Below are 576,716 nucleotides of genomic sequence, written 5' to 3'. Positions count from 1 at the left end.
CACTGATTGATGTAGTGTTTTTGTGTTGAGGTAGAATTTAGAACACAAATCACGGAAAAAATAAATAGGCTTTCTATGGCCCACAATTAGAGAGAGGTGGCACACCCAGGAGTCAAGACTGGCACACAAGCTGAAAGGGCAATATTACTCTCCCACTGTTTTTTTAGGTATTTTTTTTTTTTTCAGGGAGACTTTAGAAACCAAATAATATTAAAAAAAAATAAAAAATAAATAGGCTTTCTATAGCCCACTGAATGAGAGATAGCACACACAGCAGTGGCACACAAGCCCTGACTGAGGCCAATATTTTTCTCCCACTGATTGATGTAGTGTTTTTGTGTTGAGGTAGAATTTAGAACACAAATCACGGAAAAAATAAATAGGCTTTCTATGGCCCACTCAGTGAGAGATGGCACACACAGGGATGGCACTGTAGCAGAAATGCCAATCTTAATCTCCCACAAAAAAAACAAAAAAAAAACAGGGACTGTCCTACAATTACTATCTCCCTGCAGTAATCTAAGCCAGGTATGGCAGGCAGCAATAGGAGTGGACTGATGCACAAATTAAATAAAAAGTGTGGACAAACAAAAAAGATAGCTGTGCAGAAAGGAAGGAACAAGAGGATATGTGCTTTGAAAAAAGCAGTTGGTTTCCACAGTGGCGTACACACAGCAATACAGCTATCACGGAGCCTTCTAGGGCAGCCCAATGAGCTACAGCGCTGAGGGGAAAAAAAAAAAAAATAGCTTCCACAGTCCCTGCACACCGAAGGTGGTGTTGGACAGTGGAAATCGCTACAGCACAAGCGGTTTGGTGGTTAGTGGACCCTGCCTAACGCTCTCCCTGCTTCTGACGAAGCGGCAGCAACCTGTCCCTAAGCTCAGATCAGCAGCAGTAAGATGGCGGTCGGCGGGAACGCCCCTTTATAGCCCCTGTGACGCCGCAGACAGCAAGCCAATCACTGCAATGCCCTTCTCTAAGATGGTGGGGACCAGGATCTATGTCATCACGCTGCCCACACTCTGCGTTCACCTTCATTGGCTGAGAAATGGCGCTTTTCGCGTCATTGAAACGCGACTTTGGCGCGAAAGTCGCGTACCGCATGGCCGACAAGCACAGGGGTCGGATCGGGTTTCATGAGACGCCGACTTAGCCAAAAGTCGGCGACTTTTGAAAATGATCGACCCGTTTCGCTCAACCCTAGCAGACACCATTAGTAGGCCCTAACCACCAATTTTTTAAAAAACAGCACTTAATGAGAGCCAGAAGGTTGAAGCTCAGCTTTATACAGTTGAGGACAAACACCAGGGAGCGGCAGACACCGTTAGTAGGCCCTAACCACCAATTTTTTAAAAAACAGCACTTAATGAGAGCCAGAAGGTTGAAGCTCAGCTTTATACAGTTGAGGACAAACACCAGGGAGCGGCAGACACCGTTAGTAGGCTGTAACCAAAGTTGAAGGCCAAATGCAGTTTAATATCTGATACTATAGGCCGAAAGCCAGAAGGTTGAAGCTCAGCTTTATACAGTTGAGGACAAACACCAGGGAGCGGCAGACAGAGTTATAAGGCCCCAACCACCAATTTTTTTAAAAAAAGCACTTAAGGAGAGCCAGAAAGTTGAAGCTCAGCTTTATACAGTTGAGGACAAACACCAGGGAGCGGCAGACACCGTTAGTAGGCCGCAACCAAAGTTGAAGGCCAAATGCTGTTTAATATCTGATACTATAGGCCGAAAGCCAGAAGGTTGAAGCTCAGCTTTATACAGTTGAGGACAAACAACAGGGAGTGGCAAACAGAGGTATTAGGCCCCAAACACCAATTTAAAAAAAAAAAAAAAAAAAAATGAGAGCCAGAAGGTTGGAGCTCAGATTTATTCAGTTGAGGAGAACACCAGTGAGCGTCAAACAGAGGTATTAGGCCCCAAACCCCAATTTTTTTTAAAAAAAAGCACTTAATGAGAGCCAGAAGGTTAAAGCTCAGATTTATTCAGTTGAGGAGAACACCAGGGAGCGGCAAACAGAGGTATTAGGCCCCAAACACCAATTTTTTTTAAAAAAAACACTTAATGAGAGCCAGAAGGTTGAAGCTCAGCTTTATACAGTTGAGGACAAACACCAGGGAGCGGCAGACACCGTTAGTAGGCCGCAACCAAAGTTGAAGGCCAAATGCTGTTTAATATCTGATACTATAGGCCGAAAGCCAGAAGGTTGAAGCTCAGCTTTATACAGTTGAGGACAAACAACAGGGAGTGGCAAACAGAGGTATTAGGCCCCAAACACCAATTTAAAAAAAAAATAAAAAATGAGAGCCAGAAGGTTGGAGCTCAGATTTATTCAGTTGAGGAGAACACCAGTGAGCGTCAAACAGAGGTATTAGGCCCCAAACCCCAATTTTTTTTTAAAAAAAGCACTTAATGAGAGCCAGAAGGTTAAAGCTCAGATTTATTCAGTTGAGGAGAACACCAGGGAGCGGCAAACAGAGGTATTAGGGCCCCTTCACACTGTGCAATCAAAGTCTGAACGAGCGTTCGATTTGTGACGTTTATCCGTCCTCGTTCCGAGGTTGCAAAGTGTGACATGGCGTTACGATTTGCGACGCAGCCCAGCATCGTACGATGTGAAAGAAAGAGCAGAACTTTCTTTCGTCGTAAATGTCTCGCTGTGGCGGTCGAAATCGTAGTATGTGACGGCGGTCATACGAGCTCGTAATGCGACTACGTGGGTTGGGCTTCCGCATACCTGTCTCCTGATTGGGCGTGACGTTTTAGCACGCCCATGCTGGTAATACGTCACGCTCGGAGTCGTAGGACTATGGCGGTGTGAAGGGTAGCGTACGATTGCGACGCGTGACGTTCACATCGCAACTACGTCAGAAAAAGCGTTAACATCGTAGAGTGTGACCGCTGGCTACGAGCTCGTACTGCGATGTCGAATATGACGCAAATGCGTCGTAATCGTAGCAGAATCGACCAGTGTGAAGGGGCCCTTAGGCCCCAAACACCAATTTTTTTAAAAAAAAACACTTAATGAGAGCCAGAAGGTTGAAGCTCAGCTTTATACAGTTGAGGACAAACACCAGGGAGCGGCAGACACCGTTAGTAGGCCCCAACCACCAATTTAAAAAAAAAAAAAAAATGAGAGCCAGAAGGTTGAAGCTCAGATTTATTCAGTTGAGGAGAACACCAGGGAGCGGCAAACAGAGGTATTAGGCCCCAACCACCAATTTAAAAAAAAAAAAAAAATGAGAGCCAGAAGGTTGAAGCTCAGATTTATTCAGTTGAGGTCAACACCAGGGAGCGGCAGACAGAGTTATTAGGCCCCAACCACCAATTTGTTTTTAAAAAAGCACTTAATGAGAGCCAGAAGGTTAAAGCTCAGATTTATTCAGTTGAGGAGAACACCAGGGAGCGGCAAACAGAGGTATTAGGCCCCAACCACCAATTTAAAAAAAAAAAATGAGAGCCAGAAGGTTGAAGCTCAGATTTATTCAGTTGAGGTCAACACCAGGGAGCAGCAGACAGAGTTATTAGGCCCCAACCACCAATTTTTTTAAAAAAAGCACTTAAGGAGAGCCAGAAGGTTGAAGCTCAGATTTAGACAGTGGAGGACAATTTGAATTAGGGACTGCAGACAGACTTAGTAGGCTGTCCCCTGTGGACCATGCATCCACCACATTAACCCATTGCGCCGTAATGGACACGTAACCTTCCGTGGCCATGCCTACAGGTCCATGCGTCTGTTGTCAGGTTCACCTTTGTACTCACAGATTGCCAGAGTGCATGGACAATGCGGTCTTTTACATGCTGGTGGAGGGTTGGGATGGCTTTTCTCGCAAAAGAAGTGTCGACTGGTAAGCTTGTAGCGTGGTACAGCGTAGTCCATCATGGCTTTATTAATATTAAATAAAATATATAAATAGGCTCTATGAACTTTTAAATAGGTTCCAGGGGTACACGGGCAGCATTGGTGTGGTCAGCGGAGGAGGATTGCAAGGAGGGACCGCAGACAGGCTAACGAAGGCCTAAAATAACAAAAAATAGGCTCATGGCAGTTTTAAATAGGTTACATGGATACACAGGCAGCATTGTGGTCAGTGGAGGAGTATTGCAAGGAGGGACTGCAGACAGGCTAATGAAGGCCCACAGACAGGCTAATGAAGGCCTAAAATAACAAAAAATAGGCTCAAGGCAGTTTTAAATCGGTTACATGGATACACAGGCAGCATTGTGGTCAGTGGAGGAGTATTGCAAGGAGGGACCGCAGACAGGCTAATGAAGGCCTAAAATAACAAAAAATAGGCTCAAGGCAGTTTTAAATCGGTTACATGGATACACAGGCAGCATTGTGGTCAGTGGAGGAGTATTGCAAGGAGGGACCGCAGACAGGCTAATGAAGGCCTAAAATAAATAAAAATAGGCTCAAGGCAGTTTTAAATCGGTTACATGGATACACAGGCAGCATTGTGGTCAGTGGATGAGTATTGCAAGGAGGGACCGCAGACAGGCTAACAAAGGCCTAAAATAACAAAAAATAGGCTCAAGGCAGTTTTAAATCGGTTACATGGATACACAGGCAGCATTGTGGTCAGCGGAGGAGGATTGCAAGGAATGTCTGACACAGTTAGTACTCACAAAAAATAAATAGATGTTAATGTCTCGCAAAACAACAACAAAAAAAAGTGTGGCATACTTAGGTACAGGGGTGGGCTCATCTGCTGAGTTTCTGACAAAGTAATTTGGCAGTAAGTATTTACTGGTGTCAATATAGGACACTGACCCAGACTACTTTAACAAGCATCATAGATGTCAACAAATTGGTATTGTCAGTGCCAGGCATTGAATGATGTCAGCGCATAGACTAAACATTGGTGGAGCTGTGCGAGATAATTTTGCACGTGGTAGAGCACAGTTTGAGCTGGGGGGGGGACCTCTCTTGTGGCCGGTGGTACCGTCCCAGGGCCCCTCATGTTACAACGGTGTGTCTGACGTTGGGTGCGCACCACCACCGCCAGAGACACTTCATTGTACTATGAGGGACCCAGTGGCAGTGCCGTCGACCAAAAGCGGGCACACCCACCTCTTCAGACAAACAGCACTGTAACGGGTGCTTGCGCCAAGTGGCGAGACCACGGCCCCGTGGGGGGAATTTTCCCATTCAGGGAGGTGTAAACATGTCGTATGCTGGACAAACAGCTGCTGCAAATTAAGAGATTGGAACACTCAGTAAGACCAGTCCACAAGCAAGACCTTTTTATAGGAAAGCTAGGTGTCAGCCGGGAAAGGTGGGGTAAAATAATTTGAAATCCAGGAGTGGTTCATTTTAATGAAGGTGAGATCATCCACATTTTGGGTAGCCAGACGAGTCCTTTTTTCAGTTAATATTGAACCAGCAGCACTGAATACTCTTTCTGATAGCACACTAGCTGCTGGGCAAGCAAGCTCCTGCAATGCATATTCAGCCAATTCAGGCCAGGTGTCTAATTTGGATGCCCAGTAATCAAATGGGAATGATGGTTGAGGGAGAACATCGATAAGGGATGAAAAATAGTTAGTAACCATACTGGACAAATGTTGTCTCCTGTCACTTTGAATAGATGCTGCAGTACCTGTCCTGTCTGCGGTCATTGCGAAATCACTCCACAACATGGTCAGAAAACCCCTCTGTCCAACGCCACTTCTGATCTGTGCACCTCTAACTCATCTGCCCTGTAGCCCCCTGCAGCTTGTGTGAGAACCATCACCGGCGCTGTGTGCTGGGAATGCCTGAATCAAACGGTCTACAAGAGTAGCTTGTTTGGTTGCTAATATTTGTTCGAGGTTCTCATGTGGCATAATATTTTGCAATTTGCCTTTATAGTGAGGGTCAAGGATGCAGGCCAACCAGTAATCGTCATCGCTCATCATTTTAATAATGCGTGGGTCCCTTTTGAGGATACGTAAGGCATAATCCGCCATGTGGGCCAAAGTTCCAGTTGTCAAATCTGCGGTTGTGCTGGTTTGAGGGGCAGTTACAGGCAAATCTACGTCACTTGTCTCCCTTAAAAAAACAGAGCCTTGCAATGCCACTGATTTCTGTTGGCCCAGGAGAAGCTTCCTCATTAAAAAAGTACTCATCCCCATCATCCTCCTCGTCCTCCTCCTCCTCTTCGCCCGCTACCGCGTCCTCTACACGGCCCTGACCAGACAATGGCTGACTGTCATCAAGGCTTTCCTCTTCCTCGGCTGCAGACACCTGCTCCTTTATGTGTGTCAAACTTTTCATCAGCAGACGCATTAGGGGGATGCTCATGCTTATTATGGTGTTGTCTGCACTAACCAGCCGTGTGCATTCCTCAAAACACTGAAGGACTTGACACAGGTCTTGTAGCTTCGACCACTGCACACCTGACAACTCCATGTCTGCCATCCAACTGCCTGCCCGTGTATCCTCCCACAAATACATAACAGCACGCCTCTGTTCGCACACTCTCTGAAGCATGTGCAGTGTGGAGTTCCACCTTGTTGCAACGTCGATGATTAGACGATGCTGAGGAAGGTTCAAAGAATGCTGATAGTTCTGCATACGGCTGGAGTGTACGGGCGAATGGCGGATATGCGAGCAAAGTCTGCGCACTTTGAGGAGCAGGTCGGGTAACCCCGGATAACTTTTCAGGAAGCACTGCACCACCAGGTTTAAGGTGTGAGCCAGGCAAGGAATGTGTTTCAGTTGGGAAAGGGCTAAGGCAGCCATGAAATTCCTTCCGTTATCACTCACTAACTTGCCTGCCTCAAGATGTACAGTGCCCAGCCATGACTGAGTTTCTTTCTGCAAGAACTCGGACAGAACTTCCGCGGTGTGTCTGTTGTCGTCCAAACACTTCATTGCCAATACAGCCTGCTGACGCTTGCCACTAGCTGTCCCATAATGGCACACCTGGTGTGCAACAGTGGCAGCTGTGGATGGAGTGGATGTGCGACTGCGGTCTGTGGACGAGCTCTCGCTTCTGCAGGAGGAGGAGGAAGAGGAGGAGGGGGGGCGAATGCCTACAGCCAACTCTTTCCTTGACCGTGGGCTAGGCAGAACTGTCCCAATATTGCTGTCCCCTGTGGACCCTGCATCCACCACATTCACCCAGTGTGCCGTGTTGGACACGTAACGTCCCTGGCCATGCCTACTAGTCCATGCATCTGTTGTCAGGTGCACCTTTGTAGTCACAGACTGCCTGAGTGCATGGACAATGCGGTCTTTAACATGCTGTTGGAGGGCTGGGATGGCTTTTCTAGAAAAGAAGTGCCGACTGGGTAGCTCGTAGCGTGGTACAGCGTAGTCCGTCAGCGCTTTGAAAGCTTCGCTTTCAACTAACCGGTAGGGCATCATCTCTAATGAGATTAGTCTAGCAATTTGGGCGTTCAAACCCTGTGTACGCGGATACGAGGATGAGTACTTCCTTTTCCTAACGAGAGTCTCATGAAGGGTGAGCTGGACTGGAGAGCTGCATACAGTGGAACTAGCGGGGGTGCTGTTGGGCATGGGTGACTGAGAGAGGGTTGGAGATGGTATTCTTGCCGGTGCCCTACATGCAGTGTTTCCTACTACTAACCTGGTGATTCCCTGACTGATTTGGCCTGGCGACGAAACCTGCACAGATACTGCAGGTGGCGTGGGAAATGGTGGGCTTACAGGGAGGGAAGGGATGTAGCGTTGCTGACTAGCTTCATTGGCCGAGGGTGCTGCAACCTTTAGGGACGTTTGGTAGTTAGTCCAGGCTTGCAAATGCATGGTGGATAAATGTCTATGCATGCAACTTGTATTTAGACTTTTAAGATTCTGACCTCTACTTAAGGTAGTTGAACATTTTTGACAGATGACTTTGCGCTGATCATTTGGATGTTGTTTAAAAAAATGCCAGACTGCACTCTTTCTACTATCGGATACCTTTTCAGGCATTGCAGACTGAGCTTCTTTAACCGGATGGCCACGCTGTCCTCCAACTGGTTTTGGTTTTGCCACACGTTTTTGGCCAGATATGGGCCCGGCAGATGGAACCTGTTGTGATGTTGATGCCTGCTGCGGCTCCTCCTCCTCCGCTTCAGAACTACTGCCGCCTGCACCCTGTTCCCCCAATGGCTGCCAATCGGGGTCAACAACTGGATCATCTATGACCTCCTCTTCTATGTCGTGTGCAACTTCGTCTGTGTCACCGTGTAAGCCAGTGGTATTGCGTTCGTGACGGGGCACCATAGTCTCCGCTGGGTTTGATTCTGCCTCAGTACACTGCGAGGGCAATGTTCTGGTCTGAGTCAAAGGAACAGCATAGTAATCTGGCTGTGGCTGTGCATCTGTGCACTCCATGTCCGATTCAACTTCGAATGGGCATGGCCTGTTAACTGTTTCACTGTCTAACCCAGGAACGGTATGTGTAAAGAGCTCCATGGAGTAACCTGTTCTGTCGACTGACGCATCCTTCACTGTTGTTCTGGGTGAAGGACACAAGGAAGCGACTTGTTCCTGACCGGGAGCATCCACTGATGATGCACTGCTCTGACATTTGGCACTTTCCGAGGAGGAGGCAAAAGAGCTAGAGGCAGAGTCAGCAATGAAAGCCAATACTTGTTCCTCCTGCTCCGGCTTCAAAAGTGGTTTTTCTACTCCCAGAAAAGAGAGCGTTCGAGGCCTTGTGTAGCCAGACAACGAACCTGGCTCAACAACTCGAGACTTAGGTGCTGTACTGCTTTTACCACTACAACCTGATGCTCCACCACCACTACCATAATTACCAGCTGACAATGACCGCCCACGGCCACGACCTCTTCCACTAGACTTCCTCATTGTTTGCAAAACGTAACCAAAGTAACGGTATTTGTTACTGTAAAACAACTTATAAGGTGAACTCAAACTTCTGTAGGATTTATATATACCTTTATAGGTGCCTGACACTGAAAGGAAAATCAGGCCCAATGTTACACACTAGGTTTTCTGTGCCCCAATAATTTGAGACAGATGGCACACACAGGACCAGCACTCAAGCAGAAATGCAATCTTAATCTCCCACTATTTTATTTTTTTTTTCTGGAAGAATTAAAAAAAAAAAAAAAAAAAAAACAACAATATTACACACTAGGTTTTCTGTGGCATACAATGAGAGACAGATGCCACACACAGGACTGGCACAGAGGCAGACTTGCCAATCTTTATCTCCCACTAATTTTTTTTTTTTTACAGGGAGAATTTACCCCCAAAAAATAAATGGCCAAGTATTACACAGTGGTTTTCGGTGGTACACAATGAGAGACAGATGCCACACACAGGACTGGCACAGAGGCAGACTTGCCAATCTTTATCTCCCACTAATTATTTTTTTTTTTTAAAAGGGAGAATTTAGAAAAAAAAAAATTGGCCAAGTATTACACAGTGGTTTTCGGTGGCACACAATGAGAGACAGATGCCACACACAGGACTGGCACAGAGGCAGACTTGCCAATCTTTATCTCCCACTAATTTTTTTTTTTTTTAAAAGGGAGAATTTAGAAAAAAAAAAAAGGCCCAGTATTACACAGTGGTTTTCGGTGGCACACAATGAGAAACAGATGCCACACACAGGACTGGCACAGAGGCAGACTTGCCAATCTTTATCTCCCACTAATTATTTTTTTTTTACAGGGAGAATTTACCCCAAAAAAATAAATGGCCAAGTATTACACAGTGGTTTTCGGTGGCACACAATGAGAGACAGATGCCACACACAGGACTGGCACAGAGGCAGACTTGCCAATCTTTATCTCCCACTAATTATTTTTTTTTTACAGGGAGAATTTACCCACAAAAAATAAATGGCCAAGTATTACACAGTGGTTTTTGGTGGCACACAATGAGAGACAGATGCCACACACAGGACTGGCATAGAGGCAGACTTGCCAATCTTTATCTCCCACTATTTTTTTTTTACAGGGAGAATTTACCCCCAAAAAATAAATGGCCAAGTATTACACAGTGGTTTTCGGTGGCACACAATGAGAGACAGATGCCACACACAGGACTGGCACAGAGGCAGACTTGCCAATCTTTATCTCCCACTAATTCTTTTTTTTTACAGGGAGAATTTACCCCCAAAAAATAAATGGCCAAGTATTACACAGTGGTTTTCGGTGGCACACAAAGAGACAGATGCCACACACAGGACTGGCACAGAGGCAGACTTGCCAATCTTTTTCTCCCACTAATTATTTTTTTTTTTAAAGGGAGAATTTAGAAAAAAAAATAAATGGCCAAGTATTACACAGTGGTTTTCGGTGGCACACAATGAGAGACAGATGCCACACACAGGACTGGCACAGAGGCAGACTTGCCAATCTTTATCTCCCACTAATTTTTTTTTTTTTACAAGGAGAATTTACCCCCCCCAAAAAAAATGGCCAAGTATTACACAGTGGTTTTCGGTGGCACACAATGAGAGACAGATGCCACACACAGGACTGGCACAGAGGCAGACTTGCCAATCTTTATCTCCCACTAATTATTTTTTTTTTACAGGGAGAATTTACCCACAAAAAATAAATGGCCAAGTATTACACAGTGGTTTTTGGTGGCACACAATGAGAGACAGATGCCACACACAGGACTGGCACAGAGGCAGACTTGCCAATCTTTATCTCCCACTATTTTTTTTTTTACAGGGAGAATTTACCCCCCCCAAAAAAATGGCCAAGTATTACACAGTGGTTTTCGGTGGCACACAATGAGAGACAGATGCCACACACAGGACTGGCACAGAGGCAGACTTGCCAATCTTTATCTCCCACTAATTATTTTTTTTTTACAGGGAGAATTTACCCCAAAAAAATAAATGGACAAGTATTACACAGTGGTTTTCGGTGGCACACAATGAGAGACAGATGCCACACACAGGACTGGCACAGAGGCAGACTTGCCAATCTTTATCTCCCACTAATTTTTTTTTTTTTTACAAGGAGAATTTTCCCCCCCCCCAAAAAAAATGGCCAAGTATTACACAGTGGTTTTCGGTGGCACACAATGAGAGACAGATGCCACACACAGGACTGGCACAGAGGCAGACTTGCCAATCTTTATCTCCCACTAATTATTTTTTTTTTACAGGGAGAATTTACCCACAAAAAATAAATGGCCAAGTATTACACAGTGGTTTTTGGTGGCACACAATGAGAGACAGATGCCACACACAGGACTGGCACAGAGGCAGACTTGCCAATCTTTATCTCCCACTAATTATTTTTTTTTTTACAGGGAGAATTTACCCCCAAAAAATAAATGGCCAAGTATTACACAGTGGTTTTCGGTGGCACACAATGAGAGACAGATGCCACACACAGGACTGGCACAGAGGCAGACTTGCCAATCTTTATCTCCCACTAATTATTTTTTTTTTACAGGGAGAATTTACCCCAAAAAAATAAATAGACAAGTATTACACAGTGGTTTTCGGTGGCACACAATGAGAGACAGATGCCACACACAGGACTGGCACAGAGGCAGACTTGCCAATCTTTATCTCCCACTAATTATTTTTTTTTACAGGGAGAATTTACCCCCAAAAAATAAATGGCCCAGTATTACACAGTGGTTTTCGGTGGCACACAAAGAGACAGATGCCACACACAGGACTGGCACAGAGGCAGACTTGCCAATCTTTATCTCCCACTAATTTTTTTTTTTTTTACAAGGAGAATTTACCCCCTCCCAAAAATATGGCCAAGTATTACACAGTGGTTTTCGGTGGCACACAATGAGAGACAGATGCCACACACAGGACTGGCACAGAGGCAGACTTGCCAATCTTTATCTCCCACTAATTATTTTTTTTTTACAGGGAGAATTTACCCACAAAAAATAAATGGCCAAGTATTACACAGTGGTTTTCGGTGGCACACAATGAGAGACAGATGCAACACACAGGACTGGCACAGAGGCAGACTTGCCAATCTTTATCTCCCACTATTTTTTTTTTTTACAGGGAGAATTTACCCCCAAAAAATAAATGGCCAAGTATTACACAGTGGTTTTCGGTGGCACACAATGAGAGACAGATGCCACACACAGGACTGGCACAGAGGCAGACTTGCCAATCTTTATCTCCCACTAATTATTTTTTTTTTACAGGGAGAATTTACCCCCAAAAAATAAATGGACAAGTATTACACAGTGGTTTTCGGTGGCACACAATGAGAGACAGATGCCACACACAGGACTGGCACAGAGGCAGACTTGCCAATCTTTATCTCCCACTAATTTTTTTTTTTTTTACAAGGAGAATTTACCCCCCCCCCCAAAAAAAAATGGCCAAGTATTACACAGTGGTTTTCGGTGGCACACAATGAGAGACAGATGCCACACACAGGACTGGCACAGAGGCAGACTTGCCAATCTTTATCTCCCACTAATTATTTTTTTTTTACAGGGAGAATTTACCCACAAAAAATAAATGGCCAAGTATTACACAGTGGTTTTTGGTGGCACACAATGAGAGACAGATGCCACACACAGGACTGGCACAGAGGCAGACTTGCCAATCTTTATCTCCCACTATTTTTTTTTTTACAGGGAGAATTTACCCCCAAAAAATAAATGGCCAAGTATTACACAGTGGTTTTCGGTGGCACACAATGAGAGACAGATGCCACACACAGGACTGGCACAGAGGCAGACTTGCCAATCTTTATCTCCCACTAATTTTTTTTTTTTTACAAGGGAGAATTTAGAAAAAAAAAAAAAAAGGCCCAGTATTACACAGTGGTTTTCGGTGGCACACAATGAGAGACAGATGCCACACACAGGACTGGCATAGAGGCAGACTTGCCAATCTTTATCTCCCACAAATTTTTTTTTTTTTACAGGGAGAATTTACCCCCAAAAAATAAATGGCCAAGTATTACACAGTGGTTTTCGGTGGCACACAATGAGAGACAGATGCCACACACAGGACTGGCACAGAGGCAGACTTGCCAATCTTTATCTCCCACTAATTATTTTTTTTTTACAGGGAGAATTTACCCCCAAAAAATAAATAGACAAGTATTACACAGTGGTTTTCGGTGGCACACAATGAGAGACAGATGCCACACACAGGACTGGCACAGAGGCAGACTTGCCAATCTTTATCTCCCACTAATTATTTTTTTTTTTTAAAGGGAGAATTTAGAAAAAAAAAAAAAAAAGGCCCAGTATTACACAGTGGTTTTCGGTGGCACACAATGAGAGACAGATGCCACACACAGGACTGGCACAGAGGCAGACTTGCCAATCTTTATCTCCCACTAATTATTTTTTTTTTACAGGGAGAATTTACCCCAAAAAAATAAATGGCCAAGTATTACACAGTGGTTTTCGGTGGCACACAATTAAAGACAGATGCCACACACAGGACTGGCACAGAGGCAGACTTGCCAATCTTTATCTCCCACTAATTATTTTTTTTTTACAGGGAGAATTTACCCCCAAAAAATAAATGGCCAAGTATTACACAGTGGTTTTCGGTGGCACACAATGAGAGACAGATGCCACACACAGGACTGGCACAGAGGCAGACTTGCAAATCTTTATCTCCCACTAATTTTTTTTTTTTAAAAGGGAGAATTTAGAAAAAAAAAAAAGGCCCAGTATTACCGGTACACAGTGGTTTTCGGTGGCACACAATGAGAGACAGATGCCACACACAGGACTGGCACAGAGGCAGACTTGCCAATCTTTATGTCCCACTAATTATTTTTTTTTTAAAAGGGAGAATTTAGAAAAAAAAAAAAAAGGCCCAGTATTACACAGTGGTTTTCGGTGGCACACAATGAGAGACAGATGCCACACACAGGACTGGCACAGAGGCAGACTTGCCAATCTTTATCTCTCACTAATTTTTTTTTTTTTTTTAAAGGGAGAATTTAGAAAAAAAAAAAAAGGCCCAGTATTACACAGTGGTTTTCGGTGGCACACAATGAGAGACAGATAATAATAATAAATAATAATAATTTTATTTATATAGCGCCAACATATTCCGCAGTGCTTTACAACTTATAGAGGGGACTTATACAGACAACAGACATTACAGCATAACAGAAATCACAGTTCAAAACAGATACCAGGAGGAATGAGGGCCCTGCTGCTCGCAAGCTTACAATCTATGAGGAAAAGGGGAGACACAAGAGGTGGATGGTAACAATTGCTTTAGTTATTTGGACCAGCCATAGTGTAAGGCTCGGGTGTTCATGTAAAGCTGCATGAACCAGTTAACTGCCTAAGTATGTAACAGTACAGACACAGAGGCTATTAACTGCATAAAGTGTATGAGAACATGATGGAGGAACGTGATTATGTTGTTGTTTTTTATTAATAGGCCACACAGGGATAATTAGGTTAATGCGTTGAGGCGGTAGGCCAATCTGAACAAATGAGTTTTTAGTGCACGCTTAAAACTGTGGGGATTGGGGATTAATTGTATTAACCTAGGTAGTGCATTCCAAAGAATCGGCGCCGCACGTGTAAAGTCTTGGAGACGGGAGTGGGAGGTTCTGATTATTGAGGATGCTAACCTGAGGTCATTAGCAGAGCGGAGGGCACGGGTAGGTTGGTAGACTGAGACCAGAGAGGAGATGTAGGGTGGTGCTGAGCCATGGAGTGCTTTGTGGATGAGGGTAGTAGTTTTGTACTGGATTCTGGATTGGATGGGTAGCCAGTGTAATGACTGGCACAAGGTAGAGGCATCGGTGTAACGGTTGGCGAGGAATATGATCCTGGCAGCAGCATTCAGGACAGATTGGAGCGGGGAGAGTCTGGTAAAAGGTAGGCCAATTAGTAGAGAGTTACAATAGTCCAGACGAGAATGAATAAGTGAGACAGTAAGAGTTTTTGCAGAGTCGAAAGTAAGAAAAGGGCGAATTCTGGAAATGTTTTTGAGATGCAGATAAGAAGAGCGAGCCAGTGATCGGATGTGGGGGGTGAATGAAAGCTCGGAATCAAGGATGACTCCAAGGCAGCGGGCATGTTGCTTTGGAGTAATGGTGGAACCGCACACAGAGATGGCAATGTCGGGCAAAGGTAGGTTTGTAGAGGGAGAGAACACGAGGAGTTCAGTTTTTGACAGGTTCAGTTTCAGATAGAGGGAGGACATGATGTTAGAGACAGCGGTAAGACAATCACTGGTGTTTTCTAAAAAGGTCGGCGTGATAACAGGAGAAGAGGTATATAATTGGGTGTCGTCAGCATAGAGATGGTACTGGAAACCAAATCTACTGATTGTTTGTCCAATAGGGGCAGTATACAAAGAGAAGAGGAGGGGGCCTAGGACTGATCCTTGAGGAACCCCAACAGTAAGGGGAAGGTGAGAGGAGGAGGAACCAGCAAAACAAACAGTGAAGGATCGGCCAGAGAGATAGGAGGAGAACCAAGAGAGAACGGTGTCCTTGAGGCCGATGGAGCGGAGCATAGTGAGGAGGAGCTGATGATCCACAGTGTCGAATGCTGCGGAGAGATCCAAGAGAATTAGCATGGAATAGTGACCATTAGATTTAGCTGTTAGTAGGTCATTAGAGACTTTAGTGAGGGCAGTTTCAGTAGAGTGTAAAGAGCGGAAACCAGATTGAAGAGGGTCGAGAAGAGAATTATCTGAGAGATAGCGGGTAAGACGGGAGTGGACCAGGCGTTCCAGGAGTTTAGAGATGAAGGGAAGATTAGAGACAGGTCTATAATTAGCGGCACAATTTTGATCGAGGGAGGGCTTTTTAAGTAGTGGATGTATGATGGCATGCTTAAATGAGGAGGGAAAAATACCGGAAGTGAGGGAAAGGTTGAATATTTTTGTTAGGTGAGAGGTGACAGCCGGGGAAAGGGACTGGAGGAGATGCGACGGAATGGGGTCGCTGGTGCAAGTGGTCGGGCGAGAAGATGCAAGGAGCCTGCTTACTTCTTCTTCTGTAACTGGTTCAAAGTCAGAGAGTGAACTAGATGCAGTGGGGGAGGGAGGACAGTGCTTGGTATGAAGAGATTGGGAAATGATTTCCTGTCGAATGTGGTCAATTTTTTCTTTGAAGTAATTGGCCAGATCGTCAGCGTGGAGATCTGTGGTTGGGGCCTGCTCTCTTGGGTTGAGTAGGGACCGGAAAGTGTCAAAGAGACGTTTAGGGTTATTGGACAGCGAGGTGATGAGGGTGTTGAAATAGGTTTGTTTGGAGAGGTGAAGGGCAGAGTTGTATGTTTTTAACATGAACTTATAATGGATGAAATCTTCGGGCAGATTAGATTTTCTCCACAGACGTTCGGCGCACCTGGAGCACCGCTGCAGGAAACGTGTTTGCAGCGTGTGCCACGGTTGTCGCCGTCTGTGCCGAGTTGTTCTATGTATAGGAGGTGCAGCTTCTTTCAGGGCACTTTGCAGGGTTTCATTGTAATGCTTCAGAGCAGAATCAGGACAAGAGATGGAGGAGATTGGGGCCAATGAAGACTGCAAGTTCTTCATAAGTTTCTGGGTGTTAATGGCCTGTATGTTTCTATAAGTGTGGAAAGTGGGGATGACCTGAGCGGGATGGCAGTTCTTGATAGAGAATGAAAGAAGGTTGTGGTCAGAGAGCGGGAGAGGGGAGTTTGTGAAATCATCCAGTGAGCAAAGCCGGGAGAAGACCAAATCAAGGGAGTTTCCATCATCATGTGTTGGAGAGTTAGTATGCTGCGAGAGGCCGAAAGAGGAGGTTAGAGATAAAAGGTGAGAAGCAGATGGGGAGAGGGGAGAAGCAATTGGGATATTGAAATCACCCATGATGAGGGTGGGGGTGTCATAAGAGAGAAAGTGTGGAAGCCAGGTGGCAAAATGATCCAGGAACTGGTGAGAGGGGCCGGGAGGACGATACACCACCGCCACTCGCATGGAGAAGGGGACGTAGAATCTGACAGCATGGACCTCAAAGGAAGGGAATACAAGTGAGGGTACTTGGGGGATAACTTGGAAGGTACATTTGGGTGAAAGGAGCAGACCAACGCCTCCACCTGCTCTGTTGTCTGATGCCACACACAGGACTGGCACAGAGGCAGACTTGCCAATCTTTGTCTCCCTGCAGTAATCTCAGGAAAGTATGGCAGGCAGCTATAAAAAGGACTGCTGCACACAAAAGTGGGGACAAACACACAAGATAGCTGTGCAGAAAGGAAGGAACAACAGGATTTGTGCTTTGAAAAAAGCAGTTGGTTTGCACAGCGGCGTACACACACAGCAACGCAGCTATCAGGGAGCCTTCTAGGGCAGCCCAATGAGCTACAGCGCTGAGGAAAAAAAAATGTAGCTTCCACTGTCCCTGCAAACAAAAGGTGGTGTTGGACAGTGGAAATCGCTACAGCGCAAGCGGTTTGTGGCTTTATGTACCCTGCCTATCACTATCCCTGCTTTTGAAGAAGCGGCAGCAACCTCTCCCTACGCTCAGATCAGCAGCGGTAAGATGGCGGTCGGCGGGAACGCCCCTTTATAGCCCCTGTGATGCGGCAGAAAGCAAGCCAATCACTGCAATGCCCTTCTCTAAGATGGTGGGGACTGAGATCTATGTCAACACGCTGCCCACACTCTGCGTCCACCTTCATTGGCTGAGAAATGGCGCTTTTAGCGTCATTGAAACGCGACTTTGGCGCGAAAGTCGCGTACCGCATGGCCGACCCCACACAAGGATCGGGTCGGTTTCATGAGACGCCGACTTTGCCAAAAGTCGGCGACTTATGAAAATGAACGATCCGTTTCGCTCAACCCTATTGGACAGGGCTTCAAACACCTCGGCCAGGTGCTTCAGATGGTCTTCATAGGTCTTGGAGAAGACAATGACATCGTCCAGATATAGCAGCATGGTTTCAAAGTTCTTGTGTCCCAGACAGCACTCTATCATCCTCTGGAACGTTCCTAGGGCGTTGCACAGCCCGAAGGGCATGTAGTTGAACTCGCAGAGACCCATCGGCGTCGTGAAGGCCGTCTTTTCCTTGTCCGCCTCTGCCACGGGAACCTGCCAGTACCCACTGGTGAGATCCAAGGTAGAGAAGTAGTTAGCAGATTTTAAAGCAGCCAAGGACTCCTCTATCCTGGGCAGTGGGTATGCATCCTTATGTGTAATGCGATTTAGCTGCCTATAATCAACACACATCCTCATTGTGCCATCTTTCTTCCTAACGAGGACTAACGGAGCTGCCAGGGGCTACAACTGTCTCTCACTACCCCAGCCTCCTTCATCTCTCGCAACATGTCTTTGGCACACTGATAATGAGCTGGGGGTACAGGACAGTATCTCTCTTTTATGGGTAAATGATCTCCTGTGGTAATATGATGTTGAATCCCTTTTACCTGCCCGAAATCTAGGGGGTGCTTGCTGAATACCCGCACATACTCATGAACCACCCTGTAGGCCCCCTGTTTCTGGTGAGGTGGGGTAGAGTCAGTGCCCACGTGCAATTCCCGACACCAATCTTTCAGTTGCCCTGCAGAACCGTTGTTCTCCACCGGATTGGACGGGACCAAGGGTCCGGGTGCCTGTATCACACTACTATTAACAGTAAACAGTTTGGCAAGTGTGGCATATTTGGTTAGGTGGACTTCTTCCTCCCCACAGTTGAGAACACGTACTGGCACCCTCCCCTTGCGGACGTCAACCACCCCTCTGGCTGTCAGGAGGCTAGGCCTATTATCTGAATATACAGGCTCTACCAGGGCCTGATAGTCTTTACCCCTGAGGCCTATGGCTGCCCGACACCATATTAACATTTCACTCCTGGGGGGTATCGCAATGGGGTTTGAATCACTCACTGTGACACGGCCAATTTCACCACCAGTCAGCTCCACCTGCTGTCTCTGCATCAGAGCTCTAATTTCTTTCTGCAGGGCACGTTGTTCACTGTAACCAGCTGTTTCTGCTACCTGCTGTAACAAAACAATAACCTCTGCAAGACAATTTTCTATGACATTAGTACCAGTGGTCATCATGGGATTACATTCACGTCGGTCAATATGAACAATTACAATCCCTTGGGCCTCCAATTCCACCCACCCCACTTTAATGGTGACCTCTTTATACCCCACTTGTGGCAATGGCTGACCATTACTGGCTATTATGGTGAAATCATCATCGGGGCCACGAGTAATGTCGTGTCCTCCCAATAATGTTTATAAAGGATGTAAGGCATAGTCGTCACCTGAGAACCGGTGTCCAACAAAGCGTTCATGGGGATACTGTCAATCACGATGGGAAGAACTGGTCACCCTCCAATGTATTTGGTTCTCCAATTTTGCGGGACTGATCGTCCTACTCCTGGGGGTTGGCCCTCTGCCCCAGGGGTTGCTTGTTTAAATAACAGTACCTTGGAAGGTGGCCCACCTGATGGCAGCGGCGGCAGATAGGTCTTCCGTCCCAATGGAAGCGATCGTCGTCCCTGCCTCTGGTCGGCGGAATCCTCGTCTGTCGCTGCCAGGGGACATCCTCCGGTCTGGAAGCCAGCTGGATCTTCTCCTTGGGGGCCTCCTGTAGGGACTGTACGGTCCGGACTAGGGCAGCAACGCTCTTGGTCAGCTCTTGCATCTGGAGGCGTAGTCCTGCAGGGGAATCGTCTTCCAGGATCTGGGCATCGGCCTCAGCGGAAACTGGAGCATCTGGCGCCACCTCCTGGTGGTACGTGAGAGCTTGATGCCTGGGGAGTACTGCACGGCTGGGCTGTTGCTCCTGTAGCGCCTGGATGGCTTTATCTTTGAATTGCGCGAAAGTCAGGTCTGAATTCTGCATGGCCAGGAAGTGCAGTTGGGCCCTTTGGTGACTGCACAGGAGCCCCTCGATGAACCGCTCCTTCAGGAGTTTATCCTCATCTTGCATGCTGTTTGGGTCATTCTGCTTGATGGCCCGCAGTGCCTCCTGGAGATTAAGGGCATAGTCCCATAAGCTATCCTGTGGCCTTTGCTTGCACCCATAAAACGTCAATTTAATTTCTGTAGCGGTGCGGGTGTCAAAGGTGGTCTTAAGCTTTGCAAAGACCTGCTGCGCAGTCCTCTTATCTGCAGCGGGCCAGGACTTCACTTCTCTCAGAGCCGCCCCAAAGAGTTGGCTTGTTATCATATGAACTTTCTGAGGCTCTGTCAGGGGATAAAACTCAAGCAGGCTGCAGATCCCCTCTTTACAGTCAGTTAATGTATGTGATTCTCCAGAATATCGCGGGAGCCAGGCTGCTCCAGGTAGGTACAGCATGGAGAAGGGCATTATGGCTGCTGTAGCTGCGGCAGTATCTGGCTGGCTGCTGGGGGCGGCAAGCTCTGCGGAACCCGGCGGTGGTACAAGGCCTGCAGCTGCGCCTACTGTGGGGCTCGGAGGTGCCTCTGAGTCTGCGGCTGCGACCACCGCCTCCGCTCCTCCAGGATCAGACATGGCCACTCCTCCCCTCTGCTAACCTGGTGGAAGTCGGGGTTCCTCTTCCAGAATCGGCACCTCACCACATCTTCTTGCTCTGCGCTCTTTTTGTCCGGCTCCACCCACGATGCTATGGCTCCTCCCCTCGTGCCCCACACGGCGCGGCGATGGCGAATTTTGGCTGCAAACAGCAATACACAGTCTTTGCAATAAATCACGATTCAGCGCAATTCAGTCACAGTTCCAAGGCACACATGACCTGATTTTCAGGCTTAAGTAGATCCTGTTCGTGACGCCAAGTTGGAGCGGCCCCCAAACGCAGGGCAGCGGGGTACTCGGTACCGGGTCTCTCGGTTCTGGGGATGTCACGATGGCCTGACCCGGTCCGTGGCCCTGCTAAGGGGCGCCCAATTAAAGATGTAGGTGACAGTGTAGGTAGCAGTAAATAACGAGGACACAGGGTTGCAGTCTCTTTACCTCTTTACTGAAGGCTTCGGCATCCACAATCCAGAGCACTGTTAACAGGGCTGGCTGAGACCGGCCGGTCCAAAGGCACATCTAGAGTTCCCTTGGCAGGTAGAACTTAGTAGCCTTCCTACCAGCGCCTGTGTGTTGTAGTACCTCCCTGCTGAGCACCACGGGATAGTCCTCACAACTGTCGTGTTTGTTTCTGTTCTTTCTCTCCGTCCTCCAGATGATATGGATAGGATGCACCCGTATGACGGGGTAGGCCTGGAGTTATTTTAATTACTTTACTTATTACTTATTTTATTACTTCCTCGGTGCTCCGGCCACCAGCTACATGCCTCAGAAGGATGTTGCCGATCTTGGGGCACGACTCCTTCTGGTTCTATCGCCTTTGTGCTGTGATCTCGTTTCTCACTTCTCCACAATATACTTCGCTTCATGTCCTTTCTTAGGAGTCTGGTACGGTACAACAGGCACGGCTCCGTAACGATCTGTCTGCGCTAGACCGCTGTCAGGATCCCACCCCTGACAGGTCCTCTCCCAAACTCTCCCGGGCTGCTTTCTCCCTAACTTCCTATCCAACCCCCAGTTTTACCCATGTGTGAGGAGTGGCCTAGTAGATAGGAACTTTGGCTCCCCCTGGTGGCCGGAGTGTGAAGTGTAATGTGTGACTGTGATACCTGGTCAGGTGAACTCTTTTAGTGCCATCAGACGTACCATCACTCCCCTTAGCGGCAGAGCGACGTTACTGCAACGACCAGGACTCTGGGGTGCTGCAAATGATATACAATTGATGAAAGAAATGGAAACAACATTTTCAAAGCATCTCTGTTTATTAGCATCGAACATGAGCACCACACAAAGAAATACATGCACTTACAAGGCTTGGTTGCTATCAATAAGTTTATTAATTGTTGTCTTAGGAATGTTCTGCCTCGCTAGATGCATTTGGGCATGCATGCAAATCATGAAGATCCGCTGCTTGCAGCTCACTTTGCAATTACTGGCCAATACTATCCCATATATGCTAAATGGTAGGCAGGTCTGCAGACACTGCAGGCTGTTCACAGTATATAACAAATTAGACCAGAGCCACATAAAGGTCCTCTCACGGACAGAGAAAAAACTCCCCAGCAATATATCTCATACGAAAAAAGGAGTCAACAAACTGTCAATCAAGTGTAAATAAAGTAACATTTATTAAGTATCATTAAATATTAAAATTTAGAAAGCTCAATGAAACAGAACATCCAGAAAGGGTTTCTACAAACATGAGGAATACGGGTAACAATACCCACACATAAAACCAATAGTAAACGATTTAAGGTCACAGATTCATTAAAGTATGCACGCTGCCAATAGAGTACTACTTGTCCCAATGGGGAACATCCCTGGTATAAGTATGTTAGAAAATCTAAGACTGGACCTTACCCATGTCAATCGTGGTGTATGTGTGGTACGCCAGCCCCTACGCGCGTTTCGCGTAGGCTTCTTCCGGGGGCCGTCAAGGCTGTTCACAGTAGCACAAACAACATGCAGCCTGGCATTGTAGTGTTGAAAAATGGCAATTGGGATACTTTGGAGAAATGGCCGTGCCACTGATTCTACATCCAAATCAATGTAACACCAAGCTGTTAGCGTACCTGACATGAAATAGATTATATCAACCACACTCTAATCCCAGAAGTAGAACCAATGTGAGTTTCCCTCGTGAAGGCCTTTTCATGGCGTTGCTCATGCGGTTATGAAAGTCAAATACCAAGCCTAAGTCATCAAACAATGTCTAAACAAACCATCAGAAGACATTTCTATGACATTGGGCAACGAGTAGTGTTGAGCGATACCGTCCGATACTTGAAAGTATCGGTATCGGAAAGTATCGGCCGATACCGGCAAAGTATCGGATCCAATCCGATACCGATACCCGATACCAATACAAGTCAATGGGACTCATGTATCGGACGGTATTCCTGATGGTTCCCAGGGTCTGAAGGAGAGGAAACTCTCCTTCAGGCCCTGGGAACCATATTAATGTGTAAAAGAAAGAATTAAAATAAAAAATATTGCTATACTCACCTCTCCGACGCAGCCTGCACCTTACCGAGGGAAGCGGCAGCGTTCTTTGTTTAAAATTCGCGCTTTTCTTTCCTTTACTGAAGTCCCGGCTTGTGATTGGTCGCGTGCCGACCATGTGGCCGGGACGCAATCAATCACAGCAAGCCGTGACGTAATTTCAGGTCCTTCAGGATTTTAAAATTACGTTCCGGCGTTGTGATTGGTTGCGTCGCAGTCACATGGGCAACGCAACCAATCACAGCAAGCCGTGACGTAATTTCAGGTCCTTCAGGATTTTAAAATTACGTCCCGGCTTTGTGATTGGTTGCGTCGCAGTCACATGGGAGACGCAACCAATCACAAGCCGTGACGTCACGGGAGGCTGGACACGCGCGCATTTTAAAATGGGCGCGTGTCCAGCCTCCCGGCTTGTGATTGGTTGACCGCGACGCAACCAATCACAAGCCGGGACGTCACGGGAGGCTGGACACGCGCCCATTTTAAAATGCGCGCGTGTCCAGCCTCCCGTGACGTCACGGCTTGTGATTGGTTGCGTCTCCCATGTGACTGCGACGCAACCAATCACAAAGCCGGGACGTAATTTTAAAATCCTTAAGGACCTGAAATTACGTCACGGCTTGCTGTGATTGGTTGCGTTGCCCATGTGACTGCGACGCAACCAATCACAACGCCGGAACGTAATTTTAAAATCCTGAAGGACCTGAAATTACGTCACGGCTTGCTGTGATTGGTTGCGTCCCGGCCACATGGTCGGCACGCGACCAATCACAAGCCGGGACTTCAGTAAAGGAAAGAAAAGCGCGAATTTTAAACAAAGAACGCTGCCGCTTCCCTCGGTAAGGTGCAGGCTGCGTCGGAGAGGTGAGTATAGCAATATTTTTTATTTTAATTCTTTCTTTTACACATTTTTACATTAATGTTGTTTCGATACCGATACCCGATACCACAAAAATATCGGATCTCGGTATCGGAATTCCGATACAGCAAGTATCGGCCGATACCCGATACTTGCAGTATCGGAATGCTCAACACTAGCAACGAGCCAAACATTTAGGTAAGGTAACATCACTCCACTGCTCTCAAAAGCTTTCATGGTGCAGAACAAGATGGTAATGGATACTGGAATGAAGGTCTGTCCTCACCAGTGAATCCTGCATTTTCTTTTGGGACGAAATGATAGCTGGAGATCAGTGTAACCTTGTGGGAAATGCCATAAAGAGGCCTTTATGACGGAATGTAAAAATGTTCCAGCTGCTTTTCAGCAAATCAATGTCATGCTGCATGTTGCTACTGCTACATTCTCATGCCTTGACTTCAATGGAGCACACTGTTTGGCACTTGCAGAGAGAGCTGTCAGCAGCGGATCATGAAGATTTGTGGGTCTAAGTGTGCAGCGCCCCAGAGTCCTGGTCGTTGCAGTACTGATGCTCTGCCGCTAAGGGAGGCTATGGTACGTCTGATGGCACTGAAGGAGTTCACCTGACCAGGTATCACAGACACCAATACACTTCACAGTCTGGCCTCCAGGGGGAGCTAAGGGCGCTATGTATTAGGCCACTCCTCACAATCTGGTAAAACTGGGGGTTAGAGAGGAAGTTAAAGAGAAGCTGACTGGGTTGGAACCAGGCAACATCCTGTGGCAGAGGGTGTTGCAGGGGAAGATTCAGGGGGGTCCCTGTCAGGGGTGGGATCCTGACAGAGACCTAGCGAACAGAGAGAACGTTACGGGACCGCGCCTGCACTTGATCGCGGCGGTACCCTAAGAAAGGACAAGAAGCGAGGGTTATTGTGCTGAGTGAGAAACGAGATCAACGCAACAAGGAGAAACACCAGTAGGAGTCGTGCTGCAAGACGAGGCAACATCCTACTGAGGCGCGCAGACGGTGGCCGGAACACCGAGGAAGTATAGAGCTCCAGGCCTAACTTCAAACCTACGGCAGGACAGTCAGCTATAGGCGGGCTGTCTCACCCAAATCACCTAAGAAGACATAGGGGGCAACAACAGGAGAGGGGCGACTCTAGGGTCCCGGAAGAACTCCGAGCCTACCCGTCATACGGGTGCGTCCTAGCCATATAATCTGGGGGACGAAGAAGAACATCAGAATCGAGTTTTGAGGGAACTTCAGAAACAGAAACAACAGTTGTGGGGACTATCCCGTAAGCACAGCAGGGGAGGACCACAACACACAAGCGCTAGAAGGTAGGCACAGATTTCCACCTGCAAAGGGAACTCTGGAGGTGCCATCAGACCGGCTGGACTTGCGCAGCCCGGTTAACCGTATTCCGGACAGAGGTACCTGAAGCCTTCAGTAAAGAGGTAAAGAGACTGCAACCTGGTGTCCTCGTTATTTACTGCGACCTGCACCGCACCATAACATCATCACCACCCACACCTTTCATTGGGCGCCCCTCAGCAGGGTCACGGACCGGGTCTAGTCACCGTGACAATCCCAGCGCAGAGACTCAGAGGCCCGGTACCGGGTACCCCTCGGCCCTGCAACAGTGGGGGCGCTACAACTTGGCGTCACGAACAGGATCTACTTAAGCCTGAAGATTCAGGTCATGTGTGCCTTGGAACTGTGATTTATTGTGCTTGGACTGTGACTTAGTGCAAAGACTGTGCATTGCCGCTGCCGCCAAAAATTCCCGCCAAAACCGCCGCCATTATAGCACTCCGAGAAGCGCAGAAGAAGGAGAAGGGCGTGGAGTGGGCGTACCTGAGCTGGAGAGTGCGAAAGGCAATGGCCGCCCAGTCTGAATATTTCTGTGTCCTGGGGACGTGCCCGTCAGCATGGGAGATCCGCCTCCTGATCCTCTATGGCGGGCGGAGACCGAAGAAACGAAACTGTGACTCAGGTGAGGTGGGACTAGAGACCAGAGAAGGCCTGCGAAAGAGGATGGCCCCGCATTGATCCCCGTCACCGGAGGATTATTCCGATATGCCCCTGTTGGAGGATTTGGACCCGTGGGAGCTGTCGATGGGGCATCCTTTGCCTGCGCGGTCCCCAACCTGCGTGCCTCCCTCAGGAGAGTGGAGTGGCGCCAGAGGAGTCACCCCAAGTGGGGGTACTGAGTGCCGCGACCCCCAGGGAGGCCGCCTCACCTCTGCACCAGACCCGGCCGCCGCTGCGACCGCTGGTGCCCCAGCGTTCCCGCAGCCTGGCCCCAAAGTACCGGGGGGGCCAGACCTGGGGCCCTTCCCTTGGGGAGAATACAGGAACCACCTGGTTGTGGAGTTCCAGCGGGAAGTGGAGCAGGAGGCGTGTGGTGAGTTGCTGGAGGGCTCCCTGCCGAAATGGGGCGTCGCAATCGTCTACCAGCCCAAGAAAGGGAAGGGCTTCGTGCAGGAGATTGGAACAGCCCTGAGGGTCCGCGTCACCCGGGACGAAGTGGAGCCCTGCCTGTGTGAAGACGGCGCCAAGTCCCTACTGAAGCTGGGGGATGTGGTGACGTACCGCCGGCGTTTAAAGGGAAGCAGCTGGTGGGCCCGGGATATGCAGCGCTGTACGGCCATTCTGGCGGTACCCCAAACCGAGGGGGAGGAGCTTGCTGCTGAAGCCGCTGCTGCAGCCTCTGCCGCCGCCAGCATCATCCATCGACCCACGCAGACACTCATCGCAGCGCACGACCTGGTCGTGCAGGAGACCCGAACCCACGGGGTACACCTGGCATCGGGAGTAGACTTGGAGTCCGGATTGCCTGGGCCGCAGAGGGCCACCTGCCAGGTAAAACCTCGGTGGGGGGCAGCTAGAAGCTGAGTAAGCAAGAATGCTTCATCACATGTAAATAGTTAACTGTTTGTCTTCTTGCTGCTACAACCCGATCAGGGTAACTCTTAAAGGGATCCCTTTGTTTACCCTGGATCCCTTCCTCTGCTTTTGCTTTTGTTTTCTCGTTCATCATTGTTGAAAAGAACTGCTGGATCATCAACACTGCATGATTACAAACTCACTGTAAATAGTTTGCACCTTCTTAAAGGTGCCCTCTACTGGTTTTACAAAAGAAAGGACTCTTTGCGAAGAAACTGTTCCTGGAAACAGCACCGGAGTCCTTACTGCAACTGGACTTGCAGCTTGAGAAGTTGCACTACCTCATAAATACTTGGTCCCCTCTTAAAGGGAACGTTCACCCATAGCACTTAAAGTATAATGATGCCTTAAGAGAAATAGTGATAATGCTTATATGTAAAGTTATATGTAGAAAGCTAGTTAATTGTAAGAAATGCTTAATAATGCGTTAGAGAATGAGGACAGGAAGTGAACCCGTATGGGGTTAGTCGGTGAGTCCTCTTAGGAGCCATACAGAGATGGCTCAGTGATCTTGAACTGAGAGAGGGATGATAGGTTCTATACTGCGTATAGTAGCAGAAAGGCAGTAGGCCCGGGTGGAAAGGGGCGGTCCTGCAACAGAACGAGAGGCAGTAAGCCTGGGGCAGATAGACAGGCGGTCCTGCAGATGTAGGCATGGAAAATGAAGGAAAAGTTGATTAGCCTTATAGTGTTTTATAAGAAGGTCTTTAGTGGATTCAGTGTGTACGTCCTTAAAGGCAACGTTAAATTATTGTTCAAAATTTTGCACTTAGTAGAATACCCGGTTGGGTAAGAAAAGTTATTTATAGTATGTTATTTAAAGTATTTAACCATGTTTGTAACATTCAAATGTCCTCACCTCCCATAAAGGGAAGCTCTGTTCAAATTTACTTATTGTTATTGCATTTCCAAAATTGTATGTCTTTTTGCTGACATGTATTGTTGTTTTCTCCCCAGTCCAGGAGTACTGGATTTAACCGGGGGGAGTGCAGCGCCCCAGAGTCCTGGTCATTGCAGTACTGATGCTCTGCCGCTAAGGGGGGCTATGGTACGTCTGATGGCACTGAAGGAGTTCACCTGACCAGGTATCACAGACACCAATACACTTCACAGTCTGGCCTCCAGGGGGAGCTAAGGGCGCTATGTATTAGGCCACTCCTCACAATCTGGTAAAACTGGGGGTTAGAGAGGAAGTTAGAGAGAAGCTGACTGGGTTGGAACCAGGCAACATCCTGTGGCAGAGGGTGTTGCAGGGGAAGATTCAGGGGGGTCCCTGTCAGGGGTGGGATCCTGACAGAGACCTAGCGAACAGAGAGAACGTTACGGGACCGCGCCTGCACTTGATCGCGGCGGTACCCTAAGAAAGGACAAGAAGCAAGGTTTATTGTGCTGAGTGAGAAACGAGATCAACGCAACAAGAAGAAACACCAGTAGGAGTCGTGCTGCAAGACGAGGCAACATCCTACTGAGGCACGCAGCCGATGGCCGGAACGCCGAGGAAGTATAGAGCTCCAGGCCTAACTTCAAACCTACGGCAGGACAGTCAGCTATAGGAGGGCTGTCTCCCCCAAATCACCTAAGAAGACACAGGGGGCAACAACAGGAGAGGGGCGACTCTAGGGTCCCGGAAGAACTCCGAGCCTACCCGTCATATGGGTGCGTCCTAGCCATATAATCTGGGGGACGAAGAAGAACATCAGAATCGAGTTGTGAGGGAACTTCAGAAACAGACACAACAGTTGTGGGGACTAGCCCGTAAGCACAGCAGGGGAGGACCACAACACACAAGCACTAGAAGGTAGGCACAGATTTCCACCTGCAAAGGGAACTCTGGAGGTGCCATCAGACCGGCTGGACTTACGCAGCCCGGTTAACCGTATTCCGGACAGAGGTACCTGAAGCCTTCAGTAAAGAGGCAAAGAGACTGCAACCTGGTGTCCTCGTTATTTACTGCGACCTGCACCGCACCATAACATCATCACCACCCACACCTTTCATTGGGCGCCCCTCAGCAGGGTCACGGACCGGGTCTAGCCACCGTGACAATCCCAGCGCAGAGACTCAGAGGCCCGGTACCGGGTACCCCTCGGCCCTGCAACAGTGGGGGCGCTACAACTGCATTCAGCATAGGATAACATTCCTCAGATCACTGATAGCAGCCAAGGTGTGTAACTGTGTGTATTTCTGTGTGTGTGTGGCACTCATACTTCATACTGAATAAATCAAGATGTTTTGAAAGGTTTGCTTCTGTTACATTAACATTTCTATAGATTCTAAGATTTTCATAATTGCATCAATTTTCCTTCTTGGCTTTGGATTTTCAATGCTACAGAGTGTGTTTAATGTAATTGTTGTATTAAAAATGTTGTTCATACCTGAATTTCTTTTTCTTCAGTTACAAATATTTTTGAGAGAGCAGTAAAGGGGTGGTACTTTTATGCACCTGTCATTCCCCAATGGCTGGGCTCTGCACTCCTCCCAGATTTCAATAGTTGCTCAGTGAACTTCAGAGACATCATCATCACACATGGCCTTTTCAAGGGAATCTGTCAGGTAATTTCTTCGTAGTATACTAATAGTTTCCTGAAATAGGGCTTGGGCAGTCCTTTCAGGATATGGAATTTTTATTTCTATAAGTGGCCCCTTATGTCTTCATATAAGCCCCGGACAAATTTATTCTCTTGCGCCGAAAATTTAACCATATGTAAATGATAAATAAATGTTCACCTCTTCCCCTTCCCATAATCTCACCCAGTCCTCTGCCGATGTCACTGATTAGCCAAGGGTATATATGCTTAATGAATATTCACTCCTTCTGTCACCCATAATTTCGTCGACCCCTCCCGGCCGGCATCACTGATTCAGTGAGCAATCCTCCGGCTGGTCATCTGCTTTCCAGACATGAGTGTGATGACATGTATTTCTATGCAGCTGTCACTCTCAGGTCAGGAGCGCAAACAGCCAGTCTGAGGATTGTGATGCTATCCTAGGGCATAAGGCAGTCTGACTCAATCTGTGAAGTTGGCACAGAGGGGGGCGTGATTATGGGTGGGAGAAGGAGTGAATATTCATTTATAATTTACATGTGCTAGACTTGCCGGTGTGAGACAATACATTTGTCAGGGGCTTATAGCAAGAAAAGGGGTCACGTAAAGAAATAGAAATCACATATTTTGAAAGTTGTGCCTAAGTAGTCTACTATAAAGAAATTACCTGCCAGATTCTCATTAAGGTTGAAAGGTTGACTAGCACATTCCTGTATATCTGAGTATTAAAGAAGCACTCCCATCCAAATTATTATATTCTTGATACTTGGCAGTTGTCATATTTTATAGCACTGTGTATTTAAAATTGCTCATTTTTCCTTTCTACCCAGTTAATTAGTTTCTTTTCCATTAGGTCTATGAAATCAATTGATTACAAGCAAACTAGTTTCATTCTTCTAAGCTTTGTGTAGAAAAAGGAAGTCTCTTTTCCCTGCATGAATCATAGCTGGCATACTAGCTAAGAGAACACTTATATATAAAACATAACCTATAATGGTATCACTTAATAAAATCTAATATGGACAATACAGTACACAAAGTGTTAAAGTGCGAAATTAGTGCCAATATAACCAGTGCTCGAATAAAAAAATGGCTTGATCTCACCAAATGATGTTGCTCGTGCAGGAGCCTCAGTCTGTTTGACGGGGGAGGGAGAAACAGTACCTGTACTACCCAGTCGTGCCCCTGTATTGCTCCTGCCCTGACAAGGGCAGTTCACAAGTCAGGCTAATATCTTGTACCCACCATAACCGAATGTATTTCCCTAAGGGTACGTTCACACAGGACTTTTTTGCTGCTTTTTTTTGCTGCTTTTTTTATGCTAATTTTCAGCTGCTTTTTACAGTACCATTAAAGCCTATGAGATTTCAGAAATCTCATGCACACACGTTGGTTTTTTGTTTGATCAGTATTTTCTGCTTTGCTGCTTTTTTTGGACATAGGGCATGTCACTTCTTTCAGCGTTTTTGCTGCGTTTTTGCAGCGTTTTTTCACCCATTGACTTAAATGGGTGATGAAAAAACGCTGCAAAAACGCTGAAAAAACGCATGTAGCATTATTTGCTGCGTTTTTTGTGCAGAAAATCATGGCCAGCAGGAAGGGATCTCACAGCCCAGAGCTTAGGGGTGTGGTTAGTGAGGTGTGAAGAGCCATTGTGAGGTGTGAAGAGCCATTGTGAGGTGTCCTGATTGTGATCTATTGTGAGGGAGTTCCTGGTAGTAAGGTGTGAAGAGCCATTGTGAGGTGTGAAGAGCCATTGTGAGGTGTCCTAGCAGCTGAAAATTGGCATAAAAAAAAAACTGCAGCAAAAATCTGCAGGGAAAAACTGCAGCAAAAATCTGCAGCAAAAAAGTCCTGTGTGAACGTACCCAAAAAACGCACCAAATACGCACCAAAAAAACGCACCTAAATTAGCATAAAAAAAAGCAGCAAAAAAAAGCAGCAAAAAAGTCCTGTGTGAACGTACCCTAAAAGTAAGTTTATCATATATGTTATCTTCTGTCCATGCAACCGATTTTATATCGGAAAAACAATAAGACCGTTACTGATCCGGTTTCGAGAACACTATAATTCAATATTTACAGGGAAGGTGCGAGTGCGCCAGGGGCGGACACAGACGATTTGGGGCCCCTGTGCAAGAAATGTGTTTGGGCCCCCCTCCTTTTATGGCTACCAATGTACTGATATACAGTATACATGTATTACATAGTATCCTCTCATGTATATTGCTGCCCCTTATTACACAGTGCCCTCTCTTGTTATATAACGCACAGTCCCTTATTACAGTGCCTTCTCTTGTTATAAAGAGCACCAGTCCCTTATTACACAGTGCCCTCTCTTGTTATGTGTAACACCATCTCTTATTACACAGTGCTTTCTCGTTATATACAGTACTGTTATTTACAGTGCCCTGGTCTTTATTTCATACCGTCCTCTTTTGTTAAGGTACCGTTACACTAAACGATTTACCAACGATCACGAGCAGCGATATGACCTGGCCGTGATCGTTGGTAAGTCGTTGTGTGGTCGCTGGGGAGCTGTCACACAGACCGCTCTCCAGCGACCAACGATCAGGGGAACGACTTCGGCATCGTTGAAACTGTCTTCAACGATGCCGAAGTCCCCGGGTAACCAGGTACTAAGTGCAGGGCCGCGCTTAGTAACCCGATATTTACCCTGGTTACCATTGTAAAAGTTAAAAAAAAAAACACTACATACTCACATTCTGATGTGTCACGTCCCCCACCGTCAGCTTCCCTGCACTGTGTAAGTGTCGGCCGTAAAGCAGAGAACTGCGGCGACGTCACTGCTCTGCTTTACGGCCGGCACTTACACAGTGCAGGGAAGCTGACGGCGGGGGACGTGACACATCAGAATGTGAGTATGTAGTGGTTTTTTTTTTAACTTTTACAATGGTAACCAGGGTAAATATCGGGTTACTAAGCGCGGCCCTGCACTTAGTAACCCGATATTTACCCTGGTTACAAGTGAACACATCGCTGGATCGGTGTCACACACGCCGATCTAGCGATGACAGCGGGTGATCAGCGACCAAAAAACGGTCCTGATCATTCCCCACGACCAACGATCTCCCAGCAGGGGCCTGATCGTTGGTCGCTGTCACAAATAAAGATATCGTTAGCGGGATCGTTGCTACGTCACAAAAAGCGTGACGATGCAACGATATCGTTAACGAAATCGTTATGTGTGAAGGTACAGGGGCGGACATACCGCCGGTTCAGCCTGTGCAGCTGCACAGGGGCCCCGAAGGAGAGGGGGCCCGATCAGCTGCTGAAATGTCTTGTTCTGTCATAGAGGCAGCGGCAGCATCTCCAGTAAGTGGAGAGGAAGGTGGCCGGTACCGGAGTCATTTGCCGTTAGAAAGGGCCCTGCAATCTGCAGCAGACGCCGTAGGGGCCCGCTTCCTCTCCTCTTAATGCTGCTGCTGGCTCTATGATGCAGGTCAGGAGAATCGCAGCATTGCTTTCAGTTCCACTTGCAGGGGCGTGGCTAGGCAGTAAATACATTATTTACTGCCTAGCCACGCCCCTGCAAGGGAGGCTATGGAATCAAACTCTAATTTAGTATAGTTTAGTATAGTTTGATTGCAAACTTCCATAGCGTCCCTTGTGCACAGACGCTGAGCTGGTCCGCGAAGCTCCTCGTCTGGGTCCTCTCGGCTTGTTGTCCCATGCCTGCTGCTCCAGCATCCATCCTGTGCAGAGCGTGTCTCCTGCAGCTGCTACAGACCTCAAGGCCTCTTCTCTTGGAGCACAAGGTGAGGGATGGCCGGGAGTTAAAACTGCTGCTGGTTCGTATCTGCAGAGCTGCAGTGTCAGGAGGCAGTGTGTCCATGACAGCAGTGACTTAGTGACTTCCTGGTCGGTGCTGTGAGTGGCTGAGAAACCTGATCCTGCACCGATCAGATAGCAGGGAGCTGCCTCACAGGCACTAATTCACTGCTTGTAATCACTGACCCCAGATGCCTCCTGCCATTACTGATGCAATATCTCCAGGCTCAGAGTGACCAATGACCCCAGCCTTCCTCCTGTTCTGTATTTTGTATTGCTGCACTTAATATATACAGTATAATTCTGTATAATATGCGCACACAAACAATATAGTACACAGATGTGTATTTTATGAGTATATTCCACTTGTGTATTAAATATAGAGGTATATACTGGCTCATTGATAAAGGCAACCACTGTATGTCCCTTTTGCCTAAAGGTACCTTCACACATAACGATTTCGTTAACGATATCGTTGCATCGTCACGCTTTTTGTGACGTAGCAACGATCCCGCTAACGATATCTTTATTTGTGACAGCGACCAACGATCAGGCCCCTGCTGGGAGATCATTGGTCGTGGGGAATGATCAGGACCGTTTTTTGGTCGCTGATCACCCGCTGTCATCGCTAGATCGGCGTGTGTGACACCGATCCAGCGATGTGTTCACTTGTAACCAGGGTAAATATCGGGTTACTAAGTGCAGGGCCGCGCTTAGTAACCCGATATTTACCCTGGTTACCATTGTAAAAGTTAAAAAAAAAACCACTACATACTCACATTCTGATGTGTCATGTCCCCCGCCGTCAGCTTCCCTGCACTGTGTAAGTGCCGGCCGTAAAGCAGAGCAGTGACGTCACCGCAGTTCTCTGCTTTACGGCCGACACTTACACAGTGCAGGGAAGCTGACGGCGGGGGACGTGACACATCAGAATGTGAGTATGTAGTGTTTTTTTTTTTAACTTTTACAATGGTAACCAGGGTAAATATCGGGTTACTAAGCGCGGCCCTGCACTTAGTACCTGGTTACCCGGGGACTTCGGCATCGTTGAAGACAGTTTCAACGATGCCGAAGTCGTTCCCCTGATCGTTGGTCGCTGGAGAGCGGTCTGTGTGACAGCTCCCCAGCGACCACACAACGACTTACCAACGATCACGGCCAGGTCATATCGCTGCTCGTGATCGTTGGTAAATCGTTTAGTGTAACGGTACCTTAACAAAAGAGGACGGTATGAAATAAAGACCAGGGCACTGTAAATAACAGTACTGTATATAACGAGAAAGCACTGTGTAATAAGAGATGGTGTTACACATAACAAGAGAGGGCACTGTGTAATAAGGGACTGGTGCTCTTTATAACAAGAGAAGGCACTGTAATAAGGGACTGTGCGTTATATAACAAGAGAGGGCACTGTGTAATAAGGGGCAGCAATATACATGAGAGGATACTATGTAATACATGTATACTGTATATCAGTACATTTGTAGCCATAAAAGGAGGGGGGCCCAAACACATTTCTTGCACAGGGGCCCCAAATCGTCTGTGTCCGCCCCTGTGAAGGTACCTTTAGGCAAAAGGGACATACAGTGGTTGCCTTTATCAATGAGCCAGTATATACCTCTATATTTAATACACAAGTGGAATATACTCATAAAATACACATCTGTGTACTATATTGTTTGTGTGCGCATATTATACAGAATTATACTGTATATATTAAGTGCAGCAATACAAAATACAGAACAGGAGGAAGGCTGGGGTCATTGGTCACTCTGAGCCTGGAGATATTGCATCAGTAATGGCAGGAGGCATCTGGGGTCAGTGATTACAAGCAGTGAATTAGTGCCTGTGAGGCAGCTCCCTGCTATCTGATCGGTGCAGGATCAGGTTTCTCAGCCACTCACAGCACCGACCAGGAAGTCACTAAGTCACTGCTGTCATGGACACACTGCCTCCTGACACTGCAGCTCTGCAGATACGAACCAGCAGCAGTTTTAACTCCCGGCCATCCCTCACCTTGTGCTCCAAGAGAAGAGGCCTTGAGGTCTGTAGCAGCTGCAGGAGACACGCTCTGCACAGGATGGATGCTGGAGCAGCAGGCATGGGACAACAAGCCGAGAGGACCCAGACGAGGAGCTTCGCGGACCAGCTCAGCGTCTGTGCACAAGGGACGCTATGGAAGTTTGCAATCAAACTATACTAAACTATACTAAATTAGAGTTTGATTCCATAGCCTCCCTTGCAGGGGCGTGGCTAGGCAGTAAATAATGTATTTACTGCCTAGCCACGCCCCTGCAAGTGGAACTGAAAGCAATGCTGCGATTCTCCTGACCTGCATCATAGAGCCAGCAGCAGCATCAAGAGGAGAGGAAGCGGGCCCCTACGGCGTCTGCTGCAGATTGCAGGGCCCTTTCTAACGGCAAATGACTCCGGTACCGGCCACCTTCCTCTCCACTTACTGGAGATGCTGCCGCTGCCTCTATGACAGAACAAGACATTTCAGCAGCTGATCAGGCCCCCTCTCCTTCGGGGCCCCTGTGCAGCTGCACAGGCTGAACCGGCGGTATGTCCGCCCCTGGAGTGCGCTTCGTGAAGCACATGCAGGAGGCACACTGCGGTAACCCTAATCTCCTGCGGTTTGCTGGACTCGAGATGGCTAATTTCCCTGAACAAGGAGGTAATCATGGAAAGTTATTATTGCAGCGCGAAGCCAAATGGATATTAAAAACCAATGCGCAAGGTTCTCTAGGACTAAACGATAAATTAGATATGGCGATCTTTATCTAAAATGGCGATCTTCGTCCAATTCAGTAGTAGAAAGCAGTCTGTAATTAAGGTTTGTTTTTAACATTACTTAAAAGTTATTTTATTCAGGTGGTGAATCCGCTCCTATAAAAGGAAATGACATCACCTTCGTATTATACATGGACCCGTAGAAGCGCTTGTGCGCGAAATGGCCGTCATCCTCCTTTCTCCCCTGCTCCCTCATGTACTCCTGCCGATGCCGCATCATGTCTGTGAATTTTTAAGCACTGAATAAAGGACAGTTCAACTGAAAATGGAGGGTGAGTGCCGCAATTCATTCTTACATTTGTTCAATTTTAATTGCTGTTTCTGCATGCAGAGCACCACCTGTTTTTTCAATCAAGGCTAATAGCGCCTAGTCCAAGCAAGATCACACGCTAGATTGCTTTCACATACAGCTTTTCAGTGCCGGTTACAAATCTCTTTTGTTGCCAAAAATGGAGATACCCCTGGTCTTTAAGGGGTTAAGTAATCTTTGTGTTCAGTTCCTGTGTGCTTTGTTGTTTACCATCATCCAGTTTTTGTGTGCACAAAAGTGTGGTCTACTATGCTTTTGGGCATGCTTAAAACCATTAAGCACCATCGTGAAAGATGTCAGAAGGAGGCAAATTGACTCAGTCTGCCTCCCTATTGGGAATGGTTCCATAGTAGGCTTCAGTCTGAGTCCTGCTTTTAGAAATCATGACATAAGTGCTTCGAATAGAGTACAGGATAAACGTGAACTGAGTGAGGCTGATTTTATTGTGACACCATATAAAAAATTAAACAGCAGTTATTTGTTATGCATTACTTAAATCGTGCTATCATATTCCTCAGCGCTTTACATACATTATCATCACTGTCCCTAAAGGGACTCACAATCTAAATTTCCTATCAGTATGTCTTTGGAATGTGGGCGCAAACCCACGCAAACATAGGGAGAACATACAGATGTTGCCCTTGGTGGGATTTGAACCCAGGACCCAAGCGTTACAACAATTGTGCTCATTTTGTAATTTTTTTACGCCTTTATGTAGCATAAGCTTTATTATTTGGATCAGTGTGCTTTCAGCAATTCCAGCTTTACATCTTTTTTATGTTTTTACACAATAAAAATGCTTTTTTTTGCTTCTATATGTTTTGAGATCTATGATTTTTGGAGGCATAGGTGGACTTGCTTTTTGCATGATGATTTGGAGATTGAAACGATAGTTTACTAAAAACCATAGTAATTTATTTTACTCACTTATATACCATCACTAATTCCACAGCACTCTACAAACATTATTGACACTCTCCCCATTGGGTCTCACAATCTAAATCCCCTATCACTATGTCTTTGGAGTGTGGGAGGAAACCGGAGTACCCAAATGCAAACACGGGGAGAACATACAAACTCCTGATATATGTTGTCCTTGGTGGGACTGAAACTCAGCACACAGCGCTGCAATGCTAACCACTGAGCCACTGTGCTGCCTGTGTTCTGAGAGGAATAACTTTCTTTCTTTTCCACTCACAGAACAATCTAATGGCTTCATTTTGCAAAATGGGATGATGTTTTCAGTGATATAATTTTTATTTACAAATTACTTTTTTGTATTGCAAAAAAATTAATTTTAACTGATAAATGTTTATTAGTCATTTTTTGTTTTACAATTTTTTAAGCTTTTTTTTTATCTGTTTTACTTTCATGGTCTAATACCCTGTAAAACGTATACATTTCAAGGTATTAGACCTTTAAGTTTGAAACTGACACAAGGCCTCTTAGACCCTGCTTGTGGTGGGGCTTAACAGGACACTGTTACAAGTTGACCAATAGATTACTCTTAGACCATCAGGTCCTCTGACAACCATTGGCTCCCCTCGATTGTGTTCCTGGGCTATTGATAGGTTGAGATAGGAAACCTTTTCCTCCTCACAACCCTCTAGACACCCCGATAGCTATTCATCATGACTTCTAGAGGGTTAAACGGCCAGGGACAGTGATGGCACCAGCCCTGGTTGTTGCTGCAGAAATTTGGCTATCAGTTAAGCTGAGCTCTCAGTGAGGATACTGCATAACCAATGTAAGGCCGGTGTCACACTCGCGAGTGCAATGCGAGAAACTCACGCGAGTCTCTCGCATCAATACCCGGCACTGCCACCGGCACTCGGGTCCGGAGCATTCAGCTACATAGAAATACATGCAGCCGCACACTCCGGTCCCGAGTGCCGTCAGCAGTGCCGGGTATTGATGTGAGAGAATCACTTGAGTTTCTCACACTGCACTCGCAAGTGGGACCCCGGGCTAACGGTATGTCAATTTGAGGGAACACCTTCCCTAATCTCATACATAATTATAGATAGTCAATAAAGAGCTAAGTCAATCCTTTACCATGTGCAATTTAAGGTAGTATGAACACAATAATGCATAGCAAATAGTTTTATATTTTCAATTCTGTGAAATATAGGTACATTACACACATACAACCACTGTGGTAGATGGTGGCAGAAAATTGACTTTTAAATAGTTAGAGCACAGTGAGAAAAATCAATTTTTATCATTTAAATTTTTGTAGTGTAAGTGGACATTAGCTTCCTGAATTTAAAATTTTTTAAATATCATCATTTCTACTTAAAAACCTTAAAAGCAAAATAAGCCTAAAGACACAAGTAGTGAATATGCTGTACCATCAAGCCTCCCACTATGAGTAAACAGTTCATTTCTTAATTCTGGCATTTCTCTATTGCAGTAATTAGGAGAGTTACTTTAATTTTATTGTACATAGCCATTTTGTCCTGCAATACCAGATTTTCTTCATGCATGATATGGAAGGCTTTACCTCCCCATTCTTTGGCCGTAAAAGTACAGTTTTCACATTGTCATTCCCCTCCCGTAATCAGCCAGTATTGTTTCAGAAATTCTCTTTTGTCTCTTCAATGAGTTGGCTGAATGCCTACAGCCATTTTCCTTTGTGTTTCCAGATGGTGAGAAAGATCACACAAATGAATGAAGCAATTTGAAATATGGAGTATGTGATATTCTTCCTTTCCTGACGAACGTTTACTTTTTTCATCTAAAAAATCTAAATGAGCTTAAAAGCTCACATATAATTCAACATTAACAAAGGTAAAATATTATGATACATTTTTAACAATACAGTAAAACAATATGCACAATAAGTAAATGATGCACACTAAATGCAAGATATCTATATGTAGAGGCAGCGAGAGATGATTAAATCAATATAATGCGAATCAAAGTCATCAAATTTTATAAAATTTTCAGGTCTCGGCAAAAATAAACAATTTGAGATTTGTTTAACCTCAAAAATCACAAAAAGAACCAAAAAGATTGCACCAGCCACAGAAGGCTCACATAACTTCAGGCAGAACCACACTGACTTTGGCATCACATGAAATAGAGAAGCCATACAACAGCTCTTATAAAGGTAGAGTAGGGAAAGCAGCAGCCATTTTAGAGTGATTTAGGATAGTGAAAAGATGTCAAAGCTCAACAATAAGGGTAGAAAGAGAAAGCCATAAAAGATTGGACAAATACGGCAGAAAGTTTTATTTGTTAATGACGTCAGTGAAAAAAAATGAGCGTACTAGTCTGGGAATAAGGCCATGTTCATAATTTCAGTGTTTTACCTTGGTATTTGTAAGCCAAAATCAGGAGTGGAACAATCGAGAAAAGTATAACAGAAACACGTCACCACTTTTGCATTTATCACCCTCTCTGTTGTGAATTCTGTTCTTGGGCTCCCTCCGGTGGTTGTTTGTGATAGTGCAGTTGTCTCTGGGTTGTAATCCGGGCAGGTGTTTCTGCTGATTGCAGCTCTATTCGGTATTTAGGTGTGCTGAATTCATTAGTCAGTGCCAGTTGTCCATTGTTCTTGGAGGGTTTACATCCAAGCCAAGATAAGTGTCTTGTTTATTTTCCTGCAGCACACATACAGTGTGCTTTTCAGTTCAGAACAATTTATTGTTTTGTCTTGTCCAGCTTAGACTTGTTTGGATTTTTTCAGTCATGCTGGATTCTCTGGAGATGCAGATATACATTCTATGTCTTTAGTTAGCTGTGGAATTTTTGTATTTTCTGCTGTGGATATTTTCAGAGTTTTAATACTGACCGCTTAGTACTCTGTCCTATCCTTTACTATTTAGCTAGAAGTGCCTCTTTTGCTAAATCCTGTTTTCAGCCTGTGTGTGTCTTTACTCTTATATTCACCATCAATATTTGTGGGGGGCTGCCTATCCTTTGGGGTTTCTGCTCTGAGGCAAGATAGAATTCCCATTTCCATCTATAGGGTTATTTAGTCCTCCGGCTGTGTCGAGGTGTCTAGGATGTGTTAGGTACACCCCACGGCTACTTCTAGTTGCGGTGTCAGTTTAGGGTTGCGGTCTGTACAGGTACCACCTTCTCCAGAGAAGGTCTCATGCGGCTCCAAGGCCATCGGATCATAACAGTACAACTGGCCAACAATGAGTTAAATGCATCTCAGAAGAAGGGAAGAAGGGCGTTGAGCCATTTTTTTTTCTGTAGTCTGCTTTGTCTCTCCTTCCCTCTTTTCCTCTGGGTGGCTGTGGAGTCTTGTGCTAGTATGGATGTTTAGGGATTAGCTTCTCGTGTATACCAGCTTGCTGCTAGAATACAGGGTATTGCAGATTATACTGTTCAGACTCCGGTTTTAGAGCCTGGGATTCCTACTCCTGATTTGTTTTTTGGGGACAGGTCCAAATTTTTGAGTTTTAAAAACAACTGCAAACTGTTTTTTGCTCTGAAATCTCATTCCTCTGGTGATCCCATTCAGCAGGTTAAAATTGTCATCTCCCTTCTGCGTGGCGATCCTCAGGATTGGGCATTTTCCCTGGAATCTGGGAATCCAGCCTTGCTTAATGTAGACGCCTTTTTTCAGGCTCTAGGATTATTATATGATGAACCAAATTCTGTGGATCAAGCGGAGAAGACCTTGTTGGCCCTGTCTCAGGGTCAAGAGGCGGCAGAATTGTATTGTCAGAAATTTAGAAAATGGTCTGTGCTGACTAAATGGAATGATCATGCTTTGGCGGCAATTTTCAGAAAGGGTCTTTCTGAATCTGTTAAAGATGTTATGGTGGGGTTTCCCACGCCTGTCGGTCTAAGTGATTCTATGTCTCTGGCCATTCTGGCATGAGCGCAGAGCTGTGCGCACTGTGGCGTTGTCCTCAGAGCAGATGCCTGAGCCTATGCAGTGTGATAGGATTCTGTCTAGAACAGAAAAACAAGGATTCAGATGTCAGAATAGGTTGTGTTTTTATTGTGGCGATGCTTCTCATGTTATTTCAGTCTGTCCTAAGCGTACAAAGAGAATCGCCAGTTCAGTTACCATCAGTACTGTACAACCTAAATTTCTGTTATCTGTGTCCCTGATCTGCTCATTGTCATAATTTTCTGTCATGGCGTTTGTGGATTCAGGCGCCGCTTTGAACTTAATGGACTTTGAATTTGCCAGGTGTTGTGGTTTCCCCTTGCAGTCTTTGCAGAATCCTATTCCTTTAAGGGGAATTGATGCTACACCTTTGGCAAAAAATAAACCATGACCATGTGTATGGCGCCAGCCCATCAGGAAGATTGTCATTTTCTGGTGTAATGTTGCATAATTTGCATGATGCTATTGTGCTGGGTTTTCCATGGTTGCAGGTACATAATCCTGTGTTGGATTGGAAGTCTATGTCTGTGACTAGTTGGGGTCGTCAGGGGGTTCATAATGACGTTCCTTTGATGTCAATCTCCTCTCCCTCCTCTTCTGAAATTCCTGAGTTTTTGTCTGATTTTCAGGATGTATTCGATGAGCCCAAGTCCAGTTCCCTTCCACCGCATAGGGACTGTGATTGTGCTATTGACTTGATTCCAGGCTGTAAGTTTCCTAAGGGCCGACTTTTCAACCTGTCTGTGCCTGAACATACCACCATGCGGAGTTATGTTAAGGAGTCTTTGGAGAAAGGGCATATTCGGCCATCTTCTTCACCGTTGGGAGCGGGATTCTTTTTTGTTGCTAAGAAGGATGGCTCCTTAAGACCCTGTATTGATTATCGCCTCTTGAATAAGATCACGGTCAAGTTTCAATACCCTTTACCTTTGCTTTCTGATTTGTTTGCTAGGATTAAGGGGGCTAGTTGGTTTACTAAGATTGACCTTCGGGGGGGCATATAATCCTGTTCGTATTAAGCAGGGGGATGAATGGAAAACTGCGTTTAATACGCCCGAAGGCCATTTTGAATACCTTGTGATGCCATTCGGGCTCTCTAATGCTCCATCTGTTTTTCAGTCCTTCATGCACGACATCTTCCGGACTTATCTTGATAAATTCATGATTGTATATTTGGATGACATTTTGATTTTTTCCGATGATTGGGAGTCTCATGTGGAGCAGGTCAGGATGGTATTTCAGATCCTTCGTGATAATGCTTTGTTTGTGAAGGGGTCTAAGTGTCTCTTTGGAGTGCAGAAGGTTTCTTTTTTGGGCTTCATTTTTTCTCCCTCATCTATTGAGATGGATCCGGTTAAGGTTCAGGCCATTCATGATTGGATTCAGCCCACATCCGTGAAGAGCCTTCAGAAATGTTTGGGCTTTGCTAATTTTTATCGCCGTTTCATTGCTAACTTCTACAGTGTGGTTAAACCTTTGACCGATTTGACGAAGAAGGGCGCTGATGTGACGAATTGGTCTTCTGCGGCTGTCTCTGCCTTTCAGGAGCTTAAACGCCGATTTACTTCGGCCCCGGTGTTGCGTCAACCAGACATTTCTCTTCCATTTCAGGTTGAGGTTGACGCTTCTGAGATTGGGGCAGGGGCCGTTTTGTCTCAGAGGAATTCTGATGGTTCCTTGATGAAACCGTGTGCCTTCTTTTCCCATAAGTTTTCGCCTGCTGAACGCAATTATGATGTCGGCAATCGGGAGTTGTTGGCTATGAAGTGGGCGTTTGAGGAGTGGCGACATTGGCTTGTGGTCTTGACCGATCATAAAAATCTGATTTACCTCGAGTCTGCCAAGCGGCTGAATCCTAGACAGGCTCGATAGTCCCTTTTCTTTTCCCGTTTTGATTTCGTGGTCTCGTATCTTCCGGGTTCTAAGAATATTAAGGCTGATGCCCTCTCTAGGAGTTTTTTGCCTAATTCTCCTGAGGTCCTTGAATCGGTCGGCATTCTGAAAGAAGGGGTAGTCCTTTCTGCCATTTCCCCTGATTTACGACGGGTTCTTCAGGAATTCCAGGCTGACAAACCTGACCCCTGTCCAGTGGGGAAACTGTTTGTTCCTGATAGATGGACTAGTAGAGTGATTTCTGAGGTTCATTGTTCTGTGTTGGCTGGCCATCCTGGTATTTTTGGTACCAGAGATTTGGTTGGTAGGTCCTTTTGGTGTCCTTCTTTGTCGGTGGATGTGCGTTCTTTTGTGCAGTCCTGTGGGACTTGTGCGCGGGCTAAGCCTTGTTGTTCCCGTGCTAGTGGGTTGCTTTTGCCTTTGCCGGTCCCTGAGAGGCCCTGGACGCATATTTCTATGGATTTTATTTCAGATCTTCCGGTTTCCCAGAGGATGTCTGTTATCTGGGTGGTTTGTGAACGGTTCTCTAAGATGGTCCATTTGGTGCCTTTGCCTAAATTGCCTTCCTCTACTGATTTGGTTCCGTTGCTTTTTCAGCATGTGGTTCGTTTGCATGGTATTCCGGAGAATATTGTGTCTGACAGAGGCTCACAGTTTGTTTCTAGATTTTGGCGAGCATTTTGTGCTAGGTTGGGCATTGATTTGTCTTTTTCCTCCGCATTTCATCCTCAGACAAATGGCCAGACCGAGCGAACTAATCAGACTTTGGAAACTTATTTGAGATTATTTGTGTCTGCTGATCAGGATGATTGGGTGGCTTTCTTGCCATTGGCCGAGTTTGCCCTTAATAATTGGGCTAGTTCGGCTACCTTGGTTTCGCCCTTCTTTTGTAATTTTGGTTTTCATCCTCGTTTTTCTTCAGGGCAGGTTGAGCCTTCTGACTGTCCTGGTGTGGATTCTGTGGTTGACAGGTTGCAGCAGATTTGGGCTCATGTGGTGGACAATTTGGTGTTGTCTCGGGAGGAGGCTCAGCGTTTTGCTAACCGTCATCGGCGTGTTGGTTCCCGGCTTCAGGTTGGGGATTTGGTCTGGTTGTCTTCCCGTCATGTTCCTATGAAGGTTTCTACCCCTAAGTTTAAGCCTCGGTTTATTGGTCCTTACAGGATTTCTGAGATTATCAATCCGGTCTCTTTTCGTTTGGCCCTTCCGGCCTCTTTTGCCATCCATAATGTTTTCCATAGATCTTTATTGCGGAAATATGTGGTGCCCGTTGTTCCCTCTGTTGATCCTCCTGCCCCTGTGTTGGTTGATGGGAGTTGGAGTATGTGGTTGAGAAGATTTTGGATTCTCGTTTTTTGAGGCGGAAGCTTCAGTATCTTGTCAAATGGAAGGGTTATGGCCAGGAGGATAATTCTTGGGTTTTTGCCTCTGATGTCCATGCTGCTGATTTGGTCCGTGGATTTCATCTGGCTCGTCCTGATCGCCCTGGGGGCTCTGGTGAGGGTTCGGTGACCCCTCTTCAAGGGGGGGGTACTGTTGTGAATTCTGTTCTTGGGCTCCCTCCGGTGGTTGTTTGTGATAGTGCAGTTGTCTCTGGGTTGTAATCCGGGCAGGTGTTTCTGCTGATTGCAGCTCTATTCGGTATTTAGGTGTGCTGGATTCATTAGTCAGTGCCAGTTGTCCATTGTTCTTGGAGGGTTTACATCCCTGTCTGGTTCCTTCTGCTCTGCTGCCAATTCAGCCAAGATAAGTGTCTTGTTTATTTTCCTGCAGCACACATACAGTGTGCTTTTCAGTTCAGAACAATTTATTGTTTTGTCTTGTCCAGCTTAGACTTGTTTGGATTTTTTCAGTCATGCTGGATTCTCCGGAGATGCAGATATACATTCTATGTCTTTAGTTAGATGTGGAATTTTTGTATTTTCTGCTGTGGATATTTTCAGAGTTTTAATACTGACCGCTTAGTACTCTGTCCTATCCTTTACTATTTAGCTAGAAGTGCCTCTTTTGCTAAATCCTGTTTTCAGCCTGTGTGTGTCTTTACTCTTATATTCACCGTCAATATTTGTGGGGGGCTGCCTATCCTTTGGGGTTTCTGCTCTGACGCAAGATAGAATTCCCATTTCCATCTATAGGGTTATTTAGTCCTCCGTCTGTGTCGAGGTGTCTAGGATGTGTTAGGTACACCCCACGGCTACTTCTAGTTGCGGTGTCAGTTTAGGGTTGCAGTCTGTACAGGTACCACCTTCTCCAGAGAAGGTCTCATGCGGCTCCAAGGCCACCGGATCATAACACCTCTCCTGGTTTTAACGTACAAATACTGAGGTATTCCGACCAAATACTGAATGTCTGAACATTGTTTAATTCAGAGATTCAATTAATAGGGGGAGAGAGAGATAGGAGAGATGCCAGCAACAGTATCAGGGAAATAGCCACAGGAAAAAAAAATCTGAAATCAGTGTTAGGGCTCATACCCATTTGCGAGAAACGAGACGGACAAGTGCAATCTGATAAAAAATCGGAATTGCACTCTGACTAATGTCTAGAGATGAGCTAACTTGTTCGGAAAATATTAGCTAATATCAAATTTGTAGCACATTTATATTCGTGTTCGGTTTCCCAAGCATTTTTTATCAAAGTCTGCAAAATTTGGTCAAAGATCAGTAAATGATCGCGTTTCCACTAAGGCTTTTGTTTTGAATGTGTCTAGCATAGTGGTGCTGTATGATGAGCAGGAGGGACGTGTTTTATGAGGGGATGGGTTGTGTATAGGTCAGAGGAGCATTAGAGTGCAATTTTGTTTTTAATAACTTAATTCCAGCAGCCAATCAGGGAGCAGAAATCATTCACAATGTCATGACATAATGGCTTTGTGACTGGCTGCTGAAGTCACATGTCCCTCGCCATATAGAAAGTGGACATCTTGTTTTGCTGGCACCATTTTCTCAGTGTAACATCACAGAGAGGCTGCTTCTGCTGCTTCAAGTCAACTTGTCATAAAACTGTGTTGCAGTTGGGAATCAGGAGTCCCCATTTGCTAATCAAAATAGTTAGGCCTAATATTGGGGTTCGGCCAAGAGGCTCCATTTGCTAATCCAAATAGTTTGGGCTAAAACTGTGTTGCAGTCAGAAGGCCCCATTTGCTAACCCAAATAGTTTGGAATAAAATTGTTTTGCAGTCAGGAGGCCCTATTTGCTTATCAAAATTGTTAGGGCTAAAAGTGTTGTTCAGGCACACTAACTAAGAAAATAAATAGTGGTAATTGTTCATTTAGTGACAGGTGACTGGTCTGGGTCTAAGGTTATGAAACAGCTGGTTAAAAGAGGGCAAGGGTACATACAACATGAGTAGGAAAAAGTGAGGTTGTGAATGAAGGGGGAATAGGCTTGTGTTTGATGTGTATTTGGGTTAGGTGATAATGTTACTGAAAGCTCAACTGAACAAACACTGTCTCGTCCTATCCAAAAACAAAACAACCTACAACATCTGTCACTGGATAGGCTACTCAACTCCATTTCTTTGGCAGCCACACATAGGTAGACTTGTAATTAAGGGTCAAAAAGAGCATGTGCTCCAGTGGATGGCAAGCACTGCATTAAGTGGCCTCTCCTCCTCTTTCGACACCTTAACATCACATACAGCACAATCCTCAGAGATGTCACCCCAATCACCCTTGTTTCACCCCATTTCACAAATTTCCAACTGCCCAAATGACTGTGGGGAACCACAGATCGACCAGTCTTCAGAGCTGTTCACATATGTTATTCCATGCGCATCAGAGGTCTGCTCCAAAGATTCACAGAATCCAGAGGAGGAAAGCATCTGCACTGATGCCCAAAATATGTGCCTGATGGCTCCGAAGCTGAACAAAGTAGAGTTTGAGCAGAATCCAGACCCTGGTCACCAGAAGTTAACCTCCGTGAGTGGAGGTGATACTGATGAGACTCAGATGCCAGAGGTGCACGTGGAATGTACTGTGCTATCAGGGCAGGAAGAGGAGGAGGGTGACTGTCAGAGCGAGAAGTGGGAGAACAGAATGAATGATGATGACGTTATAGATCCCACTTGGTGTGGACCCAGAGGCACGCAGCTAAGTAGGTCGGCGGAGCAGGAGGAAGATGAGGAGGTTACGTTGCAGCTTGCCGCACAGACACAGAGTGGTGCAACCACGACAAGCACTGCATCTTCAGCCACAACTGTAGCTGTGGCCAGCACCGGTCGCAAATCTGCTGTTCGCAGGGGTGGCAAACTTGCTTAGCCTGGGTCTTTTTGAGACCACAAAGGATGACCCAACTCACGTTATCTGCCAAATTTGCAATAAAGAACTCAGTAGAGGCAAAAATTGCAATAATTTGACAACTACAGGCATGAACCAGCACATGTGCGATCAACATGCCTTAGTGTGGGAATAACACTGAACACTGAAATACTAAAATGCAGACTAGCAGGCCTCTGCAACTACCGTCCATCCCATCAAGCACATCTGCTGCTTCTTCCGCCTTCGTCTCCGTGCCAAGTTTTCTCACATAGGTCTCTGTCCTCCGAAAATCTACTTGTTTACCCCCTAAAGTTGGGGTGAGTGAAAGCCCGTCAGTTGTTATGGAAGTGGACATGCCTGCTGTTTTTGTTTCACCGAGGACAACAATCCACCATAACATCTTTGTCTGTGCGGCGCCCCTGAGGGTTCAGTCACCACAGAGGTACTGCACCTCATCCAGAGGTGTGGTATCCCACTATCAGGTAAGGAAGGGGCACTACCCAGGACTCTAACACCAGCATCCAACACCACACCACTCCAGTCAGGGCACCTGGGCATACCCCATGGGAGGAAGGCCTCATCCCAGTCAGGAGATGGTTACTAGGTAGAGGGTGTGGGTGGAGAGCGTAGAGATGTCATGGAAACAAGAGGGAGGAGTCAGGAAAGGTCTAGAAAGTTAGTCAGATTGTGAGAGGAGCTGAATGGAGTAAGACGTGCAGAAAGAGGCTCCCTGTCAGAGGGAGCTAGAGGAAGAAGAGTAGAGAAGTAGTAGAGAAGAGGTATGATTCGTCAAACTCAATTTGACAGGTGGACCCGCCCCTATCAAAGTGTATCAAAGTGTGTAACCCCTCCCCTCCCTGTCAGCCAGCTGTCCCTCCGTCTGGCTGGTTTTCCCTTTTGATACAGTTTGATATTGTTATCACAGTATTTGATACAGTGATTATTATCACAGTATTTGATTGTTTTTATATTAGATTTTCATATTATATGTAGCTTCTGTGAGCTTGCCGCTGTAATCAGGCCAGTGTTTTATTACCAATGAGCACATATAGTGCAAAATTGTGTTTTATAACACACCGTGCCAATTATATAATTTTATATCCTAGGATTCTCATTTTACACGTGGTTTATAACACCAGTCTCATTGTATTTTATTCCCAATGATCACATATAGTGAATAGGGCTTGTGTTTTTGTCTGCAATACTGCAGTCTGTTATGTGAAAAAGTTGTATTTTATTCCCAATGATCACATATAGTGAATAGGGCTTGTGTTTTTGTCTGCAATACTACAGCCTGTTATGTGAAAAAGGTTTCTACTAACCCCCCTGCTCAGCATATGGTCATCTCATTTACTAGTTGTCTATTCCCACCGACGAAGCAAAAACAGAGAAAGATATTCTCATTTTACACAAACAGATAACTGTGACCGAAGCAACAAAAAACAGATGCATTATGTAAACACAGAGCGGCTTAAAATATTTATTGTCACATACCACAAAAACAGCTCCATACAAACAGAAAGGGCAATACACAACTGTGACCGAAGCAACAAAAAACAGATGCATTATGTAAACACAGAGCGGCTTAAAATATTTATTGTCACATACCACAACTACAGGAAAAACACATTATAAGGCAGGTTTAACTAATTGCTAGCAGATGCTAGCTAACAATGGGGGCCATGTCCTGGTCAGACATTTAGATCAACGAAGCTGGCAAAGGCAGGCGCATTTTTTATTAAATTGGTAATTTCTGACAGAACAACGGGTTAAACTTGAAAATTTTGATGACACAAAATCTGATACGATTCTATCATTATTCTGCAAGTCAGAAGTGAAACAGTGTAAAAGCTTCTTGAATGGTAACCCACGCGCTAAATGGTGTAATACATATATGCAATAACGGCCGCATACACTACTATACAAATCCTGGATTTGTGCGTTTTGGTAACAATAAGATTCACAATTCTTGTTCAGGAATGTCACAAATTCGCGTGGAAAGATCATATTGGCCGGGCAAAACCCGTAACTATCAAAAAATATGCCCGTCTTATCATCGCAGAGTAAGATTAATACCCAGTGGCATCCAGCTTGATTCGTCGGGTCTGTATTCACGATATATGCAGCGGGTCTCTGAGTCACTCTTTCTTCCGGAAGCAAATCACACGGAAACACACCGGCGAATATGCGGTCTGTATAATTATCGGCCTTCACTACCGATGGATACACGCCTGCAACACCCATTCTCATGCATTCTTGTTGTGAACTATACTTTTTGGCTCCCTCTTGTGGTCACTAGAGGTTTGGCACTTGATTGTCCTTTCCCAGGTTCATACTCACCTGCTTCGTTAGGTCTGGGGTGTTGCTATTTAAACTTCCTGGATTCTCAGTCCAGTGCCTGGCATCGTTGTAATCAGTTCACTCTGTTTGCTCCTGTCTTCAGGTCCTGGTTCTTTGCAAGATAAGCTAAGTCCTGCTTTCGTACTTTTGATCATTTGCATTGTTCTTATTTTTTGTCCAGCTTGTACAATATGTGATTCCTGATATCGCTGGAAGCTCTAGGGGGCTGATATTCTCCCCCCACGCCGTCAGTCGGTTTGGGGGTTCTTGGATATTTAGCGTGGATATTTTGCAGGGTTTTTTGCTGACCATATAAGCCATCTTACTATATTCTGCTATTAGTCAGTGGGCCTCTCTTTGCTAAAATCTAGTTCATTCCTACGTTTGTCTTTTCTTCTTACCTCACCGTTATTATTTGTTGGGGGCTTGTATTACTTTGGGGTCTTTTCTCTGGAGGCAAGAGAGGTCTTATTTTCCCTGATAGGGTTAGTTAGTTCTCCGGCTGGCGCGAGACGTCTAGGACCAACGTAGGCACGTTCCCCGGCTATTATTAGTGTTTGTGCTAGGATTAGGTATATGGTCAGCCTAGTTACCACTTCCCTATTGAGCTAGTACTTATGTTTGCAGACTTTGCGATTCCCTGCCATTGGAATCATGACAGTATGCCAGGCCTAAAATAGTTAATGCATTGCTGAAGTGGGATTAAAAGAAAAGAAGTTCTGAGTTTTTTGGTTTTTTTTTTTTTCTTCTTCCCCTTAATCTCTGAGTGGCTTGAAGCTTTGCTGCAGACATGAATGTTCAGACCTTGATTACTAGTGTGGATCAGCTTGCTGCACGTGTGCAGGGCATTCAGGATTTTGTTGTTAGCAGTCCTATGTCAGAGCCTAAGATACCCATTCCTGAGCTGTTCTCTGGAGATCGATTTAAATTTAGGAATTTTAGGAATAATTGTAAATTGTTTCTATCTTTGAGACCTCGTTCGTCTGGAGATTCAGCTCAGCAAGTTAAAATTGTTATCTCCTTCTTGCGTGGCGACCCTCAGGATTGGGCTTTCTCGTTAGCGCCAGGAGATCCGGCATTGGCGGATGTTGATGCGTTTTTTCTGGTGCTCGGATTGCTTTATGAGGAGCCTAATCTTGAAATTCAGGCAGAAAAAGCTCTACTGGCCATTTCTCAGGGCCAGGATGAAGCTGAGGTGTACTGCCAAAAATTTCGGAAATGGTCCGTGCTTACTCGATGGAATGAATGAGCTCTGGCCGCAAATTTCAGAAATGGCCTTTCTGAAGCCATTAAGAATGTGATGGTGGGTTTTACAATTCCTACAAGTCTGAATGATTCTATGGCGCTGGCTATTCAGATTGATCGGCGTTTGCGGGAGCGCAAAACCGCTAAACCTCTGGCGGTGTTGTCTAAACAGACACCTCTTTCAATGCAATGTGATAGAATCCTGACTAGAATCGAATGACAAAATCATAGACGTCAGAATGGGCTGTGTTTTTACTGTGGTGATTCTACACATGTTGTATCAGCATGCTCTAAACGCCTAACCAAGGTTGTCAGCCCTGTCACCATTGGTAATTTGCAGCCTAAATTTATTTTGTCTGACTTTAATTTGTTCATTGTCTTCCTACCCTGTTATGGCGTTTGTGGATTCAGGTGCTGCCCTGAGTCTTATGGACTTGTCCTTTGCCAAGCGCTGCGGTTTTGTCCTGGAGCCTTTAAAAATTCCGATTCCTCTTAGAGGAATTGATGCTACACCACTGGCAGAAAATAAACCGCAGTATTGGACACAAGTGACCATGTGCATGACTCCTGAACATCGGGAGGTGATTCGTTTTCTTGTTCTGCATAAAATGAATGATTTGGTCGTTTTAGGTCTGCCATGGTTACAGACCCATAATCCTGTTTTGGATTGGAAAGCTATGTCTGTGTCAAGTTGGGGTTGTCAGGGAATTCATTGCGATTCTCCGCCGGTGTCTATTGCTACTTCTACTCCTTCAGAAGTTCCTGAGTATTTGTGTGACTATCAGGATGTATTCAGTGAGTCCAGGTTCAGTGCTCTTCCTCCTCATAGGGACTGTGACTGCGCTATAGATTTGATTCCTGGCAGTAAATTTCCTAAGGGACGATTATTTAATTTGTCTGTACCCGAGCATGCCGCGATGCATTCTTATATCAAGGAGTCTTTGGAGAAGGGGCATATTCGTCCATCCTCTTCCCCTCTTGGTGCGGGATTCTTTTTTGTGGCCAAGAAAGACGGGTCTTTGAGACCTTGTATAGACTATCGGCTTCTGAATAAAATCACTGTTAAGTTTCAGTATCCTTTGCCACTATTGTCAGACTTGTTTGCTCGGATTAAGGGTGCCAAGTGGTTCACTAAGATAGATCTTCGTGATGCGTACAACCTTGTGCGCATTAGGCAGGGAGATGAATGGAATACTGCATTCAATACGCCCGAAGGTCATTTTGAATACTTGGTGATGCCCTTTGGGCTCTCTAATGCCCCTTCAGTGTTTCAGTCCTTTATGCATGATATCTTCCGAAAGTATCTGGATAAATTTTTGATTGTGTATCTGGATGATATTCTAGTTTTCTCGGATGATTGGGATTCTCATGTAAAGCAGGTCAGGATGGTGTTTCAGGTTTTGCGCGATAATGCTTTGTTTGTGAAGGGCTCAAAGTGTCTCTTTGGAGTGCAGAAGGTTTCCTTTCTGGGGTTTATTTTCTCCCCTTCTGCTGTGGAGATGGACCCAGTTAAGGTCCGAGCTATTCATGATTGGACTCAGCCCACGTCTGTTAAGAGTCTTCAGAAGTTCTTGAGGTTTGCTAATTTCTACCGTCGCTTTATTGCTAATTTTTCTAGCGTTGTTAAACCTTTGACGGATATGACCAAGAAAGGTTCTGATGTGGCTAATTGGGCTCCTGCGGCCGTGGAGGCCTTCCAGGAGCTGAATCGCCGGTTTACTTCGGCGCCTGTTTTGTGCCAACCTGATGTCTCACTTCCCTTTCAGGTTGAAGTGGATGCTTCTGAGATCGGGGCTGGGGCTGTTTTGTCGCAGAGAGGCTCTGGTTGTTCTGTGATGAAACCATGTGCCTTTTTCTCTAGGAAGTTTTCGCCTGCTGAGCGGAACTATGATGTTGGAAATCGGGAGTTGTTGGCCATGAAGTGGGCCTTTGAGGAGTGGCGTCATTGGCTCGAGGGTGCTAAGCATCGTGTGGTGGTCTTGACTGATCACAAAAATCTGATGTATCTCGAGTCTGCTAAGCGCCTGAATCTTAGACAGGCTCGTTGGTCATTGTTTTTCTCTCGTTTTGACTTTGTGGTCTCGTACCTGCCTGGTTCAAAGAATGTTAAGGCTGATGCTCTCTCTAGGAGCTTTGTGCCTGACTCTCCTGGAGTCTCGGAGCCAGCTGGTATTCTTAAAGAGGGAGTAATCGTGTCGGCCATATCTCCTGATTTGCGGCGTGTGTTGCAGAGATTTCAGGCTGGTAGACCTGACTCGTGCCCACCCGACAGACTGTTTGTTCCTGATAAATGGACTAGCAGAGTCATTTCCGAGGTTCATTCCTCAGTGTTGGCAGGACATCCGGGAATTTTTGGTACCCGAGATTTGGTGGCTAGGTCCTTTTGGTGGCCTTCCTTGTCACGGGATGTGCGGTCATTTGTGCAGTCCTGTGGGACTTGTGCTCGGGCTAAGCCTTGTTGTTCTCGTGCTAGCGGGTTGCTTTTGCCCTTGCCCGTCCCGAAGAGGCCTTGGACACACATTTCCATGGATTTCATTTCTGATCTTCCGGTGTCTCAAGGAATGTCTGTCATCTGGGTGGTGTGTGATCGTTTTTCCAAGATGGTCCATTTGGTACCCTTGCCTAAGTTACCTTCCTCTTCTGATCTGGTTCCTTTGTTTTTTCAGAATGTGGTTCGTTTACACGGCATTCCGGAGAATATCGTGTCCGACAGAGGATCCCAGTTTGTGTCCAGATTCTAGCGATCTTTTTGTGCTAAGATGGGCATTGATTTGTCGTTTTCATCTGCCTTCCATCCTCAGACTAATGGTCAAATGGAGCGAACTAATCAGACACTGGAGGCTTATTTGAGATGTTTTGTTTCTGCGGACCAGGATGATTGGGTGACCTTCTTGCCATTGGCTGAGTTTGCCCTTAATAATCGGGCTAGTTCCGCTACCTTGGTTTCGCCATTCTTCTGCAACTCTATTTTTCATCCTCGTTTCTCCTCGGGTCATGTTGAGTCTTCTGACTGTCCTGGGGTGGATTCTGTGGTGGATAGGTTGCAGCGGATTTGGAATCATGTGGTGGACAACCTGAAGTTGTCACAGGAGAAGGCTCAGCATTTTGCCAACCGCCGCCGCGGTGTGGGGCCCCGACTTCGTGTTGGGGAATTGGTTTGGTTGTCTTCTCGGTATGTCCCTCTGAAGGTTTCCTCTCCTAAGTTTAAGCCTCGCTTTATTGGTCCTTATAAAATTTTGGAAATTCTTAACCCGGTTTCTTTTCATTTGGATCTTCCTGTGTCGTTTGCCATTCACAACGTGTTCCATAGGTCTTTGTTGCGGCGGTACGTTGTGCCTGTGGTTCCTGCTGTTGAGCCTCCTGCTCCGGTGTTGGTTGAGGGCGAGTTGGAGTATGTGGTGGAGAAGATCTTGGATTCTCGTCTCTCTAGACGGAGGCTCCAGTATTTGGTCAAATGGAAGGGCTATGGTCAGGAGGATAATTCCTGGGTGGTCGCCTCGGATGTTCATGCGGCCGATTTGGTTCGTGCCTTCCACGCTGCTCATCCTGATCGCCCTGGTGGTCTTGGTGAGGGTTCGGTGACCCCTCCTTAAAGGGGGGGTACTGTTGTGAACTATACTTTTTGGCTCCCTCTTGTGGTCACTAGTGGTTTGGCACTTGATTGTCCTTTCCCAGGTTCATACTCACCTGCTTCGTTAGGTCTGGGGTGTTGCTATTTAAACTTCCTGGATTCTCAGTCCAGTGCCTGGCATCGTTGTAATCAGTTCACTCTGTTTGCTCCTGTCTTCAGGTCCTGGTTCTTTGCAAGATAAGCTAAGTCCTGCTTTCGTACTTTTGATCATTTGCATTGTTCTTATTTTTTGTCCAGCTTGTACAATATGTGATTCCTGATATCGCTGGAAGCTCTAGGGGGCTGATATTCTCCCCCCACGCCGTCAGTCGGTTTGGGGGTTCTTGGATATTTAGCGTGGACATTTTGCAGGGTTTTTTGCTGACCATATAAGCCATCTTACTATATTCTGCTATTAGTCAGTGGGCCTCTCTTTGCTAAAATCTAGTTCATTCCTACGTTTGTCTTTTCTTCTTACCTCACCGTTATTATTTGTTGGGGGCTTGTATTACTTTGGGGTCTTTTCTCTGGAGGCAAGAGAGGTCTTATTTTCCCTGATAGGGTTAGTTAGTTCTCCGGCTGGCGCGAGACGTCTAGGACCAACGTAGGCACGTTCCCTGGCTATTATTAGTGTTTGTGCTAGGATTAGGTATATGGTCAGCCCAGGGGCGGACACAGACAGCTTAGGGCCCCTGTGCAAGAAATGTATCTGGGCCCCCCTCCTTTCATCGCGACCAAGCTACAGATATACATATTTTTTTTACAGTCTCCTCTCATATATATTGCAACCCTTATTACACAGTGCTCTCTCTTTATGTATAACACCGTCCCGTATCATATAGTTCCCTCTTGTTATGTACAGCACCGTCCCTTACATATCAGATTCTCATTATTTTTGTTATTTATACCTCCCTGTTCTTTATAACATATCATCCACTCCTGTTAGATATAAACTGAAATGATGGCTGATGGAGCATGGGAAAGCTTCTTTTGTGATGGATGCGGCTGATTGACTGGTCTGCTGGTCAGGTGCTGCTCCCCTCAGCAGTCATTTTACATTTTACAGGAGAGGACACCATGCAATAAAGAGAAGACGCTGTTAATAACAAAAATAATGAGAATACTCAATGTAAGGGACGGTGCTGTAGATGGCAACAGATGATACTGGGTAATAATGGACGGCGCTCCACATAACAGGACACTGTTAGTGATGAGCGAATCTACTCGTTACTCGAGATTTCTCCAGCATGCTTGGGGGTCCTCCGAGTATTTTTTAGTGCTCGGAGATTTACTTTTTCTTGCCGCAGCTGAATGATTTACATCTGTTAGCCAACATAAGTACATGTGGGGATTCCCTAGCAACCAGGCAACCCCCACATGTACTTAGCCTGGCTAACAGATGTAAATCATTCAGCTGCGGCGAAGAAAACTAAATCTCCGAGCACTAAAAAATACTCGGAGGACCCACGAGCATGCTCGAGAAATCTCGAGTAACGAGTATATTCGCTCATCACTAGACGCTATATAATAAAGGACGGCACCATACATAAATAGGATGTTACGTAATAAGGGACGGGAGGGTACCGATACCGCAGATGCGATTTCAGGATACGGTCACCGCCGAAGCAGTCACAGGAAGCGAGCACTAATAACAGTAAACAGGGTATGGGATATGGGATACTATATCAGACTAGGGATGGGGGACCTGGCAACATACAGTTGCATACACACCAACTACCTAAGATACTGTAACTATAGGGATTGCTCAGGCACCTCCCTACTGAGGAGGGTGCTTTTTATACAAGATGTCCCCACGCTTTTGGCTGGGAGACACGTTGCAAGTGAACACACATTTAACTAAATGCCTCCCAGCTGAGCATTTACCATGTGTACGTGCTGCCCCTTTTAGAACAGGGGAGTGCGCACAGATGCACCCTAGGCACCCCATCGGGACACAGTGCAGCGTGAATAGTGGAGGTAGAAGGCAGGAGCATGCTGGAGACAGTGCCATGGGCCGGTGAGTAAGCTGGTGTCCCTGCATAGAGGGAGGAGGGGACACCATGTCAGGCATAGCGCTACATGCCCCTTTCTGAATTTGTCTTGTTCTTCTGCAACACATGGAAAAAAACTCGATTCTACTCACCTTTCTCCGCTCCCATGCCACACGGCGTCCTCTTCTGCAACCGGCGCAAGAGCCGCCAGCTGACTTGTCGTCACTGCCATATGCCCCCCAGTCATGGACACGCCGAGGTCATATGCTGGATTCAAATTGGTCAGCGGCGTGTACTGCAGTGGAACTGGCGGATCACCGGTGCTGCAATATATTTCAGCTGAATGTGCGTCCAAGGATGCAGATCGAGCTGAAATATTCGCTGGTGTCAGTGGCCACACTCCACTTCTGGGCCCAATGCGGCTGCGACTTGTCTGGCCCCGGGAATGCCCTGCTAAAGGGAACCTGTCACCAGGTTTGGCAGATATAAGATACAGCCACCATCTTTCAGGGCTCATCTACAGCATTCTATAATGCTGTATATAAGCCTCCGATCCGACCTGTAAGAGAAGAAAAATAAGTTTTATTATACTCACCCGGGGCGGTCCGGTCTGATGAGTGTCACAGCTCCGGGTCCGGTGCCTCCCATCTTCTTATGATCGCCGCCGTGCTGCTTGCATCATGGCTCCCCGGCATTGCGCTCCTGCGCAGTCGTACTTATCTGTGCATAGTACTGCAGTGCGCAGATGCCAGGAAAGGTCAGAGAGGCACAGCGCCTGTGCACTGCATGACTTTGCTCTGCCCTCAACAGGACAGATAAGTACGCCTGTGCAGGAGCGCGATTCCGGGGAGCCATGAAGCAACAGGAGGACGGCATCGCAAGAAGATGGGAGGCCCCGGACCCTGAGCTGCGACACCCATCGGAACGGACCGCCCCCCAGGGGAGTATAATAAAACTTATTTTTCTTATCTTTCAGGTTGGATCGGGGGCTTATCTACATAATTACAGAATTCTGTAGATAAGCCCTGAAAGGTGGTGGCCGTATCTTATAGTGGCCAAAACTGCTGACATGTTCCCTTTAAGTGATATTTACCTTTACACTTACTACCTACTGTGTCTCAGATACATATATATATATATATATATATATATATATATATATATATATATATATATATATATATATATATATTGTACATACATGCATAGATAAGCAAAGTACACATCGATACATGAAAACACTTTTGGCCATGACTGTGTGTATGTGTGTGCATTATATGTAGCATATACAGTATACTGTATATATATAATTATAGACACACAGATAACTACTGTACACTCAGGTTCTAATACACACACATACATATATATATATATATAGTGTACTGTGATTATCTTTGTGTCCCACAGATACATATGAACACTGTGCATAGGTACATATACATACACTAGATGATGGCCCGATTCTAACGCATCGGGTATTCTAGAATATGCATGTAGTGCAACGTAGTATATAACACAGGCCACGTAGTATATTGCCCAGCCACGAAGTATATTGCCCAGCGACGTAGTATATTGCCCAGCCACGTAGTATATTGCCCAGTCACGTAGTATATTGCCCAGTCACGTAGTATATTGCCCAGCCACGAAGTATATTGCCCAGCGACGTAGTATATTGCCCAGCCACGTAGTATATTGCCCAGCCATGTAGTATATTGCCCAGTGACGTAGTATATTGCCCAGCCACATAGTATATTGCCCAGCGACGTAGTATATTGCCCAGCCACGTAGTATATTGCCCAGCCACGTAGTATATTGCCCAGTCACGTAGTATATTGCCCAGCGACGTAGTATATTGCCCAGCGACGTAGTATATTGCCCAGCCACGTAGTATATTGCCCAGTCACGTAGCATATTGCCCAGTCACGTAGTATATTGCCCAGTCACGTAGTATATTGCCCAGCCACGTAGTATATTGCCCAGTCACGTAGTATATTGCCCAGCCACGTAGTATATTGCCCAGTCACGTAGTATATTGCCCAGTCACGTAGTATATTGCCCAGCCACGTAGTATATTGCCCAGCCACGTAGTATATTGCCCAGTGACGTAGTATAAAGCACGGAGCCACATAGTATATTGCCCAGCTACATAGTATATTGCCCAGTCACGTATGTCACAGGTTAAAAAATAAAAAATAAACATACTCACCTTTGGATCCGAGGGCCCCTTGTAGTTCTAACATACTCACCATTCTCGTCGCTGCTCCTTAGCGTCCCATCTCTCCGCCTCCTGGTATCCAACGGCGCTGTGCCGATGGGCGCGAAATCTTCCGTTCCTAGCGAGACCGCTAGCCTTCTGGGTAATTTCGCAAAGCATCACTGGGAAAGGAAGATGGCGGCAGGCGCGAGCGGACAACGGAGGGCGAGTATAGCAGGTTTTTTGGGTTTTTTTAACATTACTTTTTTTTACTATTGATGCCGCATAGGCAGCATCAATAGTAAAAGGTTGGGGACACACAGGGTTAATAGCGGCGGTAACGGAGTGCATTACCCGCAGCATAACGCGGTCCGTTACCGCCGGCATTAACCCTGTGTTAGCGGTGACCGGAGGGGAGTATGGAGCGGGCGCCGGGGACAGTAACTGCGGGAAGCATGGAGCGCAGCGCCGGGGACAGTGACTGCGGGGAGCATGGACCGGAGCGCCGGGGACACTGCGGGGAGTATGGACCGGAGCGCCGGGGACACGGCGGGGAATATGGAGTGGAGCGCCGGGGACACTAACTGCGGGGAGCGGAGATAATGGAGCGGATCGCCGGGGACACTGCGGGGAGTAAGGAGCGGCCATTTTCTTCCAGACTGTGCCTGTAGCTGATTGGTCGTGGCAGCCATGACAGGCAGCTGGCGAGACCAATCAGCGAATGAATAAGGACAGACAGACGGAAGTGACCCTTAGACAATTATATATACATATATATAGATATTTATATATAGACTTTTACAAACAGGTGCACAGAAGTATGGTAATACACATAGGTGAGAGTAAGTCTGTACACATTTTGTTACTTACACGTGCCGTCCCTCTGGCAGGTGCATTGTTCCATCTCCAGCAGCTCCATCCTGGAGGTCTTCAGTCCTCCATCAGCACTTACTGGCCAGATCTCCAGCTCTCGCCAGTCCTCCTGCCTCTTCACTACCTCTGATAGCTGCAGAGTGTTCTCCCCGTAGTCAGTGGATCTGAGGCTTCTTCCTCCTGAGAAGTTCTGTCAGGTGTCTGACCCATGTGAACATCGGCCATCACATCACCCTCCCCTCCCCCCGTAGCCACTTACCAGCCCTGTACTGAGGGGTCTTTACTGGGCTGCACTGGCCACTCTTCAGCATTCACACTGCAGCTCCTGAATCTGAATGGGCCAGTGCCGCAGTTTTCCAATAAAGCCCCCTCGGTACAGGAGGTGGAGGTAGCTACAGGGGGGTTGATGTGATCTCTCATGTGAACATTGTGAACATTGATCAAGCAGTTCAGTTGTCAGAACTGCTCAGGAGGCAGCAGAGGTGTCAGATGTACTGACTGCTCAGAGGCTGTTCCCAGCAGCAGTCAGAGGCAGTGAGGAGGAGGCAGGAGACAGGACTGGCTGAGATCAGCCATATGCCCTGCACCAACCAGGAAGAGAAGCTGGGGGCATGTCCAAGGATTCTGGGGGGGCGTGTCCAGTGATCCCGGGCTCCTTCATCATATCAAAGAGCCAGCGGCAGCATCAACTCAGAGGAGAGGAAGAGGCCCCTCTCTGACAGCAAAAGACTCGGGTACGGCCCCTTCCTCTCCTCTCAGTGTAGATGCAGCCGCTGGGTCTATGAGAGAGTAAGATATTTGAGCAGCTGATCGGGCCCCCTGTCCTCCTGGGCCCCTGTGCAGCTGCACAGGCTGAACATGCGGTGTGTCCGCCCATGGGTCAGCCTAGTTACCACTTCCCTATTGAGCTAGTACTTATGTTTGCAGACTTTGCGATTCCCTGCCATTGGAATCATAACACATTCTAGCAGGACCGTCTAATTCTGGAAAGAGCTATTTTGTAAAACAACTGCTATATAATATTGAAACTAATTTTTCTCAGAAACCTGATAATATTGTTTGGTTTTATTCGTGTTGGCAAAAACTATATGATGAAATCTCTCTCTCTTTTCCCCACGCCAGATTTGTGGAGGGTCTGCCGAATACATTTGTAGATGACGAATTATTCCCGCCGGAGAAGGTGAATTTGGCAATTGTTGATGATCTCATGGAGAGTGCTAGTGAAAATTGTGAGATAGAAAAAGCCTTTACCAAGTATGTGCACCACAGAAATCTCACCATTTTCTATCTGGTACAAAACATATTTTGTCAGGGTAAGAAAAGCCACACGATAAATTTAAACACAAAATACATGGTGCTTTTTAATAACCCCCGAGATAAATTACAAATTTTAACTCTAGCTCGCCAGATGTATCCCGGAAAAACACGTTTTTTCCTAGAAGCTTTTGAGGATGCCACGCGGGAGCCTTATGGGTATTTGCTTGTAGATTTGAGAGCTAATACCCCTGAGGATCTTCGCTTAAGGGCCGGATTGTTTCCACCAGCGTTGCCTGCTGTCTATGTTCAAAAGAAAAACACTTCTAAAAAGTGAATTTTACCCGGTATCAGACATTCTACGCTGTGTGCGTTGTGATGTAAAGATGTCTGAGAGACTCCGCCGTAACTGGGCTCTCTTAAAAACTCTGGTGAAAGCAACCCCGCTGTCAGAAAGTCTATTTTGAGCAATGCAAGCAATGATTTAATTACAGCCATAGGCAAGATTGCTTTAAACATCTTAAAAGGCCGGATTCCGCTGAAAGAGCGTCAAAAAGGCATATTAAAGAAGTGGCGTAAAGCTATAAGAACCCTGAGCGACAGATCTCAGCCCATAAAGAAAAAGAAGCGGCTACTAAAGCAGGCCGGCGGGTTTATCGGCCCTCTTTTAGCTTTTGCGATTCCAATAATAACAAGCCTGCTCGCAGGAAAATAATGGAGCATACAGAGAAAATGTATCTAGTGCCCAAACAGGATCTAGACAAACTAAGGCCCTGTACTACAGATAACATACGCGAGAGTGTTATTCGACGGCTTGATGGTGAAATTAGCGCCATTTTACAACGTCGTGACATTCCCGATGATGTGAAAATTAAAATGTATAGCACCGTGCTACAGCGCTACTTGGTACATACGCGACACAGCTCAAAAGAAGTAACGGCTTTAAATCTCGTTAGCACTCCTGATCCTGATCAGCAACAATTGTCAAATACCGACTCTGATAAAAATAAAGAGGTCGCTGAAATTGTCAGCCATATAAACCAAACATATAAAAAGAATGCTGAATTTTTACTAAACAGGTTACTGCAGAATAAAAATGTTACAGCCTGGAATAATAAAGCTGAATTTATTTTCAAAGGATCCGTAATACCCGGTTCTAACTTACTGCATTTGGTACGTAGTACAACGCAGAGTCATGCTTTGACCCGCAGAAATTTACCTCCGGGTTGGGATTCATTTATGCAGGCTATGGCCGAGCTAAATATACCGTCTACAGTTGTGGGTAATCCCACTACTAGGAAGCTTTTAGATGAAGTAAATATTTCCAGCAGTGAGACACACGCTGTATCTACACCACAGAAGCTAGCCCCAACGCCACGTACAATTCAATCTTTACATTCCCCGTCATTAGGTACCACACGCGGAACTCTGCTACCTAAAAAAAGGTCTCTACCGATGCTACAAACCATGTGGCTCATGATGTAAAGAATGTACTGGATAAATGCTGTACTTGGCTTGTAACACTATATTATTTATTTTGTAAGAAGTGTAATGATGTGTGTTCATTGTATTTGTGATACTATTTATTTATTTTGTAAGAAGTGTGTTGATGTATGATCATTGTACTGTTTAATGTTTGCTTTTTTTTTTTTTTCTTTTTTATATTCTGTAAGAATTGTATATGATTGAAATGTCTTTGAGATGTATTTATTTTACAACAATAAAATCTTTTAAACTTTTACAATATCATGATTTTGGTTTTTATAATCGTATAAAACACACCGCTTCATACTTGCGGGTGTTGTAATATGGCCATATACATAATGTGTCCATATAATGACCCTGGTATTATAAACCACGTGTAAAATGAGAATCCTAGGATATAAAATTATATAATTGACACGGTGTGTTATAAAACACAATTTTGCACTATATGTGCTCATTGGTAATAAAACACTGGCCTGATTACAGCGGCAAGCTCACAGCAGCTACATATAATATGAAAATCTAATATAAAAACAATCAAATACTGTGATTATAATTACTGTATCAAATACTGTGATAACAATATCAAACTGTATCAAAAGGGAAAACCAGCCAGACGGAGGGACAGCTGGCTGACAGGGAGGGGAGGGGTTACACACTTTGATACACTTTGATAGGGGCGGGTCCACCTGTCAAATTGAGTTTGACGAATCATACCTCTTCTCTACTACTTAGAGAGAAAGAAGCTTCAGAAGCAAGAAGGGGTCCTAGTGGCACGGGTAGTAAGCAATCCACCCGTGGGGCCCGCATCCATGCTGACCATCTACAGGTGGAGGGACCAAGTCAAAGTGGGGAACCGGACCCCAAGACTAGTGGAGAACTACAAGGCTCAGCTAGCCAGCCAGAGGCTGTGGTATCTGTATGTGCCACAGCCACATCCACACACATTCGCTGAAAAGGCAGCTACATAGTATGGCACGGGTAGTTAGCAATCCACCCGTGGGGCCCGCATCCACGCTGACCATCTACAGGTGGAGGGACCAAGTCAAAGTGGGGAACCGCACCCCAAGACTAGTGGAGAACTACAAGGCTCAGCTAGCCAGCCAGAGGCTGTGGTATCTGTATGTGACACAGCCACATCCACACACATTCGCTGAAAAGGCAGCTACATAGTACCCAAGGGACTAGAGAGACGTCACCCGACAAGATCCGGGGCCGCTGGCTTGGGACACTGTGTGTGAAGGTGTAGGGCAGGAGAGGCGAGAACCAGCACAGTAAGACGGCCAGGAAAGGAACATAAGAGAGGATTCCTGGAAAAGTGTACACCAAATCATCTGGGGGTTGGCTGGACAACACACCTGGAGGACACAGCACAAGGCTGGAGACAGTAATCTGCAGAACTGTGAGTAAAGCGTTGAAAACTGCACTCAGCTGTGTCCTCTGAATTATTCCTGTGTCACTTGCCCTGCACCACTACCACAACCAGCATCATCACAATTAACACCGATATCTGACCTTGGGACTAGCTCTGCCCTAGGAGAGCTGAAACATCTTTGCTGTGTCACCAACTGCCCCAGTGGATCTGAACTGCAGCGTCGGCCATATTGACTGAACACCACAGGTGGCGTCACAAACAATTTCCCTACAAACTTTATTTCCCCTTCATTTCATCATTTTCACTTTTATTGGATCCCCAGGACCACTGACCGGGTCACTGCTGCCTTGACACATCCCTCTGAAGAAATGTGCGACCCGGCCTGAGTAACCCATTGCCCTGGCAGGCGCTTCACCTGCACCTCACTCACAGTCCAGCGGTTTGTCCTGTTTTCCCTACTTCACCCTCTCTCAGCACAGCAGCCAGCCCTCGGTCCCACAGTTGTGGTCATGTAAAAGAATGCTTTATCCTACATATGCCAAAGCTAAGAGCTTGAACTCAACCATCTCAAATCTGTAAGCCATGGAAATGCTGCCTTTCTGTCTTGTGGATACATATTGTTTCTGAGTCCCCCAGTACCAGCTGCCCAGTCTTCATTACTTCTCCAAGAAAGCTGTGCCTGTGCTACACTAGCGTGTCACATACAACATTACTTTTTTCCCTGAAAAAATATGTCTGCCAGAGTGCATTTCACCACTGACACATAGAAGAGCAAACATGAGCTGGTGCATTACGTCTCGCTGACTGGGCACTGGGTGACTCTGGTGGCTGTGGAGGCAGGTGGTCAAGAGGCTGCTCCACAAGTCTTGGAATCCCTAAGGCTTGCGGGACAAACCTATGTATCTAACAGTTTCTCCACTGCAATAGTTGTCTCCACTGAACCTGGAGCCAGGGAAGGCCATGTGCGATAACAGTGCATAACTTGTGGCAGCCCTACTCTGGGGCAACCTCACACACGCGCCTTGCATGGCTCACATCCTCAACCTCATGGTATGGCAATTTCTCCGCCACTATTTCAGCCTGGATGCACTCCTCCAGAAAGCACGGCCACTGTGTGCTCACTTCTGATGATCGCACACTGCAGGTCATCGACCTGCATCGCTACAGAGGTCTTTGGCCTTCCAGTTAACTGGTTGATATGCGATGTGCTCACACGGTGGAACTCCATTTTGCACATGTTGCAGTGATGAGCCCTGGCACAGTATGTCATTTTGTATAGCCTGGGCCAACACTATATGAACATGGTGTAAATCACACTTGCGGAGTGGGCACACATTAGGGACATCTGCACTCTTCTGCACAGTTTCGAAATGTCTACTTAGATGGTTAGCAATGACGATGTCATCATCAGCATCACTATTTTGGTCATCTACTTGCTGGAGCACATTTTGAATAATCTGCGGGAGGAGGTGATGGTCCTAGAGGTAAAGGAGGAAGCAGAGAAGGATGCGGAATGGATAACAATATCTCTAAGTTCCAGACTGTTGACGCACAGGCGGGTGCCATGGGAGGGTGGATTACAGTGATCAAGGGGGCCCATGGTACCAAACAAACTGTTAGTCAAGGTACAAGAGCTGAGGAACAAGTGAAGGAAGACAAGGAGGAAGAGGTGATTTGCGCGCAACAGTCAGGAGATGGATAATGATCCATTCTTTGCTGTCAGTGGTTGGCGGGAGGGGACAGAGGAAGTAAGCTTGAGTGTTACTCCACCACCAACACAGCAAGGACTTGGACCTCATGGAAGTGCCCACCAACACATAAGCACCTTCTTGCTATGCCATCTTCAACATGATGCCTGTATTGTTAGGATTATAAATAGTGCTAACTACTAGGTCGCAATGCTGTTACATGGCACAAGAGTAAATTTTGCCAATTCGTTCCCTCCTGGAAAGGGACGCTTGCATGCTGGAGAATTGAAAAATGCTTGTAGACAATCTTAAGAATGGTTTTCCCCAAGACAGCAGTGAGGCACGCAATGTACATTGCAGTTCTAGACTTCTAACCCCAGGAATGCTCAGTCATCAATGCAAAAACATTAGCAGTAGCAGTGTAAGCGGCAGAAGCAATTTCTGTTAGTTATTTCACACATTTTTTAGACCATCTCATGCTCCAGCAGAACAGAATACAAGTCTGACACAAAGTGAACGACTGGAGAGAATGGTGCAAAAGTATTTCTAGCGGCATGAGCTCGTCAGACACGCTTTGGAGGATTTGTCATGCCCAGCAGCCAGCATTCTCTCAGAACATGTCTTCAGCACTGCTAATGGCATCCTGATGGATAAGCGCATCCTGATGGATAAGCGCATCCGGATGTCCCCTGAAAGTGTAGACCGCCTAACTTTCAAAAAGAATGAACAAATCATGGATCTTCAATGACTTTTGCACCGTAGACTAGGCAATGGTGTAGCTTTCAGTATGCTGCATTGATCTTGCATTATTGCAGTTGCTGCGGTCACGTGGACCAGGGTGCTCGGTATCCAAGCAGGCACTCTATCAGGGATGTCACAGTGGCAATTGCCCAGCACCGTGGCCCTGACCGGGCAAGTGAAAGGGGAGTATTTACAGGGGATAATAATTTATGGTTTTATCGTGATGCCAGCTGAGTTGTCTGGCCAGTGATGGCCAGCACTGCAAGTGGGGTCCCCAAGGGATAGATGGTAATGCAGCAAGATGGATCACTCCCCTAAGCAGGAGCATGCCCCTGGGGCAATGATGGGGGTTGTAGTGAGCAGTGCAGCAGAAAGAAGCAAGGAGGTGATGTACTCCCTGCTTGTCTATTCTGCAGCAGCTCCAGCTAGCATACATTGCAAACTCTTTGCAAGCTGTTCTCTCGGTCCCAGCTCTGAACTCTCTGTAATGTGTTGCTTCTAGTGTTGCAAGGGTCGCCAGAGGACCTGCAGTCCCCCGGTCTCCAGATTATGCTCTCAGGATTTAAAATCCCTGGTAGCCAAGGGCTCTGGTGCCCTATTGTCTTTGTAATCCTAGGGTCAGCTTTCTTTAGCTCCGACCCCTGGAAACTCAATATGCTCCCTTTTCCCTTCCGTTCCTCATACTGCACTGCACTACTCTGCTCTGATGCCTCACCCTAGCCAGGAGAGGCAGTCACCCTACAAATTAGGGGCTTGGCCTCCCCCTTCTGGTCAGGGATTAGGCTTGTGTGTGGATACATGGTTTACTTAGTGTAAGGAGCTCCATTTACTTCCAGACATGATACCACCACCGTTTAGGGAGGCAATACCATTGTGGCAGCCAGACCGCAGGGGCGCCACACAGTCTGTGACACCTTTGTCATGGCTACTTTTGCTACTGCTCCTGATGTTACTAACAAATGCCTTGTTGGTGCAACAATCAGAAGGTGCATCCACTGCTGTTACTTTTACAATTTGTCCTTTTTTTTAAAGCACTAATATTCCTTCTATTCCTCCTCCTTTTGCTTCCTCCTTAGTCACGACAAGCCATATTTTTGGTAAATGGAGACTCTTACTCGGGTCTCCTTGTTGTGCACTGCCTGTAGTGGCAGGGATCTCAGAGCACCATTATACTATTTCTACTCTGGGGAAATTAATGCAACTTTGGTGTTGTATGCCAATATTTTTTTGAAATGTGGAGACTTTAAGCTGGGTCTCCATCTGGTGGGTTACCTGTAGTGGAAGGGGTCTCTGAGCACCAGGCCTACTCCTGTCACTCATCCACCTTTTACTGATCAATTTGTAAGCCAGATGTGGTGGGCCAGGCCCTGTCGCATCCATCAGTACTGCACCATTATAATATTTCTACTGTGGGTCAATTGATGCCACTTTTCCTGGTGACTGCCCCAAATTTTTGGAATTGTTTTGATTCCAAGTTAGGTCTCCTTCATGTGTGTTGCCTTAATTTGGCAATACTCCCAGCACAGTAGGCCTACAGTGGTCCCTCACTCACATCTTAATTTCAAAGCTGTTTATGTTGGCCAAAACCTTGACTCCTGCCATTTTCTGAGACCTGTGGCATCTCCATTTTTCATGATCTGGGGCTAGGTGAGGGACTTATTTTTTGCATGCCATCCTCATGTTTTTATTGATTCCATTTTGGTGTAGATACGATCTTTTGATAACCCATTATTGCATTTTAATTCAATGTTGCAGCAACCAAAAGAACGTAAGTCTGGTGATTTTATTTATTTTCTCTTTACGCCGTTTACCGATCAGATTATTTATTTTTATATATTGATAGCTTGGGTGATTCTGAATGTTGCAATATCCAATATGTGTATTTTTATTTTTTTTTAATTGTTTTATTTTGAATGGGACAAATGGGGGGTGATTTAACTTTTAATTTTTTACTTTTTTAAATATTTTTAAAAAACATTTTTTTACTTTTTTCTTGCTTCAATAATGTCCATGGGAGACTAGACACTGTAATCATCCAATGGCTTGTGCTACATAGAGCAGGGCTTCAGTCCTGCTCTGTGTAGCAGAAATGCTCACTTGCAATGAGTGCCGACCGCTGGGCGGCGCTCATAGCTATCTGGCAATCACTACCACATGTTACACAGGCACCGATGGGTGGGTCTATGACATGCTTCCTGTGCGATCATGTTAAACGCTGCTGTCAGAGAATCGCAATCCAACTGTGGCTGTTAGGTACACATGCCAGCTAATTAAATCAGCTGACATGTGCCGGTAAAGTTGTGGGCTCAGCGCCTGAGCCCACAGCAAACAGGAAGAGGTGACCTTAGACGTACCTAAATGTCTAAGGTCGGAAAGGGGTTAAGGTAGAAATGCTGGTCCAAGATCTGTTTCCAGCTTTGTCCCATGCAACCATGCTGTGTAATTATACTATTTGTACTTTTTGTCAATTGATGCCCCTTTTCCTGGTGTCCTTCCCTAATTTGAGCTGTTTTTGCAGCTTTTGCCCCCCCCCTCCGAAGTGTTGTCAGTGCATTTGTTTTGCCTCTTATTGAATTCAATGGTTTTTGGATAAGTTAGGCAAACCTTAAGGCTCGCTCATCTCTAATTGTGAGCTATAAATATTCTAGCAGTAGAAAATGTATAACTTCGAAGATAGTTTGAACTTTATTGTCCTCGGTCTTTTTTCAACCTATGTAACTATGTAGAAATCCTTGAAATGTAATTCCCTATTATATTATTTTACAAGTAATTTTCCTCTCCATTTTTTTTGTTTGTAAAATGCTAGTTATAAATACAATCTCTGCATCTAAGAATTGCAAAACCCTCCTGAAACACTCACACATTTAATCTGTATTTCTTATGGGGCCTAAGGGAAGCCATAATAATAGGCACCTGCTGGTAACAAGTGCAGTTATTTGCCTCTTTAATGAAAGCGGATTACCAGTGATGAAAGGGTAAATACTTGGGCCCGGTATCAGTAACTGCCCCTGTAGCAACCATGACAACTTTTATGAGGTCATAAAAAGACGTGATAAAGAAGATTCCATAACAGGAGGGCGGGCTTCCACGATCAGCACCATTGCTGATGCACCTGAGGATGTTGAGCTTGACTACCCCATGTAATGTGCTCACCTTGGGGTAATCTGGAGGTTCTAGCAGGGAAAGGGGTTGTCTGCTTTAGAGACTCCCAGGGCATGGGAAGGTAACAAAGGAGGGTCCCCAGCACAGGATTCTCTTCTGTTACCCTCTACAAAGAGCTGGTCTCCTTTTGGAGTTCATGGACGGATCAATGACTTTAATGGGTGATAAACTGGGGTGGGGGAGGGGATATTTATTTTTTTAGGGGTCATCCATAACGAACAATCCTTATAACCAAGTTCAAACTTCTTGAGACTTGGACCTGGATCTGTAAGGGATAAATGATCCTGTACATCCACCTGGGAATCAAATCAACCACATTGGGTCTAGCAGCCAATGTGGTACAAGATATTGCAGCCGGATCTCTCCCACATTGGTTTATCACATTTATAGCCCATATTTGTTGTCATTCTCTATAAATCTGGTAAAATGTATAACTAGTAACATTCTGCAGTTCCATCTGTTATATCAGCACTAACTCTCTGAGCCCGAGGGAAGGGCAATCCTCCAGACATGGTTTTCTAGAGGTTTCCTCCACAGGGGTTTTTCCTCTCCTGAGTGCTAGGGGGAAGGGGGGGGTGACTCTTCAAGATGATGTGCTATTTTTGGTATCATGTGAATTTAAATAAAGTTGAGAATGTTTGACACCTAATTACAATGCTCCGTGTATTTATTATGTGCTTCTGTCTGATTTATGTTTGGGAGTCGGGTCCATCACACATCACTGGGTCATACGTCAGCACCTGTGAATGTGCACTCACCTTGGAATAAGGACTCACAGTATATTACAGGATTACAAGCGGCTTCCTTGTGTCATTCACACAGTGAGTATTTGGGGCAGTAATTTACATCAGTATTTGAAAGGTATAAACCAGAGGGAACAAACAGAGAATTAACTACAGAATCACTGTCACCTCTTCTGTATTTTGGATCCTCTCCTGGCATCTGGTAACAAATACTGGTGTAAAATCTCACCATGTAATGTGCCCTAAATCCTCACTGACTGATCTGACAGTGTGAGCTGCAGCGAAGCAGCCGAGGTTGCAAGCGTTAAAGGAGTTTTCTTGTTTCAGAAACTCTGGTCCTCTGCTGTTTTAAAATGGTGATGCAAAAAGTAGTTTTCACAATAAAAAGCCTCTTTTAGTGTGTGACAGCAGCCAAACATAAAAACCCGATATAAATCTGGTATCGCTGTAATCACACCGGCTCAAAGAATAAAGTCGCCTAATCACTTGTACTGCACGAGGAACGGCGTAAAAATTTAATAAAACCAATTCTTCTTCTGTTTTGATTTGTTCATTCTGCCTCCCAAAGATCGCAGTAAGGCTTTGTGCACATTTATCCTGCAGTCTGAGCTGGGGTTTCCGTGTAAATCTCTGAAATATGTGATTCAGATGGAATCTTTGACAAAAGATTCCCTATAATGAAGCAGATGGAGGCACTGTGGACGCCATAGGACCTGTGATCTGGTGGTGTCCGTCTTTTTTAGAAATTGCATAAAAGTGCCGTCGGCCACAGTTTTGTGCACTTCTGAAAAGGACATCGTTGAACAGAGGCCAGACGGAGTCCAGAGTAACTCTGCTGCCTCATTACAATGAATGGATCCATCGGAGATTTCATCTGTCACATCACTCGGAGATTTAGATTGAAACCTCGATGTAAGTGGTCAGCGTAGAGCTCCGGATAAATGTGATCATAAATGTTATGTAAAATGTTCTCAATAAAGGCTTCAACATAATCCACAAAAAAGCAATCCCTCACTCTGGCCCGTTATCTGTTAATGGAAATATAGGGGACTTCCACGTTATTGGTAGCACAAGTGCTCTGGAAAAGCAAATTCTCCGCTCCCAAACCCAAATGTCCCCCCTCCCTTTGTGAGGCCCAGTGTGCCTAAACCACATTTAGCGCCCACATGTTTGACATTTTGGTGGTGATGAGAGCCTGCCTAATTTACAGGTGTGTCTCCAGAAGTTCTTGTCTAGTGCTTCAGGGGTTAATGCTGGTGGTCTCTCTCTGGCTGTGGGAGGGCTTTAAATAGCCTCTCTTGGGCTCTGTCCGATTATCAGTGATACTCCTGCCCTCGGCTGAGTTGTTTGACCCTTGAGTGCTTGTGCCTTGTGCGCCCGGTCTTTTTCCCCTTTTTACACTTGTCTGCTGATTCTGTACCGTATGTTGTTTGCCTGGTAATGACTTCTGCTCCGTCTTGTGACTGCCCATTTTGCCTGCACCTCTGGTACCTCCGTCACCCTTCCCGGTTTCTGACTCTCGACTTTGACCTGACCTCTCTTTTGTCTCTCGTTCTGGTTCCCCACTTACCTTTTGGTATTGTCCTTGGCTTGCCTGACCTCTTCTCGTCCCTGCCGGTCCATGCCGCTTTCCGCTATCTGCTCTGTGAGTGCGGTGGTTGGCTCCACCCCTGACCCTCTCGCAGCAGTCACATGTCGCAGGTCCTGCACGCCGGCACTCACGCCTGTTCCAGCAAACTTTCCATGCACTAAGAACCAGGTAACCTTGTACCCAGTTTTGGACCCGTGTATTGACCTGAATAGTGCATCATTCACTGTGTTCCTGATAACGTACTGGTCACTACACTGGCGGTTTGCAATTTTCACTCAGCAATATCCACTTCTGCTGGTTTCTGGAACACACACTTGGAGTCAAAATCGTCACTACATCTGTAGATAAATTCCAAAAGAGTTATAATTTATAAAATGGGGTCACTTGAAGGAGAATTCTGCTTTTCTATCGCTTAGGGGCTCTTTATATGGAATTCGCAAACTATTCTAGGAAAATCTGCGCTTCAGGAGGCAAATAGCATTTTGTCCCTTGCGAGTCACGAGTAAGGACCGACAAGAAAGGTAAAATATCACCCATGCTGGTGACCAATATGGAAAGAGGTAAACCCAAAACCCCACGTGTATCGCCACTAGTGTTGAGCATTCCGATACCGCAAGTATCGGGTATCGGCCGATACTTGCGGTATCGGAATTCCGATACCGGGATTCCGATACTTGCCGCGTATCGGATACCGGAATCGGAAGTTCTAAGATTCAAAAAGCAGAAATTCAGCCAATGAGATTGATTCCAAGTGTGGGCACATCCTGTTTAGCATGGAGGGCATGAAACTACTGGCAAGGCTGTGATTGGCTGGTGTAATGATGTCATGATGCAGTTTAAAAGTCGCTGGCGCCATTTTGCGATCACTCTGCTGTGAATTCAGTTAGTGACAGGACGCTGTTTGCTGACTGAGGGACAGTTTAGAGATAGCGATTTGCTTCTTTGTGCTTTCCAAAGGCTAATTTAGCAACCGCTGTGTTCACCTACTATTCACCTTGCTTTTGCCTTGTAGCGCTGTTTTCACAGCGATCTGCGGGGTCTGTGTGTGTGTGTGTGTGAGTGCAGCCCAGTCTCCAGTCTGAGTGCAGCCACATAGGCCATCCATAGTTGGTTGTATTCAGTTCAGGGAGGGTGGTTCATTGCCTCATACTGTTCCTTTTTTTTTTTTTTTCCCAAGTAGTGTAGTCTGCTGCTAATTTATTCAAAAAAATCCTATTAGTGTCTTTCCACCCGTCTCCAGCTAATTTGTGGAAAAACACTACATAGGATAAAGTAGAGGAGGGTTTTTGGGCCTTGCAGCGCCGTTTACGGCCGTCTGCACGGTCTCCGTGTGACTGCAGCTCGCCCTGTAATCTGTGAGCAGCTGTAGCCTGGTTGTCTCCAGCTCAGGGTTTTTCACTGCGTCATACCGCCAAATCAATTTTCTTTTTTTTCAAAGTAGTGTAGTCTGCTGCTAATTAATTTTAAAAAATCCTATTAGTGTCTTTCCACCCGTCTCCAGCTAATTTGTGGAAAAACACTACATAGGATAAAGTAGAGGAGGGTTTTTGGGCCTTGCAGCGCCGTTTACGGCTGTCTGCACGGTCTCCGTGTGACTGCAGCTCGCCCTGTAATCTGTGAGCAGCTGTAGCCTGGTTGTCTCCAGCTCAGGGTTTTTCACTGCGTCATACCGCCAAATCAATTTTCTTTTTTTTCAAAGTAGTGTAGTCTGCTGCTAATTAATTTAAAAAAATCCTATTAGTGTCTTTCCACCCGTCTCCAGCTAATTTGTGGAAAAACACTATATAGGATAAAGTAGAGGAGGGTTTTTGGGCCTTGCAGCGCCGTTTACGGCTGTCTGCACGGTCTCCGTGTGACTGCAGCTCGCCCTGTAATCTGTGAGCAGCTATAGCCTGGTTGTCTCCAGCTCAGGGTTTTTCACTGCGTCATACCGCCAAATCAATTTTCTTTTTTTTCAAAGTAGTGTAGTCTGCTGCTAATTAATTTAAAAAAATCCTATTAGTGTCTTTCCACCCGTCTCCAGCTAATTTGTGGAAAAACACTACATAGGATAAAGTAGAGGAGGGTTTTTGGGCCTTGCAGCGCCGTTTACGGCTGTCTGCACGGTCTCCGTGTGACTGCAGCTCGCCCTGTAATCTGTGAGCAGCTATAGCCTGGTTGTCTCCAGCTCAGGGTTTTTCACTGCGTCATACCGCCAAATCAATTTTCTTTTTTTTCCAAATAGTGTAGTCTGCTGCTAATTTATTCAAAAAAATCCTATTAGTGTCTTTCCACCCGTCTCCAGCTAATTTGTGGAAAAACACTACATAGGATAAAGTAGAGGAGGGTTTTTGGGCCTTGTAGCGCCGTTTACGTCTGTCTGCACGGTCTCCGTGTGACTGCAGCTCTATCTGTTGTCAGTTCAGCCCCCAAAAAATAAATAAATAATAAAGTTCACCAAACACACCAGTTACACCACTTTACATTTCTGTAGGCCACATTAGCTCATATTAAAGTCTAGTCCACACTTTAGATAATTAGTGCTTCTTATACCTGTTAGGAGGAGTTGCTCAGGAATAAGCACACAAATCCGTTAGTACTTTTCTGCTTATCTTTATCAGTCAACCAAGATGAAGAAGGCAGTGAGTAAGGCACGTGGGCGTGGGCGTGGGCGCGGAGCAGGGAGGGGACGTGGGGATTCTGTGCCTGCTGCGGGCACCGGTGACTCATCAGCACCCACTTTCACCAGGCAACAGTCGTTCATGCGAAGCTTTGTGTCCGAGCGCCGTACACCGCTGCTGCGTGAAGAACAAATTGAAGCTGTTGTCGGATGGATGGCAGCTAATGCATCAACTTCCATTAGTGCCACATCCTCTCAGACACAGAGCACTGGAGAGCAGCCATCTGTCTCTTCACCACCTGCCAAATTGCCCAGGCAGACAGAGAGCCCAGGACAGGAGCCGTCTCTACTTCTGTTCTCTGAATCTCTTGGCTTGGAAACAGGGGGCCAGCCAAGCAGCATTGGAGAAATGGAAGAAGAGGCAGGGTGCAGTGATGCCCAACAGCTTTTTCTGTCTTCCTCTGAAGAGGCGGGTGGGCCAGTGGCTCCGGTCACCACATCGCAGGCCGCATCAGCTGATGATGACACTCAGGTGCCACTTACTGGTGCGTGCTCTGCTGCTGAGACTACCCAGGAGGAGCAGTTGGGGGCAGAGGGTAGTGTAGATGATGAGGTCCTCGACCCATCTTGGCGTGAGGGACAGGAAGGTGGTGGGAGCAGCTCTGAGGAAGAGATTCCCCGTACGGCCCAAAGAGGGAGAGGGAGGGGGAAGACTGCGGATCCTGCAGCCTCCGCTTTGGCACCCGTTAGGAGCATGTCTCTTCCAAAAGCCAAAAAGGGCGCTCCCAAGACTTGCAGTGCCTGGTCCTTTTTTGACACAGTTGCAGATGACATTTGCTATGTCAGATGCAACGTGTGTCATCAAAAAGTCAAAAGAGGGAAAAATGTCAGCAACCTCAATACCTCCAACATGTGGAAACATGTGCGCAACAGGCACCCGGCGGAGTTAGAAAAACACACTGAAGAGGTAGGCCAACCAACAGCGGCAGCTACCACCTCTTCAGCTCGTGTTGCCTCTTCCTCTACCTCACACGCAGCTGGTTCGGCGTCCTCCCAGGATCGCCGTGGAAGAACCTCTGCCCCTGTTGTCCAGAGACCCGCTGTAATTCCACCCGCAGCGCCACTTTCCCAGTCATCCACACACTCCCAGCCCAGTCTACAGCCATCGGTAGTACAGGCATGGGAGAAAAGGCGGCCTTTCTCGTCAAACCACCCACGAGCACAGGCTCTGACTGCAGGCATTGCCAAACTTCTGTCACTGGAAATGCTGTCATTCAGGCTGGTGGAGACTGACAGCTTCCGTGACTTGATGTCATTGGCAGTCCCACAGTACAATGTGCCCAGCCGCTTTTACTTCAGCAGGCAAGCCGTCCCTGCCCTGCAGAAGCATGTGGAGGGACACATAAAACACGCGCTACTGAACGCCGTCAGTAGCAAGGTCCACCTCACCACCGATGCGTGGACCAGTCAACATGGACAGGGGCGATACCTTTCCCTCACTGCCCATTGGGTTAATGTCGTTGAGCCGGGTACAGACCGTGCGAGTGGCGCAGGACGTGTCCTGCCCACTCCAAGGATTGCAGGAATCCATTCTGTACGCATTGACTCCTCCTCTTACACCAGTTCCTCAGAATCATCGCTGCAGGAGCCGTCACAGTCCACCTCCACATGGACCCGTGATGAACGTGTACCTGTTACGACCGACATGAGCACAGCCGTGGCCAAACGTCAACAGGCCGTCTTGAAATTAATTTTCTTGGGGAATCGTAGCCACACAGCGCAGGAGCTCTGGAATGCCATCAAGCAGGAGAGCGATGTGTGGTTTGTGCCAGCGAATCTCCAGCCAGGCATGGTAGTGTGTGATAATGGCCGAAATCTGGTGGCAGCTCTGGGCCTCGGCAACCTCACTCACATCCCATGTCTGGCACATGTGCTCAATTTGGTCGTGCAGAGCTTTTTGAGGGACTATCCGGATCTTGATGCACTGCTGCACAAGGTCCGCCTAGAGTGTGCTCACTTGCGGCGTTCCAGCACGGCAAAAGCGCGCATTGCGGCTCTGCAGCGCCGACACCGCCTGCCGGAACATCGCATCATATGTGACCTACCTACCAGGTGGAATTCCACGTTACATATGTTGGAGCGGTTGTGTGAGCAGCAGCAAGCTGTAATGGAGTACCAGCTGCTTCAGGCGCAAAAAAGTCGCAGTCAGCGCCGTACAGACTTCACAACCACAGAGTGGGCCACTATGAATGACGTCTGCCAGGTTTTGCGTCCCTTTGATTATTCCACGCGGATGGCGAGTGCAGATGATGCACTAGTCAGCATGACTGTCCCCCTTATCTGCCTGCTTGAAAAATCACTGCAAGCGCTAAGGGATGATGTTGTGGAAGAGGTGGAGGATGAGGATTCACCATTTCCATCATCTTCTGGACAGTCAGCGCCACGTGGTTCCTCACAAACGCGTAGGCAGGGGACCGTTTGTGAGGAGGATGAGGAGGAGTCAATGGAGGAGGAAGACATCCGTCCAGAGGAGGGAGTTACACAATTGTCCAGTAGTCAGTGTGTACAGCGAGGGTGGGGTGATGACGAGCGGGCAGAGATCACGCCTCCAGCAGGGGACAGCGTTTCTTGGGCAGTTGGCAGTCTGCAGCACATGGTGGATTACATGCTGCAGTGCCTGAGAAACGACCGCCGCATCGCCCACATTCTCAACATGTCTGATTATTGGGTGTTCACCCTCCTCGATCCTCGCTACCGGGACAACGTAGAAAGCCTCATCACACCGTTGAACCGGGAGCGAAAAATGCGGGAGTACCAAGACACACTGGTCAATTCCATCATCTTCTCCATTCCAACTGAGAGAAGTGCTGCTAGTGCATTCCAAAGCAGCTCAGTGCGTCCAGGCCGTGGTGGAGGCTCTGCACAAAGAGGGAGCAGAAGCAGTGCCTCTGCCCAAGGCAAGACCAGTATGGCCGAACTGTGGCACAGTTTTCTGTGCCCGCCACAAAAGTCTACACCATCACAGACGGCTCCAGTCAGCAGGAGGCAACGGTTCCGTCAGATGGTGACAGACTACATGTCTTGCCCTCTTGCTGTACTCCCAGACGGCTCTTCCCCTTTCAAGTTTTGGGTCTCAAAGCTGGATACATGGCCAGAGCTAAGCCAGTATGCATTGGAGGTGCTGTCTTGCCCTGCGGCCAGTGTATTATCGGAACGTGTCTTTAGTGCTGCAGGTGGTGTACTAACTGACCGTCGCATGCGACTATCCTCCGATAACGTTGACCGGCTTACTTTCCTGAAAATGAACAAGGCCTGGATCTCGCCGGAATTTGCCACTCCTCCTCCTGATTGAATAATTAGGTCACTGTATACGTTATCCAGGTCTCCTGTTGTGTTCATCTTTCTACCACCTGAACTTAAATTCCTGGGCTCCAACACCGCCAGTTGAGGCTCAGACGTGCCGTCTGCACAGTCAAAACATACGACCCAGTGTTATTGGGTTTCAGTAACGTCAGCTGATCCCCAGCTGTGTAGCCGGCAATGTGTCATGCGACCGCCACGCTGACACAACAACTGAAATGTAAGGGAATCTGTCCCCCCCCCCCCAAGGCGTTTGTTACTGAAAGAGCCACCTTGTGCAGCAGTAATGCTGCCCAAGGAAAAGGTAGCTATTTTTGTTTAGCTCCTTGCACACGCAGAACTTAACACTTATAAAATGTGTCCACTGATACCGTAAAACCGTCCCGGAGGTGGGACTTTCCTTCGTAATGTGACGCAGCCCTACCCCCCCGGCGCCGCGCACCGGCTCCTCAGCGTTGTTTTATTCCGTCCAGGAGCCTGCGCTGTTATGTTATCCCGTGGCCAGGCACACTTAGCGCTGCCCGTCTTCTGGCATCATTTGGTGTCTGGATGGCTGTGCCTGTGCGGCCGCGCTGGCAGAGAGCCCGCCTCGCAGTGTCTTCTGATTTAATCCCACTGGGGGCCTGGGATCCATGGACATGCGCAGTGCATATCTGAACCTCCACCTCTCACTCATTTCCCTATGCGGCGCCGGGGGGGTAGGAATGACGGCTGGGCTGCGTCACATTACGAAGGAAAGTCCCACCTCCGGGACGGTTTTACGGTTGCAGGGGACACATTTTATAAGTGTTTAGTTCTGTGTTTGCAAGGAGCATGATGAAAAGAGCCACCTTTTCCTTTTGCATCTTTTGTGCTGCACAAGCTGGCTCTTTCAGCTACAAACGCCTTGGGGGGGGGTTAAAGGTTCCCTTTCGACTTTCTCAGGCTTCGGCCTACATTGTGTTCCTCTGCTTTTCCACCTGTCCCTGGGCTCCAACACCGCTAGTTGTTGCCTGGTAGTGCTGTACGCACAGTCCCAACAGTCGCTCCTCTGTTATTGGGGTTCAGTAACGTCAGCTGTTCCCCTGCTGTGTGTGTGGCAATCCCTCCTACCTCCTCCAACCTCCTCCTCCTCCACCTGTCCCTGGGCTCCAACACCGCCAGTTGCCGTCCAGAAGTGCTGTACGCACAGTCAACAGTCCCTCCTCTGTTATTGGGGTTCAGTAACGTCAGCTGTTCCCCTGCTGTGTGTGTGGCAATCCCTCCTACCTCCTCCTACCTCCTCCAACCTCCTCCTCCTCCACCTGTCCCTGGGCTCCAACACCGCCAGTTGCCGTCCAGAAGTGCTGTACGCACAGTCCCAACAGTCGCTCCTCTGTTATTGGGGTTCAGTAACGTCAGCTGTTCCCCTGCTGTGTGTGTGGCAATCCCTCCTACCTCCTCCAACCTCCTCCTCCTCCACCTGTCCCTGGGCTCCAACACCGCCAGTTGCCGTCCAGAAGTGCTGTACGCACAGTCAACAGTCCCTCCTCTGTTATTGGGGTTCAGTAACGTCAGCTGTTCCCCTGCTGTGTGTGTGGCAATCCCTCCTACCTCCTCCTACCTCCTCCAACCTCCTCCTCCTCCACCTGTCCCTGGGCTCCAACACCGCCAGTTGCCGTCCAGAAGTGCTGTACGCACAGTCAACAGTCCCTCCTCTGTTATTGGGGTTCAGTAACGTCAGCTGTTCCCCTGCTGTGTGTGTGGCAATCCCTCCTACCTCCTCCTACCTCCTCCAACCTCCTCCTCCTCCACCTGTCCCTGGGCTCCAACACCGCCAGTTGCCGTCCAGAAGTGCTGTACGCACAGTCAACAGTCCCTCCTCTGTTATTGGGGTTCAGTAACGTCAGCTGTTCCCCTGCTGTGTGTGTGGCAATCCCTCCTACCTCCTCCAACCTCCTCCTCCTCCACCTGTCCCTGGGCTCCAACACCGCCAGTTGCCGTCCAGAAGTGCTGTACGCACAGTCAACAGTCGCTCCTCTGTTATTGGGGTTCAGTAACGTCAGCTGTTCCCCTGCTGTGTGTGTGGCAATCCCTCCTACCTCCTCCAACCTCCTCCTCCTCCACCTGTCCCTGGGCTCCAACACCGCCAGTTGCCGTCCAGAAGTGCTGTACGCACAGTCAACAGTCCCTCCTCTGTTATTGGGGTTCAGTAACGTCAGCTGTTCCCCTGCTGTGTGTGTGGCAATCCCTCCTACCTCCTCCAACCTCCTCCTCCTCCACCTGTCCCTGGGCTCCAACACCGCCAGTTGCCGTCCAGAAGTGCTGTACGCACAGTCAACAGTCGCTCCTCTGTTATTGGGGTTCAGTAACGTCAGCTGTTCCCCTGCTGTGTGTGTGGCAATCCCTCCTACCTCCTCCAACCTCCTCCTCCTCCACCTGTCCCTGGGCTCCAACACCGCCAGTTGCCGTCCAGAAGTGCTGTACGCACAGTCAACAGTCCCTCCTCTGTTATTGGGGTTCAGTAACGTCAGCTGTTCCCCTGCTGTGTGTGTGGCAATCCCTCCTACCTCCTCCAACCTCCTCCTCCTCCACCTGTCCCTGGGCTCCAACACCGCCAGTTGCCGTCCAGAAGTGCTGTACGCACAGTCAACAGTCCCTCCTCTGTTATTGGGGTTCAGTAACGTCAGCTGTTCCCCTGCTGTGTGTGTGGCAATCCCTCCTACCTCCTCCTACCTCCTCCAACCTCCTCCTCCTCCACCTGTCCCTGGGCTCCAACACCGCCAGTTGCCGTCCAGAAGTGCTGTACGCACAGTCCCAACAGTCGCTCCTCTGTTATTGGGGTTCAGTAACGTCAGCTGTTCCCCTGCTGTGTGTGTGGCAATCCCTCCTACCTCCTCCAACCTCCTCCTCCTCCACCTGTCCCTGGGCTCCAACACCGCCAGTTGCCGTCCAGAAGTGCTGTACGCACAGTCAACAGTCCCTCCTCTGTTATTGGGGTTCAGTAACGTCAGCTGTTCCCCTGCTGTGTGTGTGGCAATCCCTCCTACCTCCTCCTACCTCCTCCAACCTCCTCCTCCTCCACCTGTCCCTGGGCTCCAACACCGCCAGTTGCCGTCCAGAAGTGCTGTACGCACAGTCAACAGTCCCTCCTCTGTTATTGGGGTTCAGTAACGTCAGCTGTTCCCCTGCTGTGTGTGTGGCAATCCCTCCTACCTCCTCCTACCTCCTCCAACCTCCTCCTCCTCCACCTGTCCCTGGGCTCCAACACCGCCAGTTGCCGTCCAGAAGTGCTGTACGCACAGTCAACAGTCGCTCCTCTGTTATTGGGGTTCAGTAACGTCAGCTGTTCCCCTGCTGTGTGTGTGGCAATCCCTCCTACCTCCTCCAACCTCCTCCTCCTCCACCTGTCCCTGGGCTCCAACACCGCCAGTTGCCGTCCAGAAGTGCTGTACGCACAGTCAACAGTCCCTCCTCTGTTATTGGGGTTCAGTAACGTCAGCTGTTCCCCTGCTGTGTGTGTGGCAATCCCTCCTACCTCCTCCTACCTCCTCCAACCTCCTCCTCCTCCACGTGTCCCTGGGCTCCAACACCGCTAGTTGCCGTCCAGAAGTGCTGTACGCACAGAGCCAAACACCTCGCCAATGTGTTAGTGGGGTTCAGCACCGCCAGCTGTTCCCCTGCTGTGTATACGGCAACGTGTACTGCGACCGCCACGCAGACACAACAAGTTAAATGTAAGGGAACCTGACCCCAAGGCGTTTGTTACTGAAGGAGCCACCTTGTGCAGCAGTAATGATGATGCAAAGGGAAAAAGTGCCTCTTTTCGTGATGCTCCTTGCACATGCTGAACCAAACACTTATGAAATGTGTCCCCACACAGCGTTACACCGTCCGGTAGGTGGAACTTTCCTTTGTCGTGTGACGCAGCACAGCCATCATTTTTACCCCCTTGGCGCCGTGCGCCCCCTCCTCAGCGTTGTTTGAATCTGTCCCGGAGCCTGCGCTGTTAGGTTAGCCCTTGGCCATGCACACATGTTGCGCTGCCCGTCTTCTGACCTCATTTGGTGTCAGGCTGGCTGCGCCTGTGCGGGTGCGCTGGCCGAGATCCCGCCTCGCAGTGTCGTCTAATGTAATCCCACCGCGGGCCTGTGATCCGTGCCCGTGCGCAGTGCATATCCTCTCCTCTCACTCCCCTCCCTACGGCTTCTTCAGACTGTGCGATGTCAGCTGGTCCCTAATAGCATGCCACGGCCGTGACACCGCACAGTCTGAAAAAGCCGTAGGGAGGGGAGTGAGAGGAGAGGATATGCACTGCGCACGGGCACGGATCACAGGCCCGCGGTGGGATTACATGAGACGACACTGCGAGGCGGGATCTCGGCCAACGCACCCGCACAGGCGCAGCCAGCCTGACACCAAATGAGGTCAGAAGACGGGCAGCGCAACATGTGTGCATAGCCATGGGCTAACCTAACAGCGCAGGCTCCGGGACAGATTCAAACAACGCTGAGGAGGGGGCGAACGGCGACAAGGGGGTAAAAATGATGGCTGTGCTGCGTCACACGACAAAGGAAAGTTCCACCTACCGGACGGTTTAACGCTGTGTGGGGACACATTTCATAAATGTTAGGTTCCACATGTACAAGGACCATAATTAAAAGAGCTAAGTTTACCTTTTCCAGCATTAGTGCTGTACACAATGGCTCTTTCAGCTACAAACGCCTGGGGGGGGGGGGGGTTAAAGGTTTCCTTTCAACTTGCTCGAGTGCAGGCTTCGGCCTACACTCCGCTCCCCCTGCTCCTCCTGCTGACCCTGGGCTCTAACACCGCCAGTTTTTGCCCAGATGTGCTAGCTGCACAGAGAAAAACACCAGCCAATGTGTCAGTGGGGTCCAGCACCGCCAGCTGTTCCCCTGCTGTGTAGCCGGCAACATGTCCTGCGACCGCCACGCAGACACAAGAACTGAAATTGAAGGGAACCTGTCCCCCCTCCCCCAGGTGTTTCTATGTTTTACAGCTACCTTGAACAGCAGTAATGCTGCATGTGTTCAAGGTGGCTCAGAAACTTATTCTCCTTGCCCATGTTGAAGTGAACACGTCTAAAATGTGTCCTCTGTGACCATTAAAACGTCCCTCAGGTGTGATTTGACTTTGTATTGACACACGCAACAAGCTCCTTGGTAACGCTGCCCGTCTTCTGGCATCATTGTTTGGCTGGCTGCGCTTCTGCGGCCGCCCTGACCCACACAACGCCCCTCGGTGTCTTATTTATTGGGACTGCGAGGGTGTGATTGATGGGCAGGATCAGTGCATCAGTTCGCCTGTCCCTCCTCTCCTTCCGCCTTCTTCGGACTGTGCGGCTTCATGGCCGTGGCATGCGATAAGGCATCAGATGACGCCGCACAGTCTGAAGCGGGTGTAAGGACCCGAGTGTGAGAGGCGAACATATGTGCTGCGCCAGGCCCTGAATCCCAGCCCCGCAGTGTTTTAACAATGTTAAGACACTGCGGGGCTGGGATTCATGGTCATCGCGAACCGCACCGGCCGACATTACATGATGCCAGAACATGGGCAGCGCTAACGGCGCTAGGCCAGGGGATAACACGACAGCGCAGACTCCTGTACAGCAAATAACAACGCTCGGGAGGCTGCACCCAGCACCAAGGTGGGATTCTTGACACCTGTGCTGCGTCTCATTACAAAGGGAACTCTCGCCTCCATTACACAGTTTGACTGTATAAAGGGCTAAATGTTATACGTGTTTCATTCAGCGTGTGCAAGGAGCGAAATTAAAAGAGCAACCTTTGACTTGTGCAGCACTACTGCTGCATAAGCTGTGGCTCTTCTACTTTCTAACCCCTGAGGGGGGGTTAAAGGTGACTTTTGAAATCGGTTCAATTAGGCTTCGGCCTACACTCTGCTCCACCTGCAGAGCCCGGGCTCCAACAACGCTAGTTGCTGTCCGGAAGTGCTGGCTGCACAGAGCCAAACACCTCGCCAATGTGTCAGTGGGGTCCAGCACCGCCAGCTGTTCCCCTGCTGTGTAGCCGGCAACGTGTCCTGCAAAAGCCACGCAGACACAACACACCCAAAGCTGCCGCCTGTGCAGGCTTCGGCCTACACTCCCCTCCCCCTGCTCCTCCTCCTCCTGCTCCTCCTCCTGCTGTCCCTGGGCTCTAACACACCGCCAGTTGGGGCCCAGATGTGCTAGCTGCACAGAGAAAAACACCAGCCAATGTGTCAGTGGGGTCCAGCACCGCCAGCTGTTCCCCTGCTGTGCAGCCGGCAACGTGTCCTGCAAAAGCCACGCAGACACAAGAACTGAAATTGAAGGGAACCTGTCCCCCCTCCCCCAGGCGTTTTTACGTTATCCAGCCACCTTGTACAGCGGTAATGCTGCATGTGTGCAAGGTGGCTCAGAAACGTATTCTCCTCGCACATGTGGAACTGAAAACACGTCCGCAATGTGTCCTCTGTGTGACCATTTAACCGTCCCGGTGGTGTGACTTTCCTTTGTAATGACACGCTGCAACCCCCTTGGTAGCGCTGCCCGTCTTCTGGCATCATTGTTTGGCTGGCTGCGCCTCTGCGGCCGCCCTGACCCGCACAACGCCCCTCGGTGTCTTATTTATTGGGACTGCGAGGGTGTGATTGATGGGCAGGATCAGTGCATCAGTTCGCCTGTCCCTCCTCTCCTTCCGCCTTCTTCGGACTGTGCGGCTTCATGGCCGTGGCATGCGATAAGGGATCAGATGACGCCGCACAGTCTGAAGCGGGTGTAAGGACCCGAGTGTGAGAGGCCAACATATGTGCTGCGCCAGGCCCTGAATCCCAGCCCCGCAGTGTTTTAACAATGTTAAGACACTGCGGGGCTGGGATTCATGGTCATCGCGAACCGCACCGGCCGACATTACATGATGCCAGAAGATGGGCAGCGCTAACGGCGCTAGGCCAGGGGATAACACGACAGCGCAGACTCCTGTACAGCAAATAACAACGCTCGGGAGGCTGCACCCAGCACCAAGGTGGGATTCTTGACACCTGTGCTGCGTCTCATTACAAAGGGAACTCGCGCCTCCATTACACAGTTTGACTGTATAAAGGGCTAAATGTTATACGTGTTTCATTCAGCGTGTGCAAGGAGAAAAATTAAAAGAGCAACCTTTGACTTGTGCAGCACTACTGCTGCATAAGCTGTGGCTCTTCTACTTTCTAACCCCTGAGGGGGGGTTAAAGGTGACCTTTGAAATCGGTTCAAGTAGGCTTCGGCCTACACTCTGCTCCACCTGCAGAGCCCGGGCTCCAACAACGCTAGTTGCTGTCCGGAAGTGCTGGCTGCACAGAGCCAAACACCTCGCCAATGTGTCAGTGGGGTCCAGCACCGCCAGCTGTTCCCCTGCTGTGTAGCCGGCAACGTGTCCTGCAAAAGCCACGCAGACACAACACACCCAAAGCTGCCGCCAGTGCAGGCTTCGGCCTACACTCCCCTCCCCCTGCTCCTCCTCCTCCTGCTCCTCCTCCTGCTGTCCCTGGGCTCTAACACACCGCCAGTTGGGGCCCAGATGTGCTAGCTGCACAGAGAAAAACACCAGCCAATGTGTCAGTGGGGTCCAGCACCGCCAGCTGTTCCCCTGCTGTGCAGCCGGCAACGTGTCCTGCAAAAGCCACGCAGACACAAGAACTGAAATTGAAGGGAACCTGTCCCCCCTCCCCCAGGCGTTTTTACGTTATCCAGCCACCTTGTACAGCGGTAATGCTGCATGTGTGCAAGGTGGCTCAGAAACGTATTCTCCTCGCACATGTGGAACTGAAAACACGTCTGCAATGTGTCCTCTGTGTGACCATTTAACCGTCCCGGTGGTGTGACTTTCCTTTGTAATGACACGCTGCAACCCCCTTGGTAGCGCTGCCCGTCTTCTGGCATCATTGTTTGGCTGCCTGCGCCTCTGCGGCCGCCCTGACCCACACAACGCCCCTCGGTGTCTTATTTATTGGGACTGCGAGGGTGTGATTGATGGGCAGGATCAGTGCATCAGTTCGCCTGTCCCTCCTCTCCTTCCGCCTTCTTCGGACTGTGCGGCTTCATGGCCGTGGCATGCGATAAGGGATCAGATGACGCCGCACAGTCTGAAGCGGGTGTAAGGACCCGAGTGTGAGAGGCCAACATATGTGCTGCGCCAGGCCCTGAATCCCAGCCCCGCAGTGTTTTAACAATGTTAAGACACTGCGGGGCTGGGATTCATGGTCATCGCGAACCGCACCGGCCGACATTACATGATGCCAGAAGATGGGCAGCGCTAACGGCGCTAGGCCAGGGGATAACACGACAGCGCAGACTCCTGTACAGCAAATAACAACGCTCGGGAGGCTGCACCCAGCACCAAGGTGGGATTCTTGACACCTGTGCTGCGTCTCATTACAAAGGGAACTCTCGCCTCCATTACACAGTTTGACTGTATAAAGGGCTAAATGTTATACGTGTTTCATTCAGCGTGTGCAAGGAGAAAAATTAAAAGAGCAACCTTTGACTTGTGCAGCACTACTGCTGCATAAGCTGTGGCTCTTCTACTTTCTAACCCCTGAGGGGGGGTTAAAGGTGACCTTTGAAATCGGTTCAAGTAGGCTTCGGCCTACACTCTGCTCCACCTGCAGAGCCCGGGCTCCAACAACGCTAGTTGCTGTCCGGAAGTGCTGGCTGCACAGAGCCAAACACCTCGCCAATGTGTCAGTGGGGTCCAGCACCGCCAGCTGTTCCCCTGCTGTGTAGCCGGCAACGTGTCCTGCAAAAGCCACGCAGACACAACACACCCAAAGCTGCCGCCAGTGCAGGCTTCGGCCTACACTCCCCTCCCCCTGCTCCTCCTCCTCCTGCTCCTCCTCCTGCTGTCCCTGGGCTCTAACACACCGCCAGTTGGGGCCCAGATGTGCTAGCTGCACAGAGAAAAACACCAGCCAATGTGTCAGTGGGGTCCAGCACCGCCAGCTGTTCCCCTGCTGTGCAGCCGGCATCGTGTCCTGCAAAAGCCACGCAGACACTTGCTCTTGTACCTTCTGCTCCCCATCCTGGTTCCAGTACCGTCAGCTGGTTCCGGGCAGAGCCTTTGGCTTAGGTGCCTCCCTCTGGGTATCCGAGTTCCACCAACGTCAGGTGGTCCTTGGTAGTGCTTTCAGGCACGGGTACCTCCTGCTTAGTAACCGGGTTCCAGTAACGTCAGCTGGTCCTCGGTAGTTCCATTGGCTCTTGGACCTTCGGCTACCCATCCGGGTTCCAGCACCGTCAGCTGGTTCTCGGCAGTGTCTTTTGCTCTTGTACCTTCTGCTCCCCATCCTGGTTCCAGTACCGTCAGCTGGTTCCGGGCAGAGCCTTTGGCTTAGGTGCCTCCCTCTGGGTATCCGAGTTCCACCAACGTCAGGTGGTCCTTGGTAGTGCTTTCAGGCACGGGTACCTCCTGCTTAGTAACCGGGTTCCAGTAACGTCAGCTGGTCCTCGGTAGTTCCATTGGCTCTTGGACCTTCGGGTAGCCATCCGAGTTCCAGTTCCATCAGCTGGTTCTCGGCATTTTCTCAGCCTTCTTGTACCTTCTGCTACATTTCCAAGTTCAAGAGACTAAACACGATGACCCGGAAGAACACCCCTAAGATGACGACGACACCAGAGACGACAACCACCGTGATGACGACGACCCTGGAGACGATTACCCTGAAGACCACCCCGATGACGACGACCCCGGAGACCACCCCGATGACGACGACCCCGGAGACGACGACCCTGGAGACGACGACGACCTGGAAGACCGAGAAGCAGAAGAACAAGAGGCTGCAGAACAAAGAGCAGAAGGACATTAAGCATAACACAAAATATCAGAGCAAAAAAATATTATGTAAATTATAAGCAGAAGAAGACTAAGCAGTGTATGGGGGTGAGTCCGTTCCTCCTCGTGGTGCCCCTGGATAAAGCCTGATGCTGCAGGCCAAACTGAACGCGGACAAATGTAACTGGTTTGTGACAGGCAGAACGGAAGGTGTAATCTTCAAACTTTTATAGATAACAACTACGGGAATGCCTGTCACAAATAAGAATATGATGAAGAAGTTGAATATGATGAAGATAATAGTAAAATAAAAAGAATATGAACAATGTAACCCAAAAAATAATAGGTAGAAGATGAAGAAGAAGATGAATAAGGTGAAGAAGTTGATGTCAAAGAAGCTGATGATGAGGATAATTAAGAAGAAAGCGTGGGAGAAGTAAAAAAGAAGGTGAAGGGCGTGGAAGTAGTGAAACATCAATATCTGACATAAAAAAAAAAAAAATAACATAGTCAAATTCTTTCTAACGCCGAACTTCATAAAAAAAAATTAAAAATCCTGCTATTCTATTACATTGGGCTAAACCTCTGTCCCTTTAATATCTCCGCCACGTCCCCCAATACATCCTACATTATTCTTAGTTGTTTTCCTTCATGTAGAATGAACCTACAAGTTTATAAAGGGTTTATTTTAATTCCGATATTTTCGTCCCATTGACTTGCATTGGGATCGGGTATCGGTATCGGATTGGATCCGATATTTTGACGGTATCGGCCGATACTTTCCGATACCGATACTTTCCGATATCGGAAAGTATCGCTCAACACTAATCGCCACTCAAAGGGGTGGCTTCATCAGGGGAAGTAAGGATAGCTGCTCTTTATTGCCTATTTGCTTATATGCACATTATTGCTTATTTGCACATTATTCAAGCAGGCTTTATATCATGCAGCTCCTCTCACCACTTTGGCTCAAATGTTTGTAAGGGTTTCAAGTGAGGTAGTCATTAGCGAGCTGCTGATTCTGTTCTCTCTGGCACCCTACAGTCTCGGTGTGCTGCTGTGTGTGTAAGGTACATCACACTTTTTTATGGTTCATAGTCTTCCACTGGATCCAGGCTTTCATCTTCCAGAACCTTTGCAGAAAATAATCCAGGGGACAGAGAATTTTCTAAAACAGTCAAACTTTTACTTGGCAGGTTTCAGTCATCATAACTATTAGGCATATAGGATAGGGCCCAATTCTCAACATATACACGTGGCCTTACAGTTCTCCTCTGAATTTTCCAATCCTGATTTTGGCTTACAAATAATGATGTAAAATATTCACCAAATACTGATGTTTGAATGTGGCCTACCAAAAACATAATAATTAACTATCGTTCTCTGGTCAATTAATTGACCATGCCTATATGTGAAAATCAATGACTCAAAAATCTTAAAGAATATTGAGTTAGTATTAAAGGGGTTGTGCGCTGTAAATTGATAAATCTGCAGTCACTCTGTGTGACTGGAGACTTTTGAATCCCCCCCAGCGCACACACCGAATTCACCGGTTTCTGAGTCGGGACCAGAGTATATGTATGATTTATACATACTCCCGGGCAGAACCCATCTGGTGGGCACAGCCTCGCTCTATACATTTGTATTAAGAGATGGGTTCTGCCTGTGAGTATGTATATCTCATACATCACCATCCTCGCAGCTGGCAGTGCAGACTTATCAATTTACATTGAACAACCCTTTTAATGGCAACAGTGAAAAGGTTGTTTATTTCGCATTAATAGAGAAATTCAAATGACAGTTTGCAGGACATACAGAACATCACACTACTTCATAATGTACACAATACATTTCTGACATAAGATCTAATAGTGTAACCATTTCTTCTGGTATTTTGAGGCACATTGCAGCTGCAGCGCCCCAGAGTCCTGGTCGTTGCAGTAGCATGGTTCAGCCACTAAGGGGGGCCATGCTGCGTTCGATGGCACTGAAGGAGTTCTCTGAGCAGGTATCACAGTCACCAATACATTTCACAGCTGGGCCTCCGGGGGGAGCTAAGGGTGCTATTCATTAGGCCACTCCCCACCATAGTGGGTAAACTGGGGGTCAGGCAGGAAGTTAGAGAGAACGCTGACGGGGTTGAACGGAGCAACACCCTGTGGCAGGGGGTGTTGTGAAGGGAGAGACTGTAGGGTCTCTGCCAGGGGTGGGATCCTGGCAGAGGCTTGGCATTGAAAGAACGTAACGGGTCCGCGCAGGCTCCTGGAAGCGGCGGGACTCAAGAAAGGACTAGAAGCGAGATAGATTGTGCTGAGTGAGAAACGAAGTCAAGCGAAAGGAGATACCAGTGAGGGTTGTGCTGAAAGAGGCAGCACCTTACTGAGGCGCACTACCGGTGGCCGGAACGCCGAGGAGGTAAAGAGTTTCAAGCCATACCTCAGACCTACGGCAGGGCAGTTAGCTTTAGGCGGACTGTCTCACGCATCACCCAGGAAGGCAAAGGGGGGTACCAACAGGAGAGGGGCGCAGATAGAGTCCCGGAAGATCTCCGAGCCTCCCCGTCATACGGGTGCGTTCCTACCATAGTATCTGGAGGGACGAGGAAGATCATTGCGAATTAAGTTGTTGTGAGGGAACACGAGAAACAGACACAACAGTTGTGGGGTACTTTCCGTAAGCACAGCAGGGAAGGACTGCAACACATAGCGCTAGAAGGAAGGCACCGATTTCCACCTGCAAGGAGAGCTCTGGAAGTGCCATTGGACCGGCCGGACTTGCGCAGCCTGGTGAGCCGTATTCCGGACTGAGGACCCAGAGAGCTTCAGTAAAGAGGTAAAGAGACTGCAACCTGGTGTCCTCGTTATTTACCGCGACCTGCACCCCACAACTGCACCGCTACAACATCACTTATTGCACCGGACGTCCCCCACTGACAGACAGGGCCACGGACCGGGTCTAGCCATCGTGACAACCCCAGGACTGAGACCTAGAGGCCCGGCTCCGGGTACCCCTCGGCCCTGCGGCGGTGTGGGGGCGCTCCAACTTGGCGTCACGAACAGGATCTACTTAAGCCTGAAGAATCAGGTCATGTGTGCCTAGAGACTGTGATTTACTGTGCTTGGACTGTACTTTATTGCAAGACTGTGTGCTGTGCCATTTGCCGCCAAAATCCGCCGCCATTGCAGCGCTGAGGAAAGCGCAGGAAGAGAAGAGGGGCGTGGAGTGGGTGTAGACGAGCTGGAGAGCGCGAACAGTAATGGCCGCCCAGTCTAAGTATTTCTGTGTCCTGAGGACGTGCCCGTCAACAGCTGAGGTACGCCTCCTGATCTTGGTCGGAGGGTGGAGACCATGGGGACGGGGCCGCCCACGAAAGAGACCGCGGGAAGAAAACGCGGAAGAGGAGAAAAAGATGGCGACATCCAGAGTGCCACGCGGAGCTGACCCGGCTCGGCCTGAGGATACGCAGCCTGAGGTAGCCTCAGGGACGCCCACACTGCGGGGTTCGGCCTTGGCAGGGCCACCGATGGGACGACCCCCTCCGCCGATGTCCGCGGAGTGTGCGGCTGCAGCCGAGACCCGACAGCTGGCACGCCGCCTAAAGGTTGACACCCGTGTGCTAGCTCGGATGGGGCAGCCAACAGAAATCCGCCTGTCCCCAGTGTCCCTTGCTCCTTCCCACCTGGCCGCATCCGAAGATACACCACCGACGCCGGACTTGAAAATAATCCCGGATGCGGAACACTACCGGCGTCCGATGGCAGCCTGGCGGAGCCGGCCCCAGCCCGCTGAGCAGATTGACCTGGTAAGCCCCCCAGAGATCCCACCGTCGCACTGGGGTGTAGTGGTGGCCTTCAATCCCCAGTCTGGATGGGGAATAATCCAGGAGATCGGGGAGCCACTACAGGTCCGTGTGGATCGGATAGAGGTGGAACCAAGCAGCGGGAGGTTTGATTGCAACTTAGAGCCAGGTGATGCTGTCACCTACACGCGGTGGAGGAGGGCCGCGGGTGAGACGGGCTGGATAGCCCGAGGCGTGCAGCGATGCGTTGCCCTCCAGGCTGCTGCAGGAGCACCGGAAGACGATACTCCGGCGAGGAAAGCTGCAGAGCCCGGTCCCGCGGAACCATCAGAAGCTCGACCTCACCATGCCCCGGGGGAACGTGTACGGTTACCGACCAAGAGGATCTCCCAGCGGGGGATTCTGGCACTGCTGGGACCGGAACGACGCCCTGGCTCACCAGAACGATCTGTTGGTTTGGTGAGGCCGGAGAGAAGACCCCCCGCCACATCTCAACGGTAAAGTAATACCACTGAAAAATGTAAATAGTTAACTGTTCATTCCTTTAACTGTTCCTGTTTGCTACTAAACCCGTCTAGGGTTAAAGGTGACCCCTTTGTTGACCCGGGGTCACTGTTGTTTCCTGAAGTTTATACAGTTTTAAAAAAAAAAAAAAAAAAGAAAACTGCAGAAATCATGAACTGCGCATGATTCAAACTCTCCCTTGTAAAAAAAGTTGCACCTTCTTAAAGGTGCTCCCTACTGGTTTTAGCCAAAGACACTTTGCGAAGATATTTGCCCTATTTGTTTGAGTTAAAGACACTTTGCGAAGATATTTGCCCTATTTGTTTGAAAGACACTTTGCGAAGATACCTTTCCTACCGGTTCTAGTTAAAGACACTTTGCGAAGATACCATGCCGGAACCTTTGCATGGGCCGGTAGGCTGAGGAGACGAGCTACTTTAGAAAGACTTGGTCTCCTCTTAAAGGGGATGTGAGAAACTGAACTTGAGAGAGATACTGTTGCGGAACAGTAATGCCATAATGATGCCTTGAAAAGAAATGTAACTGTTTTACATGCTAAGTTATATGTGTTGAAGTTGTTGAAATGTGAAATCTGAATAATGTTTTGTAGAAAGGAAAGATGCAGAGAGCCCGTAGGGGTAGAAGTAGAGGTCTGCACAGTTGAAAGTAAGAGAAGTAATAATGAGGGTGAGGATAGAAGGTAAACCCTGCGTCCCCATTGAAAAGTTACTTTATTGCTAAGGACAGAGAGTGAACCCGTAGGGGTTAGAGAGTGAGTCCTTAAAGGGGCCGAGTAGAGCTGGCTCAGAGTTCTTCAACCGAAAGGAATGTTATGTCTATACTGTGTATAGTAGCGAAAGGCAGTAGGCCCTGGCTGAACAGGGCGGTCCTGTAAAAGAAAGGAGAGGCAGTAGGCCTGGTGCCGTAGGGACAGGCGGTCCTGCAGGTTCACAAGAAGGAGAATGTAAAGTTGAAATGCCTTATAATGTGATTATAGGAAGGCCTTTGATAGACTAAGAGTGTGAGTTTCTTAAAGGCAATGTTAAGTTATTGTTCTAAAAATTGCACTAAGTAGAATACCCGGTTGGGTAACAGAAGTTATTTATGCTCTGTAAAATATAAGGTTAATTATGTTTGTAACGTTACAAGTGTCCTCACCTCCCATAAAGGGAAGCCTACTTAAGTATACTTATTGTTATTTGCACTCAACAAAATTGTATGTCTTTTTGCTAACCTGTATTGTTGTTTTTCTTCCCAGTCCCGGAGTACTGTGTTTAACCAGGGGGGAGTGCAGCGCCCCAGAGTCCTGGTCGTTGCAGTAGCATGGTTCAGCCACTAAGGGGGGCCATGCTGCGTTCGATGGCACTGAAGGAGTTCTCTGAGCAGGTATCACAGTCACCAATACATTTCACAGCTGGACCTCCGGGGGGAGCTAAGGGTGCTATTCATTAGGCCACTCCCCACCATAGTGGGTAAACTGGGGGTCAGGCAGGAAGTTAGAGAGAACGCTGACGGGATTGAACGGAGCAACACCCTGTGGCAGGGGGTGTTGTGAAGGGAGAGACTGTAGGGTCTCTGCCAGGGGTGGGATCCTGGCAGAGGCTTGGCATTGAAAGAACGTAACGGGTCCGCGCAGGCTCCTGGAAGCGGCGGGACTCAAGAAAGGACTAGAAGCGAGATAGATTGTGCTGAGTGAGAAACGAAGTCAAGCGAAAGGAGATACCAGTGAGGGTTGTGCTGAAAGAGGCAGCACCTTACTGAGGCGCACTACCGGTGGCCGGAACGCCGAGGAGGTAAAGAGTTTCAAGCCATACCTCAGACCTACGGCAGGGCAGTTAGCTTTAGGCGGACTGTCTCACGCATCACCCAGGAAGGCAAAGGGGGGTACCAACAGGAGAGGGGCGCAGATAGAGTCCCGGAAGATCTCCGAGCCTCCCCGTCATACGGGTGCGTTCCTACCATAGTATCTGGAGGGACGAGGAAGATCATTGCGAATTAAGTTGTTGTGAGGGAACACGAGAAACAGACACAACAGTTGTGGGGTACTTTCCGTAAGCACAGCAGGGAAGGACTGCAACACATAGCGCTAGAAGGAAGGCACCGATTTCCACCTGCAAGGAGAGCTCTGGAAGTGCCATTGGACCGGCCGGACTTGCGCAGCCTGGTGAGCCGTATTCCGGACTGAGGACCCAGAGAGCTTCAGTAAAGAGGTAAAGAGACTGCAACCTGGTGTCCTCGTTATTTACCGCGACCTGCACCCCACAACTGCACCGCTACAACATCACTTATTGCACCGGACGTCCCCCACTGACAGACAGGGCCACGGACCGGGTCTAGCCATCGTGACAACCCCAGGACTGAGACCTAGAGGCCCGGCTCCGGGTACCCCTCGGCCCTGCGGCGGTGTGGGGGCGCTCCACAGCCATCATGCAAAATTTCCGTTCCATGGTCAGAAAGGGTCTGAATCTCTGAGACAAACACTAATACATTTTAAACCAACAGGATTAAAATTATTAGTTTTCATGTATATGTATATATATGTATATATATATATATATATATATATATATATATATATATATATATATTTTTTTTTTTTTAATTAGGAAATAATCCAATATCAAGTAGGTTAGTGGCAAAAGTATATTTACAATAAGTAGGTTATTTGAAGGGGAATTTACTGTCTGATATTTTTAATCAATGGGATAACAATCAGGTGTGAGTGGGCAACCTGTTTTGTTTAAAGTCCAGAGATATATAAAAGTCTAGTCCTCATAACACACGTTTGTGGAAGAGTATCGTGGCATGAATGAAAGACATTTTTGAGGATAACAAAAGACATGTTGATCCTCATCAGGCCGGAAAATGTTCAAGCACCACTAAGCTACTATACGTTCATGGAGGATACCAGTATTTTGTACTTGCGCTACTTCTGCCTTATGTCACTGGGGCCTGTCCACATTTTTCTGTATATTGATACTGTGTCTTACTGTGATGTATTTGGATTTGATGTAATTTTCAGTGAATTGTAGTGATGAGCGAGTATACTCCAGTTTCTCCAAGCATGCTCGAGTGGTCTCAGAGTATTTTGTTGTGCTCTGAGATTCAGTTTATGTTGACGCAGCTGCATGATTTACGGCTGCTAGACAGCTTGAATACTTGTGGGGGTTGCCTGTTTGTTAGGGAATCCCCACATGTATACAATCTGTCTAGCAGCCTTAGGCTACGTTCACACGATCCGGATTTTGATCCGGATCCGTAGCGGATTTTCAGCTGCGGATCCGGATCAGTTTTCCATGTTGGTTACAGTACAATGTAACCCAATGGAAAACCAAAACCGCTGTGCTAACGATCCGTTTTTCCGCTGGAAAATCCGCGCGGATTTTCCAGCGGAAAAAAGAAGTAGCATGTCAATTCTTTCAGCGGATTCCGCACCGGTTTTCCAGCAGCTCCAATAGGAAACTGCTATTGGAAACCCGCAGTGGAAAACGCTGAAGAAAAAGGATCAGAAAACGCAGCTCAAATTCACTGCGGAATTTAGCTGCCGTTTTCCAAAAACGGGCAGGAAAAAAAAAGGATGTAAATCCTGATCGTGTGAACGTAGCCTAAAATCATGCAGCTGCTGTCGATACAAACTAAAGTTCGGAGCACAGCAAAATACTCAGAGATCACCCGAGCATGCTCAGAGAAACTCGAGTAACGAGCATATCACTAGTGAATTGTAATTAATAGGACATGAATGATAGACTGCGAGCATTGTATTGTATTGACCAAGCTTCTCCCGAGATTGGGCAGCAGACAGATGAACTGCTTGGCATTTTATGTCTGCTAGGCTAAAGCTTTTCCATGTTTAAAATCAGATGACCACTATGATTTATGAAATAACATCTATACAGTATATCTCGATAGAACATGTCATATATGTATGATGTATACATCACACGACTGAAGGATGCATAGCAAAGGATAAAGTAGGGCACTGAATCCGCTTTGTGGCTGGTCTGTAAGTAGTAGGAGTAAAACAAAATAGAGTTCAATCATTCTATATAGAAAAAGAGCGTACATTTTTAATTAATTCTCTCCATGGATTTTCCATTTGGATAAGGTCTGTGAACTGCTTCAGGGGACGTTCCTGCTTAAAAAAAAAAAACTTGGTTATGTTTTTAGTTCAATTTCTGCCAGAGGACATCCCCTTAATTAGTTAATTGATTCTAAGCAGAAGATGGAGATCCTCTAATTGCTTTTAAAATGATACACAAAGGACCGAAGGAAAGAGATGATAAGTAGATGAGAGCAAGCAAGATGAAAAGGAAAAAGGATGCACATGCCATCTTAGGAATTAGGATGGAAATGGGACAGTTCAGCTGAAAAAGATGAGAAATAAGTGCAGAGGGAAAAGCAAACGGGTGACACTAGGTATAAAATTCATAATTTGCATAATAGAAAGGTAGAAAAGAGCAGAATGACCTCGCTATACTGTATGTACAGATGGCAGCTTATGCTAAGTCATCATTGGTGTTGTGGTTATGCATACGGATTCATTTTGGCCTTTTTTCTTCAATTTTTGCAAATCCTGTTTAGATACATGGAATGGATTTCTGCTGGTAAGCCTACATTGCTTCTATGACTTTATGGTGCATTATTAGAGTTGCACATTTTCTGCACCTATTAACTAAATTAGGTTAATTAAATTTTTTTCCATCGTGTTTTTGAGTGCATTTTTTACATGTATTTTTTATCATCATTTTGCTGCTGTTTTTTTTTGCTAGAACTGTAAGATGCTGCTTTTTTGATCCAGCAAAAATACGCAGCATAAAAAACGCACCAAAAACTCATTGTGGGAATTCAACCTAAAGTATCTGCAAAGTCAATTTACATTCTTCGGTAGTTACTGTATCTATTAAAAGAATGTTTCTGTAGTAAAGAATACATTGATTGAATAAACTTTCTACTATAAACATGTTTTAATAATTTTAGCTTGTTTTTTTACTATTCTTAAAAAGAAAGAAAAAACAATTGTATTACTTGCTGAAATATAAAATATGTAAGCGTTTTTCTTTTTTTGCTTTTTTGGTGAAAGTCTTTATGCATATAGCATGCATAGCCCCTGTATATAGACCCATAGTCTCTGTGATATTGTATGGTGCAGCAGGTTGGCACTTCATGTGCCAATGTATGGTACCTCCAGTTGGGCTGTTCTACCATAGGAATAATACATGGACCACATGAACGTTCATGAATGTGTAAAATATTCATAATATAGTAACTCTACTTCATTGTATAAATGAAACACACCCCACTTTACTGTCTATACAAACAATGCAGGAAGGAAGTGTATGTATTCAATATAGATGCACTTGGGTAGATATAAAAAATATATAGCTACTACTTTTAAAAAAATAAACATAATTCTACTGTCCATTCTTACCTTTAATTCATAAAATAAAATGCAACCGATGAGCCATTCCAATATTTATACTATAATCAATCGCATGAAATGCCGTTTTATCAGTTAGGTTCGCTTTGCTGTTGTGGTTGAATTTACACATGATTTAACTTTTTTTTTTATTGGATTTATAATTAAAGTGTCTGATCCCCAAGAAACAGTTATCACCCAGAAGAAGATTTGCATAGAATGCATGGACGCTTTTTGGGCAAAATGCTGTGGAAAGCTGGTGGGAATGACTATTAGGGTAGGTTCACACAAGCGTATAAAAAATCATTCAGAGTTTCATCCAGAAAACTCGGACGATATTTTCTCACTTGTGTTCCTTGTGCAGTCCATATAAAATCCTTTTTTGTTTTTACAGCAGCAGCTATTTATCATTTACAAGACCATTTACAGTTTCCCTTTTTACTGTATTTAAATTTTGGGGTGGAAAATAGGAAAAACATTTTTTTTATAAGATTTGGGTCCGTCTTATAGTCCGTATTTAAGGTACCTCGGGGCCAGGGGCTATCAGCTGTACACTATAGCTGACATGCTGCTGCATCACCAACAATCAGTTTTGGAGCCAATTGCGATAGTTTAACCCATTATATGCTGCTGTCAATAGTGACTGCAGCATCTAAATGGTTAACAGTGTATTGTGATTTCTATGGTATCATTGGGGTTGGGAGCCGAGATCTATGATTTCCAGTCGTAGGCAGCAGAAATCATGGTCCCATTTACCAACGCAAGTCTTCCAGGTCCTGAAGTAGCAAAACAGCCCTCGACCATCATATTACCACCACCATATTTTACTGTTGGCATGATGGTCGTTTTCTGAAATGCTGTGTTTCTTCTACGCGAGATTTAATGTGTTAAACACCATCCAAAAATCTCAACTTTTGTTTTGTCAGTCCACATAATATTCTCCCAGAAGTCTTGGGTATAATCACAATGTTTTCTGGAAAAATTGAGATGAGCCTTTATGTTCTTATTGCTCAGCCGTGGTTTTCATCTTGAAACTTTGCTATGCAGGCCATTTTTTCCCAGTCCCCTTCTTATAATGGATGCATGTAGAAAAGCCGCGGAGACACCATCACGTGTTTCTCAACGCAAGCAATGAATAGCCAGGTCTTTCACCGGGAAGGAACAACCACGGGAAGGGCAGCATCCAATAAAGGAAAACACCTATGCCAAAACATGGTATCCATCCACAGACAGCTGTTTCGGGGTATTTGCCCCTCATCAGTGTGGAGTAGGAAACTGGCTATTAGGAGCAGTGCTTGGTGAAAAGACTATAAACATAAGGGTGAATGACCTCGGGGAGATCAAAACATCCAACACCGCGGAGACACCATCACGTGTTTCTCAACGCAGTGATCCAGAACACTGCCCCCAACCCTTATGGGAAATGTGCAAATGCATGTAGAAAAGCCACGGAGACACCATCACATGTTTCTCAACGCAAGCAATGAATAGCCAGGTCTTTCACCGGGAAGGAACAACCTCGGGAAGGGCAGCATCCAATAAAGGAAAACCACATATGCCAAAACATGGTATCCATCCACAGACAGCTGTTTCGGGGTATTTGCCCCTCATCAGTGTGGAGTAGGAAACTGGCTATTAGGAGCAGTGCCTGGTGAAAAGACTATAAACATAAGGGTGAATGACCCTTCCCGTGGTTGTAGGACCTGCGATGATGTCACGATCGCGTGACCGCGACATCATCGCAGGTCCTGCGCTCAATGCATTCTTAGGAACGGAGGCTGCCGCTTGCACCGCTGAGAGCCAGGGGCCGTCGGAGGGTGAGTATATCCATATTTTTTATTTGCATTCTTTTTTTTACATGAATATGGATCCCAGGGCGTGAAGGAGAGTCTCCTCTCCTTCAGACCCTGGGAACCATCCAGGATCGCTCCCTTCACATGCCGTACCGGGCGTATAAGACGACCCCTGACTTTTCAGACGATTTTCAGGGGTTAAAATGTCATCTTATACGCCGGAAAATACGGTAAATGATTTCTTGATTGAAAATAGGTGTAGCAGTAAACATGCCTGGGTGTGGCTAGGAAATATGAACTCAGCTTCCTAAAGACGTGATAAACCTCAGTTAATTTATGAATTAAAGGGTGGGGGGCAATCACTTTTTCTCAAAGGGACCTGTAGGTTTGAATTTCTTTTTCCATTAATAATAAATACCTTTAAGTAAAATTGCATTTTGTGTTTACTTGTGTTATCTTTGTCTAATATTAAAATTTGAAATACAAAAAACACACTGGCGCTGAACAATATACCTGATCCAAAAGCTGCTGGCACCTAGGCAGGTAATGTGTGCAACCCCGCCAACCAAATAATAGTCAGAAATAGTCCCAATCAGGATGCCACGCTAGAACATAGGTTGAAAAGAATGGAGCTGAAAAATGAGTGTTAGATACCTCTAATGTTGTAGCTGTGGTGTCCGAATACATCAGCTACAACATTAGAGGTATCTAACACTCATTTTTCAGCTCCATTCTTTTCAACCTATGATCTAGCGCGGCATCCTAATTGGGACTATTTGTAATATTTAAATTTGTTTTGGTGATCTGAAACATTTACGTATGATAAACATGCAAAAGAATAGGAAATCAGGAAGGGGCAACCACTTTTTCACACAACTGTAAATATTGGTAGTGTGCTCTGCTTACATATCTATCTACTTTGTGAAATTGCATGGAATCCCTTTCAACATTGTATCTAATAGGGGTTGCAATTTGTCTTCAAGTTCTGGAGAGCGTTTTGTAGGAAATTGTGAATTGATTTGTGATTTTCATCTGCTTACCACCCTGAAACCAACGGTCAAAGGACAAATCAGTTGTTGGAACAAATTTTAAGGCATTTTCGATGTGGCTCAGGAGGAATGGTTCCCATTTTTATGTCTTGCTCAGTTTGCCTTTAACAGTCAGATTAACCAGTCTACTGGAACCTCACCTTTCTTTGTAATTATGGTTTTCATCCCCATTTTAGTGAATTCTCTAGGATGAGTTTTGGTTGTCCAGGAGCAGAGGTTGCTCTACAAAAACTTGGGGATGGCTAGAGGGAGGTTCAAAAGAATATTGGAGTTGCTTAGCTTTACCAGAAACGTAAGGCCGATAGAAAACATTTGGCAGGTTCCATATTCTTTCTCATACTCGCCTCCTCCGGTTTCTGTCAATGACAGTTTAGAGTACGGAGTACAAAAGATTGTTAATTCTCGGAAAGTCCATAAATCCCTTCGGTATCTCATTCAGTGGAAGGGATGTGGACCAGAGGTGACAGCAAGACAAAGGTGCCAACTCGAGCCGTAAAAGCCAATCGTCTGGTCACAACCTTACATTATAGGTTTCCTGGGAAGCCTGGGTTCCAGTGGTCCCATTAGAAGAGGGTGTACTGTCATGATTCCACCACTCAGGGTGTCCTAGCTTTGCCACCATATTGGATCGAGAGCTGGCTGAGCTGTCAGGATTGTGAATGACCGCTCTACTCCCAAATCTGAGACAGAGATGTGAATATAGTGAGTATAGCAGTTCAGACGTCCTATCTAGTTGGGTCTGAGATCTCCTCCAAGTGTCATCTATTCTGGGTGATTACAGGGCCATTTAGCACTCTTGACAATTGTCAGACCTTTGCCAACTGTAGATTTGCTCAAGTAATGTATGTATTTGCTCTGTGCTCTGAGTTGTATTTTGATCTCCGTTGATGACCTTGGACTTACCTTTTTTCATCCTCTACCTTCCTAATACACAGACTGTTACCTGACTATGCCGCTTTCTCTATTATGAGCCCTTTTGGTACCTTTTTACGATTATGCCTCACAGTAAGTCTGTGAGTAGTGACTAGCGTTAAATTGAGTAGTGAGTGGTGTCAAAATACAATTGGCCCAAATACCTCTTTTACCTTTTTCCCACCAGTATGGAACCAATTCATACACTTTGCAATCAGGTGATGAATCTGACCCAGATGGTTCAGGATCTGGCCATGGATCACCAGAAAATAGAAGGGTCAGTCTCAGCTGCAGGGTCAATTTTCCAAGTGCGATGAGTGCTACCCAGAACCCTCACATTGAATAGTGACTACCAGCAACACAGAGAGTCTGTGTACAGAGGACAGGCATGATAAACTGCATGATGGGTCTGTGAATGAAGGACACGAGTGATATACTGCAGGAGGCGGTTTTGTATAAAAAACAAGAGTGACGTTCTGCACAAGAGGGTTTTGTATAAAGGATAGGACTGTAGTTCTGCAAGGGGTTCTGGACAGAAGAACATAAGTAATATGCTGCAAGAGGAAACTTGATATAGAGCACAGCAGTGATGTTTTGCAGTTTAGGTTTGGGTATGGATGACAAGAATGACATACTGCAGGGAGGGTTTGTGTATAAAGGACAGGAGTAGTATTCTGCAGGAAGTCCTGTGTATAGAGAACCGGAAATAAGTACTGCAGGAAGGGCTGTGTACAGAGGACCAGAATTCTGTATACGGCACCCCAGGGTCCTGGTCATCACAGTGGCATTGCTTTCCTCTCGGGGAGAGTGATGCTACGTTTGGAGGCAAGAAAGGATAACTGCATCCAGGTATCACAAACATGCAACACATTTCACACTCCAGGCCGCCAGAGGGAGCTCCTGACACTATTTATTAGGTAATTCCCCACATAGGTAAAACTGGTCGCCTGTAGGGAAAGTTAGTGAGTTGCTGGCTGAGCTCAGCTCAGTGAGTTGGTCCCTGACAGGGGTGGGATCATGTCAGTGAATGAAGCAGAAAAGACACAGAGCTGTGCATGCCCTCAGAGCTGCAGCTCCCAGAAAGAGACATTCAGAAGGCAGAACTGTATTGCAGCGAGCGTGAAGGAAGTCGTAGCAAAGGAGAGGATACTAGAAGGGGACCAGCCCTACACAGACTGCCTCCTTCTGAGGCGCTGAAGCCCGGTAGCCGGAACATCGAGGGAGTAAGGACCTTTATGCTTTGCTCCAGAGACCGGCAGGACAGCTAATTGCAAGTTACCTGTCCGCCCTACACCCAGGAGGCACGGTGACACCTACAGAGCCGGGTTATCTAAGAGACCCTATAAACAGGTTCAAGTCACCAGTCATACAGGTATTGTCCTATCCTATATGGGGACAGAGAGAGAGAGAAACACCACATCTGTGAGACCCTTATGTGAAGCCATAGGCAGTAAGGGACTACACCACCGCAGCGCAAGGGAAGGTTACTGATTTCCACCTGGACAAGGGAACTCTGGACTTGCCTCCAAACCGGCCGGACTCTGCCTGCCCTGTGGTCTGGTGTCCTGGACTGTGGATGCTGAAGTCTTCAGTAAAGGTAAAGAGACTGCAACCTTGTGTCCTCGTTCTTCACTGCGCCGTTCACCATACCACCATCTACACACCGTGAAGCCCTGAGGATACACTTCACCTGTGAGAAGGTATACAATCTAACTGCAATAACATCACCCCAGCGGACCCCTTAAAGCAGCATTGGTTACCCTGACCGAATACCAAAGGTGGCATCCACCATCTACACACCGGGAAGCCCTGGGGATACACTTCACCTGTGGGAAGGTATACCATCTAGCTGCCATAAGATCACCCCAGCAGACCCCTTAAAGCAGCGTCGGTCACCCTGACCGAATACCACAGGGGGCATCACGAACATTCCCCTTAAAGACCTTTCCCTTTTACATGGACGTCCCAGAGCCACGGACTGGGTCAGCCACTGTGACATCACCCTGTGAACCGAAGGACCCGGTACCGAGTACCCCACAACCCCATGGGGGCCCTCCATATACTACAGGAGGGGCTGTGTATAGAGGACAGAAGTGATACACTGCAGGAAGTGTGTGTAAAGATGACAAGAGTGATATACTGCAACAGGGGCCTGTGAGCAGAGGATGGGAGTGATATACTGCATAAGGGGGCTATGCATAGATGGCAGGTGTGATGTTTTGCTAGAGAAGACAGAAGTTATGTATGTTCTGCAGTAGGGGTCTGCGTATAGTTAAGAGAGAAGATGTTCTGCAACAGGGAACTATTTATAGGGTTGTGGTACCCTGCAGAAGAAGGTCTGTGTATACATGAGAGGAGTAAGATTCTGCAGGGGGCTGTGTAAAGATGAAAGGAGTGATGTACAGCAGCATGGGTCTGTGTAAACAGGAAAGGAGGAGACACCTTAAAGGGACAGGAGTGAATGCTCTGCAGGAGGGGACTGTGAATTGAAGAGTGGAGGGATGTTCTGCAGAATAGGACTGTGTATAGATTAGAGGAGGTATATACTGCAGAAGGAACCTGTGTATGGATTATAGGAGTAATATTCTGCAGGAGAAAGCTGTGAATAGATGAGAGCAGGGATCGCTGCAGAATGGAACGGTGTACAGGTAAAATGATTGATAATCTGCTGGAGAGGGCTGTGTATTAAAGTTAGTTGTAATATACTGCAGAAGGGGACTGTGTATAGGAGAAAGAGTTGATATTCTGAAGGAGGAGGCTGTCTATAGATGAGAGTGCAGAGACAATGGTAAATGCTACTTATTATAGTAGACGATAGTCCATTTTTATTGCTGTTTAGTTTTCCATGGAGATAGAGGGGTAAATGGGGGTGGGGGGAGCAGAGTGGAGGGTGTGGATGTATGGAGAGGGATCACATGGGAGGACAGACTGGAGTGTGTATAGCGTGGTGGGGCAATGAGGACTATATTTATAAGGGGGGAACAGCATAGATGCCAGTTCATAAGAGAGGACAGTGCAACAGTCATATTTCATAAGGGAGGACATTGTGGAGGGAACATTTTATGGAAGAGGACAGTTTGTATCATAATAGGAACAGTATGGGGCACAATGTGTGTGGATATTTTTATTCAAGAGGCACCATAATGTCTGAATTGTACTTACGATTCCCTGATCCATCAGTGTCTGCATGGAGCCAAGTCAGTGAGGTCATTCAATTTGTTAGCTCAGCGGCTCTGAGCGAGGATTCCGTCTACTTGGACAGAGCTGCTGAGCTCACTGGTTGGCTGCTGTCATTGTTGCAGATAACTCCGGACACTGCGAGCAATGGTAAGACTCACAGGTAGACCGGAGGGTGGTAAGTACAGAGCATTTTGTATATTTATATCAAACTGAACCGAGGACCACAATTTGCTGAAAGGGGACAATTCAATTTAAGGTAAATCTGATAAAAATGTATATGTTGGGGGCTGACCTGACAGCAATTGATTGATGTACTAAGCTTGGTGTTCTGTTCTTACAATTATACTGCTTCTGGTAATGTAGTAATCATCGTTCTGGAAATGTATATATTGTGATAGGGTTGAGCGAAACGGGTCAACCATTTTCAGAAGTCGCCGACTTTTGGCAAAGTCGGGTTTCATGAAACCCGACCCGACCCCTGTGTGGGGTCGGCCATGAGGTCGGCGATCTTCTGAATCTGGTATCGGGATTCCGATACCGAGTTCCGATATGTTTGCGATATCGGAAATCGGTATCAGAATCCACATTTAAGTGTAAAATAAAGAATTAAAATAAAAAATATTGATATGCTCACCTCTCCGACGCAGCCTGGACATCGCCGCTGGTAACCGGCATCTTCCGTTCCTAAAAATGGCGCTTGAAAGACCTTTCGAATGCTTCACGGCTTGTGATTGGTCGCGGCGGCCCACGTGACCGCTGAGCGACCAATCACAAGCCGGTGACGTAATTCTAGGTCCTGTTCTGGTTCTCAGGTACATGAGAATTACGTCACGGCTTATGATTGGTCGCTGAGCGGTCACGTGGGCCGCCGCGACCAATCACAAAGCCGTGACGTCATCGGAAGGTCCTTCACGCGTTCATTCTTAAGAAGGAAGGCTGCCGGAAAGAAGCAGGGCGTGTACGAGGGTGAGTATATACCTAATAGGAATATACTCACCCTCGGCTTCTTTCCGGCAGCCTTCCTTCTTAAGAATGAACGCGTGAAGGACCTTCCGATGACGTCACGGCTTTGTGATTGGTCGCGGCGGCCCACGTGACCGCTCAGCGACCAATCACAAGCCGTGACGTAATTCTCATGTACCTGAGAACCAGAACAGGACCTAGAATTACGTCACCGGCTTGTGATTGGTCGCTCAGCGGTCATGTGGGCCGCCGCGACCAATCACAAGCCGTGAAGCATTCGAAAGGTCTTTCAAGCGCCATTTTTAGGAACGGAAGATGCCGGTTACTACCAGGGTGCGTCAGAGGGTGAGTATATCAATTTTTTTTATTTTAATTCTTTATTTTACATGTAAATATGGATCCCAGGGCCTGAAGGAGAGTTTCCTCTCCTTCAGACCCTGGGAACCATAGTATCCCATTGCACTGCATTGGGTTTCGCGTTTCGTGCCGACCCCGACCCCGACTTTTTTATAGGATCGGCCGATTTCACTCGACCCGACTTTTGAGAAAGTCGGGTTTCGTGAAACCCGACCCGATCCTATAAAAATAAAAGTCGCTCAACCCTATATTGTGATAGTTCAACTCACGTGGCGGTATACAGAGGTAGAAAATAGGAACACTGTCTCTTTAAATCTTGGTTGGTTTACTATAATGCAGCATAAACCAACACGAGGGGAAAAATAAACACAGCCCTTCAGGCTAAAACAGGATAACAACAAAGAAAACAAACCGCTGCAACACAGTACATATATTGCAGGTAGCACCCTGCTCTGGAGCAATACAGGTTCAGTCTTTCCTCCACAAGGCATAAAACCACTGGAGACTCCTCTCTGCAGTCTTGCTGAGCAAAGACTGCCTTTAGAGCTCAGTTATTTAAACCCCAGACCATGTGACTCCATCATGTGACTGAGCACATGATCATGACATCACACAGGTCCTGGCAACTCTACAGGTGAAGATAAAGTGGACACTCTCCCTCCCACTCTTTGAATGTCCACATGAAACCAGCCCATTATGCAACTTTAACTTAACCCTCACAACACGTAGTGTGCTGGAAGAAAATACTCTGGTTTCATATCACTGACGTCATTAAGCGCAGTGACACATATCTCCCCTCTATTACATTACCAGTAAATTTTCCACAGTATTTATCTACTGATGATGGTTTTGGTGATGTGTTCATGTATTACCGGTGGTTCTGGGGATGTATATATGTACTGATGGTGGTTGAAGTGATGCATTTGTGTACCAATGATGGTTTTGGTGTGCTGACAATGATTATGGTGCTGGAATCATGTAGTGACAATGGTGCTGGGGCTATGTTTATACATCAATGGTTCTGATGCTGTATTCATGTACTGATGATGGGTCTGTCTGGTGATGTGTTCATGTATTGATAACAGTTCTGGTAATGTATTAATGTGCTGATGGTGGTTATTGTTCTGTATTGATGTACTATTGGTGGTTTGGATACTGTGTTCATGTATTTACAGCAGTTCTGTTAATGTATTAATGTACTGACGATGGTTGTGGTGGTGCAGTCATGTACTGACAATGGTTCTGGTGTACTGAGAGTGATTATCGTTCTGTAATCATGTACTGACAATGGTTCTGGGCCTGTATTTAGGTACTAATAATAGTTCTTGTGAAGCATTCATGTACTGATGATGGGTCTGTTTGATGTATTAATGCACAGATGATGGTTCTGATGTACTCGTCTATTAATGGTGGTTCTGTTGATGTATTCATTTGTTGATGGTTTCAGGTGCTGTATTCATGTGCTGATGGTGGTTCTGATACGGTATTCACGTACTGATTGTAGTTCTGGTGCTGTATTCATTAATTAACAGTGGTTCTAGTGATGTATTCATCTACTTAGGTTGGTATAGGGATGAATTAATCTACTTATGGTAGTTGTAGTGATTTGTCTACTGATGGTTGTTCTGGTGCTGTATTAATGTACTGATGGTTGTCCTGGTGATACTTTTATGTACTGATGGTGGTTTTGACAATATATTCATCTCATCTACTGGTATTATAGATTAATGTATATGATATGCAACTGTAAATATTACATATCAAATCTATATTCCATGGTTCATAATAGGTAAAGGATATATTGACATGAGTAAAATATGCAGCAGATTTTCTGTTCAGATTTTAGAAATGAAAAATTTGCTGCTCATCAGAGTCAGTTTTCTTGTATCCTTTCTTAAATCTCTGCTATGTAAACATGTTCATATAGTGGAGAGACTGTCTTTCTGTCTCTTTTCACATGCGGGGTACTGTTTGGGTTCATAAGTGGTTAGCACTGTTTCTTTGCAGAGCTGGGCAAGGATAACACCTGCAAAGAGTCTGTATGTTTTCCCTGTGTTTCCTCTGGTGTTCCAGCTTCCTCCCACACTCCAAAAACATACAGAATTAAATTTAGTTTGGGAGCTCCAAAGTAGGCAATGATGATAATGTCTGTAAACTACTATGGAAATTAATTACACAATTTAAGCAATTAAAATACATAAGTAATATACTAAAGTCCCCCATACATATTAAATTACATCCACTTGAACTCATCAGTCTGATGTGTATGGAGGCCTCCTGACTCTTTCCTGACAAATGATGTAGTAAGAAAGAAGGATGTGGCATGTTGAGACTCCTATAGCAGAGGTTTTTTCATAGAGAACAGAGAAAGCATTTGGTAAAGCTGAATGTTCCTGCCTATAGGGATGTCAGGTGAGAATGCTAATAAGAGGAATAGCAGAGACTCGGCTGTTTAGTTTGCTGTTCCGTAAAATGAAGAACCTCTTTAAATCTTCTAGTTCATGAGTACAATGACAGAATTTTAATACACATTGTCATTCAAACTGCAAAGTAAGGCCTCGTTCGAATGTACATTTTTTTGTAAATTAGAAAAAAATGACCATTTTTCACTGGTGTGGCATTTTTCATGAAAAACAAAAATATAATAATTTCTAAGCTTCTCCAACCCATTAGAAAGGAAAAAACGGACTGTTATAGGATGACACAAAAATGTTTTCCAAGTGCCGTCCATTTCTTTTGACTGACCCATTCATTTGCATGTGCAAGTTTGATCCACAAATTGTATGACAAATTGACATGTGTACAGGTCCATCTACTATATAATTGTCTAAGGGTCACTTCCGTCTGTCTGTCCTTCTGTCTGTCTGTCGCGGATATTCATTGGTCGCGACCTCTGTCTGTCATGGAAATCCAAGTCGCTGATTGGTCGTGGCAAAACGCCCACGACCATTGCCACGACCAATGAGCGACGGGCACAGTCCGGCGGCAACATGGCTGTTATGATCTGGTGGCCTAAGAGCAGCATGAGACGTACTCTGGAGAAGGTGGTACCTGTACTGACCGCAGACCCTGAACCTAACACCGCAACTAGAAGTAGCCGTGGAATGTACCTAGCGCTCCCTAGACATCTCGACACAGCCAGAGGACTAATTACCCCTAGAGATAGAAAAGGGAAAAGTATCTTGCCTCAGAGAAAATCCCCAAAGGATAGGCAGCCCCCACAAATATTGACTGTGAGAGGAGAGGGAAAAAACATACACAGACTGAAATGAGAATTTAGCAAAGGAGGCCACTTCTAGCTAAATAGAAAGGATCGGACAGAGTACTATGCGGTCAGTATTAAAACACTAGAAAATATCCACCACAGAAAATACAAAAACTCCACAGCTAACTAAAGATATGGAGGGTATATCTGCATCTCCAGAGATACCAGCTTGGCTAAAAAAATCCTCATACAGACCAAGCTGGACAAGACAAAACATAGAAAAGAACTGAACAATAAGACCACAGCATGTGGACAGCAAAATCAGGGCCAGAACTTATCCTTGTTGAAAAGAACTGCAAAGCAGAAGAGACCAGGCAGGGATGTGAATCCTCCAGGAACAATGGTCAACTGGCACTGACTAAAGGGTGAAGCAAGACTAAATAGCCCAGTCCAAATTGCAAAAAGTGAACACACCTGATAAATGCTATGATTCAGAGACAGCAGCGCTACCACTTACAACCACCGGAGGGAGCCCAAGAGCAGAATTGACAACAATCCCCAGGACCAGGGTATTGGAATTTGACCGTGATCTTATTCAAGAGGCGATAATCAATACAGGGTCTCAAGGAGCCATCTTTTTTGGCAACAAAAAAAACCCCTGCTCCCAATGGTGAAGAAGATGGCCAAATATGCCCCTTCTCCAAGGACTCCTTAACATAGCTCCGCATGGCGGTATGTTCTGGCACAGACAGGTTGAAAAGTCGGCCCTTAGGGAACTTACAGCCTGGAATCAAGTCAATAGCACAATAACAGTCCCTATGCGGTGGAAGGGAACTGGACTTTGGCTCATTGAATACATCCTGGAAATCTGACAAAAACTCAGGAATTTCAGAAGAGGGGGAGGAGGCAATTGACATCACAGGAATGTCACCATGAACCCCCTGACAACCCCAACTAGTCACAGACATAGATTTCCAATCTAATACCGGATTATGCACCTGTAACCATGGGAAACCCAGCACAATAGCATCATGCAAATTATGCAACACCAGAAAACGACAATCTTCCTGATGGGCTAGCGCCATGCACATGGTCAGCTGTGTCCAAAACTGAGGTTTATTTTTAGCCAACGGTGTAGCATCAATGCCCCTCAAAGGAATAGGACTCTGCAAAGGCTGCAAGGGGAAACCACAACGTCTGGCAAATTCTAAGTCCATTAAATTTAGAGCGGCGCCTGAATCCACAAATGCCATGACAGAAAATGACGATAATGAGCAGATCAGGGTCACAGATAACAGAAATTTAGGTGGTACAGTAGTGATGGTAACAGAACTAGCGAATCTCTTGGTACGCTTAGGGCAATCAGAAATAACATGAGCAGAATCGCCGCAGTAAAAACACAACCTATTCTGACGTCTGAATCCTTGTCGTTCAGCTCTAGACACAATCCTATCACACTGCATAGGCTCAGGACTCCGCTCAGAAGACAATGCCATAGTGTGCACAACTCTGCGCTCGCGCAAGCGCCGATCAATCTGAATGGCCAGAGACATAGAATCACTCAGACCAGCAGGCGTGGGGAACCCCACCATAACATCTTTAATGGATTCAGAAAGACCCATTCTGAAGATTGCCACTAAGGCATCCTCATTCCATTTAGTCAGTACAGACCATTTTTAAACTTCTGGCAATATGATTCTGCCGCTTCTTGACCCTGAGACAGGGCCAACAAGGTCTTCTCAGCATGATCCACTGAATTAGGTTCGTCATACAATAACCCAAGCGCCTGAAAAAAGGTGTCTACATTAAGCAATGCCGGATTCCCAGGTTCCAGGGCAAATGCCCAATCCTGGGGGTCACCACGCAGCAGAGATATAATAATTTTAACCTGCTGGATGGGATCACCAGAGGAACGGGGTTTCAGAGCAAAAAACAGTTTACAGTTTTTTTTAAAGCTCAGAAATTTGGACCTATCCCCAAAAAACAAATCAGGAGTTGGAATTCTAGGCTCTAAAACTGGAGTCTGAACAATATAATCGGAAATACCCTGTACTTTAGCAGCAAGTTGATCCACACGAGAAGCCAATCCCTGAACATCCATACCAGCGCCGAACTCCTGAGCCACCCAGAGGCAAAGAGGGAAGAGAAAAAAAAAACACAACAGACTAAAGAAAAAAAAATGGCTCAGCACTTTCCTTCCCTTCTTCTGAGATGCGGTTAACTCATTGTTGGCCAGTTGTACTGTTATGATCTGGTGGCCTAAGAGCAGCATGAGACGTACTCTGGAGAAGGTGGTACCTGTACTGACCGCAGACCCTGAACCTAACACCGCAACTAGAAGTAGCCGTGGAATGTACCTAGCGCTCCCTAGACATCTCGACACAGCCGGAGGACTAATTACCCCTAGAGATAGAAAAGGGAAAACTATCTTGCCTCAGAGAAAATCCCCAAAGGATAGGCAACCCCCACAAATATTGACTGTGAGAGGAGAGGGAAAAAACATACACAGACTGAAATGAGAATTTAGCAAAGGAGGCCACTTCTAGCTAAATAGAAAGGATAGGACAGAGTACTATGCAGTCAGTATTAAAACACTAGAAAATATCCACCACAGAAAATACAAAAACTCCACAGCTAACTAAAGATATGGAGGGTATATCTGCATCTCCAGAGATACCAGCTTGGCTAAAAAAATCCTCATACAGACCAAGCTGGACAAGACAAAACATAGAAAAGAACTGAACAATAAGACCACAGCATGTGGACAGCAAAATCAGGGCCAGAACTTATCCTTGTTGAAAAGAACTGCAAAGCAGAAGAGACCAGGCAGGGATGTGAATCCTCCAGGAACAATGGACAACTGGCACTGACTAAAGGGTGAAGCAAGACTAAATAGTCCAGTCCAAATTGCAAAAAGTGAACACACCTGATAAATGCTGTGATTCAGAGACAGCAGCGCTACCACTTACAACCACCGGAGGGAGCCCAAGAGCAGAATTCACAACACATGGCCACTCCTTCCTCCCCGCAGTCAGTGCCCGCTCCATACTCCCCTCCAGTCAGCGCTCACACAGGGTTAATGCCAGTGTTAATGGACCGCGGTGTAACGCACTCCATTAACGCAGCTATTAACCCTGTGTGACCAACTTTTTTACTATTGATGCTGCCTATGCAGCATCAATAGTAAAAAGATCTGTTACAAATAATAATAATTAAAAAAAAGGTTATTCTCACCCTCCGACGTGGCGCGGTGTCCTCGGCAGTGCAAGCGGCAGGTTCCAGTGCCAAGGATGCTACAGTATGTAAGAAGGACCTGCCATGATGTCACGGTCATGTGACCGCGATGTCATCACAGGTCCTGCACGCCTGCGCGAGAAGGACCTGCCATGACATCACGGTCATGTGACCGCAACGTCATCACAGGTCCTGCGCGCCTGCGCAGAAGGACCTGCCATGACGTCACGGTCATGTGACCACGACATCATCACAGGTCCTGCGCTTATACCAACCCTGGGACTGGAAGCTGCCGCGCGCACCGCACACAGGCGCCAGGACTTCAACGGCACTTTGGAAGGTGAGTATATGTTTATTTTTTATTTTATGTCACTGGGCAATATACTACGTTACTGGGCAATATACTATGTGGCTGGGCAATTTACTAAGTGGCTGACCAATATACTACATACTACGTGGCTGGGCAATATACTACGTGGCTGGGCAATATAGTACGTAGCTGGGCAATATACTACGTGGCTGGGCAATATACTACGTCACTGGGCAATATACTATGTGGCTGGGCAATATACTACGTGACAGGGCAATATATTACGTGACTGGGCAATATACTACGTGACTGGGCAATATGCTATGTGGCTGACCAATATACTACATACTACGTGGCTGGGCAATATACTACGTGGCTGGGCAATATAGTACGTAGCTGGGCAATATACTACGTGGCTGGGCAATATACTACGTCACTGGGCAATATACTATGTGGCTGGGCAATATACTACGTGACAGGGCAATATATTACGTGACTGGGCAATATACTACGTGACTGGGCAATATGCTATGTGGCTGACCAATATACTACATACTACGTGGCTGGGCAATATATTACATGACTGGGCATTATACTACGTGGCTGACCAATACACTACATACTACGTGGTTGGGCAATATACTACGTGGCTGACCAATATACTACATACTACGTGGCTGGGCAATATACTACGTGACTGGGCAATATACTACGTGACTGGGCAATATACTACATGGCTGGGCAATATACTATGTTGCTGGGCAATATACTACGTGACTGGGCAATATACTACGTGACTGGGCAATATACTGTGACTGGGCAATATACTACATGGCTGACCAATATACTACATACAACGTGGCTGGGCAATATACTACGTGGCTGACCAATATACTACATACTACATGTTTGGGCAATATACTACATGGCTGATTAATATACTACATACTGCATGGCTGGGCAATATACTACGTGACTGGGCAATATATTACGTGACTGGGCAATATACTACGTGGCTGGGCAATATACTAAGTCACTGGGCAATATACTACGTGGCTGGGCAATATACTACGTGGCTGGGTAATATACTACGTGGACATGCATATTCTAGAATATCCGATGCATTAGAATCGGGCCACCATCTAGTAGATTATATCTGTCTTAGCCACAAAAAATAAAGATAGTAAATATATAGGAGAAACAGATGTGTGGATTGAGCCTAAGAGAGGGGGTCTAACAATATTTCATATTCAGGGTCCATAGAAAGGTTGGGGATAAATGTTTTGAACATTATAATTATCAACCAGGTCAAGGTCTCAGCGCACACCGTACCATGCATGGTAGGCTTAGCTACAGCAGGCAATATCATGCAGCATAAAAAGCAAACAGTATTGCGCTTGAAATAAGCATTGATACCCAATTGTTATTTATATCGGAAGACCTGTATTTTGCATGTACTCATCAATAATCATATATACTGTATGTAGCTAAGAGCTTAAAGAGGATGTCCAGTACATGAAAGTGTATTCTTATCCTTTGGATAGGTCATGAATAATGACAGATGAAGCTGTGGATGTTCGGGTTCGGCGGGTTCAGTCGAATATCTAAAAAAGTTTGGTCCAAGTATCAGAACCGTACCTGAACCCACACCCCATTCAGATGAATGGGGGGCCTGACCTTCCATTGTTTGCCACTCTCATTTGCATAACAGCATGGCAAACACAGGTTCTGATCGGCAGCAACATACCCGGATTACTAACCCCATAGCTAAATTGTAAAAAAACTGAATAAAATCCTTTAATTGAAAGAAAAACACTGACACCTTTATTTGAAATAAAAATAAAAAAGCACAGTTATACTCACCTTTACATCTAATCCATTGAAGCCCCTGTCACCTGTAAAAAAATATAATAAACAACCATAATACTCACCTTTATGCCTAATCCACCGATGTCCATGTCCCCTGGAAAAGAAGAAAAATAATAAAGAACCACATCCCTCAACTGTCCGATGTGAAGATAATCCATACTGTCCCATGACGATCTGGATGATTTGGATGGCAGACACATCAGTGATGCTGCTGCTACCCATGCCAGCCAGCTCACACTAACAAAGAAGTGTAATTGCTCCTGCTGAGTGTAGCCCTGCAGTGCCATAAGAAAGTTCACGAGAGTTCAAAGTGTGTGAACCCTGATGAACTCACTGCACCACTCGCTACCTGAGGACTTACTCACGCAGTGAGCGGGGCCCTAAGTGAGGTCACCGGGGTTCATCAGCTATGATCTTCGGTGAACTTTCTTATGGCAGCTTAGCACTACACACTGCAGGAACTCAGTGTGAGCCGGCTGGCGGGGAAAGTGGTGACTGATGTGACTGCTCTCCATATCATCTGGATCGTCGTGGTTACTGCTCCTGGCTTATGCTGTCATCTGACACCGTGGGAACCGCAGCTCTCTGATCAGAGCCACCGGTGTTTCTCTGCATGACAGTGCGGGAAACATCCTACGTTCGGGGTGCCGAACCCGAACAATAACACAGACTTCCTGGAGAAGTTTGTGTTCGGGGTCCGTGCATGTATTCGTGTCCGTGTATTCCGGTTGTTTTTGAGTCTGACAAATATCACTCCCTTGTTCGACTGTTGATAAGTTCCATTGCAGCAGGTAGAAAATCAGACCACAGCTCCATAAACTGTGCCAAATTTTGACAGTTTAAAGTGAAACTGTCACCCCCCCAGGCGTTTGAAACTAAAAGAGCCACCTTGTGCAGCAGTAATGCTGCATTCTGACAAGGTGGCTCTTTTAGTTATTGGTGGTGTAACTGCAGAAATAATCCGTTTTGTAATTTGTCCTAAATACCTTTCTTCAGTCCTGGAGGCAGGCCTTCCCCCCTGCCGCAGACGCCACAAAGCCGTCACTCAAGTCTTCTTGGCGCCGGGCGCTGCCTCCTCAGCGCTGCTTTGAAATCAGCCTGTGCGGCCGCCCTGCCTGTGAATCCCAGCCCCGCATTGTCTTCTGATTTATTCTCATTGCGGGGCTGGGATTCACAGGCAGGGCGGCCGCACAGGTGCAGTCAGCTAGACTGCATATGAGGACAGATGGGCAGCACTCACTGCGCCTGCCTGCCCAAGGCATGACAAAAGAGTGCAGGCGCCGGCTGATTTCAAAACAGCGCTGAGGAGGCGGTGCCCGGCACCAAGAAGACTCGAGTGATGGCTGCGTGGCGTCTGCAGCAGGGGGGGAAAGGCCTGCCTCCAGGACTGAAGAAAGTTATTTAGGACAAATTACAAAACGGATTATTTCTGCAGTTACACCACCAATAACTAAAAGAGCCACCTTGTCAGAATGCAGCATTATGCTACGTTCACATTTGCGTTGTGCTCCGCAGCGTCGGCGACGCAACGCACAACACTGGAACAACGCATGCACAACGCATGCCTAACGCTGCGTTTTGTGACGCATGCGTTCTTTTTTTGAATGCTAAAAAAATGCAACATGCTGCGTCCTCTGCGCCCTGACGCTTGCGCCAAAAAGGATGCAGGCATCACAAAACGCAACGCAACACATGTCCATGCGCCCCAACGTTAAATATAGGGGCGCATGACGCATGCATCGCCGCTGCAGCGCCCGACGCTGCACTGCACAACGCAAATGTGAACGTAGCATAACTGCTGCACAAGGTGGCTCTTTTAGTTTCAAACGCCTGGGGGGGTGACAGGTTCCCTTTAAGACTGTCCTGGTGAGTTCCTTTAAAAATTTCATCATCAAGACAACCATTTATAATTTCTTATTGTGTGAGTCGTTGCATCTGGCCTGTCATTAGATAGTCATTACTTGCTATTATTAAAAGTAGTGGAATGTAGAGGAAAAACAAAAAACAAGTGGGTAGTGATCGAATCTTTTGATTCTCGGGTCCAGAGGGATTGGCTGAAAATTTAAAAAAAACTCGAACCCGAACCTAGACCCCATTCAAATGAATGGGGGGCACGAACATCTGGTGTTTCCCACATTTTCATCTGTGTGACAGCGTGAGAAACATCGACTGCTTTAGTTCCCACACTGTCATACAGAGCCAGCAGCTGTCACTGGCAGTAAAAAGGTTGCTGCTTGTCACAGGCGCTGTATGACCGTGTGGGAACTGCAGCATTCTAACCAGCGGTAATGAACTTACTGTTGATTAGAGCTCGTGTTTCTTGTATTGTCAAACAGATGACAGCTGTCACACTGTGATGGTAAGGAAGGGGGGCCTCAAACTGTCCTTGGAACTGGGACCCCAACTATCCTTGTCACGGGGGTGCTCTTGAAGAAAGATTGAGATCAGAGTCTCAGACCTTAAACCCTGATCCGTTACCTCCACCACCCCATGAGGCATGGGACAGCAATGTATGGAAAATAAAACACAGAGACAAAACCAGGATAACAGAAAACCTCTATCATACAAAAGCACTAACCAACAAAAGAGAGTAAGATAGGGACATGGAGGAATAAACTAAATGGGAACAAGGTCCATTCGATAAACAGACACGTACTACAGCAAACTACAGAACACTTCTACAACAACTTTACTCCAACCACTTAGCTTTAACACACAGCACAGGATGACAAATCTTTCATCAGCAGTGACAAGAAGTTTTGACCAGTTTTTATAGGAAGAGCTAATGACCAGATCAGAAGTAGCTGAAATGGAGTTGCATGTTTCTGACCAGCATAGAAAGGATCATTAACCTCTTCAACACCAGAGGAAGCTAAATCCATTTATTATGGGACACAAATCATACCATCTTTAAATAAGACCTGTGATTAGTGTTGAGCATTCCGATACCGCAAGTATCGGGTATCGGCCGATACTTGCGGTATCGGAATTCCGATACCGAGTTCCGAGTTGTGATATCGGAAATCGGAATCGGAAGTTCCCAGTGTATGGTTACCAGGGTCTGGAGGAGAGGAGACTCTCCTTCAGGCCCTGGGATCCATATTCATGTAAAAAATAAAGAATTAAAATATAAAATATGGATATACTCACCCCTCCGGCGGCCCCTGGACCTTACCGATGTAACCGGGAGCCTCCGTTCCTAAGAATGAGGAGTTTAGGACCTGCGATGACGTCGCGGCTTGTGATTGGTCGCGTGAGCGGTCACATGAGCGGTCACGTGACCAATCACAAGCCGCGACGTCATCGCAGGTCTTTCACTCGCTCATTCTTAGGAACGGAGGCTGCCGGTTACAGCGGTTACTACCAGGGCGCATCAGAGGGTGAGTATATCCCTATTTTTTATTTTTATTCTTTATTTTACACATTAATATGGATCCCAGGGCCTGAAGGAGAGTTTCCTCTCCTTCAGACCCTGGGAACCATCCAGGATACCTTCCGATACTTGTGTCCCATTGACTTGTATTGGTATCGGGTATCGGTATCGGCAATATCCGATATTTTTCGGATATCGGCCGATACCATCCGATACCGATACTTTCAAATATCGGAAGGTATCGCTCAACACTACCTGTGATTCATTACCTGATGTGACTGTGTAATGCAAGGTCTTCCAGGGGTACGTGACAGCAGCATGGGAAAAGCCAGATGCCCGGGCTGCCAAATGCAAACAGTAACACAGACTTCAGGGAGAAGTCCATGTTCAAGGTCAGTGTAACATTCGGGTTCACTCATCCCTACAATTGGCGCTCCTTGTAAGAATGACAGTTTACAGCTAAGATATAAGGTTAGTTTGTTGCGTTTTCATACATATCAAGTGCCCTCACCAGGCCAAACTGAACACTGCTTTCCATTATTTCTCTCCAGGTTTCATAACAAAAGCAGTTTTATGTTAGTGCTCATAAAATAGAGCATCTGTCAGGAGCCCATCTCCATGATGTCCATGTGTAATCATAAAAGCATGTGGTGGCGAGCGGTACTTCTGACTTCCGGCCAGTCAGAAGTTCCAATCTCAAGATGGCGCCACGAAAGCGGAGCTGCGCTATAAAAGGTAAAGATGCTGACGAGTAAGTATAAGACTACGGTTTGGTGCCCTTAGATAGAAGCATTACTTCAGGACTGAAAAACAAAATACTGGAGTGGTGCTTTAAGTACCGCTAGTGCATATAAAATAGGTCTAGTCACAGAGGCAATCTATGCTTGATTGACAGGCTACTCTCTGTATATGAATGAGAGACCTTTCAGCCTTGCTGAGCAAGGAAGACAGAATCTTTCAGGTCCGGTCTCTGTGACGAGTCTTCCTAGTCACTTCGTCCCCAGCACTCGCTTCACTGAAATGCCGCAGAGTAAAACAAAGGTTTTTGCAATGAGAGTTGGTATCTGATTCATACTCTGTGTGGTTCATGCAGCATGAATCACTCTACAAATTCTGTTCAATTACATGTTTACATTAGTCGTCTTTTTTTGTGACACATTTCCATTAACTGTTACTACAATTTCAAGTGGTATACATCATTACTGTTTGTCATAAATTAAGACTAATTGAAAGAAAATTAAAAACACATTCTGCTCATAATGATTTTTGCGATTATGTGAATAATGGAGTTTATATTAGCAGAACTGTGATTATGATATACAGTGTGCCGACTTGCTGTACAAATCTTTGTAGAAATTTAATGAAAAATCAAAATTAATTATTCAAGAATGTCAATTTCATCACAACATATTTCTGGCTAAAAATAATGTTATTCCTCACGTACACACTTAGAACAGCTTATTCTGAAAATTTACTAGCAAAGAAGCCATTTTTTTACAATTTCAGGGGAAATATAATGAAAAGAAGCAAGTGCGACTTGTTGGTTCTCAGAACCAATTGTTGAACCAACAGCTTGCTTGTGGAACCAGTATAAGGCTGACTTCATGACTTCATGCTTCATTGTCTATTGTATTCTTGTCTTTCATACATGGATAAAGTTGAAACTCTGGGCACTGATGCAGCCAGCAGGGGCAAAGGAGACATACTGTACAGTGATGTAATGAGGATATCTCCTCACACTGCTGAGGTCACTGCTGCCCAGCAGTGGAATCAAAGCCAGTGGGAAAAGTAAGTGCTTCATGGAAACACGGGTGCTTTATTGGGGAGGTGAAAAGTGTGAGGGGACAGTATGTGGAGCGCCCCCAGATGCAGGGCCGCGGGGTACTCAGTACCGGGCCTCTCAGTCTCGGTCCTGGGGTTGTCACGGTGGCTAGACCCGGTCCGTGACCCTGCTAAGGGGCGTCCAAGGAAAGGTGTGATGAGGGTGCGTGGTGCAGGTCGCGATGAATAACGAGGACACAGGGTTGCAGTCTCTTTACCTCTTTACTGAAGGCTTCAGGATCCTCAATCCAGAGTACTGCTAACAGGGCTGGCTGAGACCGGCCGGTCCGAAGGCACATCCAGAGTTTCCTTTGCAGGTGGAAATCAGTAGCCTTCCTACTAGCGCTTGTGTGTTGTAGTACCTCCCTGCTGAGCACCACGGGATAGTCCTCACAACTGTTGTGTCTGTTTCTGATGTTCTTTCTCACAACTCGTATCTGTTCTGATGTTCTTTCTCCGTCCCCCAGATGATATGGACAGGACACACCCGTATGACGGGTAGGCCTGGAGTTCTTCCGGGACCCTAGTGTCGCCCCTCTCCCACAATTGCCCCCTATGTCTGCTTAGGTGATTTAGGTGAGACAGCCAACCTGTAATCAACTGTCCTGCCGCTGTTTGAAGTAATGCTTGGAGCCCAATACTTCCTCGGCGTTCCGGCCACCGGCTACGCGCCTCAGTAGGATGTTGCCACGATCTTAAGGCACGACTCCTACTGGCTTTATCTCCTTTTTGCTACGATCTCGTTTCTCACTTCTCCACAATAAACCTCGCTTCGTTTCCTTTCTTAGGATGCCACCGCAAAGGGTGCAGGCGTGGCTCCGTAACGTTCTGTTCTTTTCGCTAGGCCACTGTCAGGATCCCACCCCTGACAGAGACCCCCCTGAATCTTCCCCTGCAACACCCTCTGCCACAGGATGTTGCCTGGATCCAACCCAGTCAGCTTCTGACTAACTTCCTATCCAGCCCCAGTTTTACCAGATTGTGAGGAGTGGCCTAATACATAGAACCCTTTGCTCCCCCTGGTGGCCAGAGTGTGAAGTGTAATGTGTGACTGTGATACCTGGTCAGGTGAACTCCTTAAGTGCCATCAGACATACCATTACTCCCCTTAGTGGCGGAGCGTCAGTACTGCAACGACCAGGACTCTGGGGCACTGCATATGCATAGAAGGAAAAGTGTGAGGAAGGGGCACAGTATTGAGACTGGGCAGTGAGAGGAACACTGTGTAAAAGAGACAGTATGGGGGACTGTCAAGAGGGGGCAGCACTAGGGGGACAGTGTGAGAGCACCATATGGGGTTAAGAATGCAAAGGATTTGAGTGTGTGAAGGGGTACAGTATAGAAAAGGGACAGCGTGGAGGGACAGTGTAAGGGCAAAGTACAAATAGGAGACCAATTATGGAACAATGAAGAAAAGAAACTGAAGATAGGGATGGTGTAGAGCAGACAGTGGAGTTTAAAGCTAATAAAGGAGGACAGTGAGGCGGTAATAGCTGATAATGCTAATTAATTTGCCTGAACAGTGCACTGCATTCCTGACTGTGTTAAAAAGGATTGTTCCTTTTCAAAATCAAAATCTGTCTGAAAGCTTAGTTAGATGTTTAAAAAAGTATTTCGGTTTTTCTTTTTTAATAAATTTGCAAAAATTTCTACAATTTCTTTTTTTTACAGTCAAGTTGGGGTGCAGAGTGTACATTAATGTGAAAAAAAATTTACTTTTTTGAATTTACCAAATGGCTCCAATGAAGCAAAGAGTGAAAAATTTAAAAGGGTCTGAATACTTTCCGTACCCACTGTAATTCCATCGTGCATAATAATTTGGAACTCGGTATATTTGGCTTTACTTGTATTATTTTTATTGTGGTATTTTCTGTGTATTTGGTATTGTGGGTACTGTTGGTATAGATGTATTGGTGATATTGTCTACACTGTCAGCATAGTTTCTAATTGTGGTATTGTCAGCACTCTCCATACTGTTGTTATTGGTGATATTGTCAATACTTTCGATATCTATATATATAATCGTCTAAGGGTCACTTCCGTCTGTCACGGAAATTCCGCTTCACTGATTGGTCGCGGTCGGCTGGCCGCGACCAATCAGCGACAGGCACAGTCTGGCCGCAAATTGGCTCCTCCCTACTCTCCTCAAGTCAGTACCCTCTCCCTACTTCCCTACAGTCAGTGCCAGTGTGTCGCCCCCATCCCGGACCAACTTTTTACTTTTGATGCTGCCTATGCAGCATCAATAGTAAAAAGATATCATGTTAAAAATATTAAAAAAATAAAAAATTGTGCTATTCTCACCTTTCGCCGTCCACTGATGCGCGCGATGCTGCCGCCAGCTTCTGTTCCCAGTGATGCATTGCGAAATTACCCAGATGACTTAGCGGTCGCGAGACCGCAATGCATCACTGGGACTGTAAGCTGGCGGCAGCATCGCGCACATCGGGACAGCTTCGGTAGACGCCGGAGGGTGAGTATATAACTATTTTTTATTTTAATTTTTTTTAACAGGGATATGGTGCCCACACTGCTATATACTACGTGGGCTGTGTTATATACTGCGTGAGCTGTGTTATATACTGCGTGGGCTGTGTTAAATACTGCATGGCCTGTGTTATATACTATGTGGCTGTGTTATATACTACGTGGGCTGTGTCATATACTGCGTGGGCTGTGTTATATACTGTGTGGGCTGTGTTATATACTGCGTGGGCTGTGTTATATACTATGTAGCTGTGTTATATACTGCGTGGGCTGTGTTATACACTGCAAGGGCTGTGTTATATACTACGTGGCTGTGTTACATACTATGTGGGCTGTGTTATATACTGCGTAGGCTATGTTATATACTGCATGGGCTATGTTACATGCTGCATGGGCTGTGTTATATACTGCGTGGGCTGTGTTATATAGTACGTGGGCTGTGTTATATACTGCCTGGCTACTATTTACTGCGTGGGCTGTGTTATATACTGTGTGGGCTGTGTTATATACTGCGTGGGCTATGTTATATACTATGTAGCTGTGTTATATACTGCGTGGGCTGTGTTATACACTGCGTGGGCTGTGTTATATACTACGTGGCTATGTTACATACTATGTGGGCTGTGTTATATACTGCGTGGGCTATGTTACATACTGCGTGGGCTGTGTTATATACTGCATGGGCTGTGTTATATTCTGCCTGGCTGCTATTTACTGCATGGGCTGTGTTATATACTATGTGGCCTGTGTTATATACTGCGTGGGCTGTGCTATATATTACATGGGCTGTGTTATATACTATGTGGCTGCTATATACTATGTGGCTGTGTTATATACTACGTGGCTGTCTGTGTTATGTGGGCTGTGCTATATACTATGTGGCTGCTATATACTGTGTGGCTGCTATATACTATGTGGCTGCTATATACTACGTGACTTACATTACATATTCTAGAATACTCGATGTGTTAGAATCGGGCCACCATCTAGTTGTTAGTATAGTTGGAGTTCTGTCCATTACGGTAAAAGACGAGGTTAAAAATACCGTTGTCCCTTTAAAAAGCTGTAATACTCTGATAGTGACGTCTAATTTGGTAATAATACCATCTGGTGACGTTTAATTGTATTACAAGTCATTTTCTGCAAATCTGTCAATTGCATTGTGAAAAAAATAATGCATTTTGGGCAAAAAGGTCCTGGTGAAGCAGTCATTTTGTAAGAAGCAGTCTAGCAGAATAGTTGTGTAAAACTTTCTCCTGCATTATAATACTACAACTCCATTATCCTGGAGAAAGTATATCTGGTAAGAGAACCCTCTCTTTTCTGTGGTATTGTGTATTCAGAACTGTTGTTAAATCAGATGGTGACTGTTACTAAGTCATGTGGTCACTAGAGTTGAGCGACTTTCATTTTTTTAAGATCGAGTCGGGTTTTGTGAAACCCGATTTTGTCCAGAGTCGAGTCGAGTGCAGTCGGCCGATTATCGCTAAAAGTCGGGGATCGACCGAAACACGAAACCCAATGCAAGTCAATGGGGAAGCATAGTCGGCAGTGAGTGGAGGCCAGGAAAACACCTACAGTGCCCATTTTAATGCCAAAAACATCCATTCTTGTTTCTGAAGCTTGTCAATCTTAATTAACTTTATAATAATAGTTGGGCATAGGGAATTGGGGGTCATTTGGCAAAAGTTGTGGGGGGAGTAGGGCCGGCTCAAGTTTTTCGTGGGCCCAGGAAATGCGGACTACGTCACGGCGGTGTTGCAGGGAAAGGTAAGTATTTCAACGTTGCAAGTGCTGTGATCCTGAGCAAGCAGGGGGGGCCCACTCGTTCGCATTGGCACTGGCACAGGGCCCCTCAAAGTACAGCGATGTGTGTTTGCATGGCGGGGGCGCCTCCCACCAGCAGCGACACTTTTGCGTACTCTGAGGGGCCCTGTGCCAGTGACGTCGCCAACGAGTATGCCCCCCCACCTGATGAAGGAACCTGCACTTTCATCTGCACCTTCCTCTCTGTCCCTGTGTAAGGTGGTATAACATGCGGGAAGGGGAACCTTACTTTCAGCAGGGTCAGATTCTGGCTGTGTAGAGTATAAGGGGAATGTAGTGGTCTAGGTCAATGTACCAGCAGACTCATCTAGCAGTGGCTGGGCAATGGGCAGGATGAGGAGGAAACAGATATAGGGCCAAAGAATAAAGTAGGCTAAATGCAGTTCAAAATTGGTAACAGGACTAAACAGGCGGCATTGCTTTGTTCAGTGGAGTAGCAAACCCAAGAGCAGCAGACACTGTTTCAAGGGCATAACCACACTAGTAGGCCAAATGCAGTTTAATATCTGATAGTATAGGGCGAAAGCCAGAATGTGGAAGCTCAGCTTTGTTCAGTTGAGGACAACACCAGGCAGGGGCAGACAGACACCTTTAGTAGGCCGGAACAGCCAATTGCATTTTTAAAAATGGTAATTTGGAACTGAAGGTTGAAGCTCAGCTTTATTCAGTTGAGGACAACACCAGGCAGGGGCAGACATTCACCTTTAGTAGGCCGGAACAGCCAATTGCATTTTTAAAAATGGTAATTTGGAACAGAAGGTTGAAGCTCAGCTTTATTCAGTTGAGGACAACACCAGGCAGGGGCAGACAGACACCTTTAGTAGGCCGGAACAGCCAATTTTTTAAAAAAACAGCAGTTAGTAAGAGGCAGAAGGTAGAAGCTCAGCTTTATTCAGTTGAGGACAACACCAGGCAGGGGCAGACAGACACCTTTAGTAGGCCGGAACAGCCAATTGCATTTTTAAAAATGGTAATTTGGAACAGAAGGTTGAAGCTCAGCTTTATTCAGTTGAGGACAACACCAGGCAGGGGCAGACAGACACCTTTAGTAGGCCGGAACAGCCAATTTTTTAAAAAAACAGCAGTTAGTAAGAGGCAGAAGGTAGAAGCTCAGCTTTATTCAGTTGAGGACAACACCAGGCAGGGGCAGACAGACACCTTTAGTAGGCCGGAACAGCCAATTGCATTTTTAAAAATGGTAATTTGGAACAGAAGGTTGAAGCTCAGCTTTATTCAGTTGAGGACAACACCAGGCAGGGGCAGACAGACACCTTTAGTAGGCCGGAACAGCCAATTGCATTTTTAAAAATGGTAATTTGGAACTGAAGGTTGAAGCTCAGCTTTATTCAGTTGAGGACAACACCAGGCAGGGGCAGACATTCACCTTTAGTAGGCCGGAACAGCCAATTGCATTTTTAAAAATGGTAATTTGGAACAGAAGGTTGAAGCTCAGCTTTATTCAGTTGAGGACAACACCAGGCAGGGGCAAACAGACACCTTTAGTAGGCCGGAACAGCCAATTGCATTTTTAAAAATGGTAATTTGGAACTGAAGGTTGAAGCTCAGCTTTATTCAGTTGAGGACAACACCAGGCAGGGGCAGACATTCACCTTTAGTAGGCCGGAACATCCAATTGCATTTTTAAAAATGGTAATTTGGAACAGAAGGTTGAAGCTCAGCTTTATTCAGTTGAGGACAACACCAGGCAGGGGCAGACAGACACCTTTAGTAGGCCGGAACAGCCAATTTTTTAAAAAAACAGCAGTTAGTAAGAGGCAGAAGGTAGAAGCTCAGCTTTATTCAGTTGAGGACAACACCAGGCAGGGGCAGACAGACACCTTTAGTAGGCCGGAACAGCCAATTGCATTTTTAAAAATGGTAATTTGGAACAGAAGGTTGAAGCTCAGCTTTATTCAGTTGAGGACAACACCAGGCAGGAGCAGACAGACACCTTTAGTAGGCCGGAACAGCCAATGGCATTTTTAAAAATGGTAATTTGGAACAGAAGGTTGAAGCTCAGCTTTATTCAGTTGAGGACAACACCAGGCAGGGGCAGACAGACACCTTTAGTAGGCCGGAACAGCCAATTGCATTTTTAAAAATGGTAATTTGGAACTGAAGGTTGAAGCTCAGCTTTATTCAGTTGAGGACAACACCAGGCAGGGGCAGACATTCACCTTTAGTAGGCCGGAACAGCCAATTGCATTTTTAAAAATGGTAATTTGGAACAGAAGGTTGAAGCTCAGCTTTATTCAGTTGAGGACAACACCAGGCAGGGGCAGACAGACACCTTTAGTAGGCCGGAACAGCCAATTTTTTAAAAAAACAGCAGTTAGTAAGAGGCAGAAGGTAGAAGCTCAGCTTTATTCAGTTGAGGACAACACCAGGCAGGGGCAGACAGACACCTTTAGTAGGCCGGAACAGCCAATTGCATTTTTAAAAATGGTAATTTGGAACAGAAGGTAGAAGCTCAGCTTTATTCAGTTGAGGACAACACCAGGCAGGGGCAGACAGACACCTTTAGTAGGCCGGAACAGCCAATTGCATTTTTAAAAATGGTAATTTGGAACAGAAGGTAGAAGCTCAGCTTTATTCAGTTGAGGACAACACCAGGCAGGGGCAGACAGACACCTTTAGTAGGCCGGAACAGCCAATTGCATTTTTAAAAATGGTAATTTGGAACAGAAGGTAGAAGCTCAGCTTTATTCAGTTGAGGACAACAACAGGCAGGGGCAGACAGACACCTTTAGTAGGCCGGAACAGCCAATTTAAAAAAAAAACAGCAGTTAGTAAGAGGCAGAAGGTAGAAGCTCAGCTTTATTCAGTTGAGGACAACACCAGGCAGGGGCAGACAGACACCTTTAGTAGGCCGGAACAGCCAATGGCATTTTTAAAAATGGTAATTTGGAACTGAAGGTTGAAGCTCAGCTTTATTCAGTTGAGGACAACACCAGGCAGGGGCAGATAGACACCTTTAGTAGGCCGGAACAGCCAATGGCATTTTTAGAAATGGTAATTTGGAACAGAAGGTAGAAGCTCAGCTTTATTCAGTTGAGGACAACACCAGGCAGGGGCAGACATTCACCTTTAGTAGGCCGGAACAGCCAATTGCATTTTTAAAAATGGTAATTTGGAACTGAAGGTTGAAGCTCAGCTTTATTCAGTTGAGGACAACACCAGGCAGGGGCAGACATTCACCTTTAGTAGGCCGGAACAGCCAATTGCATTTTTAAAAATGGTAATTTGGAACAGAAGGTTGAAGCTCAGCTTTATTCAGTTGAGGACAACACCAGGCAGGGGCAGACAGACACCTTTAGTAGGCCGGAACAGCCAATTTTTAAAAAAAACAGCAGTTAGTAAGAGGCAGAAGGTAGAAGCTCAGCTTTATTCAGTTGAGGACAACACCAGGCAGGGGCAGACAGACACCTTTAGTAGGCCGGAACAGCCAATTGCATTTTTAAAAATGGTAATTTGGAACAGAAGGTTGAAGCTCAGCTTTATTCAGTTGAGGACAACACCAGGCAGGGGCAGACAGACACCTTTAGTAGGCCGGAACAGCCAATTTTTAAAAAAAACAGCAGTTAGTAAGAGGCAGAAGGTAGAAGCTCAGCTTTATTCAGTTGAGGACAACACCAGGCAGGGGCAGACAGACACCTTTAGTAGGCCGGAACAGCCAATTGCATTTTTAAAAATGGTAATTTGGAACAGAAGGTTGAAGCTCAGCTTTATTCAGTTGAGGACAACACCAGGCAGGGGCAGACAGACACCTTTAGTAGGCCGGAACAGCCAATTGCATTTTTAAAAATGGTAATTTGGAACTGAAGGTTGAAGCTCAGCTTTATTCAGTTGAGGACAACACCAGGCAGGGGCAGACATTCACCTTTAGTAGGCCGGAACAGCCAATTGCATTTTTAAAAATGGTAATTTGGAACAGAAGGTAGAAGCTCAGCTTTATTCAGTTGAGGACAACACCAGGCAGGGGCAGACAGACACCTTTAGTAGGCCGGAACAGCCAATTGCTTTTTTTTAAAAATGGTAATTTGGAACAGAAGGTTGAAGCTCAGCTTTATTCAGTTGAGGACAACACCAGGCAGGGGCAGACAGACACCTTTAGTAGGCCGGAACAGCCAATTGCTTTTTTAAAAATGGTAATTTGGAACAGAAGGTTGAAGCTCAGCTTTATTCAGTTGAGGACAACACCAGGCAGGGGCAGACAGACACCTTTAGTAGGCCGGAACAGCCAATTGCTTTTTTAAAAATGGTAATTTGGAACAGAAGGTTGAAGCTCAGCTTTATTCAGTTGAGGACAACACCAGGCAGGGGCAGACAGACACCTTTAGTAGGCCGGAACAGCCAATTGCTTTTTTAAAAATGGTAATTTGGAACAGAAGGTTGAAGCTCAGCTTTATTCAGTTGAGGACAACACCAGGCAGGGGCAGACAGACACCTTTAGTAGGCCGGAACAGCCAATTGCTTTTTTAAAAATGGTAATTTGGAACTGAAGGTTGAAGCTCAGCTTTATTCAGTTGCAGCTTCTTGGCAATAATATATAGAAGACGAGACAGGACAACACTCGTTGGATGCCATATCTGTGTTTTCACTGGAAAAAAAACTGTCAGTTAACTACTTGTAGGAGAAAGTTTTTGTAGCTGGAGGCCACTTTTTGTATTGTACCAGTTTTCTGTTGTATGTTTGGAACTGAAGGTTGAAGCTCAGCTTTATTCAGTTGAGGACAACACCAGGCAGGGGCAGACACCTTTAGAAGGACGGAACAGCCAATTTTTTTTAAAAACAGCAGTTAATCAGAGCCAGAAGGTAGAAGCTCAGCTTTATTCAGTTGAGGACAACTTGAATTAGGGACTGCAGACAGACTTTGCAGGCTGTCCCCTGTGTGGACCATGCATCCAATACATTAACCCATTTAGCCACAAAGGACACGTAACCTTCCATGGCCAGGCCTACAGGTCCATGTGTCTGTTGTCAGGTATACCTTTGGACTGACAAATTGACAGAATGCAAGGACAATGCGGTCTTTAACATGCAGGTGGAGGGGTGGGATGGCTTTTCTCGCAAAAGAATTGTCAACTGGGTAGCTCATAGCGTGGTATATCGTAGTTCATCCTGGCTTTATTAATATTAAATTAAATAAAAAAATAGGCTCTAGGCACTTTATTATTGGTTCCAGGGGTACACGGGCAGCAGTGGTCAGGTGAGTGGAGGCCTAGTGGAAGGAGGGACCTTAGACAGGCTTCGAAGGCCTAACATAATAAAATGGGCTGGCGGTAGGCACTTTATTATTGGTTCCAGGGGTACACGGGCAGCAGTGGTCTGGTCAGTGGAGGCCTAGTGGAAGGAGGGACCGCAGACAGGCTTCAAAGGCCTAACATAATAAAATGGGCTGGCTGTAGGCACTTTATTATTGGTTCCAGGGGTACACGGGCAGCAGTGGTCAGGTGAGTGGATGCCTAGTGGAAGGAGGAACCGCAGACAGGCTTCGAAGGCCTAACACAATAAAATGGGCTGGCTGTAGGCACTTTAAAATTGGTTCCAGGGGTACACGGGCAGCAGTGGTCTGGTCAGTGGAGGCCTAGTGGAAGGAGGGACCGCAGACAGGCTTCGAAGGCCTAACACAATAAAATGGGCTGGCTGTAGGCACTTTAAAATTGGTTCCAGGGGTACACGGGCAGCAGTGGTCTGGTCAGTGGAGGCCTAGTGGAAGGAGGGACCGCAGACAGGCTTCGAAGGCCTAAAATAACAAACAATAGGCTCATGGCAGTTTTACAGCGGTTACATGGATACACGGGCAGCTTGGTGGTGAGTGGAGGAGTATTTAAAGTAGGGACCGCAGACAGGCTATCAAAGGCCTAAAATAACAAACAATAGGCTCATGGCAGTTTTACAGCGGTTACATGGATACACGGGCAGGCAGCTTGGTGGTGAGTGGAGGAGTATTTAAAGTAGGGACCGCAGACAGGCTATCAAAGGCCTAAAATAACAAACAATAGGCTCATGGCAGCTTTACAGCGGTTACATGGATACACAGGCAGCTTGGTGGTGAGTGGAGGAGTATTTAAAGTAGGGACCGCAGACAGGCTATCAAAGGCCTAAAGTAACAAACAATAGGCTCATGGCAGTTTTACAGCGGTTACATGGATACACGGGCAGGCAGCTTGGTGGTCAGTGGAGGAGTATTTAAAGTAGGGACCGCAGACAGGCTATCAAAGGCCTAAAATAACAAACAATAGGCTCATGGCAGCTTTACAGCGGTTACATGGATACACGGGCAGGCAGCTTGGTGGTCAGTGGAGGAGTATTTAAAGTAGGGACCGCAGACAGGCTATCAAAGGCCTAAAATAACAAACAATAGGCTTATGGCAGTTTTACAGCGGTTACATGGATACACGGGCAGGCAGCTTGGTGGTCAGTGGAGGAGTATTTAAAGTAGGGACCGCAGACAGGCTATCAAAGGCCTAAAATAACAAACAATAGGCTCATGGCAGCTTTACAGAGGTTACATGGATACACAGGCAGCTTGGTGGTCAGTGGAGGAGTATTTAAAGTAGGGACCGCAGACAGGCTATCAAAGGCCTAAAATAACAAACAATAGGCTCATGGCAGTTTTACAGCGGTTACATGGATACACGGGCAGCTTGGTGGTGAGTGGAGGAGTATTTAAAGTAGGGACCGCAGACAGGCTATCAAAGGCCTAAAATAACAAACAATAGGCTCATGGCAGCTTTACAGCGGTTACATGGATACACAGGCAGCTTGGTGGTGAGTGGAGGAGTATTTAAAGTAGGGACCGCAGACAGGCTATCAAAGGCCTAAAATAACAAACAATAGGCTCATGGCAGTTTTACAGCGGTTACATGGATACACGGGCAGGCAGCTTGGTGGTCAGTGGAGGAGTATTTAAAGTAGGGACCGCAGACAGGCTATCAAAGGCCTAAAATAACAAACAATAGGCTCATGGCAGCTTTACAGCGGTTACATGGATACACGGGCAGGCAGCTTGGTGGTCAGTGGAGGAGTATTTAAAGTAGGGACCGCAGACAGGCTATCAAAGGCCTAAAATAACAAACAATAGGCTTATGGCAGTTTTACAGCGGTTACATGGATACACGGGCAGGCAGCTTGGTGGTCAGTGGAGGAGTATTTAAAGTAGGGACCGCAGACAGGCTATCAAAGGCCTAAAATAACAAACAATAGGCTCATGGCAGCTTTACAGCGGTTACATGGATACACAGGCAGCTTGGTGGTCAGTGGAGGAGTATTTAAAGTAGGGACCGCAGACAGGCTATCAAAGGCCTAAAATAACAAACAATAGGCTCATGGCAGCTTTACAGCGGTTACATGGATACACGGGCAGGCAGCTGGTGATGAGTGGAGGAGTATTTAAAGTAGGGACCGCAGACAGGCTATCAAAGGCCTAAAATAACAAACAATAGGCTCATGGCAGCTTTACAGCGGTTACATGGATACACAGGCAGCTTGGTGGTGAGTGGAGGAGTAGTGCAAGGAGTGTCTGTCCCAGTACTCCCAAAATATAAATAGATGTTAATGTCTCGCAAAACAACCAAAACAAAAAAAAAGGTGGCATACTTAGGTACAGGGGTGGGCTCATCTACTGAGTTTCTGACATAGTAATTTGGCAGTAACTATTTAATGGTGCCAATATAGGACACAGACACAGACTACTTTAAGTTGCATCATAGATGTCTACAAATTTGTATTGTCAGTGCCAGACATTGAATGATGTCAGCGAATAGACTAAAGATTGGTGGAGCTGTGCGACATAATTTTGCACGTGGTAGAGCACATTTTGAGCTGGGGTAGGGGGGAACTCTCTTGAGGCCGGCGGGACCGCCCCAGGGCCCCTCATGTTACAACGGTGTGTCTGACGTTGGGTGCGCACCACCACCGCCAGAGACACTACATTGTACTATGAGGGACCCAGTAGCAATGCCGTCAACCAAAAGCGAGCACACCCACCTCTTCAGACAAACAGCAGTCTCACGGGTGCTTGCGCCAAGTCGCGATACCACGGCCCCGTGTGGGGAGTTTTGCCATTTAGGGAGGTGTAAACATGTCGTATGCTGTACAATCAGCTGCAGCAAATTAGACATTAGAAAAGTAATTCACAGGCAAGAGCTTTTCATAGGAAAGCTAGGTGTCGGCCGGGCAAGGTGGGGCAAAAGATTTCGAAATCCAGTTGTGGTTCATTTTAATGAATGTTAGATCGTCAACATTTTGGGTAGCCAGACGAGTCCTTTTTTCGGTTAATATTGAACCTGCAGCACTGAATACTCTTTCTGATAGGACACTTGCTGCCGGGCAAGCAAGCTCCTGCAATGCATATTCTGCCAATTCTGGCCAGGTGTCTAATTTGGAGGCCCAGTAATCAAATGGGAATGACGGTTGAGGGAGAACATCGATAAGGGATGAAAAATAGTTAGTAACCATACTGGACAAATGTTGTCTCCTGTCACTTTCAATTGATGCAGCAGTACCTGTCCTGTCTGCGGTCATAGCAAAATCACTCCACAACCTGGTCAGAAAACCCCTCTGTCCAACGCCACTTCTGATGTGTGCACCCCTAACACTCCTAGTCTGCTGCCCCCTGGAGCTCGTGTGAGAACGATCACGTGCGCTGTGTGCTGGGAATGCCTGAAGCAAACGGTCAACAAGAGTTGATTGTTTGGTTGCTAATATTAGTTCCAAGTTCTCATGTGGCATAATATTTTGCAATTTGCCTTTATAGCGTGGATCAAGGAGGCAGGCCAACCAGTAATCGTCATCGTTCATCATTTTCGTAATGCGTGTGTCCCTTTTTAGGATACGTAAGGCATAATCCGCCATGTGGGCCAAAGTTCCAGTTGTCAAATCTCCGGTTGTGATTGGTTGAGGGGCAGTTGCAGGCAAATCTACGTCACTTGTGTCCCTCAAAAAACCAGAACCCGGCCGTGACACGCAACCAATTTCCTGTGCCCCCGGGAAAGGTTCGGCATTAAAAATATACTCATCCCCATCATCCTCCTCGTCCTCCACCTCCTCTTCGCCCGCTACCTCGTCCTGTACACTGCCCTGACCAGACAATGGCTGACTGTCATCAAGGCTTTCCTCTTCCTCTGGTGCAGACGCCTGCTCCTTTATGTGCGTCAAACTTTGCATCAGCAGACGCATTAGGGGGATGCTCATGCTTATTACGGCGTTGTCTGCACTAACCAGCCGTGTGCATTCCTCAAAACACTGAAGGACTTGACACATGTCTTGTATCTTAGACCACTGCACACCTGACAACTCCATGTCTGCCATCCTACTGCCTGCCCGTGTATCCTCCCACAAATAAATAACAGCACGCCTCTGTTCGCACAGTCTCTGAAGCATGTGCAGTGTTGAGTTCCACCTTGTTGCAACGTCTATGATTAGGCGATGCTGGGGAAGGTTCAAAGACCGCTGATAGGTCTGCATACGGCTGGCGTGTACAGGCGAACGTCGGATATGTGAGCAAAGTGCACGCACTTTGAGGAGCAGGTCGGAGAACCCAGGATAAGTTTTCAATAAGCACTGCACCACCAGGTTTAAGGTGTGAGCCAGGCAAGGAATGTGTTTCAGTTGGGAAAGGGAGATGGCAGCCATGAAATTCCTTCCGTTATCACTCACTACCTTGCCTGCCTCAAGATCTACTGTGCCCAGCCACGACTGCGTTTCTTGTTGCAAGAACTCGGATAGAACTTCCGCGGTGTGTCTGTTGTCGCCCAAACACTTCATAGCCAATACAGCCTGCTGACGCTTGGCAGTAGCTGGCCCATAATGGGACAACTGGTGTGCAACAGTGTCATCTGCCGATGGAGTGGTTGGCAGACTGCGTTCTGTGGAAGAGCTGTAGCTTCTGCAGGAGGACGAGGAGGAGGAGGAGGAGGGGGTGCGAACGCCTACAGCCAACTGTTTCCTAGACCGTGGGCTAGGCACAACTGTCCCTAAATTGATGTCGCCTGTGGACCCTGCATCCACCACATTCACCCAGTGTGCCGTGATGGACACATAACGTCCCTGGCCATGCCTACTGGTCCATGCATCTGTAGTCAGGTGCACCTTTGTACTCACAGATTGCCTGAGTGCATGGACGATGCGCTGTTTAACATGCTGGTGCAGGGCTGGGATGGCTTTTCTGGAAAAAAAGTGTCGACTGGGTAGCTCGTATCGTGGTTCAGCGTACTCCATCAGGGCTTTGAAAGCTTCGCTTTCAACTAACCGGTAGGGCATCATCTCTAACGAGATTAGTCTAGCTATGTGGGCGTTAAAACCCTGTGTACGCGGATGCGAGGATAAGTACTTCCTTTTTCTAACCAGAGTCTCATGTAGGGTGAGCTGGACTGGAGAGCTGGAGATCGTGGAACTTTCGGGTGTGCCGGTGTACATGGCAGACTGAGAGACGATATTGTTTCCGCCGGTGCCCTAGATGCAATATTTCCTCCTACAAAACTGGTGGTTCCCTGACCCTGACTGCTTTTGGCTGGCAAAGAAACCTGCACAGATACTGCCGGTGGTGCGGAAAATGGTGGCCTTACAGTGACGGAAGGGATGTTGCGTTGCTGACTAGCTTCATTGGCCGAGGGTGCTACAACCTTAAGGGACGTTTGGTAGTTAGTCCAGGCTTGAAAATGCATGGTGGTTAAGTGTCTATGCATGCAACTAGTATTTAGACTTTTCAGATTCTGACCTCTGCTTAAGCTAGTTGAACATTTTTGACAGATGACTTTGCGCTGATCAGTTGGATGTTGTTTAAAAAAATGCCAGACTGCACTCTTCCTAGACTCGGATCCCTTTTCAGGGATTGCAGACTGAGCTTTAACCGGATGGCCACGCTGTCCTCCAACAGGTTTTGGCTTTGACACGCGTTTTGGGCCAGATACGGGCCCGGCAGATGGAACCTGTTGCGATGTTGATGCCTGCTGCGGCCCCTCCTCCACCTCCGCTTCTGAACTACTGCCGCCTGCACCCTGTTCCCCCAATGGCTGCCAATCGGGGTCAATAACTGGGTCATCTATTACCTCCTCTTCGAGCTCGTGTGCAACTTCGTCTGTGTCACTGTGTCGGTCGGTGGTATAGCGTTCGTGGCGGGGCAACATAGTCTCATCAGGGTCTGATTGTGGATCTGTACCCTGAGAGGGCAATGTGGTGGTCTGAGTCAAAGGAGCAGCATAGTACTCTGGCTGTGGCTGTGCATCGGTGCACTCCATGTCAGAATATACTTGTAATGGGCATGGCCTGTTAAATGTTTCACTTTCTAAGCCAGGGACAGTATGTGTAAAGAGCTCCATGGAGTGACCCGTTGTGTCGCCTGCTGCATCCTTCTCTCTTGTTGTAGTTTTTGCTGAGGAGGACAAGGAAGCGACTTGTCCCTGACCGTGAACATCCACAAGCGACGCGCTGCTTTTACATTTACCAGTTTCGGAAGAGGAGGCAAAAGAGCTAGAGGCTGAGTCTGCAATGTAAGCCAAAACTTGCTGTTGCTGCTCCGCCTTTAAAAGCGGTTTTCCTACTCCCAGAAAAGAGAGCGTTCGAGGCCTTGTGTAGCCTGACGACGAAACTGGCTCCACAGCTCCAGACTTAGGTGGAATATTTTTATCCCCACGACCACCTGATGCTCCACTACCACTACCATCATTACCAGCTGACAATGAACGCCCACGACGACCTCTTGCACCAGACTTCCTCATTGTTTTAAAATCTTAACCAAAGTAACTTTATTTGTTGCTGTCAAACAACTTACACGGTGAGCTATAACTTCAGTATGATTTCAATATCCCTTAACAGGTTGGTGAGACCACAAGGAAAATCAGGCACAATGTTACACACTCTGTTTTCTGTGGCACAAAATCACAGAGATGACACACACGCAGGACTGTCACTCAAGCACTAATGTCAATATTAATCTCCCACCTAATTTATTTTTTTTTTTTTTTTCAGGGAGACTTTAGAAACCAAATAATATTAAAAAAACCAAAAAAATAAATAGGCTTTCTATGGCCCACTGAATGAGAGAGAGGTGGCACACCCAGGAGTCAAGACTGGCACACAAGCTGAAAGGGCATTACTCTCCCACTGTTTTTTTTTTTTTTTTTTTTTTCAGGGAGACTTTAGAAACCAAATAATAAGAAAAAAAATAAATAAATAAATAGGCTTTCTATAGCCCACTGAATGAGAGATAGCACACACAGCAGTGGCACACAAGCCCTGACTGAGGCCAATATTTTTCTCCCACTGATTGATGTAGTGTTTTTGTGTTGAGGTAAATTTTAGAACACAAATCAAGGAAAAAAAAAAAAATGCTTTCTATGGCCCACTGAATGAGAGAGGTGGCACACCCAGGAGTCAAGACTGGCACACAAGCTGAAAGGGCAATATTACTTTCCCACTGTTTTTTTATGTATTTTTTGTTTTTTAAGGGAGACTTTAGAATCCCAATAATATTTAAAAAAAAAAATAAATAGACTTTCTATGGCCCACTGAATGAGAGAGGTGGCACACCCAGGAGTCAAGACTGGCACACAAGCTGAAAGGGCAATATTACTCTCCCACTGTTTTTTTATGTATTTTTTGTTTTTTAAGGGAGACTTTAGAAACCCAATAATATTTAAAAAAAAAAATAAATAGACTTTCTATGGCCCACTGAATGAGACAGGTGGCACACCCAGGAGTCAAGACTGGCACACAAGCTGAAAGGGCAATATTACTCTCCCACTGTTTTTTTATGTATTTTTTGTTTTTTAAGGGAGACTTTAGAAACCCAATAATATTTAAAAAAATAAATAAATAGGCTTTCTATGGCCCACTGAATGAGAGAGGTGGCACACCCAGGAGTCAAGACTGGCACACAAGCTGAAAGGGCAATATTACTCTCCCACTGTTTTTTTAAGTTTTTTTTTTTTTATTTTCAGGGAGACTTTAGAAACCAAATAATATTAAAAAAACCAAAAAAATAAATAGGCTTTCTATGGCCCACTGAATGAGAGAGAGGTGGCACACCCAGGAGTCAAGACTGGCACACAAGCTGAAAGGGCAATATTACTCTCCCACTGTTTTTTTTTTTTTTTTTTTTTTTTTTCAGGGAGACTTTAGAAACCAAATAATAAGAAAAAAAATAAATAAATAAATAGGCTTTCTATAGCCCACTGAATGAGAGATAGCACACACAGCAGTGGCACACAAGCCCTGACTGAGGCCAATATTTTTCTCCCACTGATTGATGTAGTGTTTTTGTGTTGAGGTAGATTTTAGAACACAAATCAAGGAAAAAAAAAAAATGCTTTCTATGGCCCACTGAATGAGAGAGGTGGCACACCCAGGAGTCAAGACTGGCACACAAGCTGAAAGGGCAATATTACTCTCCCACTGTTTTTTTATGTATTTTTTGTTTTTTAAGGGAGACTTTAGAATCCCAATAATATTTAAAAAAAAAAATTAATAGACTTTCTATGGCCCACTGAATGAGAGAGGTGGCACACCCAGGAGTCAAGACTGGCACACAAGCTGAAAGGGCAATATTACTCTCCCACTGTTTTTTTAAGTTTTTTTTTATTTATTTTCAGGGAGACTTTAGAAACCAAATAATATTAAAAAAACCAAAAAAATAAATAGGCTTTCTATGGCCCACTGAATGAGAGAGAGGTGGCACACCCAGGAGTCAAGACTGGCACACAAGCTGAAAGGGCAATATTACTCTCCCACTGTTTTTTTTTTTTTTTTTTTTTCAGGGAGACTTTAGAAACCAAATAATAAGAAAAAAAATAAATAAATAAATAGGCTTTCTATAGCCCACTGAATGAGAGATAGCACACACAGCAGTGGCACACAAGCCCTGACTGAGGCCAATATTTTTCTACCACTGATTGATGTAGTGTTTTTGTGTTGAGGTAGAATTTAGAACACAAATCACGGAAAAAATAAATAGGCTTTCTATGGCCCACTCAGTGAGAGATGGCACACACAGGGATGGCACTGTAGCAGAAATGCCAATCTTAATCTCCCACAAAAAAAAAAAAAAAAAAAAAAAAAAAAAAAACAGGGACTGTCCTACAATTACTATCTCCCTGCAGTAATCTAAGCCAGGTATGGCAGGCAGCAATAGGAGTGGACTGATGCACAAATTAAATAAAAAGTGTGGACAAACAAAAAAGATAGCTGTGCAGAAAGGAAGGAACAAGAGGATATGTGCTTTGAAAAAAGCAGTTGGTTTCCACAGTGGCGTACACACAGCAATACAGCTATCACGGAGCCTTCTAGGGCAGCCCAATGAGCTACAGCGCTGAGGGGAAAAAAAATAAAAAATAGCTTCCACAGTCCCTGCACACCGAAGGTGGTGTTGGACAGTGGAAATCGCTGCAGCACAAGCGGTTTGGTGGTTAGTGGACCCTGCCTAACGCTCTCCCTGCTTCTGACGAAGCGGCAGCAACCTGTCCCTAAGCTCAGATCAGCAGCAGTAAGATGGCGGTCGGCGGGAACGCCCCTTTATAGCCCCTGTGACGCCGCAGACAGCAAGCCAATCACTGCAATGCCCTTCTCTAAGATGGTGGGGACCAGGATCTATGTCATCACGCTGCCCACACTCTGCGTTCACCTTCATTGGCTGAGAAATGGCGCTTTTCGCGTCATTGAAACGCGACTTTGGCGCGAAAGTCGCGTACCGCATGGCCGACAAGCACAGGGGTCGGATCGGGTTTCATGAGACGCCGACTTAGCCAAAAGTCGGCGACTTTTGAAAATGATCGACCCGTTTCGCTCAACCCTAGTGGTCACATATGTGCTCCATATTGCTGTGTGCTTTCACTGTAAATTGAAAATGTCATAGTTATGTGATATTCTAAGCGCAATATTTATACCTGCTATTTGTATTCCTGTGCCAGCCCCAGTGAGTCGCCGCGCCACCCCTGTATCTAGCGACCGAGGGCACTCCAGTGGATGTGAGCCAGGAGGGAGTCATCTTTCGCTGGGACGACTCGAGGAGTGGGGTGTGCGGGTCCTACATTGCCGTCCTCACCTGGGAGGAATATAAACAATGCCTGCTGTTTCAATGGAAGGAGAAAAATAGACAGAAAGCCCAGTGTGATGCATCGGCCGCTGAAGCCCGGGCAAGATGACAGACTCCCAGTGAGATATGGGATAGTGGTGACTTTTCATCTCCAAAGAGGGAGAGGGTTCAATCAGGAACCCAGGGTGGTACCGAAGGTTCGGGTCGAAAGAAGTGAAGTGCAGTCCCACCTTGGAAGGGGGCATCCGGGCCGTAGCTTATACCCCGGAGACTCAGTGACTTACATCCGTCATTGGGGAGACAATGGATGGTACGCTCGAAACGTAAAGAGATGCGCACCACTAACAATGCCACCCAGTGCCAGGAAGACGACCCCAGCCACTACCACAGCTGAACCACCGACAGCCCCTCAGACTAACGCCACCAATACTGTGTGCGTGACTACCTCCGTTGGACTCGCTGCGGGGACCAACACTATCGCCAACACTTGCACTCAGGCAACACAAACTTTAATAGCAGCTAATGATTTGACGATACATGAACAACAAACCCATGACGTCTACTTGGGACAGATGAAGATTCGGATACCCACCTTCCCAAGCCAGCAAGTGTGCGATACTGGCTGGTGCCTTGGCAAGTACTACTACCCACAGAACACTAATAACCCTGAAGAAGGAATGTAAATAGTTAATTGTTGTTTGTTTTGCTGCTAAAATCCGTCCTGGATTAACTCTTAAAGGGATCCCTTTGTTTCTAGTTTTGCACCGCTTCATCACGGTTTTGCCAAAGAACATTTGAATCATGAACAGTCGCATGGTTACAAACTGCTTGTACATAGTTTGCACCTTCTTAAAGGTGCTCTCTACTGGTATTACAAAGAAGAGCTTTTTGAAGAGACTGTTCCTGATGACAGCGTGAAAGTTCTTGTTGTTTTACAAGATGATAACTGACTTGCAAATTGATTGTTTGCACTACCTCAGAAATGACTGGGTTTCCTCTTAAGGGGGATGTTAGTTGTTGCACTTCGCTTAAAAGTGATAATGTTGCCTTAAATAGATAGATAGTAATAATGTTTTCCATAGTAATAGTATGTAGTTAGCAAGCTAGTGATAAGAAATGTTGATAATGTTGAAAGTAGAATGTTTACTGATGTACTTTAAATAAAATTGAGGACAAAAGAAGTTGGAAGAAAGATACAGTCCTCTAGAGAGCCATAGATAAATGTTAATAGACTTCGCACTTAGAGAAAGAAAAATGTTAAATTATTGTTATAGCACTTAGTAGGTAGAATACCTGTACGGGTAATTGGTTCCATAGATAGATAATAACTGTTTTCAATTTGCTTTTGCACAATGTAAATATGTAAATATGTTCTTGTTTGTAACGTTCAAGTGTCCTCACCTCCCATAAAGGGAAGCACTGTTAAATTAAATTGTTCAAAGCATTTCCAAAAATGTTGTATGTCTTTTGCTAACATGTATTGTTGTTCTTCTTTTCCCAGTCCCGGAGTACTGGATTTAACGGGGGGGGGGGGGGGGAGTGCAGTGCCCCAGAGTCCTGGTCGTTGCAATAATGTCGCTCTTCCACCAGGGGGAGTGATATTACATCTGATGGTACTAAAGGAGTTCATCTTGCCAGGTATCACAAGCCACACACTACACTTCACACTCCTGTCCACCAAGGGGAGCCTTGCTTCTATCTATTAGGGCACTCCTCACACAAGGGTAAAACTGGTGGGTTGGATAGGAAGTCAGGCAGAAGCTACCTGGGTTTGACCCAGAGAGGACCTGTCAGGCAGACAGGGGGAAAAGGAGGAACATCTGACCTGCAGACAGAGGGTCCCTGTCAGGGGTGGGATCCTGACAGGGACCAAGCACAAGATAGAACGTTACAGAGCTGCGCCTGCACCCATTGCGGCAGCATCCTAAGAAAGGACACGAATAGAAGTGTATTGTGGAGAGTGAGAAACGAAGTCATAGCACAAGGAGATAATACCGGGAGGAGTTCTGCCCCAAGATCGGCAGCCTCCTTCTGAGGCGCGTAGCCGGTGGCCGGAACACCAAGGGAGTAATTGACTCTATGCATTACTTCAGAGACTGGCAGGCCAGTCAATTCCAAGTTGGCTGCCCGACCTTAATACCTAAGAAGACACGGAGGCAAATTGTGGGAGAGGGGTGTCACTAGGGTCCCTATAAATAAGCTCAAGGCCTACCCCATCATACGGGTTGTCCTATCCATACCATCTGGGGACAGAGAGAGAGAAGATCAGAAACATCCACGAAAGTTGTGAGGACTATCCCGTGGTGCTCAGCAGGGAGGTACTACAACACACAGGCACTAGTAGGAAGGCTACTGATTTTCACCTGGTTAAGGGAGATCTGGATGTGCCTTCGGACCAGCCGGACTCTGCCTTCCCTGTGAACGGTACTCTGGACTGTGGATGCTGAAGTCTTCAGTAAAAGGTAAAGAGACTGCAACCTTTGTGTCCTCGTTATTCATTGCGCCTTACATCACGCACCATCACCACCTATATATCTGGGAAGCCCTGGGGACATACTTCACCTGTGGGAAGGTATACCATCTAGCTGCCATTCCATCACCCCAGCAGACCCCTAAGCAGCGTCGGTCACCCTGACCGAATACCACAGGTGGCGTCACGATCACCAGACAAACTTCACCTTTAATTGGGCGCCCCTCAGAAGGGCCATGGACCGGGTCGGGCCACCGTGACATCCCCAGAACCGAGAGAGAGAAACCCGGTGCCGAGTACCCCATTGCCCTTAACATGGGGGTGCTACACTTGCGTTTGTGGGCTAGAAAACTGTAAGTAAAGCATTGGAAACTGCACCTTGCTGTGTCCTTGTATCCTTTCTACAACACCTGCCTAGCCTACTACAACCACCATCATCACATCACCTATTCATTCAGTTGCCCTGGGGGTTAACTCTGCCTGTGGAGAGCTGTATCAACTCTACTGCATCACCATCAGCCCCAGCGGACTCTGAAGCAGCATTGGCTAACACCTTTATTGCCAAGTACCGCAGGTGGCGTCACAAACATTTACAATTTCCCTTTTATTACATTGAATCTTTTATTGGATGCTCCGGGCCACGGACCGGGTCACGGCTGCCATGACACATCCCTTTTAGGAACCATCCTGATACCGAGTATCCCACGGCCCTGGCGGGTGATCCACAAACACCATGCACTATATTGAAAAATGTAACACAAGATCCGCCAGCACATAAAGAAAGACAAACCCAACCCTACGCTTTAAATTTTTCTTCTATCATACAGCCAAAATCTGTGATAGTGTTTCTTGCTGCAAAAGTCACAGAAAAAAACACTGATAAAAAAAAGGCAGCATTTTTGAAGAAAAAAAAGAAGTGGCATAAAATGACCCTTGAGTTGTTGTATGATGTTTAATTTCCAATTTTCATTTCATTTCTTTTCCTGGTCTTGGCAAAGCAGGGAGCTGACAGACTACAGATTATAATTTAAGATAGATTATCTCTAAAAACTAGAGAGCTATTTCAAAATGGATACCATTGCAGCGTTAAACCAAGCGTGAAAAGTATGCATAGTGGGATTTCTGCATTTCGAGGAGTGCTTATTTGCTTGTCACACCAAAAACTGTAGCTTTGTATAACATGAATAGGGTGAGATAATTTTTCTTTACCAGTAAAACAAATGTGAACTTGACATCATTCACACATAATAAAAATTTACCATAGTCTGTGCCTAGTAGCAATAAGCTGTCACTACCGTTAAAAGATGAACATTAGAAATCTTATAGACTTGGGCTGTCAAAAAGATGTAGAGCAATAACTAATTCGTTAAACTACTGTCTCCAAAATAGTACATTTCCAATATAAGATATCATGCCCGGGTGCAGAACTCTGCAAACAGAGCTCTATCCTGTTTCAGCTGACGTTTTAATACACTCCTCAACATTGAAATTGCAACAAAAAAAGATAATTTGTGCAATTATGTAAATCATGGTATGGGTAAACATGTTAATCATATGCAAATTATGAAAAAGTGGAAACAATATTTTCAAAACATTTCAATTTTTTCAGTCTCAAGTATGAGCGTCATGCATAAAGATGCATGTTCTTACACAGTTTGGCATGCTATCAAGGAAGTTATTAATTGTTTGAGGAATGTTCTGCCATCTTGAATGCACTTGGGTTTGCACATCATCAAGATGTCCAGTAGGAATGGTGCTCCTTTCACCATAGATCTCTCTCCAAGTGTAACATTTATGGTTGTGGCCAAAAAGTTCAATTTTGGTCTCATCACTCCACATTACCCTTGTTTTGGGTTGTCATTATGATTTAAAAAGAGAAAACGCAGTAGTTTGACAATAAATGGCTTCACCCAACCACTAACCATGAGTGGAAAAAAAGTTTTGGGCTTATCATTTATATTCTCTGAAGAAAGCAAAAATTCTGCCGGGGCATGTAAACTTTTGAGCACAACTGTATATCCATCATGCGATTCCTTAATTCATTGGCTTTTAACTTCTTGGTTTTACAATTTTAATGTTGAGGAGTATATACAGTAAATAGGCTTTACAAATAGCAACAGAAGGAGGATAATTTCCCAGTTTCTTATGTTTCTATGTTAATCACATGATAAGAAAAGATATACAGTGGCGACCGAGTTTTGCATTTTTTTTTTATTAAAGTGTGATTACTTCTGTCTGGTTGTTGTAACGCCATTTTCTTGGTGATGAATTGAAAGTCCATGAAGTTGTCCTGCAAGACCTTCATTTTAACCTGAATGCTTTAGAAAATAGGTATGGTCATTTAATGAAAAAAAACTGACTGTCAAAAGTTTTTCATATAAAAATAAAACAAAAATTATACTTCCCCTTTAGCATATGTTCACAAGGAGCGCTTTGGCTTTATTTTTTACTTTAACATTTGTGAGGGCTCTCACTCCTACATTTGGGAGGTCCCTCCCTCATGCCAAATAGCAAGATAGTGGAATACATATTCCCCATCCCTTTGCAATGCCATTTCAGACATACCCATTTGACTTTTGGGCATTGCCCACCGTCACCACCATGTCCACCGCCATGTCATTATGCGGCCTTTGATGACAATTAGCAGAGTGCCAGCAGGTGCCGTGAAACCTGAGTTTGGTAAGGGTCCTCAGGTGTCCCTGTATCATGCATTTGGGAGAGCTCTCACTCCTACATTTGGGAGGTCCCTCACTCATGCCAAATAGTTAGCCAGATAGTGGAATACATATTCCCCATCCCTTTGCAATGCCATTTCAAAAATGCTCATTTAAATTTTGGACTTTGCTCACCACCACCACCATGTCCACTGCCATGTCATTATTCGGCCCTCACTGACAATTAGCACAGTGCCAGCAGGTGCCCTGAAACCTGAGTTTGGTAAGGGCCCTGTATCATACATTTGAAAAAGCTCACTCCTACATTCGGGAGGTCCCTCCCTTATGCCAAATAGTTATCCAGATAGTGGAATACATATACCCCATCCTTGTACAATACCATTTCAAACATGCCCATTTGAATTTTGGGCTTTGCCCACCACCACCACCACCACCATGTCCACCGCCATGTCATTATGCAGCCCTCACTTACAATTTGCAGAGGGCCAGTGTAGCGCCCCCACTGCCGCAGGGCCGAGGGGTACTCGGTACCGGGCCTCTGAGTCTCTGCTCTGGGGTTGTCACGGTGGCTAGGCCCCGGTCCGTGACCCTGCCAAGGGGCGCACAGTGAACGATGTGTCGGATGTTGGTAGTGGTGGTGCGGTGCAGTAAATAACGAGGACACCAGGTTGCAGTCTCTTTACCTCTTTACTGAAGGGTTTTGAGACCTCAGTCCAGAGCGCTGTCCACCGGGCTGTCAGAGACCGGCCGGTCCAAAGGCATATCAGGAGTTCTCTTTACAGGTGGGAATCAGTGTCTACCTTCTAGCGCTGGGTGTTGTAGTCCTTCCCTGCTGAGCTCCCGGGACAGTCCTCACAAATCAATCTGTCTCTCTCTCTGATGTTCGTTCTCTCTCCGTCCCCCAGATGATATGGTAGGACGCACCCGTATGACGGGGTAGGCCTGGAGTTCTTCCGGGACCCTAGAGTCGCCCCTCTCCCACAGCTGCCTCCGTTGTCTGCTTAGGTGTTCAGTGAGACAGCCAACCTTTGATTGACTGTCCTGCCGTGGTTTGCAGTAGTACCTAAAGTCTCTTACTTGCTCGGCGTTCCGGCCACCGACTGTTTGCGCCTCAGAAGGATGTTGCCTCGGTCTAACAGCACGACTCCTTCTGGTCCTAATTCCTCTTTTACTGTATTCCCGTTGTGCATTGGTTAGTTCTGCTCTGAGGATTCTGTCAGGATCCCATCCCTGACAGGTCCTCTCACTAGCTCTTCCCAGCTACTTCTCCCCGTCTTCCTGTCCAACCCCCAGTTTTACCAGAGTGTGAGGAGTGGCCTACTAGATAGGACCACCCCCCCTGGTGGCCGGAGTGTGAAGTGTAGTGAGGTGTTACCTGATCAGAGAAACTCCTTTAGTGCAATCAGACGTACCATAGCTCCCCATAGTGGCGGAGCCACAGTACTGCAACGACCAGGACTCTGGGGCGCTGCACTCCCCCCCGGTTAAATCCAGTACTCCGGGACTGGAAAAACAAGAACAATAATACATGTTAACAGAAAACACACAAAATTTTGAAATAGCATAAACAATTAAACATAACAGTGCTTTCCTTTACGGGAGGTGAGGACTCTTGAACGTTGCGAAAGTTAGGTCATGCACAGTTTATGACTCTCAGTTCAGTGGTTGAAACAGCGGGGACCCCGGGTAAACAAAGGGGCCCCCTTGTGAAAGTTTTTGAGCAATTCACTGTCCATTACTCTATTGTCCATTTTAAAACCTGTAACAAAAGATATACACACAAACATTTTCAACTGAATAGCAACCCCCGCTAATACCTCCAAGTCTTGTAGCGGAGAGGAGTTTGATTTTGAGTGCTGCGTGTGGACCGTCGCAGCGCAGGGGTTGCTATTGGCCTAACAGGGCCCGCTATACCGGCTACCGCTGGTGTAGTGTACTGTCTTCTAGCTACACTTCTAGTGAGTCTGGGTAGCACTGGCAGGCTGGAGCTCTCAGGGCTGCTGCTATCAACAGTGGGTACAGCAGATTCACTGACAGCAGAGGGAGGATTTGCCGGTTCAACGGTTGGCATGGCATCTTCAGGTAAAGCTTGTTGAGGTTGCGGGGCCGGATGATCTGGTACCACCATTGTTTCTGGTGGGTCCGGCTGTGGAAACATTAGAACAGGTACCACGATGGCCTGATTTATCTGAGTCCAGGACTGGGGAAAGTAACCAAGGACGGTATGGATCATCTTCTCCTTTTCCACCGGTGGAGAGATTCTTGGGGCCGTGTCCCTCTCTCTCAACTTATCGGGGCAGACCTTGAGGTGATCCCTGGATACCGCTGTCGAGGTCTCCCCTCTGTCCTTGCTGATGAGACAGACCTTCGTGTTGTCGAAGTCGGATGGCAGGATGGTATACGGCTCCGCTTCCCATTGGTCATCGAGCTTGTGTAATCTCCTCTTTCGTTTAAGTACTTGCTCACCAGGTGACAGGGGAATCGCAGGAGCGTGTTGGTTGTAGTCCCTTTCTTGTTTCTGCCTAGCCTGGGCGAGACTTCTTTCTACACTCTCCTGTACTTCGCGGTACCTTCGCTGCCTTTCTGCATCCCAATCTGCATCCGGCGAGGTATCTTCGGGCACTAGGACCCCCACGTCCAGGTCAACGGGTAGCCGACTAGATCTTCCTCGCATCAGGTACGCTGGAGTACAGTTGGTGGAACTTACTGGGATGTGATTGTACATATCCACCAAGTCAGGCAACTTTATCGGCCACAGGTTCCGTTCCTCCACAGGCAAGGTCTTCAATAAATCGATTACCACTTGATTCATCTTCTCGCACATCCCGTTGGTTTGAGGATGGTACGGTGTGGTTCTGATCTTCCTGCACCCGTACAGTTGGCAGAATTCTTGAAACACTTCTGCTTCGAATGCAGGTCCCTGATCAGTTAGTACCTTCTCTGGGTAGCCATGGGGCCTACAAAAGTGCTGCTGGAAGGCCCTGGCGGCAGTCCTGGCCGTTAGATCCTTGACAGGTACAACCACCAAAAACCTGGAGTAGTGGTCCACGATGGTAAGGGCGTAGATATAGCCCGACCGGCTAGGTGTCAGCTTCACATGATCCAGCGCGACCAGTTCGAGCGGCCGTTTGGTGATGATAGGCCGCAGGGGAGCCCGTTGACTGTCACGGTCCTTCCTGCGCAGACTACATGGACCACACTCCCGACACCACTTCTCAATGGTTCTCTTCATGCCAATCCAATAGAACCTCCCTCGGAGTAGCCTCTCTAGCTTCCTGCATCCGAAGTGTCCGGCTCCATCGTGGTAGGCTCCCAGAACCATGGGCGCATCTCGCCTTGGCACCACTATCTGCCACACCAATTCATGAGTACGTGGATCGATGCTCCTCCTGCACAGCTTGCCATCATGGATAAACAGTTTGCTTCTCCCCTTCCACAGCTGTTGGGTTTCCTGTGGATCATCTGGGCCGGGATGCAACCCTGCCTGCGTCAAGAGCTCTTTCACCCGACGGACCGCGGGGTCACCATCCTGGGTTTCTGCCCACCCGTGATGAGGCAGGGGATTCAGCGTGGCATCTGGTTGGTTCTTGTGCCTGTTCTTCACATGATGAGAGTTCTGAGTGGCTTTGGGGCGATGGAATGCAGGCAGCTCCACCTCTTCAAGTGCCTCCGGGTCTTCTCCTGTTTCTGGCAAATTGGGCATTCGGGACAAGGCATCGGCATTGGCATTCTGGTGTCCTGCCCGGTACTTGATGGTGAAATCGTAGTTGGACAGCCGGGCCATCCATCGCTGTTCCAAGGCCCCGAGTTTGGCAGTATCCAGATGCGTTAGGGGATTGTTATCCGTAAAGACGGTGAATTTCGCGGAGGCCAGGTAGTGTTTGAACCTCTCTGTCACTGCCCAGACGAGGGCCAGGAATTCCAGCTTAAAGGAACTGTAGTTGTCAGGGTTCCTTTCTCTGGGACGGAGTTTCCTGCTGGCGTAAGCGATCACCCTTTCTTTGCCGTTCTGAACCTGGGAGAGCACGGCTCCTAATCCCACATTACTGGCATCTGTATACAGCACAAACGGTTGATCGTATTCGGGGTAAGCCAGTACCTCTTCTCCCGTCAGTGCCGACTTCAAACAGGTGAAGGATTCCTCCAGCTCCTTGTTCCAATCAAAGGGGGTTTTCCTCCCCTTGGTCTTCTTTGGTTGGCCCACCAGCAGGTTTTGCAAGGGTGCGGCCTTCTTGGTGACATCGGCGGCAGATGGGTCGTCCGTCCTGATGGAAGCGATCGCTGTCCCGGCCTCTGGTTGGTGGGGTCCTCTTCTTTCGCGTCCAGGTGACATCTTCTGGTCCGGAGGCTAGCTGGATCTTTTCTTTGGGGGCCTCCTGTAGGGCCTGCACCGTCCGGGCTAGGGCAGCAACGCTCTTGGTTAGCTCTTGCATCTGGAGGCGAAGTCCTGCAGGGGAGTCGTCCTCGAAGCTCTGGGCGTCGGCCTCCGCGGCAACTGGGGTATCCGATGCCACCTCCTGGTGGTATGTGAGAGCGGGGCGCCTGGGTGGTATTGCGCGGTTGGGCTGTCGCTCCTGCAATGCCTGGATAGCTTTATCCTTGAATTGCGCAAAAGTCAAGTCTGGATTTTGCATGGCCAGGAAGTGCAATTGGCCCCGCTGGTGACTGCACAGGAGCCCCTCAATGAACCGCTCCTTCAGGAGTTTATCCTCATCCTGCACACTGCCGGGGTCACTCTGCTTAATGGCCCGCATCGCCTCCTGGAGATTAAGGGCATAGTCCCGTAAGCTGTCCTGCGGCCTTTGTTTGCATCCATAGAAAGTCAGTTTAATTTCTGTAGCAGTGCGAGTATTGAAGGTGGCTTTAAGCTTTGCAAAAACCTGCTGTGCAGTTCCTTTATCCTCGGCGGGCCAAGACTTCAATTCTCTCAGAGCCGCCCCAAAGAGTTGGCCGGTTATCATATGAACCTTCTGAGGCTCTGTCAGGGGATAGAACTCAAGCAGGCTGCAGAGCCCTTCTTTAAAGTCAGTGAATGTATGCGACTCCCCAGAGTATCATGGGAGCCAGGCCACTACGGGCAGGTACGGCATGGAGAAGGGCATTATGGCTTTTGTGTTAGCGACAGTGTCCGACTGGCTGAGGGGGACAGCGGGTTTTGCGGCAACCGGTGGTGGTATTAGGGCCGCGGCTTCACTCGCTGCGGGGACCGGAGCTGCCCCTGCGGCCGCGGCTGCGGCCGCCACCTCCTCTCCTCCCAACTCGGACATGGCTGTCCCTTCCTCCCACTAACCTGCTGGAGGTCGGAGTTCCTCTTCCGGGATTGGCGCCTTACTGCGCTTTCCGTTCCGCGATTCTTTTGGCTGGTTCCGCCCACGAAGCTAAGGCTCCTCCCTCCGTGCGCGGCAATGGCGAATTTTGGTGGTAAATAGCAATACACAGTCCAAGCACAATAAATCACAGTTCCAAGACACAAATGACCTGACTCTTCAGGCTTAAGTAGATCCTGTTCGTGACGCCACGATGTAGCGCCCCCACTGCCACAGGGCCGAGGGGTACTCGGTACCGGGCCTCTGAGTCTCTGCTCTGGGGTTGTCACGGTGGCTAGGCCCCGGTCCGTGACCCTGCCGAGGGGCGCACAGTGAACGATGTGTCGGATGTTGGTAGTGGTGGTGCGGTGCAGTAAATAACGAGGACACCAGGTTGCAGTCTCTTTACCTCTTTACTGAAGGGTTTTGAGACCTCAGTCCAGAGCGCTGTCCACCGGGCTGTCAGAGACCGGCCGGTCCAAAGGCATATCAGGAGTTCTCTTTACAGGTGGGAATCAGTGTCTACCTTCTAGCGCTGGGTGTTGTAGTCCTTCCCTGCTGAGCTCCCGGGACAGTCCTCACAACTCAATCTGTCTCTCTCTCTGATGTTCGTTCTCTCTCCGTCCCCCAGATGATATGGTAGGACGCACCCGTATGACGGGGTAGGCCTGGAGTTCTTCCGGGACCCTAGAGTCGCCCCTCTCCCACAGCTGCCTCCGTTGTCTGCTTAGGTGTTCTGTGAGACAGCCAACCTTTGATTGACTGTCCTGCCGTGGTTTGCAGTAGTACCTAAAGTCTCTTACTTGCTCGGCGTTCCGGCCACCGACTGTTTGCGCCTCAGAAGGATGTTGCCTCGGTCTAACAGCACGACTCCTTCTGGTCCTAATTCCTCTTTTACTGTATTCCCGTTGTGCATTGGTTAGTTCTGCTCTGAGGATTCTGTCAGGATCCCATCCCTGACAGGTCCTCTCACTAGCTCTTCCCAGCTACTTCTCCCCGTCTTCCTGTCCAACCCCCAGTTTTACCAGAGTGTGAGGAGTGGCCTACTAGATAGGACCACCCCCCCTGGTGGCCGGAGTGTGAAGTGTAGTGAGGTGTTACCTGATCAGAGAAACTCCTTTAGTGCAATCAGACGTACCATAGCTCCCCATAGTGGCGGAGCCACAGTACTGCAACGACCAGGACTCTGGGGTGCTGCACCAGCAGGTGCTGGGAAACCTGTGTTTTTTAAGCTCCACAGTTCATTTTTGACACCGGATTCCAATAGAACAACTGTCATACTGGTTGAAGCCGCTGTAAAGTTAATATAATACAGGAGTTGGGGGATCTGTTTGATCAATGTCAGAAAATTGGATTCTACCAGTCACAAAAAATTAAATTAGAATGAAATTGAAGAGGAGGAGGAGGAGGCTATACATCGTGAGGAGGAGAGGATGGTTAGTGTTCTTCCCGATGAGGACACTGAACGTTTGACTCTTTGTAGTCTTCCACACATGCAGAGTTCATGTCCAGATGCCTTTCCCAAGAACTTGCCTGAAAGACATTTTGTCCACCATGAAATACTGGCTGTGCACCTTTCTTGACCCATGGTACAAGGAGAAATTTTCTTCTCTCGTGTCAGAGGCAGACGGAACATTTTCAGTGCATGCATGCCAGAGGGCCATTGAGGAAGACTTGCTAAAAAGATTACCCTCAGACAAAGTTGCTGGCAGAAGTACCAGCTTTTTTCACCCACAAGGATTACAGGGGAGCCACGCACACCAGGTGTAACTCGGGGGGAGGGGGAAATGTTTACCATTTGAGCCATTTTCATGAGGCCGTAGAGATCAAAGATCAGCAAGGGCTCTCTGTGGGTGTAACTATGACGAGGAGGGAGAAGTTCCCAAAGAACAAATAGACAGCGCCACAATGGATGGTGAAAAAATAGAAGCTTACATTTATTCTGCCTCCTGTAGCGATGTTTCGGTCAACAGACCTTTATCAAGTGCTTGATAAAGGTCTGTTGACCGAAACGTCACTACAGGAGGCAGAATAAATGTAAGCTCCTATTTTTTCACCATCCATTGTGGCGCTGTCTTTTTGTTCTTTGTGGTCTTGATATTGGCTGGGATGGGCTCCCTGGTTTTGGACGTGCGCCCTTGTGTCCACTGAGACTTTCTTTGTTTTGACTCTGAGGAGGGAGAAGTTGACCAAGATGGTGAAGGACTACTTATTTACCTTACCGGTGTCCTTCCTTATATTTCAGTGGCCTTTAACTATTAGGAAAATAGAAAAAATTGGAGTCCGGCTCAACAGGACTGGATTTTCCTTTAACTATTGGCTGTTCAAGCTCCACCTTTGGTCCGACTTCTCTCTCTACACCTATCCTGTCTCTATAAGTTCCAAATGACGTTTTGGGGTAGCCTGGATGTAGCCGTTAATCCTTTATGAGTCAGCGCATGAGGAGAGCGACGGAAGTCGCTTTAGGAGTCACGCGCTGACTCATACAGGATTCCCGGCTGCATCCAGGCTACCCTAAAATGTCATTTGGAACTGATAGAGACAGGATACATGTTTCTCTCAATACTAGTATATTTGTTCTGATGAAGGTCCGGATGTGGACAGAAAACGTTCAACTTGCCTTTATGGATGCACATCAATAAACATTTTCATTGCACGCCAAAATTTCCATCAGAGTGCCAAGTTTTTTCTGGTTTTGGACTGATCTACAGATGCAGCAACCAGCACTTGGTCACAATGACAGTGATTTCCTATAATGGACATGCTGAACAGAATTCTGATTCCCAACACAGCATCCAGTACTCTACTGCAGCGACGGCAGTTGCCATTTTTCGATGCGCTACATTTAATTTAGCCACATTCAATCTTGCCTCCTTAAATAGCATTCAGGCATTTTCCTCTTATCATCCTTCCAGCTTATTTGAAGCACACTGTCTTATCCTTCTGAACCAGCAAGATAATCTGATGAAGGTCCAATGTGAGACCGAAAACGTTCAGTTATTTCTTCTGTTTTTTGTCAGGATGCAAAATAAATGAAATTTCCTCATCTTTCATCAATTTGAGTGCCAAGTTTATTTTTGCTTAGATTACAGGTTGGATACCCTACTTGAGCACCATCCACAAGTCTTTTTTTTTGAGTGCCTTGTTGTTTTCTACTTTTCTACCTGGAGTGTGCCAGTCGCACAACTGCTAGATAAAGAAACGCAGTTTTATAAAACAATAGAAATTATGATTTTTTTGCAATCGCTTTGCTGACACACTCCAAATGCAGAGTAATGAAGACTATTGCCCCTACTAAATGGTCATGTAAGATTATCTCCACTGGGATTGCGCCAGTCACACAACTGCTAGATACAGAAGCGCTATTTGATAAAATAGTAGAAATTATGAATTTTTTTAATCACCTTACTGACACACGCCAAATGCTACTCTACTACTTGCGCCAGTCACACAACTTCTAGATAAAGAAACACTATTTTTTAAACAAATATTTTTTTGAGGGGGATATTTTTAAATCGCCTTTATGAGCCACGCCAACAACAGACTCAGGGAAATTAACGGGAAATAGTGATGTTTCTGTAGCTCAAGAGGTTTTGCGCCAGTCGCACAACTGCTAGACAAATATTAAGTATTTAAGCATAGACGAAGAATATTATTTAGCAATTAGATTAAAGAATGGATATTACTATTTGCTGGTATTATTTTGCATAAAAAAATAAAAATAGGCTGCTAGACAGGAATATTATGTAGCTCCCCCAAAAATTGTTTTGTATATGCTATTACTACCTAATATTTATTTTGCTCTACAGCTGATTTGTATTCTATGGTAGTGGATGAAACCCTCCCTATTTCACCCTAATCCCAAAGTCTGTTCCTAATAATAACTACTATACAACACAGTGGAAAATAGCAAAGATCTGCAGCATGTACAGTACTTGCAATGATTAGAACACCTATCCAGATGCCTGCCTTTCACCCACCCTCCCTCCTATTAAATCTCTCACTACTACTGAAATTCCCACCCAGCAATTAATCTAATCTCTTCACAATCTTCAGCTCTTAAAAGAGCTTTTTGGAATGAATAGATGGTCAGAATAAGCTCTTATCACTCTCCCTACACTACTATACTTTCACTGTCCCTACACTCAAACTAAACTCTCCCTACACTGTTTCCAGCTGCAATCTGCACAAGATGGCCCCAGCATCCTTTAACCCCTTAAGCCCCGAGGGTGGTTTGCACGTTAATGACCGGGCCAATTTTTACAATTCTGACCACTGTCCCTTTATGAGGTTATAACTCTGGAACGCTTCAACGGATCTTGGCGATTCTGACACTGTTTTCTCGTGACATATTGTACTTCATGTTAGTGGTAAAATTTCTTCGATATAACTTGCGTTTATTTGTGAAAAAAACGAATATTTGGCGAAAATTTTGAAAATTTCGCAATTTTCCAACTTTGAATTTTTATGCCCTTAAATCACAGACATATGTCACACAAAATACTTAATAAATAACATTTCCCACATGTCTACTTTACATCAGCACAATTTTGGAACCAAAATTTTTTTTTGTGACGGAGTTATAAGGGTTAAAAGTTGACCAGCAATTTCTCATTTTTACAACACCATTTTTTTTTAGGGACCACATCTCATTTGAAGTCATTTTGACGGGTCTATATGATAGAAAATACCCAAGTGTGACACCATTCTAAAAACTGCACCCCTCAAGGTACTCAAAACCACTTTCAAGAAGTTTATTAACCCTTCAGGTGTTTCACAGGAATTTTTGGAATGTTTAAATAAAAATGAACATTTAACTTTTTTTCACACAAAATTTATTTCAGCTCCAATTTGTTTTATTTTACCAAGGGTAACAGGAGAAAATAGACCCCAAAAGTTGTTGTACAATTTGTCCTGAGTACGCTGATACCCCATATGTGGGGGTAAACCACAGTTTGGGCGCATGGCAGAGCTTGGAAGCAAAGGAGCGCCATTTGACTTTTCAATGCAAAATTGACTGGAATTGAGATGGGACGCCATGTTGCATTTGGAGAGCCCCTGATGTGCCTAAACATTGAAACCCCCCACAAGTGACACCATTTTGGAAAGTAGACCCCCTAAGGAACTTATCTAGATGTGTGGTGAGCACTTTGACCCAACAAGTGCTTTACAGAAGTTTATAATGCAGAGCCGTAAAAATAAAAAATCATATTTTTTCACAAAAATTATCTTTTCACCCCCAATTTTTTATTTTCCCAAGGGTGAGAGAAGAAATTGGACCCCAAAAATTGTTGTGCAATTTGTCCTGAGTACGCTGATACCCCATATGTGGGTGTAAACCATTGTTTGGGCGCAGGGCAGAGCTCGGAAGGGAAGGAGCGCCATTTGACTTTTCAATGCAAAATTGACTGGAATTGAGATGGGACGCCATGTTGCATTTAGAGAGCCCTTGATGTGCCTAAACATTGAAACCCCTAACAAGTGACACCATTTTGGAAAGTAGACCCCCTAAGGAACTTATCTAGATGTGTTTTGAGAGCTTTGAACCCCCAAGTGTTTCACTACAGTTTATAACGCAGAGCCGTGAAAATAAAAATTATTTTTTTTTTTCACAAAAATGATTTTTTATCCCCCAGTTTTGTATTTTCACAAGGGTATCAGGATAAATTGGACCCCAAAAGTTGTTGTCCAATTTGTCTGGAGTACGCTGATACCCCATTTGTGGGGAGGGACCACTGTTTGGGCGCATGACAGAGCTCGGAAGGGAAGGAGCGCCATTTGGAATGCAGACTTAAATGGATTGGTCTGCAGGCGTCACGTTGCATTTGCAGAGCCCCTGATGTACCCAAACAGTACAAACCCCCCACAAGTGACCCCATATTGGAAACTAGACCCCCCAAGGAACTTATCTAGATGTGTTGTGAGAACTTTGAACCCCCAAGTGTTTCACTACAGTTTATAACGCAGAGCCGTGAAAATAATTTTTTTTTTTTTTTCACAAAAATGAAATTTAGCCCCCAGTTTTGTATTTTCACAAGGGTATCAGAATAAATTGGACCCTAAAAGTTGTTGTCCAATTTGTCCTGAGTACGCTGATACCCCCTATGTGGGGGGGAACCACTGTTTGGGCGCATGACAGAGCTCGGAAGGGAAGGAGCGCCATTTGGAATTCAGACTTAAATGGATTGGTCTGCAGGCATCACGTTGCATTTGCAGAGCCCCTGATGTACCCAAACAGTACAAACCCCCCACAAGTGACCCCATATTGGAAACTAGACCCCCCAAGGAACTTATCTAGATGTGTTGTGAGAACTTTGAACCCCCAAGTGTTTCACTACAGTTTATAACGCAGAGCTGTGAAAATAAAAATTATTTTTCTTTTTCACAAAAATGATTTTTTAGCCCCCAGTTTTGTATTTTCACAAGGGTATCAGGATAAATTGGACCCTAAAAGTTGTTGTCCAATTTGTCCTGAGTACGCTGATACCCCCTATGTGGGGGGAAACCACTGTTTGGGCGCATGACAGAGCTCGGAAGGGAAGGAGCGCCATTTGGAATGCAGACTTAAATGGATTGGTCTGCAGGCGTCACGTTGCATTTGCAGAGCCCCTGATGTACCCAAATAGTACAAACCCCCCACAAGTGACCCCATATTGGAAACTAGACCTCCCAAGGAACTTATCTAGATGTGTTGTGAGAACTTTGAACCCCCAAGTGTTTCACTACAGTTTACAACGCAGAGCCGTGAAAATAAAACATATTTTTTTTCCCACAAAAATGATTTTTAGCCCCCCAAATTTTTATTTTCCCAAGGATAACAAGAGAACTTGGACCCCAGAAGTTGTTCAATTTGTCCCTAGTACGCTGATACCCCATATGTTGGGGTAAACCCCTTTTTGGACGCACGGGAGAGCTCGGAAGGGAAGGAGCACTGTTTTACTTTTTCAACGCAGAATTGGCTGGAATTGAGATTGGACGCCATGTCGCGTTTGGAGAGCCCCTGATGTGCCTGAACAGTGGAAACTCCCCAATTCTACCTGAAACCCTACCCCTAACCGTTTACTGAACATTTTCTGACAGTCATAAGTGCCACGTATATAAGTGCCACGTATATAAGTGCCACGTATATAAGTGCCACGTATATAAGTGCCACGTATTTAAGTGCCACGTATTTAAGTGCCACGTATTTAAGTGCCACGTATTTAAGTGCCACGATATTTCAGTGCCACAATATTTCAGTGCCACGTATTTCAGTGCCACGTATTTCAGTGCCACGTATTTCAGGCACTGAAAAATACGTGGCACGTAAATACTTCAGTGCCACGATATTTCAGTGCCACGATATTTCAGTGCCACGTATTTCAGTGCCACGTATTTCAGGCACTGAAAAATACGTGGCACGTAAATACGTGGCACGTAAATACGTGGCACTTAAATACGTGGCACTTAAATACGTGGCACTTAAATACGTGGTACTTATATACGTGGCCACTGAAATATCGTGGCACTTATATACGTATATACGTATATAAACGTATATTTCAGTGCCACGTATTTCAGTGCCACGTATTTCAGGTTAGGGGTAGGGTTAGGGGTAGGGTTAGGGTTTTTTGTTTTTTTCTTGTTTTCTTGTGTTTTTCTATAAAAACGCATGCGTTTTACCGCGTTTACATGCATTTTTTCACACATGCGGTTTTTTTAAAAAACGCATGCAGATAAAAACGCAAGTGTGAAACCAGACTAAAAGACGCTTTTTATAGCAAAAAAGTTTTTGCGTCTCCACATTTTGAGACCTATAATTTTTCCACATTTTGGTCCACAGAGTCACGTGAGGTCTTGTTTTTTGCGGGACGAGTTGACATTTTTATTGGTAACATTTTCGGACACGTGACCATTTTTTATCACTTTTTATTCCGATTTTTGTGAGGCAGAATAACCAAAAACCAGCTATTCATGAATTTCTTTTGGGAGAGGCGTTTATACCGTTCTGCGCTTGGTAAAATTGATAAAGCAGTTTTATTCGTCGGGTCAGTACGATTACAGCGATACCTCATTTATATCATTTTTTTATGTTTTGACGCTTTTATACGATAAAAACTATTTTATAGAAAAAATAATTATTTTGGCATCACTTTATTCTGAGGACTATAACTTTTTTATTTTTTTGCTGATGATGCTGTATGGCGGCTCGTTTTTTGCGGGACAAGATGACGTTTTCAGCGGTAACATGGTTATTTATATCCGTCTTTTTGATCGCGTGTTATTCCACTTTTTGTTCGGCGGTATGGTAATAAAGCGTTGTTTTTTGCCTCGTTTTTTTTTTTTTTTTCTTACGGTGTTTACTGAAGGGGTTAACTAGTGGGCCAGTTTTATAGGTTGGGTCGTTACGGATGCGGCGATACTAAATATGTGTACTTTTATTGTTTTTGTTTGTTTTTTTTAGATAAAGAAATGTATTTATGGGAATAATATTTTTTTTTTATTATTATTTATTTAGGAATAATTTATTTTTTTTTTTACACATGTGGAAATTTTTTTTTTTACTTTTTTACTTTGTCCCAGGGGGGGACATCACAGATCACAGATCTGATAGTGTGCACAGCACTCTGTCAGATCTGCGATCATACTTTCATCGGAGCAGGCTGCAGCTTTCATCTGCAGCCTGCTCCGACCCGGAAGTGCTCCCTACAGGACCCGGATACAGCCCCTCGGCCATTTTGGATCCGGGGCCTGCAGGGAGAAGACGTTCGGTACGAGGTGAGTACATCACCTTGTACCGATCGTCTCAGGGAAGCCCGCAGGGAGCCCCCTCCCTGCGCGATGCTTCCCTGTACCGCCGGTACACCGCGATCATGTTTGATCGCGGTGTGCCGGGGGTTAATGTGCCGGGGGCGGTCCGTGACCGCTCCTGGCACATAGTGCCGGATGTCAGCTGCGATATGCAGCCAACACCCGGCCGCGATCGGCCGCGCTCCCCCCGTGAGCGCGGCCGATCGCGTATGACGTACTATACCGTCACCGGGAATTAAGGCCCACCCCACCTCGACGGTATAGTACGTCATATGGGATTAAGGGGTTAAATATGATGTTGGAAGGCCAGCTAACCATAGTAATGCCACACCAAAGATGGCACCTGCATTACTGTGATTGGCAAGCCAGCCCAGCATGTTCATTGGCTGATTTAAGGCGTCAAACATGCTGGGCACTCGAATATACCGAGGTGAATAGCTAATTCCTTGCTGAGCAACGAATATCCAGAATACTGTACTATTCGTGTGACTAATGAATAGTGCTGAACTACTGCTTAGGCAACACAGTGTGGCAATACATTATTGAACCACCATGAGACAGTAACATACAGTATATACAGCAAATGACTGACCCTTCGAACTGCTTGCCGGGAACTTCAGGGCTTCCTGGGCCAACTACCCAAACCAGTAGGACTTGGGTTCTCCAAATGTCTCCATGGGTTCACTGGGCAGTGGATCAAATCTGTACTTCTCCTTTTGGAGCCATGGTGCCTTGGCTGCTGTCCTCTAGAGTCTCTCTGTAGAAGGATATAGGTCTCTTTTTATATCAACATCTGCCCTACAGGCGATTATCCACAGGTTTGAATGGTGCTGGGAAGAGGTCATCTTTCATTGTTCTAGTGTTCAATTAACCACATTTTTTGTCCTTCAATGTCTGCAGAACAACAAGCTACATGGACTGATACAATAGGTTGTCAGCAGGTATTCACCAAATTAACAAATATCGATTGTTCAATTGACCTGTGCCTTTGTCTCTCAAAGATAGTAGAACAATAAGCTGCAAGTACTGATACAATGATACAATAGGTAGTCAGCAACAATTCACCAAATCAACAAACATCAATTCCACTTACAGCAAGTGTCAACGATCAGGCTGTGGTGTAGTGACCCCTGTGGCAGCTAGGGGGCGCTCTGTGCGCTCTGTGAGATATGCATGGAGGCGTATCTGTTGTGGTAATAGTGGTGAACCTGTAATCGGCAGTGTTGTGAATGGCCAATATGTGTCGCAGAGGGAGTCTGCGTGGTAAGTCTGATGTATTGTGGTTATGCTGGGACCTGTAGTCCCTCAAGAGTTTGTGTAATCTGTATAGTTAAGTTTGGGTGACTTACTAGGCTAGTCATGAGAGATGGGAGGGTCAGACTAGCCACACATACACTCCCACCCAGGGGAGTGGTTACCAGTATGTAACGTGACCAGGGTGTGGGTCAGTGTTGGATGTGAGCTCCCTGTGTATGGAGCTGAGAGGTGTGTCCGGTAGGTCCTGTGTGGTTCCTGTGTGGAACCTGTGTATGGACCTGACCGTGAAGGTCCCGAATGGTGCTGGACTGTTCTAGGAGTGACTAGGGTCCTGCAAGCACCTGAGTTCGTGGGACTTGGCTTCGGGTGGCCTGGGTATTGGACGTTCCCAGCTGGGGAAGGACGTCCTGAAGAATACCCGGACTAGGCCACCGGCGTGATCCTGGTTACCTGTGGTGACGGGTGGAGGACGGGGTCCAGGACCTATGCTGACGGGTGGAGGACGGGGTCCAGGACCTGCGGTGACAGGTGGAGGACGGGGTCCAGGACCTATGCTGATGGGTGGAGGACGGGGTCCAGGACCTGCGGTGACAAGGTGAGAACCGGGATCTGCGGAGCCAGAGACAGTTACTGTGTGGGGAAGCTGGAGTCCTTCGGTGAGGTCTGGACTGACTACTGTGTGCCGGACAGGCAAGTTGGTGATCCCCGTTAGGCAGCTTACCCGGAAGAGTGTTAACAGAGTGTGGGGAAGCTGGAGTCCTTCGGTGAGGTCTGGACTGACTACTGTGTATTGACCAGGCGAGTTGGTGATCCCCGTTAGGCAGCTTACCCAGAAGACTGTTAAAAAGAGTCGGCAGGTGGAGCAAGGGCTCCCGTCAGGTACCAAAGAGACTGTTGGTGCCTGTTGTGTTCTATGTGATACAAGTAATGAACTGTGCATTACCCGGTTTATGGCACTTTAATAAACCGTATGGACTGTTTTGTTATAAACCCGTGCCGTGTGCTTGAATATTGCGGTCAAGCGAGTGTCCCCCAACACACTCAGTAAGAGAAACCTTACAAGGCTCATATGAACAATAGCTCATGTCCCTTGTCCAACTGAGCAATACATCTTGAATATTTAAAAACTAATATGATGTTGTCACATTTCTCCCCCGTCTTAATTAGCCAGAGGTAATATACTTCCGATCAACCTTCTTCACTTTCTTTCTTCACAATAATGGTATGCCAATCGTGGTAGCGACCACTTAAGTTCTCTATCTGCATATCTGGCTCCAGCAGGAATCACTGGGTTTTCACTGGTCGCTGATTGAGCTTCACATGCGACAACAGGCCCCTCCCAACCTGAGATCGTAATTCCAGCCGACCCCAGTACTGAAGATGATGGCTGGGAGTGACAGCCCTGCTCACACGTGCTGTTCCTCTGCAGTTGCAAGCGGATCTTGCATGCTGCAGTCTCATCATGGATCTTCTTGGCTTGACCTGCAATGGAAGTGTCTTAGGATTGGAGTGAAGCAGACTAGGCCTCAGCTCTTGACAGGCGAAGTCTGGTGTCTTGAATTTTACTGGCGTGGGGTGCAGATCCTGGTCCTGACTAGTGCAGATGAAACTCAGAGTCCTCCTGAACAGGATCCAGACTTTTTCAGGCAAGGAACGACACTTTGATGGTGTTGACGTTCTACTGAGGCTTGTTACGCTGGCCTCAGTGACATTCCTGGAGCACATCTGCTCCTCTTTCTTTTCTGGTGCCAAATCTGTCCCTGGTTTGGCATACAGGGCTCTCATATTAACTAAGTCCTTCCTGTGTTTCACCTGATCATGTTCAGCAGTTTAGTTCCACTAGATTTCATCTGGCCAGCAGATGGCAGTCTCTCCTAAAACGGGATCTTCATTGATATAATGGCTTCAAACTACAGATCTTGGAAGCTGAAGAAGGCAAATTGTGTGGCACCAAATTCCCATCGAATCTTTAGCTCGATCGTACAGATCAGCCCATAACTACTCCAACTCCTTCTCCCGTTTGGGGTTCCATATGCCAATGTGACCAACAACTCCTGGATTCAGGCTGCTTGGGACTGGGCATTCCATTCCAGGCTGCCACTGAATCGTTGATTTGGCAGGCAGTTCAGTTCTTCTTAGTAAAACTCATTGTCCGCCATGATGTTTTGGGCATAACAAAGGACCAGTTTTTGAATGAACTTTGACAGGGTGTCAGTTGCCCTGCATTCAATCCATTGAAGCTGGCACAACTCCTGTAGTTGCTGTTTCCTGTTAAGGCTGTATATCCACTTTGATACACTTCTTATTGCGGAGCTGGTGGGGTTGGACATGGTGGTATCCTAAACCTGCTATATATGCCTCACCTATAGTCTGATGGGGCTATCTGCCTCCCTGGTTGTGGAGCTCTTAGATGGTGTCTACAAACACCAATCTCTTTGAGCTCCCCCTGGATCTGTCGGGCTGAGTATTATTCGATTACTGCCAACAAGGGTGGAGACACAAGGGCCAGTGGGTGCTCTTGCCCACTGGCCTGATTGTCTTTAGAAAGACCACATGGACCAAGCCTCATTCCACTGAATGCTCACACTTCTTTACTGTGGGCAAAATATTACTCAGACAACACAGAGTGAGGGTAACACACAGTGTGGCAATTGCTTTATTGAACCACTTACAGACAATAACATATAGTACAGTCTCAGCAAGATAGCATAAGTTGGTACAAATTATAGAGTCTGACCCTTCTGCTAGCTCACTGGGAATTAGAAAATATGAAACTTTGGGGCTTCCAGGGCCAAATACCCCAACCTGTAGCACCTCACTTTTGGTGCTCACCCAAAGAGAGGAGGTAGCAGCAAGCTTAGGAAGCTGACAGAGTCCATTCAAGTATGTGGCCAGGTGATCTCATTGTCCAAACCTGGATTCTCCAAACGTCTCCATTGTTACAGAGATGGGACCCCTCATTAAACATGTCCCCCCACTCATCATGCAGCACCACTATTCTAGCCAAAGGCCTAAAAAAAGCATTAGTGGAAACTCAATCATTTACCAAACTTTGCAGAATATTGCCGATTTTGAGGAAAATGCTCTGGAATCTGAACACGAAACTGAGTTTGAGATTGGCGAACGTTTTCCGAACAAGTTTGTTAATCTCTATTGAAGATGAAATGATATCTAAAAGGGTTAAAGTTAAACATGACACATTCCCTTTGTATTTTAGGCAAAAAAAAATATGTATATTCATCTTTTACATTTTAAAAATTACAAAAAGGAAAATGGGCTGATGCAAAAGTTTTGGCACCTTACATGATTAGTACCTAACTTTTAAAAGTATTGCAGCTTGTAAATGGTTTTTGTAGTCAGTCAAGAGTCTTCCAGTTCTCATCTGAGGGATTTTCATCCATTCTTCCTTGTAAAACTCTTCCAGTTTTGTGAGATTCCTGGGTCGTCTTGCATGCACTGCTATTTTAAGGCCTAATATAAACTAGCTATGAGGGTCCTATATAAATCACAATAAAATATAACCTTTATTGATTACCATTAAAATTGATTCTGGACCATCCACATAAGTGACACAAATAACCAATACATAAAGTGCGCGTGCTTAATAGTGTTCAATAAAAAATGGTTTGGTCTCATCAAATCTAGTTATCCCATATTGAATCTATCATGAACAGGAGCAAAAATGTGTGCCTATTGTATTTAATGAAAAGGGAGAGAGAATGTCTATTCTTCCCTGTTGTGCCCCTGCATTGCTTCCGTCCTGACAAGGACAGTCTCCAGGTATATGCTACTTTGGGTACCCACCACCACTCAAGAAGAATGTATATATTCCCTTTCCCTTGCGTTTCCTCCCCAATAAAGGGGATTCATCAGGGGAATCTCATGACAAATGTAAAAAGAGTGGAATCTCCACACAAGATCTCACCGCGTGGGGTCAAAATGATCACAAGACCTGTGAGCAAAAATCCCAGAACCACAAGGGCGGACCTAGAGAATGACCTGCATAGAGCTGGAACCACCGTAACAATATTGCACCCCACTTTTCAGTTTTTGAATTTCCACAAAAATGTAAAATAAACAATAAATTTCGTTCAACTTCACAATTGTGTTCCACTTGTTGTTGATTCTTCTCCAAAAATTTACATTTGGTATCTTTATGTTTGAAGCATGATACGGGTGAAAAGGTTGAAAAGTTCCTGGAGTATACTTTCGCAAGGCACTGTATGTACAAAAATCTTTGACACAATAATGAACATACAAAAAGACAGATAGAACCATGTACTATAAAGGACACCAGTCACCCCACAAAATTGGTGGCATTTAGTACAAAGTATAGCTCACATTATAGAGTAACATTACAATGCCCCCTGCTGTAAGCAAGAAGTACTATCAGTCATTATACTATTCCTATGCCTATACTAATGCACAGGGTAGCATGGTTTGTGGTCAAGAGCCCAAGGTCCAAAAACCAAGCTGACAGTAATTTTTGCTTACAGCAGGGGGCATTGTAATGTGACTCACTGAGCTCAACAAGCAAGTCCTCATCTTACAATTACTAAGTTTGTTATTATGAATTGAGCTATACTTTCTACTAAACTCCACCACTTTTTGTAGTGTCCTTTATAGCACATGGTTTTATCTGTCTTTTTGTATGTTCATTATTGTGTCAATAAAGATTTTTGTACATATTTTTAAAAAAGAAAACAAAAAACACTCCATTTGTCCTCCTTTTTGAAATACGATGTTTTTGGAGTAATATGTAATCAATTGCCTCACTTTTGGCGCACTACCTAAATATGAGTCTGGGTTTTGTTGTATTGATCACTTTAGTGGTATGTGACAATTTTTTGAAATGTGGAAACTCCAAGTTAGGTCTCCATCCGGTGGGTTGCCTATAGTGGAATGGGTATCAGAGCCCCATTATACTATTTCTACTCTGGGGAAATTGATGTCACTTTAGCGATGCATGACAATACGTTTTTGAAATGTGGAGACTCCAAGCTTGGACACCATCCAGTGGGCTGCCAATAGTAGAAGGCGTGTCAGAGCCCCATTATACTATTTCTACTCTGGGGAATATGATGTCACTTTAGTGGTGTGTGACATTAATTTTTGAAAATGTTTGGACTCCAAGTTGGGTCTCCTTCATGGGTTTGGGTTTTTTCTGTCTGTTTGCATCATGTGTATACACTCACCGGCCACTTTATTAGGTACACCATGCTAGTAACGGGTTGGACCCCCTTTTGCCTTCAGAACTGCCTCAATTCTTCGTGGCATAGATTCAACAAGGTGCTGGAAGCATTCCTCAGAGATTTTGGTCCATATTGACATGATGGCATCACACAGTTGCCGCAGATTTGTCGGCTGCACATCACAAAGATGCTCCATACAAGGCAGGATGGATCCATGCTTTCATGTTGTTTACGCCAAATTCTGACCCTACCATCCGAATGTTGCAGCAGAAATCGAGACTCATCAGACCAAGCAACGTTTTTCCAATCTTCTACTGTCCAATTTCGATGAGCTTGTACAAATTGTAGCCTCAGTTTCCTGTTCTTAGCTGAAAGGAGTGGTACCCGGTGTGGTCTTCTGCTGCTGTAGCCCATCTGCCTCAAAGTTCGACGCACTGTGCGTTCAGAGATGCTCTTAGGCCTACCTTGGTTGTAACGGGTGGCGATTTGAGTCACTGTTGCCTTTCTATCAGCTCGAACCAGTCTGCCCATTCTCCTCTGACCTCTGGCATCAACAAGGCATTTCCGCCCACAGAACTGCCGCTCACTGGATTTTTTTTCTTTTTCGGACCATTCTCTGTAAACCCTAGAGATGGTTGTGCGTGAAAATCCCAGTAGATCAGCAGTTTCTGAAATACTCAGACCAGCCCTTCTGGCACCAACAACCATGCCACGTTCAAAGGCACTCAAATCACCTTTCTTCCCCATACTGATGCTCGGTTTGAACTGCAGGAGATTGTCTTGACCATGTCTACATGCCTAAATGCACTGAGTTGCCGCCATGTGATTGGCTGATTAGAAATTAAGTGTTAACAAGAAGTTGGACAGGTGTACCTAATAAAGTGGCCGGTGAGTGTATAAAGATGTGGCTTGCTATTCTTTTGAGCTGGGCATTATTGTGTCCTCTAGTTGGGCTCAGTTCATCTCAGTCCTCATCTACATACATGTCACTTGACAAACGGAAAGATTTTCAATATTAGAGTTAGGACTGTCCCAATTACGGATGCCGAGGCAGGATGGCTTTCACATTTTTGTTGATCAATAAACATGTTAACTAAATGCTGTATGGTATGTTCATGCACTATGCTATTTATTTATTTACTGCAGGTATTTAACCCCTTAATGACTGCTAATGTGCCTTTTAACGGCAGCAGTCATGGGTACTTACACTGTGTTCCAAATTATTATGCAAATACTATTTCCTCATATTTTCTCTAAATTACCTATCTGAATTGCAGTCATTGTTATTTTCCAGTCATCTACTATTCTAGTATATTTGCGATGTTTTGGAACAAACTGCCTATGAAAAGCGTATCTTTTTAAAAAAAATAAATACTCAAAATGCATGTTCCAAATTATTATGCACAGCAGAGTTTTCAACCTTTTTTTTTATTTTGAACAAAAAAATGGTCAATTGTGATGTTATAAGCATTATCAGCTTATTACAAAATGAAATCAAACAGTTTTCAAGGGAAAACTTTATTCTAGGTGATGTTACATTTGCACATAGGACCCCTTGTTCGAAAGAAGCTTCTGAACTCTCTCGTCCATTGAATTTGTCAGTTTTTTGGATGGTTTCTGCTTCAATTGTTTTGCATGTGGACAGAATACCCTCCCAGAGCTGTAGCTTAGATGTGAACTGCCTCCCGCCATCATAGACACTCCTTTTGATGATGCTCCAGAGGTTCTCAATGGGGTTGAGGCCAGGGGAAGATGGTGGCCACACCATAAGTTTGTCCTCTTTTATGCCCATAGCAGTCAGAGATGCAGATGTGTTTTTTACAGCATGAGACGGTGCATTATCATGCATGAAAACGATCTTGCTGCGGAAAGCACGGTTCTTCCTCTTGAACCATGGCAGGAAGTGTTGTTTTAGAAACTCCACATAGATTATGGAGTTCATCTTTACCAATTCAGGATCATAAAGGGACCAACAATCTCTCTCCTTATGATTCCAGCCCAAAACATTACTCCACCTCCTCCTTGTTGGCGCCTTAGCCGTGTTTTCATGGGGTGTCCATCAACCAGCCATCCTCCACTCCATCCATCTGGACCATCGAGCGTTGCACGGCACTCATCGGTGAACATAACAGTTTGGAAGTCAGTCTTCATGTATCGTTTGGCCCACTGGAGCCGTTTCTGCTTGTGTGCAGTGGATAGAGGTGGTCGACAGGATGGCTTATGCAGAGCTGCAAACCTCTGAAGGACCCTGCATCTTGTTGTTTTTGGGATGTTGGAGGCACCAGCAGCTTCAAAAACTTGTCTGCTGCTATGACAAGGCATTTTTGCAGCTGTTCTTTTAACCTTACGCAATTGCCTGATGGAAAGAGTCCTCAATTTTTCCTTATCAGCACGCGCACGTGTGTGCTGGGAATCAGCTACATACTTCTTGACTGTGCGATGATCACAATGAAGTGTCTTGGCAATGTTGATTGTAGTCATGCCTTGACCTAAATACTCCACAATTTGTTGCTTCTCAGTAGCCGACACATCCTTTTTCTTTCCCATTTTGGCAAAAAATGTAGGCTGCTTAATAATGTGGAACAGCCTTCTTAAGTAGTCTTGCCTTTATTTGGACACACCTGCCAAACTAATTTGCACAGGTATCTGCAATTGCTTTCAGTGATATAAAGAGCCCTGACACACATCACCATCAATGAGTTTAAATGACAAACAAAAAAATCTAACCTTATTACTCCTAAACTCTTTGTGCACAATAATTTGGAACACAGTGTAAACCACAGGGCCGCTTTTTAACGGTGCTGTGGCATAAGTGTATAGTGTTCCCCCCAGAGTCGGAGACCCCAGAGAGCATGATTCGGGTCTTTTTTTACCAACCCCGCTGTTGCGATCGCCGTTATTAACAGTAAAACGACGACCGCAAAAAAAAGTCAGATTTTCCATTTAATTTCGCCAAGCCTTAGCGCTTACCGAATAAGCTACAGAGGGAACCCAGATACCTGGATTGCTTCTGGTGATTAGCTGTCCGGCGCCACAGCTGCATGTGGTTTTTATATAACTGGGAAATTTGCATCACCTGAACTTTCCTAATGATGATAGTGAACAAGCCATGAGTCTAATACAGTAATTAAAGGGGTTGTCCACTTCTATAACAACACCCTTCTTGGACAAATTTTTGACCCCTATTTAATAATAAAGCTTACACTCACCTCCTGTGTCAGAGCCATTCCCGCTGTATCAGTATTCGGTCACCCAAGGCTCCAGTGCAGTTGTTGTGACATGTGATTCCGGCAGCCATTCAGTGCTGGCGTCACTGTCCCTCCTTCTGACAAATCGAACGTGAAGAGGAAGTCTGGGATGCAGCTGATCTTAGACTTTTTGTTCATTCATAATTCGATAGGAGGCGGTGACAGTGACGCCGGCGCTAATTGGGCATTGGCGTCACGTGTCACAACAAAAATACTTGAGTCCCGGGAGAGTGAGTGCCGACAATACGGGAATGGCACCAGCATGAGAGGTGAATATATGACAATATATGTATTTTTTGCCTAAAATATAAAGGAAATGTGTAATCTTTAACCCCCTTAGTGACGGAGCCAAATTTTTGAAATCTGACCAGTGTCACTTTATGTGGTAGTAATTCTGGAACGCTTCAACAAATCCCAGTGAATTTGATATTGTTTTTTCGTGACACATAATACTTTATGCTAATGATAAATTTAGGTAGATATGTTTTGTGTGTAGTTATAAAAAATATCAGAAATTTGAGAACAATTTAAAAAAATTAGCAATTTTCAAACTTTGAATCATTATCCCTTTAATCCAGATGGTCATACCACAGCAAACCATTAATAAATTACATTTCCCACATGTCAGATTTACATCAGCACCATTTGTAAAATGTTCTTTTATTTTGTTAGCATTTTAGGAGGTTTCAAAATGTAGCAGTAATTTTTCATTTTTTCAAGGAAATTTACAAAATGTATTTTTTTAGGGACTTAGCCATGTTTGAAGTGCCTTTAGGGGTCCCATATATTTGGAAACCCCCAAAAGTGATACCATTTTAAAAACAGCACCCCCTGACATATTGAAAACTGCTGTCAGGTAATTAATTAACCCTTCAGTTGGTTTTCAGGAATTAATGCAAAGTGACATGACAGAAATGACAACGTGTATTGTTACCACCTAAATGTCACTAACTTCTGAACAGGTTACAACAGCCAGCAGACTCTAAGGCCGCTATTTGGTCATGAATTGCCAATCGCAAACATCAGGACCACACAATCATGATCTGAGGGCACCAATTGGGATTAGGAGGAAGCCCCCACACTATTGAAAGCAGCATCTAAGGGGTTAAACAGATTTAGACGGTGCCAACACTGATCGTGGCTGATGCAGCAAGTTGTCAGCTATAGTGGACAGCCGACAGCTGCTGGACTGTCACCTGTATGGGGAGGCTATTCTCTTATATCTCAGGTCAGTTAAAAGATGTATTGGCGGTCATTAAGGGGTTAATTTTAGGCCTTTTAGAGATAATTTAATCTTCAACTTGCTTAACTGTTCACAATAACAGTAATTTTGGAAAGGGGTGCCCAAACTTTGACATGTCACTGTAGTTAAAGAATCTGAGTACCCCATACATTTTTGTTGTCACATTATGTTTGATTATCATCATCTCTAAAGGTAAAACTCACCACTGGCTTGAGTCAGAAAAATTTTGGACCAGTTTGGTTTTGATATTTTGTTCTGTGTTCACCCCAATAGCTCAAGGCATTGATACAGTACCTGTCCCTTGCTACACATCAACATGAAAATTACAGTTTCTTAATGTGGCTGCTACCTGGACTGTAATGAAAATCCAAGTTAAATTGATCCATTATTGTAAAAACTACAGTACCATGCACTATGTCCCATTAATGTATAAACTTCTTATCTGGATAGCAATAATAGATGACACTGAAAGGATAAAGGGAGTCTGTGAGCACAAAGTGATCATTCAAATCATTTACAGGTTCTGGGGCACCCTTGGTGTGGCCAAACATTTAAGTGCACCTTCTGATCTACATGTTTTCCCTCTATCTCCATCCACCCCTCTTTTTCGATTAACAGCTTTAGTTTTATAGAGCCAGCGAAGGGCAGAGACAGATAGAAAACAATCTTATGGGAAGTTTTAGTTAAATATTTGTCCAAGCCAAAGGTCCACTGGGTGCCTGTACTTAGTTTAGAGTCATGTAGTGCTGACAGAGTTCCTTGAAGACCCCTACCAATCACACATTGATTGTTCACTACAAAAATGTCAATTTCTCAGAAAAATCTTTCATTGTTCCACCGCGTTGATGCAACACCCGCTAGGGCCGTGGGGTACTCGGAACCAGGTCGAATGGTTCTTAAAGGGGTGGTCACGGCAGCGGTGACCCTGACCGTTGCCCTGGGCATGCAAGAAGCACCGCAGAAGTTGGCGTGTCAGCTCCTCCATCTCAACGCCAAGGAGCTCCTGATCCACCGCTTGCAGCTGGTCCGTGGCTTCATCTCGCTGGTCCGGGAAATCAACTTCTCCCTCTGTACACTCTCGAGGCTTTCGACCAGCATCTGCCATCGCGTCTATCGTTCTGCAATGCTGGTCCCACGCTTTCTCGTATGCTTCTTCATCGCTCTCTTTCGAGGTCAGTACCTTTTTCCCTTCTCTCCCACGAGCCATATCAGGAGGCGGATCTGTCTCACTGATGGAAAAGTTCTTTCTCCGTGGCAATTTCTACAGTGGGCGGTACTGTTTTCGCACCCTTCCTTGGGCTCTGCCCACGACAACTCATCTCCTCCATTTCCCACATGCCACATGGCACGACAATGGTGGTAGTTGAACAATTCAATAAAGTCCATGGCGCACAGGACCTAGCTTGCTGGGAAGGTCCATCCTGTTTGTGATGCCAAGTTTTTGCAACAGGGGTGTGGGGTACTCGGAACCGGGACGGATGGTTCTTAAAGGGGTGGTCACGGCAGCAGTGACCCGGCCTGTGGCCCTGGGCGTGCAATTAAAGGGGTAAAAAAAGAATAATGGTATTAATGTTTTTATAGAAAGGGGGATTTTTCATGACGCCACCTGTGGTGTTTGGCTATAGATGGTCGACGCTGCTAAAGAGTCCACTGAGGCCGATGATAATGCAGCTGGGATGGTTCTGCTCCCCACGAGTGGAGCGGGGCCCCACGGCAGTTAAAGGTGCATAGTAAAGTTCTGATGGTGGTAGTGGTGCAGGGAAAGTGACGCAGGAAAGAACTGAGAAGACACAGCAGGGTGCAGTCTTCATCTTTTACTCACAGTTCAGATGTTATTCCCCAGCTGAGTTGCTGTGTCCTCCAGTTCAGTGTTCAGTGGTCCAGGAAAGTCTCTAGTAACTTGGGGCACTTGTCCAGAACCCCCTTAGTATGTGCCTTTCCTGGCCGACTCACTGCGTTGGCTCTCACCTCTCCTGCCCTGCGCTTCACACCCAGTGTCCTGAGCCGGTAGTCGTGGGTCCTTTTGGGCAACGTTTTCACTGTCCCCTTTACCTTCTGTGTCTACCTTTTTAGCTAAATAGATATGCATGTGGCTGTCTCACTTGCAAACACAACAGCCACTGGGTTCCTAGCTAGGGCTTGTAGTTCCTCCACTAGATCAAGGGCTGGTTCCCTTACTGTGACCTGGTCCTTCCACCTGATGCTGTTCAGCCTGGATGGGGGCCCCACAGGTGACTTCTGAACTTCCTGTGCCCCTAGAAACTCTTCGTTCCTTCTGGGAGCTTCTCTCCCTTCTTTGTCTTCTATTCTCTCTCTCTTTCTTGTGTTAGGATGAGCTCCTACCAGCTCCAGTCCCCAGCTCCAACTCCTCACATCTGCTCTCCTCTTTTCCTCCCCACAGACTCCTCACTCTCTCCTTTTTCTCCAATTTCTCCACTCACTCCCTCTACCTAATCCCTCTCTGGCCTGGAGAGGTCTAGTGATGGGTGCAAGTGTTAGGGTTCTGTACAGTAGTGTCCCCTCCTTACCAGAGAGTTGGGGCACCACACCTCTGGCTGAGATGCAGTACCTCTGTGACGACTGGACCCTCAGAGGCACCACATTGACATGCACTTTCATATCATTTCAACTTAAAAGTAACCTGTCACCATGAAAATGCAGTCCAATCTGCAGACACCATGTTATAGAGCAGGGGGGCTGAGCAGATTGATATGTAGTTTAGTGAGCAAACACTTGGTATAACATGTGTTTTAGTCATTTAAACCTCTGCTCTTTCTGGTATTTTTGGTCCCATCAGTGACTGAGAGCTTTCTTTGTATCAGTGTGCATGCAGAGACAGCTGTCAATCACTGATAGGACCGCCCAGAAAGAGCAGAGGATTCAATGATGAAATCACAGGTTATACTGAATCTTTCCTAACACAACTATCTATTAGAAAAAAAGAGAGGAAAAAGGATCTACTGGCTGGATATAAATAAAATTAGCTTTTTATTTTATTCCATTAAAAAGGGACTAAGGGCTACTGCCCGAAACGCGTTAGAATGTTGGATTCTTTTTAATCTGTCTGGACAACACATTTTTCCTTTTTAATGGAATAAAGTAAAAATAAAATTTTATTTATATCCAGCCTATGGATCCTTTTTGTCTCTCCTTTATCCTAAATGTATCCGATGGTCAACGGACTTGGATCTTGGCTGCACTATTGAGAAGCAACCAACTATATATCATACGGTGAGGCTTATTTCCTAATTTCTATTTTTTTTCACAACTATCTATTAGTCTAGTCAGCTTCCCTTGCTCTATACCATGTGTCTGCAGATTGAACTGTATATTAATGGTAGCAGGTTCCCTTTACCATATTTCAATATTCAGTATGGTTTCTAATCTAAGCATTCATTTTCCTAGGGTCCTTTAATAACTGCAGCACTAGAGATGCTGGTAGTTCATTGAAATGTAAAATCCTTTTAATCCAGCCTTGCTTATCATAGGCAACACAGGACTTTATAGAATTAGTAACATAATTGTGAATATTGCATCTCATTATTTACTGAGGATCTTTTCCTTTCCTTAAGTATATTTATTAGCATTCAAACAGGTACAACATAATAATGTTGTGGGTGGTATAAAATTAGCTGTAGAGCGTGTGTCTGCTTAAGATAAGCAAATTAGAGTGTGAGCCCCACTGGGGACAGTGACTGATACGAGCACATTTTCTGCACAGCACTGTGGAATATGGCATGTAAGTACTACCTACATAAAGATGACAGCTCGTAATAATTGCAATTTATAACATCCAATATTAAGTCACTAAATAATATTTGAAATTCTTAAATATCAGGACAAGATTGGTTAGGAGAAATAAATGGACTAAAGAAGAAATCATTTGTGTTTTTTTGCTTTTAAAATAACATTTGTTAATAAATTTGCGGAATCAGCCAAGGCAGTGTTAACATTGGAGTCTCAGTTGCAAATTCTTCTAGACTTTAATGTGAAGAATAACACTGCATACAGCGCTATTTTTGCCATCAGATCCATTGAAGCCACAATGGAACTCAAGAGACTTCAGAAGGAGTCTGTTGGGCATCAACAGTTGCCATAGAGCTACAGAGTGGTTATAAATGGAAACCACCATCTACCTGTGTATATACTAAGTGATGTTCCTAAAAAAAAGTCTTATCAGTATTTTACTCTGGGTAGAATTTACTTATGGATATAGTGGACATTTATCAATAGGTATGCCAGCTGGAAGAGAATTAAAATCTGACCGTTATGTTTGTACGTGTAGATACCAGAGGAGGACATAGAGCTGGCACAGCAGGTGCAGCTGCATCAGGGGCCCAGAGGGAGAAGTGGGACCCTTTCAACTAAAAAAGGGCCATAAGCTCTATAATATCCCCTTTACCCCCAAGGGTGGTTTGCACGTTATGGACCGGGCCAATTTTTACAATTCTGACCACTGTCCTTTTATGAGGTTATAACTCTGGAACGCTTCAATGGATCCCAGTGATTCTGACATTGTTTTCTCGTGACATATTGCACTTCATGATAGTGGTAAAATTTCTTTGATATTACCTGTGTTTATTTGTGAAAAAAACGGAAATTTGGCAAAAATTTTGAAAATTTCGCAATTTTCCAACTTTGAATTTTTATGCAATTAAATCACAGAGATATGTCACACAAAATACTTAATAAGTAACATTTCCCACATGTCTACTTTACATCAGCACAATTTTGGAACCAAAATTTTTTTTTGTTAGGGAGTTATAAGGGTTAAAAGTTGACCAGCAATTTCTCATTTTTACAACACCATTTTTTTTTAGGGACCACATCTCATTTGAAGTCATTTTGAAGGGTCTATATGATAGAAAATACCCAAGTATGACACCATTCTAAAAACTGCACCCCTCAAGGTGCTCAAAACCACATTTAAGAAGTTTATTAACCCTTCAGGTGTTTCACAGGAATTTTTGGAATGTTTAAATAAAGATGAACATTTAACTTTTTTTCACAATAAATTTACTTCAGCTCCAATTTGTTTTATTTTACCAAGGGTAACAGGAGAAAATGGACCTCAAGCATTGTTGTACAATTTGTCCTGAGTACGCTGATAACCCATATGTGGGGGTAAACCACTGTTTGGGTGCATGGCAGAGCTCGGAAGGGAAGGAGCGCCGTTTGACTTTTCAATGCAAAATTGACAGGAATTGAGATGGGACGCCATGTCGCGTTTGGAGAGCCACTGTTGTGCCTAAACATTGAAACCCCCCACAAGTGACACCATTTTGCATAGTAGACCCCCTAAGGAACTTATCTAGAGGTGTGGTGAGCACTTTGACCCACCAAGTGCTTCACAGAAGTTTATAATGCAGAACCGTAAAAATAAAAAATCATTTTTTTTCACAAAAATTAACTTTTCGCCCCCAATTTTTTATTTTCCCAAGGGTAAGAGAAGAAATTGGACCCCAAAAGTTGTATAATTTGTCCTGAGTACGCTGATACCCCAAATATGGGGTAAACCACTGTGTGGGCGCATGGGAGAGCTCGGAAGGGAAGGAGCGCCGTTTGACTTTTCAATGCAAAATTGACAGGAATTGAGATGGGATGCCATGTTGCGTTTGGAGAGCCACTGATGTGACTAAACATTGAAACCCCCCACAAGTGACACCATTTTGAAAAGTAGACCCCCTAAGGAACTTATCTAGATGTGTGGTGAGCACTTTGACCCACCAAAGGCTTCACAGAAGTGCCGTAAAAATAAAACAAAAATTTTTTCCCACAAAAATTATTTTTTAGCCCCCAGTTTTGTATTTTCCGAGTGTAACAGGAGAAATTGGACCCCCAAAGTTGTTGTCTAATTTGTCCTGAGGGCGCTGATACCCAATATGTGGGGTGGAACCACCGTTTGGGTGCATGGGAGGGCTGGGAAGGGAAGGAGCGCCATTTGGAATGCAGACTTAGAGGGAATGGTCTGCAGGCGTCACATTGCATTTGCAGAGCCCCTAATGTACCTAAACAGTAGAAACCCCCCACAAGTGACACCATTTTGGAAAGTAGACCCCGTAAGGAACTCATCTAGATGTGTTGTGAGAGCTTTGAACACCCAAGTGTTTCACTACAGTTTATAACGCAGAGCCGTGCAAATAAAAAAAAAAAATTTCCCACAAAAATTATTTTTTAGCCCCCAGTTTTGTATTTTTTCAAGGGTAACAGGAGAAATTGGACCATAAATATTGTTGTCAAATTTGTCCTGAGTACGCTGATACCTAATATGTGGGGGGAACCACCGTTTGAGCGCATGGCAGAGCTCGGAAGGGAAGGAGCATCATTTGGAATGCAGACTTAGACGGATTGGTCTGCAGGCGTCACATTGCGTTTGCAGAGCCCCTAATGTACCTAAACAGTAGAAACCCCCCACAAGTGACCCCATATTGGAAACTAGACCCCCCAAGGAACTGATCTAGTTGTGTTGTGAGAACTTTGAGCCCCCAAGTGTTTCACTACAGTTTATAACGCAGAGGTGTGAAAATAAAAAATCTTATTTTTTCCCACAAAAATTATTTTTAGCCCCCAGTTTTGTATTTTCCCAAGGGTAACAGGAGAACTTGGACCTCAAAAGTTGTTGTCCAATTTGTCCTGAGTACGCTGATACACCATATGTTGGGGTAAACCCCTGTGTGGGCACACGGGAGAGCTCGGAAGGGAAGGAGCACTGTTTTACTTTTTCAACGCAGAATTGGCTGGAATTGAGATCGGACGCCATGTCGCATTTGGAGAGCCCAAGATGTGCCTAAACAGTGGAAACCCCGCAATTATAACTGAAACCCTAATCCAAACACACCCCTAACCCTAATCCCAACGGTAACCCTAACTACACCTCTAACCCAGACACACCCCTAATCCCAACCCTATTCCCAATCGTAAATGTAATCCAAACCCTAACCCTAACTTTAGCCCCAACCCTAACTTTAGCCCCATTTCTAACTGTAGCCTTAACCCTAGCCCTAGCCCTAACCCTAACCCTAGCCCTAGCCCTAACCCTAACCCTAATCCTAACCCTAGCCCTAACCCTAATCCTAACCCTAGCCCCAACCCTAACCCTATCCCTAACCCTAACCCTAACCCTAGCCCTAACCCTAACCCTAGCCTTAACCCTAGCCCTAACCCTAACCCTAACCCTAGCCCTAATGGGAAAATGGAAATAAATACGTTTTTTTAATTTTTTAATTTTTCCCTAACTAAGGGGGTGATGAAGGGGGGTTTGATTTACTTTTATAGCAGGTTTTTTAGTGGATTTTTATGATTGGCAACCGTCACACACTGAAAGACGCTTTTTATTGCAAAAAATATTTTTTGCGTCTCCACATTTTGAGAGCTATAATTTTTCCATATTTGAGACCACAGAGTCATGTGAGGTGTTGTTTTTTGTGGGACGAGTTGACATTTTTATTAGTAACATTTTCGGGCACGTGAAATTTTTTGATCGCTTTTTATTCCGATTTTTGTGAGGCAGAATGACCAAAAAACAGCTATTCATGAATTTCTTTTGGGGGAGGCGTTTATACCATTCCGCGTTTGGTAAAATTGATAAAGCAGTTTTATTCTTCGGGTCAGTACGATTACAGCGAAATCTCATTTATATCATTTTTTTATGTTTTGGCGCTTTTATACGATAAAAACTATTTTATAGAAAAAATAATTATTTTGGCATCGCTTTATTCTGAGGACTATAACTTTTTTATTTTTTTGCTGATTATACTGTATGGTGGATCTTTTTTTGCGGGACAAAATGAAGTTTTCAGCGGTACCATGGTTATTTATATCCGTCTTTTTGATCGCGTTTTATTCCACTTTTTATTCGGCGGTATGATAATAAAGCATTGTTTTTTGCCTCGTTTTTTTTTTTTTTTTTCTTACGGTGTTTACTGAAGGGGTTAACTAGTGGGACAGTTTTACAGGTTGGGTCGTTACGGACGCGGCGATACTAAATATGTGTACTTTTATTGTTTGTTTTTTTATTTAGATAAAGAAATGTATTTATGGGAACAATATATATATATTTTTTTTTTTTTACACATGTGGAATTTTTTTTTTAAACTTTTTTACTTTGTCCCGGGGGGATATCACAGATCGCTGATCTGACAGTTTGCACAGCACTCTGTCAGATCACCGATCTGAGTTCCAGCGCTGCAGGCTTACCAGCGCCTGCTCTGAGCAGGCACTTGGTAAGCCACCTCCCTCCCTGCAGGACCCGGATGCCGCGGCCATCTTGGATCCGGGGCCTGCAGTGAGGAAGGAGGTAGGAGACCCTCAGAGCAACACGATCACATCGCGTTGCTCCGGGGGTCTCAGGGAAGCACGCAGGGAGCCCCCTCCCTGCGTGATGCTTCGCTATACTGCCGGCACACTGCGATCATGTTTGATTGCGGTGTGCCGGGGGTTAATGTGCCGGGGGCGGTCCGTGACCGCTCCTGGCACATAGTGCCGGATGTCAGCTGCGATAGGCAGCTGACACCTGGCCGCGATCGGCCGCGCTCCCCCCGTGAGTGCGGCCGATCGCGCTGGACGTACTATTCCGTCCTTGGGAAGTAGGGCCCACCCCACATGGACGGAATAGTACGTCCAATGACAGAAAGGGGATATAGATTGTATGTGGCTAGGGGTCAAACTAGCTCACTGGAAGCTGCTGCATATCCCGATGGGCCCTGGAACCAGTAAGAGGTCCATCCTGCAGCTCTACATAAAATCCACCCTCCCCCTGAGATCCGGCACTATGTGCCAGGAGCGGTCACGGACCGCTCCTGGCACATCAACCCCCAGAACACTGCGATCAAACATGATCGCAGCGTTCCGGCGGCTCCCTGAGTGCTTCCCTGAGACCCTCGGAGCAACGCGATGTGATCGCATTGCTCCGAGGGTCTCCTACCTCCTCCTCTCTGCAGGCCCCGGATCCAAAGTGGCCGCGGGGGCCTTCCGGGTCCTGCAGGGAGGTGGCTTGCAAGCGCCTGCCCAGAGCAGGCACTTAGCAAACCAAAAAAGACCAAAACCTACCCCTAAAATCATCAATCTTTATTAATAATTACATACAATGCCAAAATATATAAAGTGAGATAAAAATACATCCCTATAGGGACCCCCCCAGAGATAGGGATACAGTTCTTGTCTAAGGTACCCTCTGTGGAAATTTTGTTATGATGCCAGAAAAAAACCAAATAGAAAAAATGAAAAAAAAAAAAATTCAAAAAAATAATAAAAAATTATCAAAAAATGAAATAATCAAAAATTGAAAAAAAGGACAAGAACTTTCTGGAAACAATATACCTCTACTAGCCCTAATAGGCCCTGGAAACTGTTATCCTTCCTAACAGCGGAGGTTGGCACCCTATAATGTGATGTGGCGCCCCCGCTCGACGGCGGCTGTCCCTAATGACCCTGGGTGATCCCTAATAAACTAATAATCACAGACAAAAGACATACATATATGAATCAAATTAGATCCAAAATAATCACAATAGGTACACCTCTATATGTTCCTCACAATCGGCTACCATTGTTCTATCCACCGAAATGTCTATGCAGACTGAAGAGTGTATGGTATACACCGTGGAGTATAGCTTGATGTGACCATGTAATAAGGCGCCAGCCAGCCCTCTCTATTGTTCACTGTGCTGACTATAGGCTGCCAAACTAATAGTACAGGTAGATGTATATATAAGACTGTACTAGTGCTAATTTAGCTAACTGTGTAAAATATCTTCATAAAAATATAACTGCAATAATCCAAATAGCCTTAATAGACCAATCAAATATATAAACACAGCTCCACGTTTAAACAGAAGAACATATCTAAGTAAAGTGCTTCATATGTTAAATAAATGACACATAATTGTTCACATGTCATAAATTCATAGCTCATAACCATCACTTAGCTCATTATTCCTAGGCATTCCCTTCAGACAACCATGCAGATGCATCGGCTCACACACTGTCCCGACGCGTTTATCCCCCGTACTGTCATCCAAGGGGGTTTATCAGGGGACCTTCAGATTATCAGTCCTTAATAGGTCATAGAGCTATAGACAGACATAATAATCCTGTCTGTCAAGAGTCTGACTTGCAAGCCTTCTGCAGTGCCTGTGTGATCTGACACTATAGTGTGATGTCCCACACTGGGACAAAGTAAAAAAGTAAAAAAAAAAATATTTACATGTGTAAAAAAAATAAAAAATTCCTAAATAAAGAAAAAATATATGTTAGGTGTCGAGTTCCCACCTCAGCACAGGGGGAATCTTGAGCCATCTCCACTGCGGTCTCCCATCCTTCTCCAGCCGCAGTGGAGCCTGCTCAGCGGAGACATCAGTCCCAGCATCTGACTCAGGCAGATACTCTGCACCTGGTTACTGCTGTACTTCCAGGTCCCCCTGACGAAGGATTCTATATCCGAAACGCGCGTCGGGGTGCGCATTGCTTGGATTCGGTGTCGCCATCAAGGTACAGGAACTCCTTTATAAATCATTTCTCTATTGCCTTTTGCACATTTTGCAGTTAGTCTACTCTGTCACTTTATTGCACATTGCACTTTTTGCATGGCGTATTGGGCCATATGATTTGGTTACACTATGGGTCATTCAATTTAACCCCTAAATTGGTGTTATTGCACACTTTATGTAATTTTTATCATTTTTTAGCACTTGTGATACACACTACGTTTTTATTATTCCTGATTGATTTGTAAAAGGAGTCCTGCGATTAACCCTTCCTTTTCTGGTGCACCTTATACCTATTCAGGTTGTTATATTTTATTGGTGATTTTTTACCTTTGCTATTATATGTTTTTATTTTTCCAACATGTGCACAAATAAATATGTTATTACCATTACAAATAAAGTATTATTGTGAAAATACGTATACTCTTGCCATTTAAGTTTTTTGGAGTTAGGTCCTCAGTTCTGGTGGTTGGTTTCTACTGTCTATATGAGTGGTCTCCACTCACTCTACTTGTTTTCACTGGGGTCCATCTAATAAAATTCTCAAACACTAATATTTAGATTTGGTATAGGTATTTATTGCCCCTCTTTGTGTTAACATTTTCCACCTCGGTTGTAGTCTACCTGGATGATATTCTCATCTACTTTCCAGATATAGACTCCCACCGGAGAGAAGTGTGCAAAGTCTTTAACCTCCTACGGGAAAATTCCCTCTATGCCAAGTTGGAGAGGTGTGTGTTTGAGCAGAAGTCTTTGCCTTTCCTGGGCTATATCATCTCGGCCCAAGGATTGGCTATGGATCCTGCCAAGCTACAGGCTGTGATGGACTGGCAAGAACCCCATTCTCTCAAAGCTGTGCAGCGCTTTATGGGGTTCATTAATTACTATCGCCAGTTCATTCCCCACTTCTCAACTTTGGTAGCTCCTTTGGTTGCCCTCACCAAAAAGGGAGCAAATCCCAAGTTGTGGTCAGAAGAGGTCTCCAAGGCCTTCCTCTCTATTAAGTCCCACTTTGCTAGTGCTCCCATTCTACATCGCCCCGATGTAGATAAACCTTTCATAATGGAGGTGGATGCCTCATCTGTCGGTGCTGGAGCAGTCCTATTCCAAAAGGATGCTCAACGTCGGATGCATCCCTGCTTCTTTTTCTCTAAGACATTCACACCGGTGGAGAGGAATTATTCCAACCGGGAAAGGGAGTTGCTAGCTATGAAGTTGGCCTTCTCGGAGTGGAGACATCTCTTGGAGGAGGCTCGTTTTCCCTTCCAAGTTTTCACCGACCACAAGAACTTGGTCTATATTCAGACTGCCCAGCGGCTAAATTCTTGCCAGGTCACATATCTGCGACATTTTGTTTCTGCTAGGCAGGATGACTGGGCATCCTTGCTACCGTGGGCGGAGTTTGCGCTTAACAACGCCGTAGCCGACTCCACTGGTCAGACTCCATTCCTCCTTAATTATGGTCAGCATCCGCGGGTTCCTGTGCCTATGCCCGTGTCTTCTGCCGACTCCAGGGTGGCAGACTGGGCTGTGGAGGCATGGGACATTTGGGAGCGCACTCAGGATGCCATCCGGGCTTCCAAGGAGAGAATGAGGTCCTCCGCCGATGCACATCGGCGCCACGCTCCGATCTTTGCTCCTGGCGACTTAGTGTGGCTCTCCGCCCGTAACATCAGGCTGCGAGTTGAGTCCACTAAGTTTGCACCTTGCTACTTGGGTCCCTTCAAGGTCCTCGAACAGGTTAACCCTGTGGTCTACTGTCTGGCCCTTCCTCCACACCTGGGTATCACCGACACCTTTGTGTGTCCCTCTTAAAGCCCGTATACATGTCCCAGTTTTCTGAGTCATCTGCCGGGATATCGGGTTCATCTTCGGATGATTACGAGGTGAACGCTATCTTGGGGTGCAAGGTGGTATGTGGCAAAAAAATTTATTTGGTGGATTAGAGGAGTTATGCCCAGAGGACAGGTCCTGGGAGCCTGCTGAGCATATTTGAGCTCCGCAGCTCATTGCTGCATTCGGACGTAGCGAGGTCCAAGGAGGGGGGTAATGTTAGGTGTCGGGTTCCCGCCTCTGCACAAGGGGAATCTTGAGCCATCTTCACTGCGGTCTCCCATCCTTCTCCAGCCGCAGTGGAGCCTGCTCAGCGGAGACGTCGGTACCAGCGTCTGACTCAGGCAGATACTCTGCGCCTGGTTACTGCTGTTCTTCCAGGTTCTGCCATTAAGACCAGTGCTAGGCAGTGGCGAGCAGACACTTTTGGGACGAAGTCCTGCTTTTCACCTTCTGAGCATGCCCAGGGTGAGATCTCTTATTGGAGGTCGAGGGTCACATGCTTTGATACTGCAGCAAAACCCATTGGTCCTCCAGGAAGGTCCTGAAGGTGCTCAGGCTCTGTGATAGCCTCCCATTGGTCCTTCTTGGAAGGTCATGTACCTGCTGCAGCTATAAAGGGTTCGCATGGCCGCACGGCCATGCGTTAGTATCAAATCTGTTATGTGCATGCACCAGTGTGGTCACATTTATGTGTGTTCAGGGACTCGGCTGAAATGCCGGCACCTCTGGCGAGGAGATTGTGTGCTTGGATTTAGGGCCCCGGCTCCTCCGGTGAGGAGATTGTATGTTTGCATGACCGCAGACTGCCTTCAGCTCGGCAGTTAGCTGTGAACTCTTGTGGGGTTAACAGGGCACAGCGTCTTGTTTCTGTGCGACTCTGTGAAGTAACAGAGTTCGCTTAAACCGCCATATAGTGCCGTCATTTGCTAGCAGCAGGTTCCTCCTGCACGGTGGACCCCGGGGCTGTGAACGCACCAATAATAACATCTATATTTACTCGGTGCGTTCCGCTAGCCCTAACAATATATATTTTGTTCTAATAAATACATTTCTTTATCTAAATAAAAAAATAAAATAAAAGTACACATATTTGTATACTGTACCACTAGTTAACCCCTTCAGTGAACACCATCACAAAAAAAACAAGGCAAAAAACAACGCTTTATTATCATACAGCCGAACAAAAACTGGAATAACACGCGATCAAAAAGACGGATATAAATGTCTATGGTACCGTTGAAAATGTCATCTTATCCCGCAAAAAATGAGCCGCCATACAGCATCATCAGCGAAAAAATAAAAAAGTTATAGTCCTCAGAATAAAGCGATGCAAAAATATTTATTTTTTATATAAAATAGTTTGTATTGTATAAAAGCGCCAAAACTTAAATGAGTTATCGCTGTAATCATACTGACCCGAAGAATAGAACTGCTTTATCAATTTTACCAAAGGCAGAATGGTATAAACGCCCCCCAAAAAGAAATTCATGAATAGCTGTTTTTTGGTCATTCTGCCTCACAAAAATCGGAATAAAAAGCAATCAAAAAATGTCACATGCCCGAAAATGGTTCCAATAAAAACGTCAACTCGTCCCACAAAAAACAAGACCTCACATGACTCTGTGGACCAAAATATGGAAAAATTATAGCTCAAAATGTGGAGACGCAAAAACTATTTTTTGCAGTAAAAAGCGTCTTTTAGTGTGTGACAGCTGCCAATCATAAAAATAAGCTAAAATACCAGCTATAAATAGTAAATCAAACCCCCTTCATCACCCCCTTAGTTAGGGAAAAATAATAAAATTAAAAAAATGAATTTATTTCCATTTTCCGATTATGGTTCGGGTTAGGGTTGGGGCTAAAGTTAGGGTTAGTGTTATGAACTGGTGGTTTAGGAGCAACATGGGACGTGCTCTGGAGGAGGTGGTACCTGTACTGACCGCAGTTCCTGAGCTTAACACAACACTAGAAGTAGCCGTGGGATGTTCCTGTCACTCCCTAGACATCTCGTCACAGCCGGAGGACTAACTGCTCCTAAAGATAGAAACAGGAAAGCTATCTTGCCTCAGAGAAAATCCCCAAAGGATAGGACAGCCCCCCACAAATATTGGCTGTGAGTGGAGAGGGAAATGACATACGCAGAATGAAAACAGGGTGTAGCAAAGGAGGCCAGTCTAGCTAGATAGATAGAACAGGACAGAATACTGTGCGGTCAGTATTAAAAACTAGAAAAATCCACCACAGAGTTTACAAAACTCTCCACACCTGACTAAAGGTGTGGATGGTAAATCTGCTTCCCAGAGCTGCCAGCTTAACTGAATAAATCCATAGAGACAAGCTGGACTAGAAAAAACATAGAAAGTGCAGAAAGATTAAGTCCACAACAAGTGGACTGCAAAAGAACAAAGCAAGGACTTATCTTTGCTGAACTGGTCAGAATATCAGGGAAATCCAAGCAGAGATGTGAATCCAACCAGGAACCATTGACAACTGGCACTGGCTGAAGGATAGAGCCAGGATAAATAGCCGAGCCAGAATAAACGATCAGTGGAAGCAGCTGCTGACTGCTAAATCCAAGGTGCAGCAGTTCCACTTAAATCCACCGGAGGGAGCCCAAGAGCAGAACTCACAAAAGTGCCACTTACAACCACCGGAGGGAGCCCAAGAGCGGAATTCACAACAGGTTAGGGCTACAGTTTGAGTTGGGGTTAGAGTTAGGGTTAGGGTTGGGGCTAAAGTTAGGGTTATGGCTGGGGCTAAAGGTAGGGTTAGGGCTACAGTTAGGGTTGGGGCTACAGTTAGGGTTTGGGCTAAAGTTAGGGTTAGGGTTGGGGCTGGTTTGGGCTAAAGTTCGGGTTAGGGTTGGGGCTAACGTTGGGGTTAGGGTTTGGATTACATTTATGGTTGGGATTATGGTTGGGATTAGGGTTAGGGGTGTGTCAGGGTTAGGGGTGTGGTTAGGGTTATTGTTGAGATTAGGGTTGTGTTGGAGTTAGGGGTGTGATTAGGGTTGGGATTAGGGTTAGGGGTGTGTTGGGTTTAGCGGTGTGTTGGGGTTAGGGGTGTGGTTGGGATTAGGGTTAGGGGCATGTTCGGGTTAGAGGTGTGATTGGGGTTATGATTAGGGTTGGGATTAGGGTTAGGGGTGTGCTTAGGTTTCAGTTAGAATTGGTTCTTTTTCACTGTTTAGACTCATCAGGAGCTCTCTAAACGCGACATGTCCGATCTCAATTCCAGCTAATTCTGCGTTGAAAAAGTAAAACAGTGCTCCCTCCTTTCCGAGCTTTCCCGTGCACCCAATTAGGGGTTTACACCAACATCTGGGATATCAGCATACTCAGGACAAATTGGACAACAACTTTTGGGAAAATAAAAATTTGGGGGCTAAAAATCATTTTTGTGGAATCAAAAAGATTTTTTATTGTCACGGCTCTGCATTATTAACTATAGTGAAACACTTGGGGGTTCAAAGTTCTCACAACACATTTAGATAAGTTCAGTGAGAAGTCTAGTTTCCAATATGGCATCACTTGTTGGGGGTTTTCTACTGTTTAGGTACATCGGGGCTCTGAAAACGCAATGTGACGCCTGCAGAATATTCCATCTAAGTCTGTATTCCAAACGGCACTCCTTCCCTTCCGAGCTCTGCCATGCGCCCAAACGGTGGTTACCCCCACATATGGGGTATCAGCATACTCAGGACAAATTGGACAACAACTTTTGGGGTTCAATTTCTCCTGTTACTTTTGGGAAAATGCAAAACTGGGGGCTAATAATTTTTGAGGAAAAAAAATATTTTTTATTTTCACGACTCTGAGTTATAAACTGTAGTGAAACACTTGGGGGTTCAAAGTTCTCACAACACATCTAGATAAGTTCCTTAGGGGGTCTACTTTACAAAATGGTGTCACTTGTGGGGGGTTTTCAATGTTTAGGCACATCAGGGGCTCTACAAATGCAACGTGGCGTCCCATCTCAGTCAATTTTGCATTGAAAAGTCAAACGGCGCTCCTTCCCTTTCGAGCTCTGCCATGTGCCCAAACAGTGGTTTACCCCCACGTATGGGGTATCAGTGTACTCAGGACAAATTGCAGAACAACGTTTAGGGTCCAATTTCTTCAGTTACCCTTGGGAAAATACAAAATTGGGGGCAAAAAGATCATTTTTGTGAAAAAATATGATTTTTCTTTTTTTTACGGCTCTATACTATAAACTTCTGTGAAGCATTTGGTGGGTCAAAGTGCTCACCACACATCTAGATAAGTTCCTTAGGGTATCTACTTTCCAAAATGGTGTCACTTGTGGGGGGTTTCAATGTATAGGCACATCAGGGGCTGTCCAAATGCAACGTGGCGTCCCATCTTAATTCCAGTCAATTTTGCATTGAAAAGTCAAACGGCGCTCCTTCCCTTCTGAGCTCTGCCATGCGCCCAAACAGTGGTTTACCCCCACATATGGGGTATTATCGTACGCAGGACAAATTTTGACAACAACTTTTGGGGTGTAATGTCTTGTTACCCTTGGGAAAATAAAAAATTGGGGACGAAAAATCATTTTTGTGAAAAAATATGATTTTTTTATTTCTACGTCTCTGCATTATAAACTTCTGTGAAGCACTTGGTGGGTCAAAGTGCTCACCACACATCTAGATAAGTTCCGTATGTTGTCTACTTTCCAAAGTGGTGTCACTTGTGGGGGTTTCAATGCTTAGGCACATCAGGGGCTCTCCAAATGCAATGTGGCATCCCATCTCAATTCCAGTCAATTTTGCATTGAAAAGTCAAACAGCGCTCCTTCCTTTCCCAGCTCTGCCATGCCCCCAAACAGTGGGTTACCCCCACGTATGGGGTATCAGTGTACAGCTGGAAGTACTTAAATAATTCAGCTTGGAAATACCTTTTGTAGCCAGCCAAGAGTCTTTCAATTTCTTGTTAGAGAGCTTTTAATTCATTCTAACTTGGAGAATTCTTCCAGTTCTGTGAGATTCCTAGGTCATCTTCCATTCACTGCTATTTTGAGGTCTAGATTTTCAATGTTGTTCAAATCAGGGGACTGTGGGGCCATTGCAAAAATTTCAGCTTGAGCCTTTTAAGGTAGTTTATTGTGCATTTTGACTTGTGTTTCGGATAACTATCAATTGGTAGAATCCATCCTCTTTTCAACTTCAGCTTTTTTACAGATTATGCTATCTTTGCGTCAAGAATTTGTTGAAATTTCATTGAATCCATTCTTTTCTGTTTCCAAAATGCATCAGGCTTGTTTAGATGTTCTTTTGCATGCTACTGACAATGAATTTTATGATGAGGATGCAAGAGAGGTTTTCTTCTGATAACTCTTACATGAAGGCCATATTTGTGTAGGTATCTCTGAACAGTTGTGCTAGGCAGCTGCTTAGAAGAACACATTGTTAGGAGTCGAGTTTCCTCTGCCGCACAGGGGGAATCTCGGTCCGTCTGTGCTGCGGTCTCCCATTCTCCATCGGCCGCAGTGGAGCCTGCTCAGCGGAGACGTCTTTCCCAGCGTCTCACTGAGTCTGATTCAGTGCAAAGGGTTTTTGCTGCCTCTCCAGGCTCTGCTATTGTACCCTGCACTGATCTACGGCGAACAGGCTTTTCTGGGACGAAGTCCTGCTTTGCACACACTGAGCATGCCCAGGGTAAGATCTCTCAGTGGAGATCAAGGGTCACATGTTCAGGTACTGCAGCCAAATCTATTGGTCTTTCTAGGAAGGTCCTGTAGGTATGCAGGCTCAGTAGCAGTCTCTCATTGGTCCTCTTTTTTAAGGTCTTGTACTTGCTGCAGCTATTTAAGGCTCGCATGGCCGCACGGCCATGCGCTAATATCTTCTAAAGTTACATGCTTTGCGCCACTGTGGTCATATGCATGAATGTGTTCAGGGACCTGGCTGAAATAAGCCCCTAGAATGCTGGCACCTCCAGCGAGGAGATTGTGTATGAGAGTATTCAGGGACCCGGCTGAAATAAGCCCCTAGAATGCTGGCACCTCCAGCGAGGAGTGTTGTGTGCATGCATGACCACTGACTGCTCTCTTCTGGGTAGTTAGCCTGTGTCTCTGTGAGAGTTAACAGGGCACAGAGCTTTGCTTTCTCGGCCGCTCTGTGAAGCTAACAGAGCTGGTTAATACCGCCATATTGTGCCGCCATTTACTTAGCGGCAGGATATTTCCTGCACGGTGGATCCCGGGTTGCGAACGCACCAATCACATCAATAAATATATTCGGTGCGTTCCACAAACCCTAACAGTATACTAGCGCCAGGATCTGGCTAAGTAATGGCGGACAAACAGCGATTGCAGGGGTTCATCCAGCTGCTGGAGGGCCGGTTGGCGTCTCTCGAGCGTGCAACCTCGGCGGTGGATGTTACCGCAATTGCTGTTCAGGCTGCTAGCGTGGCTGCAGCAGCTTTACCCACTGCTACCTCTGTTCCGACCTTATCCCACCTTCCGTTGCCTGAAAAATTCTCTGGGGACAGTAAGTCCTGTAGGGCATTTGTGAGCCAGTGCGGTATACATCTCGAGCTCCTGGCTGCACGTTTTCCCACAGAGCGGGCAAAGGTGGGATTTGTAATTTCTCTCCTGTCTGACAGAGCTTTGGAGTGGGCTACGCCGCTGTGGGAGCGTAACGATCTTGTGGTGCAGAGTGTTCCTCGGTTTCTGGGCACTCTGAAGCAGGTCTTCGTGGGACCTCAAGTCGCCCATGATACGGCGCTCCAACTGCTGGCATTGACTCAGGGTTCGACCATGGTCAGCCAATTTGCCATTCTCTTCCGGACTTTGGCATCTGAGTTGGAGTGGTCAGATAAAACCCTCATCCCAATATTTTGGAGGGGGCTGGCTGACCATGTGAAGGACGTTTTGGCCACTAGGGAGATTCCCGCTACACTGGAGGAGCTCATATCTATATCAACTCGCATAGACCTTCGTTTTCACGAGCGAGGGTTGGAGCGAGCCCAGTGTAAGCAGAGGTTTCGGCTGGCTCCCACCTTCGCCAGACCTTTGGAATCTCCGGTCCAGGCGCCTGAGTCACATGAGGCCATAGAGGGGTCGCGAGCGGGGTCTAAGTCCCAGGCCGCTCGTGCCCTTAAGGTCTGTCATGTTTGCCGGCAGTCCGGACATCTTGCCTCCAAGTGTCCGCAGCGGTCGAGGAAACGTCAGCGTCTAGTGGCAGTTGGAGGAGGTACATTAGACACAGCGACGTTTACCTCAAAATTGTCCTTCAAGGGGACAATTACCATAGGCCCATCCACTCTTATGGTAGAGCTTTGCATGGACTCTGGGGAGGAGGGTAATTTTATGTTATCCGCTTTCGCTCAGCGACACGCAATACCCCTGGTGATGCTCGCCAAGCCAATAACCATTCGAGTGGTAAATGGGTCGACACTACCTTCACAGATTACACACCAAACCATCCCTTTCACTCTTTCTGTATCTCCATCACATCAGGAGATTATTTCTCTTTTGGTCCTTCCTGAGGGAGTTGATGAGGTCCTGTTGGGGATACCCTGGCTTCGTTTTCATTCTCCTCATATAGTGTGGTCCTCAGGGAAAATTTTGGGATGGAGTAAATCCTGTGAGGGTAGATGTCAGAGGGAGTGCGTTCAGGTTGCTACAACTGAGGTACCCGCAGATCTTTCCTCTCTCCCCAAGCACTATTGGCCTTATGCGGACGTGTTCTCCAAAAGGGCTGCGGAGGGCCTTCCGCCTCACCGCCCCTATGACTGTCCTATTGACCTCTTGCCTGGTGCTGAGCCTCCCCGGGGTCGAGTCTATCCATTATCTCTCCCGGAGACGGAGGCAATGTCTCAGTATATCCAAGAGAATCTGGCAAGAGGTTTTATTAGGAAGTCAGTGTCACCTGCAGGGGCTGGGTTCTTCTTCGTGCAGAAGAAGAGTGGAGAATTACGTCCATGCATTGACTATAGGGGTCTTAACGCCATCACCGTTAAAAACAAGTACCCACTACCCCTGATATCTGAGCTCTTTGATAGGCTACGGGGAGCAAGGGTATTTACTAAATTAGATTTGCGGGGTGCATATAACCTGATTCGCATCCGTGAGGAACGAGTGGAAGACGGCTTTTAACACCAGGGATGGGCACTATGAATATCTGGTGATGCCCTTCGGGCTCTGTAATGCCCCAGCCGTTTTCCAAGACTTTGTGAACGACATCTTCCGGGAGATGCTAACCACCTCGGTCATAGTCTATCTGGATGATATTCTCATCTACTCTCCAGATATTGACTCCCACCGGAGAGATGTACGCAAAGTCTTCGACCTCTTACAGGCAAACTCCCTCTATGCCAAGTTGGAATAAAAAGCAATCAAAAAATGTCGCATGCCCGAAAATGGTTCCAATAAAAACGTCAACTCGTCCCACAAAAAAACAAGACCTCACATGACTCTGTTGACCAAAATATGGAAAAATTATAGCTCAAAATGTGGAGACGCAAAAACTATTTTTTGCAGTAAAAAGCGTCTTTTAGTGTGTGACAGCTGCCAATCATAAAAATAAGCTAAAATACCAGCTATAAATAGTAAATCAAACCCCCTTCATCACCCCCTTAGTTAGGGAAAAATAATAAAATTAAAAAAATGAATTTATTTCCATTTTCCGATTATGGTTCGGGTTAGGGTTGGGGCTAAAGTTAGGGTTAGTGTTATGAACTGGTGGTTTAGGAGCAACATGGGACGTGCTCTGGAGGAGGTGGTACCTGTACTGACCGCAGTTCCTGAGCTTAACACAACACTAGAAGTAGCCGTGGGATGTTCCTGTCACTCCCTAGACATCTCGTCACAGCCGGAGGACTAACTGCCCCTAAAGATAGAAACAGGAAAGCTATCTTGCCTCAGAGAAAATCCCCAAAGGATAGGACAGCCCCCCACAAATATTGGCTGTGAGTGGAGAGGGAAATGACATACGCAGAATGAAAACAGGGTGTAGCAAAGGAGGCCAGTCTAGCTAGATAGATAGAACAGGACAGAATACTGTGTGGTCAGTATTAAAAGCTAGAAAAATCCACCATAGAGTTTACAAAACTCTCCACACCTGACTAAAGGTGTGGATGGTAAATCTGCTTCCCAGAGCTGCCAGCTTAACTGAATAAATCCATAGAGACAAGCTGGACTAGAAAAAACATAGAAAGTGCAGAAAGATTAAGTCCACAACAAGTGGACTGCAAAAGAACAAAGCAAGGACTTATCTTTGCTGAACTGGTCAGAATATCAGGGAAATCCAAGCAGAGATGTGAATACAACCAGGAACCATTGACAACTGGCACTGGCTGAAGGATAGAACCAGGATAAATAGCCGAGCCAGAATAAACGATCAGTGGAAGCAGCTGCTGACTGCTAAATCCAAGGTGCAGCAGTTCCACTTAAATCCACCGGAGGGAGCCCAAGAGCAGAACTCACAAAAGTGCCACTTACAACCACCGGAGGGAGCCCAAGAGCGGAATTCACAACAGGTTAGGGCTACAGTTTGAGTTGGGGTTAGAGTTAGGGTTAGGGTTGGGGCTAAAGTTAGGGTTATGGCTGCGGCTAAAAGTAGGGTTAGGGCTACAGTTAGGGTTGGGGCTACAGTTAGGGTTTGGGCTAAAGTTAGGGTTAGGGTTGGGGCTACAGTTAGGGTTTGGGCTAAAGTTCAGGTTAGGGTTGGGGCTAAAGTTAGGGTTAGGGCTAATGTTAGGGTTAGGGTTGGGGCTAACGTTGGGGTTAGGGTTTGGATTACATTTATGGTTGGGATTATGGTTGGGATTAGGGTTAGGGGTGTGTCAGGGTTAGGAGTGTGGTTAGGGTTATTGTTGAGATTAGGGTTGTGTTGGAGTTAGGGGTGTGATTAGGGTTGGGATTAGGGTTAGGGGTGTGTTGGGTTTAGCGGTGTGTTGGGGTTAGGGGTGTGGTTGGGATTAGGGTTAGGGGTATGTTGGGTTTAGCGGTGTGTTGGGGTTAGGGGTGTGGTTGGGATTAGGGTTAGGGGCATGTTCGGGTTAGAGGTGTGATTGGGGTTATGATTAGGGTTGGGATTAGGGTTAGGGGTGTGCTTAGGTTTCAGTTAGAATTGGTTCTTTTTCACTGTTTAGACTCATCAGGAGCTCTCTAAACGCGACATGTCCGATCTCAATTCCAGCTAATTCTGCGTTGAAAAAGTAAAACAGTGCTCCCTCCTTTCCGAGCTTTCCCGTGCACCCAATTAGGGGTTTACACCAACATCTGGGATATCAGCATACTCAGGACAAATTGGACAACAACTTTTGGGAAAATAAAAATTTGGGGGCTAAAAATCATTTTTGTGGAAACAAAAAGATTTTTTATTGTCACGGCTCTGCATTATTAACTATAGTGAAACACTTGGGGGTTCAAAGTTCTCACAACACATTTAGATAAGTTCAGTGAGAAGTCTAGTTTCCAATATGGCGTCACTTGTTGGGGGTTTTCTACTGTTTAGGTACATCGGGGCTCTGAAAACGCAATGTGACGCCTGCAGAATATTCCATCTAAGTCTGCATTCCAAACGGCACTCCTTCCATTCCGAGCTCTGCCATGCGCCCAAACGGTGGTTACCCCCACATATGGGGTATCAGCGTACTCAGGACAAATTGGACAACAACTTTTGGGGTCCAATTTCTCCTGTTACTTTTGGGAAAATGCAAAACTGGGGGCTAATAATTTTTGAGGAAAAAAAATATTTTTTATTTTCACGACTCTGAGTTATAAACTGTAGTGAAACACTTGGGGGTTCAAAGTTCTCACAACACATCTAGATAAGTTCCTTAGGGGGTCTACTTTACAAAATGGTGTCACTTGTGGGGGGTTTTCAATGTTTAGGCACATCAGGGGCTCTACAAATGCAACGTGGCGTCCCATCTCAGTCAATTTTGCATTGAAAAGTCAAACGGCGCTCCTTCCCTTTCGAGCTCTGCCATGTGCCCAAACAGTGGTTTACCCCCACGTATGGGGTATCAGTGTACTCAGGACAAATTGCAGAACAACATTTAGGGTCCAATTTCTTCAGTTACCCTTGGGAAAATACAAAATTGGGGGCAAAAAAATCATTTTTGTGAAAAAATATGATTTTTCTTTTTTTTACGGCTCTATACTATAAACTTCTGTGAAGCATTTGGTGGGTCAAAGTGCTCACCACACATCTAGATAAGTTCCTTAGGGTATCTACTTTCCAAAATGGTGTCACTTGTGGGGGGTTTCAATGTATAGGCACATCAGGGGCTGTCCAAATGCAACGTGGCGTCCCATCTCAATTCCAGTCAATTTTGCATTGAAAAGTCAAACGGCGCTCCTTCCCTTCTGAGCTCTGCCATGCGCCCAAACAGTGGTTTACCCCCACATATGGGGTATTATCGTATGCAGGACAAATTTTGACAACAACTTTTGGGGTGTAATGTCTTGTTACCCTTAGGAAAATAAAAAATTGGGGACGAAAAATCATTTTTGTGAAAAAATATGATTTTTTTATTTCTACGTCTCTGCATTATAAACTTCTGTGAAGCACTTGGTGGGTCAAAGTGCTCACCACACATCTAGATAAGTTCCTTATGTTGTCTACTTTCCAAAGTGGTGTCACTTGTGGGGGTTTCAATGCTTAGGCACATCAGGGGCTCTCCAAATGCAATGTGGCATCCCATCTCAATTCCAGTCAATTTTGCATTGAAAAGTCAAACAGCGCTCCTTCCTTTCCCAGCTCTGCCATGCCCCCAAACAGTGGGTTACCCCCACGTATGGGGTATCAGTGTACAGCTGGAAGTACTTAAATAATTCAGCTTGGAAATACCTTTTGTAGCCAGCCAAGAGTCTTTCAATTTCTTGTTAGAGAGCTTTTAATTCATTCTAACTTGGAGAATTCTTCCAGTTCTGTGAGATTCCTAGGTCATCTTCCATTCACTGCTATTTTGAGGTCTAGATTTTCAATGTTGTTCAAATCAGGGGACTGTGGGGCCATTGCAAAAATTTCAGCTTGAGCCTTTTAAGGTAGTTTATTGTGCATTTTGACTTGTGTTTCGGATAACTATCAATTGGTAGAATCCATGCTCTTTTCAACTTCAGCTTTTTTACAGATTATGCTATCTTTGCGTCAAGAATTTGTTGAAATTTCATTGAATCCATTCTTTTCTGTTTCCAAAATGCATCAGGCTTGTTTAGATGTTCTTTTGCATGCTACTGACAATGAATTTTATGATGAGGATGCAAGAGAGGTTTTCTTCTGATAACTCTTACATGAAGGCCATATTTGTGTAGGTATCTCTTAACAGTTGTGCTAGGCAGCTGCTTAGAAGAACACATTGTTAGGAGTCGAGTTTCCTCTGCCGCACAGGGGGAATCTCGGTCCGTCTGTGCTGCGGACTCCCATTCTCCATCGGCGGAGACGTCTTTCCCAGCGTCTCACTGAGTCTGATTCAGTGCAAAGGGTTTTTGCTGCCTCTCCAGGCTCTGCTATTGTACCCTGCACTGATCTACGGCGAACAGGCTTTTCTGGGACTAAGTCCTGCTTTGCACACACTGAGCATGCCCAGGGTAAGATCTCTCAGTGGAGATCAAGGGTCACATGTTCAGGTACTGCAGCCAAATCTATTGGTCTTTCTAGGAAGGTCCTGTAGGTATGCAGGCTCAGTAGCAGTCTCTCATTGGTCCTCTTTTTTAAGGTCCTGTACTTGCTGCAGCTATTTAAGGCTCGCATGGCCGCACGGCCATGCGCTAATATCTTCTAAAGTTACATGCTTTGCGCCACTGTGGTCATATGCGTGAATGTGTTCAGGGACCTGGCTGAAATAAGCCCCTAGAATGCTGGCACCTCCAGCGAGGAGATTGTGTATGAGAGTATTCAGGGACCCGGCTGAAATAAGCCCCTAGAATGCTGGCACCTCCAGCGAGGAGTGTTGTGTGCATGCATGACCACTGACTGCTCTCTTCTGGGTAGTTAGCCTGTGTCTCTGTGAGAGTTAACAGGGCACAGAGCTTTGCTTTCTCGGCCGCTCTGTGAAGCTAACAGAGCTGGTTAATACCGCCATATTGTGCCGCCATTTACTTAGCGGCAGGATATTTCCTGCACGGTGGATCCCGGGTTGCGAACGCACCAATCACATCAATAAATATATTCGGTGCGTTCCACAAACCCTAACAGTATACTAGCGCCAGGATCTGGCTAAGTAATGGCGGACAAACAGCGATTGCAGGGGTACATCCAGCTGCTGGAGGGCCGGTTGGCGTCTCTCGAGCGTGCAACCTCGGCGGTGGATGTTACCGCAATTGCTGTTCAGGCTGCTAGCGTGGCTGCAGCAGCTTTACCCACTGCCACCTCTGTTCCGACCTTATCCCACCTTCCGTTGCCTGAAAAATTCTCTGGGGACAGTAAGTCCTGTAGGGCATTTGTGAGCCAGTGCGGTATACATCTCGAGCTCCTGGCTGCACGTTTTCCCACAGAGTGGGCAAAGGTGGGATTTGTAATTTCTCTCCTGTCTGACAGAGCTTTGGAGTGGGCTACGCCGCTGTGGGAGCGCAACGATCTTGTGGTGCAGAGTGTTCCTCGGTTTCTGGGCACTCTGAAGCAGGTCTTCGTGGGACCTCAAGTCGCCCATGATACGGCGCTCCAACTGCTGGCATTGACTCAGGGTTCGACCATGGTCAGCCAATTTGCCATTCTCTTCCGGACTTTGGCATCTGAGTTGGAGTGGTCAGATAAAACCCTCATCCCAATATTTTGGAGGGGGCTGGCTGACCATGTGAAGGACGTTTTGGCCACTAGGGAGATTCCCGCTACACTGGAGGAGCTCATATCTATATCAACTCGCATAGACCTTCGTTTTCACGAGCGAGGGTTGGAGCGAGCCCAGTGTAAGCAGAGGTTTCGGCTGGCTCCCACCTTCGCCAGACCTTTGGAATCTCCGGTCCAGGCGCCTGAGTCACATGAGGCCATAGAGGGGTCGCGAGCGGGGTCTAAGTCCCAGGCCGCTCGTGCCCTTAAGGTCTGTCATGTTTGCCGGCAGTCCGGACATCTTGCCTCCAAGTGTCCGCAGCGGTCGAGGAAACGTCAGCGTCTAGTGGCAGTTGGAGGAGGTACATTAGACACAGCGACGTTTACCTCAAAATTGTCCTTCAAGGGGACAATTACCATAGGCCCATCCACTCTTATGGTAGAGCTTTGCGTGGACTCTGGGGCGGAGGGTAATTTTATGTCATCCGCTTTCGCTCAGCGACACGCAATACCCCTGGTGATGCTCGCCAAGCCAATAACCATTCGAGTGGTAAATGGGTCGACACTACCTTCACAGATTACACACCAAACCATCCCTTTCACTCTTTCTGTATCTCCATCACATCAGGAGATTATTTCTCTTTTGGTCCTTCCTCAGGGAGTTGATGAGGTCCTGTTGGGGATACCCTGGCTTCGTTTTCATTCTCCTCATATAGTGTGGTCCTCAGGGAAAATTTTGGGATGGAGTAAATCCTGTGAGGGTAGATGTCAGAGGGAGTGCGTTCAGGTTGCTACAACTGAGGTACCCGCAGATCTTTCCTCTCTCCCCAAGCACTATTGGCCTTATGCGGACGTGTTCTCCAAAAGGGCTGCGGAGGGCCTTCCGCCTCACCGCCCCTATGACTGTCCTATTGACCTCTTGCCTGGTGCTGAGCCTCCCCGGGGTCGAGTCTATCCATTATCTCTCCCGGAGACGGAGGCAATGTCTCAGTATATCCAAGAGAATCTGGCAAGAGGTGTTATTAGGAAGTCAGTGTCACCTGCAGGGGCTGGGTTCTTCTTCGTGCAGAAGAAGAGTGGAGAATTACGTCCATGCATTGACTATAGGGGTCTTAACGCCATCACCGTTAAAAACAAGTACCCACTACCCCTGATATCTGAGCTCTTTGATAGGCTACGGGGAGCAAGGGTATTTACTAAATTAGATTTGCGGGGTGCATATAACCTGATTCGCATCCGTGAGGGACGAGTGGAAGACGGCTTTTAACACCAGGGATGGGCACTATGAATATCTGGTGATGCCCTTCGGGCTCTGTAATGCCCCAGCCATTTTCCAAGACTTTGTGAACGACATCTTCCGGGAGATGCTAACCACCTCGGTCATAGTCTATCTGGATGATATTCTCATCTACTCTCCAGATATTGACTCCCACCGGAGAGATGTACGCAAAGTCTTCGACCTCTTACGGGCAAACTCCCTCTATGCCAAGTTGGAGAAGTGTGTGTTTGAGCAAGAGTCCTTGCCATTTCTTGGTTATATCATCTCTGCCCAGGGTTTGGCTATGGATCCTGCCAAACTACAGGCTGTGATGGACTGGCAGGAACCCCATTCACTTAAAGCGGTGCAGCGCTTTATGGGGTTCATCAATTACTATCACCAGTTCATTCCACACTTTTCAACTTTGGTAGCTCCCTTGGTTGCCCTCACCAAGAAGGGCGCAAATCCCAAGTTGTGGTCAGAGGATGTCTCCAAGGCATCCCTTTCGATTAAGTCACACTTCGCTAGCGCTCCTATTCTACATCGCCCCGATGTAGATAAGCCATTTATAATGGAGGTGGATGCCTCATCCGCTGGTGCTGGAGCAGTCCTTTTCCAAAAGGATGCTCAAGGTCGGAAGCATGCTTGCTTCTTCTTCTCCAAGACCTTCACACCAGCGGAGAGGAATTATTCCATAGGGGACAGGGAGTTGCTAGGAATGAAGTTAGCTTTTTCTGAGTGGAGACACCTCTTGGAGGGAGCTCGCTTTCCCTTCCAAGTATTCACCGACCACAAAAACTTGGTGTACATACAGACGGCCCAGCGGCTGAATTCTCGCCAGGCCAGATGGTCCCTGTTCTTCTCCCGGTTCCATTTTACTCTCCATTTTCTCTCTGGGGAGGAGAACATTTGTGCTGATGCTCTCTCCCGCTCCGTAGTGTCATCTGAGGAGGAGGATGAGGAGCCTCGGCTTATTGTCCCCTCTGAGAGCCTGAGAACTGTGGCTCCGGTTTTGCTAGAGTCCGTGCCCCCGGGCAAGACTATCGTACCAGCGAATTTGCGACCGGAGGTTCTCTCTTGGGCTCACTCGTCCAGAGTGGGTGGACATTTTGGAACCAAGAGGACATCTGAGCTTTTGGCGAGGACATACTGGTGGCCGCATATGGCCCGTGACGTCGGGGACTATATTCGGGCGTGTGTCTCCTGCGCCCAGAGTCGGTCTTCACAGCAATGGCCTGCTGGGTTACTTTACCCCATGCCGGTGGCAGACAGGCCCTGGGAGATGGTCGGGATGGACTTTGTGGTGGGTTTGCCCAGGTCTCGTGGCTGTACCATCATTTGGGTCATCACCGATCATTTCTCGAAAATGGTGCATTTGGTGCCGCTACCACGGTTACCTTCTGCACAGGTCTTGGCGGCGTTGTTCTTTAAACATATTTTCTGCTTACATGGAATGCCCGATAAAGTTGTCAGCGACCGGGGTCCCCAGTCTGCGTCTCGGTTTTGGAGAGAGCTCTGCCGTTTACTCAGCATAGAGCTGAATCTCTCCTCTGCATATCATCCCGAGACGAATGGGTTGGTAGAGAGAACCAATCAGACTCTGGTGACCTACTTGCGACATTTTGTCTCTGCTAGGCAGGATGACTGGGCATCTTTGCTACCTTGGGCGGAATTTGCCTTGAACAATGCCATAGCCGCGTCCACTGGTCAGACTCCTTTTCTCCTTAATTACGGCCAGCATCCGCGTGTCCCTGTGCCCATGCCTGTGTCATCCACCGACTCTAGGGTGGCAGACTGGGCGGTGGAGGCACGTGACATCTGGGACCGCACACAGGATGCCATCCGGGCTTCCAAGGAGAGAATGAGGGTCTCGGCTGATACACACCGGCGCCCCGCTCCGACCTTTGCTCCTGGCAACTTAGTGTGGCTCTCCGCCTGTAACATCAGGCTGCGAGTTGAGTCCACTAAGTTTGCGCCTCGCTACATTGGCCCGTTCAAGGTTCTGGAACTGGTGAACCCTGTGGTCTACCGTTTGGCTATTCCTCCACGCCTTGGTATCACCGATACCTTTCACATTTCCCTCTTAAAGCCCATTCATTTGTCCCGGTTCTCTGAGTCATCTGCCAAGACATCGGGTTCATCCACGGATGAGTTTGAGGTAAATGCAATCGTGGGGTGCAAGGTGGTATGTGGCAAGAAATTTTATCTGGTGGATTGGAAGGGTCACGGTCCAGAGGATAGAACCTGGGAGCCTGTAGAGCACATTCGAGCTCCGCTGCTCATTGCAGCTTTTGAGCATAGTGAGGCTCAAGGAGGGGGGTCCTAGGAGGGGGGTCCTAGGAGGGGGGGTAATGTTAGGAGTCGAGTTTCCTCTGCCGCACAGGGGGAATCTCGATCCATCTCTGCTGCGGTCTCCCATTCTCCATCGCCCGCAGTGGAGCCTGCTCAGCGGAGACGTCAGTGTAAAGGGGTTTTGCTGCCTCTCCAGGCTCTGCTATTGTACCCTGCACTGATCTACGGCGAACACTCTTTTCTGGGACTAAGTCCTGCTTTGCACACACTGAGCATGCCTAGGGTAAGATCTCTCAGTGGGGATCAAGGGTCACATGTTCAGGTACTGCAGCCAAATCTATTGGTCTTTCTAAGAAGGTCCTGTAGGTATGCAGGCTCAGTATCAGTCTGTCATTGGTCCTGTACTTGCTACAGCTATTTAAGGCTCGCATGGCCGCACGGCCATGCGCTAGTATCTTCTAAAGTTACATGCTTTGCGCCACTGTGGTCATATGCGTGAATGTGTTCAGGGACCTGGCTGAAATAAGCCCCTAGAATGCTGGCACCTCCGGCGAGGAGATTGTGTATGAGAGTATTCAGGGACCCGGCTGAAATACGCCCCTAGAATGCTGGCACCTCCGGCGAGGAGTGTTGTGTGCATGCATGACCACTGACTGCTCTCTTCTGGGTAGTTAGCCTGTGTCTCTGTGAGAGTTAACAGGGCACAGAGCTTTGCTTTCTCAGCCGCTCTGTGAAGCTAACAGAGCTGGTTAATACCGCCATATTGTGCCGCCATTTACTTAGCGGCAGGATATTTCCTGCACGGTGGATCCTGGGTTGCGAACGCACCAATCACATCAATAAATATATTCGGTGCTTTCCGCAAACCCTAACACACATGGCTGCAGTTTTTGGCACAAGGTTAGAGGAGGCTGGTTTTCATAAAGTTGGGAAATATGCATCACCTGGCCTTTACTAATGATGATAGTCAACAAGCCATTACCCTAACAGTCTGATTAAGGTCTGAAACCTTGTTCAAACTCATCTGATCACAAAGATTTCCAAGGGTGCCCAAACTTTTGCATAACCCAATTTCCTTTTTATGATTTTTAAAATGTAAAAAATTACAATGTATTATTTTTTTTGTTTAAAATACAAAATAAATGTGTCATCGTTAACATTAGCACTTTTAGAGGCCATATCATCTTCAACTTGCTTAACTGTTCACAATAACAGAAATTTTGACCAGGGGTGCCAAAACTTTTGCATGCCAATGTATATACAGTATATGTGTATGTACCTGCATTTATATAGTACTTATCTATATGTGTCTGTATATATGTGCACAAGTATAAACAGGTGCGTCTCACAAAATTAGAATATCAAAAAAATTTTTTTTATTTCAGTTCATAAATACAAAAATTGAAACTCATATATTAACCCCTTAACCCCCAAGGGTGGTTTGCATGTTAATGACCGGGCCAATTTTTACAATTTTGACCACTGACCCTTTATGAGGTTATAACTCTGGAACACTTGCATGGATCCCGGTGACAATGTTTTCTCGTGACATATTGTACTTCATGTTAGTGGTAACATTTCCTTGACATTACTTGCCTTTATTTGTGAAAAAAATAGAAATTTGGCTAAAATTTTGAATAATTCGCAATTTTCCAACTTTGAATTTTCATGCCCTTAAATCACAGAGATATGTCACACAAAATACTAAATAAGTAACATTTCCCACATGTATACTTTACATCAGCACAATTTTGGAACCAACATTTTTTCGTTAGGGTTATAAGGGTTAAAAGTTGGCCAGCAATTTCTAATTTTTACAACATCATTTTTTTTTTTAGGGACCGCATCACATTTGAAGTCACTTTGAGGGGTCTATATGATAGAAAATACCCAAGTGTGACACCATTCTAAAAACAGCACCCATCAAGTTGCTCAAAACCACATTCAAGAAGTCTATTAACCCTTCAGGTGCTTCACAGGAATTTTTGGAATGTTGAAAAAAAATGAACATTTAACTTTTTTTCACAAAAAATTTACTACAGATCCAATTTGTTTTATTTTACCAAGGATAACAGAAGAAGTTGGACCCCAAAAGTTGTTTTACAATTTGTCCTGAGCATGCTGATACCCCATATGTGGGGGGGAACCACTGTTTGGGCGCATAGCAGAGCTTGGAAGTGAAGGAGTGCCGTTTGACTTTCGAATGCAAAATTGACTGGAATTCAGATGGGACGCCATGTCGCGTTTGGAGAGCCTCTGATGTGCATAAACATTGAAACCCCCCACAAGTGACACCATTTTGGAAAGTAGACCCCCGATGGAACCTATCTAGATGTGTGGTGAGCACTTTGACCCACCAAGTGCTTCACAGAAGTTTTTAATGTAGAGCCGTAAAAATAAAAAATCATATTTTTTCACAAAAATATTTTTCACTCCAATTTTTTATTTTCCCAAGGGTAGCAGAAGAAATTGGACCCCAAAAGTTGTACAACTTGTTCTGAGTATGCTGATACCCCATATGTGGGGGTAAACCACTGTTTAGGCGCACGGCAGAGCTCGGAAGGGAAGGAGCGCCGTTTGACTTTTCAATGCAAATTTGACTGAATTGAGATAGGACGCAATGTTGCGTTTGGAGAGCCCCTGATGTGCCTAAACAGTGGAAACCCCCCACAAGTGACACCATTTTGGAAAGTAGACCCCCTAGGGAACTTTTCTAGATGTGATATGATAACTTTGAACCCCCAAGTGCTTTATTACAGTTTATAATACAGAGCCGGGAAAATAAAAAATCTTTTTTGTTACACAAAAATTATTTTTTAGCCCACAAATTTTTATTTTACCAAGGGTAACAAGAGAAATTGGACCCCAAAAGTTGTTGTTCAATTTGTCCTGAGTACGCTGATACCCCATATATGGGGAAACAATTGTTTGGGTGCAAGGCAGAGGCTCTAAGGGAAGGAGCGCCGTTTTGGAATGCAGACTTAGATGGAATGGTCTGCGTCATGTTATGTTTGCAGAGCCTCTGATGTACCTAAACAGGATAACCCCCCACAAGTGATCCCATATTGTAAACTAGATCCCCCAATGAACTTATCAAGATGTGTTGTGAGAACTTTGAACCCCCAAGTGTTTCACTACAGTTTATAACGCTGAGCCGTGAAAAAAAAACAACTTTTTTTTTCACAAAAATTATATTTTAGCCCCAAGTTTTGAAGTTTTGTATTTTCCCAAGGGCAACAGGAGAAATTGGACCCCAAAAGTTGTTGTCCAATTTGTTCTGAGTATGCTGATACCCCATATGTGGGGGTAAACCACTGTTTGGGCGCACGGCAGAGCTCGGAAGGGAAGGAGCACCATTTTACTTTTTCAACACAGAATTGGATGGAATTGAGATCGGACGTCATGCTGCGTTTTCAGAGCCCCTGATGTGCCTAAACAGTGGAAACGCCTCAATTCAAACTCCAACCTCAACCCTAATCCCAACCCTAACCATAACCCTACCCACACCCCTAACCCGAACACACCCCTAATCCCAACCCCAACACACCCCTAACCCAACAAACCCCTAACCCTAATCCCAACCATAATCATAACCCTAACCACACCCCTAACTGTGACACCATCCTAAACCAACCATAAGCGTTAACCAAACCCTAACCCTAACTCTAGCCCCAGCCCTAACCCTAACTTTAGCCCCAGCCCTAACCCTAACTTTAGCTCCAACCGTAACCCTAACTTTAGCCCCAACCCTAACTTTAGCACCAACCCCCACCCTAACTTTAGCCCCAACCTTAACCCTAACCCTAATGGGAAAATGGAAATCAATACTTTTTTTATTTTAATATTTTTCCCTAACTAAGGTGGTGATAAAGGGGGGTTTGATTTACTATTTATAGTAGGTTTTTAGACCTGGTTTTTATGTTGGTCAGCCGTCACAGTGAAAGACGCTTTTTATTGCAAAAATAGTTTTTGTGTCACCACATTTTGAGAGCTATAATTTTTCTATATTTTGGTCCACAGAGTCATTTGAGGTCTTGTTTTTTGTGGGACAAGTTGACGGTTTTATTGGAACCATTTTCGGGCACATGACATTTTTTGATCGCTTTTTTGTTAGGCAGAATGAACAAAAACCCTCAATTCATGAATTTCTTTTGGGGGGCGTTTATACCATTCCGCGTGTGGTAAAATTAATAAAGCAGTTTTATTCTTTGGGTTAGTACGATTACAGATCTGGAGCAATGGGAAAATGAAATTTGTCAGAGAAAACACAAGAAATATCAGAGAGATGTAAGTGACTATGAAGATAATAAAATCTATAAATGGCAATGGAAAAAGAACAACATTGATTCCAATAGATAGCGTAAATCGTCCTTCAGCTCGATGTCTTCTACATCTGATACCAGTACTTCCAGTACCAATTGAGGGTCTAATCTGACCACTAGACTTGGAGCTAGAAAAAATGAATATAAAAAACAAGCTGATACAACACAGGGTACTTGCCAAAGGACTAACATTCTCTCCTTCCCATTATTTAGATCCATTCATAGCTATCAAGGATCTTCGTCTGTTTTCCAGAAAAATTATTTTACAGAGAATGCATTACAGGTCTGAATTGGATGATCTTTTTCCATCTGCCCATGAAAGGGAAGCATTGGCCAATCTTGAGGCCTTAGAGGAGGAGAACACCACATCGGTAAGCCAAAAATTTCCAGTATCTTTATTGGGTAAATCTAAAAAATTCCCTTCCCTCAGTCTTTGCTCTGCTGTTGATATATTTACTAGATTGGTCACTAACGATATTGAAAGTTTATGCCATAATGGCTATGGTGGTTCTAATTGCAGCAGGAGCGAGAGGGAGGCCATTGACACCTTGGCCAATCTTACCGATGTGGTTTTCAAATCCTCTGATAAGGGTGGTAACATTGTGATTTGGCCTAATACAATGTATGAAAAACAGGCCATGAGATTGCTCAATGACAGAAATTGCTATCGCAAATTGAATAGCAACCCAATGCAGTCTTTTCAAAATGATTTGGTAAAGATCTTAGAGGATGCCTTTACCCAAGGTATCATCCCCCAAAAATTTGTGGATGTTATCAGAGAAATGCACCCCCACCTCCCAACACTATATCTGATCCCAAAGATCCATAAGGATCCTCTGGATCCGCCAGGGAGACCGATTATTTTGGGCAGTGGAGGCTTATGTGAAATTGTCACCAGGATCATTGACCACTATTTAAAGCCTCTGGTATGCATACTACCATCGTATATGCAGCGCCCCCACTGCCGCAGGGCCGAGGGGGTACCCGGTACCGGGCCTCTGAGTCTCTGCTCTGGGGTTGTCACGGTGGCTAGACCCGGTCCGTGACCCTGCTGAGGGGCGCGCAACTAAAGGTGGTAGTATGGTGCTGATGTTCTGGTGCGGTGTAGGAACGGTCGTGGTCAATAACGAGGACACAAGGTTGCAGTCTCTTTACCTCTTTACTGAAGGCTTCTGGGTCCTCAGTCCGGAATACGGTTAACCGGGCTGCGCAAGTCCGGCCGGTCCGATGGCACCTCCAGAGTTCCTGTTGCAGGTGGAAATCTGTGCCTTCCTTCTAGCGCTTGTGTGTTGTGGTCCTCCCCTGCTGTGCTTACGGGATAGTACCCCACAACTGTTGTGTCTGTTCCTCGTGTTCCCTCACAACAACTCGATTCTGATGTTCTTCTTATTCTCGTCCCCCAGATCTTATGGTAGGACGCACCCGTATGACGGGAAGGCTCGGAGCTCTTCCGGGACCCTAGAGTCGCCCCTCTCCAAAGGTTGCCCCCTATGTCTGCGTAGGTGATGTAGGTGAGACAGCCAGCCTATAGCTCTCTGCCCTGCCGTTGGTTTGAAGTAATGCTTAGAGCTCTGTACTTCCTCGGCGTTCCGGCCACCAGTTATTTACGCCTCAGTAGGATGTTGCCTCGGTCTAACAGCACGACTCCTACTGGTATTTCTCCCTGTTGCGTTGATCTCGTTTCTCACTCAGCACAATAAATCTCACTTCTTATCCTTTCTTAGGGCACCACCGCTATGAAGTGCAGGCGCGGTCCCGTAGCTTTCTCTCTGTTTGCCAGGCCTCTGTCAGGATCCCACCCCTGACAGGGACCCTACCGAATCTTCCCCTACAACACCCTCTGCCACAAGGTGTTGCCTGGTTCCAACCCAGTCAGCTTTCTTTCTAACTTCCTGCCTAACCCCCAGTTTTACCAGACTGTGAGGAGTGGCCTAATGAATAGTACCCTTAGCTCCCCCTGGAGGCCAGACTGTGAAATGTATTGGTGTATGTGATACCTGGGCAGATGAACTCCTTCCGTGCCATCAGACGTACCATAGCCCCCCATAGTGACAGAGCTACAGTACTGCAACGACCAGGACTCTGGGGCGCTGCACTCCCCCCCGGTTAAATCCAGTACTCCTGGACTGGGAAGAAAACAACAATACATGTCAGCAAAAAGACATACAATTTTGAAAATGCAAGTACAAATCAACTTTTTAACAGAGCTTCCCTTTATGGGAGGTGATGACACTTGAACGTTACAAACATGGTTAAATACTTTTAAATAACATACTATAAATAACTTTTCTTACCCAACCGGGTATTCTACTGAGTGCAAATTCTGAACAATAGTTTAACATTGCCTTTAAGGACGTACTCGCTAAATCCACTAAAGACCTTCTTATAATCACATTATAAGGCTAATCAACTTTTATGCATTCTCCTACTTTACGTCTGCAGGACCGCCTGTCCTAACTGCTCCAGACCTACTGCCTCTCCTTTTTATACAGGACCGCCCCTTTCCGCCCGAGCCTACTGTCCTTCCACTACTATACACAGTAAAGAACATATCATTCTTCTTTCAGTTCAAGATCACTGAGCCATCTCTGTATGGCTCCTAGGAGGACTCACTAACTAACCCCGTACGGGTTCACTTCCTGTCCTCGTTCTTCTATCAACATCATTAAACATTTCTTACAATCAACTAGTTAGTTACATTTAACTTTCACATATCAGCATTATTACTTTTTCTTTTAGAGCATCATCATTCTCTAAGTACTATCAATGAACATCCCCTTTAAGAGGGGACCAAGTCTCTATGAGGTAGTGCAACTTCTCAAGCTGCAAGTCTGTTCGCAGTAAGGACTCCGGTGCTGGTTCCAAGACCAGTGTCTTCGCAAAGAGTCCTTTCTTTTGTAAAACCAGTACAGAGCACCTTTAAGAAGGTGCAAACTATGTACAAAAAGTTTGTATTCATGCATTGTTCATGATTCAGCAGTTCTTTTCCAAATAGGGGGTGAAAAGGAGCAGAAAGGGAAAACAAAAACAGAAATAAAAAACAATAGGGATCCCGGGTAAACAAAGGGATCCCTTTAAGAATAACCCTAGTCGGGTTTAAAGCAGCAAAAAGCAGGGAAACAAACAGTTAACTATTTACATGTTCAGGTTTCCGAGGTTTAGTTGGACGGCTTCCAGGGCTGCACCTGGCACTTAATCCCTCTTGGCCTGGGAAAAGTGAGGTCCAGGGTTACACCCAGTGCTGGACAAATGCCGTTAATCTGTCTTTCAAGTACGGTGAAATCATGCGCAGCGATGGAGGTCTGCGCAGCTTGAGTATGGGCATTTGCTGCAGCAGAGGTAGCGGCTGCTGCAAGATCAGTCACTGGAATGGAGTCACCAGCTGTGGCACTAGCAGTCACTGGAGTGGTGTCGGTCGTCAGGGCAGGGTCGTCCTTCATACCTGCTTCAGATGCGGTCCCTCCAGGGCCGGTCTGCTCCGTCTCCGCTGGGGTCTGGAACGCTGGTTGCGGGGCCTTGTGCGGCGATGTTGTCATCTCTGCTTGCAGCATCCCGCTTTCCGGCAGGGCCTTGCTTTCCAGCTTCGGAGCGCTGGAACTTCTTCCTTGCTCCGGACCAGACGAGGCTGCCGACAGACGTCTGGCGAGGCTCCCGATGATGGTCTTCTTCCACCCGGCCTCAGTGCTCAGCTGCGTCTGCAGGAGTTGGTGGATCAGCTCGTCCGATCCGGTCTGCAGGAGGTCAGCGTCAACTGTGGAGGTCTGGCTGCGGTGCCTCTCCGGGTAGCTGGGGGAGTCCTCGGCTCTGACCCCATGCTCCGGCTCCGGGCGGCTGGCCATGGCGTCCTCCACGTGGTTCGCTTCTTCTTCCTCGTCCTTTTCCCGCTCTCTCCTTCGTGGGCAGTTTCGCTTTCGTTGTCTCCGCCCCCCATTGAGGATCAGTAGGCGGATCTCGGCTGCTGACGGACACGTCCTCAAGGGGCAGAAATATTTAGATTGGGCGGCCATTGTCTTTCGCGCTCTCCAGCTCGTCTACACCCACTCCACGCCCTTCTTCTTCTCCTGCGCTCTCCTCAGCGCTGTAATGGCGGATTTTGGCGGCAAGTGGCGCGGCAAAGTCTTTGCAATAAGTCACAGTCCAAGTATAATAAATCACAGTTCCAAGGCACACATGACCTGATTCTTCAGGCTTAAGTAGATCCTGTTCGTGATGCCAAGTTTGCAGCGCCCCCACTGCCGCAGGGCCGAGGGGGTACCCGGTACCGGGCCTCTGAGTCTCTGCTCTGGGGTTGTCACGGTGGCTAGACCCGGTCCGTGACCCTGCTGAGGGGCGCGCAACTAAAGGTGGTAGTATGGTGCTGATGTTCTGGTGCGGTGTAGGAACGGTCGCGGTCAATAACGAGGACACAAGGTTGCAGTCTCTTTACCTCTTTACTGAAGGCTTCTGGGTCCTCAGTCCGGAATACGGTTAACCGGGCTGCGCAAGTCCGGCCGGTCCGATGGCACCTCCAGAGTTCCCGTTGCAGGTGGAAATCTGTGCCTTCCTTCTAGCGCTTGTGTGTTGTGGTCCTCCCCTGCTGTGCTTACGGGATAGTACCCCACAACTGTTGTGTCTGTTCCTCGTGTTCCCTCACAACAACTCGATTCTGATGTTCTTCTTATTCTCGTCCCCCAGATCTTATGGTAGGACGCACCCGTATGACGGGAAGGCTCGGAGCTCTTCCGGGACCCTAGAGTCACCCCTCTCCAAAGTTTGCCCCCTATGTCTGCGTAGGTGATGTAGGTGAGACAGCCAGCCTATAGCTCTCTGCCCTGCTGTTGGTTTGCAGTAATGCTTAGAGCTCTGTACTTCCTCGGCGTTCCGGCCACCAGTTATTTACGCCTCAGTAGGATGTTGCCTCGGTCTAACAGCACGACTCCTACTGGTATTTCTCCCTGTTGCGTTGATCTCGTTTCTCACTCAGCACAATAAATCTCGCTTCTTATCCTTTCTTAGGGCACCGCCGCTATTAAGTGCAGGCGCGGTCCCGTAGCTTTCTCTCTGTTTGCCAGGCCTCTGTCAGGATCCCACCCCTGACAGGGACCCTACCGAATCTTCCCCTACAACACCCTCTGCCACAAGGTGTTGCCTGGTTCCAACCCAGTCAGCTTTCTTTCTAACTTCCTGCCTAACCCCCAGTTTTACCAGACTGTGAGGAGTGGCCTAATGAATAGTACCCTTAGCTCCCCCTGGAGGCCAGACTGTGAAATGTATTGGTGTATGTGATACCTGGTCAGATGAACTCCTTCAGTGCCATCAGACGTACCATAGCCCCCATAGTGGCGGAGCTACAGTACTGCAACGACCAGGACACTGGGGCGCTGCACTTATACAGGACACCAATGCTGCTTTATGCAGAATTGAGGATGTCCATCTAAGTGATACAGCATTAATGGTAGTTGCTGATGTCGAAGCACTATATATGTCAATTCGCCATGAAGATGGACTCCAAGCAACCAAATTTTTCTTGGATTCCAGCAATATGGACCATGACATGGTTAATTTAATGATGAAATTATTGGATTACGCCTTAACCCATAACATCTTCATCTTCAAAAATACCATGTACCTACAGCTATGGCGATGGGGGCCAGTTGTGCCCCCTCGTACGCCAATCTATTCCTTGGGGTGTGAGAGCGTGAGATTTTTGTGTGCAACCCGGTACCCCAGTCCAGCCTGGTTTCAGGCTGGATGAGGTTTATCGATGATATTTGGTTCATATGGGATGGTCCAGTCCATGATCTGAGTACTTTTATGGCCCAACTTAATGACAATGACTTGAATATCAGACTTACATTTAAAGCTGGAAGGGATGTCGAATTTTTGGATCTTTCCATCAGTGCAGACAATGGCAGTTGCCTTCAGACTAACTTGTACAGGAAACTCACTGCCACAAACTCCTTCCTACATGCTACTTCATCTCACCCACTCTCTACCATTAGGGGTATCCCTGTCGGCCATTTCCTGTGAGCAAAAAGGATATGTACCAACCCTGAGGATTTTGAAATCCAGGCTAGGGATTTGGCTGAACAATTTCATGACAGGGGTTATAGTAAAAAGAGCATTAAAAGGGGGTATAGAAGAGCAGTAAATAGCTCTAGACAAGAACTTCTATATGGCCAAACTAATAAAACTAAAAATAGTGATTCCGGACAAGTTAGACTGATTACTACATATCACAACAAATGGCGTCAATTTAGGGATATTGTGGATAGACATTGGCAAGTATTGTTTACTGATTAAATATTGAAAAAAAATTTGCCCACCAAACCTTTGATCACGGCTAGAAGATCTAAAAAATTATCTGACACCTTGGTACACAGTTTTTATAATCCCAACAAATCCAACAACAAAAAATTCGAGGCCGGTGTCAATGCCGGCTTTTTTCCATGTGGCCTGTGTAAGGCCTGTGCCAACACCATTATGGCTAAAACCTTTTTTAATTTTGATGGCTCTAAAAAGTTTGATATAAGGAAATATATTAACTGTTCTACCAAAGGTGTCATTTATCATGCCACCTGCCCCTGCGGTATGATTTATATCGGCCTCACCACCCAAGAACTCAAAGTCAGAATTAGAGAACACTCCAGGGACATTGAGAAGGCTAAAACGAGTGAGGATGAAACTAGCCTAAAAACCCTACCCCGCCACTTCAAGAAGTTTCATAATTGTAGTACTGTGGGTTTGGTGGTAAGGGGAATTGATACGGTTTTGATGGGGGTACGAGGTGGCAATTTAAGCAGACTCCTAGCACAGATTGAAAGTCGTTGGATATATAGGTTGGGTACCAAGGCTCCCCAGGGGTTAAATGAAAACAGGTTTTGGCACTTTTTTGTAGATAGTGTGATTTATATATATTTTTCTTGTCTGATACAGTTTTATGGAGTTTGGGTGTTTTTAATATATTTGTTTCTTATTATTTTTTAATATTCTTGTGTCATGTGTTTGGTTTTTGTTGCTAATTATTGTTTAATTTGTTTCATTTCATTCTATTAGTGCATCTCAGCCTCACAGTGCACTTCAGCCTCAACAATTTGCCTACAACTGCTTGCTGCCTGCATAATGAAAAATATATCTATAATATAACGCTGGGAGCGTTACTCTGTCCGAAGCCTTTATAGACTGCGCAAGCGCCGGCGCAGTCTGGACCCCACAGAGTGACGCTCCCAGGAGATCGCGGTATGCGTAAGCACTGAACGCACACCGCGATCTCCAACGGAGAAGCAGGGACCAGCCAGGAGGGTGAGTATATGCTATATTTACCTGTCCCTGTTCCAGTGATGCACGCTGCTCCATCCTCCGCCTGCGACTGTTCAGTCAGAGGGTGGCGCGCATTAACGCGTCATCGCGCCCTCTGAACTGAACGGTTCAGAGGGCGCGATGACGCGCTTACACTGTGTTCCAAATTATTATGCAAATAATATTTCCTCATATTTTCTCTAAATTACCCATCTGAATTGCAGTCATTGTTATTTTCCAGTCATCTACTATTCTCGTATAATTGCAATGTTTTGGAACAAACTGCCTATGAAAACAGTATCTTTTAAAAAAAAATAAACACTCAAAATGCATGTTCCAAATTATTATGCACAGCAGAGTTTTCAACCTTTTTTATTTTATTTTGAACAAAAAAATGGTCAATTGTGAAGTTATAAGCATTATCAGCTTATTACAAAATGAAATCAAACAGTTTTCAAGTGAAAACTTTATTCTAGGTGATGTTACATTTGCACATAGGACCCCTTGTTCGAAAGAAGCTTCTGAACTCTCTCGTCCATTGAATTTGACAGTTTTTGGATGGTTTCTGCTTCAATTGTTTTGCATGTGGACAGAATACCCTCCCAGAGCTGTTGCTTAGATGTGAACTGCCTCCCGCCATCATAGGCACTCCTTTTGATGATGCTCCAGAGGTTCTCAATGGGGTTGAGGTCAGGGGAAGATGGTGGCCACACCATAAGTTTGTCCTCTTTTATGCCCATAGCAGCCAGAGATGCAGATGTGTTTTTTGCAGCATGAGACGGAGCATTATCATGCATGAAAATGATCTTGCTGCGGAAAGCACGGTTCTTCCTCTTGAACCATGGCAGGACGTGTTTTTAGAAACTCCACATAGATTATGGAGTTCATCTTTACCCCTTCAGGGATCATAAAGGGGCCGACAATCTCTCTCCCCATGATTCCAGCCCAAAACATTACTCTACCTCCTCCTTGTTGGTGCCTTAGCCGTGTTTTCATGGGGTGTCCATCAACCAGCCATCCTCCACTCCATCCATCTGGACCATCGAGCGTTGCACGGCCACTCATCGGTGAACAAAACAGTTTGGAAGTCAGTCTTCATGTATCGTTTGGCCCACTGGAGCTGTTTCTGCTTGTGTGCAGTGGATAGAGGTGGTCGACAGGATGGCTTACGCACCTCTGAAGGACCCTGCTTCTTGTTATTCTGGGGACGTTGGAGGCACCAGCAGCTTCAAAAACTTGTCTGCTGCTATGACAAGGCATTTTTTCAGCTGCTCTTTTAACCTTACACAATTGCCTGTTGGAAAGAGTCCTCATTTTTTCCTTATCAGCACGCACACGTGTGTGCTGGGAATCAGCTACATACTTCTTGATTGTGCGATGATCACGATGAAGTGTCTTGGCAATGTTGACTGTAGTCATGCCTTGACCTAAATACTCCACAATTTGTTGCTTCCCAGCAGCCGACACATCTTTTTTCTTTCCCATTTTGGCCAAAAATGTAGGCTGCTTAATAATGTGGAACAGCCTTCTTAAGTAGTCTTGCTTTTATTTGGACACACCTGCCAAACTAATTTGCACAGGTAGCTGCAATTGCTTTCAGTGATATAAAGAGCCCTGACACACATCACCATCAATGAGTTTAAATAAGAAACAAAAAAATTCTAACCTTATCACTCCTAAACTCTTTGTGCATAATAATTTGGAACACAGTGTAATGCGCGCCGCCCTCTGACTGAACAGTCACAGGCAGAGGACCCGGAAGATGGAGCGGAGCGCAGCAGTGGAACGGGGGACAGGTAAATATAGCAAGTGCCGGGGGCCTGAGCTAGCGGCGACTCTGGCTCCTGACCCCCCCCAGCGCGCCGGTGTCCCCACCTGCTCAGGCCCCCAGGACTCCGCGCCCAGCACAGCCGCCCGCACTCACCACCGCCACGCACAGCCACTCACACTCACCGCCGCCACGCACAGCCGCCCGCACTCACCGCCGCCACGCACAGCCGCCCGCACTCACCGCCGCCACGCACAGCCGCCCGCACTCACCACCGCCATGCACAGCCGCCCGCACTCACCACCGCCACGCACAGCCGCTCGCACGCACAGCCGCCCACACTCACCACCGCCACGCACAGCTGCCCGCACTCACCACCGCCACGCTCAGCCGCCCGCACTCACCACAGCCATGCACAGCAGCCCGCACTCAGCACCGCCATGCACAGCCGCCCGCACTCACCACAGCCACGCACAGCCGCCCGCACTCACCACCGCCACGCTCAGCCGCCCGCACTCACCACAGCCACGCACAGCCACCCGCACTCACCACCGCCACGCTCAGCCGCCCGCACTCACCACAGCCATGCACAGCAGCCCGCACTCAGCACCGCCACGCACAGCCGCCCGCACTCACCACCGCCATGCACAGCCGCCCGCACTCACCACCGCCATGCACAGCCGCTCGCACGCACAGCCGCCCACACTTACCACCGCCACGCACAGCTGCCCGCACTCACCACCGCCACGCTCAGCCGCCCGCACTCACCACAGCCATGCACAGCAGCCCGCACTCAGCACCGCCACGCACAGCCGCCCGCACTCACCACAGCCACGCACAGCCGCCCGCACTCACCACCGCCACGCTCAGCCGCCCGCACTCACCACAGCCACGCACAGCCGCCCGCACTCACCACCGCCACGCTCAGCCGCCCGCACTCACCACAGCCATGCACAGCCGCCCGCACTCACCACCGCCAAGCACAGCACCGCCACGCACAGCCGCCCGCACTCAGCACCGCCAAGCATAGCACCGCCACGTACAGCCGTCCGCACTCAGCACCGCTACGCACAGCCGCCCGCACTCAGCACCGCCATGCACAGCCGCCCGCACTCAGCACCGCCACGCACAGCCGCCCGCACTCAGCACCGCCACGCACAGCCGCCCGCACTCAGCGCCGCCACGCTCAGCCGCCCGCACTCAGCACCGCCACGCTCAGCCACCCGCACTCACCACAGCCACGCGTAGCCGCCCGCACTCGGCACCGCCAAGCACAGCACCGCCATGCACAGCCGCCCACACTCAGCACCGCCAAGCACAGCCGCCCACACTCACCACAGCCACGCGTAGCCGCCCGCACTCAGCGCCGCCACGCTCAGCCGCCCGCACTCAGCACCGCCACGCTCAGCCACCCGCACTCACCACAGCCACGTGTAGCCGCCCGCACTCGGCACCGCCAAGCACAGCACCGCCACGCACAGCCGCCCGCACTCAGCACCGCCAAGCACAGCACCACCACGCACAGCCGCCCGCACTCAGCACCGCCACGCACAGCCGCCCGCACTCAGCACCGCCACGCACAGCCGCCCACACGCACAGCCGCCCGCACTCACCACCGCCACGCACAGCCGCCCGCACGCACAGCCGCCCACACTCACCACCGCCACGCACAGCCGCCCGCACTCACCACCGCCACGCTCAGCCACCCGCACTCACCACAGCCACGCACAGCCGCCCGCACTCACCACAGCAATGCACAGCCGCCCACACTCACCACCGCCACGCTCAGCCGCCCGCACTCACCACAGCCACGCACAGCCTCCCGCACTCACAACCGCCACGCTCAGCCGCCTGCACTCACCACAGCCACGCACAGCCGCCCGCACTCACCACCGCCAAGCACAGCACCGCCACGCACAGCTGCCCGCACTCAGCACCGCCACGCACAGCCGCCCGCACTCAGCACTGCCACGCACAGCCGCCCGCACTCAGCACCGCCACGCACAGCCGCCCGCACTCAGCTCCGCCACACACAGCCGCCCGCACTCACTACAGCCACCCGCACTCGGCACCGCCAAGCACAGCACCGCCAAGCACAGCACCGCCATGCACAGCCGCCCGCACTCAGCACCGCCACGCACAGCCGCCCGCACTCAGCACCGCCACGCACAGCCGCCCGCACTCAGCACCGCCACACACAGCCGCCCACACTCAGCACCGCCACGCACAGCCGCCCGCACTCAGCTCCACCACGCACAGCCGCCCGCACTCACCACAGCCACCCGCACTCGGCACCGCCAAGCACAGCACCGCCAAGCACAGCACCGCCACGCGCAGCCGCCCGCACTCACCACCGCCACGCACAGCCGCCCGCACTCAGCACAGCCGCCTGCACTCAGCACAGCCGCCTGCACTCAGCACAGCCGCCCGCACTCACCACCGCCATGCACAGCCGCCCGCACTCAGCACAGCCGCCCGCAATCAGCACGCAGGATGGGAGCACATGACAGGATGGGGACGCAGGATGGAGCAGCATATGATAGGATGGGGGCGCTGGATGGAACAGCACATGACAGGATGGGGATGCAGGATGGAGCAGCACATGACAGGATCGGGATGCAGGATGGGAGCACATGACAGGATGGGGATGCAGGATGGAGCAGCACATGACAGGATGGGGGCGCAGGATGGAACAGCACATGACAGGATGGGGACGCAGGATGGAACAGCACATGACAGGATGGGGATGCAGGATGGAGCAGCACATGACAGGATCGGGGCGCAGGATGGGAGCACATGACAGGATGGGGATGCAGGATGGAGCAGCACATACCAGAATGGACACCACATACCAATATAAATGCTCGCCACCCGGGCGTAGAACGGGTTCAATAGCTAGTGCTTATATAAAGGACCTTGCTCTGGATACTTACCTCTAATATTGAGTGAATTCCACCTTCCGTCTGGAAACATCAACTATTTGGTTATATCTTCTACATGGACTAATTACATATGTCTCTTAGTCTTATTATTACTAAGCACTGGTTAATTTCTAATAAGTCACCATATGTCACTATGATTATGCTTTTGTAATTTAATAGTGTTATACCAGGTTCAACTACGTTAGGTAGAGAACCCGTTTATGTGTCCTTCACTATAGTTATTTACACCAGGTGGTGCGCATGCGCTCGGAAGGGAAGGAGCACCATTTTACTTTTTCAACACAGAATTGGATGGAATTGAGATCGGACGTCATGCTGCGTTTTCAGAGCCCCTGATGTGCCTAAACAGTGGAAACGCCTCAATTCAAACTCCAACCTCAACCCTAATCCCAACCCTAACCATAACCCTACCCACACCCCTAACCCGAACACACCCCTAATCCCAACCCCAACACACCCCTAACCCAACAAACCCCTAACCCTAATCCCAACCATAATCATAACCCTAACCACACCCCTAACTGTGACACCATCCTAAACCAACCATAAGCGTTAACCAAACCCTAACCCTAACTCTAGCCCCAGCCCTAACCCTAACTTTAGCCCCAGCCCTAACCCTAACTTTAGCTCCAACCGTAACCCTAACTTTAGCCCCAACCCTAACTTTAGCACCAACCCCCACCCTAACTTTAGCCCCAACCTTAACCCTAACCCTAATGGGAAAATGGAAATCAATACTTTTTTTATTTTAATATTTTTCCCTAACTAAGGTGGTGATAAAGGGGGGTTTGATTTACTATTTATAGTAGGTTTTTAGACCTGGTTTTTATGTTGGTCAGCCGTCACAGTGAAAGACGCTTTTTATTGCAAAAATAGTTTTTGTGTCACCACATTTTGAGAGCTATAATTTTTCTATATTTTGGTCCACAGAGTCATTTGAGGTCTTGTTTTTTGTGGGACAAGTTGACGGTTTTATTGGAACCATTTTCGGGCACATGACATTTTTTGATCGCTTTTTTGTTAGGCAGAATGAACAAAAACCCTCAATTCATGAATTTCTTTTGGGGGGCGTTTATACCATTCCGCGTGTGGTAAAATTAATAAAGCAGTTTTATTCTTTGGGTTAGTACGATTACAGATCTGGAGCAATGGGAAAATGAAATTTGTCAGAGAAAACACAAGAAATATCAGAGAGATGTAAGTGACTATGAAGATAATAAAATCTATAAATGGCAATGGAAAAAGAACAACATTGATTCCAATAGATAGCGTAAATCGTCCTTCAGCTCGATGTCTTCTACATCTGATACCAGTACTTCCAGTACCAATTGAGGGTCTAATCTGACCACTAGACTTAGAGCTAGAAAAAATGAATATAAAAAACAAGCTGATACAACACAGGGTACTTGCCAAAGGACTAACATTCTCTCCTTCCCATTATTTAGATCCATTCATAGCTATCAAGGATCTTCGTCTGTTTTCCAGAAAAATTATTTTACAGAGAATGCATTACAGGTCTGAATTGGATGATCTTTTTCCATCTGCCCATGAAAGGGAAGCATTGGCCAATCTTGAGGCCTTAGAGGAGGAGAACACCACATCGGTAAGCCAAAAATTTCCAGTATCTTTATTGGGTAAATCTAAAAAATTCCCTTCCCTCAGTCTTTGCTCTGCTGTTGATATATTTACTAGATTGGTCACTAACGATATTGAAAGTTTATGCCATAATGGCTATGGTGGTTCTAATTGCAGCAGGAGCGAGAGGGAGGCCATTGACACCTTGGCCAATCTTACCGATGTGGTTTTCAAATCCTCTGATAAGGGTGGTAACATTGTGATTTGGCCTAATACAATGTATGAAAAACAGGCCATGAGATTGCTCAATGACAGAAATTGCTATCGCAAATTGAATAGCAACCCAATGCAGTCTTTTCAAAATTATTTGGTAAAGATCTTAGAGGATGCCTTTACCCAAGGTATCATCCCCCAAAAATTTGTGGATGTTATCAGAGAAATGCACCCCCACCTCCCAACACTATATCTGATCCCAAAGATCCATAAGGATCCTCTGGATCCGCCAGGGAGACCGATTATTTTGGGCAGTGGAGGCTTATGTGAAATTGTCACCAGGATCATTGACCACTATTTAAAGCCTCTGGTATGCATACTACCATCGTATATGCAGCGCCCCCACTGCCGCAGGGCCGAGGGGGTACCCGGTACCGGGCCTCTGAGTCTCTGCTCTGGGGTTGTCACGGTGGCTAGACCCGGTCCGTGACCCTGCTGAGGGGCGCGCAACTAAAGGTGGTAGTATGGTGCTGATGTTCTGGTGCGGTGTAGGAACGGTCGTGGTCAATAACGAGGACACAAGGTTGCAGTCTCTTTACCTCTTTACTGAAGGCTTCTGGGTCCTCAGTCCGGAATACGGTTAACCGGGCTGCGCAAGTCCGGCCGGTCCGATGGCACCTCCAGAGTTCCTGTTGCAGGTGGAAATCTGTGCCTTCCTTCTAGCGCTTGTGTGTTGTGGTCCTCCCCTGCTGTGCTTACGGGATAGTACCCCACAACTGTTGTGTCTGTTCCTCGTGTTCCCTCACAACAACTCGATTCTGATGTTCTTCTTATTCTCGTCCCCCAGATCTTATGGTAGGACGCACCCGTATGACGGGAAGGCTCGGAGCTCTTCCGGGACCCTAGAGTCGCCCCTCTCCAAAGGTTGCCCCCTATGTCTGCGTAGGTGATGTAGGTGAGACAGCCAGCCTATAGCTCTCTGCCCTGCCGTTGGTTTGAAGTAATGCTTAGAGCTCTGTACTTCCTCGGCGTTCCGGCCACCAGTTATTTACGCCTCAGTAGGATGTTGCCTCGGTCTAACAGCACGACTCCTACTGGTATTTCTCCCTGTTGCGTTGATCTCGTTTCTCACTCAGCACAATAAATCTCACTTCTTATCCTTTCTTAGGGCACCACCGCTATGAAGTGCAGGCGCGGTCCCGTAGCTTTCTCTCTGTTTGCCAGGCCTCTGTCAGGATCCCACCCCTGACAGGGACCCTACCGAATCTTCCCCTACAACACCCTCTGCCACAAGGTGTTGCCTGGTTCCAACCCAGTCAGCTTTCTTTCTAACTTCCTGCCTAACCCCCAGTTTTACCAGACTGTGAGGAGTGGCCTAATGAATAGTACCCTTAGCTCCCCCTGGAGGCCAGACTGTGAAATGTATTGGTGTATGTGATACCTGGGCAGATGAACTCCTTCCGTGCCATCAGACGTACCATAGCCCCCCATAGTGACAGAGCTACAGTACTGCAACGACCAGGACTCTGGGGCGCTGCACTCCCCCCCGGTTAAATCCAGTACTCCTGGACTGGGAAGAAAACAACAATACATGTCAGCAAAAAGACATACAATTTTGAAAATGCAAGTACAAATCAACTTTTTAACAGAGCTTCCCTTTATGGGAGGTGATGACACTTGAACGTTACAAACATGGTTAAATACTTTTAAATAACATACTATAAATAACTTTTCTTACCCAACCGGGTATTCTACTGAGTGCAAATTCTGAACAATAGTTTAACATTGCCTTTAAGGACGTACTCGCTAAATCCACTAAAGACCTTCTTATAATCACATTATAAGGCTAATCAACTTTTATGCATTCTCCTACTTTACGTCTGCAGGACCGCCTGTCCTAACTGCTCCAGACCTACTGCCTCTCCTTTTTATACAGGACCGCCCCTTTCCGCCCGAGCCTACTGTCCTTCCACTACTATACACAGTAAAGAACATATCATTCTTCTTTCAGTTCAAGATCACTGAGCCATCTCTGTATGGCTCCTAGGAGGACTCACTAACTAACCCCGTACGGGTTCACTTCCTGTCCTCGTTCTTCTATCAACATCATTAAACATTTCTTACAATCAACTAGTTAGTTACATTTAACTTTCACATATCAGCATTATTACTTTTTCTTTTAGAGCATCATCATTCTCTAAGTACTATCAATGAACATCCCCTTTAAGAGGGGACCAAGTCTCTATGAGGTAGTGCAACTTCTCAAGCTGCAAGTCTGTTCGCAGTAAGGACTCCGGTGCTGGTTCCAAGACCAGTGTCTTCGCAAAGAGTCCTTTCTTTTGTAAAACCAGTACAGAGCACCTTTAAGAAGGTGCAAACTATGTACAAAAAGTTTGTATTCATGCATTGTTCATGATTCAGCAGTTCTTTTCCAAATAGGGGGTGAAAAGGAGCAGAAAGGGAAAACAAAAACAGAAATAAAAAACAATAGGGATCCCGGGTAAACAAAGGGATCCCTTTAAGAATAACCCTAGTCGGGTTTAAAGCAGCAAAAAGCAGGGAAACAAACAGTTAACTATTTACATGTTCAGGTTTCCGAGGTTTAGTTGGACGGCTTCCAGGGCTGCACCTGGCACTTAATCCCTCTTGGCCTGGGAAAAGTGAGGTCCAGGGTTACACCCAGTGCTGGACAAATGCCGTTAATCTGTCTTTCAAGTACGGTGAAATCATGCGCAGCGATGGAGGTCTGCGCAGCTTGAGTATGGGCATTTGCTGCAGCAGAGGTAGCGGCTGCTGCAAGATCAGTCACTGGAATGGAGTCACCAGCTGTGGCACTAGCAGTCACTGGAGTGGTGTCGGTCGTCAGGGCAGGGTCGTCCTTCATACCTGCTTCAGATGCGGTCCCTCCAGGGCCGGTCTGCTCCGTCTCCGCTGGGGTCTGGAACGCTGGTTGCGGGGCCTTGTGCGGCGATGTTGTCATCTCTGCTTGCAGCATCCCGCTTTCCGGCAGGGCCTTGCTTTCCAGCTTCGGAGCGCTGGAACTTCTTCCTTGCTCCGGACCAGACGAGGCTGCCGACAGACGTCTGGCGAGGCTCCCGATGATGGTCTTCTTCCACCCGGCCTCAGTGCTCAGCTGCGTCTGCAGGATTTGGTGGATCAGCTCGTCCGATCCGGTCTGCAGGAGGTCAGCGTCAACTGTGGAGGTCTGGCTGCGGTGCCTCTCCGGGTAGCTGGGGGAGTCCTCGGCTCTGACCCCATGCTCCGGCTCCGGGCGGCTGGCCATGGCGTCCTCCACGTGGTTCGCTTCTTCTTCCTCGTCCTTTTCCCGCTCTCTCCTTCGTGGGCAGTTTCGCTTTCGTTGTCTCCGCCCCCCATTGAGGATCAGTAGGCGGATCTCGGCTGCTGACGGACACGTCCTCAAGGGGCAGAAATATTTAGATTGGGCGGCCATTGTCTTTCGCGCTCTCCAGCTCGTCTACACCCACTCCACGCCCTTCTTCTTCTCCTGCGCTCTCCTCAGCGCTGTAATGGCGGATTTTGGCGGCAAGTGGCGCGGCAAAGTCTTTGCAATAAGTCACAGTCCAAGTATAATAAATCACAGTTCCAAGGCACACATGACCTGATTCTTCAGGCTTAAGTAGATCCTGTTCGTGATGCCAAGTTTGCAGCGCCCCCACTGCCGCAGGGCCGAGGGGGTACCCGGTACCGGGCCTCTGAGTCTCTGCTCTGGGGTTGTCACGGTGGCTAGACCCGGTCCGTGACCCTGCTGAGGGGCGCGCAACTAAAGGTGGTAGTATGGTGCTGATGTTCTGGTGCGGTGTAGGAACGGTCGCGGTCAATAACGAGGACACAAGGTTGCAGTCTCTTTACCTCTTTACTGAAGGCTTCTGGGTCCTCAGTCCGGAATACGGTTAACCGGGCTGCGCAAGTCCGGCCGGTCCGATGGCACCTCCAGAGTTCCCGTTGCAGGTGGAAATCTGTGCCTTCCTTCTAGCGCTTGTGTGTTGTGGTCCTCCCCTGCTGTGCTTACGGGATAGTACCCCACAACTGTTGTGTCTGTTCCTCGTGTTCCCTCACAACAACTCGATTCTGATGTTCTTCTTATTCTCGTCCCCCAGATCTTATGGTAGGACGCACCCGTATGACGGGAAGGCTCGGAGCTCTTCCGGGACCCTAGAGTCACCCCTCTCCAAAGTTTGCCCCCTATGTCTGCGTAGGTGATGTAGGTGAGACAGCCAGCCTATAGCTCTCTGCCCTGCTGTTGGTTTGCAGTAATGCTTAGAGCTCTGTACTTCCTCGGCGTTCCGGCCACCAGTTATTTACGCCTCAGTAGGATGTTGCCTCGGTCTAACAGCACGACTCCTACTGGTATTTCTCCCTGTTGCGTTGATCTCGTTTCTCACTCAGCACAATAAATCTCGCTTCTTATCCTTTCTTAGGGCACCGCCGCTATTAAGTGCAGGTGCGGTCCCGTAGCTTTTTCTCTGTTTGCCAGGCCTCTGTCAGGATCCCACCCCTGACAGGGACCCTACCGAATCTTCCCCTACAACACCCTCTGCCACAAGGTGTTGCCTGGTTCCAACCCAGTCAGCTTTCTTTCTAACTTCCTGCCTAACCCCCAGTTTTACCAGACTGTGAGGAGTGGCCTAATGAATAGTACCCTTAGCTCCCCCTGGAGGCCAGACTGTGAAATGTATTGGTGTATGTGATACCTGGTCAGATGAACTCCTTCAGTGCCATCAGACGTACCATAGCCCCCATAGTGGCGGAGCTACAGTACTGCAACGACCAGGACACTGGGGCGCTGCACTTATACAGGACACCAATGCTGCTTTATGCAGAATTGAGGATGTCCATCTAAGTGATACAGCATTAATGGTAGTTGCTGATGTCGAAGCACTATATATGTCAATTCGCCATGAAGATGGACTCCAAGCAACCAAATTTTTCTTGGATTCCAGCAATATGGACCATGACATGGTTAATTTAATGATGAAATTATTGGATTACGCCTTAACCCATAACATCTTCATCTTCAAAAATACCATGTACCTACAGCTATGGCGATGGGGGCCAGTTGTGCCCCCTCGTACGCCAATCTATTCCTTGGGGTGTGAGAGCGTGAGATTTTTGTGTGCAACCCGGTACCCCAGTCCAGCCTGGTTTCAGGCTGGATGAGGTTTATCGATGATATTTGGTTCATATGGGATGGTCCAGTCCATGATCTGAGTACTTTTATGGCCCAACTTAATGACAATGACTTGAATATCAGACTTACATTTAAAGCTGGAAGGGATGTCGAATTTTTGGATCTTTCCATCAGTGCAGACAATGGCAGTTGCCTTCAGACTAACTTGTACAGGAAACTCACTGCCACAAACTCCTTCCTACATGCTACTTCATCTCACCCACTCTCTACCATTAGGGGTATCCCTGTCGGCCATTTCCTGTGAGCAAAAAGGATATGTACCAACCCTGAGGATTTTGAAATCCAGGCTAGGGATTTGGCTGAACGATTTCATGACAGGGGTTATAGTAAAAAGAGCATTAAAAGGGGGTATAGAAGAGCAGTAAATAGCTCTAGACAAGAACTTCTATATGGCCAAACTAATAAAACTAAAAATAGTGATTCCGGACAAGTTAGACTGATTACTACATATCACAACAAATGGCGTCAATTTAGGGATATTGTGGATAGACATTGGCAAGTATTGTTTACTGATTAAATATTGAAAAAAAATTTGCCCACCAAACCTTTGATCACGGCTAGAAGATCTAAAAAATTATCTGACACCTTGGTACACAGTTTTTATAATCCCAACAAATCCAACAACAAAAAATTCGAGGCCGGTGTCAATGCCGGCTTTTTTCCATGTGGCCTGTGTAAGGCCTGTGCCAACACCATTATGGCTAAAACCTTTTTTAATTTTGATGGCTCTAAAAAGTTTGATATAAGGAAATATATTAACTGTTCTACCAAAGGTGTCATTTATCATGCCACCTGCCCCTGCGGTATGATTTATATCGGCCTCACCACCCGAGAACTCAAAGTCAGAATTAGAGAACACTCCAGGGACATTGAGAAGGCTAAAACGAGTGAGGATGAAACTAGCCTAAAAACCCTACCCCGCCACTTCAAGAAGTTTCATAATTGTAGTACTGTGGGTTTGGTGGTAAGGGGAATTGATACGGTTTTGATGGGGGTACGAGGTGGCAATTTAAGCAGACTCCTAGCACAGATTGAAAGTCGTTGGATATATAGGTTGGGTACCAAGGCTCCCCAGGGGTTAAATGAAAACAGGTTTTGGCACTTTTTTGTAGATAGTGTGATTTATATATATTTTTCTTGTCTGATACAGTTTTATGGAGTTTGGGTGTTTTTAATATATTTGTTTCTTATTATTTTTTAATATTCTTGTGTCATGTGTTTGGTTTTTGTTGCTAATTATTGTTTAATTTGTTTCATTTCATTCTATTAGTGCATCTCAGCCTCACAGTGCACTTCAGCCTCAACAATTTGCCTACAACTGCTTGCTGCCTGCATAATGAAAAATATATCTATAATATAACGCTGGGAGCGTTACTCTGTCCGAAGCCTTTATAGACTGCGCAAGCGCCGGCGCAGTCTGGACCCCACAGAGTGACGCTCCCAGGAGATCGCGGTATGCGTAAGCACTGAACGCACACCGCGATCTCCAACGGAGAAGCAGGGACCAGCCAGGAGGGTGAGTATATGCTATATTTACCTGTCCCTGTTCCAGTGATGCACGCTGCTCCATCCTCCGCCTGCGACTGTTCAGTCAGAGGGTGGCGCGCATTAACGCGTCATCGCGCCCTCTGAACTGAACGGTTCAGAGGGCGCGATGACGCGCTTACACTGTGTTCCAAATTATTATGCAAATAATATTTCCTCATATTTTCTCTAAATTACCCATCTGAATTGCAGTCATTGTTATTTTCCAGTCATCTACTATTCTCGTATAATTGCAATGTTTTGGAACAAACTGCCTATGAAAACAGTATCTTTTAAAAAAAAATAAACACTCAAAATGCATGTTCCAAATTATTATGCACAGCAGAGTTTTCAACCTTTTTTATTTTATTTTGAACAAAAAAATGGTCAATTGTGAAGTTATAAGCATTATCAGCTTATTACAAAATGAAATCAAACAGTTTTCAAGTGAAAACTTTATTCTAGGTGATGTTACATTTGCACATAGGACCCCTTGTTCGAAAGAAGCTTCTGAACTCTCTCGTCCATTGAATTTGACAGTTTTTGGATGGTTTCTGCTTCAATTGTTTTGCATGTGGACAGAATACCCTCCCAGAGCTGTTGCTTAGATGTGAACTGCCTCCCGCCATCATAGGCACTCCTTTTGATGATGCTCCAGAGGTTCTCAATGGGGTTGAGGTCAGGGGAAGATGGTGGCCACACCATAAGTTTGTCCTCTTTTATGCCCATAGCAGCCAGAGATGCAGATGTGTTTTTTGCAGCATGAGACGGAGCATTATCATGCATGAAAATGATCTTGCTGCGGAAAGCACGGTTCTTCCTCTTGAACCATGGCAGGACGTGTTTTTAGAAACTCCACATAGATTATGGAGTTCATCTTTACCCCTTCAGGGATCATAAAGGGGCCGACAATCTCTCTCCCCATGATTCCAGCCCAAAACATTACTCTACCTCCTCCTTGTTGGTGCCTTAGCCGTGTTTTCATGGGGTGTCCATCAACCAGCCATCCTCCACTCCATCCATCTGGACCATCGAGCGTTGCACGGCCACTCATCGGTGAACAAAACAGTTTGGAAGTCAGTCTTCATGTATCGTTTGGCCCACTGGAGCTGTTTCTGCTTGTGTGCAGTGGATAGAGGTGGTCGACAGGATGGCTTACGCACCTCTGAAGGACCCTGCTTCTTGTTATTCTGGGGACGTTGGAGGCACCAGCAGCTTCAAAAACTTGTCTGCTGCTATGACAAGGCATTTTTTCAGCTGCTCTTTTAACCTTACACAATTGCCTGTTGGAAAGAGTCCTCAATTTTTCCTTATCAGCACGCACACGTGTGTGCTGGGAATCAGCTACATACTTCTTGATTGTGCGATGATCACGATGAAGTGTCTTGGCAATGTTGACTGTAGTCATGCCTTGACCTAAATACTCCACAATTTGTTGCTTCCCAGCAGCCGACACATCTTTTTTCTTTCCCATTTTGGCCAAAAATGTAGGCTGCTTAATAATGTGGAACAGCCTTCTTAAGTAGTCTTGCTTTTATTTGGACACACCTGCCAAACTAATTTGCACAGGTAGCTGCAATTGCTTTCAGTGATATAAAGAGCCCTGACACACATCACCATCAATGAGTTTAAATAAGAAACAAAAAAATTCTAACCTTATCACTCCTAAACTCTTTGTGCATAATAATTTGGAACACAGTGTAATGCGCGCCGCCCTCTGACTGAACAGTCACAGGCAGAGGACCCGGAAGATGGAGCGGAGCGCAGCAGTGGAACGGGGGACAGGTAAATATAGCAAGTGCCGGGGGCCTGAGCTAGCGGCGACTCTGGCTCCTGACCCCCCCCAGCGCGCCGGTGTCCCCACCTGCTCAGGCCCCCAGGACTCCGCGCCCAGCACAGCCGCCCGCACTCACCACCGCCACGCACAGCCACTCACACTCACCGCCGCCACGCACAGCCGCCCGCACTCACCGCCGCCACGCACAGCCGCCCGCACTCACCGCCGCCACGCACAGCCGCCCGCACTCACCACCGCCATGCACAGCCGCCCGCACTCACCACCGCCACGCACAGCCGCTCGCACGCACAGCCGCCCACACTCACCACCGCCACGCACAGCTGCCCGCACTCACCACCGCCACGCTCAGCCGCCCGCACTCACCACAGCCATGCACAGCAGCCCGCACTCAGCACCGCCATGCACAGCCGCCCGCACTCACCACAGCCACGCACAGCCGCCCGCACTCACCACCGCCACGCTCAGCCGCCCGCACTCACCACAGCCACGCACAGCCACCCGCACTCACCACCGCCACGCTCAGCCGCCCGCACTCACCACAGCCATGCACAGCAGCCCGCACTCAGCACCGCCACGCACAGCCGCCCGCACTCACCACCGCCATGCACAGCCGCCCGCACTCACCACCGCCATGCACAGCCGCTCGCACGCACAGCCGCCCACACTTACCACCGCCACGCACAGCTGCCCGCACTCACCACCGCCAAGCTCAGCCGCCCGCACTCACCACAGCCATGCACAGCAGCCCGCACTCAGCACCGCCACGCACAGCCGCCCGCACTCACCACAGCCACGCACAGCCGCCCGCACTCACCACCGCCACGCTCAGCCGCCCGCACTCACCACAGCCACGCACAGCCGCCCGCACTCACCACCGCCACGCTCAGCCGCCCGCACTCACCACAGCCATGCACAGCCGCCCGCACTCACCACCGCCAAGCACAGCACCGCCACGCACAGCCGCCCGCACTCAGCACCGCCAAGCATAGCACCGCCACGTACAGCCGTCCGCACTCAGCACCGCTACGCACAGCCGCCCGCACTCAGCACCGCCACGCACAGCCGCCCGCACTCAGCACCGCCACGCACAGCCGCCCGCACTCAGCACCGCCACGCACAGCCGCCCGCACTCAGCGCCGCCACGCTCAGCCGCCCGCACTCAGCACCGCCACGCTCAGCCACCCGCACTCACCACAGCCACGCGTAGCCGCCCGCACTCGGCACCGCCAAGCACAGCACCGCCACGCACAGCCGCCCACACTCAGCACCGCCAAGCACAGCCGCCCACACTCACCACAGCCACGCGTAGCCGCCCGCACTCAGCGCCGCCACGCTCAGCCGCCCGCACTCAGCACCGCCACGCTCAGCCACCCGCACTCACCACAGCCACGTGTAGCCGCCCGCACTCGGCACCGCCAAGCACAGCACCGCCACGCACAGCCGCCCGCACTCAGCACCGCCAAGCACAGCACCACCACGCACAGCCGCCCGCACTCAGCACCGCCACGCACAGCCGCCCGCACTCAGCACCGCCACGCACAGCCGCCCACACGCACAGCCGCCCGCACTCACCACCGCCACGCACAGCCGCCCGCACGCACAGCCGCCCACACTCACCACCGCCACGCACAGCCGCCCGCACTCACCACCGCCACGCTCAGCCACCCGCACTCACCACAGCCACGCACAGCCGCCTGCACTCACCACAGCAATGCACAGCCGCCCACACTCACCACCGCCACGCTCAGCTGCCCGCACTCACCACAGCCACGCACAGCCTCCCGCACTCACAACCGCCACGCTCAGCCGCCTGCACTCACCACAGCCACGCACAGCCGCCCGCACTCACCACCGCCAAGCACAGCACCGCCACGCACAGCTGCCCGCACTCAGCACCGCCACGCACAGCCGCCCGCACTCAGCACTGCCACGCACAGCCGCCCGCACTCAGCACCGCCACGCACAGCCGCCCGCACTCAGCTCCGCCACACACAGCCGCCCGCACTCACTACAGCCACCCGCACTCGGCACCGCCAAGCACAGCACCGCCAAGCACAGCACCGCCATGCACAGCCGCCCGCACTCAGCACCGCCACGCACAGCCGCCCGCACTCAGCACCGCCACGCACAGCCGCCCGCACTCAGCACCGCCACACACAGCCGCCCACACTCAGCACCGCCACGCACAGCCGCCCGCACTCAGCTCCACCACGCACAGCCGCCCGCACTCACCACAGCCACCCGCACTCGGCACCGCCAAGCACAGCACCGCCAAGCACAGCACCGCCACGCGCAGCCGCCCGCACTCACCACCGCCACGCACAGCCGCCCGCACTCAGCACAGCCGCCTGCACTCAGCACAGCCGCCTGCACTCAGCACAGCCGCCCGCACTCACCACCGCCATGCACAGCCGCCCGCACTCAGCACAGCCGCCCGCAATCAGCACGCAGGATGGGAGCACATGACAGGATGGGGACGCAGGATGGAGCAGCATATGATAGGATGGGGGCGCTGGATGGAACAGCACATGACAGGATGGGGATGCAGGATGGAGCAGCACATGACAGGATCGGGATGCAGGATGGGAGCACATGACAGGATGGGGATGCAGGATGGAGCAGCACATGACAGGATGGGGGCGCAGGATGGAACAGCACATGACAGGATGGGGACGCAGGATGGAACAGCACATGACAGGATGGGGATGCAGGATGGAGCAGCACATGACAGGATCGGGGCGCAGGATGGGAGCACATGACAGGATGGGGATGCAGGATGGAGCAGCACATACCAGAATGGACACCACATACCAATATAAATGCTCGCCACCCGGGCGTAGAACGGGTTCAATAGCTAGTGCTTATATAAAGGACCTTGCTCTGGATACTTACCTCTAATATTGAGTGAATTCCACCTTCCGTCTGGAAACATCAACTATTTGGTTATATCTTCTACATGGACTAATTACATATGTCTCTTAGTCTTATTATTACTAAGCACTGGTTAATTTCTAATAAGTCACCATATGTCACTATGATTATGCTTTTGTAATTTAATAGTGTTATACCAGGTTCAACTACGTTAGGTAGAGAACCCGTTTATGTGTCCTTCACTATAGTTATTTACACCAGGTGGTGCGCATGCGCCTTGGTGTCACGGCCGGACTCTCCATCTATCGGCAAAGATCTGTCTTGTGACCTCACTCGGCTTGGCCGGGTTAGTGCGCGGACTTGGTCGCCACAGCCGGGTGGTGGATCCCCTTGGTTTGTGTCACCGACAACGCATGCGCCGCTTATACCTGTTGCCACGCAACACACACTCGCTCGTAATTTCCGGCAGTGCGACACATTCAAATTCTTGGTATCTCCTATTTTTGCCCATGGGTATTTGGCTTTCTTAGATTTCATCTTGGCACTAATCTTAAATTTGCAATTATATGTTTTTACACGGTTAGCTATTAGAATTTTATGTTTACTGGTGCTTTTACGCTTTCAGCGTTTTGTCACTTCCGTAACTGAGCACTAGGTCACGTACTTACGAGACATTGTTGTTATGTATCTGGGCAATGGCCTCACGTGGGATTAGCATCGCCACATAGGCTTAACTGTTTGTGGTTGTATTCAACCATCTGATTGGCTGGGATTCATTTATATACACTCCCATTTCTCCTCCTGACTACACGCCCCCGGAAGAATTCAATCGAAACGCGCGTAGGGGATTCAGCAGGTCCTGTGCTACTTCATTTGTGGTAATTATGTTTTGAAGTTTCTTCTATAGCTGTACAGCACCCCCTAACTTTGGGTGATGTTTGTGGTATTTGTAGTTGGGCAAATGGTACCAATGTTTAGGAGTTGTTCCTAGGTATCATTATGTTTAGCCCCTTTCAGTCCACGAACCTTAAAGGGAAGGTACCACCGGTTTTCTTGTAGTTTGTTTTTTTGTGAAATTAAGCTTAAAATAGTAAATAAAATGTACTAATGCAATGTTTGCACTGTTTGCAAACATTTCTATATGAAAAATATTATATATTTTCTTACAAATATATATATTGACCACTAGGGGGAGCATTTTCCGTTTTAGACCTCAAGCAGCTATAGTGAGACTTACCAGCTTTACTGTTAGCTGAAAAATCGGGGCAGTAACTGCTGACATCAGCATTTCCCTCCCCTTTTGGGTGGTCTAATATCCCTGGGGCAGAATGAAGAGCAGCATCACAGGGCAGAGCCATTTTGTGTGTGACTGCCCTGTGATCTGCTATCACCAGCAGTTACTGCATCAGAAGCACAGTTAGTTTATGTGGTGTGTATGGAGCAGCATTGTCTGTGCAGAGCTGTCTGTGACTCATCCCTCAGTAAGATAACGAGGAGCTCCAGGTCTGCAGTGAATGGCCAGGCATTGTGGAGGGAGGGGAGAGATACATTGTATGGCTGAGAGAGGTGTCAGGTGTCACCTCTCTCTGCAGGCTGGGAATGCAGCTTAATGGAGTGAATAGAGCTCCTGTGATAGAGTAAGTGGAGCTGGGCAGAGAGCACTGGGCTATAATAAAATGGCTGCTAGTCACACCTACAGCAGTGAGTTGTGCAGCCCACAGAGGCGTGCCCAGCTCACTGCTAACACCTCTCCAATGTTATAGATAGGGTCCTCGCCGGTCTATTATCTCCTATGTCCATGGGGTGCTGTAAAATGACACTGTTAGTGCCCTGCTACTGCTGCAAAACCAAGATGTCAGCCCCCAGTTCCTTCTTTAAACACATATAACACACGAAATCTGTTTCACATGCATTTAAAACTTGGTTATAGCAGCATGTTATGCTACATTACAGTGATTTATTAATGATCTACAAACGCGGTACCTTACCTTTAAAGGCGCGGCTATCTTGTCAGTATGCACTCAGCACTTTGAATAGAGGTTCTTTTTACTTTTGATCCTTTCATACATTTTTACCACTACCATTACATTGTGAGTTAGGGTAAATAACCATTAAGTGGTTTGCCCAGAATATATGTTTTAGGTGATAGGAATATTCACATGTGACCTGTTCTTTTAGATCAGAGGTACTCTCTTACCATAAGATTGGTTTGTGTATAACAGTTTGAGATTTTTTATCTTTTGATACCAATAAAAATTGTTTTGAACTTTACATTCGTGTGGCCTGTCTTATTCTTCCCGTGGGAGGCCCATATGTGTTCATGATATTTTGAATGTGTTCTCTTTATTGATTTATGGACTAATATGTATGTGTATATATATATATATATATATATATATATATATATATATATATATATATAGTATAGTATACATGCATGTGCCTGTGTGCGCAAGTGTACTTATACAGTTGAAACCAGAGGTTTACATACACTATATAAACCATATGAAATGTATGTAAACTTTTGACTTTGCAATAATACAAATGCCTTAAAACATTCTCTCTCGCTCATTATTCTGGCATTTGGCAAATATTAATAATTATGGTAATTCTAATTGACCTAAAACGGGAAAGGTTTATTTTGATTTCATGTCAGATTTTGAGAAAAACATGCATATGTGTCTTTTTATATAGTGTATATAAACTTCTAGTTTCAACTGTATATATACATTTGTATATACAGTACATAGTATATATGTGTATGTGCATGTGTATATATAGTATGTGCCTGTGTATAAATAGTATTTGTGTACGTGCCTGTGTATATATAGAATGTGTGCATGTGCCTGTGTTTATGAGCCAGTGTATATATAGTTTATATGTAATATGTATGTATATACAGTATGGTATGTGTGTATGTGCCTGATTATCTAGTATGTACAGTGGGAGAAATAAGTATTTAATCCCTTGCTGATTTTCTAAGTTTGCCCACTGACAAAGACATGAAGAGTCTATAATTTTAAGGGTAGGTTAATTTTAACATTAAGAGATAGAATATCAAAAATAAAATCCAGAAAATCACATTGTATAAATTCTATGAATTTATTTGCATTTGGCAGTGAGACATAAGTATTTGACCCCTCTGACAGACAAGATTTAATACTTGCTGGCAAAACCCTTGTTGGCAAGCACAGCAGTCAGACTTTTTTTGAAGTTGATGATGAGGTTTGCACACATGTCAGGAGGAATTTTGGTCCACTCCTCTTTGCAGATCATCTCTAAATCATTAGAAAAGCATGTCACTGTGATATATATGAAATATGAATAGCAATACGGCTTTTGAATATTAGGAAAAAAAAATGAGACGCTTAGCATAACCTTTTTTTGTATATTATTTATGGAGGTAGCTCCTCTTGGTATGCACCTATTCACACTAGTCTGGATGTGCCAGTCAGTTTTTTGTCATTTGTACAGTATGTTAGCTTACTGACAGAGCACTCCGCCCTTCAACATGTGATTTTAATTATAGCAGGTTCCTACTTACCCATAAATGCAGGCATTGCTGACAGAGGTTTCCACATTCACCCAGGAATTCAGACATCAGCCTAAGAGAGGTATTTACACATGTAGGGACCCATCAGTCTTTGAGACCACTTTGACGATGGTTGATGGTATAATTTGGTCAAATTCTATGCTAAGCGTCTAATTTTTTTCCTAATATTCAAAAGCCGTATTGCTATTCATATTTCATATATTTCACATTGACATGCTTTAGCACACTAGTCTGGATGTGCCAGTTTTTTGTCATTTGAAATATCACATGGTCATAAGCATTCAGACCCTTTGCTCAGACAATCATATTTAAGTCACATGCTTTCCATATCCTTGTGATCCTCCTTGAGATGGTTTTACTCCCTCACTGGAGTCCAGCTGTGTTTAAATAAACTGATAAAACTTGATTTGGAAAGGCACACACCTGTCTATATAAGACCTCACAGCTCACAGTGCATGTCAGACCAAATGAGAATCATGAGGTCAAAGGAACTTGCCAAGGAGTTCAGAGTCAGAATTGTGGCAAGGCACAGATCCGGTCAAGGTTACAACAGAATTTCTGCAGTACTCAAGCTTCCTAAGAGCACAATGGCCTCCATAATCCTTAAATGGAAGAAGTTTGGGACCACCAGAAGTCTTCCTAGACCTGACCTTCCAGCCAAACTGAGCAATCGTGAGAAAAGAGCCTTGTGAGAGAGGTAAGGAAGAACCCCAAGATCACTGTGATTGAGCTCCAGAGATGCAGTAGGGAGATGGGAGAAAGTTCCACAAAGTCAACTATCACTGCAGCCCTCCACCAGTCAGGCCTTTATGGCGGAGTGGCCCAAAGGAAGCCTCTACTCAGTGCAAGACATGAAATCCCGCATAGAATTTGGTAAAAAATTCATGAAAGACTCCCAGACTATGAGAAATAAGATTCTCTGGTCTGATGAGACGAAGATAGACCTTTTTGGTGATAATTTAAGTGGTATGTGTGGAGAAAACCAGGCACTGCTCATCACCTGCCCAATACAATCCCAACAGTGAAACATGGTGGTGGTAGCGTCATGCTATTGGGGTGTGTTTCAGCTGCAGGGACAGGAACAACTGTTTGTCATTGAAGGAAACATGAATGCGGCCAAGTACAGAGATATCCTGGATGAAAACCTCTTCCAAAGCGCTCTGGACCTCAGACTTGGCCGAAGGTTCACCTTCCAACAAGACAATGACCCTAAGCACACAGCTAAAGTAACAAAGGAGTGGCTTCAGAACAACCCTGTGACCATTCTTGACTGGCCCAGCCAGAGCCCTGACCTAAACCCAATTAACCATCTCTGGAGAGACCTGAAAATGGCTGTCCACCAACATTCACTATCCAACCTGACGGAACTGGAGAGGATCTGCAAGGAAGAATGGCAGAGGATCCCCAAATCCAGGTGAGAAAAACTTGTTGCATCATTCTCAAGAAGACTCATGGCTGTACTAGCTCAAAAGCGTGCTTCTACTCAATACTGAACAAAGGGTCTGAATACTACATTTTTTTTTCAGTCAAGATGGGGTGCAGAGTATACATTAATGAGAAAAAAAATGAACTTTTTTGTATGCACCAAATGGCTACAATGAAACAAAGAGTGAAAAATGTATAGGGGTATGAATACTTTCTGTACCCACTGTATATACACTCACCGGCCACTTTATTAGGTACACCATGCTAGTAACGGGTTGGACCCCCTTTTGCCTTCAGAACTGCCTCAATTCTTCGTGGCATAGATTCAACAAGGTGCTGGAAGCATTCCTCAGAGATTTTGGTCCATATTGACATGATGGCATCACACAGTTGCCGCAGATTTGTCGGCTGCACATCCCAAAGATGCTCCATACAAGGCAGGATGGATCCATGCTTTCATGTTGTTTACGCCAAATTCTGACCCTACCATCCGAATGTCGCAGCAGAAATCGAGACTCATCAGACCAAGCAACGTTTTTCCAATCTTCTACTGTCCAATTTCGATGAGCTTGTACAAATTGTAGCCTCAGTTTCCTGTTCTTAGCTGAAAGGAGTGGTACCCGGTGTGGTCTTCTGCTGCTGTAGCCCATCTGCCTCAAAGTTCGACGCACTGTGCGTTCAGAGATGCTCTTAGGCCTACCTTGGTTGTAACGGGTGGCGATTTGAGTCACTGTTGCCTTTCTATCAGCTCGAACCAGTCTGCCCATTCTCCTCTGACCTCTGGCATCAACAAGGCATTTCCGCCCACAGAACTGCCGCTCACTGGATTTTTTTTCTTTTTCGGACCATTCTCTGTAAACCCTAGAGATGGTTGTGCGTGAAAATCCCAGTAGATCAGCAGTTTCTGAAATACTCAGACCAGCCCTTCTGGCACCAACAAACATGCCACGTTCAAAGGCACTCAAATCACCTTTCTTCCCCATACTGATGCTCGGTTTGAACTGCAGGAGATTGTCTTGACCATGTCTACATGCCTAAATGCACTGAGTTGCCGCCATGTGATTGGCTGATTAGAAATTAAGTGTTAACAAGAAGTTGGACAGGTGTACCTAATAAAGTGGCCGGTGAGTGTATATGATATATGATAAAATTAAAGGCAAGACAAAAAATTATAAGTAAAATAATGTATTAAAATTTAAATATAAATGATAATATAGATAGATATAGGTACATATCCAAATCACATTGTTTTAATAAATATCTGCTTTTATCCACGCCACCTCTGACCTCCTCCTTACTGGCTGTGCTCACCAAAACTGTGAATTTTTTTACATGCAACTGCATCAGGTGATAGGGGAATCCTGAACTTCACCATCTGAGCCTTGCGAAGGCATTTGAAATCATACAAGGGCCCTGTGTTGAGTGTACAAAGTAGCTGCTGGCTGGTGTAGAAGACTGACAGGGAATGTCAGATTGCCAGGCCAGCACCAGGAGATATGAACAAGAGGCAAAAACTTAAGGCAGAAGAATAAGTCAGAGAATGAGCCAAGGTGTGAAATAGAAATCACCACTAAATTCAGGAGTTTATATAGTGAACAGGGTGTGCTCAGGGTTCACAGCAGGGAGATAATACTAAACCAAAGACAGGAAACTCCCTTCCTCTGTAACATCACAAGTCCTACCTAGAGAATTACAGGACTGTCACATTATCACCTAGTGAAACAAGCAGACACAGGGGGCAGGTACCAACATGGATGTTATGTTAGTCTTTAATTCATTTTTGAGTCAACCAGATGCCCAATAGTGATGAGCGAGTGTGCTCGTTACTCGAGATTTCCGAGCATGCTCAGGTGTTCTCCTAGTATCTTGGCCGTGCTCGTAGATTATGTTGTGTCCCCGCAGCTGCATGATTTGCGGCTGCTAGACAGCCTGAATACATGTGAAGATTCCCTAACAAACAGGCAATCTCTGCATGTGTTCAGATTGTCTAACAGCCGCAAATCATGCAGCTGCGGTGACTCAAGCATAATTTCCGAGCACGCCCAAAATACTCGGAGAACACCCGAGCATGCTTGGAAAATCTCGAGTAACGAGCACACTTGCTCATCACTAGTGCCCACTACTAGGGATTCAAATTTTTCTCCGTTGAAATCAATTAGTCTTGTCACAAATTCCTGTACACCCAGGACTTTAGTTTTTGTAGACCATTTCAGCCTTATGTATTATGCATATTACACTTTTTTCAAGTCTTCTGATAAGAAGGTTTCACACTCACCAATATTTCTTGACATGTCAGTAACCAGGCTTTGTGTATCTTTATTTAATAGCCAAAAACCGGTGAAACCCACACTTCAAATCTCATGTCCTCCTTAATCTATTTAGGTATATGTATAAGCAGACTCTTGTTGTATGTGGTAGTTAAATATGGTGCAAGTTCTAGAACCAGGAGGAGAAACCAATAAATAGTACAAATAGGACAGCATACAAGTATTCCAATACAAAGATACAAAAATATGTGCAGATTTGTTAGCGCAATGATGTAGGAAACTGGGACTTAATTCGCTATGTGTTAGCTACATACCAAACACATAAAAACTTAGGTCCCCATTTCCTGCACCGCTGGCTTGATAAAGGGCCACTAAGCACAAAACGTGACTAATTGTAAAACACTGGCCTAATCATAATTCTTCACTTATTTTTGCATTAAAATTCATATTTGCCATTCTGATTCTATTCGTTATTGGCATCTCCACCTTGAGCTAAATAGATCTTATAGAAACCAAAAACATGGAGGTTTTTATCCTTTATCTTCCTGCACTGTGGATGATTTCATGTCGCTCAAAGACACGAAAGACATATTTGTCTAACAAAATCATTTAGATCACAATCAGATCATATTTTCTACTTATCAGTGCAGAAATTTAGATAATTCCAAAGGGTTCACTTACTTTTCTTACAAATGAATATATATATAATAAGGCTTATAGTCCTTTCAGAAAAATTTGTAATTACATCTGAAAACCTTGTGGACCAATAATTAACCCAGCTGCATATCAAATTTTTTTATTTAAAGGGAATCAGTCAACAGGTTTTTGCTATCTTATCTGAGAGCAGCATCATGTAGGTTGAGAGATCCTGACTCCATTAATGAGTCACTTACCGAGCATTTTTCTGTCATTTTGATCAAATTAATGTTTTATCTGCTGCAAATCTACCAGCTCTCTGAGTGCTGAGCTCTGTATAACCCCGCCCACACCACTGATTGGAGCTTTCTGCCCATGTGATGATACTCAGAAAGCTGTCATGAATATGGAGGACTATTTTGCAGCAGATTTATTAGTCCTCTAGTGATAATCTGCTAATATATTAGTGATTTTATCAAAACTACACTGAACAGCCCAGTAAGTGATACATCCCTGGAATCAGGGTCTTTGGCTCTATAATATGCTGCTCTCAGAGTAGGTGGAAAAGACCCAATGTCATATTCCCTTTAAGTAGCTGGTGAACTGAATTTTTCTCAGGACACAAACTGTCATGGTACTAGATGCATCTACCTTACAAAATAATGTATCTCTTAAATATAGTAACTTGTCAATGTTGCATACCATGGTAGCCTTTTATTTTGGTCCTAGTCTAGGACTTCCACTGTGTTTTTACAAGTTTGCCTTTTTGTCTTCCTTGGTGTAATTTTCCATCTTCTTTTGAGATAAGTTTGAAAATGAATGAAAAATACACACAAGATTATGTCAGCATTGGGACCAAGCTGGCAGTTTGTGTCGCCTAACACAACAGATTATACATTTTCAGCACTTCATGTAACTATGGATTCAGAAATGAGGTAAGAAACCAGATGGTGATCGTTATGACTTGCTCTTACTTATTGGAAGTAAGACTACGGTTAGTTTTATCAGTACACTGTTGTGGTGTTCGATAAGTTTTATTAATTAATAGTATGAGGTGACTTTATAGCATAAAAAACCCCAAAAACATCTGCATGTAAGGAACCCATCTTTAGTTCAGGCATTTACAAAATCCAACTCACTTTCACACAATTCATATCATGAAGTAATATTGCAGTTATAGCCGTAGAGGTGAGTAAATCTGTTATTGGCTCAGTTTCCCAAATGTAGTTTTACAATTTTGTTTATTACATTTTTGTCATATAAGGTTCTGTTCACAATTCAGGTGTTTGGCTCAATCACAGGATCTATCACATGACGGGCACCAATAGCAATCGGCAGACCTCTTTAACCATTATGGAGCTATTGGGTGTCTGTCATTGTTTTACCAGACAAACTTAGAATGTTGTGGATTTTCTTATATATATTGTTTATGCATTTTTTCCTGTGATGGAGGCTCCAAAACATATGTGAACATAACTCAACATTCTTTTTTTACATTGTATTTGTTGGGACATTTTAGCTACATGTAGTGTGTTTTTTTCCTTTTATGATGGTAGTATTACCTTACAAGTATATATATATATATATATATATATATATATATATATATATATATATATATATATATATTAAACCAATTTAATTTTACAAATTTAGTATCATAAAAAGATGGAACAGAATACTTGTAAAATCTGAACCGTGCACAAGTGATTTACTCATCCCTACAAAGGAATATGGCTTCAAAGAAAACCAGGTTCTATAATAGGGATCTGCCAAGCTTGCCAGATAGACAAGATTTCATTTGTTTAGAATTATATAGAATAAAAACAAAAGAATGAAACAGAAACATTACATACTACTTGCCCTATAAATAAAACAAAAATCATAATTAAATACAAACATCCATATGTATCTGTTTTCTACATCTGTGAAAAGCTAGGAAATCAAATGCAAATCAGCCTAGCAATGCAGTGATGATGGAGATATTATAAATTGATATAAATCTACTCACAAAACTGGGTGACAACAATAATTACAGAAGCTGTGATGGTGACCATATTGGTTGTCAGGTACCCAGGAACCTTGTGAAAAAAAAAATTGCAGCAAAGTAAGAACTCAATTATAGTAAGACCATTAATAGTTACATTTTCAGATACATATTGCAATCTCCAGAGGTCGTAGGTGGACATTCCATGTCTTTCGGGAGACCTTTTTCCAGTTTGACTTTTAGGTAAAGTGCAAAGTGGCGACTTTTGTAAAAGTAAATATAATTCCGAATATATCATCACTTTGTTCTTGTACCATATTATTTTAATTTCACAGTCTCAACTTCAATATTTTGGCCAGTTTGGTTGCTTTCAGATTTATCCCTAGCAGAACCTCTAGAGCGGAGTTGGTTGGATTCTATATAGACATGTGCATAACAGAATGAATGAACATATACAAAACGGACTTTACGAGACATCAAGTAATGGCTTTATGGCTTTATCTCCTACAGAAGCCTAGGGGCTTCCATGACTGGTCATGGTAGGACCTTCCCAGTCACGTGACATGGGCAGCTTGGTATCACTGTGAAATAAGCATGCATGTATGAAACATTTATCCATTTCTGTAAGTCACATTGGGTGACCGTAAACACACACAGGAAATATAAGTGATAACATCAAACACGTCAATGTACATATATACACACCAGACACACATATACACACATATACTATATGCACATTAATATTAACAAGGACCACTCAAAGCTTTCCAGCTCTTAAATATTAGGAATGTTTTGACTATTTGTGTATATTTATATTATAATTAAAAGTTCTACAGATTTAAAACCCATTTTATATTACTTTGCAGAGTAACACCCTTTATTATTTTTACAGAACTTTTCTTTAGCTATGAATGTAAGTAATTATTAAAATATATACAAACCCCATTTAAGTAAAAACAAAGTCTATAATAATTGATAGAAATGGTTATATCTGATCATCAGGTTGGTTATTCGAAAATGGTAATAAGCAAAATTTGAATGTAGTGGACAGCAAACATCTAGTTAAAGGCATTTATTTGCATTTTGTATATTTGGAATGAATTGTTTATATTGTGTTTCTGCAGAGGTTTTTGTATTCTGGGGTGGAATAACAAACAAGAGGCAGCTTCCCAGATGCAAACTCCACATTTATTTACTTGCAACTGGTTTAGTAAATCTAGAGCATCTGTCAGTGCTAGGACACAGTTGCCTCTCAGTGCCAGGGAGAAGCTCTGTTCTCATGTCTGCTGTACACACAGTGCCATGTAAATCACTCAAACTAAAACCTGATGATTTTGTATGAGATATCCACTACATCATGTGTTTTATTTTTCTTGTTGGGGTATTAATTTAAAGGGTATGACCCTGAAGACAATTCTGACCTCAGCAATGTATGAAGTTTATTGTTTTACAGCTTTACAGTAAACAGGTTTATTATATTTCTAAACATTGTGTACATATACATGTAAAAAGCGTACTCTAATTCGCTAATAAGTCGTATAAACCAACCGCTGTTGGTGAACGGAATGTATCAGACTTCTCTATAAAATCAATGAAATGGAAGCATGTGATGTACTCACAGCTGTGGGTATACAGAGTGGTTCCAACAAGCCAAGGCTTATGGATCCTGTGCTATATCACATATCAAATATTACACAATTCCTTTATAAGATCTGCAATTTGGTCCTTGGCATTTTGCCTTGCCCTATAACGAAAGGGAAGAGCAATTATGCCTTCGTGTTTTTGGAATGTTGGACATAAACACTGACTGACAAAGACGAGTAGAAACATTTAAGAGAGACAAGTAGAAACATTTAAGAGAAAAAAATCACTTTGGTTTGAATACAGAAAATAAGATTTTCCACAGTAAAAAATAAAAAAAAGTGAGCGGCTGCTAAGTGCACACAACGGTATACATGTAAGATCACAGCTCTACTCTGGTCCTCATGGTATTAATGTAAACTAGAAATACAGTGATAGGCACAGGACTAAGACAGACAGTGCTTGCAACTTCAAAAAGGCATCAAACACTTGAATTTTCCTAAGCATGCAGTCAGCATTACAGTCATAGAAATCTAGAAGAGAAGTCTATGGATCCTAGTCAGCGTCCTTACGAGGATCCACCCCAGGATTCAGACCCTTGTTCCCTTTTTTAAAGTTAATTATTGCTAAGAGACCCGCAGAGAAAATGTAACTTCTACACGGCACCATAGATTGTTTCATTTTGTGTAGACCTCTTCACCATTTCTGTGCAAAGGATGTGGGCAGATTAGAAATTCTGAATAAAAGAAGCTAAATGCTGCAGGTCCCATTAGCAAAGTACTGATAAGGGAAGGCGAGAAGATAGAGCGACAAAGAAACGACATACAGTGTACAGAACAGATGGAAACACACTAGGGTTTCTCCACATGCATCTCATGACATATTCCAAGCTCCCAGATGTCACACAGTGTGCAACAAAATTCACAAAATGGACTGTAAATCTGCATATGAATGCTGTCACTTTGCATCTCCTTATGCCCCTGTGGGAGAGGAGCATATTATTTACACACGCGATTAACGCTCGTATTATGAGCAGTCAGCTATTGTTTAGCACTGGAGCCTAGATTTTAGTAAACGTCTATAGAGAAGTAAAATGACCCCATCTACTCATCCAATGATTACAGCTGCTCAACAAAGACAGCGCCGAAACTGACAAGTCTTGAAAATTCTGCCCTTTGCTGAAACCAAGCAGCAGGGACAAGTTTGGTCCATGTAACTTAGTGTGAGGTTTAAAAACCTATGTCCAAAAAAAGGGAAAATAAAAGTTACATTTTGTATCCTTATGTTTTCCTGGAATGTACATATGTGTGCAATTGTGCCTATGTGTCTACCTGTATAGCCATGTCTGTCAGTATAGAAGGTTTTGTGTTATTCTAATGTTTGCTTATCCCTATTTGTGCTATCCAGTTGAGTGCTTTTATGTATCTCTTGTGGTCAAAGATTCCATAGGTGGTCCCATTGTTTGTAGCAGAAAATACATTTGGCTAGAGTAGAAGTCCGCACTGTTGGCCAAAGTTACTTTTTGAACATGTCCTGGAGGGGACCTGGGAGGTACTTGAGTACAGTATCCAAAATGCTTTCTTCTTCCTCTTCATCATCATCACCACAACCTGCTGGAATGGCTTTCTTTGGACGAGTCAAGCTGCCTTCACAAGGTTGTTCCATTGCTGCCTTCTCTTCTGCTTCTTTCTCCTCCTTTTTTTTCAAACCATACTGTAAGCAGAAAGGAAAACTTGTTAAGTAAACCATACACCACTCTTATGCCCATATAATTATGTATAATGTGATTTCTGGGATTCCTTATGAAGACCCAGGAGGTGTATGGAGATTATTTTAAGGGCCGGTTTATCAGTGAACTTTTACTCATTGGTGGTCAACAGGATGCCTGGTTACACAGGCAAACCAAAGCAATGAGCAATCTAAATTAGACTGGACTAGATACTACATAGGACGTTGCAACACAAAGAACAGTGATTTTTTTATGCTGCGTAAAAGATAATTTCCCCCGATGAACGAGCGTTTTGCTTGTTTATCGAGTAATCGTCAGTCTGTACACAGCAGGATAATCGTGAAATGAGCGTTCTTAACAACTCTTTTTCACGGTTATCTGGCAGTGTAAAAGCCTTTTAAGTGTCAAAGGGAAAAACATTTGAAAATTATCTCAAATCTTCCAAACCAGATCATAAAGTAAGAAAAGCAAGTACCAAAGCTTACACAATAAAACAGAAAGGTTTACCAACTTGGTCACTGTATACTTACTGAGAGATGTTCTTTTTTATTATTGTCAGGGGTAGTATTGTTCTATAACCCTTGCGTGGATTCTACTCTATTTCAATCTACATATGTAAACACAGGCAAAGTATCTAACTAGCTTAAAATGCTTTAAATATATGTGTGAACATCGATATATATGGTAATTTCATGCCATCCAAGATATCTGCCAATACTGCATCAGTAAAAAAAATGTTAACAGAATATTTTCACCCTCAGGCGTTGGAGCAGCTAACTACATTCGGTCATATGTAGAAAAAAAAAATGGATTTTGCATGTAGTTTTGTATTTTTCCAGTAGGGCTCCTTTAAATTAGATAGATATTATGATGACTAAGGCGTGCTTGATGTGTGTAGCTATCTGGGTTTATGAGGTATAATGTAAGACAGTTCAGGACTAGTGATCTAATAGCGTTTGATCTTGTAAAAGTCAACTCTGTGCCTTCATTTTATTTGGCTTCATAATGCATCACTGACAATGAAAAAAGACATTCACCAAAAGACAATTTAGACACAAACTCCAAGCAGAGTTAGTAAAAAGATTCTTCACACAATTTTAATACATTATACAGATGTAGCATTTAATCCATTCCTGATATCAACTATATATGTACATGAGTGGAAGTACAGATCAGGCTCAGGAGCTGCTCCTGCATGATAATCGGCAGATGCCTGCTGTGTTACATAAGTGATCGCAGCTGCCACAAGGGTACACAATTTTGGGTATCCATCAGACCCCTATAACGCAATGACAGCTGGAGATCCTGCTAAAGACCCCCATGGCTGACGTGCTGTTGTGTCGACTAGGGTTGAGCGACTTTTACGTTTTTAGGATCGAGTCGGGTTTCGCGAAACCCGACTTTGTCAAAAGTCGGGTCGAGTGAAATCGGCCAATTATCGCAAAAAGTCGAGGATCAACCGAAACACGAAACCCAATGTAAGTCAATGGGGAATCAAAGTCGGCAGTGAGTGGAGGACAGGAAAAGACCAACAGTGCCCATTTTAATGTCAAAAACATCAATTCTTGTCACTTAAGCTTGTGAATCTTAATTTATTTTATAATAATAGATAGGCATTGAAAATTGGGGGTCATTTGGCTAAAGTTGTGGGGGGGGTAGGGCTGGCTCAAGTTTTTTGTGGGCCCAGGAAACGCGGACTACGTCACGGCGGTGGAGCCAGGAGAGGTAAGTATTAAAACTGCAAGTGCTGTGATCCCGAGCAAGCAGGGGGGGCCCACTTGTTCGCATTGGCACTGGCACAGGGCCCCTCAAAGTACGGCGGTGTGTTTGACGGCGGGGGTGCCTCCCACCGGCAGAGACACTTTTGCGTACTATGAGGGGCCCTGTGCCAGTGACGTCGCCAACGAGTATGCTCCCCCACCTGATGAAGGAACCTGCACTTTCATCTGCACCTTCCTCTTTGTCCCCGTGTAAGGTGGTATAGTATGCGGGAAGGGGAACCTGACTTTCAGCAGGGTCAGATTCTGGCATTCTGGCTGTGTAGAGTGCAAGAGGAATGTAGTGGTCTGGGTCAATGTACCAGCGGACTCATCTAGCAGTGGCTGGGCTATGGGCAAGATGAGGAGGAAACACAGATATAGTCCCAAAGAATAAGATAGGCTAAATGCAGTTCAAAATTGGTAACAGGAGTTAATAGGCGGCACTGCTTTGTTCATTGGAGGAGAACACCAAGCAGCGGCAGACTCTGTTAGTAGGCCCAACCAAACAAGTAGGCCAAATGCAGGTTAATATCTGATATAGGCCGAAAGCCTGAAAATTGAAGCTCAGTTATATTCAGTGGAGGAGACAAGCAAAGAGCGGCAGACACTGTTACTAGGGCCCAACCAAACAAGTAGGCCAAATGCAGTTTAAAATTTCCTATAGGCCGAAAGCCTGAAGATTGAAGCTCAGCTTTGTTCAGTGGAGGAGACAAGCAAGGAGCGGCAGACACGGTTACTAGGGCCCAACCAAACAAGTAGACCAAATGCAGTTTAATGTCTGATATAGGCCGAGAGCCTGAAGATTGAAGCTCAGCTTTGTTCAGTGGAGGAGACAAGCAAGGAGCGACAGACACTGTTAGTAGGGCCCAACCAAACAAGTAGGCCAAATGCCGTTTAATATCTGATATAGGCCGAAAGCCTGAAGATTGAAGCTCAGCTTTGTTCAGTGGAGGAGAACACCAAGCAGCGGCAGACACCGTTAGTAGGCCCAACCAAACAAGTAGGCCAAATGCCATTTAAAATTTCCTATAGGCCGAAAGCCTGAAGATTGAAGCTCAGCTTTGTTCAGTGGAGGAGACAAGCAAGGAGCGGCAGACACCGTTACTAGGGCCCAACCAAACAAGTAGGCCAAATGCAGTTTAATATCTGATATAGGCCGAAAGCCTGAAGATTGAAGCTCAGCTCTGTTCAGTGGAGGAGCAAGCAAGGAGCGGCAGACACCGTTAGTAGGGCCCAACCAAATTAGTAGGCCAAATGCCATTTAATATCTGATATAGGCCGAAAGCCTGAAGATTGAAGCTCAGCTTTGCTCAGTGGAGAACACCAAGCAGCGGCAGACACCGTTACTAGGCCCAACCAAACAAGTAGGCCATATGCCGTTTAAAATTTCCTATAGGCCGAAAGCCTGAAGATTGAAGCTCAGCTTTATTCAGTGGAGGAGACAAGCAAGGAGCGGCAGACACCGTTACTAGGGCCCAACCAAACAAGTATGCCAAATGCAGTTTAAAATTTCCTATAGGCCGAAAGCCTGAAGATTGAAGCTCAGCTTTGTTCAGTGGAGGAGACAAGCAAGGAGTGGCAGACACCGTTACTAGGGCCCAACCAAACAAGTAGGCCAAATTCAGTTTAAAATTTCCTATAGGCCGAAAGCCTGAAGATTAAAGCTCAGCTTTGTTCAGTGGAGGAGACAAGCAAGGAACGGCAGACACCGTTAGTAGGCCCAACCAAACAAGTAGGCCAATGCAGTTTAATATCTGACATCGGATGAAAATTGAGGCTCAGCTTTGTTGAGTGGAGGACAACTGTAATGGGAGGCAGACACAGTTAGTAGGCATAAATAAGAAAGTAGGCAAAATGCAGTTCAAAATTGGTTAGTGGAGTATACAGGCGGCATAGCTTTGTTCAGCAGAGGACAACTGTAATAAGTGGCTCAGACAGACAGAATAGGCCTACAATTAAAAAAGGTGGCTAATTGCAGTTCAAAATTTGTAATAGGAGTACACAGTCGGCATAGCGTGGTTCAGCGGAGGAGGACAATTGTAATTAGTGGCTCTGACACACTGAGTAGGCGTAAAATAAAAAAGAACGATATATGCAGTTCACAATTGGTAAGAGGAGTACACAGGCGGCCTTGCTGGGTTCAGCGGTGGAGGACAACTGTTGTGAGAGTCTGACACAGTTACTAGGACAAAATAAATAAGTGAGCTAAATGCTGTTCTACATTGGTAAGAGGAGTACACAGGCGGCCTAGCTTGTTTCGGGGGGGGGGGAAGGTTGTAATGTGTGGCGCTGACAGACAGACAGAGGCCTAAAATAAAAAACGGTGGCTTCATGCAGTTCTAAACTGCTAGCAGGACTAACCATGTGGCCTGTTATGATCCCAGTGGTAGAGGATCTCTGATATTCCGGCAAGATAGCAAAAACATAAATACTGCTCTAGGGAGGTGGAAACTGGGCTAACCGCATACCTGATCCTAACACACACAACTAGAAGCAGCCGGTGAACGTGCCTACGTTGGTTCTAGACGTCTCGAGCCAGCCGGAGAACTGGCTACCCCTAGAGGGAAAATAAGACCTCACTTGCCTCCAGAGAAATTGAACCCCAAAGATATAGAAAGCCCCCAACAAATAATAATGGTGAGGCAAGAGGAAAATACAAACGTAGAGATGAACTAGATTCAGCAAAGTGAGGCCCACTAGTCTAGCTAGACAGAAAATAGACAGTGGACTATGCGGTCAGCAGAAAACCCTACAAAAACATCCACGCTGAACATTCAAGAACCCCCACACCGACTGACGGTGCGGAGGGAGAATATCAGCCCCCTAGAGCTTCCAGCGAGCCAGAAAATCAAATATTAAGCAAGCTGGACAAAGACACTGAAAAATGCAAACGATCCAAATTATACAAAACGGACTTAGCTTTTCTTGCATGAGACAGACTGAAAGGAATCCGGAGGAGACCATATAGGTCTGGATACAACGATGCCAGGCAAGAGACTGAGTCCGGAGGAGACTTAAATAGGGAACACCCGCTGCTTAACGACACAGCTGGAGCTCAGGCCTGCAACAAGACATGCCTAACACAATACCGTTAGTGACCACCAGAGGGAGCCCAGAAACACAGTTCACAACAGTACCCCCCCTTGAGGAGGGGTCACCGAACCCTCACCAAGACCCCCAGGGCGATCAGGATGAGCAGCGTGAAAGGCATGAACCAAATCAGCCGCATGAACATCAGAGGCGACAACCCAGGAATTATCCTCCTGACCATAGCCTTTCCACTTAACTAAATACTGGAGTTTCCGTCTAGAGATACGAGAATCCAGAATCTTCTCCACCACGTACTCCAACTCGCCCTCAACCAAAACCGGGGCAGGAGGCTCAACAGCAGGAACCATAGGCACCACATACCGCCGCAACAAGGACCTATGGAACACATTATGAATAGCAAATGACGCTGGAAGGTCCAAGCGAAAAGACACCGGGTTAAGGATTTCCAAAATCTTATAAGGACCGATAAAGCGAGGCTTGAACTTAGGAGAGGAGACTTTCAAAGGAACATGCCGAGAAGACAACCAAACCAAATCCCCAACACGAAGTCGGGGACCCACACCGCGGCGGCGGTTGGCAAAACGCTGGGCCTTGTCTTGTGACAATTTCAAATTGTCCACCACATGGTTCCAAATCCGCTGCAACCTATCCACCACATAATCAACCCCAGGACAGTCAGAAGGTTCAACCTGGCCCGAGGAGAAACGAGGATGAAAACCAGAGTTGCAGAAAAAGGGTGAAACCAAAGTGGCAGAACTAGCCCGATTATTAAGGGCAAACTCGGCCAGTGGCAAAAAGGTAACCCAGTCGTCCTGATCAGCAGAAACAAAACATCTCAAATAAGTCTCCAACGTCTGATTAGTTCGCTCGGTCTGGCCATTAGTCTGAGGATGAAAAGCCGACGAAAAAGACAAATCAATACCCATCTTAGCACAAAAGGATCGCCAGAATCTGGACACAAACTGGGATCCTCTGTCAGACACAATATTCTCAGGGATGCCGTGCAAACGAACTACATTCTGAAAGAACAAAGGGACCAAATCAGAGGAGGAAGGCAACTTAGGCAAGGGCACCAAATGGACCATTTTAGAAAAACGATCGCACACCACCCAGATGACAGACATCTTCCGAGATACTGGAAGATCCGAAATGAAATCCATGGAAATGTGCGTCCAAGGCCTCTTCGGGATAGGCAAGGGCAAAAGCAACCCGCTGGCACGAGAACAGCAAGGCTTAGCCCGAGCACAAATCCCACAGGACTGCACAAAAGAACGCACATCCCGCGACAAGGAAGGCCACCAAAAGGACCTAGCAACCAAATCTCTGGTACCGAAAATCCCAGGATGTCCCGCCAACACTGAAGAATGAACCTCAGAAATAACTCTGCTGGTCCATCTGTCAGGGACAAACAGTCTCTCTGGTGGGCAACGATCAGGCCTATCAGCCTGAAATTTCTGCAGCACTCATCACAAATCTGGGGAAATGGCAGACAAAATCACTCCCTCTCTGAGAATACCAGCCGGCTCCGAGACTCCCGGAGAGTCAGGCACAAAACTCCTAGAAAGTGCATCAGCCTTCACGTTCTTCGAACCAGGCAGGTACGAGACCACAAAGTCAAAACGGGAGAAAAACAACGACCAACGAGCCTGTCTAGGATTCAGGCGCTTGGCAGACTCGAGGTAAATCAGATTTTTATGATCAGTCAAGACCACCACACGATGCTTAGCTCCCTCGAGCCAATGTCGCCACTCCTCAAATGCCCACTTCATAGCCAACAACTCCCGATTACCAACATCATAGTTCCGCTCAGCAGGCGAAAATTTTCTTGAAAAGAAGGCGCATGGCTTCATCACGGAGCCATCAGAACTTTTTTGCGACAAAACAGCCCCTGCACCAATCTCAGAAGCATCAACTTCAACCTGGAAGGGAAGAGAGACATCCGGCTGGCACAAGACTGGCGCTGAAGTAAACCGACGCTTCAGCTCCCGAAAGGCCTCCACGGCCGCAGGAGACCAATTAGCAACATCAGAACCCTTCTTGGTCATATCCGTCAAAGGTTTAACCACGCTGGAAAAATTAGCGATAAAACGACGGTAAAAATTAGCAAAGCCCAAGAACTTCTGCAGGCTCTTAACAGACGTGGGCTGAGTCCAGTCATGAATGGCACGGACCTTGACTGGGTCCATCTCCACAGAAGAAGGGGAAAAAATAAAACCCAAAAAAGAAACCTTCTGTACCCCAAAGATACATTTTGAGCCCTTCACAAATAGAGCATTCTCCTGCAGAACCTGAAACACCATCCTGACCTGGTTCACATGGGACTCCCAATCATCAGAAAAAACCAAAATATCATCCAGATAAATAATCATAAATTTATCCAGATATTTCCGGAAGATGTCATGCATGAAGGACTGAAACACAGAAGGGGCATTCGATAATCCAAAAGGCATCACCAGGTACTCAAAATGACCCTCGGGCGTATTAAATGCCGTTTTCCATTCATCTCCCTGCTTTATGCGCACCAGGTTATACGCACCACGAAGATCTATCTTGGTGAACCAACTGGATCCCTTAATCCGAGCAAACAAATCAGACAACAGTGGCAAAGGATACTGAAATTTAACCGTGATCTTATTCAGAAGACGATAATCTATACAAGGTCTCAAAGACCCGTCTTTCTTGCCCACAAAAAAGAATCCTGCACCAAGAGGAGAAGAGGATGGGCGAATATGTCCCTTCTCCAAAGACTCCTTTATATAACTCCGCATCGCGGCATGCTCTGGCACAGATAAATTAAAGAGTCGTCCCTTAGGAAACTTACTACCAGGAATCAAATCTATAGCACAATCACAGTCCCTATGAAAAGGAAGGGCACTGGACCTGGCCTCATTAAATACATCCTGAAAGTCTGACAAAAACTCAGGGATCTCAGAAGGAGTAGAAGAAGCAATAGACACCAATGGAGAATCGACATGAATCCCCTGACACCCCCAACTAGACACAGTCATAGCTTTCCAATCTAAAACTGGATTATGGGCCTGTAACCATGGCAGACCCAAAACGACAACATCATGCATTTTATGCAGTACCAGAAAACGAATCACCTCCTGATGTACAGGAGTCATGCACATGGTCACTTGCGTCCAATACTGAGGTTTATTCTCTGCCAATGGCGTAGAATCAATTCCTCTAAGAGGAATAGGATTTTCCAAAGGCTCCAGGACAAAACCGCAGCGCTTGGCAAACGACAAATCCATCAGACTTAAAGCAGCACCAGAATCCACAAAAGCCATAACTGAGTAAGAAGATAATGAACAAATTAAAGTCACAGACAAAATAAACTTAGGCTGAAAAGTACCAATGGCGACAGGATTAATAATTTTTTTTAAGCGTTTAGAGCATGCTGAGATAACATGTGTTGAATCACCACAGTAGAAACACAACCCATTTTGACGTCTATGATTTTGTCGCTCGGCTCTGGTCAAAATTCTGTCACATTGCATAGAATCAGGTGACCGTTCAGACAGCACCGCCAAAGGATTAACAGATTTGCGCTCCCGCAAACGTCGATCAATTTGAATGGCCAGAGCCATTGAATCATTCAGACCTGTAGGGATAGGAAACCCCACCATCACATCTTTAATGGCTTCAGGAAGACCATTTCTGAAATTTGCGGCCAGTGCACACATTGAGTAAGCACGGACCATTTCCGAAATTTTTGACAATATACCTCAGCTTCGTCCTGACCCTGAGAGATAGCTAGCAACATCTTTTCAGCCTGATTTTCAAGATTAGGCTCCTCATAAAGCAAACCAAGTGCCAGGAAAAACGCATCAATATTCACCAATGCAGGATCTCCTGGCGCCAGAGAGAATGCCCAATTTTGAGGGTCGCCGCGCAAGAAGGAAATAACAATCTTAACTTGCTGAGCGGAATCACCAGAGGAACGAGGTTTCAGAGACAGAAACAATTTGCAATTATTCCTAAAATTCAGGAACTTAGATCTATCTCCAAAAAACGGCTCAGGAATAGGTATTTTTGGTTCAGACATAGGGCTATGGATAACAAAATCCTGAATGCTTTGCACCCTAGCAGCAAGCTGATCCACACTAGAAGTCAGAGTCTGGACATTCATATCAGCAGCAGAGTTCCAGCCACTCAGAGAAAAAGGGGATGGAAGAAGCTAGGCAAACTGCAGCAACACAAAAAAAAAACAAAAAAAAAACCTCAGAACTTCTTTTTAATCCCGCTTCTGCGATGCAATAAACATTTTCTTTTGGCCTGGCATACTGTTATGATCCCAGTGGTAGAGGATCTCTGATATTCCGGAAAGATAGCAAAAACATAAATACTGCTCTAGGGAGGTGGAAACTGGGCTAACCGCATACCTGATCCTAACACACACAACTAGAAGCAGCCGGTGAACGTGCCTACGTTGGTTCTAGACGTCTCGAGCCAGCCGGAGAACTGACTACCCCTAGAGGGAAAATAAGACCTCACTTGCCTCCAGAGAAATTGAACCCCAAAGATATAGAAAGCCCCCAACAAATAATAACGGTGAGGCAAGAGGAAAACACAAATGTAGAGATGAACTAGATTCAGCAAAGTGAGGCCCACTAGTCTAGATAGACAGAAAATAGACAGTGGACTATGCGGTCAGCAGAAAACCCTACAAAAACATCCACGCTGAACATTCAAGAACCCCCACACCGACTGACGGTGCGGAGGGAGAATATCAGCCCCCTAGAGCTTCCAGCGAGCCAGAAAATCAAATATTAAGCAAGCTGGACAAAGACACTGAAAAATGCAAACGATCCAAATTATACAAAACGGACTTAGCTTTTCTTGCATGAGACAGACTGAAAGGAATCCGGAGGAGACCATATAGGTCTGGATACAACGATGCCAGGCAAGAGACTGAGTCCGGAGGAGACTTAAATAGGGAACACCCGCTGCTTAACGACACAGCTGGAGCTCAGGCCTGCAACAAGACATGCCTAACACAATACCGTTAGTGACCACCAGAGGGAGCCCAGAAACACAGTTCACAACAGTGGCCTAGCTTGTTTCGGGGGGGACAGTTGTAATGTGTGGAGCAGACAGACAGACAGAGGCCTAATCTAAAAAAAGGTGTCTAAATGCAGTTCAAAACTGCTAGCAGGACTAAGCAGGCAGCCTAGCTTGTTTCAGGGGGGGGACAGTTGTAATGTGTGGCGCCGACAGACAGACAGACAGAGGCCTAACCAAAAAAAAGGTGGCTTCATGCAGTTCTAAACTGCTAGCAGGACTAACCAGGTGGCCTAGCTTGTTTCGGGGGGGACAGTTGTAATGTGTGGAGCAGACAGACAGACAGAGGCCTAACCTAAAAAAAGGTGTCTAAATGCAGTTCAAAACTGCTAGCAGGACTAAGCAGGCGGCCTAGCTTGTTTTAGCGTGGGAGGACAACTGTTATGAGAGGCTGACACAGTTACTAGGCACAAATAAGTAAGTAGGCTACATGCAGTTCACAATTGGTAACATGAGTACAGAGGTGGCAAAGCTTTGTTCAGCGGAGGTCAAGCTGTTTAAGAAGTGGCTGACACAGTTAGTAGGCCAAAATACTAAAGTGGGCTAAATGTCAGCCAAGGAATTGGTCATAAATAAACTGGTGGCATAGCGAGGTACAAGGGTGGGCTCCTCTGCAGAGTTGCAGACAGGGGTAGTTGGCGCAAAGTATTAAGGGGTCTAAATGGAGGCCAGGGCCCCTGTATATTTTTACTATCATCTATCATTGCGACAAATTTGTTATGGCAGTGCCATTTAAGGATTTAACAGCACAGACTACACAGTGGTGGGGCAGGGAGAGGTAAGTTTTTCAAATGGTAGAGCACAGTTCGAGCAGGGGGGAACACTCTCTCGTGGGCGGCGGTACTGGCCCAGGGCCCTTCATATTACGACAGTGTGTCTGACGTTGGTTGTGCACCACCACCAGAGACACTTTATTGTACTATGAGGGACCCTGTGCCAGTGCCGTGGCCCAACAGTGGGCACACCCACCTGTCCAGGCAAACAACACTCGCACGGGTGCTTGCGCCATGTTGTGACCACGGCCCTGTGGGGGGAGTCAGCCCATTTAGGGAGGTATACAAATGGCCTATGGTGGACATTCAGCACCTGCAAATGGCGGAATTGGAGCAGTCAGTAAGAGGAGGCCAAAAACAAGAAATTTTCTGGCAAGTTACGTGTCAGCAGGGGAAGGTGGGGCAAAATAATTCAAAATCCATGATTGGTTCATTTTAATGAAGGTTAGATCATCAACATTTCGGGGCGCCAGGCGTGTCATTTTTTCGGTCAGTATTGAACCAGCAGCACTGAAGACTAGTGTTGAGCGATACCGTCCGATACTTGAAAGTATCGGTATCGGAAAGTATCGGCCGATACCGGCAAAGTATCGGATCCAATCCGATACCGATACCCGATACCAATACAAGTCAATGGGACTCAAGTATCGGACGGTATTCCTGATGGTTCCCAGGGTCTGAAGGAGAGGAAACCGGCAGCGTTGTTTGCATTTTAAAATGCGCGCTTGTCCTGCCTCCCGTGACATCACGGCTTGTGATTGGTCGCGTCGCCCATGTGACCGCGACGCGACCAATCACAAAGCCGGAACGTAATTTTAAAATCCTGAAGGACCTGAAATTACGTCACGGCTTGCTGTGATTGGTCGCGTCGCGGCCACATGGGCGGCACGCGACCAATCACAAGCCGGGACTTCACGTAAGGAAGGAAACGCGCGAATTTTAAGCAAACAACGCTGCCGGTTCCCTCGGTGAGGTCCAGGCTGCGTCGGAGAGGTGAGTATAGCAATATTTTTTATTTTAATTCTTTATTTTACACATTAATGTTGTTTCGATACCGATACCCGATACCACAAAAATATCGGATCTCGGTATTGGAATTCTGATACAGCAAATATCGGCCGATACCCGATACTTGCGGTATCGGAATGCTCAACACTACTGAAGACTCTTTCTGATAGCACACTAGCAGCTGGGCAAGCAAGCTCCTGTAACGCATATTCTGCCAATTCGGGCCAGGTATCTAGCTTAGATGCCCAGTAATCAAAGGGGAATGACCTGTGAGGGAGAACATCGATAATGGTGGAAAAATAGTTGGTAACCATACTGGATAAATGCTGTCTCCTTTCACTTTGAATCGATGCAGCAGTACCTGCCGTGTCTGCTGTCACTGCGAAATCACTCCACAACCTGGTGAGAAATCCCCTCTGTCCAATGCCTTTGTGCACCTATAGCACCTCTGCCATGTTGCCCTCTACAGCTTGTGTGAGAACCATCAGCGCCGCTGTGTGCTCGGAATGCCTGAACCAAACAGTCTACAAGAGTTGCTTGATTGGTAGCTAATATTTGCTCAAGGTTCTCATGTGGCATGATATTTTGTAATTTGCCTTTGTATCGTGGATCCAGGAGGCAGGCCAACCAAGTAATCGTCATCGGTCATCATTTTGATAATGCGGGGGTCCCGTTTTAGGATACGCAAGGCATACTCTGCCATGTGGGCCCAAGTTCAAGGTGTCAATTCACTGCTTGTGCTGGGTTGAGGAGCACTTTCTTGAAAATCTACCTCACTTGTGGCCCGCAAAAACCCTGTATCTGACCTTGCAATGCCACCAGTTTCTATTGCCCCCTGAGAAGCATCCTCCTCCCATAAATATTCAGCCCCATCATCCTCCTCTTCATCCGCCACCTCGTCCCACAGACTTCCCTGACCAGACAATGGCTGACTGTCATCAAGGCTTCCCTCCTCCTCGGCCGCAGACGCCTGCTCCTTGATGTGCATCAAACTTTGCATCAGCAGACGCATTAGTGGGATGCTCATGCTTATGATGGCGTCGTCCGCACTGACCAGCCGTGTGTGCATTCCTCAAAACACTAAAGGACTTGACAGAGGTCTTGGAGCTTTGACCACTGCACACCAGACAACTCCATGTCTGCCATCCAACTGCCTGCCCGTGTATGTGTATCCCCCCACAAATACATGACAGCACGCCTCTGCTCGCACAGCCTCTGAAGCATGTGCAGTGTAGAGTTCCACCTTGTTGCAACATCTATTAGGCGGTGCTGGGGAAGATTCAGCGATCGCTGATGGTTAAGCATACGGCTGGAGTGGAGTGGTAAATCAGGGTAATTCTTGAGGAAGCACTGCACCACAAGGTTCAAGGTGTGAGCCAGGCAAGGTATGTGTTTCATTTCGGAAAGGGCTATGGCAGCCATAAAATTCCTTCCGTTATCACTGACTACCTTGTCTGCCTCAAGATGTACACTGCCCAGCCATGACTGAGTTTCTTGCTGCAAGTACTCGGCCAGTACTTCCGCGGTGTGTCTGTTGTCGCCCAAACATTTCATTTGCAGCACAGCCTGCTGACGCTTACCACTAGCTGTTCCATAATGGGACACCATGGGTGCAACACTGGCAGCTGCGGATGGAGTGCTCGTGCGACTGAGCTCTGTGGACGAGCTTTCGCTTCTGGAGGAGGAGGAGGAGATGCAAACACCTACAGCCAACTGTTTCCTAGACCATGGGCTAGGCAGAACTGTGCCACTATGGCTGTCCCCTGTGGACCCTGCATCCACCACATTAACCCAGTGTGCCGTGATGGACACGTAATGGACCTGGCCATGCCTACTGGTCCATGCATCAGTTGTGAGGTGCGCCTTTCTACTGACCGATTGCCTCAGTGCATGGACAATGCATTCTTTGACATGGTGGAGTGCTGGGATGGCTTTTCTCGCAAAGAAGTGTCAACTGGGTAGGTCATAGCGTGGTACTGCGTAGGCCATCAGGGCTTTGAAAGCTTCGCTTTCAACCAACCGATAGGGCATCATCTCTAACGAGATTAGTCGAGCAATGTAGCTGTTCAAACCCTGTGTACGTGGATGAGAGGAAGAGTACTTTCTTTTCCTATCGAGAGTCTCTTGTAGGCTGAGCTGGACTGGAGAGCTGCATATGGTGGAACTAGCGAGGGTGGTGGTGGACATGGCAGATTGAGAGAGGCTTGGTGATGATATTCTTGATGTGGGCCTACCTACAGTGTTTCCAACCAAGAACCTTGTGATTCCCTGACTGCTTTGGCCTTGCGACAATACCTCCACATTTGTTACTGGTGGTGTCATAACCGGTGGGCTTCCAGTGAGGGAAGCAATGTTGCGTTGCTGACTAACTTCAATTTGAGCAGGTGCATCAAAGGTATGGGAAGTTTGGCAGTTAGTCCATGCTTCCAAGTGACTGCTGGTTAGATGTGTACGCATGCACGTTGTATTTAAACTTTGTAGATTTTTCCCTCTGCTAAAGGTCTTGGAGCAATTCTTACATATAACTTTGGACTGATCATTTGGATCTTGGTTAAAAAATTGCCACACTGCACTCGTCCCACTATGGAATACCTTTTCAGGCTTTGCACGCCGTGCTACTGTCACCGGATTGCAACGCTGTCCTACACCTGTTGTGGTTTTTGACACCCGTTTTGGGCCTGATGCAGGCCTGCCAGATGAAAGCTGTTACGATGTTGATGCCTGCTGCGGCTCATCCTCCTCCGCTTCAGAGCTACTGCCAGCGGCACCCTGTTCCCCCAATGGCTGCCAATCGGGGTCAACAACTGGGTCATCTATCACCTCCTCTTCAATGTCCTGTGCACCTTCCTCTGTGTCACCGTGTAAGGTGCTATAGCGTTCGGGACAGGGCACCATAGTCTCATCAGGGTCAGATTCTGGCTCAGTACACTGCGAGGGCAATGTTGTGATCTGAGTCAATGGAACAGCATAATAATCTAGCTGTGGCTGTGCATCTGTGCACTCCATGTCAGATTCATCTTGTTTTGGGCTGTGAACTATTTCCCTTTCTAACCCTGGCACGGTATGTGTAAAGAGCTCCATGGAGTAAACTGTAGTGTCGCCTGCCGCATCCTTCACTTTTGCTTTGGGTGAAGGACACAAGGAAGCGACTTGTTTCTGACCGTGAGCATCCACTGACGACTCGCTGCTTTTAAATTTGGAACTTTCGGAAGAGGAGGCGAAAGAGCTAGAGGCTGAGTCAGCAAGGAAAGCCAAAACTTTTTCCTGCTGCTCCGGCTTTAAAAGCGGTTTTCCTACTCCCAGAAAAGGGAGCCTTCGAGGCCTTGTGTAGCCAGACGATGACGCTGGCTCAACAACTCGAGCCTTAGGTGCTATTTTGCTTTTCCCACTACCACCAGATGCTCCACCATCACCACCACCACCATCATTACCAGTTGGCAATGACCGCCCACGGCCACAACCTCTTCCACTAGAGTTCCTCATTCTTAGGAAAATGTAACCAAACTAACAACCGTTATATGGTACTGTAAAACAAGGTAGAAGGTGTATGTAAACTTGTTGTGAATTCAAATGTCCCTTTCTATATGTGTGGGGGACTGCTGCAAAATTCAGGCCCACTGTATTACACTACACAGTATAAGTGGCAGAAAGTGACTGGCAGATATACGCCAAACAGGACTGACGCAGATGCACTCAGTGGCAATATAAATCTCCCTTTTTATGTGTGGGAGACAGCAGAAAAAATCAGGCCCACTGTATTACTCTACACAGTTTGAGTGGCAGAAAGTGGCTGGCAGATATGCCACAAAGAGGACTGACGCAGATGCACTCAGTGGCAATATAAATCTCCCTTTTTATGTGTGGTAGAATGCAGAAAGAAATCAGGCCCACTGTATTACACTACACAGTTTGAGTGGCAGAAAGTGGCTGGCAGATATATCAAAAAATTCAAGGGCTGTAGTAGAATTTCAATCTCCCTACAATGATCAAAGGACAAGTATGGCAGCAATAAAAAGGACTGCTGCACTCAAGAGTGTGGACAAAGAAACAAGAGAACTGTGCAGAAAGAAGCAACAGGACTTTTGCTTTAAAAAAAGCAGTTGGTTTTCACAGCGGCTTACACACAGCAATGCAGCTATCAGGGAGCCTTATAAGCTACAGAGCTGATGCACAAAAATCTAGCCTCCACTGTCCCTGCAAAGAAAAGGTGGTGTTGGACAGTGGAAATCGCTACAGCACAAGCGGTTTGGGGGTTAATATTTCCTCCCTAACAATATCCCTGCTTCTGACGAAGCTGCAGCAACCTCTCCCTATGCTCAGATCGGCAGCAGTAAGATGGCGGTCGGCGTGCACGCCCCTTTATAGCCCCTGTGACGCCGCAGAAAGCAAGCCAATCACTGTCATGCACTTCTCTAAGATGGTGGGGACCGAGACCTATGTCATCGCACTGCCCACACTCTGTGTCCACCTTCATTGGCTGAGAAATGGCGCTGAAACGATCGCCGACAGCATGGCCGATCCCACGCTGGGATCGGGTCGGGTTTCACGAAACCCGACTTTGTCAAAAGTCGTCGACTTTTGAAATTGTCTGATCCGTTTCGCTCAACCCTAGTGTCGACCATTAACAGGAAACGTTCACTTTAGCTATGTACTTCAATATATAGATCATATAATCAGATGATCACAGGTTCAAATACTCTATTAGGATGCGAAAGAAAAGTTATTAAAAATAGTATGAAATAAAAAAAAATCAAACTAGCTCCTTTTTTCTCTTTAAAAATAAAGGCATTAATAAAATAAACATTCCGTATTTCTGCGTCTCAAAGTCCAATCTATCAAAAAATTATTTAAACCATATGGTAAATGTCAAGTAGCACAAAAAAAATCATAAATGCCATTTTTTGGTGATAGCAGCTCTACAAAATGGTACAATATAATATGACAAAAACATAGTTTGAAAACCAAATTGTATCAATAATAACAGCTAAAGCCACCATACAGCTCAAATGTCAGGAAAAGAAAAAAATATATTTATCTCAGAAAATGGCAACACAAACCAAAATGTTTTTTTTTTTTAAATTTTATAAATTTCAAAAAATTTTCAGCACACGATAGGATAGCATGAATAGTGTCTTTCAAAACTGCAACTCATCTGACAAAAAAAAATCCTCATATGGCTATGTGGGCAAAAAAATAAAGTTATCAACAATAAATAAAAAAAGACATAAATAACCTAGAAATAAAGTCCTATGTACAGTATTACAAAAAATATGCTGCATTTAAATATTCAAACAGAACACAATCATCCGGTCCAATTTTCTCACCGGTCTTGATGTGTAGGAGTGAAGACACTCCTTATTCATTAAAAGGTGCATGCTTCACCACGAATCTTATACATGTCAGTGACTGGAGAAAGATTTCTGGCATAGGGAATACGACAGCTTGTCATGAATTATAAAATATGTGGTGGTGTCACACTTCCACCGCACCCCCGTTAGTGCCCAGCTCTGCTCATATTGGTGGAGATGACAGAACACGGCAAAAGACACAACATTTTTGTGCACCTTCGCGTTGCACCAAAAATTTGTGGCTTTTCCAAGCAATTTATTCCGGAATTCTGGTATAATTAACTTGATGAATCATTAACTTTGAAAAAAAGAATTATGCTTTATCATTAGCAGATAAAAATGGCCTTGTCTTAAACTTGTTTATCTTTGGTTTCTGTCATTGAACAAACAGAACATTATTAATATAGTCTAACAGCTTGTACATAAATGAGCCCATTACAAAGTAGAACCAAGTATCATTTGACTCCAAAGTCATCTCTATAAGAGATTGTCTTCTGCTGGGCCTGGACCTATTATTAAGACAGAGTATCTGGTTTAATGGGGGATCCTTTGGTCTTTTCTTGGGTAGTGTTATCAAAGCTAAAAGGAAATCTCTTAGCAGGATGTCACCCCCCCAAACTATGTATATGCACATATAACTCTTTAAGAGACAAGTCCTCTCATACAATAGCTAGTCTGTTCCTCCATTACTGAGAAATTGGTATTTGAATAGCTATGCAAATGAGGCTGAGCTTTGGACACATGGGAGGACTTTCCAAGCCTCTGTCACTCAACTCCATTCACTGCCTAGCGCTGCCACCTACCACTGTACTGACAGGTCCATTGCTTGAAGTCACACAGCAAAGAAGCAGTCAGTTAAGCAGGAGAAGGCAGTGCTGGGTGGGGAAAAGAGTTGGTGAGACAAAGGACTGAGTAGAGCTTCTATTTGTCCAAAGCACTTCAGCCTCATTTGCATATCAATTGGAAATGCCAATTTCTCGGTAATGGAGATATGGACTGGTCAGCTAAACATATGACTGAACTGGTCTTTGCAAGAGTTATATGTGCATGTAAATAGTTTGGGGCTGAAATTTTGCTGACAGATTCCATTTAAGAGGACTGTGGGTTAGGAGCCTAATTGAGTTGAGACATTTATTAAGCAAATTCAGTAATGCTTGACAATTACTGAATTATGTTTAACATGCCCATGGTACTTCCTTTAGATAAGTGAAATATGTATTTCAGAAACATTTTTGGACATAAGCAGAATATTTCATCATCCACGTCAATAGTCAAGTTCATCCCGGCAACTGCAGAGACATCAAACTAGGAAACATTGCACACATACTGTATTTTAGGGAAATGTAATTTATACCTCCACCATACTATGCACAGAAACCGATGGGAAGATTTCTTTCTTTTATGAAGAATATTCTTTATTTATCTGATATGATGGAATTTGAGAAGGCCAATTTATTGTCTGTTATCTCCCCTATCTTCCTAACAGGATATTAAAGATCTATGTCCTACAGCCCACTTTGTGATTAGGTGGAACACCTGCTGAGGGAATGAGCTGCCTGAGGGAGAAGATAGATAGAGATATGACTGAGTTTTCTAATATTAAGTGATTTGATGATAACATTGAACTTTTTTTATAACTCTTCTGTGACAACATACATTTGGTCTTCCAAGGTCGATACTAGGGATAAAAGTAAGTTACTTGCTTTCAAGTTTGTTTAATCTCGTTCCTGCAAATTTACTGATATCATTTCTTTGAAAGAAATAAGAGGAAAGCTTCTATGCTTTTATAACAAAAAGTTACAATAAAGAAGTAAATTGTTTTTCTTCATGGATGTTCCTTTATTAGGATAATGGGATGTTCAATTTTGGCGAGCACAAAAGATCAGATGTGTAATGAAAGATTATTGAATGAAATGAATTAGATGTAATGCAATGCCAAGAGAAGATAAGCTGGCCGACAGGGCAGACACTGTCTATCACATTGTTTTAATTGTGGAGACAGTCAGTTTTATCAGCCTTACAATCACATAGAAGACATTAGATGTCACTTATCTCAAGAAGTAAAAAAAAAGTTCATCTAAAGGAAATGTATTGCCTCTGAAATAGTTCAACAGAACCTGTCAACATGATTTTGTATTGTTAGGGCCCCTTCACACTGTGCAATCAAAGTCTGAACGAGCGTTCGATTTGTGACGTTTATCCGTCCTCGTTCCGAGGTTGCAAAGTGTGACATGGCGTTACGATTTGCGACGCAGCCCAGCATCGTACGATGTGAAAGAAAGAGCAGAACTTTCTTTCGTCGTAAATGTCTCGCTGTGGCGGTCGAAATCGTAGTATGTGACGGCGGTCATACGAGCTCGTAATGCGACTACGTGGGTTGGGCTTCCGCATACCTGTCTCCTGATTGGGCGTGACGTTTTAGCACGCCCATGCTGGTAATACGTCACGCTCGGAGTCGTAGGACTATGGCGGTGTGAAGGGTAGCGTACGATTGCGACGCGTGACGTTCACATCGCAACTACGTCAGAAAAAGCGTTAACATCGTAGAGTGTGACCGCTGGCTACGAGCTCGTACTGCGATGTCGAATATGACGCAAATGCGTCGTAATCGTAGCAGAATCGACCAGTGTGAAGGGGCCCTAAGGTAAAGCCATGGCCGTAATGGTGCTGTAACAAAGATTAAATTGATACTTTTGGTGAAGAAATCCGCTTAGTTGATCTTTAATCACAATTTGAAGTTTTCTTCTAATTAGATTTCAGTACACGGGGGCCGGACTGAACATTGGGTCTTCTCCTCCCTTTCTAAGATTCCCCGGCCTTTCTGCATGCCTCCAGTCTGTGAATGAAAGTTCAACACTGAGATTTCAGAGGAGGCAGGTCATTCACAGATCGGAGGGAGCAGAGGGCCGGGGCTGTGCACCAAAATCTTATTAGCAGAATGGCGATTAAATGAAGAATAATTAAGTTGATTTCTTCACGAAAGGTATCACTGTAATCAGTATTACAGCTCCATTACTGCCATGATTTTACGTTACATTACAAATTCACGCTGACAGATTGTCTTTAACCCCTTTCCGACATCGAGCATAATAATATGCCGATGTCGGACACCCTCCGATGTGGGCTCCAATGGTGAGCCCACATCTTTTCCAGCACATGTCAGCTGTTTTGAAGAGCTGACATGTGCCGCTAACAGCCGTGGGAGTTTTTCTCACGGTGCTAGCGGGGATCTCACCAAGGCCATGGCAGTACAGCCCAACTGAGAATGCAGCCTCGGTGACTGGAGGTAACCTCAATGACGTCATCGCTGGTCACTGAGTCTGCACTCACAGCAGCTCATTCACCAGTGGTTCTCAGCCTGGATGGTCGCATCTTGGCACCGTCCAGGTTGAAAACTGTTTTTCCTCATAGACATGGATTACTGCGTGGGGCAGAGTGACCGATAGGTGAGGGATATTAATGTTTTTTATTTTTGGTTTATTACAGGAGAACAAGGGCTTCGGTGGAATAGGAGTTTGGTGAGTATGACTGTTTATTATTTTTAAACAAAAAAGTTAAATTGTGTATTGTTTTATTTCTAATGAAAGACTTTATTCTGGCTGTGTATTTATTTACAATACAACTATAGGATTAGTAATGGATAGGTGTCTTATAGATGCCTCTCCATTACTAAGTTGTGGGCTTGATGTCACCTGACAATATCAAGGTGACATAAACCCCACAAATATGAACCCCACTTGCCATCGCTACAGGGCTATTTTTAGGCTGGGGGACAATATTCATGGTCCCTTACCAGAGTGAGGATACCAGCCTCCAGCTGTCTGCTTTAGCAAGGCTGGTTGTCAAAAATGGGGGGGGCCACTTCTTTTTTAAATTATTTATTTAAATAATCTTAAAATACAGCGTGGAGACCCTTCTATTCTTGATAACCAGCCTTGTTGAAGCTGGCAGCTGAGGGTTGCAGCTATGAGTTTTGCCTGGCTGGCTATCAAAAATACAGGGGAACCCACACAGTTTTTTTAAATTAATTATTTACAGTGCAGGAGCCATCTAATTAATACCACCATCAGTTACTCCTGCTCTCACTGTTATTAGCAGCAGCACATGTCGGATGATGAGAGCTGTAGTCCCATCCACTGACACCAGTGACTGGAGGTAAACTGTATACCTCCGATCACAGCTGAGGGCTCATGCTGTCTTTTGAAAGCATGGGAACTGGGGCTCTCTGACCGGCAGGGATGATTTCACCACTGATCAGAAGTGGTGTTTGCCGCATTGTCATGCACATGACAGCATGGAAAACACTAGGTGTTCGTGTTTCGTGAATGGGGTCAGGGTTCTGGTACCCGAACCCAAACTTTTTGTAACTGCTCAGCCAAACCTGCCAGACTCGAACATCCAGGTGTCCACCCATCTCTAGTCATAGAGTTCAAATGACATAATAATTAGTGATGAGCGAACGTGCTCGCCACTACTCGTTACTCGCCTGAGTATCACTATGCTCAGTGTAGTCAGCGAGCAGCGAGCATTTCCGGGATTATTCGGCGGTAACTGGTGTCTCCACCCAGCGTTTTTGGCGGACTTTAGAGACCCACTCACGGTGTAGGGATTGTCTGCCAGACCATGAAATGCCGCAGCCATCTTTGCTGTGGTCGTGCAGTGATTGGCTTGGCAGCACAGCATTATCCCGAGTATTAGAGACCTGGCACCGCCCTGCTTGCTGCATTCTGTTCCTGTTTCAGTGAGAGTAGGGAGAGCTGCTGCCGAGATAGGGTCAGAATCATGGTTTTTAGAGTTAGTGTCCTTTCTGGGCTAATTTGTGCGTCCCGATATTGCAGCGCTAGGTAGGTACGGCACGGCATATCCACATCAGTCCAAGGCCTGCAGGCGCTGTATGTGCATCCGTTGCTCCCACTGCATTCTTCCCAAAGCTCCATAACTGCCTGCTTCTGCAGCTTATTTACTATATACCAATTTTTTTTTTCAAAAAATTCACCCCCCCAAAAAAAATATACAGTCTGTTCTGTCAGACTGAGGCCTCTTGAAAAATCATAGTTTATCAGGCATACGTAGCATAGTTGTGTGTGCTACCATTGTGCCACTTTTTTTTTGTGTTTTAAATTCACCAAAAAAGGCCTCATATCTGCATGCCCCAACTTTGGGAATTGTAGAACGGTGTACTTATTTTTTGTCTGTCTTATACTCAAATTCTATACAGCACTATTTGGCATAAAACAAATTTAAACGTCTACAGATTTGCCAGTGCGGTATTTCTGTGAGAGCCCTCATATATCTCTGCTCCAAGTTTGGGCATTGTAGGCCAGTGTATTTATTTTTTGGCTGTCTGATACTCAAATTCTATACAGCACTATTTTGCATAAATTAACTTCACAAAAAAAAAAAAAAAAATTGAATACAGTCTGTTAGGTCAGGCTGAGGCCTGCCTGGTGTTTTGGTTTGAAAAATCGTACATTTGCAGGCATACTGATCAGATATTATTTCACTACTAATAAAGTAATTTGTGTTGAGCATTTGAGCATCCAGAGGATGAGGCCGTGGCCAAGGTGAAAGTGGGCAACAACCCACCACGACCTTGTCTTCCACACGGTCAAGTCTGAGTAGCCGTGAGTGTGGCCAGGATATTCCTCACCCTGATCCTCCATCCTCCCACCATACTGAGTGCCCTGAGACAACTGATCCCGCACTTGGACACTCTGAAGAGCTGTTCAGTTTTCCATTTCAAGAATCAGAAATCTTTGCCGGTCAACTTGAAGTGGGGAAAGATAAGATGGCATGTAGAGCTGCCCAAAGCTTTGACCAGCCCCGGTCACATGAAGGCGATGGTGGGAAAGTGTCACAAGAGGTGGACGATGATGAGACACAATTGCCAGAAAGTCAGGAGGAGGAGCAGGGTGCGGATGTGGAAGATGAGGTGGTGGATGACATAGTGACTGACTTAACCTGGCTGGAGGACATGCATAGTGAGGACAGCAGTACAAATGGGGAAGGAGGCATATCCCCCAACAGGCAGGAAGAAGCAGTGTGGTGGCCACAGACAGAAGGCATGTATCCGTTCCCAGAAACACCAACAGGAAGGAAGTTGCCATTTCAACTGATAGATCTTCCCAAGTCAGGTTATTTTTAAAAGACTCTGCCAATAACCCCAAACAGGCCATTTGCAGCACCTGCCATGCCAGCATCAGCACGGGTAGTAAAACAACCAGCCTGACCACCATCAGCATGATCAGGCACATGCAAGCAAAGTACCTGACTTTGTGGGCCGAACCCCGGGCTCCAGGATCACTGCCTGCTGGTCACACCACTGTTTCTTCCACTGTTTTGCATAGAAGCCAATTCCTAGTACACCGTGCATGTGAAGATGCCTCTAGCCCTGCACCTGTTGTGGCCCACAGTCAAGCAGCACCATCAGCAAGCGCATCCACATCCTTGTCCCAGCACAGCTTCCAGTTGTCTATAACCCAGTCTTTGGAACGCAAGCGGAAATACCCAGCCAATGCCTCCCCACAGGCCACAGTCCTCAATTCTAATATTTCTCTTCTGCTTGCGCTAGAAATACTGCCTTTTCAGCTTGTTGAGATGGAAGCTTTCCACAACCTGATGGAGGCGGCCGTCCAAAGGTACTCGGTCACCAGTCGCCGCTTTCTCCCAGTGTGCTGTAACGGCATTACACCAGCATGTGTCCCACAACATTACCCGTGCCCTCAACAAGGCTGTTACAGGGAAAGTCCACCTAACCACTGACACGTGGACAAGTGCTTGTGGGCAGGGATGGTACATCTGAATGACGGCACACTGGGTCAACATAGCGGAAGCCGGGACCCAGTCGGACCTGTCGATGGAACACATCCCTCCCACGCCGAGGATTGCTGGCCCTACATCAATCAGGGTTGCCCCCACAGTCTACATCTCCTGCACCACCTCCTCCTCCTCTTCTTCGTCCTCCATCTCTGAAATCAACACATCAGTCAGAAGCTGGAAGCACTGCAGCACTGCCTCAGGCAAGATGCAATAGGCTGTGCTGAGGCTAATCTGCATAGGTGAAAAACCGTACAAAGCTGAAGAGTTGTGGACAGCGCTGAAAGAGCAGTGAGATGTTTGGATGACACCGCTGAACCTACAGCCAGGCATGGTCATGTGTGACAATGGCCATAACCTGGTGGCGGTTCTGAGGCAAGGTGAGCTCACACACGTACCTTGCTTGGCCCATGTGCTTAACCTCGTGGTTCAACATTTTCTGAACAGCTACCCGGAGCTGCCAGATCTGCTAGTGAAAGTACACTGTCTGTCTACCCATTTTAGAAAGTCAGCTACAGCTTCAGCCGCCCTTGCCGTGCTTCAGCAGCGTTTTCAGCTTCCAGCTCACCGACTGTTGTATGATGTCCCCACGCGCTAGAACTCTATGCTGCATATGTTGGAAAGTATTTGTGAGTAGAAGAGGGCTGTTGTTGACTACTAACATCAACAAGGCCATCGAATTTCAGGTCAGACTCCACACAAGACCTCAGGTGTGGACATGGATGTCAGACATATGTAACATCCTCCAAAACTTTGAGGACTGCACCAAGATGGTGAGCGGCGATGATGCCATAATTAGCGTCACCATCCCGCTTCTCAGCATTCTGAAAACCTCTCTGCTCACAATCAAAGAGGATGCATTGCAGGCGGAGAACGAGGATATGGAGCATGGAAATATACAGGGGGATTACACTCAGCCCTGCCTCATGTCTTCTCAAAGTGGATTGGTAGGCAATGAGGAGGAGAAAGAACAGGAGCTACTTTCATGCGCTATAGATGGTTCTACAAACACATCTGTATTAGCTTCTGTTCAGCGGGGATGGCCTGAGGACAGGAAAGAGGAGGATGAGGAGGGCAGCATGGTCAGTCGTCCTGTTGGTGAGGAAGTCAAAAATCCCATAAAAGGTGAAAATGTATTAAATATTCATTAAAATGAAATAATACAATACAGAACAGGTAACCGGATAACAAAGGGAAACAAATGGAACACTATATGGTGGTACAATAAACCAAAGGACTCATGTCCACCTCACTGCAGCATTCATACTACCATTGTTGTGAAGGGCCCATGGCCATATATCAACTGGGATCAGTGTCCACAAAATCGTAAATAACCGTATCAAACAACATGGCCAGAAACACCCATATAACTACCTGGTGATGATGCAGTGAGCGGTCCAGAGTCCACCCCAATCCCATGGGATTTTTGACTGTATTTATGTGAGGTTCTTATTTGTATTGGTGGCAGTTTCCCGAACTGATGTCCTGAGAGAGATATATATTCATGCTAGACATTTTTTGCACATAGATTGTGGCATTTTCATTGTTGCATGGATAATGTGTTTAACAACTTTGTTATTGTTGGTGAGGAAGGCTTGCCTGTTAGCAGTCTGGCATGCATGGCTGACTTTATGTTGCGCTGCAATTCACGTGACCCTCGGATTATCAAAATTTTGGGTGACACTCATTACTGGTTGGTGACACTTCTAGACCCATGCTACAAGGAGAACTTTCTATCTCTTCTGCCTGAGGCAGAGAGGTGTACTAAAATGTTGCAGTTCCAGAGGTCCCTTGTAGCAGAATTACTTAGAAAATTCCCATGTGAGAACTCTGGCAGCAGAAGTCAGAGTTTGTTGTACAGCCAAGGAGTCCAAGCGAGAGAGACAGAAGTGCAATCCAGCTCAGGCAGGGGAACAATGGCCAAGTTCTGGGACAGTTTTCTCAGACCCTCCCATCATGGCGGCACAGAGGCAAGGGGTGCTGTCACAAGAAGTGCAATGTTGGGAAGAAGTGAGGGAGTACCTTGCAGATCGTACAAACATCCTCCGTGATTCCTCTGTGCCTTTTAATTAATGGGTATCCAAGCTGGACATGTGCCATGAACTGGCTCTCTACGCCTTGGAGGTCCTGGCCTGTCCTGCTGCTAGCATTCTGTCAGAGCGGGTTTTTAGTGCCGCTGGTGGAATTATCACAGATAAGTGCATCCGCATATCAATTGAAAATGCTGACAGGCTGACTCTTCTAAAAATGAAAAAGGCCTGGATTGGGAAAGACTTCTGTACACCACCAAGTGAAACCAGCGAAACATAACCTCAAATGCATTCTCTCTTTTGGGGAGGTGTATTCTCATGCCCTTCTTCACAACCACACATAGGTATACGCTTCCACAGTTGGTCTATTTGTTGTTATCCTCCTCCTTATCCTCATCCTCATCATCCAGAACCACTAGATGACCAGGGTGAATGTGCTCTGTACTGTTATAGGCCGGTCATTTTTGGGCACGGGGGCTGTGAAGGCACTATTTTATTTTGTAAAAACAGGACCCCACATTGGGGAATTGGACATTACATTACATTGGGCCTACTTCTTAAGTCTGTCTCCTGCAATGTGTCCTTTAACTGCCACTAGATGACCAGGGTGCACGTGCTAAGAACTGTTATAGGCTGATGAATTTTGGGCAAGGTGCCTGCAATGGCACTAGTCTATTTTTAAAAAAGGTACCCCTATTGGGGAATTGTTTGGCAGCTCATGCACTGCATTACAAGTTTAAGAGACACACCACTACATTGGGCCTAATTCTTAACTCTGTCTCCTGCAATGTGTCCTGTTCCTGCCAGTAGATCACCAGGGTGAATGTGCTCTGTACGCGGTGCATTTTGGCCAAGGGAGCTGTCACGGCACTCTTATTTAAAAAAAAAAAAAGATTTTACTTTGGGGAATTGGGCATGACATTACTTTGGGCCTACTTCTTAACTTGCTCTCCAGCAATGTGTCCTGTACCTGCCACTAGATCACCAGGGTGAACGTGATCTGTACTGTTATAGGTCAGTGAATTTTGGGCAAGTGGGCTGTGATGGCACTATATTTTTAAGTCCAAAAAGGACAACACATTGGGGAATTGGGCAAGGCATTCCATTGAGCCTACTTCTTAACTCTGTCTCCTGTAATGTCTCTTGTTTAACTGCCACTAGATCACCAGGGTGAACGTGCTTTGTGCTGTTATAGGCCAGTGAAGTCAAGGAGGGCTGTGATCGCACTAGTCTATTTTTACAAAAAGGTACCCCACATTGGTGAAACCACATCTTTGTTGGCAAACATTTCATAACATTTGTGTACCTTAAAGAGCTCACTTGAAAAGCTGCTTTGTGTTTTGCCTGGTTGCTAACATTGGACACAATACACTTCATATAAATTTGCTAAAGCAATGCTGTTACTTTGCCTCAGTAGTTCATTAAAAATATAGCTTTGTCCACTATATTAGTTTCTCTCCTTGCTTTGTCTGCCTCAAATGTACAAATGGAGAATATACAAATGGCGATTTGTAAACAAGATTGAAATACTGTATACCAAATGCATTCAATCACATAGCTGCATTTCTTGTAAAACATTTAGAGATGTGCAGACAATGCTCATAATGACACAATCTTGATAAATGTTGGTTTATTCACTTCACAAACAGTTCTAAGCCTCTATATGTTTTCTGTTTGTCATTGTAAAACATTAAGGTTTACTGAAACTATGCCGGTGGTGGTTTGATCTAAATCCTTGTGGCTTTTATTTTCTAGGGGTTTATGGCCCCTCGTCTGATGACACAATATCTCAGTTTCAATAAACCTTGAAAAGTGGCCACTTGAAGGTGTAGGTTAAACTAAAGTTACTACATAGAGTAATTCACTACATAAGACCAGAGAAACATGACTAAGACCTATGCCAAAACTGGGGTACCTGTACATGTACAGTGTGCTGATACCTGCATAATTGGGGATGCCCATGCAGTGTAGGTATTCTACCAGGGGTTCTCCGTCTTGGTGTTACTTCTCTGATATTCCAGATGGAAGATGTTTAAAAGCCTCTTGGTGATGATCCAAGTATACTGTATGTAGTTAATCTTCATATATACGTAATCACTATATTTATTTAATCCTTATTTGTACTTATTAACCTGTGTATGTTAACACATACAAAAGTGTACGCACTCACACTATTCAATCATACTATTCCTTGAATTTTGTAGTTTGCAATAAAATTGCCTTGTATTGCAAGTATTAGCCTTTTTTAAAGCCGTATCTGAACCTTAGTGTTAAAAACAAGTGAAATAAAATTGCCAAATTCTCCTGTAAATAATTGTGCAAAGAGGGAACCATCATACCATTAAAAAATACGAGTGAATTTTCCTGGGCCCATCCAGTATGTGGGTTCTAAGGCCTAATGGGGTGCATATGACTGACTATGCAGCAGGGCTCGCCTTCCTGCCAATGTATAAAACAAAAGAGTATGGAGCACAAAATGCATATTATGAAGTGGATTTTCATGGGCCCATCCAGTATGTGGGCACCTAATGGGGTGCATATGACTGACTATGCAGCAGGGCTCGCCTTCCTGCCAATGTATAAAACAAAGGAGTATGGAGCACAAAATGCATATTGTGAAGTGGATTTTCATGGGCCCATCCAGTATGTGGGTTCCAAGGCATAAGGGGGGGCATATGAATTGGTAGCAGGGCAGTCCTGGCATTCAATGCAACATTTTTTCAGGAGTCCCTCCTAGACATCTTATCACAGCGGTATTGTGGTGCATCGTAATTCTTGGCAGCCCATCCACTCACAGCCTAGGCTACAACAGCTTAGGAGACCCACTGTTTCATAATGGCCCTTTAAGAAGATTAGTGCCGCCTGATGCACCAGTAAAACTAGGCTCTGTGACTTTAAGAGTCCCTCCTTCGTAGATGAAACAAGATGGGTCTGCTTATGTGTCACACACCACATGGCCAGATAGGGGTGTTAAATGTTACAATGACATTTCCCAGTGAATGCATTTGTAGTGGTTGAAAGCAATGTTAAAGTTGAAAAACGGTTAAAAAATGCTGCGTCTGAACTAAGCTAAAGTGGAAGAGGAAATTTTCGGTCTGGGGTTAAATATTTGGCCTTACAGGCAAGTCATTAACCTGCAAAGGATGTACCTTGACATATTTCCAAGCAAAACCCATTTTGGTTTCGTTTTAATGTGTTTTTTGTAGCACCGGGAAAAATGGCGTGAATCTCGGAAAAAAATTATTAAAGCTGTGAACTAGGAGTCAGGAATTCTTCCAGGGGCGATCCCCATGATGTTCCTGAGTCATTTGAACAGTGTTTCCATTATTTTCAGTTGTTTTTAGACCTTAAAAGGACCACGGGGGGGGGGGGGGATCACGGTAAAAATACTCGGGTCTCCCATAGACTTACATTGGGCTCGTTGTTCTGGCCGAGTACCCGAGTATTCCAACCTGCTCGACCCGAGCAACGAGCACCCGAGCATTTTAGTGCTCCCTCATCACTAATAATAATGTCACAAAAACTACTATTTTTTATTAACCTCTTAGTTTTCACTTTTCAATTTATACTTCAATTTTTGCTGTAATTTTTTGCCTCATTCTTCTATTTATTTCTCTATTTCATTAACAAATATTATCTTCATTATTTAATTTTTTGTTTTCTAATATTTATTTTTTAAAAACATTTTTTATATTTTTTTATAATTTTTTTTTTAATTTTTTTTATTTTTTAATTTTATTTTTGTATTTATTCACTTGACTTATAACCGCCTCTATAATCAATAACTATTTTCTTTAATTTATAGCCGCTTAGTTTCACTGGTTTCCGGAATATGAAGTTCTTTTACATCAAGATCTTCAGTGATTCCCACTAATAATTTGACCGGACTTGCACATACTATGAGCTCCATGATTGCGATCCATTCACGTAATATGCTGCGCGCCAGGACTCAGTTTCACTATGCGTTCCAGCACTACGCTCCATCTACGGGACATGCGCACAAGGTACACACGAGGTAACCACTTCACCGACGGTATATCCGCTTCCGGACATGCGCAATCCGATTTTTCACCGGCATCTTTCATTAAGAGCACAGTATATAAGCACGCCGGGTTTACCTGCCGCTAGCGCTACACTGAATAGGAATCTTTCCACTACCTTGCGCTGCTAATGTTATATTCTGTATCTCCACAGCAATCTGGTAAGCATATTACTTATTCTACAGTATCTCTTTATGCTTTTTTACACACTCTCACTTCTCCCCTTTTTTTTAGAAAATGTTTTTTATCCGTTTTTTTTTTTCCTTTTTTTTTCATAAGTATTTTCATTTTTTCCTCCAGTAACCCACTGGGTACATGATTTTTTTCATATGTGTTTCTGTTATCTACAATGACATTGCACTTATTGTATGGAATCTATAAACTACGCATTTTTCTATATATATGACAGCTAATAATGATATTGCACTTGTTATAAGGAATCTTCACTCTCTTAAAATTACATAGTTTTTATACATGTTATAGTTATCAGTAGTGATATTTCACCGGGTCTATGGAATCTATATTTCTATAAATTGCGTAATTTTATGAAGTCACTAGGAATAATGTCTAATTTTTGTCTTTAAAGCATTTGTGCTTTCAATATACTTCTTCAATGCATTTGTGCTCCAAATACACTTTATATACTAGCGTTTATTATGTACAGCTACCTAATGTGACGTTGTACGGAAACCTTTTTTGTAACATGAATTTGCCAAGGCATTTATTTGTTGACTTATTTATATATGTTTTTGTTTTCAATCCTAGTCTGATGAAGGTCCAAATGTCGGGACCGAAATGTTATGAATCTTGGGATTGCATTATCTAAATAAACCTAATTGCAGATTTTTTGAGTGCTGGATTTTTCTGATCTGTCACATTAGTCTCGTGAGAACCAGTGATAACATCGTTGCAATGGCACCGGCATTGGAGGGGAGTATAGATTTTATTATTTTACTGGGGGGTAAACATAGGGATTTAGAAGGAGTTGTCCAAAAAGTCTATGGAAATCAAAGTTAAACTCAGTTATCCATCTGTTAATTTGGTCTACAAAAATACCTTCCGTATACCTAGTAGTTATATCAGTCATATTCACTCATGTTTAAAACTGAAGGTACATATGGGAACTGCAGTTTTGCGTAATAATCAAATTGTCCTTCCGCACAGCATTAAACAGGCAATTTGCAGAGGAAAAGTTGTAATGATGGAGCTTATCTCTGATTCATGCTGTCCGTGAATCCATTTATATATGGTCAAATTATATTGAAATTGCCCTTAGCTTCCTAAATGTCTAGTTAAAAAATCAGAAGACTTGTTAACATCTGACTGTTTATGAGGAAGTGAAAGAGTTACAAGTTACAACCATATGATGCTGCATAAAGTAAGAGATGGGAAACGACTCTCAAGCTAGTCAATTATTAATTGGGCAAACCCAGTGTGCAGACTGTCAACTCTTCAGAGAACGCTGAACATTATGATAAATAGAAATAAACAAAGCAATAGGGAGAAGAGAAAGGAGACTGATGTAGAGAGCCGTCACGGGAGCTCGTCGCTTCTAGGCTTAATGTACATTAGGAGTAAACAGCTTGTAAATATTGTATAGTGTAAGACGTGCGTGATGAGAGAGGATCAGGCAAGAGATGAACTACAATGCTGAGCCGCTATTTCTGATGCACAGACACAAACTATTTCTCATGTTCCAGCTCACTGCTCCCATACTGATCTTTGTCTCAGGGAGTCAGAGGCTGGCATTTCGCAGACAGCTGGTTCACACAGATATATTTTGATAGAATGCTTCCACTCTTTGTCCTCATCTTACACAGAGGAACCAGCCTAATTTTAATAGCACAATAACATTCAAGAAATCTTGCAGAAAACTATTGAAAGATAAAGCTCACTGGTCATGTGCAAGTTTATTTTGTACCACTGATGGCTGTGCATTGTGTAGATAGTCATTCCAGATAAATGCAAACCATTTTGTTTGTCTGGAAATTAAGAATCTGTCTGGCATATGACTTGCATAATATGCACGAGATAGTATAATGCACCAGATAGTGCTCAATATAGTATAATACACTCCCCATAAGCCTTCATATACTATAATGCACTACCCCTAGGCCTACTCTATTGTATAATGCACCCCCATAGGCAGACTCTATAGCATAAGGCAGTCCCCATAGACAGATTAGACAGATTCTGTATTATAAGGCAACACCCCATAGGCTGACTCTGTAGTATAAGGAAGCCCCAGAGCCAGACTCTGTAGCATAAGGAAGCACCCATAGGCAGACTCTGTAGTATAAGGAAGCCCCCAAAAGGCAGACTCTGTAGTATAAAGAAGCACCCCCATTGGCAGACTCTGTAGTATAAGGAATCCCCCATAGGCAGACTCCGTAGTATAAGGAAGCCCCCAAAAGGCAGACTCTGTAGTAAGTATAAGGAAGCCACGCCATAGGCAGACTCTGTAGTATAATGACGCCCCCATAGGCAGACTCTATAGCATAGGGCAGCCCCCATAGGCAGACTCTGTAGTATAAGGAAGCCCCAGAGCCAGACTCTGTAGCATAAGGAAGCACCCATAGGCAGACTCTGTAGTATAAGGAAGCCCCCAAAAGGCAGACACTGTAGTATAAGGAAGCCCCCATAGGCAGACTCTGTAGTATAAGGCATCCCCTATAGGCAGACTCTACAGCATAAGGCAGCCCCCATAGGCAGACTCTGTAGTATAAGGAATCCCCCATAGGCAGACTCAGTAGTATAAGGAAGCCCCCCAAAAGGCAGACTCTTTAGTATAAGGAAGCCTCCATAGGCAGACTCTGTAGTAAGTATAAGGAAGCTACCCCATAGGCAGACTCTGTAGTATAAGGACACCCCCATAGGCAGACTCTATAGCATAGGGCAGCCCACATAGGCAGACTCTGTAGTATAAGGCAACACCCCATAGGCAGACTCTGTATTATAAGGAAGCCCCTTATAGGCAGACTCTGTAGTATAAGGCAACACCCCATAGGCAGACTCTGTAGCATAGGGAAGCACCCCCTCATAGGCAGACTGTAATATAAGAAAGCCCCCCACTGGCAGACTCTGTAGTATAAAGCAGCCCCCATAAAAATAAATAAATACATTCTCACTTCTCTTTTTCGTGCTTCCTCCACTGCTCTGAGCACCTGCATGTCTCCGGACTGCGAGCGCCAGGTAGTGACGTCATCGCACCCACTGTCAGTGTTGGCGTCAGTGACATCAGATAATGACAGGGGAATGATGGGAGAAGAAGTGCTACGCTTTTTCTCCCATCAATGTGGTCAGCTGAATCAGCATCTAGCCGATACAGCTGAACCTGTGATGACAGGCGGGGGGACGAAGGCTGGCATCAGGACCCTGGCCTGCTCAGGGGCCCCATAGTGGACGGGCAGCAGAGCAGGGAGATCGATTCTCCCTGCTCTGCCGCAGAATGTAACTGTATCGGCGTGATGTGCACACGCTGATACAGTTACAGCAGCGTAGCTCCGGATGGGCCCCCTCAGAGGCTACGCTACTGATAAATATACACATACAGTCCAGACCAAAAGTTTGGACACTTCTCATTTACAGATTTTTCTGTATTTTCTGTATTTTCATGACTATGAAAATACAGAAAAATCTTTTAAATGAGAAGGTGTGTCCAAACCTTTGGTCTGTACTCTATATATACAAATATAATTTATATACAGTTGAAACCAGAAGTTTCCATACACTATATAAAAGACACATATTCATGTTTTTCTCAATATCTGACATGAAATCAGAATAAATCTTTCCCTTTTTAGGTCAATTAGGATTACCATAATATTTTAATATTCTATGTTAATACTACTTTAAATGGGGTTTTCTGATCAGGAAGGAAAGAACAATACTTACCACTGGAATCCACTTCGCTCCAGCTTTGATGCTCTCTGTGGAGATCGGAAGTGATGACCACAACTTACCTCACCATTGTGGCCATATATTTTTAATAAAAATAACTAAATAATATTTAGGACTGTTGTTTTTTATCTGATAAAGGCTTTTAGAGTTTTTAGCTCATGCAAAACTAGACAGCAATACCTTATAATAAGGGTGGGTGGACACAAAGGCATAAAAATGATTACAGATCCTATACAATGAAGCTCATCCTTGAATGTTAAAACCAAATTATTCATGTGTACTTGTCCTGAACTTGTCCAATTTTAATACCATTTTACAGTATTCTTTTCTACTGAAGCAAACATCTAATATGAATTCTATTTCCCAAATGGCTTTTTAAATGTTGCCTAAGCCCTTGGACACGGATGGATTGTAGGAATAAATGACAGCAGATGTTCTATCGGTTTCTTTTAATGAAAGTTTTTTTTCTCCCCTTTGTATAAAAATTGCATAAATGTATGCCTGGAAGTAAGTAAATATCTAAGTTAAATATTTGAACAGAATTTTGAAATTTCTCTATTTAAATAGCCATTGTTTGTTCTTGCAGATGACCTTCAAGTCAAAACTGCAATGAAAGTCTCATGTTCAAAAAAACATGGACTTCTGTGCAGCAGGATGCATGTTCTAATGCAATCTTTCATCAATGCTGCAGCCAGGATCATATTTCTGTCCACCCGCTAAATTGATGCCATCAACCTGTGCCAGTGTTTGCCTATCGGCTACAAAATCCAATATAAACTTATAAACTCTTACATACAAGGCGCACCACAGTTCTGCACCTCTCTACACCTCTTTGCTCATCTCTGTCTACCACCCGTCGTCCTGTGCTCTCTATTCCGTTAATGACCTAAGACAAACAAGCTACAATTCTCATTTCTAGGACTTCTTCCACGCTGCACCAGGTTTTTGGAATGCACTACCCCAGACAATCCTGTTAATTCCCAGTAGCCACAGTTTCAAGCATGCCCTAAATACACATTTCTTTAGGCTAGCCTATCACTTCACCTCAGTAATCTAACTATCCTGTTTTCTCTTCCACACATTCAATAGCACTCTGTATCTGTATGTGTACAGATATTGTCTGCTGACTGACTATTTGAATGTCCCTATTTCTTATACTGATGGCTGGACCTTACACAACAAGCACATTATGTTTGCCTGTTGTGCCTCCCCTCTTTCATCATAGATTGTAAGCTTGAGAGCAGGGCCCTCACTCCCCTTGTTAAGTGTTGAATTATGTGTTACTCGTTAATTTCTTTATTGTCTGTACATGTCCCCTCTGAATTGTAAAGTGCTGCAGAATATGTTTCGGTATAGAAAAAAAATATTATTATTTTGTATTATTATTATTATTATTATTATTATTATTATTACATCATAATGTGCCTGCATTGTGTTATCAGTGGGCTTTCTCATTCCTGGCGTATAAAAAGAAAGTTGTTGTAGCTAAAAAATCTTTTAGTTAGATTGTATTTTCCATATTTTAGTTTATGCATTTAATGTTGGGTTAATTTAAAGAAAACCTGTCACTTGCTCAAAATATGTAATAAAATATCTTGTAAAAATCCCTGAGTATCCCTTATTCAGAAACTTTTTACATTTTGTGCTGCATCGCTCTATTGCGGAGATAGTTACATTTGTTGCTTTTAGAGTGCAGTATGTGAAATCTCTGCTTGCTGCCTAACTGGGCAGCCCTTGCTCCATCCTAGATGCTGTCAATCACAGCTAAGCAACACCTGAAACTGCTACACTGTTAAACTGTACAGCGGTGATTGGCAGCATCTAGGAAAAGAGGCTAAAGTGCATTCCCCAGAGAAGATTCAAGAAACACCCAGTTGTGAATATTAATGCAATGTAGCAACACTGTGCAAAACAGAAAAAAAACGGCATTATCAAGTACAGTCATGGCCAAAAGTATTGACATCTCTGCAATTCTGTCATATAATACTCAGTTTCTTCCTGAAAATGATTGCAAACACAAATTCTTTGGTATTATTATCTTCATTTAATTTGTCTTAAATAAAACAACACAAAAAGAATTGTCCTAAAGCCAAATTGGATATAATTCCACACCAAACATAAAAAACAGAAGTATTGGCATCGTTTGAAAAATCACGTGATGCTTCTCTAATTTGTGTAATTAACAGCACCTGTAACTTACCTGTGGCACCTAACAGGTGTTGGCAATAACTAAATCACACTTGCAGCCAGTTGACATGGATTAAAGTTGACTCAACCTCTGTCCTGTGTCCTTGTGTGTACCACATTGAGCATGGAGAAAAGAAAGAAGACCAAAGAACTGTCTGAGGACTTGAGAAACCAAATTGTGAGGAAGCATGAACAATCTCAAGGCTACAAGTCCATCTCCAAAGACCTGAATGTTCCTGTGTCTACCGTGCACAGTGTCATCAAGAAGTTTAAAGCCCATGGCACTGTGGCTAACCTCCCTAGAAGTGGACGGAAAAGAAAAATTGACAAGAGATTTCAATGCAAGATTGTGTGGATGTTGGATAAAGAACCTCGACTAACATCCAAACAAGTTCAAGCTGCCCTGCAGTCCGAGGGTACAACAGTGTCAACCAGTCCTATCCGTCGGCGTCTGAATGAAAAGGGACTGTATGGTAGGAGACCCAGGAAGACCCCACTTCTTACCCCGAGACATAAAAAAGCCAGGCTGGAGTTTGCCAAAACTTACCTGAAAAAGCCTAAAACGTTTTGGAAGAATGTTCTCTGGTCAGATGAGACAAAAGTAGAGCTTTTTGGGCAAAGGCATCAACATAGAGTTTACAGGAGAAAAGAAGAGGCATTCAAAGAAAAGAACACGGTCCCTACAGTCAAACATGGCGTTGGTTCCCTGATGTTTTGGGGTTGCTTTGCTGCCTCTGGCACTGGACTGCTTGACCGTGTGCATGGCATTATGAAGTCTGAAGACTACCAACAAATTTTGCAGCATAATGTAGGGCCCAGTGTGAGAAAGCTGGGTCTCCCTCAGAGGTCATGGGTCTTCCAGCAGGACAATGACCCAAAACAAACTTCAAAAAGCACTAGAAAATGGTTTGAGAGAAAGCACTGGAGACTTCTAAGGTGGCCAGCAATGAGTCCAGACCTGAATCCTGTAAAACACCTGTGGAGAGATCTAAAAATGGCAGTTTGGAGAAGGCACCCTTCATATATCAGGGACCTGGAGCAGTTTGCCAAAGAAGAATGGTCTAAAATTCAAGCAGAGCATTGTAAGAAACTTATTGATGGTTACCGGAAGCGGTTGGTCGCAGTTATTTTGGCTAAAGGTTGTGCAACCAAGTATTAGGCTGAGGGTGCCAATACTTTTGTCTGGCCCATTTTTGGAGTTTTGTGTGAAATGATCAATGTTTTGCTTTTTGCTTCATTCTCTTTTGTGTTTTTTCATTTAAGACAAATTAAATGAAGATAATAATACCAAAGAAGTTGTGTTTGCAATCATTTTCAGGAAGAAACTGAGTATTATCTGACAGAATTGCAGGGGTGTCAATACTTTTGGCTATGACTGTATGCACAGAAAAGATATTTAAGAATTTTTTTTGAGTAAGTGACATTCTCCTTAAATTAATCCAGCCTTAAACTTTTTAAATGAAATGTGGCAAATGCTATATGCCTAAAATATTTTTTTAGCAACAGTAATTCTTTTTACACAGCAGGAATGGGAAATCCTACTGATAATACAATGCATGTGTAAGAGAAAACGATAGTACCTCTGAAGAGCCCCTGTGTGATGTGTAATCAGTGAGTAAAGACTGCCATCTGCTGGTTGGATAAAACCATGTGGAACTAACCAGCACCAGAAGAGTTGCAGGGGGAACTAGTTCATATGCGGCACCCGTTCAGATGACTTGCATGACAGAGATCCTGGATGTAAAATTCCTGAGCGGCATACCGTGACAAAATTTGACGCCAGTGTGCAGACGTCAGCAGAGCTTTCGCCAGCAGGTTGATAGCCACTGTCAGACAAAGCCCAGACGTTGCTCGGTGAGATCCAAAGACTCGACTATGCCGGTTAAAACCTAATGGTTTCTTAACCACTGTGAATTCCCGCTATAGAAATAAATCTTCCTTGACTGTTTCTACCTTGTGCCTCCTGTTCTTTGCATTCAGTCTCCTGCTTTACACAGGCACCTGGTGATGTAAGAGATTGTGCGCCCTGGTGCACAGAATGTTTTAAGTGAAGTCTTCTTTATGGCCATAACATATGGAAAAAAAAGACCATCACGGCTGAAAATTTCTGATGTGACAGGCTCCGTGTGCTGGTCCACATTATTGATGGGTGTCAGAGCTGCCTTTACACTGCTGCATTATTCTGCTCCACAAAATGGATAAAAGTAGAACATGCTATGACTTTTACCTTGCAGGCCATCAGTTTGCCTGTAAAATCAGGCATGTGAACGCTGCCTATAATGAGTCCATGTGCTCTCCTTGTGTGGTTCACGTCAAAAGGACAGATAATACACCAGTCTAAACAAGCCTTAACAGAGATAACTCTACATATCAAAGATCATCTAAAACGCAAAATAAAAAATATTTTGAAGGAGAACCTTACTGTAAGATTAAGTCAGGTTCTACTTTCTTGGTGCATGCCCCTATTCAGGTGAAGCAGCACTCAATATTCACCCCCAGGAATTGGTATCTGATGTGGGTACGGGCATGTGAGAACAATATCTCTAGTTGCACCTATTTTTAGATGTATAGGACAGCTTTTAGACAAATATACAGGCTAGCACTTTCCCATCTCAAATTAGGGAAAACATTTTCTGTGATGCTATGGCGTTCTATGGGGATTGCAATTGGTAGACTACAAGCCTGATTATGCTGTGGTATGTATACTTCATTGTATGGGTTAATGTTAAAGGGATTGTCCAGGTTTGTGACTGCAGACTTGCAAATCCACACATTGCGCATATCAGGATTCTCCGGTGCTGGAGCCAGGAGCAGGCGGTCATGTGACCACAAGTATGAGATATACATACTCCCAGCCACATTCCGACTAGATGTGCGTGACTTCACTCAATACAAGTGAATCGGGCAGTATGCATTAAAACTCACCAAATACTCATCTTGGGAACCTAGTCTTAGTGTATGTGTGAAAGGGGAAGTTGAAACTTCAATTCAAATCTGTCATCGGGAATTCAAATCTTTTTTGTCACCTGAAGGGCAAAGTGAAATGGTGCCCAGTCCCCACATTGGAGATGAGAGAAGTATCATGTAAGTCATTTGCCTGCCAAAAAGCTTATCGCTTACAATTATCATCAGCATTGCCTGTGGTGAAGATCTCATCTCACCTTTCCTCTCGGATGGTAAATCCCTGCCATCTGCTCATATTCATATTGTTTATTGGATGTACATTGCTGTGGTATGAGTTACTATTATAGAAAAATATGTGCGAAAGATGAGAAAATATATTTCTCAGTTCTGATTATTGCTATATACTCGTTACAGGCCATGAATATTTACATTTTGTGTGAGAAATTGAAGGATCAGATCATTTGTTTATGATGCTTTGTTTCTGTAGCACCATCATATTTCACAGCACTTTACAGACATCATCACTGTCCCCATTGGAGCTCACAATCTAAACTTCCTATCAGTATGTCTTTGGAGTGTGGAAGGAAACCCATGCAAACGCGGGGAGAAGATACAAACTTCTTGCAGATGTTGTCCGTGGTGGGGTTTGAAGCTGGAACACTAGCGCACAACAGTGCTAATCACTGAGCCACCATGCTGCCCATGGATAATGGCACTATTTACCTACAGGGGTGATTCTGACCCTTATATGCCCATGTAAGAAGCATGTTTGGGGCTCCTCACTTCACCAAAGCGGCAACAGCCATATCATATTTACAGATGAAGCAATTGTTAACTTGAAGAATTCTCAAATGTGCAGATGGATATGTAGCAGACCTGCATGCGGACTAGTCCTATTCAATGGGGCTAAACTGCATGCAGCCTCTTTTGTTTCATGTGCAAAAACTACCTCCATAAGTGACACGTCACTAGAGCTGGGTAATAAATCAAAGTAATCAATGCCAAGCCCCTTTGATAAAAATTAGTACAAAATAAAGAGGCCTACATCTTTGGAACCATAAGGATTAGACAAAAAATGAACGAACCCAACAATGGCACATTCAGGGGAGCAGAGAGAATAAAATAAGAATTGAAACTGACCACTTTTGACATGGCAATGGATCATTTTAAACAGTAAAATAAATATTTAGATTAACAAAAAAGAAAAGAAAAACCTTTTTTCTTGCACCAAATGAAATAGAATTGGTATCATCAATTGTACCAGAAGGAGCACCACTGATATAACTGTTGAAATATAGGCAGTGTCCTCTCTGGAGCCTATAGATGGATATTGGTACCACGGAGAGCACCACTGACGTAACTGTTCAAATATAGGCCATGTCCTCACTGGATCCTATAGATGGATATTGGTACCACGGGGAGCGCCACTGACGTAACTGTTCAAATATAGGCCATGTCCTCACTGAATCCTATAGATGGATATTGGTACCACGGGGAGCGCCAGTGATGTAACTGTTCAAATATAGGCAGTGTCCTCACTGGAGCCTATAGATAGATATTGGTGCCACGTGTAACACCATTGATGTAACTTAAAATATAGGGGTCTATAGATGGATATTGGCACCATGAGGAGCGCCATTGATGTAACTGTTCAAATAGAGGTAGTGAGCTCACTGGAGTCTATAAATGGATATGTTTAATGGGGGACCATGTGTACAAAACTACAGCATAAACGCTCCCTGCAAAGGCACAACGTGACAATAAATAGTAGACGATGCTGTGGGCGATCCATCCCCTCTTATCTCGACTGCCTCTAGTGATAAGGACAATGTAATACATAGACACCATAATATTGTGCTATGGCTTTTTGATAACGGAAATAACTACCCTATTTTTCAGATTATAAGATGCACTTTTTTTCCCCTAAATTAGGGGGGGAAATGGGAAGGGCTGCTTTATAATCCGGCTGTGATGGATTTTAATCTGGCCCTCTTCCCGAAGTGCACCGCAGTGAAAAGGATGGTAAGTGCGGGGACTCCTGACATTTTCTGAAAGCCCAGAGCTCGCCGCAACCTCGCACCACTGAACACCCCCTCCTCCCAGCCCAGAGCCCGCAGCATTGTCCCACTCTTGCTGCTGCCGTCAGCTTTCTACAGTAGCAATCCTGCCTCCTGGAACTCTGTTCCACCGCAGCCATCCCCAGTAAGTGGACAAAAAGACGCACTACCATTTTATTACTTTTTTTACTATTTTCCTTCCCAAAATTTGGTATGCCTTGTATGGTCCGGCGAATTTTATAATCCACAAAATACGGTATGTCTCTTTTCAACCAGAGGTGGTGTTTTTATGTAGATTTCCAACCCTTGGTCTCCTTACCTTTTGTGTTGTGAATTCTGTTCTTGGGCTCCCTCCTGTGGTCATGAGTGGTATTGTGTGAGTTCTGTTCTTGGGCTCCCTCTGGTGGCCTTTAGTGCTTACTGCGGGTCTGTAGCTGGAATCCAGCTGCCTCGTTTTCTGCTAGTCTGGCCTCTATTTAACTCCACCTGGACCTTCACTTTTTGCCTGCTGTCGTTGCATTCAGTACTGGTTCTGATCTCTCTGGACTTTCCTTGTGATCTGTCTCCTCCTGAGAAGCTAAGCCTTGCTAGTTCATGTTTGCTCATTATTTCCTTGAAAATGTTTCTCTGTATATGATGAGTTCTGTCCAGCTTGCTTATATGTAATATTCTCGCTTGCTGGAAGTTCTGGGGTGCAGAGTTGCGCCCCTCACATCGTGAGTCGGTGTGGGGGTTCTTGTACTTTCTGCGTGGATAGTTTTTGATAGTTTTTGTACCGACCGCACAGATCCCTGCTGTCTTCTGTCTATTTAGTGTTAGCGGGCCTCATTTGCTAAAAAACCTGTTTTCATTTCTACGTTTGTGTTTTCCCCTTAACTCACCGTTATTATTTGTGGGGGGCTGTCTAAAACTTTGGGGTGATTTCTATGAGGCAAGTGAGGCTTGCTTTCTCTCTAGGGGTAGCTAGTTTCTCAGGCTGTGACGAGGCGTCTAGGATTTTAGGTAACGCTCCACGGCTGCCTATAGTGTGTATTGATAGAATCAGGGTTGCGGTCAGTATAGCTCCCACATCCCCAGAGCTTGTCCTAAGGATTTCTGTTACTTAGCAGGTCAGTTTGTGATCCTTGCCACCAGGATCATAACACTTTTGGGCCCGAATGCAGCCAGTTCATTGGTATTTTCACCCCTGTGTACATACATGAAGTATTTGTGATCAAGGTTACTGTCTCTTTTTTTTCTAAATGTTTATAATTTTTTTAATTTTACAAAGCTTTTAGAATGAAAAACTTTTCTCTTACTTTTGTATTTGCTATTATTTTTTTTCTTTTCTAACAAACATCCCCATGTGTAAAGAAATTCATAATGTATATTATCATATATTAGTCACAGGTTTCCTTTTTTTCCTTGTAATTTGGAAACTTAACAAATTGGCATAGTGTAGAGAAAAGCAGGCTGTTTTCTGTTTGAAGGTGACCTTATATTAAATGAGGCAAGTTTTAGATTGCATACATGGACCATTGAATCTGTGCCCACCACTCTTGGGTGACATTGTAATAGATAGAGGAAGTCATGGCTCATTGACTCAATTCCATCCTTCTTACGCAGCAGGAAAAGCCTAACAGGTGTAAATGGACTCCTAATATACACCACATCTTTGCCTCTAATATGAATAATGTAAGGATGTCTTAAAACAGCTGTGATTTAGAAACAAAAGGAATATGCTGTATGCAAGGAAATTAGTTTTATTTACTCAGATTAATGGCATCACAAAATATAAAGACATTGGGGCATAGTTAAACACTTGGGTAATTCATTCATTAAATGACTTGTCCCTTTTCAGAAAACATTTTGCCATATGCTCAATTCATTATCAAAAAACAACCTGTGCTTTATTTACCCTCCCCATGTCCCGGCCTTGTGTTTCCAATGCTACCCTGATCACTGTTGATTGGTTGCAGCAGTGAAATATGAAGACAGCGCTGCAGCTAGTTACTGAGCTCAGCTGCTCTGTTTATGTAGATAGCATGAGACGCTGAGCTCTGTGATTGATTTTAGTACTGTTGATGTGATGTTACCGCTGCAGGCAAATAACAAAAACCATGAGAGCAGTGCTGGACATGGGGGGCGTAAGTGAATCCCATTTTTTCTTAATAAACTGAGTACATGGTTAAAAGTTTTCTGGAAGGACATAACTCTAATAATACACAGCTCTGGCAAAATTTAAGAGACACCGCATCAAAAGCCTGTCATGGGCAGCCCAATCTCCAGACCTGAACCCCATTGAAAACCTCTGGAATGCAATCAAGAGGATGATGGATAGTCACAAGCCATCAAACAAAGAAGAACTGCTTAAATTTTTGTGCCAGAAGCAGTGCGAAAGACTGGTGGAAAGCATGCCAAGATGCATGAAAGCTGTGATTAAAAATCATGGTTATTCCACAAAATATTGATTTCTGAATAGTGAAGAGAGAATATACTCGTTACTCGAGATTTCCCCAGCATGCTCGGGTGTCCTCTGAGTATTTTTAGTGCTCGGAGATTTAGTTTTCATCGCCGCAGCTGAATGATTTACATCTGTTCGCCGCAGCTGAATGATTTACATCTGTCAGCCAGCATAAGTTCATGTGGGGATTCCCTAGCAACCAGGCAACCCCCACATGTACTTATGCTGGCTAACAGATGTAAATCATTCAGCTGCGGCAATAAAAACTAAATCTCCGAGCACTAAAAAATACTTGGAGGACCCCCGAGCATGCTGGGGAAATCTCGAGTAACGAGTATATTCGCTCATCACTATTTCTGAACTCTTCCTGAGTTAAAACATTAGTATTGTTGTTTCTAAATGATTCTGAACTTGCTTTCTTTGCATTGTAGGGCAATTCTGCAGGGCTTCTCTAGGGAGAGATTGCTCCCTATTTAGTTATTATACTGCTTTTTGACCCCCACTTTTTTGCACCTTTTTCAATTTTTTGATCTTTTAAATAATCTAATAGAGGTCAATTTTTAGAGGTCTTTTTTTTGCTTTTTGGTGTTTAATAAAAATTATTATTACTCTGTTTGCCCCACGTTAAACAGCACATCCATTCCTATACATTTTTGCCAAACTTATTCGAAACTGATAGAAGTGGGATTTACATGTGAATTCAGATTTTTAAATCTGTAGCGTGCCTATTCTTTTGCAGAAATATTTTCGATTATACCCTTTGCAATTCATAGGGTGAAATCTTCTGCAAATCTGTGACACAATCAGTAACAAAATCACATATAACACATGTAAAATTTACTCCGGATTTGTAACAGATTTTCATCAAAATCTGTAGTGGAATATTCGTCTGGGTACACACTACATAAATATATGCATTTGGAATATTTTTGTATTTCGGGGCTTTTAGGGATAAAAGCTAAACAATTGTTATTTCACTTTCCTGCACTGTAATATACAGACAACAATCTCTTTTTCCTTTCTACATACAACCTCAGACAATGACAATATAAACCCAGGTACATCTTCTATTACCTGCACCCAGAGGCACTTGTTAATCAGCGTGGTATGTATTCATCTTTCATTTGTTCATCTTCTACACAATTCCTGCCATTGTCCAGGCCTTGCACAACAGCTGTTGCATTCAACTTGCAGCGCACGTGATCAATGCCTCTAACTATATTTGTTCCTTTACTGTTTGCGCTATACTCACTTTTCATTCTAGGTTTCACTCTGAGCACATACAAACCAGCAGGGGAATCTAAACCCAGCAGGTGCTAGTTCCATCCATCGGCTGTTGCTAAACTAATGACTTGTTGTATTATATATGAGTGGGCTAGATTCTGAGACTGGAGACGTTACCTGATGTCAGTAGTGTGCTGTGAATTGCTTTTCTATGTTCTACATTTAAACTAGACATATCACCTGAGCAAAAAATTGACTTAAATACCTTGTAAATATCCCTGAGCTCCCCTGATTCTGCAGCTCTTGCCTGTTTTGTGCAGTGCCACTCCAATACTGAGATATTCACACTTGAGCACAACAAGAGAAACTGGGCGATTCTTCAGAATCTTCTCAGAGCGTGTGCGCTTTCACGCCTCCCTCTCAAGCACTGCCAGTCACAGATCGGCAATGTCTGAGACTGCCAGACTTCTATATTACCTGCCAAGTTGTAATTGGCAGCATCTGGAAAGTCTAAAAGTGTTTACCTCCAGAGAAGACACTGAAGACATACCCAGTTGGTCTATAAGCAGAGATTTCACATACTACGCTCCAGAAGCCACAAATACTGTATAAATATCTCTACAATGGAGCAATGCAATGAAAGAAGGGAAGAAGCAGGGGAGCTCAGGTATTTTTACAAGTTATTTAACAGGATTTTACTAATCAAGTGACAGTCCTTTATAAGTAATAGTTGGTATTTACATAATGCATCATCATCTTGATGGAACAATGGTAGAATGCTTTTTCTAAAATATTTTGGTACCCTGTTTACTGTCAACTGTATACACTGATATAATGTATTAGATATGTTGGTTATTACATATGTACGGTATTATCACTGGGTGTACACCAGATTATACACCATTATAGTCTTTACCATAGCATGTGGAGCCTTTGTATCTCTATATGATTACCTCACATCATGGATTTTGTGCCAACAGCTAGGGTTCCTGACTCACATCCAAAGCAAGTCAGTAACACAAACTTTGATACTAATAAAACAAGGCAGGACACAAAGACTGACCAGTCAAAATAATAATATTTTACATGTGTCAATATGTTCAGTTGGCAGCCACAGTTACAGCAAAAGATATGGTCATGTGTATTAATTATTTTCATAAAATATTTAAAAACAAAGAATAATTGTGAGTTTACTGGGTTCAGTTTGTAACGTGGCACGTTTATCCAAGAGAATAAAAAGGATTGGTACACTGATTAATGAAAGATCAAGTTTCCGAATGATTCACATGTACCAGAAGGAATGTCATGTAGCAAAAGATGCAAAATTATTAAACAGGTATCATTATCATGGTAAATGCAGCCAGATGACCCTTCATGTTCTTTCTAGCAAGGTGCACCCTTGGTGTGGTTGAGCAATTCACGTGACCTCCTTCTTACCTACTTATTTTCCATCTATCTCCACCCTCCTCTCGGGTTCCTATTAAGCTAACGATGACAGTCAAGGAATAGTGGGTGAACCAAGTAGTTGGAAAGGTGCTCTGAGTTGGTTGGCCACACCAAGGGTATACTGAGGATTATTTCAGTAGCATATTTCAATAAAGAATGATTTCTGGCCAATGCAGCAACAGATTTGGACACTAAATGTATGATTTTTTTACTAAGACTATGTCCCCAACCATGAATGTGCTTGGTTTGAACATGCCTTTTGTGCTGACAAACTCCCTTTTAAAGTACTTAAAATTTTAGTTTCCACAGTAATTGAATGTTTCACAGTTTTACTGTATGTCATGAATGACCTCAATAGAATATGAATATATCAAGGTCTCTTTCAGTTTTTATCCTGTCAGCCTACAATAGAGATGAGTAAATTGCCTCCAGCCAAATAGAATTTCCTTCAAATTTTACAAAAGAGCAGATTTGCTAGCACTCATTTTGGTTATGGAAAGCCTGAAAGGGTTTAATCAATGTACTCCCAGGGTCCTCACCTTCATTGCCACGCAACCGGACTGCTTTGGGCTGTCCAGTCTTTAACACGTGGCACCTCCGACACAGACTATGTCCCTCAACATTATGTTATGACATCACAGGGCCTAGTATGCGTCATAGCCACCGCGCATGCCTGGTGCCAGAGGGAGATACTGCACATGGTAAGTATAATTTTTGTTAATTTTGTATTTCCTGTGTTTATTATGATCTGAGATTTCGGGAGACCTTAGAGCTTAATAATACAAATTCAATTCACATAATTTCTTGACCTAATTCAAGAGATTTTCCCATCCTTTGTCAACACTAAGATTTGCAATATAAAATTCTACAGTCAAAATTGAACTTAAAGGGTCACCTTATCTCTTATTTGTTGCCGGACTTTCTCCCTTTCTAATTCCATCCTGGCATGTTTGGCCTTTCTTTCATCCTCCTGTTGACGAAGAGCTTCCTGTCTTTCTTCTTCCTTTTTTTGGGCATCTGGATCTTTCTCCTCTTCACCTCCGAGCATCTTACCCATATCCTTAGTTGCCCCTGTGTGCAATGGGAAACACATGAAAGCAAACTGGAGCAAAATACTGTAGAAATCAATATCTTAGTTATGTGGTTAGAATGAAATACATTTTAGATTTCAGTTGTCACTTATTTATGCTTATTATTTCATGTATCGCTTCAGTATTAGCACATGTAACTTCACTACAATGCACAGCTGTACTATATGCATGATATGGTACATTTCCTCTACGCTTGTCATCTATAGACCCCGCTGTTCACATAACCCCCATTATTACATCTTACACTATTTACACTGTTATATTACATCTCAGCGAGTCATCTCATTATACCTAGTTTTCAAAATCTATCCAAGGAGAAGGAATATATTAGTACTGAATATGTAGAGGATAGTCAAACCTCCCAATACTCTCTAAGAGTTAAGGCCGGAGTCACACTAGCGTAGAATATGGACGAGGGCTTTGTGAGAAAACATCGCATAGCACTCGGACCATTGTTAATCTATGGGGCTATGGGGAAGCTCACATCAATGTATATTTTCTTAGGTGTATTAGACGTGCATGTAAAATCGCAGCATGGTGTGATTGTACACGTATATCGGCCGAGTCTCGCCAATGCAAGCCTATGGGTGCGAGAAAAACTCGGACACCACACGGACCATCAGGGTGTCTTGCGAGAAATATACACACATTTTCCTCATTTCTGCCCATTGAGCCATTATATTCAATGAGGAAAAGCAGTGAGAAATGTAAAGCCATACAGATGTCATACAGATACATAGGTGTGAGAAAATCGCATCATCACATTGCAAACGCATTACACAAGGATGACCATACGGAGAACACTTGTGCAACTCTTGACAGGGAGACTCAGACCGATTTTCCATACATTTAGTGTGACCCCGGCCTTAAAGTGTAGGCTTGATGTCCGTTTCAGAAAGACCTGCCCCCACGGATATTATATTCAACATGTAAAACTCATCAGCTTCTTGTCAATGATATAGTTGGAGCTCAGATTATTGTTAGGTCAATAATTCAGTCATCTCGTAGACAATTTCAGAGTTGGGGCCACCGGACACACACTGGCACCTTAGGATATTTGGGTAAGATAGACAGCAATATTTGGATACTGATATTTATGATGGCTGATTCATGACTTAGGATGCAGTATGTTATTGGGCATAATAGCCCCCTATATAGAGCACTATGCACTTTATAGTTATAACCGCTAGTTACTAAATGAGGAATATGTCCCTATGACATCTGCATGTATCACTTCTGAGCCCCAGGTGCTACGCTTTTCAGTGTGGTTGTTCCGCCATACATGTGCTATAACGTGCACTTTGTCTATTTATATTTGTGGTTACTTCTGTTTATATGTGTTTCAATAAAATTTGTTATACCATTTTATCATTTTGTGGGTGTATATACTCTGCAGTTTTTTGTAGGATTTATATGTTAGGTGAGTTTGCCCTATTTGATTCTATGTCCATTACGGGGTGTTTCCCCGTTGTAATCTGATATGCATCAGTGGTATCTGTATTTAATTTCAGAGTACTAGTCCATCAGTAAGTCTAGGTGGTTATTTTATAAAATTCAAGCTGGATTCAGATACCAGCTTTTGGTGTAGTTTTGGAAACTACTAAAGTGGTTACATTAGAAAAAAATTGGGATTTTGGGGACATCAACTTTCCTAGACAATGTTAATTCGATTCTATGCAAATTGAATTTGTATAATATTTTTGGGAACGCATTGAGATCCACAGAAGTTGAACAATTTGCAACTCGATACATGCAAAATGATAAAAATGCTAGCTGCCGTTTTACACAATGTAGAAGATAGCATCTGCCAGAGAAGCTCACATGAAGTTAGAGAGTGGTTGGATAGCCTTTTATATAATGCCTTGTAGTCATCACTTCACATACTATAGCTGTTATGACCTGGTGGGTACGGAGCGGTACTGAGATTACCTGGTGGGTAAAACCAATCATGGACTCGCTTAGAGGAGGTAGCAGCTCCACAGACAGTAATCACTGATAAGACCTAGTGAATACGGAGCAGCACTGAAATGACCTAGTGGGCAAAACAAAAGTAGTACTAGCTCTGAGGAGGTGGTAACTTTACTGACCGCAATCCCTACTCCTAACACCAACACTAGAAATAGCTGTGGAGCGTACCTAACTCTGTCTAGACGCCTCTGCACAGCCTAAGAACTAGCTACCCCTGAAGATGGAAACGGAAAGCTATCTCGCCTCAGAGAAACCCCCAAAGGAAGATAGCCCCCCACAAATATTGACGGTGAGTGGAGAGGGAAATGACAAACTCAGAAATGAAACTAGTTTTTTTTAGCAAAGGAGGCCAGTACTATCTAAATAGACAGAGATAGAAAAGGTTACTGTGCGGTCAGTATAAAAACTAAAAATCCACGCAGAGTTTACAAAAATAACCACCACACCGACTCACGGTGTGGAGGGGCAAATCTGCGACCCCAGAGCTTCCAACTAGCCGGAATATTTCATAATGACAAGCTGGACAAAGAGACATAAATTGAACTGAACAAAAGGTCATAAGCAGGGAAAACCCCAAAAACTAGCAGACTTATCTTAAGCTGGAAATGGACTGGCCAACAGAGAACTTCCAAGAAAGGACAGAATCCACAGGAAATACATTGACAGCTGGCATCCACTACAGCCAAAAGCCCAGTTAAATAACAAGGCCAGGAAACCGATTAGTGAACGCAGCTGCTAAGTTCCACTTGAAACCACCAGAGGGAGCCCAAGAGCAGAACTCCCAAAAATACCATTAGCAACCACAGGATGGAGCCCAAGAACGGAATTCACAACAGTACCCCCCCTTGAAGAGGGGTCACCGAAGCCTCACCAGAGCCCCCAGGCCGATCGGGACGAGCCAAATTAAAAGCACGTACCAAATCGGCAGCATGGACATCGGAGGCAAAAACCCAAGAGTTATCCTCCTGGCCATAACCCTTCCACTTGACCAGATACTAAAGTTTCCGCCTTGAAAGACGAGAATCCAAAATCTTCTCCACCACATATTCCAGCTCCCCCTCAACCAACACCGGAGCAGGAGGGTCAACGGAGGGAACCATGGGCACCACATATCTCCGCAACAAAGATCTATGGAACACATTATGAATGGAAAACGAAGCTGGAAGGGCCAAACGAAAAGACACCGGATTGATAATTTCCGAAATTCCGAAATCCTATAAGGACCAATAAAACGAGGTTTGAACTTAGGGGAAGAGACCTTCATAGGAACATGACGAGAAGACAACCAGACCAAATCCCCAACCCGAAGCCGGGGACCAACGCACCGACGGCGGTTAGCAAAACGTTGAGCCTTTTCCTGAGACAATGTTAAATTGTCCACCACATGAGTCCAAATCCGCTGCAACCTGTCCACCACAGCATCCACCCCAGGACAGTCCGAAGGCTCAACCTGCCCTAAAGAAAAACGAGGATGAAAACCAAAATTGCAAAAAAAAGGCGAAACCAAAGTAGCCGAACTAGCCCGATTATTAATGGCAAACTCGGCCAACGGCAAGAAGGTAACCCAATCATCCTGATCAGCAGACACAAAGCATCTCAAGTAGGTCTCCAAGGTCTGATTGGTTCGCTCCGTCTGTCCATTTGTCTGAGGGTGAAATGCCGAAGAAAAAGACAAATTAATGCCCATTCTACCACAAAAGGACCGCCAAAACATAGAAACAAACTGGGTACCTCTGTCAGACACAATATTCTCCGGAATACCATGCAAACGAACCACATGCTGGAAAAACAAAGGAACCAAATCAGAGGAGGAAGGCAACTTAGGCAAAGGTACCAAATGGACCATTTTAGAAAACCGGTCACAAACCACCCAGATGACAGACATCTTCTGAGACACAGGAAGATCGGAAATAAAATCCATGGAAATATGCGTCCAGGGCCTCTCAGGAATAGGCAAGGGCAAAAGCAACCCACTAGCACGAGAACAGCAGGGCTTAGCCCGAGCACAAATCCCACAGGACTGCACGAAGGAACGCACATCCCATGACAAAGAAGGCCACCAAAAGGACCTGGCAACAAAATCTCTGGTTCCAAAGATCCCAGGATGACCAGCCAACACCGAACAATGGATCTCATAAATCACCTTATTAGTCCATCTATCAGGAACAAACAATTTCCCCACAGGACAGCGGTCGGGTCTATCAGCCTGAAACTTCTGAAGCACCCGCCGCAAATCAGGGGAGATAGCAGAAAGAATCACCCCCTCCTTGAGAATACCAGCCGGCTCACGGACTCCAGGAGAATCAGGCAAAAAACTCCTAGACAAGGCATCAGCTTTCACATTCTTAGATCCCGCAAGATACGAGACCACAAAATCAAAACGGGAGAAAAACAAAGACCACCGAGCCTGTCTAGGATTCAAGCGCTTGGCCGACTCAAGGTAAATCAGATTCTTATGGTCGGTCAAGACCACAACACGATGCTTGGCTCCCTCAAGCCAATGTCGCCACTCCTCGAATGCCCACTTCATAGCCAACAACTCCCGATTGCCGACATCATAATTACGCTCAGCAGGCGAAAACTTTCTGGAGAAGAAAGCACACGGCTTCAACACAGAGCCATCAGAGCTTCTCTGAGACAAAACAGCTCCTGCCCCAATCTCAGAAGTGTCAACCTCAACCTGAAAAGGGAGAGAAACATCTGGCTGATGCAACACAGGGGCAGAAGTAAAACGACGCTTAAGCTCCTGAAAGGCCTCCACAGCCACAGAGGACCAATTCACCACATCACCACCTTTCTTGGTCAAATCGGTCAGAGGTTTAACCACAGTAGAAAAATTAGCAATGAAGCGGCGATAAAAATTAGCAAAGCCCAAAAATTTCTGAAGGCTCTTCACAGATGTGGGCTGAGTCCAATCATAAATAGCCTGGACCTTAACAGGGTCCATTTCAATAGCCGAGGTAGAAAAAATGAACCCCAGAAAAGAAACCTTCTGAACTCCAAAAAGGCACTTAGACCCCTTCACAAACAGTGTATTAGCACGAAGAATCTGAAATACCATCCGGACCTGCTTCACATGAGTCTCCCAATCATCGGAAAAAACCAAAATATCATCCAAATATACAATCATAAATTTATCCAAATACTCCCGGAAAATATCATGCATAAATGACAAACAGAGATGGAGCATTAGAGAGCCCGAAAGGCATCACAAGATATTCAAAATGGCCTTCGGGCGTATTAAATGCTATTTTCCATTCATCAACCTGTTTGATGCGGACCAGATTATACGCCCCTTGAAGGTCAATTTTGGTAAACCAGCTAGCCCCTTTGATCCGAGCAAACAAATCAGAGAGCAAAGGCAAAGGGTACTGGAATTTGACCGTGATCTTATTGAGAAGGCGATAATCTATACAGGGCCTCAAGGAGCCATCCTTCTTGGTAACAAAAAAGAACCCAGCTCCCAACGGTGACGAAGACGGGTGAATATTCCCCTTCTCCAAGGACTCTTTTACATAAGTCCGCAAAGCGGCATGCTCTGGCACAGACAGATTGAAAAGTCGACCCTTAGGGAACTTACAGCCAGGAATCAAATTAATAGCGCAATCACAGTCCCTATGAGGAGGCAGAGGACTGGATTTAGGCTCCTCAAATATATCCTGGAAATCTGACAAAAACTCAGGAACTTCAGAAGAAGGGGACGAGGAAATTGACATCAGAGGAATGTCACTATGTATCCCCTGACAACCCCAACTAGTCACGGACATAGATTTCCAATCCAGCACTGGATTATGTACCTGTAACCATGGAAACCCCAGCACAACCACATCATGCAAATTATGCAACACCAAAAAGCGAATATTTTCCTGATGTGCTGGAGCCATGTTCATGGCTAACTGTGTCCAGTACTGAGGTTTATTCTTGGCCAATGGCGTAGCATCAATCCCCCTCAAGGGAATAGGACTCTACAACGGCTCCAAGGAAAAACCACAGCGCTTGGCAAATTCCAGGTCCATTAAGTTCAGGGCAGCGCCAGAATCCACAAATGCCATTACAGAAAAGGACGACAATGAGCAAATCAGGGTAATAGACAAGAGAAATTTAGGCTGTAAAGTACTGATGGTAACCGACTTAGCAACCCTCTTAGTTCGCTTCGGGCAGTCAGAGATAGCATGAGTAGCGTCACCACAGTAAAAACACAGCCCATTCTGACGTCTGAACTCCTGCCGTTCTGCTCTCGTCAAAACTCTATCGCATTGCATAGGCTCAGAACTCTGCCCAGAAAACACCGCCATATGGTGCACCTCCTTACGTTCACGTAAGCGCCGATCAATCTGAATGGCCAGAGACATTGATTCGTTCAAACCAGCAGGCGTGGGAAACCCCACCATAACATCTTTAAGGGCTTCAGAAAGACCCTTTCTGAAAATAGCCGCCAGGGCATCCTCATTCCATTTTGTAAGCACAGACCACTTTCTAAATTTCTGACAATATATCTCTACTGCTTCCTGACCCTGACACAGAGCCAGCAAAATTTTTTCTGCCTGATCCACAGAATTGGGTTCGTCATAAAGCAGTCCCAGTGCTTGAAAAAACGAATCTATATTGAGCAATGCAGGATTGCCTGGCTCAAGGGAGAATGCCCAGTCCTGCGGGTCGCCACGCAGCAGAGAAATAACAATCTTCACCTGCTGAATGGGGTCACCAGAGGAACGGGGTCTCAGAGCAAAAAATAATCTGCAATTAATTTTAAAATTCAAAAACCTAGATCTATCCCCAGAAAACAAATCAGGAATAGGAATTCTAGGCTCAGAAACAGGAGTTTGAATAACATAGTCTTGGATACTCTGTACCCTTGCAGCGAGATGATCAACATGCTCAGACAAACCCTGAACCTCCATATCAGCACCCAGCTCCTGCACCATCCAAAAATCAAGGGGAAAAAAAAGGACAAAACAAGCAACACAAAAAAAAATGACTCAGAACTTTCTCTTCCCTCTTTTCAGATGCATTTAACACATTGTGGGCCAGCTGTACTGTTATGACCTGGTGGGTACGGAGCGGTACTGAGATGACCTGGTGGGTAAAACCAATCATGGACTCGCTTAGAGGAGGTAGCAGCTCCACAGACAGTAATCACTGATAAGACCTAGTGAATACGGAGCAGCACTGAAATGACCTAGTGGGCAAAACAAAAGTAGTACTAGCTCTGAGGAGGTGGTAACTTTACTGACCGCAATCCCTACTCCTAACACCAACACTAGAAATAGCCGTGGAGCGTACCTAACTCTGCCTAGACGCCTCTGCACAGCCTAAGAACTAGCTACCCCTGAAGATGGAAACGGAAAGCTATCTCGCCTCAGAGAAACCCCCAAAGGAAGATAGCCCCCCACAAATATTGACGGTGAGTGGAGAGGGAAATGACAAACTCAGAAATGAAACTAGTTTTTTTTAGCAAAGGAGGCCAGTACTATCTAAATAGACAGAGATAGAAAAGGTTACTGTGCGGTCAGTATAAAAACTAAAAATCCACGCAGAGTTTACAAAAATAACCACCACACCGACTCACGGTGTGGAGGGGCAAATCTGCGACCCCAGAGCTTCCAACTAGCCGGAATATTTCATAATGATAAGCTGGACAAAGAGACATAAATTGAACTGAACAAAAGGTCATAAGCAGGGAAAACCCCAAAAACTAGCAGACTTATCTTAAGCTGGAAATGGACTGGCCAACAGAGAACTTCCAAGAAAGGACAGAATCCACAGGAAATACATTGACAGCTGGCATCCACTACAGCCAAAAGCCCAGTTAAATAACAAGGCCAGGAAACCGATTAGTGAACGCAGCTGCTAAGTTCCACTTGAAACCACCAGAGGGAGCCCAAGAGCAGAACTCCCAAAAATACCATTAGCAACCACAGGATGGAGCCCAAGAACGGAATTCACAACAATAGCACAATCAATCAGGAGGAACCATTGTAGCCTGTATAAAAACAGAAGTAGGGAATGCAGCAGTCACTTTGGGATGAATATAGATAGTGAGAGGAAGTCACTATTCTATAGACAGTGTCCATTGTACTGCAGCTTTAGTGTCTGCAAGACAAAGCATGTCTGTGTCACGAACCACTGTAATGACTTTTTGAACGCCTGTTTTATTAGTCTAATTTAACATCCATACATACTAGGTAAATACTACAATAATACAACCTTGCTGCAGTTTTTTTTTTCTATTTATTCATAGCATTTCTTCATTCTTTTTTTTGGAAGGAGAGATGATTTTTACAAACATACAAAAGGGAATTTTAAAAAAATAGTGATTTCACTATCTACCTAGCAAAGTGTGCATGTCAAAAACCACTGATAGCTTGCACAATCATTTATTAAAGGGAGCCAGTCAGCACAGAATGACTGTTAAAGTACAGGCAGTCGGTGCTTCTTTTCGCATTGTATTATCCAAATTTGATATTCGTACATGCAACACCAAAAGACTAAACTGTTGTCATTACTGTTGTTTGTAGTGCTCCATACAGAATAATGTAAGGGCATTATACTGTATGGAGCACTATGTAGACATTATATTGTATGGAGCACTATGTGGGTCACTTTATACCATTTGTTCTGTCTCCGCCATCTAATTTGTTACCTCCGATTATCTGTTTGCATAATTTGCAGTTTCTCAGCCAGTATACATTACTTGATATATTCATACCTTTATTTGTAGTGCTTTGGCTCCCTCTAGCGGTCAGAGATATGTTGACTGTTCTATTTTTCTGTTATGTATTTTTTATGTCTGATTCTCCCTTGCAATGCATTATGGTAGCTCAGCCTACATTTCCCTCCATTATCCTTTCACTTCCAGTTTGCTCTCCAGGAAAGACGCTTGCACTTCATCCCCCTTGCGATTGCATTGCCGGTATGTCTTTATGCTCTCTGTAGATATTTCTGCTCTATATTAGCCTAGCTTAACCAGTTGCTCTCCTAGTTCAGTTACTAGCCTTCTAAATGTAATGCATAACGTTTATCATGTGTAGTATGTATTTGTTCTATACCATGTACTGATTCCATGTATATCATTGTTCACAGTTTCACCGCATCAATATACCACTACGTTTAATAAAGCACAGACTCAACCACAGTCTCCTTATTGGACCCGGTATAGCGGTTTAGCTGACTGGATAGCTACAATGAGCCTGCCTCATTTACTGAGGACAGAACAGTGAAACGGCAGCCATCCATCTAGTGGGATTCAAGTCACCGGCTACAGAGAGACTAAATACAGCTACAGCAATCTCTGCACAGCCAAGCACTTTCCCAAGACACCATGTCTCACAAATCGCATAGAACAAGATCTGTTACTTCCGTCTCCTCAAAGACAACATCCATCAGCAGCGCGGTCGCCATTGCCCGCGCAAATGCTGAAGCCGCCAAAATACGAGCGAGCTTTGCTGACCAAGAGATGCAACTTAAATTAGAAAAGGCACGCCTAGATGACGAAGAGAGAAGGTCACGCTTAGAGAGAGCCGACCAAGAGAGAAGGATGCAGTTAGAAAAGGCACACTTGGATGCCGCCTTAGAAAGCCTAGCAGCAAAATGGGAAGCTGCCGCAGCCCTCGCTGAAGCGGAATCGCTAGAAGCCGCGCAAAGTCCCAAGCTGCATAGCCAAAGCAGTACGTCGAGTCTGGAGTTTCCACTACAAGACTCACCACAACGCACATCTCAGTATGTTAATGAACTTCCTGATCCAAACTATAACCCTGAATCAGTACCAAAACAAGAATACGACGTCTCCAGCGAAGTGAGCGAGAGTCATCACGAGGCTCAGCTCCAGGACAGAAACAAACTCGAAAACGTGAGACAAAACAACTCTGCTAATGACTACCTTGCCCCTCACCAGGTAACCAATGTGGATCACCCTGCTTACAAACCATACGTCAGACCGAAGCAATACGACACCGGCTGGCGCCACCCTGAGGACACTAACAGGTATGAACGCACCTCACATCACTATGAGGACGATCCATCACCAGTGTACTCCACTGACAACCGGTTCACAACAGAATTTGCCAAGTTCTTCACACGACGTGAACTGGTTGCCAAGGGACTCATGAAATTCACTGACCAAGCTGAAGGTTACAGAGCTTGGAAAGCTTCCTTCCAAAATGTCATTAGAGACTTGGGGCTACAACACAGGGAAGAGATAGACCTGTTAGTCAAATACCTGGGAGAAGAGTCAGTCAAGCACGCAGTAAGGATCAGAGACATTAATATAAACCGCCCTGAGACTGGCCTCAAAGAGATCTGGAAGAGGCTGGATGAGTGTTACGGCTCTGCAGAAGTAATAGAAAAGGCCTTGTTCAAAAGAATCGATGACTTCCCTAAAATTTCTAACAAAGGTCTCCAGAAACTTAGAGAGCTAAGCGACCTACTAAAGGAAGTCCAAGTTGCCAAATACGAGGACGACCTACAGGGACTTGCATTTCTCGACACAGCCAGAGGTGTTAACCCTATAGTCCAGAAGTTGCCCTACAATCTACAGGAGAGGTGGCTCACACATGGTTCCACGTAGAAATACAAACACAGTGTTCCATTTCCTCCCTTCTCCGTTTTTGTAGACTTTATACACCAACAAGCGAGAATTAGAAACGATCCCAGCTTTGACTTTGCGATGCCATATACCACGCCGTCACCACCTGCAAATCCACGCAGAACATCTGTGGCAGTACACAAGACTTATGTTTCTTCTCCAGGTTCTAATTACAGGTCTGCTGGCTGCTCCCAATCAGAGACAAAGGTGCAGGACCCTGACAAGCAGTGCCCACTTCATCAGAAGCCTCATCCTCTCCTGAAATGCAGAGCCTTCAGAGGAAAATCTATGCTAGACCGCAGAAGCTTCCTGAAAGAGAACGGTATCTGCTACAAGTGCTGCTCGTCCACAACTCATCTCGCCAAGGATTGCAAGGTCAGTGTAAAATGCACAGAATGTGGCACCACAGACCATAACACTGCTCTACACCCTGGCCCGGCTCCATGGAGTGCACAAAACACGCCAGCTGACAGTGAGCATGGCGGGGAGGAAAGGAACACTGATACAGCTACGCCAGAGATCACTTCACAATGTACCGAGGTCTGCAAAGGGACAATAGACAGTAGGTCCTGTTCAAAAATATGCCTTATCAGAGTATACCCAAAAGGCCATAGAGACCAGGCTGTAAGACTGTATGCTATCTTGGATGATCAAAGTAATCGATCCTTGGCAAGATCAACATTCTTTGACCTATTCAACATCAAAGGGCCAAGCACTCCCTACTCATTAAAGACGTGTGCAGGTACTGTGACAACAGCATGCAGGAAAGCTACTGACTACCAAATCGAGTCATTAGACGGACAATTCTGCCTACCACTACCTACGATCATCGAATGTAACCAGATCCCAGACAACAGATCTGAAATCCCTACGCCAGATGTAGCAATCCATCACGCTCACTTAAAGCGAATAGCACACCTTATACCAGAACTCGACCATCAGGCCCAGATAATTCTGCTGTTGGGGAGAGATATCCTGCAGGTTCATAAAGTGAGACGTCATATCAATGGACTCCACAATGCTCCCTATGCCCAAAAGCTAGACCTACGATGGGTCATAATTGGCAACGTATGCTTGGGACGCATGCACGCCCCATCTTCTGTGACAAGCATGCTGACAAATACATTGGAGAAAGGACGACCATCTCTGTTTCAACCTTGTAACAATGAGTTCCATGTCAGGGAACTGCCACACAGCATCCAACTGCCCAATCATTCAATAGACTTTACTCACGACAGCAGCATAGTGTCGGGAAGCTATGAGGATCAGTTAGGGTGCACAGTCTTCCAGAGAACTAAGCAGGACAACCAAGTGGCAATGTCGGTAGAAGACAAGTTGTTCTTAGAGGTAATGGATAAGGGACTCGTTAAAGATGAGACCAACAGCTGGGTCGCACCTCTTCCCTTCAAAACCCACAGACCACGTCTACCGAACAACAGAAATCAGGCATTACAACGTTTCTCCTCTCTCAAACGTAAAAGAAACCAGAGATGAAAGATCACTTTTTCTCCTTCATGTCAAAGATTTTCGAAAACTGTCACGCAGAACTAGCTCCCACTCTCAAAGACTCTGAAGAATGCTGGTTCCTACCCATGTTCGGAGTATACCACCCTAAGAAACCAGGCCAGATTAGAGTCGTGTTCGATTCCAGTGCTAAATTTAACGATGTCTCCCTAAATGACGTTCTACTGACAGGACCAGACCTCAATAACAAACTGCTGGGTGTACTTATGCGCTTCCGCAAGGATTCCATTGCCTTCATCGCTGACATCCAGCAAATGTTCCATTGTTTCCTTGTGAGAGAGAGAGACAGGAACTTCCTAAGATTCTTCTGGTACAGAGACAATGATCCCTATAAAGAAGTCACAGAGTATCGCATGAGAGTGCACATCTTTGGCAACAGTCCTTCCCCTGCAGTCGCCATTTATGGACTCAAAAGGTCGGCTCAGGAAGGAGAAGCAGAATACGGAGCAGATGTCAGACAATTCATAGAAAAGGACTTTTATGTCGACGACTGTCTAAAAGCCATGCCTTCAAATGAGACTGCCATCAGTCTTCTCAGGAGAGCCCAGGACATGCTTGCCTGCTCGAACCTTAGGCTTCATAAAATAGCCTCAAACAGCCAAGAACTCATGGAAGCGTTCCCTTCTCAGGACCTATGTAATGGTCTCAGAGACCTGGACCTGGGGTCAGACCCCGCACCAATGCAATGCAGCCTTGGGCTTCTCTGGAATCTACAGTCAGACACTTTCACCTTTCAGGTCAACCAGGAAGAAAGGCCTTTCACACGTAGAGGCGTCCTGTCTACCATCAACAGTCTGTACGATCCCTTGGGTTTCGCAGCTCCTGTTACTATACAAGGCAAGGCCCTACTAAGAGACTTAACTAGGGAAACATCTGACTGGGATGCACCTCTGCCACCTGAAAAGAGGATCCAGTGGGAAGAGTGGAAGAACTCGTTAGCGGCACTCTCCAACCTGAATGTGCCAAGACCATACGCCCCTGTGCAATCTACGGAGATACAGAGCCAAAGACTGTACGTATTTGCAGATGCTTCCGTCAAAGCAATTGCCGCTGTTGCCTACCTCAAAACTGTAGACTCCAAATGTCAGTGCCACATTGGTTTCATTATGGGAAAGGCCAAACTCGCACCACAACCAGAGCACACTATACCCAGGTTAGAGCTTTGTGCTGCAGTCCTAGCCGTTGAGTTAGCAGAGTTCATCACATCCGAAATGGATATCGACCTGACACAGGCCAAGTTCTACTCAGACAGCAAAGTAGTCTTGGGATATATCCACAACGAAACCAGGCGATTCTACGTTTATGTCAATAACAGAGTGCTACGAATCAGGAGAGCAGTTCATCCAAAGCAGTGGCATTACATACCCACGGACCAGAATCCCGCAGATCATGCAACTAGAGCAGTTGACGCAAGTCGACTAGGAAGCACAACGTGGCTCTCAGGACCAAAACTATTGTACATTGAGGAATGTTTTCCAGACACCTTTGAACTAGTAGGAGAGGACTCAGATGCTGAAATCCGCCCTCAGGTGTCTACACTTCATACAATGACCTCTGTTATCCAGCTTGGATCTTGCAGGTTCGACAGATTCTCAAGTTGGAAGTCACTTACTCGAGCCATTACCTGCCTGACTCATATAGCTCGCTCATTCAGGACCACCAGAACTTGTGGCACAGAAAAATGTAAAGGTTGGCATCTTTATAAAGATACATATGTTACCTCTGACTTAGAGTTCTTTAGAAATCACATCATCCTCACTGTTCAAAGAGAAACCTACTTTGCAGAAATCCAATGTCTCATTAACAAAGCTCCAATACCAGTGAGCAGCGTATTGAGAAAACTCAACCCATTCATCGACAACAGTGGCCTACTGAGAGTAGGAGGCCGACTCAAAGAAGCTGAGATGGAGTTTGTGGAGAAATTCCCTCTTATACTTCCTGGAAAATGTCATGTTGCCTACCTAATCGTACAACATTACCACAATCTGGTCAAGCACCAAGGAAGACTATTTACAGAAGGAGCCATCAGATCTGCTGGTGTGTGGATCATTGGTGCAAAGAGACTCATCAGTAGTGTCATCTACAAATGTATTACCTGCCGTAAGCTTCGTGGTTCGACTCAAACCCAAAAGATGGCCGACCTACCAGCAGATAGATTCAGCTCAGACCCTCCCTTTACCAACGTTGGTCTCGATGTGTTTGGGCCTTGGTCAGTTGTTACACGTCGTATGAGAGGCGGCCAAGCCAATAGTAAACGTTGGGCAGTCATGTTCACTTGCATGTCAATCAGAGCCGTCCACATAGAGGTCATCGAGTCCCTCGACACGTCAAGCTTCATCAATGCCTTAAGACGCTTTATTGCCATCCGTGGTCCTATCAAGCACATACGCTTAGACAGAGGTACCAACTTCGTCGGTGCAGCAAAGGAATTGGGAATACCTTCAAATCTAGACTATAAGACTCTTGAGCGGTTCCTCAGTGACCAAAGTTGCACATGGTCATTCAACCCACCTCATTCTTCACATATGGGAGGATCTTGGGAGCGAATGATTGGTCTAGTACGGAGAATTCTTGACTCCACTCTTCTTCAAGAAGGAGCAGTGAGGCTTACCCACGAAAGCCTAATCACGTTCATGGCAGAAGCTGCAGCTATAATCAACGCAAGACCCTTGGTTCCAGTTCCTAACAACCCTGAGGAGCCCTTGCTATTGACTCCAGCTACCCTACTTACCCAGAAAACGGGACTGTCCAGTGCCCCTCCAGGAGGATTTGACGCTAAGGACCTCTACAAGCGCCAATGGAGACAGGTACAAAGTCTTGAAAATACTTTCTGGGACAGGTGGCGCAAACAATATTTGTCTACCCTGCAGCCACGTACAAAGTGGCAATCTACTAAACCTAATCTGAACGTAGGTGACCTTGTTCTTGTGAAAGACTGTCAAATTCACCGGAACCAGTGGCCACTTGGTCTAGTTACCGCAACGTTCCCGAGCAAGGACGGCAACGTCCGCAAAGTTGAACTAAGGATGACCAAAGGGAATGAACCTAAGACATTTTCCAGACCGGTATCTGAACTGGTCCTATTGTTGCCTTCGGAAGAAAGGAGTAGTGACATCCGTTGATGTCAGACAGGGAGTGTTCTGTCTCCGCCATCTAATTTGTTACCTCCGATTATCTGTTTGCATAATTTGCAGTTTCTCAGCCAGTATACAGGACTTGATATATTCATACCTTTATTTGTAGTGCTTTGGCTCCCTCTAGCGGTCAGAGATATGTTGACTGTTCTATTTTTCTGTTATGTATTTTTTATGTCTGATTCTCCCTTGCAATGCATTATGGTAGCTCAGCCTACATTTCCCTCCATTATCCTTTCACTTCCAGTTTGCTCTCCAGGAAAGACGCTTGCACTTCATCCCCCTTGCGATTGCATTGCCGGTATGTCTTTATGCTCTCTGTAGATATTTCTGCTCTATATTAGCCTAGCTTAACCAGTTGCTCTCCTAGCTCAGTTACTAGTCTTCTAAATGTAATGCATAACGTTTATCATGTGTAGTATGTATTTGTTCTATACCATGTACTGATTCCATGTATATCATTGTTCACAGTTTCACCGCATCAATATCCCACTACGTTTAATAAAGCACAGACTCAACCACAGTCTCCTTATTGGACCCGGTATAGCGGTTTAGCTGACTGGATAGCTACAATGAGCCTGCCTCATTTAGTGAGGACAGAACACCATTTGAAGCACTTTTTGGGGTCATTATATTATACTAGATGGTGCCCCGATTCTAACGCATGGGGTATTCTAGAATCTGTATGTAGTTTATTTACAAAGTTTTCAGAATAATGCAATTTACACACAGGATTCGGCCGGCCTCGAGCAATTAGCGAAGCGTGGTTCAAATTGCCACGTAGTATATTGCCCAGCCTCGTAGCTTATTGCACAGCCACGTAGTATATTGCTCAGCCACGTAGTATATTGCTCAGCCACGTAGTATATTGCTCAGCCACATGGTATATTGCCCAGCCAAGTAGTATATAGGACAGACACGTAGTATATTGCCCAGCCACGTAATATATTGCTCAGCCATGTAGTACATTGCCCAGCCACGTAGTATATAGCACAGACACGTAATATATAGCATAGACATGTAGTATATTGCCCAGACACGTAATATATTGCCCAGCCACGTAATATATTGCACAGCCACATAGTATATAGCACAGCCACATAGTATATAGCACAGAGACATAGTATATAACACAACCCATGCAGTATATAACACAGGCCACGTAGTATATAGCACAGCGATGTAGTATATAGCACAGACACGTAGTATATAGCACAAACATGTAGTATATACTGTAGCACAGACACGTAGAATATTGCCCAGCCAGGTAATATATTGCACAGCCACGTAGTATATTGCACAGCCACATAGTATATTGCACAGCCACGTAGTATATAGCAAAGCCACGTAGTATATAGCACAGATACATAGTATATAACACTGCCCATGCAATATAAAGCACAGCGATGTGGTATATTGCCCAGCCACGTAATATATTGCCCAGCCATGTAGTACATAGCACAGCCCACATAGTATACAGCACAGAGATATAGTATATAACAGCCCACGCAGTATCTAACACAGTCCACATAGTATACAGCAATGTGGGCACCATATCCCTGTTAAAAAAAAGAATTAAAATAAAATATATTTATATACTCACCCTCCGTCGGCCCCCCGAATCCAGCCGAGGCGTTTACCGATGTTTGTCGCGACGCTCCGGTCCCAAGAGTGTATTGCGGTCTCATGAGATGACGTAGCGGTCTCGCGAGACTGCTACGTTATCATCTCATGAGACAACAGTGCATGGACCGGTCACCGGAGCGTCGCGAGGAGCGGGAAAGGCGCTGGAAGGTGAGTATATGATGATTTTTTTTTTTATTATTATTTTTAACATTAGATCTTTTTACTATTGATGCTGCATAAGCAGCATCAATAGTAAAAAGTTGGTCACACAGGGTTAATAGCAGCGTTAACGGAGTGCATTACACCGCGGCATAACGTGGTCCATTAACGCTGCCATTAACCATTTGTGAGCGCTGACTGGAGGGGATTATGGAGCGAGCACTGACTGTGGGGAGGAAGGAGTGGCCATTTTGCCGCCGGACTGTGCCTGTCGCTGATTGGTCGTGGCCGTTTTGCCGCGACCAATCAGCGACTTGGGATTTCCGTGACAGACAAAAAGACAGACAGACAGAAGGATAGACAGAAAGATGGAAGTGACCCTTAGACAATTATATAGTAGATGGAACACTTTTTGTGGCCATTATACTGTATGGAGCATTATGTGGAACCATTATACTGTATGGAAGGCAATGCATGGCCCCATTATACTGTATGAAGGACTTCATGTGGCCCATTATAGTGTATGGAGCACTTTTTGTGGCCATTATACTGTATGGAGGGATTACAGTTGGAGAATCATATTATGACGTGGTCACCATACTTTGTGGGGGGTTTGAGGGAAGGGGGTACACTAGGGCCATCATACCGTGCGTGTGGAGGGTAGTGTGGAGGAATTCATTGTATTATCTGTATTATTCACGTCTTTTATCCTTTGTTATTACATATTTAAACTATACAATCTATTAATTAAAATGTACTTTGTTAATGGGACAACCCTTTTAAGTTTGTTTTCACAAGAAAAAGTTAATCATTATATTTGATGAAAAAAACTTCCTCAATCGTAGACATTTTTTGTCTAAGTTCCCTGCTTTGGAGTGTAACTGCATTTTCAGATGATTTTTCAGAGTAAACTGTAATGTGTGTGTATGTCAAAAACAACACTATTTCTGACTATTAACCCCTTACTGACCTCGGACGGGATAGTACGTCCGAGGTCAGCTCCCCTGCTTTGATGCAGGGCTCCGCGGTGAGCCCGCATCAAAGCCGGGACATGTCAGCTGTTTTGAACAGCTGACCTGTGCCCGCAATAGCGGCGCGTGAAATTGCGATTCACCCGCCGCTATTAACTAGTTAAATGCCACTGTCAAATGCAGACAGCGGCATTTAACAACCGCATGCGGCCGGGCGGCCGGATATGAGCGCATCGCCGACCCCCGACACATGATCGGAGGTCGGCGATGCTTCTTCATTGTAACCATAGAGGTCCTTGAGACCTCTATGGTTACTGATCGCCGGTAGCTGTGAGCGCCACCCTGTGGTCGGCGCTCACAGCACATCTGATTTTCTACTACATAGCAGCGAACACCAGATCGCTGCTATGTAGCAGAGCCGATCGTGCTGTGCCTGCTTCTAGCCTCCCATGGAGGCTATTGAAGCATGGCAAAAGTTAAAAAAAAAGTTAAAAAAAAGTGAAAAAAATAAAAAAAATATAAAAGTTTAAATCACCCCCCTTTCGCCCCAATCAAAATAAATCAATAAAAAAAATCAAACCTACACATATTTGGTATCGCCACGTTCAGAATCACCCGATCTATCAATAAAAAAAAAGTATTAACCTGATCGCTAAACGGCGTAACAAGAAAAAAAATCAAAACGCCAGAATTACGTTTTTTTGGTCGCCACGACATTGCATTAAAATGCAATAACGGGCGATCAAAAGAACGTATCTACACCGAATTGGAGTCATTAAAAACGCCAGCTCGGCACGCAAAAAATAAGCCCTCAACCGACCCCAGATCATGAAAAATGGAGACACTACGAGTATCGAAAAATGGCGCAATTTTTTTTTTTTTTTTTAGCAAAGTTTAGAATTTTTTTTCACCACTTAGGCAAAAAATAACCTAGTCATGTTAGGTGTCTATGAACTCGTAGTGACCTGGAGAATTATATTGACAGGTCAGTTTTAGCATTTAGTGAACCTAGCAAAAAAGCCAAGCAAAAAACAAGCGTGGGATTGCACTTTTTTTGCAATATCACCGCACTTGGAATTTTTTTCCTGTTTTCTAGTACACGGCATGGTAAAACCAATAATGTCGTTCAAAAGTACAACTCGTCCCACAAAAAATAAGCCCTCACATGGCCAAATTGACGGAAAAATAAAAAAGTTATGGCTCTGGGAAGGAGGGGAGTGAAAAACGAACACGGAAAAACGAAAAATCCCAAGGTCATGAAGGGGTTAAAGGACATTTATTCTGCATTTTAAGCAATTTTTCCATTTTTCTTATGCCTTTGTGTTTTTAGCCTCCAGCACATTTGTTCCTCCTATCTCCATAGAGAGTAATAGGCAAAAGTGTAATTTGTTCTCTCCCTGTAACCAGATTTGAGCTATTTTTGAAACTAAATAATCTGTGAAGGGGACAAAAATTGACTAAGAATTGGGAACAAAAAAATATTCTCTAATAATATTAATAATCTAATATATTCTAATATTCTAGTAATAATATTCTCTAATGTAATAAGCTATATTAAAAGATTAGAATATTGTTCATAAATTAATAGTATAATAAAGTGTTGTTACATACAAGTCAAGGGTCCATACTTGAGTTCATTCTTTTTTTATGCCTCCATTTATGCTCGAAGTATAATTGTAGGCCTAACAATGGTCCTTTAATTACATGATCTCTTGATATGGCACTTGATGATTTTTGTACTTAACATCTCTAAGTAATTTTCTCTATATCAATAAAGTTTGAACTTTTGTAACAATCAAGTAGTTACGGATTTTGAAAGTTCATTAATTTTATCTAAAGAGTAATTTGTAGGATATTGCATAATCATAGTTATTCCTTAGTGTTTTGATACTAAGTAGAAATTTGTTATAAGTCGTGTGGGACAACTTTGGTAATTAACAAGGGATTAGGACTACATTTATTGTGCCCCATGCAAGGCCTCTTTCGGAATCTCATTATCCTTAGTAACAATTAATAAAAATGTTAGTAATACAAATAAATTATTATTACATATGTTCTAACTGTGAATGCATAAAGAATGCCGATGGATTGGTCTGTATTCACTTTGTAACCCATTTTATTATCAAAAGAGCAATAGGTTCTACTTTATAAATAATTTTGAGATGTTATTGATTACTAGTGGAAAATTCTTTAATACTTGATCATAGTGAATTTATACTGTGACACTAGAATTCTGATGACATGAAATAAATGTTTGCAACCTAAAAATAATGGCCATCCTGCTTTACAAAGAGCTTGGGATTTGAGAAGACCTGCACCGTGTAAAGATCATTGGACTATGCTGAAGGGTCCCTTCCTAAATGTGTATTGCAAATAAGAAAGTGTTCTTTGCTCAGATATGAATTTGTAATCTTGTGATAAAGAAATTATATCTTAACAGGAAACAATTATATTACTGGACATTTGCTTCCCTAGAGATTTGCCTGTCTGACAATCCGCGCTGTGACAATCCGTGCGCCAACATAAATTCTCAGGAACAGTCTGCTGAATCTTTAACTATTTATTTCACCTGACAATGAGCATCTGCTAAATAATATTTCCAAAATTGAAAAAGTTAGAGATCTAGCACCACTAAAACTACGTATCACACTAATACTGTCTACTAAGTTTCCAGTTTTTGAGGGATAGGTGTAGAGTGAAATGGGCAGTTTGGCGAGAAGGGTGGTAGATAGAATGGGAACATATTGTTCTTGCCACTTCACTGTAAATCCTAACAATAATAACTTTATAACAGGAAACAAATTTCCACAATTAGATGTACTAAAATTGTTAATAGTATCATAACAAGGAACCTGAAGACCCACCTCTTCCGACTAGCCTACAACCTGCAGTGATCGCCAGTCTACTGAACCGCCGCATGACCAGCTCTACCCTCTCCTGTATCCTCACCCATCTCCTGTAGACTATGAGCCCTCGCGGGCAGGGCCCTCTCTCCTCCTGTACTTGTGTGTGCCTTGTTTTACTCTTGTTTATTGTACTTGTCTATATTTACCCCGTTCACATGTAAAGGGCCATGGAATAAATGGTGCTATAAAAATGTATAATAATAATAATAATAATAAGAAGAAATATATTTTGGCTCAAAATGGTCTTAGAATTTTCATCATTTATGGAAATGTCAGTGCAATCAATCAAAATCAGACATAAATGAGTAATAAGTAGAATGGGACTTTACTCAGAAACCATCTTGTATTATAATGATCAAACAAAGCCATTGGGAATATTTCAAAGTGCAAATTAATATAAGTTTTCTAATATGAATCAGAGATAAACAGGAGCAAGCACAGTAGGTGGTGGTATTGAATATTCATGTGCAGCCTCCAAGCAATTAAAACTATGCCCCAGAATGGCTGTATTCAGCGCCTGGGTGAAAACATCACATCATTAACTACACAGCCGCTCTGGTTACAGCAGGAAAACTGGACAAGAGTCAATGAAAACTAACCAATTTGCACTCTAAACAAAGGATATGATTCTATGAGAAGGGTAGAATTTGAAAACATTGTAATGATGTATGAATTGTATGAAATTTGAAGTTACCAGCATCGCAGATTTCTTTAAAAGAAACTTGATTTGTGATAAACCTCCAATTGCTCTGAAAATACAGTGGGTACAGACAGTATTCAGACCCCCTATTTCACTCTTTGTTTCATTGCAGCCATTTGGTAAATTCAAAAAAAGTTCCTTTTTCTCATTAATGTACACTCTGCACCCCATCTTGACTGAAAAAAAAACAGAAATGTAGACATTTTTGCAAATTTATTAAAAAAGAAAAACTGAAATATCACATGGTCATAAGTATTCAGACGCTTTGCTCAGTATTGAGTAAAAGCACCTTTTATGCTAGTACAGCCATGAATCTTCTTGAGAAGGATGCAACAAGCTTTTCACACCTGGATTTGGGGATCCTCTGCCATTTTTCCTTGCAGATCCACTCCAGTTCTGTCAGGTTGGATGGTAAACGTTGGTGGACAGCCATTTTCAGGTCTCTCCAGAGATGCTCAGTTGGGTTTAGGTCAGGGCTCTGGCTGGGCCAGTAAAGAATGGTCACATGGTTGTTCTGAAGCCACTCTTTTGTTATTTTAGCCGTGTGCTTAGGGTCATGGTCTTATTGGAAAGTGAACTTTTGGCCAAGTCTGAGGTCCAGAGCTCTCTGGAGGTTTTCATCTAGGATATCTCTGTACTTGGCCGCATTCATGTTTCCTTCAATGGCAACCAGTTGTACTGTCCCGGCAGCTGAAAACCACCCCATTGCATGATGCTACTACCACCATGTTTCACTGTTGGGATTGTATTGGGCAGGTGATGAGAAGTGCCTGGTTTTCTCCATGCATGCCACTTAGAATTATCACCAAAAACGTCTATCTTCATCTCATCAGACCAGAGAATCTTATTTCTCATAGTCTGGGAGTCCTTCATGTGTTTTTTTAGCAAACTCTGCAAGCTTTCATATGTCTTGCAATGAGGAGAGGCTTCCGTCGAGCCACTCAGCCATAAAGGCACAACTGGTGGAGGGCTGCAGTGATAGTTGACTTTGTGGAAATTTCTCCCATCTCCGTACTACATCTCTGGAGTTCAGCCACAGTGATCTTGTGGTTCTTCTTTACTTCTCTCAGCAAGGCTCTTCTCCCACGATTGCTCAGTTTTGCTGAATGGCCAGGTCTAGGAAGACTTCTGGTGGTCCCAAATTTCTTCCATTTAAGGATTATGGAGGCCACTGTGCTCTTAGGAACCTTGAGTACTGCAGATATTTTGTAACTGTGGGAAAACAGGGTGTTGACAGGCGCCCAAGTCTGCTAGCCGAAACTGCCTGGACCAGGGATTGTCCTGCATAACGCCTGATCCCCAGTTAAATATGGGCATAATGCTACTCAGACAACACAGGGTTAGGGTAAAACTGTGTGGCAATACTTTATTGAACTACAAAGACATAATAGCAAACATAACAGTCTCAGCAATTACCCCCAAGATGGTGCACATTACAGGGTCCCACCCTTCCGATGATGACTTGCTGGGATAATGGAAGATGTTATGTCAGAGCTCCCAGGGTCGCTATTCCACCTGTGATACACACACAGAGAAGAAATATCGACAAACATAGGGAGATGACCGAGAACAGTCCATAGAGTCTGTACAAGTTCCAAAGCCAGTTGACACGAGAGTCACCACCTGGCTTATCTGACCATCTCCATGGAACCAGGCGAGCAGCAGGTCCCAAAACCTGGCTTTCTCCAACCATATTCATGGTTCAGAGATGGTAACTGGATCAGATCTGTGTCCTTCCAACTGTAGCCAAAAACCCCTAGGTTGTTTCCTATAGAATCATAGATCCATGTCCCTCATAATGGTGCCATGATAAATTGGCCGCAGTCCTCTCTCTCGTCCGTTGGGTGCTTTGCAGTATAACCAGCTGGTAGCTCTGTGTGTTGAGATCTGCTCTCTGAGTCTTTTTATACCCAAGGCATGTAAGCTATTTTTAGAATTACCCAGTGTCCTTCAGTTCCCCTCACAGCCTTTCCCTATCTACCTTTGAAGTTAACAAACTGGTTATAGAATACAATACACAATTAGCATATCAGCACACAGTAAACAAAGATAAACACACACTATGTATGAGTCACTCCTACAGACTTACACAGTATGTTAAATAGTATATCAGTTTGCAAGTCTGTCTTCTTGACCCATCAGACGAAGGCGCAAGCCGAAACGCACGTCAGGGTGGACGCCACTCGGATGTAGGAACGCCATTGCTATGTAAGTTATTACACTAATAGATTTATTTCATTATGTCTCACACTATGAAGTGTTTTACTACATATGGGTTCACTATGATGTGAATATTTTTATACAGACTATGCTGTATATGGGAGACTTGTGGCAAAAAAATATTGAGGATTGCACTTGCACTGGATTTATTAGGCACATTTGGACTCACTATTGGTGATATCTAGTCTTCCCATATAATTATTAGCATACTATACTGGACCTTGTTTTCTTCCTTCTCATAATAATATACATCCTGGGTGTGCGTCCTATTTTTCCTGCTTTGTGTATTTTATTTTTATCTTTTGTTTTTTATCTGGTATTTTAGTAAGAATTTTTTATATCATTGTACTGATACCTCTATTGCTATTATTTCTATTTTAATAAATTACCTTATTATTGGGACGTTTTTGGTCGGTCGTTTGTTTTTTCCCCCCTCTCTTATTCAATAGTTTTTTTTACAGATTGTCCCCTTATATAAGTCCGGTCTATGGGGTCAAAACTTTGATAATATTAGTCATATATACGATATATTTATATAGACCCATTTATAGACCTTATATAGAACTCCTTGTTAACCTATTTACCCCCATCCTTGTATGCATGACTCCTTATTCCCATCCTTGTATGCATTGCTCCTTATTCCCATCCTTGTCTTTATGGTTCCTCATCCCCATCCTTGCATGTATGGCCCCATGAGAAAAGCATAAAAAAATCCCACTTACCTTCCCTGCGCGCCCTCGCAGCATCTCATTCCAGTGCCAGCAGCTCCTGTGGCCGAGAAATCACGTGTCTCCTCTCATTAAAGTAACAAATATTCACCTCTCTCCATGCCTATGGCACTTGAGAGAGGTGAATATTCATTACCTTAATGAGAAGGCACCCATGATAGCCCGGGAGCTGCTTTGAAGCTGGTGACTGCTGCTGACACTATGCGCGAGCTATAAGAGAAATGATTTTTCACTGCAAGTGCAGTGAATACTCATTTCTTATTAGCAGCGGGCACAGGCTTTAGCAGCAGCAGTCAGTTTCTGCCTCCTGTCACGCACTGCTCCGCGGCTCCCCCTCTCCTGCTGTCCTCTGGGACAATGACTCATCTATAAGCCGAGGGGGGCATTTTCAGCAAAAAAAATGTGCTGAAAAACTCGACTTCTACACGAGTGTATACGGTAAGTAATCACAATAAACCAAAAAAAAAACTACACTTCCCATGAGTTTTTTCTTTCTCTGAGAGTTGTCACCTCACCCCACCCCATAACACTTCCACTGTGTTCTCCATATCAGTGCCAGTGCAGCACTGACTTCTCTTTGCCTCTACATCGAGTCTGTGAGTATCTATAACTTTTTGCTGCTGTCTGAGATTGTAGCTCCAATGCAGCTATGGTTTTCCTTGCTCACTTGCCTGCTGCTTGTCATTTATGTCCATATCTTGATATTTGGCCCATTACCATCAAGTTTTGCCCAGCTTACCCTCCTCCCTGCTGCAGCCACAGCTCAGCCAAAACTGTGTTCCACTGAAACTACAAAGGATCAGGCAATATGGTACAAAAATATTTACACCTGATCCAGTTTATTACCTGTGTGTCTACTCTACGAATTTACAAAACACATGCAACTCACTACAGAAATTCTGACACTACATTTAGACCCATCCCAAGATGTCTGCTGCACTGTATTCCCTGCCTTGGATTTGATACATGCTTTGATATACTGTGATGTGATATACCATGTGATGGTTGTCCTATACTATGTGATGTGACAAGGCAAGGCATTATTGAGAAGACCACATGGTCGTGCCCAAGATCATGTGATCCTTCTCAGAGTGATGCAATCATCTACATTGAGCAAAATAGCATTTTTTTAAATTTGCATGAATCGGGTCCAGCAAACTTCTAAAATTTGCCATAATTTTGATGTGCAACAAAACCAATTGTTCATCTCTAAGTCGAAGTCCAAAAATTATCTCTTTTTGTAAAGTAGGACCATACTTGGTGTCTGCAATCTGAAGGAGCTATGTTTAATTTCTTTTAGCAATGAAAATGTTATTACCAGTAATTATCCCCTTTTGTGCTGTGGCAACGGGTTTGATATTTGTTCATAAAGTAAATAAGCAAAGGGGAAGCAACAATGCTCAGATGACAAAATTATGACTTATTTCAGCCACACACACTATCTGTAAACAATTGTTCAGTGTCTTATGGCTTTCTCTCTGACCTCTTTTCCCACGCTGTGGAATGTGATGTCCTTTCACTATCCAGATTCGCCACAAAATGAATGCTGTATTCTTATTATTTCACTCATTTCTAAAAATTTGCCCTAATCGGTAATTCCCAACATGTGGAGTTATCATCTATCCACAGGAAAAGTGATAACTTTTCTGTTGCCTCTAGTTTAACCACTCAAATCCCCACCGAATTCAAGAATATGGCTATAAAATGCTGTATTCATTCTCTATGGGGCTGCTGGACATAGCTGAATAAAGATTTTTCTGGAAGTCTTATAGAGAATATATTGAGTGGTGGCATACCGCTCCTTTCTATAGGACATTTTAGAGCCATAGTCTCAGGATCCTGTAGATACGAAATTACATGTTAGTAATAATCCTTTACTCTGACATAAATTCATATGCTCCAAATAGGAATATGTTGTGCCAAGTAAGGCTATGTTCAGATATGGTGGAATTGATGGATACTGTACCAAAAAAATAAGTTTTAGAGCATTTTACCCTGCATTCCAATGGATATGTCTCACCAAACTTACCCTAAAAGCATGACTAGTTCTTACTGAAGAATCTTCATACTGGTAATTCTTCAAACTACACCAATGATTCTTTTTGAATCACAGAACAACCAAGTCTTTTGCTTGGATTGTACATGATTAAAACAAAATTCTGCTTAAAGGGAGCCTGTCATATGAAAAAACTCTATTAACCTTCAGTTATGTGGTAAATTCTGCAGGTTAATAGTATTCTGAAACCATGCAGTTGCTGCACTGCAAGGAGGAAATTAACTTTATTCCTCCTGGCAGCCTTGGGCTTTCAGTCACGGAGGTACGACTGACATTGCTGCAGTCATCACTCAGTACCTACTGAGCGGTGATTGTAACCATGTCCACGAGCCACCAAGAACTAACACTTTTTTAAGATTGGTAGAAAAATAAATTTTATTTTTACAGATATAAAAACCACACAGGTTTATAAAAATACATAAAATATAGTATTAATGGGGAAAAGACAAATGCAGTAAGAAAAGGGGTGGGTGTGGCTTTAAAGTGGCATAATGTATGTCAAGTACATAAAGGGCTACAGCAAGCAATGAGAAAAAAATCAGATATATTATTATCATTATTATTTATTTATATAACACCATTAATTCCATGGTGCTGTACATGAGAACGGGGTTACGTACAGAGTTATAGATATTGGTTACAGTAAACAAATTTACAATGACAGACTGGTACAGAGGGGAGAGGACCCTGTCCTTGCGGACTTACATTCTACTGTATATATCCAGCCTAAATAGGTATATACATATGTTATCTGAGCATAATCTGTCAGCTCAACCTGCAGGCAATAGGGACCAAGCACCCTATAATATAAAGTGTGTAATCTTAATAGCATAAATATATATTGTACATGCAAAAATAAATAAAGTTTTTATTTTTTTACCCTCCCCTGTTTCGTTACCTGCAAGTTACAAGTGCATTCCAGAGGACGTTCTTCCTTTGGTTGGAACGCAATATTGCGGCTTATGTATGGACTTTATAACATGTTATTGTCATTGTGAGTTTGTTTAATACGTTATTCTAATGGCAATTAATATATAGGAGTGTGAGAATGTGTTATCGTATTTGAGAGAGGTATTGTGCCTCTCTGTCATTGGCCAATGACAAATATAAGTAGCCTCTTTTCCAGCTACCCACCACCCCTGGACGAAGCTTTCCATAGCGAAACGCGCGTCATGTGTGGTGGGTCCTGGGCTGCTGGTTTCCACAAGGTAATTAACATAATTGTATGCATTTTATGGGCTCATGTATTATCCATGCTGTGTCTGCATGCTCGCGGTAGTGTCCTGGCACCTTATTTATTTTTGCATGCACAATATACTGTATATTTATACTATTAAGATTACACACTTTATATTATATGGTGCTTGGTCCCTATTGCCTGCAGGTTGAGCTGACGGATTATACTCAGATAACATATATGTGTATACCTATTTACGCTGGATATATACAGTATGTACTGTATATATCTGATTTTTTTGGACACTGATTGCTGTAGCCCTTTACGTACTTGACATACATTCTGCCACTTTAAAGCCACACCCACTCCTTTTCTTCCTGTATTTGTCTTTTCCCCATTAATACTATATTTTATTTATTTTTATAAACCTGAGTGGTTTTTATTTCTGTAAAAATAAAATTTATTTTTCAACCAATCTTAAAAAAAGCTTTATTTTTGTGGTTGCTATGGATACTTCTTTTTGTTGGAAATTATATAATTGGGCTCAATCATTGGTGTTCATGCCCATGAGCAGCTAACTGTACAGTGCATCAGTACTGAGCCGGCTGTCAGTCAGTGGCAGGGGCACTGTTACAGCTGATGTTCACGGTGTACTGAGTGGTGACTGAAGCCGCGCCGGGGATGCCTCTGACTGAAAGCAGAAGGCTGCCAGGAAATTAAAGTTAATTTCCTCCTGTATCCAGAATTCAGTACGGCCATCACACCGCTTCAGAACGCAAGTTAGGCTGGTTTCACACTTGCGTTTTGATCTGCATGCGTTTTTGAAAAAACGCATGTGGTGAAAAAACGCATGTAATCGCGGCAAAACGCCGCGTTTTTTAGACGCATGCGTTTTTTTTTTTTCCCATGAAAAAATCAACTAGAAAATCCACTAATAGTAGAATTAGTTAGGGTTAGGGGTAGCTTTTTATTAGAAGAATGTCCTGGTCACCCTAACCCTACCCCTAACCCCTAAACGTAACTGAAATACGTGGCACTGAAATACGTGGTACGTGGCACTGAATACGTGGTACGTGGCACTGAAATACGTGGCACTGAATACGTGGTACTGAAATACGTGATACGTGACACTGAAATACGTGGCACTGAATACGTGGTACTGAAATACGTGATACGTGGCACTGAAATACGTGGCACTGAAATACGTGGTACGTGGCACTGAAATACGTGGCACTGAATACGTGGTACTGAAATACGTGATACGTGGCACTGAAATACGTGGCACTGAAATACGTGGTACGTGGCACTGAATACGTGGTACGTGGCACTGAAATACGTGGCACTGAATACGTGGTACTGAAATACGTGATACGTGGCACTGAAATACGTGGCATTGAAATACGTGGCACTAAAATAAGTGATACGTGGCACTTAAATACGTGGCACTATGACTGTCACAAAAAGGTTCATTAAACGGTTAGGGGTGAGGTTAGGGGTAGAGTTAGGGTTAGGGTTTGGATCCCTTTATCACCTTGATGGTGGTGGGTGGCTTTTCAGTCTGTTTTCTGGGTTTTTTCTATAAAAACGCATGCGTTTTTAATGCAAACAAACGCATGTGCTTAAAAACGCATGCGTTTACATAGACAGCAATGCATTTTTTTGCCGCGAAAAAACGCGCAAAAAAATACTACAGGTTGCATTTTTGAAAAAGAACGCATGCAGAAAAAAAACGCATGCGTTTGAAAACGCGACCAAACGCGTACAAAAAAAACGCATGCGTTTTCAATGTTAAGTATAGGGGAAAAAAACGCATGCGTTTTTTGTGCAAAAAACGCTGCAGACAAAAACGCAAGTGTGAAACCAGCCTTAATAGCATTTTTTCATATGACAGGTTTAAGAAAAAAAACAGTGCAATGCCTATACACAAATTATGTGAAGGATTGAAGCTTGGCCTCATTCATTTAAATGAAGCTATTCTTCAATATCAGATACAACCTGAACATGAAACTGTTTCTGAAGGAAAGCAGCTATGTTTTTCCAATCATATATAATCCATTTGAATGCAGTATTTCAGCTGAATGGCCCGAATTCATTTGCTTCACAGACTGCAGGAAGTGTCATCTGGGACATCTGGTAATGATTGTGCTGGGATGCTAGTGGATTGCATACATATTTTAATGTTGCTTTTTCTCAGTGGAAAATAGAACAATCGCTTCAATATGGCTGATATGTGATCTAATATGTTTAGATTACATGTATCTATACAGTTTATAAAAAAAAATCACGGACACATGTTCTTTTTTTTTTTATTCAAGTCACAGATCAAAATTACCGATATAATTTAATGGGTACACTCTGGGTGTTTTTTTCATACCTGAATAATCACTGATGTCTGAAAGAGTTCTTAATAGAACATATGGCAAGGGATTGTCTTATGAGACATCCCCTGTAAAATTTTATCCCAAGATATGCCACAAGAATAAGTGAAGTATGCCATCAATATCTAATAGACAACCTTTGGGACCTGCACCTACCTGAAGAACAAAACTATGTCTGGTGCCATCAGGAATGGAGTTGGGATCATGCACATATGCAGTGCCTTGCGAAAGTATTCGGCCCTCTGGAACTTTTCAACCTTTTCCCACATATCATGCTTCAAACGTAAAGATAACAAATGTAAATTTTTGGTGAAGAATCAACAACAAGTGGAACACAATTGTGAAGTTGAACAAAATTTATTGGTTATTTTAGATTTTTGTGGAAATTCAAAAACTGAAAAGTGGGGCGTGTGATATTATTCGGCCCCTTTACTTTCAGTGCAGCAAACTCACTCTAGAAGTTCATTGTGGATCTCTGAATGATCCAATGTTGTCCTAAATGCCTAATGATGATAAATATAATCCACCTGTGTGTAATCAAGTCTCCGTATAAATGCGCCTGCTCTGTGATAGTCTCAAGGTTCTGTTTGAAGCACAGAGAGCATCATGAAGACCAAGGAACACAATAGGCAGGTCCGTGATACTGTTGTGGAGAAGTTTAAAGCCAGATTTAGATACAAAATGATTTCCAAAACTTTAAACATCCCAAGGAGCACTGTGCAAGCGATCATATTGGAATGGAAGGAGTATCATACCACTGCAAATCTACCAAGACCCGGCCGTCCCTCTAAACTTTCATCTCAAACAAGGAGAAGACTGATCAGAAATGCAGCCAAGAGGCCCATGATCACTCTGGATGAACTGCAGAGATCTACAGCTGAGGGGGGACAGTCTGTCCATAGACAAACAATCAGTCGTACACTGCACAAATCTGGCCTTTATGGAAGAGTGGCAAGAAGAAAGCCATTTCTCAAAGATATCCATAAAAAGTGTAATTTAAAGTTTGCAACAAGCCACCTGGGAGACACACCAAAAATGTGGAAGAAGATGCTCTGGTCAGATGAAACCAAAATCAAACTTTTTGGCAACAATGCCAAACGATATATTTGGCATAAAGGCAACACAGCTCATCACCCTGAACACACCATCCCCACTTTCAAACATGGGGGTGGCAGCATCATGGTTTGGGCCTGCTTTTCTTCAGCAGGGACAGGGAAGATGGTTAAAATTGATGGGAACATGGATGGAGTCAAATACAGGACCACTCTTGATGAAAAACCTATTGCAGTCTGCAAAAGACCTGAGGCTGGGACAGAGATTTGTTTTCCAACAAGACAATGGTCCCAAACATAGAGCAAAATCTACAATGGAATGGTTCACAAATAAACGTATCCAGGTGTTAGAATGGCCAAGTCAAAGTCCAGACCTTAATCCAATCGAGAATCTGTGGATAGAGCTGAAAACTGAGGTTCACAAACGATCTTCATCGTTTCACCGCTGTTTGCCAAGCAAGAATGGGCAAGAATTTCAGTCTCTCGATGTACAAAACTGATAGAGACATACCCCAAGCAACTTTCAGCTGTAATCACAGCAAAAGGTGGCGCAACAAAGTATTAAGTTAAAAGGGGCCGAATAATATTGCACGCCCCACTTTTCAGTTTTTGAATTTCCACAAAAATATAAAATAACCAATAAATTTCATTCAACGTCACAATTGTGTTCCACTTGTTGTTGATTCTTCATGAAATATTTACATTTGGTTTCTTTATGTTTGAAGCACGATATGTGGGAAAAGGTTGAAAAGTTCCAGGGGCCGAATACTTTCGCAAGGCACTGTAGCTCTCTCCATCCAGTTCCATGACAGCTCTGAAGATAGATGAGCACACTCGGCCACAAACATTAAGGATGTAAAAATCCCTATTAAGAGTAGCCTTTTTTACAATATTTCTTCCTTTCATTACGTCTTGCAGTTGGTGGGGGTGGCGATCTTAAGACCCTCACTGATAACTCAAAGAAATTCTCTGAGGCCTGCAGCTCAGCAGGCAGAAACCCTTGAGTGTACAAGCCCAGACACCAGTGTGAACATGCCTTTGCCAGAGCTCACAGATTCTGCGTATTAAGTAGTACACTTCAGAGCAGTTCTTTGAGCAATCGGTGGGATCTCAGGCCCTAAACCCCCACCAAACCGCAAGACATTTGACAAAGGGAAAAGATATTACAGATATATAAGCTTGTAAGTAACATAAATGATCCCAGAAGTGACACTTAATTAGTAGATTGACACACTGCAAAATAGATCTCTTACCTCCTAAAGCTTGTTTCATAACAAAATCCATGGTCCTCTGATGAGTTCTTCCCTGATGGTCAAAGAGGAATTCTCATTCAGCACAGTGGGAAGGAGACACTATAAGAAAAAGACGGAAAACATTAAATGTATAATATTCCAAGCAAAACAATAAAACATGACATTTTACTGTTAATGTATTACAAAAGTACAGTATATAGAGCCTGTATGTCCATTGCTACTAGTGTCAAGTGTTGCATCTTCAATCATTGTCATTTCTACTAGATGTTATGTGAATATTAACTTCTTTCCCTGAATCATGAGAAGCGTATATCCCAATATTTCTTTACATTGTAAAATGTAAATAAGATAATTACAGTGGATAGACCGGTCTCATTAAGGGAATGTAAAATCAGAAGCACAAGAAGCTCCGCTTACACTTCCGCAGACATTTTCTAACAATTTCTATTGGGGGTTCCTATATTTTAGATTAGTATTCTATGTTTGTAACACATGGCAGCAGAAACTTCTTAATTACATGTAATTGAGCAAAGAAGATCTTGACACTTTTTCTGGCTAAAATAGACACTTGGATTATTTTTGCAAGGAACTATTATAAGAATTAGAGAAGCAGCAACACAGAACCTGGAGCATATAAAGAGGAGGGATATATGTGACCTGATGAACAAAAAACAGCAATTCTGGCATTTTTAATTTACTTACGTCACTATCTAAAAACATATCATGTACTACCAATTAGGAGTACTCTTTTATTACCTTTTTTTGCTTTTTATTCTCACTGTGGAGTACTGTTACTTCAGTGTATTATGACTGTCAGGCCGGGGTCACACTTGCGAGTGTGATGCGAGAAACTCGCACGAGTCTGTCGCCTCAATACCCGTCACTGGCACCTGCACTCGGGACTGAAGCGTTCAGCTGCATAGAAATACATACAGCCGCATACTCCGGTCAGTGTGCCGGTGGCAGTGCCGGGTATTGATGCCAGAGACTCGTGCGAGTTTCTTGTATCACACTCGCAAGTGTGACCCCGACCTTAGGCATATTAACTGGAAGCCGGCAATTCATTCATGCTGCCCAAACGATGGGTCTGACATCACGATTGTAGCTACAGTAGGTATATCTTTCTCTCAAATGTTCTGGCATTTCAGAGAAAGCATTGTTTGAAGAGCCGGCTGGAGACTGTAGTAAGACACCGCATTATATTTGATTAACAGGTCTCTGCTACGTGACTACATTGGGAAAGACCTGTCACTCCACTTAGAGCAGTGTGGTGAGAAGCTGGTTGGAGGCCACACCATGTTCTTCAAAACTATGTATCCTTTTATGTGTTTCAGAAAAGCATACCTGGCTGCAGTCGTGCGGGCAGGCTCTGATTCAAGCTACTTGTAGTTTGAGAAGCATAAATTGAATGATAGGTTGTCTTGTAGCCCAAGCTTTTGCAGTTCCTAATAGGTGTACCAAAATAGCGGATCTGCAGGTCATTGGTAGGCCAGTAATTGCGATGATAACCCATTGGTGGCAGAGCATCTCTGTTTATCCACTTAGAAGCTGCTATCACTGTAAAGGTACCTTCACACGAAGCGACGCTGCAGCGATAGCGACAACGATGTCGATCGCTGCAGCGTCGCTGTTTGGTCGCTGGAGAGCTGTCACACAGACCGCTCTCCAGCGATCAACTATGCCGAGGTCCCCGGGTAACCAGGGTAAACATCGGGTAACTAAGCGCAGGGCCGCGCTTAGTAACCCGATGTTTACCCTGGTTACCAGCGTAAAATCTAAAAAAAACAAACAGCACATACTTACATTCACGTCCCCCTGCGTCCACTTCCTGACTGACTGAGCGCCGTACAGTGAGAGCAGAGCGGTGACGTCACCGCTGTGCTGCTTTCACTTTCACTTTGCGGCGCTGAGTCAGAGGAGGAAGCAGACTGCAGGGGACGCAATGTGAGTATGTGCTGTTTGTTTTTTTTACATTTTACGCTAGTAACCAGGGTAAACATCGGGTAACTAAGCGCGGCCCTGCGCTTAGTAACCCGATGTTTACCCTGGTTACCAGTGTAAAATATCGCTGGTATCGTTGCTTTTGCTTTCAAACACAACGATACACAGCGATCGGACGACCAAATAAAGTTCTGGACTTTATTCAGCGACCAGCGACATCACAGCAGGATCCTGATCGCTGCTGCGTGTCAAACGAAACGATATCGCTAGCGAGGACGCTGCAACGTCACGGATTGCTAGCGATATCGTTATAATGTCGTTTCGTGTGAAGGTACCTTTAGTGGTAGCTAAGTGGTTAAATGATTGGAAAGATAGTTATTTCCAATCCTGGCCGTTGAAGCAGAACGTGAGCGAATACAGCCATAGATGATGGTGGAGGCTCATACATCATACGATGGGAGGCACAAACCACTTAAACAATCTTTTCCTAAGATTGACACATGAAACATCAGTCTTACAGAAGTGCTCCCATCAACATTTTTATTCTCTTAAATCGCAATCATCATATTATATAGCACTGTATATTGACAATGGCTTATTTTGCCTTTCTACCCAACTAATTCTTCTCTTTTTCATTAGGTCTATTACATCAGATGTTTAAAAGCTGACTGAGTCCTTCAAAGCTCTGTGTAGAAACAGGAGGATTTCCCGTATGAGTCATAAGTGACTGTAAAAGTTTATGGCAGGGGGAAAGATGGAGCAGCTGGGTCAGGAGGTGAAGAGGGGAATGACTCATACAGAGAAAATAGACTTCATGTTTCTACAAAGAGCAGAGAAAAGAGAAGGATTAACTGGGTAGAAAGGCAAAATGAGCAAATGTAAGTTCACAGTGCTATATACCGTAATATGATTGCAATATATTAAGAGGATAAAAACTTTGATGGGAGTGCTTCTTTAATAAGCATGGGCCATTATCTATTCCAAGGGGCGTAATTATAATAGATGTAGAGGTTTCCATTGCACCTGGGCATTAGAGCCTATGGGGCACAAAAAATAATTTTTCCCATATGAAAAGACTATTACTATTAAGTGCCCTGTGATAGTTGGGGGCCCTGTTGGAAATTTTGCACCGCAAACTTTAAAGCTATGCCACTGGATATTTCTATCTATCTATCTATCTATCTATCTATCTATCTATCTATCTATTCATCTTTTTCTAGTTAATGAGATTAATAATAAACTATCATTGAGATCACAGACCATTTACCAGGGTTACAAAAAGTACATTTGACATGATGAGTTTGATGTAATAACCTTGGAGAACCTGGTAAATTATATGCTAAGCATCTGTAAAGTCGAGATAGCTGTAGTGACTTTAATCGCGTCAGGAGTGCCCTAACAGTGTTCTGCATTCCAAACCAAATCTCAATTATTGAACGTGATAGGAATTATTCGAATCTTGTTGCTCTTTTATGCAGGTGGCACTTAACCTATAAATGGTATCACATCCAAGCCTTTTATCTTTTTTATAATTTTATAATTTACCGCATGAAATAATCTGCACTGTGTGTACATTACAGTTACAGATATTAACCATACACTGGCAACAGATATACAATACAGACCAAAAGTTTGGACACACCTTCTCATTTAAAGATTTTCCAGTATTTTCATGACTATGAAAATTGTAAATTCACACTGAAAGCATCAAAACTATGAATTAACACATGTGGAATTATATACTTAAAATAGTGTGAAACAACTGAAAATATGTCTTATATTCTAGGTTCTTCAAAGTAGCCACCTTGGATGACTGCTTTGCACACTCTTGGCATTCTGTTGATGAGCTTCAAGAGGTAGTCACCGGAAATGGTCTTCCAACAATCATGAAGGAGTTCCCAGAGATGCTTAGCACTTGTTGACTCTTTTGCCTTCACTCTGCGGTCCAGCTCACCCCAAACCATCTCGATTTGGTTCAGGTCTGGTGACTGTGGAGGCCAGGTCATCTGGCATAGCACCCCATCACTCTGCTTCTTGGTAAAATAGCCCTTACACAGCCTGGAGGTGTGTTTGGGGTCATTGTCCTGTTGAAAATAAATGATGGTCCAACTAAGCGCAAACCGGATGGAATAGCATGCCACTGCAAGATGCTGTGGTAGCCATGCTGGTTCAGTATGCTTTCAGTTTTGAATAAATCCCCAACAGTGTCCCCAGCAAAGCACCCCCACACCATCACACCTCCTCCTCCATGCTTCATGGTGGGAACCAGGCATGTAGAGTCCATCCGTTCACATTTTCTGTGTCGCACAAAGACATGGTGGTTGGAACCAAAGATCTCAAATTTGGACTCAGCAGACAAAAGCACAGATTTCCACTGGTCTAATGTCCATTCCTTGTGTTCTTTAGCCCAAACAAGTCTCTTCTGGTTGTTGCCTGTCCTTAGCAGTGGTTTCCTAGCAGCTATATTACCATGAAGGCCTGCTGCACAAAGTCTCCTGTTAACAGTTGTTGTAGAGATATGTCTGCTGGTAGAACTCTGTGTGGCATTGACCTGATCTTTAATCTGAGCTGCTGTTAACCTGCAATTTCTGAGGCTGGTGACTAGGATAAACTTATCCTCACTCCTGAGAAGCAGAGGTGACTCTTGGTCTTCCTTTCCTGGGGCGGTCCTCATGTGAGCCAGTTTCTTTGCAGCGCTTGATGGTTTTTGCAACTGCACTTGGGGACACTTTCAAAGTTTTCTCAATTTTTCGGACTGACTGACCTTCATTTCTTAAAGTCATGATGGCCACTTGTTTTTCTTTACTTAGCTGCTTTTTTCTTGCCATAATACAAATTCTAACAGTCTATTCAGTTGGACTATCAGCTGTGTATCCACCAGACTTCTGTGCAACACAACTGATGATCCCAACCCCATTTAAAAGGCAAGAAATCCCACTTATTAAACCTGACAGGGCACACCTGTGAAGTGAAAACCATTTTTGGTGACTACCTCTTGAAGCTCAGAGAATGCCAAGAGTGTGCAAATCAGTCATCAAAGCAAAAGGTGGCTACTTTGAAGAACCTAGAATATAATACATATTTTCAGTTGTTTCACACTTTTTTTAAGTATATAATTCCACATGTGTAAATTTAGAGTTTTGATGCCTTCAGTGTGAATTTAAAATTTTCATAGTCATGAAAATACAGAAAAATCTTTAAATGAGAAGGTGTGTCCAAACATTTGGTCTGTACTGTATGTGATCCATTTGCTCAATTGTGATTGCTGGCATGCTCAGGCTTTTCATGTGAATGCAGCCCTATGTCAGGGAAATTCCAGACTCACTTTCACAGTTTTTTAGAAATATATTTTTTTTCCAACAAAACAAATCTTTACAGACTAAATTATTTGAAATACTCTTGTGCATGTAAAACTAGCACAAACTCCAATAACAAGAAATGAGACATGTCTGACTCTGGCTCTGTGTTAGGACTGAGTTTTAAGTGCTCCATGCTTCAGTGACGAATGTCACTTATACACACAGTGCTGCCTCCTTTATATCTTCTCTCACACTCTGTGGCCTGATAAATGTTTGTTTGATGTGTCAGAGGTGTATCTAGGGAGGGGAACAGCCATGGGTATATGCCCCGGACTCAGCCGGCAGGTGGGCGCAGTTAGGCCACCTAATGCGGTGGTCCAAAGTGTTTCCCCGCAGGCTGCGTTCTGCCACCCTCCCTCCCCGAACTGGGAGTTGGCAGTTCTCTGAGCCAGCTGTCAAGCTATAATAATAAATAATAATAATAATAATAATAATAATAATAATAATATGTCAGTTGTTTTAATTTGAACCCTGATTCTGATCAGATGTTGATTGCTGGCTTTTTAGTATACGGCTTCCTACTCTACCTACTATGTCCTTCTGACCTGCCTTGACATTGTCTCAATCATTTAATTCCCCCAAAATACGTTAGAATGGAATAAGGCTTCCAATTACCTTAATCATCTACCTTCGACAGCCAGTCAGATGCCGACTCTCGTACAATTATATTTTCACTCTCACATTTTATTAAACAATTGTCCAATTCTTTTTAATAAAACATGTCCCTTACATGATGAACAAATGTGAATTTGAATAAAAATGAAACTTTGACTCCATTATAAACTAATGACTATGGATGTCATGATGATTATTAAGTTAGAGATATATAATTAGAATAAGGAGTTTTCTTCTTTACCATGTCACTAGATTAACAGTTAATTAATGGTCTTACATCTGCTGTTTTCAGGCCCAACTGACATTTCTCAAACACTCCAAACCATGGCAACATCTCCCCTAACAAAACAGAAAACTGCACAAGTTGTTTTTCTTAATAATTTATCCAAAAATATTTCATCCAGTATATATATACACTAGTAAGAGAAATAACTGTGAATTCACCACTATGAACAAATTTTCCAGCCTCTGAGGCTTGAGAAAGGAGGATGTCCCCAGAAACATCGCCGCAGGTGACTTTTACCTCATCGTCGGTCACTGTCTCTGCTCTCTTAGGATAGTTTCACATTTGCAGTCGGGAGGGCTGCAGATAGCTGCCTACTTCCTCCTTTCTTCCTCCCTGAAGCTCTGCTTACGCTCCGCCTACTTCTGTATGCGTCCTGCGTTTCCCTGTGTACCTATTTGACATTTGCCTTGAGAAAGACACCACGAGTGTCGGAACGCGTGTGTCCGGGTATCCTAGAGGCTGGACTTCTGACTGGGGCGACTCTCTGACTGTATTCGAGCCAGGTTTAAGTATTGTTTATCGCCTCATCCAAACTTATCCCTGGGTGTTTACAGCCAGGGCATGTGTGTGGGGGACTCCCCGTTTTGTCTGTCACTCTACTTAAGCCATTGAAGATGTTTCAGTGTCCACACACACAGGCTTAGGATTGACAGCATCTATTCATTGTTTACACACGTTTAGATTGCTGCGGCCTTTATGCTGTGATTCGGCATTCTGTAGTATTTGTTGGCATTTATGTATGCTTTGTCGCTGTAATCTGTGAAATTGTTAGGCCATGTGCACACGTTCAGTATTTTTCGCATTTATTTCGCGCTTTGTCGCTATAAAAATGTGATAAAAACGCGAAAAAAAAGGCTTACATATGCCTCCCATTATTTTAAGTGTATTCCGCATTTCTTGTGCAAATGTTGCATTTTTTTCTGCGAAAAAAATCGCATCGCGGAAAAAAAAGCAACATGTTCATTAAATTTGCGGAATTGCGGGGATGCCACACACCTAGGAATGTATTGATCTGTTTACTTTCCGCATGTGGCTGTGCCCACCATGCGGGAAGTAAGCAGATCATGTGCGGTTGGTACCCAGGGTGGAGGAGAGGAGACTCTCCTCCATGGACTGGGCACCGTATAATTGGTAAAAAAAAAAAAGAATTAAAATAAAAATAGTCATATACTCACCTTCGATGGCCCCCCGGAGTCTTCCCGACTCTCAGCGGTGCATGCTGAGGCTTCCGTTCCTATAGATGGTGTGGTGAAGGACCTGCGATGACATCACGGTCACATGACCGCGATGACGTCACGGTCACGTGACCGCAAAGTCATCGAAGGTCCTGCACACACCATCTATAGGAACGGACGCTGCTGAGGAGATCGGCTGTCTGCAGAAGGTGAGTATAACCATTTTTTAATTTTTTTAACATGATATCTTTTTACTATTGATGCTGCATAAGCAGCATCTATAGTAAAAAGTTGGTCACACTTGTCAAACAGTATGTTTGACAAGTGTGACCAACCTGTCAGTCAGTCAGTAAAGAAAACTTTAGCATTCTGCAAGCTAATTTCGCTTGCAAAATGCTAAAAAAAACCGCGAAAAAAAACGGGAAAAAAACGCAAAAAAAAAATGCGGATTTCTTGCAGAAAATTTCCGGTTTTCTTCAGGAAATTTCTGCAAGAAATCCTGACGTGTGCACATACCCTTACATTTGTCTCTTCCAGCCCAGGATTACCCCCTCTTTTGGGTATTTCACCCTTTATCTATGGATCTGCATTTATGTGTATCATCCTTTGAAGATTTTTAATTGTTTTTATGTGTGCTCTTTGTTGTTCTATAATAAAGCTTTTTTGACACTCTTATCGGTTTGGGTGATCCCTGTTATATGCATGTACTTTTTCTTCATGTTTTCTGGTTCTTTTCTTTAACATTGGGTACACAGAGACATGCGTTGCATGTGGATGCGTCCGCATGCGGCGATTTGATGGGTGCGGCGACTGCTTCCTTCGAGGTCCATACTGTTAAGACTCTTCAAACCCTTCTCACTGTGACTAGTGGATATGTATCACCCTCTAATCATAACCAACCAGTTCCTGGATCACTTTGCGACCAGGATCCACACTTACTATTCTGTGCTGTGACATTGAAAAGTCCTCTGGATGAACAGCACCTGCTTTATGTAGATGATGATGACAACCCTTTCAAAGGTGGTCCAAGCATTAGTGGAGAAAATCACTTTCAATAGAAGACTTCATCAACAATAAGTTCATGCTCAAAAATTCTAACACTGCTTTCCATCTGGACAAAAAATTAAACTTCACCACCCTCATCACATCAATCAGCCAACAATCCAAGACGACTCTTTGAAACTGTCCACTACCTCTTGAGTCCTAAATTACAGGCTGCCATCACCAACGTCAGTGCAGACAATCTGGCCAGTTATTTCCAAGAAAAATAATCTACCATATCCGTTAGGACATGTTTGCTGAATCCCCTCAGAGATTGGATTCCCTTTGCTCCCACACCTGAAGTTCACTTTCCACATTTAAACCTGTCACAGAGCAAGAAGATATCAGGCTCCTCACTTCTTGTTGCTCTACAACTCGTAGCTATGACCCCATTCCCTCACATCTCATTCAATCCCTCTCCCAAGCTGACACTGCCCACCTAACTAAGATATTTAACATCTCTCTTTCTTCCGGTATCTTTTCCTCTTCATTCAAAAATGCTGTCATAACTTCTTTACTAAAACCATCCTCCGAGCAGAACTGCACTGCAAACTACAGATCATTTTTTTAAACTTCCTTTCATCTCTAAACTCCTGGAACACCTGGTCCACTCTTGTCTAATCCGCTATCTCGCAGATAACTCTCTTCTTGACCCTTTACAATCTGGCTTCCTTTCTATACACTCTACAGAAACTGATTTTTCTAAAGTCACTAATGATGTATTAAAGAGAATCTGTCACCCCATTTTAGGCCTATAAGCTAAAGGCCCCGTCTCACACAGCGACGCTGCAGCGATACAGACAACGATGCTGATCGCTGCAGCGTCGCTGTTTTGTCGCTGTGTGGTCGCTGGAGAGCTGTCACACAGTCAGCTCTCCAGCGACCAACGATGCCGAGGTCCCAGGTAACCAGGGTAAACATCGGGCTACTTAGCGCGGGGCCGCGCTTAGTAACCCAATGTTTACCCTGGTTACCAGCGTAAAAGTAAAAAAAAAAAAAACAGTACATACTCACATTCCGGTGTCTGTCCCCCGGCGTCCGCTTCTCTGCACTGTGTAAGCACAGTGGCCGGAAAGCACAGCGGTGACGTCACCGCTGTGCTGTGTTTTCCGGCTGGCCGGCGCTCACAGTGCAGAGAAGCAGAGCGCCGGGGGACAGACACCGGAATGTGAGTATGTACTGTTTGTTTTTTTTTACTTTTATGCTGGTAACCACGGTAAACATTGGGTTACTAAGCGCGGCCCTGCGCTTAGTAACCCGATGTTTACCCTGGTTACCAGTGAAGACATCGCTGAATCCGTGTCACACACACCGATTCAGCGATGTCAGCGGGACCTCAACGACCAAAAAAAGGTCCAGGCCATTCTGACACGACCAGCGATCTCACAGCAGGGGCCTGATCGCTGGTACGTGTCACACATAGCGAGATCGCTACTGAGGTCGCTGTTGCGTCACAAAACTTGTGACTCAGCAGCGATCTCGCTAGCGATCTCGCTATGTGAGACGGGGCCTTTAGGCCACCGGCATCAGGGGCTTATCTACAGCATTCTGTAATGCTTTAGATAAGCCCCCGATGTAACCTGAAAGAGAAGAAAAACAAGTTATATTATACTTACCCAGGGGCGGTCCCGGTGCGGTCCGGTCCGATGGGCGTCATGGTCCGGGTCCAGCGCCTCCCATCTTCATACGATGACGTCCTCTTTTTTTCCTGCCGCGGCTCCTGCTCAACAGGGCAGGTAACTGTACCTAGACAGATCCCCTGGCTGATGGCCGGATGATGAATCCTATTTGAAATGCCCTATTTCTTATAATGATGGCCGAACTGTACATAACAAGCACTGTCTACCTATTGTGTCCCCCTATTTCCTTATAGATTGTAAGCTTGTGAGCAGGGCCCTCACTCCTCCTGTAACTGTTTAATTATGTGTTACTCTGTAGTGTCTTGTCTGTACATGACCCCTCAATTGCAAATTTCTACAGAATAATAATAATAATAATAATCTTTATTTTTGTATAGCGCTAACATATTCCGCAGCGCTTTACAGCTTGCACACATTATCATCGCTGTCCATTATGTGGCTCACAATCTAGAACCCCTATCAGTATTTTTTTTTTGGAATATATAGGTGCTATATACACACACGTGGTAAAAATTTTTGGTACCCCTCGTTTATTGACAGAAAAACCCACAATGGTCACAGAAATAACTTGAATCTGACAAAAGTAACAATAAATAAAAAATCTATGAAAATGAATAAATGAAAGTCAGACATTGCTTTTTAACCATGCTTCCATAGAAGTTATAAAAAAATAAAATTCATGAAATAGGCCTGGACAGAAATGATTGTACCTCTGTGCTGTTTGGTGACATGGTGTGTATCATACTCAACATGGACCAGAAGAAGCAAGCAAAGGGTTGTCTCAGGAGATTAGAAAGAAAATTATAGACAAACATGTAAAACGTAAAAGTTAGAAGACCATCTCCAAGCAGCTTGATGTTCCTGTGACTACAGTTGCGCAAATTATTCAGAAATTTAAGATCCATAGGACTGTAGCCATCCTCCCTGGCCGTGGCCGCAGGAGGAAAATTGATGACAAATCAAAGAGACGGATAATACGAATGGTAACAAAAAAACTTCTAAACAGATTAAAGGTGAACTTCAAACTCAAGGAACATCAGTGTCAGATCCGTCATTGTATGAGTCAAAGTGGACTTCATGGTAGACAACCAAGGAGGACTCTATTATTGAAAAACAAAATCATAAAAAACCTGACTGGAATTTGCCAAACTACATGTTGACAAGCCACAAAGCTTCTGGGAGAATGTCCTTTGGACAGATGAGACAAAAATGGAACTTTTCGGCAAGGCACATCAGCTCCATGTTTACAGATGGAAAAATGGAGCATATCAAGAAAAGAACACTGTCCCTACTGTGAAATATGGAGGCGGCTCTGTTATGTTCTGGGGCTGCTTTGCTGCACATGGCACAGGATGTCTACAATCTGTGCAGGGAACAATGAAATCTCAAGACTATCAAGGGATTCTAGAGAGAAATGTGCTGCCCAGTGTCAGAAGGCTTGGTCTCAGTCGCAGGTCATGGGTCTTGCAACAGGATATTGACCCAAAACACACAGCTAAAAACACCCAAGAATGGCTTAGAGGAAAACATTGGACTATTCTGAAGTGGCCTTCCATGAGCCCTGACCTAAATCTTATTGAGCATCTTTGGAAAGAGCTGAAACATGTCATCTGGAAAAGGAAACCTTCAAACATGAGACAACTGGAGCAGTTTGCTCTTGAGGAGTGGGCCACAATACCTGTCGAGAGGTGCAGAAGTCTCACTGACAGTTACAGGAATCGTTTGATTGCAGAGATTGCCTCAAAAGGTCGTGTAACAAAATATTAAGTTAAGGGTACCATCATTTCTGTCCACCTATTTCATGCGTTTTATTTTCTAAAAAATTATGTGGAAGTATGGTTAAAAAGTAATGTCTGACTTTCATTTGTTCATTTTCACAGTTCTTTTATTTGTTATTACTTTTGTCAGATTCAAGTTATTTCTGTGACCATTGTGGGTTTTTCTGTCATTAAATGAGGGATAGGAACAATTTTGACCACGTGTGTAAGTAAAATTATTTTTATTATTATTATTACTTTTATTATGCAAAAACAATAAAGATGACTATCAAGGGCACTAAAGGTTCCTTTTTTTCCATCATACAACCTGTAGTTGAAGGATAAGGTCTGATCCTTGTGTCAATAATGACAACGGCTTAAATAAAATGTTATATCCTAAAGTGTTTTTTACCAGATACTAAAATATCCTTTTTTTCTAGTTTGTTTTATTTTAGCTCTAAATGGATCATGTGGGACCATTTTCTAGGTACACTCGGTGATCTGTGCAGGTGTCATTGCGCAATGAGATGGAGAAGGTGAGCTGTGACTATAGCCTAATAACAAAAGTTGGTCATTTCTTATCTATATATAAGTATTACCTTTCATTGTAATCTTGGTAATAATGCTAATGAGATGATTACTGGAAAGTGATATCTGCAGACAAAGACAAGTCAGTCTATAGTGAGAACTAGCAATCAGTTTGAAAGCTATAAGAGCTACTGTGGCTGCCAGCCACCCCTTTAATGCCCAGTTATCATATCACATGGTTGTAGAGAAGCCAATCAGTAAGGACCATCACAGCCAGCATAAAAGACGAGTGTTGGCCAAGGTGTTCTTTATTAGATTTGCACAGTAAGCATATTACCCAAGCCCATTTTCCTCACACGAGGAAGAGGCAATACTCTATATAAATTAATAATAGTAATCTTTATTTTTATATAGCGCTAACATATTCCACAGCACTTTACAGTTTGCATACATTGTCATCACTGTCCCAGTTGGGGCTCACAATCTAAATTCCCTATCAGTATGTGTTAGGCTACTTTCACACTTGCGTCGATACGGGCCCGTCGCAATGCGTCGGGCCGATGTACCGACGCAACCTGTGAAATTTATGCAAGACGTGGGCAGCGGATGCAGTTTTACAATGCATCCGCTGCCCATTCTGCAGTCTGGGGAGGAGTATCAGCCGCGCATTCACGGTCGAAAATGATGGACGCGACGCACAAAAAAAGTTACATGGAACTTTTTTGTGCCGACAGTCCACCAAAACATGACGCATCCGTCGCACGATGGATGCGACGTGTGGAAATCCGTCGCAATGCGTCGCTAATGCAAGTCTATGGAGAAAAAACGCATCCTGCGGGCAACTTTGCAGGATGCGTTTTTTCTCCAAAATGACGCATTGCGACGGACGTTACCCGACGCTAGTGTGAAAGCAGCCTTAGGTGTCGAGTTCCCGCCTCTGCACAGGGGAATCTTAAACCAACTCCGCTGCAGTCTCCTATTCTTCTCCAGCCGCAATGGAGCCTGTTCAATGTTGGTCCTAGCGTCTAGCTCAGGCTGATACTGGACGACTGGTTACTGCTGACCTTCCAGGCTCTGTCTTTGTAGCCAGCAATGATCAGCAGCGAGCAGGACTTTCTGGGACTAAGTCCTGCTTTTCTCATACTGAGCATGCCTACAGGACGACCTCCCATTGGAGGTCATGGGTCACATGATCAGGTCCTGTTGCGGCTCCTATTGGTCCATCTGGAAGGTCTTGTAGCACTGCCGCTATAAAAGGTTCGCATGGCCGCTCGTCCATGCTCTAGTGTACATTTCAAAATGTGTGTTGATGAGTGCAAGTCGTTCTTTAATCATCCACTCCCTTGTGTATGACTGCTCGTGTAAGGTGGATGTCTGCTAATGCCCGGCTGAGTTATCCGATCAAAAACACACGAAACAGCGTCTAATTGCTGTGACCGCCAGTGCGGCTCCGTGCGCTATTAGAGCGCTTTCCTTTCCCAAGTCTGGGTGGTTAGTGGCGTCCGCCAGAGTGGCACAGCACACACTCTTGTGCATATAAGTTACCTTTTCTGTTACTCTGATACCCCTATTGTGGTGTCGAGTGCAAGAGGTCTACACAAACTCTCGGTCTGCAAATAAGCATCATGATTATGGTCTATTGCATATCAACTGCTGAATCTGTGTCTCAGTAGAGCGGCGTTTCTTCCGTAGTGGTATCAATTTATACATGCACTGCAATTTAACTCATGTGTGTTAACAACTGACATGCTGAACCCATTTTGTATGCACTAGGGATTTTCCAGTTACTTTACCTCTGTGCCTATATATATATATATATATATATATATATATATATATATATATATATATATATATATATATATATATATATATATATATATATATATATATATATATATATATATATATATATATATATATATATATATATATATAAATATATATATATATATATATATATATATATATATATATATATATATATATATATATATATATATATTTTTTTTTTTTTTTTTTTTCAGGAACATACAGTACAGACCAAAAGTTTGGACACACCTTCTCATTTAAAGAATTTTCTGTATTTTCATGACTATGAAAATTGTACATTCACACTGAAGGCATCAAAACTATGAATTAACACATGTGGAATTATATACTTAACAAAAAAGTGTGAAACAACTGAAAATATGTCTTATATTCTAGGTTCTTCAAAGTAGCCACCTTTTGCTTTGATGACTGCTTTGCACACTCTTAGCATTCTCTTGATGAGCTTCAATAGGTAGTCACCGGGAATGGTCTTCCAACAATCATGAAGGAGTTCCCAGAGATACTTAGCACTTGTTGCTCCTTTTGCCTTCACTCTGCGGTCCAGCTCACCCCAAACCAACACAATTGGGTTCAGGTCTGGTGACTGTGGAGGCCAGGTCATCTGGCATAGCACCCCATCACTCTCCTTCTTGGTCAAATAACCCTTACACAGCCTGGAGGTGTGTTTGGGGTCATTGTCCTGTTGAAAAATAAATGATGGTCCAACTAAACGCAAACCGGATGGAATAGCATGCCACTGCAAGATGCTGTGGTAGCCATGCTGGTTCAGTATGCCTTCAATTTTGAATAAATCCCCAACAGTGTCACCAGCAAAGCACCCCCACACCATCACACATCCTCCTCCATGCTTCATGGTGGGAACCAGTCATGTAGAGTCCATCCGTTCACCTTTTCTGCGTCGCACAAAGACACGGTGGTTGGAACCAAAGATCTCAAATTTGGACTCATCAGACCAAAGCACAGATTTCCACTGGTCTGATGTCCATTCCTTGTGTTCTTTAGCCCAAACAAGTCTCTTCTGCTTGTTGCCTGTCCTTAGCAGTGGTTTCCTAGCAGCTATTTTACCATGAAGGCCTGCTGCACAAAGTCTCCTGTTAACAGTTGTTGTAGAGATGTGTCTGCTGCTAGAACTCTGTGTGGCATTGACCTGGTCTCTAATCTGAGCTGCTGTTAACCTGCGATTTCTGAGGCTGGTGACTCAGATAAACTTATCCTCAGAAGCAGAGGTGACTCTTGGTCTTCCTTTCCTGGGGCGGTCCTCAAGTGAGCCAGTTTCTTTGTAGCGCCTGATGGTTTTTGTCACTGCACTTGGGGACACTTTCAAAGTTTTCCGAATTTTTGGGACTGACTGACCTTCATTTCTTAAAGTAATGATGGCCACTCATTTTTCTTAACTTAGCTGCTTTTTTCTTGCCATAATACAAATTGTAACAGTCTAATTAGTAGGACTATCAGCTGTGTATCCACCAGACTTCTGTGCAACACAACTGATGGTCCCAACCCCATTTATAAGGCAAGAAATCCCACTTATTAAACCTGACAGAGCACACATGTGAAGTGAAAACCATTCCGGTGACTACCTCTTGAAGCTCATCAAGAGAATGCCAAGAGTGTGCAAAGCAGTCAAAGCAAAAGGTGGCTACTTTGAAGAACCTAGAATATCTAACATATAATTGCCTAGAATACTACTTCCTGCAATTTGTGCCAACTTCCGTGGCTTTGTCCGGAGCTATTGTCCGGAGCTATTGTCCGGAGCTATTGTCCGGAGCTATTGTCCGGAGATAAGTGACGTCACCAGTGTCCTACACCCAGGCAGAGCACAGTGGCCCCAGGCAGAGCACAGGGGCCCCAGGCAGAGCACAGGGGCCCCAGGCAGAGCACAGGGGCCCCAGGCAGAGCACAGGGGCCCCAGGCAACATATGGGGCCCCAGGCAGAGCACAGGGGCCCCAGGCAGCATATGGGGCCCCAGGCAGAGCACACACCAAATCGGAGGCCGAGGGGCCCCGCCAACCAAATCGGAGGCCGAGGAGCCCCGCCCACCAAATCGAAGGCCGAGCGGCCCCACCCACCAAAGCGGAGGCCGAGGGGCCCGGCCCCGCCCACCAAAGCGGAGGCCGAGGGGCCCCGACCACCACATCGGAGGCCGAGGGGCCCCGCCTACCAAATCGGAGGCCGAGGGTCCCCGCCCACCAAATCGGAGGCCGAGGGACCCCGCCCACCAAATCGGAGGCCGAGGGGCCCCGCCCACCAAAGCGGAGGCTGAGGGTCCCCGCCCACCAAATCGGAGGTCGAGGGTCCCCGCCCACCAAATCGGAGGCCGAGGGTCCCCGCCCACCAAATCGGAGGCCGGTTCCCGCCCACCAAATCGGAGGCCGAGGGTCCCCACCCACCAAATCGGAGGACGAGGGGCCCCACCAACCAAATCGGAGGCCGAGGAGCCCCGCCCACCAAAAGTAAGTGCGGCCCCAAAAGTAAGTGCGCCCCCGGGTGCAAAAGTAAGTGCGCCCCCGGGTGCAAAAGTAAGTGCACCCCCGGGTGCAAAAGTAAGTGCGCCCCCGGGTGCAAAAGTAAGTGTGCCCCCGGGTGCAAAAGTAAGTGCGCCCCCGGGTGCAAAAGTAAGCGCGACCCCGGGTGCAAAAGTGCGCCTCCGGGTGCAAAAGTAAGCGCGCCCCTGGCCCCGGGTGCAAAAGTAAGCGCGCCCCCCAGTCCCGTGTGTGAAAAGTGCTGCTGTAAAGCTGGTAGCGCTGTTCAAGCACCATGTATTTCCTTCAGGAAATGCCCATCTAATATATAATTGCCTAGAATACTACTTCCTGCAATTTGTGCCAACTTCCGTGGCTTTGTCCGGAGCTAATGTCCGGAGATAATGTCCGGAGATAATGTCCGGAGCTAATGTCCGGAGATAAGTGACGTCACCAGTGTCCTACACCCAGGCAGAGCACAGGGGCCCCAGGCAGCATATGGGGCCCCAGGCAGAGCACAGGGGCCCCAGGCAGAGCACAGGGGCCTCAGGCAGCATATGGGGCCCCAGGCAGAGCACAGTGGCCCCAGGCAGAACATGGGGCCCCAGGCAGAGCACAGGGGCCCCAGGCAGAGCACAGGGGCCCCAGGCAGCATATGGGGCCCCAGGCAGAGCACAGGGGCCCCAGGCAGAGCACAGGGGCCCCAGGCAGCATATGGGGCCCCAGGCAGAGCACAGTGGCCCCAGGCAGAGCACAGGGACCCCAGGCAGAACATGGGGCCCCAGGCAGAGCACAGGGGCCCCAGGCAGCATATGGGGCCCCAGGCAGAGCACAGGGGCCCCAGGCAGCATATGGGGCCCCAGGCAGAGCACAGTGGCCCCAGGCAGCATATGGGGCCCCAGGCAGAGCACAGTGGCCCCAAGCAGCATATGGGGCCCCAGGCAGAGCACAGTGGTCCCAGGCAGAGCACAGGGGCCCCAGGCAGCTTATGGGGCCCCAGGCAGAGCACAGTGGCTCCAGGCAGAACATGGGGCCCCAGGCAGAGCACAGTGGCCCCAGGTAGAGCACAGGGGCCCCAGGCAGAACATGGGGCCCCAGGCAGAGCACAGGGGCCGCAGGCAGCATATGGGGCCCCAGGCAGAGCACAGGGGCCCCAGGCAGCATATGGGGCCCCAGGCAGAGCACAGTGGCCCCAGGCAGAGCACAGGGGCCCCAGGCAGCATATGGGGCCCCAGGCAGAGCACAGTGGTCCCAGGCAGAGCACAGGGGCCCCAGGCAGCCTATGGGGCCCCAGGCAGAGCACAGTGGCCCCAGGCAGAACATGGGGCCCCAGGCAGAGCACAGGGGCCCCAGGCAGAGCACAGGGGCCCCAGGCAGCATATGGGGCCCCAGGCAGAGCACAGTGGTCCCAGGTAGAGCACAGGGGCCCCAGGCAGCCTATGGGGCCCCAGGCAGAGCACAGGGGCCCCAGGCAGCATATGGGGCCCCAGGCAGAGCACAGTGGCCCCAGGCAGAGCACAGGGGCCCCAGGCAGAACATGCGGCCCCAGGCAGCGCACAGGGGCCCCAGGCAGCATATGGGGCCCCAGGCAGAGCACAGGGGCCCCAGGCAGCATATGGGGCCCCAGGCGGAGCACAGCGATATTTTGGACCACTGTGCGGTGTTTCAGACCCCCTGTGTGATGTCTGGGGCCCTGTTCTTAAGCATATTAAAGATTAAAGTAACGTATATTAAAGTATATTATAGATCAAATTTGACACGTTTATGAGCACCATTGAGTGATATACTCAAGAATGACATAATTTTTCAATATTTTATGGTTTCAAACTGTAAACACTCAGAGGTTTTTTTACTTCAACCAGAAAACCTTAACGGTTCATAAAAAACTTGACTGTTCAGGATATGATAAAAGTCATAGTATTCTGAATCTTTAACTTATAAAGATACCTTTACATGGGGTGATTATTGGTTCCAGAGAGGCTTTCGGCCGATAATCGTACACATGGCTGGTGACAGGACAATACAATATAAACGTTCAAAGGTAAACACTGATAACATTAAAATCTAATATATAATTGCCTAGAATACTACTTCCGGCAATTTGTGCCAACTTCCGTGGCTTTGTCCGGAGATAATGTCCGGAGATAAGTGACGTCACCAGCGTCCTACACCCGCTCAGGGTGGACAAAGATATATGCCTTCGTGGTGCGCGGCACTTTTCTGATTGGTTGCCGCCTGCCGCGAGCGACCAATCAGAAATGTGCCGTACTGTCAAGAATTGTCAAGAGCTGGTGAGTGCAGCCATTTTTTGTTCTTTCTTACTATTATTTATTAATTGTATTATTCTTACATTTGAATAAATAAAGTATATATGGATTCTAGACTCCCGACGATTCTTTAGAATCGGGCTGCCATCTAGTAAGACATAATTTCAGTTGTTTCACACTTTTTTGTTAAGTATATAATTCCATGTGTTAATTCATAGTTTTGATGCCTTCAGTGTGAATGTACAATTTTCATAGTCATGAAAATACAGAAAAATCTTTAAATGAGAAGGTGTGTCCAAACTTTTGGTCTGTACTGTACTTCTCTTTATGAGGACTACAATTCTGTACCCCCACGCATCCACATGGATGTTTTTGAATAGCCATTGACCATGCAGACCTGGTGATGCAGTCTTGTGTGTAATGCAATAAATCTATCTATCCGCCAACGCTATCAGATTCTGCACAATATGGCCAAACGTTCTCCTATTTAGGAGACTTGTTTAATGACACACAAGGCATACATATACCAATACACTGGTGGTAACTGCTGTAGCTGTCTTTCCCGTTGTGTGTGTTATGGTTTGAGGCACCATTTTATTATCATTGTCTGGGTTTTTATGAATTTTTTAACATATGTTGAAATAAAGTGTTTTATTTTATGTTGCCATTGTTAAAACACTTCTTGATCTTCATGCTGCGTAATTGCCGCACAATCGATATGGTTCTAGATTTGCACAGTGAAATGATAGGAAATCAGATCTCACTGCTCATTTCCACATAGGGATAGAAAAAGGCCTATATCTGATGTGGTGAACTACTGTAGTTGAAAATGGGAGTGGTAGTCTGTGAATACTAATCCAAAGAGCCATGTAATATATAGGGAAGTGCAGTAGCTGTATAGTCTTCCCTCAGTGTGTCTGTGGATTGATTGATCTGTGAAATACTGCAGTAACAGCACCTTAACCCCTTAACAACCAGAGGTATTTTCGTTTTTTTGCGTTTCTGTTTTTTGCTCCCCTTCTTCCCAGAGCCATAACTTTTTCATTTTTCTGTCAATATGGCCAAGTGAGGCCTTGGTTTTGCGGGACAAGTTGTACTTTTGAACAACACAATTAGTATTAACATATCATGTACTATAAAATGGGAAAAAATTCCAAGTGCGGTGAAATTGCAAAAAAAAGTGCAATTCCACAGTTGTTTTTGCTTTTTCTTTTTACCATGTTCACTAAATGCTGAAACTGACCTGCTGTTGTGATTCTCCCTGTCATTTCAAGTTCATAGACACCAAATATGTCTAGGTTCTTTGTTATTTAAGTTGTAAAAAACATATCCAAAATTTGGTAGAAATAAAAATGTACGCTATTTTCCGAGACCTGCAGTGTCTCCTTTTTTTGTGATTTGGGGCTGGGTTATGGCTTATTTTTTGTGCGCTGAGCTGTATTTATTGATACCATTTTGGTGTAGATACGATCTTTTGATCGCCCATTATTGCATTTTATTGCAATGTAATGGCGACCAGAAAAACATAATTGTGAGGTTTTGAATTTTTTTCTCCTTACACCATTCAGCGATTGGGTTAATTATTTTTCTATGTTGATAGATCGGGTGACTCTGAATGCTGCGATACCAAATATGTGTATATTTGATTTTTTTTTATTATTATTTTGAATGGGGCGAAAGGGGGGTGATTTGAACTTTTATATTTTTTAAATATTTTAAAAAACTTTTTTCTTTTTACTTTTTGCATTCTTCAATAGTCTCCATGCACTACTTCAATCACCTCTGCTACACACAGGCGATGATCAGATCTCCTATGTGTAGCAGAAATGCTCATGTGCTATGTACGCCGACCACCGGGCGGCTCTCATAGCAATCCGGCAATGACAACCATAGAGGTCTGCTGGAAACTCTGGTTGTCATGCCAACCCATCAGTGACCTGCGATCATGTGACAGGATCACCGATGGGACACACTTCCGTTAAGCGTGAGTGAAATGCTGCTGTCAGAAATTGACAGTGGCATTTAACTGTTTAAGAGCCATGGGTGGAACGCGATTCCACTCACAGCTGTTGCGGGCAAATGTCGGCTGTATAAATCAGCTGACATGTGCCCAGAAAGGTGTTGGCTCTGTGCCAAAGCCCACCTCAAACAGGGAGGGTCTGACATCGGCGTACCATTACGCCCTGTCACTGCAAACAACTCTCTGCCATGAAATTAGTAGCTTTTCAGTATTTCTAATACATTTTTTCCAAATCAAATTTAGTGGGAAAATTTGGCGAATTCGATTTCTTAAGATTCATTAATCTCTAGTCAATACTATTCTGAGAAATAATATGATTTTCTATCATGAAATACTGTATATATTTGTAGCACATAATACTCTGATTAACCGATATAGACATACTGTATATACAAACACTATCCAACAGCATTCTGCAATTAATGTATGCATGATTTCCACTACTGCCGCACACAGAAAAATGTGAGGCACGTAGAAAACATTTTAGGATCAGAAAATGTATTTCATCTACCAGCGACATGGTGAACTCCTTGGATGAACCCATAGCTCTAGCTCACCCCTTTGTGCCTAACCAGGTCTCAATTTAACTGGGAAAGCTGGATTCAATCTAGGAACCTTCCAATAAGGTCAACTTGCCTCTGGTGGATGGTTTCTTCTCTTTCTGGTTAAAAAAAGTTAAGTACCTTACATTGTTACAGTGTATATCAATAGCGGAGTTCTTGTATTCATATAGTGTTTGCACATTGGTCACGGCGTCTGTGCACCTGCACAATAATCTAACACTATATTTTATGATTCATATAAATAAATGCACTGATTGGGAAAAATTTTGGGGAAATCAGTGTTTTGTCATATTAATTAACGCTATACTAATATACTGATTACAGATGACAACTGAAGGGATAGAAATCTTTACTTGTCACATTATAGAAATCCACGTAATGTATTGCTTGGAATTCCTCTTCAGTGTTCTTTGTATCCATTACTAGAAATAAAGCTGAGCGTTCTTGGCTTCCTAGACAATTAGAAGCCCTTAACTCGATAATCAATTCTCTGAAATCAAGATATGTCCAGATAATTAAGATCCAATGCTATGTGACAATATATCTCACTGCTAGTCTATGCTTCGCTGGGTTTCTGGTCAGTATATTTTAACTTTAAGTATTAAGAACTTGAAGCTTTACTTTAAGTATCTTATAAAGACATGATTAATAACACTAAAAAAATCATGGATGGCATCAAATGACCAATAGCCCAACATAGTGTATAAAAATCCCATTATATTATGTCATTATGATGGGGTCTGCCATGTTAGCAATAGTGCAGCAGCTTTAGGTAGTACAGAGGGTAAAGTTTAACTACCTTACCTTTCAAGAGTCACTGAGAAGGTCAACTTACTGGACTCCTGAGCCTAAAGTTAGCAGAGATTTTAAAGAGACCTTTCACTGGATTATTATTATAAACTGAGTATTCATTAGTATATGAAGCTTCAAATGGGTTTCTTTTATACTGATTCTGAAACAGTTTTTCTTTTTTTTTTTTTTTTTTTTGGGGGGGGGGGAAGGACCCTTTTTATTCTAAAGTTCTGTGGTATATGCCCAGTTGGTTACAAGAAAAAATTGCTTTTTTATTTCCATGGGGAATAACTTTGGTATGGATGAGTAATGAAAAAAAAAGGAAAACTGTTCTAGAAACAGAGGAACTGCAGCAATTGGTGTTGGTACTCTGTTTAAATTTTTTAAAAAAATCTACTGAAATGTTCCTTTTAACCCCTTCAAGACGCAGCCCTTTTTTGTTTTTGCGTTTTCGTTTTCCGCTCCCCTCCTTCCCAGAGCCATAACTTTTTTATTTATCAGTCAATATGGACATGTGAGGGCTTATTTTTTGCAGGACGAGTTGTACTAGAAAACGGGAAAATTGCAAAAAAAGTGCAATCCCACAATTTTTGTGTTTGGATTTTTTGCTAGGTTCACTACATGCTAAAACTGACCTGTCATTGTGATTCTCTAGGTCATTACGAGTTCATATGCATGTAGGATAGCTGCGGAGACACCATCACGTGTTTCTCGACGCAAGCAGTGAATAGCCAGACCTTTCCCCGGGAGGGAACAACCACGGGAAGGGCAGCATCCAATAAAGGAAAACATCCAATACAGGAAAACCACCTATGCCAAGCATGGTATCCATCCACAGACAGCTGTTTCGGGGTGTTTGCCCCTCATCAGTGTGGAGTAGGAATCTGGCTATTAGGAGCAGTGCCTAGTAAAAGGCTGTGAAGGAACAGATGATTGGCCTCGGGGAGACCAAAACATCCAACACCGCGGAGACACCATCACGTGTTTCTCAACGCAGTGGTCCAGAACACTGCCCCCATCCCTTATGGGAAATATGCAAATGCATGTAGGATAGCTGCGGAGTCACCATCACGTGTTTCTCGACACAAGCAGTGAATAGCCAGACCTTTCCCCGGGAGGGAACAACCACGGGAAGGGCAGCATCCAATAAAGGAAAACATCCAATACAGGAAAACCACCTATGCCAAGCATGGTATCCATCCACAGACAGCTGTTTCGGGGTGTTTGCCCCTCATCAGTGTGGAGTAGGAATCTGGCTATTAGGAGCAGTGCCTAGTAAAAGGCTGTGAAGGAACAGATGATTGGCCTCGGGGAGACCAAAACATCCAACACCGCGGAGACACCATCACGTGTTTCTCAACGCAGTGATCCAGAACACTGCCCCCATCCCTTATGGGAAATATGCAAATGCATGTAGGATAGCTGCGGAGACACCATCACGTGTTTCTCGACGCAAGCAGTGAATAGCCAGACCTTTCCCCGGGAGGGAACAACCACGGGAAGGGCAGCATCCAATAAAGGAAAACATCCAATACAGGAAAACCACCTATGCCAAGCATGGTATCCATCCACAGACAGCTGTTTCGGGGTGTTTGCCCCTCATCAGTGTGGAGTAGGAATCTGGCTATTAGGAGCAGTGCCTAGTAAAAGGCTGTGAAGGAACAGATGATTGGCCTCGGGGAAACCAAAACATCCAACACCGCGGAGACACCATCACGTGTTTCTCAACGCAGTGATCCAGAACACTGCCCCCATCCCTTATGGGAAATATGCAAATGCATGTAGGATAGCTGCGGAGACACCATCATGTGTTTCTCGACGCAAGCAGTGAATAGCCAGACCTTTCCCCGGGAGGGAACAACCACGGGAAGGGCAGCATCCAATAAAGGAAAACATCCATTACAGGAAAACCACCTATGCCAAGCATGGTATCCATCCACAGACAGCTGTTTCGGGGTGTTTGCCCCTCATCAGTGTGGAGTAGGAATCTGGCTATTAGGAGCAGTGCCTAGTAAAAGGCTGTGAAGGAACAGATGATTGGCCTCGGGGAGACCAAAACATCCAACACCGCGGAGACACCATCACGTGTTTCTCAACGCAGTGATCCAGAACACTGCCCCCATCCCTTATGGGAAATATGCAAATGCATGTAGGATAGCTGCGGAGACACCATCATGTGTTTCTCGACGCAAGCAGTGAATAGCCAGACCTTTCCCCGGGAGGGAACAACCACGGGAAGGGCAGCATCCAATAAAGGAAAACATCCAATACAGGAAAACCACCTATGCCAAGCATGGTATCCATCCACAGACAGCTGTTTCGGGGTGTTTGCCCCTCATCAGTGTGGAGTAGGAATCTGGCTATTAGGAGCAGTGCCTAGTAAAAGGCTGTGAAGGAACAGATGATTGGCCTCGGGGAGACCAAAACATCCAACACCGCGGAGACACCATCACGTGTTTCTCAACGCAGTGGTCCAGAACACTGCCCCCATCCCTTATGGGAAATATGCAAATGCATGTAGGATAGCTGCGGAGTCACCATCACGTGTTTCTCGACACAAGCAGTGAATAGCCAGACCTTTCCCCGGGAGGGAACAACCACGGGAAGGGCAGCATCCAATAAAGGAAAACATCCAATACAGGAAAACCACCTATGCCAAGCATGGTATCCATCCACAGACAGCTGTTTCGGGGTGTTTGCCCCTCATCAGTGTGGAGTAGGAATCTGGCTATTAGGAGCAGTGCCTAGTAAAAGGCTGTGAAGGAACAGATGATTGGCCTCGGGGAGACCAAAACATCCAACACCGCGGAGACACCATCACGTGTTTCTCAACGCAGTGATCCAGAACACTGCCCCCATCCCTTATGGGAAATATGCAAATGCATGTAGGATAGCTGCGGAGACACCATCACGTGTTTCTCGACGCAAGCAGTGAATAGCCAGACCTTTCCCCGGGAGGGAACAACCACGGGAAGGGCAGCATCCAATAAAGGAAAACATCCAATACAGGAAAACCACCTATGCCAAGCATGGTATCCATCCACAGACAGCTGTTTTGGGGTGTTTGCCCCTCATCAGTGTGGAGTAGGAATCTGGCTATTAGGAGCAGTGCCTAGTAAAAGGCTGTGAAGGAACAGATGATTGGCCTCGGGGAGACCAAAACATCCAACACCGCGGAGACACCATCACGTGTTTCTCAACGCAGTGATCCAGAACACTGCCCCCATCCCTTATGGGAAATATGCAAATGCATGTAGGATAGCTGCGGAGACACCATCACGTGTTTCTCGACGCAAGCAGTGAATAGCCAGGCCTTTCCCCGGGAGGGAACAACCACGGGAAGGGCAGCATCCAATAAAGGAAAACATCCAATACAGGAAAACCACCTATGCCAAGCATGGTATCCATCCACAGACAGCTGTTTCGGGGTGTTTGCCCCTCATCAGTGTGGAGTAGGAATCTGGCTATTAGGAGCAGTGCCTAGTAAAAGGCTGTGAAGGAACAGATGATTGGCCTCGGGGAGACCAAAACATCCAACACCGCGGAGACACCATCACGTGTTTCTCAACGCAGTGGTCCAGAACACTGCCCCCATCCCTTATGGGAAATATGCAAATGCATGTAGGATAGCTGCGGAGACACCATCACGTGTTTCTCGACGCAAGCAGTGAATAGCCAGACCTTTCCCCGGGAGGGAACAACCACGGGAAGGGCAGCATCCAATAAAGGAAAACATCCAATACAGGAAAACCACCTATGCCAAGCATGGTATCCATCCACAGACAGCTGTTTCGGGGTGTTTGCCCCTCATCAGTGTGGAGTAGGAATCTGGCTATTAGGAGCAGTGCCTAGTAAAAGGCTGTGAAGGAACAGATGATTGGCCTCGGGGAGACCAAAACATCCAACACCGCGGAGACACCATCACGTGTTTCTCTGGATCACTGCGTTGATCACTCCTATGTAGCTGAATTACAGACTTGCTATGAGTGCCGAGCACAGGGTGGCGCTCACAGCAAGCCGTCATCAGTAACCATAGAGGTCTCAAGGAGACCTCTGGTTACTATGCCGATGCATTGCTGACCCCCGATCATGTGACGGGGGTCGGCAATGCGCGCATTTCTGGCCGGGCGGCCGGAAGAGGTAGTTAAATGCTGTTGTCAGCATTTAATTGGTTAATAGCGGCAGGTGGATTGCGTTTCCACCTGCCGCTATTGCGCGCACATGTCAACTGTACAAAACAGCTGACATGTCGCGACTTTGATGTGGGCTCACTGCCGGAGCCCACATCAAAGGGGGAGACATGACATGCGCCGTACTAGTACGGGGCATGTCGTGAAGGGGTTAAATAAAAAACTATGCAAATTGTCTCTTCAGAGAGGAAGAGGACTAGAACTCTAGTGCCAAGTATTGGAAGTATTAATCCTAACAGTCAGTGTCGACACTTTAACGAGCCTCGTCACATGACTTAGGATAAAAGCCAAACCAGAATCTCAATTTGCAGACACTCCTTGTGGAGAGTGACATGTTAAGCATGTCGAGATGAGGAGACTTAAAGGGAACCTGTCACCTGAATTTGGCGGGACCAGTTTTGGGTCATATGGGTGGGGTTTTCTGGTGTTTGATTCACCCTTTCCTTACCCGCTGGCTGCATGCTGGCCGCAATATTGGATTGAAGTTCATTCTCTGTCCTCCGGAGTATGCGCCAGCGCAAGGCAATATTACCTTGCACTGGCGTGTACTCCGGAGGACAGAGAATGAACTTCAATCCAATATTGCGGCCAGCATGCAGCCAGCGGGAAAGGAAAGGGTGAATCAAACACCCGAAAACCCCGCCCATATGACCCAAAACTGGTCCCGCCAAATTCAGGTGACAGGTTCCCTTTAAAGCCGCAATGCTCCTCTGGGAAATATGCAAATTGTCTCTTCAGAGAGGAAGAGGACTAGAACTCTAGTGCCACCTAATGGAAGTAGCAAGTAACACAGTGTCTGCAAATTGAGCTCTGGTTTGGCTTTTATCCTAAGTCATGTGACAAGACTCGTTAAAGGGTCGACATTGACTGTTAGGATGGCTACTTCCAATAGGTGGCACTAGAGTTCTAGTCCTCTTCCTCTCTGAAGAGACAATTTGCATATTTCCCAGAGGAGCATTGTGGCTTTTAGTCTCCTCAACTCGACATGGTTAACATGTCACTCTCCACAAGGAGAAACAATACTTCTTGGATCCCAAATAAAAATCTAAAAATTCTGCTAACTTTTTTTTTTTTTTTTTTAACACAAAATGATATAGTCATCAGTTTAGCAAGTCAGATAGCATAGCATGCTTTACCTTTAAGCTAAGAAATGGTTGGCAATGAAATAGAAGAGCATCAAATGTAGCAGGACATCGTGAGGTCATCTAATTACCGTACCTTCATTTCACAAGTTCTGTATCTCATTGGTTACACAACAAATGCAAGTTTATTGATTTTTTAAACAAATGGAGTAAGTGCTTGAGTATGAAGAGAGGTTAACTACCAGTGCTGGGTTATGTGATGCAGGGACAGATCCCTTAGGAGACCAAATTAGTAAATACTTATAAAAGTTGTGCTAGATAAGCACTTTCTACAAACTGTGTCAGTCCCCCAGGTACCGGACACTGAACTAGATCTATTTAACCTATATTCTGTTTCAGAAGCAATCCAGGTCACATTTGGCTCTTAAAGGTAACCATGAACATTAGACCGGTGCAGACGTCAAGTACTCTATCTCACTGCATTTGGAAAAGATTTATATGACAAACTTTCACAAGGATATATTAAACACTGACTAGTACAAGTCTATATCACTCTGGACAATCTTTACATTCTGTTAGTTAACAATGCAAACATTTAAAATCCACTCCCATCAAAATTTTTATACTGTTAATATATTGCAATCATCATATTATAAAGCACAGTGTGTTACGGCTGGCAGAGCGCACCGAGTAAATATATGAGTTGTTATAGGTGCGTTCGCAGCCCGGGGTCCACCGTGCAGGAGTGAAGCCTGCTTCTAGAGAAATGGCGGCCCTGTATGGCGGTACAATAACAGATTAGATGCGAGTTCTGTCACTCGGTCAATATCAGCACGAACCCTGTTGCTTCACAGAGTCGTGAAATAATTAGTGGGACTAATACCCTAACTAGGGCTGTGCTTGCTCTGGAACTCTTCTGTGCTAACCGCACACATGATTGAACCAGATGCTAAGCCAAGCGACTAATTGCCCCCACTGACGCTAGCTGCCTGCCTATGTAATTTCCCACGGCTAACAGACACTCTCCACGTGTAGCCTGAGTGGCAGAGTATTACTGGCGACAAGCACAAAACACAAATGATACTAGTGCATGGCCGTGCGGCCATACAAACCTTTTATAGCTGCAGCAAATTCAGGACCTTCCTAGAGGACCAATGGGAGCTGCTACAGGACCTGAGCATGTGACCCCCAACCTCCAATGAGAGGCCCTCCCTGGGGCATGCTCAGAAGAGGAAAAGCAGGACTTGGTCCCAAAAACTTCTGCTCGCCGCTGACCAGTACTGGCTACAATGGCTGAGCCTGGAAGAGCAGCAGTAACCAAATGCAGAGTATCTGCCTGAGCCAGACGCTGGGACCGATGTCTCCGCTGAACAGACTCCACTGCGGCTGGAGAAGAATGGGGGACCGCAGAGGAGGTGGTTTGAGATTCCCCCTGTGCAGCAGCAGGAACTCAACACCTAACACAGTGTACTTACAATTGCTCATTTTGCCTTTCTACACAGCTAATTAATCTCTTTTCCATTAGATGCTATGACATCAAAAGATTAAAAACTGACTAGTTGAATCCTTCTAAGTTATATGTAGAAACAGGAGGTCAATATTTCCTGTGACTCATAAGTCACTGCAAAATTCCTTGGCAAGGAGGTGGCAGCAGCTGGGTCAGAAGTTGAACAGGGGAATGATCTATGCAGGGAAAATAGACTTCCTGTTTCTACATAGAGCAGAGAAAAAGGAAGAAATACCAGGGTAGAAAGGCAAAATGAGCAATTGTGAGTACACAGTGCTCAATAATATGATGATTGCAATATATTAAGATAAAAACTTTGATGGGAATAGGAGTGCTTCTTTACGTGAGTTAAATAAAATCGTCCTTTACAAAAAAAAGCTCATTAGATAACCATATTTGTACATTATCAAAATATACAAAATGATACCCAGTCTAATATATTTCAAAACACTATGCAACAGTACTCAGTGTATGAATGGATGCATGAAGAACTTAGTTAACAATTGTGATCAGCATTGCATATGCCCACCCACCTGCAACAAGCACATTTTATTTCAATAGTACCCTAAATTTAATAGACTCACCTTTCCATATGCCTAGGTCTCTAGTAAACAGGTTCAAAACAGGATTAAGCTATATTTTGATCCAATTAAAAAAATCCTGTGAAAGACAGGTGGATAGTGTTGAGCGATACCGTCCGATACTTGAAAGTATCGGTATAGGATAGTATCGGCCGATACCCGAAAAATATCGGATATCGCCGATACCGATACCCAATACCAATGCATTTCAATGGGACGCAAAGTATCGGAATGGTTCCCAGGGTCTGAAGGAGAGGAAACTCTCCTTCAGGCCCTGGGATCCATATTCATGTGTAAAATAAAGAATTAAAATAAAAAATATGGATATACTCACCTCTCCGGTGGCCCCTGGATCTTACCGCTGTAACCGGGAGCCTTTGTTCCTAAGAATGAGCGCGTGAATGGCCTTCGATACCCGATACTTGCGGTATCAGAATGCTCAACACTACAGGTGGATAAAAGCATGCACAGCCCAGAAGGTGGTCATACCCCAATGCAGAAAAATATGTAAGGCAAACACGCCGATAGTATTACATTAAGAGTTCGCTCACACTAGTGTATAAATAGGATGAGTGCAATCTGGAAAAAACTTAGATTGCACTCGGATGAGTGATATTCAATGAGGCAGTGAAGATCTGTGTATTTTTTCTCAGCTGTACTCAGTATGAGAAAAAAAAACACGGCCAGCACATGAATGACAAGTGAGAAAACATTCTCCAACTCTCCAGGATTAGAATGGGGCCTATTTTTTTTATACACTAGTGTGACCCCTGCCTAATACTATATTTGCTGCTCTGTCAAAGTCTGTAACTCTAATTCTGATGAGTGCTTCAAGGAAATACATTGTTTTACATTGTGACAATTATGATGTCCTAAGTCAAGGCTCGTTAAAGGGTCGATATTGACTTTTTAGGATTGCTACATGCAATAGATGACACAAGTGGTCAAGTGCTTTTCCTCCCTGAAGAAGGTATTTGTTTTTTAAAATTCCCAGAGGAGCATTGCATGGCCTATAAGTCTCATTATGTCAGCTAGGCAATCTCCACAAGAAGAAACATTTCCCCTTAGACCTCCAGAGGTCTTTCACCTAGCCAAACCAGACCTATTGCTTGTTACTAATGAGGGACAAACACCGTGAAGCACATGTCTGCAAATTGTGTCTCTGGTTTGGCTTATTATCCTGTGCCAAGGCTTGTTAAAGAGTTGATATTGACTTTTAGGACCTCTACTTCCAACACGTGGTACTAGAGTTCTAGTTTTCTTCCTCTATGAAGAGGCTATATTCATATATTACAATGTTTTGCTCCTAGCTACCTTACAATATCAAAAGAGGCAATATGTACCATACAGATTAGTGCTGTTATTCAAAGGAGACTTGTATGGTGGTGGTAACGTAGGGGGTATGATATATTAGGTTTATAACTTTGCCTTCTCTTTTGTCCCAGTGCCATATATTATTAGTGCATGTATATTTGTTTACATATGATGGTACTGCTACATGACTTATACAATGGTACTGCTACACTGTTATGTGTATTACCGTGTCTTGCGAAATGTATATGTATGTAATGTTATGCTGTTGTAATGCTGCTATGTATAGAATAGGGTAAGTGCAGTTATTGGATTGGCCACTGGATGGGGGCATTCTAGTGTACAGAGCTTTCTGCTGGCGTATAGTGTAGAAAAGGGTTAACTATAGGAGGGGCTGCTGTGTGGTAAGCTAGGAACGTTCCCTTAGGTAGTCAAATGGGCCTGGGTCACCCAAATAGTCCATATGAGTTCTAGTCCCAGGACACCACAGCAGTCACGCAATGTTTAAGAAGAGAAGCTTAGCCATTCGGAGTCTATAGGACAGAAGTATTGTGTCATGCAGCAGGATTGCAGCAGTTCATAGCTGGAGGAAGGAAGCGGTCTGGAAAAGTACAGGGTGCAGATTGTTCGGCATGTGGCAGATAATTGCATGGGTCAATGCTCTCCGAAGCGGGGCGACGTGGACTGGAGAATCCCCAGAAACAGTGAGTTGAGTCTGAGCAGGGAGAAAACTGCGGCATTGCCTAAAGTGCTATTACCCCGTAATGTACTGGAGGACGTGGAACTGAGTGCAGGGAAAGAGCAGAATGAAAACTATAGGACTTGTTGACATTCTTACTGACAAGAATGTGCTGCCAAATTGTACAAGTAAAGTTTCACATGTTGCATTTGAACCAGACGGTGTCTCAATTCTTGTGAAGCCAGTTGCAGGAAGGCCTCAGCACCACAGAGGTAGTATCTCCAATGGCGCAGCGGGAGAAGACATGGGTATGCTGGTAAGAGAATGCTGCTTTCATGTAAGCGGAGACCAGGGCAAAGATACTCCGGTGTATGGCCACAACTACGACCCTGTCGCTCCCTTACAGTAACTCCACTTATTTTGACCTGCATCAAAATCCCCTTCTGAACTTTTACCACAGATGTAATGGAAGAAGTATGGAAGCATCACACTGTATTGTAAAAATACCCTAGGATCTAGGATGCCTTTTTCTCCTTATACACAAGATAGAAGCTCTAGTCACTCTTGTAGACCCCAAGTGCCCTTATCTGCTGTACTTTGACCTTAATAAACAACACTTTTAATCACTTACACAAGTTATGTAGCTTGTGTGTGTGTGTGGCGAGAAGGGTGGGTTTGGATAGAGGTGAAATGCACCTGTTGCTTGGTCCCTGGTGCATACATACCCTGACAGAAGTTATGTCGCTTATCCATATTAAGTAAATAAAAGCTTATAACCTGAAGTTAAAATTCATCCATTGGTTGTATAAATTATTATTTTGAAAGCTGAAACCCTCCGAAATGTGGTTTAGTTTAATAAAATAAATTGGCATCAATGCCGAAATATTGATCAGTTAATGGACACAGAATGGTCAGATTTTGGCAAAACAAAAGTTTTGTCGCCTGGTCATATAATGCACCCAATCCTAGTTTACATACTCTGTGAACAGAGGCCACAGTGTACAGAGCCATCTAGGGCCCAGGCGCACCCTGGAAAAATGTACAGTGCACCAAAAACATAACAATGTATGCAAGGTATTGGTTGATATTATGGCCACAATATTGAAGCTGCCAACCCACGTCAAGGGTCCTTGTATCTTGGCAGTCCTAATCTAAAAAAAACACCATTGTAGGAAACCCTCCACTAAACTAAACAAAAAAACACCAGAACACAGGCATGGATGCTTACCTGTTCAAGGCCTCCAACAATTGCACTACCCAGGGTGCACCAGGCCCAAATGAAGATAGCGAAAACACAGGTGCAAATAATACCGATGCAGCCAACCTACAATCAGGAATTGGCTGCTTGGAGCACCCGTGCAAAAAAATAGTCTGTATGTGGCATGTTCACACAGGAATGCAAAATATATGGTGAAAAGCCTATTAATGACGCCATATATATAGCGGGCTAATCGGTATTATTTGCACCCATGCCTGTGTTCTGGTGTTTTTTTGTTTAGTTTAGTGGAGGGTTTCCTCCAATGGTGTTTTTTTTTAGTTTACATACTCACCTATGATCAGTAAATGATCAATTAGTGTGTGTGTATAAAAAGAAACTCAGCACCCCAGACCTTCACTTGAACTGCAACTTGAGCTCTGACAACATGCCAAAAATCCACCCTGCGACCAAAGCTTGGATTATCAAGAGGCTGAAGACCAGATCCTCTGCAGTGCTGTGTGGACACATTGAGGATTTTTTCACATTTTTTTGCTATAAAAATGCATAAAAAACGCATACATTATGCATCCCATCATTTAGAATGCATTCCGCAATTTTTGGGTACATGATGCATTTTTTTCCGCAAAAAAAACACATCGCAGTAAAAAAATGCATCATGTTCATTAATTTTGTGGATTTTTTGCGCTTTTCCCGCTATTTAATGCATTGGGAAGCTCTGGAAAAAAAAGTGAAAAAAATGTTCAAAAGACGCATCAAAAATGTGACAAAACCGTGAGAAAAACGCATGCATTCTTGCAGAAAATGTCCGGTTTTGCTCAGGAAATTTCTGTAAGAAATCCTGAATGTATGCACATAGCCTAAATGTGTCTCAGCGTCAAGTACAAAGAATTAAAAAAAGATTTGAAGAGATTTGAGATGTGTTTGATAAGCCCAGGTCTGGCAGACACCACAAGACAACTGCTCAGGAGGAACATTTGTTGGTTAGAAAATCCAAAGCAAGCCCCTAGGGTTAGGGTTAGGGTTGAGGCTAGGGTTTCGGATTAGGGCTAGGGTTGGGGCTAGGGTTAGGGTTGGGGCCAGGGATGAGGCTAGGGTTAGAGTTAGAGTTGGGGCTAGGGTTAGGTGGTTTGGGGCTAGGGTTAGGGTTGGGGTTAGGGCTACAGTTAGGGTTGGGGCTAAAATTAGGGTTGGGGCTAAAGTTAGGGTTAGGGTTTGGATTACATTTACAGTTAGGATTAGGGTTAGGGTTGTGTCAGGGTTTGGGGTGTGGTTAGGGTTACGGTTGGGATTAGAGTTAGGGGTGTGTTGGGGTTAGGGGTGTGGTTGGGATTAGGGTTGTGATTAGGATTAGGGTTAGGGGCATTTTCGGGTTAGGGGTATGGTTAGGGTTATGGTTAGAGTTGGGATTAGGGTTATGGTGTGTTTGGGTTAGGATTTCACTTAGAATTGGGGGTTTCCACTGTTTAGGCACATCAAGGGCTCTCCAAACGCGACATGGCATCCGATCTCAATTCCAGCCAACTCTGCGTTGACAAAGTAAAACAGTGCTCCTTCCCTTCCGAGCTCTCCCGTGCACCCAAACAGGGGTTTACTCCAATATATGGGGTATCAGCGTACTCAAGACAAATTTGACAACTTTTGGGGTCCAATTTCTCTTGTTATCCTTGGGAAAATAAAAATTTGGGGGGCCAAATCCATTTTTGTGGGAAAAAAAATGATTTTTTATTTTCACGGCTCTGCCTTATAAACTGTAGTGAAACACTTAGGGATTCAAAGTTCTCACCACACATCTAGATAAGTTCCTTGGGGGGTCTAGTTTCCAATATGGGGTCACTTGTGGGGTTTTTTCACTGTTTAGGTACATTAGGGGCTCTGCAGACGCAATGTGACACCTGCAGACCATTCCATCTAAGTCTGTATTCTAAACGGTGTGCTCCTTCCCTTCCGAACTCTGCCATGCGCCAAAACGGTGGTTCCCCCCCACATATTGGTTATTTTCTATGATATAGACCCCTCAAAATGACTTCAAATGTGATGTGGTCCCTAAAAAAAAATGGTGTTGTAAAATTGAGAAATTGCTGGTCAAATTTTAACCCTTAACTCCCTAACAAAAAAAAAATGTTGGTTCCAAAATTGTGCTGATATAAAGTAAACATGTGGGAAATGTTACTTATTAAGTATTTTGTGTGAAATATCTCTGTGATTTAAGGGCATAAAAATTCAAATTTGGAAATTGCAAAATTTTCAAAATTTTCCATTTTTTTCATAAATAAACGCAGGTAATATCAAAAGAAATTTTACCACTATCATGAAGTACAATATGTCTCGAGAAAACAGTGACAGAATCATCAGGATTCGTTGAAGCGTTTTAAGAGTTATAACCTCATAAAGGGACAGTGGTCAGAATTGTAAAAATTGGCCCGGTCATTAATGTGCAAACCACCCTTGGGGCTTAAGGGGTTAAATGCATAAGAATACAACACAATTATAAATCAAACAGGGGGCTCTGTTAAAAAAGATTAAAGGGTCATTTGTATATGGGACATTCATGTCATAACCAGAGGATAAACATAAATATCAACATCTATCTCAAAATCGAGGTTCCATCACATGCCGCCAGCAATGGAGAGGTGGCGTCTCATATGTGGCTTTCTCTATTCTGTTTTAAGGAGCTCTGAAAAATGCATAGCAATACAATTCCCAGTTGAAACCACCCAAGGTCTGACTCTTGACTTTTCACATTTTAGCCTAAAAGTCAAGGCTATGACCGGATAAAATTGTACATATGGCAGTTGGTTACTTTCTGAAATAGGCCTCCTGGACCTTCCTTGGTCTTCTCGAGCACTTCAGATTACTATACTGGAACGGTAAGGAAACCATGAAAGTATACTTCAAGACTGAAGCTCCCGAAGCAAGAGTGTTGCAGGTGTATTGCTCTATTCTCGCATTTACGGAATGAACATTTTCCAAGAAAGACATTATGAAACTGAATGTCATGTTCAACACAAATGTACTAGTATTTTAGGATAATGCTATTCTATATGGAATATTGAAAATGGCTGTTCATCCTAATGATGGGAAATGTAGACCACAAATGCATTTTTCATAGCTGATTTTAGCTTAAAGGCAGAACTAGAGGAGATATGGGCACATTACTTTCCAGGAAAAGTCATAAATAATGTCTTCAATATATCTGAGATAATATTACGAGAAGTCCAACGCAGAACAAAATAAAAACTCTGAAACAGTAGATGTGCTAGATATGGAAATTAATCTATTGTGGATAAGGCTTATACATGCCAAACCAAGAGAATCCAAAAATTTTAGTTTGAGAAAAAACACAACTTTTTTCATCCCCAATTTTCTAATAATTTAAACTATATTGGATCTGATAGCTTAATATTCTGCTCTTTTTAACCCCTTCAAGTCGCGGCCCTTTTTCGTTTTTGCGTTTTCGTTTTTCACTCCCCTCCTTCCCAAAGCCATAACTTTTTTATTTTTCCGTCAATATGGCCATGTGAGGGCTTATTTTTTGTGGGACGAGTTGTACTTTTGAACGACACCATTGGTTTTACCATGTCTTTTACTAGAAAACGGGAAAAAAATTCCAAGTGCGGTGAAATTGCAAAAAAAGTGCAATCCCACACTTGTTTTTTGTTTGGCTTTTTTGCTAGGTTCACTAAATGCTAAAACTGAACCTGCCATTATGATTCTCTAGGTCATTATGAGTTCATAGACACCTAATATGTCTAGGTTATTTTTTATCCAAGTGGTGAAAAAAATTCAAAACTTTGCTTAAAAAAAAAAAAAAAAGTGCCATTTTCCGATACCCGAAACGTCTCCATTTTTCGTGATCTGGGGTCGAGTGAGGGCTTATTTTTTTGCGTGCCAAGCTGATGTTTTTAATAATATCACATATGTGCAGATACGTTCTTTTGATCGCCCGTTATTGCATTTTAACTCAATGTGATGGCGACCAAAAAAACGTAATTCTGGCGTTTTTAATTTTTTTCTCGCTACGCTGTTTAGCGATCAGGTTAATGCTTTTTTTTAATGATAGATTGGGCGATTCTGAACGCGACGATACCAAATACGTGTAGGTTTGATTTTTTTATTATTGTTTTATTTAGGATGGGGCGAAAGGGGGGTGATTTAAACTTATGTTTTTTACATTTTTTTCATATTTTTAAAAACATTTTTTTTTTACCTGCGCCATGCTTCAATAGCCTCCATGGGATCATCAGATCGCTGCTATGTAGCAGAAATGCAGGTGTGCTGTGAGCGCCGACCACAGGGGGGCGCTCACAGCAGGCCGGCATCAGTAACCATAGAGGTCTCAAGGACCTCTATGGTTACTGTCCTGACACATCGCCGACCCCCGATCATGTGACAGGGGTCGGCAATGACGTCATTTCCGGCCGCCCGGCCGGAAGCTTTAGTTAAATGCCGCTGTCTGTGTTTGACAGCGGCATTTAACAGGTTAATAGCGGCGGGTGAATAGCGATTTCACCCGCCGCTATTGCGCGCACGTCAGCTGTACAAAACAGCTGACATGTCGCGACTTTGATGTGGGCTCAGTGCCGGAGCCCACATCAAAGGGGGATTCACGGCATGCGCAGTACATGTACGGCGCATGTCGTGAAATGGTTAAAGGAAATCTGTCAGCAGGTTTTTGCTGTCTAATCGGAGAGCAGCATAATATAAGGCAAGTGAATCTGATTCCAGGGATGTTTCAAGTACTAGTGTTGTGAATTCTGCTCTTGGGTTCCCTCCGGTGGTTGTTGATAGTAATGCAGTTGTCCCTGGGTTGCAATCCTGGGCAGGTGTCCCTGCTGATTGCAGCTCTGACTGGGATATTTAGGTGTGCAGGATTCATTAGCCCTTGCCAGTTGTTCATTGTTCTTGGAGGTTTTGCATCTCTGTCTGGTTCCTCCAGCCCTGCTGCCAAATCAGCAAAGATAAGTGTCTGGTTGTTGTTTCTACAGCACACATGCTGTGTGCTTTACAATTCAGTGCTATTCATGGTTTTTTCTTGTCCAGCTTAGACTGTGTTTGGATATTTTCAGTCAAGTTGGATTCTCAGGAGAAGAAGATATACATTCCATGTCTTTAGTTAGATGTGGAATTTTTGTATTATCTGCTGTGGATATTTTTAGGGTTTTAGTACTGACCGCTTAGTATTCTGTCCTATCCTTTCCTATTCAGCTAGCGTGGCCTCTTTTGCTAAATCCTTATTTCTGCCTGCGTGTGTCTTTTCCTCTAATACTCACAGTCAATATTTGTGGGGGGCTGCCTATCCTTTGGGGTTCTGCTCTGAGGCAAGATAGAATTCCCATTTCCATCTATAGGGGTATTTAGTCCTCCGGCTGTGTCGAGGTGTCTAGGATGTGTTAGGTACACCCCACGGCTACTTCTAGTTGCGGTGTCAGTTTAGGGTTTGCGGTCAGTACAGGTTCCACCTACTCCTGAGAAAGTCCCATGCGGCTCCAAGGTCACCAGATCATAACAGTACAACTGGCCAGTAATGAGTTAAATGCATCTCAGAAGAAGGGAAGAAAGGTGTTGAGCCATTTTTTTTTCTGTAGCCTGCTTTGTCTTTTCTTCCCTCTTTTTCTCTGGGTGACTGAGGAGTCTTGTGCTAGTATGGATGTTCAGGAATTAGCTTCTCGTGTATACCAGCTTGCTGCTAGGGTACAGAGTATTTCTGATTATATTGTTCAGACTCCAGTTTTAGAGCCTAAGATTCCTACTCCTGATTTGTTTTTTGGGGACAGGTCCAAATTTTTGAGTTTTAAAAACAACTGTAAACTGTTTTTTGCTCTGAGACCTCGATCCTCTGGTGATTTCATTCAGCAGGTTAAAATTGTCATCTCCCTGCTGCGTGGCGATCCTCAGGATTGGGCATTTTCCCTGGAATCTGGGAATCTGGCCTTGCTTAATGTAGACGCCTTTTTTCAGGCTTTAGGATTATTATATGATGAACCAAATTCTGTGGATCAAGCGGAGAAGACCTTGTTGGTCCTGTCTCAGGGCCAAGAAGCGGCAGAATTGTATTGTCAGAAATTTAGAAAATGGTCTGTGTTGACCAAATGGAATGATGATGCTTTGGCGGCAATTTTCAGAAAGGGTCTTTCTGAATCCGATAAAGATGTCATGGTGGGGGTTCCCACGCCTTTCGGTCTGAGTGATTCTATGTCTCTGGCCATTCAGATTGATCGGCGCTTGTGGGAGCGCAGAACTGTGCGCGCTGTGGTGTTGTCCTCAGAGCAGATGCCTGAGCCAATGCAGTGTGATAGGATTCTGTCTAGAACGGAACAACGGGGATTCAGACGTCAGAACAGGTTGTGTTTTTATTGTGGCGATGCTTCTCATGTCATTTCAGTCTGCCCTAAGCGTACAAAGAGGATCGCTAGTTCATTTACCATCAGTACTGTACAACCTAAATTTCTGTTATCTGTGTCCTTGATTTGCTCATTGTCATCGTTTTCTGTCATGGCGTTTGTGGATTCAGGCGCCGCTTTGAACTTAATGGACTTTGAGTTTGCCAGGCATTGTGGTTTTCCCTTACAGTCTTTGCAGAACCCTATTCCTTTAAGGGGCATCGATGCTACACCTTTGGCTAAAAATAAACCCCAGTTCTGGACACAGGTGACCATGTGCATGGCGCCAGCCCATCAGGAAGATTGTCGATTTCTGGTGTTGCATAATTTGCATGATGCTATCGTGCTGGGTTTTCCGTGGTTGCAGGTACATAATCCTGTGTTGGATTGGAAGTCTATGTCTGTGACTAGTTGGGGATGTCAGGGGGTTCATAATGACGTTCCTTTGATGTCAATCTCCTCTTCTTCCTCTTCTGAAATTCCAGAGTTTTTGTCTGATTTTCAGGATGTATTTGATGAGCCCAAGTCCAGTTCCCTTCCACCGCATAGGGACTGTGATTGTGCTATTGACTTGATTCCAGGCTGTAAGTTTCCTAAGGGCCGACTTTTCAACCTGTCTGTGCCTGAACATACCGCCATGCGGAGTTATGTTAAGGAGTCTTTGGAGAAAGGGCATATTCGGCCATCTTCTTCACCGTTGGGAGCAGGATTTTTTTTTGTTGCTAAGAAGGATGGTTCCTTGAGACCCTGTATTGATTATCACCTTTTGAATAAGATCACGGTCAAGTTTCAATACCCTTTACCTCTGCTTTCCGATTTGCTTGCTAGGATTAAGGGGGCTAGTTGGTTTACGAAAATTGACCTTCGGGGGGCATATAATCTTATTCGTATTAAGCAGGGTGATGAATGGAAAACTGCGTTTAATACGCCCGAAGGCCATTTTGAATACCTTGTGATGCCATTCGGGCTCTCTAAGGCTCCATCTGTTTTTCAGTCCTTCATGCACGATATCTTCCGGACTTACCTTGATAAATTCATGATTGTATATTTGGATGACATTTTAATTTTTTCCGATGATTGGGAGTCTCATGTGAAACAGGTCAGGATGGTATTTCAGATCCTTCGTGATAATGCTCTGTTTGTGAAGGGGTCTAAGTGTCTCTTTGGAGTGCAGAAGGTTTCTTTTTTGGGCTTCATTTTTTCTCCCTCATCTATAGAGATGGATCCGGTTAAGGTTCAGGCCATTCATGATTGGATTCAACCCACATGCGTGAAGAGCCTTCAGAAATTTTTGGGCTTTGCTAATTTTTATCGCCGTTTCATTGCTAACTTCTCCAGTGTGGTTAAACCCTTGACCGATTTGACGAAGAAAGGCGCTGATGTGACGAATTGGTTCTCTGCGGCTGTCTCTGCCTTTCAGGAGCTTAAACGCCGATTTACTTCTGCCCCGGTGTTGCGTCAACCGGATGTTTCTCTTCCGTTTCAGGTTGAGGTTGATGCTTCAGAGATTGGGGCAGGGGCCGTTTTGTCTCAGAGGGATCCTGTTGGTTCCTTGATGAAACCGTGTGCCTTTTTTTCCCGTAAGTTTTCGCCTGCTGAACGCAATTATGATGTCGGCAATTGGGAGTTGTTGGCTATGAAGTGGGCGTTTGAGGAGTGGCAACATTGGCTTGAGGGAGCTAAGCACCGTATTGTGGTCTTGACCGATCATAAACATCTGATTTACCTCGAGTCTGCCAGACGGCTGAATCCTAGACAGGCTCGATGGTCCTTGTTTTTTTCCCGTTTTGATTTCGTGGTCTCGTATCTTCCAGGTTCTAAGAATATTAAGGCTGATGCCCTCTCTAGGAGTTTTTTGCCTGATTCTCCTGAGGTCCTTGAACCGGTCGGCATTCTGAAAAAAGAGGTGGTCCTTTCTGCCATTTCCCCTGATTTACGACGGGTTCTTCAGGAATTTCAGGCTGACAAACCTGATCGCTGTCCAGTGGGGAAACTGTTTGTTCCTGATAGATGGACTAGTAGAGTGATTTCTGAGGTTCATTGTTCTGTGATGGCTGGCCATCCTGGTATTTTTGGTACCAGAGAATTGATTGGTAGGTACTTTTGGTGGCCTTCTTTGTCACGTGATGTGCGTTCTTTTGTGCAGTCCTGTGGGACTTGTGCGTGGGCCAAGCCTTGTTGTTCCTGTGCTAGTGGGTCACTTTTGCCCTTGCCGGTCCCTGAGAGGCCCTGGACGCATATTTCTATGGATTTTATTTCTGATCTTCCGGTTTCCCAGAAGATGTCGGTCATCTGGGTTGTTTGTGACCGGTTCTCTAAGATGGTCCATTTGGTGCCTTTGCCTAAATTGCCTTCCTGTTCTGATTTGGTTCCATTGTTTTTTCAGCATGTGGTTCGTTTGCATGGTATTCCAGAGAATATTGTGTCTGACAGAGGTCTCCAGTTTGTTTCTAGGTTTTGGCGGGCCTTTTGTGCTAGGCTGGGCATTGATTTGTCTTTTTCTTCCGCATTTCATCCTCAGACAAATGGCCAGACCGAGCGAACTAATCAGACTTTAGAAACTTATCTGCGATGCTTTGTGTCTGCTGATCAGGATGATTGGGTGGCTTTCTTGCCATTGGCCGAGTTTGCCCTTAATAATCGGGCTAGTTCGGCTACCTTGGTTTCGCCCTTCTTTTGTAATATTGGTTTTCATCCTCATTTTTCTTTGGGGCAGGTTGAGCCTTCTGACTGTCCTGGTGTGGATTCTGTGGTTGACAGGTTGCAGCAGATTTGGGCTCATGTGGTGGACAATTTGGTATTGTCTCAGGAGGAGGCTCAACGTTTTGCTAACCGTCGTCGGTGTGTTGGTTCCCGGCTTCGGGTTGGGGATTTGGTCTGGTTGTCTTCCCGTCATGTTCCTATGAAGGTTTCTTCCCCTAAGTTTAAGCCTCGCTTTATTGGTCCTTATAGGATTTCTGAGATTATTAATCCGGTGTCTTTTCGATTGGCCCTTCCGGCTTCTTTTGCTATCCATAATGACTTCCATAGATCTTTATTGCGGAAATATGTGGTGCCCGTTGTTCCCTCTGTTGATCCTCCGGCCCCTGTGTTGGTTGATGGGGAGTTGGAGTATGTGGTTGAGAAGATTTTGGATTCTCGCTTTTCGAGGCGGAGGCTTCAGTACCTTGTCAAATGGAAGGGTTATGGCCAGGAGGATAATTCTTGGGTTTTTGCCTCTGATGTCCATGCTGCTGATTTGGTCCGTGCCTTTCATCTGGCTCGTCCTGATCGGCCTGGGGGCTCTGGTGAGGGTTCGGTGACCCCTCCTCAAGGGGGGGGGTACTGTTGTGAATTCTGCTCTTGGGTTCCCTCCGGTGGTTGTTGATAGTAATGCAGTTGTCCCTGGGTTGCAATCCTGGGCAGGTGTCCCTGCTGATTGCAGCTCTGACTGGGATATTTAGGTGTGCAGGATTCAGTAGCCCTTGCCAGTTGTCCATTGTTCTTGGAGGTTTTGCATCTCTGTCTGGTTCCTCCAGCCCTGCTGCCAAATCAGCAAAGATAAGTGTCTGGTTGTTGTTTCTACAGCACACATGCTGTGTGCTTTACAATTCAGTGCTATTCATGGTTTTTTCTTGTCCAGCTTAGACTGTGTTTGGATATTTTCAGTCAAGTTGGATTCTCAGGAGAAGCAGATATACATTCCATGTCTTTAGTTAGATGTGGAATTTTTGTATTATCTGCTGTGGATATTTTTAGGGTTTTAATACCGACCGCTTAGTATTCTGTCCTATCCTTTCCTATTCAGCTAGCGTGGCCTCTTTTGCTAAATCCTGATTTCTGCCTGCGTGTGTCTTTTCCTCTAATACTCACAGTCAATATTTGTGGGGGACTGCCTATCCTTTGGGGTTCTGCTCTGAGGCAAGATAGAATTCCCATTTCCATCTATAGGGGTATTTAGTCCTCCGGCTGTGTCGAGGTATCTAGGATGTGTTAGGTACACCCCACGGCTACTTCTAGTTGCGGTGTCAGTTTAGGGTTTGTGGTCAGTACAGGTTCCACCTACTCCTGAGAAAGTCCCATGCGGCTCCAAGGTCACCCGATCATAACAACTAGGCTGTGTGTTGTAGCTACAATACAAGCAGTGTTTTAGTAGGAAGTTATCAGTGCAGACAAGGTGTAGTGTGCACAGCAGTCCAGCTATTCTGTGTAACCCCCGCCCCCATCAGTGGTGTGGGTGGGGTTATCCACAGCTCAGAATTCTGGGCATTGCTACATCTACAACAGATAAAACAGGGATTTTATCAAAACTACACCAGGCAGTCCAGGAAGTAATACATTGTTGGAATCAGGGTATATTGCCTTATATTATGTGGCTTTCCGATTACATAGCAAAAACTGCTGACAGATTCCCTTTAAGGGCAGCAAATTGCAGCTACAGGTTTGCTCTCCTAGGAGCCGAAATGACACAAAACAATTTAACATTTGACTACAGGGAGAACTGAATGTACAAACAAGACACCTTGTTTAGTCCAGAGGAAAGCATTTTTGCCACTCATAATTTATTTGTTGTTTATTATGCTAACAAGCAACTTGTAAATATCATAGACAATCCTCTAGAATTGAAACTTGGGTTATGCCACCAAATATGCATTCCAAAAGAATGCCCTTTACTGCCTATTGTCTTAACCCCTCCAGGAGTGATTGGTCAGGTTGTTTCAACCATTTGACTAAAGGCATCACGGGGTTCGGGTGGCAGTCTAATGTTTATGGGGTCGTTGGTGACTGATGATGAAAGAGACATGGTGATCACACATTTCCGATTTTGGACTACTGATCACATTGTCCTCCCATTGCTTTGTTCAGATGACAGCCATTTAGTGAGCATGGGCAGCTTTAGACCGGTTCTTCCTTCAGATTGTTTGACAACATTGTGGTGCGTTTGTGCTCATGTTAACACCAGCCACTGAATTGGTCCACCCCAAGCCTGGGCCTTATATAGTAAATACATACATGGTTTCTATTGCTGATATTGGAAAGGTAAATCCCAAATATGCTATTACAATTTGGCACCAATTACAAAATGACACCCGGATTTCTCAAACAGCAGGAATATACATTTTGTTATGAGGAATGATGTGTACTTGAACCAGGAGGAACATCCTGTGAAACAAAGTCACTGCCTCATGTGTTTTATGTATTTTTGATTAGTTGTGAATGGCACATAAAAAGAGGAAATTTTGGATTGACCAGTCTGCTGAGCATATAAGTGTGACAACATCACTGGTCTCCCAATGTGGTCTTTTTGGAATAAAGCAGCCACATTTTTCTCAGTCTGCTGCTAGATGGAGCAATATCCACTATGATGATATATATGCACTGCGTGTAAAACGAGTCATTGCTTTAAAAAAAAAAAAAAAAACTCCAAAAAAACCCCAAAACATTTAATGATATCTCTGAGTAAGCACTTCGTAATATTTTTCCGATGTCGGTTTATTTGGCTAGAATGCTCAAAGTCCAATTTTTTTCCATAATTTTTAAACTGTCAATTGACCAAAACATTTCTTCTGTGTGTACTGTAGGCAAACGTTTGCATTTCCAGTACTGTTTGCCCTTTCATGATAAGCAGCAAGTCTATTCCTTTCTGCTTTAAATGAAATCCCCTGTCTTTCTTTTCCTGCTGCTGAAAGAAATAGTCTTCAATATAAGACTTTGATATCTGAATCACCCGGCTCAGTAATGGGGGAGATGGTGCGTTCTGTATCTCAGGGCCAGTTAATATAGGGAATAATATGCCCTAAAGATAAGGAAATGCCAGAAGGCATCTGCTGATATAGTTAAGCAAATATTATTAATGATTAATGCATTATTTATAAACATCTCTAGGTAACTTGAAAACAGACAAATATTTGCATCAAAACATATAAATCGTTTAATAGAAGATAAAGATACAAGTGTACACATTACATATGATATGACTATTATAGCCAGGCTCCACTCCACTCGAGGTAACCCCAATATTTGGCCATCACTGCCAGGTCACGAATCCCAGATACAAGGGAAATGGTGGGCTCCGATGACACCTAGGTCATTGATAGGAGGGAGGAGGCAGATCTAATTACATGTGATCATCAGTGGGGCCAAGCTTTCCGAGTGACCAGGCAAAAGGACAGGTCAGGTCCACGTAGGGCCAGATATTAGGAAAGCACCACTGCTTCTTACACAATAAGGTCAGTGATTGACAAAATAGCATCTCTGAAGATTAAAAGTCACTTACGGTAAGTCTCCTTAATCTAAGTGTCACAGGGGGACTAGTGGGCTGAGATAATGGCAATACCCCTTTAGGTTTCCAATTTCCAGATGTTGTGTGGAATTTAGCCAGATACCTAATACACACACAATTATTCAGTTTATTGCTTTGACATCAAACTGCAAACAGCATGCAATAATTTGCTATAATAATAATAATAGCCATCATCATATTATTATGCTTTCATCCTTACATTTTTCTAATCTACACTTCATGTGGGGCTTTATAAGCTGAATGTAGAAGGCCCTGTAGCTTAATGCACCCCATACTATATGTATTGCACTAAGTAGATGATGCAAGTTTATGTTTCCTACTTTAGAATTGGAAAATGACAGTTTTGATGGAAAGCATGGACATTCTTTAAATATGGCCTATTTACATGACCGTATGTAGAATGGTAAATGATGCCGATATGTCTATTGCATTACCGTCATTCTTTGGAATGTCATGCTCCGGCAGCGAGTGCATTTCTTGTAACGCGATAAGACATTTATTCATGTTGCTTTATAAAATGGATCATATATTAGGACTATAAATGAAACGCCAAAAAAAAAGTAACTCAATCATTGTAATATGAAATCACAATAACTAGAGTAAATAAATTATCAGTTTATTAATGTCAGTATATTTGTATGCATGACAAAATAGTCTTATTTGACCCTCAATAAGTGGTCCCTCTATAAGCATGTGCTTATGTAGGATTATCTCTCCTGGATGCCCAGGTGTATGTAGTGAAGCCATGGAAATCACTTGGAAAGAATAAGGCTATGCTATGGGGAATAACTATGTTACACACATCACACCTGTGAATCCTGACCTCCAGCACCAACACTACCCATAATCTGGACATTGGGTCATCATCACCATATCCTTCCTTACTATGTGTAATGACAGATTACCTTTAGCCATCTGTGTGAATGCCACTGTGCCAGTGCTAGGGGGGAAAGACAGGCACCTTCCAGGGCTCACTGGGGATTGGCATACCTGACAGCAAAAGTTTCCAGATGAGAGCAGGATTACACCTACTGAATGATACAGAATTAGAGTTCATGAAGTGTCACCCTGCATTGGATATTGGCGTCAGAATTACTGGATATCACTTGTTTGCTGACATAATAATCTGCTTACATTGTGTCCTTTCTCACCTCATTGCAGGTAGCACTCGCCCACAATATAATCTCCTCCTGTTCCTCACCTGTCTTTGTAAGAAAAAACCCACAGCTTTATTTTAGGCTTCGCAATAATGTGCCAGAATCAGAGAGAATAATGTCTACAATTACATTTTTCACTTCTAATGCAGGTGAGGAAGTTGTCTGGGTGGAGAATCTAAGCCTGATTTATTATTCCTAGTACTCATCCTACATGACACTACAACACTGAAGGATTATAGTAAGTGTGTGTGTGTCTGTGTTTATATATATGTGTGTGTGTGTGTGTGTATAAATGTGTGTATATGTGTGTGTGATGTGTGTATGTGTGTGTATATATATGTGTGTGTGATGTGTGTGTGATGTGTGTGTGATGTGTACATATATGTGTATGTGATGTGTGTGTGATGTGTGTGTGTGTATGTGTGTGTGTGTATATATATGTGTATGTGATGTGTGTGTGTGTGAAGTGTGTATATATGTGTGTGTGTGTGTGTGTGTGTGTGTATATATGTGTGTGTGTATATATGTGTGTGTGTGTGTATGTGTGTATGTATGTGTGTATATATGTGTGTGTGTGTGAGATGCGTGCGTATGTATGTGTGTATATATGTGTGTATAGGTGTATATATGTGTGTCTGTGTTTATATATGTGTGTGTGTATATATGTATGTGTGATGTGTATATGTGTGTGTGTCTGTGTTTATATATGTCTGTGTGTGTATGTGTGTACATATATGTGTGTGATGTGTGTGTGATGCGTGTGTCTGTGTGATGTGTGTGTGTATATGTGTATGTGTGTATATATATGTGTGTGTGTGTGTGTGTGTGTGTGTGTGTGTGTGTGTGTGTGTGTGTGTGTGTGTGTGTGTGTGTGTGTATATATGTGTGTATAGGTGTATATATGTGTGTGATGTGTTTATATGTTAGTGTGTGTGTGTGTATGTATATATATTCATTCATTTGATGCAACTGGTGTTGCATGGGACTGCAGGTCGGTCTACAGAGCTGACAGAACTTAATGACAGGGCTGCACTAGGCTGCTGGCTAAGAGGAAAGTTCGCTTCTTCCTGCCATGATCAGAGCGGTGAGCAGGGAGCTGTCCTTCCAGCACCACCATGGAGGCTGCCCAGCCCGCTCCGTCCCCCTGCAGCTCTTCATAGCTCCTCACTAACCTGTACGGCGGCGCTCGTGGAGTGGAGTGGCTCTGCCGTGGAGCGTGATTCCCCGGGAGATCCTGCCTGCAGCACAGGGTAGCAGTGGACTGAGCTCGCTGCCTGGGAGCAGTCACTCCCTTCCCTTGGTGTCTCCCCTCCCCCTCCCTGATTACTAGCCTGTGCTCCGCATTGATTGATAGTGATCAGCTGCCTCCTTCACAAAACCAGTGACTATAGCAGGAAAAGCGCCCCAGGAATTGGGGGGATTGTGCTGAGGAGGGGGAGGAATGACCTTGCATTTTGACTACAAGCTCTAAAGACAGTGTCCCCGGGAACCCACCCCACATCTGACCTTCTTGTAAGGGTCCTAATGAGATACTTCATTATTTCTGTCATCTTTGCTTCATTGGGCAAAGTAATATTAATCACAGGCTGGCTCGGAAGACCCCGGCGTCCTCAGCCTCCTCCTGCAGAAAAGTTCATGCATTAGTCATTCACATGTCAGACTGGTGCTGCCAGTGCAGCCATTGCCATAGGTGCCCGGCAGCCGCCCTCGTTTTCCTAAGATTTACAGGCGCAATTCTCAGATTCTGTTTGTTCTTCGAGGCATTTCAAGCATCCATAGTCTGCAGGTTGTTAGTTACTATGCATGTTGCAGACATAGGCTCACTGCACCAGTCACCTGAGGTAACCGTGCCAGACAATGCTCTATCGGAGCCTTGGGAATCCAACAGTTCAATTATTCTGGTGTTCATGTGGTCGCAAGCACGCACACGTACCAATATATAACATGCACACACGAGGCAAGCACACATACCAATATACAATATGCACACACGAGGCACGCACACATACCAATATATAACATGCACACACGAGGCACGCACACGTACCAATATATAACATGCACACACGAGGCACGCACACATACCAATATACAACGTGCACACATACCAATATATAACATGCACACACGAGGCAAGCACACATACCAATATATAACACGAGGCACGCACACATACCAATATACAACATGCACACACGAGGCACGCACACATACCAATATACAACATGCACACACGAGGCACGCACACATACCAATATATAACATGCACACACGAGGCACGCACAATTACCAATATACAACATGCACACATACCAATATATAACATGCACACACGAGGCACGCACACATACCAATATACAACATGCACACACGAGGCACGCACACATACCAATATATAACACGCACACACGAGGCACGCACACATACCAATATACAACATGCACACACGAGGCACGCACACATACCAATATACAACATGCACACACGAGGCACGCACAATTACCAATATACAACATGCACACATACCAATATATAACATGCACACACGAGGCACGCACACATACCAATATACAACATGCACACACGAGGCACGCACACATACCAATATACAACATGCACACACGAGGCACGCACACATACCAATATATAACATGCACACACGAGGCACGCACAATTACCAATATACAACATGCACACATACCAATATATAACATGCACACACGAGGCACGCACACATACCAATATACAACATGCACACACGAGGCACGCACACATACCAATATATAACACGCACACACGAGGCACGCACACATACCAATATACAACATGCACACACGAGGCACGCACACATACCAATATACAACATGCACACACGAGGCACGCACACGTACCAATATACAACATGCACACACGAGGCAAGCACACATACCAATATACAATATGCACACACGAGGCACGCACACATACCAATATATAACACGCACACACGAGGCACGCACACATACCAATATACAACGTGCACACATACCAATATATAACATGCACACACGAGGCACGCACACATACCAATATATAACATGCACACACGAGGCACGCACACGTACCAATATATAACATGCACACACGAGGCAAGCACACATACCAATATACAACGTGCACACATACCAATATATAACATGCACACACGAGGCAAGCACACATACCAATATACAACGTGCACACATACCAATATATAACATGCACACATGAGGCACGCACACATACCAATATATAACACGAGGCACGCACACATACCAATATACAACATGCACACACGAGGCACGCACACATACCAATATATAACATGCACACACGAGGCACGCACACATACCAATATATAACACGAGGCACGCACACATACCAATATACAACATGCACACACGAGGCACGCACACATACCAATATATAACATGCACACACGAGGCACGCACACATACCAATATACAACGTGCACACATACCAATATACAACGTGCACACATACCAATATATAACATGCACACACGAGGCACGCACACATACCAATATATAACATGCACACACGAGGCACGCACACATACCAATATACAACGTGCACACATACCAATATATAACATGCACACACGAGGCAAGCACACATACCAATATACAACGTGCACACATACCAATATATAACATGCACACACGAGGCACGCACACATACCAATATATAACATGCACACACGAGGCACGCACACATACCAATATACAACGTGCACACATACCAATATATAACATGCACACATGAGGCACGCACACATACCAATATATAACACGAGGCACGCACACATACCAATATACAACATGCACACACGAGGCACGCACACATACCAATATATAACATGCACACACGAGGCACGCACACGTACCAATATATAACATGCACACACGAGGCAAGCACACATACCAATATACAACGTGCACACATACCAATATATAACATGCACACACGAGGCACGCACACATACCAATATATAACATGCACACACGAGGCACGCACACGTACCAATATATAACATGCACACACGAGGCAAGCACACATACCAATATACAACGTGCACACATACCAATATATAACATGCACACACGAGGCACGCACACATACCAATATATAACATGCACACACGAGGCACGCACACATACCAATATATAACATGCACACACGAGGCACGCACACATACCAATATACAACGTGCACACATACCAATATATAACATGCACACACGAGGCAAGCACACATACCAATATATAACACGAGGCACGCACACATACCAATATACAACATGCACACACGAGGCACGCACACATACCAATATATAACATGCACACACGAGGCACGCACACATACCAATATATAACACGCACACACGAGGCACGCACACATACCAATATACAACATGCACGCACACATACCAATATACAACATGCACACACGAGGCACGCACACATACCAATATACAACATGCACACATACCAATATATAACATGCACACACGAGGCACGCACACATACCAATATACAACATGCACACACGAGGCACGCACACCAATATATAACACGCACACACGAGGCACGCACACATACCAATATACAACATGCACACACGAGGCATGCACACATACCAATATACAACATGCACACACGAGGCACGCACACATACCAATATACAACATGCACACATACCAATATATAACACGCACACACGAGGCACGCACACATACCAATATACAACATGCACACACGAGGCACGCACACATACCAATATATAACACGCACACACGAGGCACGCACACATACCAATATACAACATGCACACACGAGGCATGCACACATACCAATATACAACATGCACACACGAGGCACGCACAATTACCAATATACAACATGCACACATACCAATATATAACATGCACACACGAGGCACGCACACATACCAATATACAACATGCACACACGAGGCACGCACACATACCAATATATAACACGCACACACGAGGCACGCACACATACCAATATACAACATGCACACACGAGGCACGCACACATACCAATATACAACATGCACACACGAGGCACGCACACATACCAATATACAACATGCACACATACCAATATATAACATGCACACACGAGGCACACACACATACCAATATACAATATGTACACACGAGGCACGCACACATACCAATATACAACATGCACACATACCAATATATAACATGCACACACGAGGCACGCACACATACCAATATACAACATGCACACATGCCAATATATAACATGCACACACTAGGCACGCACACATACCAATATACAACATGCACACATACCAATATATAACATGCACACACGAGGCATGCACACATACCAATATACAATATGCACACATGAGGCACGCACACATACCAATATACAACATGCACACATACCAATATATAACATGCACACACGAGGTATGCACACATACCAATATACAATATGCACACATGAGGCACGCACACATACCAATATACAACGTGCACACATACCAATATATAACATGCACACACGAGGCACGCACACATACCAATATATAACACGCACACACGAGGCACGCACACATACCAATATACAACATGCACACACGAGGCACGCACACATACCAATATACAACATGCACACACGAGGCACGCACACATACCAATATACAACATGCACACATACCAATATATAACATGCACACACGAGGCACGCACACATATCAATATACAATATGCACACATGAGACACGCACACATACCAATATACAACATGCACACATACCAATATATAACATGCACACACGAGGCATGCACACATACCAATATACAATATGCACACACGAGGCACGCACACATACCAATATACAACGTGCACACATACCAATATATAACATGCACACACGAGGCACGCACACATACCAATATACAATATGCACACACGAGGCATGCACACATACCAATATACAACATGCACACACGAGGCACGCACACATACCGATATACAACATGCACACACGAGGCACGCACACATACCAATATACAACGTGCACACATACCAATATATAACATGCACACACGAGGCACGCACACATACCAGTATACAATATGCACACACGAGGCATGCACACATACCAATATATAACACGCACACACGAGGCACGCACACATACCAATATACAACATGCACACACGAGGCCTTCACACATATCAATATATAACGCGCATACAGCATTAGCAATATATAACACACACAAGACGCACACACTCGCACACCAGTATATAACACACAAATTTTGATGTGCACACACTTGTAAACCGGTATATAACACATACACAACACATACTCTCACACCAGTATATAACACACACATAACATACACACTCGCATTCCAGTATATAACACGCACACACATGACGCGCACACACACGCAATCACACATACCAGTATGTAACACACACATGACGTATGCACACATAGCAGTATATAACACACACATGATGCACACACATGCCAGTATGTAGCACACACACATGATGCACGCACACATACCAGTGTATATAACACGCATGACGCACACATACGCAAACCAGTATATAACACGACACACACTCGCACACCCGCATCTAACATACATACCAGTATGTAACACACACACATGACGTACACACTTGCAAACTGATATATAACTCACATTATACACACACTTGCACACCAGTATATAATACAAACACTTGATGCACACACTTGCAAACCGGTATGTAGCACACACATGACACATACACTCACACCAGTATATAACACACACATAACATACACACAAGATGGACACACTCTCACACCAGTATATAACACACACTTAATGCACACACACTTACAAACTTGTATATAACACACACATGACAACCACTCGCACACCAGTATATGACACAAACATAACATACATGCAAGATACACACACTCTTACACGAATATATAACAGACACATACACATGACGTATACATTCGCAAAATGGTATAAAACACACACATAGCACTCACATACACATGACACACACACTCGCAAACCGGTATATAACATACAAATGACACACACACCAGTATATAATAAACATATCACACACTCATGACACACACACAACATAATACACATGACACACACACTCGCTGTCATGATCCAGTCCGGGGTTTGTTTCTGATTATTCTCTCTCCGGGATGGTCATGCGGGGTTAATCTTCTTTGCCTCGTTTTGGGATCTGTCTGGCTATTTCAGTCTGCTGTTACCTGCAAGCAGTGTCAGTTAAAGTTCCTGTCTCTGGCTTGAGCAACTGACCCCATTTACACCCTGATATGCCCTCTGCCCATTTACCTAGGTCCCATTCCTGCTTTCCCCTGTGATTTTGCCCATGGTAGTACTCGCTCTCCATGTTGTGACCCTTGGTATTTGACTCAGCTTGTCCTCTGACCTGTTTGACAGTCTTGCGTCTCTGGCTTTCCTGCTCCCTATCGACTCTGACTTCTTTGGCTTGTTTCTGACCGCGTGTATTGCTGTGACCTCTGGTACTTCATTCCCTCTCTGTTGCTAACCTGGCTTTGTCTGACTACTTTTTCGCCACCTAGTGGCTCCTGCCTGCTGCTCTGTGATTTCACTGTAAGTGTACCTGTTTTCCTTCACCCACACCCCTCTGGTGGAGGTTGTGTGCTACTGCGCTGCAGCAGGCATTACACTTACACACCATATTATAACATAAAATATAACTAACAACCTGCAGAATATGGATCCTTGAAATACCTAGAAGAATAGACAGAATCCGAGAATTTTGACTCAAACCTTGACTGAGTGCATGCCAATCTTCCCACATTTAAATCTAAGAAAAGCGAGAGAGGCTGCTAGACATTTACACTTATGCCTGCACTGGCAGCACTAGTCAACTGCCACACATACACACATACATGACACTCATATATGAAACACATACATGACAACCTCACACATGAGTATATAACACATACACACACAACACATTTGCACACCAGCATCTAACATACACATGATACACACATGCTGTACATGACACACACACTCACACACTAGTGTATAACACAAACATAACACATGACAGACACATTCGCACACCAGTATATGACAAAAACACACACGCACTCACACACCAGTATATGCCATATTGGGTATTTTGCTGGGACTGTTCTATATACTATTGTTTTTAGTGGTTCAATAAAGTATTGCCACGCTCTTTTACCCTTACCCTGTGATGTCTGAGTAGTGTGCCCATGGGAAAATGAGGGCAGGCATGCAGTGAGATGAGCTCTGGTCTATGCGATCTCGGGCCAGTGGACGAGAGCACCCACTGACCCTTGTGTCTCCACTCTATCTATCTATCTATCTATCTATCTATCTATCTATCTATCTATCTACGCAGCCATTACAACATTTTGCTACCCATATAGTTAAAAATTCAGGGCCCCTGTGATAATTGAAGCATAACTAACACAAAGAAGTATAGAATTTGCTAGCACTGTCAAAAAATAACAGTAGAAAATAACTTCTCTCCTACAGCAGTGTCAATACCAAAGAACACCTACACAACGTATGTCAAACTCTTACCCGTGAGCCAATTCTGACCTGCAGGTTGAGTACATTTGGCCATTTCTTCCGACATTGCACTTTCAACTAAAATCGTCATCCCGATGCTGATACAATTGAAAGTAATGATGGAGGAAGGACTGTCATCTGAGGCTTCCTATCCCATAATTCTGCGAAAGTGGGTAACAAACTGTGGGGTCCATTGTTTGTCATTACCTCTTGCAAATGTGAGAAACTTGGGGCTAAAGCAAGATGTTAAAGGTCAAATTTATTTATTTTTTTCATTCATTTATTTAATTTCATTCTTTTAATTCCATTTTTTTCATTAGATCCTGTGTAGCAACTGAGGGGTAAAAATCTTTCCAGAAAAACAGTATTAAAGTATTTGAAGGGTGTGGGTTTTAAAATGGTACCAATTTTGGACAGTTTCCAATATATAGGCCCCTAAAAGTCCACTCTCCTAGTGGGTCATGGCACCCGTAAACCATAACAGTAAAATCTGAACTAAATTATGGCGCTACTTCCCTTCTGAGTTTTGCACTGTTCCTCAAAAATAGTTCCCAATTACATGTAGGGTGTTGGCGTACCTAGGAGAAATTGCACAACAAACTGATAGGTTCATGTTTTTCTTTTAGCCCTTGCAAAAATTAAAAATGTGGGGCTAGAACAACATTTTAGCAGTAAAAATGTAATTATTCATTCTTCCCCGCCCAGTAGTATAAAGTTATGTGAGCAAAATGCTCACTGCACACCTAGATTAATTCCCTGAGAGGTGTGGTTTGTAAAATGATGTCATTTATTGGGGGTTTCTGCAGTTCTGGCACCACAGGGGCTCCAACAATGTGACACGGCACTCTCAAACCATTCCAGCATAATCTGAACTCCAATATGGTGATTCTTCCCTTCTGAGCTTTGCACTGTACCTCAAAAGTAGTTTTCAAAAATGGGGTAACAGTGTACTCAGGAGAAGTTGCATAACAAATTATATGGTCCATTTCACTCCATTACCATTGTGAAAATGAAAAACTTGGGGCAAATCCACCTTTTTTTGTGGGAAAATTTTATTTTTTCATTTTCATAGTTCAACATTATAAACTTCTGTGAAGTACCTGTAGGTTCAAGGTGCTCTCCTCACATCTAGATATATTCCTCGAGTGGTCTAGTTTCCAAGATGTGGTCACTTGAGGGGGGGAGTTTCCACTGTTTAAGCACAAGGGCTCTCCAAATGCAACATGCAATCCGCTAATGATTTCAGCAAATTTTGCATTCAAAAAGTCAAGTTGTGCTTCTTCACCTCCGAGCCCTGCCATGCGCCACACAGTAATTTTCCCCACCTATGGGTATCAGAGTGCTCAGGGAAAATTGCACAACGAATTTTGGGGTCCATTTTCTTCTTTTATCTTTGTGAAAATAAAAAAAATTGAGGCTAAATTAAAATTTCTGTGGGAAAAATTAGATTCTCTGCATCATAAACTTCTGTGAAGCACCTGGGGTTCAAGGTGCTTACCACACATTTAGATACATTGCTTGAGAGGTATAGTTTCCAAAACTGGGTTACTTTTGGGGGGTTTCCACTGTTTAGGCATATCAGGAGTTCTCCCAACATGACATGGCGTCTGATCTCAATTTCAGGTATTTTTTTTACTTCCAAAAAGTGCCACTTCCCTTCTGAGCCATACTGTGCGCACAACCAGTAGTTTTCGCCAAAATATTGGGTACTCAGAGTACTCAGAAGAATTATATGGTCCATTTTCTTTGGTTGCCCTTGTGAAAATAAAAAAAATTGGGGCTAAAATAACATTTTTGTGGGATTTTTTTTTGTTTTCACGGCTATACTTTATGAACTTCTGTGAAGCACCTAGAGGTTCAAGGTGATCACCACACATCTAGATAATATTCCTTCAGAGATCTAGTTTCCAAATTGAGGGCACTTGTGGGGGGTTTCCACTGCTTAGGCACATCAGAGGCTCTCCAAACATGTCATTGCGTACACTCTAGATTCTAGCCATTTTTCCCCCCACATATGGTGTATGAGCATACTGAAGAGAAATTGCACAACAAATTTTGTGGTTTATTTTTTCCTGTTATCCTTGTGAAAGAAAAAATTGGGGGTTAAAGTAAAATTTTTGTGCAAAAAAGGAAAATGTACATTGTACTTCCACATTTCATTAATTCCTGTGAAGCACCTGAATGGTTAATAAACTTACTGAATGTGATTTTTAGATCTTTACTGGTATTTTCTGACATATAAGCTCCTCAAAGTCATTTTAAATGTGATATTTTCCCTAAAAAAATGGTTTTGTAAATTTTGTTGGAAAAATGAGAAATTGCTGATCAACTTTGAACCATTCTAACGTCCTAACAAAAAAAATGATGTTTCAAAACTGATGCAGATATATGGTAAATGTTATTATGTTTGAAAATTGCAAAATTTTTAATATTTTCATAAACATCCGCAAAACATATTGACCAAACGTTACCACTATCATGAAGTGCAATATGTCACGAAAAAACAATCTCAGAATCACTGGGATCCGTTGAAGTGGTCTAGAGTCATTACCTCACTGATCAGATTTAAATAATTTGGCTTGGTCATTAAGGTTAAAAATACCTCCGTCACTCAAGGGTTAAATTAGGCCATTGGACTATATGCTTTTTACTACTCTTACATGACATAATATATTATTCAATATTTTATTTTAACATCTATCAATTAAAATGTGCTTTGTTGGTTTGATAACCCCTTTAAGTTTGTTTCCATATGAAAAAAGTTAATTGTTGCATTTGATGATAAGGAAACAGTTTCTCAATTGAAGACATCTGTTTGTTTAATGAAGACAAATATCAAGGCTGGCCCCCCAACTTTGTGCACGATTGTTATTTTGGCCCTCTGTATCTTTGATTTTGATATCCCTGAACTACACTGAAACAAAAATACACTCCTAATGGCACCAAAATAATTCCGCAAAGCTTTATAAAATATGTCTACCCAAGTGAGGGAAAATAATGCAGTTGAAACTACCCCCATGTCAGCAAGGCCAGGGAAAGGTAAGTTCCTGTGATCAATTAGCAGTATTGGACCCCTGGATTTCTTTATAATAGGATTACTTTAAATAGTTTTCTGGAAAGAATAAGTTGTCATGTATACATAGAATAGTTTATAATTATAACCTGTGGAAGGGTGGGGGACCAACTGCAAGCAATGGCCAGAGCAGGGGTCTCCTGTAACCAAATTAAATAGAACAGTAATGTACGTGCCTGACTTTTCCATTATTTCTATATAGGACAAAAGTAATTGTTCTGGCAATGGTTGGAGGTCTCATTCAGACCCCCACTGATCTTCATAAATTCTTTCTACCAGAATAGCTTTTTAATGCATGGAAATCCTGTGACTCACTAGGAAGCAGGGTGTGCCATTGTTTTAGAATTAGGCATCCTATATCCATAAATATTGCATATTAATGAGCATGCACATATTTTAACTGTATATGCATACAGAAATTTATATATACAGTTATATACACACACAGTGGGGAAAAAAGTATTTAGTCAGCCACCAATTGTGCAAGTTCTCCCACTTAAAAAGATAAGAGAGGCCTGTAACTGACATCATAGGTAGACTACAACTATGAGAGTCAAAATGAGAAAACGAATCCAGAAAATCTCCTTGTCTGATTTGGCAAGATTTATTTTGCAAATCATGGTGGAAAATAAGTATTTGGTCACCTAAAGACATGCAAGATTTCTGGCTCTCACATACTTCTTCTTTAAGAAGCTCCTCTGTCCTCCACTCATTACCTGTAGTAATATCACCTGTTTGAACTTGTTATCAGTAGTGTTGAGCATTCCGATACCGCAAGTATCAGGTATCGGCCGATACTTGCGGTATCGGAATTCCGATACCGAGTTCTGATACTTTTGTGGTATCGGGAATCGGTATCGGAACCATATTCATGTGTAAAATAAAGAATTAAAATAAAAAATATGGATATACTCACCTCTCCGGCGGCCCCTGGATCTTACTGATGTAACCGGGAGCCTCCGTTCCTAAGAATGAGCGCGTGAAGGGCCTTCGATGACGTCGCGGATTCTGATTGGTCGCGTGACCGCTCATGTGACCGCTCACGCGACCAATCAGAAGCCGCGACGTCAGCCGCGACGTCATCAAAGGTCCTTCACGGGCTCATTCTTAGGAACGGAGGCTCCCGGTTACAGCGGTAAGGTCCCGGGGCCGCAGGAGAGGTGAGTATATCCATATATATCCATATACTCACCTCTCCGGCAGCCCCTGGACCTTACTGCTCTAACCGGGAGCCTCCATTCCTAAGAATGAGCCCGTGAAGGACCTTCGATGACGTCGCGGCTGACATCGTGGCTTCAGATTGGTCGCGTAAGCGGTCACATGAGCGGTGACACGACCAATCAGAAGCCGCAACGTCATCGAAGGCCCTTCACGCGCTCATTCTTAGGAACGGAGGCTCCCGGTTACAGCGGTAAGATCCAGGGGCCACCGGAGAGGTGAGTATATCCATATTTTTTATTTTAATTCTTTATTTTACACATGAATATGGATTCCAGGGCCTGAAGGAGAGTTTCCTCTCCTTCAGACCCTGGGAACCATTCCGATACTTTGCGTCCCATTGAAATGCATTGGTATCGGGTATCGGTATCGGCGATATCCGATATTTTTCGGGTATCGGCCGATACTATCCGATACCGATACTTTCAAGTATCGGACGGTATCGCTCAACACTAGTTATCAGTATAAAAGACACCTGTCCACAACCTCAAACAGTCACACTCTAAACTCCACTATGGTGAAGACCAAAGAGCTGTCAAAGGACACCAGAAACAAAATTTTTGCCCTGCACCAAACTGGGAAGACTTAGTCTGCAATAGTCAGGTAGCTTGCCTATTGGTGTCATGAAATCAACTGTGGGAGCAATAATAAGAAAATGGAAGACATACAGGACCATTGATAATCTTCCTCGATCTGGGGCTCCACGCAAGATCTCACCCCATGGGGTCAGAATGATCACAAGAACAGTGAGCAAAAATCCCAGAACCACATGGGGGGACCTAGTGAATGACCTGCATATAGCTGGAACCACCGTAACAAAGGCTACCAACAGTAACACACAACATCACCAGGGACTCAGATCCTACAGTGCCAGATGTGCCCCCCTGCTTAAGCCAGTACATGTCTGGGCCAATCTGAAGTTTGCTAGAGAGCATTTGGATTATCCAGAAAGTATTAGGAGAATGTCTTATGGTCTGATGAAACCAAAGTAGAACTGTTTGGTAGAAACAAAACTTGTCATGTTTGGGGGAGACAGAATGCTGTGTTGCATCCAAAGAACGCCATACCTACTGTGACGTATGGGTGTGGCAACATCATGCATTGGGGCTGTTTCTCTGCAAAGGGACCAGGACAACTGATCCATGTACATGAAAGAATGAATGGTGCCATGTATCGTGAAATTCTGAGTGCAAACCACCTTCCATCAGCAAGGGCATTGAAGATGAAACATGGATGGGTCTTTCAGCATGATAATGATCCCAAGCACACCACCAGGGCAATGAAGGAGTGGTTTCGTAAAAAGCATATGAAGGTCCTGGAGTGGTCTAGCCAGTCTCCAGATCTCAACTATATAGAAAACCTTTGGAGGGAGTTGAAAGTCCATGTTGTGCAGCGACAGGCCCAAAAGTTCACTGCTCTAGAGGAGATCTGCATGGCGGAATGGGCCAACAGACCACCAACAATGTGTACCAACCTTGTGAAGACTTACAGAAAATGTTTGACCTCTGTCGTTGCCAGCAAATGATATATAACAAAATATTGAAATGAACTTTTGTTAATGACCAAATACTTATTTTTCACCATAATTTGCAAAATAAATCTTGCCAAATCAGACAAGGTGATTTTATCGATTTGTTTTCTCATTTTGACTATCATAGTTGTGGTCTACTTATGATGTCAATTACAGGTATCTCTTATGTTTTTAAGTGGGAGAACTTGCACAATTGGTGGCTGACAATACTTTTCTTCCCACTGTATACAGTATATACACATAGCACACACCTCTAGAGTATATACAGTACATACACACAAATGCTATATACAGTAGCGTTTCACCCACTACGTGTCTTGGGGAACACTCGCTTGGCACGGGAATAACGCATACAGGCTCGGTTTTCTTACAAAACACAGTCTAATCTGGTTTATTAAACTTCATAAACCACATGACATACAGTCTATTTCATTATATCCATGAACTTATCACGACCACCAGTCTGTTCATGCAGCAGATAAACTTCTCTGCCATATATTACAATCCCCTTGTCTGGGGTTACCTTTCAGGAGTTCCACTCCTCACGCTGACTTCACGTCAGTCCCAGGTCCTCAACACAGACCGTCCAGGTCTACGGTCTCTAGGTGGTTCCAGGACGTCTCCACTCCCAGGAGACTCCAACACTGACCATCCAGGACCTACAGCGCACAGACCACTCAGTGCCAAAGCCCAACCATGTGCTATTCAGGAATTCCCAGGATTTCCAACACAGGCTTCCAGGGCCTTGCACTTGGACCATTCAGATCCAAACACAGGAACCCACAGGAAACATGTGACCCACACCCTGGTCACATTACATACCTGTAACCACTCCCCTGGGTGGGAATGTGGGTGTGTGGCTAGTTTCACCCTCCCATCTCTCATAACTAGCCCTGCCAGTCTCCCAATAAAACTACACATTTACATGTGGAACTACAGGTCCAAGACCACAACATAATCTTCAGACTGACAGCGCAGAGTGTCCTCCTCTGCGACACATGTACCGGCCATCTACAATTCTGCCGGACCTTGTCTCATCCTAATTATGCCTCCAAGTGCATCTTGAAGTGCACACGCAGCGCCCCCTGGCTGTAACATTGGTCACTGTACCACAATACATACACACTTATATTATTTACAAATGCATATACATATATATCAAAACCCCATCTACTTTCAGCAAACCAATTAAATTGATGGTTGGGGTTTAGTTCAAGTGGCCGGGGTTTCTTGTACCACACATGGTCATTTTACACCCAGTTAGAGCCAGAAAATGTAGTGGCTCTCACTGAGGTGCTAGTTCTTGTTGTTCCCAGCAGGGAGCCGACTCCTTGTCTTGAATCGGTTGCGAACAACCCACCACTACAAGGCTGCAACCATCAGTCAGAGAAAGAAGCTTCTGTTATTGTAGAACTGATCTTACCATTAAGTAGGAGTCCACAGCTGTCCTGAACTGTGCATCACTCTCCTCTATATGTTGAGCATAGGCCTGTCTGCAGCAGTGGATATCACTGGCACAAATTTTCTGATTGGCTGGCTGTACTAGTGATGCCTAATGCTTCTTCAATGAGGTTCTGAAGCTCACAGACACACCACATCACTGACACTTCTCCTCTACAACTGCATGCAGCTTAGAAGAAGGCATTATGATTGTACCTGAAATTTTATCAGAAAATATGGGGCCTCATACAGAAGTACCAGCTGTACTGCCCTGAAAATGGCTACATATATACACCGCTGAAAAAAATTATGGGAACACTAAAACAACACAATGTAACTCCAAGTCAATCACACGTTTGTGAAATCAACCTGTCCAGTTATGAAGCAACACTGATTGTGAATCAATTTCTCCTGCTGTTGTGCAAATAGAACAGACATTAGAAATGATAAGCAATTAGAAAGACAACCCCTATAAAGTAGTGGTTCTGCAGGGGTTGACCACATACCATTTCTCTATTCTCATCCTTTTTTATTGTTGTTTTGGTCATTTTTTCATTTTGTCATTGCTGTCGCTCTTAGAGATACAGGAGCATAAGATCCAACCCACAGAAGTTGCTCAGGTAGTGCATCTCATCCAGGATGGCACATCAATGCGAGCTGTGTCAAGAAGGGTAGCTGTGTCTGTCTTCACAGTGTCGTAAGCATTGAGCAGATACCAGGAGACAGGCCAGTACACCACTAGACATGGAGGTGGCTGTAGTAGGGCAACAACCTAGCAGTAGGACCGCTACTCCCTCCTTTGTGCAAGAAGGAAGAGGAGGAGCAGTGTCAGAGCCCTGCAAAATGGCCTCTAACAGGCTACTAACATCCATGTGTCTGCTCAAACTGCCAAAATCAGACTCCATTAGAGTGGTATGAGGGCCCAATGTCCACAAATAGGTGTTGTGCTTACATCACAACAGCATGCAGGGCAATTGGCATCTGCCATAGAACACCAAAATTGTCAGATTCGACATTGGTACCGTGTGCTCTTCATGGACAAGAGCATGCTCACACTCAGAGCATGTGACAGAGTCTGGTGACGCCGTGGAGAACTGTGATGTCACAGCAATTTATCATAATTAACTAGACATCTAAATTCAGTAATCCAGGAGTCATTGACTGTTATTTATGTTAACTTTTAATTATATGCGTTTGCCCTTCAATTGGTCAAGAACCATACACTGTTGTCATATGAGTCTTAAACGTTGATTTTTGATATTTTGAATGGATACTGTTGCCTCTTTTATCAACTTCTACAGTTTGTTGTACTGTTATCATGCAAAACAGGGATGCAGGATCACTAAACAATGATGTTTGCTAATATGTTGATTACACATTTTTCTCGTCCATGCAGTTTGTTGACTTGCAAGCATTGAAGGATAAACTATAAAAAACAAACAATATCAGTTAACCTCATCACACCTACCCGTTAATCTGTGAATGATGGCATGAAGGACAATTGTGAACTATATAAGGAGAATTTGCCTCTGTTACAGGATTCAGCTTAGGGGACCACAGCCACAGTTGAAAGAATACAGATCTGCTCCATTGACCGTCACTGAACCCATGAAAACATTTGGGGAGGTCAGGATATGGATCTGCCGGCCAGCTGAACCCCATAGATGCATTTTGGTAAAGCCAGGATTTGGACCCATTGGTCACCTGGCTCCATAGAGATGTTCAGAGAAGCCAGGTTGTGACCCTTCAGTCACCTGGCCTTTTACCTCAATGGACTGTCAGCTTCCTAAGCTTGTTGATACCTCTTCTTTGTATGTTATACAGGTGGGGGTAGTCGACCCTGGAAGTTCTGCAGTCACAGCTTCTCCTGTTTTGGCAAATCAGCAGAAGGGTGAGACTCTAAGGTTGCACAATCTCGGGTCTTTTGCTGGGACTGTTTTATGTGTTATTTGCCTGTTTTGTTGTTCAATAAAGTATTGATACACTGTTTTACTCTCATCCTGTGTTATCTGAATAGTATTATGCCCATGGCAAAAGGAGAGCTGGCATTCAGTGGGATGATCTCTGGTCCATTCAGTTTAGGCTAGCGGACTAGTGCACCCGGTGACCCCCTGTCTCTCTACAAAAATGGTCTGCTGCCTGCAACATCCTCCACCATCCAGCATGAACGGTTTGGCAGCAGGTCAGTAATGGCATGGGGAGGCATTTCTTTGGATGGCTGCACAGCCCTCCATGTGCTATCCAGAGGTACCCTGACTGCCATCAGGTACCGGGATGAGATCCTCAAACCCATTATCACACCATATGGACTTGCAGTGGGCCCTGGGTTCCTTCTGATGCACAACAGTGCAAGACCTTATGTGGCTGAAGTGTGTCAACAGTTCCTACATGATGAAGGCATTGATGATTGATGCTATGGACTGGCCTGCCTGGTCCACAAACCTGAATCCAATCGAGCACATCTAGGACATCATGTCTCATTCCATCTACCACAAACTGTCCAGGAGTTGACTGATGACTGATGACAGATGCTTTACTTCAGGACTGGGAGGAAATACCTCAGTAGAAGATCCGCCTCCTCATCAAGAGCATGCCCATGCATTCTAGGGAGGTCATACAGGCGACTGGAGGCCACATACACTACTGAGCATCATTTCCATGCCTTGAGGAATTTCCACTGAAATTGAATCAGCCTGTAATTTGATTTCCACTATGAGATTGAGTATCATTCCAAATTCAGACCACCATAGGATATTCATTTTGATTTACATTGATCATTTTTATGTTTCATTGTGGTCAACACAGACTCATATCTAGGATGTGGTATTTTAGTGTTCCCTCTATTTTTTTTTGAGCAGTGTGTGTGTATATATATATATATATATATATATATATATATATATATATATATGTATATATATATATGTATATATATATATATGTATATATATATATATATATATATATATATATATATATATATATATATATATATACTGTATACTGGGTATGGAAAGTATTGAGAACCCTTTAAATTTGTCACTCTTTGCTTCATTGCATCCATTTGGTAAGTTCAAAAAAGTGCATTTTTTTCTCATTAATGTACACTCTCCACCCTATCTTGACTGAGAAAAAAACTGAAATGAAGAAGATTTTGCAAATTTAATAAAAAAGAAAAATTGAAATATCATACGGTCATAAATTTTCAGACCCTTTGCTCAGACACTCATATTTAAGTCACATGCTGTCCATTTGGTTCTACTCCTTCATTGGAGTCCATCTGTGTTTAATTATACTGATAGGACTTGATTTGGAAAGGCTCAAACCTGTTTGCATAAGACCTCACAGCTCATAGTGCATGTCAGACCAAATGAGAATCATAAGATCAAAGGAACTGGCCAAGGAGCTCAGAAACAGAATTGTGGCAAGGCACAGATCTTGCCAAGGTTACAAAAGAATTTCTGCAGCACTCAAGGTTCCTTAGAGCACTGTGGCCTTGATAATCCTTAAATGGAAGAAGTTTGGGAGCACCAGAAGTCTTCCTAGATCTGGATGTCCAGCCAAACTGAGCAATCGTGGGAGGAGAGCCTTGGTGAGAGAGGTAAAGAAGAACCCCAAGATCACTGTGGCTGAGCTCCAGAGACAGTAGGGTGATGGGAGAAAGTTCCAAAAAGTCAACATTCAATGCAGCCCTCCACCAGTCGGGCCTTTATGACAGAGTGGCACGACTGAAGCCTCTCCTCAGTGCAAGACATATGAAAGCCCACATAGAGTTTGCTAAAAAAAACACATGAGGGACTCCCAGACTTTGAGAAATAAGATTCTCTTGTCTGATGAGACAGAGACAGACTTTTTGGTGATAATTCCAAGCAGTATGTATGGAGAAAACCAGGCACTGTTCATCACATGTCCAATACAATCCGAACAATAAAACATGGTGGAGGCAGCATCATACTATGGAGGTGTTTTTCAGCTGCAGGGACAGGACGACTGGTTTTCATTGAAGGAAACATGAATGCGGCCAAGTACAGAGATATTCTGGATGAAAACCTCTTCCAGAGTGCTCTGGACCTTAGACTTGGCCGAAGGCTCATCTTCCAACAAGACAATGACCCTACACACACAGCTAAAATAACAAAGGAGTGGCTTCAGAACAACTCTGTGACCATTCTTGACTAGCCCAGCCAGAGTCCTGACCTAAACCCAATTGAGCATCTCGGGAAAGACCTGAAAATGGCTGTCCACCAATGTTCACCATCCAACCTGATGGAACTGGAGAGGATCTGCAAGGAAGAATGGCAAAAGATCCCCAAATCCAGGCGTGAAAAACTTGCATCATTCTCAAGAAGATTCATGGCTGTACTAGCTCAAAAGGGTGCTTCTACTCAATACTGAGCAAACGGTCTGAATACTTATGACCATGTGATATTTCAGTTTTTCTTTTTTAATAAATTTGCAAAAATTACTACATTTCTGTTTTTCAGTCAAGATGGGGTTCAGAATGTGCATTAATGAGAAAAAAATAACTTTTTTTTATTTACCAAATGACTGAAATGAGACAAAGAGTGAAACATTTAAAGGGGTCTGAATACTTTCCATACCCAGTGTATCAGGGCCGGCGTCAGCACCCGGTGCACCCGGGCAAGTGCCGGGGCCCTGGCAAGACAGGGGGCCCATTTAAGGTAGTAACAGTACAGTACTATACTACACTGATGCGCTCCTGGGGGGCCCCCGCAGCCGGACTACATCGGGCTTGGCTGTGCTGTGTGTATTAGTATTACATCAACTCTGTGGTCTCCATCTCCCAGTCAGGACTTGGAGGCGGAGCCATCCCCGACAGCAGGCGCAGCACAGAGCTCTCTCTGTGACTGAGTTTCGCTGCGCAGCTGCTGGAGTACTCACCACACCATCACCATGGATACGAAGAGTCACTTCCTGGCCGGCGGTCATCAGCCAGGTCCAGCGCCAAGCAGAACGACGACGACAAGCAGCCAGCAGTCAGTGAACGGTGCACCTGGGCCGTCCCTGTGTCCACAAAGGGGGCGACAGCGTGACTGTGAAAGCAGTGAGTCTTCCTTCCAAGTTCCAGGCTGGTCCCAAACCAAAGCATTGCAGGGGGATGCTGCCTGGGACAAGATGCGACTGAGTGGGGCCACCACGGACCTACAGTATGGCATCTGAGTGATGCTGGGTGAGGGTGGGACTTAAAGACTATATATTACATGGCTGGCTGTGCTATATACTACGTGGGCTGCCTGTAGTATACACTATGTGGGTTGTTTTATATACTCATCACGGGGCTGTGCTATATACTACATGGGCTGTGTTATATACTACTTGGGCTGTGTAATATACTATGTGGGCTGTGTTATATACTACGTGGCTGTGTTATATACCATGTGGCTGTGTTATATACTACGTGGCTGTGTTATATACTACTTGGGCTGTGTTATATACTATGTGGCTGTGTTATATACTACGTGGGCTGTGTTATATACTACTTGGGCTGTGTTATATACTATGTGGCTGTGTTATATACTACGTGGGCTGTGTTATATACTACTTGACTGTGTTATATACTAGGTGGCTGTGTTATATACTACATGGCTCTGTTATATATTACGTGGCTGTGTTATATACTACGTGGGCTGTGTTATATGCTACGTGGCTTTGCTATATTTCTCTGCTGTATCTGTGCATCATGAATCGTGCTAGGTTTTAAAGGGGGGGCCCACTGAGACTCTATCGCCCGGGGTCCTCAAAAACCTGGAGCCGGCCCTGAAGCGTGTATATATATATGTATATATATATATATATATATATATTATATATATATATATATATATATATATATATAATATATATATACATACATACATACACACTGGTCAAAAAATAGTGGGAACACTAAAATACCACATCCTAGATATGACTGAGTGAAATATTCAAACTGCAAGGGGTATGAATACTTTCTGTATCCTCTGTATATACATATATATTTGAAACCAGAAGTTTACATTCACTATATAAAGAGACAAAGATGAACATAGTATCTTGAAATTGTATCCAAGGATGTGCCAAACTTGTACAAGTCCACAATTCTCTTCCTGATATCTTGTCTGATTTCTTTAGACTTGATGCTACACAAAGAAGCAGTGTATTTCAGGTGTGCAGTAAAATACATCCACAGGTATATCTCTAATTGACTCATATGTTGCCAAAAAACCTAGCAGAAGCTTCCAAACACATGACATCATCATATGGGTAGTCCAGAATTGCTTAAAGACATAGTAATCTTAGTGCATGTAAACTTTTGATTTTGCAGTAAATAATAAACATTCTCTCTCTCATTATTCTGGCATTTGGGAAATACTGATAATTATGGTAATCCTAATTGACCTAAAATGGGAAAGGTTTATTCTGATTTCATGTCAGATATTGAGAAAAACATGCATATGTGTCTGTTTATATAGTGTATGTAAACTTCTTCTTTCAACTGTATGTACTGTTTGTATACAGTATATATATATTGACACCCGTGCGATTAGTATATACTCACATGCACCTGGTTACTGTGCAAGGACTTTTTGACACAGAATGAATGTATTTTGAGCCTATTTTTCTTAGCACAGACATATTGATCTATATTGATCTACTTGTCCTGTAACAATCCTTGTTTCTGACAAGTATTTGTGTTTGCCACTGTTCTCTCATAATTATCATTTCACATATTGCTCTAAACATTGAGTTACATGATCTCAAGGCCTGCAAGTCACTGATCGATACAGTGTGACTTCAGATTTTTAATAAATGTTAGTTATTTTAGATATTATAGATTCTTTAGCCCACATAAATGACTCAAGAGAGTTATATACAGTTGTGTGTGTGATTTCACAAGTTCACCTTCTCAACAAAGTGAGGAAAACTTCTAGCTTCTTATATTTCTGAAGTTTATCTGTACTTTCTAGAGAAAATGCAATTGACTGTGGTCAGTTGTGTCCTTCTCAACATGTCTATCCTACATATTATGGAGAAATATCAGCAATATTTTAACCCCTTAAGCCCCGAGGGTGGTTTGCACGTTAATGACCGGGCCAATTTTTACAATTCTGACCACTGTCCCTTTATGAGGTTATAACTCTGGAACACTTCAACGGATCTTGGCGATTCTGACACTGTTTTCTCGTGACATATTGTACTTCATGTTAGTGGTAAAATTTCTTTGATATAACTTGCGTTTATTTGTGAAAAAAACAAATATTTGGCGAAAATTTTGAAAATTTCGCAATTTTCCAACTTTGAATTTTTATGCCCTTAAATCACAGACATATGTCACACAAAATACTTAATAAATAACATTTCCCACATGTCTACTTTACATCAGCACAATTTTGGAACCAAAATTTTTTTTCGTGACGGAGTTATAAGGGTTAAAAGTTGACCAGCAATTTCTCATTTTTACAACACCATTTTTTTTTAGGGACCACATCTCATTTGAAGTCATTTTGACGGGTCTATATGATAGAAAATACCCAAGTGTGACACCATTCTAAAAACTGCACCCCTCAAGGTACTCAAAACCACTTTCAAGAAGTTTATTAACCCTTCAGGTGTTTCACAGGAATTTTTGGAATGTTTAAATAAAAATGAACATTTAACTTTTTTTCACACAAAATTTATTTCAGCTCCAATTTGTTTTATTTTACCAAGGGTAACAGGAGAAAATAGACCCCAAAAGTTGTTGTACAATTTGTCCTGAGTACGCTGATACCCCATATGTGGGGGTAAACCACAGTTTGGGCGCATGGCAGAGCTTGGAAGCAAAGGAGCGCCATTTGACTTTTCAATGCAAAATTGACTGGAATTGAGATGGGACGCCATGTTGCATTTGGAGAGCCCCTGATGTGCCTAAACATTGAAACCCCCCACAAGTGACACCATTTTGGAAAGTAGACCCCCTAAGGAACTTATCTAGATGTGTTTTGAGAGCTTTGAACCCCCAAGTGTTTCACTACAGTTTATAACGCAGAGCCGTGAAAATAAAAATTATTATTTTTTTTCACAAAAATGATTTTTTAGCCCCCAGTTTTGTATTTTCACAAGGGTATCAGGATAAATTGGACCCCAAAAGTTGTTGTCCAATTTGTCTGGAGTACGCTGATACCCCATTTGTGGGGAGGGACCACTGTTTGGGCGCATGACAGAGCTCGGAAGGGAAGGAGCGCCATTTGGAATGCAGACTTAAATGGATTGGTCTGCAGGCGTCACGTTGCATTTGCAGAGCCCCTGATGTACCCAAACAGTACAAACCCCCCACAAGTGACCCCATATTGGAAACTAGACCCCCCAAGGAACTTATCTAGATGTGTTGTGAGAACTTTGAACCCCCAAGTGTTTCACTACAGTTTATAACGCAGAGCCGTGAAAATAATTTTTTTTTTTTTTTTTCACAAAAATGAAATTTAGCCCCCAGTTTTGTATTTTCACAAGGGTATCAGGATAAATTGGACCCTAAAAGTTGTTGTCCAATTTGTCCTGAGTACACTGATACCCCCTATGTGGGGGGGAACCACTGTTTGGGCGCATGACAGAGCTCGGAAGGGAAGGAGCGCCATTTGGAATGCAGACTTAAATGGATTGGTCTGCAGGCGTCACGTTGCATTTGCAGAGCCCCTGATGTACCCAAATAGTACAAACCCCCCACAAGTGACCCCATATTGGAAACTAGACCTCCCAAGGAACTTATCTAGATGTGTTGTGAGAACTTTGAACCCCCAAGTGTTTCACTACAGTTTACAACGCAGAGCCGTGAAAATAAAACATATTTTTTTTCCCACAAAAATGATTTTTAGCCCCCCAAATTTTTATTTTCCCAAGGATAACAAGAGAACTTGGACCCCAGAAGTTGTTGTTCAATTTGTCCCTAGTACGCTGATACCCCATATGTTGGGGTAAACCCCTTTTTGGACGCACGGGAGAGCTCGGAAGGGAAGGAGCACTGTTTTACTTTTTCAACGCAGAATTGGCTGGAATTGAGATTGGACGCCATGTCGCGTTTGGAGAGCCCCTGATGTGCCTGAACAGTGGAAACTCCCCAATTCTACCTGAAACCCTACCCCTAACCGTTTACTGAACATTTTCTGACAGTCATAAGTGCCACGTATATAAGTGCCACGTATATAAGTGCCACGTATATAAGTGCCACATATATAAGTGCCACGTATATAAGTGCCACGTATTTAAGTGCCACGTATTTAAGTGCCACGTATTTAAGTGCCACGATATTTCAGTGCCACAATATTTCAGTGCCACGTATTTCAGTGCCACGTATTTCAGTGCCACGTATTTCAGGCACTGAAAAATACGTGGCACGTAAATACTTCAGTGCCACGATATTTCAGTGCCACGATATTTCAGTGCCACGTATTTCAGTGCCACGTATTTCAGGCACTGAAAAATACGTGGCACGTAAATACGTGGCACTTAAATACGTGGCACTTAAATACGTGGCACTTAAATACGTGGCACTTAAATACGTGGCACTTATATACGTGGCCACTGAAATATCGTGGCACTTATATACGTATACACGTATATAAACGTATATTTCAGTGCCACGTATTTCAGTGCCACGTATTTCAGGTTAGGGGTAGGGTTAGGGGTAGGGTTAGGGTTTTTTGTTTTTTTCTTGTTTTCTTGTGTTTTTCTATAAAAACGCATGCGTTTTACCGCGTTTACATGCATTTTTTCACACATGCGGTTTTTTTAAAAAACGCATGCAGATAAAAACGCAAGTGTGAAACCAGACTAAAAGACGCTTTTTATAGCAAAAAAGTTTTTGCGTCTCCACATTTTGAGACCTATAATTTTTCCACATTTTGGTCCACAGAGTCATGTGAGGTCTTGTTTTTTGCGGGACGAGTTGACGTTTTTATTGGTAACATTTTCGGACACGTGACCATTTTTTATCACTTTTTATTCCGATTTTTGTGAGGCAGAATAACCAAAAACCAGCTATTCATGAATTTCTTTTGGGAGAGGCGTTTATACCGTTCTGTGCTTGGTAAAATTGATAAAGCAGTTTTATTCGTCGGGTCAGTACGATTACAGCGATACCTCATTTATATCATTTTTTTATGTTTTGACGCTTTTATACGATAAAAACTATTTTATAGAAAAAATAATTATTTTGGCATCGCTTTATTCTGAGGACTATAACTTTTTTATTTTTTTGCTGATGATGCTGTATGGCGGCTCGTTTTTTGCGGGACAAGATGACGTTTTCAGCGGTAACATGGTTATTTATATCCGTCTTTTTGATCGCGTGTTATTCCACTTTATGTTCGGCGGTATGGTAATAAAGCGTTGTTTTTTGCCTCGTTTTTTTTTTTTTTTTTCTTACGGTGTTTACTGAAGGGGTTAACTAGTGGGCCAGTTTTATAGGTTGGGTCGTTACGGACGCGGCGATACTAAATATGTGTACTTTTATTGTTTTTGTTTGTTTCTTTTAGATAAAGAAATGTATTTATGGGAATAATATTTTTTTTATTATTATTATTTATTTAGGAATTTTTTTTTTTTTTTTTTTACACATGTGGAAATTTTTTTTTTTACTTTTTTACTTTGTCCCAGGGGGGGACATCACAGATCGCAGATCTGATAGTGTGCACAGCACTCTATCAGATCCGCGATCATACTTTCATCGGAGCAGGCTGCAGCTTTCATCTGCAGCCTGCTCCGACCCGGAAGTGCTCCCTGCAGGACCTGGATACAGCCCCTCGGCCATTTTGGATCCGGGGCCTGCAGGGAGAAGACGTTCGGTACGAGGTGAGTACATCACCTTGTACCGATCGTCTCAGGGAAGCCCGCAGGGAGCCCCCTCCCTGCGCGATGCTTCCCTGTACCGCCGGTACACCGCGATCATGTTTGATCGCGGTGTGCCAGGGGTTAATGTGCCGGGGGCGGTCCGTGACCGCTCCTGGCACATAGTGCCGGATGTCAGCTGCGATATGCAGCCGACACCCGGCCGCGATCGGCCGCGCTCCCCCCGTGAGCGCGGCCGATCGCGTATGACGTACTATCCCGTCACCGGGAATTAAGGCCCACCCCACCTCGACGGTATAGTACGTCATATGGGATTAAGGGGTTAATGAAAATACCGTAGAGTATTAGAAACAATATAAATAAAAAGGCGAACACTCATCCAAATATTCATATAGGAATACTAGATGGCAGCCCGATTCTAAAGAATCGGGAGTCTAGAATCCATATATACTTTATTTATTCAAATGTAAGAATAATACAATTAATAAATAATAGTAAGAAAGAACAAAAAATGGCTGCACTCACCAGCTCTTGACAATTCTTGACAGTACGGCACATTTCTGATTGGTCGCTCGCGGCAGGCGGCAACCAATCAGAAAAGTGCCGCGCACCACGAAGGCATATATCTTTGTCCACCCTGAGCGGGTGTAGGACGCTGGTGACGTCACTTATCTCCGGACATTATCTCCGGACAAAGCCACGGAAGTTGGCACAAATTGCCGGAAGTAGTATTCTAGGCAATTATATATTAGATTTTAATGTTATCAGTGTTTACCGTTGAACGTTTATATTGTATTGTCCTGTCACCAGCCATGTGTACGATTATCGGCCGAAAGCCTCTCTGGAACCAATAATCACCCCATGTAAAGGTATCTTTATAAGTTAAAGATTCAGAATACTATGACTTTTATCATATCCTGAACAGTCAAGTTTTTTATGAACTGTTAAGGTTTTCTGGTTGAAGTAAAAAAAACTCTGAGTGTTTACAGTTTGAAACCATAAAATGTTGAAAAATTATGTCATTCTTGAGTATATCACTCAATGGTGCTCATAAACGTGTCAAATTTGATCTATAATATACTTTAATATACGTTACTTTAATCTTTAATATACTTAAGAACAGGGCCCCAGACATCACACAGGGGGTCTGAAACACCGCACAGTGGTCCAAAATATCGCTGTGCTCTGCCTGGGGCCCCATATGCTGCCTGGGGCCCCATATGCTGCCTGGGGCCCCTGTGCTCTGCCTGGGGCCCCATGTTCTGCCTGGGGCCCCTGTGCTCTGCCTGGGGCCCCATATGCTGCCTGGGGCCCCTGTGCTCTGCCTGGGGCCACTGTGCTCTGCCTGGGGCCCCATATGCTGCCTGGGGCCACTGTGCTCTGCCTGGGGCCCCATATGCTGCCTGGGGCCCCTGTGCTCTGCCTGGGGCCCCATATGCTGCCTGGGGCCCCTGTGCTCTGCCTGGGGCCCCATATGCTGCCTGGGGCCCCTGTGCTCTGCCTGGGGCCCCTGTGCTCTGCCTGGGGCCCCCTGTTCTGCCTGGGGCCCCTGTGCTCTGCCTGGGGCCACTGTGCTCTGCCTGGGGCCCCATATGCTCTGCCTGGGGCCCCATATGCTGCCTGGGGCCCCTGTGCTCTGCCTGGGGCCACTGTGCTCTGCCTGGGGCCCCATAGGCTGCCTGGGGCCCCTGTGCTCTGCCTGGGACCACTGTGCTCTGCCTGGGGCCCCATATGCTGCCTGGGGCCCCTGTGCTCTGCCTGGGGCCACTGTGCTCTGCCTGGGGCCCCATATTCTGCCTGGGGCCCCTGTGCTCTGCCTGGGTGTAGGACACTGGTGACGTCACTTATCTCCGGACATTAGCTCCGGACATTAGCTCCGGACATTATCTCCGGACATTAGCTCCGGACATTAGCTCCGGACAAAGCCACGGAAGTTGGCACAAATTGCAGGAAGTAGTATTCTAGGCAATTATATATTAGATGGGCATTTCCTGAAGGAAATACATGGTGCTTGAACAGCGCTACCAGCTTTACAGCAGCACTTTTCACACACGGGACTGGGGGGCACGCTTACTTTTGCACCCGGGGTCGGGGGCGCGCTTACTTTTGCACCCGGGGGCGCACTTACTTTTGCACCCGGGGGCGCACTTACTTTTGCACCCGGGGGCGCACTTACTTTTGCACCCGGGGGCGCACTTACTTTTGCACCCGGGGGCGCACTTACTTTTGCACCCGGGGGCGCACTTACTTTTGCACCCGGGGGCGCACTTACTTTTGGGGCCGCACTTACTTTTGGTGGGCGGGGCTCCTCGGCCTCCGATTTGGTTGGTGGGGACCCTCGGCCTCCGATTTGGTGGGCGGGGACCGGCCTCCGATTTGGTGGGTGGGGACCCTCGGCCTCCGATTTGGTGGGCGGGGCCCCTCGGCCTCCGATTTGGTGGGCGGGGTCCCTCGGCCTTCGCTTTGGTTGGCGGGGCCCCACGGCCTCCGCTTTGGTGGGCGGGGTCCCTCGGCCTCCGCTTTGGTGGGCGGGGCCACTCGGCCTTCGCTTTGGTGGGCGGGGCCCCTCGGCCTCCGATTTGGTGGGCGGGGACCCTCGGCCTCCGATTTGGTGGGCGGGGACCCTCGGCCTCCGATTTGGTGGGCGGGGACCCTCGGCCTCTGATTTGGTGGGCGGGGACCCTCGGCCTCCGATTTGGTGGGCGGGGACCCTCGGCCTCCGATTTGGTGGGCGGGGACCCTCGGCCTCCGATTTGGTGGGCGGGGACCCTCGGCCTCCGATTTGGTGGGCGGGGACCCTCGGCCTCCGATGTGGTGGGCGGGGACCCTCGGCCTCCGATGTGGTGGGCGGGGCCCCTCGACCTCCGATGTGGTGGGCGGGGCCCCTCGGCCTCCGATGTGGTGGGCGGGGCCCCTCGGCCTCCGATTTGGTGGGCGGGGCCCCTCGGCCTCCGATTTGGTGGGCGGAGCCCCTCGGCCTCCGATTTGGTGGGCGGGGCCCCTCGGCCTCCGATTTGGTGGGCGGGGCCCCTCGGCCTCCGATGTGGTGGGTGGGGCCCCTCGGTCTCCGATGTGGTGGGCGGGGCCCCTCGGCCTCCGATGTGGTGGGCGGGGCCCCTCGGCCTCCGATGTGGTGGGCGGGGCCGGGCCCCTCGGCCTCCGCTTTGGTGGGCGGGGTCGCTCGGCCTTCAATTTGGTGGGTGGGGCTCCTCGGCCTCCGATTTGGTTGGCGGGGCCCCTCGGCCTCCGATTTGGTGTGTGCTCTGCCTGGGGCCACTGTGCTCTGCCTGGGGCCCCATATGCTGCCTGGGGCCCCATATGCTGCCTGGGGCCCCTGTGCTCTGCCTGGGGCCCCTGTGCTCTGCCTGGGGCCCCATGTTCTGCCTGGGGCCCCTGTGCTCTGCCTGGGGCCACTGTGCTCTGCCTGGGTGTAGGACACTGGTGACGTCACTTATCTCCGGACATTAGCTCCGGACATTAGCTCCGGACATTATCTCCGGACATTAGCTCCGGACATTATCTCCGGACATTAGCTCCGGACAAAGCCACGGAAGTTGGCACAAATTGCAGGAAGTAGTATTCTAGGCAATTATATATTAGAAGGGGTAATAATGGCTATAATCTCTTCTGTGAAGAACAGCAAAATACCACAGACAATTTTTCCAGTTTTTCTCCCTGTCTCAGATACTGCAGATCAGAGCCATTCATGAGATAAATCATCAATATAGGTGTAATGGAAAATCTCTTTGATTTGATTTGAACTTTCGAATGGGAGTCCTGCAATTTTCAACTGTTTAACATATATAACTAAGGTAATTATATAAAATTGAATCATGCTCAGAGTGGAAATCTGATGGGCTATGTTGGCCTGTGACCTCTATGTTATGGACAGAATTATGTGTTTAGTTGGAGGTAATTTGTTATTCTCCTTAACTGAGCGGATATTTGTGCAATGGCGGAATTGAAGGACTCACCTTGTTCAAGATATTGCAATCAAAAGGAAAATTATATTAGGCACAGGACACTGAAAAGCTGAGAGCATCATGGGAAGCTGTTATGTTTTGCACAGGGACCTCAAGATGGCCAAGAACTGGATGGAAGAAGCAAAGAGTAGGACCAGAAGGAGGAGGCGAAAACAGAGTAAAGCGGGGAAAAGGGAGAACGAGAAAAGAAAGCCATTATGAAGGGGTAGCAGTGGAGAAGTGAACAGAGAGGGAAAGGAGGCAAGAGAGAGGATCCAGAGTCTGTAAGCAACTAGGACATCTGAAATGGTAGTGGAGAGCTATTGCTCGAGACAGCCATGGTTTTACCACGAATTTCTGTGGATCTGTAGCGAACACCAGTGAAAATGCTTAATTTATGAAATTATGGCAATCTATTTTAAAACTTTATGCCTTTGTGTGGTTAGAGAGAAGCACACCTGACATTTATTGTCAGCATTGACTCTGAATTGTCACCTTTGGGACTTGCAAAGACCATCTCCTGGTAGATGCACCATTTCAGTGCAAATCCTCTGTAATTAGTTACATCCAATAAATTGTATCATCTTTCATTTAGCTCCTTGTAAGTTGCCATCTCCTTATAATAAAGAATTTCAATCTCAGGGTTTCTTTAGCTTCAAGTGCCAGTGCACATGGTTCTGGATGTAGTGTGATGCATGAAGCAGAATGTCCCCCTGATGCTGCTGGTGTTAGTATCCAGAAAACATCAGTAACAGGAGCAGCAAAGGAGCCCACTTGGGTGATGGGTAAGTGTATAAGTGTAGTTTGAAGCCCCTGAAACTTTTTCCAAAAAGAACCTGCACTAGGCTAGGTGTGGATTTCTAAATGTGTTTTCCCATAGGCATTTTTATAGGATTAAAAATATACAGTATATATAATGATATATAATTTTTATACATAAAAAATTGCCATTGTAAGGCAATAAAATCATGATGTTTTTACAAGCTAAAAAAAACACCCAAAAAACTGTGTGTGAAAGAATCCTGAATGCAAAACTTTAGTCTCCAGGCAATATAAAATTCACAATTCTGTAGCTGGATGTCTTCATTACAAATAAAGAACCTTCAATACAGTTGCCAATCTTCTCAGGAGTGGGTGACAAGTTAAGACCAAGGTCAAAAGACCTATTGACTATTCTACGCTCATTAAACGCTTAGGCTAGGTTCACATTGCGTTAGGGCAATCCGTTTAGCGCTAGTGGATTGCGCTAACGCAATGTATTTTTATGGATCGCGTTTGGGGGTCGCGTTAACGTCCCCGCTCTCGCAGATCCCCGATCTGCGAGAGCGGGGAACGGACCTCGGGCGCGCCGCCGACGCTGCAAGCAGCGTCCGAGGCACGTCACAGAAGAACGGCACATCACTAGCGCAAGCCGAAAAAGGCTAGCTACTAGAAGAGTAGCTACTAGAAAAATCCTGATCTGGCAGAATAATTTGACTTTTCAAAATTACAACTACATAAACCAGAAAAATTCTGGAACAATATCCTATTCCCTTGCATGTTTGTCACACTTAAATGTTTAAGATCACCAAACAAATGTAAACATTGCACAAAGATAAGACAAGTAAACACAAAGTGCAGTTTTTAAATTAACCTCTTCATGACCTTGGGATTTTCCATTTTTCCATGTTCGTTTTTCGCTCCCATCCTTCCCAGAGCCATAACTTTTTTATTTTTCCATTAATTTGGCCATGTGAGGGCTTATTTTTTGCAGGACGACTTGTACTTTTGAACGACATCATTGGTTTTACCATGTCATGTACTAGAAAACGGGAAAAAAATTCCAAGTGCGGTGAAATTGCAAAAAAAGTGCAGTCCCACACTTGTTTTTTGTTTGGCTTTTTTGCAAGGTTCACTAGCATTTAGTGAACCTAGCAAAAAAGCCAAACAAAAAACAAGTGTGGGACTGCCCTTTTTTTGCAATTTCACTGCACTTGGAATTTTTTTCCCGTTTTCTAGTACACGACATGGTAAAACCAATGATGTCATTCAAAAGTACAACTCATCCCGCCAAAAATAAGCCCTCACATGGCCAAATTGACGGAAAAGTAAAAAATTATGGCTATGGGAAGGAGGGGAGCGAAAAACGAACACGGAAAAACGGAAAATCCCAAGGTCATGAAGGGGTTAAACTTGTCCTCTATTGTAATGTAATAATTAGTGATGAGCGAGTATACTCATTGCTCGGGTTTTCCCTACCATGCTCAGGTGGTCTCCGTGTATTTGTGAGTGCTAGGAGATTTATTTTTTGTCCACTGCAGCTGCATGATTAATGGCTGTGGGGGTTGCCTGGTTGCTAGGGAATCCCCACATGTATTCAAGCTGTCTAGCAGCTGCAAATCATGCAGCTGCATCAACAAAAACTAAATCTCTGAGTAGTCACAAATACTCAGAGACCACCCAAGCATGCTAGGGAAAACCAGAGCAATGAGTGTACTCACTCATCACTAGTAATAATGTATGCTGCTTTATATATATATATATATATATATATATATATATATGAGTCACATATCTTCTTGCTGCACAATGTATATTATAGGGACAGGTGGTTAGTGCTAAGGCCACTAGATGGGTGTAAAGAGTCCTCAGTCTAGTCACCCTATAAATAGTTAACCATAGGAGGGGTTTGCTGGGGAATAAGAAAATAGGAATTCCTAGTTTGGCATCAGTTAGGCGGGGGTGCCCACTGTGCTCGGGTGGGCAATATGCCAGAGCTGCCCAATACCCTGTAACATTGAAGGAAGAGCCCAGCCATTCAGAAATAGCAAGACAGCTAAAAAAGTGACAGCGTCACTGACAGGGGACAGAGATTCCCAGAAAAGAAGACTGCAGAACAGGACATGGCAGGAAAGGCAGCCGGGTCGCTCAAGATGTGGAGATTGCTAGCATGGGTAGACTCCTTTGGTGCCGATGCGAAACGGATGAGGAATCCCCAGAATGCTGTCAACCCATATGATGAGGAGGCCAAAAAACGTACAAGATGGTACGACTTGACCTCGACCTGTGTGTTAGGGAGAGAAGAGAAGGGAAAGATGCAGTAATGTACAATCTGGAAGCTGTCGCCAATGATAGAATGTATCTGGATGTGCTGCGAAGTTCTGAAAGTAAAGTTTTGCATTTTGAGTTATATTTGGACTGTGTCTCTGTTCATTTGAGTGAGGCCAAAGGCGACCCGCATGAAAAGGAGGGTATGCCCCATGAGCACCAGGAATGAAGAGGCAAGTAGAGTACAAGAGAAATGCGAGTTTTCTGTAAAAGGAGGCCAGGGTGTATCTTGCCAGAGAAACCTAGCCATGACTACTACCCTGGCCACCTTTACATGTATATGAGGAATAGCACAATTTCAGGCACTTATATGACTTTCACCGTTTTTCTTTTCTACGTTCTCTATCGTAAAATCTTAGTTGTCTTTGAGCTTGTAAGTCAAGACTAGCTGCTATGGTGTCTTTTATACATATGAAATACAAACATGAGGTGGAAAACCTGCTCGTGTTTTTTCCCTCCTGGTTGGTTTTGCAGACAGTGCAGTGAGTTGCAGGTTGTATTGCAGCTTAGGAAAGTCAACTGAAATAGTGAGTGAACGAGCTTGTGAGTGGTTTGCTCTAAGTGTGGTTTGGCTTAAGCACAACTTGAGATACAGTCTTTGGATTTAGAAAATTTAGAAGGGAGTGACATGCATTAATTCTCTTTTTTATATTATTTTTTTTTTATTTCTGTCTTGTGCAAACCCTATTAGTAAAATGTGATCTATTATTAACAATGCCATCCAGTGTACATCTTTTCACATGTACGCAATCCTTGAACAGCTGTCTGAGGGTGCATACTGCTGTGTGAGATGTGAGCACGTTGTACATTTGGAAACCCAAATACTGAAATGACCAGGTTGCAACACTATTATCCATTGACGATATGGAAATGTAGATGTGGGGAAAGATGGCAGTAGAGAGCTGCAGGATAATGAGGCAGGATAATGAGGTTAGTATAAATTTTGTATATTGGGTAAATTTCTTCCGGTGACTGCTAAGTGAGATATTGTGGTTTTTACGCTATTTACAATGAGATATTTAGGTTAGTACAATGTTGGTTAATGATGGTATATCATATGCTTTCTGCATGCCTTAGTCATATACATTGATGATAACATGGAATGAATGCATTTTATTGTGACTTTTCATTCATTTCAATCAATTAGACTGAAAATAACACGTTCATAAAACTATTGTCTGTAAAGATTTCTAATTATTTCAAAGGAATTAAAATGTCAAAGACCGCAAATGTTTCTAATGACAGACTGACTTCTGCAATGAGCAGCTGTCATGGAGCACCAGCTCATTAGCATGTGATTGCAGAAGACAAGGCTCAGTGGAAATTTGAATAGGAGGTTCAATACTAACCTTTCCCCTTAAATGAAAGGATAAGGAGGGATGTTTATTTTCATGGTTGCTACGAGATGGAAGTAGCAAGATAGTTAAAATCACAACCTAAGACACACAGTGGAAAATGGTTGAATGATGAGCGACGTTCTGCAGACGACCCTGCTTTGATAATTTTGGTGCAGATGCCCATAGCCAATTTAATTGTCATCCTTTCAATTTTCACTCCGTAAACCTTTAAGTTTCTTATGGTGTATACGGTATATAATCAACAGTGATGGAGGCAGCAATCATCACAGGCAATGATGGACTCCACATAATGTTATCACGCAATGACTGACTGTTGATCGATTTTCTATTATAAAAGAGAAAAAAAATGTATATACACTGGCGCTTAATCACCTGAAAAGATAAGGTGGGGGCCTTGGAAGCTGCACGTGGTTAAAAACAGGTTCTGTGCAGGACTCTGTTAGAAGAATTAACACCTAAATAATAATATTGCAAACCACTGCGCTATAGCCCTGACGAAGAGGGGAGTTACCCCTCGAAACTAGTTGGCAGCTTGTCTCTCTCGCGCACTCGTCCCTGCTTTCTGTGACGTCACACTAGCTCCGCCCCTATTTCGGCACCGCGTCCTCAGCGTTGCTTCCGGCCGGGGCAAGCTAGGCGCTGGTACCTTTTTGCCACTCACTGGGACGTTACCGTCCAGGAACCTCGGCCTCAGGCACTGACCGCACCACAATGTCACGGGGAGACGAGGTGAGTGAGAGCTAATAACCCGGGCCCCTGCAATTTCCCTCAGACTAGGGAAATCCTGACTGACCCTCTACCTGGAGTTTACACTGATGGTGTGCATGTCCAGGCCTCGACCCTCGCCCTGTCTCCTGTTTCAACCCTAGGCTGAAACCAACCGCCCACCACCCAGTGAAGAGGTAATAAACCAATACCCACAGTTAGCACAGACAAGGATAAAGGAAAATATACACCAAGCCGTCACACAGGAATACACTATAAATGTGCAGGGCAAAATAAATACAAATATAGGAAGGAGTAAATAAGCCTAAGGAAAATACACTACCAGCATCGAATCTCCAACAACCAGCTCTCCACTCCGGACCGAGATAACAACTGTTGTGAATTCCGTTCTGGAGCTCCCTCCTGTGGTTGCTAGTGGTATTTTTGTGGGTTCTGCCCTTGGGCTCCCTCTGGTGGTTTCGAGTGGAACTGCTGCTCCATTGGGTAGCTGTAGCAGCTGCCATCACTGATCGCCTTGCCTGGGTTTGTTATTTAAACCTGCTCTGGGCTTTAGTTCATGCCAGCTGTCAATGTCTTAGGTTGGATTTGGTTCTCTCCTTGGAATTCTCATATGGCCTGTCCTTGTCAGCAAAAGATAAGTTCTGCTAGTTCTTGTTTGTCCATTTGCTTTGGACATTATTGCTTTGCAAATATGTCTCTTTTTGTCCAGCTTGTCACTATGTCATATTCAGGCTAGCTGGAAGCTCTGCGAAGCAGATTTGCCCCTCCACACCGTGAGTCGGTGTGGAGTTCATTTTTGTAAACTCTGCATGGATTTTTGTAGTTTTTAATACTGACCGCACAGTATCCTTTTCTCTCTGTCTATCAAGTTTAGTATTGGCCTCCTTTGCTGAAACTGATTTCATTTCTGTGTATGTCATTTCCCTCTCCACTCACAGTCAATATTCGTGGGGGGCTATCTTTCCTTTGGGGTTTTCTCTGAGGCAAGATAGCTTTCTATTTCCTTCTTTAGGGGTAGTTAATTCTTAGGCTGTGAAGAGGTGTCTAGGGAGAGTCAGGAACATCCCACGGCTATTACTAGTGTTGTTGTTAGGATTAGGGACTGCGGTCAGTAGAGCTACCACCTCCTCAGAGCTCGTCCCATGTTGCGTTTTAGCCACCAGGTCATATCGGTGTTGCCTCTTAACCACCAGGTCATAACAAACAACGCACAAGACAGAAGCTATAATCGGTGATGCCCAATGATCATGAGAACTATTTAAAGGCAATGGGCATGGCCCAGCTTCCAATCCGAGGAACAGGTAAATTAACCCCGGAACAGCTAGACAAAATCCAGCCGACGCCAATGAGCAAATAGTGGTCAAAAGCGGAATTACCGCTGTCTGTCGAACGACCTGGTCCGAACAGCATCTGACATGACATTACCCCGCCTTCTACGAGGTACCCCAGGGCCCTCACGGCTTATAGGACCCGGCTTGTCTGGATGGCGACGATGAAAAACCTGACCAGCCGATCCGCATGAATATCCAAGGCTGTTACCCAGGACCTCTCCTCAGGCCCATAACCACGCCAGTGTACCAAGTACTGTAAAGTGTGACGCACTACATGAGAGTCAACCACCTTGGAGAATTCAAACTCCAAATTACCATCCACCAAGACTGGAGGTGGCATAGGCGCCGCGTCCACAGAACCCACCACCTTCTTTAGAAGAGACCTGTGGAACATGTTGTGTATCTTATACACCGTAGGGAGCTCCAATTGGTACGCTACTGGGTTAATGACGGCGGTGACCCTAAATGGACCAATAAACCATGGACCCAATTTAAGGGACGGTATTTTGAGTCTTATGTTTTTTGTGGATAACCACACCAAGTCATTCACACTCAGGTCTGGACCTGGCACACACCTACTGTCAGCCACATGTTTGTACCTAGCACCCACACTCAACAGGCGCTGTTTAACTCTCCTCCAGACTGATGACAAATGTGCTCCTAACTGATCCTCCTCCGGAACGCCGGAAGAGCCCCTCTGACTCAAGGTACAAAATTGAGGATGTAGCCCATAAACACAAAAAAACAGAGACTCCCCAGACGATTCCTGGAGGTGATTATTGATGGCAAACTCAGCCAATGGAAGAAAGGTAGACCACTCCTCCTGGTTATCAGAGACAAAGCAGCGTAAGTACTGTTCCAAATTTTGGTTCATACGCTCAGTCTGACCATTTGACTGAGGATGGAACGCCGAAGAATGAGACAACTTGATCCCCAGCCGTGAGCAAAATGCTTTCCAAAATTTTGCCACAAACTGAGACCCCCTATCAGACACGATGTCAGATGGAACCCCATGAAGTCTGACCACCTCCTGCACAAATACCTGAGACAGTCTTAGCGTTAGGCAATGAAGGCAAAGACACAAAGTGCGACATTTTAGAAAACCGATCAACAATCACCAAGATGACCGTGTTCCCAGCTGATGAGGGCAAATCAGTGATGAAATCCATGGAGATTTCTGTCCATGGCTTACTAGGTACTTCAAGAGGAAGTAGTGTGCCAACAGGACGGGAGCGGGGCGTCTCAGCCCTAGCGCACGTGGTACAAGCTGACACGTATGAGACCACGTCCTGTCGGATCTTGGGCCACCAAAACCGACGTGACACCAACTCCAAGGTACCTCTAACCCCAGGGTGGCCAGCCAGGACAGCATCATGATGCTCCGCCAAAACCTTCAAGCGGAGATGAAGCGGTACAAAAAATTTGTTGATGGGAAGCTCAGATGGCACCTCCTCCTGAGCCTTGGCAATCTCACCTCAACCTCGGTAGTGAGAGCCGAAACCACAACACCCTTTTGGAGGATGGGTACTGGATCTTCCAGAGGTTCACCCCTCGGAAAACACCTGGACAGAGCATCCGCCTTAGTGTTTTTAGACCTCGGTCTGTAAGTGACCACAAAATTGAACCGCATGAAAAAATGCCCAGCGAGCCTGCCTGGGGGACAGACACTTGGCTGACTCCAAATACAGCAGATTCTTATGATCGGTAATAACAGTAACCTGATGTACCGACCCCTCCAAGAAGTGTCACCATTTCTCAAAGGCCAACTTGATTGCCAAAAACTCGGACAACAGTTTCTTGGAGAAATAGGCGCACGGACGCAAACCACTCAAAGATGAGCCTTGAGATAGTACCGCCCCCACACCGACCTCAGATGCATCGACTTCCACAACAAAAGGTTTTGAAACGTCTGGCTGCACAAGAATGGGGCTGAAACAAAACTGTTCTTAAGAAATTCAAATGCGCGCACAGCAGCCTCAGGCCAAACGGAGAAATCGGTACCCTTTTTAGTCATGTCAGTTAGCGGTTTAGCAATGATGGAAAAATCCTTGATAAATTTCCTATAGTAGTTAGAAAACCCAAGGAACCGCTGAAGTGCTTTCAGGTTATCAGGACGTTCCCAATGCAGCACCGCTTGCACCTTAGCGGCGTCCATTTTAAAACCAGCAGCAGACACAATATAACCCAAGAAAGGCAACTCTTGAACAGAAAATACACATTTCTCAAGTTTAGCATACAGCTTATTCTCTCTGAGAAGCTGTAACACCTGCCCGACATGATTTAAATGAGCATCACGGTTGCAAGAATATATGAGGATGTCATCTAGGTACACGATAACGAATTTCCCCAAAACATGCGAGAACACATCATTGATGAAATGTTGGAACACTGCAGATGCGTTAGTCAACCCAAAAGGCATCACCAAATTTTCTAAATGACCCTCAGGGGTATTAAAATCTGTATTCCACTCATCACCTTGATGGACTCTTATGAGGTTGTACGCCCCCCTGAGGTCAAGCTTGGTAAACCACTTAGCACCCGCCACCTGGTTGAACAAATCTGGTATCAGTGGCATCGGGTATGGATCACGAACAGTAATCTGGTTCAACTCCCTGAAATCCAAACACGGGCGTAATCCACCATCTTTTTTCTTCACGAAGAAGAACCCTCCTGCCACCGGCGAGGATGACGGCCTGATGTGCCCTTTGCTCAAGCTTTCAACAATATAATCTTTTAACGCTTGTCTCTCCGAACCGGAGATGTTAAACATCCTTGGTTTAGTCAACTTGGCCCCTGGTTTAAACCTGATAGAACAGTCATAGGGATGATGTGGCGGCAACTCTGAACAACCCTTTTCAGAGAACACATCCACAAAATCCAGAAGTGACTCCGGAACGCTTGAAGTCACCGCAGCCACACATGTGGCCAGGCAATTCTCCTGGCAGAACTCGCTCCACTGAATTATGTCCTGAGTTTTCCAGTCAATTACCGGGTTGTGCATGGACAACCAAGGAAAACCCAAAACCACCTGAGCAGGAAGATTCCTGAGCACCTTACATGTAACCCGCTCGGAATGTAGAACCCCAATGTGGAGTTTCACCTCAGCCACAAATTCAGTAATCTCCCCCTGAGAGAGAGGAGCAGCATTGATGGTGACCACACGGATAGGATGAGGCAGTTTTTCAATCCTAAAACCTGCTGTGCGCGCAAACTCCTCATCAATGAGATTTGTGGCTGAACCACTATCCACAAAAACAGTAATTGGCAGCTCACTACCAGTGATTATAACCTTATCAGGGAGCATGCATTGAGAAACCACCATGGAGGATATACATAAGCTCAGATTGGTCTCCTCCACACCCTCTGAGTTTAGAAGTTTTCCGCCGTTGCGTTTTTCTTAGACAGCAGAGGACAGATGTTAATAAAATGACCAGTTTTACCACAGTAAAAACAGGCTCCCTGCTTCCTGAGCTCAGGGGCTCGATGCTTCACATGTGACACCCCTGCAATTTGCATAGGCTCCGTGGGCTCACCTGCAGCAACCACACGTGAACCTAAACCCTCTCCCATAGGCGGTGTTTCATGCTCTCCCTGACGCAAACGGCGATCAATGTGGACAACCAGACTCATAGCGGAATCTAGAGAAGCAGGAGTCTCGTACATCAGAAGGGCTTTTTTAACCCTTCCAGAAACCCCATGAATAAACTGACTCTGCAATGCTGGATCATTCCATTGTGTATCGATCGCCCAGAGACGAAATTCAGAACAGTAATCCTCTGCCACTCACTCCCCCTGGCGAATAGTGCGTATCTTAGATTCTGCTAGAGCCATTCTGTCAGGATCATCGTAGATTTTCCCAAGAGAAGAAAAAAAACTCTCCACAGAGTCAAATGCAACAGAATCAGATGGCAAAGAAAACGCCCATGCTTGGGGATCCCCGCTTAACAATGACAACACCAAGCCCACACGCTGAGCCTCATTACCCGAGGAGATCGGGCGCATACGGAAATATAGTTTGCAAGCTTCACGAAAAGAAACAAATTTACTGCGTTCCCCAGCGAATTTTTCAGGCAAAGGGAATTTAGGCTCAGCAACTCTTCCTGTCGCTCCAGCTTGCACATTAGATACTGCTAGTCCCTGTTGCTGAACTGCCCCCCTCAACTCAGTGACCTGTAGGGACAGTGCCTCCAACTGGCAGGTTATGGAAGTCATGGGATCCATGACAAGAGAAAAAAAAAAGGAAACCCCCTTTTTTTTTTTTTGTTGGGCCGATTATAATGTCACAAGGAGACTAGGTGAGTGAGAGCTAATAACCCGGGCCCCTGCAATTTCCCTCAGACTAGGGAAATCCTGACTGACCCTCTACCTGGAGTTTACACTGATGGTGTGCATGTCCAGGCCTCGACCCTCGCCCTTTCTCCTGTTTCAACCCTAGGCTGAAACCAACCGCCCACCACCCAGTGAAGAGGTAATACACCAATACCCACAGTTAGCACAGACAAGGATAAAGGAAAATATATACCACGCCGCAGTCACACAGGAATACACTATAAATGTGCAGGTCAAAATAAATACAAATATAGGAAGGAGTAAATAAGACTAAGGAAAATACACCACCAGCAACGAATCTCCAACAACCAGCTCTCCACTCTGGACCGAGATAACAACACACAAGACAGAAGCTATAATCGGCGACACCCAATGATCAGGAGAACTATTTAAAGGCAATGGGCATGGCCCAGCTTCCAATCCGAGGATCAGGTAAATTAACCCCGGAACAGCTAGACAAAATCCAGCCGACGCCAATGAGCAAATAGTGGTCAAAAGCGGAATTACCGCTGTCTGTCGAACGACCTGGTCCGAACAGCGTCCGACATGACACACAATCCGCTGAAGCTATTTTAAGCGATACAAACAGCACTACCTCGCCATCTTCACCGCATGTGGTTTTCTAAGCAGGATGTGGTGAGTGCCGGGTGATTCTTATTGATACTGCTGCAATTGTTGTGGTTAGCAATAACCCAATTGTTTTAAGGTACTGCTGACATTTTACTCTATTTATTTATTAGCATTCAATTTGTCACACTGTGGAAAGAGAAATGCTCAATTACATATAGGAATACTCCGGATGCAGCCTACATAGTCTTATATAAGGAGAGTAAGTGTATTCCACTAATACTTATGATAACACACCTATACGGTCCAAATATTATACTGGTTTTTTTTTTGTGCATATTCTACCTTCCAGCATTGGTTTATCACACCAAGAAACACTTAAACCTCGTATAGGAACACTTCAGGTGCAGCCTATAAAACCTCACATGAGGAGTAAGTGCATTTAATTGATATCCTTGATAACCAATTTGTACGGCCCATATAATATACCGATCTCCTGTATACTTTACCTTTCAGTAAAATCGCTGTAACCAGGTGCAACCCTTTATCCATAAGGATTCTCATACAGCACACAAACAGCCATAATAGAAGTAAGTATATTGATATTTCAGCCTTAGTTTTAGCGCAGTGGTTTGCAATATTATTATTTAGATTTTCTATTATAGATTTAATATACACAGCGAGCTTATTGGTTATATAGATCAGTAAAGGGGTTGTCTCCCTCAGATACAACCTGTTGGTGCCATAGGATCATAGGGAGTTGCCCCTTGAAAAAGCGAGCATACTGGTAGCGAAACGCGGGTCGGGGGTAGCGCCCAATTCAGGGATCCTCAGTACCCAGTAAGATCTGGCTATGGGTTGTGTCCTGGTGGGGAGCCTTCTTACGCCAGTGGGCTTATTACTCGTATCCCCATAGGGACTTTCCATGGATTTATCCCCTCCTCTGGGCTGGGTAATTGTTAGAGCCTTATGATATAAGCCAGATTAGGCATGATTTTTGGCAGATGGGCCATATTTATAGGCTTAACAGCTCAGTTCTGGGGTTTTTTTTTGAAGGGTACAGCTCCTTCATCGAAATATTGTTATATGTAGAAATCCTGTGCTGTTGTAAATTTTTGCTAGCGAGGATACGGGTACTGATGTTATCTTATGGTGTCTTCACTTGGTGTTTTTTAAGTGTGTAAATTAATGAATGTTTTACTGATTTTTTCAATAAATTTTGTATTATTGTTATCTTTTATAAATGCTCCCATTGTCCTCCTGTGTTGGAATACCTAATGAATGTAGGAGAAATGCATTGTACTATAGACCCTTACAGAAATAGGCATGTGCGAATGGAAAAATGACTTCCCTTCGTAAAAGAAAGAACACAGGCCTGCCCAAGACATTTAGCGTGTCATATAAGCCCCAAGATGTTCTTTCAGTGATAGCCACTGCAGGAGCAGTTTTAGAATGTCTACAGGAATATGATAATGGGTTTCAGGAAGACCCATTATCGATAAAAAGCTCATGAAGATTCATGAGCGATTGTGCCAAAGATTTGGTCCATTGTGGTATTTTTGTCTCCATGTGCTCTACAGTTTTGCTTAACTACCCAAGAGAATATGACTTACAAAGGCTGCTAAATATGGAGCAAATAAATCAGCTTTACATGTAATAAACAGCACAAAAGACATCGCTAATCTGAATTGAGGCCTGGAAAAAGAGGCTGTCAGTTTGCCCTTTATTTTAGTGATGGTCACAACTCCTCTTGGATTGAATTTATATATTTACAACTTAGAAAATATGTATTAATGTTAGGTCAAATTAAGGTCATATTAATGTTCTGCTACGTTCCCAAGTTAAAGCAGAGCACCAATAGAAGATTATAGTGTTTCACTATACTTTTGTAAGGCATTTGGAGGACTTATGAAACCTCCCCCCCTCAAAAAAAAAGGCTCCATATTTTATTGTGCTCCAGAAGAAGTGTGTGCTTACAGAAGCACTGTTTCGAGAGGAGAATATATCTTTGATATAGCATCACTTGAAGGCACATTAATGTTTTATAGGGTAGAGACAGAAGGCCCTGCGTATCTCTGTACAGTCTCTATGGTTTGGCTAAGTGCTGACTGTTTGGCTCAACAGTTGCCTCCCTTTATGTCTGGTGCCGGTTGGTCAATTTTTTTTCATATTGGTTGGGCCATAGTGTGAGGTGGTGCCCCCAAAACAAGTCAATATTGCTGGTCGCAATGAAACATGGCCTCAGAAGTGTTAGATCGTAGGAGGAAACGTCTGGCATCAACTGAGGTGCTAGTGTCAAAAGGGTAAAATAATTGCGCAGAGTTTTCAGCTAGAAACTTGTCACGTAGAGATGGACCGACAAAAACCTTTAACAAAGAGAGAATGAAAGAAGAAGGACAGGGTGAGGAGAGGCTGCGTGTAGTGCCAGAGGAACCTGCAGAAATAGGAACTGATATGCAGTACCTGGGAGCAGTCAATAAACAGTGTTACTGTGTGGTGCTGTCAGCTTCATATATTATTTACATGTGGTTACATCTGGTTGCTACTGGAAATGGAAACATCTGGGGAGCTGGGAGTTGGAACAAATGAAAATTTGAAAAACTGTAAGGCTTTGTCCTGCAATGCAAGCATGCCCCTCGTGCTTCAAGTCATACTCGTGTTCCCTGATGAGTTGCCTCTCGCCACTCTCTGGTTGCGAGGGATGGGTAGTCAACTTTGGGAATCAGGGTTGGTGCAGGACCCTGCCATTTCCGTGTACTCCATTCCATGGGACTTGACTCAGGGCATGGTGTGTTTGGGAGGCAGGATGCCATTGCTCCCAGCACTGATGCTATTCAGGGGCATCCTAGCATCAGCAGCTGCCAGGAGATATGAGATCAGATGTCATCTGGTTCAGGTATGTTGTGGGAGGTTCCTTTCTCTCCACCCTACTCACCACTTTCTCTGCTTCGCTGGGCAGAGGGTGGATTGGGTGTTTTTTAATCAGGGTCAGGTGATCGATGAGAGGGATATTTAAACCCACCATGTCCTCTTCTTCGCGGCTGATTATTCAGTTTCACTTTACTGATATGGTTGGTAACTCTTTGATGAATGTATCTTTGATTTCTCTCTGCCTCTAGTTTTTGGTGTCCTCTGGTTCCTACATCCCTGCTTATGCTACCTGACCTTCAAAGTTTGTTAGGTTCATCTCTGCCTTCTTGGTTTATTGGTGTGTTTGACCCAACTGTGGCCAGTGTGCCAAGCCTCGAGCCACCCTGCTATTGGCACTTGGGAAGAGCTCTGCAAAAGTTCCCCTCTGTTTAGTCGGAGTGGGTGAAGAGTATTCTCTGCATTCCATAGTGTCCAATAGTGTGATGGCTTGCAATAAGTGTATCTGGCATATTGCTATTTTAGAATAGTGTCATTTTGGGGTATTTTCTTTCATATAGACTCCTCAAAGTCATTTCAAATGTGATGTGCTCCCTAAAAAAATGGTTTTGTACATTTTGTTGTAAAAATGAGAAATTGGGGGTCAACTTTTAACCCTTCGAACTTTCTAACAAAAAAAATATGTTTCAAAAATTATGCTGATGTAAAATAGACATGTAAAAAATTGTATTTAATAACTATTTTGTGTGACATTTTTCACAATTAAACGCAAGTCATATTGAATAACTTTTACTACTATCATGAAGTACATGTCACGAAAAAACAGTCTCAGGATCAGTGGAATCTGTTGAAGTGCTCGAGTTATTACCACATAAAATGACACTGGTCAGAATTGTAAAATTTGGCCTGGTCATGAAGGTGCAAACAGCCCTGGGATCTTTGGGAAATAGCAGTAATTAAAGTAAATCAGTAAATAAAATATCATACATATTATACTGAATATAGGGTATACACACATGGTCAAAATTGTTGGTACCCCTCGTTTAATGACAGAAAAACCCACAATGGTCACAGTAATACCTTGAATCTGACAAAAGTAATAATAAATAAAAGATCTACGAAAATGAACAAATGAAAGTCAGACATTGCTTTTCAACCATGCTTCCACAGAATAAAAAAAAAAAAAACAACAAAACCTCATGAAAAAGGCCTGGACAGAAATGATGGTACCCCTGAAATAATGTGACAAAAGGGACATGTTAAATCACCGTATGTCCACTAACTAGCATTACAGGTGTTTACAATTTTGGAATCAGTGAGTGGGCTTGTATATAGGGCTACAGATACTCACTGTGCTGTTTGGTGATATGGTGTGTATCACACTCAACATGGACCAGAGGAAGCGAACGAAAGAGTTGTCTCAGGAGATTACAAAGAAAATTATAGAGAAACATGTTAAATGTAAGATTTATAAGATCATCTCCAAGAGCTTGATGTTCCTGTGACTACAGTTGCACATATTATTCAGAAATGTATGATCCATGGGACTGTAGCCAACCTCCCTGGATGTGGCCGCAGGAGGAAAATTGATGTACAATAAAAGAGATGGATAATACAAATGGTAGCAAAAGAGCCCAGAAAAACTTCTAAACAGATTAAAGGTGAACTTCAAGCTCAAGGAACATCAGTGTCAGATCGCACCAAGTGGACTTTATTGGAGACGACAAAGGAGGACACGATTGTTGCTAAAAAATCATAAAAAAGCCAGACTGGAATTCGCCAAACTACACTGTGTTCCAAATTATTATGCACAAAGAGTTTAGGAGTGATAAGGTTAGAATTTTTTTGTTTGTCATTTAAACTCATTGATGGTGATGTGTGTCAGGGCTCTTTATATCACTGAAAGCAATTGCAGATACCTGTGCAAATTAGTTTGGCAGGTGTGTCCAAATAAAGGCAAGACTACTTAAGAAGGCTGTTCCACATTATTACGCAGCCTACATTTTTGGCCAAAATGGGAAAGAAAAAGGATGTGTCGGCTGCTGAGAAGCAACAAATTGTGGAGTATTTAGGTCAAGGCATGACTACAATCAACATTGCCAAGACACTTCACCGTGATCATCGCACAATCAAGAAGTATGTAGCTGATTCCCAGCACACACGTGTGCGTGCTGATAAGGAAAAATTGAGGACCCGTTCCAACAGGCAATTGCGAAAGGTTAAAAGAGCAGCTGCAAAAATGCCTGGCCATAGCAGCAGACAAGTTTTTGAAGCTGCTGGTGCCTCCAACGTCCCCAGAACAACAAGATGCAGGGTCCTTCAGAGGTGCGTAAGCCATCCTGTCGACCACCTCTATTCACTGCACACAAGCAGAAACAGCTCCAGTGGGCCAAACGATACATGAAGACTGACTTCCAAACTGTTTTGTTCACCGATGAGTGCCGTGCGATGCTCGATGGTCCAGATGGATGGAGTGGAGGATGGCTGGTTGATGGACACCCCATGAAAACACGGCTAAGGCACCAACAAGGAGGAGGTGGAGTAATGTTTTGGGCTGGAATCATGGGGAAAGAGATTGTCGGCCCCTTTATGATCCCTGAAGGGGTAAAGATGAACTCCATAATCTATGTGGAGTTTCTAAAAACACTTCCTGCCATGGTTCAAGAGGAAGAACCGTGCTTTCCGCAGCAAGATCATTTTCATGCATGATAATGCACCGTCTCATGCTGCAAAAAACACATCTGCATCTCTGGCTGCTATGGGCATAAAAGAGGACAAACTTATGGTGTAGCCACCATCTTCCCCTGGCCTCAACCCCATTGAGAACCTCTGGAGCATCATCAAAAGGAGTGTCTATGAAGGCGGGAGGCAGTTCACATCTAAGCATCAGCTCTGGGAGGGTATTCTGACCACATGCAAAACAATTGAAGCAGAAGCCATCCAAAAACTGACAAATTCAATGGATGAGAGAGTTCAGAAGCTTCTTTCAAACAAGGGGTCCTATGTGCAAATGTAACATCACCTAGAATAAAGTTTTCACTTGAAAACTGTTTGATTTAATTTTGTAATAAGTAGTGTTGAGCATTCCGATACCGCAAGTATCGGGTATCGGCCGATACTTGCGGGAATCGGAATTCCGATACCGAGATCCGATACTTTTGTGGTATCGGGTATCGGTATCGAAACAACATTAATGTAATAATAATGTGTAAAAGAGAGAATTAAAATAAAAAATATTGCTATACTCACCTCTCCGACGCAGCCTGGACCTCAGCGAGGGAACCGGCAGCGTTGTTTGCTTAAAATTTGCGCGTTTACTTCCTTACGTGAAGTCCCGGCTTGTGATTGGTCGCGTGCCGCCCATGTGGCCGCGACGCGACCAATCACAGCAAGCTGTGACGTAATTTTAGGTCCTTCAGGATTTTATAATTACGTTCTGGCTTGTGATTGGTCGCGTCGCGGTCACATGGGCGACGCGACCAATCACAAGCCGTGACGTCTTGGGAGGCAGGACACGCGCACATTTTAAAATGCGCGCGTGTCCAGCCTCCCGTGGAACATTTTGGCACGGCACAATGTTTATGTTCACAGGCAGAAAAATGAAGAATATCAAGAAAACAACACTGTCCCTTAGTGTCGGACTGGGGTGACAAGGGCCCACCAGTAACATTGACTTTGGGGGACCCACTTTTCACCTGCATGCAAACATTATACTACCTTCATTCACAAATTTACCTATATCTCTACAGTATATAATAATAAACAAGGTAGTGTGGTTAATGAATGATGAGATGCTGCCTTTTCTGTACAGAGTGAATCCAGTGAATTATGCCAAGTACTGCCCATACAGTGGGGTTGGGTGCCCAGATTTACACAGGGGCCCACCAGGGGATTCTCCTGTTACCCTGTGGGCCAGTTCGAGCCTGCTGTCCCTACTGTGAAACATGGAGGGGGCTCTGTTATGTTCTGGGGCTGCTTTGCTGCATCTGGCACAGGGTGTCTAGAATCTGTGCAGGGTTCAATGAAATCTCAAGAACATCAAGGGATTATAGAGAGAAATGTGCTGCCCAGTGGTCTCAGTTGCAGGTCATTGGTCTTGCAACAGCTAAAAGCATCCAAGAATGGCTAAGTGGAAAACTTCTGGAATATTCTGAAGTGGTCTTTTATGAGCCCTGACCTAAATCCTATTGTGCATCTTTGGAAAGAGCTGAAACATGCTGTTAGGTGTCGAGTTCCCGCCGCTCCACAGGGGGAGTCTCGAACCATGTCCTCTGAGGTCTCCCATTCTTCTCCAGCTGCACAGGAATCTGCTCAACAGAGACATCACTCCCAGTGTCTTGCTCAAGCTGATGCTGAGCATCAGCGGCGAGCAGACGCTCCAGCGGCTGTCATGCTTTCGGTCAACTGAGCATGTCCATGGGCCGACCTCTCATTTGAGTTCGGGGGTCACATGTTCAGTTCCTGAAGCGGTCCTGATTGGACCCCCGGGAAGGTCCCAGAAGGACGCAGCTATAAAAGGTTTGCATGGCCACTCGGCTATGCGCTAGTATAAACCTAATATCGTGTTTATGTGGATGTGTGTATGTTATATGGTGCAAGCTCCTAATTATCCCCTTCCCTAGTGTTGTTGTATGTGGTTGGGTGTTTGGAGCTGACTAGCGCCGGATAGTGCAATCCAGCACAAGACCACAAAATAGTGCTTCATTTCAGCAGCGTTCGCCAGTGCGGCACCATGTGCAACCAGTGCGCTTTCCAGGCCCTAGTTAGGGTGGTTAGTGGCATCTGCCAGAGCGGCGCTGCGTGCACGTAGAGCGCTAAATCTATTAATATTTAGTTTACCCTTGGCACCGTAGTTGCGGCACCGAGCGCTAGTGGGTCTAGAGGGACTCTAACCCTGTGTCCTTGTGGTAGAGTCCTGTGACCAAACACTAGTATTCACTCTGCGGCATTGCGGCCCTTTGACGCAAAAGGGTTCACCTCCTTACATACCGGTTGAAGCTAACCTGTGTGTGTTCACATTATACCTCCATACACTGTCCGCCATTACCGAGCAGCAGGTGTGTTCTCTGCAAGGTGGACCCCGGGCTGTGAACGCACTTTATATCTTCCTTATAATTATTTTGTGAGTTCCGCCAGCCTTAACTCATGCCAAAGGAAAAGGCAAACACGAGACAACTGGAGCAGTTTGCTCTCGAGCAGTGGGACAAAATACCTGTTGAAAATATTAAGATAAAGGTACCACACATATAGTACAGACCAAAAGTTTGGACACACCTTCTCATTTAAAGATTTTTCTGTATTTTCATGACTATGAAAATTGTAAATTCACACTGAATTCATCAAAACTATGAATTAACACATGTGGAATTATATACTTAATTATATACGGTTTCATGACTACAGGAATTATATCAAAAAAGGGGAAAAAAGAACAAAGTAAGCAAATATCATTTTTACTATGAGTTCCCCGGAGCTTTTTTCAGTTTTGCGCTTTCGTTTTTCACTCCCCTCCTTCCCAGGCCCATAACTTTTATATTTTTTCATCAATATGGCCATGTGAGGGCTTATTTTTTGCAGGACGAATTGTAATTTTGAAAAACACCATTGATTTTAACATATCTTGTACTAGAAAAACGGTAAAAAAAATTCCAAATGGGGTGAATTTGCAAAAAAAGTGCAATCCCACAGAGACCAAGAATCTCTTTTAAAGAAAACAGTCAAAAGACGAATAACAATAAATTTGAATTCAATTTTATTACTACCTTCAATTATTAACATAGGAATATATGAAAATTTTTTGCAGAATGATCTGGTTTTGGCAAATACATTACCTAAAAACCCGGCTTTAACTTTCAGGAGGGCTCCGACTCTCAAACATGTCCTGGCTCCAAGTAGAGTTAGAGAAATGCATAACCTCTCCATAACGAGGTCTCAATGAGAAAATATAATCACCAAGTGTCATAGTAGGAATGGTCTATGCTGCCATGCTATTTGGGATGGCGTCTCTACTTTTTCTTCAGCAGAGACCGGTGAAATCTTTCATGTAAAAAAAAGCCCCATGTCCTGCACTACAAGTTTTGTTGTATATGTCATAATATGTTCCTGCCAGAAACTTTATGTGGGCAGGACTACTCAAGCTCTTCTTAAACGCCTTAACTCACATTGGTCCAATATCCAAAAAGGTTTTTAAAAACATAGCCTTTCTCGTCACTGTGCAATCGTTCACAATAAAGAATACAAACAGTTAAAAATTTTCCCAATGGAAGAAATACCACCTCAGGTCCACAACCAAATTGAACAATTAAATGGAAAGGAAATATATTGGATTTACAAATTAAACACCCCAATGGTCTCAATGAAATTACGGACACTTTTTTTTATAAACAATTCTCACATCATTGCTGGTCTATTAATTGGTTTTCAATAATAATAATAATATAACACAAAAGATAAGGACTGTTCATGTGCTGTTTATAGTCTTCACTTGCTATTTTTCATGAGGGATTTCATTCCAAAGAGAATGATTTAGGTACATCTTCACAACATAGATCCTTCATATCACTTGCCATTCTGATTGCCGTCTCGCTTCTGAATATTTTTTGGAGTCTCAGCACGGACTCCCTTTTCCTTATCTGCCTGCTTTCTAACTGTCTGCACACAAAAGGCATTCAATTCGTTACAGTCCTTTTATCCCTCTGATTGGGATATATGTAGTCCGGTGCACATGTTAGGAAGTTTGTAGCAGTAGAATTTGCCTGTTAATACACGCGCAGACGTTCTAATTGAAGGTTTGACAAAAAGATTAGTTTCTGAGACCCAAGCTCCTAATTGTGACATTAAGGAGCACTCATAGTAAAAATGATAATTTGTTCTTTTTCTTGTCCTTTTTTTCTGATATAATTCCTGTTGTCATGAAACAGTTTGTGTATATATATATATATATATATATATATATATATATATATATATATATATATACATACATATATATATATATATATATATATATATATATATATATATATATATATATATATATTTATTTATTAATATGTCCTTCTTCTTCCAAAACATCTTTTAGTATCTTCCAAAAGGATCAAGGGAACTTAACTATTTTTCCCAGTAGCTCATGGGAACACTGTTGTTGTTGCATAGTTTGGATACAGAAGAAACTTGTAAGAGTAGATCATATGGGGTAATTCAACTTTTATCTACACAGAACATGGGGTACATGCATCAGCTTCTTAATACAGCATAACAGGAAGTTTGAAGGACCTTTTACTGGAGTGAAAGTGAAACCAAAGTACAACAAGTATATGCATTACATTCAACTAAGCATATAACAGTAACAACATCACCATTTATTGTCAGAAAAGTGTAAGCTCCTCCTGCACACAAATAAATCTGTATCTGTGGCATATCTGCCAACAGTTGTTTGGTTACCATGAATCCAAGTCTTCACAGGATTGAATCTTATTTACTACAATTGATCCTTGTCGATTATTCTATTTTGACTCTTTATACGGCCTGCAGATCTGAATAACTCCCGAGAGGCGTGTGACCATATATGTGCAATTTTGGTATACCAAGGAAACAAATCATTGCAGGATCTATCCTATATATTTTAAATATGTCTTAGATGTATAATCAGCATGCCCTGTTTTTATATTTTATTACATTTTTAGATCATTTTTAATATTAATTTTAATAATATTCTTCAGGCTGCAGGAGTATAGTCAAGTCTAGCTATCTTTTGTCACAAAGAACCCTGGTTTTTAAACTTTTTTTCATGTTGTTTAAGTTGTGTGATGAACTTTGACACAATCATGTGCCCTGTTTGCCTTTTTTTATCCAAAGGAGGAAGAAAGAGGAAGGAAGAAAAAAAGGGTAAAAAAAGAGGAGACAGCATATAAGTAGATCAAATCTGACTGTTGCCATAGGTTTTGTCCTGATGAAGAGGTCATGTGTATGACTTTGAAACGCGTTAACTTGAAACCTGTCCAATAAATCTTTTGAAAATATCATCAACTATCTGAATATATTCATCAGCAGCACATCCACTGACACTTCACCCAGATCCTGTGCCACATTGTAAAGTGGGCCATGGGTTCATGCCTGGAAACAAAAATACAGCATGGAGTATGCAGCTGACAAATTGGATTATTAAAACAAGTATTCAAAAAATTACAATGTACCCATGGTACTTTCTAAAGAACGAATAGGACAAGGAAAGCTTGTCCTAAAAACAAACAACTGCAACTGGATGCTGTATACAGGTGGCGTGTTCTTGTGTAATGTTGGATTGCTCCAACAAAGAAGTGTGCAAAAGAGAAAACAAAATTCATATCAACATGCAAAATTTATGAGGTGGACAATTGGTTTTACATTTCTGGATTCTGGAGATTTGCATTTAAAATAAATATATGTCTTCCGTGCATCTGACACACAAACGTAGGCTTCAGGATTTTTCTTTATCAGTAAAATTACGACACAGGATATTAAACTGCCTTTTTGGCTTGTAATTGCAGTGTGAAGATGATAAAAAAGACTATTATTAAGCCACTGTTAGGGTGGTATATCACGGATTAATTAATTCATAGTCACATGACTGCATAAATGTACATATGATGCATCATTATTCACAAACTGATTACCACTGCCATTTTCAATGTGCTTCACCACTAGTGTAATAGTACAACACAATCCAATTTTTCCCTTTTCCTGTCCCTGTACGGAATGAGCTGTGCGCTCTGACCTCCTATCCCTGAGCTGCAAAAGCATAAAGTAGTGCTACTTGTTAGGGCATGTTAGGTTAGGCTATGGGTTGAACTAGATGGACTTAAAGTCTTCCTTCAACTTTAATAACTATGTAACTATGTAACTTGCCGGCATCCATCTTTTATTTCGGCAGTCCCACCTGACCATATAATGTTATAGCAGCCGGACATTATTAAGAAATGTACCTAGCCGCACCTGACATAACCCACTCTGTGACTCTTCATCAGAGTATAAAATTGTGCAGGGCATTATTTAGGAGGGTGATGATCATCAACCTTAGAATCGCAAAATCTTCTAAGTGGCAATTTTCAGGAAATTCGAGTCACAGTCGATTCTATCATCTCTAATTGTAATATAATGTTCCTAACTTACATGCAATGTGAACCAACTGTGACAAACAAAACTGAATTGAGCTTAAAGTGTCAGATATATTATAAACAATGCGAGCAGATCTGTTACGTAGATGCAATATTTGCTTAGTACTTCTACTTCCATAATGTTAAAAAAATGTTAGCTGCAAAAATAAATATTGCACAGATTTTCCAGTTTCACGGAGCAATGTTTCCATCTTTTACTGTGTTTTCATATACTAATGGATTATGGTTGAGCATATGATCCTTTTGGTCTTTGTTAATTCAGTTTCATCTTAGATTTTCCCCTCCCTTTTATGAAACAATTGACTAATATGTTTCAATTATTCAGACAGATTGTGAAGATCCTAAAGACAAAATCCTGTGTAGACTCAAACTGATAAACCTTGACTTTCATCAGCAAAGGATACTGATTAAAGCCACATATTTATCTTAGGTGAATACTAGCTCAATACATTTTTTATTAAACCCCTCTCAATTATCAACATTTTACTTTTCACATAGAATGACTTCATTGTTCAGAAAGCACATCATCATTTCTGTATTTCCTTAGGAGTAAATTGACAGGACAGTCATGCTTCTGCTGTTCTATTATAATGACTTTTCTAACACACTTGCTGTATCTATCAATCATATATATAATAACTATGATTGTAAAAAAAATTTATTTGGTTTTCAGCTAATCAACTTGCCATAAATCTCAACACTGCAATGTATCTAGTTGCTCAGAAAAAAAATGTGTTCTGAGGTCTCCTATGTCTGTATTGAACCCCTTTTGGGATCCTTAACACTAACACAGACTAAGTAATATCAAAGTGTCCTCAACATATCAGGCTACATTTAATAACACATAGCACAGGTGGACTTTTTTTTAATATTTAGAAAAAGAAAAAATGTCCAAAAATTATCTATCTTAGTCATGTGATCAGGCATACCATTCTTCTTGTTGCTTGTAAGTCCATGGCAAAGACTAAAATTCACTTGCCTAAGTCTGTAGTTTATGCCAAACCTGAGTGACCATGCATCTATAATATAACGCTGGGAGCGTCACTCTGTCCGAAGCCTTTATAGACTGCGCAAGCGCCGGCGCAGTCTGGACCGCACAGAGCGACGCTCCCAGGAGATCGCGGTATGCGTAAGCGCTGAACGCACACCGCGATCTCCAACGGAGCAGCAGGGACGAGCCAGGAGGCGGAGGGTGAGTATGCAATACTCACCTGTGTCCCGTTCCACCGACGCAAGTCCGGGCCATGAATGTCCCCCTGCTCCTGGAATCGGCGCCTGCGCAGTCCGCGCTTTCCGGCGCCATTTTCTTGAAGACACACTGCGTGTCTTCAAGAAAATGGCGCCGGAAAGCGCGGACCCGGAAGACAGAGCGGTGAAACGGGGTACAGGTAAATATAGCAAGTGCCGGGGGCCTGAGCTAGCGGCGACTCCGGCACCTGACCCCCACAGCGCGCCGGTGTCCCCGCCTGCTCAGGCCCCCAGCACAGCCGCCCGCACTCTCAGCACCATCACGCACAGCCGCCCGCACTCACCACCGCCACGCACAGCCGCCCGCACTCACCACCGCCACGCACAGCCGCCCGCACTCACGACAGCCACGCACAGCCGCCCGCACTCATGACAGCCACGCACAGCCGCCCGCATTCACGACAGCCACGCACAGCCGCCCGCACTCACCACCGCCACGCACAGCCGCCCGCACTCAGCACAGCCGACCGCACTCAGCACAGCCGCCCGCACTCAGCACAGCCGCCCGCACTCACCACTGCCACGCACAGCCGCCCGCACTCACCACCGCCACGCACAGCCGCCCGCACTCACCACTGCCACGCACAGCTGCCCGCACTCACCACCGCCACGCACAGCCGCCCGCACTCAGCACAGCCGACTGCACTCACCACTGCCACGCACAGCTGCCCGCACTCACCACCGCCACGCACAGCCGCCCGCACTCAGCACAGCCGCCCGCACTCACCACTGCCACGCACAGCTGCCCGCACTCACCACCGCCACGCACAGCCGCCCGCACTCAGCACAGCCGCCCGCACTCAGCACAGTCGCCCGCACTCAGCACAGGCGCCCGCACTCAGCACAGGCGCCCGCACTCACCACCGCCACGCACAGCCGCCCGCACTCACCACCGCCACGCACAGCCGCCCGCACAGGCCCCCAGCACAGACGCCCGCATTCTCAGCACCACCACGCACAGCCGCCTGCACTCACCACCGCCACGCACAGCCGCCCACACTCACCACCGCCATGCACAGGCGCCCGCACTCACCACGCCACGCACAGCCGCCCGCACTCAGCACAGCCGCCCGCACTCACCACCGCCACGCACAGCCGCCCGCACTCACCACTGTCATGCACAGCTGCCCGCACTCACCACCGCCACGCACAGCCGCCCACACTCAGCACAGCCGCCCGCACTCAGCACAGCCGCCCGCACTCAGCACAGGCGCCCGCACTCACCACCGCCACGCACAGCCGCCCGCACTCACCACCGCCACGCACAGTCGCCTGCTCAGGCCCCCAGCACAGCCGCCCGCACTCTCAGCACCACCACGCACAGCCGCCCGCACTCACCACCGCCACGCACAGGCGCCTACACTCGCCACACACAGCCGCCCGCACTCACCACCGCCACGCACAGCCGCCCGCACTCACCACCACCACGCACAGCCGCCCGCACTCACCACCGCCACGCACAGCCGCCCGCACTCAGCACAGCCGCCCGCACTCAGCACAGCCGCCTGCACTCAGCACAGCCGCCCGCACTCACCACCGCCACGCACAGCCGCCCGCACTCACCACCGCCACGAACAGCCGCCCGCACTCACCACCGCCACGCACAGCCGCCCGCACTCAGCACAGCCGCCCGCACTCACCACCGCCACGCACAGCCGCCCGCACTCACCACCGCCACGCACAGTCGCCTGCTCAGGCCCCCAGCACAGCCGCCCGCACTCTCAGCACCACCACGCACAGCCACCCACACTCACCACCGCCACGCACAGCCGCCCGCACTCCCCACACCACGCGCAGCCGCCCGCACTCACCACCGCACTCAGCACAGCCGCCCGCACTCAGCACAGCCGCCCGCACTCAGCACAGCCACCCGCACTCAGCACAGGCGCCCGCACTTGCCACGCACAGCCGCCCGCACTCACCACCGCCATGCACAGTCGCCTGCTCAGGCCCCCAGCACAGCCGCCCGCACTCTCAGCACCACCACGCACAGCCGCCTGCACTCACCACCGCTACGCACAGCCGCCTGCACTCACCACCGCTACGCACAACCGCCTGCACTCACCACCGCCACGCACAGGCGCCCACACTCACCACGCCACGCACAGCCGCCCGCACTCACCACGCCACGCACAGCCGCTCGCACTCACCACGCCACGCACAGCCGCCCGCACTCACCACCGCCACGCACAGTCGCCTGCTCAGGCCCCCAGCACAGCCGCCCGCACTCTCAGCACCACCACGCACAGCCACCCACACTCACCACCGCCACGCACAGCCGCCCGCACTCCCCACGCCACGCGCAGCCGCCCGCACTCACCACCGCACTCAGCACAGCCGCCCGCACTCAGCACAGCCGCCCGCACTCAGCACAGCCACCCGCACTCAGCACAGGCGCCCGCACTCGCCACGCACAGCCGCCCGCACTCACCACCGCCATGCACAGTCGCCTGCTCAGGCCCCCAGCACAGCCGCCTGCACTCTCAGCACCACCACGCACAGCCGCCTGCACTCACCACCGCTACGCACAGCCGCCTGCACTCACCACCGCCACGCACAGGCGCCCGCACTCACCACGCCACGCACAGCCGCCCGCACTCACCACGCCACGCACAGCCGCTTGCACTCACCACGCCAAGCACAGCCGCCCGCACTCAGCACAGCCGCCCGCACTCAGCACAGCCGCCCGCACTCAGCACAGCCGCCCGCACTCAGCACAGCCGCCCGCACTCAGCACAGCCGCACTTGGGCAGTAGAGCCAGAGAGAGAAAGATGGGAGCAACATATGGCAGAATGGAAACAGGAACAGGCAGAATGGGTGCAGCACATTACAACAGAATGGGGGCACAGGATGGGAGCAGCACATGATAGAATGGGGGCGCAGGATGGGAGCAGCACATGACAGAATGGGGGGCACAGGATGCGAGCAGCACGACAGGATGATTGCGCACGATGGGAGCAGCACATGACAGGATGGGGGTGCAGGATGGGAGCACATGACAGGATGGGGCGCAGGATGGGAGCAGCACATGACAGAATGGGGGCACAGGATGGGAGCAGCCCATGACAGAATGGGGGCGCAGGATGGGAGCAGCACATGACAGAATGGGGGCACACACATGAAAGGATGGGGGTGTAGGATGGAGCAGCAGGATGGGAGCACATGACAGGATGGGGATGCAGGATGGAGCAGCACATGACAGGGGCGCAGGAAGGGAGCACATGACAGGATGGGGATGCAGGATGGAGCAGCACGTGACAGGATGGGGATGCAGGATGGAGCAGCACATGACAGAATGGGGGCGCAGGATGGAGCAGCACATGACAGGATGGGAGAGCAAGATGAGAGCAGCACATACCAGGATGGAGGCCATATACCAATATAAATGCTCGCCACCCGGGCGTAGAACGGGTTCAATAGCTAGTTCTTTAAATGATGCACTCAGTATCCTGGACGTGATGATGTCCATCCTTTCTTGTGGCAAAAAAACTGTGACTGTGTGGCCTATCAAGTTTGGATGGTACTTTCTATTGATAACATGGTGTCTAGATCACAGAAAACATAGAAATTCACCCTAAAAGGGCTACTGTAATCCCTGCCTCAAGCTTTATACTTGCTATGATAGTCGCTGTTGACTTGCTGCACAAAGATATATGATGTGATAGCTACAAGGCATTATGGGTATTCCCATGCAGTCCCACCTGAGGTCATGTCATGTTTTTGATTGGCGCAATCTTCTAGCATTTAAAAAGCAGCAGGTATTTTTGGCAATTTGCAAGAATTATATTACATAGTTACATAGTTACATAGTTAGTAAGGCCGAAAAAAAGACATTTGTCCATCCAGTTCAGCCTATATTCCATCATAATGAATCCCCAGATCTACGTCCTTCTACAGAACCTAATAATTGTATGATACAATATTGTTCTGCTCCAGGAAGACATCCAGGCCTCTCTTGAACCCCTCAACTGAGTTCGCCATCACCACCTCCTCAGGCAAGCAATTCCAGATTCTCACTGCCCTAACAGTAAAGAATCCTCTTCTATTTTGGTGGAAAAACCTTCTCTCCTCCAGACGCAAAGAATGCCCCCTTGTGCCCGTCACCTTCCTTGGTATAAACAGATCCTCAGCGAGATATTTGTATTGTCCCCTTATATACTTATACATGGTTATTAGATCGCCCCTCAGTCGTCTTTTTTCTAGACTAAATAATCCTAATTTCGCTAATCTATCTGGGTATTGTAGTTCTCCCATCCCCTTTATTCATTTTGTTGCCCTCCTTTGTACTCTCTCTAGTTCCATTATATCCTTCTTGAGCACCGGTGCCCAAAACTGGACACAGTACTCCATGTGCGGTCTAACTAGGGATTTGTACAGAGGCAGTATAATGCTCTCATCATGTGTATCCAGACCTCTTTTAATGCACCCCATGATCCTGTTTGCCTTGGCAGCTGCTGCCTGGCACTGGCTGCTCCAGGTAAGTTTATCATTAACTAGGATCCCCAAGTCCTTCTCCATGTCAGATTTACCCAGTGGTTTCCCATTCAGTGTGTAATGGTGACATTGATTCCTTCTTCCCATGTGTATAACCTTACATTTATCATTGTTAAACCTCATCTGCCACCTTTCAGCCCAAGTTTCCAACTTATCCAGATCCATCTGTAGCAGAATACTATCTTCTCTTGTATTAACTGCTTTACATAGTTTTGTATCATCTGCAAATATCAATATTTTACTGTGTAAACCTTCTACCAGATCATTAATGAATATGTTGAAGAGAACAGGTCCCAATACCGACCCCTGCGGTACCCCACTGGTCACAGCGACCCAGTTAGAGACTATACCATTTATAACCACCCTCTGCTTTCTATCACTAAGCCAGTTACTAACCCATTTACACACATTTTCCCCCAGACCAAGCATTCTCATTTTGTGTACCAACCTCTTGTGTGGCACGGTATCAAATGCTTTGGAAAAATCGAGATATACCACGTCCAATGACTCACCGTGGTCCAGCCTATAGCTTACCTCTTCATAAAAACTGATTAGATTGGTTTGACAGGAGCGATTTCTCATAAACCCATGCTCATATGGAGTTAAACAGTTATTCTCATTGAGATAATCCAGAATAACATCCTTCAGAAACCCTTCAAATATTTTACCAACAGTAGAGGTTAGACTTACTGGCCTATAATTTCCAGGTTCACTTTTAGAGCCCTTTTTGAATATTGGCACCACATTTGCTATGCGCCAGTCCTGCGGAACAGACCCCGTCGCTATAGAGTCCCTAAAAATAAGAAATAATGGTTTATCTATTACATTACTTAGTTCTCTTAGTACTCATGGGTGTATGCCATCCGGACCCGGAGATTTATCTATTTTAATCTTATTTAGCCGGTTTCGCACCTCTTCTTGGGTTAGATTGGTGACCCTTAATATAGGGTTTTCATTGTTTCTTGGGATTTCACCTAGCATTTCATTTTCCACCGTGAATACCGTGGAGAAGAAGGTGTTTAATATGTTAGCTTTTTCCTCGTCATCTACAACCATTCTTTCCTCACTATTTTTTAAGGGGCCTACATTTTCAGTTTTTATTCTTTTACTATTGATATAGTTGAAGAACAGTTTGGGATTAGTTTTACTCTCCTTAGCAATGTGCTTCTCTGTTTCCTTTTTGGCAGCTTTAGTTAGTTTTTTAGATAAAGTATTTTTCTCCCTATAGTTTTTTAGAGCTTCAATGGTGCCATCCTGTTTTAGTAGTGCAAATGCTTTCTTTTTACTGTTAATTGCCTGTCTTACTTCTTTGTTTAGCCACATTGGGTTTTTCCTATTTCTAGTCCTTTTATTCCCACAAGGTATAAACCGCTTACAGTGCCTATTTAGGATGTTCTTAAACATTTTCCATTTTTTATCTGTATTCTTATTTCTGAGGATATTGTCCCAGTCTACCAGATTAAGGGCATCTCTAAGCTGGTCAAACTTTGCCTTCCTAAAGTTCAGTGTTTTTGTGACTCCCTGACAAGTCCCCCTAGTGAAAGACAGGTGAAACTGTACAATATTGTGGTCGCTATTTCCTAGATGCCCGACCACCTACAGATTTGTTATTCTGTCAGGTCTATTAGATAGTATTAGGTCTAAAAGTGCTGCTCCTCTGGTTGGATTCTGCACCAATTGTGAAAGGTAATTTTTCTTGGTTATTAGCAGAAACCTGTTGCCTTTATGGGTTTCACAGGTTTCTGTTTCCCAGTTAATATCCGGGTAGTTAAAGTCCCCCATAACCAGGACCTCATTATGGGTTGCAGCTTCATCCATCTGCTTTAGAAGTAGACTTTCCATGATTTCTGTTATATTAAAAATATTTTTTCTATGTCTGTGAGGCTCACTACTATTCTTTTCCTTTTCTGATGTGCTTTTTCTAGCTGCAGCCCAGTGTTCACTTAAGACAGGGGCTTCTGACCACAGATAGGTTCGGAGTATGCACAGTGAACTCTTGGATCTGAGTTTGGTTGGAAGCCCCAGTCTAGAGTGAACACTGGGCCGGGGATGTGGGCAGGCAGCAGAGAGAGCTGCCTGAGAGGTGAGGGATGAGATTTTTTTTGTACCTCCTTTTGCCTGCCTTCTACTGTTTAGAAAAATGGTAGCTTCACCTGCCTGCATGGAGCAAATTACAAAAATAAAAACATAATTCTTCTGAATGCAGATTCTTGAAAAATTTGAGTAGACCTCAACCTTAGTCGAAAACATTTTCCATCTCTGCCCATACACACCATACACATGTGGTGGTTTTTTACATTAATTTTAGATTTTTTTTATATAAATACATCTAACACCAATGGAAAATTTGTGACCCGCCTATTACATTTAGCTCCATTGTAGACAGATAATACGAATGTTACGTAGAAATGAGGTGGGTAGTATTGAATTAACATAAATTAGAACATTGTATAATCATTACTTGGTGAGGACTATTGTAAATCTCTTACAATATTGTACCATATTTTATCCAAAATTAACCAAATAATTTTCTCAGTCCCAGACTTGAAAATTTGAAAAAAATACTTGTAGTTTATACATAACTTCCATGGATGCCTCTCACAAGAATACACGACATAAAAAAATTGGGAAACAGCTACAATTTTTTATGTGAAGGTGAAGAATATAAAATTAATCTCAATTGCAAATAGCTAAAGAAATCCCTTTCCATCAAAGCTGATTCACAAAAACCTATGTGAAAAAACCCGTGAAAAATTAGAGTTAAAATTTTGTTTCTCAGAACAGATTAGTGTCATTATTATTTAAAGTATTATTAATGGGATCAATTGTGGGAGTAGAAGGCTATTCTATAAAGGGGACATATTTTTAAAAAATAAAGAAAAATCAATAGATAAATATCATATGATGAAAATAAATCCATGACTAAAATTGTTATAATTTCACATAGTTAAAAAATATCTAACACTATCCATTATTCTATTGTGAAAGAATTGCTTTATGTTGTATCTGACCTTCCCTAACTTCTACCTATTGACAGTTTTGCTCATTGTTCGAGTACATTTGCAATTTTCTCTTACAAATCAACTTATGAACTTTTTGTGTTTTTACAACATAGATATTTTGTGGGTGAAACACAGACTTTAGTTACAATTGTTCTACAGTTCTCTGGTTTTGTTTGACTTTTAGCTATTAAAAGTTCAGCATAACCTTTAAGTCTCTCTGCACAATGACAGGAAAATCGAGCTATGCTATTATACGTGGATGGAGGTCTAGTCTAGGAAAGTCAGATAAAAAAAGTTTTTATCTGTATTTTTGGGCAACATACAGGAATGTATATAGATTAATGGACCCCAAGCACAGGAAATTATAGGACTTCATTCCTAGTGCTGGTTAATCCTAGGGAAGAAGTATTCAAGCAACAAGTAAAACCTAATTCATGACATAATCCCATGATGCACTGACTGGCAGAGGGTCAACTGACCCAAAGTTATACTGTCAAGTTTGGGTCAAAAGTCTGTGCATATCGTTATTTAGGCGGACTGTGTTTCATGGATGTCTGATTGAGGCATCATACTGCAGTTTTTCTGGAGAGAGAAAATTTGTGGGACCAACTTGAAATAAATCTGTGACTCTACAAGCTATATAAGAACCACATTGTATCCTACCCTTTGGAAATTAACTTCATTATATTGTAGAGTTATGTTTTCAGTGCAACTTCACAAGCAGAAGATCGATAGTATGGCATGTAACTTCTAAATTCTACTACGTTCTGCCTTTAAAATGTGTTAAAAGTTACCTGTGGGGTTTTATCAATTTTATTTATGCTCACATGTTTAATACTATTAGGGAATTTGCCTTTAGAAAATAACCTACTGTTTAACCCCTTCACGAACTTTGACATATATTTACGTTAAAGGTACCTTCACACGAAGCGACGCTGCAGTGATAGCGACAATGATGCCGATCGCTGCAGCGTCGCTGTTTGATCGCTGGGGAGCTGTCACACAGTCAGCTCTCCAGCGACCAACGATGCCGAGGTCCCCGGGTAACCAGGGTAAACATCGGGTTACTAAGCGCAGGGCCGCGCTTAGTAACCCGATGTTTACCCTGGTTACCAGCGTAAAAGTAAAAAAAACAAACAGTACATACTCACCTGCGCGTCCCCCAGCGTCTGCTTCCTGACACTGACTGAGCTCCGGCCCTAACAGCACAGCGGTGATGTCACCGCTGTGCTTTCACTTTCACTTTAGGGCCGGCGCTCAGTAAGTGTCAGGAAGCAGACGCTGGGGGACGCGCAGGTGAGTATGTACTGTTTGTTTTTTTTACTTTTACGCTGGTAACCAGGGTAAACATCGGGTTACTAAGCGCGGCCCTGCGCTTAGTAACCCGATATTTACCCTGGTTACCAGTGTAAAACATCGCTGGTATAGTTGCTTTTGCTTTCAAACACAACGATACACGGCGATCGGACGACCAAATAAAGTTCTGGACTTTATTCAGCGACCAGCGACATCACAGCAGGATCCTGATCGCTGCTGCGTGTCAAACTAAATGATATCGCTAGCGAGGACGCTGCAACGTCACGGATCGCTAGCGATATCGTTACAAAGTCGTTTCGTGTGAAGGTACCTTAAGGTTGTGCCCCTGCCTTTGTGGCCGACTTTCACTCCAAGCTCATGCAGCGCCCCAGAGTCCTGGTCGTTGCAGTACTGTGGCTCCGCCACTATGGGGAGCTACGGTGCGTCCGATGGCACTGAAGGAGTTCATCTGATCAGGTATCACAGACACCAATACATTTCACTGCCGGGCCTCTGGGGGGAGCTAAGGGTGCTATTCATTAGGCCACTCCCCACCATAGTGGGTAAACTGGGGGTCAGGCAGGAAGTTAGATCAGAAAGCTGACTGGATTGGAACCAGGCAACACCTTGTGGCAGAGGGTGTTGTGGGGGAAGATACAGTAGGGTCTCTGTCAGGGGTGGGATCCTGACAGAGGCTTGGCATTGGAAAGAACATAACGGGCCCGCGCCAGCTCCGGGAAGCGGCGGGACCCAAGAAAGGACTAGAAGCGAGATAGATTGTGCTGAGTGAGAAACGAGATCAAGCAATAGGAGAAATACCAGTAGGAGTCGTGCTGTAAGACCGAAGCAACATCCTACTGAGGCGCACTACCGGTGGCCGGAACGCCGAGGGAGTATCATAACATTCAGCTTCAAGCAATACTCCAAACAGCGGCAGGACAGTCAGTCTAAGGCGGGCTGTCTCACACAAATCACCTATGAAGTCTTGGGGGGCACCTTGTGGAGAGGGGCGACTCTAGGGTCCCGGAAGAGCTCCGAGCCTACCCGTCAAACGGGTGCCGTCCCAACCAGAACATCAGGGAGGGACGGAGGATTAGAAGAACATCATCTAATCGAGTTGTGAGGGAACTTAAGAAACAGACACAACAGTTGTGGGGACTTTCCGTAAGCACAGCAGGGAAGGATCACAACACATAGCGCTAGAAGGAAGGCACAGATTTCCACCTGTGAAGAGAACTCTGGAGGTGCCATTGGACCGGCCGGACTTGCGCAGCCTGGTGAACCGTATGCTGGACTGTGGACCCAGAGATCTTCAGTAAAGAGGTAAAGAGACTGCAACCTGGTGTCCTCGTTATTTACTGCACCGCACCCCCACTACCAACATCCACACCTATCATTCACTGTGCGCCCCATGGCAGGGTCACGGACCGGGGCCTAGCCGCCGTGACAACCCCAGAAGCAGAGACCCGTAGGCCCGGTACCGGGTACCCCTCGGCCCTGCGGCGGTGGGGGCGCTACAACTTGGCGTCACGAACAGGATCTACTTAAGCCTGAAGAATCAGGTCATGTGTGCCTTGGAACTGTAATTTGTTGTGCTTGGACTGTACTTTATTGCAAAGACTGTGCTGCGCCATTTACCACCAAAAGTTCCCGCCAAAAACCGCCACCATTGCTACGCCAGAGAAGCAGGAGGGCGTGCCATGGGAGGGGACTACCAAAGTGGCGCCAGAAGCGGTGATCGCCCCCTGCGCCTCTTGTTGCAAAGCGATGACCTGCCTCAAAGCAGAGAACCGCCCCCTGACTTGCGATGGCAGGAACGGGGTGAAGGAGGAGCTCGACCTTGGAGAGATGGCAGAGTCAGATGCATGCATTGCCGCCGAATGCCGGACAGCGACGATGAACAGCAGGGGCTCGAACAATGGCGAGGTGATCCCGGCTTGTCCTCACCCATCAGAGGAGGACCTGCGTCCACCGCAGCGGGAGGACCTGAGTTCCTCGGAGCCGGTAGCGGAGCTGAGCCGACCTATCCTGACTTCGGAACTAGCCGAGGAGGAGCTATGGGGAGCGGAGCCGTATCCGGAGGCTGCCGAGGAGGGGCTGCGGTCCGGGTTGCAGTCGACTCCAGCGTCCTCGTTAATGAAACAGATCGACATCGGTGGAATCACATCAGACGCAGGTATAGAAAGCGCCCTTGCTCCCCCGACCGATCCCGATCCTGCGATCGATCCTCGCCTTCGCAATAACCGTTTCCTCTTGGCGGGGCTAGGGGTATTATCCCCCGGTGCAATGGGGAGGCTGATACCTCTGCCACCGACCCAGACGGGGGAGTTCGTAGATGTGAGCCCGGAGGGAGTCATCCTCCGGTGGGAGGCCCCCCGGATTGGGCTGGATGGAGTCCGGCGAGAAGGTCACACCATTGCCGTGCTGAATTGGGAACAATACAAGCGGTACTTGATCCTACAATGGAGGGACTGGAAGGAGAGGGAACAGACTACCGCCGCATCAGCCGTGGACCAAGGGCTGAAGCCTGCACGGTCGGGAGATGTCCACCATCAGCTGATGTCTGGCAACCTACCAAGAGAATAAACCTCGATACCATGAATCTGTAAATAGTTGCTGTTTTCCTGTGTTCTGCTAAACCCGTCCAGGGTAAACTTTTAAAGGGATCCTTTTGTTGACCCGGGATCCCTAGTGTTTTGTTTTGTCTTTCCAAAGTTTTTGCACAAGTTTTAGAACTGCTGAAATCATGAACAGTGCATGATCCGAACTTCTTGTAAATAGTTTGCACCTTATTAAAGGCGCTCCCTACTGGTTTTACTTTAAAAAGGACTCTTTGTGAAGATACCGCACTGGAACCTTTGCTGAGTATGGACTGGTAGCTTGAGAAGATGTGCTACCTCATAGAGACTTGGTCCCCTCTTAAAGGGGATGTTCATTTGTTACGCTTAAACTGTGATATTGCTTTAAGATTGGAAGCAATAATGTCTTGACCAAAGAAAGTGATGATAATGTTTACATGAGAAAGTTATATGTGTTTAATTAGTTAAATGTGAAGAAAAACTGATGATGTGCTCTGAGAAGTAAAAGGTGAAAGATAGAAGAAGGATGCAGTGGACCCGTAGGGATAGATGTGGTGTCCAGCATGCATGAAAGGAAGAAAGATAATGAGAAGGTTTAATGTTCGATAGAAAATGTTTTTGATAATGCTGATAGATAGTTAGGATAGAAGGTAAACCCTGAGTCCTCATAGGAGTCATGTAAAGATGACTTAGTGCTCTTAAACTGAAAGTAATGTTATGTTCTATACTGTGTATAGTAGTTGAAAAGGCAGTAGGCCCTGGCTGAACGGGGCGGTCCTGTAACAGAAAGGAGAGGCAGTAGGTCTGGTGCCGATAGGACAGGCGGTCCTGCAGATTTAAAGAAGGAGAATGAAAAAGTTAAAATACCTTATAATGTGATTATAGGAAGGTCTTTAGTGGATTAAGAGTGTATGTCCTTAAAGGCAAAGTTAAATTATTGTTCAACAATTTTTGCACTTAGTAGAATACCCGGTTGGGTAAGAAAAGTTAATTATAGCATGTTGCTATGATATTTTACCATGTTTGTAACGTTCAAGTGTCCTCACCTCCCATAAAGGGAAGCTCTGTTCAAATATGCTTATTGTTATTGCACTCAACAAAATTGTATGTCTTTTTGCTAACTTGTATTGTTGTTTTCTTCCCAGTCCCGGAGTACTGTGTTTAACCAGGGGGGAGTGCAGCGCCCCAGAGTCCTGGTCGTTGCAGTACTGTGGCTCCGCCACTATGGGGAGCTACGGTGCGGCCGATGGCACTGAAGGAGTTCATCTGATCAGGTATCACAGACACCAATACATTTCACTGCCGGGCCTCCGGGGGGAGCTAAGGGTGCTATTCATTAGGCCACTCCCCACCATAGTGGGTAAACTGGGGGTCAGGCAGGAAGTTAGATCAGAAAGCTGACTGGGTTGGAACCAGGCAACACCTTGTGGCAGAGGGTGTTGTGGGGGAAGATACAGTAGGGTCTCTGTCAGGGGTGGGATCCTGACAGAGGCTTGGCATTGGAAAGAACGTAACGGGCCCGCGCCAGCTCCGGGAAGCGGCGGGACCCAAGAAAGGACTAGAAGCGAGATAGATTGTGCTGAGTGAGAAACGAGATCAAGCAATAGGAGAAATACCAGTAGGAGTCGTGCTGTAAGACCGAAGCAACATCCTACTGAGGCGCACTACCGGTGGCCGGAACGCCGAGGGAGTATCATAACATTCAGCTTCAAGCAATACTCCAAACAGCGGCAGGACAGTCAGTCTAAGGCGGGCTGTCTCACACAAATCACCTATGAAGTCTTGGGGGGCACCTTGTGGAGAGGGGCGACTCTAGGGTCCCGGAAGAGCTCCGAGCCTACCCGTCAAACGGGTGCCGTCCCAACCAGAACATCAGGGAGGGACGGAGGATTAGAAGAACATCATCTAATCGAGTTGTGAGGGAACTTAAGAAACAGACACAACAGTTGTGGGGACTTTCTGTAAGCACAGCAGGGAAGGATCACAACACATAGCGCTAGAAGGAAGGCACAGATTTCCACCTGTGAAGAGAACTCTGGAGGTGCCATTGGACCGGCCAGACTTGCGCAGCCTGGTGAACCATATGCTGGACTGTGGACCCAGAGATCTTCAGTAAAGAGGTAAAGAGACTGCAACCTGGTGTCCTCGTTATTTACTGCACCGCACCCCCACTACCAACATCCACACCTATCATTCACTGTGCGCCCCACATCAGGGTCACGGACCGGGGCCTAGCCGCCGTGACAACCCCAGAAGCAGAGACCCGTAGGCCCGGTACCGGGTACCCCTCGGCCCTGCGGCGGTGGGGGCGCTACACTCATATCTTTGCTCGCATATGATGGCTGATTTAATCAGCCATCATGTGCCTTTAGCAGCCATGGTTGAAGGTGTTCTTTGTCCATTACTTTTAACCAGTTAAATCCATCTGTCAATCATTGACAGAGGTATTTAAAATGCGCTGGCAGGAGACATATCATTCATCCCACCCATTGGCGTTCCTGTCATGTGAGCGCATGGCACCGATGGGTTGTCATAACAGCCGGGGAACTACTGATAACCCCCATGCCTATCATTATTATCCTCCTTTGAACACTGACCTATGGCTGGCATTCATAGGAGATAGTGATATCTGCAATACACAGCAGTGCAGATGCCCTGCTATGTACAAGTGATCAAATGATCACAGCTTCAAGTCCCCTAAGGCTACTTTCACACTAGCATCGGGCTCGGCCCGTCGCAGTACGTCGGGCCGAGGTCACCGACGCTAGCGTTGTCTCCGCCGCACAACGGGGGCAGCGGATGCATTTTTCCAGCGCATCCGCTGCCCCATTGTGAGGTGCGGGGAAGTGCGGGGAGGTGGGGGCGGAGTTCCGGCCGCGCATGCACGGTCGGAAAAAGCGTACCGTCGGGAGCAAAAAACGTTACATGTAACGGCAATCCGTCGCAATGCGTCGCTAATGTTAGTCAATGGAGAAAAAACGCATCCTGCAAGCACTTTTGCAGGATGCGTTTTTTCAGCAAAACGACGCGTTGTGACGGATTGCAGTTAACGCTAGTGTGAAAGTAGCCTAAGAGGTGTATTTAATACAGAAAAAAGTGAGCAAAAAAGTTTTTAAAAATATGAAAAAAAATCGCAAAGTTCAAAGCACTCTTCTTTTGTCCCATTAAAAATAAAACAATTAAAAAAATGCACACATTTGGTATTGCTACATTCGTAAAAGTCCTATCTATCAAAATATAAAATGAATTAATACAATAAAGGGGATGACGAGAAAAAAAAACTAAATCTTCAGAAATACTTTTTTGGGCCACCTCAACATTGCAATAAAAATATCAGCTCAGTGAGCAAAAAATAAGCCCTCACCCAGCCCTAGATCCCGAAAAATAAAAATGTTAGGGTTCTTGGAAAATAGCGAAAGAAGCACATTTTTTTTCTTACAAATTTCTGAATTTCTTTCACCACTTAAATGAAAAAAGCGAAACATGTTTGGCATCGACATACTCGTACTGACCTGGAGAATCATGTTGCCAGGTCAGTTTTACTATGTAGTTAAGATGATAAATTAAAAAAAAAAAAACAATGTGAAATTGCACTTTTTTTTTGCAATTTCAACACCATTGGAATTTTTTCCCGCTTTCCAGTGCATCGCGTGATAAAATGAATGGTGTTATTCAAAAGTACAATACGGCCAACAACAAAAAAAGCTCTCAGATGGCTATTTTGTCATAAAAATAAAAAAGTTATGGATCTTGTACAGGAGGAAAAAATGAAAGTGCAAAAACTGAAAATCACAATATCATAAAGGGGTTAAATCAGAGGTTTATGTTAAATGTGTTCTCTCAAAATGTTTGGCAACATTTTTAATACACAGTCTATAACACATATTACACATTACATGTAACATATTACACATTACATATTACACATAATACACAGTCTATAATATAGTTTATCATAGTCTGTTTTTTTTTTTTTTTCAAATTCACAGTAGCCACTGAACCTATTCTACAGTAGATGCATATTTCATATTCTTTCAGGAAATCCACATATATATAGTTGTGCTCAAAAGTTTACATACCCCGGCAGAATTTTTGCTTTCTTGGCCTTTTTTTCAGAGAATATGAATGATAACACCAAAAGTTTCTCTACGCTCATGGTTAATGGTTGGGTGAAACCATTTATTGTCAAACTACGGTGTTTTCTCTTTTAAAATCATAATGACAATCCAAAACATCCAAATGACCCTGATTAAAAGTTCACATAGCCTGGTGATTTTGGCCTGATAACATGTGCAGAAGTTGACACAAATGGCTTTGAATGGCTATTAAAGGTAACATCCTCACCTGTGACCTGTTTTCTTGTAATCAAAGTGGGTGCATAAAAGTTGAGTGAGTTTCTGGGATCCAGACAGACTCTTGGGACGTACTTGGATGTTCCAACATGACAATGATCCAAAACACAAGGTCAACTGACATGTAATTGGCTACAGCAGAATAAAGTGAAGATTCTGGAGTGGCCATCTCAGTCTCCTGACCTCTATATCATTGAGCCACTCTGGGGAGATCTCAAGCGTACAGTTCATGCTAGACAGCCCAGGAATTTACAGGAACTGGATGCTTTTTGCCAAAAAGAGTAGGCAGCTTTACCATCTGAGAAAATGAAGAAATAAAAAAACCTCATCTACAACTGCCACAAAAGACTTCAAGCTGTCATTGATGTTAGAGGGAGCAATACACTGTATAAAGAAATGGGGTTTGTGAACTTTTGATCAGGGTCATTTGGATGTTTTGGGTTGTCATTTTGAGTTAAAAAGAGAAAACACAGCAGTTTGGCAATAAATGGCTTCACTCAGCCACTAACCATGAGTGGAGAAAAAATTTTGGTGTTATCATTCATATTCCCTGAAAAAAGGCTAAGAAAGCAAAAATTCTACTGGGGTATGTAAACTTTTGAGCACAACTGTACATTGGCAGCAAAGATTGACTCAGACCCTTTCATTTATATTGAAGCATCTAATGAGCTTGTGCATCGGTCATTGTAAAGAGAGGCTGAGCACGGACAGCTGTGACATTACCTATTGGTGGTCCTGTGCTATCACCTGTGTATAGATTTGTTACCTGACATTGTAGTCCTGTATTTCTTAATAACAAGACTGCTGAAAACTCTTCTGTAAAAAAAAAATAGAATGAGTTTAAAAAAGCTCCATTGGCCAGTATGAAAATTGTGTTATTTTAATTATTTTTTAATACAGATTGTGATATAAGAAAGAGATTGCCAATATTTTTAAAAATTACATTTAACTTGAAAACCTGATTTAATAATAGGTCATTTTATAATTATATATTTCCTTCAACAAAATAAATTGCAGTTTACATTTTTTTTTTCTAAATGTATCTCCAGTCGTCAATAACCCACGTTACAGAATGAAGCACTTAGCTCCAACCTAAGAAGAAAACGCTATTAGCAATAATTTGCGATGCCGACGCCATAACCTGAACTGTGAAGCATAGCATATAAGAAGCATACATAATACATTTGTAGTGTCAGCTCTACAACTATTCAGAAACACAACTTTGAATTAATACTTAAAGGGCAGAAAAATCTATTAGCACAATTGCACTGAGTTGTTGGATAAGAATAGATTATTTTTCTCTTTTGCATACAATATTGACTTTTAGTTCCAAGTGAAGTCGAGAAACATTTTAATTCCCATTGTTTATAATGTACCAAGTTGTCGAGATTGTCACTATGTACATGAATCCTTATCCTCAATGGCGTTCACAATGATATTTCCTCACAAGCACAGAAAGGTCATTTTCATAGGCAACCAGTTAACAAACAGGAGTAATGTATCTAGAGAAAACTTGCATGAAAATGGAGAACATAAAAACTTCATGATGGTGTTTGGATTTGATTAAAAAAAAAATGCTCATTGAGCCTCAACGTGACTGCTGTAAAGCACATCTGTAAACTGCTGATAGCAAAGCAACAGCTTAGTCAGAGCTACTAACACAATCATGGACAAATATAAAATAAAAAATGTCCAATTCTGAAAAACAATAATGAGAAATGAACTAGTTTTAGAATCTGGTTCTAATTAGTAAAGAAAATTACTCCACAACTTGTGTGTTCTGTGGCTCATACTATTAAAATATTCTAAATTATCAGTTAGTTGTGTTAGTATAGCTGTTAAAGGGAATCTGTCACCAGGTTTTTGCTTCCTCATTCAAAAGCAGCATAAAGTAGAGAAAGTGACCATGATTTCAGTGATGTATCACATTAGATATAGAATGAAGCAGAACTGATAATGCCTGCCCACACCAGTCTCTGTATGTACATTGTCCATTGACAGTAAGCTGCTTATCATAGGAGGGGTGGAATCAGACAAGTGCTCACGTGCCAGCTAGTCCCACCAATGATAATGTCCTAGTGATAAAACCTTCATTGGGAGTAAACAGCACACTGCCTGATAGATGATGCATCATTGAATTCAGGGTTTAAACCTCTATCTCATACTGTCCTCGGATTACATAGAATAAACCTACTGACAGGTTCCCTTTAATCATTGTGCTGTTTAAGAAAGCATTTCCATTCTCCCTCTCTGAGCTATGTGAGTCTCCGGAGTATTAGCTTAAAACACCCAGAAAAAAACTCATTAGTCTATTAGTGTCCTTAAATGAGAAGTATTCCATATCTCAAATTACCAAGAAGCCAAAGATATCTTACATGGATAAGAACAATTTGGCTCTTGCCAAGAAAGGAAGCAGGCGAATAAACAGATCAATTATCTGGATGAGAAACCATTTCCAGCGATTCCAGTATAGTTAACTCTAAGACAGAATTTCAAAAACTAAAATAGGAAACTTACAAAGATATTGTAGGAGAATAAGGAAAATTTGTATGGACAGTTAATGCAACTTGTATGTGTTCAGATCATGAGGAGGAAAAGTAGTGAAGTGCAGAACTAATGAAAAGTGATTGAAGGACTCCTTGATCCTTTCAGTCAAGCATACTAGAGATAATGTGATGGCAGCTACAGACAGATCATTTTACTAAATGTTAGTCATTAGCAAAAATGCCCATAAGTGTCCCTGAAACCAGGTTTAACAATTCGGCTTTCTATCAAAAGTCAGGTCCAAACATTTGGATTATGGGATTATGGTGTGCATAGCGGGACTCCACAAGCACCTATGGTGCCCTTCACTGTGAAAGTGGGAGATCTCACATGTTGCTGCAAGATCTCGTGCCTTGAACTAAACCAGAGTTGCCATATCAGTTAGTAATAGGTAGCATCATATTAAAAGGCTTAATCTGATATGTTTTGGGGCCCCAGACAGACGATTGTTGGCGGAGCACCCAATTTTGGAATACTGATCCTTTCGTCCCTGAGATAAGTCACCGCTGATGTCTAGTAGTGGGTCATAGAAAACACAGGTGTGTGGCAGAGTGTGAGGTTCCTCGGTATGGGAGAATCTGGTGAGATCACTGTCAACTGAATGATTGGTAGAACTATAGTTTGTCCGACAGCTATGTAAAGTGTATGTCAGTCATGTCATGTCTATCCAAGCTGGGAGTAAAGATTTTATTAATGGCGAGCATTTTCCTTGATAATATGATTACAAATGACTTCATATAACCAGTTGATAAAATTCCAAACAGCCAATTTATGCCACCTGCCTCTCGAATATTACAGTCTGCAGTCCAGCTCCTCCTTGTTGCCCCTCACATCTTGCATTTTAGGAAAAATCTTCATTTTGGGAGTTTGATCATCATTTGAGGATTACTTTAATTTTACTCTCTCAGCCACTTGCCACCATCTGCAGCTAAATGTGTGAGCTGACACTGGACGCAATAACTGGGCCTCTGGCTACAGTGCTTTTTGGAACATGTAAATGTCTCACATAGTTAAGTTGTCATCTGCAACAGAAAGATTAGGGCAGAGAAAAATGAGATTTGGGCATTCAGACCCCTGATGTTGGTGCTTTACGACTGCTCACATCTCTGTTGCCTAGAAAACTGACTAAAACATTACTGGTCTCTCTAGCAGCTTTGTTTTTTGGTAAGCTGCCATAGCAATTAACACAATGTATTCTCTCATTTTCAATTATCTGAGTTGCTATGCTAACATTACCCCTATAAAGATTTTTATTTTAAGGCCTAACGAGTACAGACTATCATGAAGTAGCTGCCAACTTCTTAGTGAAAATGCAGCCACCTCTAAATAAGAATGGAAACCATGCTATTATGTTCTGCAACTTGAAACTGTCAGTGAAACAAATGAGGCTAAAGGTGATGTAATTACATGATACAGAACTGAGAATTACACAAAGCTGTACAGGAAACTGTGATCTCACTTGTCTAATTAATGACGGGCAATGAGGATTTTATTTTGCTCCTACAATCAAAAGTATATAAAAAGTGGTGAAGGCCTAGTTTTATTTAAAATGCATAGGTACAGTACATATGAGATGGCTCATTTGGGCGCCAAATCTTTTGAAACCCATAATACACAGCTTTTTTATGGGATATTGCAATCAGCTGATTTTTGTAGTACTACATGAATCTATTCATGATTGGTATCCCTGTAATGACTTAGTTCCTTACGGCTGGTGAAGACGACTGTATGTTCTCCATCTGAGAAAAATATCCTATTATGCTAAGCAGACTCTGATCAGACACTGATCAGAGTTTGACCAGAGTGGCATCCGTTCCTCCCTAAAGGCCCTTAGTGCAGGCAACCATAGTTTTGGTCCGAGTGTGATCTGTTAAAACATCAGATCGCACTCAGACCATTGTTATTCATTGAGGCAGTGCCCATGTCCAAATATTTCCTTGGACCAAGTGGTCTGTGGAAAACTATCGCAGCATGCATGATTTGTCTCTGATTGAATTGCACTTGTCTGTTCATGTCTATGGATCTATGAAAAATATCAGACCGCACTTGGATGTCATCTGAGTTAGGTTCAATTATCACAGACAGACTGAATGTAAAAGATGGAGAAACTTTTTTTTATTGTCCACATTTGAGAGAAACAGATCCCTCTGTGGTCAAACTCTGATCACAATGTGATTAGCATAATCTGTCCTGTTTTTTCAGATGGAGAACATACAGTCATCTGCACCAGCCCTGACTGTGAGATCTTCTATTTGTTTGTGACTCCACTCTTGTGTTTTAGATTGAGGTCCAGAGATGGGAGATTCCCATTTATAAATTTCTTGCACTTGAAAAATCTGTACTGCACGGATGCAGAAACATGCCAGGCAAGTCACAGCCTTAACATGGAACACCCATTTACATAGAGCGTCCACTTATTCACTTTTCTATTGTAGTTACAACATTATCGCAAATTGCCTAAAAAGCATTCTAGGTATGAACTAGTTATGAGCAAACATGCTCGGGTAAAGTGTTATCTGAGCGTGCTCGGGTGTTATCCGAGTATCTTGGACATGCTTGGATAATATATTTGAGCCTCTGCGGATGGATGTTTTGCTGCGGTAGACAGCCGCAACACATGCGGGGATTGCCTGTTTGCTTGGCAATCCCCGCATGTGTTGCGGCCATCTACCTATCAAAACATCCATCCACAGGGGCTCAAATATATTATCCGAGCATGTCCAAGATACTCGGATAACACCCGAGCATGCTCAGATAACACATTACCCAAGCACGTTCACTCATCACTAGGGTTGAGCGAAACGGATCGGTCATTTTCATAAGTCGCTGACTTTTGGCAAAGTCGGCGTCTCATGAAACCCGACCCGATCCCTGAGTGGGGTTGGCCATGCGGTACGCGAGTTTCGCTCCAAAGTCGCGTTTCAATGACGCTAAAAGCGCCATTTCTCAGCCAATGAAGGTGGAAGCAGAGTGTGGGCAGCGTGATGACATAGATCTCAGTCCCCACCATCTTAGAGAAGGGCATTGCAGTGATTGGCTTGCTTTCTGCGGCGTCACAGGGGCTATAAAGGGGCGTTCCCGCCGACCGCCATCTTAGTGCTGCTGATCTGAGCGTAGGGAGAGGTTGCTGCCGCTTCGTCAGAAGCAGGGATAGTGTTAGGCAGGGTACATTCACCCCCAAACCGCTTGTGCTGTAGTGATTTCCACTGTCCAACACCACCTTTTGTTTGCAGGGACAGTGGAAGCTACATTTTTTTTCCTCAGCGCTGTAGCTCATTGGGCTGCCCTAGAAGGCTCCCTGATAGCTGTGTTGCTGTGTGTGTACGCCGCTGTGCAAACCAACTGCTTTTTTCAAAGCACAAATCCTGTTGTTCCTTCCTTTCTGCACAGCTATCTTGTTTGTTTATCCACACTTTTGTGTGCAGCAGTCCTTTTTATAGCTGCCTGCCATACTTTTCTGAGATTACTGCAGGGAGATAAAGATTGGCAAGTCTGCCTCTGTGCCATTGCTGTGTGTGGCATCTGTCTCTCATTGTGTGCCACAGAAAACCTAGTGGTAATACTGGGCCATTTTTTTTTTTTTTATTCTCCCTGAAAAAAATAAATAAATAGTGGGAGATAAAGATTGGCAAGTCTGCCTCTGCGCCATTGCTGTGTGTGGCATCTGTCTCTCATTGTGTGCCACAGAAAACCAGTGTGTAATACTGGGCCATTTTTTTTTTTGTAAATTCTCCCTGAAAAAAAATAAATAAATAGTGGGAGATAAAGATTGGCAAGTCTGCCTCTGTGCCATTGCTGTGTGTGGCATCTGTCTCTCATTGTGTGCCACAGAAAACCAGTGTGTAATACTGGGCCATTTTTTTTTTGTAAATTCTCCCTGAAAGAAAAAAATAAATAGTGGGAGATAAAGATTGGCAAGTCTGCCTCTGTGCCATTGCTGTGTGTGGCATCTGACTCTCATTGTGTGCCACAGAAAACCAGTGTGTAATACTGGGCCATTTTTTTTTTAATTCTCCCTGTAAAAAAATAAATAAATAGTGGGAAATAAAGATTGGCAAGTCTGCCTCTGTGCCATTGCTGTGTGTGGCATCTGTCTCTCATTGTGTGCCACAGAAAACCAGTGTGTAATACTGGGCCGTTTTTTTTTTTTTTTAATTCTCCCTGAAAAAAATAAATAAATAGTGGGAGATAAAGATTGGCAGGTCTGCGTCTGTGCCATTGCTGTGTGTGGCATCTGTCTCTCATTGTGTGCCACAGAAAACCTAGTGTGTAATACTGGGCCATTTTTTTTTTTTTTTTTATTCTCCCTGAAAAAATAAATAAATAGTGGGAGATAAAGATTGGCAAGTCTGCCTCTGTGCCATTGCTGTGTGTGGCATCTGTCTCTCATTGTGTGCCACAGAAAACCAGTGTGTAATACTTGGCCATTTTTTTTTTTGTAAATTCTCCCTGAAAGAAAAAAATAAATAGTGGGAGATAAAGATTGGCAAGTCTGCCTCTGTGCCATTGCTGTGTGTGGCATCTGACTCTCATTGTGTGCCACAGAAAACCAGTGTGTAATACTGGGCCATTTTTTTTTTTGTAAATTCTCCCTGAAAGAAAAAAATAAATAGTGGGAGATAAAGATTGGCAAGTCTGCCTCTGTGCCATTGCTGTGTGTGGCATCTGTCTCTCATTGTGTGCCACAGAAAACCAGTGTGTAATACTGGGCCATTTTTTTTTGTGTAAATTCTCCCTGAAAGAAAAAAATAAATAGTGGGAGATAAAGATTGGCAAGTCTGCCTCTGTGCCATTGCTGTGTGTGGCATCTGTCTCTCATTGTGTGCCACAGAAAACCTAGTGTGTAATACTGGGCCATTTTTTTTTTTTTTTTTTTTTTTTTTATTCTCCCTGAAAAAAATAAATAAATAGTGGGAGATAAAGATTGGCAAGTCTGCCTCTGTGCCATTGCTGTGTGTGGCATCTGTCTCTCATTGTGTGCCACAGAAAACCTAGTGTGTAATACTGGGCCATTTTTTTTTTTTTTTATTCTCCCTGAAAAAAAAAATAAATAGTGGGAGATAAAGATTGGCAAGTCTGCCTCTGAGCCATTGCTGTGTGTGGCATCTGTCTCTCATTGTGTGCCACAGAAAACCAGTGTGTAATACTGGGCCATTTTTTTTTTTTTATTCTCCCTGAAAAAAAATAAATAAATAGTGGGAGATAAAGATTGGCAAGTCTGCCTCTTTGCCATTGCTGTGTGTGGCATCTGTCTATCATTGTGTGCCACAGAAAACCAGTGTGTAATACTGGGCCATTTTTTTTTTTTTTTAATTCTCCCTGAAAAAAAAAAAAATAAATAGTGGGAGATTAAGATTGGCATTTCTGCTTGAGTGCCGGTCCTGTGTGTGCCATCTGTCTCAAATTATTGGGGCACAGAAAACCTAGTGTGTCATACTGTTAATTTTTTTTTTTTTTTTAATTCTCCCTGACAACAAAAAATTGTGAAAGATTAAGATTGGCATTTCTGCTTGAGTGCCGGTCGTGTGTGTGCCATCTGTCTCAAATTATTGGGGCACAGAAAACCTAGTGTGTAACATTGGGCCTGGTTTTCCTTTCAGTGTCAGCCACCTATAAAGGTGTATATAAATCCTACAGAAGTTAGAGTTCACCTTATAAGTTGTTTTACAGTAACAAATACCGTTACTTTGGTTACGTTTTGCAAACAATGAGGAAGTCTGGTGGAAGAGGTCGTGGCCGTGGGCGGTCATTGTCAGCTGGTAATGATGGTAGTGGTGGTGGAGCATCAGGTGGTCGTGGTAAAAGCAGTACAGCACCTAAGTCTTGAGTTGTTGAGCCAGGTTCATCGTCTGGCTACACAAGGCCTCGAACGCTCCCTTTTCTGGGAGTAGGAAAACCGCTTTTAAAGCCGGAGCAGCAAGAACAATTTTTGGCTTTCCTTGCTGACTCAGCCTCTAGCTCTTTTGCCTCCTCTTCTGAAAGTGCAAAATGTAAAAGTAGCGCGTTGTTAGTGGATGTTCACGGTCAGGGACAAGTCGCTTCCTTGTCTTCTTCACCCAGAACAAGAGAGAAGGATGCGTCAGGAGACACAGCGGGTTGCTCCATGGAGCTCTTTACACATACCGTTCCTGGGTTAGACAGTGAAACAGTTAACAGGCCATGTTCTTTAGAAGTTGAATCGGACATGGAGTGCACTGATGCACAGCCACAGCCAGATTACTATGCTGTTCCTTTGACTCAGACCAGAACATTGCCCTCGCAGTGTACTGAGCCAGAATCAAACCCAGCTGAGACTATGGTGCCCCATCACGAACGCTATACCACCGGCTTACACGGTGACACAGACGAAGTTGCACACGAGATAGAAGAGGAGGTCATAGATGACCCAGTTGTTGACCCCGATTGGCAGCCATTGGGGGAACAGGGTGCAGGCGGCAGTAGTTCTGAAGTGGAGGAGGAGGAGGAGCCGCAGCAGGCATCAACATCACAACAGGTTCCATCTGCCGGGCCCTTATCTGGCCAAAAACGCGTGGCAAAACCAAAACCAGTTGGAGGACAGCATGGCCATCCGGTTAAAGAAGCTCAGTCTGCAATGCCTGAAAAGGTATCCGATAGTAGAAAGAGTGCAGCCTGGCATTTTTTTAAACAACATCCAAATGATCAGCGCAAAGTCATCTGTCAAAAATGTTCAACTACCTTAAGCAGAGGTCAGAATCTTAAAAGTCTAAATACAAGTTGCATGCATAGACATTTATCCACCATGCATTTGCAAGCCTGGACTTACTACCAAACGTGCCTAAAAGTTGCAGCACCCTCGGCCAATGAAGCTAGTCAGCAGCGCTACATCCCTTCCCTCACTGTAAGCCCACCATTTCCCGCAACACCTGCAGTATCTGTGCAGCTTTTGTCTCCAGGCCAAAGCAGTCAGGGAATCACCAGGTTCGTAGTAGGAAACACTGCATGTAGGGCACCGGCAAGAATACCATCTCCAACCCTCTCTCAGTCTGCCATGTCCACCGGCACCACCGCTAGTTCCACGATCTCCAGCTCTCCAGTCCAGCTCACCCTACATGAGACTCTTGTTAGGAAAAGGAAGTACTCATCCTCGCATCCGCGTACATAGGGTTTGAACGCTCACATTGCTAGACTAATCTCATTAGAGATGATGCCCTACCGGTTAGTTGAAAGCGAAGCTTTCAAAGCGCTGATGGACTACGCTGTACCACGCTACGAGCTACCCAGTCGACACTTCTTTTCTAGAAAAGCCATCCCAGCCCTCCAACAGCATGTTAAAGACCACATCGTCCATGCACTCAGGCAGTCTGTGACTACAAAGGTGCACCTGTGACAACAGATGCATGGACCAGTAGGCATGGCCAGGGACGTTACGTGTCCATCACGGCACACTGGGTGAATGTGGTGGATGCAGGGTCCACAGGGGACAGCAGTATTGGGACAGTTCTGCCTAGCCCACGGTCAAGGAAACAGTTTGCTGTAGGCGTTCGCCCCCCCTCCTCCTCTTCCTCGTCCTCCTGCAGAAGCGAGAGCTCGTCCACAGACCGCAGTCGCACATCCACTCCATCCGCAGCTGCCACTGTTGCACACCAGGTGTGCCATTATGGGACAGCTAGTGGCAAGCGTCAGCAGGCTGTATTGGCAATGAAGTGTTTGGGCGACAACAGACACACCGCGGAAGTTCTGTCCGAGTTCTTGCAGAAAGAAACTCAGTCATGGCTGGGCACTGTACATCTTGAGGCAGGCAAGGTAGTGAGTGATAACGGAAGGAATTTCATGGCTGCCATAGCCCTTTCCCAACTGAAACACATTCCTTGCCTGGCTCACACCTTAAACCTGGTGGTGCAGTGCTTCCTGAAAAGTTATCCGGGGTTACCCGACCTGCTCCTCAAAGTGCGCAGACTTTGCTTGCATATCCGCCGTTCGCCCGTACACTCCAGCCATATGCAGAACTATCAGCGGTCTTTGAACCTTCCCCAGCATCGCCTAATCATCGACGTTGCAACAAGGTGGAACTCCACACTGCACATGCACTGAACAGAGGCATGCTGTTATGTATTTGTGGGAGGATACACGGGCAGGCAGTTGGATGGCAGACATGGAGTTGTCAGGTGTGCAGTGGTTGAAGCTACAAGACTTGTGTCAAGTCCTTCAGTGTTTTGAGGAATGCACATGGCTGGTTAGTGCAGACAATGCAATAATAAGCATGAGCATCCCCCTAATGCGTCTGCTGATGCAAAGTTTGACGCACATAAAGGAGCAGGCATCTGCAGCCGAGGAAGAGGAAAGCCTTGATGACAGTCAGCCATTGTCTGGTCAGGGCCGTGTAGAGGACGCAGTAGCGGGCGAAGAGGATGAGGAGGACAAGGAGGATGATGGGGATGAGTACTTTTTTAATGAGGAAGCTTCTCCTGGGCCAACAGAAATTAGTGGCGTTGCAAGGCCGGGTTCTGGTTTTTTAAGGGAGACAAGTGACGTAGATTTGCCTGTAACTGCCCCTCAAACCAGCACAACCGCAGATTTGACAACTGGAACTTTGGCCCACATGGCGGATTATGCCTTACGTATCCTCAAAAGGGACCCACACATTATTAAAATGATGACCGATGACGATTACTGGTTGGCCTGCATCCTTGACCCTCGCTATAAAGGCAAATTGCAAAATATTATGCCACATGAGAACCTCAAACAAATATTAGCAACCAAACAAGCAACTCTTGTAGACCGTTTGATTCAGGCATTCCCAGCACACAGCGCCGGTGATGGTTCTCACACGAGCTGCAGGGGGCTACAGGGCAGAGGTGTTAGAGGTGCACAAATCAGAAGTGGCGTTGGACAGAGGGGTTTTCTGACCAGGTTGTGGAGTGATTTCGCAATGACCGCAGACAGGACAGGTACTGCAGCATCTATTCAAAGTGACAGGAGACAACATTTGTCCAGTATGGTTACTAACTATTTTTCATCCCTTATCGATGTTCTCCCTCAACCGTCATTCCCATTTGATTACTGGGCATCCAAATTAGACACCTGGCCTGAATTGGCAGAATATGCATTGCAGGAGCTTGCTTGCCCAGCAGCTAGTGTGCTATCAGAAAGAGTATTCAGTGCTGCTGGTTCAATATTAACCGAAAAAAGGACTCGTCTGGCTACCCAAAATGTGGATGATCTAACCTTCATTAAAATGAACCACTCCTGGATTTCAAATTATTTTGCCCCACCTTTCCCAGCTGACACCTAGCTTTCCTATAAAAAGGTCTTGCTTGTGGACTGGTCTTACTGAGTGTTCCAATCTCTTAATTTGCAGCAGCTGTTTGTCCAGCATATGACATGTTTACACCTCCCTCAATGGGAAAACTCCCCCCACGGGGCCGTGGTCTCGCCACTTGGCGCAAGCACCCATTAGAGTGCCGTTTGTCTGAAGAGGTGGGTGTGCCCGCTTTTGGTCGACGGCACTGCCACTGGGTCCCTCATAGTACAATAAAGTGTCTCTGGCGGTGGTGGCGCGCACCCAACGTCAGACACACCATTGTAACATGAAGGGCCCTGGGACGGTACCGCCGGCCACAAGAGAGTTCACCCCCCCAGCTTAAACTGTGCTCTACCACGTGCAAAATTATCTCTCACAGCTCCACCAATGTTTAGTCTATGCGCTGACATCATTAAATGCCTGGCACTGACAATACCAATTTGTTGACATCTATGATGCTAGTTAAAGTAGTCTGGGTCAGTGTCCTATATTGATACCAGTAAATACTTACTGCCAAATTACTATGTCAGAAACTCAGCAGATGAGCCCACCCCTGTACCTAAGTATGCCACACTTTTTTTTTGTTGTTGTTGTTTTGCGAGACATTAACATCTATTTATTGTTTGTGAGTACTAACTGTGTCAGACACTCCTTGCAATCGTCCTCCGCTGACCACACCAATGCTGCCTGTGTACCCCTGTGAGATAACTCTAAGTGCCTTGAGCCTATTTTTATTTATTTTAGGCTTACTAAGCCTGTCTGCGGTCCCTCCTTGCAATCCTCCTCTACTGACCACAACAATGCTGCCTGTGTACCCCTGCGAGATAACTCTAAGTGCCTTGAACCTATTTTTATTTATTTTAGGCCTACTAAGCCTGTCTGCGGTCCCTCCTTGTAAACCTCCTCCACTGACCACAACAATGCTGCCTGTGTACCCATGTAACCTATTTAAAACTGCATTGAGCCTATTTGTATTTATTTTAGGCCTAGTAAGCCTGTCTGCGGTCCCTCCTTGCAATCCTCCTCCACTGACCACAACAATGCTGCCTGTGTACCCATGTAACCTATTTAAAACTGCATAGAGCCTATTTTTATTTATTTTAGGCCTAGTAAGCCTGTCTGCGGTCCCTCCTTGCAATCCTCCTCCACTGACCACAACAATGCTGCCTGTGTACCCCTGCGAGATAACTCTAAGTGCCTTGAGCCTATTTTTATTTATTTTAGGCCTAGTAAGCCTGTCTGCGGTCCCTCCTTGCAATCGTCCTCCACTGACCACACCAATGCTGCCCGTGTACCCCTGGAACCTATTTAAAAGTTCATAGAGCCTATTTATATTTTTCATTTAATATTAATAAAGCCATGATGGACTACGCTGTACCACGCTACAAGCTAACCAGTCGACACTTCTTTTGCGAGAAAAGCCATCCCAACCCTCCACCAGCAGGTAAAAGACCGCATTGTCCATGCACTCTGGCAATCTGTGAGTACAAAAGTGCACCTGACAACAGACGCATGGACCTGTAGGCATGGCCACGGAAGGTTACGTGTCCATTACGGCGCAATGGGTTAATGTGGTGGATGCATGGTCCACAGGGGACAGCCTACTAAGTCTGTCTGCAGTCCCTAATTCAAATTGTCCTCCACTGTATAAATCTGAGCTTCAACCTTCTGTCTCTCATTAAGTGCTGTTTTTTAAAAATTTGGTGGTTGGGGCCTACTAACGGTGTCTGCCGCTCCCTGGTATTGTCCTCCACTGTATAAATCTGAGCTTCAACCTTCTGGCTCTCATTAAGTGCTGTTTTTTAAAAATTTGGTGGTTGGGGCCTACTAACGGTGTCTGCCGCTCCCTGGTGTTGTCCTCCACTGTTTAAATCTGAGCTTCAACCTTCTGGCTCTCATTAAGTGCTTTTTAAAAAAAAATAAATTTGGTGGTTGGGGCCTACTAACGGTGTCTGCCGCTCCCTGGTGTTGTCCTCCACTGTATAAATCTGAGCTTCAACCTTCTGGCTCTCATTAAGTGCTTTTTAAAAAAAAATAAATTTGGTGGTTGGGGCCTACTAACGGTGTCTGCCGCTCCCTGGTGTTGTCCTCCACTGTTTAAATCTGAGCTTCAACCTTCTGGCTCTCATTAAGTGCTTTTTAAAAAAAAATAAATTTGGTGGTTGGGGCCTACTAACGGTGTCTGCCGCTCCCTGGTGTTGTCCTCCACTGTATAAATCTGAGCTTCAACCTTCTGGCTCTCATTAAGTGCTTTTTAAAAAAAAATAAATTTGGTGGTTGGGGCCTACTAACGGTGTCTGCCGCTCCCTGGTATTGTCCTCCACTGTATAAATCTGAGCTTCAACCTTCTGGCTCTCATTAAGTGCTGTTTTTTAAAAATTTGGTGGTTGGGGCCTACTAACGGTGTGTGCCGCACCTTGGTGTTGTCCTGTGTTATTTTTCTGACCTTTAATCTTCAGGCTTTCGGCCTTCATTTGTAAGATTAAACTGCATAGGGCCTACTAGTTGGGTTGGGCCTACTAACGGTGTCTGCCGCTCAAAGGTGTTCTCCACTGAACAAAGCAGTGCCGCCTGTTTACTCCTGTTACCAATTTTGAACTTTATTTTGCCCACTTTATTATTTGGGCCTACTAACTGTGTCTGCCTCTCATTACAGTTGTCCTCCACTGAACACTGAACTAAGCAATGCTGCCTGGTTAGTCCTGTTACCAATTTTGAATTGCATTTAGCCCACTTTATTATTTGGCCCTATATCAGTGTTTCCTCCTCATCCTGCCCATTGCCCAGCCGGTGCTACATGAGTCTTGTGGTACTTTGACCCAGACCACTACATTCCCCTTGCACGCTACACAGCCACAATCTGACCCTGCTGAAAGTCAGGTTCCCCTTCCCGCATACTATACCACCTTACACAGGGACAAAGAGGAAGGTGCAGATGAAAGTGCAGGTTTCTTTAACAGGTAGGGGGCATACTCGTTGGCAACGTCACAGGCACAGGGCCCCTCAGAGTACGCAAAAGTGTCACTGCCGGTGGGAGGCGCCCCCGCCGTGCAAACACACCGCTGTACTTTGAGGGGCCCTGCGCCAGTGCCAATGCGAACGAGTGGGCCCCCCCTGCTTGCTCAGGATCACAGCACTTGCAACGTTGAAATACTTACCTCTCCCTGCTCCACCGTCATGACGTAGTCCACGTTTCCTGGGCCCACTAAAACCTTGAACCAGCCCTACCCCCCACAACTTTTGCCAAATGACCCCCAATTTCCAATGCCCAACTATTATTATAATTTTAATTAAGATTGACAAGCTTCAGAAACAAGAATAGATGTTTTTGGCATTAAAATGGGCACTGTAGGTGTTTTCCTGGCCTCCATTTACTGCCGACTATGCTTCCCCATTGACTTGCATTGGGTTTCATGTTTCGGTCGATCCCCGACTTTTCGCGATAATCGGCCGACTGCACTCGACTCGACTTTGGACAAAGTCGGGTTTCGCAAAACCCGACTCGATCTTAAAAAAATGAAAGTCGCTCAACCCTACTCATCACTAGTAAAAATATTCTAACATAACGTTTTAAAATGCTTACACCTGTCTGTCTAAATGGTATTGTTTCTGTAGCATCAATTTCTCCAAGCCCTATATAGAAGAATTGAAGAGTCAGAGAAATTTGAGACATATTTGAAACAAACCTACTGCATGTTAATTTTGCATTTAAATTTCTTAATTTACCTCCTGGGCCATAAACCTATGTATCGATATAGTTTAGAACTACCTGAGCAGAGATATTAGAGAATATTATATTAGGCCATTTATCCTAATGTACTGTCATTAGCAGAGTTGGTTTTGTTGCAAATAGGACTGAAAAAATGTAAGAGGCAGCAAACAGAGTCCCAGCATATATTTAAAAATCACCTATTATCTCATTATTAATTACAGAATGCCAAATTGGTGGTGGAAGTGACTTCAACAGAAGAACTGTTTATTCTTTTGGGTTCAATCTGTCACGTGAAAAAAGTTGTTAACCTGCAGATATGGAGTTAATCTGCAGGTTAATAGCGCTCTGAACCTGGCTAGATATGCAGCAATCATGGGGAACCATATAAATGTAATGTCCAGCTCAAAAAAGTTCCAGTTCATCTCCTTAGATTTTGTTCAGTCTGTTTGCACCCTGTGCATATAAAGATGTGGCCTCCCTGGACATTACATTCATGTGGTTCCCCATGGCTGCGTGTCCACTAGCCAGGCTCAGTCCTTCTCAGCCCTTATCCACATGTACTTCACTTGACACATGGTAAGATTTTAATACTAGAGGTTAGGACTGTCCTGAATAGGGTCACTGTGACGTGGTGGGATGGCTTTGACATTTTTTAAACTAAAATTATGTTAACTAAGCATGCTATATTATTTTAATTTACTATTGCTGTTTTTTTCTTTACACCAGGGAATTTGCTTATTATGTTATTATCTTGAGATTTTTCTGTGTATAGAGAGTGGCAGTAATAACCATGCCCCCTACACTGACTGACAGCCGACCATAATACTGAGTGAGCTGTCAGTCAGTAGCGGGAGTGAGGTTACAGCCACCGAGCGGTGAGTGAAACCATGCTGGCACCACTCCTATAACTAAATGCCAAACGCTGCTGGGGAGGGAAACTGAAGTTCATTTCCTCTGGGGTCAAAGTACGAGCACTGAGCAGGCACAGAACCCTTTAACCCTGCAGATAATCTCCTTATCTGCTGGGTAATAGCAAGCATAGTAAGCATATCCCAGTACTGACTGACAGCCAACTGGTGCACTGCTGAGTCAGCTGTCAATCAGTGCCAGGCCGTGGCTACAGTCATGGCTCACTACATACTGAGTGGTTACTGAAGCCACACCTCTATGACTGAAAGTCGGAGGCTACCTGGAGGAATAAAGTTCATTTCCTCCCTGTAGCAGGGCTTTCAGTGCAGTGCCCGCATGGCTTTAAAACACTGTTAACCTGCAGATTAACCCCATATCTGCAGATTAATAGCATTTTTTTTACATGACAGGTTTTCTTTAACTCTTTATTTGTTAAATATCTTGGTACCAGGCACTTTTAATTTGCACCACCTCTTTAATAAGTGTTGTGTTCTTCAGAGCATCAGAGAAAATAGGTGACACTCACTCCTATTAGGTGACAGAAGAAATCAAACAGAAGGTATGATTGAATGTCTCAATGTCTGTACATTGCAATGTTAATAAAACAACTTCCCAATAAATATATTTCATGTGCAGCCATAGAGATGTCATAGAAATACTTGTTTTCCAAACTTTATTGTGAGTGGGCAGATGTCGTGCATTAGCAATACGCCATTAAGTAGAAAAATAAGTTGATAGCAATAGAAAACATTTTTCTCCCACACACGTAGTGATCCCTATACAGACAATCTACAGCATGTTCTTTTCAAAAGTTACAGTATCCCACATAAAAAGATCTCACTATGTCATAATTATCTTTAGAAACAAAATAAACTTTTGAGTCATTTATATTTCATTACATATTGAGTTGAACACAGCCATTTGTCATTCCACAATGGCAGCTGAGAGGTGCTGGGCACATAGCAATTGTTTGAGAGTTGACCCAAAAGCTGTTTGGGCTTAAATGGTCGCTTCGTGAAAATGACTAGTACAAATGAATATAAGAATTTATTTTTAAGAAATCTGCTTCTTTTTCCCCTTATAGGCCACTCCTACCCACTGACTCCTGATCTCATCATCCATTCTTATAAATAGATCTTTGTACTCTTGGTCTAAGCAAGAAGGACTGCCAGCACAGCCCTTTCTATGGATAGGATAAGTGAGAAGCACTCAGCACAATGGGAGACCAGATAGACGCAGACAGATTACACTGCAGAAATACCTAAGTGCAGTTCTGGATTCACAGAAGCACAGCTCAGTACAGCTGTATAAAGTCATCCATGCTGCTGCTGCTTTTGTATGTGTGCTGCAGGGAAAGGAGCAGGAATCCAACTGTTTCTGTATGCTGTATATGGAAGATATCATCACAGCCAGTCTCTACCCACTAGAGTAGAGATAACTGAAAATTAGATATAGAGCCTGAAGAAGGAAAAATAGTGAGAAATGTGGTATACAAATTATATAATGAAAATAAACACCAAGAAGCAACCAAACAGTCATAAGATCCAAATGTATAATACTTTATTTAAATAAACATGAATGATACATATAAAAATCAAGAACAGACAGTGTGTAGCAGGGCTACCAGATGGAAACAGCCACCAGCATCATGTGAAAAAAAGCCCAAGGTTGGTGCTCACCCATAACCAGACAAGACCAGTACATGGAGATAGAGTAAAGTGCATTACATAGTGGCAAACAGAATTACTGAACGCCACAAGGCAAGAAAATGCTAAACAAAGGAGAAATGACTCCTATTCAGTGACTAACAGCCATAGTAGTGGCTGAAAAATGCCTAGAAACACATAATGATTGCACATACCCGTAGTAGCTGCGTTGTCTGGTATGGGGGCTCCAATCCACCCCAACGCGCGTTTCGGTATATCTACCTTCCTCAGGGGGCGCGTAAATAAAGAGGGCATAATAACGGCTATATATACAGTCTGCCATAATTAGAGCACATTAACGCGCCGTAATCCGCCCGCCCACCTCAGCGCCGCGGTGCATGCCGCAACCGGAAACACGTGGGGCCCCACGTGATCCGGAAGTGCGTACCCAGACGGCGCAAGATAGACAGGTTGAAGCGGCGCATGCGCAAAGAACAACATAGGAGTCGGATCACCATATTAGTAAAGGGCAACAGGACGGGCAACAATAGTATATTATATAATAATCAAAAAAGCATAACATGTACAGCCCAGTAGGTAGCGGAATAGCACGGTATATTATATAGTAATCAAAGAGCATAACATGTACAGCCAAATAGGCAGCGGAACAGCACACTATTAGTGCGATATATAAAGCAGAGAAAATCATATGGAACAAGACACATCACAATAGTAGCAAAGCTAAAAACGCTAAAAAAGCACAATGGAGTAGTGTGAAATGCTCAAACCTAATAAGTACACACCCCATGGGATTAAATAGGCATAGATGAAATCAAATCACACAGCATTAGCAAGCATCAGTCCGTATGATGACATATACTATCAGGAATATTCATTTATTATTTGTTTCTCTCTTTCAGCCTGGTTCCTTTGCTTTCAACAACAGGTTGTGAAACCCCATCAACGGTGAAAGTGACCCGGAAAAAATAGGTGATGTAACCAATCCTAATAAGTAATAAAACAAACAGTTAAAACCAAGTAAAACCAAAAACAAGATGCGGATAGGCGAAGTGCAGCAATGTGACGACTACAAAAATGGAGCATAACTGATATTTTCATTCAGGCCAAATGGATCTACTGTGTTGAGCAGCCAGATCCATCGTGTCTCCAACTGGCCCAACCGCTTGAAAAGATTCCCACCCCGAATATTGACATTAAGCATGTCTATACCACGAACCCTGAAGAGTGAACTATCACTTTGATGGTACCTCTGGAAATGCCTCGGAATTGTTTTTAATAGGGACGTATCTTTTTGTGTAACAGCCGCCTCAATTCCAAGGACGTGCTCTGACCTTTAATTGTCTAGTTGTCATTCCAACGTAGATGAGTCCACAAGGGCAGGTGGCATAATATATGACATATCTTGAAACGCAAGTAATGCGCTTCCAGATAGTATATACCTTAGATCCACAGGCATTGGTGAACGTATCACACCTATCAACATTCGGACATGCGATGCAACGGCCGCATGGGGTGCAACCCCCTGGGGCCGATACATTATCTAGGAATGTCCTGGGTCCCTGTGCTGTATAATGACTCCTAGTCAAAATATCTCTCAAATTCCTGGCCCGTCTGAAGGTAAGTAAAGGTCTTTCAGGAAGAAATTTGCAGATGGTGGGGTCAGTGAGGAGAATAGGCCAGGCCTTAGTGAGTGCCAGTCTCACTTTATCCGCCTGGTGATGAAAATTAGTAATAAATCTCAATTGATCCCCACCACTACATGCTTTGTCTCTTTGGGGTTTATACAGCAGACGGTTACGGGCTGAGTATTTTGCCCTGTGATATGCTTTCTTAAGAATCCGCCTGCTGTATCCCCGTTCAACAAAGCGTTTCGTTAATTCCATGGCCCGTTTCTCAAAGTCTTTCTCTGTTGAGCAGATCCTCCGTAAACGGAGGAACTGGCCAACAGGTATGGATGAAATCATGTGACGTGGATGACATGATGAGGCATGGAGAACCATATTGGTGGATGTAACCTTTCGAAAAATATCTGTATAAATATTCCCTGACTCATCCATACCAATCATGACATCCAAGAAGCTGATTTGTGATTTGTTCCACTCACAAGTAAGGCTAATGTTGAATTCATTATCATTAAGATGACTGATGAGCTGCTCAAGGTCGACGGCCTCACCCTGCCAGACAAAAAGGATGTCGTCGATGTACCGCACCCAAAATCTCCATGTACTGGTCTTGTCTGGTTATGGGTGAGCACCAACCTTGGGCTTTTTTTCACATGATGCTGGTGGCTGTTTCCATCTGGTAGCCCTGCTACACACTGTCTGTTCTTGATTTTTATATGTATCATTCATGTTTATTTAAATAAAGTATTATACATTTGGATCTTATGACTGTTTGGTTGCTTCTTGGTGTTTATTTCCATATTGGTGCAGTTATCCTTATGTCCATGCATGAGTGGTACACTCTTTTATTCCCTGGGTTTGGTATTATCCATACTTATTTTGTGTACTACTAATCATGCGTATTAGAATTTCTCTATATATTTATCTGTCTGTGTTATGCACAGGTATCCATTCTGATGTTATGGACTATCGGGCCAAAGAAAAAGCGTGGCTCAATCAGTGTGACCAGACCTTTGGTAGCAGTGGGACCAATGTGCAGCAGTGTGACGATGATAGATTTGATTCCAAATTCTCTTTGATTAAGGATTCCCTAATGAAACGATCCAGACTATGGTGGAATCGGATTTTCCTTGAAAAATATATGTCTAACAAAATGATCCCGAGAGGACTACGTGTCCGTGTCATACCAACTTTTCCCATTAGTGATGATTTATTCATCCGTAAATGGGAAGAAGCGAGTAATATATGTTCTTTCACTTTGATGCAACTTCTAATTGATTTAAATACTACGAAAATCAATGATTTGGATAAAGATATTGATGATATGCAAAATTCTGTTAAAACTGAATGTTCTCAAGAAAAATTGCAGAATTTTGATTTAGAGTTGGAAAAATCTTTGGATGCTTTAGTTAAAAAGATCCAGGAGAACCAACTGTCCAAACATAATAGAGATCTTAAGGATTACCAGACCAATAAGGTATACCTCTGGAGAAAAACTAATCTGATACGTGCTCCTTCCAATACATCTATATCATCCACTAGTGGCCTATCTGAGATATCTGCATTGTCGGGCCCGATACGTCTGAGGGACCATGCATATCATCCGTACAAGAGACAGTTTAAACAGAGGACGACACCCGAGGGTAAAAACAAACGGGTAATTAATTTGAGTAGTTATCAACTGTCTCCTGCTGATATATCCCTTCTCAGTAGAGGCCTTTCTTTTTCGCCGACTCCAGAGTATGATAGTTTCACCACTATTAAGGATCTAAATCTCTTTGCCAGATCATTATTGTTGAAACGTCATTATTTCAATGATGAATCTAATACCCTTTTTCCTACAGAAGAAGAACGGGCCACGTTGAGAATACTGGAGGAGCTGGCGGTGGAACATGTCCATGAGGGGGGTAAGATTCCTCCCTCTATTCGTTCTCGATCTACTAAATTCCCCCCTTTGTCTACATGCTCATCTATTGACTTGTTTGTCCGGGTGGTGACCCGAGATCTATGTCAGATTCCAAGGTTCTCGCGGGTGGATAATCTATCTAGAATTGAACGTGAGCGTTTAGACCACCTGAGGAATCTTCCTGATATACTAATAAAACCTGCTGACAAAGGAGGGAATGTTGTGGTGTGGCCTGTTGGCCAATATGAAAAGGAGGCGTTCCGTCAACTCAATAATTCAATTTGCTATAAAAAGCTTACGTACAATCCCTCTAGTACTTATTCGGGTCAACTTATGGCCATCATTAAGGAGGCCTTGGATTTTGATGTAATTACTAAGGAACTTGCCTCTTCTCTCATAATTGGTGACCCCACTATAGCCACCTTTTACCTCCTCCCTAAAATACATAAGGATCTCAAGTCACCACCCGGTCGCCCCATTGTATCAGGGAGGGGGAATTATCTCGAGCATGTCAATTCTTGGATTGACTTCCACCTCCAGCCTCTCATTACGGCCCTTCCTTCCTATCTTAGGGATACTGGTGAGCTGGGTCGATGGCCTCCATTTTGGGGGTGAATCTCTACTGGTCTCAGCAGATGTGGAGTCCCTATATACAAATATCAGACACACAGATGGCATTGCTGCTGTGAAATTTTTCTTAGAAACATCTACTCTATCAGTTGCTCTTAGGGGACTTCTGCTGAGACTACTGGAGTTCACCCTCACTCACAATTTCTTTGTGTTCAAGGGATCCTTCTACCTTCAGCTCCAGGGAACAGCCATGGGCGCGGCCTTCGCGCCGGCCTAAGCCAATCTGTTCCTGGGGCTGTGGGAGAGGGATCTCTTCCTGTCGGACAGGCTGTCGTCGATGGACCGTATCCCCTTTTGGGTGTGGTACATCGACGACATCCTTTTTGTCTGGCAGGGTGAGGCCGTCGACCTTGAGCAGCTCATCAGTCATCTTAATGATAATGAATTCAACATTAGCCTTACTTGTGAGTGGAACAAATCACAAATCAGCTTCTTGGATGTCATGATTGGTATGGATGAGTCAGGGAATATTTATACAGATATTTTTCGAAAGGTTACATCCACCAATATGGTTCTCCATGCCTCATCATGTCATCCACGTCACATGATTTCATCCATACCTGTTGGCCAGTTCCTCCGTTTACGGAGGATCTGCTCAACAGAGAAAGACTTTGAGAAACGGGCCATGGAATTAACGAAACGCTTTGTTGAACGGGGATACAGCAGGCGGATTCTTAAGAAAGCATATCACAAGGCAAAATACTCAGCCCGTAACCGTCTGCTGTATAAACCCCAAAGAGACAAAGCATGTAGTGGTGGGGATCAATTGAGATTTATTACTAATTTTCATCACCAGGCGGATAAAGTGAGACTGGCACTCACTAAGGCCTGGCCTATTCTCCTCACTGACCCCACCATCTGCAAATTTCTTCCTGAAAGACCTTTACTTACCTTCAGACGGGCCAGGAATTTGAGAGATATTTTGACTAGGAGTCATTATACAGCACAGGGACCCAGGACATTCCTAGATAATGTATCGGCCCCAGGGGGTTGCACCCCATGCGGCCGTTGCATCGCATGTCCGAATGTTGATAGGTGTGATACGTTCACCAATGCCTGTGGATCTAAGGTATATACTATCCGGAAGCGCATTACTTGCGTTTCAAGATATGTCATATATTATGCCACCTGCCCTTGTGGACTCATCTACGTTGGAATGACAACTAGACAATTAAAGGTCAGAACTAGGGAGCACGTCCTTGGAATTGAGGCGGCTGTTACACAAAAAGATACGTCCCTATTAAAAACAATTCCGAGGCATTTCCAGAGGTACCATCAAAGTGATAGTTCACTCTTCAGGGTTCGTGGTATAGACATGCTTAATGTCAATATTCGGGGTGGGAATCTTTTCAAGCGGTTGGGCCAGTTGGAGACACGATGGATCTGGCTGCTCAACACAGTAGATCCATTTGGCCTGAATGAAAATATCAGTTATGCTCCATTTTTGTAGTCGTCACATTGCTGCACTTCGCCTATCCGCATCTTGTTTTTGGTTTTACTTGGTTTTAACTGTTTGTTTTATTACTTATTAGGATTGGTTACATCACCTATTTTTTCCGGGTCACTTTCACCGTTGATGGGGTTTCACAACCTGTTGTTGAAAGCAAAGGAACCAGGCTGAAAGAGAGAAACAAATAATAAATGAATATTCCTGATAGTATATGTCATCATACGGACTGATGCTTGCTAATGCTGTGTGATTTGATTTCATCTATGCCTATTTAATCCCATGGGGTGTGTACTTATTAGGTTTGAGCATTTCACACTACTCCATTGTGCTTTTTTAGCGTTTTTAGCTTTGCTACTATTGTGATGTGTCTTGTTCCATATGATTTTCTCTGCTTTATATATCGCACTAATAGTGTGCTGTTCCGCTGCCTATTTGGCTGTACATGTTATGCTCTTTGATTACTATATAATATACCGTGCTATTCCGCTACCTACTGGGCTGTACATGTTATGCTTTTTTGATTATTATATAATATACTATTGTTGCCCGTCCTGTTGCCCTTTACTAATATGGTGATCCGACTCCTATGTTGTTCTTTGCGAATGCGCCGCTTCAACCTGTCTATCTTGCGCCGTCTGGGTACGCACTTCCGGATCACGTGGTGCCCCACGTGTTTCCGGTTGCGGCGTGCACCGCGGCACTGAGGTGGGCGGGCAGATTACGGCGCGTTAATGTGCTCTAATTATGGCAGACTGTATATATAGCCGTTATTATGCCCTCTTTATTTACGCGCCCCCTGAGGAAGGTAGATATACCGAAACGCGCGTTGGGGTGGATTGGAGCCCCCATACCAGACAACGCAGCTACTACGGGTATGTGCAATCATTATGTGTTTCTAGGCATTTTTCAGCCACTACTATGGCTGTTAGTCACTGAATAGGAGTCATTTCTCCTTTGTTTAGCATTTTCTTGCCTTGTGGCGTTCAGTAATTCTGTTTGCCACTATGTAATGCACTTTACTCTATCTCCATGTACTGGTCTTGTCTGGTTATGAGTGAGCACCAACCTTGGGCTTTTTTTCACATGATGCTGGTGGCTGTTTCCATCTGGTAGCCCTGCTACACACTGTCTGTTCTTGATTTTTATATGTATCATTCATGTTTATTTAAATAAAGTATTATACATTTGGATCTTATGACTGACTGGTTGCTTCTTGGTGTTTATTTCCATATTGGTGCAGTTATCCTTATGTCCATGCATGAGTGGTACACTCTTTTATTCCCTGGGTTTGGTATTATCCATACTTATTTTGTGTACTACTAATCATGCATATTAGAATTTCTCTATAAATTATATAATGGCCAGAAGTAATGGTATACCTAATGTATAGTCACGACAACTTATTCTGAAAACTTACATAAAATGGCAGATAACTGCACATGCATAGATAAAAGTAATAATGCTCTGAAATAGCAGGCAATACTTAAAAGCAACTCAATGAAATAAACTGTAGTCCCAACAAGGCAGTATGCAATATGGCACATAAGATTTAGGAATCAAGAAAAGTCATGCCAAGATTGATTGGCTAGCAAATTAAACCAAGCAAAAACATAAAAACATTGAATAAATCCTTTCCAACTCATATGTGAAAAGATTGAGAGAATGATCAATCAACCTTATAAGACAAAGACTAAGAAGACTACTTTCCTTTACAAAGTTTTGTAGTTCATGGTGGCAGTTGATGTGAAATTTGAGGTTTTGCTCATAAAATGTTTAACTTTTGTGTTACATAATTTTAAAATAGTTATGCTAATTTGATAAAGTGTCAATAGAAAATTATAATAAATTGAACTTTGATTTCTTAAATGTATTGTCCGGAGGCAGAAGATGAGAACCTAGGAAGTACATGGAGACTAACATGCTAGAAAACATGCTAGGAAGTACATGAAGACCCAGCATTCATACCAAGCCCTAGAGGAAAAAAGTAATGTTGTACCTTTCCTATAGCAAGAATGAGGCATGAAGTTTCCTAGTAGGGTGAGTGTTGTGTTGAGCCACAGAGAAAAGAAGAGTTCTTTGGTTTGTTCTCTCTCTTGTGGCTTTGTGTAATATTAATTTCCAAAACATGTGACGTTGACGTATATAGTAGATAGACAAAACAAATTAAATTATTTGGCTTTAACCAAGTGTAGTTTTGTCATTGAAATAAAGACTGCAATCTCATCTATGTAGAAGGAATATGAAGCTACATTGCTTTGATTACAAACTGATTGTGCCTTATAGATGTATAGGTTGACATCAAAAAATTGTGTATTTTGAAGTGCAAAATTAATGTGCATTAATGTTATTATAAGGAAAGATGTGAATTATCCAGGCTATTTTCTAGGGGCAATACTGTGGAGACCAAAGGAAGTCAAATAGGTAAATTTTGACTAATTTGAAGACGCATTTACTGTATCAAATCCATCAACTAAAACCAAGCTGCCACAGTCAGGCTTAGTGCTAGTCAGCCACTCTGATCAGGGGCTCCTTAGTTTTCACTCTTTAAAGCAAACCTGTCACCTGGGTTTGGCCGATACAAGTTACAGCCACCACCTATCAGGGCTTATCTACAGCATTCTATAATGCTGTATGTAAGCCCCAAACCCGACTTGTAAGAGAAGAAAAATAACTTTTATTATACTCACCTGTGGGGTGGTCTGGTCCGAGGGGTGTCAATATTCTTGGTCCAGTGCCTCCCATCTTCTTATGATCCCCATCCTCCTGCTTGCTTCATGGCTCCCCGACATTGCGCTTCTGCACAGGTGTACTTCTCTTCCCTGTTGAGGGCAGAGCAAAGCACTGCAGTGCGCAGGTGCCAGGAAAGGTCAAAGAGCTATCGCTAAGCTAAGCATTACACTGTATACTAGCCTACTTCTATACCTTATACACTAATAAGCCCACCACTGCCTATCTGCTCTAATCTATCACTGACTAAGCACTAAACCATGTTCTACATGTTCCATACACCTGAACTGCGTTTACAAGGTTACTTTAGGCATTACCAATATAGTACTCACAGAGTAGCATCAGTACCTATAATATTCTATGCATTTTACATATTTTACATCATACAGTAAAATGCACTAAAACCCAAGTCAGTATTCCCACTACAATTGCTGTCTTCAGGGGCAGGCATACAGCAGTCCCTGTCACATCCTTATATGTACAATACCAATCTTAATGAGTCGGGCCCATCGTCCACACAATTTTGTCACCATTCCAGAAAGCAGACCAACTGGATCTTATTTTTAACATTGAAATCCATGGGAAACTAACCGAAACAGGTGGTCATTTGTTATGTCACGTTTAAAAAATTGCTTTTCTTTTGTTTTTAATCAAATCTCTTTTTATTAAAATTCAATATACTGAAATCAGTGCAAGAGTAACATTACATTTTGTTATACAAAGCATTCACATATGGAAACCAAGAATTGCCCCCTTTTGCGCCTATAAACCTCCCTTAACCCCTTACTGACCTCAGACGGGATAGTACGTCCGAGGTCAGCTCCCCTGCTTTGATGCAGGGCTCCGCGGTAAGCCCACGTCAAAGCCGGGACATGTCAGCTGTTTTGAACAGCTGACATGTGCCCGCAATAGCGGCGGGTGAAATCGCGATTCACCCGCCGCTATTACCTAGTTAAATGCCGCTGTCAAACGCAGACAGCGGCATTTAACTACCGCATCCGGCTGGGCGGCCGGAAATGACATCATCGCCGACCCCGTCACATGATCGGAGGTCGGCGATGCTTTAGAATGGTAACCATAGAGGTCCTTGAGACCTCTATGGTTACTGATCTCCGGCAGCTGTGAGCGCCACCCTGTGGTCGGCGCTCACAGCACACCTGATTTTCTGCTACATAGCAGCGATCTGATGATTGCTGTTTTGTAGCAGAGCCGATCGTGCTGTGCCTGCTTCTAGCCTCCTATGGAGGCTATTGAAGCATGGCAAAAGTTAAAAAAAAAGTTACAAAAAATGTGAAAAAAATAAAAAAAATATAAAAGTTTAAATCACCCCCCTTTCGCCCCAATCAAAATAAATCAATAAAAAAAATCAAACCTACACATATTTGGTATTGCCGCGTTCAGAATCGCCCGATCTATCAATAAAAAAAAGCATGAACCTGATCGCTAAATGGCGTAACAAGAAAAAAAATCGAAACGCCAGAATTACGTTTTTTGGTCATCGCAACATTGCATTAAAATGCAATAACGGGCGATCAAAAGAACGTATCTGCACCAACATGGTATCATTAAAAACGCCAGCTCGGCACACAAAAAATAAGCCCTCACCTGACCCCAGATCACGAAAAATGGAGACGCTACGAGTATTGGAAAATGGCGCTTTTTTTTTTTTTTTGCAAAGTTTGGAATTTTTTTCACCACTTAGGTGAAAAATAACCTAGTCATGTTAGGAGTCTATGAACTCGTAATGACCTGGAGAATCATAATCGCAGGTCAGTTTTAGCATTTAGTGAACCTAGCAAAAAAGCCAAACAAAAAACAAGTGTGGGACTGCACTTTTTTTGCAATTTCACCGCACTTGGAATTTTTTTCCCGTTTTCTAGTACACGACATGGTAAAACCAATGATGTCATTCAAAAGTGCAACTCGTCCCGCAAAAAATAAACCCTCACATGGCCAAATTGACGGAAAAATAAAAAAGTTATGGCTCTGGGAAGGAGGGGAGTGAAAAACGAACACGGGAAAACGGAAAATCCCAAGGTCATGAAGGGGTTAACATACCCACTCACCCATTAAAGGGAACATGTCACCCCCCAGGAGTTTTTAAATAAAAGAGCCAACTTGTGCAGCACTAATGATGCATTCTCTCAAGGTGGCTCTGTTAGTTCTGGTCCCTGCAAACACTGCAATAATCACTTTTATAATTTGTCCCTCATGCCTTGAAATAGACCTGGGGGCATGTCTTTTCCCCCAGACAGAAACACCTCCCAGCCATTACTCGGAGCCTCTGCGCACCAGGCGCTGCCTCCTCTTCCTTCATTATCGTCCCCGGCGCCTGCGCTGTAAGTTCGAAGGGCAGCGCAACTGCGCATGCCTGAAAAAAAACTTACAGCACAGGCGCCAGGGACACTAATGAAGGAAGAGGCGGCAGCGCCTGGTGCGCAGAGGCCCTGAGTGACGGCTGGGAGGCGTTTCTGTCCGGGGGAAAAGACATGCCCCCAGGTCTATTTCAAGGTATCAGGGACAAATTATAAAAGCGATTATTGCAGCATTTGCAGGGACCCGAACTAAAAGAGCCACCTTAACAGAATGCAGCATTAGTGCTGCACAAGTTGGCTCTTTTAGTTAAAAACACCTCGGTGGGTGACAGGTTCCCTTTAACATAGCTACTTCCTTTTAGCCAATGTTCTTTCATAAATTTTTTGACTTGGAGATCATTTTTACCATTGAGCCATTTAAGTTTCCCACTCGGTTATTGCTGCAAACCACACCTATATTACCGCATCCATTTACTGTACACATTTCCTCCATCTGTATCCTAAGTGCCAGTCTTTTTAATCTCATCAGATTCTCTGAAACAATGCCAGGACATTATAGCTATTTCTTCCACTGTTTTTCAGACTTACCACGGTTTTATTCTTCATATATATCTTCCTTTCAAGCTGTTTATTCACATTCAGTGAATGTATTATTTCCACTAACCTAGATGGTTCCCCCTGTAATAAATGTTTAGCAATCATTTTCCTGGTTTGATAAAATATTTTAGCAATAGCCAACTGTTCTGCAGCTGTACCTGGTAATTCCCCAACATATCCCAAGAAGCCCACTTTAGGATTGGTTGATACCCTTACACCATATATTCTAATAAAAAATCTTATTACGGCATTCCAGACGTCTTGCAATGTGCCTCAAACCCAAAACATGTATGTGCTTAAGATCTTCTTCTTCTTCAATGTACCTAGGGCACATGGCATCTGTTCTTAGGTCCCTTTTCCATTGTACTTTTGGGGTTTTCATCCCTGTGAACCAGGGATGACTGAGATCGTCTTTGTGCCACATTCAAGGATAAAACTCAAAGAGAGATGGATCTACTTTTTAGCACTGCGCTGACCAGAAAATTAGAGATATTGAGGCTTCTTTTTTAAAAAGGGATCTATTAGAAGTAGAGCAAAAACAGAAACCAAAGCGTCCCCTTGTAAACGGCTGTTTGGGGTCTTTAAGGAGGGATCCATCCAAATAGGGATCGTTGTTTTCCTTTTAGCATGTTTTCCTTTGTGCATTTTGTGTCTGGTCTGTGGTAAACTCAATACATATGCGCTCACCTGAACAACTTATTTTTCAAAGTTCCTTTAAGTTGATTTATTACCATAGACCACAAAGTTGAAAGTGCAAGGAAACAAAGAGCCTGTAATCCTGTAACAGACAAGCGGTGCAAATTCAAATCCAATTGTAAAATTGATTTTGTAGCCCCAAATAAATGTATTTAAAGAAAAATGAAAAATAAGAAATTGCTCACAAAAGTGACAATTCCTTTGAGGCGATCCCTTGTACTGCTTCTTTGCCTGTTGAGCATTGCTTCTACTCTACATGGCAAGGTTAGTTAATATACATACTTGAAACAAAATATTTGTGGTTCTTTAAAGTCGCAGCTGACGACTTGTTATTGCCAAAATCCTAATGAATCGTTGCTATGGTTTTAATTGCTGGCCCTATGGGAGCCTAATGGCTGGCATTTGTCTATCATTGTTACATCATTACGTATGGTATGTTATTGAATTAAATTTAAGTTTGACAAAACTCACTTACTGAGAACTAATAATACAATATTTAATAAAACTTTAATCCTGACCCAATTACAATGCATGATACTTTTTTACTGTACATGGACAAAGAATAGGTGAATAGTGCATATTATACAATATAAATTATATTGCCAATTTATGCACTGTAAGACTTTAATCTGCTGTACTTTAGGAAAATGATCATAATCAGTTCTACTTTCTTTAAATTGTAAGAGAAAATAACTTATTAACTCTTGAGGTTTCACACTGCCGCAAGAGATGAGCTGTGTCTAATATCCCTGATATGACCCATGTAACTTGTCCGTAGTTTTGTAATATTGGTGCTACCTTTCATATTTATTCTGCCTGTGATGATACTGAAAAAAAAAATATATTTTTTTAAAAAATGTTATAGATGATTTAGCTCTGATTTTTTGTGTTTCATCACTAACCTGTATGTCAAGTATTCCACCCTCAACGATGCAAATGTACATTTGTTTGATATTTTGTTTATTCGTATAATAACTTTATTCTGTAGATTTTTTTTATAATTGTTCCACATCTAGTTGTTGCTTTAGTAAGTGTAGAGCACATGGTGCCAATTGGTTAAATAGGTCATTTTTAAATATTTAAAGAATACATAATTTAATTCTGCAGTTGTGATTTCAGACTTAAATGCTGCATTTTTTCAGCTGTGAGCAGAAAAATCTTCTGCATTTAACAATCCAAACAAAGTGGAGGTGATTTCATAAAAACTCACCCCAATGTACATCTTGTGGTAAATTAGATCACTCAGCTGCTTAACTAAATAGTCACAGGAATGCTTCATGTTTAGATTTTCAACTAGTTTATTAAAACAGGCTTCATAAACCAGTCCACACAAAAGAAACAGACACATTCAGTCTTCTTGACACAAACAAAACAGCACTATCTATAGTCCTTATAATTGCAGTGTCCGCCCACACAGAAAACAGGATTGAGCTCTGTTGACCAAAAGCCCAGCTCTGGAGGTCAACTCCCCTTCAGAGTACAGAGAACAATCATTAAGTCCATAGGCTTCCTTCTACCTCCCCCGACTCCTCCCTAGGCTGGAGATATTGTGAACAGCTGTCCCACCTCCCTATTTAGATGTTCTTAATAGACCTGGCCCTGTCATGGCTTATTAACGCCTCTCAGCATATAACATGCTGGAGCAAAACTTTCAAGTTTATATAGTGGCATGTAAAACTTTGGGCATGCCTGGTCAAAATTACTGATATTGTGAACAATTAGGCAAGTTGAAGATGAAATGATCTCTAAAAGTCCTAAAGTTAAATATGACATGTTTCCTTTGTATTGTAGACAAAAAAAATAATATATTGTCATTTATTACATTTCAAAAATTATAAAAAGGAAAATCGGCTAATGCAAAAGTTTGGCACCCTTGGAGATTTGTGTGCTCAGATAATTTTGACCAAGGTTTTAGACCTTAGCTAGCCTGTTAGAGTTATGATTTGTTCATTATCATGGTTAGGAAAGGCCAGATGATGCAGATTTTCCAGCGTTATAAAAAGCCAACCTCCTCTAACCTTGTACCAAAAAATAGCAGCCATGGGTTCTTCTAACCAGCTGCCTAGCACTCTGAAAATGAAAATGGTCTGAGGCCTACAAAGTAGGAGAAGGCTATAGGAAGATAGCAAAGCATTTTCAAGTCATCCTTTCTTGAGTTCAACATGTAACAAAGACATGTCAATTAACAAGAACAGTGGATCTCAAGATAAGGTCTGGAAGACCAAGCAAATTTTCAGTGAGAGCTGCTCGTGCGATTACTAAAGAGGCAAATCAGAACCCCTGCTTAACTGCAAAAGTCCTTCAGAAAGATTTAGCAAACTCTGGAATTGTGGTACTTTTTTACTATTCAGAGGCATCAGCACAAATATGGCCTTCATGGAAGTATGCAAAAGAACATCTGAAGAAGCCTGATGCACTTTAGAAACAAGCTCTGTGGACCGATGAGGTTAAAATAGAACTCTTTGGCAAAAATGATGAAAGGTATGTGTGGAGAAAAAAACAACACAGACTTTCAGGAAAAGAACATCTCGCCAACCATTAAGCATGGGAGTGGATCGATCAATCATGCTTTTTGGTTGTGTTGCAGCCAATGGCTCCGGGAATATTTCACAGGTAGAGGGAAGAAAGGATTCAGAAATTTCAACAAATTCTTGATGCCAACATAACACCATCTGTAAAAAAGCTGAAGTTGAAAAGAGGATGGCTTCAACAAATGAATAATGATTAGTGATGAGCGAGTATGCTCGTTACTCGAGTTTCTCCGAGCATTCTCAGGTTGTCTCTGAGTATTTTGGCACGCTCAGAGATTTAGTTTATGTTGACGCAGTTGCATGATTTGTGGCTGCTAGACAGCTTGAATACAAGTGGGGATTGCCTAACAAACAGGCAATCCCCACATGTATTCAAGCTGACTAGCAGCCACAAATCATGCAGCTGCGTCAACATAATCCAAATCTCTGAGCACGCCAAAATACTCGGAGATCACCCGAGGATGCTCAGAGAAACTCGAGTAGCAAGCATACTCGCTCATCACTAATAATGATCCTAAACACACGTCAAAATCCACAATAGACTACCTTATGCAAGCTGAAGGGTTTACAATAACCCTCAGTCCCCTGATCTGAACATTATTGAAAATCTATGGCTAGATCTCAAAATAGCAGTGCATGCAAGGCGACCTAGAAATCTCTCAGAACTGGAAGAATTTTCCAAGAAAGAATGGATACAAATCCCTCAAGCAAGAATTGAAAAACTGTTGGCTGGGTACAAAAAGCTTTTAAAAGCTATGATACTTTCAAAACAGGGTGCTACTAGGTAATAACCATGCAAGGGGCCCAAACTTTTACATCGGCTCATTTTTCTTTTTATCATTTTTAAAATAAAAAATATGAAAATATATATATATTTCTTGTCTAAAATACAAAGGAAATGTGACATCTTTAACTTTTGGCCTTTTAGCGATCATTTTATTTTCAAATTGCTTAACTGTTCACAATAACAGTAATTTTGACCAGGGGTGCCAAAACTTTTACATGCCACTTGTGGTGTGTCTGGTGGTCGCGTGGTTAATGGGAGGTATGTATCACAGGGATGGATGCTCCCTGCGATGCAACCCGGAGTATTTTGTCTTTAGTGCACGTGAGCGCTAAAGATATCATTTAGTGCACCTGGGTTCCTGTTGCGGGTAGCTATGAGAGATGGGAGGGTCTGGCTACCCACATACCTCACCTCTGAAGATCAGGAGAACAAAGGAGTATATTGGGTACCAAAAATTTATTAGGTGTACAGTATATAAATACAGGCAAAATTTATATGTTTAAACAACCAGAGGTACAAACCACATGTAAAGTGCATATAGGATGAAGACAGGAAAACCCATCTGGTGCACAGGGCCCTAAAGATGAATCAATCTGCACTATGGCGTGAATAGATAGGAACAATAACCATGCAATGCCATGTGGCTACACAAGTACAAAGTAAGGACACCAGTAGTCAGTGATAGAAACCACAAGGCATGCTTACCGCAATAATGACAGGGCTGCACCTGGGCACCAGGCTGGGACCAAGAGGGAGACCCCCGACGCGCGTTTCGCAAACGCGATAAACAGCTTTCTCAAGGGGATGAAAGTAAAGGGGCCGAGAAGGACCTTAAAAAGGGGCCGGAATCAGGGCATGTGACGTCTCACATATCCAGAAGCGGCCAATGGTAAGCGGCAATGCCGGCGCGTGCGCAGATCGGACGGCAGGTCCTGAGACCAGAAACAGCATCCAGCATCACCACGTGTGCTCGGGGAAGGAACGCCCCGGTCACACGTGGGAGGCAGGTGTGACGCCGCCCTGAGGCAGGAGTCGGCACTTCAGATCGGCGCACGCGCTCTGCCGCAAGAATGAAAAAAAGAAGAGAAAAGATGGTACTAACGGGTAAGACAAACAGAAAAATGCATATGGGAGAACATGAGAAGTCAACACTGCACAGGCGATTAATATTTAAACACAGGGAGATGCAGCCAAGAAATAATAACACATATACAGTTATGTTAAAGAGTCTCAAATGGAATTTTGGAATGCGTCATGTCTCCCTCTCCAAAGAATCACAGAGCCCGGTCCATCACACACAGGCTCTAGACTGGAAGCGAAGAAGTTTTCAGACTTGTGTGATGAAAGAAGATTTCTCCATCATGGAAATAAATAGATCTCGGCACACCACAAAAAAAATAAAAGGGAACTATGGAAAAGTGAAACACAAAACAGGGTGAATGACACAGTAAAAATACATAAATATTAATATAAATATAAAAACAAGACCCAGCGCAGGGAAACCCTGTACCAATGGACAAAGGGGTCAGGACATAGCCAGATGTTAATAAAAAGGGGAAGATAAAGGGGAAGGGAAGGAGCAAAAAGTCATAAAAAGACCATATAACAATGAAAAGTAAACGAATAAACTCATATATAGCTGATCCGCGCACACTCAAAGCATCATAAAAATGACGCGAAGCTTAGCGACTCATTCAGACCATTAGGCACAACCGTGTTGAGCCTAACGATCCAGGCTGCTTCACGTTGTGCCAACGCCTTCTTGTAATCACCCCCGCGTGCACCCAGGTGTATGCAGTCGATGCCCCTAACCCGAAGCGACCCCGCGTCACACCCATGGTGTATTTTAAAGTGGCGCGGCATCGTCTTCAGGAGAGAGGCATCCTCCACAGTCACAGCAGCCTGGATGTCACGCACATGTTCTCTGGTGCGGATACGAAGCTCCCTCGAGGTGAGACCCACGTAAATTAAAGGGCAGCTACACGTGGCGTAATACACCACATTGGATGAGGCGGATTTGCTCTACAGAAGATACATTCCATTTACGTGGGTCTCACCTCGAGGGAGCTTCGTATCCGCACCAGAGAACATGTGCGTGACATCCAGGCTGCTGTGACTGTGGAGGATGCCTCTCTCCTGAAGACGATTCCGCGCCACTTTAAAATACACCATGGGTGTGACGCGGGGTCGCTTCGGGTTAGGGGCATCGACTGCATACACCTGGGTGCACGCGGGGGTGATTACAAGAAGGTGTTGGCACAACGTGAAGCAGCCTGGATCGTTAGGCTCAACACGGTTGTGCCTAATGATCTGAATGAGTCGCTAAGCTTCGCGTCATTTTTATGATGCTTTGAGTGTGCGCGGATCAGCTTTATATGAGTTTATTCGTTTACTTTTCATTGTTATATGGTCTTTTTATGACTTTTTGCTCCTTCCCTTCCCCTTTATCTTCCCCTTTTTATTAACATCTGGCTATGTCCTGACCCCTTTGTCCATTGGTACAGGGTTTCCCTGCGCTGGGTCTTGTTTTTATATTTATATTAATATTTATGTATTTTTACTGTGTCATTCACCCTGTTTTGTGTTTCACTTTTCCATAGTTCCCTTTTATTTTTTTTGTGGTGTGCCGAGATCTATTTATTTCCATGATGGAGAAATCTTCTTTCATCACACAAGTCTGAAAACTTCTTCGCTTCCAGTCTAGAGCCTGTGTGTGATGGACCGGGCTCTGTGATTCTTTGGAGAGGGAGACATGACGCATTCCAAAATTCCATTTGAGACTCTTTAACATAACTATGTATATGTGTTATTATTTCTTGGCTGCATCTCCCTGTGTTTAAATATTAATTGCCTGTGCAGTGTTGACTTCTCCTGTTCTCCCATATGCATTTTTCTGTTTGTCTTACCCGTTAGTACCATCTTTTCTCTTCTTTTTTTCATTCTTGCGGCAGAGCGCGTGCGCCGATCTGAAGTGCCGGCTCCTGCCCCAGGGCGGCGTCACACCTGCCTCCCACGTGTGACCGGGGCGTTCCTTCCCCGTGCACACGTGGTGATGCTGGACGCTGTTTCTGGTCTCAGGACCTGCCGTCCGATCTGCGCACGCGCCGGCATTGCCGCTTACCATTGGCCGCTTCTGGACATGTGAGACGTCACATGCCCTGATTCCGGCCCCTTTTTAAGGTCCTTCTCGGCCCCTTTACTTTCATCCCCTTGAGAAAGCTGTTTATCGCGTTTGCAAAACGCACGTCGGGGTCTCCCTCTTGGTCCCAGCCTGGTGCCCAGGTGCAGCCCTGTCATTATTGCGGTAAGCATGCCTTGTGGTTTCTATCACTGACTACTGGTGTCCTTACTTTGTACTTGTGTAGCCACATGGCATTGCATGGTTATTGTTCCTATCTATCCGCGCCATAGTGCAGATTGATTCATCTTTAGGGCCCTGTGCACCAGATGGGTTTTCCTGTCTTCATCCTATATGCACTTTACATGTGGTTTGTACCTCTGGTTGTTTAAACATATAAATTTTGCCTGTATTTATATACTGTACACCTAATAAATTTTTGGTACCCAATATACTCCTTTGTTCTCCTGATCTTTAGTGATATTTTGGAGTGGGTGGCCTCGTGGTAGGCCTGGGGCTAATTGTTCATTATTATGTGGTAAATTAGCCCCCTTTTTGCCGGTCTCTCGGTCCCGGTAATATGTTCTCTGGTTGTGTTTTAATACCTCACCTCTGAGTGGGGGTGCTCACTGTACCCTTTTCCCTGCAGGAGTTTGAGGACCTGCAGTGATGTCATGATCACGTGACAGTGCATGTGATGTTACCTCACCTGTGGGTGTGGTTACAGGCTACCTAAAGGAGGTGTGTTTAGCTGCACATGGTAGTGAGTGTTTGGGAGTCTGTCAGTGTGGACAGATTTCATGTGTCCAGGCTGGACACTACAGAGTGGTCTGTGTCTGGAGAAGGAGAAGCCTTTCTGTGTTCGTGGCTTCAGATAGAGCCTGAGTACTGGACATTGCACAGCCTGTGTGCCCACAGGCCTGAGAGAGCAGAGCTCTTCTATGGACATTAATGCTGTGTCGGCCTGATGTACGGACTGTTTACCTTTTTGTTGCTGCCTTGATGGTTTATGGAGCAAATAAACCCACATGGACATTGAAGAGAATGTGCCTCCTGTTTCCTCCTACGCATATGAGTGAGTACAATCCTTACAATTGGTGCTAGACTGCGGGCAACGATCCAAGGAGCACATGTGGCAGTGCTGGCTGATCTGAGCCAGAGGAGTAAACGGTCTGACAACCCTGAGTAATACTGACCAGGGTCAGTGAGAACTGCTGTTTGTGGGACACCTCTGAGGAGAAGAGGATCCGGGATCCTGTGTGGCCAGCACCAACAGGTAACGGACAGGAGTCCATGTGATACTTACCGTGGTCAGTGAGAAACTGTGTTTGGGCTATAAAGCCGGGTGTGTAACAGACAGGAGTCTGTGCAGTGCTGACCAGGGTCAGTAAGAGACTGTTTTTTTCTTATAAAGCACATGTGCAGGTGCTTGCTGTGGACTGGCGGGTCCATGTATTTTTTTTTTCTTCTCTAATCAACTTGCTGTGGCTCGGCGGGGCCACGAAGACTCAAGGCATCTGGCGGTAACTTGGTGGGGTTACGAAGTTTGCTGTGGATCGGCGGGTCCACGAAGTCTGCGGTGGCTACGTGCACTGCAGTTGCAGCAAGAGGTTCTGCAGCAGCCGGAGTTGCGGTGGCAGCAGCAGCGGCTTGTGACTGGCAGTGAGATTTGCCGGTGATTTGTGTCTGCAGTGGGAGCTGTGGTAGCACCAGTAGGAACTGGTGAGGTGTTGAAAAAGACATTGCTGGACCAGGTCGTGCAGACTCTTAAAGGGCCAGTGCCGACCTAAAGAGACATATACTGTGGAACTGTTGGGGCCTGTGAGTGTTGTGGGGGAGTCCACGGGGTGTACTCCAGAGTGGGGTGGTGTCCCTAAAGGGGGTGGAGTCTCAAAACGGAGCGATGACCCCAAATAATTATGGTTGGCCAAAAAGGGGCTGCATCCCAAAAGGGGATTAGTTGCCCAAAAGGGGGTGGCTTCCCTAAAAGGGGTGGTGGCCCTAAAGGAGAAAATGGTCCAAAAGGGGGCGGTAACCCAAAAGGGGGTGGCGACCCAAATAGGGGTGGTGGCCCAAAAAGGGGCAGCGGTGAATTCGCTGATGAACTGTTGCTGGGTTCATTGTTCGAACAGCGCATGTCCAGAATATTGTACTGACATTCCATCTGACAGAATGTCACAGAGCTGTTCTGTAGAAGTCAATGGAGTGTAAATGACTGGACTTCTGGACTCAGGGAGCCTGGTGATGCTGGTGAGCGCCACACTCCCTGTCTATCTGATTCCCGGAAGGAAAATGGAAGTCCACTACGTTCATGGGGTCACTAGGGATTATCCGGTGTAAAAAAAAAAAAATAAATTCACAGTACAGAGATAGCTAATTAGAGTTTCTTAACTTATAATCACCGCTAGACTCCAATATGTAAATATAAAACTTCAATTTTATTAAATATATCTAAAACCAATAAACACAAAAAATGTGAATTAACACCAACACCAATGCAATAAAATATGGAAGCACCCGGGACAGGCACCTCCCCCGGGTGCTTCCATATTTTATTGCATTGGTGTTGGTGTTAATTCACCTTTTTTGTGTTTATTGGTTTTAGATATATTTAGTAAAATTGAAGTTTTATATTTACATATTAGAGTCTAGTGATTATGGATTATCCAGTGTCCAGGGTAATCATTGAGACGCCCACTATTTTTTCCAACCATGATGTACCTGTAGTCCCAGACTTGCCATTTCCTGTAGTAATAGGCCAGGACTTTGAAAGGTTTTGGGACTTGTGGGAGGAAAGGGGAGTGTCTGATTGCTCAAAAAGGATCCAGAATGACCCTAAGGGAGCCTCACCACAACAGGTGGCTGTAGTGATTCCAGATCTTGTGATGTGTGAAAAGGAGATAGCGACACATAAGGTCGATAGTTCAGAGTTCTGGGTGACTGGAAGAAAGTGTGGGTCTGACACTTGTTCAAGTGGGGAATTGCTGTTCCAGGATGACAGAGTGAGAGGGGGTGACTCCTATTCAGACTGTAACTCGAGCGCAAAGGAAAAAGAGTGCAGTAAGGAGGAGCCGAGTAAAAATCACAGATCTTCATCTCATCGCAGGGGCCACTGTTATGATCTGGTGGCCTAAGAGCAGCATGAGATGTACTCTGGAGATGGTGGTACCTGTACTGACCGCAGACCCTGAACTTAACAGCACAACTAGAAGTAGCCGTGGAATGTACCTAGTGCTCCCTAGACATCTCGACACAGCCGGAGGACTAATTACCCCTAGAGATAGAAAAGGGAAAACTATCTTGCCTCAGAGAAAATCCCCAAAGGATAGACAGCCCCCCACAAATATTGACTGTGAGAGGAGAGGGAAAAAACATACACAGACTGAAATCAGAATTTAGCAAAGGAGGCCACTACTAGCTAAATAGAAAGGATAGGACAGAGTACTATGCGGTCAGTATTAAAACACTAGAAAATATCCACCACAGAAAATACAAAATCTCCACAGCTAACTAAAGATATGGAGGGTATATCTGCATCTCCAGAGATACCAGCTTGGCTAAACAAATCCTTATACAGACCAAGCTGGACAAGACAAAAACATGGAAAAGAACTGAACAATAAGTCCACAGCATGTGGACAGCAAAAAATAAAGGCCAGAACTTATCTTTGTTGAAATGAACTGCAAAACAGGAGAGACCAGGCAGAGATGTGAATCCTCCAGGAACAATGGACAACTGGCACTGACTAAAGGGTGAAGCCAGACTAAATAGCCCAGTCAGAATTGCAAAAAGTGAACACACCTGACAAATGCTGCGATTCAGAGACAGCAGCGCTACCACTTACAACCACCGGAGGGAGCCCAAGAGCAGAATTCACAACAGTACCCCCCCCCTTGAGGAGGTGTCACCGAACCCTCACCAGAGCCTCCAGGCCGATCCGGACGAGCCAAATGAAAGGCACGAACCAAATCATCAGCATGAACATCGGAGGCAACAACCCAAGAATTATCCTCCTGGCCATAACCCTTCCATTTGACAAGATACTGAAGCTTCCGCCTCGAAAAACGAGAATCCAAAATCTTCTCAACCACATACTCCAACTCCCCATCAATCAACTCCGGGGCAGGAGGATCAACAGAGGGAACAACGGGCACCACATATTTCCGCAACAAAGATCTATGAAAAACATTATGGATGGAAAAAGAGGCTGGAAGGGCCAAACGAAAAGACACTGGATTGATAATCTCAGAAATCCTATAAGGGCCAATAAACCGAGGCTTAAACTTAGGGGAAGAAACCTTCATAGGGACATGACGGGAAGACAACCAGACCAAATCCCCAACCCGAAGCCGGGAACCAACACACCGACGACGGTTAGCAAAACGCTGAGCCCCCTCCTGAGACAACACCAAATTGTCAACAACATGAGCCCAAATTTGCTGCAACCTGTCAACCACAGAGTCCACCCAAGGACAATCAGTAGGCTCAACCTGTTCCGAAGAAAAACGAGGATGAAAACCAGAGTTACAAAAGAAGGGTGAAACCAAGGTAGCAGAACTAGCCCGATTATTAAGGGCAAACTCGGCCAATGGCAAGAAAGCCACCCAATCATCCTGAACAGCAGACACAAAGCATCTCAAATAAGTTTCCAAAGTCTGATTAGTTCGCTCAGTTTGGCCATTTGTCTGAGGATGAAATGCGGAAGAAAAAGACAAATCAATGCCCAGCCTAGCACAAAAGGCCCGCCAAAACCTAGAAACAAACTGGGAACCTCTATCGGACACAATATTCTCCGGAATGCCATGCAAACGAACCACATGCTGAAAAAACAACGGAACCAAATCAGAAGAGGAAGGCAACTTAGGCAAAGGTACCAAATGAACCATCTTAGAAAACCGGTCACAAACCACCCAGATAACTGACATCCTCTGGGAAACCGGAAGATCCGAAATAAAATCCATAGAAATATGCGTCCAAGGCCTCTCAGGGACCGGCAAAGGCAAAAGCAACCCACTAGCGCGGGAACAGCAAGGCTTGGCCCGCGCACAAGTCCCACAGGACTGCACAAAAGAACGCACATTCCGCGACAAAGAAGGCCACCAAAAGGACCTACGAACCAAATCTCTGGTACCAAAAATCCCAGGATGACCAGCTAACACAGAACAATGAACCTCCGAAATCACTTTACTAGTCCATCTGTCAGGAACAAACAATTTCCCCACTGGACAGCGGTCAGGTTTATCAGCCTGAAATTCCTGAAGAACCCATCGTAAATCAGGGGAGATGGCAGAAAGAATCACCCCTTCCTTCAGAATACCGACCGGCTCAAGGACCCCAGGAGAATCAGGCAAAATGCTCCTAGAGAGGGCATCAGCCTTAACATTCTTAGAACCCGGAAGATACGAGACCACAAAATCAAAACGGGAGAAAAACAGGGACCATCGGGCCTGTCTAGGATTCAGCCGTTTGGCAGACTCGAGATAAATCAGATTCTTATGATCGGTCAAGACCACAATACGGTGCTTGGCCCCCTCAAGCCAATGTCGCCACTCCTCAAATGCCCACTTCATAGCTAACAACTCACGATTGCCGACATCATAATTGCGTTCTGCAGGCGAAAACTTTCGAGAAAAGAAGGCACACGGTTTCATCAAGGAATCATCAGAATTCCTCTGAGACAAAACGGCCCCTGCCCCAATCTCAGAAGCGTCAACCTCAACCTGAAAAGGAAGAGAAACATCCGGTTGACGCAACACAGGGGCAAAAGTAAATCGGCGTTTAAGCTCCTGAAAGGCAGAAACAGCCGCAGAGAACCAATTCGTCACATCAGCTCCTTTCTTCGTCAAATCGGTCAGGGGTTTAACCACACTGGAGAAGTTGGCAATGAAACGGCGATAAAAATTAGCAAAGCCCAAAAATTTCTGAAGGCTCTTCACGGATGTGGGCTGGATCCAATCATGAATGGCCTGAACCTTAACCGGATCCATTTCTATAGATGAGGGAGAAAAATTTAAGCCCAAAAAAGAAATCTTCTGTACTCCAAAGAGGCACTTAGACCCCTTCACAAACAAGGCATTATCACGAAGGATCTGAAATACCATCCTGACTTGTTTCACATGAGACTCCCAATCATCTGAAAAAATTAAAATATCATCCAAATATACAATCATGAATTTATCAAGATAATTCTGAAATATATCATGCATGAAGGACTGAAACACAGATGGAGCATTAGAGAGTCCGAATGGCATCACAAGGTATTCAAAATGGCCTTCGGGCGTATTAAACGCAGTTTTCCATTCGTCACCCTGCTTAATACGAACAAGATTATATGCCCCTCGAAGGTCAATCTTAGTAAACCAACTAGCCCTCTTAATCCTAGCAAACAGATCAGAAAGCAAAGGCAAAGGGTATTGGAATTTGACTGTGATCTTATTCAAGAGGCGATAATCAATACAGGGTCTCAAGGAGCCATCTTTTTTGGCAACAAAAAAAAACCCTGCTCCCAATGGTGAAGAAGATGGCCGAATATGCCCCTTCTCCAAGGACTCCTTAACATAGCTCCGCATGGCGTTATGTTCTGGCACAGACAGGTTGAAAAGTCGGCCCTTAGGGAATTTACAGCCTGGAATCAAGTCAATAGCACAATCACAGTCCCTATGCGGTGGAAGGGAACTGGACTTGGGCTCATTGAATACATCCTGGAAATCTGACAAAAACTCAGGAATTTCAGAAGAGGGGGAGGAGGCAATTGACATCAAAGGAACATCACCATGAACCCCCTGACAACCCCAACTAGTCACAGACATAGATTTCCAATTTAATACCGGATTATGCACCTGTAACCATGGGAAACCCAGCACAATAGCATCATGCAAATTATGCAACACCAGAAAACGACAATCTTCCTGATGGGCTGGCGCCATGCACATGGTCAGCTGTGTCCAAAACTGAGGTTTATTTTTAGCCAACGGTGTAGCATCAATGCCCCTCAAAGGAATAGGACTCTGCAAAGGCTGCAAGGGGAAACCACAACGTCTGGCAAATTCTAAGTCCATTAAGTTTAGAGCGGCGTCTGAATCCACAAATGCCATGACAGAAAATGACGATAATGAGCAGATCAGGGTCACAGATAACAGAAATTTAGGTTGTACAGTACTGATGGTAACAGAACTAGCGATTCTCTTGGTACGCTTAGGGCAATCAGAAATAACATGAGCAGAATCGCCGCAGTAAAAACACAACCTATTCTGACATCTGAATCCTTGTTGTTCAGCTCTAGACACAATTCTATCACACTGCATAGGCTCAGGACTCCGCTCGGAAGACAATGCCATAGTGTGCACAACTCTGCGCTCGCGCAAGCGCCAATCAATCTGAATGGCCAGAGACATAGAATCACTCAGACCAGCAGGCGTGGGGAACCCCACCATAACATCCTTAACGGATTCAGAAAGACCCTTTCTGAAGATTGCCGCCAAGGCATCCTCATTCCATTTAGTCAGTACAGACCATTTTCTAAACTTCTGGCAATATGATTCTGCCGCTTCTTGACCCTGACACAGGGCCAACAACGTCTTCTCAGCATGATCCACTGAATTAGGTTCGTCATACAATAACCCAAGCGCCTGAAAAAAGGTGTCTACATTAAGCAACGCCGGATTCCCAGGTTCCAGGGCAAATGCCCAATCCTGTGGGTCACCACGCAGCAGAGATATAACAATTTTAACCTGCTGGATGGGATCACCAGAGGAACGGGGTTTCAGAGCAAAAAACAGTTTACAGTTATTTTTAAAGCTCAGAAATTTGGACCTATCCCCAAAAAACAAATCAGGAGTTGGAATTCTAGGCTCTAAAACCGGAGTCTGAACGATATTATCGGAAATACCCTGTACTCTAGCAGCAAGTTGATCCACACGAGAAGCCAATCCCTGAACATCCATACCAGCGCCGAACTCCTGAGCCACCCAGAGGTAAAGAGGGAAGAAAAAAAAAAAAAACACAACAGACTACAGAAAAAAAAATGGCTCAGCACTTTCCTTCCCTTCTTCTGAGATGCGATTAACTCATTGTGGGCCAGTTGTACTGTCATGATCTGGTGGCCTAAGAGCAGCATGAGACGTACTCTGGAGATGGTGGTACCTGTACTGACCGCAGACCCTGAACTTAACACCGCAACTAGAAGTAGCCGCGGAATGTACCTAGCGCTCCCTAGACATCTCGACACAGCCGGAGGACTAATTACCCCTAGAGATAGAAAAGGGAAAACTATCTTGCCTCAGAGAAAATCCCCAAAGGATAGACAGCCCCCCACAAATATTGACTGTGAGAGTAGAGGGAAAAAACATACACAGACTGAAATCAGAATTTAGCAAAGGAGGCCACTACTAGCTAAATAGAAAGGATAGGACAGAGTACTATGCGGTCAGTATTAAAACACTAGAAAATATCCACCACAGAAAATACAAAATCTCCACAGCTAACTAAAGATTTGGAGGGTATATTGTTGTGTATCCGCTTTTTGGGCTCCCCTGGTGGTTGCTGGTGGTATTGGTGACTTGTTTGCACTTTGCTGCTTCTGTTCACCTGCTTCCATCAGTGTTTGGGAGTTTCCTATTTAGCCTTGCTCTCCAGTCTTTTCCTTGCCGGTCATCATTGTAACCAGAGCCTTCGGTTGCATGTTCCTGCTACTAGTCTGCTGATCAGCTAAGTGGACTTTGTCCTTTTGTTTTGTATCTTTAGTCCAGTTTGCAGTTTTTGTATTCTCTGTAGCTGGAAGCTCTTGCGGGCTGAAATTGCCACTCCTGTGTCATGAGTTGACACAGGAGTCTTAAAGTAATTTCAGGATGGTTTTTGAAAGGGTTTTCAGTTGACCGTGAAGTCCTCTTTTGTATCCTTCTGCTATCTAGTAAGTGGACCTCTCTTTGCTAAATCTACTTTCATACTGTGTATGTCTTTTCCTCTTAATTCACCGTTATTACATGTGGGGGGCTGCTATCATCTTTTGGGGTATTTCCCTAGAGGTAAGCCAGGTCTGTTTCTTCCTCTACCAGGCGTAGTTAGTCCTCCGGCTGGCGCGTGGCATATAGGAAGCCGTAGGTATGCTACCTGGCTACTGTTAGTTGTGTGGTAGATTTAGCTCACGGTCAACTCGAGTTTCCATCACCCGAGAGCTCGTTCGTTACTTATATGTTTCTTACGTTCCCTTGCCATTGGGAACCATGACAGTATGACCGGCCCTGTGTTAAACTTATTGGCAGAAGAAAGGAGAGAAAAAAGAAGTCTGTAGATTTTTTTTTTTTTCCCTATGTTTGCTCCATAGTTGGATCAGTTGTATTTCAGTTCTAATTACAGCCTTTGCCTTTCTCTCCTTCTAATCCTTGAATGGCTCTGAGCTCACCTGTTTAAAGATGGATCCTCAGAGTTTGGCTGCAGGTTTAAATAATCTTGCTACGAAGGTTCAAAATTTACAAGATTTTGTTATGCATACTCCTATTTCTGAACCTAAAATTCTTACACCAGAGGTGTTTTCCGGAGATAGATCTCGGTTTTTGAATTTCAAATATAATTGTAAATTATTCCTTTCTCTCAGACCTCACTCCTCAGGAGATCCTGTCCAGCAGGTTAAGATTGTAATCTCTTTGCTGCGAGGTGACCCTCAAAATTGGGCATTTTCATTGGCACCAGGGGATCCTGCGTTGCTCAATGTGGATGTGTTTTTCCTGGCTTTAGGGTTGCTTTATGAAGAACCTAATTTGGAGATTCAAGCTGAAAAAGCTTTGATAGCCCTATCTCAAGGACAAGATGAAGCGGAGATATACTGCCAAAAATTTCGTAGGTGGTCTGTGCTTACTCAGTGGAATGAGTGCGCCTTAGCGGCAAATTTCAGAGAGGGCCTTTCTGATGCCGTTAAAGATGTTATGGTCGGGTTCCCTGTGCCTACAGGTCTGAATGAGTCCATGACAATGGCAGTTCAGATTGATCGGCGTTTGCGGGAGCGCAAACCCGTGCACCATTTGGCGGTATCTTCTGAAGAGACACCAGAGAAAATGCAATGTGACAGAGTTATGTCCAGAAGCGAGCGGCAGAATTATAGGCGTAAAAATGGGTTATGCTTCTATTGTGGTGATTCTGCTCATGTTATATCAGCATGCTCTAAGCGTACTAGGAAGGTTGACAAGTCCATTTCAATTGGCACTTTACAGTCCAAATTTATTTTGTCTGTAACCTTGATTTGTTCATTATCAGTTATTACCGTGGATGCCTATGTGGACTCTGGCGCCGCTCTGAGTCTTATGGACTGGTCCTTTGCCAGGCGCTGTGGGTTTGATTTAGAGCCTCTGGAAGTCCCTATACCTCTGAAGGGTATTGATTCTACACCTTTGGCTCGTAATAAACCACAGTTCTGGACGCAAGTGACTATGCGTATAACTCCAGTCCATCAGGAGGTGATTCGCTTCCTTGTGTTGTACAATTTACATGATGTTTTGGTGCTTGGATTACCATGGTTACAGTCTCATAACCCAGTCCTTAAATGGAAAGGCTATGGTCAGGAAGATAATTCTTGGGTAACTGCCTCTGATGTTCATGCCTCGGATTTGGTTCGTGCCTTTCATAGGGCTCGTCCAGATCGCCCTGGCGGTTCTTGTGAGGGTTCGGTGCCCCCTCCTTAAGGGGAGGGTACTGTTGTGTATCCGCTTTTTGGGCTCCCCTGGTGGTTGCTGGTGGTATTGGTGACTTGTTTGCACTTAGCTGCTTCTGTTCACCTGCTTCCATCAGTGTTTGGGAGTTTCCTATTTAGCCTTGCTCTCCAGTCTTTTCCTTGCCGGTCATCATTGTAACCAGAGCCTTCGGTTGCATGTTCCTGCTACTAGTCTGCTGATCAGCTAAGTGGACTTTGTCCTTTTGTTTTGTATCTTTAGTCCAGTTTGCAGTTTTTGTATTCTCTGTAGCTGGAAGCTCTTGCGGGCTGAAATTGCCACTCCTGTGTCATGAGTTGACACAGGAGTCTTAAAGTAATTTCAGGATGGTTTTTGAAAGGGTTTTCAGTTGACCGTGAAGTCCTCTTTTGTATCCTTCTGCTATCTAGTAAGTGGACCTCTCTTTGCTAAATCTACTTTCATACTGTGTATGTCTTTTCCTCTTAATTCACCGTTATTACATGTGGGGGGCTGCTATCATCTTTTGGGGTATTTCCCTAGAGGTAAGCCAGGTCTGTTTCTTCCTCTACCAGGCGTAGTTAGTCCTCCGGCTGGCGCGTGGCATATAGGAAGCCGTAGGTATGCTCCCTGGCTACTGTTAGTTGTGTGGTAGATTTAGCTCACGGTCAACTCGAGTTTCCATCACCCGAGAGCTCGTTTGTTACTTATATGTTTCTTACGTTCCCTTGCCATTGGGAACCATGACAGTATATCTGCATCTCCAGAGATACCAGCTTGGCTAAACAAATCCTTATACAGACCAAGCTGGACAAGACAAAAACATGGAAAAGAACTGAACAATAAGGCCACAGCATGTGGACAGCAAAAAATAAAGGCCAGAACTTATCTTTGTTGAAATGAACTGCAAAGCAGGAGAGACCAGGCAGAGATGTGAATCCTCCAGGAACAATGGACAACTGGCACTGACTAAAGGGTGAAGCCAGACTAAATAGCCCAGTCAGAATTGCAAAAAGTGAACACACCTGACAAATGCTGCGATTCAGAGACAGCAGCGCTACCACTTACAACCACCGGAATGGAGCCGAAGAGCAGAATTCACAACAGGCCGCAGAAAGGCGGGACAGGTTACACCCTCTGAGAAGAGAGATAATGAGGAAGAGTCAGGGTCAGGTGCAGATCACATTATTGTCCTTGATGAGGAGGTCACTTTATCTCTGACAAACCCTAGCATTGAGGTAGTTGGTGACAGGCTGGGGTTAGAACAGACCTGTAGTAGACCCACATCTGCAATGCCCGGAAAGGGTGAAGTGGCTCAGTATAATGAAGGCTCCAGAGTACCTGATGCTGAAGAGATGGAGAACTCTGAAGTTACCAAGAGTCAAGAGGTACCTAAGAGTAAACAGACAGAGAGCCCTGCAGAGACCATAGATGTGGGTGCAGAAACAGGTGGAACCCTGAAGAGGCAGAGTGTGGGTGGGCAAGAGACCCCATCTGAAAGTTTAATTAAAGAACTGGTGGTGCGACATGTGCTAGCCAAAAGAGAGCAGGACAATAACATAGAGCTGCTTAAAGAAACAGTTGAACGAGAAAGGGTCCTGAGGCAAGCAATTGAGCACAGAGTGGGTGACCTAGAGAAGGAAGTCTCTGAGCTCAGAGGTCACCTATCAGAGTGTCAAAACATGAACAAGGCCATATTGAAAGATATGGAGTTGTTCAGAGAGGCCCAAGAAAAGAATCAGCAGGAGCTTCTCCACAGAGAGGATGAGTGTTGCTGCTTGGTAAAGGAGCAAGATAAAGTTCTCCAAGAGCTCAAGACAAAGGAGACTAATCAACAGCTCCAGAGATCCACGGATGACCAGGAAATCGAACTATTGTGCTCTCCCGATCTGATCGCTATGAAGGAGAGTGAGCTGGAGAGGCTGACCAAAAAAGGGGCCTCCACAGAGGAAGAAATCCAGGAAGGGAAGAGCCACGCAAATGGCCAAACAAAGAACAAGGAGGTCCAACGATATGACCAAGAAGGTGAGACTTCGATTTTCAAGTGCATAATAGACGTACCCAAAGACATGCAAGAAGCGCGTGCCAGTGAGGAGGTGCATGAAGCTTTTAAAAAGGCGGTCGAAGCGTGTAGGGTGCACTGGGCACCTGAGATTCATCAACTGGTCATACTGTCGACTAGGGAAGTCACAGTGAAGCGGGTGGCTGTCCTGAGAGAGATGCATCTACAATGCCTCCGCACAAAACAAATGATCACATTGAAGAATGAGGAAGCCGCTCGACGTCTGGAGCTAGCGAGAGAAGTACAAAGTCGGTTGTGCATTGTAGAAGACGTTGTGCAAGTGCCCAGAGGTCTGGTGAGGAAAGTCATCGGAAGATTTGGGAAGGTGATGCAGGAGATGGTGAATAGGTCCGGTGTTATGAGAGTGAGCATTCCAGCTGATGATGAAGTCCAGGTCGTGGGTGAAGATGGGATGGTTCCATTCCTGGTCGTCGGATCGATGGAGAGCCTTGGGAATATCCGAATGCTCCTGGGGTATCGCATGGTATACCTGAAACAGATAGAGCAGCTAAGATGTGAGAGGGAGCAGATCAATATAGAGCTGCGGAAATTGGCAAAAAGATTGCCACCACCTACAACTTGTGGTATAGAGAGGCGAAGAGGTTCGCATGAGACTGGAAGTCCTCAAGCTGAAGCTAACAGAGGACATAGAGAAAAATGGATGGATTGCTCTCCAGGCAATAAAGACCATGGGAGAGATCACCAACAGAGAGAGAACCGAAGGTGACCAGATGGAAGAGCTAGAAATAGTGACTCCTCAGTGAGCTTAGGGCTCAGTGATCTAAGCGGGAGATCCTATAGCAGACGAAATGACAAGGGGTCATCTTTATCAAAAGGTGTGACGGAAATGGATGACGAATGCCGACGAAAGGGGTTCAGTAACAGGCCCTGACTTAGACAGACGGTTTGACTGTCAGGGACGACTGAGAAGGGTCTCTGGTCGATTTAGGACAAGTATTCAACCCCACAGGTTTGAACAGAGGGGGGAACATGTGGTGTGACTGGTGGTCGCGTGGTTAATGAGAGGTATGTATCACAGGGATGGATGCTCCCTGCGATGCAACCCAGAGCATTTTGTCTTTAGTGCACGTGAGCACTAAAAATATCATTTAGTGCACCTGGGTCCGGGTTGTGGGTAGCTATGAGAGATGGCTACCCAGATACCTCACCTCTGAGTGGGGGTGCTCACTGTACCCTTTTCCCTGCAGGAGTTTGAGGACCTGCAGTGATGTCATGATCACGTGACAGTGCATGTGATGTTACCTCACCTGTGGGTGTGGTTACAGGCTACCTAAAGGAGGGGTGTTTAGCTGCACATGGTAGTGAGTGTTTGGGAGTCTGTCAGTGTGGACAGATTTCCTGTGTCCAGGCTGGACACTACAAAGTGGTCTGTGTCTTGAGAGGGAGAAGCCTTTCTGTGTTCGTGGCTTCAGATAGTACCTGAGTACTGGACATTGCACAGCCTGTGTGCCCACAGGCCTGAGAGAGCGGAGCTCTTCTATGGACATTAATGCTGTGTCGGCCTGATGTACGGACTGTTTACCTTTTTGTTGCTGCCTTGATGGTTTATGGAGCAAATAAACCCACATGGACATTGAAGAGAATGTGCCTCCTGTTTCCTCCTACGCATCTGAGTGAGTACAATCCTTACACACTGTATTACTGAAGCTAATAACCTCAGTGAAACATATCTCACCTCCAGCATATTACCAATGACCCTCTTACAATCAAAAGACACTGATGAACTGAGCTTTTTTGGGGTAATTTTACAATTCTATTTTAAGCCTAAAAATGTAAAAAAGGCATGTAAAAAACTTACGTTTTTAGGTACAGAATCAAAACTTTACTAAAAAAATGCATTTAAATGCATTAAAATACTGTTGGAGTCTGCATTAAAAAAAACATAAAAATAAAGTAGAAAACAAAGCAAAAAAGGACAGCAATAACACAATCATCAGAGAAGATTATTATTGCATATAATGGTGCGGACACTTGCAGAAAACAGAGATAAAAAGCAACAGAAAAAAATGCAGTGTTTACACTGCATGTGAGCACTGCCTGAGGGATATCTCAGCTTTCTTTAAAATCAGAACTAAAAGGATGAATATAAACTAATATATAAGAAACACTTTGCCACAAGAGTGTTTTCTTTTTTACAGAATCTGTACCTCAAATTGACATTCCTGTTGATTTTCGTATTTGTCAGAGAATGAGCAAAAGTGTGAAGATCAATAGGAACAGTAGTATTCAGCTTCTGCTGAGCTAAATGGAAGCTCTTCAGGTGAACACTTTTGTTCCAACTATATCGGTCTATCTCAGGGTGTAATTCTGAAAAAAATGAACTCTAACTACTTCCTGATACCTTGCACATTTGATTTAATGCTTTTAGGATCAAGTAGCAAATTGACAACCCACAGAGGGAGATAGCTAAAATGTAGACGAATGCTAAGGACAAACCAAAGACAGCAGTATTGGGATTTCAAATGCATTTGATAAACTTTGAGATATGTATTTGCGATATATATTTTCTTTCACGGCTTTCCAAGGGCTTTTATGACACTCTTCTACAATTCTTGTTTGCCTCTTTCTGCACCTAAGTTGATAAATGACTTATAGTATAAATTACAACTAGAGATGAGCGGATTAGATCAACGCAAATTGAATTCTTGCACAATTTTTCGTAATTTGCTGAAATCTGCGAATTTAACCCCTTTTCACCTTGGGTTTTTCCATTTTGTTTTTTTGCTCCCCTTCTTCCCAGATCCATAATTTTTTTACTCCAATCTGTCTGTGCCCCACGATCATGTGACAGGGGTGCTGATGGGCGGCACTAATAACGCGCATTAATTTTTGCGAGAGGTAAATGCCTCTGTCAGAGATTGATAGCAGCATTTAACATCTTAACAGCCACAGGTGGATTGTGCACATGACAGCTGATTAGATCGCCTGCCCAAAAATGGAGAAGCAACCTGTGACGTACCTATACGTCATAGATCGTAAAGGGGATAAGTCACATGCTATTTGCCTAAAGTGGTATCCGCCATTTTATACATTGTCAAAGTTTGCATTTGTTAAACTAGGATCACTTGACCTGAGACACAGGTGGGCAGTCTTCCCCATCTTGCGGACATGTTATATCACAACCAACCAGTAGGGACTATTATACTCTGCATAAAAACAGATGCAGGGAATTCAACAGCCATTTTGAGGTGATTCTGGATAGTGAGAAGATGTAAAAGCTCACAGCCTAGCCATAGGTGACCATGACATGGTTTATATTCACCTTTCATCAAAATATGGCTGACAACATTTCTGTAGACATAAGTGAAATGAAATCTGGCAAGGGTACATGTGCATGACCATGATTCTGTGTGTCTGTGTGAGTATGCAAGGATGTGTGTGTATGTGATTACTATACAAGTATGGTAGTAAACCCCCACACCTTTACAAAATACCGACTATGCCCATATTGATCATCATATTGATGGATTGTAAATATCTTCCTGTTTATGGAGAAGGAGCACAGAACTAGAATATAGATTTAGGTGATTTGTGTCCAGTATTTATTATAGCAGTAGTTCACTGGCATCTACTCAATATACCAGAATGCTTTTGGCTTCAAGGTATCAAATACATTAATCCTTGGCAATAATTAACTCTCAAGTACATTGATCATTTTTCACCAGTTGTGTATAACTATCCTTTGGCTAAAACCATAATATTATGTTACTGTGCCACCACCAAATACACAGTATGTTACTGTATAACCAGAAATTAGTTACAATATTGCTTATTGACAATCATTTTTTAAAATTATATTACACATGAACTATGTGCCACAGCATGATCAACGGGGCAGTCAGCAGAACTATTTTTTTTTCAAACTCTTCAAAAATTACGATTGAACCATACTGGATGGTCAAAAAGTGGACATACAACTACCCCAGACACTGGATACCAGAAACATGGAGCTAAACTATCAGATATTAAACATTATATTATCATAAATGTAATGGTTCAATATGCAGTGTTTCAGGCAATTTGAACAATAGAATTTGTATCTAGCAAGACTCTTTGTCATCCTCTCACTATATGATGTACCAGTACACCTAATGTAGATGAATGGAGCAGGCTCAAGAGCTGAGCCCACATCATACACTGCAGATGCTTGGGCAGTTTCTTTGCCCTGCTGTGAAAGCTGTTAGGATGACTGTTTAGAACAGTTTCATAACTGAGCATGGAAGACTGAAGCAGAAGAAAAAAAGCCAGTTCTGCTCCTCAGTCAGCCATGGAGAGTCTTTTTCTTTCTGCTAATCTTCATCTCCAATTGCAAATTTGTTGGACTGAGTGAATAGATGAGCTATTCCTGTTCACAATTTTGCTCCTGAGCTTGACAAACAGGAACCTGCTTTAATTCTAATTTTGTTCTGTCCAGGGTTTCTTCAGTTTGCAACCCATCCTAATGAATGCACGGTTAGGATGCATCGCTGCATGAAATATGTGACGGTGGCCATTTTGAAAATCTCCTGAGAGAACTCTTTAAGCTTCTATCAGAAAGTAGGAATTATTTTCCTGCAATTTGAAGATTGTACTGCTCAAATAGGCATTGAGAATTGGATTACCTTGCCACTAGGCTAACTAGGTTTACCACTCCTCAGATAAAGATCCTGGAGATTGTCAAGTAATTAAGAGCTGAGCTATATAAAGGCATGCTGATTTGACATTGTACACTGTTTACATCTGGATGCTCTAAATTGGAATTGGTGAAGTGACAGTTGTTGAAAACAATCTCCAATGCCATCCACATCACCACCATCCTAAGAAAGAGTCCAAAATATCTAAATAATGGGAAACACTTTTAAAAAGAACAGCAAACTACACTTTTCAATTCAGCTTAAATGGAATTTGTCACAAGTGTGTATTCTCTCAGACTGCTTATATGGTCAGAATGCTCATTTAAAGATAAATCAATGTATACTTTTCTTCATAAAAATGATTGGCCCAATAATAGAAAAATCCACATTTTATCACAATGAGGTTGCAACTGCCCTGATTGAGATGGCTTCTGCCTCTCCAGGTCAAGTCTCTACCTTGATCCTCCCAGCCTTGAGCCTGTGAGCTGTAAGTCAAGCAAATTATTATTTTATAATGAATGATTGGGATTGACCTGTCTTCATAAGAGCTTCATGACCACATAAGCAGTTTAGGGGAAGTGCACCCAGATGACGGATTCCTTTTAAAAATTATATGCAACTTTTTTACCAGCCTGACAAATGTCCGCATTAACTTAAAGATAAGCTCAAGACCTATCATAAACTGCAGTCAGTTTGCAAGTTTTTATCAAAATTTTTAATCTAACCATGAATATGACTCAGACACATAAAAATAGATATATTATTTACTAAAGTGGAAATAATTCCTTAAACTGTCAACTGGTTTATATAACTATGATGACTCATTGGAAACTTTAGATTCAGAATTCATATTTTATGCTATGAATTATTTCACTAACTTTTTCCGACTTCTTTTTTTCCAGTAAAACATTTTAGAATCATTTTACGCTGTTTTCTTGATGTTTTATTGAATTAAAGGCACTTGCTTGTAACCTGATCACACAGATTTCTTAGGGTGCAGTATCACCAGTTGTAATATTCTTTCATTCGCTAAGAGGTAGATTTATAATTTCATTATTCTTTTCTGTTATCCAATTAAATTCATCACTTATGGGAAGTTTTCTAGATCAAATCCTAATGGGCTTTGAAATACAGAATAGTCTGGCCTTTAAATGATGAATTCAGAGACTTTTTTATAGTACTGTGATATTGTCTCTCAAAGTTTTCACAGTTAGAACTATTTGCACAATATATTTAATTGTTACTGAAATAAAATAACAGCTGATTCCACTATTATTTTTTTAATCTATCAATTGAGTTTTCTCAATACAAACTGCATGGATCATATGGATCATTAAATAATTCTCTTAAAACTGATGAAACTGGAGTACGTACTTTGAAAATCCATGTCAGAATCTACTGTATATGCCTCAGCGGGCAAGGAGTACCCACAAATGCAGTAAATATACAGCGTGGTGATAAATGTGGTTGTGAAGCAGAGCTGGAGACATCAGCAGTGGGTTTCATCTGTATATGACAACTCACACCTTGCTTCAATGGTTCCAATGGGGGCTAGGCCCAAAAAGGCTGTTTAGCAATGCCAAGACCAATAGTGAACGTGGAATCTATAGATGGTTGTGAGATGGTGACAGACCCCTCTTTCCCTACATCAGCACACTGGTGACGTGATTTTGTGGTGCCAATGGTTTTTATGGTCAGCCGAGACCAACAAATGGCCTCCAGATTTTCCAACTATGGTGGCTTATTAGACCCTACCATAAGCACATATGTATTTCAGCAGGCCCATTAGGCCCTGCTTATGGCATATAATACAAAAGTATTGCAGTGTATTACAGTAGTAAAAAAAAACAGTGAAAGTTGTAGGCCAAAGTGGGACTAAGTAATAAAGTAAAAAAAAAAGTCCAGTCAAATATGTTAAAATAGAGTACGTAAACAGTAACGAAAAAAATATTTTGACAGTAAAAACATCATTTTTTTTAGGTAGAAACAAAAGTAAAACAAAAAAGAAAGCAATATTGGTATTGCCATGTCTGGAAATTGTGCTGATGTAAAGTAGGCATGTGGGAAATGTTACTTATTAACTATTTTGTTAATCCTCTAATGTTGTAACAATCTACAGTTTCAATAGCAGGTATAATTAATTCCCCAATATATGTGTACTCAATGAGTGGCTATTAAAAGGTTTGCAACCTTATAACCTAATGGCTATATTTCTTTACATTTCTGAGCATTACTAAATCCTTTCTTTAGTAACTGATAATACGTTCTCCTGGATTTATGCCTTTTATAGCCAATATTTTTCAATCATCTTAAAAAAAGTACTGGATCCACTTTAATTTAATGATAGTTCATTGGAATATTGCTGAAATATAAATATAAATCTATATGTCATTATCTAACCTTTTTCTGCATTTTTAAAGATGTGAAATGTATACAACTTGTACATACACTGCTCAGCATAAATGAGTACATCCCAATAGATATTTCAGAAAATTTTAGTTTCATTACAAAATCAACATGTTCAATAGGATTTCTTACTACAAAATACACACAAATGTGCACCATTGACTGCAAACAAGATTTGTTACTTTGCACACCCAAAAAGTAATTTTATTATCACATTTATATAAGGCTGTGTTGCAAAAATGAGTATACTCCAATGAAAGTCTTAGCAAAGCTAAAGCTTAGATTACAAAATCCTAAATAACAAGAAACCAATCACAGGTAAATCTAATTATTCATTAAACAGGTGTCCAACAGACAGATAACTATAAAAGTGAGTTACTTAACAACAAAAACCCTTTCTTATTTCATGTTATTAGCAATGGCACCACATGGAAGAGAAATGTCACAAGACTTGATAAAGAAAATCATTTATTTTCACAAGAAAGGTAAAGGCTACAAGAAGATCAGCAAAGTAAAGATTTACTGATCAGTAAGAACACTGTAGTAAAAATTATACAAAAATGTAGCAAAATAAAATTGCAACCATCTCATAGAGATGTTCAGACCAACCAGAGAAGTTAACACTTAAACTAGAGCATCTTCTGATAAGAGTCAAAGAAAATTGACTTTCAAATTCACTGAAGTTAGCAAAAGAAGTAGAAAGTCAAAATGAGGCGAGTATTTCCTATGACACAGTACACTGCAGAGAAATAGCATACATTGGTGTCATCCATGAAGGAAACCTCTACTAAAGTCCATGCACAAAAAAGCCCACCTACATTTTCCCAGGGATCATGCTGAAAAATATAGAGACGGCTGGGATCTATAATCTGGAGTGATGAGATCAAGATAATGTTTTTGGAACTGATGGCTTCAAAACTGTATGTTACTACAAAGATGAGGAGTGCAAAATAAAATGCATGGTACCTTTAGTGAAACATGGTGGTGGAAATGTCCGAATATGGGGCTGCATGAAAGCTGCTGATATTTTGGAACTTCATTTCATTGATGGTATTATGAAATCACAGATGTACTGCGCAATATCGAAAGAGAACATGTTGTCATCACTTCATGCCTTTGGTAGACATGCAGTTTTCCAACATGACAATGATCCGAAACTCGCATCTAAGGCCACTGTTGTATTTCAGAATAAGAAAAAGATGAAAGTGATTCAGTGGCCAACTATGTCTCCTGATCTGAACCCAGTCAAACACCTATGGGGAATTCTGAAGATACAATTTGTGCATTACTCTCCATCTAGCCTCCAGGCTGTAAAAGAAGTCATTATTGCACAATGGGAAAAGCTAGATGTTGCAATGTTGTCAACGTGTTTATTCTATGACTAGAAGAGTTGGTGCTGTCCTTAAAAATAACAGGAGCTATGCAAAATATTAGATGTGGTTTAATATTTCTTTAGAAATCTGAATAGTTCAAGTTCTGAAATTAATACATTTTGTACCCGTAGCTCAAATTTACAGCTATATCTCAAGAGTGAGTTTATTCCTCATGTTTTTGTAAATATTTTATGTGACCGCAGACTTGTCAATCGTGCAGTATGCACACTGTCAGGACTTTCTGGTGCGTGCACAATGAATGGGCAGTCATGTGACCACATGTATGTGATTTACATACTTCAGGACAAATTTTGAATAGACATGTCACTTAATTCATTTGTATTGAACAAGGCTGCAGACGTCTAGTCGGCATGTGAACTCTTCTATGCAAACCGCATATTTGTGGTCACGTACACTCTTGTTCCCAGCACAAGGACCAGAGAATCCTGATAGCATGTACACTTTGTGCTGTGAGGGTATGTTTCCATGGTCAAGAATGGCTCAGTATTTGCTCACGATTTGACGCAGGTAAAATCTGCACCAAATCTGCATCCGGGGTCACTGGCAGGTCATCTGCGTTTTTGATGCATTTTTTGATGCGTTTTTCATGCGTTTTTTCATGCGGATTTGTGTGTTTTTGTAAGCTGAATAAAGATATGCAAAAAAAAAAAAGAATTGTGATGTAATTTCCATTCCTTGTCCAACCTCTTCTTTTACATACTCCACTGAAGAATAATGTTTACACTCACAGATAGATAGATACATCTATAGATAGATAATAGATAGATAGCTCTATCTATAGATTTATCTATCTATCTATAGAGCTATCTATTGTTTATCTATTATCTACCTATCATCTATTACACAGGTCAACAAAAAAAAATTTTTTTTCTGGTGTCCAAAATATTTTAATGAATTTGGGGTATTTTTGGGGTGCTGATTCTGAATATGCTATCAGTTTTGCCAGATTGGCTCAAGTTTTTGAGATTTTTGGTATCTTATTTATAGCACTTGTTGGTAAATGTGACGCATCATCTCATTAATTTCTTTGGATTAGTACTTGAACTGAGCAGTTCTCAATATAGTTTTGTGTTAATTAGTGTTCTAAAAGTTTGTTCATAGCTTGATTTTTGCACTAACTTTATGTTGTTGTCTGTTTTCCAGTGAAAAGCATGAACTCATCAAAGAAGAAGTTGTCTTAACGATCCAGACTCATTCTGTTACATTTGTGGTGAATACACACTGCCAAAACATAGAAGAAACATAACAGACTTCGTAAAAAAAAGTGTATTTTGCCTATTTTGGGGTTATGCTTGGGGACCAAGACAAGTTTTGGGCACCACACATAGTGTGCAAAGCATGTATCGAATTATTACGAAAATGGAGCAAAGGACAAAGAAAAAGCTTCAAATTTGGTGTTCCAATGGTGTGGAGAGAGCCAAAAAATCATCATGATGACTGTTATTTCTGTGCAGTGCAAGTGCAAGGATTCAATAAGCATAAGAAACGAAAATGGGAGTAACATGGAATCTGCAAGAAGGCCTGTCCCTCATTGTGAAGATGTGCCTGTACCTGTGTTTACCATAAATAACAGTCATCATGATGATTTTTTGGCTCTCTCCACACCATTGGAACACCAAATTTGAAGCTTTTTCTTTGTCCTTTGCTCCATTTTCCAAAGAAATTAATGAGATGATGCGTCGCATTTACCAACAAGTGCTATAAATAAGATACCAAAAATCTCAAAAACTTGAGCCAATCTGGCAAAATTGATGACATATTCAGAATCAGCACCCCAAAAATACCCTAAATTCGATTAAATATCTTTGGCACCAAAAATGCTGTTGACCAGTGTTATCTATCTATAGATGTATCTATCTATTGTATCTATCTATCTATCTATCTATCTATCTATCTATCTATCTATCTATCTATCTATCTATCTATCTATCATCTATCTATTATCTATCTATAGATGTATCTATCTATTGTATCTATCGATATATATATTTTTATCTATCTATTATCTATCTATAGATAGATAATAGATAGATAGATGTATCGATAGATAGATAGATAGATAGATAGATAGATAGATAGATATATTGATAGATAGATAGAAATATATATCTATAGATAATACCAAGCCTGATGTTTAATAATAAACATAATAAAATGGTATATAAAGAGTTAGGCCGGGATCACACATGCGAGAAGCTTGGACTAGTCTCCCATCTTAATACCCGGCATTGCCGCCTGCACTCGGGAGCGGAGCGTGCGGCTGCATGTATTTCTATGCAGCTGCACACTCCATTCCTGAGTGACGGCGGCAGTGCTGGGTATTCAGATGCGAGACTCGCCTGAGTTTCTCGTATGTGTGATCCCAGCCTTAAATAAAGAAACACACACACGAAATCTGCATTAGGCCGGGTTCACAATTGCAAGAAACTCGCAGGAGTCTCGCACCTCAATACCCGGCACTCGGGACCGGAGTGTGCAGCTGCGTGTATTTTTATGCAGCCAAATGCTCCAGTCCCTGTGCCAGCGGCAGTGTCGGGTATTGAGGTGCGAGACTTGTGCGAGTTTCTCGCAAGTTTGACCCTGGCCTTAAAAGCAATATCTGTTTAATTTAAAAAAAAAAAAAATGGCTTGGGCTCCCATGCAATTTTCTGCACCAGAGAGTGAAAGCCAGCGACTGGGGGACCAATGTTTGTAGCCTGGGAAGGGATTAATACTGATGATCTTCCCAGGCTTTGAATATCAGCCCGCAGCTGTTTATTTAGCCTTTACTGGCTATTAAAATGGGGGGGCCCCCCAAAAAAATTATGTTGGGTCCCCTTATAATTTATAGCCAGAAAGGCTATGCAGACAGCTGAGGGCTAATATTCATAGCCTAGGAAGGGACCATGGATATTTAACCCCCCCGGCTACAAATACCAGCCCCCAGCCGCCCCAGAATTGGCACATCTGTAAGATGCGCCAATTCCGGCACTTACTCTCTCTCTTCCCACTGCCCTGTAGTGGTTGCATATGGGGTAATAAGGGGTTAATGTCACCTTTGTAATGTGACATTAAGCCGGCTTAGTAATGGAGAGGCGTCAATAAGACACCTATCCATTACTAATCCTATAGTTGGTAAAGGATTAATAAAACACACACACGCAGAATAAAGTATTTTAATGAAATAAAACACCACACAGTTTTGCCATCTTTATTACACTGGTAATCCAAGCGAAACAATCGATCTTCTGAAAAAAATAAAATAAACCAACAGTATACTTCCTGGTCCGATGCAGTTCTTAATAACGAGTGTCCCACGATGGGTCCAGCTCTGCTACATCTGGATGCCTGACAATGATCCAGACATAGCAGAGCTGTAGATGACCACCAGAGATAACTCTCCGGCGGTCATCTACACTCTAGCACTCGCAGTAAGCTAAGTTATTGCGAGAACTGCAGTGGACGTGGACTACCGGCGGTGTGACAGGTAAGAGATTATTTAACTTAGTAGACATGCATAGTAAGCTGCGTTTACGCAGTTACTACACATGTGACTACGCATGATAGTCTATGGTAAATTTACGGTGTGGCGACAGAGCAGCGACTCATTGTAAACAGACATGCTGGGTTCTGGAAAGACGCACCGCATGTCCGCTTATGCGGTTCTGCCGCCTGCGTCTTTAAACGCATATTGGAGACGGGAACTCATGAAATCCCCTCCACTATGCTGTAACATCTGGACGCTGCATGTTTGACATTGCGGCTGTACGCAGCATCAAACACACAGTGTTTCCTGACCGTGGAAACATACCCTGAGGATTCACATAAAGTGACTGCATACTTCAACCCCAAGCCTGGACAAGCCCTTTAATCAGTTTTTACTAAAGAAGTGGGCTCATATTATTATGATCAGTTAAACCTCCTGAACCAAAACCATATGTGTGAAAGATTAGCTCAGCTTCTTTTTTCAAAAATAAATTTTGTCGCCATCTATGGCCACCCTTCTCCAATTGTTCCTGTCCATAGTTGCTGCTCCTGGTATTTAGTGTGTAGTATACTTTGGCACTTGAAGACAAGTTGAGAGAGTGGCCTACATTCTCATGCACATGGGAAAACCGAATGGGCCCTGACTACACTACTGAAAGTAATACACCAGAATCAGTTTAGGCCATTTTCTATCTCTCGCAATCTTCTCAGCTCAACTCTACATGATCTGTAAAATGCATATTAGATAGGGAATCAACTGATTTTTTGTTGGAAACAATAAAGTAATATTAATGTATTGTGCATATAGTTGTAATTATAAGAACCTTGAGAGTAATACCATATTGGAAAATAGATGATGTGTTCTTAATTAAACCAACACACTCAATTGCCCCTATAATAATGTGTCACTCTTATATATTTATACTGTATATTTATATTTCATCCAGGAGTTTTTGCTTCATTTTATATTACATTACATTTTATATTGTACAAAATCAAATTCTTTCATAAAAATGCACACACTCTCCAATCCTCTTTGTTTTTTTGTGGCCTTTAAAAAATTTACCAAAGTGAATAGAAAGAGAATAAAAGCCTCTGATGTAAGAGGCTTCCTTCGTACATTTTTTTTAGTTTGGTCTTGAAAACTGGACAAAATGAGTTACATAAGTCGGTTTGATAGAATTTTATTAGGGTGAAAACACCATAAATGCTATACCTAGAGCACTAAAATCAGAAAGATTTAAGAAGTACTTACAAATCAAGCCACAGTGAAGAACAATTACAAAGCTAAATGTACCTGAATTCTCAACAAAGGGAAAGAAGGCATTACACAACACCTTGCACCAAAACTGTGCCACAATTTATTGGCCAAATTTTCATCCAGTAGGAGCCATTTTAATAAATGTGGCATATTTTACGATTGTTTAGTATAAGTGTATACTGTTTAAGAAATAGAATTAGTAATTGCAATATTTTGTGCAAAAGATTAACAGAAAGCCAGTAGCTGCAACATTTTTGTCAACAACAAATACCTGAAATGAGCCACAGAAAAGGACCTAAACCCTGAGTGCAAATCCAGACTTGTGCCCCTTAACACCTATTCTTTCTATTATTATACATACAGTGGCATGTAAAGGTTTGGGCACCACTAGTCAAAATTACTGTTATTGTTGAAGTTGAAATGGGCTAAGGCTAAAGATGACATACTTCCTTTGTATTTTAGGCAAATGGCAACTTGGACGTCCCTGCATATGCATGTTGTAAGGTCACAACGTTGTAACATAAAAATGTGTGTTGTATTGTCAGAACATGGATTGTGACTCTAAAATGCATATGCAGAAGGATGTCCTGCGCCTGGTCACATCATAGGACCGCAACGCTATGACGTCGCGGACTTGTGGCACACATGCACAGGAAGATCCCATGCCTTGTCATGTTTGGAAGTCCCAGCCAAGCGTGGAGAGGAATTCAATGTATGGTGGGGGTAAGAAGATACATCGAGGACCAGATGGGACAAGTGGTTGTGACTTGAGAGATAAATATTAGTTTTTTGTTTTTATTTTTTGCCAACCTTTTGCCAAACTTTAGCTTTTGTTTTGCTGAATTCAAGCAGAGCAAAATTATTTATTTATTTTTTTCAGAATAGTGATTTTTGTACAATTCAGGAAGAATTCAATTCCACCTAAATAAATTTGTCCATATTTCATACTGTACATGCTAAAAATTAACACTTGCTACTATAATGGCTCATCTTTATTTAGTATAAGGATTATAATGTCATAAGATCCACTGTAGGTACAAACAACTGCAAAAGAGAATTCACATTACAAAATCCTATCTTGTGTGTATAGACCGATCATGACGGTTATCATAAGATAAGTGTGCGGTTCCACCATTACTCCAAAGCAACATGCCCGCTGCCTTGGGGTCATACTTGATTCCGAGCTTTCATTCACCCCCCACATCCGATCATTGGCTCGCTCTTCTTATCTGCATCTCAAAAACATTTCTAGAATTCGCCCTTTTCTTACTTTCGACTCTGCAAAAAACTCTTACTGTCTCACTTATTCATTCTCGTCTGGACTATTGTAACTCTCTACTAATCAGCCTCCCTCTTACCAAACTCTCCCCGCTCCAATCTGTCCTGAATGCTGCTGCCAGGATCATATTCCTCACCAACTGTTACACCGATGTCTCTACTTTGTGCCAGTCATTACACTGGCTACCCATCCACTCCAGAATCCAGTACAAAACTACTACCTTCATCCACAAAGCACTCCATAGCTCAGCACCACCCTACATCTCCTCTCTGGTCTCAGTCTACCACCCTACCCATGCCCTCCGCTCCGCTAATGACCTCAGGTTAGCATCCTCAATAATCAGAACCTCCCACTCCCGTCTCCAAGACTTTACACGTGCTGCGCCGATTCTTTGGAATGCATTACCCAGGTTAATACGATTAATCCCCAATCCCCACAGTTTTAAGCGTGCCCTAAAAACTCATTTGTTCAGATTGGCCTACCCCCTCAATGCATTAAACTAACTATCCCTGTGTGGTCCATTCAAAAAAAACAAAAAACAAAAAACTTAAACCATAATCAGGTTCCTCTCATCATGTTCTCATACACTTTATGCAGTTAATAGCACTCTGTGTCTGTACTGCTACATACTTAGGCAGTTAACTGGTTCATGCAGCTTTACATGAACACCCGAGCCTTACACTATGGCTGGTCCAAATAACTAAAGCAATTGTTACCATCCACCTCTCGTGTCTCCCCTTTTCCTCATAGTTTGTAAGCTTGCGAGCAGGGCCCTCATTCCTCTTGGTATCTGTTTTGAACTGTGATTTCTGTTATGCTGTAATGTCTATTGTCTGTACAAGTCCCCTCTATAACTTGTAAAGCGCTGCGGAATATGTTGGCGCTATATAAATACAATTATTATTATTATTATTATTATTATTATAAGATACAGATAGTTACAAAATAAAGGCAATGTGCTTCAACAATGTAAAAATGCTGGTATTCTGCTACCTGTGCCTACAAGTAAGTATCAAGGACGATGACACAGACACACATGCACAGTGCGCCTCTCTGAAGGCGGGATGCATACACCCAGCTCCAGATGATCAATGATGCAAGGGGAAGAAGCATGTGCAAGGTAAGCATAGCGCTTGCAATGACGCCGGCACTTGTGAATTATGTTATCATGCCCACAGAGACATGATAACATCTAAGTGGGCCGACTTGTCTGGGGACACTAAAGTCCCATCGACTAGTCAAAGGCCTCATTTACATATCATACACAGACTTTATAAAAAACTTTTCCTAAAGATCTGTTTATGTATGTAATGTAATACGGGGACTGTTAGGCAGGGTATTTATATATACAGGAACAACGGCTGGGGGTTATGGGGGACCTGACATTTTCCCTTTAATAACCTCAACAGTAGCATGTTAAAGTGTTTAGTTGCATGCATTTATGTTCATGGTGCTCACACTCAACATAAAATAATGAGATCTTTTGAAAATGTGGTTTCATTTTTTCATCATTTCCATATTATTAACATGTTTATTGATCATATGATTTCCTAATTTTCATTACTTTTCCTTCTTATATCATTATTTTTAGCATGTATGTGACCTGTAGCCTGCATTTTTCATCAGTCATTCCCTTAGGCTGTAAAATTTTCACTTGTCTCTAAGTGGTTGTAGACTAATGACTGTGATGTTTCCCATGCACAATACAGAGATCCTCAGAAGCAGGAGTAGCATGGAGAGCATTATGTAGCAGGAGTTAGATTTGCAGCTTTGAATACAGCAGAGGGGTGAGATAAAAAAATAGCAAGCAGCAGCAGTCGCACATTTTGCTTAAGTCTTTGTATGTCTTTCTCTGTCTCTTCCTGACTTTGCTCCTCCCTTCCCCAGTCCATAGACCTAAATATAAAGCATGTAATCTGATTCCTAAGTGACCTGGTAGTCCATCTTGTGTTGAGGTATCATAGTAAATGAGAGTGAATAAAGAAGAAGCATAAAACGGAGGTGTGGATAAGAAGTGGCTTATAATTGGAGAAAAATGAATTTCTCTGATAAGGAATATTACAAAGTTTGTCCTATTCACTTGTACTGTTAATTTGCAAAGTTTATTGAAAAGACAGTGCCCATTTAAAGACAAACATTGTGTAACTAAAATACACTTTTTCTTTAGTCAGTATAATGTTCTCCTCCTCGACATCATATTTTTTTTAGCAAGTCCATTTTTGAAACCACAGAAATATACCAAAGCAGAGATGGAGCATTCTGTACTGTGAAAGTACATGGAAAACAATCACAATATAGCCCCAGCTTCATCTAAAGTGTTAAGCCGGCAAATGGGCATAAACTAAATTGTTGCGCAAAGCGGAGATGCACAAAAGCTTTGCGACTTTTTGAGTTTTCACTCGAGTTTGAAGCAACTCTGCCAAAATAGGCAAAATCGGGGAGCAATCGGGGCCTGGTTATGCTTGCCTATCAAGTTCAAGGGCAGTGCCCAGAAATGATACTCCAGTCGGAGATGTATGCCACTGAGTTGATGCGCCAAATTCACTAAGTGGTGTGTGTCTCATAATGAATTTTACGCATAGTACTCCGACGAGCCCTTCAGTAAGACTGAAGTACACATTATTGGTGGTAATGAATCGTCCTCATAGACTCACGTCCCCCATACTAATACTATACTCTATTATATTATACCAAGTTTTAGTATGTTTCTACCTATTCTAACGCAGAAAATGGTTGTTTTCCTGGCTACGCCAATTGGTATTGTTATGTACACAAGCTCTGTAAAATGGCAAATGCATGATAAGTTAAATTAATTAAGGAAATATCCAAAATAAAGCAGTGAAAAATACATTTTCCTATGGGTGTTAACACAGAGGTAATGCAACTGCGTAACTGTAGAACACCGGAGGCTTAAAAGTGAGTCTTCGTCTCTACTAGGTATAGGTGCCCAAGTTTTGCATTGGTTACGTTGCTGCTAATTTATTTGCTCAGTAGCACAAGGAACGGAAACTGTCATCTACAGTAAATCCACAAATTTGACATTTCCTTTAGTCTTTGATTTGTGATTTTTCTAAGTTTGTAGGAAATTTTAAAAAAATCAAGAAAACAACAAAGATGAAAGAGCTGATGTTTGTGATGTGACATCTGGAACATTATCTTTCTGGGCTGCTTGGTTATATGTGCTCATTAGATTTACTCCAGGCCACAGAATTTCTTCTCCTTGTTTAGTGTAGCCTCACATGTAACTTGTGCCATAAACATTTCATAAGCTCCTGCCTGCGAATGTCACTTTTCTAATAACACAGCTTTCTGCAGCAAGATTTTTTTTTATGTCTGGATGGAGTAAAGTATAATCTCTAGATTTTTTTTGACATTTTCTTATATTCTAACACAGCTTAGCTTGCATTTGTAGAACTAATTAATTTTAGGATTTTCTTCTCCATAAAGTGAGTATTTTGTTCAGATTCCAAGACGAAATAAAAGAACAATAAATAAGTTGAAAGGAATGAGGTGACCATACATCATGATAACAAATTCTTTAGTGTTGTGATCCTAAAAGCCCAGGTTTTATTATTAGTAAAGTTTCTAGGATTATTGAAAAGAGTCCTGGTAATGGAGTATTTGGGTATGTTCACACGCTGCTTTTTTACTGCACTTTGCTTGCATTTTTTTTCAAATTTTTGCAGCAAAAAAATGCATTTTACTTTCCTTTGATATTTGAAGCGGTTTCAAATCTGTAGCATGTAAATTCTTTCAGTGTTTTTTCAGCGTTTTTCACCCTTTTTAATGAATGGAAAAAAACTCTAAAAAACCCTATCAAAAACGCATATTTTTTTGCTAAGACACGTTTTTGATGAAGAAATGTCTGCAGTAAATAGGACTCATGCAGACCTTCGATTATTTCACGCACGAGAAAAATCGGAACAATTGTTCTGATGAGAGTTTGATCGCAATGTGGTACAAGTGTCATCCGATTTTCTCATGCATGAAGAGATTGAAAAAAAAATCTCCACCTTCTTCATCCTGGAAGTCCATGAAAATCGGGCCCCACTCGCACGTCATCCGAGTGCAGTCTGATTTTTTTTCATGGACCCATAGACTTGTACTGCAGATTTTGATCCGACCCTCAAATCAAAATCGAACACGTCTTAAGTATTCAGCCTAACGGTGAGTATATTTCACACTGTTAAGATTTCACTTATTAGACGCTATTTTTTTTTTAAATGACCTGGACAATCCATTTAAGGGCAAGTGAGTTTTACATATTTCTAAATGAACTCCAAGTTTTAATAGTTGCTTTACTGATGTTATTGATTAGGTATTCTCCAAATTAGGTTACAGAGTTGGATGAAACAAAGACTTTCCTTAGGCTGCTCTAGTGACTTGTATGGTAATAATTATGTGTCTGGCCCCTTAGTCTATGACTTGATTAACCCCTTCACCCCAGTCTGCAATAACCTTCCTGACCAAGCCAAATTTTCCAATTCTGACTGGTGTCAATTTACGAGCCAACAACTCTGGAACTTTTCAACATATCCCAGTGATTCTGAGATTGCTGATTGGTGACACATTGTACTTTATGGTAGGGGTAAATTTAAGTCAATACTGTTTGGTTATTTGTGAAAACATTGGAAATTTGAGAAAATTATGAAAATTTAGTCATTTTCAAACTTTTAATTTTTATGTCCTTTAACCAGAATGTTTTATCACACAAAATAGTTAATAAATAACATTTCCCACAGGTCAACTTTTCATCAGGTTCTGTTTTGAAACATATTTTTTTGTTAGGAAGTTAGAAGGGTTAAAAATTTATCAGCAATTTCTCATTTTTCCAACAAAATTTACTAAATCATTTGTTTAGGAATTACACCACATTTGAACAGACTTTGAGGGGCCTATGTGACAGAAAATACCCAAAAAATAACACCACTGCACTCCTCCAAGTATTCCAAACCACATTCTATAGTTTATTAACACTTTAGGTGCTTGACAGGAATTTTCTCACAAAAATGTTGCTTAAGCCCTGAATATTTCATTTTCACAAGGATAACAGAAGAAAATGGACCCCAAAATTTGATGTGCAGTTTCTCCTGAATGCGGTAACACACTATATGTGGCGGAAAACTATTGTTTGTGCACACTGCAGAGCTCGCAAGGGAAGAAGCATCATTTGACTTTTGCAGCACAACATTGGCTGTAATAGTGACAAAATGTCATGTAAGTAGAGCCACTGGTGTGCCTAAACAGTAGAAACCCCTCACAAGTGATCCTATTTTGGAAACTAAACATCTCAAAGGAATTTATCTAGATGTGTGTGAGCATCTTGAACCCACAGGTGCTTCACAGAGTTTTATTACATTGAGCTGTTAAAATATAAAATCATATTTTTCAAATAAAAATATTCCTTTAGCCACAAATTTTTAGTTTTCACAAGGGTAACAGGAGAAAATTAACTATATAATTTGTTGTTCAATTTCTTCTGAGTACATCAATACCCCATATGTGGGGGAAAACTACTGTTTGGGTGCATGGCAAGGCTCAGAAAGAAGGGGCACCATTTGCCTTTTTTTTTACTGCAAAATTGGGTGGAATAAATTGTGGACGCCATAAAATGTTGCAGAGCCCCTGATGAGCTTAAATAGTGGAAGCCCTCCACAAGAGACCCTATTTTAGAAACTACACCCCTCAAGGAATTTATCTAGAGGTGTAGTGAGCACCTTGAACCTGCGGGTGCTTTACAGAATGTTGTAATGTTATGCCGAGAAAATAAATAATAATATTTTTCCCACAAAAATGTTGCATTAGCCCAGAATTTTTAATCTTTGCAAAAGTAAAAAGGAAAAGATGATGTTACAATTTGTCAAGCAATATCTCCTATGTACGCCAGTTCCCCTTATGTGGTCAAAAACTAGTTTTGAGGCACAGTGGAAAGCACAGAAGGGAAGAAGTGACATATTGCAGTGCTGTTTTTGCTCTTATGGTTTGCGGGTGGCATGTCACATTAGCAGAGCCCCTGAGATTCTAGGACAAAACCTATGTTACCTGTCATGATCTCAATGGCAAGAGATCATAGCATCAGCATATATAGGAACTAGCTCTTGGAAGATGGAAACTGAGCTGACCATGAACTAAACCTAACGCACAACTAGCAGTGGCCGGGTAGCATGCCTACGTTGATTCTAGATGCCCAGCACCAGCCGGAGGACTAAATAAAACTAGCAGAGGAAAATATTAGTCCTAGCTCACCTCTAGTGAAATACCCCGAAAGGAGACAGAGGCCCCCCACATGTATTGGCGGTGAATCAAGATGAAATAACAAACGTAGTATGAAAATAGGTTTAGCAAATTTGAGGTCCACTTACTACATAGCAGAAGACAGGAAGGACACTTTCATGGTCAGCTAAAAACCCTATCAAAACACCATCCAGAAATTACTTTAAAACTCTGGCATTAACTCATAACACCAGAGTGGCAATTCCTGTTCACAAGAGCTTTCCAGACACAGTAACGAAACTACAGCTGTGAACTGGAACAAAAATGCAAAAACAAACATGGACAAGAGTCCAACTTATCTAGTAGTTGTCTAGGAGCAGGAACAAGCACAGAGAGGCTTCTGATAACATTGTTGACCGGCAAGCAACTAACAGAGCAGCAAGGCTATATAGCGACTCCCACATCTTGATGGGAACAGGTGAACAGAGAAGATGAAGACACCAGTTCAATTCCACCAGTAGCCACCGGGGGAGCCCAGAATCCAAATTCACAACAGTACCCCCCCCTCAAGGAGGGGGCACCGAACCCTCACCAGAACCACCAGGGCGATCAGGATGGGCCCTATGAAAGGCACGAACCAGATCAGAGGCATGAACATCAGATGCATTCACCCAAGAATTATCCTCCTGGCCGTATCCCTTCCACTTGACCAGATACTGGAGTCTCCGTCTGGAAACACGAGAGTCTAAGATTTTCTCCACAACGTACTCCAACTCACCCTCAACCAACACCGGAGCAGGAGGCTCAACGGAAGGCACAACCGGTACCTCATACCTGCGCAATAATGACCGATGAAAAACGTTATGAATAGAAAAGGATGCAGGGAGGTCCAAACGGAAGGAAACAGGGTTAAGAATCTCCAATATCTTATACGGGCCGATGAACCGAGGCTTAAACTTAGGAGAAGAGACCCTCATAGGGACAAAACGAGAAGACAACCACACCAAGTCCCCAACACGAAGACGAGGACCAACACGACGACGGCGGTTAGCAAAAAGCTGAGTCTTCTCCTGGGACAACCTCAAATTGTCCACCACCTGCCCCCAGATCTGATGCAATCTCTCCACCACAGCATCCACTCCAGGACAATCCGAAGATTCCACCTGACCAGAGGAAAATCGAGGATGAAACCCCGAATTACAGAAAAACGGGGACACCAAAGTGGCAGAGCTGGCCCGATTATTGAGAGCGAACTCCGCCAATGGCAAAAAAGCAACCCAATCATCCTGGTCAGCAGACACAAAACACCTCAGATATGTCTCCAGGGTCTGATTAATCCGCTCAGTCTGGCCATTCGTCTGAGGATGGAAAGCGGACGAAAAAGATAAATCTATGCCCATCCTAGCACAGAATGCCCGCCAAAATCTAGACACGAATTGGGTCCCTCTGTCAGAAACGATATTCTCAGGAATACCATGCAAACGAACAACATTTTGAAAAAACAGAGGAACCAACTCGGAAGAAGAAGGCAACTTGGGCAGAGGAACCAAATGGACCATCTTAGAGAAACGGTCACACACCACCCAGATGACAGACATCCTCTGAGAAACAGGCAGATCTGAAATAAAATCCATCGAGATGTGCGTCCAAGGCCTCTTAGGAATAGGCAAGGGCAACAACAATCCACTAGCCCGAGAACAACAAGGCTTGGCCCGAGCACAAACGTCACAAGACTGCACAAAGCCTCGCACATCTCGTGACAGGGAAGGCCACCAGAAGGAACTTGCCACCAAATCCCTGGTACCAAAAATGCCAGGATGACCTGCCAACGCAGAAGAATGAACCTCAGAGATGACTCTACTGGTCCAATCATCAGGAACAAACAGTTTATCAGGTGGGCAACGATCAGGTCTATCCGCCTGAAACTCCTGCAAGGCCCGCCGCAGGTCTGGAGAAACGGCTGACAATACCACTCCATCCTTAAGGATACCTGTGGGCTCAGAGTTACCAGGCGAGTCAGGCTCAAAACTCCTAGAAAGGGCATCCGCCTTAACATTCTTAGAACCCGGTAGGTATGACACCACAAAATTAAACCGAGAGAAAAATAATGACCAGCGCGCCTGTCTAGGATTCAGGCGCCTGGCGGTCTCAAGATAAACCAAATTTTTGTGGTCAGTCAATACCACCACCTGATGTCTGGCCCCCTCAAGCCAATGGCGCCACTCCTCAAAAGCCCACTTCATGGCCAAAAGCTCCCGATTCCCAACATCATAATTCCGCTCAGCGGGCGAAAATTTACGGGAAAAGAAGGCACAAGGCCTCATCACGGAGCAGTCAGAACTTTTCTGCGACAACACTGCCCCAGCTCCGATCTCAGAAGCGTCGACCTCAACCTGAAAAGGTAGAGCAACATCAGGCTGACGCAACACAGGGGCAGAGGAAAAACGGCGCTTAAGCTCCCGAAAGGCCTCCACAGCATCAGGGGACCAATCAGCAACATCAGCACCCTTCTTAGTCAAATCGGTCAATGGCTTAGCAATATCCGAAAAACCAGCAATAAATCGACGATAAAAGTTAGCAAAGCCCAAAAATTTCTGAAGACTCTTAAGAGAAGAGGGCTGCGTCCAATCACAAATAGCTTGAACCTTGACAGGATCCATTTCAATGGAAGAGGGGGAAAAAATATATCCCAAAAAGGAAATCCTCTGTACCCCAAAAACACACTTAGAACCCTTCACACACAAAGAATTAGACCGCAAAACCTGAAAAACCCTCCTGACTTGCTGGACATGAGAGTCCCAGTCATCCGAAAAAATCAGAATATCATCCAGATACACAATCATAAATTTATCCAAATAATCGCGAAAAATATCATGCATAAAGGACTGGAAAACTGACGGAGCATTTGAAAGACCAAAAGGCATCACTAAATACTCAAAGTGGCCCTCGGGCGTATTAAATGCGGTTTTCCACTCATCCCCCTGCCTGATTCGCACCAAATTATACGCCCCACGAAGGTCAATCTTAGAGAACCACTTGGCCCCCTTTATGCGAGCAAACAAATCAGTCAGCAACGGCAATGGGTATTGATATTTAACAGTGATTTTATTCAAAAGCCGATAATCAATACATGGTCTCAAAGAGCCGTCTTTTTTTGACACAAAGAAAAAACCGGCTCCTAAGGGAGATGACGATGGACGAATATGTCCCTTTTCCAAGGACTCCTTTATATATTCATGCATAGCAGCATGTTCAGGCACAGACAGATTAAATAAACGACCCTTTGGGTATTTACTACCCGGGATTAAATCTATGGCACAATCGCACTCTCGGTGCGGAGGTAACGAACCAAGCTTGGATTCTTCAAAGACGTCACGATAGTCAGACAGGAACTCAGGAATTTCAGAGGGAATAGATGATGAAATGGAAACCACAGGTACATCCCCATGAGCCCCCTTACATCCCCAGCTCAACACAGACATAGCTTTCCAGTCGAGGACTGGGTTGTGAGATTGCAGCCAAGGCAATCCTAGCACCAAATCATCATGTAGATTATACAGCACCAGAAAGCGAATAATCTCCTGGTGATCCGGATTAATACGCATAGTTACTTGTGTCCAGTATTGTGGTTTATTATTAGCCAATGGGGTGGAGTCAATCCCCTTCAGAGGAATAGGAGTCTCCAAAGGCTCTAAATCATACCCACAGCGTTTGGCAAAGGACCAATCCATAAGACTCAAAGCGGCGCCAGAGTCGACATAGGCGTCCGTGGTAATAGATGACAAAGAGCAAATCAGGGTCACAGATAGAATAAACTTAGACGGTAAGGTGCAAATGGAAACAGATTTACCAAGCTTTTTAGTGCGCTTAGAGCATGCTGATATAACATGAGTAGAATCACCACAATAGAAACACAACCCATTTTTCCGTCTAAAATTCTGCCGCTCGCTTCGGGACAGAATTCTATCACACTGCATACTCTCTGGCGATTTCTCAGTGGACACCGCCAGATGGTGCACTGGTTTGCGCTCCCGCAAACGCCTATCGATCTGAATAGCCATTGTCATGGACTCATTCAGACCCGCAGGCACAGGGAACCCCACCATAACATCCTTAATGGCATCAGAGAGACCCTCTCTGAAAGTCGCCGCCAGGGCGCACTCATTCCACTGAGTAAGCACAGACCATTTACGGAATCTTTGGCAGTAAATTTCCGCTTCATCTTGCCCCTGAGATAGGGACATCAAAGTTTTTTCTGCCTGAAGCTCCAAATGAGGTTCGTCATAAAGCAACCCCAAGGCCAGAAAAAACGCATCCACATTGAGCAACGCAGGATCCCCTGGTGTCAATGAAAAAGCCCAGTCTTGAGGGTCGCCCCGGAGCAAGGAAATCACAATCCTGACCTGCTGTGCAGGATCTCCGGCAGAGCGAGATTTCAGGGACAAAAATAATTTGCAATTATTTCGAAAATTCTGAAACCCAGATCTATTCCCCGAGAAAAATTCCGGCAAAGGAATTCTCGGCTCAGATACAGGTGCATGACAAACAAAATCTTGCAAATTTTGTACCTTCGTGGCGAGATTATTCAAACCTGCAGTTACACTCTGAAGATCCATTGCAAACAGGTGAACACAGAGCCATTCAAAGGAGAGAAAAAAAAAAAAAAAAAAAAATTTCAGCAGACTACTTATTTCTCTCCTTTCTCAGCCAAGGATTTTAACCCTTTAGTGGGCCGGTCAAACTGTCATGATCTCAATGGCAAGAGATCATAGCATCAGCATATATAGGAACTAGCTCTTGGAAGATGGAAACTGAGCTGACCATGAACTAAACCTAACGCACAACTAGCAGTGGCCGGGTAGCATGCCTACGTTGATTCTAGATGCCCAGCACCAGCCGGAGGACTAAATAAAACTAGCAGAGGAAAATATTAGTCCTAGCTCACCTCTAGTGAAATACCCCGAAAGGAGACAGAGGCCCCCCACATGTATTGGCGGTGAATCAAGATGAAATAACAAACGTAGTATGAAAATAGGTTTAGCAAATTTGAGGTCCACTTACTACATAGCAGAAGACAGGAAGGACACTTTCATGGTCAGCTAAAAACCCTATCAAAACACCATCCAGAAATTACTTTAAAACTCTGGCATTAACTCATAACACCAGAGTGGCAATTCCTGTTCACAAGAGCTTTCCAGACACAGTAACGAAACTACAGCTGTGAACTGGAACAAAAATGCAAAAACAAACATGGACAAGAGTCCAACTTATCTAGTAGTTGTCTAGGAGCAGGAACAAGCACAGAGAGGCTTCTGATAACATTGTTGACCGGCAAGCAACTAACAGAGCAGCAAGGCTATATAGCGACTCCCACATCTTGATGGGAACAGGTGAACAGAGAAGATGAAGACAACAGTTCAATTCCACCAGTAGCCACCGGGGGAGCCCAGAATCCAAATTCACAACAGTACCCCCCCCTCAAGGAGGGGGCACCGAACCCTCACCAGAACCACCAGGGCGATCAGGATGGGCCCTATGAAAGGCACGAACCAGATCAGAGGCATGAACATCAGATGCATTCACCCAAGAATTATCCTCCTGGCCGTATCCCTTCCACTTGACCAGATACTGGAGTCTCCGTCTGGAAACACGAGAGTCTAAGATTTTCTCCACAACGTACTCCAACTCACCCTCAACCAACACCGGAGCAGGAGGCTCAACGGAAGGCACAACCGGTACCTCATACCTGCGCAATAATGACCGATGAAAAACGTTATGAATAGAAAAGGATGCAGGGAGGTCCAAACGGAAGGAAACAGGGTTAAGAATCTCCAATATCTTATACGGGCCGATGAACCGAGGCTTAAACTTAGGAGAAGAGACCCTCATAGGGACAAAACGAGAAGACAACCACACCAAGTCCCCAACACGAAGACGAGGACCAACACGACGACGGCGGTTAGCAAAAAGCTGAGTCTTCTCCTGGGACAACCTCAAATTGTCCACCACCTGCCCCCAGATCTGATGCAATCTCTCCACCACAGCATCCACTCCAGGACAATCCGAAGATTCCACCTGACCAGAGGAAAATCGAGGATGAAACCCCGAATTACAGAAAAACGGGGACACCAAAGTGGCAGAGCTGGCCCGATTATTGAGAGCGAACTCCGCCAATGGCAAAAAAGCAACCCAATCATCCTGGTCAGCAGACACAAAACACCTCAGATATGTCTCCAGGGTCTGATTAATCCGCTCAGTCTGGCCATTCGTCTGAGGATGGAAAGCGGACGAAAAAGATAAATCTATGCCCATCCTAGCACAGAATGCCCGCCAAAATCTAGACACGAATTGGGTCCCTCTGTCAGAAACGATATTCTCAGGAATACCATGCAAACGAACAACATTTTGAAAAAACAGAGGAACCAACTCGGAAGAAGAAGGCAACTTGGGCAGAGGAACCAAATGGACCATCTTAGAGAAACGGTCACACACCACCCAGATGACAGACATCCTCTGAGAAACAGGCAGATCTGAAATAAAATCCATCGAGATGTGCGTCCAAGGCCTCTTAGGAATAGGCAAGGGCAACAACAATCCACTAGCCCGAGAACAACAAGGCTTGGCCCGAGCACAAACGTCACAAGACTGCACAAAGCCTCGCACATCTCGTGACAGGGAAGGCCACCAGAAGGAACTTGCCACCAAATCCCTGGTACCAAAAATGCCAGGATGACCTGCCAACGCAGAAGAATGAACCTCAGAGATGACTCTACTGGTCCAATCATCAGGAACAAACAGTTTATCAGGTGGGCAACGATCAGGTCTATCCGCCTGAAACTCCTGCAAGGCCCGCCGCAGGTCTGGAGAAACGGCTGACAATACCACTCCATCCTTAAGGATACCTGTGGGCTCAGAGTTACCAGGGGAGTCAGGCTCAAAACTCCTAGAAAGGGCATCCGCCTTAACATTCTTAGAACCCGGTAGGTATGACACCACAAAATTAAACCGAGAGAAAAATAATGACCAGCGCGCCTGTCTAGGATTCAGGCGCCTGGCGGTCTCAAGATAAATCAAATTTTTGTGGTCAGTCAATACCACCACCTGATGTCTGGCCCCCTCAAGCCAATGGCGCCACTCCTCAAAAGCCCACTTCATGGCCAAAAGCTCCCGATTCCCAACATCATAATTCCGCTCAGCGGGCGAAAATTTACGGGAAAAGAAGGCACAAGGCCTCATCACGGAGCAGTCAGAACTTTTCTGCGACAACACTGCCCCAGCTCCGATCTCAGAAGCGTCGACCTCAACCTGAAAAGGTAGAGCAACATCAGGCTGACGCAACACAGGGGCAGAGGAAAAACGGCGCTTAAGCTCCCGAAAGGCCTCCACAGCATCAGGGGACCAATCAGCAACATCAGCACCCTTCTTAGTCAAATCGGTCAATGGCTTAGCAATATCCGAAAAACCAGCAATAAATCGACGATAAAAGTTAGCAAAGCCCAAAAATTTCTGAAGACTCTTAAGAGAAGAGGGCTGCGTCCAATCACAAATAGCTTGAACCTTGACAGGATCCATTTCAATGGAAGAGGGGGAAAAAATATATCCCAAAAAGGAAATCCTCTGTACCCCAAAAACACACTTAGAACCCTTCACACACAAAGAATTAGACCGCAAAACCTGAAAAACCCTCCTGACTTGCTGGACATGAGAGTCCCAGTCATCCGAAAAAATCAGAATATCATCCAGATACACAATCATAAATTTATCCAAATAATCGCGAAAAATATCATGCATAAAGGACTGGAAAACTGACGGAGCATTTGAAAGACCAAAAGGCATCACTAAATACTCAAAGTGGCCCTCGGGCGTATTAAATGCGGTTTTCCACTCATCCCCCTGCCTGATTCGCACCAAATTATACGCCCCACGAAGGTCAATCTTAGAGAACCACTTGGCCCCCTTTATGCGAGCAAACAAATCAGTCAGCAACGGCAATGGGTATTGATATTTAACAGTGATTTTATTCAAAAGCCGATAATCAATACATGGTCTCAAAGAGCCGTCTTTTTTTGACACAAAGAAAAAACCGGCTCCTAAGGGAGATGACGATGGACGAATATGTCCCTTTTCCAAGGACTCCTTTATATATTCACGCATAGCAGCATGTTCAGGCACAGACAGATTAAATAAACGACCCTTTGGGTATTTACTACCCGGGATTAAATCTATGGCACAATCGCACTCTCGGTGCGGAGGTAACGAACCAAGCTTGGATTCTTCAAAGACGTCACGATAGTCAGACAGGAACTCAGGAATTTCAGAGGGAATAGATGATGAAATGGAAACCACAGGTACATCCCCATGAGCCCCCTTACATCCCCAGCTCAACACAGACATAGCTTTCCAGTCGAGGACTGGGTTGTGAGATTGCAGCCAAGGCAATCCTAGCACCAAATCATCATGTAGATTATACAGCACCAGAAAGCGAATAATCTCCTGGTGATCCGGATTAATACGCATAGTTACTTGTGTCCAGTATTGTGGTTTATTATTAGCCAATGGGGTGGAGTCAATCCCCTTCAGAGGAATAGGAGTCTCCAAAGGCTCTAAATCATACCCACAGCGTTTGGCAAAGGACCAATCCATAAGACTCAAAGCGGCGCCAGAGTCGACATAGGCGTCCGTGGTAATAGATGACAAAGAGCAAATCAGGGTCACAGATAGAATAAACTTAGACGGTAAGGTGCAAATGGAAACAGATTTACCAAGCTTTTTAGTGCGCTTAGAGCATGCTGATATAACATGAGTAGAATCACCACAATAGAAACACAACCCATTTTTCCGTCTAAAATTCTGCCGCTCGCTTCGGGACAGAATTCTATCACACTGCATACTCTCTGGCGATTTCTCAGTGGACACCGCCAGATGGTGCACTGGTTTGCGCTCCCGCAAACGCCTATCGATCTGAATAGCCATTGTCATGGACTCATTCAGACCCGCAGGCACAGGGAACCCCACCATAACATCCTTAATGGCATCAGAGAGACCCTCTCTGAAAGTCGCCGCCAGGGCGCACTCATTCCACTGAGTAAGCACAGACCATTTACGGAATCTTTGGCAGTAAATTTCCGCTTCATCTTGCCCCTGAGATAGGGACATCAAAGTTTTTTCTGCCTGAAGCTCCAAATGAGGTTCGTCATAAAGCAACCCCAAGGCCAGAAAAAACGCATCCACATTGAGCAACGCAGGATCCCCTGGTGTCAATGAAAAAGCCCAGTCTTGAGGGTCGCCCCGGAGCAAGGAAATCACAATCCTGACCTGCTGTGCAGGATCTCCGGCAGAGCGAGATTTCAGGGACAAAAATAATTTGCAATTATTTCGAAAATTCTGAAACCCAGATCTATTCCCCGAGAAAAATTCCGGCAAAGGAATTCTCGGCTCAGATACAGGTGCATGACAAACAAAATCTTGCAAATTTTGTACCTTCGTGGCGAGATTATTCAAACCTGCAGTTACACTCTGAAGATCCATTGCAAACAGGTGAACACAGAGCCATTCAAAGGAGAGAAAAAAAAAAAAAAAAAAAAAAAAAAAAATTCAGCAGACTACTTATTTCTCTCCTTTCTCAGCCAAGGATTTTAACCCTTTAGTGGGCCGGTCAAACTGTCATGATCTCAATGGCAAGAGATCATAGCATCAGCATATATAGGAACTAGCTCTTGGAAGATGGAAACTGAGCTGACCATGAACTAAACCTAACGCACAACTAGCAGTGGCCGGGTAGCATGCCTACGTTGATTCTAGATGCCCAGCACCAGCCGGAGGACTAAATAAAACTAGCAGAGGAAAATATTAGTCCTAGCTCACCTCTAGTGAAATACCCCGAAAGGAGACAGAGGCCCCCCACATGTATTGGCGGTGAATCAAGATGAAATAACAAACGTAGTATGAAAATAGGTTTAGCAAATTTGAGGTCCACTTACTACATAGCAGAAGACAGGAAGGACACTTTCATGGTCAGCTAAAAACCCTATCAAAACACCATCCAGAAATTACTTTAAAACTCTGGCATTAACTCATAACACCAGAGTGGCAATTCCTGTTCACAAGAGCTTTCCAGACACAGTAACGAAACTACAGCTGTGAACTGGAACAAAAATGCAAAAACAAACATGGACAAGAGTCCAACTTATCTAGTAGTTGTCTAGGAGCAGGAACAAGCACAGAGAGGCTTCTGATAACATTGTTGACCGGCAAGCAACTAACAGAGCAGCAAGGCTATATAGCGACTCCCACATCTTGATGGGAACAGGTGAACAGAGAAGATGAAGACACCAGTTCAATTCCACCAGTAGCCACCGGGGGAGCCCAGAATCCAAATTCACAACAGTTACCTCATTAAAAAACTACACCCCTCAATGAATTCATCTAAGGGTGCAGTGATCATATTGACACCACAGGTGTGTCACAGAACCTAGGGTGGTGAAGAAAAAATAATCACATTTTTACCACAAAAATGTTGTTTTAGCACCAGATTTTACATTTTCACACGTGAAAATGGGTAAAAATGGCACCAAATCCTATCACAAAATTCCTGCTGAATGTGGCTATATGCCATATGCGTCTGTACAGTACTGCTTAGCCACAGGTTCTTCTTGAATAGTTTGCGGACACCATATACAGAGCCCCTAAGTTCCTGAAAAGCAGAATCCCCCTCAAGTTACCCCATATTGTAAATTATACCCCTATGAGAATTTATCTACAGGTGTAGTGACAATTTTGTTTCCATGGGCGTTTTCCAGAAAAATACATCAATAAATGTTGCTGTGTGAAATTCACAAATTCATTGTAGTGCCCAGTACATTGTAGTTCCTAGTACACATTGTAGTACCCAGTACATTGTAGTGCCCTAGTACATTGTAGAGCATAGTATCTTATGCCCATTTCGTGCTTCTGGAGACATGCACCTGTAAATTAGGTGGGCTGTCATTGCTACAGTAATGGCAAACATATAGAAACTAAATGTGGTTTAGGCACATTTTGTGGCTCAGATAGAGGTGAGGCATTTGGATTTGGAAGTGCAGAATTTGCTGAATTTCTTTTGAGGTGCAAGGAGCCATTTTGCTTTTCCAGAGCCTTTGTACTTCCAGTACAAGCCCTTTATATTTCTATTAACAGATGACAGACCAGAGCAGGGACTTGCTTTTTTTGTGGATTGAGTTGAAGCTTTTGTTGGGAACATGTTAGATAACATTTTGGATCACATTTATCCTGTACGCTGAGCACTTACATGTCACGGGGAGACTAGGTGGGCAAGAGCTAATAACCCGGGCCCCTGCAATTTCCCTCAGACTAGGGAAATCCTGACTGACCCTCTACCTAGAGTTTACACTGATGGTGTGCATGTCTAGGCCTCGACCCTCACCCTGTCTCCTGTTTCAACCCTAGGCTGAAACCACCGCCCACCACCCAGTGAAAAGATCATACACCAATACCCACAGTTAGAACAGACAAGGATAACGGAAAATATACACCATGCCGCAGTCACTCAGGAATACACTATAAATGCGCAGGGCAAAATAAATACAAATATAGGAAGGAGTAAATAAGACAAAGGGAAATACACCACCAGCAACGATACTCCAACCTCTAGCTCACCACTACAGACCGAGATAACAACGCACAAGACAGAAGCTATAATCGGCGACGCCCAATGTTCAGGAGAACTATTTAAAGGCAGTGGGCATGGCCCAGCTTCCAATCCGAGCATCAGGTAAATTAACCCCAGACCAGCTAGATAAAATCTAGCCGACGCCAATGAGCACATAGTGGTCAAAAGCGGAATTACCACTGTCTGTCGAACGACCTTGTCTGAACAACGTCCGACATGACATTACATTGGAGTTTCCATATAAATCTCTGAATGACATGGTTCAGATGAAACCTCAGAGAGATCAATTCACTATAATACAGGGTAGTCCAAAAGTAGGTGGACCAAAAGTAGGTGGACAGAAAATAATAACATTTATTTTGATTTATATATAAAATTATATTTACTATCTAACACAAGCACAACATTGACAATTAAATTGTATTCTGAACAATAGTACAAAAGCCCTTAAATTTTATCAACACAGGTGCTCAAACTGTTTTCCATCACAATTTGCACAGCTTTGAAATCTGCCTCTTAAGCTTCAACAAACATTTTTGCACAAGTCTCTTTGGGTATTAATTTCTTGAAATGCATCTCTTATGTAATTTTTCAAATCACTGACACTTTTTGTTTTTCAACTATAAACTTTGTCCTTGAGTACTCCCCAAAAGAAAAAATCCATTGGGGTCAAGTCTGGGGAACGTGCCGGCCAATCAAGTGGGCCTCTTCGGCCAATCCATTTATTAGGAAATTTTTCATCAAGATACTCGCTGACTACTCTTGAATAATGTGGAGGGGCCCCATCTTGTTGGAAATACAGGTCATTTGAATTAGGCTGTTGCTGTAACTGGGGAACAACTTGATTCATTAGAATTTCGAGATACTTATCTCCTGTGACTGTTCCATAAAAAACAATGGTCCAAAAACACCAAATCTTGAAATACCACCTCAAACATTGACACCAGGCTCATTTAGTTGTTGCTCTAATGTTGAATGCATGTTCTCATTATACCAGTAAATACAATTATGTCTGTTAATACAGCCAGATAATTTGAAAGAAGCTTCCTCACTCCACATAATGTTATCTAAAATTACTGGATTTCTTCATTTTCATTAAGCATAATCTCACTAAACTAAAAGTCGCCTGTCTGGATCATCCTCCAATAAACCATGAATTAGATGTGGATGATAAGCTTTCCATCCAATAGATTTCAGGATTCGCATGATGGAAGCTCGTGAAATTCCCAATTCTAAAGAGACTCTTCTGGTGGACTTTTTTGGACTCTGAACAAATGTTTCAGCAACACGTTGTTTATTATTTTCTGTACAGGCTGTTTTGGGTCTACCAGTTTTTGGAGCATTAAGGATTTAGCCAGTGGCATCGAATTTGCCACGAATGCTGTAAATGGTTTGTCTATTTGGGACTTGAGTGCCAAATGTTTCAACCCCATTTTCTCTAACTGTTTCAGCATTTTGAGATTTCCAATACTCTTTTAAAATCCATTCTCTTAGATCTGTATTTAAATTATTTGCTATTATGGGATATCTGAAAAAAAAACAGTTTTGGAGGAGATTTATCTGTGAAAACTGGATCGGTGAAACTGACTCAGTAGCCCTTAGCAACCAATCAGATTCCACCTTTCATTTTCCAAAGAGTCTGTGAAGTATGAAAAGTGGAATCTGATTGGTTGCTAAGGGCAACTGAGTCAGTTTCACTTTACACCATGTTTGATAAATCTCCCCCTTCATAACCCTATTACACATACTGTTGTCCATCTACTTTTGGACCACCCAGTATAATTCACTCTGGACTCCGTCTGGCCTCAGTTCAGTGTTGTCCTTCATTTCAGAGGTGCACAAAACTGTGAGGGACCGCACTTTTGTGTACTCTTAAAAAGACAGACACCACGGGATCACAGGCCAGACGGCATTCACAGTGCCTCCATCTGCCTCATTATAGGAAATGTTCCATTGGTGGCTCTGTTTGAATCACGTATTTCAGAGATTTACACAGAAACCCTGGTGTAAGTGCTCAGTGTAAAGCAAAGGATTAATGTGCACCGAGCCTTACTGCAATCTTTGGGAGGCAGAATAAATGAGTTAATAGCAGGTCAACAATTGGTTTTATTTATTTTTTATCCCATTTCTTGAGCGGTATAAGTGATTAGGCGACTTTATTCTTCAAGTTGGTGCGATTACAGCGATACCAGATTTAAATCTGCTTTTCTTTTAACTATCAGACAGGGAAAAATGTTTTGTTTTCTTTTAAAATAAAAAAATATTTTGTATCATCATATTTTGAGGGCTATCATTTTTCTATATTTCTGCTGACAGAGCAGAGCAATGTAAGGGTTTTTTTTTTGCGTGGTGAGGACTTGTTTTTCGACAAATTAATTGCAGTTTCAATTTTTGCGCACATACTTTTTTTTTATCTCTTTCTTTTCCAATTTCTTTGAGACAGAATGAACAAAAACCAGCAATTCAGAAACTGTGTCTATTTATGTGCCGTTCAATGTATGGTAAAATTGATAAGGCATCTTTAATCTTCGGGTTAGTACGTTTACAGCGATACCTCATTTATATAATCTTTTATGTTTTACGGCTTTTGCACAATAAGAACAATTTTATAAAAAAAACTGTTTTTGCATCGCTTTATTCTGAGAGCTATAGCTTTTTATTGCAAGACAAGATGACATTATTAGCTGTAACATCTTTATTTACATTCGACTTTTTGATCGCGATATATTCCATTTTTTCTTGGAGGTATTATGAAAATGAATCGTTTTTTGCAACACTTTTTATTTATTCTTGTGGTGTTCTCTGCAGAGGTTAACAAGTGTTAGTTTTATAGATCAGTTCGTTCTGGACACAAATATATACCAATTATGTGTACTTTATTTGTTTATTTTAGTTTTTACAGGAATATATGTTTTATTGGTATATTTATTTTCATTTTTTTGGTTCTGTAATTTCTGATTTCTAAAAAATATTTTTTAATTTTTTTTTTTTTACATTTTTTTTACCTCGTCCCAGTATGTGACATCAACTTTCCCTGGCCTAATACTTTGCAATTATTTTGCATTGCAGAGCATCTCACAAACAAGATGTGCCAGCACCTCCTCTCAGCAGGAACCTACAGGCCACAGTACCTGGGTGACCCCGCTGACACCTTTCAGACCAGGGTCACCATTGAGGCCAATGGCACAATGCAATTGCAATTGCATTGTGCTGATCGTAGAAGAGAGGGAGCTCCCTCCCTTTGCGAGCCAATTGATACCACTCCTGCTAATGATAGCAGCATCAAAGGGGTTAAACTTCAGTGATTGGGGCTAGCACCTACTGTGGCCATCACACTAGGGTGTCAGCTATAGTGTTTTGCTGACACCATTGATGATCGCGCCAACTCTGCGAGGTGCACATGTACAGCAGAAGTTGCATAGGGTTTAAAATACAACAGTATTCATCTGGCCTAAGATGCAGCTGATTGACTTTGCACTCTGTTTGTAAGTTAATGGTTTACAATTATAACCCAGATTGTTCTCTCCATATGACTCTTAGATTTATTGCACCTAGGACATTTGCTGCATGCAGACTTTTAGCACTTAGATGCAAGACAATAATTGATAATGAATCTCATTTTTCAAGTGGTTGCAAAAACTCAGCATGATAAACTCAGCTTGTAGTTACGCAGTACTGTACTCTCTACTTTAGTCTCATCTGCAAAAATAGGAGCCAAGCTATTAACTCCATTCTCTATAGCTTTAGCCACTTCCCAACATGCGCCGTAAATATACTGCTCTGCGGGAGGTGTGTTTCCGCAAAGAGAAGTATATATACAGCTTCATGATCGCACGGCCTCACGCTGAGCGGCGCGACAATCGCGTGTGGGTTTCAGCTGTATGTGACAGCTGACACACTACAGCAATGCCCACGATCAGTACTAGCACTGACTGTGGGTGTTTAACCCCTCTGATGCCACTGTCAGTAGTGACAGCAGCATAGAGAAGCATCGCACAATGAGTGGGCTCCCTGCACACCTCCATCAGGCCAAAGTGATGCGATCACGTTGGCCTGATCGTCTCCATGGAGACCACTGGCACAAAGATGGCCGCAGAGTCCTTCCGGGTCCTGCAGGGAAGGTGGCTTGTGAACGCCTGCTGGGAGCAGCCATCGGCATGCCTCCTTCACTGCCTGTCAGTTCGCTGATCTGATACTCTGCTGTGCAGATTTGAAATGTCAGATCAGCAACATATAGTGAATGCATGCCTTGGGGGTTTAATTTGTCACGTCACTCTGAGATTTGGATGGAAACCCCAAAGCAAGTGATCAGCATAGAGCGCCAGATAAATGTGATCCCAAATGTTATGTAAAATGTTCCCAATAATAGCTTCCACTCGATCCACAAAAAAAGCAAGTCCCCACTCAGGTCTGTCATCTGTTAATGGAAATATAGGGCTTCCATGTTACTGGTAGCACAAAGGCTCTAGAAAAGTGAAATGGCTCCTCGCTCCTCAAAAGAAGTGCAGCAAATTCTCAGGTCTCAAATCCAAATGCCCATCTTACTTCTGAGCTCCAATGTGTCTAAAACACATTTAGCACCTACATGTTTGGTATTTCTGTGGTGATGAGAGCCCACCTAATTTACAGGTGCGTGTCTCCAGAAGCATGAGCTGGGCATAATGTACAAGTCACTACAACGACAGTTTGCAATTTTCACTTAGCAACATCTACTCCTGCTGGTTTCTGGAAAACACCCTCATGCAGTCAAAATTATCACTACATCTGTATATAAATTCCCAAAGGGTTATGATTTCAAAAGTGGTGTCACTTCTTGGGGGTTTCCACTGTTTAGGCACATAAGGGGCTCTCCAAACACAACAACATGGCAACCGCTAATTAATTCAAAAAGTCAAATGGCGCTCCTTCCCTTCTGAGCCCTGCCGTGTGCCCAAACAGTAGATCTTTCCCACATATGGGGTATCGGCATGCTCAGGTGAATTGCACAACAAAATATATGGTCCATTTTATCCTTGAGAAAGTTTAAAAAAAATTAGGTCTACAGGAAAATTTTTGTAAAAGGAAAGTAAATGTTCATTTTTTTCTTCCACATTCCAAAAATTCCTGTGAAGCACCTGAAGGGAAAATAACTTCTTGAATGTGGTTTTGAGTACCTTGTGCTGTGCAATTTTTAGAATGGTGTAATTTTTGGGTATTTTCTGTGATATAGGCCCATGAAAGTCACTTCAAATGTGAGATGGCCCCTAAAAAAATGGTTTTGCAAATTTTGTTGTAAAAATGACAAATCATTGGTCAACTTTTAACCCTTATAACTTCCTAACAGAAAAAAATTATATTTCCAAAATTGTGCTGATGTAAAGTAAACATGTGGGAAATATTACTTAGCGACTATTTCTTGCGATATGACTCTCTGATTTAAGGGTATAAAAATTAAAAGTTTGAAAATTGTGAAATTTTCAAAATTTTCGATAAATTTCCATTGTTTTAACAAATAAACGCAAGTCATATTAAATAAATTTTACCACTATCATAAAGTACAATATGTCATGAGAAAAAAATCTCAGAGTCACCGGGATCAATTGAAGTGTTCTAGATTTATGACCTCATAAATTGACAGTGTTCAGAATTGTAAAAATTGGCCTGATCAGGAAGATGAAAACAGGCTTTGGGGTGAAGGGGTTAAAGGATAACAGACATTTATATTTCTATTTAATGAAACTGTTGCCTCAGTGATTTACTGTATATTTCTATTGCACTCTATTAACTTCTTTTTATTTTTTTCTTCCCATTCCATGCTGCTGAAATGCAACCACTATTCATTTCATTTCTCCGTCCATTTCAGGCTTTCTTTGCAATTCATATTCTGTACTCTGTACTGACTGCGCACAGATTCTTTCTAAATAAGGGGGCCCCAGTGTAACAATCATTCTCCATCCTAACATGCACTGTGTCGGAGTGCATGCTCATCCTCCATCGGAGCAGTATCCTGCCTGTATCCTCTGGTGTGTGCACTGAGTCTCATGCCTGTTACAAGCTCTCTCTAGTTTTACTTAATGGCTGGCGCTCTTTAGAACTGGGACATGTAAGGATGTGTTCATATGTTACCGCTGCTCTGTGATTATTTTTATTAAGACAGCTGAGGTTTTTAAAAATTGTGACAAAACTGAGCGTTTTTACCCTGATCGAAGATAACTATAAAAATGCAGCCCTATAAACACTAATATATTATGATGCAAAGAGTTCTAGCCAATGGCACAGGAGGGAAGTCCTGCCTCACCAACTGTGTTCCCAAGAATATAGAAGTTTATTACTCACTAGACGGTAGCCCGATTCTAACGCATCGGGTATTCTAGAATATGTATGTAGTTTATTTCTGAAGATTTTAGAATAATACATTGAATACACAGGATTCGGCCGGCCGGACACGACCAATTAGCGAAGCGTGGTTCAAATCCCGCACCAATTTGCGGCCGGACGGCGCCTGTCACTGATTGTTTGCGGCCGGCCATGTAGTATATAGCACAGCCATGTAGTATAAAACAGCCCACGTAGTAAATAGCACAGCCACGTAGTATATTGCACAGCCACGTAGTATATAGCACAGCCACGTAGTATATAGCACAGCCACGTAGTATATAGCACAGCCCATGGAGTATATAGCACAGCCACGTAGTATATAGCACAGCCCACAGAGTGCATAACAGCCCACATAGCATATAACACAGCCACGTAGTTTATAACAGCCCACGCACGCAGTATATAACACAGCCCATGTAGTGTATAACACAGCCCACGTAGTGTATAACACAGCCCACGTAGTGTATAACACAGCCCACGTAGTATATAGCACAGGTACGTAGTATATTGCACAGCCACGTAGTATATTGCACAGCCCACGTAGTATATTGCACATCCACGTAGTATATTGCACAGCCCACGTAGTATATTGCACAGCCCACGTAGTATATTGCACAACCCACGTAGTATATAGCACAGCCCCGCAGTATATAGCCCAGCCACATAGTATATTGCATAGCCCACGTAGTATATAGCACAGCCACGCAGTATATTGCACAGCCCACGTAGTATATAGCACAGCCCACGTAGTATATAGATATGTGGGCACCATATCCCTGTTAAAAAAAGGAATTAAAATAAAAAATAGTTATATACTCACCCTCCGTCGTCCCCCTGGATCCAGGCGAGGCATTTACCGATGCTCCTTGCAACGCTCCAGTCCTAAGAGGGCATTGCGGTCTCGCGAGACCGCTACGTAATCATCTCGCGAGATTGCAATGCATGGAGCGGTCACCGGAGCGTCGCGAGGAGCGGGAAAGGCCTGTTCTGGATCCGGGGGGCCGATGGACGGTGAGTATATAACTATTTTTTATTTTTTTTATTATTTTTAACATTAGATCTTTTTACTATTGATGCTGCATAGGCAGCATCAATAGTAGAAAGTTGGTCACACAGGGTTAATAGCAGCATTAACGGACTGTGTTACACCGCGGCATAACGCGGTCCGTTAATGCTGCCATTAACCCTGTGTGAGCGCTGACTGGATGGGAGTATGGAGCGGGCACTGACGGCTGGGGAATAGGGAGGGACTAATTCTCAGCCGGACTGTGCCCGTTGCTGATTGGTCGCGGAATGGCGGCCACGACCAATCAGCGACGCTGGATTTCCAGGACAGACAAACAGACGGAAGTGACCCCTAGACAATTATATAGTAGATTTAGTCGCATGTGTGTTACACTTTAATAAAGATATTGGTTCCATCACTGAACCTTCGGGTACATCGCTTACAATTTACAAACATGGATCATTCAGATGAAGACTCATTTACCATCACTTAATGCATATAGTCTTGGAGCCATTGATCCAAGTATAGATGAAAGATTCTAAGATTACAGACCGTATGTTACCCATAAAGCAGATATCACATGAATGTGCAATGTCGAAAAACACTATAAGCACAACTTTTGTCACATAGTCATGCATATATGATCTTTTAAAAGACACTCAAACAACTTAACATCAAGAGAGTCTTTCGTGTATCTATGTTTTACCAGGACATAAAGCCCTTCATGAACATAGATGCCAAATTTGCTGTGCTCTAGTCCATTGACACTTTGTCAGTCAGTCTTAAGTGAATTTCTATATATCATCAATACATAATTATGGGAGTAACCACTTAAGGACAACCTGTTGTGAAATTGGATTTTGGGCTCCCCCGGTGGCCACTGGTGGAATTGAACTGGTGTGCATCATCCCCTCTGTTCACCTGTTTCCATCAGGATGTGGGAGTCGCTATTTAACCTTGCTCCTCTGTCACTTCCATGCCGGTCAACATTGTAATCAGAAGCCTTTCTGTGCATGTTCCTGCTGCTAGACAACTCCCAGCTAAGTTGGACTTTAGTCCTCGTTTGTTTTTGCATTTTGTTCCAGTTCACAGCTGTAGTTTCGTTTCTGTGTCTGGAAAGCTCTTGTGATCTGAAATTGCCACTCTGATGTTATGAGTTAATACTAGAGTCTTAAAGTAATTTCAGGATGGTATTTTGATAGGGTTTTCAGCTGACCATGAAAGTGCCCTTTCTGTCTTCCTGCTATCTAGTAAGCGGACCTCAATTTTGCTAAACCTATTTTCATACTACGTTTGTCATTTCATCTAAAATCACCGCCAATATATGTGGGGGCCTCTGTCTGCCTATCGGGGAAATTTCTCTAGAGGTGAGCCAGGACTATATTTTCCTCTGCCAGGATTAGTTAGTCCTCCGGCCGGCGCTGGGCGTCTAGGGATAAAAACGTAGGCAACGCTACCCAGCTACTGTTAGTTGTGCGGCAGGTTTAGTTCATGGTCAGTTTAGTTTCCATCCTTCCAAGAGCTAGGACTTATGTTTGCTGGGCTATGTTCTCTTGCCATTGAGAACCATAACAGTTTGACCGGCCCCAAAAAGGGTTAAATTAATTGACAGAGAAAGGAGAGAAAAGAGAAGTCTGCTGAAGATTTTTTTTTTTTTTTTTCCCTTCCCTTCAGTTCTGAGTGTGCTTGTAATTGAATCTCTTGCAAGTCTGCCTATATTGCAGCCTTTCTCTCTCTCTCTCTCCTTCTAATCCTGGAATGGCTCTGTGTTCACCTGTTTAAAATGGATATTCAGAGTTTAGCTGCAGGTTTGAATAATCTCACCACGAAAGTTCAAAATTTACAAGATTTTGTTGTTCATGTTCCTATATCTGAACCTAGAATTCCTTTGCCTGAATTTCTCTCGGGGAATAGATCTTGCTTTCAAAATTTCAAAAATAATTGCAAGTTGTTTTTGTCCCTGAAATCTCGCTCTGCTGGAGATCCTGCTCAGCAGGTCAGGATTGTGATTTCCTTGCTCCGGGGCGACCCTCAGGATTGGGCTTTTGCATTGGCTCCAGGGGATCCTGCGTTGCTCAATGTGGATGCGTTTTTTCTGGCCTTGGGGTTGCTTTATGAGGAACCTCAGTTAGAACTTCAGGCGGAAAAGGCCTTGATGTCCCTATCTCAGGGGCAAGACGAAGCTGAAATATACTGCCAGAAATTCCGTAAATGGGCTGTGCTTACTCAGTGGAATGAGTGCGCCCTGGCGGCGAATTTCAGAGAGGGTCTCTCTGATGCCATTAAGGATGTAATGGTGGGGTTCCCTGTGCCTGCGGGTCTGAATGAGTCCATGACAATGGCTATCCAGATCGATAGGCGTCTGCGGGAGCGCAAACCTGTGCACCATTTGGCGGTGTCTACTGAGAAGACGTCAGAGAATATGCAATGTGATAGAATTCTGTCCAGAAGTGAACGGCAGAATTTAAGACGAAAAAATGGGTTGTGCTTCTATTGCGGTGATTCAACTCATGTTATATCAGCATGCTCTAAGCGTACTAAGAAGCTTGATAAGTCTTTTTCAATTGGCACTTTACAGTCTAAGTTTATTCTATCTGTGACCCTGATTTGTTCTTTATCATCTATTACCGCGGATGCCTATGTCGACTCTGGCGCCGCTTTGAGTCTTATGGATTGGTCCTTTGCCAAACGCTGTGGGTATGATTTAGAGCCTCTTGAAACTCCTATACCCCTGAAGGGGATTGACTCCACCCCATTGGCTAGTAATAAACCACAATACTGGACACAAGTAACTATGCGGATTAATCCGGATCATCAGGAGATTATTCGCTTTCTTGTGCTGTATAACCTACATGATGTGTTGGTGCTTGGATTGCCATGGCTGCAATCTCATAACCCAGTCCTTGACTGGAAAGCTATGTCTGTGTTAAGCTGGGGATGTAAGGGGACGCATGGGGACGTACCTGTGGTTTCCATTTCATCATCTATTCCCTCTGAGATTCCTGAATTCTTGACTGAATATCGTGACGTTTTTGAAGAACCTAAGCTTGGTTCATTACCTCCGCACCGGGAGTGCGATTGTGCCATAGATTTGATTCCGGGTAGTAAATACCCTAAGGGTCGTTTATTTAATCTGTCTGTGCCTGAACATGCTGCTATGCGAGAATATATAAAGGAGTCCTTGGAAAAGGGACATATTCGTCCTTCGTCATCTCCCTTAGGAGCCGGTTTTTTCTTTGTGGCTAAGAAAGATGGCTCTTTGAGACCGTGTATTGATTATCGGCTTTTGAATAAAATCACGGTTAAATATCAATATCCGTTGCCACTGCTGACTGATTTGTTTGCTCGCATAAAGGGGGCCAAGTGGTTCTCTAAGATAGATCTCCGTGGGGCGTATAATTTGGTGCGAATTAAGCAGGGGGATGAGTGGAAGACCGCATTTAATACGCCCGAGGGCCACTTTGAGTATTTGGTGATGCCTTTTGGTCTTTCAAATGCCCCTTCAGTCTTTCAGTCCTTTATGCATGACATTTTCCGTGATTATTTGGATAAATTTATGATTGTGTATCTGGATGATATTTTGATTTTTTCGGATGACTGGGACTCTCATGTCCAGCAGGTCAGGAGGGTTTTTCAGGTTTTGCGGTCTAATTCCTTGTGTGTGAAGGGTTCTAAGTGCGTTTTTGGGGTTCAAAAGATTTCCTTTTTGGGATATATTTTTTCCCCCTCTTCCATCGAGATGGATCCTGTCAAGGTTCAGGCTATTTGTGATTGGACGCAACCCTCTTCTCTTAAGAGTCTTCAGAAATTTTTGGGCTTTGCTAACTTTTATCGTCGATTTATTGCTGGTTTTTCTGATGTTGTTAAACCATTGACTGATTTGACTAAGAAGGGTGCTGATGTTGCTGATTGGTCCCCTGCTGCTGTGGAGGCCTTTCGGGAGCTTAAGCGCCGCTTTTCTTCCGCCCCTGTGTTGCGTCAGCCTGATGTTGCTCTTCCTTTTCAGGTTGAGGTCGACGCTTCTGAAATCGGAGCTGGGGCAGTTTTGTCGCAGAGAAGTTCCGATTGTTCCGTGATGAGACCTTGTGCCTTTTTCTCGCGTAAATTTTCGCCCGCCGAGCGGAATTATGATGTTGGGAATCGGGAGCTTTTGGCTATGAAGTGGGCTTTTGAGGAGTGGCGTCATTGGCTTGAGGGGGCTAGACATCAGGTGGTGGTATTGACTGACCACAAAAATCTAATTTATCTTGAGTCCGCCAGACGCCTGAATCCTAGACAGGCGCGCTGGTCGTTGTTTTTCTCTCGGTTTAATTTTGTGGTGTCCTACCTGCCGGGTTCTAAGAATGTTAAGGTGGATGCCCTTTCTAGGAGTTTTGAGCTTGACTCCCCTGGTAACTCTGAACCTACAGGTATCCTTAAGGATGGAGTGATATTGTCTGCCGTTTCTCCAGACCTGCGGCGGGCCTTGCAGGAGTTTCAGGCGGATAGACCTGATCGTTGCCCACCTGGTAGACTGTTTGTTCCTGATGATTGGACCAGTAAAGTCATTTCTGAGGTTCATTCTTCTGCGTTGACAGGTCATCCTGGAATCTTTGGTACCAGGGATTTGGTGGCAAGGTCCTTCTGGTGGCCTTCCCTGTCTCGAGATGTGCGAGGCTTTGTGCAGTCTTGTGACGTTTGTGCTCGGGCCAAGCCTTGTTGTTCTCGGGCTAGTGGATTGTTGTTGCCCTTGCCTATCCCGAAGAGGCCCTGGACGCACATCTCGATGGATTTTATTTCGGATCTTCCTGTTTCTCAGAAGATGTCTGTCATCTGGGTGGTGTGTGACCGTTTCTCTAAGATGGTCCATTTGGTTCCCCTGCCTAAGTTGCCTTCTTCTTCCGAGTTGGTTCCTCTGTTTTTTCAAAATGTGGTCCGTTTGCATGGTATTCCGGAGAATATCGTTTCTGACAGAGGAACCCAATTCGTGTCTAGATTTTGGCGAGCATTCTGTGCTAGGATGGGCATAGATTTGTCTTTCTCGTCTGCTTTCCATCCTCAGACAAATGGCCAGACCGAGCGGACGAATCAGACCTTGGAGACATATTTGAGGTGTTTTGTGTCTGCAGATCAGGATGATTGGGTTGCTTTTTTGCCTTTAGCGGAGTTTGCCCTCAATAATCGGGCCAGCTCTGCCACCTTGGTGTCTCCTTTTTTCTGTAATTCGGGGTTTCATCCTCGATTTTCTTCTGGTCAGGTGGAATCTTCGGATTGTCCTGGAGTGGATGCTGTGGTGGAGAGGTTGCATCAGATTTGGGGGCAGGTAGTGGACAATTTGAAGTTGTCCCAGGAGAAGACTCAGCTTTTTGCCAACCGCCGGCGTCGGGTTGGTCCTCGGCTTTGTGTTGGGGACTTGGTTTGGTTGTCTTCTCGTTTTGTCCCTATGAGGGTTTCTTCTCCTAAGTTTAAGCCTCGGTTCATCGGCCCGTACAAGATATTGGAGATTCTTAACCCTGTGTCCTTCCGTTTGGACCTCCCTGCATCTTTTTCTATTCATAATGTTTTTCATCGGTCATTGTTGCGCAGGTATGAGGTACCGGTTGTGCCTTCCGTTGAGCCTCCTGCTCCGGTGTTGGTTGAGGGCGAGTTGGAGTACGTTGTGGAAAAAATCTTGGACTCCCGTGTTTCCAGACGGAAACTCCAGTATCTGGTCAAATGGAAGGGATACGGTCAGGAGGATAATTCTTGGGTGACTGCCTCTGATGTTCATGCCTCCGATCTGGTCCGTGCCTTTCATAGGGCTCATCCTGATCGCCCTGGTGGTTCTGGTGAGGGTTCGGTGCCCCCTCCTTGAGGGGGGGTACTGTTGTGAAATTGGATTTTGGGCTCCCCCGGTGGCCACTGGTGGAATTGAACTGGTGTGCATCATCCCCTCTGTTCACCTGTTTCCATCAGGATGTGGGAGTCGCTATTTAACCTTGCTCCTCTGTCACTTCCATGCCGGTCAACATTGTAATCAGAAGCCTTTCTGTGCATGTTCCTGCTGCTAGACAACTCCCAGCTAAGTTGGACTTTAGTCCTCGTTTGTTTTTGCATTTTGTTCCAGTTCACAGCTGTAGTTTCGTTTCTGTGTCTGGAAAGCTCTTGTGATCTGAAATTGCCACTCTGATGTTATGAGTTAATACTAGAGTCTTAAAGTAATTTCAGGATGGTATTTTGATAGGGTTTTCAGCTGACCATGAAAGTGCCCTTTCTGTCTTCCTGCTATCTAGTAAGCGGACCTCAATTTTGCTAAACCTATTTTCATACTACGTTTGTCATTTCATCTAAAATCACCGCCAATATATGTGGGGGCCTCTGTCTGCCTATCGGGGAAATTTCTCTAGAGGTGAGCCAGGACTATATTTTCCTCTGCCAGGATTAGTTAGTCCTCCGGCCGGCGCTGGGCGTCTAGGGATAAAAACGTAGGCAACGCTACCCGGCTACTGTTAGTTGTGCGGCAGGTTTAGTTCATGGTCAGTTTAGTTTCCATCCTTCCAAGAGCTAGGACTTATGTTTGCTGGGCTATGTTCTCTTGCCATTGAGAACCATAACACAACCACTTTAAAGTGGGTTCCTCCAATAAGATTAGTTTCATACAAGTGCGAAACGCTTGCCTTTGTCCTGGCCAACAAAAACGGGCCCAAGCACAGGTCCAAAACTGTAGCACCATAGATACAGACAGATTTGTATGATACGGCCACACCAGGTCACCAGGTCCACAGCACAGGTTCAGAAATATGTTTACACCAACTAATTGATTAGCTTTTTAATAGATAATTTGTCCAATGTATCAGGAAGTTATGCTGGGCTTGCCTAGAACAATGGTCCTCAACCTTCCTTACCTGCAGAGACATGCTCAGTTCTAACAGAGGGTCGCGAGTCACACCCAGACCTGTCCCTCCCCCCAGCCAAAGTGCAGACAACCTGTTCCACTCCCTTAGGCTGGGTTCACATCGAGTTTACAGCAGCCCGTTCAACACATATGGTAACGGGCTGCTGTAAATGCAAGTGCCGGTATGGCAGCACGCTAGCGCAGATAGAGCATCTGCTAGCTCTATCTGTGCTAGCAGTGATGGACCCGGAAACGCTGCAGCCCGCGTCTCAGGGTCCGTCACTCAATGACGGTACATCCCTAGCGCACGCCCATTGTGGGCGTGCGCTAGCGATGCATTCGACATAGGAATTAATGGCGGCCTTAACAGACTACGTTACACCGCATTTATGCCGCGGTGTAACGTAGTCCATCTAACGGACGCCCATAATGCAGTGTGAACCCAGCCTTAAAAGTATTGATACCCAAAGCCCCCATTACTGAGAGAGGAATGAAGCAGGAAGGACAAAGGCTTCAGATCTGCTGCTTCATTTACTTATCAATTCTAACACTGATTTCCCAGTAATAGAGGAATCGAATGGCCATGTAAAGGTATTGCTGGACTTGTCTTTGAAAGAGCTACAGTATATATATATATATATATATATATATATATATATATATATATATATATATATATATATATATATATATATATAATTTGGGTGAAAAACCCTGCTGACAAATTTTCTTTTAAATCATATACATTTTAGACATATTGAAATGTACTGTATTTCAATCTGTCTCGTATTGAAAAAATTTAGAAAACTACATACTTTTTTATTTTTTTATTTCTTTGGAGAGCAAAAAAGTGCATGACTTTTCTTTGTACTCCTCAGCTTTGTGATACCATACAGTTTTGAAGCCATAAATGTTAGGGCTGGCGGAAAATACCAAATAATTATAAGGATGGTATAAGGTGCATTCGCAGCCCGGGGTCCACCGTGCAGAGATGACACCTGCTGCTCAGTAATGGCGGATAGTATCTGGCAGTATAATGTGAACACACACGGGTTAGCTTCACCCGGTATGTAAGGAAGCAAACCCTGTTACATCACACGGACGCAATATCGGACGCAGAGTAAACGCTAGTATTGGGTCACAGGACTCTGCCCCAAGGACACGGGGTTAGAGTCCCTCTAGATCACTAGCGTTCAGTGCCGCAACAGCGGTGCCAGGGAAAAACCTAAATAATGATTTACCGCAATGCATGCAGCGCCGCTCTAGCGAACACCACTAACCGCCCTAACTAGGGAAAGCAGGTAAGCGCACTGGTTGTGCACGGTGCCGCACTGGCTAACGCTGCTGTTAGATGCTATAGATTGTGCCTGGTGCTGGATGGCACGAACTGGCGCTAGACAACTCCAACATTTGTGAGCATTCATCAACACTAGGGATGGGAATGATTCGGAGCTTTCACCAGAACAGGCACACATCCACACACACATTATAACTGATTTATACTAGCGCATGGCCGAGTGGCCATGCAAACCTTTTATATCTGTAGTCTTCCAGGACCTTCCTAGTGCTCCAATCGGAGCCGCTACAGGACCTGAGCATGTGATCCCCAACCACCAATGAGAGGTCGTCCTGTGGGTATGCTCAGTAGAAGAAAATCAGGACTTAGTCCCTGGAACATCTGCTTGCCTCTGATCAATGCTGGTTACAAAGGCAGATCCTGGAATGACAGTTGTAACCAAACGCACAGTATCTGCTTGAGCCAGACACTGGGACAGACGTCTCTGCTGAGCAGGCTCCACTGCGGCTGACATGGTTTGAGATTCCCCCTGTGCAGTGGTGGGAACTCGACACCTAACAATAAGTTACTTAAACATTTAATTTCGTCTCATCATGCCAGGGTACAGAGTCCCAGTAGTGCTCATATTTTTAAACGTTGGTCTTGATAAATTGGAGGTGGGCCTTTTTCAACATGGAGAGTCTACTTTTGTGGATAAAATCCATGCATGCCATTCCTCTGGAGTATATACTGTATTGTGTCATGGGAATCACTGACCCCGGTTTGCCTTTCTACCTCCTTAGCTAACTGCAGTAAACTTACATGTCAATTTTCTTCAGCTCATCTCATTCAAAGATGCTCCTGTTCAGGTGTAAACCTCTGTGGTTGGCCTGGATGACTCTGTGAGATCGTTTCACTTCCATCTTTGTTAAATTTTTGTATCACTTTTGCTACTGTATTCTGACTGATATGTAAAGCTTTGCTGATCTTTAGTTAGCCTTTACTTTTCTTGTGAATTACTTTATTTCTCAAGTGACATTTCTCTTCCACGTGGTGCCATTGCTGACAGTATGAAATAGGAAGAAGTTTTCTTTAACCCCTTAAGCCCCAAGGGTGGTTTGCACGTTAATAACCTGGCCAATTTTTACAATTCTGACCACTGTCCCTTTATGAGGTTATAACTCTGGAACGTTCAACGGATCTTGGCGATTCTGACATTGTTTTCTCGTGACATATTGTACTTCATGATAGTGGTAAAATTTCTTCGATATAACTTGCATTTATTTGTGAAAAAAATGGAAATTTGGTGAAAGTGTGACACCATTCTAAAAACTGCACCCCTCAAGGTGCTCAAAACCACATTCAAAAAGTTTATTAACCCTTCAGGTGTTTTACAGGAATTTTTGGAATGTTTAAAAAAATGAACATTTAACTTTTTTTCACAAAAAATTTCCTTCAACTCCAATTTGTTTTATTTTATCAAGGGTAACAGGAGAAATGGACCTCAAAAGTTGTTGTACAATTTGTCCTGAGTATGCTGATACCCCATATGTTGCGGTAAACCACTGTTTGGGTGCATGTCAGAGCTCGGAAAGGAAGGAGCACTGTTTGACTTTTCAATGCAAAATTGACTGGAATTGAGATGGTACGCCATGTTGTGTTTGGAGAGCCCGTGATGTGCCTAAACATTGAAACCCCCCACAAGTGACACCATTTTGGAAAGTAGACCCCCTAGGGAACTTATCTAGATGTGTGGTGAGCACCTTAACCCACCAAGTGCTTCACAGAAGTTTATAATGCAGAGCCGTAAAAATAAAAAATCATATTTTTTCACAAAAATGATATTTTTGCCCCAAATTTTTTATTTTCCCAAGGGTAAGAGAAGAAATTGGACCCCAAAAGTTGTTGTGCCATTTGTTCTGAGTATGCCTATACCCCATATGTGGGGGTAAACCACTGTTTGGGCACATGGCAGAGCTCGGAAGGGAAGGAGCGCCGTTTGACTTTTCAATGCAAAATTGACTAGAATGGAGATGGGACGCCATGTTGTATTTGGAGAGCCCCTGATGTGCCTAAACATTGAAATCCCCCACAAGTGACACCATTTTGGAAAGTAGACCCCCTAAGAAACTTTTCAAGATGTGTGATGAGCGCTTTGACCCACCAAGTGCTTCACAGAAGTTTATAATGCATAGCCGTCAAAATAAAAAATCATAATTTTTCACAAATATGATCTTTTCGCCCCCAATTTTTTTTCCCAAGGGTAAGAGAAGAAATTGGACCACAAAAGTTGTTGTGCCATTTGTTCTGAGTACGCCGATACCCCATATGTGGGGGTAAACCACTGTTTGGGCGCATGGCAGAGCTCGGAAGGGAAAGAGCGCCATTTGGAATGCAGACAGATGGATTGGTCTGCAGGCATCACGCTGCATTTGCAGAGCCCCTGATGCACCTAAACAGTAGAAATCCCCCACAAGTGACCCCATATTGGAAACTAGACCCCCCAAGGAACTTATGTAGATGTGTTGTGAAAACTTTGAACCCCCAAGTGTTTCACTACAGTTTATAACACAGAGCCGTGAAAATAAAAAATCATTTTTTTTCCACAAAAAATATTTTTTAGCCCCCTGTTTTGTATTTTTCCTAGGATAACAGGAGAAATTGGACCCAAAAGTTATTGTCCAATTTGTCCTCAGTACGCTGATACCCCATATGTGGGGGGAACCACCGTTTGGGCGCATGGCAGAGCTCGGAAGGGAAGGAGCGCCATTTGGAATGCAGACTTAGATGGATTGGTCTGCAGGCGTCACGTTGCATTTGCAGAGCCCTTGATGCACTTAAACAGTAGGAATCTCCCAGAAGTGACCCCATATTGGAAACTAGACCCCCCCAAGGAACTTATCTAGATGTGTTGTGAGAACTTTGAACCCCCAAGTGTTTCACTACAGTTTATAACGCAGAGTCGTGAAAATAAAAATTATTATTTTTCCCACAAAAATGTTTTTTTAGCCCCCCAAATTTTTATTTTCCCAATGGTAACAAGAGAAATTGGACCCCAACAGTTGTTGTACTATTTGTCCTGAGAATGCTGATACCCCATATGTTGGGGTAAACCCCTGTTTCAGCACACGGGAGAGCTCAGAAGGGAAGGAGCACTGTTTTTTACTTTTTCAACGCAGAATTGGCTGGAATTGAGATCGGACGCCATGTCGCGTTTGGAAAGCCCTGATGTGCCTAAACAGTGGAAACCCCCAATTCTAACTGAAACCCTATCCCAAACACACCCCTAACCCTAATCCCAAACATAACCCTAACCACACCCCTAACCCTGACACACCCCTAACCATAATCTCAACCGTAAATGTAATCCAAACCCTAACCCTAACTTTAGCCCCAACCCTAACTTTAGCCCCATCCCTAACCCTAATCCCAACCGTAAATGTAATCCAAACCCTAACCCTAATTTTAGCCCCAAAACTAACTTTAGCCCCATCCCTAACCCTAACTTTAGCCCCAAACCTAACTCAAACTGTAGCCCCAACCCTAACTGTAGCCCTAACCCTAACTTTAACCCCAACCCTAACTTTAGCCCCAGCCCTATCCCTAACTTTAGCTCCAGCCCTAACTGTAGCCCTAACCCTAACTATAGCCCTAACCTTAGCCCCATCCCTAACCCTAACCCCAACCCTAGCCCCACCCCTAACTCCAACCTTAACCCGAACCCTAGCCCCAACCCTAGCCCTAACCCTAACTCTAACCCTAGCTCTAGCCCTAACCTTTGCCCTAACCCTAACCCTAGTTCTAACCCTATCCCTAACCCTAACCCTAGTCCTAACCCTAGCCCTAACACTAACCCTAACCCTAGCCCTAACCCTAGCCCTAACCCTAGCCCTAGCCCTAGCCCTAACCCTAACCCTATCCCTAACCCTATCCCTAACCCTAACCCTAGCCCTAACCCTAACCCAAATGGGAAAATGGAAATAAATACATTTTTTTAATTTTTTTATTTTTCCCTAACTAAGGGGGTGATGAAGGGGGGTTTGATTTACTTTTATAGCAGGTTTTTTAGCGGATTTTTATGATTGACATCTGTCACACACTAAAAGACGCTTTTTATTGCAAAAAATATTTTTTGCGTTACCACATTTTGAGAGCTATAATTTTTCCATATTTTGGTCCACAGAGTCATGTGAGGTCTTGTTTTTTGCAGGACAAGTTGATGTTTTTATTGGCACCATTTTTGGGAACATGACATTTTTTGATCGCTTTTTATTCTGATTTTTGTGAGGCAGAATGACCAAAAACCAGCTATTAATGTATTTCTTTAGGGGAGGGGGCGTTTATACTGTTCCACGTTTGGTAAAATGGATAAAGCAGTTTTATTCTTCGGTTCAGTACAATTACATCGATACCTCATTTACATAATTTTTTTTATGTTTTGGTGCTTTTATACAATAAAAACTATTTTATAGAAAAAATAATTATTTTTGCATTGCTTTATTCTGAGGACTAACTTTTTTATTTTTTCGCTGATGATGCTGTGTGGTGGCTCGTTTTTTGCGGGACAAGATGATGTTTTCAGTGGTACCATGGTTATTTGTATCCGTCTTTTTGATCGCGTGTTATTCCACTTTTTGTTCGGTGGTATGATAATAAAGCGTTTTTTGCCTCTTTTTTTTTTACAGTGCTCACTGAAGGGGTTAACTAGTGGGACAGTTTTATAGGTCGGGTCGTTACGGATGCTGCAATACTAAATATGTGTACTTTTACTGTTTTTTGTTATTATTTAGATAAAGAAATTTATTTATGGGAAAAATATATATAAATATTTTCTTTATTTAGGAACTTTTTTTAAATTTTTTTAACTTTTTTACTTTGTCCCAGGAGGGACATCACTCTATAGTGACAGATTGCTGATCTGACACTTTACAGAGCACTGTGTCAGATCAGCGATCTGACGTGCCCTGCTCCTGGCTTACCAGCGCCTGCTCTGAGCAGGCACTTGGTAAGCCACCTCCCTGTAGGACCCGGAAGTAGCCCCGCGGCTATTTTGGATCCGAGGCTTGCAGGGAGGAGATGCTCGGTACAAGGTGAGCACATTGCCTTGTACCGATCGTCTCAGGGAAGCACGCAGGGAGCCCCATCCTTGAGCGATGCTTCCTTGTACCGCCAGAACACTGCGATCATGTTTGATCGCAGTGTGCTGGGGGTTAATGTGCCGGGAGCAGTCCGTGACCGCTCCTGGCACATAGTGCCGGATGTCAGCTGCGATAGCTGACACCCGGCCGCGATCGGCCGCGCTCCCCCCGTGAGCGCGGCCGATCGCATATGACGTACTATCCCATCACTGGGAATTAAGTCCCAGGTCACCTTGACGGGATAGTACATCATATGGGATTAAGGGGTTAAGTAACGCCATTTTATAGTCAACTGTCTGCTGGACACTTGTTTAATGAATAATTAAACTTACCTCTGGCTGAGTTAGAATTTTGTAGTGTAAACTTTAGCTTTCCTCCTTCGACTTTCATTAGGGTATACTCATTTTTGTAACATGGCCTTGAATAAATTTGTTAGGAAAATTACTTTTTTGTGTGTGCAAAATTACAAATATTGCTTGCAATCAATGGCCCAATCTGTTGGGGGTTTACTCAATTATAAAGGGGTTTGCATAAATATGTAAATAATTAAATTAAAATATATATGTACTGTATATATTTTAAGATAAAGAACCACATTTAAATATACATGGACAACAATGCTCAACAGCTTCATCAACAACATTTGTCAGGTAACAAATGGACTTACATTTGAAAATTATGGTCTTCTATAGTACCAAGATGGCATGAAGTTAACTTGTGCAGGATGCTGTGGGAGAGTCTAAAAATGTGCTACCCTTACTGAATCATGCAAACGGCCAAGTGTTTTCATAACTCTTGAGCCCAGAAAACCTTTCTGGTCATCGGTGTAAGTCACGATCACAATGTGTTCTCAGGTTTCTATTCTTTCTGCTGTAATTATGACATGACACACGGCTTTGTCCCCATACATTTATGGAGATCAACACCTAGTGACATTTACATTTCATGTAGCTCTATGAAGGGACCAAACAGCCAGACAATTGGGATATTTCATTTCACATGCACTGAAGATTAGATTTTGCCACCCACAAGACCTCTATTAACAGAATTACCGGTAAGTGCACAATGAGGTGGAAGGAAACAAATCTTACAATGAAAATATACATAAAGCCTCAATTTCTAAAATGCCTGGTAAAACTCCAAAACAATATGCCAAGTGGTCAAGTTGAGAGAACGTGATTAAACTCTGCGCTGCTGAATCATTGTAGTCCAATGGTATTATTAAAAGTGGTCTTTATTCAATGTGTTTCTGAGTTTCAAAGAACTCCTTCATCAGGACATACCACATAAGAATGTCATTATAGGTCAAAAGGATCTTTAAATAAACAGACAGTTCAGGTACAATTCAAATCTCGGTGCCAAACAGATCACCTGATCAAAGAAGTCAAAGTTCAGTGACAGAACACATGGTCCAAGTGTGGGCAAGTTATTATTTTCATTAGGTGCTAAACCCCTATATTCACTAAGTCTACTAAAATTATACTTTAAGTGAAAGAAGATAAAATCTGGGAGCTGAAGAATCTAGCCTGCAGTTCATTAAAACAATGATTGGTGATGGTGCCCCCAAAATATCCAAACATCTGTAGGCTAAAATTAAATAACACAGTTTTACTAATGGCTTTAGGCCTCAGTAAGACATCAAGAAATAATGTCCAGGTTCTATCCGTGATTTTTCACATATTGCACATGGATCCATTAAAGTCTATGGTGCTATTCACATTTCAGTGTTTTTTGTGGATTACTGTCCTAAAACATTGCGAGATATCTGTTTTTGGTCTGAGCCTCAGAGCAAACTTGCTCATACATCTATGGGTCGATGAAAAATCACTGGTAGCACATGTTGCCATAAGTGTGCAATCCGTGTGCTGTCTGTGATTAACACTAATGGAAAGGAGAAGCTTTACAATTTATTTACTTATTTTTTCATCAGTGAAAATCACTGCTGAAACACTGATGGTAAAAACTGACACCAACCAAAAACCAGATCCAAAACAATGATGAACAACAATTCATGTATTTGTGAACCAGATAAATTACAGATGTCTGAAAGAGGCCTTAACATGATTTCCCCCTTAAATTTATCTCTTAATGGACATCAGTATTCCCTAGTATTCCTATAGAGGTTATTATATCTATGTGAAGGCCATAGTAAGCAGAAGAGGTGCAGGGAAAATGTGCTTCAAATGACAGTTATAAGTGCAATAATATATTTTAATTACATGATCAAATACTAGGTGCAAACAGTTCACGTGTCAGTCTATCTGTCTATTATCTATTATCTATCAATTATCTGTCTATCTATCTACCATCTATCTATCCATTTATCTATCTATTATCTATCCATCTATCTATCCCATATCTATCTATCTAGCTATAGATCTACCTATCATCTATCTATCTATCTATCTATCTATCATCTATCTATCCATCTATTATCTATCTATCCATCTATTATCTATCACATATCTATCTTATCTATCTAGTCTTGAGAAAGGCTCATGTCATATATGGGCTAAATAAAGTCCACCTGCTTTGGTAAATATGTGAGTGCTGCCTACCCTCATTTTCTATCTATCTATCTATCTATCTATCTATCTAAAAAAGATGAAATCAGCACTCCTTGTTGTGTAGAAAAAATATGCTACATAATAGCCCATAAGACGACGTTTCGGCTCTGAGTGAGAGCCTTCCTCATGGTCACTCAGCGCTGAAATGTCGCATTATCGGCGATTATATAGCATATTTGTTCTACACAACAAGGAGTGCTGCTTTCATCTTTTTTTTTATATTTGAAGGACTGGTGTGTGCACTTTGCACCCATATTGCTGGTGCTGTTCCTGGTCTTTTTCTTCTATCTATCTATCTATCTATCTATCTATCTAGCTATCTATCTCATGTCTATCTATTTATCTGTCTATCTTTGTAAATCGTGTATCAAAATAACAATTTTTTGCCGTCCGCCATAATCAGGATGACACCAATTATAGCATCTCCAGTAAATGCCATCCTAATTCTTCAAGTAAGTCAGTGGATATTAGGTCATCTCGAGCTGGGTAATTTCCACAAGACTGAACTTAGATTTTTACACTAGCTGTCTAGATCATATAATGGGCAACTGGTGATTTCCAGACGCAAGTGCTGTACATGATAGAGGGATTTAGTGGCCTTGATTTTCTAGAACATTAATCTTTTACTAAACCTTTTATAAGAAATTTAAATGAATCATTTCTTATGGAGTCTTTCTTCATATATCTGTCTGTGTATAGGCATGTCTTTTTTTGTTGCACTGGACCATATGTAAATTCTATCAGTATATTGAAGAAACGTCTATTGAAATGTTAAGCAATAACCCATAGAACCATGTCAGGTATCACAAAAAGACGTTAAGCTGTCATGTAAAAGACTGAGCCATGTTATATTTTTTCAGCATTTTTGCCGAAATCAATTAAAAGAACACCAACAGTATAGGTGGAAGATGAGTCGGAGATTCCGTAATGACACAGATAGGCGTTGGGCAGCGGTTCTTACACCTGTAGCGGTTACATAAACAGCGAGAGGAAAAGCCAAGTTGAGAGCAGCCCTGCAGCCTAATTGTACATCCAGTGTTATTGTGTCTGCCTTGTGCTGGCTCAGCTCCCCAGAGGAGCTGTCCTCTCAGTCATGGTGCTGAACCAGACACAGCTGTGACAGCTTCCGTCACACACAGACCCGGCAATTTCAGCTCTTTCATACAATACTACCCAAGATATGTCCATAATTAACCAGTATGGTAATGAATGGATGCCGCGAGGCCTGCACCAGCAGTAGCAAACACATAGATCAGACACATTGGCAATCAAATATCTGAACCTACCTCTCCGAGGATTAAGGTTGGCGTTAGAGAGAAGGCAGTGCTGATGAAATGGAGGCAGCTTTGTTGCTTTGTATTTCCCAGTGTTTCTCCTCGCTTTTCCTTCCTGTCACTATATTTCTGTGTCTCTCTACCACTTCACAGCTCTCCCACTCCTGCTCTGCCAGAAAAGCCTTGCTAAAAATAGCTTGCTCACGCCTGGCAGCGAAACTAGCACGTCCTATACATTGCGTGAATTTGTATCATCCACTTTCCCAGCCAGCTCACCACTATCTGTCTAATTCAGTCTGTTTCTAGACCTCTCCCAGGACAACATGAAGCCCTTCTCGGCACAAGAACTTTCCTTTCTATGGAACGTAAAATCTAGAGAAGAAAGGATGATGGCTGGAAGCAGTAACTTGTGGTATAGGTTTGTATTCACATTACGTGGTTATATTAATATTACTATGACTAGTGATATAGTTTCATAATTTTTTTTAAGGTTGAAGGTATACATTAACATCATAATTTGCTAAATAAATCTTGCCAAATCAGATAAGGTGATTTTCTGGATTTGTTTTCTCATTTTGACTCTCATAGTTGTGGTCTACCTATGATGTCAATTACAAGCCTCTCTTAGCTTTTTAAGTAGGATAACTTGCACAATTGGTGGCTGACTAAATACTTTTTTCCCCACTGTATATACACATAGCATATATATGTATATATATATATATATATATATATATATATATATATATATATATATATATATATATATATAGAGAGAGAGAGAGAGAGAGAGAGAGAGAGAGAGAGACGTCAGTGACACACATACATATATGTATATGCATTTATATTACATAGATAGATAAATAGATGAAAAGCCGGCAATTCATCTGCCGAGTAGTGTAAAATCATAGAAGGTGCCGACAGGATAGAAGAGATGGATTACATACATACATAGATATATAGATGTCAGTGACAAATACAGTTAGTGCAGTATGAGTGCAAATTACTGTACATGTATTTAATTGATAAAATACTAATTTTTGGAAAAAATTGACGTGGGCTTCGGTGCTATTTTCGCAACCAGCAGAGGTAAAGCCGATGCCTGGGTGCAGATGTTTCTAGCATGGGAAGGGGGCAATACCCATGGAGCATCCCAGGCTATTAACAGGACCTCCCCAAAAAATGACGTGAGGTCCCCTATAACTAATAACCAGCGGAGGCTGTGCAGACAGCTGCAGGCTGATATTAATAGCCTAGGAAGGGCCCATGAATACTGGCCCCCCAAGCTGAAAACATCAGCTCTCAGCTGCCCCAGAAAAGGTGCGCCAATTCTGGCACTTAGCCACGCTCTTCCCACTTTCCCTGTAGCGGTGGCAAGTGGGGTGATAGTTGGGGGAGTTGATGTGAACTTTATATTGTCAGGTGATATCAAGCCCCGAGATTAGTAATGGAGAGTTCATCAATAAGACGCCCCCATTACTAACCCCATAGTCACATTGTAAGAAAACACAGACTCCCAGAAAAAAAGTCCTTTAATTGAAAGAAAGACACAGACTCCATTAATAATCTTAATTAGACCATACTTACGGCCTCACCCATTCCCCCGGTGCCCTCATCATCTGCAAAAGAGGTAAAAACCAAACAACTACTGTATATTCCTCAACTTTCCGCAGAGATGCTTTTAATCCATTTGTCCAATGATGGGTCCAGCTCTGCTGCATCTAGATGGTAGGCTGCATGATGCGACCATGCAGCCTGTCATCCATCAGACACACTTAGCACTGTGTGCTCAGTGTCTGCCTGTGAGCTCATATTACCTACCTGACTGAACTGCAAGCGTGAGAAAGTTCTCCTGCTCGTGGTGCCATCTGAGAGGTCCTGCAAGTTCACGGCCAATTAACTCACTACACCTTTGTGACGTCAGCGTGAGTCGCTGCCTGCACTATAAATAACTAAATGGAAAAAACGGCATGGGTTCCCCTGTATTTTCGATAACCAGCCAGGCAAAACTCACAGCTGGGGCTTCGGCCCTCAGCTGTCAACTTCAGCAAGGTTGGTTATCAAGAATAGAGGAGTCCCTACACTGTTTTTTTAAATTATTTAAATAATTAAAAAAAACAACAACATGGGGTCCCCTTCATTTTTGACAACCAGCCTTGCTAAAGCTCACAGCTGGGGGCTGGTATTCTCAGGCTGGGAAGGGGCCATTGATATTGACTCCCCAGCCTAAAAATAGCAGCCCGCAGCTGTCCAGAAAAGGCGCACCTATTAGATGTGTCAATTGTGTTGCTTTGCCCAGCTCATCCCACTTGCCCTGTAGCGGTAGCAAGTGGGGTTCATATTTGTGGGGTTGATCTTTGTATTGTCAGGTGACATCAATCTCAGGGATTACTAATGGAGAGGCGTTTATAAGACAGCTATCCATTACTAATCCTATAGTTGTATTGTAAATAAAGACAAAGCCAGAATAAAGTCCTTTATCAGAAATAAGACTAAACACAGTTTTCCATTTGATTTTAAAATAACAAACAGTTATACTCACCTAATGCCTAATTCCACCAAAGCCCTCGATCTCCTGTAATAAAGCTAAAATAAAAAAACAATATACCAAACCTGTTGGTTGTTCTGTTCCATGCCGTAATCCATGTCTAGGGAATTAATAGTTTTCAACCTGTAGAGTGGCAAGATAATAATAATAATTTTATTTCTATAGTGCCGACATATTCCACAGCACGTTACATTTTAGAGCGGACTTGTACAGACAATAAAAGATATTACAGCATAACAATAATCACATAAATCCACAGGTACCAAGAGGAATGAGGGACCTGCTAAGAAGCTTACAATCTATGAGGAAATAGGAGAGTCACGAAAGGTGGATGGTAACAATTGCCTTCAAGATGTGACCGCCCAGACTGAGAACCACTGGTGAATGATCTGCTGTGAGTGCAGCATCAGTGACCGGCAGTGACGTCATCGATATTACCTCCAATCACTGATGCTGCGTCGCAGCAGTTCAGTCACCAGTGGTTCCCAGCCTAGACGGTTGCATCTTGGCACCATCCAGGTTGAAAACTGTTAATCCCCTAGACATGGATTACAACATGGGACAGAATGACTGATAGGTATGGTATGTTGTTGTTTTTTTATTTTAGTTTTATTACAGGAGATCGAGGGCTTCTGTGGAATTAGGCGTTAGGTGAGTTTGACTGTTTTTGTTATTATTAAATAAAATGGAAAACTGTATTTTATTTTATTTATAATAAAAGTCTTTATGCTGGCTGTGCCTTTATTTACAATGCAAACATAGGATTAGTAATGGAGAGGTGCCTTATAGACACCTCTCCATTAGTAATCAAGTGGGCGTGATGTCACCTGACAATACAAAGGTGACATCAACCCCACAAATATGAACTCCACTTGACACCATTACAGGGCAAGTGGGAAGAGTCGGGCAAAGCGCCAGAATTGGCTTATCTAATAGAGCTGCAGGCTGCTATTTTAGGCTGGGGTTGGGCAATATCCATGGCCCATTACCAGCCTGAGAATACCAGCCCCCAGCTGTCTGCTTTAGCAAGGTTGGTTGTCAAAAATGGAGGGGACCCCACACCGTTTTTTTATTATTTATTTAAATAATTAAAAAATATGGCGCAGGGACACCTCTATTCTTGATAGCCAATCTTGCTGAAGCTGACAGCTGAGGGTTGCAGCCCCCAGCTGTGAGTTTTGTCTAGCTGGTTATTGAAAATACAGGGGAACCAATGCTGCTTTTTTCTTTTTAATTATTTATTTACAGAGCAGGAGTTGCTGATGAATACTCCCATCCGCTGCTCCTACTTTCAAAATTGAAAAGCCAATCACAACAATCATAGTTGCTGGGGAGCTTCATTACACTCTAGGATGACGACTCCATTTGTCAAGCTCCAATATGGCACTGGATTTTTCATGCTAGCACCGTGACTGCGGTCGAGGTACCACATTAAAGATGACATCTATCCATATGTCCCAGGGCAATAAGTACCAGGTAACAGTGACATATGGATACATATCCGGTGGTAAACCCTCTCTCCCTGTTGATTGTGCTATCAAGTTTGTTTTTTAAAAAGAGCTCATAGCATCCTTTCTACAGCGGTCTACTCTGAAACGTCAATCTCATTTTTCTATGAATAATATTTACCAAGGGTGAAATTCATGAGTCTAAAGCGGTGAGTTATCAATTGTTGCCATTACTGAGGTAGCCATACTGCAACTACTCAGATGTCAGATGCAATTTGTGTAGGACATTACATCGTTCACTAATCTAATTACACCAATTACAATAACAGGATCTATATGCAAAGTGATATAAATGGAAACTAATATACTGTACAAGTTAGAAAAATGTAAACTATAATGTAAAAAGGCATAGTATAGTTCTTCTATACTATGATGTATGTCTGTATCATCACACATCTTTCAGGGTCATTTCACAATGTGTATGCTGTCAAATATCTATATGTATAAAAATAATGCTTACCTGGGATTCACTTTATTCAGGTGTTACTTTTTACTATGTTTACACGCCTCTTATTTTCTCAGCTGTATAACAGCCTTGTGATCTCAGCTCTTACCGTTCTGTACAGTTCATCATAATGCAGCTCAATTTAGATCTGTGGATTTCTGTATATTATTATATTTAGGAGGCCTACTACTGATCTGTGTGTGGCTCCTCACTAGTATGTACAAGCAGTGGTACACTCTAACTTTTCTATTTAATTCAATTGAATAGAAGTGTTTTTCCGATGGACTAGCGAGTAAATTAGCGGGGTTTGCTTAACTCAAGAAATGGGCTCTTAAATGCTCTGGTGGAATGGAGTGGTGGTGTGCTAAGTCTTTAAGAATGCCATAGATCAGGGGTGGGCAATTAGTTTTCCCGAGGGGCCACATGAGAGACCGTGAGTGTTGTGGCGGGCCGAACCAATAGGCTGAAATTACTTCTATTCAATATTAACCCCTTCATGACCTTGGGATTTTCCGTTTTTCCGTGTTCCTTTTTCGCTCCCCTCCTTCCCAGAGCCATAACTTTTTTATTTTTCCGTCAATATGGCCATGTGAGGGCTTACTTTTTGCGAAACAAGTTGTCCTTTTGAACGACATCATTGGTTTTAGCATGTCGTGTACTAGAAAAAGGGAAAAAAATTCCAAGTGCAATGTCGCAGCGACCAAAAAAACATAATTCTGGCGTTTCAAATTTTTTTCTCGCTACACTGTTTAGCAATCAGGTTAATGCTTTTTTTTATTGATAGATCGGGCGATTCTGATTGCGGCGATACCAAATATGTGTAGGTTTGATTTTTTTTTATTGATTTATTTTGAATGGGGCGAAAGGGGGGTGATTTAAACTTTTATATTTTTTTTGTTTTTTTCACATTTTTTTCACATTTTTTTAACTTTTGCCATGCTTCAATAGCCTCCATAGGAGGCTAGAAGCTGGCACAACTCGATCGGCTCTGCTACATAGCAGCGATCTCGTGATCCCGTCCGAGGTCAGAAAGGGGTTAATATCAATATATTATAATTACTATATTATTGATAATAATATTAATTGTATCATTTAATATTGAGCAGAATTAAGTATGCTGACATCCCGCTATATATAATTTGAACCCGAGTACAGACTGTCCCCATATATACTGCATGAGCCCCACACAGCCTCCCTATATATAGTGCATGAGCCCCCACAGCCTCTCTATATACAGCATGAGCCCCACACAGCCTCCCTATATATACTGTACGAGCCCCACACAGCCTCCCTATATATATGAGTTGCCCGCCAGGGCCGTGGGGTACTCGGTACCGGGTCCGGTGCTTAAAGGGATGTGTCACGATGGCAGCGACCCGGTCCGTGGCCCTGGGCACCCATTTTAAAGGGAAAGTCTTTTTAAAGGGTTTTTTTAAATAAGGAAAGTTTGTGACACCACCTGTGGTATTTGGTCAGGGATGACCAAGGCTGCTTAAAGGGGTCCTCTGGGGTAATGTTATGGCAGCTAGATGGTATAACTTCCCACAGGTGAAGTAGGTCCCCAGGGCTCCCGTTGAATAGTTGGAGATGATGAGTGGTGCAATAAAGAACAAAGAACGCAGTTGTGCAGTCTTTTTACCTGGTAGAAGTAGAAACCCCCCACAAGTGACCCCATTTTGGAAACTAGACCCCCCCAAGGAACTTATCTAGATGTGTGGTGAGAACTTTGAATGCCCAAGTGCTTCACAGAAGTTTATAATGTCATGAAAATAAAAAATATTTTTTTTCCACAAAAAAGATTTTTTAGCCCCCAAGTTTTTGTTTTCACAAGGGTAACAGGAGAAATTGGACCCCAAAAATTGTTGTCCAATTTATCCCGAGTACGCTGATGCCCCATATGTGGGGGTAAACTACTGTTTGGGCGCACAGCAGAGCTCAGAAGGGAGGGAGCACCATTTGACTTTTTGAGCGCAAAATTGGCTGTGGTGTTTAGAGACCCCCTGATGTACCTAAACAGTGGAAACCCCCAATTCTAACTCCAACCCTAACCCCAACACACCCCTAACCCTAATCCCAACCCGATCCATAATTCTAATCACAACCCTAACGATAATCACAACCCTAACCCCAAAACAACCATAACCCTAATCAGAACCCTAAATCCAACACACACCTAATCCTAATCTCAACCCTAACCTCAAACCTAACCCTAATCCCAATACATCCCTAACCCTAATCCCAACCCTAACCTTAACCCTAATCCCAAACCTAACCCTAATCCCAAACGTAACCCTAATGCCAACCCTAATCCAAACCCCAACCCTAATCCCAACTCTATCCCTAACTTTAGCCGCAACCCTAGTCCTAACTTTAGCCCCAACCCTAGCCCTAACTTTAGCCCCAACCCTAACTTTAGCCCCAACCCTAACCCTAACCCTAAATTTAGCCCCAACCCTAACCCTAGCCCTAACTTTAGCCCCAACCCTAATCCTAACCCTAAATTTAGCCCCAACTCTAACCCTAACCCTAAATTTAGGCCCAACCCTAACCCTAAATTTATCCCCAACCCTAACCCTAACCCTATATTTAGCCCCAACCCTAACCCTAAATTTAGCCCCAACCCTAACCCTAACTTTAGCCCCAACCCTAACTTTAGCCCCAACCCTAACCCTAACCCTAAATTTAGCCCCAACCCTAACCCTAATCCTAGCCCTAACTTTAGCCCCAACCCTAACCCTAAATTTAGCCCCAACTCTAACCCTAACCCTAAATTTAGCCCCAACCCTAACCCTAACCCTATATTTAGCCCCAACCCTAACCCTAAATTTAGCCCCAACTCTAACCCTAACCCTAAATTTAGCCCCAACCCTAACCCTAAATTTAGCCCCAACCCTAATCCTAACCCTATATTTAGCCCCAACCCTAACCCTAAATTTAGCCCCAACCCTAACCCTAACTTTAGCCCCAACCTTAACCCTAACCCTAAATTTAGCCGCAACCCTAACCCTAACTTTAGCCCCAACCCTTACCCTAAATTTAGCCCCAAGTCCTCTAGCTGCCGGCCGGCAGATCATGGCGGGCGCACTGCGCATGCATCTGCCATTTTCTTACCGGAGGAAGAAGCCGGCGGCCAGGAGGGAAACACAGGAGGACCCAGGGACACCGGTAAGTATAACAGGGTCCCTGAATCCCCCTATTTCTCTGTCCTCTGATGTGCAATCACATCAGAGGACCGAGAATTACACATCGCTTTTTTTTTTTTTTGCAGTCGCCGGTAAACAGTTAATTACCGGCGATCGCAAAGCAGGGGTCGGTAAAAACCGACCCCGATCATGTTCTTTGGGGTCTCGGCTACCCCCGGCAGCCGAGACCCCAAAGATCTTCCGGGTGCCAGCCGGCAGGCGCACTACGCATGCGCCCGCCATTTTCTGGCCAGAAGAAGATGGGGCGCCCATCGGGAGCCACGAGGAGCAGCGGGAGAGACAGGTGAGCATCAGGGGGCGATCTGGGACCCCATTTCTCTGTCCTCTGATGTGCGATCACATCAGAGGACAGAGAAATTAAATTGCAAATTTTTTTTTTTTTGCGACCGCCGGTAAACGGTTAATTATCGGCGATCGCAACCCGGGGGTCGGTAAAATACCCCCGAATCATGTTCTCTGGGGTCTCGGCTACCCCCGGTAACCGAGACCCCAGAGAAAACAGACTCTGGGGGGGCGCTATTCACTTTTTCCACAGCGCCGTTAATTAACGGCGCTGTGGTTTAAGTACCCTTAACTGCCGCCGTTAAAAGGCGTATCGGCGGTCGTTAAGGGGTTAATATCCTGTGGAATAGCAGTGGGAAAAAGGTTTTCTTTGATGTACCACAAGTCTATTTGAGAAGTGTAAACTCCCCTGATGAATCCCACACAGGAGGAAACGCGTAGGGAGACCACATGTGGCAGGCATCCTTATGTTGACTTGATCCCCCCACAATACTAAACCTGGGCATCATTAGGAACTGTGAAGTGTCATGGTTCAACCCCTCAGTGTGTATGGGATAAAGTTGACAGCTCAGCCATCCAATCTGGTATAGGGGTGTGATGAAGCTGTTAATGTGTTGATTGACAGCTTGACTGTCCAATCTGAGACTGAGAGGCGCTGACTGTCTCCAAGTGTTCAATATCCCATGTAATTGCCATTCTACTTAACTGAGCTGCTTCTCCCACACATCTGCCAGATGTACATTCAGCTTGGGTGGTTTGTTCCTCCGTGCCTTGCATTCTGTTTGCTGATTTTTCATTGCCTGATCTTGGACCTTGTTCTGACAATCCATCTGTTTAACCCCTTCTGCTCTAGTCCGTTATTTTCCTGGTATTCTGACCTTGGAACATTACCTGACTACGCTTTTGTCTCTTCCTTCTGTTTATGAAATACCCTCCTGGATTCCAACCTTGGACTCCCTGACTATCCTGACTCAGAGCTTGGTTGTGAGAAGTGACTGGTGTCACAGGTAGACCCTTCATTTTTTTCAATAGTGGATTGATTTTGAATCAGTGAAAATAAATATGGAAATTCACAATCTCCTCAAGCATTTAATGATGGATTAAGAGTCAGTGATAACACATATACCACTGTAACAAAGATGCATCAATGATGAATTGATTACAAGTGAGTGATAATACATATGCTGCGCCCCAGAGTCCTGGTCGTTGCAGTAATGTTGCTCTTCCACCAGGGAGAGTGATATTACGTCTGATGGTACTAAAGGAGTGCACCTTGCCAGGTATCACAGTCACACACTACACTTCACACTCCAGTCCACCAGGGGGAGCAGAGGTTTTATCTACTAGGCCACTCCTCACACACGGGTAAAACTGGTGGGTTGGATAGGAAGTGAGTCAGAAGCAGCCTGGGTTTGATCCAGAGAGGACCTGTCAGGCAGACAGGGGGAGAAGGAGGAACATCTTAGCTGCAGACAGAGGGTCCCTGTCAGGGGTGGGTTCCTGACAGAGGCCAAGCACGGGATAGAATGTTACGGAGCTGCGCCTGCAACCATTGCGGCAGCATCCTAAGAAAGGACACGAAGCGAAGTATATTGTGGAGAGTGAGAAACAAAGTCACAGCACAAGGAGATAATACCGGGAGGAGTTCTGCCCCAAGATCGGCAGCCTCCTTCTGAGGCGCGTAGCGGTGGCCAGAACACCGAGGGAGTAATAGGCTCTACTCATTACTTCAGAGACCGGCAGGACAGTTGATTCCAAGTTGGCTGCCCGACCTTAATACCTATGAAGACACGGAGGCAAATTGTGGGAGAGGGGCGTCTCTAGGGTCCCTATAAAATAGCTCCAGGCCTACCCCATCATACGGGTTGTCCTATCCATATCATCTGGGGGACAGAGAGAGAGAACATCAGAAACATCCACGAAAGTTGTGAGGACTATCCCGTGGTGCTCAGCAGGGAGGTACTACAACACACAGGTGCTAGTAGGAATGCTACTGATTTCCACCTGGATAAGGGAACTCTGGATGTGCCTTCGGACCGGCCGGACTCTGCCTGCCCTGTGAACGGTACTCTGGACTGTGGACTCTGAAGTCTTCAGTAAAAGGTAAAGAGACTGCAACCTTTGTGTCAACGTTATTCATTGCGCCTTACGACGTCCACCATCACCACCTACTCATCTGGGAAGCCCTGGGGATACACTTCACCTGTGGGAAGGTACACCATCTAGCTGCCATTCCATCACCCCAGCGGACCCCTAGCAGCGTCGGTCACCCTGACCGAATACCACAGGTGGCGTCACGAACACCGTACAAACAACTACACCTTTAATTGGGCGCCCCTCAGAAGGGCCACGGACCGGGTCGGGCCACCGTGACATTCCCAGAACTGAGAGAGATAGACCCGGTACTGAGTACCCCATTGCCCTACACGTGGGGGCGCTCCACATACATGACTGTACAATTTTGCTACACATACATAATCACTCTAGGCACCTTTGACTTCTTACCACATCATATATATTGAGAGCATTTGCAATTTATGTATTACCCGATCTAGGTGATTCATGTGTTTTTTTTGTATTTTGTCTGTCATTGTTATTGCATTTTAAAGAATATATCAAATGTTAAGTTTTAAGTCCCATTTTTTTTGCTAGCTACTTGTGAATTTTTGTGGAATTCCTTGGCAATTGCTATTTTTTCTTGACTATTTATACACCAATGAAGTTTTTGCTTCATCATATTTTGAGAGCTATAATTTTTCTATATTTTTACTGATACAGTCATGTGAGGGCTTGTTTTTTGCCAGATGAGTTGGTGTTTTTTTATGCTATTCTGAGTGTTGTAAAATTGATAAATCAGCTTTATTCTTCAGGTCAATACGAGTACAGTGATATCAGATTTTGGTGCTTTTTACACAATAAGATCTATTTTATAGAAAAAATAAATGTTTTTGCAGCGCTTTATTCTGAGAGCTATAACGTTTTTATATTTGTGTGTATGGAGCTGTATGGCAGCTTATTTTTTGTATAACAAGATAAAATTTTTAGGGATACCATATTTAATTACATTTGATTTGTTGATCGCGTTTTATTCCACTATTTGCTCAGCAAAATGATGAAAAACCATAGTTTTTTGCCAGTTTTTTATTTGTTTTTGTTTACTGTGTTCTCTTAGTTAGCTAGTATGACAGTTTTATATGTTGGGTTGTTGTGAAGGCATTGAAACTGAATATGTGTGCTTTGTTAATATTTGTTTTTACATAAATAAATGTAATTATTGGTTTAATATTTTTCCTGTGATTTTTTTAAATATTTTTACAATTTTTAAAACTTTATTTAAAACTTTTTTTTTACATTTTCCCAGTATGGGACATCAAAATGTCATGCCCTGATTGCTGATGCAATACTCCACAAAGCTTTTGCATTGCAAGGCCTAAGATCAGCATCTCGGAGGCATGGAGGAAGCCTGTTAGCTCTTGTTTTGAGAAGGAACTTACAAGAACTCACAGGTCACCGTCCATAGGTAACCATGCAGCCATCTTTCAGCCTGGGGTCACCATGGAGACCATCGTTACAATGCGATCGCAATTGCGTTGCACCGATGGGAGCAGAGAGGGAGCTTTCTACCTTTGCAATGCCCATTGATGTTGTTGTCACTAGCGACAGCAGCATCAGAATGGTTAAACATTCATGATCGGTGCTGGCACTGATTGTGGGCATTGCTTCATGGTGTCAGATCTCATACAAAGCACCTGCATTTGATCACTGGATTGTCAGCTCTGGGATTTTATTTAATATGCAAACACAAAATAGCAAGCATTTGTAAATTGTTAAGGAAATGATATATGGCTTTTCAAATATTTTAAAATAGAAATCTGTGAATTGTCATGTGCATTTAAATTCAACCCTCTTGACTCAATAGTTTGTAAAACCACTGTTCGATGCAAATACTGCTGCAGGTCGTTTGCACATCTTTAGGTTGAAATTTTTGCCCATTCTTTGCAAACTAGCTCTGGTTCAGTGACATTAGATAGTGAGAGTATGACCAGCTTACCTGACCAGGCTGAAAAAAAGGATCCTCACAGCATCATGCTGACACCACCATGTTTGATGGTGGGGATGGTGTTTTCAGGGTAATATGTAGAAGCGCATAGCGCAAAAAGCATAGCGGTTTACATTTAACCCAAAAAGTACTATATTGGTCTCATGTATTCAAAGCATCTTCTACATGCTAGCTGAGGCCCCTACATGACTTTTTGCAGATTCTTATGACTTGCTTTCAAAAATGGCTTTCTTCTTCCTAATCTTCCATAATGCCCAGATTAGTGGAGTATGCGAGTAATAGTTGTCCTGTGGACAGATTCTCCCACCAAAGATGTGAATCTCTGCAGCTTGTCTGGAGTAACCATGGACCTCTTGACTGCTTCTCTATCTAGTGCTCTCGTTGCTTGGAATGTCCGTTTAGGTGAACGGCCACGCCTTGGTAGGTAGATTTTATGTTGAATTTGGATAAACTGCATTTGATGTTAGTTTTATTGTTTATTTGATCAGTTAATTGCAAACAGCAGAAAGTTTTAAAATGTTGTTAATAACCCTAATTTGCAAATGGAATTAAATAATATCCAAAAAAGAATAATCAATTTGTGGATGTAGATGAGTATTGCAATTGAACCTTTTCCTTGTGCTTATTTATTAGAGAAATTTGAAGGCTTAACAAGTAGTTTTATTTTGAGACAAACATTATTTGTCCATTGTGCTCTTGTAAAGACCATGTTCACCTTTTTATGTACTTTATTCTGAATATTTCCTATATTGCTAAAGGTCTGACTATTTTTCTGACATGCCACTTTTGTAGATATCTGTTTACCCCTGAAACTAGAAGGATAAAAAGAGACAATATACACTATGAAGGAAATTTATCAATCATGCCTTCTTTCATCAGTGTGGGCTTTTCAGCTGGTACTCAGACACCTTAGGTGATGTTGTTGGTCTCATTTCTAGGGCATAAATTTCAGCAGACTTGTGACAGAGCAAAGTAAGAAATATGTACCTGGTGTCTATGAAGATTGCATTGTACCAACAAATATTGTCTATATATACGGTACACTGTTTAGCTCCCAGACAAGAATATTTGTTTGTTTGCCATACATGCATGCCCGTATTTGCCACTAGACAATTTTTTATTCCCCACTCCTTCATTAGACAATGTAATAAATTCACTGTCTTTTCCGAGGATGAGGACGCATCTCCATTCATTTGTATTCGTGTTTTTAAGACACAAATACAAATAAACCATGGACACAGGGAGCTAATTGATTCCGGAAGTACCATAGCCAGCATTTCCGGGCTCAGAGGAGAGCCAGTCAGCTCCCTGGTCCAACGTGCTGTGACTTCCAAACGCTGCTCACGTACCTGCAGCATGATAAGGTTATCTCACCACGCTGCAGAAGTCACAACAGTGCATCACAGAGGAGGATAGACACTGGGGCTATCAGGAAGACAGGCACCAAAGGCCAGGAGGAGGACAAACATGGGAGAAGGTAAGCATTAATAGAGCTGAAGATTCACGAGGTGGGCTAATTCTATAGACCGGGAACAAGGGGGCCTATTACTAAACACTGAGGGTTAGGGAGAGTGTTATTATAGACTGGGGTTTAGGAGAGTATTACAATAGACTGGTTTTTAGGAGGGCTATTACAGTAGACTGGGGTTTAGGGGGATTTTACTGTAGACTGGAGGTTAAGGTGGCTTACAGAGTGAGAGATATTTCAAGAGACAAAATGGATGGGGGACATTGTAGGGGGTTCACTATGGAGAAAGGGCACTATGGGGAGCTCAGTATAGTGGGGAAAAGTAGAGGGGGTCAGTATGGAGAGAGGGCAATGTAAGGGTGCTTAGTATGAGGGAGGCAACATTGAGGACACAATATGAAAAGTGGGACAGTGGGGGGGTCTCAGAATGGAGTGGAGGCAGCATAGGGTTCCCATTGTGGAAAGGAGGCAGCGTGAAGAGTCTCAGTAGGGAGAAGGGGCAGCATTGAGGATTCAGAACAGAGAGGTTAACTGTGAGGGCTCAGCATCGAGTGAGGAAAGCATGAGTGGGGCATTGAGAAGAGGGGGCAGCATGGTGTGGGGACAGTGTGGAGATCATAGTTCATGATTGAGGAAGGTGTTGTGAGTATAAGTTATAAGGAAAGAAAGTGTGGTATTTTAGTTTATAAAGGGGCAGTGTTACGGTCATAGTACACAAGGGTGGACAGTGTGGTGGTCAAAGTATATAAAGGGGATGGTGTCGTGGAAATATTTTAGAGGATAGCATGGAGGCCATTTATGAAATAGTGATAGCGTGGGTTTTATTTTTTATTTTTTGCAGGAAGCACAGTGAGGAGTAGTTACTTTTTCAGGGGCACAGCATAGGGCTTATTTAAGGCACAGCATAGTTGATCATTTATATTCAGAAACATTATAATATCAGTGTTATTTTTAAGGGCCCCATGTCTGGATGTGCTACAGAAGACTGGAGAAAAATTAAGTGTGCTGAGATAAGCTTTGGATGTGAAGTCATTATGGAGTCAGGTACATGAAAAGACAGTAATGAGTGAGTAATTTATTAAACAGACATTACTCTACAATAACATTTACATAGGTTTATAAGAATAAATTACGGGAGTGTTTCATTAATATTTGCAGAAAAATCTACTTTTATTTAATAAGCAAATGAGGGCGCTTTGGTGCACCCGTGGCATAGCTAAACTGTATATTATTTTTGTAGGGGCTATATAAATGTTCATGCAGTTATATTGATACTTTGGGGGTGAAAGACTCCCTTTATCAGGACTCAAACCTGACAACTCCTGTGAATCAGGAAGAAGCCCTTCCACTTGAGCTATTCAGCTCTCTGGACAACTGACGCATTTCAACTTGGATTAGCCTTATTGTCTAAACAACCATGAATAAGGCTCATCGGAGCTGAAACACGTCGGTTGTATCCACTGTGACCAGAACCGCACTTACCATATTTTTATGGATATGATTTATTTATTCAATAAAATTTTACTTACCCGCTTCTATGCTGGATTTTTCCTCTTTGTTTGCCTAAGCCGGATCCCAGGCTTTTCCGTGCACTTCTCAGCAAGATTGTGGCTGCATCAAGAGTGAGCTGACTCTCCTTCTCCCCTTCTCCACTTGTTTCCCTTATTATTAAGGGAACAAGGAATCCAAACCTGCAGGCCCTTCCTAAAACATAAATTAACTGTGGTTTATCACATCTTTGAGAAGCAGAGTTCAAATTTCCTAGCCACACGCAGGCCTGATTACTGCACCACACCTGTTCTCGACCATAAAGGCATTCATTTAAAAATTGAATTTTGTGTTTACTTGTGTTATCTTTATCTAATATTTAAATTTGTTTGGTGATCTGAAACATTTAAGCGTGACAAATATGCAAAAGAATAAGAAATCAGGAAGGGGCAAACACCATTTCACACAGCTGTAGAAAGCTGTCCTGTCCCCTCCTTTTTTGTGAGATTTTTGAGCTCCCAGCCTCTAGTCTAGCTCTCTCATCTGCTGCTTTATACCATACTGCTGTCTCCTGGGTATCAACCTCTGGCTTTCTTATGGTGTATGCGACCTGCTAATTCTTCGTACTGCACTGCTATTGTTGTGTTCAGACCTCACGCTTCCTTTAACAATGCATCCTACCTCTGCGACCCCTAGTGGTTGCAATAGTAAAGGTTCCAATCCAATCAAAATCCTAACACTCTTTAAGAAAGCTGAAAAATCATATCCCCCAACAAACAAATATTTTGCTTGTCCATCGGGTGATTCACAACCTGTTTAGATAGCCCAATAATCGGTTTCCAATTATTGGCAGCATTGTAAATGCCCCTCAAAAAGTAATTAAACTTTTGGGAGATTTTTTAAAAAAATTTTCACATTCATTCTAAGCAGATTGGTGGGGAAGCTGGTCCCGAGACCCCCAACCACAGTCGAAAAGACCTTTTAGAAGAGTGTGCACAGTGCAGAGGGGATGCAGTAGAAAGTCATAGTCCTGTCTCCTTATCTGTGCACTTCTAAGGTCTTTTGAACAATCAGTAGGGCTCTCAGGAAACAAACCCACACCAATCTGCTCAGAATTAATTGACCTAACACATGTAAGATATCTCTCAAAAGTTAAGGTATTTTTTAAAATGTTTAATATTGTTACTGCTTGCACCTTATCAGTACTGTGGTTCCTGTATGGTCCGCAGTCTCATGATAGCTGTTAACTAGTGATGAGCGAGTGTACTCGTTGCTCAGGTTTTCCCGAGCACGCTCGGGTGATCTCCAAGTATTTATCACGGCTCGGAGATTAAGTTTTTATCACCTCAGCAGCAAGATTTGCGGCTACTAGGCAGCTTGATTACATGTGGGGATTCGCTAGCAACCAGGCAACCTCCACATGTATTCAGGCTGGCTAGTAGCTGTAAATCATTCAGCAGAGGGGATGAAAACTAAATCTCCGAACACTAACAAATACTTGGAACCACCCGAGCATGCTCGGGAAAACCCAAGCAATGAGTACACTCGCTCATCACTACTGTTAACAACAACTCCTTGTAACTCCTTACCATTGATAAGAAAAAAGAGAAATAAATAGTACAATGTCATATGGAATATGACTGCCTTTATTCTCTCTGAATCTCATATTAAATTATTGTCTAAAGGGTTAGGTTATGCACCAACTGCTAATTTTGATATTTTTCATACTATTCTTTGAGGTCAATGGAATGGCAAAGAAAATACCGTATATACTTGAGTATAAGCCGAGATTTTCAGCCCATTTTTTTGGGCTGAAAGTCCCCCTCTCGGCTTATACTCGAGTCATACCCAGGGGTCGGCAGGGGAGGGGGAACGGGGGCTGTCTAATTATACTCACCTGTTCCTGGCATGGTCCCTGCAGGTCCCTGGCTGCCCGTTGCCCCATCTTCTTCCTGTACTGAGTGGTCACATGGTACCGCTCATTACAGTAATGAATATGTGGCTCCGCGTCCCATAGGGGTGGAGCCGCATATTCATTACTGTAATGAGCGGTAAAGGTGACAGCTCAGTACAGGGAGAAGCTGCAGCGCCAGGGAAGCAGGGACTGCACAGCGCCAGGAGCAGCTGAGTATAACGGGGAGGGGAGCACAGCGCTGTGCGATATTCACCTACTCCTCATTCCAGCCGCCGCTCCATCTTCAGCATCTTCTGCAGTGACGCTCAGGTCAGAGGGCGTGGTGACGTGGTTAGTGCGCACCCACTGCCTGAACGTCAGTGCAGAAGACGCTGAAGATGGAGTGGCGCCGGAACGAGGAGCAGGTGAATATTGAAAGTGCCGGGGGCCTGAGCGACGGAGAGGTGAGTATGTGATTTTTTTTTAATCGCAGCAACAGCAAATGGGGCACGTGTCTGTATGGAGCATCTATGGGGCCATAACGTTTGTGCAGCACTATATGGGGCAAGTGTCTGTATGGGGCCATAATCAACTTTTGTGCAGCACTATATGGGGCAAGTGTCTGTATGGAGCATCTATGGGGCCATAACGTTTGTGCAGCACTATATAGGGCAAGTGTCTGTATAGGGCCATAATCAACTTTTGTGCAGCACTATATGGGGCATATATATTTATGGAGCATCTTATGGGGCCATAATTAACATTTGTGGAGCATTACTGTATATGGGGCAAGTCTCTGTATGGAGCATCTTATGGGGCCATAATCAAGGTTTGTGCAGCATTATATTGGGCAAATGTGTCTATGGAGCATCTTATGGGGCCATTATTAACCTTTATGCAGGATTATATGGGGCATATTTTAATATGGAGCATCTTATAGGGCCATCATAAACTTTATGGAGCATTATATGGGGCTCCTGATTCAATATGGATATTCAAAAACACTTAACCTACTGATGTCTCAATTAATTTAACTTTTATTGGTATCTATTTTTACTTTTGACATTTACCGGTAGCTGATGCATTTTGTACCCTATGCTTATACTCGAGTCATTAAGTTTTCCCAGTACTTTGTGGCAAAATTAGGGGGTCGGCTTATACTCGGGTCGGCTTATACTCGAGTATATACGGGAGCTTTGAGATGCCATGTTTCTGCAATAGAAGACACACTTTCAGAACCACTAAGTCCTGATTTGATATCAGTAACATACTGTATGTTTCCTTGTCTCAGGACTCTATCCCTTCTTTCCAGAAGTTGTGCACATACACTGATCTGAGAGCTCTTCAGTCAGGCGTTTTTAGTGATAATATCAACAATAGTGGGTTTTTTTTTCTCTAAAAATTCATATTTCTATCCTGTCAACTCCAGGCCACTGAGTCTTGATGTGTTTCAGGAGTTAATTGAAAGGGATTTAACTGACTTGGACAGAGAAATGAAAATGACTGGTAAGAACAAAAGTAAAAGTAATCTCACAAAATCAGAGAACGTGGCACTGCAAGATCTGCAAAATAACAACAATACGCGCAGATAAAGGTGGTGCTATTGTGCTAGATTCTGATTTATATGCTTTACAAGTAACTAAAATGCTTGAAGATGACAGTACTTAAGGTACCTTCACACGAAGCGACGCTGCAGCGATAGCGACAACGATGCCGATCGCTGCAGCGTCGCTGTTTGATCGCTGGAGAGCTGTCACACAGACCGCTCTCCAGCGACCAACGAGGCCAGGGGTCCCCGGGTAACCAGGGTAAACATCGGGTTGCTAAGTGCAGGGCCGCGCTTAGTAACCCGATGTTTACCCTGGTTACCAGCGTAAAATGTAAAAAAAACAAACACTACATACTCACCTGCGCGTCCCCCGGCGTCCGCTTCCTGCACTGACTGACTGAGCGCCGGCAGTAGCAGGGCACAGCGGCCCTGCGCTTAGTAACTCGATGTTTAACCTGGTTACCAGTGTAAAATATCGCTGGTATCGTTGCTTTTGCTGTCAAACACAACGATACACGGCGATCGGACGACCAAATAAAGTTCTGAACTTTATTCAGCGACCAGCGACATCACAGCAGGATCCTGATCGCTGCTGCGTGTCAAACTAAATGATATCGCTAGCCAGGACGCTGCAACGTCACGGATCGCTAGCGATATTGTTACAAAGTCGTTTTGTGTGAAGGTACCTTAATTAACATCTAATCCTGTTGCAGATTTTAAACGAGATTTGGAGCTTCATCTTGCGGAGGGTATACATATGGGGCTAATAAAACAAAGTATGAAGGAATACCTTCTAGTGAGTAATAAAGTGACCCCAATATGTCTTGCTCTCCCAAAGGTCCACAAAAGCCAGTTTCCACCTCCATTCAGACCTATTATTGCAGGTATAGGCTCCGTGAGTGAAAACTTGGGAGCATCCAGGATTTATCAAGGATACAAAAGCTGTTGTAACAGTCTTTGACAAATTTAAATGGAGTGCAAATTTTCACTGGATTACTGTGGATGTGGAGAAACTATATCCGTCTATTTCGTTTACGGTAGCAATTAACCCATTTTTTTAAATTTCACATTAATTTCTCATTCGAATTACAAGGATTTCTTGTGGACTCAGTGCGGTTTTTTTGAGAACCAACTATTTTTTGCTTGACTCGACCTTTTACATCCAGACAAGTGGCGTTAGCATGGAGGGGATATTTTCCCCCTCATTGGCAAACATTGTTATGGTGTTTTGGGAAAAATTGTACATTTTTTGAGAAACCAATCCATTTGGGGCATCTATCCAATGGATAGGTAGATATATTGATGATATGTAGTGATGAGCGAGTATACTCATTGCTCGGGTGATCTCCAAGTATTTTGGCATGCTCGGAGATTTCATTTTCATCACCTCAGCCGCATGATTTACGGCTGCTAGACAGGTTGAATACATGTGAGGAATGCCTGTTTTTAGGTAATTTCCACATGTATTCAGGCTGTCCAGCAGTCGTAAATCATGCAGCTGAGATGACGAAAACTAAATCTCCGAGCACACCAAAATACTTGGAGATCACCCAAGCATGCTCAGGGAGACCCGAGCAATGATGTTATTCGCTCATCACTAATGATATGCTAATAGCATGGAAGAGGGAGATAACAAAAGTACCGAGGCTCATTGATTATTTGAAAAACAACAGTTTTATACTGAAATTCACTTACCAACATCATAATGAGACTGTGAACTTCCTAGATATTAGTTTATCCGGCCATGCGGATGAATTAGTATCTGTAACACCGTATCAAAAAATTCACGGAAGTAAAGAGTATTTTACAACCTTCCTCTTGTCATGCCCATCTTATAATTAATAATCTTCCAATTGGTGAGATGATTAGAACCAAGAGGAACTGCAGTGACCCGATGAAATTGTAAGAACTTACAATAGTTAGTGAGAACCTAAAAAACGTGGTTATCCCACCTAGTGTCTGAACAGGGCTCGGAAGATAGTGTATAAGACAGATAGAAAAAAGTTATAGGAAAATAAAAATATTCAAAAAACAATGGCAAAGGTAAAGAAAATCATATAACCTTCACAACCCCTTTCAGTTCACAAAATCATAAAATAACGGAAATTGTCAGAAAACACAGTATGTCCGTAAAGTCAAAGTGCACTTTTGGCGTCCTTTCTCTGGCCAATCATATCAGACCTGTTCATGAGGAGAGATAACAAGAGCCAATCAAACAACACAAACTCACTTAAGCTGTTGCTGAGCCCCCAGTCAGATTAACCCCGTATAAAGTGAACTCTGATTAATACACTGCCAGGTCTGTGACATCATGCAACCACAAGCTTATGCCATCAGTGTGGTTTTCCATGCCAGTCAAGATGTGGATGGTACAAAGGAAAGTTCAGTGTGTTCTGTGAGATTGACAGTGATGCAAGGTTTTTGCAGAAGATTGTGTTTAGCGATGAGGTGACCTTCTATATCTGTGAACATGTTCATCGCCATAACATCCGAATATGGGCTGCTGAACATCCTCATGCCTTTGTTGAGAATGAACATAACACCCCTAAAGTGAACGTGTGGTGTGGTCTGATGCATGATAAGGTGATAGGCCCATTTTTTCTCGCGAAGCAGTCTGTGATGGCAAACCCGTATCTTGATATGTTGGAATTGTATGTAGTGCCACAATTTCCAGAAGGTGTCATCTTTCAACAGGATGGCGCTCGTCCACACTATGCCACCATTGTTTGTGAGTTTCTGGATCGAACATCCCCCCCGGCGGTGGATAGGCAGAGGTTCTGTCAAGCCATGGCCACCACGATCCCCGGATCTGACACCATTAGACTTTTACTTTTGGGGTCATGTGAAGCAACATGTGTACATTGAACGTATCAGTGACATTAATCACTTAAAACAGAGAATCACAGCCGTTAACAGCCGTTACTCACTCTGTTACACCAGACGTCCTTACCCATGTGTGTCAAGACCTTCACTATTGTTTGGATGTGTGTAGGGCAACAAATAGAGCCCACATAGAACTGCACTGAATATGTATGAAACTGGGAGAGTTTTTCATTTATTTGGAGCAGATTTCACATTTCTATCGTCTTTTGTTGCTTTCCAGTGACTGGTCAAAAGAGCACCATGACTTTTATCAATATAAAAAAAGAATTAACCCAATCGCTAAACGGCGTAACGAGAAAAAAAAGAATTACTTTTTTTGGTCACCGCAACAATGCATTAAAACAAATAACAGGAGATCAAAAGAACGTATCTGCACCAACATTGTAGCATTAAAAACTTCAGCTCGGTGTGCAAAAAATAAGCCCTCACCCAACGCGGGATCACGAAAAATGGAGACGCTATGGGTATTGGAAAATGGCGCAATATATATTTTTTAAAACTTTGGAATTTCTTTTCACCACTTAGATAAAAAAGAACCTACACATGTTTGACATCTATGAACTCTTAATGACCCGGAGAATCATAATGGCAGGTCAGTTTTAGCATTTAGTGAACATAGTAAAAAAGCAAAATAAAAGACAATTGTGGAATTGCACTTTTTTTGCAATTTCAGCGCACTTTTAATTTTTTCCCATTTTCCAGTACATGATATGCTAAAACCAATGATGTTGTTCAAAAGCACAAATCGTCCTTCATAAAACAAGCCCTCACATGTAGTGATGAGCGAGTGTACTCGTTGCTCGGGTTTTCCGGAGCACGCTCGGGTGGTCTCAGAGTATTTATGACTGCTCGGAGATTAAGTTTTCATTGCCTCAGCAGCATGATTTACAGCTATTAGCCAGCTTGATTACATGTGGGGATTACCAGGCAACCCCCACATGTACTTAGCCTGGCTAATAGCTGTAAATCGTTCAGCTGCCGTGATGAAAACTAAATCTCTGAACACTAACAAATACTCGGAGGTCACCCAAGCAAGTACACTCGCTCATCACTACTCACATGGCCATATTGACTAAAAAATAAAAAAAGTTATGGCTCTGGGAAGAAGGAGAGCAAGAAACAAAAATGCAAAAGGAAAATACCTCCGGTCAGGAAGGAGCTAACTGTACCAGGGAGTACTTTAGGATAATATAAAAAAACAGAAAGATATGCATAACAATGGGATCAACCTTCAAAGAATTATAACTTTATTTATACAAAAAGGCACAGCAGAGCAAGACATACATTTAAAAGCATTTAAAAGACCAAAAAACAGCACATGACTGATAAGCTACATGCAGCCCCCCAGACAGTTGGAAACAAATACCATCAAGCACTAAACAATTTGGGATGTGCCAATAACAAGAAAATACACATATACATATTTAAACATATACACTAATAAATACCCATCTGCTACCAGCTATACTCTATAGGCATCAAGCAATATCTAAAAAGAAAATGCGAAAATTGGGCTTGGGTTCCACTTCCCAGACCTATTTGTTCTGTGGAAACAATCACATTATATGAAATTCTACCTAAAAACCTAGGAGCAAGACAGCCGCATATTTAGTCAAGGTATGCCCCACAGAAATAAGAGTCACTAGGCTACTAAGAGATAGATCACCTAAAATACCGGGAGCGAGGCAGATGACAAACTCCAAGAAGCCCTGAAGTGCAAGAGTGCCAAATAGAGATGCGATTGCTAAATATAAGGTGCCAGTACTGGGGCGGACTGGAGCCTCACGCGTATCGACTAGTGTTGAGCATTCCGATACCGCAAGTATCGGGTATCGGCCGATACTTGCGGGTATCGGAATTCCGATACCGAGATCCGATACTTTTGTGATATCGGGAATCGGTATCGGGATTAATAGCAATGTGTAAAATAAAGAATTAAAATAAAAAATATTGCTATACTCACCTCTCCGACGCAGCCTGCACCTCACCGAGGGAACCGGCAGCCTTCTTTGCTTAAAATGCGTGCGTTTACTGCCTTCCGTTACGTCACGGCTTCTGATTGGTCGCGTGCCGCCCATGTGACGGCGACGCGACCAATCACAACAAGCCGTGACGTAATTTCAGGTCCTGAATGCCTAATTCTAGGCATTCAGGATTTGAAAATTACGTCACGGCTTGTGATTGGTCGCGTGCCGCCCATGTGACGGCGACGCGACCAATTACAAGCCGTGACGTAATTTTCAAATCCTGAATGCCTAGAATTAGGCATTCAGGACCTGAAATTACGTCACGGCTTGTTGTGATTGGTCGCGTCGCCGTCACATGGGCGGCACGCGACCAATCAGAAGCCGTGACGTCACGGAAGGCAGTAAACGCGCGCATTTTAAGCAAAGAAGGCTGCCGGTTTCCTCGGTAAGGTGCAGGCTGCGTCGGAGAGGTGAGTATAGCAATATTTTTTATTTTAATTCTTTATTTTACACAGTAATATGGATCCCAGGGCCTGAAGGAGAGTTTCCTCTCCTTCAGACCCTGGGAACCATCAGGGATACCGTCCGATACTTGAGTCCCATTGACTTGTATTGGTATCGGGTATCGGTATCGGTATCGGATTAGATCCGATACTTTGCCGGTATCGGCCGATACTTTCCGATACCGATACTTTCAAGTATCGGACGGTATCGCTCAACACTAGTATCGACGCTACAAAAGCGTCTTCATCAGGGGAAATGTAGGGTAAGCAGTCTAAACTCGCTCTAATATAGCCAAGTAATAAAGTACGTATGATAGACATCACCTGTGAGGATGCAGTGGCGTGCGGTTCCCTGGTGGCATATGCAGACCAGCAAGAACTTCTGGTTCAACAGATTTACCCCACCGCGCTTGCGTAGTATGTTACTGCTGCTATGTTGCCGAGGCTGTGAAGTAGTACGCGCAGTCCCAGCTTGAAGGTTGCCATAGAAACAGTAACGCCGGATTAGTCAGTGCCTGCGCAAGTGAATCAGGCAAGAAACAGATTCCCAGAAGTCAGAAGGCCAAACAATAAGCGCCTGCGCAGTACAACGAGCTTACTGCATGAATATATATGTAATTCGATACGAGGGCGCACATACTATAGGTAAAAACACAAGGAGATGAGACTAAGAAGCAGACGCCAATACAGCGCTATGTATTGGCCAGGGGGAACGGGCACAAACGGGCACAAACTGAACACGTGGACCCTGTATCAAGTGATGGTTTTTTATCATCCAACATAAGCGACCAGGAAGGCGCCACAGGAGGGGTAGGCGCAAGCCATGCAAATGGGAGATCCAAGGTACGGAGCAATCAGGATTGGTCTCCGAATCGCAGGAGGTACCCCAGGAGGAACAACCGGAGATTTTAAAGCCTGCGATCGAGCAAAATGTGGCTATGGAGTCGGGCAAGTTGCAGATTGTCAACCTGTCCTCCTATTCCCTATCACTTGGGGAGGTTTTCTATACTCTCTAAGGGGCTTTCTTTTTCGCCCACCAACCCCTTGAATAAATCTGAACTCACTAAAGACCTTTATCTTTTTTGTAGGCAGTTGACTTTTAAGCTACTTTATCATAAGCCATCGGTAATAGACACACTGCTGGATGAAGATAGGCAGATGTTCCGTGACCTTCTGGAGCTTCTGAAGGAGAACGAAAGGGGACCTGGTGAGTTCAAGAGATTTACAGGGCGTATACCTTCGCAAGCCACTCCGTCTTTCTCCCTCTTTCTGGTGGTTCAGATATTTTTCAACACTGTTAGCAAAGATATATGTAATCTTAGATTGAGGAGTGGGGGTTTGAGTAACCTCTCCAGAGAAGAAAGAGGTTTCCTTCAATATCTTAGGAAGCAGGACTCCTTTGTCATTAAAGAAGCTGACAAAGGGGGGGAATGTGGTCATGTGGCCGAAAGAGCTTTACGTACTGGAAGCGCCGAAAGAGCTTTATGTACTGGAAGCCAAGTGTCAACTTTCTAACCATTCTCATTACCAGGTCCTCCCATCGGATCCAACGGATGTTTTCAAGGGACAACTGGATCGTTTGATTCGGACTGCGTTTGATATGGGGATTATAAATAAGGGATTTTTGACAACTGATACGCCCAGAGTACCAACTTTCTACATGCTCCCTAAGGTGCATAAGCGCCTAGACAACCCCCCAGGTAGGCCAATCATATTGGGAATAGGGAGACTTCTTGAAAGACCTTGCACTTACCTCAACTTCTTTTTGCAACCCATCATTTACTCCTTAGGCTCCTATATCAGGGACTCCATGCATCTCATCGAGCAAATCGGCAATCTTGAAATACCAGTAAACACCTATATTGTGACGCTGGACGTCGAATCCCTCTACACCAGTATTGAGCACCGTCTGGGGATTGGAGCAGTGGCGTTCTTTCTGGATCGTTAAACCAGTAGAGATAGGGACCATGATTCCTTCCTCCTGGACCTCCTGAAATTGGTGCTCGAGAAAAATAATTTTGTCTTTGACAGCACCTATTATAGGCAAGCGGCAGGCACAGCAATGGGAGTGAAATGTGCGCCCTCGTACGCAAATTTGTTTATGGGGTGGTGGGAGGAGGGTGGTGGGAGGAGGAACATGTTTACAAGCTTCAGCCCTTTCAGGAATTTATACCTAAATGGTATAGATTCATAGACGATGTCCTGTTCTTGTGGACCGGCACCCTCGACGACTGTAATCTTTTTATTGCTCAGCTCAATGACAATCCTTGGGGGATTAAATTGACCTCGAACATTTCTACTACTTTGGTGGACTTTCTGAATCTGAAGATTTCCATTAGAGGAAATGGCTTGGTTACGAGTAGGGTTGAGCGAAACGAGTCAGCCATTTTCAGAAGTCGCCGACTTTTGGCAAAGTCGGGTTTCATGAAACCCGACCCGACCCCTGTGTGGGGTCGGCCATGAGGTCGGCGATCTTCTGAATCTGGTATCGGAATTCCGATACCAAGTTCCGATATGTTTGCGATATCGGAAATTGGTATCGGAATCCACATTTAAGTGTAAAATAAAGAATTAAAATAAAAAATATTGATATACTCACCTCTCCGGAGGCCCCTGGACATCGCCGCTGGTAACCGGCATCCTTCTTTGCTTAAAATGAGTGCGTTTACGGCCTTCCATGACGTCACGGCTTCTGATTGGTCGCGTGCCGCTCGTGACCGCCACGCGACCAATCACAAGCTGTGACGTAATTCTCAGGTCCTAAATTCCTCATTCTAGGAATTTAGGACCTGAGAATTACGTCACGGCTTGTGATTGGTCGCGTGGCGGTCACATGAGCGGCACGCGACCAATCAGAAGCCGTGACGTCATGGAAGGCCCTGAACGCACTTATTTTAAGCAAAGAAGGCTGCCGGTTACCAGCGGTGATGTCCAGGGGCCTCCGGACAGGTGAGTATATCAATATTTTTTATTTTAATTCTTTATTTTACACATTAATATGGATCCCAGGGCCTGAAGGAGAGTTTCCTCTCCTTCAGACCCTGGGAACCATAGTATCCCATTGCACTGCATTGGGTTTCGTGTTTCGGCTGACCCCGACCTTTTTTATAGGATCGGCCGATTTCGCTCGACCCGACTTCTGAGAAAGTCGGGTTTCGTGAAACCCGACCCTATAAAAATAAAAGTCGCTCAACCCTAGTTATGAGTTTACATCGCAAGAAAACGGCTACGAACAGTTTGCTTCACTACACAAGTGCCCACCCGGCCCATTTACGGAATAGCATACCGAGGGGCCAATTCCTCAGAATAAGGAGAAATTACACCACCCTGTCTGACTTCCAGGAGGAATTGCAGAAGCTGACGGAGAGATTTCGGGCCAGAGGGTACCCTCAATAGGTTATATCCCAGGCTTTTCCGCATTCCCAGCAGGTGACAAGGGAAGAAATACTGAAGCCTAGGAATAGGACCCCGGTACGGACTATCAACCTCGTCACCACATACCACAATCAGTGGACTGATGTGTATAGTATCTTAAAAAAGAACTGGGACATCTTGCTGACAGAGCCCAAGCTCTCGCCGTGGCTCTGCAATACCCCCAGGATGGTGGCCAGGAGGTCTCGCAATCTGAGGGATGAGCTTGTATCGAGCCATTTCAGACACACTACTAACAGGACGGGGACAGGCAGCAATATCCACGGATCCTATCCCTGTGGTAGGTGTAACGTCTGCAGCTATGTAATAGCTGATAGTGGGGTATTTTTTCCACGCAGCTCAGAGAGGATCCAGGTGTCTGGATACTTGAACCTTGTCTATGCTTTAATTTGTAGCTGCCCAAAGCTCTATATTAGATACACTATGCAGGAGCTCAGGCGCCGGATGCAGCAGCATCTTTCTAGCATCAACACGGCCCAGAAGGATTCTGAGAAAGGTAAGAAGCTGTCTTCAGTGGCCGCACATTTCATACACCATCATGGGGGTTCGCCAAGGGGGTTAAGGGTCATGGGTTTGGAGGGGGTTAAAATAGATATTAGGGGTGGGAGTATAGTACCCGAGCTCTTAAGGAAGGAGTCCAAATGGATCTATAACCTTAATAGCCTGGCTCCAGCGGGTATAAATGAACTTTTATATACGGGCTTTTATAAGCAAGTGTGAGGAATTGGTTTCCCCTTTTGCCTCTGCCCGCTTTTCCTTCTCCCTCTTTCTTTCACCAGTACTTACTTTTGTGTTTTTTGTATCCTGTTTTAGATCTTTTGGACATGTTGTTTTCCCTGATCCTCCTTTAGGTGGAACATTAAGAAGTATTATGGACCCCCGAAACTGCTGGTCCTTCGGCTTTGTTTACGTCTTGATTGACTGTTCACCCTGTTGGTTGAAGATTTGCGTCTGCTACCGGCTATGCTATATACTGGGCATCTTTGATTGTTTGTTATTTGCTGGTGGTTTATAGGACTTTTATTATGTATATTCTTTTTGGGGAAATAAATAAATATATGTATATGATTGGAAATGTATGACGTATCTAGTCCAGCACCAAGAAGGGTCTACCTCAGCCCATGTACCGGGGAGTGTGTGTATTATTGTGCAACCCTGACAATTTATTGCTACTAACTGGTGGGGCAGGCGCAATGGGTCTCATTGACATGTTTATCTTTGAGATTCAGGATGTATTTTCCTGACCTCATGTGTTCATCTTGTGTGCTTTTTTTTTTTTTCTCTAATATCAACATCTGGCATGCTAATTCAGTCTGGTGTCCCTGGTGATTTCTTAAGGTACCTTCACACGAAACGACTTTGTAACGATATCACTAGCGATCCGTGACGTTGCAGCGTCCTGGCTAGCGATATCGTTTAGTTTGACACGCAGCAGCGATCAGGATCCTGCTGTGATGTCGCTGAATAAAGGTCAGAACTTGATTTGGTCGTCCGATCGTCGTGTATCGTTGTGTTTGACAGCAAAAGCAACGATACTAGCGATATTTTACACTGGTAACCAGGGTAAACATCGGGTTACTAAGCGCAGGGCCGCGCTTAGTAACCCGATGTTTACCCTGGTTACCAGTGTAAAATGTAAAAAAAAAAAAAAACAGTACATACTTACATTCGCATCCCCCGCCGTCTGCTTCCCACACTGACTGAGCGCCGCAAAGTGAAAGTGAAAGCACAGCACAGCGGTGACGTCACCGCTGTGCCCTGCTCCTGCCGGCGCTCAGTCAGTCAGTCAGTGCAGGAAGCGGACGCCGAGGGACGCGAATGTGAGTATGTACTGTTTGGTTTTTTTACATTTTACGCTGGTAACCAGGGTAAACATCGGGTTACTAAGCGCGGCCCTGCGCTTAGCAACCCGAAGTTTACCCTGGTTACCGGGGACCTCGGCATCGTTGTTCGCTGGAGAGCAGTCTGTGTGACAGCTCTCCAGCGATCAAACAGCGACGCTGCAGCGATCGGCATCGTTGTCGCTATCGCTGCAGCGTCGTTTCGTGTGAAGGTACCTTTACGCTTACATCCCTTTCATGCTGACCTATGTATATATCGCCTTAATTTAAACAACACTGCTGAGCAGGCACCATCTACAAATATTTACCATTTAAGGGGATCACCAACTGCATACCAAACAACAATGGAACAAAATAGAGCAAAGTGTATGCATGAGAAATGGGATCACCACAACAGTTTAAAATTTATACAAAAAACATCTTTATTTTAGGAAACAAACACAACAACATAAAAACATTTAAAAACCCCAAAATATGACCTGGGGTAAAGAGTCCATATAGATACCAGATAAATGCTATAATATTGCACACAACATTAAACAGCCTATGCACATTAATGTACAGATAACCAAACCACTATTCCCAGCATATGGGCGTTATATAATACAGTATGATATTACACATCAAGTTATACACTCTTAAATAGAGGTTAACACTCCATACCATACCCCATGTATGAGGAACTAACACAGAAAATGGTGAATGGAATACAAAATATACTAGACACCAAGCAGATCCCTAGACCCTGCTGTGCACTGACCTAAGTCTTACCCTACCTAGCAGGCAGGCTGTACAAGGTTCCCGGGGTGGTGGGTTTAGTGGATTTCAATCAGGCTGTTCTGTTTGCTGAGGCCTGCGGCGTCTTCCTCAAGGTCAATATAACACAAGTGCTATGTTCCCTAACTTATATAGCTAAATAATTTCTTTTAACACCTACCAGGTGTGAGCAGCAGTGTCAGCCATAACGAGCTCTTCTCAGCGTGTCAGAAGTTCTAGTACACAAGTGCGCCGGCGTTCGTCATTATCATGTAACTGCAACAGTAACCAGCGCGTGCGTACTCAATAGCTTCACGCCACCCGTCTCAATGGAGACTCAGCGATACCAAATTGCGCTGCCCAGTATACAATGCGCCTGTGCACCTGAGCGCCTAGGTATAACTGACGATTCTGATCACATAGTAGAATAAGTGCCAAATGGTGCTAGTAGTCATAGTGGTGGCGCTAGACCCAGAGAGCGCCTAAAGCAACATAACAGTTAACCTTACAAGCCCAGCCGAGCACGGGTTCGATCCCATTTACAATAACCATATAGTGCCACACAAAAAAAAATTAATAACTCAAAACCTAGTGAACAGAGGGTAAAGTAACCAAGGGCTCAATTCTGCCTAATAAGATCATATATGCAGAACAAGCCTATATGGTCATAGAGTATGTATGCGCATACATTTTATTTTATTTTAAGGTGTGAGATACTCCACCCTAATAGAAGGACTGGAGAATCTCCCATCAGACCATAGGGGAGAGTAAGTATCCAGTACACTTTAGAACTGACGCAGTTATAGTATGTAGTCATTACCAAGAGACACTGTATGGTGACTGTATTAGAACCTGGGATACGGATATTGCAGTATAAAACCATGATGAATAGCGCACAGAGTATACATGTGCAGAGGGTACATAATTAACTAAGTTGGTGGACAGACCAGTAGATGGAGAAAAAAAAATAAAATAAAAAAATTTATATATAAATGATATATATATTTTTGAACTACATTGTACAAGATGTAAATAGTTGTCCTATAGGCCTCCAGCCAACAGTGAATGTTCCATCTCCATTTCATTTCTTAGGGAAACCATACTCTCAAATCATCCTTAAAAAGGAGTCTTGTAGATAAATGTGTGCAAAACCTGTCTTGTAGAACCTGTAATAAAAAGAAAGAAAATAAATATGTCCGCATGTGACCAGCAATAATTTTATACCTATCCCAGTTCATACCCATTGTCATCCACAAGAGGTGTATAGGTCAAAAGCCTATAATCTTTTGTAGAATCCCGTATATAAAAGTTCACCATTCAGGCCCCCTGGAACTAGACTCTTAAGCTCGCAAATCCAACGAGATTCTTTCCTTAATAACTCATCTGTCCATCTGCCCCCCCTAATGTTAGGGGTGACCCCCTCTAATCCCATTGCACGAAGGGTCTTATGACTACCACTATGATATTCTAAAAAATGGGTAGCCACAGTGGTCAGCTGTTTGCCCTTGTCACTGTCGCTTTTAGCCGTGGATATACTCGAGATATGTTGTTGCACCCTGCGGCGCAATTCTTGAGTAGTTTGACCAACATATATCTTGTTGCATCCACAGATTAGGGCATAGACTAAATTGCGTGTGCGACAATTGAAGTACGATCTTGATTTAACCCGAAAGGGTAGGGAGGGAACAGAGATACCTGTATCAGCCAACATTAGGGGACATACTGAACAGTCACCACATGGATATGAACCGAGTACAGCACTACCTGAGCGAGTTCTATATGTGGGCCTTCTAAAGTGGCTCCTAGATAAATGGTCTTTAAGATTTCTCGCTCTTCTGGCCACAATGCCCGGTTTGTTAGGGACAACTGCCCTCAACTTCGTATCGCTCAATAAGATCCCCCAGTTCAAATCCATCAAGCGCTGCACATCATCCCACTAATTGTTAAATCGTGTTATAAGACTCACTTGATCCTTATTGGTTCTTTGTTGTGCTTTAAGCACCTCTTCCCTTGGTTTTTGTCTTGAGTGTTCAAAGGCCCTTGAAATAACCCTCCGTGGATATCCGCGTTCGTGGAAGCGATTCGTGAGCTGTCTCGATTCACTGAGGAAATCTGCTGTGGTACTACAATTTCTTCTCACACGGAGGAACTGTCCCTTTGGGATTCTATTGCGGGGATGTCCCGGGTGGAAGCTGGAGTAATGCAAGACATTATTGGTGGCGGTCTTTTTCCGGAATAAGGTGGTGTTAATCCGGTTATCCTTAACTGTAATTTTCAAGTCCAAGAAGTCCACCGAACTTCTAGAGAAGCAGGATGTCAATCGAATGTTACATTGGTTTGTATTCAGTTCACCAACAAACTTTTCCAATGTTTCCGCCGTACCTGTCCACAAAACAATAATGTCATCGATAAAATGATACCACTTTAGGACGTTTTGTTGAAAGTGCTGATTCTTAGTTACTTGAGTCTCCTCCCACCACCCCATAAAAAGATTCGCATATGGGGGCGCACACCTAGCCCCCATAGCTGTTCCAGCCACTTGTTTGTAAAACACTCTATCAAAGGTAAAGTTGCTCTTCTCGAGGACCACCTTAAGTAGATCCAAAATGAACGAGTCATGCCCCCTACTCCCTGTTGTAAACTTGTCTAGGAAATACCCAATTGCTGAAATACCTAGGTCGTGCTTGATGTTAGTGTACAATGCTTCGACATCCATTGTAGCAAGGATGATGTTTTCTGGTAGGATAAGGGGGTCC

At 44.5% G+C, this 576,716-nt stretch overlaps 1 protein-coding gene across 2 annotated transcripts; it reads right to left on the bottom strand.

Annotated features, from left to right (window-relative positions):
• Positions 1-236,485: 236,485 nt before the first annotated feature.
• CPLX2 (complexin 2) lies at positions 236,486-544,412 on the bottom strand. 2 transcript variants are annotated; one of them, XM_077265892.1, is made up of 4 exons: positions 544,146-544,412; positions 320,352-320,450; positions 287,720-287,895; positions 236,486-240,754 (listed from the first exon to the last, which is right to left on the bottom strand). In XM_077265892.1, exons 2-4 carry the CDS (start codon positions 320,380-320,382, stop codon positions 240,557-240,559), a joined length of 405 nt encoding a protein of 134 aa, XP_077122007.1. In that variant the 5' UTR covers positions 320,383-320,450; positions 544,146-544,412; the 3' UTR covers positions 236,486-240,556. The 2 variants fall into 2 exon arrangements, with proteins under 2 accessions (XP_077122007.1, XP_077122006.1); XM_077265891.1 differs by lacking the exon at positions 544,146-544,412 and adding an exon at positions 368,193-368,347.
• Between the last annotated feature and the right edge of the window lie 32,304 nt (positions 544,413-576,716).

Source organism: Ranitomeya variabilis, chromosome 5 (assembly GCF_051348905.1).
Source record: "Ranitomeya variabilis isolate aRanVar5 chromosome 5, aRanVar5.hap1, whole genome shotgun sequence".
Lineage (NCBI taxonomy): Eukaryota > Metazoa > Chordata > Amphibia > Anura > Dendrobatidae > Ranitomeya > Ranitomeya variabilis.
Note: the sequence above shows the minus strand (reverse complement) of the source record. Positions and strands in the feature narration are given on the sequence as shown.

Excerpts from the sequence above, each read along its gene's own strand:
- CPLX2 (XM_077265892.1), bottom strand. The coding sequence starts at position 320,382 with ATGGATTTTGTTATGAAACAAGCTTTAGGAG. Across the intron at positions 287,896-320,351 it reads TATGAAACAAGCTTTAGGAG|GGGCAACTAAGGATATGGGT; the intron begins GTAAGAGATCTA and ends CATTGCACACAG. Across the intron at positions 240,755-287,719 it reads GGCAACAAATAAGAGATAAG|TATGGTTTGAAAAAAAAGGA; the intron begins GTGACCCTTTAA and ends TTCTGCTTACAG.